At 42.0% G+C, this 542,735-nt stretch overlaps 18 protein-coding genes, 1 long non-coding RNA gene, 1 other non-coding gene and 2 pseudogenes across 51 annotated transcripts; 14 read left to right on the top strand and 8 right to left on the bottom strand.

The window, feature by feature from the left end:
• Positions 1-1,678: 1,678 nt before the first annotated feature.
• emc6 (ER membrane protein complex subunit 6) lies at positions 1,679-6,374 on the top strand. Of its 2 annotated transcripts, XM_022231530.2 has the most exons (6): positions 1,679-1,769; positions 2,976-3,033; positions 3,746-3,848; positions 4,082-4,174; positions 4,907-4,926; positions 5,189-6,374. In XM_022231530.2, exons 1-6 carry the CDS (start codon positions 1,718-1,720, stop codon positions 5,217-5,219), a joined length of 357 nt encoding a protein of 118 aa, XP_022087222.1. In that variant the 5' UTR covers positions 1,679-1,717; the 3' UTR covers positions 5,220-6,374. The 2 variants fall into 2 exon arrangements, with proteins under 2 accessions (XP_022087222.1, XP_086996170.1); XM_087140044.1 differs by lacking the exon at positions 4,907-4,926.
• A 754-nt stretch (positions 6,375-7,128) lies between these two features.
• Positions 7,129-49,517, top strand: LOC110975973 (transcription activator GLI2-like). Of its 4 annotated transcripts, XR_015426148.1 has the most exons (15): positions 7,129-7,489; positions 21,210-21,358; positions 31,618-31,908; positions 34,967-35,075; positions 35,545-35,732; positions 37,410-37,562; positions 37,853-38,129; positions 38,759-38,966; positions 39,194-39,502; positions 40,024-40,173; positions 40,590-40,754; positions 41,279-41,578; positions 43,215-43,593; positions 44,259-46,094; positions 46,149-49,517. XR_015426148.1 is itself a non-coding variant. In XM_022228864.2 (14 exons), the coding sequence occupies exons 2-14, from the start codon at positions 21,271-21,273 to the stop codon at positions 45,647-45,649; spliced, it is 4,008 nt and encodes a 1,335-aa protein (XP_022084556.2). In that variant the 5' UTR covers positions 7,129-7,489; positions 21,210-21,270; the 3' UTR covers positions 45,650-49,517. The 4 variants fall into 4 exon arrangements, 3 of the variants coding, with proteins under 3 accessions (XP_022084556.2, XP_086996167.1, XP_086996168.1); XM_022228864.2 differs by having other exon boundaries at positions 44,259-49,517; XM_087140041.1 differs by lacking the exon at positions 7,129-7,489 and adding an exon at positions 12,719-13,167 and having other exon boundaries at positions 44,259-49,517.
• An 808-nt stretch (positions 49,518-50,325) lies between these two features.
• Positions 50,326-56,841, bottom strand: LOC110976231 (fas apoptotic inhibitory molecule 1-like). 2 transcript variants are annotated; one of them, XM_022229331.2, is made up of 5 exons: positions 56,742-56,841; positions 55,966-56,114; positions 54,373-54,595; positions 53,957-54,006; positions 50,326-53,391 (listed from the first exon to the last, which is right to left on the bottom strand). In XM_022229331.2, exons 2-5 carry the CDS (start codon positions 56,074-56,076, stop codon positions 53,239-53,241), a joined length of 537 nt encoding a protein of 178 aa, XP_022085023.1. In that variant the 5' UTR covers positions 56,077-56,114; positions 56,742-56,841; the 3' UTR covers positions 50,326-53,238. The 2 variants fall into 2 exon arrangements, with proteins under 2 accessions (XP_022085023.1, XP_086996397.1); XM_087140271.1 differs by lacking the exon at positions 56,742-56,841 and adding an exon at positions 56,419-56,538.
• A 43-nt stretch (positions 56,842-56,884) lies between these two features.
• Positions 56,885-64,145, top strand: LOC110976223 (uncharacterized). 2 transcript variants are annotated; one of them, XM_022229311.2, is made up of 10 exons: positions 56,885-56,952; positions 57,576-57,666; positions 58,416-58,510; positions 58,950-59,033; positions 59,633-59,741; positions 59,924-60,172; positions 60,760-60,937; positions 61,570-61,684; positions 62,106-62,185; positions 62,794-64,145. In XM_022229311.2, exons 2-10 carry the CDS (start codon positions 57,649-57,651, stop codon positions 62,853-62,855), a joined length of 990 nt encoding a protein of 329 aa, XP_022085003.2. In that variant the 5' UTR covers positions 56,885-56,952; positions 57,576-57,648; the 3' UTR covers positions 62,856-64,145. The 2 variants fall into 2 exon arrangements, with proteins under 2 accessions (XP_022085003.2, XP_022085013.2); XM_022229321.2 differs by lacking the exon at positions 56,885-56,952 and adding an exon at positions 57,064-57,230.
• A 1,117-nt stretch (positions 64,146-65,262) lies between these two features.
• On the top strand, positions 65,263-94,758 carry LOC110976167 (uncharacterized). The gene is made up of 14 exons (XM_022229231.2): positions 65,263-65,404; positions 78,122-78,180; positions 81,106-81,160; positions 81,785-81,859; positions 82,880-82,974; positions 83,503-83,667; positions 84,116-84,239; positions 85,164-85,238; positions 85,604-85,734; positions 86,112-86,172; positions 86,487-86,531; positions 86,860-86,916; positions 87,440-87,652; positions 88,132-94,758. Exons 1-14 carry the CDS (start codon positions 65,375-65,377, stop codon positions 88,237-88,239), a joined length of 1,293 nt encoding a protein of 430 aa, XP_022084923.1. The 5' UTR covers positions 65,263-65,374; the 3' UTR covers positions 88,240-94,758.
• A 745-nt stretch (positions 94,759-95,503) lies between these two features.
• Positions 95,504-119,715, top strand: LOC110974930 (SWI/SNF complex subunit SMARCC2-like). Of its 2 annotated transcripts, none has more exons than XM_022226903.2 (25): positions 95,504-95,664; positions 96,426-96,545; positions 97,432-97,517; positions 98,139-98,313; positions 98,729-98,798; positions 99,333-99,481; positions 100,092-100,169; positions 100,327-100,410; positions 100,665-100,768; positions 101,120-101,247; positions 101,957-102,051; positions 102,303-102,520; positions 103,051-103,164; positions 103,376-103,532; positions 103,753-103,878; positions 104,086-104,287; positions 105,005-105,127; positions 105,961-106,208; positions 111,463-111,654; positions 112,281-112,523; positions 112,733-112,867; positions 113,161-113,341; positions 113,615-113,860; positions 114,317-114,475; positions 117,410-119,715. In XM_022226903.2, the coding sequence occupies exons 1-25, from the start codon at positions 95,527-95,529 to the stop codon at positions 117,520-117,522; spliced, it is 3,684 nt and encodes a 1,227-aa protein (XP_022082595.1). In that variant the 5' UTR covers positions 95,504-95,526; the 3' UTR covers positions 117,523-119,715. The 2 variants fall into 2 exon arrangements, with proteins under 2 accessions (XP_022082595.1, XP_022082605.1); XM_022226913.2 differs by having other exon boundaries at positions 95,505-95,664; positions 100,330-100,410.
• Positions 119,716-121,085: 1,370 nt separating this feature from the next.
• On the top strand, positions 121,086-257,289 carry LOC110974937 (semaphorin-5A-like). Of its 5 annotated transcripts, none has more exons than XM_022226936.2 (25): positions 121,086-121,329; positions 144,251-144,513; positions 170,624-170,726; positions 174,507-174,552; positions 182,395-182,457; positions 188,770-188,868; positions 189,162-189,375; positions 195,837-195,925; positions 209,050-209,082; positions 210,055-210,163; positions 211,446-211,639; positions 219,498-219,613; positions 233,546-233,616; positions 237,532-237,611; positions 239,301-239,348; positions 240,549-240,625; positions 242,512-242,586; positions 242,768-242,829; positions 243,197-243,382; positions 247,103-247,249; positions 247,701-247,928; positions 253,102-253,266; positions 253,561-253,740; positions 254,434-254,658; positions 255,243-257,289. In XM_022226936.2, exons 2-25 carry the CDS (start codon positions 144,408-144,410, stop codon positions 255,572-255,574), a joined length of 3,048 nt encoding a protein of 1,015 aa, XP_022082628.1. In that variant the 5' UTR covers positions 121,086-121,329; positions 144,251-144,407; the 3' UTR covers positions 255,575-257,289. The 5 variants fall into 5 exon arrangements, with proteins under 5 accessions (XP_022082628.1, XP_022082642.1, XP_022082646.1 ...); XM_022226950.2 differs by lacking the exon at positions 121,086-121,329 and adding an exon at positions 140,887-141,448 and having other exon boundaries at positions 243,197-243,355; XM_022226954.2 differs by lacking the exon at positions 121,086-121,329 and adding an exon at positions 140,888-141,448 and having other exon boundaries at positions 247,701-247,889.
• Positions 257,290-259,030: 1,741 nt separating this feature from the next.
• Positions 259,031-267,360, bottom strand: LOC110974976 (uridine phosphorylase 1-like). 5 transcript variants are annotated; one of them, XM_087139580.1, is made up of 9 exons: positions 267,223-267,360; positions 266,699-266,792; positions 266,280-266,338; positions 265,850-265,976; positions 265,093-265,251; positions 264,629-264,814; positions 263,993-264,131; positions 263,369-263,515; positions 259,031-262,546 (listed from the first exon to the last, which is right to left on the bottom strand). In XM_087139580.1, the coding sequence occupies exons 3-9, from the start codon at positions 266,312-266,314 to the stop codon at positions 262,398-262,400; spliced, it is 942 nt and encodes a 313-aa protein (XP_086995706.1). In that variant the 5' UTR covers positions 266,315-266,338; positions 266,699-266,792; positions 267,223-267,360; the 3' UTR covers positions 259,031-262,397. The 5 variants fall into 5 exon arrangements, with proteins under 5 accessions (XP_086995706.1, XP_022082673.2, XP_022082703.2 ...); XM_022226981.2 differs by lacking the exon at positions 267,223-267,360 and adding an exon at positions 267,061-267,182; XM_022227011.2 differs by lacking the exon at positions 267,223-267,360 and adding an exon at positions 267,076-267,134.
• A 245-nt stretch (positions 267,361-267,605) lies between these two features.
• Trnar-ccg (transfer RNA arginine (anticodon CCG)) lies at positions 267,606-267,678 on the bottom strand. The gene has a single exon. It is a non-coding gene; the product is annotated as a tRNA-Arg (tRNA).
• A 252-nt stretch (positions 267,679-267,930) lies between these two features.
• Positions 267,931-274,096, top strand: hus1 (HUS1 checkpoint clamp component). 2 transcript variants are annotated; one of them, XM_087139581.1, is made up of 8 exons: positions 267,931-268,134; positions 270,234-270,355; positions 270,750-270,869; positions 271,161-271,268; positions 271,751-271,825; positions 272,106-272,205; positions 272,419-272,547; positions 272,878-274,096. In XM_087139581.1, exons 1-8 carry the CDS (start codon positions 268,083-268,085, stop codon positions 272,961-272,963), a joined length of 792 nt encoding a protein of 263 aa, XP_086995707.1. In that variant the 5' UTR covers positions 267,931-268,082; the 3' UTR covers positions 272,964-274,096. The 2 variants fall into 2 exon arrangements, with proteins under 2 accessions (XP_086995707.1, XP_022087084.2); XM_022231392.2 differs by having other exon boundaries at positions 267,932-268,134; positions 270,750-270,926.
• Positions 274,097-279,731: 5,635 nt separating this feature from the next.
• Positions 279,732-331,476, top strand: LOC110977317 (uncharacterized). Of its 7 annotated transcripts, none has more exons than XM_022231370.2 (19): positions 279,732-280,012; positions 287,797-288,148; positions 301,269-301,378; positions 312,029-312,186; positions 312,520-313,190; positions 314,005-314,119; positions 315,439-315,583; positions 316,154-316,294; positions 316,628-316,733; positions 317,148-317,285; positions 317,520-317,566; positions 318,083-318,357; positions 319,965-320,288; positions 320,953-321,404; positions 322,035-322,361; positions 322,774-323,644; positions 324,239-324,349; positions 324,600-324,748; positions 325,775-331,476. In XM_022231370.2, the coding sequence occupies exons 5-19, from the start codon at positions 312,567-312,569 to the stop codon at positions 325,934-325,936; spliced, it is 3,987 nt and encodes a 1,328-aa protein (XP_022087062.2). In that variant the 5' UTR covers positions 279,732-280,012; positions 287,797-288,148; positions 301,269-301,378; positions 312,029-312,186; positions 312,520-312,566; the 3' UTR covers positions 325,937-331,476. The 7 variants fall into 7 exon arrangements, with proteins under 7 accessions (XP_022087062.2, XP_022087008.2, XP_022087017.2 ...); XM_022231316.2 differs by having other exon boundaries at positions 279,733-280,012; positions 324,597-324,748; XM_022231325.2 differs by lacking the exon at positions 301,269-301,378 and having other exon boundaries at positions 279,733-280,012; positions 324,597-324,748.
• Positions 331,477-332,624: 1,148 nt separating this feature from the next.
• Positions 332,625-340,177, top strand: LOC110977347 (myosin light chain 3, skeletal muscle isoform-like). The gene is made up of 6 exons (XM_022231383.2): positions 332,625-332,814; positions 333,355-333,394; positions 336,837-336,977; positions 337,458-337,622; positions 338,190-338,267; positions 339,042-340,177. The coding sequence occupies exons 1-6, from the start codon at positions 332,812-332,814 to the stop codon at positions 339,077-339,079; spliced, it is 465 nt and encodes a 154-aa protein (XP_022087075.1). The 5' UTR covers positions 332,625-332,811; the 3' UTR covers positions 339,080-340,177.
• On the bottom strand, positions 339,498-345,110 carry LOC110975376 (uncharacterized; annotated as a pseudogene).
• Positions 342,952-377,196, top strand: LOC110975385 (uncharacterized). 5 transcript variants are annotated; one of them, XR_015426231.1, is made up of 5 exons: positions 355,831-355,969; positions 356,574-356,676; positions 358,034-358,153; positions 376,160-376,285; positions 376,845-377,196. It is a non-coding gene; the product is annotated as an uncharacterized LOC110975385 (long non-coding RNA). The 5 variants fall into 5 exon arrangements; XR_015426232.1 differs by lacking the exons at positions 376,160-376,285; positions 376,845-377,196 and adding an exon at positions 342,952-343,032 and having other exon boundaries at positions 355,883-355,969; positions 358,034-358,653; XR_015426233.1 differs by lacking the exon at positions 376,160-376,285.
• Positions 354,897-356,779, bottom strand: LOC110975357 (protein meiotic P26-like; annotated as a pseudogene). Its single transcript, XR_015426229.1, has 2 exons — positions 356,641-356,779; positions 354,897-356,186 (listed from the first exon to the last, which is right to left on the bottom strand). The product of XR_015426229.1 is annotated as a protein meiotic P26-like (transcript).
• On the bottom strand, positions 358,840-380,242 carry LOC110975343 (uncharacterized). 4 transcript variants are annotated; one of them, XM_022227773.2, is made up of 13 exons: positions 379,863-380,242; positions 378,512-378,603; positions 373,672-374,158; positions 371,921-372,132; positions 369,521-369,746; positions 368,488-368,532; positions 367,147-367,280; positions 365,847-366,141; positions 364,075-364,196; positions 363,282-363,423; positions 362,555-362,752; positions 361,701-361,959; positions 358,840-361,171 (listed from the first exon to the last, which is right to left on the bottom strand). In XM_022227773.2, the coding sequence occupies exons 3-13, from the start codon at positions 374,084-374,086 to the stop codon at positions 361,006-361,008; spliced, it is 2,214 nt and encodes a 737-aa protein (XP_022083465.2). In that variant the 5' UTR covers positions 374,087-374,158; positions 378,512-378,603; positions 379,863-380,242; the 3' UTR covers positions 358,840-361,005. The 4 variants fall into 4 exon arrangements, with proteins under 4 accessions (XP_022083465.2, XP_022083456.2, XP_086996547.1 ...); XM_022227764.2 differs by lacking the exon at positions 378,512-378,603; XM_087140421.1 differs by lacking the exons at positions 378,512-378,603; positions 379,863-380,242 and adding an exon at positions 376,809-376,935.
• A 10,539-nt stretch (positions 380,243-390,781) lies between these two features.
• LOC110977380 (glutamate decarboxylase 1-like) lies at positions 390,782-412,882 on the top strand. Of its 2 annotated transcripts, XM_022231456.2 has the most exons (16): positions 390,782-392,142; positions 392,949-393,026; positions 395,736-395,969; positions 396,170-396,260; positions 396,498-396,604; positions 397,049-397,164; positions 401,910-401,989; positions 402,941-402,995; positions 403,462-403,578; positions 404,288-404,352; positions 404,845-404,923; positions 405,683-405,832; positions 406,285-406,334; positions 406,759-406,813; positions 407,602-407,691; positions 410,253-412,882. In XM_022231456.2, exons 1-16 carry the CDS (start codon positions 391,839-391,841, stop codon positions 410,424-410,426), a joined length of 1,845 nt encoding a protein of 614 aa, XP_022087148.2. In that variant the 5' UTR covers positions 390,782-391,838; the 3' UTR covers positions 410,427-412,882. The 2 variants fall into 2 exon arrangements, with proteins under 2 accessions (XP_022087148.2, XP_022087158.2); XM_022231466.2 differs by lacking the exon at positions 392,949-393,026 and having other exon boundaries at positions 390,843-392,142.
• Positions 412,883-420,551: 7,669 nt separating this feature from the next.
• On the bottom strand, positions 420,552-422,692 carry LOC147798474 (uncharacterized). The gene is made up of 4 exons (XM_087140423.1): positions 422,561-422,692; positions 421,671-421,866; positions 420,913-421,158; positions 420,552-420,821 (listed from the first exon to the last, which is right to left on the bottom strand). The coding sequence occupies exons 1-4, from the start codon at positions 422,648-422,650 to the stop codon at positions 420,592-420,594; spliced, it is 762 nt and encodes a 253-aa protein (XP_086996549.1). The 5' UTR covers positions 422,651-422,692; the 3' UTR covers positions 420,552-420,591.
• Positions 422,653-430,130, bottom strand: LOC147798473 (uncharacterized). The gene is made up of 9 exons (XM_087139994.1): positions 429,419-430,130; positions 426,972-427,228; positions 425,867-426,039; positions 425,212-425,390; positions 424,254-424,463; positions 423,819-423,905; positions 423,495-423,606; positions 422,730-423,084; positions 422,653-422,683 (listed from the first exon to the last, which is right to left on the bottom strand). The coding sequence occupies exons 1-9, from the start codon at positions 429,632-429,634 to the stop codon at positions 422,653-422,655; spliced, it is 1,620 nt and encodes a 539-aa protein (XP_086996120.1). The 5' UTR covers positions 429,635-430,130.
• A 13,645-nt stretch (positions 430,131-443,775) lies between these two features.
• Positions 443,776-452,083, top strand: LOC147798472 (uncharacterized). The gene is made up of 9 exons (XM_087140204.1): positions 443,776-443,917; positions 444,329-444,450; positions 445,521-445,690; positions 445,829-446,067; positions 446,539-446,608; positions 447,094-447,362; positions 448,009-448,182; positions 448,643-448,765; positions 449,218-452,083. The coding sequence occupies exons 1-9, from the start codon at positions 443,810-443,812 to the stop codon at positions 449,587-449,589; spliced, it is 1,647 nt and encodes a 548-aa protein (XP_086996330.1). The 5' UTR covers positions 443,776-443,809; the 3' UTR covers positions 449,590-452,083.
• Positions 452,084-458,552: 6,469 nt separating this feature from the next.
• On the top strand, positions 458,553-488,227 carry LOC110976626 (atrial natriuretic peptide receptor 1-like). The gene is made up of 21 exons (XM_022230076.2): positions 458,553-459,892; positions 464,630-464,806; positions 468,390-468,517; positions 468,698-468,830; positions 469,149-469,257; positions 472,788-472,906; positions 473,241-473,319; positions 474,297-474,423; positions 476,255-476,428; positions 476,861-476,965; positions 477,658-477,729; positions 477,994-478,159; positions 478,723-478,872; positions 479,028-479,199; positions 479,873-480,013; positions 481,589-481,712; positions 482,128-482,196; positions 482,640-482,814; positions 483,565-483,663; positions 484,970-485,061; positions 485,827-488,227. The coding sequence occupies exons 1-21, from the start codon at positions 459,121-459,123 to the stop codon at positions 485,932-485,934; spliced, it is 3,291 nt and encodes a 1,096-aa protein (XP_022085768.2). The 5' UTR covers positions 458,553-459,120; the 3' UTR covers positions 485,935-488,227.
• A 14,350-nt stretch (positions 488,228-502,577) lies between these two features.
• On the top strand, positions 502,578-518,561 carry LOC110977132 (uncharacterized). Its single transcript, XM_022230987.2, has 3 exons — positions 502,578-502,797; positions 507,189-507,271; positions 516,787-518,561. The coding sequence occupies exons 2-3, from the start codon at positions 507,199-507,201 to the stop codon at positions 517,032-517,034; spliced, it is 321 nt and encodes a 106-aa protein (XP_022086679.1). The 5' UTR covers positions 502,578-502,797; positions 507,189-507,198; the 3' UTR covers positions 517,035-518,561.
• Positions 518,562-542,735: the final 24,174 nt, after the last annotated feature.

Here is a 542,735-nt window from a genome sequence, read left to right as displayed (position 1 = left end):
TAATATCATGACTTTTTAATATTATCAGATTATAAGCAGATGTTCAGTGATAGGTTTGTGATTATCAAACATTTACATTTCAAGATATCTTCTTTTCTCTTCACTGTTTGACGCCGTTGTGAAAGTGTTTGCCCTTAACTGTTTTTTTCACTTTTCAAGAAAGCTGTTGCGTCAGCCATTGAAGTAAGTGGTTGCAAATTGTGTTTTTTAATCTTTGTACGAACGTCGACACAAAATGTTTCTTTCAGTGGATCGTAATTTTTATCGCTTCGGTTTTACGCACCTGGCAAGAAAAGATAGCTCTCATAAATTTTCTAATTTGCTTAAATTTCAAACTATTAAACTGATGTGTTGATAAAACTTTGTGATCCGCAGAACCAACGAGCCCTGCCCGTCGAAGTTGTAACACCATAAACATATGAGGGGTGCTGCGTTGCTGTTTTGGGCGCTGCCGTGTGATGCTGAAAGCATTAGATGGTTATGGAATGGAATAAATAATGAATATTATAGGCAAAGTGTGGTTGTATACCCTGTCAAGAGCATAATAACCCCCCCAAAAAAGAGAAAGTATATGTAAATACATAGTTATTTTTAGTGATACAACAGCTATGGGTTATGATCACCCATTGGTATGGGATTTGTTTCAGTGGAAGGGTTCATAGTAAATTTGCGAGGAAATGGGATAAGTTGGGCGCATCGTGAACGGTGCACCATACAATTTCAGACATCTCTCTCAAATAAAGTTTTTTATTCGGTCTGAAGGGCTATATGGTTACATGAGGAGCACACAATTCTGTCCGAGCTCTTTTCACTTTCTGATTTGGTTTCAGATGAAACATTGCAACGGTGAACCATGAAAAAAAAAGAAAAAGATGTGAGTGACTCTCCCTTTTTCAGTTGAGGTGGTGTATGTTTGTCTCACTTGTGGTATGTGGGACACAGACATACGAGTCTACTTGTAGTCCATGTTCCACCGGAGGGAGAGAGATCCTTGTTAAATTGTCAAGTATGGTGCACGGTAGGCCTAAACTTAGAAGTAGAACACACACCGTGTGAGGACTCAAGACAGTTACGCCATCCTATCCTGGAGGAAATAGGGGATCATGGAAACCAAGGACGAATCGGGACAGACGCGGGTGGTTACGATCTGTTCAGACCATATTTGAAGAATTTAAAACTCTGCAATTCTATACTTTTCAATACAATTCACGTCAAAACGCTAAAATGTCTCTAATTTTCACAACAGATTTGAAAACTGTTGACTTAATTGCCTGCCAAAACAATGCATCCTGTGTGTACGTGACACATAGAATATCACATTGACATAAATAATCCACGGGATCTGTGTCTTTTTTTCATATTATGCAGTGCATCTTTGGGGAGTCAGTCTCGTACAAAAACCAGGCATCGGTAGAGGGTTTTACCTGACAATTAACGATACCTCAGTGTTTGTTACACAAAAGACACTGTTGTGCTGAAGAAACTCTCGGGAATTAATCCCCCCCCAAAAAAAAAACAAAGAATGAATGAAAAGAAAAACATGCCTGTGATATCAGATGCTAGCTTAGGAACGAAACATGTTTAGAGATTCCAACCTTGCTGAATGGTGAGAGAGCCCGAGGTTATCGAGAATAATTGTCAAAAAGTGTAACATTGTGCATGTATTTGCAAAGTGTCTAGCGCCCTCTAGCTCTGTAATTTTGTAAGCGTAATCAAAATGGCGACCAGCAGAGGGCTTCACGCACGCACGGATTTGCAAGTTCCAAACGGTATTTATTAGTTCTATTTTACATACAGGTTATACGAATTACGATTCTCCCACAAATAGATTTAAGCACATTAATCAAATTAGACACACATGTACATCACAGCGTGAGTTCAGTATTAGGACGCGATGACGTTGATTGAATTCAATTCATCGTCCATTCTCGAACATGTTGATAGCAGGCTAGGCCTGAAATGAAATCGAAGTGAAGGGCCAGCGGAGAGATTTTACTTTAATACCTCCAATTTTTTGCCTTTTTTGCTGCACCATAGCTCAAACAGACATTTGGACATACAAAAGATTGCCATTTAAACTGAGCTAGGTCTAAATATGGATTTGCATAATTTAAAAGGCGTTGGGACCTGTGGGTGATGGACGCAAATCTACTTCTTTTCTCAGAAATAAGCATAATAAAAGTATACCTATCCATGATATCAGTTTGTGTTTTTTTTTGGAAAAGCGTAACCAGTGATATGAGGTATATAGGCATTTATTTTAGTGGCCGGGTATTTATCAATTTTGATGCCAATACTGACAGGGAACCCATACAATATTGTGTTATAATTACCAAATTTGCCCTCTGAAATAGATTCAGTACATGGTCTGGTGGTAATAGTAGCTAAACATGTTAAGTACAATGCTAACTTTGAGCATGGAGGTAGAATTCTACCTCCATGCTTTGAGACCCGGGCTCCATGCCTTTGCTCGACTGTCCTGGGCATTTTGTAATTTTTCCCACTTGTGCCCCCCCCCAAAAAAGTGCACGATTATCCTTTTATTTATAATTGATTTCTATAATACATTACAGGATATTTCTATTTATTTTCTTGATTATAGCTCTTGAGAGAAGGTCCCAAATTGCACTAATTCTAAATTCCATTTCGTAAATATGATGTCAGCATCACCACCATCTGGTTGCTGGTGATGCTGACATCATATTTTCTTTTTTTTTCCTCAATATTTTGTTTTGAGAGAAGGTCCCAAATTGCACTAATTCTAAATTCCATCTCGTAAATATAATGTCAGCGTCACCATCAACCAGATGCAGATTTGCAGTGTTAAAATTTCTGAGGATCCAAAACACTTACAGAAGGTGTTCATGTGCAACAGCAAAATCATATCGGGATCATGGACCAGTCAAATATCAAGGATTCTGAGTACAGAGTTAAAACTTGTTTAGTAAATTTTGTTTAAATTTCATTTCTTGCAGAGCCAATCGTCTACAATGAACTCGCAATTCGTACCAACATGTCCATATTGTCGTACTGGTAAGGGTCTCGCCTGCTCTGCTGTTTAACTTGGATGTCCCACTTTGGTTTAATATGTACCAATTAAGTGTATTCCAAAAATCATTGCTTCAAAAGTGAGAAGTTGAGTACAATTGGAACATTTCATAGGTGTGCCCACAGTCCACGTACTTGTAAAGATGGTCCTTTTTTTCCAATTTCATTGCCTGGCTGGGAGAGAATACATGTAAGTCTGCCTGACGGAAATGGTTCTGTGATGAATCCACACTTCCTTCTGAAATGGTTCTCTTTCTTGCCCTGTCATTTGCCTGTCCTGCTTGTACCACTCTCATTTGTCTATTTAAAACAGGAATTAAACATACTCAACAAAATCCAAGGGAATATTGAATTACAAGAGATGTTCATGAAAGTATTGACCGTGTTTCATTCATCCTGCTGAGCTTCCCAGTTGTTAATATTTATCAATGGCTTCATATGATTTACCAAGGTTCACAATATGCCATACTGAATAAAACTGGTAAGCTTCCTTTTAAAAACTACACATTTAAGGGTGTACATGATAACATAACAATGGCCAGTTTGTGTTTAGTTCCTTGCGGTTTCTATTCATGATAAGGAACTCTTACTTGTATTAGATAGCCCAAAGCCAGTCTCCCAAAAGTTCATGGTCTCATAAGTGCGCTCACTGCTCCTTAAATATCCACCCTTTTCCTTCTGTTCTTTGGTACGACAGTCGCACCTTTGTGTCGGCCCTCTCGGGCTCATCGGCAGGGATTCTGGGATTGACGGGACTGGAAGGATTCATTTTCTACTTCATTGTCTCGTTTGTCTTCTCCGTAAGTATTTGTTCACCTTTATTTGTCCCATGTGTGATTCTTATGCTGTAACACTCCGGAATGGGGTTATTAACACACTATATATTCTATAGATAAACCATACCACATGCCCTGGATTCTGACTTTTGACTGTGATCGGGAGTTACGAATCCTAACCACTTGACTACCCCCCCTCCCTTCCACTAACAACCATAAAATCTTTACCTTACCTTTTTCCGCGATGGCTCTGGTAGCTTATGCTTTGCGTGAAGGCCGGGCGTAAATGGCAGGAATTCTTCCGTCACAGACAACCCTTGGTTACCAGCGGGCTGTTAGGAGGACTATTTGTATCCTTTCAAACGATATAAATCTCGTGCATAGAAATGCCTCCCTATCTTCAATTGGTCGCTTTGACTCTTTGGGTGATTATAATAAGGATTCTGGTTTGCATCTGTTTGGCAAATACCGCTGAAATATTACCTTGAACCACTCCTTTCAGCATAAAAAGGACCATTTAAATAATGTCAGTAACATGAAATTTATATATTTTGGAGCCAAACATTACAGATCAGTATAAATAATTGATATATTCGGTATTTCCCTGAAATGTTTTATTGTAACCATTAAAAAATCCAAGGGGGGGGTTGACACCTACTGCAGACCTGCTTACCAGCGTTGCGTTGAACCAATGCCAAATAGAACAGGGTGAAGTAACTAAAATTTAGTTGCATAGATTTTGTTTTTAGACAGGTGTCGCAGCAGCTGGAGATTAAATTGGGCTGCCCCTGGATTTTGGGTTTCAAAAGGGCAAATTGTCAAATTACTCCCTATCTACATAAATTGGCATTGAGTTCAGCTGATGAGACCAAGGCAATATGGGGTTGTTCTGAAAAACTGCACAATTGGATCTTTCCAAGTCTTACATGGGTAGTCACTCGTAATCCAAATTTCAGGAAAAATCTAGTTTGACATGACTTCGGTGTGCCAGTCTGAACTTGGTTTTAGTCGTGTTCTTCCATGTTGTGTAAAATGTGTGATTCATTCTTGCCTTTTTACTTTCCTTAACCTTCTTGCTTCAGACTTATGTACTGTTTTGGACGTATCCTTTTTTACTCAAATATGTTCGAGTCTGAGGAAGATGTGGGAGAGAATTGTGGGTGGGGCGTAGTGATCAATGGGAGGGGGGAACAACTTCAGAGAATAGTAAGTTATCCTGTTTAATTTACTTGCTTGGATTTGATATAATAGATCTGATCGTCTCAGTTTTGCTTATTGCCTCGTTCCAACTTATGCAGGCTTGTGCACTTGTTCCCCATTTCAAAGTCTGTGACTGTTTCCATAACTAGTTATTTTTTTGGCAGATTTCTCTACGGGATGGTCCATGTGTACTGACACCAAATCGATGAGACCATTTCAAGCATACTTCACCGGAATTAATCACAGCACAGGTATCACAGGTGGTTTCCAACATCGAGGGGAGAATTCAGTACTAGTGTTACTCTACAGATGTATGAGCGGCCTGACCCAAGACGCTTAAATTCACCTGAGTTCTCTTTTGAGTCACAAACTCTTATACCAAATGTGGCACAGTGGAAATAGGTCAGAGGTTTAATGCGCCCATCCAGATACATTTTACTGCAATACTTTGCATAATGTCAAATGGAAATATTTTTTTTTTCAAAACGAGGGAAATTTGAAGGCTTTCTCCCACAAGTGAAACTGAAGAACTCAGGAAATCTTGTCTGCGGGAAAAGTGTCTGCTCATTTGTTGCTTCAGAGAACTGGGCGTAAAGTTGGTGGCTTTATTCCATGATTTTTTTGAAATCTGCAGTACCCTTGTGAAACAAAGACACGCCTCGTATCCAGATGGACTGGTGCTGATTTGTAATTTTAGGGAGGGATAAGTTATTGTTGTGATGTACCCATGAGGATGTCGAGAACAAGACATCCTGTCTGCATTGCATTATGAAAAGCACCAAAGACCATCTTGTGAGCACATGTAGGTAGCTCCAAAATGTGTCAGAGCTGCAGATTTGTATCAATCACAAACAAAAGAGCTTTTTCTGCCGTGTGAGGCACAAACCTGTATCATTTTATGTTTTACTGAAAACTATTTTTTATGACTGATAGACGGCAAGATCCTTTCTTTAAGGGTTCTCTTACCATTTGTTTCATAAATGTAGATGCATGTGAGTTGTCATCCACAGAAGTTAATCGGAAAAGTCTATAAAAATACCCATTTGTCTATCTCACAATAAGCTCTATGCATAATTTTGTAAAGAGACTGGAAAAAGGACGGTTGTTACTTGTTCTCATTTGTCAAAATCATGATGGTATTGATTTGAATGTTTTGTGAGAAATATCCCTACAAAGAAGGAAATGAGAATGATAACTCTTTCGGTACAGTTTTCAATGACGAACATAAAAAGCATAGAAATTGTTTTTAGACCAATTTGGCTTTAGTCGGTATATGGTATCTTTTACATGTGTTAATTATGTAAATGATGGACATTAAAAAAGGACGGTGCAATTTTCCAGGTAAAACAATGTGTCATGTGTGTATTGTACGTCCAGATTGTTCATGAAACATTTGATGCTGAACAGCTTAATGTGTGTCAAGGACTGAAAAGATGCACATGTCTCTCATAATGTTTATGAATATGTAAAAAATTGGTAGTTTACAATGTACACTGGAAACAAGCTAGGTTGACATTGCTGTAGCAATCCTACAGTAATTGAATATCTTTTATTAAGTAAAAGCCTGTCAAATTTATTTTTAAAATGGTCACTTTTAAAAGCACTTCATCTGAAGCGCAATTATTTCCAACTTTTATCATTGGAGCTTTCTTTTCCTTCACTGAGCAAGGAGTGACAAACTTCAAGGCTGTTGATTAAGTAATTCAGAAAATGTCGTCTTCAGTAACTGAACTAGTTTCGGTCGTTAGTCATCGGCTGCACCTTTAAACTTGCCCGCATTCCAAATACCCAAACATTTTAGAAATTTTGAAATTATTTGCAAAATAAAATGTTTGGAAATTCCACAACCGTGTCAAAACACTGTCGGCAGACAGCTCGACATAATGAACTGGCAAGATTTGGGATGTATCGCATGGTTTCGCCAGAACTGCAGGTCTTTTGTCTTTCTCGTCTGTCATTACATCGAGGTCAAACTTGGACCCTTCTCACTCGACGAGGCCAGACGGACTTCATTAAGGCTGCCGGCTGGTCCGCAAACACCCCTAAAATGAATAATGGTAGAATCCAATTCGGGCGCAGCCCTCCATTTTTTAAACATTATTGCAGCAAACTTGATGCAGAATATTATTTCCATCATCTCGGTATTTTTATTATGAAAGATATTTGTTAAAATTTGACAAAAGTGGGCCAGTAAAACTTTTGGTAGACGAGTCGATTTTGTACATGTGGGGTCTCAACAGCGCGATATTTGATACTAGTGGAGATAAACTGAGCTGAAGGAATGTGGGTAGCGCGAGTGTGTGTGCCCGTGCCATACCGTTTGTATAATGTACGTGTACATATGTCTACGGCATGGTGCACGGCATGGTCTGGAACTCGGAAGGCAATGGATGAAGAGGCAACTTTGTAGCTGATATGACACTTTTCCGTCCATGAACAATCATTTCACACAGGATTCTGTAAAGGTAAGAATTTCTAGTTTCCATGGGGTGTGTTTGCCTAGCTTGGCCGATGAGTACGACGTGCAATGAGGGATCATGGAAACGTAGAATTACCGATAATCCACGGGAGAGAGGACGAACTTTCCCCTCAAGCCGTCTTCTGGAGCGTGCCCTCCCTGCTGCCGCTTTCTCGTTAATACGCGGTACGACGTGTGCATGGCAGTTAAAAGTTGAAGGCAAATGGAGGGCTGATCATCAGTAGTGGAAATAAGTGTTGTTCTTCCCCATATAATGAACTTTGTGTGGTAATATTCGGCATACATCTTGTTACTTCATGAACTGATTAATTAAGTTCAATGTTTATTTGAACATGGTTTGAACTACTTACTTGTCATGAGTGTTATGATTTTTTGGATCAGTCACTTGTAACTTGTCGTGCTTGTAGCATGTGGTAGCCCCTAAAGGGCCTATGTGTTAAGTTTTTGAATGTAGCTCTTGGCCTAGCCTGCTGGAAGAAGCTTTAAATCATTTCAGAAAAGGTCTGAACTTCTTGAAAAGTAAGTTTGCAGTGATGCAGTTTCGACTGAAAATTGATGAAAGAGAAACTGAACGGCATCATGAAGTTAAAAACATGCGCACATTCACTGCACTTTCTAGCCTGACAGTTTCCACAGAATTATGCAAACTTTTAATTGAAAATGTCAGAGACAGAATAGTAAGGTTCCATACAATACATGAAAATAAAATCATTCATTTTCCCTTACAGTGGTTTATTGGCCATCAGAAAGTGATAACACAGCCTAAAACATCAAATGTTTCAGGGAAAGTATTGAAACAGTTTTTCAGACCAGTCAGTAGGGTTTGTGCACAGGGTGTTAAGTGATATGTCCAGATATGGAATAATTTTCAACAGAACTGATTGATAATAACAGGAAGACACAAATTTTGATTGCCTCAAAGAATCTGCTGGTTCTCTTCTGTGGATTGAAATTCTAGCTGACCCTTTTTTATGATGCAAGGTCATCCCATACTAGCGTGACCTCTGATGATAGGCTTTCTACAAGGGGCCCCTCACATGGATGGGGATAAATCCCCTGCTCCACCAGAGGGGGCTTTGCCCAAATTAGCATGGTCCATTATTTTCAGCTTCCTCCTGGCATGGGGCCCTGCCCGGACCCTGCCTTTTATTTCACAGGTGTCAGGGAGCAAGAAATTGAGAAAGACATTCATTGAATAGACCTGTCCTTTCTCTATGATATGACCAAGAGATCGGCGAAAGTTTCATGGCAAAGCCCAGGCATTGAAGAAAGGACACAGTTGTTTCTGAAGGTTTTGTGCAGATGGTTTGATTTTTAGTGATGAAACAATGGCAGTCATTTGCCATTGTGCAAAGTCAGTGGAGACTGAGCGTGTACTTTGTGCCTTAATTTTGATAAGATTGCAGTGTGTGGCAATGAACTATACGCATTATTGTGTTTGCTGAATGTAAACTGGAAGTTGATTGATCTAATGAATAGCAAGCTTGATCCAAAAATCAGCAGTGAGAAGTTGACTTCACAAATAGTCACTGCATGCTGCAGCGTGCACCAGTCCGGTGTAAGTACATGTATTTGTGTACATTTTTGTTATGACATTAGGTTCTCTACTGTTTGTGGCCCACTTGTTTCAAATAAACCCAGACGGTGGGTGAAGTTACAAACAGGCTCTACTCACTGGAGTAACCCAAATATTTATACAACAGGTGAATGGCCAGTTTCCGTTGACACTTTCAGTTTCAGCGTGCTCTCACCTTCACTGTCTGGGGTGTGTAGCACAGACTTCTGGGTATGACTTTTTCTCTTGGCCTGTCTTGATGATGTTTACTGCTGAGCTGCAGCCTAAAGCCCGGGAGCTCCAGCAGGCAAGAACAATTTGATTTGATCGTGTTATGATTTTGTTCCCTCTCAACTGCGGGTCGGTCGGGCCTGACTTTTTTTTTTCCAGTCTGGAATATTGTGTTGCCTAGTTGGTGCCTTGTTGACAAAGCTTGTTTGGCTGTGGCTGTGGCACAGCTGTTGGTGGATGATGTCACTGTGATGTCACAGTTATTTAAAGGAAAGCACTCTGTGGTGTCCTTCATGTTTTTAGGAGAAGATGGCAAGTTTTTATCACTGAGATTCTTGGTTGTTACATTGTTAGTTCAAACACTCATGTGCCTGAACTTTGAACAGCACAGTGTTCTAACTTTACAGTTGAGAACTTCAGTGCCTTTTCTAACAGATATGTTACTGTTTTTGTGTTTATACACTAGATCATGAGTTGGGTAAAGCGAGTTTGTAATTGGTTTTGTTGTATGTTGTGATGTGTAACCCTGGGTCCATGTTCGTCTGGTTTTTATCCAAGTATATTATACAGATAGCAGACTAGCTCAATTCCTTATTGAACAAGTGCGCCCATTGTTGAAAATTTGCAGTTACATGTACTTAAGGGATCCAACTAAAGCTTGCACATTACAAATCTTGTCTTATCCCCCTCTGCTGAAATATGGTCACATACCAAGTACCAGCATGCTGTAACCAGTAATTGGCAGAGGTGTTAGGGGTACCACACGTCGGCCCTTTAAAAGCAGTGAGAGCGAGCATACATGTGTGTGCCCAGGAATGAGGATCAAGGCCAGGAAAAGTATCAGAAGTAGGTGGGGAGGTCCCTGGGGCCTTGTATTTTTGGTTCCATTTCACCTCTTCTCGGTTTGTAGGGCTGTAAAAACTTCACTGGGGCCAGAGAGTCTGGAAGAAGTATTCTAATCTGGGCGACATCATTATTTATATTCAGTGGTTTTGTTTTAAGTTGCTGAATGCCATAGTAAATAAAATACGACACTACCATTTTATTATTTTTTTTGTTCAAAGTGCCCTATGTTAACCCTTTTTTATCAGGATTTCAGCATACCACTACCAACATACCGACAAAATACTGTGACACTAGTTCTATCCTCCTAGCATTTGTACATTTGCTTTGGTATTTCAAGCTTCACTCTTCCTTTCTTGACTTGAAACTTTTAAAATTTGTTGTAAAGGTGCGCACAGTTTAAATTTACCGGTGGTACCCGTTTGCCCTGTCTGCTTTGCAAGTAAACAACCTTACATGTACATGTACATGCTCTGAGTTTACATGTAGGGCCTACATGTACATGGTGCCAAGGCTCTACAGTCACAATCCATAAAAAAACTCATAAAAATAAGTATTTTGGATTTGATTGGAAAGTTGTTACTTTAAAGAAGGTCACCAGAAGAAAGCACTTGTACACTGAAGGGATTTTTTTAAAGTTGTTGCTGTTATCTGCCTTAGATTTTTCCCATTCGTTGCACGTGCTTTTACCCATTTTAGCAATACAATACGCACACTGCCATTATTTTCAGGTTTGTCATGTGAAAGAATGCACAAAAGTTGAAACATTTGAAGTCTTTAACTTTATCCGTTGACATCCAGCAGTTTAATCCTTATATCCCTTGTCAGGCATGCAAGTTTTCCTTGGATCAGCTGATTGCCTCGTTTTTCACTTCATGCTCATACCATTCACGTATGTTCACCCAGCACTGTCGGTGTATCAATTTAGTTAATAAATGGGATTGTATGGGGTGGCGCCTGACAGGGGTAGCCATAATCTGGTCCTGTCTGCTGTGATGCGGCTTTGAATTTTAATAAAAAGAGGCAGCGGTGGAGAGCCGTAGCCAGTACATATTTGTGCATGCCGTAGTCTCTCATGGAGACACCACACCGCGTGTTGCCAACATTGAGTACAACATAAACCGTTGAAAATATTTCTTGTTGGGGTTTTCCTGAAGATATATCCCACATGTATTTGTAACGGATGTTTGTAGTGATACACATGATAAAGCCAAAAGTGCAAAAGTTTTTAAAAAGAGATATTGAGCCATTTCATGCAACAGCGTCATTAGAAGCGAGTATCATTCCTTGACATATCATTAACTGATTTTTGTCGACACCATTAAACCCTACTAAATTCTACAGTATTAGAATATCAACTGGACTTTCAGTTAAGCAATGTATTGCTGTGACAGAGTCTCGTTAAGATTGGAATTTCCTTGTTTATTGTCGAAGTCCAAGTTACATACATGTACCTGCCTTATTCTTCTGGACACTTCAGTTAAAGCATTTTTGTAAATCCCCATATATAAAAAAAGTGGCTTTGCATTTTTGCCTTCTGTGGTCAGAGACTGTCAAATTTATGCATCATAAACTGAATTTTGAGAATGCATTTGGCCACAAATATGTGCAAGAGAAGAGGCTCATACAATCAGAGATGTTCTCTTGCTTGAAATATTACAGAGCTCGGAAGCAGGTGAAACATGTTTGTCAGTAGTGGTTGGTGGAGATGGAGTGGGTCATGGAATTTGTTTAATAACATAAAAAAAAACAAAGATTTCTCTATCACTGAACTGGAAAAGGGCAGATATACTGTAATCTCTTTATCTGAGGAGTAGCTCCTACTGAAGATATCAATATAAATATATGTTATTCAAGTTAACCTTCTACGTACATGTAGTATATTAGCATTTAGAAGTAGGACAAGACTGGATGCATGAATATAGAATGAGTGTTTCTGGACTGGAGGCATTGGCCTCACCCTTGGGAAGAATAAAATTCTTTCTTAGAATGATGCCGAGACCCTAAAATGTTTATACCATTGTAATTTATGAGGCAATCTCTTCATATCAACAGCAGCAAATATTGAAATAGCAGTGTTTCCTGTTTTATCCAGCTGCTGTTTGTTTTTATTGATGTCATATTGACCACATTTGTGCATTCCAAACTATCTACTGCTGCATCCCCATTAGAGAGTACGGCCACCATATTGAAGGGTGCTCGGGTGAACAAATACAACACCACTCTCCTGTTGAGTGACTTCTTAGAGGGGAGAAAAAATGCATGCATGCCTTTACAATACAAACTAGACAGCGAAGAAGAGAGAAGCTTAGGCCATTTCTGGCGTGAATTGAATTCCATTGGTCAGCCGTTTTCTTTCTTTTTTCACCCCTTTCATTGGTTGAACCTCATTATCTCTTTTTCACCCTTTCCCCTTTCAGCCCCCTGGGGCTGTCATGGCCCAGCAAGCAAATAACCCCCCATTTGTCCAGTCTCAACCCTGCTCTGCTCCTCTCTCTATTCATCCCTTTACGGGCTCCCTTTTCATCCAGGCTCGGACACAAACAAGATGCAAATCCTCCTGAAGCTGTAATATTGTGCCAATCCTTTGGTTTCATTGTAGTCGAATTAAGACCCCTTTTTAGTCTGTTCTGTATCCCCCCTCCCATTTAACGCTCTTTTTTTTTTCTTTTTTGAGAAACAGGTCATGTTTCCTCTAATAGAGAGCAGTCTTTACGGTCTTTTAATGTACAGTGAGTGAGGATTTGTTTTCTGACAGAAATAACTTGAGACGAACACTGCACTGTAAACGGAGCTGTCCGTAGTTTACATACTATGTGAATAAATGAATGATTGACTCACTCAAAATTTACCCCTCCCGTTCTGAGAAGTTGTTGACCCCTCCAAAAAAAACCCCAGCATTTTGCGGTACATCCTTCCTTGGATTTATCTACAGCAGGTACCTGTGAAATTGTCAAGTGGTGTCCTCTTCAATCGTTGGATTGGGAATATTCGGAATGTTCTACAGGTATGCTCTTGCAAAGGTATTAGTTAAGGTAAGTCAGTGTGGTTGGTTGTACCAGTAAATGTTGAACACCTACATTAGTTTTGCTTCCAAGATGTTCTTTATCTAGTGAAAGAGAGTTTGAAAGTGAGGAACACGTTGGCGTTTGGCTGAGTTGTCTGCCCGTAAGTTGTACTTTTAAAGCCCGTTTCGTATCCAGTGTGTGCACTCGCTGTCTGTTTTGGTACAGATATATTGTGATTTTTACTTCCAGTTTTAACAGTTCAAGGAAAGTTGATATCTGCTGTTGAAACTCTGTGTTTTAATTAAAAAACCCATTGCCAATGCAGTGGTGAAGTGAATTTAGTCATGGAGTTGAGTTGAGTCCTGTAATCTGCTTCAAGACATATTGAGCAGTTTAATGTATCTGTCCCACCCCTAGCTCTGTGCTCATCCAATGAATTTACATCATCAAATGTCTGTGAGGTTTCTCAATTTTCATAGACACGGTCTGATTGCTTCAAGACCATTCTAATTTTAACCTCATAGGCCTTGCATACAGAACCTAGTCAAAAGATGCTTTAAACTACTCGGACTTGTTTCTTACATTTAAGTACATGTACATGTACGGGTACCTGACAGACCAAGAAAAAAAAATCCCCTGAAAATTGCCACAGTGCCCCTCCATGTTTCTTCCTTTGCATTGTAATTATTGTATTTGTTTGTAACCTTGGTTTTTTCCCAACCCAGGCCCAACATCATAATGCTCCGCTGGAGCTCCTTCACCAGTTTCAGCCGACCTTGCTTGAAAGAAGTATTGCATTACTGCACCGTTATGATTGATTTGTGTGGCATGAAGTGAATCAGGTTAATTGTCGGCTTATATTTGTTTGACATTGTGACCAGAAGGCTGATAGGGACCGCCATATGTTGGGCCTGAGGAGGGGAAATGAATGCCAGGGGAGACTGGAAGATTGCACAAGCTTTGAACTATGACCTCGATGATTCTGACTATCTGGCATGAAGCTCTGGTATGCAGAGGACTTCAGTGATCTGACTTGTGTGTGTTTGCAGGAGAGCATCATTTGGACTACAAAATGTGAAGACGGTGCATGAATTTATAATGATCTAATGGTTAGGATCAGCTTAAAATTCTGGTTCTGTTCCGAATAAATGACAGTGTTTTTTCTCACTTTAAGCAGGCACACTGTTTTTGAATTGAAATATTGCTACAGTCACAGACATTCTGTAACAAATACATATATTGACAACTATTGATCCTGACAGGGTGCATGTATGCTGCATACATCAACACGTTTATGCAGTTCACAGCTTGAGATAAATGTCGTTTAAGTTCAGCCTTGTCTCATTTGAATGGTGACTGCAGAACCAGAATTGAACTTAAGAACCTGAACTCAGACATGGCAGCTTTGTCACTGTTGATCAAGTTGCTGTTTACAAAATGATTCTTCCGAGTTCAAAAGTTCCTGTTTTCCCCTCTCTAATCAGATTCACAAATGGCTGTTTGGAAGCCTGGAGGTTGTCGACCTGCCCGTTAAAATGACACAAATGAATAAGAAAGGAGTCATTGATGGAATGGCGCTGCCGGAAAAGTCAGCATGGGGGGGAAGAGATTGGATGCAGCCTTGGCGCCTTTCTTGAGTCTGAATAGGAGGCAAGGAATGTCTTGGAGGATAATGGGGTTCCCCTAGGGTTGCACATGGTAGGGTAGGCGCAGCGTCAGATTGAAGCAGAGACTAGTTTGGCTGGCTATAGCCAGCCTGTTCCAGCTTACAGTTCATGTCCTCTTTGCTGGTAGAATCCTCAAAAAGACAGGGCTCCTGCGGCCTGGAAAAGTTAAGGAGAAGTCCTAGAGATTAATTTTTGTTTTCCAGGCCTTGAAAAGTCGTGGAATTTTGTGAACATGACTAAAGTCATGGACTTTTTCAAGCACTGTGTGTAATTTCTGTTATCAGAAATAAGTGCATAAACTACATAATTTAATTTGCAACTTAAAAAGTCTGAATAGACAATAGAAATTGCATTCTTGAGTCATAGATTTTCATAATTTGGTCGTGGAAAAGTCATGGAATTCAATTGTCCTTTAGCTTGCATGTACATGTAGGTGCACGAATCATGAAAAGGTTTGTTTCACTGACGTCAATATGCCTGTCTAGTTAGCAATCAAGAGCGCAAATTGGTCTTTCCATTTAGACTGTAACTTTTTCCATGTACATGTATGTGACACATGATTTTGGTCCACTCATCTCATTTTCAGCCACCTGTCTGCCTCGATCTGATCTTTGACTCCATACCCTATGGACATGGTCTGCAGATGTAGTTGGATTTTCAACATGAAATTGGCCTTGACTTCGGAAACCTCGGCTTGCTTTTCGAATTGACATGCGGAGGGCTGAAATATTGAACCTCTGGCCTACCAGTTTGCCCTGGATAAGTGAGTCACATGACACTGGCACGGACAGACACTAAAATGAATTTTCCACTGGCAATGAAATGGGTTCAGCCTTGTAAACTCCATTCCTTAGAAGGTGTGTCCGTGTGGGAGGATGCATTGTTGTGGGCACATGTACCCATCTCAGGAGATGATTAACTTAATCCCTCCACAACAGTATACAGTGTCAGTTCCTGGATAGCCCCCTCCCCCCCTGTAAACTGGGAACTCAGCTCATCTGGTCTTAGATCCTGTAATATGCAAATCCCCTCTCCAGCCCTAAAAAAGGCCTTATCCCTGGTTTCAAAGGTGTATTCCACAGCTTGGGAGTACCCATGCGCCATGCCTTGTTTGCTTAGGTAACTGTTAGCAGTTGGCAAATGCTTGGTTCATTGCCAGTGAGTAGACAGTAGTAATGATGATTTGATTGTCACAAGACTTTTTTCAGTCAATTTTATTAACATACATTACTGTTGCATAAATTTGTTTTTTTAAGTGTTAGCCCAACTTGCAAGGGAGTATGTACATTGTATATGTGCAGTACTTCCAATGGGACATTGCACATGTGTACAACCATAGAGCTAGGAACATAGCTCTATGGTACAACACATTTTTTGATATCTGCTATTGTTAACAGGGCACATGACAAAGCAGTTGGAATGAGAAGTACATGTAAGTGGAAAAAATCTCATTATCTTGATCTTACTTCATCCTAAAGTCCTCTTCCTTTGTGTTTACCCTGGAAACTCTGTACCCTCGTACAAGGTTGCAGTACACCTGTAGACCGTACTACACAATCACATGTACATGTAAGTCAAAAAAACTTGAGCCCTCGTCCATTTCGGTGCACCTGGGTATCTTTTTTACAGAAAGTGACTTTTTCCAGAGCACTGCTTTGGTTTGGTTTTTTGGTTTCAGTCCATCAGAATTTTTCTCTCCCCTTTACTTTTCAAGTGAAGATTTCATCAGGCAGGTAAGGCTAGTAGCCTCTCGTTATTCTGTTGAATTGCATCTTCAGCCATTGCTGCTGTGCTTACTGGTACTAGCCACGTCTCCAATGTTATCTTGTTGTTGAAATGTTTCTATTTTTCAGGGTGCCATCAATAAAACCCCAGTCTTGCCACCCAGAGGCTCTCGTATAGTGTTTATGCCAACAGTCTTATTTACATAAAATTGCCACAACCCCTCCATTTCTTTGAGATACCCTAGATGTCAGTAGGGGAAAGTCAAAACCAGTTGTACGAGGGCACTCTACAATAAGGACACTTACTCTTGATCACTGACGTCTTGGGCCCAAGACTATACTATTGAAACCTCTGCTATCTAAAAACAAAAGAAGCTGTAGTTCTTGGGATCTATTTCTTGCCCTCCTCTCCTGTAAAAAAAAAAAGTCTAGGGAGGGAGGGAAGGGGATTCTTCTATCCAGGAGAGCAGCAGGGGCGGGGGAAACAAAGAGCCAGCCTGTGGCCAGATATTTCTTTCATGTGGGTTACTCATGCAGAGCAGGACTGTTTATTAGATTTGCGCACTGATGGGAGAGGTTCTAGTAGTGCAGCGGCATGACTTAAGGGTGTTGGTCACCGGTGCTGCTGGTACACACAGTTACCTGGTGTGCTGGGTGAGGGTTGCCTGTGTAATGGGCTCAGGCATCGGGTTACTGGAGCTCTTTGGAGTTAAAGGGCCATGGTTTACCCACTGGAAAAAGTCACTGTTTGGTGTGAAGTTTTGTTAATGCACCCGTGTATGGAGCGAATGCCCACATGTGATAGAAATGCTCGTACTTGGGGCCTTTAAATGAGGGAGACCTTCGTTCTACCATTAGAACAAGAATTCCAGCCTGTGGACTTGTTCAAAAGTTTGTTTATTTTATTTATTTATATCTGTACATCCAACTACCATTTAGTGGCCATGACAGGATGAAGTGCCCATGAAGAAGACGATGAAGAAATGTTCTTTTTTAGAAAAACCCCAGTTAAAAAAAATGTTCGAGTGAAGACCCATTGAATCAGGCAGGGACTGAAAACCCAATCCACATGCTGACCTAGGTGGGATTCGAACCTGGGTCGCACAGGTGGAAGGCAAGGAAAAAGCCACCACACCATGGAGGAAGGAAAAGCACCACCTTGATTCCCTAGAATCCATCATTCAGTGGCATTCGCATCCCTAACCCCCTAGGAACCACTGAAATTATGCATGTCCTTGTTGGATTAGGGTTAAGTCTAAATTGACTTGTAAACAAGGAAGAAATTACAAGACTGCTTCCAAGAAGAGGGAAATGAGAGGTAAATCTCTAACCAAAAACAGAATATCCTGAAAGTGAGCTATGCAACTTGTGAACATATCCATGGTCATGAATGCAGGTTGTTACTTGATAGGTCCTGTGTTGAGCCGTGGTTGAATCCCATAAAATGATGGATTTCAAGTGGCCGGATGGACTGATCACAGCCCCCTTAACAATCCGGTGGTGACTGGCCCGCAAATGCAATTTGTGGTGTATTTGCCATGGCCCGCTGGTTGTAAATTTGGACCCCCTTCCAATGTCGCGGAATGTCTGATCTCACTACACCATCAGATTATGAGTGGCAGCAACAAGTGTGTCCAAATTGAACGTGGGCAAGGCATTACTCTCTCGGATGTTTGGACCATCTGTCAGGCTAAATTGGATAAAAGTTTTCTTGTAATAATACAGTCCTCTTGATCTTTTTTCTTGTTAGGGTGGGTGGGTTACTGTTTATACATGTAGCTAGTGAAGAACAGGTCGCTGTTTGTGCTTACCAGACTTGACTTGCATATGTGTAGGTTAAATTTGCTGTTCAGGAAAGGTGATTATTTCAAACATTAAGAATCATGTCCTTCAATCATAAAGAAGTGATAAATATGCCTACATGTGCAGTTAAAAAAGAAAGAAGTCTGATGAGAAGAAAAGTCTGAGAAAATTCCATGTCAAGCAGTAAGTGCAGGAGCCCCTTTAAAGTCAGGGGGATGCAGGGTTGTTTATTAATTTACATTAGGGCCTACATCCAAGCTGGCTTTAAGGGTAAAGTGGATTATCAGTGTTTAAAAGGAGAAATGTTCTCTCCATCTCTTCACATCCAATTACCTCTGATCAACTGGTGTGAAACCTCTTTGAAAAAAGTGCCAACAAATTATCACCCAAAGCAGTTTGAATTTAATCCACCTGAGATGGGGTGTTGGACGACACACAACGAGGGTAATTATGACCCAGATGGTGTGATAAACATTTTTTTTTTTTCTGTTTGTGGGGAAGAAATACTGGTATTAGCCAAAGTTAAGAGCCTGAAGGGGAGAGGTAGGGAAGAGGTTATCAGTTTTGAATGCTTGGAGGGTGAGAGGGCTTGTTGGTACCGGTAGTTAATGGGCTGTGGTTGAGCACAGGCTTGGTACAATTCTCCCCCAGGGGTATCGGTCAACCTTCATGGGGCATAACTTGTTCTCTGGAGATGGAAGAATATTATCTTGGAGCTGTTCTTGGCACTGTGATTCACCTCCAAGCTATTTGTGATAAGAGGGATTTTTTTTTTGAAGAGGCAGCTTGCTTAGAATACTCTGGTTACACTGTTCTGAAGATCTTTTGGTGTAAATACAGTGGGTCTGAGACAGAAACTTCAAAGCTTTACAAAGTGACAAATGTTTAAGTGTTAAAAATGTTTCAAAAATATGGAAATTGTAATATAACTGGTCCATAGTTGTTAAATGTCATTGATGTACCAGAAGTTGGTCGCAATACTACATGCACCTGTAACTTGGGGCCATTTTGGAAAGCCACATTTACTGTGTAACCTCCATTGACTGACTTTAGGATCAAGTAAGCATGCGTCTTGAAACCTCCATTTGAAGATGAATTAAAGTCTTGTTTAAGGAGTAGGCCTACACATCATTTTAATGACTGATTTTTGTTTCATTTGTTTTTCCACCCATTGTCAAATTCCAACCATAATTCAACGTCAGTTTCGTCGAGTGCCATTTTGACAGTTGTGGTAGGAATGGTAGACATGTCACGTATTGACTTGGGTGAATTCAAGGCAACACAGTCAAGACACTGTTTCCTCACTGACTCTCAATATTACCCCGGGGAGATCCCTATGTGTTGGGGTCAGAGGTCAAGTAGGATGTTCAGGGTGTTTTGGTCGAAAAACAGCTTTCTGCTTGGAGGCGGCACGTACATGTTATGACCAGTGTAACATCTGTGGAGGCATTCTTGTGATGAACCCCAGGCTTCCATGTTGGTCTACACATGGGTTTTTAACTTAAGAGTGCCACTTTTTCTTCAACACTACCTCTGACATACATAGAGACCATTTGCATGTGACACAGATTTGGGTTTGTTTTCATCTGTAAGCATGACTTTATGAAGTTTATGATTTAGACAAGAGTGAGCCATCATGCTGCATTATGAACGGCTCTTATGAATATTCATACAGGTATGAATGTACTGGCATTCCTGGTCTAGTACATTCCAGTCATTTCTGTTGCATACACAGGATCAAGTAGAGCAAGAGACACGAAAATAGCATCAACTACAATTGATTTGTACCCTCATATCTGCTTTGGAGAATGTTATATATGGAAAGTGCATGAACCTGGGATACTTCTGGCAATTGCTGGAATTCTGAGTTGTTCATATTTTGGGAAAAAAACTCTCCAGCCTTTGGCACTTTCTTGGCCAGAATGTCAGTATTCTTAACCTGTACATGTAGAACCTAATACTCCACCTGCATGTTAAAATGTCTCCACATGTCACAATACACATCTATAACAATTCCCTAGTACTGGTATAAACGTACACAAACATGTACATGTACATGTACATGTATGTGGAACATGGGGTTCTTTTGAGCAGTGTCCTTTGAAATATGTGCCAAAATGCAGTCTGTCTGTGAGGAACTAGCTTCATTGGTTCCCATGCAGTTTGTGTTCACTTAAGGTAATCAGAGTACCGGTACTACGGTCGTTGGGAACTACGGTAGTTACTGTACTAGTACTTCTGTGGCTTCTCAAGTGTGCACATGGCAGAATAACATTAACAACATGCGGGGATCATGTCACTTTCGCAACAGGTCATTGCATTAAGGTTTGCCTTCTACCTCTGTAAAAACAGAAGATGAAGGGGTAAAATTGTTCGAATTAATCAATTCATGTGCAAAATAAATTCAAATTCAACAGACACTTTCCGGAATAAAAGACAGTCATGGATGTTGTGTTTCATACATGTATGTTTTATAGAATATTGATTTAGCGGGAATTATACCACGATGACGCTTGTACTAAAGCAATTGTTGGTCAGACTTTCAAGGGCACCACTTTGTTAATCATTAGTCAGGTGTTCATGTGCACATACCGGTACAGTATTTTATCCATGTATTTTTGTATTTTGTGTCTAGGTGTCCTGCTCTAATAATTTTTCCGGTCCTGGACTAAGAACCCACTGGCATCCCTGATGAACTCTTCAGTTGATCATTTCCTATCGTAAGATGGATTGACAACACAGTGTGGTTGCTGTGGTGATCTAGAATGATATTCTAACCGGCAGGACCCTCATATTTTTTTGTTAGACTGCTTCACATGTGTCTACTGAGCAACTGGTTCTCATCTTGACCTCTTTGTTTGTAATTTTTATGTAGAAATGCAAGTACGGTAGCAACAAGAAGTAGAATGTTGAGGTGAGGGGCTCTATGAGGCGGAATGATGGCCACAATCAAACGGCACGAAGCGGAGACGAGCAAAAAGAGGAAGACCACCAGCAGTCCCAGGAACACGCCGGAAGAGCAAGGTATGTCCTCCTATTGGTCATTTGTACATGTGGCCACTTGGTCTGAGCTGGTGGTGGACAAGTGAGCAGCCATCTCATCTGCCTTGGCACGGCACGTGGTGTGCTCGTCCTTTTGTACCGGTCCATTCATTACGCGAGTCCATGTGAGTTCATTTTGCAAACCTGTAATGTATTCTTGTCCTGAGTTTTTTGGAACACAGATGTAGCAAAGAAGCTCATGTGGTCAGGCTCTGTCTCAATTAGTGGGCTATGGCTTAAAATGACACACGCCTATGGATAATGAATGAAGCCACTAGCAGGCAGCTTCCGTAGGCATGTGTATCAACTCTAGCCATAGTCAAGTTATATAGGCACGGGCCGTCTAGGCCTATTCCTGAAACCTTTTTAATAGTAGATGCCGTGAGTGACCCAGCTATTATACAAAATAAGTGATTCTTGACAGTTTCCTTAATTGGCCCCCGAGGGTGACGAAAAAGTACATTTTTGAACTTGGAAGATTCAGGCCTGTTGAAGGTAGGGTCAGTTTGAGTATTATTGGACACGGTGCTTTCTGCTAATCCACCCTGAGTCAAAGTGTACCCTCACTGGCGAAAGAAAGACAGATCGGTATGAGGTTTTTCCAACCAGATTCTTGCACGCATTGGGCGTGCACATGAAGACCATACATTCCAGAATAAATTCGTTTGGCGCATTTAGCCTGCCCCATGGCAAACGCGCATAAACTTGCGCGTCTATGCAGTGAGTTCCTACCAGAGGATTTTCATTTAAAAACACGCCTTCTTTTGTTCCCGCTCAGAGTGGATACTGCAAGCTCCTAAGAGTGTGCAGTAATCTGGTACTCAAGATTTGTCAGGGTACCAGTTCTCATGGCCCTAACTCCCTCTTGTTTACATAGAATAGGCAAGGGTGTTAATCTGGGCAATCAATTAGGTAACCACCCCACCTGGGCCTTCTCAAAGAAATTGGACTTTGCAGTGTTCTTTTGCACCGTTAAAAGTTGGCACCCATTCGTGCACTTGTATTGAAGTGAGCCCTCATGTGTTGGATTAATGTCATTCATTTGCCAGTCAGTTGTGTCATCCACATTTTGTAGATAAAAGTACAGCTCTTTTTCTGTATGATCCTTGCAAGTTACTGCTGATTTGAATGATGTGACCAACTATTGTTTCCCTCTATATTGCTTTTCTGGGGGAGGGAAATACTCTTGTGTCAGTGTCTGGCATTGTCAGAATGTTCAAAATTGAAACAAATCTGTGAACCTCTTCAGTGTGGTTGAGTAACCAATTTTTTGCACCCTGGTGGCCAGTCACCATGGCAATCCATCCCACTCGTCATTTATCACCATCTTTGCCCGGGAGATGAAACAAACAGTGGATGCTAATGGCAGGGTCAAGAAGTTAATGCCATCCGGTGGGGATTCAACCGGCTACTTCACCACCACTCTGGCATCCCCGAGATTTCTTTCCCCCTGCCTGGGACCCCTTGCACTTGTCTGCTGTTGATAAACTTGGCTGGGTCATAGTCGCTGCTGTGACGGACGTGCTTCAATCTAGCACTTTACGACTGCTGCTCTCTTGGAGCCTATCATGAATTTATTTTTTGTTTTTTGGTGGGGGGAGGGGATAGGGGAGAAGGGGGTGTAGGGCAACATGTACCGGCAGCTTCTCAGGCGAGAAATTAGCCGCCCTTTTTGGTAGACAAGCTTTTACCCCAACACCTGTGGAGTTTGTGAAATAGGACCAGTTGAACGGCACTTAAAATTTTGAGTGGGCTTTTTTAGGGTGGCATGAAAATGAAGTGCATGAAGTGTCTTATTGTATCTGGACATTGTGCATAACATAATGACCGTTGGATGCATGTAGACATGTACGGTGTGCTGGTACATTAAGATAAGCAGCGTATTAGGTCCCGCTTCCAGTGATAGAAAACCCAGTCTCACTTTGCTTCCAATTCCGGAAAAAAATCTACACTCTACCTCTGCCGCTCCCTGCATGGCCTTTCTTTCCCTGTAACAATCTTTTGTTAAACTGCATTTGTTTCAAACCCTGAAAAGCTTTATTGGCAGTGTTATACTTCAAGCATATTCTCATTTGTTTTGAATCGTTGCATTTTGTTCAGTCTTTCCTTATTACATATTCAGTGGTGCTTGATCATGTTTACTGACTTGGCTCAGCCACTCAAATCATTACCCCTGTCCATATTGGCCCATTCCAATCGCTACTGGATTAGATTGAGGCAGTCTTCTGCTAACACTCCTTGATTAGTCCTGGATCAAGTGCCAGCAGCCGCTCTTCAAATACGCCCAGCAATCTTCCTTGTTTGCTGGAATACACTTGGCAAACTTGTAGAGGACCTTTGCAAGTTTGCCCAGGACTAAACTCAGAATGGAGACAAGCTCATAAATTCTTTGGAGAGGCCAGGGGACTGGAGTGGAGTTAACTGCTTTCGCCCTCCAGTTCACAAAGGATTAAAGTGGGAGACTCAACAGAGGAGGGGGGAATGCGGCTACTAGTGTTCTGTTGAGCCATTCCTGCTACCTGCAGTCAATGTTCCAAATTGCATTACTCTTTTCTGACTCATTGCTGGAACATGTTTGATCAGTCCACAGTTGGAATAACCAACAGTAGGTACATAATTGGGCCAGAGGTAACGGTTTATAAACTACATGTAGATGAACAAGCCATTGGAACTCACATGGTCACATGTTTGGAAGTAACTCGACTTGACAAAGACTGTTGAGATGTGAGTTCTCAACAGTTCCATTCATACCAGTTTTTGTGCATTGAATGGGTCATTTGCATTTTAGTGAGTTGAAAGAGAGGCTGGACTTTAAAAGCTTCAGCCTCTTGAATTATACATGTAGGCCTACATGTACATGTACATGTAAGTGCACGAAGCTCAGCAACCTTTGTGGTAACGGTGAGAGAGGGCCATTGTTTTCCGATTTTTGTGGTTTCTGAATCACATACATATACATGTACATGGAACAAAAAATTTCTTGAAATTACAAGAATAGCAAACGCAGCAAATAGAGCAGTTGTGTCTTGGCAAACTACATGTACATGTACTTTGTGCTGACTTTAGATTCATACATTGTAGGCCTGTATGTTGTGCTTTTTTAATCCTTTTTACACCGGTGTGCATGTCAGGCGTTGGAGCTGATCACATTTGAATTAGACAGATGTCGTTTGTCTTGATCATATTATTATGTTCTGTATGTACATGTATATTTGGTTCATAATCCTGTGTAAATTTTGTTTATTGAGAGAGTTCTGACCCAGTTTCAAGCCACTTCACCAACTGCTTCTGTTCCTGTAATCTAAAGTACAACCACTTTAACTGTCAACAGAAGAGAAGTCAGGAGTATTTGTTGTAAAGTTATTCTCTGTTTACTCCTGCTGATAGCCTCATTTGGGTTTTACATACACAGCCAAGGAGTGACACATTTATGAGATTGGTTTGGACGATGTTTCATCCAATATCCAAACCAAGGAGGTTTCCAGTGAGAGGAAAAAATTTCTCCAGTTTCACTCCAGTGTTAGGAATGAGGTGAGAGATTATGGGTCAGAGGTCACCTCATTCATTTTCCAGCCCTAACCCCAGGTTAGAATCAAGGCAGAGACCACCCAAGTGTTTGTTTGTGTGTGGGCCTTTGCGAGAGTCCCCGGCTGTTTTTTAAATAGTTGGGGGAGCGTAACATCCCCAGTTGCTTCTTCACAAAAGCAAAGACCCCTGTAAACAACTTGGTAAATAACTTAGGTGGCTGGGACCAGTGCGGTTGCACCTCCGCCCACATGATAGAAATTGATCTTGGGACAGACAATGGATTTCCTGCTCATCTTGGAGAGTGGCCTCAAGTCATTCAATGGGCACCGACGTGCTGCCTGGTTAAGCAATGAGGGCCGACATTCTTCCTGCTCCTCTCTCAGGCTGCTGCCCGGAATCGGATGGACAGAGGTGCTGAGCTGATTGTCCTGCCTTTTGTGGACTAATAATGCAAACCATCCCGGTCAATTTCTGTCGGCAATTTTGAAAGAAGGACCAGTCATCCTTCCATCACCATGGAGTCATCATTCCTGGATTGAAATATAATTGTTGTCAGTGCTGGATTATTGCCGTGGACAATGTTGGATGTCACATTGTCAGGAAAGATGTTCAACACTCTTTCACTTTGAGGGGATCTGTTTTAAAAAAAAATTGACGTCAGAGCACAGAGCAAGGAAACTGCTGTAAGATCAGTGGAAAGGATTATATAGTTCTGCGTTCATTTGTTCTCCTGGGATGTGGTTAGCCAGCATCATTTTCATTTGAGGAAAGGTGTGATTCGTGGAGGAGTTTCGTCATGTTCAGGATAATACACATTTGCCATCGGAACTCTCTAGAGTAAGCTGTACTGTATCGCAGTTTAGTTTCAATTTCAAACCAGCAACAGAGTCTAGTAAGATTCAACAGCAGGGCCAATTTCTGTTTGATCTCGTAAGTACATGTAGTGAACTTCTGTATTTGGAGTCATTAGCTTTTTGTGGAATTCATCGAGTTTGACGCTTTACCTGTTTGTTTGGGGTTGACACTTTGGCGAATCTGCCAACTTCACCAACTGTGATCAAGTTAACCAATCACCCATGTGGGAAACCAACAAATAAACAGGAAATGTGACATATTTTTGTCGAATTGGAGGTTTCATATGTCAAGCATTGAAGAAAGTTTTACATTGGCAGCATTAGTCAGAAACCTGTCTCCCTTTTACTCGATTGAAATGTCCATTTCAGACGGGTGTGAAATTTATTGTGCGGTTTCAGTGATAAAAGTTAGGAGCCAAATACATTTAGTCTGTGTTTTGTTTCCCCTGGTACCATTTGACATTTGTTCTTTAAAAGAGGCTGGCTCATTACATGTGCGTGTGTTGTAGTACCAGTAGCCCATTTCTGCACTTTTGCATTCAGAAGTACATGTATTTTAGCCAGTGGCCAGGACAACCTTGTACGTGTACCAGCTATATGATGCCTATGGGACTGGTAATGCTAGCCCTTGCATTCCAACCACACTAATACATGTAATTTGCCCATTATTCATCCTTGGATGAAAAGAGCACCAATGCCAGCAGTCTGTTCCCTGTCAGGTTAACACCTACATGTATAATCCCATACTGCATTTGTAAATAATCAAGGGCCCCCCCCCCACATGCCATCTAAGGCAGGCTGTAAGGCAACACCACTGGCTTTATTTAACAACTTGGAGTGGCTCAATCATGAGGCCTGTTACTCTTGACCTATACAACTCAAGGAACAAGAGGCCTTTCTAGTCTGGTGGGGCAGAATGGTGAACCACAGACCCTGAGATTACCAGAACTGCTGGTACAGTACATGTGCATCAGCTAGTGTTGGTAGACCAAGAACTTATGACAGCATTGGTCTGCATTTGGTATAAGTACAAGTACATAGTAGACTGGAGTTGAAACTAATAAAAAATGCTGAGATCCATGTACTCAGAACAGGACTTGCCAGAACAGATCACCTCGATAGGTGACATTAGAGATTTTAAAACTGTGCAGTTGGAATGAGCAACCCCGTACCATTCTGAGTGGTGCTCAAGTATTCATCCAGATACAGACGCTCTCCTTGCACGTAGGTTTTTTTATCAGCCTGAAGGGTTAATTCCACCGGTCAACTTACTCCAAAAGTATGCAGTATTGTTAGTATCAAAAGTTTAAGACTGTTGTGTAGTTTGATCACTTGGATTTATGTGGAGTAAAACGGTTCATGATCAGGTTTTCTGATCTCTGAATGCTATGGTTTGATCAAGGGAAATGGTACCAAAAAGAAATTTGTTTTTGGCATTTCTGTGTGTCAAACTGTATAGGTTACATTTACATGTACAGTGGAGTTTGGGAAAGATATTCTCATCCCAGAAAGTGTGCAGCGCCCTTCCTCTGTCTCAGTTGTGCCCGTGTGACACATCCCTCCTCCATTGTTCTCAGCACACCCCTGAGGATAAAGCTGATTTCTTTGAATTTTATCAGGTCTTTATGGGAGCAACTTAGTAAGGAGTAGTGGTGACTTGTCCCAGTCTGGCATGTGAGCATACTCCCCAGGGCCTTATACCAGTTGTCTGGTGAGACTTTCACCCAAGAGCTTCAATGGAAGAAACAGATGGCCACGTTTGGAGATAAGCCAACCTCCTAAGCTGGCCCTGGGCCCAATTGAGCTGTGTTCGCACTGGACAAATTTTTTTCCCATGGGTTAAACCCGGCCTAACGTTAAAAAGCGATCAAATGTGACCACTCTCTGCACTTGGACTTCCGACACGAGAAAATTTTACCAAGATCGTGGGAAAAGTAACCAAGCCGGCAATGCAATGACTTATGAGAGCGCTTTGCGTAACCTTTCTGCCTTTCTGTCCCTAGACACAACGTTACCGTCATCATTATCATCTGGAATTCGTGCACTCCTTTACACCAGTTAATCTTCCAGCAGTGTCCATAACAATTTCTGCCATGATTGCGACCACAAAAGGAAACAATTTACTGGAAATATTCGCCTCATGCCATACCGCGGCGAAGTGTGCAACGTGCATGCGTTGTTTCCCTGTGCTTGGGCCAGATGTATGCTCTACTGGCCACTTTGCTTTTAGCGACTCGGGCTGACCCCACTGGACTTTCCATCACGGGAAAAGTGTCTGGTTAAATTCTTCCTGGGCAGAAGTTGGCTGGTAAACATTACCACGCCGCTCAGTAAAATTAACCAAGATGAAAAATTCCTGGGGTGTCCACACTGGACGTAAAATGGGAAAAGTAACCGTCATCTTGGTAAGTTTGAAAAAAATGATCCAGTGCAAACACGGCTTTAGACCTTCTTCATGATGCTTCCATGTTTGTCTTGTTCCCTGTTGACCCACTGTCAAAAGTAATACAACTTCACATTTGATAAAAGGGAACAGCCTTTTTTTCCTTCCAGCCTCAGTTTGGTTTGGTTACATAGCTTCAGATGGTAACATAGCAAGATAGCTGCCCTATGTTAGAGGTGTAAAGGATGATTGGAAGTGAATGGATGGAGACAATGCCTTAGAGACCAGGCGCACATGATGCATGATGCCCACTTGTGTGATTTGTTGAGGGTTAGATTTGAATTAAAGATCAGGATTGCTTGGCAAGAGCATTGATGAAGATTGAAGGAGTTTCTGCTGTTTTAGAATTCTAGGACAGAACCCTAAATTAGAAATACCTCCCCAAATGTTGGAGCCAATGTGTCAAACTGGTACATGATTGGGATAATCCCTTTTCTAGGTTGCATTTTTTCACTGTTTAGTGCGTGCCATTTGTCTAGCAAATGAGCTAGCCTTGTCATGTGGGTAATATCAGTGAACATTGCACACTCTGAGGTTGACCTCGGCCGATGCGAAAAGACACTGTGCATGCCTTATGCCACGTGAAGTACCACAACTTGTCGTCGGTCATGAGTTAGTCACATGGCAGCTTAATGACAGCTCACACCACAAAGCAAATAAGCTCCATCTTACATTGTCTTATCTCTGCACAGTTTACTTATGAACAATTGAATGGAAATGCTCCCTGTACTCTCACAGAACCATACTACATGTAAATAATGAGGTTGTTGACTTTCATATATCGCTGATGACTTTCATCTTCCCAACAAATCAGAGGAGGAGCCTGACTAGTGGGAAATTATAATAAGGGTAATCCAGTCTGGTTCTGGGCATGATTAATGATTAACTTTGGGTACCTTGAGTTCCACCCCCCTCCCTGAAGACTCTTTTCTGCTGATCTTTTCACAGGAACTTTCTTGGAATATGTTGTGGTTGCGGTCACTTACGGGGCCACTGATTCCTTGTGGTCTGCTCATTGAAAACAGACAAAGAAATGTCTATAGGACTGTGCTGGACTTCCAGTTCTGTAGAGGTTTTTATTGCAACTTGAAGAACCACTTCAAGTTCTCTCATGTTTGGACTCTAGCCTCTGTCTGGACATTTAAGTCGAAGAAAGCCAAATTATAGTCATAACTTAAGTAATGTTCTCCATAGTGTTAAGAAAAACTGAACATTTTAAAGTGGGAGTACACGTAGTTTACATGTAGTTGAACGTTAACAAAGCTGCTTTAGATTTGAATTTAGTAATCTTGTTTCTAAGTTCCAGTGAAGCCACTCACCACTGTGAAAAAATCCTGCATCACATAGTGCTGTGCGCGTGATGTGGCACAGTGTGCATGGGCGTTTTCATTAAAAAGCCTCCTTTGAATTTGAAATTTTGGCGTCTGTACTTCGCACTCCGCGCTTGCAGTCTGGTTGCCAAATTTTCCTCATGTTTGCAGACGAAAGAGTTGCATGCCTGATCCTTTATATCATTGTGTTCATCGTGGTCAAAACGGGTCCACTTTTGGGTGGTGAAAGAGTGGCGAAAAATGTCAGGTGTCTACATGAAATTATTTCTCAGAATTTTAACAAACTTAAAAATCCTTTTGCTTGAGAAAAGGCTTGTCTGGAGTGGATTATTTCCATTTATTTTCAGACTCTCAGGTTTGAAATTTGAATAAGGAGAATGGATTTTTTTGGGGGGGGGGAATTATTCAGAAATTCGGACTATAGTCCCAATACCAGTTCTTCTTAGGTTTGAAAAAGGGTTTTATGTATCTCACATTGTATGTTTGTACATGTACATGATCTTCTAAGAGAGGAAAATAATGAATTAAAAACAGCTTTTTGTAGATTTTTTGATAGAAATTTGACATTGACTCACAAAATCTTTGAATAAATTACAAATGTAGGCCTAGATGATAAAAGTTTGATGTGTGAATAATGAAACACAGACATCATAGTAAATATGTGTACAAGTGTCATTAATGGATTAGAAAATATTAAAAATAAAATTTGAGTCCATAGTGCTAGACCTTTAATCCACCTCTGTCCTTCCGTTTGACAAGTTTCCAAAATAAGATATGATTCCAGCAATACAGTTGCCTTACGCTGATAACCTTCCGCTGGTTGAGTGATAAGTGTGCCGACTGCGTCCTGGTTGTGAGATTTGGTTTTGTATCATTCAGGTTCAGAAGCAGGAGTCAAGTTGAACTTTGATTCCAGATTGATTGTTTTAAATTTTTTTTTGCGCCCTCCTCAGAAAGGCACTGCAAGTGACTTTGTTACATGCCACAAGCATGTGGCTGGGTACACAAACTAAGCCCATTACAAGCGTACCAGATTCAGTTGATTTTTTTATGTTAACTTCCAAACTTGTACATGCAGATCCCTTAGTCTTGATGAAATGTGTAAATGAAATCTAGTGTAGACGAAAGATGAACTCAAAGTGAGAGGTACATGTACCTTAGTTGTACTTAACAGAGAATGCTTAATTTGTGGCCGATTCGTCTTTTCTTTACAAAAAACGGTGTTTTTCAGGAAAAAAATTCATGGCTGGGGCCTGTGTCTTGTGATAAAATCATAACAGCAGTTAACAAAACTGTTATTCGGTATTGTTCAAGAATGATATATGGTTCACATCCTGGGATTGCAATATCAGCTGTGCAAAGCACACAGATAAACTATAATCGTTGACTTTTTTCTTTCTCCAGTATCTTCGGCATTATTTCAATGGTTGCAGCCAAATTTGGACAGAATCTAACTTGGCCAGAGTCTCATGTGTAGTGACTAGCATGTTTGGCCAGTGGTCACTTGTAGTCATTTTCTTCAAAATGACAAAACGCTGCTTCTTCCACAACCTCAGTCCAGTTATTGTCAAACTTGGTCAGTGGTATGTCTGGCAAATCCTCGTAAAAGGTGTTCACAGAATTTGGCCAGTGGTCACTAGTGGTCATTTTATTCAACATTACAAATTCTTTCTTCTTCCACAAGCTTGGCCCATTAATTGTCAAACTTGGTCAATGATATCTCTGGACCTAATGTCATAAAATGTCTTTGTAGAATTTGGCCATTGGTCACCTGGTGGTCAGTATGAGTATGGTATATGTACTATTGATAGACCGATTCGCTGACACTTTTACTGCAGTGTCCCCACCACTCACATGTACAGCGACAGAAAAATTGAATCTGATCTGCACCTTCAAAATTTCCAAAAGCTGTTCACGACCGATATATCCTTCCTTCCTGAAGCACACTAGCTCTAGTTATCGACTGTAAACTTGCATGTTGCAGGGCAGTGATGTCATTTGTTGAGAACAGACACCCTGAGTTATGACTTCCAAGAAAACGTCAATGTCATTCCAGCCCCATGTTGTAAACTTTCGCATTTGCAGACAAAGATCAAGTGAAGCAGGACAGCCAGCAAGGCAGCAGCGATACCCCCGGCCGCGGCACTCTGAGCACGGTCTGCGAGGAGCCTGCCTCCAGTACCGATGAGGACCACCACCAGCGGGACAGCCAGCGAGCCAAATACCTGGCCAGCCTGCGCCCTTTTCCCCTGGCCCCCTCAGTCCATCCCCACCACTATCACCACCAGGCCTTGCACCACCATCACCACCACCACCACTCACCACCCTACCTCATTGACCCCACCAATGGATGGGCAGCTTTGGACCCCCGTTATGGTAAGGCTATAAACAATGTCAGTGAATGTTTTTTAACTATGTTTGCAGTTGCCTTGTTGCAGTTTTGGTTGAGTTGATTAATATAAAGCAGAGTTGATGAAAAGTAGTTTGATTTGGAGCCACATGCAGACTGGTCCTAGACTTGCGCTTGTGCAGCTCTTGTACCATTTATACGATGCTACGGAAACCAAGAACCACAAAGACAGATGCCACCCTTGAATTGCTCTTTTACTTTTTGGCACCAAGAAAGTTTTTTTTTTTTTTCAATCTGAACGCCATGGCAAACTCTGCAAGTCAGACAGCTGATGAATGAAAATAATTCAGATCTGACATCACACCGCCAACCCAGTACCTGCCTCCCCAAACTATAAATAAAGCTCTTAGGAAAATTGCAGGTTCATACTCTAATTTTAAAGTCCAGTTTCACATTTTTTTTCTTTGTCGTACGGGTATCGTACCAGTTTATTCCACCCACAGCCCTTCAAACATTGTACTTCAGGTAGACTTTGAGCTCTCCTTTTTTTAACAATTCCAATAAGTCAAAGGACTGGATAGGAATTAGTACAGATTTTGTACTTTGATTCTCAAAGTTTGACCCTGACATATCTTGGCCATCCAATGTGGTGATCATCATCTCTCACTGAGTGTACTTATACTGAATACCACTGTCAGTTCACGAGGACGCAATTGTCAAACTAACTTTTTGTGAACTGTTAACATGACCATGGAACTGTATGGAGCCTGCATGCAAGGTATGTACTGTTACTTGTAACTAGTAGAAGATGGAGTCAAAATGACACATCTTGTGGGACTTAAGCACCTGTCAATTGTAATCCCGGCCCCAGGTGAACCGGGACGTGGGAGGGGGCTTAGCAGGGAAGATAAAACAGGGCCAGCATGATAGTCCCTGTCCAAGTCCCCGTAATTTGCCCGGCCAGGGCGGGGCCCCAGCATGCCGGGCACCATTGTGGTAACCCCCCCCCCCATCCTGGGTCCGGCGTGCGGAGCGTTGTGACCAATCCCCGCACTGTCCCTAGCATGCAGGGCTTGTGACGCAACAACCGCATGACTGAAAATAAATAATAGTCCCCTACTCGTCTGGGTCACTACTAAGACAACAACCGACTTGGCCTGCCGTAACTACAGGTACTGGTAAAATATCTCCGAAATAAAGCAAAGCAAGGGGCAGCTGCTTTAATTATACCAAACTTTGGCGAAACATTCGTCCGCATATCTGAAGCACCGGAATCAGGGGGGCCGACGACCAAAATCGCTATACCGGGTACTCTTCCCTTGCGGAGGTCTCAGAAATAATTATGGAAATTCATCCAGTAGCAAAATTTGTTACATGCCGTGTGGAGACCAATTGACCAGTTGAAATGGTCGTTTATGTACATGAGGCCATCACCTGTGCCAGCCCAATAAAAGTAGGGACAGTTATCAATGAGATATATTTTAGCGTATTCTTCCTCAGTCCTCAACACTTCATTCGTTTATTGAAGATTGATCAAGATAACCAATGATTTGAAATATATCGCCAAAATACACGTGACCAGAGCTACTTGGTTGAAGGATAAATTACCACAATTGTTTACGCCATGTTTTAATCATTTGGCAGTCCAAAGAAAGTAGCGGCAGTGTTTGTAAAAAAAGAAAGGTCTATATTTTGCGGGCTCTGATCCCAAAATAAGACATCATCTTTGTCTGGTTTTCCTCTGTCAAGGTAGGGGAAACACTTTGTATTTTATATCGAAGCTCAGTGCTATAAAATTTTACCGATAGACGGTGTAACAAATTGTACAACCCCGGCCAAGTCCCTGCTATCATCCCGAAGCCAGCCATTGTGCAACCCAGGCCAAGCCCCGCTATCGTCCCGGCCCAGCGGGGCAGCAATTGTACAACCCCGGCCAAGTCCCTGCTATCGTCCCGGCCAGTGGGGCACCTTTTTTGGGGGCATCCCCGGGTACGTCCCCGCTACATTTTCGAAAGTCCCGGGTCCCCTGGGGCGGGGATTACAATCGACAGGTGTATTAAAGAATGTTGGCTTGAAGTAGAAGCTCATACAGGTGTACGTGTATTGATTTTTGCAGGGCTGGAGAATCGTGTGTGCCAAAAGTGGTGTACTTAACCACTTCACTGCTTGAACAACCAACAATCAAGCATATTCATTTACTAGGACTTTGGAATCAGTTATTTATCAGGTGATCAATAAGCCAACCAGAGAGCTGTCATTGACAGACTCTCAGTATCTCTGATAATCATAGATTTGATCTTACCCAACTGTGAAAAACTTCAACTTGGAAGTTGTGTTTGCATTGCTTACTGATTTCAGCAAAGTATTTTAAATGATTGTTTTCAATAATTTTTCTTCTTACAAAAATGAAGAGCCGGGCAAGCAGCTCTAACAAAACCATAAAATTCTAGCTATAAATCACCATAGCTGATCCCATTGAAAAACAAAGACCACATTCCAGGAAGTATTCCTAAGTTTAAGGTTGTGGGCTTGTGACCTTAACCATCCAACTGCCAAAATGGGCAAGTGACGAAGGACATCTTCCAAATGGCACCGATTCTCAAATCTCATCAAAGACTGCTATGACTAATACTATGGTTCGCACAAAGGCAAGCTTGTGGACATATACTTCTGAGATCTTCGATATTGTTTTATAAACAGATAATGCCAGAAAATCCATGCCAGTCAGGGTGATTATTTTTTTAAAAAGGTCTTTTGGTGGAAGCCATATAATGTTGACTTGCATATTTAAAATTTTAAATCTCCCTATGTAAATATTCTGCTGTTCAAAAAAAAAACTAATGCACTCTTTAAAATTAATGCAGTTTATTTGGAGGAATTTGAAAATTGAAAAAAGTGTTCTTGGTCCTTGAAACGTTCATCAGTAAGCCAAAATATTTGTCAGAATTGTGCCAACATTTCCGGCTTAAAGCGGTTAATATTTTTCATGGTAGGCCAGTAGTTTTCAATGTTTTGTTTTTACGAACGTCATCATGGAGACTTAAGTGTTAATCCTGATTAATTTTTCCATCTGTTCCTTCCCAGTGCATGCCATGGATGGGCGTCTAGGTTTCCACCCTCCCATCCCTGTGGATTCGAGAACCCACGAAGGACGATATCACTTTGACAGTCCTATTCACCACCCCTTACATGGGTTAGTTCACTCAGCACAACTCCTAAAGCAACTTGCATCCTAATAATCCACGATTTATAGCTGTATTTGCATAATGCTGTCTTTAGGAGTCGTACATGTATCTGATGAATATTCATGAAGTTTGGGCGAAGGTCATTTTCCCATCAGTAGAAAAAATGCTTTTGATTTGATTTTTCTGAGTCCAGTGTATACTGCCAGAAAATTTCTACAGGCTTGCTCGTGCAGCATTTGAACCCACAAATTTTTTTTGCTAGAAGTGACATCAGACATTTCATATGACTCTTGGCCAAAAGCTAACTTCAGACTTTCATTGATTAAATTTACACCCGATGATCTTAGCCTTCATGGTGTGTATCATGCGCTGTGCTAACTGCCCAGGTTAGGTCAAAATATGTGTTTGTAAGAAGTACTTGAAAGTTTGCCAAGCCACACTATTGGTTATGATCCATCATCTCTCCCCGCTTCTCAGGCATACTTCCGGAGGCAGTCCCTCTCTGTCCGATGTCTCGTTGATACGTCTCACCCCCCAGCGGGGATCATCAGCCGACTCGGCTAGCTACCCGCTGTACATGCAGCACTATGTGGACCAGTTTAGGGGGAGTCCGGCCATGTCAGCCCTGTCCCATGCCCGGGGAATCAGCCCCAGCGGCTCCTATGGTGAGTCAAAGTCAAAAACGTCACACTGAGACGAAGCCTGTGCTCATCCTCACTTTGTTTAAGACTTTAGTCAGACTGGAAACAGACCTTTCGCTATGCATCTCTTCTTTGATGTGTTGAAGGGGTATTTATTAGCTTTTCTGTCCAATTATTTTTTTCAGTCATGATATTGGTTCTATTTAAATTTTCCCAACACAGCTGTGCACCTACAGTACTCGGTTTACTACCTTTTTATCGTGTGAAAATAATGCACGGGAAACAATAAGTAATTTTGGCAACTTCAACTTCAGTCTTTTATGGACTGAACTGTTCTCAATATTCAAGGCTGTTTGTCCAGATCGCCTTTCGAAATGTTGTGACTTTCCCCTCTTCAAATATCTACAGTCATGAGCTGTTTGTTACGATTGCACGGGGTATAGGGTGACGATGGTACTTAGGCCAACCATCACGTTACAAGAGATTTGATTGCTGAGATGTTCCATTACTAAGGAGAATGTGCCAGTGGTGTCGGACAGATTGGTGTAGTTTGGAGGAATTAATAGGCTTGTTTGCCACAGAATGCTCGGAAAGTTAAGATTACCGGACCATGATACAGCGAGGACGTTTACTTAGAGCTGAAAATTTCGGCCAGCATATATCTGTCTCTGCATCGGGAGACACCCGGTTTGGGTTTTTGGTGTCAGCCGAGGTTGCATTATCGCCAGTTACATTCATTGCAGTAGTTAATATCTGAATGCAGCATAATTCTGGAGTAACTTGATGATTATTGCTTTGCATGTGCTTCGTTAGAGGAAACCTACGAAGAAAGACACAGAAGCTAGTCAACATTATATTACAATGAACGTTTGATCAGAAGACACAGTAGCCAACGACCATCTGCATTGATGGCATATTTTCCCTGTATCAGGATCTTGGCTTCCAGACATATTGGAAACTTACGATGCTCGCCCGGATAACATCTGACATTTGGTGTGTGTTTTTCTGGTGTTGTTGTAAAGCCGATAGCGGGAACAGCTAAGAGTAGACGACAAGGCCCCCTTGGGCCAAGTTGAATTCTTGTCCCGGGTGAAACCAGAGGTCGGAGGTTATTGCAGAAGTGACCCCTGTATGCTGAATAGATTTTTTTTGTGAGGGAGCATGCTGCATGATGTTGAGAACATCTGTGAATGTCTGAGTTGAGCGTGGACATGGGCTTGGCAGATCAGCTTACCCGTTTGCCTCATTGGTTTTTTAAACTGAACAGAAAATATTTCCATTTTTGCTACTTCAAAATCAAGTCCCTACTTTGGTAATCCTGTAACAACATTTCACAGTTTACTTATTACTCAAGCTAAGCTGATAACTTAATTTACATTCCAAAGGCATCCAAGAAATAAGCGAGGAGACGACACGAGTTTGTTCTCTTAGGTTTTCCAAGCCCAACCTGTCCTAAACACCTGGCTCTCCCACCCACCCCATCCATGGTATTGTGGAGCCCGCAGGCTTGAATCTTGCTTCTTTCATCTCGACTTCAATCAAAAAAAAGGCACAGTTTTCTTTAAAAAAAACCACCCCCACAGCAGTTTTCTGCTCTGTATTGTTCCAGACCCTTGATAAAGTTCATGCTAGCATCTGTAACTTTGCCGTCTTTGCTGTGTTCTTTTTTCCCCCGTTGATTTGGTTTTGCCTGTTGTTCAGGTGAGGGTGCCATACCTCCCAGCCATCCCACCGCTATGCCCTACCACACCCATCTCAGCCAGCACAGTCTCATCGCCCCGGAGTTCCTCAGTGCTCCACCCAGTACAGCGGGGAGCATCGAGCACCCAGCACTGGATGTGGGATCCATTGAAGGTAAAGTGCTCTCTCGTAAGAAAAGAACCCCCCTCCCACCAGGCTTTTCTCCAGTGTTATCTCATGGCATTTCTTTCCTGCACCTGGTCTTCAGTTTTTTTTCAGTCATATCTTGCGGTCATTCTGACACCATATTTGTGAAAATATATCATTTTTGCAAAATGCCTGTTTTTCCAAGACAGGTCAGCCAACGCTGTATACTTTTTTGTTTGTGTGCTCAGTGCGTGCAAGCCAGCATGCATGAAATTCAGTTCATCAAATTTACTTTGCATTCCCCCTCCCCCCCCCAGGCTCCCGATTTTCCACCCCGCGGCCCACCGACCGCCGCAGCCGCAAGAGAGCGCTCTCCATCTCACCTCTCTCTGGTGAGTGCCTGGACATCAACGCCATGATCCGCACCTCCCCCAACTCCCTGGTGGCCTACATCAACAGTTCGCGCAGCTCTTCCAGTGCCAGTGGGTCCTACGGCCATCTGTCTGCGGGGGCTGTTAGTCCACTGAGCTGGCACCCCTCTGCCACGCCAATAGCCCACCTGCAACAACTCCAGCAACAGCTGATGAGACAAAGGCAAGGCCTCTCAGATGACTGATAAAAAATTGAAGACTGCTGGATTATCTGTTTCCTGTGGTGTTTAAATTAATCAATCAATTGATAAAAGAGCTCCCTCACATCCGACCAATAGCCATAATGTCTAACTAGTGTACCTTTACATCAGGAGAATTATCCTACTGGAACCTCTTTGAAATAACTCTTTCAAAAGCAAATTTGTTGCAGTGTTCGCTATTAATGAGCCCTCATTTTACCATGTGAGGTTTTAAAGTTTGAGAGGTGCTAACCTTATTGTACCAAGAATGTGGAACTTTGATGGCAGGTACAAAGAATCCAAGACAGTGTCCTCAAGTCAGCCAATGTTCTGCATGTCTTATTTCTCTGGGCGGAGACCAGTATTTTGGGTCTTTTACATTCACCGGGCCTGGAGTGAAAAATGACAGTCCCTTTGACAAAACTGGCACTGAATCAGCTCAGATTTGGCATTACAGTTAACTGTTTTACCTCTTAAAGTTCCTAAATTTCAGTTATCACTGAACAGGATCGTTTGAATTATGAATTGTCACGGAACAGAATAGTTTAATAACTTTTTGCATCATTTACAGGAGTTGCATTGCTGACCAAAGTTTCCATCTCCCACCCCACAGGACCGGGCTCGGGAACCCGTTCATGCCATCAGCCATCCCGCCCCCATCAGGGGCAGTCCAGCATCACCCAGCAATGGCAACGCTGCTGGCCCGGGCTCACCCTTCCAGTAACACCAATGAGGAGACCATGGTGCCTCCGATAACTACCGACATTCTGGCCAAGCACAGCAGCAGGCCTGCAGTTGAGAATAACACAGATGCAACTCACGTGAGTGTTGTATAATCAGGTAGTCACGAGTGTGAGTTTGGAAATTGTTACTCAAAGCACAGTTATGAGTGTTTGGGTCGAGCACAAGAAAAAAAAAATTAAACATCAGTATAGGGATTGTTATTACAACATCAGAGAAACTGAAGACCAAATTTTTAGTTGATTTAGTCGTCTAGTTTCCTAGTATCTGATGTTCTGAGGAAGCAAGTGGATTTTCTCTCTTTCAGGAGGGGCATAGTCCCCAGAAGTTCCTGGAGCCCAACAACAACGACCTAGTAACCAGCAGCCTGGACCCTGCCGACCGAAACCGGAGACAGGACGCCTCCCCGAATGTGGTCTCGTCCACCTGTCATGTGGACGCCAAGAAGATGTCGCCTGATGGGCACCGGGTAGGGGCGGAGAGGCATGGTAAGGGGGTGGGGATTGGCAGTGAGGACGGAACCAAGGGGCTGATTGAAGAGGATGTGCCCGTGGTGACGGACTGTGAGTGGAACGACTGTCAAGCGAGATACGATACATTGGATCAACTGGTGCAGGTATGTGTGGGTTGACGGCACTGTAAGGTTCCTTTAATCGCATGTATCAAGATTTGGAATTGCTTCAATAAAATAAGATTTGAAGTCGGAGATCGAAGAAAGTACAGCCCCGTCACTTGCTCTGGGCACTAGGGGTGATAATTTTGATGTGGGGGGGGCAACCGTGCCCCTCCCCCCACCTGAGACGGGCCTGAGAAAGTAGCAAAGCGAGATGTAACCATTGTTTTGAAAACCAAAATAACGAATTTCCAGAAATACTGTCTGCTGCTTCAAGTTTTTACTTGCAGTTCAGTTCTTCACAGTTTTGCCCTAATGCCAGTATTTCTGCTTATTCTTAAAGAAATTTTCAAAATTGTAATCCTGTACTGCTTACGTCACTCTTGCATCCTTGAAATTATTTGATAAGTCTGTCAAGTTTCTGCTGGACCTGTTGATCAGTTTTGTCCTGGTTACTTTGACAAGACGCAACTCTCGCAGATTTTGACTGATGGGGCTGTTCTCATTTTCTCTTCTGTCCACAGCACATCCTGAACGACCACATCCACAACGAGAGGAAGGAGTTTGTCTGTCGGTGGCGGGGTTGCATCCGGGAGGAGAAGCCCTTCAAGGCCCAGTACATGCTGGTGGTGCACATGAGACGACACACCGGCGAGAAGCCACATCAGTGCACGGTGAGCTCACACCTTGGTAGATCAGGTTCCTGTCAAATGCTAGACAGTTTCTCAGTAATCTGCTTCTGTCTGTCACATGTGCCAGCACAAAAACTCAAGTGCAGAAGCTGTATCGACAAACACACTTGATTCTGAAGATACCTTCATCCCACAGAGCTACTCTGAGCACCCTTGTGATACCTGCCAGCACAAAAGCTTTTTAAAACAGATTTTTGCTTTTATTAGAAAATTATATTTATGATCGCGGTTTAGTGGAAAAACTTTGAACAGTAAGCCTGCATCCTCCAAAAAATGTTGGCATGTTAGTACAGTCAGAGAGCAAATGCTGCTTGCTGCTATGGGCGAAGCTTCTGAGATTCGTCTTCTGTGATTCATCGAGCAATGAATGAGTCTTTGAGTGTTCTGTTTCCTGATAGTTCGAGGGTTGCAAGAAGGCCTACTCTCGGCTGGAGAACCTCAAGACTCACTTGCGCTCCCACACCGGAGAGAGGCCCTACGTCTGTGAGTTCCAAGGATGCACCAAGGCCTTCTCCAACGCTTCGGACAGAGCTAAGCACCAAAACCGAACACATTCCAATGCTGTAAGTATTTGCCCGGGCCGTGGTTGTCTTTACCTCACCAAGATCAGTGTGGAATTCAGTACAGAACAAGATGTAGTGACATTGGAAGGATTACGTTCAGATTTCTGACTGTTGAAAGATTGTTTGGTTATGATAGTCGGTGTATCAGTCACAGTTAGTTTTGGTGGAGGAGAAATGATTGAAAACACTGATCAGCTCATTTAGAGCTTCTTCCACATTGCCGTATGTTTCAAACGTTTTATATGAAAGAGCGTATTCCATTTCAGGGAGAGTCTTCGGAAACAACTGATTCAATCCGCCTTGAGCAGAAGCACCCCTCATTAGTTGAAAGAGCCATATTGGTCAGGAATGTTTATTTTGTTGGTAACGATATAACCGAAACAGGTGCATTTCGTAGTTGCTTGTAAACCAGCAAAGTTCAGTTCCAACCGAGGAGCCTCTGTTGCCAAGAAAATTGCGCCCTCTCTTGGTCCAGCTTGAAGCTCATACCCTCTTTCTCTTTTTATGTTCGACTCCGTTTGCAGAAACCATACGTCTGTAAGATCCCAGGTTGCACCAAGCGCTACACGGATCCCAGCTCGCTGCGCAAGCACGTCAAGACGGTGCACGGGCCTGACGCCCACGTTACCAAGAAGCAGCGTGGTGGGGACAGGCATGACCGCACTCCGGGTGGGGCCGGGGAGGGGCAGACCAGGGACCAGCAGCCAGGCTCGGTCAAGTCGGAGAGTGCCGAGAGTGTGGACGGGAGCGTGGTCAGTGTAGGCCGGCGCAGCGACCGGCCGCCCAGCGTACCTCCATCTGACTTGCACATTGATGTGGTGCACGTGAGTACCCTTCAGTTGTACCCAAGCTATGACTTGATTCTCCAAACCGTCGATAGCTGTCCAAAGGCTCATTCTTATAGGCATGGAAATCTTTCCGGTTTAATAGGAATTCTGTTTTTTGTGGTCTTGAGTTCAGTTTTAAAATGAAATAAAATTTAGGGGGGTAAGTTGCAAGGGGGGTACATGTTGGTTGACTACTCAAAATTTCCCTAATAACAGTATAAGCAATACCCTTAGAAATGTACAATGTACGTAGGAAATAAGGAACGAATTTCGCGGATTCCCACAAACCTAAATTCTCTTTACGTAGCCAAAGGAGGGAACCGGTGACAAGTGCAGTTGCTCGCGCTTCCCCCTTAAAGCCACTTCGTGATCGCGTGAATGCCCGGTGTCACATGAAAATCCGACTCTCGTAAAAATCAGTCTCTTACCTGTTATTGGTTAATTCCTCTGACATGACTGGTCATTCTCCTAATTATTATACGTACGCATGCGCATTACTCCCAATGGGTCCTTGTTTCTTAGACGTAAATTCATGGCAGTGCTGCTGCATGGCCATGTGTGAACTGGCTTATGGAAATTGGTACAAGAACGTGTGTATGTATACACGTTCACATGCAGTCGGGAAAAAATGGAAATCGTGGTGGAAGGAAAGAAGTCCATTGAGCATTGAGCTGCCGATCCGAAAGAGATTGACAAATCAGTAAAACACAAGTGGAATTGGTCATGGTGTGACAAATTGTTTCTGGCTAAAACGGAAGATGAGCACGTGGTGGGTGATTGCTTTCACAAGCTTTACAATCCTAGAGAAGCATGGTGTGAGTGGTAATGTATTTGTATCAAGTACGGTACTTCCGGAGCAAAAGCATTGATACAGCATGCAGCTATGTACGGTAAACACCGCAAACACTTCCGTGAAAGGAGAACAAACTACACCTTGCAAAAGAAGGAAGATGACGTCAAATCAACATCCTCATATTTAAACGGCCATTTCAGGTTTTACGAAATCCAACTAATAAAAAAAATTAAGAGTAATTTAAAAGATAATGAGAAACATCCTTACTGTCAAATATTCAATAAATTGGAGGCAAAGGGGCCATGAATTTCCTCAGATTGCACCACAGAGCATCTACAATCCAACATTTTTCAAGGGTCCTTGAGCCGGCCTCGGACCCCACACCATAAGGGCTTCGCGCTCGCAGTAGTTTCCCCGTGATAAATTTCATCACAAATTATTTTCAGGTTTTTTCCTTCATGCCCGTTCACATGCCTGTTCTCATATCAAGGTATTCTCTTGATTGCTTTGATGAGTTTGAGCTGAAATGTTTTGAGCTGATGAATCAGTGGTTCTCAAGCGAAAATTGAAATCCAATCCCTCCACTTCAACGCAAAAGGAGGAGCTGGGTTTTGGCCAATGTTTGTCCCAAATTTCTCTAAAATGCAAGCTTGTGGACATATTCCCCACCCAGATTGCTTATTTTTGCAAAGTTTGAGGTCAGATTCTTACGGCTGTAGTATGAAACAGATATAAGGGTAATTTTCTTAAAATTGAACATTTTGACCATGTGGTAGGTTTTCAGGAGTAGATTTGTGTGGTCTTGACTTGAATTAATGCACCCCCCCTCACCACAAACAGGACAGCCCCATCACCGAGTGCCTGACGCTGCAGCACGAGTTCAGTTGCTCGCCGCACAACGACAGCGGTGTCGAGATGACAGTCCCCGGTGGCAGCCTGACTGACCTGACCACCATCGAAGATGACAAGATCCAGGACGACCACATCAGCTCCAACATGGGTCCCTCCAGCCAAGGGGGCCGGGGCAACGGGGGAGGTGGACGCACCAGGGGGTCAGCCCTGACCACCCTGTCCTCCCAGACCGTCCGGCCCATCAGTCCTTTGGTCTGTAAGCCAACCCGGCAGAGATTGAAAGTCAACACACCTGCTGTGAATCGACTGGCTCAGAAGGTCAAGACGGCGCAAGGGTTACCGCAGCTACCACAAATCAATACTAGGAGTGAGTAATGTTAAATATTCCAAAGAACCCTTCCCTTGTCAGCAGCCAAACACATGAAGAAACTAGGATTCTGTGTAAAGAGGTTATCCATTAACACATACTCAGAGGGCAAGAGTTTCTGCATCGCTAGGACAAGCTCTAGGAAACATTTTGTGCGTTCATTGCAGCTCAACTAAACTAACAAAAACTGAGACTAAATTAATTTTGGGTTTTGCCCTGCCCGACGTGTATTTTAACACATTTTGACATTTCCAAAATTAATTTACATCTCCCCGGCACAAATCCATCTTTGAAATAGCCACTGAGACACCATTGACATAGCAGCAATGCAAAACCTCTAATCTATATTCACAAATGCCCTCCTGGAGAGAAATTGATTTTAATATTCATATTTAGAGAGAGATCGAGAAAAAGAAGCGACACTTTCTTGTCAATGAAACTGTACACAGGGACTGCCATTGCAGTTCATGTGTAGGCGCAGAAGCTTTCATTGCTTATTACCAACTACTGATTATTTTCTCTTTTGATTGGCAGCAGGTCCTACATCCGTTCAGTTTGACTGACTTGTGTGTTGAGACTTCATGACATTTTCAGCCTCTGAAAAAACACATTATCTGTGTAGTTGCACTATGTTCCTAATTGATGTCCACCATGTCTTCCTCTAGGAGGAGCAATCGTGAACACTTCCAGCGAGTTCAAGCCCAAGGACCGCAATATCATCAAGCTGCAGGCTGAGGAGATGGGACGTTGCGACAGTAGCCAGTCATTTATTGGCTCCCTGGATAACCTGGGCGCGCGACGGGGTAGCAACGGCAGCACCGTCAGCTCCTACTACAGCAGCCGGCGGTCTTCAGAGGCATCCCCGTTCCCCCTCAGCCAATTCTCAAGTCGGCGCTCCAGCGGGGCCAGCACCTACCTGTCTTCGCGGCGGGCGTCTGGCGCCAGCTCGCAGTTCTCCAGCAGGTTCGGCGCCACCAGCTCCAACTTCGACCCAATCTCGCCGGGGTCATCGCGCCGATCCAGCGGGGCCATGAGCGGCATGAACGGCCCCACGGGCCTCCCCGGGTTAACCCTTGAGGAACAACGTCGGCTGCAGGCCAAGTACGACCAGGTGACCGGACAGCAGAACTCTTGGGGCGAGGACAAATTCGCTCCTTCCCCGCTGCCTGGGTATAACGGCAATCGGCACGGCAGCTTCCCTAGTCGTACACCGCTCCCCCATGAGGTCCCTGGTGTTGGGATCCGGAGGGCTAGCGATCCGGTCCACCAGAGACAGCAAGAGCCCGTTTTGCATCGCTACAACAGCCTGACCAACATCAACCCCCACAATCCGCTGCCCATACCCCAAAATATGTCCAGCTTGAAGCAGCGATCCCGGCCCATGGAGATGCCGCCAGTGATCAGCAACCAGTGGCAGGACATGGCCCGGGAGAGCGCCATGGGTCAGCACAGTGGAACGATGGACATGATTAATGAAGACCCCACTGGGGACATGATGTCCATGCAGAATGCAGTGTACCAGCCGATGATACCGTCCAATCAGAACCGGGGATACAACAACGGATACGCCGAGCCCAAAATGATGACCGGCGGGTATGTGGACAGTAACGACATGATGCATTCGATCTTGGGGAACGTCAACGAACAGTACCAGCCTAACCAAATGCAGATGAATGAAGCTCACTACATTCAGCTTCAACAACAGCAACAGCAGCGCGCGTACCAAAACTCAATGCCAACATCCATGGAGATGTCGCCGGGCTGCAACCAGGTTAGCAGCACGGTGGACCACCCCTACGACCAGCCCAGCATTCCTCAGATGGACTGCGACGACCCCGTGGCCAGCGGCCTGGCCGCACTGTCGGCCGACGGCCTGGACAACGTCCAGCCCCTGATCCCCAACCTGGTCAGCCCCACCGACCTGATGAACGGCATGGGCTGCGAGAGCCCCATGGTGCCCAACGTGAACCCTGTCTCCAACATGGTGGTGAACGACATGTCTTCCATGCTGACCTCACTAGCAGAAGAGAACAGGTTCCTGAACATGATGAGCTAAAGAGGCCAGCACAGTACCGTCACAGCATTACTAACTACCACAATTAGGCCCCCGTCTGCTTGCTCCACGTATTCGCACAGAGCTAAACACAGTGGATCGGAAAAAGAGCCACCCACAGTAATCCTCGTTGCTATTGTAAGGGCTTCCCTTCTGGAGAATTACAATTGGAAATACTGGACCGTTTAATAACATCCTCCATTTGGATACTTTGTTTCTTAAGGAATTATGTTGAATACAAAGACATTTATCATGCAGGAAGGAAAAGGGACTGAAAGCGGATTTCAACCCAAACTGGGGGTTAGATCTCAGTAGGTGCTCCACCAAATTGCCGTGCTAAAAACTGAGCTATTTCCTGGTGCTGCATACATCTCTCAGAAGATGCGGTCAGAGACTGATCTTTCAGGGACATCCGGTCATCCTGTCCCATCAGTGTTCAGAAGATGAGGTCAGAGACTGATCTTTCAGGGACATTCTGTCCCATCAGTGTTCAGAAGATGAGGTCAGAGACTGATCTTTCAGGGACATCCGGTCATCCTGTCCCGTCAGTGTTCATCCAGAGTCAAAGTGTGCTACTTGTGAATTGTCTGTACAAGCTCGAGAAAGGTTTCTGTGCAGGTGTCCTGTCATGCTTTATGAGCAAGTTTTGCTCCAGTGCCGATTGGCAAATGATAGTGCCGAAGACCAGTGGTCAAGGTCCTCCTCGCCTGTGATCTGAGCCCAGTTAGATGGACTATCCAGCAGAGCATATGCCCTCTGCTTAGGCATATCACGCAAACTACCAGTCATAAGCTGTGTATGTTACATAACACTCTGGTTGGTAACACGCTGAGCATGTACTCTCTGTTCTCATCAAAATGTCGTCCTTTGAAATCCCACAAATATAGATCCCTATTAACCCAAACTGTCTGGGTATTGAATTTTTAGATGAAAGGACCATATTATTGACTAGACCAGTCGACTGGAGCACTGGATACAGTAGGTTACACAAGCGATAGTTTTAGGCTGTACATGAAGGCAGCGTTAGCATACCAAGCATTTGCCTATTGTCAAGAAGAAAAATCATGCGTAATTTTTTTCTGGTGAGGCCGTGAAGTTAATAAAGTCATCTTTACTTAGCTTTTACTCATGAGATTTAAGAAATGTAACAAAAGGAGCTTTGCGATGGCAGAAACTGACGTCAGATTGACTTCGCTACCGATTTCATTGTGTATTTTTTGTACAGCCTTTTATAGTCTCTCAGGGAGTTGTTTGCAAATTGTAGCAGAGCTGAACAATTGTTACTGGCTTTTTGCGGAGAGGCAATTTTACCTCGTAATTTGATACCAGACCTATGCAAGACAGTGTTTCAGTTGATGACACCTTGTCCAGTGTCATTCATGTGCTTCCAGTTGTAAAAAGAAATCGGTTTTAGAATTTAATCAAGAATTCACCATCCGACTTCAGTCAACAGCCCATAAAACATGCTTTACATGTAGGCCATTGGTTCATCCTATTACGTTGTTTTATTTGGGGAATTTCTTGAAACCTTCAACAGCTTACATGCATTATTTTGGAAATAAAACATGAGCAACTTAAACGTGTTCAGAAAGTAGCTCATATATTTTATGAAGAAAATGTGCATGCAAAAAAAAATCACTTTTTCATTTTTCTAAAAATTTTTCTAAAAAGTTTTTCTGGTTTTCCTCACTTTTAACTAAACTGTGGTGAAACCGTTTCCAGAATATTATCGAAAACAAATCACTACTGATGAACTAGATGTACTAACTTAATTTTATATGAATGCAAACGCTACTTAGTAGCGATGAATACAATTTTAATATTTAATAATTGACGTATTCATTAGTACCATATCCTGCCCTCTCAAGTTCTAAATAAGTCAGATGTTAATTGATCTATCATGAGTTGTGTCTTTCACATGAGAGGCTGATTTGGAAAGAAGTACTTAAGCACCTTTGGTTTAATTGTTACACCGAGCAAAGTTATGCATTCAAGTATTTCTGTAGGTGTGTGTTGCTTGCAGGATTCTTCTGAAGACGGCCTGAAATATTCGCTTACCGGCATTTTAAAATCAATTGCTTTGATACATGGAAAGTGTTTCTGTGATTTTTTGTTTTTTGGGGCAATGTAGATGGATGTCTAAATTATCAAGCAAAGTAGCGGTGAAAGGGAATAAATAAAAAGCTACCACACTGACCTTCGGTATTGCCAATGATTTACTGCCGCACAAGGAAATGGGCTCAAAAGCAAGAAGGTATGAAACGTTACCTGAGGAGTATTTTAAATGTAACAAGATAAATAGGTGCTGGTGCCCGAATGCTGGATATTTCATGTGCTTCCCAATTGCCAGATGAAACTTGAATATTGACAGTGTGCTGAGGGTTTTTAAATCCTGTTTATGAACAGCTACTTCATAGATCCTCTTTTCACTTTTTTTTAAAGTCCATTTGTAATCGTGCTGTTTTAAGGTGCACCAAAAATACTATGCAATGGGACAAAGTGAGGCTGAAGAGTTTATATAAATACTTTTTATAAGAAAACTTTATACAAAAGTAATAACTAACAAAACCTTTTATTAACAACTTGTACATACGAAATTATGGTACTACTTCCATGCAAGAGTGTGCTTAACAATCAGTTGATAGATTTTCAGTCTTCAGAGAAAATCTTTGTATTCTGTTAATACAATTGTAGAAAATGATTGTAGAATTTCTTATATTTTTTTCTTTCTTTTCTTAACAAAGTGTACATATATACTTTTTGTATTTGGATTCAAAAAGATCTTTGCCTTCTGCCGTCTGTAATGCATCGAGAAGACGTGTTCATTTTGAAGACTTGAGATGATAACAGAAAATGTCAGAGGCGTGAATGAAGTTGTCATTTTTAAATCCATCACGTCTGCTGGAGGGATCTTTGCCAGAGGGATATTTTGGTACTTTTTGTTTTTTATTATTTAGTATAATTTATTATTATCAATCTCATATGGACATTGCCAGAGCCCTTCTTTAAAATACAACTATTTTACGGGCAGGGAAAGAGCTTTTTTCTTGCACTCTGCTCGCAACCAGTTGTAATCATTGTTATGTGATACTGTCAGATTGTAACATGCCCTGCTATTGGCTGGAGCTATTTTCAAGCCCTTGGCTAGCAGCATTTAAAGAGAAGGCACTGTAATATATGCCGAGGGTTGCAAGGCATATCCATCAGCAATAAACTTACAAAAGGCAAAGAAAAGTATGGTTTACGGCTCCTTAGGAAACCCTGAGAAACATTAGATGGGTTATTAGTTTGAACAAAGTATTAAATTTTAAATATATTTAAGAGATTTCCTGCTGGGTTAAAAAGGGTAAAAAACATTTATTTTTATTCATTATGCTTTGTATTGAGTACAGTCAACCCTTTTTTTTGGACGAGAAACAAAAAGATAAAGTATTTCCTATCAGTGGCTGTTCAAAAAAGTTCCATTTGAGTTCTTGGAGTTGCTGGGAGGTTTCAATTATCCGTCCAATTGTATCTTTGTCATTTTAGCATATTTAAGCCTTGGCTGTCATTTGCTGTTCAATTTGCATGAATTCCACGACCAAACATTTGCTACATGAAATGAGTTTTAATGTATATATACAAACATAAATGCTTCATTATGCATGGCCAAAGAATTTTGTACAAACGAAACTTTAACTGTTCTTTTCTTTGATTTGTTGTTTTAGAATCATGTAGATCTAATACATTTTGTAATCACATTTAGTAGTGTAGGTTTTTTCTTGCCATACAAATCTACATACCTGTACATGAGACTGTATGTAGGGGTATTTTTAGTGAGAATTTAACAGCAATATAATAAATGAATATTGCGTATTTTTGGTATCTGGAATTGATTGACCATTTTCCATCAGTTAAGTTCAAGTTGTACTGTCTTATCACTGTGTTGGTAATAATTTTTACTAAAGGCACACCCCAGGGGTAAATGACCCGAATGCTGGTATTTTGACCGTTACCTGTTTAACCAGGGACTGATGCTGGATTTGCTTGGTTCTTATCAGATGGTAAGTACATGTATTACTTATGATGAATTGTGAAAAGTAAGATGCTGTGTTAAAATGTCAAGGGGGGGGCACTGGAAGAACCCATGGAAGGATTGTACTACGTGTAGTCTCTATTCAAGAAGCCAGTAAGCTGCAAATTGTTCAACAATTATTCAACTAGGATTTGATAAAGGGCTTGAAAACGTCTCCACTGACAAATTCAATTCATTTCTTAGATATGTTGGTAATGTGCAATGAGTGTTTCATTTCCGTTGTTACCTTGTTGTATTGCTTCTTGTTTATTTAACAGGAAGAAGCCATTCTGCAGTTTGCCGGTCATTTCATTACTTTTTACCAGAAGACCCCCCCAGCTTAATGGTAAGAACATATTGGCTTTCACGCACGTAATTGTGCAGCCATGAAGCAAAGGTGTGTGGATACAAGGGGTTGCTTGGCAACAGTTTGATCAACAAATTATGTTTTCCCTCTGGAATCAGTACCGTCAACTGCCATAAGGTAATGGACCTGATGTGTGATGGTGTCGTGTACTTTCATTTGAGGGCAGTATCTCTTTTCCCCCAACAATTTTTTTTCAAGATGTGAATACAAGCTACCGAGTTTCAGCATCTGCAGTAAGTGTTACAAGACCAGTGGTGCTTAAACATATTCTGGAAGGATTTATTTCCTGAATGAAAAAAATTGCTACAACATTTGCTACATACCAGTTATCAATTCTGGTCATTAAGCAAAATGGTTTATGTCAACAATTCTTTACACTGAGAAACTTCCTCCCTTCAAAAGAGTAATTTTGATCCACTCAGTCTCTGCCATGCTTTAATATAAGTTTGAGGTCAAAATCCTGATTCTAACATCACTCAATGAAAAGAAAAGCAAACTTTTCACATGTATAAGTAGCAAAATCTATTCAGAATTTTCAGAACCATTCACTGACAATCTTTTACTTACAGTTATTAATGAAACAGTTTTTGTCAAGCAATGCCTTACCATTTTGACTCTGCATCTGCAATGGACCGATAGATATTTTTACCTGTAAATATTTCATATGTACACAAAAATACCTTAAAAAGGTTCACATCAGCCACAGCAAAACAAAACGAGCTTGAGTGGATTTCCCATAAAAAAAAACCAAAACGGTGACCAGGCTGTCAAGTTGTGAGCTCATCAAATTACTGTAAGAGGTCTGCGAATTTTGAAGGTATTTGCAGACCTGCCAAACTAGCCGTACTCCTTCCTGAGGTCAGGCATTGCCACAAAGTAGATTAATAAGGTATTTAAATGAACCTTCAGTTCAGTTAAATTTTTAATCTATTGTGTGGTAATGCCTGACCTCAGGAAGGAGTATGGCATATTGGCAGGTCTGTATTTGATGTCATTAAACTGCTTGGTTCCTGGCTGGTCATTTATTTTTCACCTGCCCAAGCTCGAGTACAAGACAAATATAATGTGTTAGAAGCAGGTGAAAATCACCCGACAAAGTAGACAATAAATACCACCTGTATTACATGTGCACTCGGCACTCAACTTGTCAACAGAGGTAAAAGTCAGATCTATGTGATTTGCATATAGACGAATCCAACGAGACGCCATTCCGTGGGGCCATTTACACTCAGCTGTCTCGGGTCAGCGCAACGTGTGCCTGTTAGTTAAGGAGGAATTTCATGCGTGTGCACCACCTGCGCTCAAACAGGATGGCCCCGTAGTAATGGCTTCTAATTTTGGTCGGTTGATTTATCTTAAGCAAACAGAAGTGCAGCAAATGTATTTGGATCGGCTGTTGCGAAAAGGACTAAGTGTGTGTTGGGCCTTTCTGTTATTACTGCAATAAAAGGTTTAAAAAAGCAAAACTGGCAGTTTTCTTGCTAATAACTTGACCACTATAGGTATCTTATACACGTGTACATGTAGTCCTATGAATTCCATAATCGCGGTGGACTTCCTTTCAAAGGGTACATGATTTGAATAGAAAATTGAAATTTGACAGCAATAACGCAAGACCACGAGGGTCATGGACAAACTACATCAATTATTACAGGCATGCAACTTAGTCTCGGATCAGATGATTTCCTTGTTTTTCACTTCACACACCTGCCATTAATAATTGAAAAACACCGTGCAAAGTCATGTCAAGATTGGAATTTCCTTGTGTTTTGTCCTAGTCTACAAGTTGCATGCCTGTCATTAGGGGAAAAAATTGTACAAATTTATACTGAAGTGATGTCAACTTTGCAAAATCAAACCCCAAGTCAACAATGAAACGTCACCCGACATAAGACACTGTGTTCCCATGTGTTCTGAGATGAAATTCTGCTATTCATGATTTTTGTTCTCGGGCTACTGTGCGGCAAAACAAAGGAAATACAAAAGTGGTTTTTACCATACAAAAAATTCTTGCCTGATTTTAACAGTCAATTTTATAGAAGGAAATGTTGAAGTGTTAAAAATGAAATTGTTTTTTCTGTTGCACCATACACTATCATAACAAATTTTGCCAAGTTCTGAGTGGTTCCAAAAAAAACCCCAAACATTTGAAACTGCTAATTTTTTAGAGCATTGAAGTTGAATTCCACAGACCTTTGCCAATAAAATGTACCTTTCTGACCACAAGGACAGAATCAAATTGCTAGTTGGCCCGTGATATCGTGTAGTGTGCACACAGCCCAAACGAGAGCCTGATGTGGAACCAAATCATTTCAGCCATTTTCTTGCATTCTTCACCTTTTGTGGACCTTTAGAGAGGGATCCTGGCCTGAACAAGTAGTAGGCTGGGCTCGGATCAAACAAGGTCTAGCCTTCAGAGACATCCTGTGTGAGTCTGAACAGTGTACAACCACTACCATACCGGTCATGCCAACTGGCTTCATTACAAATGTGTGTGACATGCTAGGTCAAGCTATTTGTTTTAGAAATTACAGGTCAGAAAATCTCACTATCTAAAAACTGCTTTCAGGTACAACCATCAATACAGTGAAATCAACCTGTCTATTCCAGTCCATTTAATTAATAGTTTCACTTTTTCCGCCATGTTCATGTACATAACGACCCACTTCAATCTTTGCATCACATTGAATTTGATATAAAAATATTATACTTCTACCAAGGTGTGGATTTTGCATATTATTGTTATTAAAGTATATATTTTTAATTTTTCTAACATGGTACTGAATACATTTTAAATCTTACGGAATAACTAAAAATACCTCCAATTTCTTTTACACACATGTATATTCTACAAGATTTCTATTGAAACCTAAGTCACAGTAAATCTTCCTTTAGAGAGCTTTGCAGCAATCATAGAATCTTGCACTGGAAACACATTTGTAAGTAGTTGCTGACAAAAGACTTTGCCAATACCAATGATGAAATTGGTATTAAGTTCAAAACACATCCCATGGCTTGGTACCATCTTGTTTTTCGTGAGTCTCGCCTTCCTTCAATCCAAGTTCCTATTCTCAGCATTTCCTGGTGTCTATTCCTGACTCTCCTTCCACTCCATCCAATCTTGTACAATTTTCTTCGGCCTTAAAAGAAGCGTCAAATTGATTGAAAGGCTTACTCTACAGCTTCTGGTATCTCGTTATCGTTGATGATCAGGGAGTGGATGATTCCTTCTTTCTTTTTACCACTGCTGACAGCTTTGATGTAGCAGGCCAGGCCGTTGGGCAGGGTAAAATGTGTCTCGGTGCCGTCCTCCACGAACTCGCCCTGGAAAGCATGGGGAAAAAATGGTTTGGGGCTCAATACCATGGGTATTTGCCGCAAGCGTGGACACCCAATGCCTGACCCAAAATGGCTGCTACCTGGTTCAAATCTGTTACCGTTTCACGACCAAAAACTGACGCACTCTCACATGGCCTTTCTGGAAGGAACACACAACTTTTATTACTGATGCTTTCGAGAACAGAGCGCCAGGTTCAAGAGAGTGCATGTCATCAACACAGGGGTAAAGCAGTTGGCCAAAAAAATCGAAATTTTGGCCCAAAAATCAATGGAATATTGATGGAAAAAACTTTATTTCCAGATTGGTCATTACCAAATAGGTTCCAGTTAACTTCGTGACGGTGCACCCTGTACTTGCTATAACGGCCTCTGAGGTGTATTTGGCTTGTTGCCATGGCAACATGCTTACTTCTTTGGTTAAATAGACAAGTGACAGCTGCCTCTTCATTGTTTGGAGTTGATGCATTGCGTCCAGTAAAAAAAAAATACATCATGCAATCTTTGCAAGCGGTGAAGACAAATTCCAAATGGCAATCGTAAGTTAACTTACCGCTGTCTCCAAGACTTGGCCATTGCACCAAACATCCATGCTGTCTTTTTCTGGAAGAGAATCAGACATTTGAGTCTTTAAGAATTGGCAAATGCACTCTGGCACATTGAGCCATCATTTTTTAGCCCATCTTAACCCAGTCTAGTTCCAAATCATATGACCACTGCCGAGCCACTAGCCACACAAAGAGTCACCAAATTTTTTGCCCATTACAAACAGTATTTGAGTATTTTGTACGTGAGGTGTTCAGAAATGAGAGCTATTTTTGTCTTATTAAGGAAGAACAAAGACTAACAGAGGACACCTTACACGTGTCGAGTTCATAGCTCGTAATTGGAACCACAGGACTGACAAGCAGATCATACAATGACTTGACAATAAACCTTGCAACAAGTCAGCGGCTGGGTGGCACCTACCCAAGACAATCCTGAACTGATGTCCATCGATGACGGTCAACCAGACTCTGGCCATCTTGCTACGCTGTTCTCTCAACTCCTTGAGGGACTTGCCGTTCACCTCCAGCGTGTACTCGTAGGCGAATCCTCCCGAGGTGTCAATGTTGATGCACGCCTTGCACGGACCGATTTTGAAGTGCTCCCGCCCAACAAGCTTGAACATCCAATTCCGCCGCAGAATTTCCTATGATGACAAGAGTGGTGGGAAGTGCTTCTGTTTTCACTGAATAGAGCGTTTGCAGGGTGTACCATAATGGAGGGGAAAGGCCATTGGTCCTATGTGATCTGCATGACTAGCCACTTTGTTCTTTCACTGTCAATGAATTTTCAACCAAAATTGCCCTCAATGATGACACACTGTGCAGGCACTCTAAAAGACTTCCCCTGTGTTACGTAACAAAACCTTACTGGTTTGTAGAGTTGGCTTTGGGCAGATTTAAGAAGCTTTCAGGGGAGTTTTGGTGACAACAATTATGCCAATCACTCTCCAACCTGTGATGGAAGCCATGTCGGTCACTTTGCCCATGTACCACTTCACCCATTTGCCATTTCACCCACGCGCCACTTCGCCCATTTGCCATTTCACCCACGCGCCACTTCACCCATTTGCCATTTCACCCACGTGTCACTTTGCCCATTTGCCATGTTGCCTATGTGCCAGTTTACCCATTGCCTTTGTCAAAAACAAAAAGAGGAGAGAATACATTAAAGCAACAATCCTACCCTTCCTGGATGGTAGGATAGATCAAATAGCAATATTAAGATATGGTGGATTTGCAAAATGTCAAGGTTTTCTTTGATGTGAGTTTAATAATGCAAAGCTAAAAGTGGTCGTGGCACCAACCAGCACATGTAGCAAGAAGAAGGCGGAATAGCAGTGCCACTCCTACGACAATATAAAGCACATTCCCAATTTTGACAACCCAAATTCAACATAAAATTATCAAAACTTCAGAAATATTTCAGTTAGAATTAAAGTTGTCTTCAAGCATCTGGGTGTTTTCCGTTTTTCTTGAGGTCTCAGTGCACGCTGTTGGAAAACTACAGAGCGTTGTAAAAGAAACAATGCCTTTTTTTTTTGGAAATGCTTGAAGTTTGTCCGAGTCTTGATATTTTGATTACTGTATTCAAAAATTTGCAAGCAATAAACCTGTTAAAGGGAGTGTAGATTTGTGGATTAAATATTACGTGGGCCGCGGTGTGGAAGAAGTGGCGTGTGGACGAAGAGGAAAACGGGCAAGGTGGTAATGGGCGAAGTGGCAGTAGGCGGTTGAGGGTGAAGTGGCGAATGGGCAAAGTGACTGTAAAACAATGGAAGAACAGCAGGGAAAGAGTTCCATATACAGAAAACGCTTGAGGCCCTGTACACAAACCTATGAGACTGGTCTGAAAAAATGTGTTTTCTAAAGTAGGCCTAAATGTTTCAGAATTTTCTGTGCAAGCTTTCACTTTTTAGGACATGTTATCACTCTCTGACGGTTGTAACATTTTAAGGGAAATTAGTGTTGTCTGAATATGGAACTCTTTCCGAACAGTAGAAGTGTCTAGGTCTACCTTATTGTCCACACGAATGACTCTCATTCCTGATGTTGTTCCATGTTCAAATTCCACTTTGTGTATCCCATCACTGAGTGCTACCTCCCAGACAGCCACAAGATCTGCCATCGCTACCAGACTCAATCAGTTCCTTAGTCACTAGCAAACTAGAAGAAAATAAAAGAAAATTGATAACAATTTTAACACACACACATAAGCTGTTTGTTGAGACATCAATCTTTTCCTACCTGCATGGTCTGATTGTCACTGTTCTTTCCAATTCACAGCTCTGAAGTCTGGGTTTTAAAGGAAATAAATTCCGAGATTTCCTATGACAAATATGCCTCAGTTTATCAAGGATTTCACAGATGCCCTACCCCTACCACAAATCAACCGAGTACTGCACTGAGGAGTAGGCCTAGGCCAAGTCTTACGTTAGGCCGACATGGCTAGACCACCACATAGACCTACCATGCCTACATGTAGGTTCTAGGCCTAGGCCCTACATGTCATGTAGTAACTACATGTACATGTATGATGTAGGCCTAGGTCTAGCCATGGAGGTAGCCCAGGTTGGACGTTGTCTTCATTTCATTACGTAGTACGGTCAGAGAGTCCACCAGGGCTAGCCTAGGTCCTACTCCCAGCTTCATAGAAATTCTTTTTATCTTCAAAATGCAAGGTGTTTATGGTGAGGAATATTTCCCAGAGCAATTTCATAAAGAATATATCAGTTATTATTAATGATTTGTTCTAACATATCTTTCTGAATAAATAAAATTTGATTACAATACCAGAACTCAACAGTCGTAACAGCGGATGAGTGCAACCCACTGCAAAACAGAAGAAAAAATATCAACCGGTTTAAGGTCTAGATTCTGTGCCGTTCGGATGTCTTGAATCGTGCCAATCCGTGGGGTGCCAGACTACATCTTTGCTCAGCAACAATAAACAACGCGCTTGCGCAAATTTGACATCCTTGATTGATTGTGATCTCAGTTTGAGGTAGGCTGTGTTAAAAATTTCGATAAATTTAGGGTCATTTCTTCTCTGAATTTTCTTAATAGGTATTGTGCTGAAAGCAGCCGTTCAGTCAGGCGCTAGGCTATCGCAACGAGGAAATATGCTGAGTGATGTTTCCCCAATAAAAGGAATTAATAGGTTCCCTGCTGTCATGCTTGTCGTTTTCGTTTTACTAGATTCGTGAAAAATCCATCGGGAAAAGGCCCGGGGGCGGCCCAACATCATGGTCCTGCTAAATTAGAAAGAGGAATGGGAAATGCGTAAGAACTTAAGTGTACCTGTATTGCTATACAATGTCCTGAACATGCTGAATGTTATGGAAACTGGTTTGACCATGACCTCTGGTCACTGCCTGAACTAGTCCGAGTAATCTAGATCTCTAATCTGGTGATGAATCGCCACACCCCTTTTAATATTTCAACATGGTCGGCACCCATGTAATTTGTAAATGTTTAATGAGGCAATTCATAGAGTTGTCGTTACTCAGACTTCCCGACATACCTGATCAAAAAATAAAAGGGTATAATGCTTTTTAAAAACATGTTTTAGCCCTAGGGCCTAATTAATTTTTGTAAAAATTTGGCCCTTTTGATTTTTTTTAACAGCCACATCCATGTCAGAGAAGATATGCACATCATAATAGCCAGAAATCCCTCAATTGTTTGGGAGTAAAACAGAATGCCACATCAAAATGAGGTAGGTATGCACGGCATGTCGTCGTTTGGACAAACATGGAGGGAGTGCCATGGTAACAATTGGCCTTCAGTAATATTTTTCTTTATGATTTATCAGTGTTTATTTTGTTAATTCAGCATACCATGAAAGTATTGCAGGCCTGTTAAGTCTGATCTTGTGTTTCTCTTTTGTTTTGCATTTACCACTAACTTTTACAAGCGTGACAAATAGTGCAGAAGCTCATTTCAGTGCTGCCCTGGTTCTAGAACTAATGTATAGGATTCGTCCAGGTTTTCCTGTGTGGTACAGATATGTCAGCTTGAGGTTGTCAAAATTCCAGCACCCCAAACAGAAGCAAGTGTTTTGAAAAAGGTCTTGAATAAATTCTGTGCAGGGTGATAATACATTTACCCCAAATGTCCACTCTAAAACAAACTTATCTTGAATTTTATGTCCTTTTTACCATTCTGAATGATTTGAAACTGATCTATTTCAAACTATCAAAATTACTTTGCATTTTTCCTCCCATCCTTGTATATTTTAAGTGTGAGGTGGTAAAATTCAACAGGAAAGCCTGAGGTGGCTACTAAAATCTAGGAGGTGGGCCGCCTCACAGGTGAATAGGCAGGGGAAACCCTGGAATCTTCACATGCTACCAACTCCATAGTTCCAATTAAGTGCTTCTTGCTTACAGTTGGTGGGCCGATGAACTGAATTGTTCTTTTATATAACGGGTTTTGCAATTTTGAATTGTTCTTATAATTTGTCAGAGTGAGTATGCCTCGGTACTTCAGCAGCTTCGTGAAACCACAAAATCTGTCTTGAATGACTTGCAGCAACTGAAGACCAACCCACTACTTGCCAGGTAACGCTAGTCAAAACTTCAATCCCAGTTTACATTGAATGTCCGTTTGTTGTTTTAAGTTCATTAATACGGGGCTTACTTCAGCATTCATTTTAGGGTATTAAATTTGTTCAAGGAAAGACAAAAATAAAGGTTTTAAAAATTGAAAACTAATTAACTATCAGAGCTCTGTGAACTTTATCATTATCAGATTACAGAAAAGATATTTTTGTGCCATTTATAAATACTGTTGAAATTTAGGGTAACTTTTGCCATTATCCTGTATACTTCTCTTCTGCTGTTCAGCACTGACTAGTTGAAGAACAAAGTGAGAATTCTGACGTCCCTCCATGCCTGGAGAGACTTGAGAATTGCAAGTGCTAGTGATGAAGTTTGAGATGGGCAAAAGGTTGCATCAACCAGCTGATATTTCTAATCGGACTTCCTCTCTTTTTTACAGTTCCTCCACAAGCTGCCAGTATGTGGATCACATTGCCAGTAAGACGCAAGAGGTCATTCAGATCGTGGACCAGCTTAGCACCAGGTAGAAATCTGAAAAACATGCAGCATTCCAAATTTTAATTGGAGCTTTTCTCCTGACAAAGTGGCAAATGGATCTAGCTGAGCGACCCCCACGCACACCTTTCGAAAAATTTCATTGACCTGCTTCTAATTCCACGTTTGCATCCCCTGTTGCCACACTATGTACTGTACCCTCCTCCCACTTCCGGGGGTCATACTTTTTAAGGGTATACAGCCTGGTGGGTAGAGTTTGTAATTCCAATCACAAGGTTAAGGGTTCGAATCCAGCATGTGTTGTGATCTTGGGCAAGTCACTGTACCCCTACTTGCCTGCCTCCTTTCAGGGGGGTATAAATGGATGCCTGTGATGGAAGAGATTTCTGGTGTGTTTGATTGGCGATTTGTGCCTGAAATGGTAGCAACAGGCTGAGGTACTTTCAGGAATATTAGGCGTGTTGAGCATAGCGATAATAATAAGTGTTACAAAATAATAAATGCCTGACAGATATGCATTATTATTATTAATCTTGAATTGAGTCTAAATTTTTCCAAGTGACTCCATTTTTTTCAAGTTACTGAATTGAAGACTCTAGTCTTATGATGTGTTTTGCACATCTTTAGAGCTAGACACAAGGAGACAAAATCTTCCAAGTACAGGGATGCCTCAGCAGTGACCATGCCAAACATCTTACAGAATGTCTCAATGCAGCAATACCACAACATGGAAGTGGTGAGTATGAGTTCAGAACTGCCGTGGATATTATAAATCATTTCTCTTTGATGGAAATTGCATCACAGTGATGTAGAATAGCATTAAAGTGAAAAGAAACACATGCAAACAATCATCCTGAATGTGATTTGAAAATGTTTGTTGTAGATATTCTTTCTGATGTTCTCGCTCTTCCAATCTAGTTTACCAAGCAAGTTGTAGACATAGTTGAGTTAGGCGCTTCCTTCAACTTGCCCGTGGTGAAGTCTTCTCACCATCATGCCACAGACGGAGACGGTCACAAACAGGGTCACAAACACATTGACAGACGCATACACAGATCCCACCACCCCCACCGTCACAAACACAGTATGTGGTGCCAGCGATCCTATCACCATGTGGTACCTACATTGGAAAGCTGGATCCATTTATTGGCTGAAGCCCGAGACAAGGTACCAGATAAACTCAAATTGTAGAACAATGTTTGAAAGGGTATACAAATGACAACACACCTTGTAAGTGTGGAAGATACATATCTAAATAAGACAGTGCAGTTAGGAAGTAGCCTAGCCATGGGGGAGGAACTGGGGGCGGGTGGCCCCCCCCACAAATTCCTCGTACCCCCAGGTTCCCCCCACTGAAAAAAAAAGGATGAATGGATATTGAACAAGGCTAACAAAAAGTTGCCCCCAAAACCAAACCACTGACAGCTGGTCCCCCCCATAAGATGCTGATGCCCCCCCCCAAATCCTAGCTACGCCTCTGCAGTTAGGTTTTCAGCAGCCAATACTCTATAAATGAAGCGTGTCAAAGGTCATTTTGGAGAATCAGTATACACATGTGAGATCAGCCCAATAATCACATCCAAATGCCAACTCTCATACACACTGAATTTGTTTTAGTGGGTGTGATGTCAGGTGTGTTTATCAGTTGTGAATGTGCTTGCCTCGTTGAAATATTGAACTGGCTTATTACACTCTGGTCAATCAAAATTATGCTCTCGTTCATGAAAAACCTGATGCTCTGTTCTTGTTGACAGATGCCGTCTGTTGTCAAGGCACGCATGGACTCAGAGCATGCCAAGATGGTTGCCCACTTTCAGAGGCTGTTCGACGTGCCAACAGAGGGCGGTGTGTACACCCGGATGAACGAGCTGTACTCGCGGGTAGGCGAGATGCAGAATGTGCTGCATTCTCTCAGGGATGTCCTCGGTCTTGGTGAGTCACATTTCCCTGAGAAGGTAGTGCTGGGGGAAGCGAAGCATGCCCTACAAACTTGACCCACCTTTCTGTTTGGGACAATAGGCACTGCACTTTCCCAAGCACCCACCGCTAACTGTGTTTGTCCAACCGAACATGGTTCAGGGAGCACATATTCTCTTGCCACGTCAGACAGTTGGCCCTGCTTACGGCAATCATGAACAACAAGGCGTATCTCTCCACTGCTGCTCTGTCTGTTCCAGATGTGCTCATTGGAGACATTGGCATACGTGTCAGACCTTAGTGGAATGTTTGACATTGCAGTCCATACTGTGATTGGCCAAGACCTCATTGGGGAGGGGCTTAATGGATTTGTTTACTCACAAGATAGAGGGTTAACTTTGTCACTTTTACACCCCACCAAGTGCTCAGTTTACCACCCTCTCTTGTGTACCGCATTTCTGAATGTGATCAGAGTTGACTGATTGAATCATGTAGTGACTAACCGCGAGTTCTTCTCTGAGCTACTTTTTTCCCTCAGTGAAGATATCTTTCTTTGATGTGACCACCAAGGTTTACATCATCACTCAAAACGTCACACGTCTGAACTGATTTTTTTTCCTTTGATCATCTTGATATCGATTCCACAGATGAGGCTGCCTCAACCAATAGCATCGTAACAGCAACTACACAGCTTTGCGAGTTATACTCAAGCTCTACTACGCACCTGCTGGGCCAGCTTCTCCAGCAAGAACATCTGGACAGGTAAAAGTCTCAACCACTCTACTAGTAAGTAGTTAGGGACAGTGGTGCACCTAGCATTTGGCAGGGGGAGTGGGCTCGGCCCGGAATTTACCCCCTAAACCAGCTCATGCTGCTCCATGCTCCCCCCCCCACCCATCGTACCACAGGAGACTGGGGCTGAATCCTCCTGAGGCCTCATCCTTTGGGTGTGCCACTGGTCATGCTTTTAATTTCACTCAAGCAAACTTTCCCCTGAGACTCTTGGAAAGCACTGAGCATGAAGTACTTAATAAATAACAATGTCAAAGGTCAATACATCATCCCAACATGACCAATTCTGTCAAGAGTTGTGGCATAATAAGTACAGCTCTATTCCCGAGTTGTTAATCCCATGAAGACTATCGTGGAGTGAGAAGGTTGTTTTGCATACTCTTTTTGTCAGGGTTATCTCAAGAATGGAGCATTATCGAAAGTTCTTCCCCATCTTTGACTCCATGGTGAAAGATCTGATGGAGATTCTTGGTGAGTAACACATTGAAGGGTTGTGGTTCGTCCCCTTCAGGTTGATGTAGTGTTTCTTTCCTCGCCTTCCACCTCTGCTTTCCAGGTTTGAATCTGGCTCAGTTCACGTATGGATTGGGTTTTCAGTCCCTACGTGAGTCCGTGGGTTTCCACGAAACATTTATCCGGGATTTTCCTCCTGACTCTAAAACTGAAGATTTCTTCATTGTCTTCTTGACTCATTTTCATCCCGTGATTGGCGCTAAATGCGCTGTTGGATAGACAGATACAGATAAGTAAATCTTCAATTCAGGGCAATTCGGGCTTGTACATGCATGGTTAAAGATGGCTGAAGCACGACCTCTTCTATTCAGAAGTGATCAGCCAGAAAAAACCCCAGAAATTGTGGTTCGTTTTACGTGATTAACAATTGTTTGTGTCCCCGTACCCCATCAACACATCCACTCCCGTCGAAACTGCTGCACTCCAAAATTTCTCCCCCTGAAAAAATATCAGTGCTTTCCCTTCATTCAGTTTCAGCTGAATACATGAACATCTACATTCCGTGTTTCACAGAGATCCACCCTCATGCAATTCTGTTTGTTTGCCTTTTTTTGGACAATCTACAGGGGTTGTGTCAATGGATAGGATTGTACCAGCCGTGAGGGCGCTAAAACTACTAGCCTCTTGAACCGTCGTCATTTTGAAACACTTAAATGTGGCTTGGTTCTTGTAGAAGTATTTATGACTGAAAAACCTTGAGGATAGTGCATTGGCGCTGATAGAAAACGTTGTGGAGACAGGCCCCAAAATTTTCCTAAACATGTTCATACTGAAAGTGGCCGAGAACCAGTTGTGAGCAGTGTACATTGCAAGGTATTTTAGCTGGCAGCCCGTTCTCACTAAGCCAATATTTTCTTGCAGTAAGCAACTATCTTTGCTTAAAAGTTTGTGGATGTTTGCCTGGGTCAGGTAGTTTTCGGAAAGTGTCATTCCTTTTTATGCAACTTCTTGTCACTATGAGCAGGAAACAATGTAAAATGCGTCAGTTATTTAAATGTTTTGTTCATTTCCATTATCCATAAAATTGCCATGCATCCACTGTGATTTTGTTTTACAGGGAGAGTATTTGTCCACAACCAATTTTGGGGGAAACTTACCATTGTAATTTATGTTTGTAAATGTATTCATGAAATATTGATAATTTGATATGGTCATTCTATTAACAGTTAGCTGTGATTGCAGGAGACTTTGTGTAACTTCTGAAATGATACAAAAACTGGACCTCTTGTTTTGCCGTTTTCACACAAAAAAGTGGTGTATGAGTAATTTTGTTTTCCAAGTTTGGCAGATTAGAGAGTTGATCAGTTCTGATGATGCTCACCTTTTTGATGTTCTTTAGTTTTGGAGACAATCATAATGATCATTGTAAGAAAAAGGAGGGAAGAGACTGGTTTGGGGAGTGATCGAAGCTAAAATGTATTATCTGAACTTATTAAAAAAAAATTATAATAATTGCTCCAAATCCACGGATCGAAAGCTCAATTGTTCAGTGTAAGGAATTTTAATTCATTCTTGCAATAACAAATACATTCACAAATATATATTTCTTGTTCAGTGTTATACATTAATTTTGGAACTTCTTGTGAGAGTGGAAGCTGTCTTTGAAGGTCCACAGTCACTTGCCCAAGATTTTAGACTCCAGTTTTATGTATTTACCTCTGAGCTCAGTGTCTCCTTTTTTAAAATTTTATAATTAGCATCGTAACAAGTAATAGCAATTAATCGTTTACAATTTGTTTTAATCGCACAGTGAGAAAGGGGCATTGTTGTGATACACACTATATTGTCACCTGTTTGTAAATTTGCCACGCTTGTTTAAACTGTTACAAAGTGTAACATTTGCCTACTATGAATTTTTGCCTTGTGTTAAATTATTGAGCTGCAATAAAATGAAAAATATGGTTTCTTGAAGAATAAATCCAATTTACATATTGTTATTAATGATTAAAATTATTCTGAACTGATCCCAACTTTTAATCCCAATTGAATGGATGTGAGAATTTTGCTGGAAAGAAATATTAAACACCCCAGTAATGTTATGAAGTCGCATTTGCATCATCATGCACAGAAGGTTTATTTTAACTTTTCAAAGGAATAATTTCTGCTGGATCTTCAGTTCTTCCGGTTTCCATGATTGAAAAGCTGTAATACCCCCATCCCCATTAGTATGGTGGAATACAAAAATACATATAAAGAATAGCCAAAATGATACCAGAGATATGATACAAGGCAAAAAACATGTTTTTATAAAAGACATATTGGTAAGTTTTCACACTGGTGTTTTCTTTGCTTAGGTTGATCGTAAATTTCTTTCCATTTTGTAAAAAGTAGATAATTATGTTGTTATGCTATAGTCTAAGATTTGAACTTGACTCAGAAAAGACAAGTTAATAATCGCATTTAGATCTTAAAAGCTCAACAGCTGTCATGGACTTTAACCACAAATGGATACTGAAGTTCCCAGCCCAACTCCAAGCTTCGATGGCCTTAAAATACTTGAATAAACAACCGTACAGAAACGGTAGCATTTTATTCATCAGAGAACGTCCGAACCCCCTTTGTCGTAAAAAGTCACGCCCTGCCCAATAAGATAATATGCTGGGAATGCAAACACATGCTAGATTTCTTTTGTAGCTGTAACAAACAAATTTGGCGGGGAAGCTTTGTCCCCTGCTTTGTAATTCCCGCCAAATCAATAAACCCGGAAGTTTATTGTTGCGCAAGCGTAATTGTATCAAAATATAAATAGATGGATCCAGCTGTTTTGTTCCTTCCCCAAGTGTCGAAAGGCTACACCATTGGTCAATGAATTTTCTACTGTTTGAACATTTAAGGGATAATTTCAAGTTATTGTGAAAATGTCATACTTTGTAAATGAATTGCCATCCTATTTGTATAAATTCAATCGCCTCGTTATTATTTTTAAAGTCGATATCTTAATTTTTAATCCTACACGAAACATATAATTTTTTTTCGTGTGAGCAGTGTAGCCAATGAGACGCCCTCTCTCATTCAGCGTCTTCCACTTGGTTAAAGGGCTATGTTTTTATCCATTGTCAGGCTCTCTAGATTTGTGATGACCCCTTCGGCGGGACATGTCTGAGACCACAAAAACAGGAATTTCTGAGGAATTTTGTCCCGTTAACAATGAGCAATAGCCTGAGAAGTCGAAGTGAGGTAAGATTCTAGCATTTACAATGTGGATTGGGTGTTTCGATGCCTTCAAATGATGTCCTGAGGTCGGAAAATGAGGGTGATTTCAGGTTGATTGTGCGCTGGACGTGATGTCATTTTGATGCCGTGACATGAAGTCATGATGCATGTCGCTTGTGTGTCGCTATGCGCGACCATTTTTATGCGTGGAATTTCCCTATGCGTGGTTCACTAATGCGGCTTCTATGTGTATGTTTTGGTTCGGTAAAATTATAAGTTCACAGGATTGGGTAACCATTATGCCTCACGGTTATGGTTGTCAAAAAGGATCATGTTCATTTCCTTCAAATCATTACTATTACACATCAGATTTTATTTGTAAATTTATCAAATGACAGCAGATATTTAGCTATCACCGGCTAAATTATTATTATTATTTTATTTCTGGTAATGACACCAAGGATTCCTCAAAAGTGCCCTAGGCACTGTAGCTTGCAAACCTGAAGAAACCTGTAGAGAGGAGACAGTGAGAAGCAGTTACAGTTTTAGTGGTGGGAGGAAAACCCCAGAGGAATATTCTGAGTAAAACCCATGCAATCAGGTATAGGGACTGAAAACCCAATCCACATGTGGACCGGGGTCGGGATTCGAACCCGGGCCACAGAGATGGAAGGCGAGGAAAGAACCACTACGCTAACCTGACTCCCATTGTAATGAAACGATACTTAGCTGGCTAGTAGGCAGTGCCCTATACATGTGTCAGCCTGTAACGGTTATTAAATTGCCCCTGATTTTTGGGCACAAGCTGCTGTCTAGCTACTACAAGTTGACAGTTTGTACACATGTGTACATGTCAGTGGAGCCCATTTGCGATGCTCCCAGCTGGGTTTAATTCCCAACGAACAACTTTCTTTATTGCTCCAACAAATTAAGAATAGTCAGCTTTTGTTATTTTAGATTGACTCCAACATTTAATTACAGAGGATTCGTGGCTGTGGGGGATCTTTCAAGGGAAAAAGTCAGAAATTGTAATGTAAAATGTGGCCCATTCTCCAAAAAAGGGTAATACATGTAAGTACGGAATGCTAAAACATGTCATGGCCTGTTCTATGTGTAGAGGGCAAAATTTCTTTCTTGTATTTTTCTGTGAACAGCCTCTTTAACATTTATTTTTTGTAGAATTTGTGACTACAAACATGGATGCTGCTAAAAAATTGATCATTCACTAGTAAATCGTACATACATTGTACATTGTAGCATTGTGTTTCCAAGTACCACACTTTCTGAGCTTTTTCTCGAAAGGGGCTTCCGAAAAGGTGGATATACAAATGTCCATATATCTCCAGAATGCAGTGCACTACGGGGGTCATTCATATATTAAATTGTAGCTTTTGATGTACACAATCCAGTCATGTCAAAAACTCATAACCTGAATCTGGTGACTTACATGTATTACCCATTTTGCTAGAGCCGGTCACAAATGGTCTGATTCCTACCTCTTGAATGTGAAAAAGTTGTCAGGGTAAGAATTTCCAAGTCCCCCAAAACAGTTATTGCGCGTGTGTCCGGCTGAATATCATGTAGTTAAATTTAGCTGACGTCGGTGAAATATCCATTTCTTTATCAATTACCAAAGCCAGAATTTTACTTTCATTATTTCAAATCCATCTAGTGAACAAGATCAAAAAGAAATTGTCCTACCGATAGGCTCTGTGATTTTTTTTTTGGAAAGGTTGTTGTCAAGAAGTTTGTGATGATGTGAGCTCTTGATTGATAAACATTTGCAAATTTGATCTCAAAGAGCACATGCATACACACTCTACAGATCATCACTTAACCATTGAATATTCTGGAAGAAATCCAAATGGCGATGCCCATAACATGGACATGAACTTGGGAGACAGATTCTAAATCCTAAAATACTTGGAAACTATTGTCACTAGTATGTAATCTGTGGGTGGGGGGTACAACGGCAAACATTTCCTCAAACACATCTGAGTATTATCAAATATTCTTGTGTCATCTCAGTCAAATACTTAAGTTCGACCCAGCCACCAGTTCAACCATATGCTGCCAGGTGCTTTTAAAATGCAGTGCCTACATATGGGCAATTTTTAAGATTTTCCGTGTTCAAAATTCTTCAAAAATTCATAATTTCACATAATGGACGTTTACACCCACGCAAATGACGGTCTGGTGTCTACTCTTATCTGACATGCAACCTCCATTGACGTCCGAGTATTTCAGCCAGGCCTGCTGCCCAGTAAAGAAAGCCCAGAATTGAGAGTCGTTACCTAATTTCCTTTGTTCCCATTGAATACCAGTGGCATCTTTTCACTTGCGGCTGGATTAGCACGCAGCGGTACTGTACATGTATGGCTCATCGATGGGGAGCTGCACACTTTTGTCCGCGGTGCTGATCTGCGGCCATGCTGTTCCGAAAACAGTGGTGTACTTACTGTTTCAAACAATGACGGCTTACCTTTGATAAAATGGAAGCTGAAAAATGATGGCAATTCCCAGCAGCAGGTCTTTTATTCTGAGTACGGTCTTTTGTTACAAGGCCCAGCTCTTTTGTCCGATTTCGGGCACCCTGGCTATGCATACAAACCCAAGGTACCCGAAACCGGGTTCCCCAGCAGCATATGGTTAACACGGTTGCTTGCTCTGTCAAGCAAATTATTGTATACTGATGTGTAAATGTACTCGTACATGGCTTCATTCAGGTACGATGTAACATGCTCCAGTGCAGTGAAATTAGAAGTTTTCCATGTTGGCATATGGATAAAAAGCTCTGAATTTTTTTAACTGACGTGCAGTCTTGCTGCACATCAGCTGATTTCCTACATGTAGTTTTTTACCTTCGACATGTGTCATTACAAATGTTAAAAATAAAAAAATCACGGCCTTGCACAGTCTTAATTTTCCCTATTTAATTTATATCATGGGTCAGCAAAGTATTTGGATCTGCCAAGATGCTTGTCCCATGCTGCTGATAATTGTGTGGTTGTAGGATTTCTTTGGCAATTGTAAACCAAGAATTGAATAATCTTCTGGACCATTGGACTGTGAGCTACCATACCTGCAGGATCTTTAGACCAGAGATGACCAGGGCATTTAAACATTTCTTCCTCTGAAGCATAAAGGTTCAAGTTACAGGTGTAACTGCACTGGAATGTGGAAAGTCATCAGGCAGATTCAGATATTGTACATGTACATAAATTAATTGTTTTAAAGAATGATCTCCGTATCGTGATCTCGTTTCTGTTTCTCCTTCATGCATAATTCAGCCCAGCAAATTCATTAAAAAGGTCACTTGAAATGTGGATTTTTTGACACGCTCGGCCAATGTGCAGTGCTGGTTTTATTTCCTCTTTTATGGAACATTTTGTGCAAGATCAATACACTATGGTATTATGTCAATGTACAAAGTGCAAACAATGGTCACAGGCCACAAACATTAAAACACAGTAGAATGTTAATCCTCAAATGTTATTTACAATGTATGTAGTCTCGTAAGCCTCGGATGTAAACGATGTTCTGACGTCAAGGGAACAGTCTCCACATCCTTCCCTTTTACTTACATGTATTAATTTCAGACCGCAGACATATGAATGCCGTGTATGGCAACAGTATCCAGGCCTTTCTCCAGGGGGAGAGTAGTATTTGTTTTTTCACATCATTCATTTTTCACTTTACGGTACGGGATCTGGAGATTCACCAAAGCGGTGACTACAAAAACAGCCTGTTGTTTTGTCTAAACATGGGAGTTGGTTCAAACATGTTTGGATAAAACGCTGCTTGTGCATGCTACTGTACACGTCATTGTACTAGTACATGTATCTTCACCATTGATGTCCTTTTTTTTTAGTATTTTGTATGTACTGAAATAGACAAATACCAAAAACCAGTTGCGTTAAAGAAATAATGGCATGTCTATTGAACCCTGACACTCCCAAATCCTCCAATTTCAATACGATTTTGCATACACCCTAGGGGGTTAAGGTTAATGCTTACTGTTGGAAACAAAAGATTCACATTGACCCAAATGAAACCATTCAACGGACAAGGAAATGGCACAGGGCGTTGGTTTTAACATGTAGGGAGCGGGAAGAGGACTGGACTGCAAGCCCCATGTGGGATTTGTGCATGGAAAAAAACAGACGTAGAGCAATTCAAACAAGGAACCAGAGCCGAATAAAAAAAAAAGTGTCACTGGGGAGCTACATGTACATGTATGGGGAACATTTGTAAGACGGAGACGCCAGGATCACCAACAAAGATGAATTTGAGCCAAGTTTCCTGGATTAGTTTGTGGTGTATTGACCCTCATCCTGTCAAGGAAGCCGGCTCTAGCTGAGTAGGAACGTGCATGGTTGGGTCGTGGACTTATCAGAGTGGTTGTGATGGCCTTAGAAAAGCAATAGGAAACTTTTTTGTTTTTGGAGGATAGAGGAAATAAGTCCTGGTGTTACATAATGTGTTTGTATACCTACATGTAGATGAATATAAGAACACTGAGGTATTTGTGGATAATCCAAAGAAAATGCAATCTTGACACAAAATATCAACTGAGCTGATCACATGCTTACCACATGTATTTTGTCTGTAATCGTTGCTAATAGTACACATACCAGTAACTAAAGTCCCCATAATCTGTCCCACTTACAGAATCAAGTGTTACAAAATAACTAATTGGTACATGGACGTGTACCATAATGACAACTTTTCCAAGTATATCCTTATGTGTTCAAGGAAGTAAAATCTAACCAGAGCCACTGCGGCCCATCAGGCCAGCATATACATATATCTCCAGTTTCCTTTCCATGAAGCGACTGAAAATATATTTCTGGTCCCCCCCATGGGATGTCCATCCATTGAAGGTTACTGCCCAGCTGATGCTGGTACCCATTTTATACTCCTGGATGGGGAGAGAGGTAAATAGAGATGAGGTGGCCTACCCAAGGCCACATTACCTACACCTATAGCCAGCAGTTGGATTCGAACCTCATACACTCTGATCAAGATCACGCATAAACCCAAACCACTGGGCCACGTTCCTGTAAAGAAGGCAGTGAGAAATTCAGTGATGGAAGAGAATGCATGTACATGTGTGTGTAGTATTGAATCCACTTGTGTGTATAAAACCCCCAAACTGAAAGACTCCTCAATCGGAATCAAAGGGCAGGTGAACAGTTGTTAATTAGAACCACTTTTTCACACATCTTGTAGTATATGACACCAAAATGAAGTTCTGGAAGACCCAACCGTTGCAAATGTGCATACCATTTGCATATCTCGCAGGTAGTCTCGGGTACATGTACATTGTACAAACTTTGTTTAAGCTTGATATGCGGGCACATAAAGTTGTAAAAAGCAAGATGGCATTGTATTCAAATCGGGATCTTCCTATTAAAACAAATGACTCGAGTTTAAAAAAAAAAAAAAAACCAAAGCATCTTTAAGCTGACTGAGGAGAAAAGGCTAGGAATTCAAGTCTGTCATTTTCAAAGAAAATAATCAAGTTCAAACTACATGTATTGTCTTAAGAGAGAACCCGTCTCCAATTGTTGCCCGTTCTATTAAATGATATCCATTACATTCCCCTTACTGCACCGTAGATCAAGTATGGTACAGTACATGTAGCTGCATTGTATGTGAAGACGCTCTCACAGCAGCAGCATAAAGTGTGATTCAGCGATAAAAAAAAAGAAACAAAATCCACCTGGTTGCACTGGTATACCTGCCGCTACCTACCAGTGCATGATGTGACGTTAAGAAACAATCAGTACACAAAAATTCATGCATGCGTGCACCCTGAAATGACCACAAAATCTGTGCTCCCAGACCCTTGTTGCTATGACAGCAATTAGGTCCTAATACACAAACAGCAACACAGACAGGAAATAAATACCTCCCAGGTGTGCCATTCCCTCTTGTAAAACTTGTCTGTCTTTCGTTTTGGGCATTTGTCGAACTTTTGGCAAGGGTGGTACCCATTGTACCACAACGTACTGGCGTACCTACATTTTTCTACATTACCTACACTACAGTGTATACATGCACAGGAACTAGAAATTAAATGTCTTCTGGCTGTGCTCAATATACACGTACATGTACATATACATGTAAAATAATGTAACTTCAGTTTGTCATCAGATGCATTGTGTTGGTTGCACTGCGTAATATAAGCGACCACAAATGATTCTGTACTGTGCCAATTTCGTTCACCAGTAGCCTGTTTCAATTATGTACATTAGGTACTGTGTAATCACGTTTTGCCGTGCAGTTATGTTTTCCATTATTTTTCCCTTCGTTTATTCTTTGTTTGAATTTAAGAGTATCTCTTGGCATGCCTAGCTCTCATCATGAAATATGGGGGCTTTGAGCTTTTTTCCTCTCTGATAGTCTACTGTTACCTTATTCAATGCTTTTTATCGTCATAATTAACCCTAAACCCCTTGGGTGTGTGTAAAATCATATTGACATCGGAGGATTTGAGACTGTTGGGGATAGCTATGGAATTCCAGCCCTCATTTGTTCACATGGGACAGTAACCTACATGTCATTCTGTGTGTCCTCGATGTCCTAAGACATGCATTTGAAAATAAACTTGCATTTAAGACCAGCTCAGGAGAATGGATGTGTCTAATGCCCAAGCCGCAGGTGAGGGCATTATCAGCATGACACTCCTGAGCTGGTCTTAAACATTAGTTTAAGACTGGCCAAGCACGCATTCTCATTCAGTCAGAGAATTAAAAGAAGCCAATATAGGATGGATTTGCAGTGACTTTTTGGTGGAATTTTATTTTCATTTTTCTGAATACCCCCCAGCCATTTTATGGTATATTCCTTGTGCAAGTTTTCCAAAACAATCTCCTTACACATGTATGGACTTGGCATGTGCTTACGGCATGTGCACACAGACTCTTGACAAATCAGAATCGATGAAACTGTCTTGTATTCAGATGCCAGCATGTGATTTACGCAACAAGCACTATCACTTCTCAGCAGTCATTATCAAATCTTAATCCATGGTCAAGTTGCACGTTGTTGAATAGACACTGTCTAAGGTATTTTTGAATAGAAAATATCCTGGTCATCACAATTAACTTTCCCCGATTGGTACCCTGTTAGCACTGGTTATAGTCTTCAACCAACTATTTTTGGTATGTTTACAGTTGGGAGGAGTGAATGCACAAATGTTTGTGTGTCCTTGCTCCACCAAGCAAATGACATCCTATTCATATGACTGCTTGCTAGCCAACTGCACGTAGAACCAATTAAGGCCATTTATCGGTATATATGCTTATAATGAAGGCCATTCTTTGAATTTGTGTACGTTTTGCCCGACTGATTTTCACACCTGCAGATATTACAGGTACGTGTAATGAATTTTATCTTGTAAACACTTTTTAAGAGGAAACAATCTGGGGCCAATTTCATAGAGCTGCTAAGCACAAAATTTGCTTAAGTGTGAAGAAACCTTGCTTAAACTAACAAAGGTTACCAGCTCAAACTGTATCTGATTGTCATGCTTACCAAAAGACAGCTAAATACGATCTCAATACAATATACATCACATGGTGTGTTGGCTGGTTACCTGATTTATCAAGCAAGGTTTTCTCACGCTTAAGCAAAATTTTGTGCTTAAGCAGCTCTATGAAATTGGCCCCTGATAAGGTAGAAAAACCCTTTTCGTAAGTCCGCAGCAGGGGTTTGGCTTGTTAATGTGTCTAATACTAAGATTTCCTGCATGTAAGGGTGACAAATTGGCAAACTTTGGACTTCTGCCATTGATGCTGCAGGGTACCTTGTACAGGTGCTTGTGTACCAAAAATAGATCATCATTGCCCTTTTAAGTGTAATTAACAGCAGAACTGACTGGTCCAAATTGATAAGTTTTCAATTCTGTTCGTGTGTAATATGAAATTTCATTTATCATTTAACTACTAGCATATACACGTATACATTGTGGGCAACAATGTCATAGTTTAAACGCTCTATTTTTATGATTTAATAATGTTTGTAATGTGTTATGTGGGATACTTGTTTGCTTTCTTGTGGATTTCATTTATTTTTTTTTCCAATAATTTTTTTGAATACACTGCCTACATTGTAAGGCATTCCTTGTTGAGTTACTTTGGCTCTCCAATTGCAGGCAGCATTTGGAAATGTCTCCAAATGTATTTGAAAATTCAGGTGATACTAACCCTAACCTAATGAACCAAAAGAGGGCCGACTTTAAAGGACTCAATTGGGAAGGGGGTTGGGAGGGGGGGTAACAGTGGACTAGACATGGTCAGGTGAGCAGTCAGAGGAAGGGTCCATCACTTCATCTCCAGGGTAAGGTGTAGAAAACCTCCCAGGGTTGTGATGGGGTCTTAATTGAGTTAGTCTAGATTGTCCGGACAGGGCACGTACTGGTATTTTTTATAAGCATGCATGCATGCAGCGCATACTGGTGGCATGCATGATCGTGTTGATCACTCCTGCAAATTGACAACCGTCCCTCGTCCTTTCCTCCTGGATGAACGGATAGCCCTTTATGCAAATTAAGTTGTCCCACAATTCCCATCCCAAAGCATTTTGTTACATTTTACTCGGACAGGACTTATTCGTACACAGTGTGGACATTCACTCAGTACACATTTGAGAGGGTTGTTCAGAATTCACTGAAGTGGCATGGTACGACACACAATGCAGAATTTGTTCTGCATTTGCGAAACTGTTTGTAAACACATCGTAGCCAAGAATAGTACGGGTTTTATTCTACAGATGTTTATCTTTTTATAGTTTTTACATGTACATGTAATTTCACCTGTGCAGGTAAATGCTTTAGATAGTGTGCTTTAATTACCTTAATCTGTTTAGTTTTGATTTTGATGTAGATGACACAGTTAAGCTCTGATATATAATTATGTACGTGTAGTCCCAAAGTGACCATTTTTTGGTGAGATATCAACCCAATGCTACCTGGCACTGGCTATAAGGTGCTCACGCACCATATACTCACCACAGTCTACTGCCGCTTGACATGCCTGGGGCTGCTGATGCTCATGAGGTGATATGGTGAGCGTGCGTGCATTGCTGAAGTATGATGTCATGGGAGGGGGGCATGTCATGGGATTGTGATGACAGCTTCTAGAATGTACACGTGCATTAAAGAAATTGGTTTTCATGGACCAAGGTGGCTGTCTGCATGTATGCACGAACATGCGGACGCCATTACTGAAATGTAGTTGGGATATCAAAGAGAGTAGAGATCATTGCCAAGTGATTTTATGGAGGCAATATAATTTTTTGTGTGGAACTTGATACATACCGGTATTTCTTGTGACTTTGAAATATGTCAGTGACTTGCTTTATGGAATAGCCAATTGGAAAGGCTAGAACGCATGCTTGGAGAATTTGTCGGCTGTAAACATTTTTATTTAGTTGACCCTGTGTCAGAGGTCAGAGGCCAGTCACCATTGCCTGTTGTCTGACTACATAATCTGCAGTGCGTATGTACTGTACATGTAGGCTAAGGCTTATAAGGGGGGGTGGTCAGGTAGATTAAATCAAGTCATTGATCATTGGATGGTAATTATTTGCTGTCTGTCAGCATGTCTATGGTAGTCGCCTAAGTATGCACACTGGACCACAGGCAGATAGTGGGAAAAATAATTGAAGCGTGTATCACTATAAATATTTAAGCTTTTCAGCTGTCCATTTGGTGGTAAGTTATTGAGTTGATCAGCTTGAATTAATTAGATTTACCCGCCTGGGCTTTCTGTTAAGGACTCCTGATTGTTTGCCTGCAGATGAAGATTAATAAGAAAGAAACATTTGATGTATGCCTAATTTTTAAATAGTTAAAACTGCACTGTGTCGACCTCTAGAGTCTTATATGTTGGACCCTGTAGGCTGTACACACTAGGTACATGTACATGCATGTACCTAGAAATTTACATTTTCGTTCACTGCCTTAAGGCAGTGAAAATTTGGAAAGACACATTAAAGGACAGAATTAGGTACAGTATCGGTACATTGGTACAATCTGGTGTAGAACCCTTGGTATACATGTACATGTACATGACATGTTCATGTACGTGTACAGTATGCCCCAGTTTATGAAGTCGTGAGTGCATGAACTGTCATAATTGTCAACCAGATTACATTATTTTTAGACCCTGTCACCTTTAATATTTCTGAAGGCAGTTACATCCCAAATGATCCATTTAAAAGGCGAGGGTTTTTTAGACAGGGGATTATAAATTTTCTTGACTGTACTTTTCTCAACTTTCGTCAATGTGAACAACAGTGTGTCTTCCATAGCTTATTTTGCTTATAGTGGGCAGTGCCTCAGCACCAATGCATTTGTGTATGATCGCACGAATCACTCTGTTTGCTTATCACGATATTATCAAGCGTCAGGCAGCTCACGGTCAGGGGAAAAAAAATCAATGCTACAATTGGATTGCCCGGAATCCACGACTCCCTGACACAGTCTTCAAATCCTCGACGTCATTTGCTTTAAGAGGATGATCGGTAGTAGCCAGCCATACACACACTTCTGATCCATTAGGAACCGGGGAAAGATTACCCCAAGTCTGGCTCACAGATGCACCTTCAAGGGAGAGATCAGTGACACACAGTAGAGAAAGACAAACATCAGGATCTATCCATTTGAAAGAGAAACTGCCGACCGGTGTATTTCTATTTTCTCACACCCAAATTTGAATACGCATGCATCTATGCATAACATCTATGTTAATTACACCGAGTGTACATGTAAATGTACTCATAAGTTTGGTCTTCATTTTGATCTCCACGGACCCTTATCACAGTTCAAAAGATTATGGTTCATTTCCCTCCACATTAAAAAAAAGGCACACTTTCATCCAGCCCTTAAAAGGAAAGCTAGAGCAAAATTTTGAGCAAATAAACTCCATTGTGAACTTTCCAAACAAACTTGTGAAGTTTGCATGCCCTCCAAGTTGTTTTTTGCTCCTCCAAACTCAGTAAATAGTATGTACATACTCTGCATGTGCAAGTAATTTATCCACAGTACATTTCCATAAACCTGTGTCGTCATTCATACATGCTTTGAGGTAGCTTATAGCATGGTTATATTAACAGAACAGCTCGTTGTCGTCGTTTGTGTATCTCCTGCCTAGAACAGTTGACATCATGTGATAATTAATTGGAGACATAGAGCTGTGGGTATAACATTTCTCCCATGTTGATATCTACAAAGTTGTCTGCTGCTGTGCCTAAATCCTCAAGCATACAAGTATGGTACCATGCATACATGTTTCCTCATCTCGTTTGCTTCGTGCTTTTTAAATGGGCACTTGCTGTTCAGTTTTCCAAATTTATGTAGACAGTTCACTTTAGTTGCAATGTTGTTTGTCAGTGCATCTTCAACAATAAAATCAATACTTGAGCAGCAATGAAAAATGATAAAATGAAGTACGGAACGTCACCAAGTTGCTGTGATTTCCAACAGCTGAAGAGATGCGTGGGTGACTTTAGTATTTCATGGTTGATCATCATTTGTGTTAACCTGCTCCAGTGTCCTCAAGTCAGAGTTATTCTATCTACCTCAAGGTCTGCAGTTAGAGAGATTTATGTGTCGGTTACCCCTAGAACTGTGCGCTCATCGTCATTAATGACTGTCGCGTTCATTGCATGGGGCTCGTTTGTGTCGGTGTTGTCTGGAACTGGTGAATTGCCACACAGTGATGCATCTCAATCCAGGAAGGCACCCCTGGCCCAAACTGGCTCAGAGAGCAAGGGGTTCAAATGATTAGGTCTGTATTCTGTATTCCCTTGGCAATTCGCCTGTTTCATTGTAAATTGCAGTCGTTCCCGATAGGACTCTTGTTAGAATTAATGCTGACCCTGTTATCGCTGCTGCAAATTGAATAAATCCTGGCATCCAACTCTTGTCTAATCAACGATGACATTTTTGACCTCTGAGTGTATCAGGGTTTAAATTGGAGCCAGTGCCTCCTTGCGAAAGCAAAACTACCAGCAGTAAAAAAACTACAGCCTAGAGACCCTCCTGTAATATACCGCAGCAATCAGGAAGCCGGGACACAAGTGTAACGTCACCCAGCAGTTCTTTGGTTACTTTTGTTCAGAGGTGAACCTTCATTTGACAAACTGCCCTGATCGTGAAGTGGTTTCTTTTCCAAGCCTGTGGTAATTGGTAATTCAATCCTCAGGAAAAAGCTCCAATTATGCCCACTGGTAATTATCCAGGGCAGTCACATCTTTACAGGCACACAATAAAAGTCTGCTGTCCGAAACAGTGTAGTGTCTAATAAACAATCAGTGAGTTTTGTCAGTAGGCATTTCACAGTTCAGAATCTCTGATGGACTCTAATCCACATCCAGTGATTTTGGTAACCACTTTGGCATTTTAGGGAGCTTTTGCATGGGTTGGAACTTAAGATGGCTCATTTTCAACCCTTAGACCAGGGATTGAGAGCCTTCAGAATGTACATAAACCTGCATAGAGATCTAATATGAAGCCAGCCCAGCCTATGTTCAGAGGGGTTGCAGTGTGATCAAGGTACCAATATACAGGTATCTTTTATGGGACTCTGAGATTTTGTCCACTGCTTTCACTAATTGTCAGCTCCAACATGTACAGGTATATTCATGTTACCCTCATTTCCAGTTCTCGATCAAATTTTGGAAATGATTTTCACTGATTTTTTTGGTCCCTATCTTTTGATTTTTGATTAGATCCTACGGGATGATGAGTGCCTCATCAACTCCAAACTTCCAAAGGAGGACACCTTAAGGTATGTGTAGGTTGGCTGACCATCCTAACCCCTCAGAAAATGGAGCACAAATAGTATTTTTTTTTCAATCCCGAAATTACTAAATGTAATTAGCCTCACAAACTAAAAATTTTTGAAATGAATTAAATGACTTCAGTTCAGGCTTAATACTTAACAGGGTTCTCCAGGTGTTCAATTCACACTTGATGGAGGTTGACAAAAATATTGAAACAGGGGGTTTAGTTATGGCTCACTTGTCAAAAGTCCTGTGCCTCTTTGGGATTAATAGCAAACATACACAGCTTTTGTTTTCACCAAGATTATACAGCGTGAGTTGAAATATTCCAGAATGTAAATTTCTAAATTTGGTGGCCAGATTTTAAAGCTCAGGTGGCTACTTGTTGAACATGATGGGAGACTTGGTAGGCGGCCAGGCTACATGTCAGGTTGGAGGACACTGTTTTATGTGTCACTGAAGGTGTCCTCAGCCACACAGTCAATCTCAGTTGCCTCCCAATATGCCCATGTGTAAACTTATGTACAGTAGGCTGGCATTTTGAGCATGTTCAAAGGTATAAAGTGCCTTTTGTCAGATACGTTTTTGAGACCGGACTTGCATGATTTACTCCCATGAGGTCCGCTTTCCTGTCGGTTCTCCCTAGCTCTCTCTCTTGATGCTATATTTGATTGTTCGTGAAGTGCACGTACACACTGGTGCATGTGCCTCAAGTGAACACAGTCCGGGCTCATAATTCAGATGTGTATTAAAGATAAATTTGACTTTGATTCACATTATTGCTGACAGCCCTGACATTTCAAAGGAAGTGCTTTCCATTTTATTATTTCATTTTTCTAAATTGGAAATGCACATCTTTTGATCCCCGCATTCCTCCGCTGTAGATTTAATACAATTCATGAGCCCGTCCGTAAAATGTTGCAATTTCATGCTGTTATTTGCGTTGTACATTTTTGTTGTTCCTGCAAAAATCATAATTCCTCATCAAAGTGCATTTCCAGGGTTTGTGAGATGTAAGACTTGGGAATGTTGAAATTTAAGAAGATTTTTATGAGAAACTGTATGAACTGTGTGGAATTAAGGTCTGTGACAGAAATTTACTTTTAATGAACTTTGTTTTATTTAAATTTATTTAAGATATTTACTTAGTCAATAAAATACCCAATTAATACCCAACGAATCAAGTGTTGAGGGGATAATTTCCTTTGTTACACAAGCTGCAATCGAAAAACTCTACTAAATGAAGAATTTAAGTGTGAGCATACAATAAAAGAGTTAAATTAAAAAGCAAAACTTATCAATGGAACAGAACAGAAATGTAGCAAAGAAGAAACCCTAAATTACACCACTGTGTTCCCTATATGCATCAAGATCTTGCATTCCTTTTTGCACTAGTTTGCAGACACTATTATTTTATTTTGAAAAGAACTTCACTACATGTCTATTTCTAATGCAGGCTTGATTGGCCTTAAAGGAACCAGGAAATGAATTTTTCTTTGAATCACTTTTGTGTATCTCTGTATTCTTCTATGTATGAAGACTGGTTGACATTTTTTTTGAATTACGTGAACTGAACGGTGCACTTTTTCAAACATTAAATGTTGACCAAGCATTTCTGGACAAGTGAGGGTGCTTTGATGTAAATCCAGGAAGACATGGTTCAGGTTGCATGTTTTCATGTTTAAATTGTGAATCCCAAATTTGCTTTCTAGGAGCATTTCTTTGAAAAGGATTTTTGGCTGGATTTTTGCCATATACTTACACAGCAATAAATTGCCAAAAAAATCTGCTATAGCAGTTGTTAAACAAATCTAGAAAGTTTCTGTGCACAAATCAGTGCAACAATGAGATTCAGTGCCTTGGATTACATCATAGTTCTTCTCATGAATATACAAATTTCATTAGCATAAAAAACAAAAAAAACCCTAAAATATGAGTTAAAATTGCAAAACAAAATCAAAATAAGGTTAACTGAAACCCAAGATGCAATTTCAAGGGTTTTAGTAAAATTTCTAGAAATATTTCTATTCCTGGTTCCTTTAAATTTTTCTGGCAATAAAAGAAGCCTTCATTACTGCACAGCATGGCTTAATTGTGTCTTATAATGTCTTATTAGGTAGTTTCCTGTTACAGTAATACCTTGGGGAGGGGAATTAGGTTAACACACGCACACATACATATAGAATGTAATAATTGACATCTTGCTGTAGTGTCGCTATGTGTATGCTGACGTGTACAGTGTAAGCCCGTAAAAAATTCAACACTTGCATGCAGCCTCTGCAGCACGCCGTGTCCATTCGATTGGATGGCATGAATTCCATTTTGCTGAGTGACTTTTCTGAGAAACTAAGTGTTTCCGTGCATGACAGGCGTGTTATGTTTACCAAAGTGTACTTTTATAGCTCTACCCGAAGGCCTGCTGTAAGCACACCGGGCTATTATTATGATAATCATTAGCAGTTCCCATTGGCGTTTACATGGGAAGAATGATTGCTTTATGTATTGGTACGCTGATGAGAGGATAAAACCAGAACTAATTGTCAGCAGGATGTTGGACAAATTGTCCATGTAGCTACAAGTCCTTGAGAATATAATCCGTGAATGTTTTCACCTGAATTTTACCAGGTAATGAGTGTGTGTGTACAAGTACAATTTCATAGAATTTGTTTGGAAGTTGATTTTTTATTTCTTTTTTTTTCATGTTTGATATTCACATTTCTGTCCACCGCACGGCCTACTGCAGCGAACCACTGTGGTGCGCAAAGCTGATTTTTATTCTGGGAAACGGAACGCCGTGTCTGTAGGCCTCAGATCAGCCTTGTATTATGCACTAATTTTCACTGAGGCAAAATATAATCGGACTATTGAATTATGTGTCCCACTTTGGCCTGGTCCTTTTAATTACCTTCTTGTATGTTTGCTTCCTCCAGGATATTTTCATACCTAGATGTGGTGAGCCTGTGTCGATGTGCCCAGGTTTCCAAGGTACGCGTGACGGTGCATCGAATAATCCCATTTCAAGGGAACTGATTTTCTGATATCAGCCCACAATCTTGATGGGATTTTTTCTTCTATATATTGAAGGACCTGGGAGCATTACATTCATGTACATGTAGATGCTGTCTGTTTCTCCATCTTGCAGTAGAGCCTATGTAACATGGAAAGTAGGCATAATTCTCTGCTTGTTAAAGTTCATGGATTTTGGAGGATTTAGTTGTAAACTCATAAGCCCTTTTGAGTGCTTTTGTCTTTTCCTTAAAAATGATTTAATTCATTGTAAATCTTCCGACCTGCCAGAAAGTACAAAGTTACCCATGCTATTTTACAGGGTAGTGTACATGTATGCAAGTGATTCGTCTGCATTATTATGTGGAAGTTTAACTTCAATTTAAAGCACTGACGGCAACTTTTCTTATTGTTAATTACCCAAAGTGGAACCATTCCGTATCAAACTTATAAGTACTCACATACATGCAGCTGAATTGGCTGCTGTTACGTGTACTTGCTTTTACCCTGGATGCTACATGTAGATTGTATAGAAAGTGACGTGGCTTGAGGGTCACCCATTTCTTGGAGAAATGTTTACGTTAGATTTTTAATGGCTTGTAGGCCTGGAACCAGCTTGCTCTAGATGGCAGCAACTGGCAGAAGGTGGATTTATTTAACTTCCAGAAGGATGTCGAGGTACGTCAGAACAAATCTAATGCTCTGCTTGTGGGATTACTTGTATTTGATGTGTTGGCATAAGTGCATGTCGAAACAATATCCAGTGTAGCGATGACTGTGAAGAATTTTTCAAATATGAAAATTCTGAAAAAGCTGAGGTACGATATGTGTCATCTGGCAGTCAGCCAGGTCAGTATGTAAACAACTGTGCATCCTGTCAAATAGTAACTATAAAGAGATGGCTCTGTTTTTATTGTTAAAATAGATAAAACATGGTAAACATTTGTATCATGTGAAATACAATATTGAAGTGCTTCACCATTAGAAATACCACTTTTTGAAAACAAGGAAGCGTTCATTAGTTTTGATATATTGATACCATCCAGGCAGTCAGTTTTAGATGGATTTTTGGCCTTTGGGCCTTGACATGTCCGTTGGATGTGTAGATAAACCACACCTGACTTCTGGAATGGTTTCCTGCTCCTTTTAATCATGAAGACGTGATTTGATTTCCACTTATGGGTGGGATTGTTGCATCACAAGTGAGAGATAAACAGGTTATCTAAGATCTGAAAGGAAATGTATTCATCAGAACAGAAAGTAGACTTGCAATGGAACATTGCTTACTAAGTGTATTTGCCTGAAATATTTAAATATGAAATGCTGCGAAAAGCTGTGACATTTGAAGCCAGGGTGAACCTTTCTCAAAAGGCTTTGTGAAGGATTCTGCTACAATCCTGTCATCGCAACTGATAGGTGGTAGGAATAGAAATTATTGGGAAATTTATTTGAATTGCTGCTCATACAAAAGCATCGTGCTTGATCACTCATTCCCAAATAGCGGCATGCTTTAATGAATAATGGCAAAGTACCTCATCTGAGAGCCAGCTTTATTCATGAAGAACACTGCTTTGGACTGTTTGTAAATTGAAAAAGTTTGATCAACTTGACAATAGTTAAAAATCAGGGAGGAGTGAGTTTTGAGAAATGTATTTTTTGTTATGGCCCAAAACTGAACGTAATGTCGATCTCTCTCAGGGGAAAGTGGTTGAACATATTTCCAAACGATGCGGTGGCTTCCTCAAGAATCTCAGCCTCTATGGTTGCCAGAATGTCACAGATGATGCTCTCAAGTAAGTGTTGATGTTAGAACTCAGGAGGGCTCACTCAACACATGACATCGTGTTGCTGTTTGGATATTTGACTGTTGTTTTGTTGAGGTACCGGTGTCGATGAGTAATTGAATTCTCATTAACGAGTCGTCATTGGCTTGTCTTTGGATCAAGAGTTGGTGGTCTTTGCAAAGGAGCTATGCCCCTTTGTGGGGAGCTCACCATGTACGCACGTAGGATGTTCATGTACATGTAACATGGAACATGCTAAGCATGACCAATTTCTGTAGAAATGTACATGTTTGCACTGTGCACCAAGAGGAAATTTTTCTGTCCATTCTTTGGCAGTGAGAGGGTGAAAGGTTATTGCAAGTCAGAGCAGATTATGTGGCCGAGTTTTACAGGTGCCAGTACACACATAAGATGTCCATGTACATGTAACACGGAACATGCTGAGCATGACCAATTTCATTTCTGACAAATCCCATTACTCTGCCTTTCACTTTTAGTCAGTATCAGTTCATCCATTTGCCTGTTTCCTCGGCACAGCACATTTGCACAGAACTGCAGAAATATAGAGATTCTGCGGATGAGTGACTGTAAGAAGATCTCAGACAAGACGGCAGCCAGCCTGAGCAAGTACTGCAGTAAACTCCACAGGCTCAAGCTAGACTCCTGCACGTCCATCACAGACCAGGCTCTCAAGTACCTCAGGTAAAGGTCAACTGGACTCTCTGACAATAATGCCTCTGTAGGCACAGATTGAAAGTGATGTTGACCTTAACACACTGGCCATTCTAACCAGGAAATATCCTGAAGCTTCTGAAGCCATCTTTCTGCCTTGAACAGAAGCGCCCCCTTGAAAGGAGCCTTGTTGGTAGGGAGTTTTGGTTTTGTTGATAGCTCTGTGACCGCAACATGGGCATTTTATAGTCTGTGAACCAACGAAGGGCAGGTCCCACCAATGGAGCCTTCACTTAACCAGTCAAGGAGCATCGTGGCCCATGTCAATTAACCTTGGTTGGGCTCTACCTTCCTAATTCCACAAAAGTTGTGTCCAACCTCCTGGATTTCTTATTATATAAGCAAGATAGACAATATTACATTAAAAATCTTGTAAAAAAGGCCATTGTGCTGAAGCATCTTTTCTGAATCTGTTCAGTGATGGATGTCACAACCTGAGCTATCTCAATGTGTCTTGGTGTAACCTGACAGACAACGGCATCGAGGCCTTGGCAAGGGGCTGTCCCAAATTAGCCGTGCTGATCTGTAAAGGATGCCATCAAGTAAGCGAGGAGGCGGGACTATGATTACTAGGGATGGGAGGATCATGTGCTCTTTAAATGAACTACTGTGGTTTTGTGACTCATTTAATTCTTTGGAGAGTTAGCGTGAAGTAAGCTGCATGATCTTTGATTGTTTGGACGGGGATTGATGGCATCGAATAGCCTGTTTATTTCAGTGAAAGCTTATTGGTGCTAGACAAATTTGGCGCTCTGGAAAATGTGGGTAGTTCTGCATACTGTTGCTGTGAGGCATTCTGTTCAAAAAGTCCATTGATATGAATAATTGTTTGGTACTTCAGAACTGGAAAATAGAGTTCAGTAAATGAGAAAGGCATGCTAAAGTACTTTTTGACTCACACTCATCAGAGCATAAATGCTTTATAAGGCTGGAATCACATGTTCAAATAACAAACGTTGATTGGTCAACGGGACAAAATTTCATTGTTGGAGTTTTGCTAAGTCAGAAAGGTAGTAGGGAACTCTGACTCCATCTTTTCTTAAAGTTTGTCCCCTCTGGTATGACCAAACAGGAAATACAATGCAAAATGAATAAGACAATGGACCAGAAAGATAATTAAAAACCGATGTAAATAATGCATATGGACATATGTATAGAGGCTTTCTGTTGTAGCCATCTTGCAGGGCAGTGCTTTTGTTCCACAGAGAAACCTCCTTTGTGCACACCCTGTGGTACAAAAGCACAGGCCTGCAAGATGGCAGCCATGCAAACCCTTTATACAAACAGGGTTTAAGTTTCTATAACAAAAAAGAGCTGCAGATATCAGATAATGTTCCATTCAAGTTCATCTATACTACTTCCCTCTTAAGAATTTTTCTGAAGCCAATGCTGTGCTTACATGTACAGGAAAGACCACTTTGCAAGCTTCTCTTAACCTCCTTTGTAAACTTTCTTTTTATATTCAGTTAACAGAAGAGTCCCTCACTCATCTAGGAATCCACAGTCCCAACTTGACAACCCTTAATGTTCAAGGTTGCACGGTAAGTCCCATGACTCATCAAGTTTTCCTTATCTCGCAATGCCTAATAGAGCTGTCAACAAAATGTGACCTGGAGCTTTAATCCAGAGCAACAGATTTGGCTGTGGATATCTTGTCATTCAACCGGTGGGGGAAAATAACTTGGCCTTAAAATACAGATTTTAAGGCAGTGTTTTCATAAGCGCAGTATACATATTGTCACATTCATGGTGCATTGCTGACTTCCCTTTCAATCAATTTTCATAAGAAGCTCATCGCTTTGTTTCACGTGCATACTGCACATTTTTCATGAATTCAAGTTTGTGGACCTCTGAATTGTCACCCATTGACAGATGTGGATTTGTTTCTGCTCCCTGATTTTTTCAGTTGATGACAGACGAAGGTATGCAGAGACTGGCTCAGGGTTGCCGGAAGCTTCAGTCTCTCTGCCTCTCCGGCTGCACGCACCTCACCGACGCAACGCTAATAGCACTCAGTAACTTCTGCCACAAACTCAGGTGAGTGACACCTCTCTCTTTCTTCCATTCTTGCAATCAGACCACCTTGGGCATCTTTCCTCAAATCAACCGTGAAAAATTGACCACTGAGGATTTTCTTTGTACTCAGACAAACTCATAGTCAAGGAACAGAAATCTTGCTTCATGGCTCAGATTAATGAAATCACAATATTAATACGTTGCCATCTGTTGAACCCTAGTCACGTTGGCAATAGAGTACCGAAGTGAATACGTCACACGCACACTTATGTGTGTAAAAGCGCGTGTACCAGTGCATGAACCAACGCATGCGCATACTCCATTAGTTTGTACGGCATCAACTGGATCTAAATGACGTCACACTTCGGTACTCTATAAAATTGTTCTTTCTTCAACAGAACATTGGAAGTGGCCAGCTGCTCTCAGTTTACAGATAATGGTTTCCAAGCGTTAGCAAGAGTGAGTAAACCTTTCCTTTCAAGTCCTTTCAAGAAATTTGTGTGCAAAGAAATGTTATTACTTTTGGAAATGTCATCTCATTGATTTGTGTGAAACCATTTCATGGTCTTCAAACCATGTTGAAGTTGAAATTTGTACACCATACAAGGGACAGATGATGAGAAGAAATGTTTGTAGCTCATGGTGGGTGTTCAAACTGGTGCAACAAAGTCCGGAATACCCTGGGTGCGTGATGTGTTGGAGTGAGAAATACTTGAGATATTCTTTAGGAAAAGACTGACAAAAAATCACTTTCTTTTTCTCCCCTTTTTCAGACATGTTCAGAATTGGAGAGGATGGATCTTGAAGAATGTTCACTGGTAAGCTTTTTGTGGCAAGAGGTGTTTTAATTGAATTGTGAGATTTTCTTTTTTTTTTGCCAAAAATAATGAAAAATTTTCTTTCGTTTTGTAAACACAAATATGGTCTTTTTCATCAGCTGACGGGAAGTTTAAGTTTTGTTCATCTAATTGGTAGTGTCCATGACTTTAAAAAAAATGTGATGTGCGATTTTTTAAATTAAGCGTATGAGTTTTTCATTTTAATAGTTATCAGAGTTTGATCTTAACCTGACGAGATTTGGAATATCAAGAGGCATTTTTTCCATGGTGAATATTTGATATCATCACATTTTGCTCTTCTTTCCAGATTACCGACTCCACGTTGTTGCATTTGGCAAATGGTTGCCCTTCATTGCAAGAACTAGTAAGCATTGTCATTTTGATTCCTGAATCTAGCCCCAGAGATTTCACCTGTTTACACCGTATCTTTTCCTCTGCTCGTAAGAAGGTCATGTTTCCATTTTGAATATGCAATCGTATCCTACAGTTTTGTGGGGCCAGCTTTCAGAAGACAAGTACTTAGCAAATGTTGGTCAACAGGCATGATGCTGGACTGTTTTTGGTGTTCAAGCCAGAGTCAGTGTTGATCTACAAGCGAGAACTGCTGAACTAGGTATAGTGCTCAGGCCAGGGCCAAATTCATAGAGCTGTCAGAAATATTGTTCAGCATATTTACACCCAAGCAAAACTCAGCTTGTAGTCAGTCTCAGGCAGTATGCAGCACATGAAAAGTTAGCTGGTAACCCATTTGGGCTATTAGCCAGGATTTTCTGCACTAACCAAGCTTCTGTGTATGTATTACTTTGTGAAACTGGCCAACATGTCCGAGCCAATGACCCTGCATTGGCGATTAAAAAAGATTTAGCTGCACGACTTTCTCCCGGCAGAGTTTTTCCCACTGCGAGCTGATCACAGACGAGGGGATCCGCCATATAGGCACCAGCGCCTGTGCCACGGAGCACCTGCAGGTCATCGAGCTGGACAACTGTCCGCTGATCACTGACGTGGCGCTGGAACACCTGATGGGCTGCCAGAGCCTGCAGAGGATCGAGCTGTATGACTGCCAGCTGATCACCAGAGCCGGCATCAGGCGGCTAAGGGTAAGTGTGAAGATCCAGTTGAAATCCGTTTGGATTAGAACCCGGAACCTCTAGGTTGCTTGTGCAGGTGTCTTACCCACTCGACCGTCAAGCTAGCAGGCTGATGGTTTCCAATCCAATTCAGGACAGTGACATTAAAACAAAGGGTCCGGGAGGCCTTGAGCAAATAATTTTCTTATCGTCAGATTATGTTACATTTTTTGTCTTGGAATGGAAAAACAATTATTCTGTTTCATCTACCTTACCATCCAGTTCTCCCTTATTCAGGAAATGACTTTTTGAAAGCACAATTATTGTTCTTTTTCATCCTGAATATTTCATTGAATAGTTTGTATGCAGCAGTTTTGTACTTAAGTGATTTTTACATTTAAAGGTAAAGCAAAGGTAACTTTGGAATTCAAATTCTTCAAAGACACAAAAATGCTTAAGACCTTTTGATACTTCAATCAAATTTTTCTTCTTTTTTCAACTTTTTCCAGGCACAACATCCTGATGTCAAAGTTCAGGCCTACTTTGCACCTGTCACGCCGCCCCCTTCTGTAGGTGGGGGTCGACCACGGTACTGTAGATGTTGCACCATAATCTAGACACGCCCCTGCAAACAAATCCATGAATCTGACGTGAACAGTTTTCAAATGCTTGCCTCTGATTTGCCCGTTGTCCTTGAATGACCTTGATCAGTGATGACAAATCAGTCAGTCTGTAATTCAAGCATAATGCTGAGTAGGTGTTACGCGTTTGCCATTGGGCCAGTTTATGACATCCTGTGGCTGTAGGCTCATCTGTAGTATATTTTACCGTGTCGTTGCTTGTTCTATAACGAGCCATGTTGCTCTCCTACTTGGGTATTTGGGGGCCAAGTTTCGTGCCGTTACTCTCAGCAGAAAACAAACCCCCAAGCATTTGTCACAGCCTAGGTGTGCTTACGCTAAAGCGTGTCGCGATTTTGGCCACTGCTGCGTGACTGTTTTTTGGGCAAAGTCAACTCTATGCTCGCTGCTCATAGTCACCATGAGACCATCAAAGGATCCAAGGGTTAGAGGCTTAGGCACAAGTTGCGGTTGGGCCTTGGTCTGAGCAGTGCCACTTACAGTCAGTTGTTGGTTCGTTAATGCAATGGACCATTCCGCCACTGGCCAACCCCCTGATGAGAACCAGATTAATGCAGCACTGAGTTACCAGCTTGCTTGTCATTTGTAGCATAGCGGCTGTGTGACGTTTGGCCCCCAACGCTATCAACTTTGTTTCTTTAGGAGGAAATCTACAAGGGATTTCAAAATGCATCACAGCATTAAATTAACTAGCAGAGCAACAGGACACACACCGGTATACGCTTGGGGGAAAAACGTTAAGTGAGCCATCAAGACTGTCTAACACACAGACTCATGACAAAAAAGTTTGAGTGAAATTTGTTCTTTTTCATTTCTTCATCAAGCTTCACTAGTAATGGTCCTCATAATATTTCAAGTGACATGTCCAAAAAGTGACTGTTATTGACAGACATGTCAACTAAATAATAATTATTAAAAAATCATCTCTCCTCAAAAACGGAAGAAAACAACAAATCCTCTCCTTCGTTCAAATAAATTTTTTTTAGGAGCTGTTGGATAAATAAGCTAGATTTCACACATTTTCATTGTGATTCACTCACCCTTATTCTTGGTAGTTCTTTGGAGGAATATTTTGTGAGGAAACTGCCCGTATCTTTCAAAATCTAACCCTTCTTATATATCCTTATCATCAATCCTTGGGACTTTCCTTGCTTGTAAACATGATTGGGACACCAAAAGCTCCGTCAGAAGTGAAAATAGCTTACTAGTCTGGTCTGCGTTGCCCCAACTTTGTCAAAATTCTGCAAATTGAGGATTAAATCTCCATAGATGTTGGAGGATGGTTGTGGTTAGTGGCTGTAGATACCATCTAGATCACAACGTCAGAAATGATGCATGTAGGATTTTGCACCATGAAGCTTTCAAGGGAAGACAAACGGGTAGGAAATTAACCCAGGCAAATGTTCACCCCTTAGGAAAGCCTGCTCAATTGTGCCAGGACTGGTAACCCAGTAGATAAAGCACTAAGTGAACTGGGCTCACTAGGGGTGGATGCAGGTTCCACTACCAACATCATCTCTACATAGTGCTGGATCTCGCAGCTAAATTTGCGTATCTTCCGGCAAAATTAGGGGAGAAATCGTGTTAGGACTCCCATTTATTTATCTTTTTTAATATGCAAAACAAGACATGTCCAGATCGTAGAGTTACGTTGAACTACTTGTGTGCTAACTTGCCTTATTAATTAAACTGAATTGTATCGCCAGTGTTTGCACAAACACAGAGGGAAGTTTAGAAGAGTTCACCAAAGTATATTACTGTACAGCTTTTTTGCATATCCACATTTGTATTCCTTTTCATGTGTTCAAGTACTCAGCATTGTTTGCAATTGTGAGGATCATGATCGGGCAGTAAAATCACTGAAGTGTGATATATGTTCACAACTTAAGATTAGTTAACTAGAAACGTGTGCCAAGTGGACGACACTACGTGGTTTTACTGATAATCTAAATTTTTCCGCGCTCATGGATATGTTGGTGGAACAGCTTCTGAAGTATGTGATACAATGCCGGGTTTCTACTTTAGAAGTTCATTTTTAATACTTTAGTTCTGCTGAAATCTGTTGCTGTTGAGGGCAAGAAAATGTGGATGTACCGTAATCTGTTGAGTTGAAAAACTAAAGATGCAAAAGAAAAGTCGTGTTGAGCTTGACTGGAGAGTGGAAAGTGGAAACAAATATGTTGGAAGGAAAAGAGACTGAATTTTGCCTTGCTCCCCAATTGCTAGTTCCAGAAGCCATTTTTAAATGCCAAACTATTTTTGTTATGAAATATTTTTGGGATGAATCAAGAAGTTGAAAGTGTTTAGGCCGCAAAGATTTTTTCTTATGACTGTACAGAATGATTGCCTTTGGCCGTTGGGTTATTTGCACTGAGATGTGTACAAAGTATTTTTGAAATACATACAGGGTTTCTCAGTTAAAATTTGCCTCAAATTCAGGAAGACTTCAGATTGTTTCTTTTTTAATCTTTTACTGCATGAAGTAGAAAGTGCAAAATTCGTTCTTAATAATTCCAAAATATTTTATGATTATGTGTACTTGTAGTTGTACAACTGTTGCAATCTTGATGGACAAAACAAAAATTTGACAGACAAAGCAGTTAGAGATTTTAGCATCCTTTAACCCCTTCTCGGCGGGAAGGCCACCTTCCAAACCGCAAATTCTCGGTTTGTGGCCCAGTGTGCTCTGCACGCTTTAAATTACACGGTGAAAAGGCTGATTGTTCAGTGGCTCTACTCAAGCTTCCACATTCCCGTTGCCTCTTTTCAAAGTGGGGACTATTGTGAAGCTGGTGATTATGATGCAAAATCAGTCTTTTCATTTCTGGGCTACACACAAAGGCCAATTACCATATACACAAGAGCCAGGGTCTGCCTTTTTTCACCGTGTTGGCTCTAGCATGGGCTGAGAATAATAGCTGAAAAGCAGGCTGGGGATCTCAATTTGTACGGCGGCTATAGCCGCCTCTCGGTGCGAAGGGGTTAACATTTAGTGGAGAAATCTATGTCAAACGCCTTGTCAGGAAGGCTAGCTGGTTCCTAAAGCTAGACAAACTGTGAGTTCTGTGTTGCAAGTGTGAAATTTTTCCCCTGATGGTATGCCCTAGATTGATCTCCATATCAATTTTTTTTATACACGAGAGACTTTTAATTTGGAACCAGAATGAAGGCTGGTCTACAATAATGATTGAGCACACGTGGTAGAAGAAGAAAAAATAGAGAGAATGATTGATTGCTTCTGGGTAGTAAACACCATGTAGACTGAGAAGTAACCAGACAGTAGTGAATCATACAACATCAGCACTGTGCCTTGATCTTATCTCATCAACGTGGAGAAACAAATGCTGTCAGGAGCAAGTCACTTGTTTGTTTGCTCTTTGGAATGAGATTCCTTACTTGCTGGGGAACGAAGTATGTTGTGCTCCAATCAATGGGATCTCAATTCATCAAGCCCTGTGCAAGGCCAGTGTTTCTCTTACAGCGGTACTGCATCTGTATTTCCGTTCTAAGTCATAAAAAACAGTGCCTGGTGGAGCAACAGGAGCACAGCTGGTGCCCTGTTTTGATTCCTGTATACATGTACAAGGTCTGTTGGTTCCCTGGTTCACACCTTCCCCGTTGTCCCTTAGACTTCAGCTGTTTGTCTTTAAAAGATTACAAATTGTGGTTTTACATTTCAAGAAAATGTCACTCTGTTAAAGGAGCTAAAAGCTGTTTTTGTCTTTGATGCTAATGGAAGTCAAATTTTTTCAAGCTGAGAACCTTTTGTACTGAAGAATGTAATGCAACCTTTGATTGTGTGATGATTGTAGATGACTAAATCAATGCAAGTTTTGTTTTGTTAGTGAGTATAGTTTAATGTGATCATTGTGAATGGGGAAGGAACATAATACAGAATGACTTCAGTTTAATTTTAAACACCCAGCTTCCTACATGAGTTTCAGCTGGTCATAATTTATTAGTTGGAAATTAATGCTTGTGGAACTGTTGGCGATGGCCAATCAATCAAGGATGTTTGAATGTCTTTTTGTTGACAAAGTTAAGTCTTTGATATCTAATGTCAGCAGTGGATCCTGAAGCCAGCTCCCGATCGACACGTTGCCCTTTGACCCCCGGACTGGCGTCCGGTGGATGGTGGTCAACATTCATAGTGTGCTACTGCTTTTTACTGATTGGGATAAAATGGAGGGTGTATAAAAAGTTGAGATGGATCTTGAAAAAGTTCCTCTTGGGGTGAATGGAATGATTGGAGGAGTTGTGTTTGTTCATCAACGGGGGCAGAATGATTTTCAGGGGGAGGGCCATTTATGAAACCATCATGCATCAGCCATTGAAGGAACTGCCAATAGTGGTGGGCCATTAGCCCCAAGGTGAAAAGAGGCGGGGGGGGAAAGACTCCTCCCCCCCTTTGCTGCCAGTGATGTTCATATGGAATCAGTGTCAGATTTCCGCCCAACAAGAAAAACATCTATATATTTATTAGTTGTTTGAATCATTGGATGCAACTACGCTAAAAGGTTCTCTCTTTAACTCAGTGTAGTTTCTGCCTTAATTGTCACTGTCCGCTTGTATCATTAGCATTTGTTAGTGTCTAAAGGGAAGTATAACGAGATGCACCTTGCAGAGCATATTGAGAGGCGTGGCCAGGATTTATTTAGGGGCGGAGCTCAGGGGATGCCACTCTTCATAGGAGGGGTGGAGCGAGCGCTTGCTTCATTTTGGTATAGACAAATAACCGCATAAAATTTTCTTGGTGATTTTAGACCATAGTTGCTTGTGTGTCAAAGCTGGGAATTCAGCAGAAGAAAATCTCCACTCCCCCAAACCAACAAGCTAAATGTCGGAAGCATTTATGCTGCTGAGAAGGGTCACACTAATACTGATGCATGTTTGACACTTAACAGTAAAATTACGTAAGTAATAAGTAACAGTGAGTTCCACTTAGTGTTTAAAAAAAACCATGACTTATGTGTACCATATAACTGAAAAGGTTGAGTGATTGTCAACACTTTAAACATTATTCATTATCAAAAGTAAACAAGATGGATATTTCATGAAGAAGTCTTGAGGTTTGGGGCAATACCCAGGAAATTCCGGGCAAAATGTGAAGCAACTGAATGACTGAATTTTTCCATTTGAATGTCTGCATACCTGAAATCGGGGGAACGCAAAAGGTGTAAGAATTGCACGATATGCAATTATTGGAATTTGTTGAGATCCAGTTGTTCACTTTGACCACTGTGTGATCCAGTTTTCTCACTCTTTCATAAATAACTAAAGTAACGAGTAAGCTATTATGCAACATTTGTTCAAAATGTGGTTGATTCTTGTCCAAAAGCCTGATCATACACCTGAGTGAAGATGAGCATAATTAAAAAATAACACTCACTTAAAAACTGCAAAAGTATGTCTACGTTTTAAGAAATCACCTGTAAGAACATTTTCATGGTCGTGATATCTTGTGGGCGGATACAAGTCACTGCTCTTGGCTGGTGTTAAAAAATTGTGCTACCAATTTCTACAAATTGCATGTACATAGAAAGAAATAGTGATTGCAATTCTGTTATGTTGTGTTTTTTTTCCCATGTATGTTTTATACACCATAACCCAGTGCTAGGGACAGCACAGCATTATGTAACATAGATGGCATTAATTTATTGAGTGGTGTACGCAGAGACCTGATCACACATAATGTGGACAAGACAAAGGGTTCTGCATTGACCGAGAGGGTGTACATAGGAAATATTTCAAACATTTACATTTTGTGTCTTTATTACTTGGGTCATCTCCAGAAAGCTCCTAGGCAGATGAACCTGCTTAGCAGGTACTAGTTTTGCTAAGCAGTTAATGGCATTTGGTTACCAGTTAAAGTTGTCCAGAAATAACTGATAGGAAGGTTGGCAGTTCGCACCTGAGCAAGAAAGCTGTAAAACTTGAAACAGAGAGGCTATCTTGTCAAATCTTTAAGGCCATGTAAAAAATCAAAACAGTTTCTCAGCTGTGTTGTTTGAAAAAGGAAGATTGTTTAAGATGAGTTGTTTTCTATTTTAGGCTGATTTTCCCCCATGCCAGATTTCTCTTATTTTCTTGGTGCTTACACCTTTATTTCTAAAGGAGCCATCACTAAGTTAACAGTTTTTAAATCAACATCATTTGACATGCAGTGTGAAATTTGTTGATAACTTTTGAAAAAGGGAATCAGGAATAAAGAACAGGATGAAGATGAGAAACTGTTAACTATTTTTATATTTTACTTGGCCTAATGGTTTGGAATTTAGAACTGCATACCTGCTTGACAGCTTAGTGGATTTGGCCCTTGCTGCTGATTTGGAATCCAATTAGACTGTTCTTTGAACGTGCTATTTTTGTAAGAAAGGACATAATTTTTTGTGTGATCGCTTCCTGGCAACGTTTCTACATGTATGGATCATGGAATCATATGACATTCATGTATATACTGAGTTGGCGTCATTACACAAAATGTAATTTCATGAACATGCTTGAGGTTTTGTCTGTGTCTCATTTGTACAGTGTTCACGGAATAAGTTTATGGTAGCAAAAATAAGGGGAGGGTTGGCCAAGTCTGGAGGAAAGTAGACTGGGGAGGACTTAATAGTTTGAAGTATGAGTGTTTGTGGTCTATAATTTGTGACAAAGTTAGGCAGTCTAAATTTATCTTGGAAAAATATTAGTTACTGGAAGTAAATGGGAATAAAATTTAAAAACTGGAATTTTGAAGAGGGTTGAAAGTCAAAATTTGCAAATTTAGGCCCCTATGCAAAACTCTGTCGAAAATTGATAATTTTTCTTCATTTACAACAAAATCTCATTCAACTTCATCAGCTTATAAAGAAAAGAAACAAAACCAGCTTTTCTTTTTATCATCGTTTTTAGTTCGCTTTAGTTCGGTCAGTGCTACTGCAAACGTCAGGCGTTTCAAGTCTGCAGTTTTTTTTTGTTTTTTTTTAACGTATCCGAGGCTAGCTTGCTGGGGGGGGGGAGATACAGACCCTAAAGGCCTTGTCGCCGAAGCTTTCTTGGGAGATGCTAAAGAGGGCGCTATGCAACGGCTATTCACCCAAGTCACAATTTGCCATTCCGACATAGGAAAAAAATACAAATTTCAAAAAAGTATCCTATTTTATCAACAAAATAAAATAATATCAACCTATTAATATCTGGTACGTGACCAGGGTTGATATTTTAGGAATTTGGGGTACTGTTGTAGCACATATTTATTTAACGTAACAGCACTTGCTGACTATGGTAAAAATGTGTAGGCCAACTAAAATGGCTGTCAGGAAAAAAGACGGCGGTGCAGATTTTAAGTTTTTCGAGTCTGCCGAAACGATTTCGCAACTGGACAACGTGAAATCATGGCTTCAAAGAAACTGCAAGAAGGTAGGAATCTTTTGGTGTTAAAATGAACTTTTTTGGTACTGCCGGTTTTGCATAATGATAGATCACTCCAGTTGTATATTTCCGTCTTTTGTTGTTTGATTGCACGATCCCATAGACAAAGCGTTACGCATGTGTATAGCGCTAACACAGTGCTGCTGCTAACACGTTTGGCACATAGGCCTACACGTACGTGTACATGTCATGAGTGGTACACTTGCTTCTGTATGATCATGGAGGTCCACCCTTCTGCTCTGTAGTCTGTGCAGTGGACCACAAATTAAGGCACTGGCTGTTTATTTAGATTTAATTAATGTTTAACATAAGTTCCATATTAAAAAAAATCCCCTTGCAGTGGGCCTAGGCAAGGCTGTTATTCAATTGATTAAATGTTAACATGGCAAAACTTAAGGTTTAATTCTTACATACTGAGATGCGGCATAGCCTTAGGGGCCCTAATTGATAAGTGGTTGTCTGTGATCTTATGTTTTTTTCTTTTGAGTAGATTTAAAAACCAAGGGATGTATTTATTGGATAACATTTAGCCTACATGTTACTGCCAACAGAGATGGAGTAGGCACAGGCCCCTAGAGAAAAATATGGTTTTGACATGTTTGAAGTATCTCACACTGTCATGACTGTAATTGCATTCATTTTTCTTTACACATTGGTAGCAAGTGAAAATTTTGCTTAGAGTACTAATTTTTTTGTATAATTTGTCAGTCATAGTTCCTAATAAAATCATTTTTTCTCTCTCTGAGTAGTGGATTCAGGCAGAACCTCCCACCAACAAGGGCCTGGCCTCGCTCTTGGCACAGCTGGTGCAGTTCCAGGAAGATGCATTTGGCAGACACGTGAGCAACCCTGCCCTCACCAGACTGCCAGTGAGTCTCGTCATTTCCCAAGGAAATACGATCAATAGGGCCAGTGATTTCGTGCGATCAAGGAACACAGGCAGACGTTGCGGGATCAGTTCGTTAAAATGGAATCCATTGCTTGAAATCAAGACTAAAATAGATTCCCCTGGAAACTGTGAAAAGAAGACAAAGTTTCCCTCGACAGCTGAAAACAAACTCTTAACTAATCTTTCAAATTTATTATTTTTAATCATTAAACTTATCTCAAAATGATGTTGAAACACCACTGTTCCTGTGCTCAAATGCACACAGATTCGCTAATGTATATGCCCAATGGCAGAACACACAAACGCTGTGAGCGAAGGGTAACACTGCCTGCTGAACGGATCAAAGAGAGAGAAAAGAGGACAATACTTTCATTTTACTCCAATAAAATAAATTGACTGGTTTGTCTCATAAATAAATAGAATGCTGTCAGATGTTGAATAAGAGAGGATGTTTTCACCCACAAACATGCTTGTTTATCTTTTGAAGGTAAAAGTTGAATACAAACAGAATTTCCAAATTGTGTTACATCATGGAGGAACAAAATTGTGGGTTGAAGTTCAGTAAGAAACACCTGTTGCATGTGATCTGTTGCCTTTTAGCAATCTATAACTGAACGGATTTGTTGAATCTTATCCACAAGGACATGAATGTACTAATGATTACTCTGTAGAAAGTTTTTGGAAGGATAGCCCCTTATCTCCCCCCCCCAAAGAAAAATGGCTCAGTGAGATTATCAGTTGTAGATTTGCAGTGGACACATCGTGGAAATATCGTTCTTCCTTCTCTTCTGTTCAGATGATCAGTCTTTGATTTGCTGTCTTGGAATCCCTTGTCCTATGTTAATAAAATATTGTCGTTATTACAGATGCGTTGCTTTATGGACTTCAAGTCAGGTGGTGGACTATGCAACATCCTGATGGCGGTCTATAAGTTTAAGAGTGACCAAGGATGGTACGTTCATTTAGAAAGAAAGAAAGAAGAAGGGCTTTGATTCCTGTAGCTGTTATTTGGATAGAGCCAAATAAGAGCAAGTGTAAACTGTTAAGCCTGTAACCAGGTTTCCAACGTTTTTATCTGGCTGCCGTTTACCGTACTTCTACATATGGTGCGGTGAAATGAAAGTCTCAGAAATGATCAACTTCAAGTAATTTTCCTGTACAGTGGAACACCGCTATAACGAACATGACGGGGTCCACGCTAAATGTTCGGTATAGCGGTGTTCCGTATAGCGACGTTCCATTGTGCTGTGTTTTGTACTGCCGTGGGTTAGGGTTGAATGATGCTGTATTTAGAATCTGTTTGATTCCAAATTTGTATTTGTAGAACGGACTTGGTAGCCAATTCAAGTTCCTTGAGGGTTGATTTCTAGTAACATGTAGCACTTTGGGACATGGGTTTACTCCAACTTGAGCTCAAAGCTAAAATGCTTCTTGGGAGGAAGAGGTTCTGTGGAACCTTCACACGATGTGTCGCAAATTACGTAACAAGCCATTTCGACTGTTAAAATCTGTAGAACAAATTTTTGAGTCAGTGAGAAGTCTCTTCTTTGATTTTCTGCCACTCTTTTGGTAGGCGGCGGTTCGATTTCCAGTCGCCCTCCCGCATGGACCGCAATGTGGAGATGTTCATGAGCGTTGAAAAGAACCTGCTGCAGACGCGCTGCCTGTCCCTGCCCGTGATCTACATTCAGGATGAGGTCGAGCCCAAGCTGATGGCCAAGTTGAAAGACATCATTAAGAGGCACCAGGTTGGTTCCCTGTGGGATACCTTAATACCACTGGGCTGATTTGTGTGGTTCAGCGGAAGCCCTGCGTAGAACCAGTCACGAGGAGTATAGAGTGTTTGACATTTTAGCTGGTAACCGGGTCTCTTGCAAAGCCAGCATTTTCTGTGCCCAGCAGATGTCTTTGTTCAGCAGTGCTGTTTAAACGTTTGCCCGTTATGTTGTCTTCAGACATGCCATTGAAGTTTTTATTTAAAGCGGCATGTTAAGTCACAAAGGCTCTGAGTCCATAATTTTAAGTTTATGAGTCCTTTCTAAAAACCTTGGCTTGATGTGCTGGTTAGGGAATGTAAATTTGTAAGATCAAAAACATCACATCGAGGTTTTTAAGGTTTCTTATTGCACCTGTCGTGGTTTTTGTTTTGCTCAAAAAACCCAGGGTTCGGTCACTGAGGACATTGAGATGGCAACACATATAGTGTATGGTCCCCCACCTTCCCTGAATGATGGTAAGCTAAAATCAAGTACATTGGTGTCCCATTGGGTTCATGAAACCCTACACGGTTTTATGTTTGTAAACAAACTGACCTCTTTAAACAGCACAAAGGGCTAGTGATTTGATCTTACACGTCACTGTCATGTATACCTCCAAAATGCTTGGTGGCTCCGTTTAAGAAAGTCCCCATATTTCAAGATGCCTCCACTTTGCCCAAGATGATACTCACTGTCAGTGTTCTAGCTAGGACCATTTTAGTGCCGGGTAAATTTTTGGATGACAAAGCATAGTGAGCGCAGTTCTTTATGCTTTCTGATGCTTGAAATACGATCGAATTGGTACATTTACATTTTCAGTAATATTTCAGTACATTTTTTGGAAAATCGGTGCTGGGTGGCACAGCCAATTTCCATCCTGATTGCCGGGCGGAAATTTGCAGTACCGGGTGGTGCCGCCCGGCGCTGCCCACCGTGGCTAGAACCCTGCTCGCTGTCCAGGTTCCCTTGTGAGTCGAAGGGTTGATATTCTTGACCTGAACCTCTTGCAGGTGAGGAGTACATTCGTCCCATCCTGCGACGGGAGAAGTCCATGCTGGTCCACTGGTGCTACTACCCAGACAGCTATGACACCTGGGTGCCTGCGTCAGAGGTGCCTGGTGACCCTGAGCCTGGGGTCACCTACGATGGTCCCTGGGAGGTAAGTCCGCACTGCCCGTCTTCTCCAATGGAGACATACACCACAGAAGATCATTGATTTCTTACCTTTTATTTTCTTGATATACGGAGGATTTCAGTGCCTTTTGATATTAAATACGACCTGTTCATCTGTACGGGAGAGTTCTAGGTTTGACCGCTATTTGCTACCTATTTTGAAGGAAACTTAAGCCTTTTAGCTTCACCCTCCAGGGTACTTTGGCTAGAAACCCTGCCAGACACATCAGTTTGCATCATTTGTCAAATTGGCTTGTCTGCCCCGTGTAACAACATTCAACAGGTCAACTCGCCCAAGGCCAAACAGCCTCGGAGTCTGTGGTTGCCAGCCACCACAAGATCCAACAGTGGCATTGTTCAATGGGACTAGCTCCCCTTGTCCCAACATGACCCGTTTATTCGGCTGCTGTCGATTACCAAGTGCATCAAAGTGCATCTGACTTTTTCACATGATGCATTGTGCCGCATTTGGCAGGGTTAAAGTTAAATAAGATTCTCTGTTGCACGTGTCTCGGTGTTGTGTTCTCATCCTCATTTGCTCTGCATCTGTCACTGTGTCTCAACATTTGTCTCACTGTTGGGGGCATTCTCCCCAGGTTAACGCCAAATGGGTGCTGGATCTCGAAGAGTTCAACGAGTGGATGAATGTTGAAGACTACGAAATATATGAAGATGTGAGTATATTCACCTGTTATATCCAAGTGTGACTTGTCACACTTTAACGCCTTGCCAAAGGCCTGTTGACCATTTGCAGAGTCACAGGATTTGCCTTCAGTTAAGAAAAGTTCTGTTGACGGATGATCTGTACATATTTCGCTTGTGTTTGTGAAGCAGGGAGAAACTAAGGAAGTTGTCAACGTGGGATCAGGACACATGAGACGAAAGGTTTACCCAACGAAGCCCATGGTGGAAGAGGTATGTGTTATCTGGCTTTTGAAAACGCTGTGGAGGGTTTCCAAATGTGTGTTTCGGGATGATCTCTGTCTTTCTTCTCAGGCTTCCCTTTGATGAAGTCAGTATCCTGAGCAGGGGACCCTCTAGCTTACTTCATCTCCACTTGCGGCCAATCATGTTGTTTCATTTGAGGCCAGAGATTGAACTGAAGCGCTCTTCATTCGTTTGCAACTGTAAACGGGTTTGAAACTGGTCATGGGTTGTTTTTTGTGCAGCACGCCCACAGTCCGGAAACAGACAGGAGAGAGAAGAGAGGCGGTGCCGGGAAGAAGAGGAAGAGGTCACCCTCGCCGACCTCTGACAAGAGGAAAAAGAAACCGTAAGATCCAAAAGATCAGTCCCAGTCCACGAGCTGGACTCACGTGTGGAGCCTCACGGTTCGGATCTGTTCCCCTCTGTAACTGACAATGTCAATTTGTAAAGGCATTTCACTTGCTGATTTGCGCCTGCGTTTTTAATGTGATTCCAGGTATAATTTTTGGGAGAGGGCAGAATTAAACTATTTTACAAGGAAATCTCTCGAAATCTCATCCACTCAAAAGGCGACCGACAGAGCTTGCTTTTTCAGATAGAAACAGTCATGTTCACACTCCGCACGACAGTGTTATTCCACTCTGCAGCCGAACACTTTCCCCGCTTCTTCACCTGCGATTGGTCGATCTGTTCACAGGGGTCGCAGTCCAGCGCCCATCATGAAGAAAAGAATTCCTCGGGACGAGGAGCCCGAGGACCTGACCAAGGACATGGAAAATCCAGCCACTGTCCCTGCCGTGGAAGAGGTCCAACTACCCAAAATAGGTAGGAAGGCCTCCCCATAGTGATCCGAAAGGTTTTGCCGTCCATTAGCTGGTTTGCTTGACGTCAAACAGAAATTGGGTAGATTTTTTTTTTCCATTTTTATGTGATATCAAATTTGATGATAGAATATATCACATCTATCTTGCTGTTTCATATTATCTTCCCTGAATTGTGTTTCGTGTGAAGTTTTCTTCGAAGCACCATGCTTTTTTGCTTGCCATCCTTGTCTGTGGAATGATGTATAACCATTGGGATGATCAGGAGACCAGACTCCAATGACAGTCTCCCATTGCTAGATAGTATCTGACCACAGACACACAAAAAACCCCCACTAAAAACCAGACCCCTGTTAGACAACAGAAAGAAAGGGAACATTTCACCCAATGTGGTCTTTGATTTTGAAACCATAAATCTGTCCAAAGCATGCTAGTTGTTGTCCTGGTTGTTTGGTTGTGGTAGTAGGCCTATGTCGGTATGATGCCACACTTCGTTCACTTGTGCCCTTTCTTATGGAGCCAGAGGGGCCCTTGGTCCTCTGAGTGTCATAGGAAGGGACGCAAGTAAAGCGTGGCGTCATTGGTAAACAGGTCGATTGAAGTACCCCACAGTCAAATTGCAGCACCTCAATTTTAAGTGCCTCGATCTGGCTAGAGACGGGGCGACTTTTTCTGCTCCATTTATGCATATGGTGTTGTTTCTTCCTGGTCAGTTTCAAGTCGTAGCGGACGGGACACAGAGTTGCAGCCGATCAAGGGAGGCTCGTTGCAAGAGCTGGACGACACCCAGGACGAGTCCCAGGACAAGGTAACCTGGACAGCCCACCATCACTATTGTCCTTTCCGACAAAGCTGTCCCATCCCCTCCCTCAGATATCCTCAAAACTGCCTGTTGATGGAATCAGTCGATGGAATCCCACTGATTGATTCCAAAAGATCTTGGAAGAGTTTAGGTTAGTTAAGAGAATGAGGCTGCAGTTAGTATCAGGCGCTCTCCAATGGACTCCACCGTGAATGTGCTGAATATCACGATTCTCTTGACCCTCCCTTGGTTTTCAGCTGAACGGGGAATCGGCAGCCCTAGTGACGGGGGCGGAGCTTGAGGAGAAGGAGAGCAAAGCGCCCGAGGCACAAGAGGAGCAGGTGACGGAGCAGACCCATCACATCATCGTGCCCAGCTACTCGGCCTGGTTTGACTATAACAGCATCCACGCCATTGAGAGGCGCGCCCTGCCCGAATTCTTCAACGCCAAGAACAAGTCGAAGACTGCCGAGGTGTAAGTCGGGCATCTCTTCGGTTTCCGGGACCCTTCCCATTCGTCCTAGAAAAGCTGTTTTGCATCTACCCTTCCTCAAAGTGTCTGAGCAGTGCTCAAATGTCTTTGCAATTCCCGACGTCTCCTTCTTTGTTACGTTGAAAAGAAACACAAAGATTTCTTGGAATTATAATTAAAAGAATTTGATAATTTGATTAAGAATGACAAGGAAAGATCAGCTGCCACAAGTTGCGGGCAGTGTGTTTTTAGGGAGTGTTTCGCCAGAATTATTTTTCAGTCTTCAGTCAAGTGTAAAAGTTAGAACCTGTCATGTTCAGTGTCTGTGGTATAGTCTGGAGGACCTGTTTCCTTGTCTGCAGCATGATGTATAACCATTGGGATGATCAGGAGACAAGACTCCAGTGACAGTCTCCCATTGCTAGATAGTATCTGACTGCAGACAAGTTTAAAATGCTCATCAGACAGATTCAGAAAAGTCTTCAAAGAGTCACTTTCATATGTCCTGATTTCCACTTATTTTACCTGCGCAGGTTCATGGCATATCGCAACTTCATGATTGACACGTATCGTCTGAACCCAACAGAGTACCTGACTTTCACGGCTTGTCGTAGGAACCTTGCTGGTGATGTGTGTGCTATTATGAGGTAAAATATACAGTAATCGTCTTTTGGTACTCACTTCATCAGTTCTTACCCCATGTCCTGTGCTGCCTTCTTGTCTTGGCAATTGTGTATGAGACATGGTGCCAGTTTACATCTGAATGTGCACAAAATCCACACAATCTTTCAAATGGACCCCACTTGTCTTGTTTAAGTGTACTTAAATTCAGGTGTTCTAAATGCCCGTTTTACTCAGAGTACACGCTTTCCTGGAGCAGTGGGGTCTCATCAACTACCAGGTGGATGCCGAGAATCGTGCCGCCCCCATGGGTCCCCCGCCCACCTCCCACTTCCACGTTCTGGCTGACACGCCCTCCGGATTGCAGCCCATGCAGCCAGCGAAATCGCAGCAGGTGGGGAGCATTGAAGAAAAATTTGTAAAACGGAATTGAGCAAATTTAAATCGCACCACTTGCTCAGGATTCTTTCAAATCTAAGTTGTGATAACAGTAATTATATTTTTAGGGGGGACATCTATATTCCAGCACCAAAGGTTACACTAAGAACTGGCCAAATTCTGTTTGGAGTTCAGATAACAGGTGGTATTTGTTGGTGGTTTGGTTTGACTTTTAGTCGGCTTCCCAGCAAGTGGCCAACCTGACTGAGAAGGGAGGAAACAAAGAGAAAGCCAGCGGTGACCTGCAGAACTTTGGCCTGCGGACGGACCTGTACGCAGCCAAGAAATCACAGCCTTCAAAGGTGGGTACCGGCACCGTCAGCCTAGTCCCCCCAAATGGGGTCTTGATGCAGTTTTAGAGTAACAGGCTTCCCACGTTTTGATAGCAGTTTGGTATTCAGTCAAGTACTATTTTTTGAGCCATCCTTTATCCTCTTTCCCATGGCAAGACGTCCCAAAATTTCCTCTCTTGACCCTGAGAATTAAGACGTTTTTGATGTCATTTTCAGGGCAAGTCAACTTCAGCCAGCGTGACCAAGGAGTGGACGGATCAGGAGACCTTGCTCCTCCTAGAAGCCCTAGAGATGTACCGTGACGACTGGAACAAGGTGTCGGAGCACGTGGGCTCCCGCACCCAGGACGAATGCATCCTGCACTTCCTCCGGCTGCCCATCGAGGACACCTTCCTGGAAGACGGACCCAACGCGTTAGGTAAAATGGGATCGAAATGCCTGGATTAACTGACTCGGTCCAGAGTAAAGACGTGAATGTTTGCAGGGGTGGGTGGTGAGTTTATTGAGTTGTGGTAACGTCATACACACATGTCTCAAGAATCAAGTGAGCTTGTGATCACTTTTTAAATAATTTATTCAGTTAACCAAGCACGAAGTTCATACCATTATGTTCAAATCTCCCAATGGCATACAAGGGCATCTCATGCAGCTACCATACGACCGACATCAACCTATATATAGAGAGGAGACAGTAAGAAGCAGTCACAGTTTCAGAGGTGGGAGGAAAACCTCAGAGAAGAAATTTTGTGTAAAAACCCAAGGAATGAGGGAGGTACGGAAACCCCACTCCACATGTGGACCGAGCTGGGAATTGAACCCGGGCCGCGGAGGTGAAAGGCGAGGAAAGACCTACTTCGCCAACTTGACTCCCCACAACTTGACATTTTGAAAAGTGTACGCTGTTCTGTATGTCTCCTATAGACACTACTCAACAGTCCTTGGTAACATCAAACAAAACAAATAGTAAAAATGGTAAATTATCTTTTAAACTAAATGTGGCTGAAAGTCGATGATGTCCTACACTCTTTATGTCCACTGTCTCCCCCGTTAGGTTTTTCTGGAATCCAAGGAAAACGTAACCTAAGAACCACTTGTCCACCCAGTAACCCCCCCTCATCTCCTATCTTCCTTTCAGGACCCCTCAGCTACCAGCCCATCCCTTTCAGCCAGTCAGGCAACCCTCTCATGAGCACTGTGGCTTTCCTAGCGTCAGCCGTGGATCCCAGAGTGGCTAGCGCTGCAGCCAAGGCAGCCATCGGTAAGGATTCCAATGACTGAAACTGACAGATGTGCTTAACGTGTCAAACATTAATAGACATAAATGAAGAAAAGTCAGCTTGTGGTGTGCTGCCGACTCTTTTTAGCTTTATTTAAGCCTCATACTCTTTCATAAAACATATGGAGGGTTTGTTTGATTTTTATGAATGTTTTTCATACCAGTGGTGAACAATTTCAGTGACAAATGTTTGACTGATTGAAGCAATAATGGTATATAATAAGAGACAATAACATCGCCCAAAAATCTGCTTTTGGTGTCATGGCTGCTTCACAAGGATTACAGCTACCAATAAGAAACTACGCAGATTTTTTGGAAAGGTAGACGTTGTGGATTTTGCATTTTCTGCTTGAAATATGTTGTGACCTTTAAACCAACACAGTTCCAAGCAATTTTGCTAAGAAGCAAATGTATCATTACGTTTTTTAACCCAACTATACCCAAATCCTTGAAAACCCATCAAATGGATCTGTAGGATTTTGATAAAGGTAAAGCCTGGCCTTTAATACTTCACACAGGGCTCTGTTTCCTTTGAACATTGGAAGTACAGAGAATTTGCCATTGGATTCCTACACAACGGATGATTTTGGCAGATTCCTTTGAGAAATGACCAGGGCAGAGTTGTTTATAGAGAATGAGTTGCGACATGAGCGTCTCAATTGTTGGAACCAAAATGGTGGACTATGCGTCAGTGCACACATAACGAACAGCCATTTTGGTTCCAAAATCTGGAGTTGGCACTACCGTCTCTACAAACGGCTCTGGTCCAGGGTGTCGAGATTGAAGCCAATTTCTCGGACCGGTTGTCATTCCAGAGGAGTTCAGCAAGATGAAGGAGGAAGTGCCCACGGCTCTGGTCCAGACCCACATCAAGCGCATCCAGGACTCCACCCGGGCCGGCATGAGCACCGACAACCACCTGCTAGACGCCAGCGGAATCGCCGGCACCATCCCCGAACCCGAGAGGATGGAGGAAGGGGCAGAAGTGGGCAAGACGGAGGCAGGAGGCACCGACGGAAGCGGGGAAGGAGCAGCTGCTACCAGCAAGGAGAACGCTGACAAGGTAGGCTTTGTGTGTGCCTCTTGTCATAGGTGGATGAGGAAGTTGAGATCAGTTCTCTCTGCAAATCCCCTGGTTGCCAGCAGCATTTTAGAAATCAAAAGGAGGATTGTTATTGGGATATGTATTCAAAATGCTTCTAAACGCTTTTGTAAGAAGCCAGGATGACGTTACTAAACTAGAAATTTGAGGCTTTTATGTCAAAGAACAGTGTTAGCATGGATCACTGAAACAGCTTCAATAGTTTTCTAAAGATGGTCATGGCCGTACGCCCCTTAACATAACCCCCTTCGTCCCAATTGCTGTGAATTTCTGAGGGTTTGTTGTGTCTACGGAAGTGAGACAACTGTTGCAACTGGCAAAGTCATGAATTTCTAATTGTCCTGAAATATTTGATGCTTAATTTCACCCTTACACAAACTCACATCTGGGAAGAATATGCTTCAGAATAGGAATAGAATAAAAAAAAATGTGCCTTGTGTTGCTTTCTACCCAACCACCTCTATACTGTCTTACAGGACTTGAATGCTAAGACAATCACGCAGGTTACAAGGAAAGATTCCATAAATGGGAAAAACAGAACATGTCAACATTGTCAGGGTTCATTCTCTGCTTAGAGCTTGTTCTGCCGCTTTGCAACATTAATAATTTTGCAGGGTTACCATATTTGTTGTTCCATGGAGAAAAGTCTTTAATTTTAAAAATTCCCAAAAGAAGCCTCGCACTGCATAGAGACAGCACTTTCCTTCATCTGCAAATGTTTAAAGTAATTGTTCTAAATGCCCCGAGAGGCACCTCATAGCAGGGTGTTGAAAATACCCAGGTTCCCTGAAAAAAAAAAAATCTCCCACTGTGCAATAAATCCCTTGTCTCCTGGTCCAAAAACCGCCACAGTCCGGTGCGTGGAGACACTGTCAATTCAATGGAGTGGTGAGGACAGCTTCCTACTGTCACCACGAGCCCCCAGCATCATGCTAGCCTGGGTCCCTACTGTGCCTACCCTTCCTCTGTTGTTTGACCGGAGGGGAATGTGCAGTGGTTCATCTGTATCAACCCCCCTCTAGGGCTTGATTCAACCGGGGCGCGGAAATATTTACAGTGGCAAAACAAACCTGGGGATTGTTACACTCTGTCACAAAGCCGCAAGCTTCCCCAGGGATCTGTTCCCGCCCAGCACCGAATTTGCGGACGGGTTGGCTGAAGAATTCTCCGTCGGGCTAGGTTGTGTCTGTGGGCAAAAATAGGCCACGGCCCGGACGGACGGCTAAAAGCAGATGCTGAATGAAGCGCAGAATGGATTTTTAGTCAGAACGGACATTGGCTCTGTGGCATTGCTTGCGGGAGAACCAGAGCTAATTAACTGTTGGGGAGGCATGGTAGGACTGATGGCCAAAAGCCACCCAAATTGCAATTGCGTCTCTACTTCCTGTGCCCCAAGGGGCCGGACATAACTTGAAAACCGTGGTGACAAAAGCATGCTCGAGTGAGTGATACAGAATAACTGAATGGAATAGCCCAACAAATCAACCAAAAAAACAGGGAAGGCTGTGCTGACCTGTCTATTTCAAAAAATCCATTTGGATATTTTATCAGAAATTAAGATTATCCCTGCACTGCCTTCCTTTGATGTGAAGTGTCTGTTGACAAATTTGTGAAGAACCTGGAGAAACGGGCCCAGTGGGTCATTTCCTGTTTGTCAACTTTCCCATAGTAACAAAAAAACATGAATAAAACAACCAGATGATCCCAACTTCTCAGAAACGATCTTTTCCTAAACTCTGTTCATGGCAGTGCGCTTCTCTCAACGAAATGACAAAAAAGTTGTACGACTCATTTCATAAAGTGCATTGGCTGGATTCGAAATCCTGCTTTACTGTCCACATTTGGACAAAGTGCAGTCTCACTACATGTATATAAATTCTTTTTGTTGCCAAAATGGGGAAAACCCTGGTTTTGTTGTATGTGCATCAATTGGCAACAAGTCTAGGTTGTTCAGTGGTCTTTGTATCCATTTAAAGTCACACTTTCTTTGATGGGATCTTTTTGTGAAGACTAGGGAGTGGAGGCACAATGTGTACACACTAGAGACTCTGTTATTGTGCATTTGGTGGAGAAACCTTGGCTATTAGCATTTCTTGTTTGATTTTTCAAAGCTTCGTTTTCTTTTTGTATAAAATACCCTAACAGCCATTGTAATGTGAAGAGAAACAGTTTTGTGACGTGAAATAGTTGCTTGGGGCCAAAGTAGAGTGCAAAGACATGGCCCGCACATTTCAATAGCCACACGGTAAATGTGCCAGGAAGACGTAAATCACACCAAACACCCATATAGAAAAAAATGAATTTGCAAAGGGAAAATGATTTATATGCAGTGTTAAGAAATTTCTGACGTTAAGTGAACCTTGATTTGCTTCTAAATAGTGGACCAGACCCACTGAAATTTGTAACACCAGGATCAACACTTGCAGTCGCAGGTGATTGATGGTAGCCGGCTGAACCGTTCTGCCAATCTTCCCACAAATTGGTCCATTATCGCACCTGTCATCAGGTCCTGGGATATTAGACAAGATGTCTGAGGGATACCTTGTGGCCTGCCTGATATCCCCTACCCCCTAGTCATCTCTTAGTGGTTGCTTTCCCCAAACTGGTAGAGACAGTCTTTCTGTGTGGAGCAGCTATCAGTTGCCTAGCCTACCTCACAAAAATGAGGGAATAGCTGGCCTGGCCGTTTATTACCTCAAACATTTCTCATTATCCATGTACTTGTTTTGTGCACAGCGTAAATTACATGGTATTTGATTGAACTGTAAGCACACGAACCCCTCTTTTAAAATAGGCAGATGCCTCTAAGTACATGTAGTTTTACACAGTTACTCCCAGAACTGTCTCAGTAACCTTGTTCATGTACAAGTACATGTCAGTCGGGGCACCTGGCCAATTTTGTAATCTTGCACCCAGACTTCATTACAAAATCCCAGACTTTTATTTCCACACCCTAGTTGATTTAATTTTCAAGGTGGAACTTAAATGGAAATAAAAGCAAATGTGACTGTTGGCCCTGACCAGACAAAAGGCAAAAAAAGCACTATGTTTTGTTCCCCCAAATTAACTTTGATTTTTTACGACCCAAATAACTGAAACAATGTACACCATCTGGAGAACTAATCACAGTCATAAAGATACTTGTCCTCCATTCTCAACCCCTTCCCCAAAATGCCAGTTTCAAATACAGGTTTAGATCTTTTTAGACTCTGTGTGTCTTTGGTTACGGATGAGGCACATTCAGTCATGCATATCTTAACCGTTTTTTTTATTTCCTCATTTTTTATTTGGGTGGAGGGATTTAAAGATTCAGTTGCGACTGAACAAATGTACGGGAAAAAGATTTTAGTCGGGTTCAAGCTGCATTTAAAAGTTGGATTTGTTTGTTTATGGAATGATGTAGGCCCTACATGTACATATACATGTATAACCCTTTGGAAGATCTGGAGACAAGACTCCAATCATAGTGTCCCACTGCTTGGTAGTATTGTACCGCAGGTGCTAAAATTTCATTTTCCCCCTTTTCACGGGAATGGGTGTGTAAAAGAAAATCTTGATTCAGTCTCACATACAACTATATATGCTAAACGTTTTCGCCATCTTGTGGAAGATTAGGAATGTGCTGATTGTATACTTAACTCCTTTGAGCAAAATACAGGTAGAAATATATTCGTTTAGTTGTGAGAAAAACTCCGCCAGTTTGCAAAGTCCAGATTGCCTTACATATTCACTAATTCTTAGAAATATCAGACCGGTTTGTTCTTTTCTTTAAATACTTTTCCTGGTATGTTTAATCCTGAAATGTGTATATTGTGTAAAATGTCTAACTTTCCTTCGTCATCCTGCATTTGGCCACAGTCTGTGCATTTTAGAATCTTCTTCAATGCGAGGAACTCGATAATGCTGCAGGGTCAGCGTTTCATTCAGCAAGATTTGTAGGCCTATGAGATGCAGGAGAAAAATTCCAAGCCTGCCCTTAAACCAAGCTATCAGGGGGCACGGTTGATTGATAGGCTGTTCCATCTGGCACAGTGGAGCCAGCCAGGTTCATGAACATGGCAATCCAGGGACATGGCCAGGGTCGGCCTTAATGGGGTTAATTGTCAGAGGATGGGTGGCCCCCCGTTGCCCCGTCCCCAGACTTCAGCTGTTACAAGGGGAATGCATGGCACTTTGGGATTAGAGAGGTTGGCGGAGGAGACAACTCCTGTACCTCTGTCTCCGTGGGGTGTCACCCTGATGGTGTGAGGCGCCTAATGTGGCCTTCGCAGACTCACACGTAGCTTAGTTCTGGCTGGTGGAACTGTGGAACATTGCTTTAAAGAGATGACTGAACTCAGTTGCACTCACCTTTAGCAGAAACTGGGTTGATTTTTTTTGGGGTACACATTCATTCGAAAAGTAGTCAAATGCATTGATGCGTTAACCTTGTCACACTCACATGGCACATCCTTGACTCCCACAACTTGGCCACACAGTGATCTCAAAAGTCCTGCAGGGAATCGAATTTATTCATTTTCTTCTGCCTATTGTAAACATGAACAAATTGGTTAAGCTGTTTTCTCCCCGTCTGCTCATGGCATTTCCCTTATGCATGATTTCGTAAAATACTACCATTCCGTGCTTTTGCAAACAACGTAGCTCAAGGTAGATTTCTCACTGGGTCGGAATAAATCTTGTGCACTGATGGGTAAATCCCCACAGTTCAGTGCAACAAAGTTACCTCTGTTTCAACCCTGAAGTGGATCAACCAATTTGAGACTGAGCGTTCAGTCTGGTCGTGTAGCTAGGAGTTAAGTGAAACATGATCATTGGTAGATATTAAATGTTTCGAAAGGGATGTCTTATGAGGGATAAATTGTGTCAGCAATGTAGACCAGCTCACTCTCTTGTACAGTCTGCATTGAGGGGACCAGTCATAAATCCTGTTGTTTCTAATCGTCAGTATTCTTTGTCAGGTTATTTGTAATTTGTTTTTATATCACTGGTTAATAAAATGGAACGTATTTTGCAGTAGAGGAATTCAAAGAAGAAAAACCTTGTTGTAGAAACTTTTTTATAATTTTCTTAAACCACAAGTTTTGTTATGCATAGGGAAATCATAAAGAGAGTTCATTACAAGCTTTATCCCTCTGGAGTTCAGCGGATAAAAAGACGCGGTCGGTGCCTTGAACGTATCATTGGACTTTCACTGCTGTCTTCTGGCCTCCCCCAGGAAATCAAAGTGAAAGAGGAATCGCAAGCCACCGAAGAAAAGGAAAAAGATGGAGGCGAAGCCATGGAAACACAGACCCCCTCTCCTCAGAAGATCCCCGAGGGGGAGGGGCCAGAGAAGAAGGCAGAGGAGGCCGCTGAGAAGATGGAGACAGGAGAAGTAAAGGTTGAAGGTGCCACGATGGAAGCAAAGGTAACATGAGAGTTCAGAACATTTAAGTGACGCAAAACAAAACTTAAGTTCACAAAACATGAAGTTGGTAACCTTATCCGAGTTCAGATACCAGCAGGAAAGGAGTAGTTTATTTATATTTACATTTGTTTTGTTTGTTTGTTTGTTTGTTTGTTTTACCCCACCCACCCCCAGGTACATTTGCTTGGAACCTTTAGCAATCTTTCTAAATCATTCACTTTGCAGCAAACTATTAACACATTCACATATTAACAACTTTCTGTTGCTTGTAACTTGATCACGGCTAGGATCTCTCTTTCTCAGTCCTCTCGAAGCTCCCCGTAGATATTGAAGGGTCTCCATTGGTTTAGCATGAATTACGAAAATGCCTTGAAACTTAACCCTCAAAGTGACGGGTTATTTTCACCAATCAACAGGGGGTTGAGGGAACTTGGCTCTGCCACAAAGAGTTTCTCTAAAAACTCTGAATGGCTCAACTTCTGAAAAAAATGCACTGCAGCGATATCAGAAAAAAAGTTGTCTCTTTCAGGGTAAAACTGATCAACAGCTATTATCCTTGTCACTCATTTTTGGGGCAGCTGATAAGTTGAGAGACCGTTCTTTTTAATTTGTTTTCTATGAAACAGGAGGCAAGCAAGGAAGATTCCCAAGAGGCCAGCGAGCAGAAGCCAGAGGAGGACTCCGCTTCCAAAGAGGAGACACCCGATGGTGAGACGACAGAGAAGAAGGAAGGAGAAGAGGCCAAGGAGGAGGACAAGGCACCCAAGGAGAAGCCAGAAGCCGTCAAGAAGCACGAAGAGGAGCTGTCGGAAGGGAATGTAGCCTCGGCAGCTGCTGCCGCACTCGCTGCCGCTGCGGTCAAAGCAAAGGTGAGAGGGTCGAATCCTACCGGGGTTTGTCTTCATCACTGGAAGATAATTTCATGAGCAGTTTCACGTGCATGAAAGTTATTTTGAAACTACATGGGACTGAGGGTAGTTTTCTATGAATATTCACGTGTAAAAATCCTCCATTCTAAATTCTTTGGGTAATTAGGCAACATCTTTCTTCAACAAGAATTAATGCATTTTGTTGCCAGCACTTGGCGGCGGTCGAGGAACGTAAGATCAAGAGCCTGGTCGCCTTGTTGGTGGAGACGCAAATGAAGAAATTGGAGATCAAACTGCGGCACTTTGAAGAACTGGAAACGATCATGGACAGGGAGAGAGAAGCGGTAAGTTGACCTGGCACACTCACCTCCCCAGAGTAGGAGAATGTCTTAATCGTGCATGAGCAAAATGTCAACAGTGGGAACATTCTTGGACCGGGAGCGGTTTTTGCGTTTTGCCAAAGAGCAGATGTGTCAAATAAGCTGTGCCCAAACAGATAAGCAGGAAATTAATATCACACAGGGGTGGGAACCAGTTTTCACCTCGCAATAGGTCTCTCCGCCTCCGTGAAAGATATAATGTTTTAATCTACATGGAATCATCACTCCACTTCTTGCTTCTCTGTTACTTCCTCCAGCTGGAGTACCAGCGACAGCAGTTGCTCGCCGATAGGCAGCAATTCCACCAGGAGCAACTGCGGGCGGCTGAGATGCGAGCCCGTCAACACGCCCAGGCCATGGCTGCCATGCAGCAGGCAGCGACGGGCGGACCGGCACCCAGCAATAATGCCGCAGCACCAAGTATTCCTCAACTCACCGGTAAGACGACCGCACCGTGGTCTGGGGATTTGGCTCCATTGTCCACAGTGGTTGTCTTTAAGGGAGCACCTCAAAAGACACACAACTAGGAACATGCTGAGAATATAACATATTGCTGTTGCGAACACAGTGTCCCTGATAGGAGCATTGAAGTGGGTACAGGAACGTACCAAATTTTGATGCACTGCCTGAAAAGTCTCCGTTGTTCCCTTTAATATTGATTACAGTTCCCATCATCACTTTTCATCTTTCCTTTGACCTCTTCGTGCCCAGGTTCCCCTCAGCTACCCTCCAGCACTCCTCCCCCGTCATCGGTGACTGCAACTCAGCCCACCGTCCCCCACCCCGAGCAGGCGGCCGTGCCAGCGCCCATGGTCACCCCCGTGGGCGCCGATGGTGTTTCAGAGGGGACCAGCGTCCAGGACCAGCAGGCCGGAGTTGGGGGGAGCCAGCAGCCGGTCAAAGCGGACGAGCAGCCGCAGGCAGAAAGTGTACCCGCTGAGGAACCCATGGATACTGGTAAGGAGGAGAGATTTCTATGCAACCTCCTTCTGTGAAGAAATGTGTACAGTGTATTTTGGTCTGTGAACTATGCAGCAAAAAAAATGACCAGTTCACAATTTTTGCAATCTAAATTTGATATCATTTCAAGGAGAAAAGAAATGGCGTTGCCCTTGCTTATTAACTTTTATCAACTCAGAGACCCTGGAACCCAGTTTTAAAACATTAGTCATAAACAACAAAAGAGAACATAGAGCAAAGTTTTACCATGTGATAGTAAGCTGTGGGGCTCACCTGTGATGTTTTGACAAAGTGCGGCCATGACTGCACGACCAAATGTGGGATATGACCTTGCGAATGAAGTGCATGGTTTGCATCTTCAATGAGGCTCAATGATCAATGTGTGTTAAACACAGAAATGTGTCCAGAAAGTTGCCCCTTCAACTCTCGTCTACTTTGTCTGCCCCATCTCAGGCGATGTCCCAAGCCAACCAGATGCCCCTGTACCCGCTCCATCCACGGCCGCTCAGAACCCAGCCATCGTAGCCGCCGTGACGGGCGCCTTGCCTCCCACCTCCGTGGGGAGCGACAGCACCCTCACCCAGAGCCCTCTTCAAGACACCAACAGCCAAGGTACGCATTCATTGTGGAGGCGGGGGGGGGGTTTGACTCGCGACCAGACGGTGAGGGGTTCGAATCCAACTGCTGGCCATACGTGTCGTTAATGTGGCCCTTGGGCAAATCACCCCACCCCTACTTTCCTCTCTCCATCCAGGAAAATATAAATGGCTACCAGCATTGGCTGGGGAGTAACCATTGATGGACTGTTTGGGGGGGGGGGTGAACAGTATTTTCAATCATGCCAAGAAAAGCAGAGATGAATACCAGTACGATGGGTCACACTAGCTGAGAACTGACTCGTCTACTCTGTTAAAAGTGAACAAAATTCGGCTGAAACAGACCGTAGCGGAAAAGCTGGAATCTCTTTTTTAATTTTGTGGTAAAAAAGTTAACCTATGTTGTACAAGCATGCCGGTTTTGTGCTGGACGTAGGGTGGTCTGGCTTACAGGCCATCTGTGATTGTTTACTGTACGTTTCCCCTCACTCAGCCGGATCTGTGATCATTATCATGTAGGAAACCAATCATGGCACGTTCTCTGTACTAACCTGTCCAAGAGCTGCCAAAACCCACCGCAGGGAGGGAAGTTCTTTTTTTTAAAAGCAGTAACAAGGCCCAACCTTCCCCAGCCTCTCAAAAATACTCTGACACTCGGCAGGTTTTGTTAAGAACTGTGCAGGGTGATTGTTGTTAAAGGTTACTTTATTATCAGAATGAATCTGTTACCATTATATTCATGTCGGGGTAACAAGTGGAAATGTAAGAGACCTTCTTCCCTTTGGTCATGTTCAGGGAAACTTGGTCATACGTTTGAGGTCACTTGCTGCAGGGTTCTTTTGCTGTGTTCTAAAAAAAAAAAGGGGAAAAAGAGCAACAGGAGATGCCTTTGTGCTAACGTGCAACATTTATTCCCTTCAAAAGTCCTTACCACTTTGCTATACAGTGTATTTTCAAAGGCCGGTGTATTTTTAGATCAGCGAGACTTTTTGCACTTAACATTCTTAGGCAGTGAATGTAACTGCTAAAGCATGACCTGTAGGTGGCTTGAATGAAGCATTTCTTCTGTAAGGAAGCTTTTTACAAAATGGAAAAGGGTAATGCACAGACATACCTGCCAAACGTGAAAAAGAAACCAAAATGCTCAAAACAGCCTGACAAGACAAAAAAAAAAGTGCATGCACATCCTTGCCTTTGGCACACAGATAATTTTCAAGTTGAAACTTTCCGGCCGATTTGAATGGTCTGTACTTCTTTGTCTGCCTTGGTTTCGTCCCCTCCTCCCCCCCCCAAAAAAGTTGGTAGTAAAAAAAAAAGTATTCGGAGTGAATCATGGGATGGTGGGGGGATTTTTTGTTAGTTTTAATGCCTGTCGGAACTGCCGGGTGCATGTGTTGTTACAGAGGGAGCAGAAAACTTTCCACTGCCCCCTGGGAATCCAGCATTCTCTTGTTCAGCATCCAGAAAAAGAATCTGGGGCTTGAGGGGTGTTGAATTCGAGAGGAAGCATTTTGTAGGTGTGTGACTTTAGGTGTCTTGTACTTTGGTGGGGAAGGAAATTTGTTGCTCTTTGTTAAAGTTTGACAGTGTAATCCGAGATGAAATGAATGGCATGGTTGCGTGAGAAGTCACTGGATTATAGATTCTTTAGGTTTACCCTATGAATTGTGCAGTTATATGGTTACGAAGATTTGGTGCCCATTTGGCAAGTTTGTACTTTTGAATTGGACTATGAACTTTTGTGTCAAAAGTAGGGAGAGCATTTATGACTTCCAGATGAATCAAAAGTCATCATTTATGTTCTGTGTGATATGCTGTTGCTTTGAAGATATATTTCAGGTTTATTTTTTATTTTTTTTTGGCTTCAAGGCCAGTTCATTCGTGCTGCAAAAGCGAGTTCACACCAGTGACACTGCGACACCAGGCCACATGTTATCACACTAAAGCTGAGCATGTTTCAATGGAGGGGGGGTTGAGATTTTTCCAGATTTTTTCTAAAATGTTCTCAGGATACCGTATGTGGATTGCTTATTTTGCATCGCTTTGCTGAATTTTTCGCCTTATTAGTTTCCTGTTTTTGCAAGAAAGCTAATTGAGATTTTGTGAATTTTTGTGTGGTTACTCTAACTGAAATCCAATGGCATTGTCTGAATGTTTGACAGGGAACATTTGAGCAATGCTGTTTATTGGTTAAAAAGATGCAGTATTCTGGCACTTAGCCAATCAGGTTTGTGTTTAAGGACAGTTTCTCAGGTGACATTTTGCTGATGTTACAGTTCACCAATTGTCCCTTGGAGAGTTTGATTGATCAAAGTGGCAGTCATTGCTATGGACACCTTTTGGTTAACAGAGTGGCCACAAAAATTTCATGGAAATTTTCATGGCTCAAAAGTCGGGTGGCAAAGAGGCAGGAAAATCAACTAGCAAGGATACGGCAGGTGCATTTGGTGTGATTCATTGTTGAAATAGTCAGATAAATTGGTTAAATATTCTGATCAAGGATTAATGGACATCAGAAGGGCAACTTCTTTCCTGAGATTTTTCAGTTTCCCTCGAATCTCACCCAAAAAATTTCACTGCAGTGGTTTAGTGACGTCAAATTTTTTCATTGTTTTTCTTTTGCCTAAAGTATGAACCAGCCTTAACTCACAGTTCTCCAACAAAAAAAAGACGTCTGGTGCCAGACTGTTTTGGTTCCAAGCCTCACTTTCCTTTTTTTTTCTTTTTTTTAAATATAGCTTTAAACATTTAGATGTAATTTATCTCAAGTTTCAAATCATTCAAAAAGTAAAATTGGTATTAATTTGTAATGCACTTTTATTTGATACCTGTTACTTTTACTCTCAGGTTCCAAAAATGAAAAGTTGACCTCTTTTTCAATTTAAGATGGCTGACACATGAATACAGTCTATTTGAAATTGGCAGCCTCCATCTTTTGGTCTATCCACAGATGGCGCAGGCAGCCTGGCAGAGAGTCGGCCTGAGAGCATGGGCAGTGAAGCCTTGAGTAACCAGTCAGCCAGTAACCAGTCCCCTCCCAGTACGGCCTCCCCTGCCTCGTAATGGAATGTGCCAGCTCATCATGATCATCTCGTCTCAGTGTTTCTCAGAGCAGAACTCAAGCAAAATCTTTGAAAGCATTTGAAATCTGGACATGGTTTGAATGTTGGGCTGAATTTTCACCTGTTCACATTCCACTTGCAAGCAGATTACCAGCAGGTGTTTGGTTGCCTTCAAGATGTGCTCCATCTTAAAGTGTTCATGTATGAAACAAAGCAGAGTAACTTCTTGAAAAACTTTAGTTTTTCCAGTATTTTTGCGGTCAGAAAATGGCTTCAATGAGCTATTTAAATAAGTACCAACAGAGTTTGCCAGACAATTTGTCCGAGTTTTACCTTGTGGCGCATTCTTCACTAAATCTCTACTTCCAATGTTGATTGTAAGTAAGGGCCATGCAGATAGCACCCTTGTCTTCATGTCGGTCTGGGAACAAATTTGATCTCCTTGAAATGTTCTTTGGGTTTCCTTAGTTTCAAGTTTGTTTTTGTTATTCAGTTTTCATATGTAAATAACTTTTTTGTCTTTGTCGTCGATAGATGTAAAAACAGATTCATCAGTTTGCATTTAGTTACAACTTAGAACATAAACATCTGTTCAGAATGACCCTCCCTGCTTTCTTCAGAAGAAAAATGTTGAAGTAACAGAAAAGTGACAACAAAGAGCTGTCGTAATAGACTCTTACCAGCTGAAATGCCATGCAGTTGCATTGCTTATAACTGGTTCCCTGCTGATATCTTGCAATACTACATGTAGCCTGTCGCAATAGAGTTGCGAAGTACATAAGTGTCCCAAGGTCATAAACGCTCACCAGCTGCAATGCCATGCAGTTGCATTGCTTATAACTGGTTCCCTGCTGGTATCTTGCAAGACTAGCCTCCAAGAGTGTCCACTTTAAACCTTTGTTTCACGTTAAATTTTCATGTGTCAAGTCAGATAAAACACAAGTAAACGGAATAGATATTTGTAGGCTCTCCAGAGTGATGGTTTTTTGAAACCCTGAATTCTGAAAGCAAAGGCAGTGACTTTGGAATTTAGGTTTTGGTGTACAGCACAGAAATTCGCATCTAGCCTGCAGTCTGTCAATGGAGCTTGAGATTGCGAAGCCAGAGCTTGAAGCTGAAGCCAGAATTACACAAACGGCCCAAGATTGGGTTGAAAGTCATAGCATGTTGCTTTATAAAAGCTGTTCGTGAGAAAACTTCATGCATTTTTCTACTCTACCGTAAAATAATTTTCTACATTTGTTCTAAAGGGAAATGCAATGTCAGTGTATATACATGCAGCACCCCAGAGCAGTTACTAGACATTATTTAATATATTTCCTGTCTGAAGTCGGTGTCATAGGCCTCAGGGCTCATTCACCGTGGTATTAAAATGATTACAAGTTTAAGGAGAAGTAACCAATTTGAATGTTTGCATGATTGGGAGGGGGGAATAGTTAGTGCGCCCCTACCCCTCGCCCACTTCCTGGACCTCCAACAAGGATGCATGTACTTGTACATGCAGGGCCCGTCAAGTCAGGGTTGTTCTAGACTTTGACAGCATTGCCCAGCTGATGAAAGTGGCAGATGTCTGTACGTCAACACCAGCCCCCACAACATACATTTTGGAATGTTCAGAAAATGCCAAAACTCTGAGAAAAGCACTTTTACGGGTACGCGCTAGTGTGAAATCTGCAATCTGCGTTTGATGTCACCAACCTTCCCCCCCCCACTATCCAGTTCATGTGACACATTGCATGTCTGCTTTGGATGGCGGCATCAGACAGCTGCAGTGCCACAAGTTTTCACGATAAGTAGCCCCAAGGGAGTATTTGGGGAGGGGGAAAAATGTGTGCCAAGCAACCAAGAAAAATGAAAATTGTCCTCGGGAAGAAAATTGGACAGGTGGTATGCGTGTGTGTGTCACACGTAGCAGGTGTGGGTTTTAGGCGTAGGTGTTTTCAGCTAACTGGAAGGGGATAACCACTAGGCAAACAACCTGAGCCTAACACCTGTGAAGAGTTGGCAACTAGCCGGGATGTTTAGTTATTGGAACGCCAGAAGAAAAAGTACATTTATTCCCAGCAGTAAGCCCTGTAAAGGAAATCTAAGTTTACTTCAAATTTATATCACACACTGCAGGCTGGGCTGTTCAACAACTGTACTCTTGCTTTTTACAGCAAATAAACTTCATCTTTGTGATAGAAAAGAAAAACATAGGCTCCATGAGTGTTGATTTTTATTGTCAGTAAACAAATAATTGAAGTGTGGTCACCTTATAACTGCTAATGCTGGAAGGTGGCCAGATTATCTGTAGGAGCTGGCCTTCATGATGACAAAGGCTAGAGTTGTAACAGTTCAAAGGAAATGCTCAAGAGAATAAGCTCAACGTTAAAGTTTCAATTTTGCTTATTTTTCGGGAAACCATAGTGACAAACCTCGTAATGCACACTGCACACAGAATCTATGATTTCTCAAAGCCAGCTTCAATACTGTCAGTTTACTAAGCAAGTTAAGATTTTACGCCTCAGAATTTCACGCAATGCTATTTTAAATATCTGTTCACTGCCCACCTCCAACAAACAATGCTGTGATTGAAAACTTGGAGATGTCAAATTCAATCTGGTATATCTGCGATACAAAAGGATTATTTGGGCAAACTTTAGAGTGCCACCTTTGTTTTCAGAGTTTAATTTTAGACTGTTCCAAGGTGGAAAGGGGCCGGGGTGCTACTTGAGTTGTTCAACATGAATTTCAAAATGTTGCTTGAGATGAAAGTCAAAAACCAGTGGCGTAGCCATGGGGGGGGGATGCCCCCACAAATTGCCAGTGCCCCCATGTCCCTCTCCCACTAAAACAAACAAACAAACAAACAAACAAACACCCCCAACAAACAAACAAACAAAAACCAAAACAAAACAAAAAAAACCGGATGAATAGATATCGAACAACGCGAACAAAAACTTGCCCCCGCACACCATTGAAAGCTGGTGCCCCCCCATAAGATGCTGGTGCCCCATTTGTGCCCCTCCCCCCTTGTAAAATCCAGGCTAATCCACTATCAAAAACATGCAAAAATCCATAATAAGAACCGGCCACCATCAAAACAGAAGTCGCACTGTGGTTACATTGTAACATGTTGATGTAGTAAGGATTCTCTTTTTATTTGGTTGGACATAAATTACCAAAAATCAACCTTCGGTGTCTTGAAGAACAGTGCGCTGGACATTTAACTTCTTCTGTCTAGCACGTGTACGGTGTAGTTAGATAAAATTGGGCTCTCAAGTAAACATTAATTTGTCCGGAATTTCTGTCACTAGCACCCTGTATATCAGCATTAGTATATCTCCAAATTGTAGTTTTCGTTGCTAAATATTTGAGATTGGCAGGGATATAATGGCCTTATCGCCACCTCGAAATCCTCGCGCTTCCCTTGAAGTGTGCTAAAATGTCACCATGCAGAATTTGTCTTTTGTCTAATACGCATGCGATGCAAGTGTCTTCTAGGCCTTTCTCTTATGTTTTGCACGGATAACGATGACGCCACTAATCATGCCCAGCTCACACTAATTTGGCACGTGGTTTATTTTCCTTCCTCCCCGCTAAACCGACACGACACCGACGTGGCACTATCTTGCTTTGAAAGGAAATGACTCTTGAGCCGTCCTTTATTTTGAGTTCTTCTGAAAAGACCCTGAATCCAGAGGCATATCAGAGGGAATAACAAATTAACTGCAAAATGCAAAAGCAGCAAATGAAGGATTCATCTTGTCAGCTTTTTGTGACGTCCCAGTTCAAAACTCAAGTCACAGAGTTCAGCCATCTTTTGGTAAGTCCTTTTTTTTTCTTGGGTCGCGTTTCTATCGCAGTTTTGAGTTTGGCAGTCCTTTCTGTTCATTACCCTCTACATTTTTATTCACTCATTTTTAAAAACGTCGTACGAGATATTTATTGTGGTCCAACTTACCTGCGCATTTCGGGAAGTCTCCTTTTACTGTTCAAACAATTATGGATCTGGGAGTCATTTGCTGAACACCCCGGCAATTCCAAACTCTTTGGGGGGAGCAGGGGGATTTTGAAACTTTGTCATGTAAAATTTCTACGGGTGAGGTTTTACCTTTCATTTGTGTTTTATTTTCAAGTTTTTTTTGGGGGGGGGCATGGCCCTGTTGGCCCCCCTGGATTATTAGACCGGTAAACAGAACGCGACGTACAACTATTTTATTGTCACAAAATGAAAGCAAATGAGGTTACTGAAGTGGCAAGATGCTCAGTGTAGCGCTAGCATAGTCTTTATTCACTGCAAAAAAATGTACATGAAGTTGAACATGTTGCACTGCGGTTCTGTGGTATAGTCAGCTAAGGTGGAACAAAAACACTTATCTACGGTCTGCTTGCTGTGAATTTTAATCAATACATTTGCAGTTGGGCACCAGTTTATTTACAACTCCCCACATGATAACAAACTGACTCAACCAGGTAGAGCCTTTATGCATGATTAAGAAAAATCTCCATAAGCCTTATCGCAAATACTGCATGGGTGGTTTTGCACAATGGTAGAAAGGCATTGTGGGAAGGGAAAAGGAGTAAACATTGCCCCCTTTTCCTTCCCATAATGCCTTTGTACAATTGTGCAAAATCACCCATGCAGTATTTGCGATTGAAATGAAATTCCATAACTCTTGGCAGTCCAGAGTTCCTATGTACCATTCCTATCCCCTAACTGAATAAAGCTTCCATTTTCTTCTCAGTGAAAAAAAAAAGATAACCTTCTTGGAACTTGACCTGCATCATTGTGTAGTTAATCCCTCTGGTCTCTGCCGCCATGAAATTCCAGTGGCATTCACTTGAGAACTTGATACACTTAAGTCTGGGGTAAAGCTATACCAATGATGTTGATATTGGTTGAGAGGCACTGTCGGGATCTGGTCTATGTGTTTAATAATGGTGTAACTTGGTAAGCATATCGGTGGAAAATGTACAAGCTCTGAAGTCTGGGACAGAGTGTGGCTGAGCTGGATGTGTTGAAGGAAAGGGTGGGTGGGAATTCTCAAGTTTGCAGCTTGCATTGAGGGTAAAGGTAAACGACCTTAGCTCAGTCAGTAGCACCACTCGGTACAAAAAGCCACCAATGCAGATTCAGATGGCACACTCGTTCTCCTGTGGTAGATGGTTAAACTCTTGGCTGACACGGTGCTTCAAATGTGACTGGTTGAGTTTTGATATGTTTGCTTGTTTTGTGTGTGCCTGCTGTATTTCTAAAAATAGTTAGAGAGTTTTTTCTTTGAAATAGATTCTGCTAGGATTGCAACATCAGACCCTTTTACTTTTTCGAGGTGGAGTACAATGACCTAGGGACCTAGGCTACATTTTAAGCTTCAACAAATTTGCTATCAAGCCAGTGTAGAAGCCAGAATAGGTAATAACTGAAGTCTGGAGTCCCGAATCTATCAAGGTTCTCCAAGAGCAGCATCTAAATTCTTGGGATCCTGGACGTGCTCCTATGTAGGCTGCAAACTTGTCTGGCCAAAGTAGAGGGGGCATATTCTTGAAAAAGTTGACACCCGCCTGAAAGCTGTCCGCCTGCTTTTAGATTAATGTACATATATCAACAACGAAAAAAAAATTTGATTTTAAACGGGGTTACTTTTGACAAGAGCCAAGTCAGTCTTTGGCAAAGTACAGCACTTGATCAACACTGCTCGTATATATCGAAAATATTTACGAGAGGGGAAATTGAGGCCCTCCTATCATATCTGTAAGTGGGCCAAGCTGACTCTCTCGTGACAACTCTGAAAATTGGCGTGCCAACAGAAATGATCCCAGGAGCCACATTAAAAAAAGTGTCCCGACATCCTTGACTTGGAAATAATAGTGCCATGGAGCTGTCAAAAATCCCAGGCTGCCACTCAGCCCTGAGTAATGGGTGTTTTGAATTTTAGCATGGAGACAAAATCAATCATTAAAATTGGCAAGTCAGGTCACATGTCACACGAAAGCAGTGAAATTTTTTTTTTTCAAATTTTTTACTGGGTCATAGGTCGATAGTTGTATGACAATTTCCAAATTCCCAAACACTTTTATTTCGAAATTGTTATCTCTTTCACACGTCTGCAAACTGCTGATCTTATTCCAATAACTGTGTTTAAGCTTGGCCTCCCCCCCAAAAAAGAAGTTTGGTTCAGGACTTGCAGTTCGTACGTGGTGTACGTTGGTTGTTATTGAGAATACCCGTTGCCTTGAGGATACTCAGCAAACGTGGACGCACGTACATGTACACCATATTGCAATTAGTTTAACGATCAGGGACTTTTTGTAATAGCTTAAGTAGTGCGTCAAGCTGTGTTGCTGACTGCCTGCACATAGGCCCTTTACACTTAAGAGATGATGCAGGTCAGACACAATGTCTGCCATGACACTATTTCTAATTTATCATCCCCTATTAGTGCACAGTTGAGCCAAGATCTCATTTATTGCCAAGATGCACAGAGACTAACTTGTCTTGAGAAGGCATTCAGAGCCCTGGTCTGGAAAGCCCTGTTCAAGTGGCCTGGCAAGTACTGTACCCAGCTCCTCAATGCAACCGCACCCTGATGAACTTCAAGAGCTCACAATGTGTCTCATCTTTGTCCAAACTGAGCAAATTTATTAAGACAGTTGGCAAAAGTGACGCAGAATAATGAGTTGTCCCACAGTGATAGATGGTTGCGGCTTCCGTGCGACAAAGTTCATTGTCATGAACATGTGACATGAGTAATGATGGTCTCTCTGTGGCATACCCCATTTGGGAAGTTGACAGATGGTATTTCATCAACCTCATTAACAGTTGGGAATGGAAATAATTGTACACTTGGAGGCGTGTCCACAAAATGGAACTCAAAGTGTCTATTTCTACACCACAGGTATATGAACGTAGAGAGAGAATGTCTGGGATTGTTGCCAGATTAGAGTTACGGGTGCGCATGCTGAGGTAAAACACATGTAGCGTACACGCAGGAACTCTGTTTACCGTACCAAGTATCACACATCTCTGCAGGTGAACAATCATATATACCAGCCTATACCGAATAACCTTCATGTGACCTGTCATGAAAAAATAAGAGTAAAGTCGCATCCCGCTCTGTCCTATTTTGAGGGTTCAAAGTCATATTGAAGTGGAGGTCAAAGAGAAACCCATCTCCCATTTAATTCCAAATATTTCGCAGGATCATATATTTAGAAATGTCATTTTCTCAGCAGTTCTGACGATAGCATTATTTATGTCTGGTCAGAAATGTTGAAACAATGTTGGGAACAAAGATGGAAAGCTACCAAAATAATGTCACATTGTTACCTTATACTTTTACCCTTCTGCTACTGAAGCTCTTCTGCTACTGAATTCAAATATACCAATATCTCAATTTTTGAAAATTCTGACTTTCGGCTCATTTTGGGGTGACAGGTCACATATGTAGGCCGATATCCATGTGCAGAATAACAGTTGGTGTTCCTGATAACTGAAGCACCCTTAAATTAAGGAGTCAACTTGGATCATTAAGCCCTCGAGCCAGGAGCTTCACAACATCCTCTCCTGGAGGGTAACTGAGGCAAGGGATGAACCCAGAAGAGGTTCCTTTGCTGAGTGGTTATTGGTTCGACTGGTTGCGAGTCATCAGGAACTGGCTTAATACCTGATGGAAATGGTTAAGCGATGGGAAATGGGCGTGAGCCCGCGGAGGGTCATTTTCGTCCGTGTGTGGTCCGTGTTTATACTCGGAGTATTTTGCACAGCTGTTGGGGCATGGGCACCCCATTTGTTAAAAAGGAAGACTTAATTAGTTTAATTTTGTAGATTTGGTGTGGAAATTTCAAATATGTTACTGGTACTGTTCTAAAAAAATATGAGGTAGCAAGAATAAAGGTTATGATGTGTGATGGACTGTACACCAGTATTGACGACCTTTTAGCCATAATGCCTCAAAATGTTCAAGATATATTGACAGTTTTGCATGAAATTTGGCTGGCAGTACTCAGACTACAAAATAGTAAGCAATAGTCTGTGCCTGAAGGACCTAGCACAACAAATTACTACTTCTGGCTAGGGCACCCTCCATTGTTACTAGTACAGAGAACAATGAAGTCATGCATTCATAGTGCCAGAGTACTGTATGGTACATTGTCTTATCTATTTTATTTTATGGCTTCAGAGAACAACAAGATCATGTCCTCTTACAAGCGACAGGACTGAATAGCACATTTTACAACTAAGTAGCACTTTGTAATATTTAGAGCTGTTTAGGGTTAATGAGTTACACATCTTGTACAATGTATGTATATTTGACACTCTCTTATAATGTTGTGTGTGCCCTGCTTTCCATTGTAATAAGTGCTGCTGTTCCTGCTATCCCTGCTCATCGCAGAGACATTCTGTGGCAATTGCCCGTGTATCAAGTTCAAACTTGCTCACCAACATTTGTAGCCCAGTTGATGCAGGTACAGAAGAGACCACACGGGCAATTAATCACTGTCCAGTGGGTCACAGAGCTTATGTAAGTGCCGTTTTATTTTGACACATCTGAAAAATATTTCTCCTGAAATCCCTCAAGCGGGGCAATGTTTATCCGGCCAATAAATATCCCGATAAAAATACATGCAAGCTCTATCTACCAGGATTCCCTTCTGACATTGGCCAGCAGATCAGCTGCGGACCCCCGCCAAAATGCCAGCTAAAGTTATTGCCACAGGATGAGAAAAATGATGGTATGGGCGTTCGTGGGAATATTGCCGGCTTATAAAAAATGATTAGAGCAACAGCTGTTAGCCCCTAGATAAGATTGTCAAGTTATCAATTCTCTGGGAAGTGCTTCCCATCTTCCAATTTGCCAGGGCTGATGACGTTAATGCGGTTAATTGGCAAAGCCCGCCCCTAACCCACCATTGAGATAGTGATAGAAAGAGGTTGTGTCAGCAGTCAGATAAACACATTACCTTATTGTGAAGTGGGTTTAGCGCTTGTTATTCATGCATATGAGGGCCTTCTGCGTTGTCAATAAATACGGGGTAGATTGGCCTGTGGCTGTCAAGCAATGAACTATTAATCCTTTTAAATGTTCCACCTTTTTTTAAAATAAAGTTGCCTCTGTTTCCCTGATGGTTTTTCTGGTGGACACATTGAAAGTGGTTTTGGGCAGGCCCCCTGTGTCCCTTATGAGTGAAGAATGAGACTTGCTCCCAGGAATCTAAGACAATCGGTTATCGGTTCTACGTGATTGATTTTTTCAACTACTGAATGGTTGCTAATGGTGTCAATCAAAAGTTAAGTGAAACAGTGAAGTATTTATCAGAGTGACAAAGTCTGTGGTTAGCATTTCATTTGTTGACATTCATCTTCAAATTCCCTTCAGCTTCCCCCCAAGAATTACTCCACATGCAGTATGTTACATCATACTTTCTAGGGGTGCTTTTTCTAAAGTGCTTCAAGGAAACCATTCATTATAACTAAAGGCTTCCTGTCAAAAAATTTAGGTATATTCCGGGCTACTGGTGATAAGTTCTGCCGAATTCCCTATCACTGTTTGCAAGCAGTTTGTGCCATAATCCTTAATTTGTAAGTAACTGACAAATAGTCAGATCCCTCCCAGCTTCCACCTGTCTCAGTCCCCTGTGTTTTCTTTTGGTGGGGACACTAGGTTGGCAGATATAAGTCATGACTGGACACCTTTTAAGATGACTTCCTGTTTTGAGAGGGGAACATGTTATCGCTTGCGTGCATCCTGGCGATTCCAAGCTTACTGTGACTCCACATGGTCATGTATCTCATCACCTGCAGGTTTGGACTTACCTGACTCCCTCCCTCCCACCTTCTTAAAAATCTCCAAGGGCACCATGTTGTCACATGATGGCGACGGGAAAGGAGGGAAAAAAAGGGGGCGTGATAGGAGAGGAAGGGAAGGTGGGGTCGGGTGCTGCCCTATGTGTCAAGCTTGTCCTTGACTTTGTGAAAAGTGCAGAGTGTGTTGCAGCTTTAAATATAATCTGTGTGTTGCATCTTGCCCCTTGGAGGGAGGCAGTGCCAATTATATTTCAATTTTCATTACACTGCAACGATACCAAGTCACGTTAGAAATCCTCTAAAACTTTTCGCGCAGTGTTTATTGAAATGAATGTACGTGAACAGCAGATCTTGACGTTTTTCATGAAATGCTTACATTACCTGAGGACATTCCTCATTTTTGCCACCAACTTGACACAATTTAAGTTACATATATAAACACCCAATATGCAGAGTTCATACATGTACACAAAAATGTTTTGAAGGACAGAAAGACTGCTTGGATTTCTTGTCATGGTCATTGTCAGATGGAATCTCTGAGTGAAGATGATTTCTGTGTGAATTCACTAGTTTTCCTAGTGCCACATTGGACAGTTTGTATTTTTGCATGATTAATTCAAAATTGGCAAAAGGTCATTGGCAAAACCTACTCTTTTTGCCTTGGCATCAGCTGAGTAGGCTCTCATACCTCCAATAAAGCTTCTTCAAAGTGAATACACCCCCTCCCCCATTGAAAGCAGTGGGTGTGATTGAAATTGGGTGAGAGATTTAGCAGGGGTTTGCCAAAGTAATTAGGCCATTACTCTTTTCTCTGTTGGTGAATTCCATGATTGGCCTAGCAGGCCCCTGGAACATAGTAATTACCCCCTCTTTTTCCTTCTTGGAGTTCCTGCTGGGCTCCCTTTTCACAGGCAATAAACCTGTAATTGAGATTGTACCTCCCCAGGGGGTGCGATTGGCCCTCCCCAGTGACCCATTAGTGGCCAGACTGGTCCATTGACCTCAGCAAAATCAAAGATATTGGCTAAACAGGAGTCTCAAGAATCAGGTAGAAAGTGGTAGCAAAGGGATTCCCGAGGTTTGTGGTTTGAACAGACCCAGTGGAGGGCACATATTCTTATGCATGATAGCGCTGTCTGGGGACATCTGAATTTTGAAGAAGTGCAGATCTTCAAGAACTGCTAGCTGCACAAGATGCTGATTTGATTTAAGAAAATCAACATTGAACATGATGTATGCATTGTGTGTTGTTATGACATTCATCATTTTGTGAATTTCTCCTTACCATTCTGCCTTAGACACTGCCATTGTGATCCTATTCTCTTCAGTTGCTTTGGTCTATTTTAAAGACAAACTTTACTCTTTATTCACAGTATCTTCTAGAGCATATCCTTCAATATAAGTATTCGGAGTAAAAGTACCCATCTTCTTTCAGTTCACAGTTTTCTTATGTGTACATGGTTACTGTTGTCCCACATGCTGCTCTTCCTTAACTTCCCCGCAGATCTACTTTAGGGAAATTATTAGCAGGACACTAACCTTTTCAATCACTCCTGTAGGCCATTATATCCAGCCAATTTCTTGAGCAAACATCACTTTGAGTTTCCTTCTCTCTTTTTGTTGGTATGAATTGTGGCAAGCATTCAAGGATGTGTGCTTAACTTGTTTGTAGACCCTCTGGCTGTTTCTTCAGGACACACAGCTAAAAATTTCCCACCAGAGCATAGGACGGGGCACAGTTGTTTTCTCTCCAACTTTGGAGGTGACATTAAGTCCACGAAAAATCACAATTCAATCAGATAATCAAATTCAACAGAGTCATTTGCCGGTGCCTAATTGCCACATTGAAAGAAAACACTAATATGGGATGGATGGGTCTGTTTTTCTTTTCTGGCGTGGTGTCTTGGTGAACCTGTTCAGAAGTTCAGGGCTGAATGAAGTGGCATGCAGGGGAGATTTCTCAATTCCGCCTTGTTGTTCCAGCTGCTTTCCTTAGACATGAATGTGACCGTGTACTTCAATGAGACGAAGCCGAGTTAGCATCCTGTCTGTAGAGGAAGGCCAGGTGTAAAGAATGCATTGTCAACTAGCAATATCAGTAGGAATGGATTCAATATTGAGAAGATCAATGTGTGATGTGTTTGTAGCTAATTGTACCGTACTTGCCTCTCAGTGTTCAATTACCAGAGGTTATCTCTGGAAGGAAAATCTGAATAAAGATCTTTTATTTGATTTAATATGAGCATGGGGATTAGATGTTGTTTTGGAATTTGTTTTGTTTTTTCCATGAAATTCACAGTACAGGTAAGTGCATTGTTTGAGACTTGAAGTTAGAGATGTCACAGTTATGCTGCTTTGAAAAGATGAAATTTTGGAGACTACAACTTTGCTTCTCAAGAGAATTTGGTAGAGACAATCTTCCCCTTTGAGAGCGAGACCCTGAAATTGAACTTGACAGTTTGGTCCTACTGCACTTCCCCCTTCCCCGCTGCTTCTCCAAATTGGCACCCAACCAAGCCCCAGTTTCCACTGCAGCGACTTCCAAACCGCCGTCTGGGGACAGGAAAACATGCATTAATGGCCCACCACTGGCCAGACGAGCTAGCCTGGCGTATTGCCGCATCGATGGATTGCGACAGGCTCCTCCCTTTTTTGGGGGAAAATGAAGTAATGAAATGGGATTTTCGTCATTATTATTATGCTGAGACCGGAACTGGATCAGTCTAATGGACATCATGACCCCATAAAGTACCCTCACCTTTATGGGGGGGAGCATACTCTGTGTTGAGTTCTACCTTTCTGTGTACCACCTCTATTATATACTGTATGAGTTTTATCATGTACTCAGGTTTATGTATATTTATGATCCACTCAAGTACACATTTGCAATGGCCCATACATCAAATTTTAAGTACTGATCGTTGTAAAGCAAAAGAACTAAAAAGACTTGTAATCTCTCCAGGGAGTCCTCATTTGGACATCATGTTCCCTTTGTAATCATGGTTTAGATCACTCGTCACACATCGTAGTCCTTGTCTGTGGTGTGCGAAATCACAGGAGAACCCGGTAGGCATTCACCACATTGGGGGGACAAGTTCTTTTGTTAGGGAAATTTGAACTGAGTTGTGGTGACATTTCTGAGTCCCCACAGCATTTTCCGTCCCCACAAAATAGGTGAAATTTCGGTTGTGTGTGTACATGTACATGATGTACATGTATGTGACCACTGACCAAAACTGCCCCCCGTACAGGTACATTTACCAAAAATTCCCACACTGTTCCATTATGTGGGGAATAAATATACATTGTACATTTTGAAGGGATACATTTTGGAGTGTTAGGGTTGGCTCCTGTCAAGTTCAGGGATTTTGTGAGTTAAATTTGGCCACAGGGTAGAGAAATGCTGTCCAGGCTATTTTGTGAAAACCTGCAGGCATAGAGATGTGATTGGACAGAGCTGAGTGTTTCTTGCAAATCCCGCTTGTCTTTGAAGAAAAAAGATTTGGAGGGCCATTAATTTCTCATCAGCACATTTCTTCTCCTCAGTGGACTGTTTTCCTTCAACCACCAAAAGTATTTCCAGGGGGGGGGGCGTGTGAGGTTGGCGCTGTTGACTGTTTATTTTCATCTGGACTTGAATTATATCGGTCCCAGGCAGAGTGTTTAATGGTTATTTATTCAGCCATTGGGACAATCTCTGATCACAGCTTGAACTGCGTGCTTTTTCTCTTGCCGACACAAGGTCACAAAACTTCTGGGTGATGTTTGTGTTGAGTAGACCCGTGTCGCCGCTCGTGATGCTCCAGCCCACTCTTATGGAAGGAGGAAAGCGCTGCAGTTCACCTCGGTTTATTTTTCTCAAAAAGTTGAAACTTTCAGTAAATGATGCTGGTCAAAGATCAGCTATAAATATGACATGTTTCTTGTTTCACCCTTCCAAGTAATGTTAACCTGTGGGAAAGGGACATCTCGGTGACACGGAAGTGTAATTTGATACAGATATTCAGAGACTTGACCTAGAGATGCGTAACTAAACTTTCAAAAAATGATTGTTTGCCCAGTGCATAATTCGATGAAGGCATCGAGTTGAGCCCTCTTATAATATTTTATGATGCAGATGGCAAAATCGAGATTCGATTCAAGGATCTTAGCGCCTCAGGGTATTTATTCAAAGCTAGCGCCTGCACGGATTTAATTAAATATGGATTATAATCTTACCCAGCCCCCCTCTCTAATATTAGCAGAGCGTGAAGCATAGGAACCCAAAAAAAAAAAGAAACAATTCCGACAGGAGGATTTTTTCCCCAATGCCGCCATGCCCCAACCTTGACATATTTGAGTTAGTCAAGGTTGGTTGCTGTAAATGCAATCCCACATTGGCTTGTTGACACTTACTTGAACTGTTTGCAATCATTTCTGTTATGATTGTACTGTTCGGAAGAAACAACTGGAACAGGGGGGGAAAAAGGAGATTGTCCTTGAGTCTTTCGCATTTTGACACCTCTATGGCCACAATTTTGTATTCTATTATGGAATGACATTCATAAAAGCTGGCTAGTTGGGCATGACCGTGGTTCAGTATCAGTGAAAAGCTGCAAAGTGCTTGTACCCTGGACCGGTAATTTGTGAACTATTTGAAAATGCTGACATTTTGAAGTTTGAATGTTGAAAGTCAGTGGTAGATGGCTGAGTTGTGCATGGGTAGATTGTGGGTCATTGCTGTCCCTTTGTGCAGTGTTTCCCCTGCTCAAACACTGTTAAGCTTGCTGAAGATTCTCTTTGACCTTTATGCCGTGACACTTTCTCTTTGTTCTCTTTCTGTTAGGTGAACATCGAATCCATCTCGCGTGCTTTTTTTTTCAGTGTATTTGTCAACTACTTCCATGTAAAAGTTCAGCGGCAGTACACCTAACAATATTTATAGAGCAGTCTACTTCAAAGGCTGGTCGTTATTATTTATCTAGAGAATTTTTTTAGGTTCTTATCAGACTACTAGCGTACATTTTAGGAAGTAATTGAAAATTGCCTTTTTCCTTCTATACCTGCTTCTAGATTGCATATTGGCTTTGACCTTGCGTTTGCAGCTCGCCAGCTAGAACTTGACTTTTATACCCGATGCTGTGTTCAGCAGACACATTTTCGTGTCATTACAACATTATGTGGAGCCAACCTGACTAGCGGTGATTGCCCCCATCAAGTGAATTGGGAGTTTACACCACATTAGCTCTCGAGGGTCTTAAAGGTAATCTTTGTGCACACAATCTGCCCAGTATGCGGTTCCTTTTTGTTGGGCAGGCATGGCGGATTCCACTTGGAGGATTTATTTCAAGGGCCAAGTGTATTAAGGGCATTAGGACATGGTGGCTTTTTTGTCAGTTGGATGGAAGTAATCTTGCAGGGCGCTTCATTGGTTTGGACACATTGGAGAGAACTGTTTGCCATTGGCCCTAGTCCAATCCTGTTTGTTGATGGCAGGATAGGTTATTGTTCTCCTTCATGAAGCACGTCCCATTATTTGGGCCATAAATGCATGATTTAGCCAGTCAGTAGTGTAATGGTTACACAGTGACCGATCAAAGGGGTAACCTGCTCGTAAATGTGCCCTAATCATGCAAATCATTGATGAAAGCAGGGGACACTATGGCGCCATTTCTGACATACCTAGAGTCCGCTCCCACGAACAGGGTTGCTTTGGCTTGGTGCACATTTAGCAGGAAAAAAAATTGAAAGAATTTTCTTTTTTGTGGCGACCGGTTCTTCAAATAAAGTTTTGCATGACTTCTTATTGTCTATTGGTTTGGTTAAATTTGAATTCAGAAAATCACAAAGTGATCAGAAAATCACTTTCATCTTGGGTACCAGAGGATCCTTGAAAATGAAGAATTCTGTATTGTTTTCTAGTCATTTTTCCAAATTACTCTGCATTATCCGTAGGAGTTCTTGGTAAAACACAAAAAGTGATTCAATTTAGAATTCTTGCTGGCCTATGCTTGTACTGTTTTGAGTGTTTACATACAAGCCTGTATGAAATCACGTAATAGTGAACATTCCTGGGACCATGTAGAAAAGAGGACAACCTTGGGTTTGACCACAGACCAAGAGCACCAACGATGATTCATTTCCCTACCAAAAGTGAAGATTCATAAAGTGTGATATCCTGGTGGTGGTGGTTTGTGTCTAATACGCAAAGGTCATTTTACCAGTGTCTTCCAGGATGTCTTCCAGGATGTTGTGGCATGGAAAAAAATGGGTCGTTTGCTGCATGCTGTGAAAGGGTCCATGGTGTTTAGTACGCCCCGGGGGGTAAATTGCACCTGAGGTGAAGCCCTAGTAAAGTACTAGTACTAGTAAAATTCTGCCCTCTCTTGGTCCCACTTGGGGCGGATGAGTAGAAAGAGCTTGAAGTGTCCAAAAAGTACGGCTATGTCGAATATTGGATCAATTATTGAATATTCAAATATTATTTTCCAAATTTGAATATTCAAATGCAAAATACATGAAAAGGAAGGTAGAATTTCCTTTTGTTTTAAATAAGTACAATTGCACTATGGAGGCTTGTTTCAAGCAGATTCAAAAGAAAAGCGACTGAAATCTTATGATTCAAAAAGATTTCAGAGAGTTCAGCCATGTTTGATAACTAGGATCTCCCGCGCTGGACATGCCACATGCTTCAATATGAATGGCAAGGGAGGCAATCTTTTCAGTTGGCTTAAGGAAAATACAAGCTATTTAACACATGCAGTTATGCACAACATTTGATTGTAGGGTAAATTCAGCAACATCTCCAAAGCAGATTAAGGGAACCAAAATGAAATGCTGACAACCACAACAACAAGAAGAAAACAGGAAAGCACCCACATCTCCTGTTGAAAACTGGGGGGAAATGGTAGCAGGCTCTTCATGGCTCGTAGACCATAGTTCCTTCTTGATTTTGCTGGAGGCAAAATTTATTCATGTTTTTCAAAACTACAAGAGTGCCGGATGGATTGCATTCAGCTCAGTTTCACTGGGGAATATACAGACATGTACATATTCATGTACATGCACACTGTATTCTCTGTATTCTCACTTTGCTGTGTGAGTCACTGAAACACCAAGGTTTAATCAGTAGTGGGTTTCTTCTCAGTGACCATTTTGCTCAAATCAACGTAGAGTTGGTTTCATCTGAACAAGAAATGTCTGTCTTCATGCAGAATGAATGATTGGAAGTGTGAGCAGAAATTTGGCATCTTGAGGGGTTTCAACATTCTAAGCCTGACATTGGGGAAAAGTAAGAAAAGAAATCATCTTTGGTTGTAAAACTTCAATGAGAGGCATGGATTTTTAGGGAAGGTAGGTTAGAGATAAGTCAGCTGGCATCACTTTATGGGGGGGTGGGTATATGCAGATACCCCCCCATGACTTTACAAATTACAACCCCTTGTCCCTACAGTGTCTTGTAGACTTTGAAGACAAGTTTTGTTGTGTTGCGTTCTGTTATCTGTACTTTCCAGGTGAAAATCAGAAATCCTTATCATCTAATGATCAATACATAGAAATGCAATACAGCACACTCAAACTTACATGATTGCTGGAGTAAAAGTGTATAAGTTTTGCGTACATGGACATACTTTACTCGAGGAAATAAAAATCCTGCTTCTCCCTTTAAAGAAATTGTTTCATCTCTCACTACAGGAGGGTACCTGTTTTCTGATGGCCCACATATAGGCCTATGGGCATCAGCTGATTAGTGTCTGCAACCACTCTACCCCAACCACTTGCCTAGTCTGCTCACTAATGACTAAACCCAGGCTTGTGAGGATACCTTGAAGTCTATATTAAGGGCCCCTGTTTAGTTCGCCAGTTTAGCTTAGCCTAGGATGTTTCAAATTTCAGGGGGTTTCCTGACAACTTTCATCGCCAGCCAAGGTGTGTAATTAAACCTGTAGCTCATTTGGCCAACCTGTGAAGTATTTTGCACTAGCTCTCTGTACTCATGGGGTGCCTTGGCTTAATCCCGACCGATGATGAATGGGGAGGCAGTATAACTGAAGAGAGAGAAAGAGAGAGGGGGGAAAGAAGGGGGAGAGAGCGACCAGGATCAGATAAAAGTGATGTCAAAAAAGGGCAAATGTCCAGAGAAAAGGATGTGGGAAATTTTGAGGACTTTCTGTTAATTCTGAGGAAGGATGGCTGATAAGGAGCCTGCACAGGTGATAAATGAAAGGTCTTGTCTCGCTCTCTTTAAGTCTTTTGTAGTTATGCCGTTCCTTGCCCGCAGGTTGGCAGCTCTTTCTCTTAAGAAATGTAGGTCAAGAGGTCAAGAAATAGGTGTGCAAGATTTGTAAAATGAGCAGATTCTGTAGTGATTCTGGTCAGATTTTCCAGTATTTGGGAGTCATTCTAGTGAACAGGTACATTTTACAGGTATGTAAACATCTGTAGATATGAAACAAACTTATATTAAGAGTTCAAATAGAAAAGAAATACCAAGCACAGCTTTTAAACAGGACTGTAGCTAGCCGAACATCTGTGGAAGAAGCACCAGGGTGATTTTGAATCTGATAGCTAAATGTTTGCAAGTTACAAGAGGGGAAAATCTCCGGAAATTGTTGCTGAATGGTGCAAAGGTAACGCAAATTCCATCCATCTAGACTCCTGCAACTGTTTTTTGCAGTATGTTCATGTTTGGACATTCTTTACTCCTCTTTTCAGAAGGGTACATTAATCCTGTAAAGGATTCCACTTTTGACATTACAAAGATCTGGAAGTTGTCCAACTAGGCCGTTCTACATGAAAGGGCTGTCAGCAGAGAGCTTATTATCTCAAGAATTATGCTTTTTGTTCTTGGCCTTCAGACAGGAATTCCCGAGAGGGCCACTTTACTCAGTTGTGGAAGTCAAGGCTTGTGTCAGAGCGTACATGTTCATTTATTTGTTTATTTTTTTCTTGAGGGAAAATTTGTTGGACTTAGAATATTGTGCTATTAAGTAGGCAAACATGTCAGATGAGATTGAAGCATTGGTAGTGTATGGCCGTTTTTCCCCAGAGTTTCAGGAGGGCAGTACGCTGAAATGGAGTTGTTCTAGCATCATCTTCCGGGAAGTGGAAAAGAAAAAAATTCTACAGGGCAAAAATATAGTGTCCATTTTTGCACGGGCTAAACATTAAAAAAAGAATAAGAGTGGCTCCTTTTTTTCTCTTGATTTGCCTGACTCATTTTCCAAGGTGGTTGCTGGTTGTTTGAAACCAAGAATAGTCCTATTAAACTTTGCTTGGCTCGTGACCAAAACTGTCTAACTCAAGGTTGAAATTTTTTGGATTTTTCCAACCGAATTGAGAATTCAATGTGATTGAAGTGCCGTTCCTGTTTGGAGTGGATGGGAGAGATTTCAAGAGCTTTTAACTTCCTCATACGTACGGTGCCCAGGACTAACTAAATAGTCTTCTGGTTAAATTTGAAATCCTTTATTCTTTTTTCTTTTTCTGTTCCCAGTTTTACTTGAATTCCCTTTTGAGCTGAGACTCCAACAAAGAGGAAGTCTCACTAGGGAAGCATTTAGACTGAATTTCTCGGGTACCAAGGTGAGGCAACTTGTGAATCCGCCCTGAGTGTTAGTGATTCCAGAGGTAAAAAAAAAATGGCAAGAGCAAACAAAAATGCACTGGCATTGATCACGACCATCCTGTCAACAGAAATATTGGATGGATTATTTATTCGTCACCAGGGTGAAGCACTTATGACACTGAGGGCAAATATCCATCCCCTGTAGATGAGGAGAGGGCAAAATGTCTGGATTTATAAAACAAACAAGGCAGTCCTGTAGTGTGCAGAGACCGTTGTGTGCAGACAAGTTGTTGGTGTTAGGCAAACACCGCGAGATTAGAAAGCTTTTTACCTGGTTACATGGGTATGGGTGTCCGTTGTCCAGGTCATTTTTCTACCATACATGCACTTGTGAGGGTTTTGGGGATGATTTGGGATTGGTTAATGAGATTCTGAGTTCTGCTACAGAAAGGTCCGGTTATGTAAAGAGAATAACATGTATTGTGACAGTTGTGTGATGGGTAAAAAGGCAAAGTGTTTGATTCTAGGAAAAAACAGAGTCGTGCTTCATGAGGTCAAATTGGAATAAAAGTCCTCTTGGCTGTTACAAAAAAAAAAAGGAAGTGCGTGAACCAGTCGGTGAAAGGTTGACTTAAGTTTTGATTTTACTTCTTCAACTGGAACTTGAATGTACATGTATGTGTGGTGAATGAAGAGTTGGTCATGTGATTTTGTCCACAGTCGTTATTCTGTAACGTTTACCATATTTGTTGACTGGAATGAATGGACAGGTTACATCACACTGTCCTGTGCTCATTCTCCATACGTTGTTGATACATGCCTGTTAATCCACATGTGACAAAGTATTTGTCTCTTTTTTTGTTTTTTTGTTTTTAACTTTCGTCACAAAGCGTGGCAGGATTTCAGAGAGTTCAGCCATGCCTGATAACTAGGATCTCCCGCACTGGACATACCACGTGCTCCGACATGAATGGCAAGTGAGGCAATCTTTTCAGTTGGCTTAATGAAAATACAAGCTATTCAACACATGCAGTTATGCACAACGTATGATTGTAGGGTAAATTCAGCAACATCTCCAAAGCAGATTAAGGGAACGAAAATGAAATGCTGACAACAACAATAACAACAAGAAAACAGGAAAGCACCCACATCTCCTGTTGAAAACTGGGGGGAAATGGTAGCAGGCATTTCATGGCTCGTAGACCATAGTTCCTTCTTGATTTTGCTGGGGGCAAAATTTATTCATGTTTTTCAAAACTACAAGAGTGCCGGATGGATTGCATTCAGCTCAGTTTCGCTGGGGAATATACAAACGTGTACATATACATGTACACTCTATTCTCAATGTTCACTTTGCTGTGTGGGTCATTGAAACACCAAGGTTTAATCAGTAATGAGTGTCTTCCGACCATTTTGCTCAAATCAACCTAGAGTTGGTTTGATCCGAACAAGAAATGTCTTCATGCCGAACGAATGATTGGAAGTGTGAGCAGAAATTTGGCATCTTGAGGGGTTTCAACATTCTAAGCCTGACATTGGGGAAAAGTTAGAAAAGAAATCATCTGGGGTTGCTGTAAAACTTCAATCAGAGGCGTGGATTTCTCACCCCACTCCCACACCCCTTAAGAATTTTCGACTTCCGAAATTCAGGATAACTCACGGAAGTTTAATTGTCCAGGTTTTGCTACTTTTTGTACTTGGTACAAAGAAGCAATTACCAGACTGACATAATCCCAGGTGGCATGGGAGAGAACTCATTCCTTTTTAGTGATTTAAAAGCTTTGTAAAGCCGCATTTTTTTATTGCTGCCCTTCTAACACCCCCCCTCCCACTTGGTGTTCCATGAAGTTCTTTTTATCCCTCAATCTGGCCCCTGTTAGAAGCCTGTTACTTGATAAGAGTCACTGGAAAGTAAAGTAAATTGAAAAAAAAACCAAACAACCCCCCCCCTAAAAAAAACTTACTCAGAACATGCATATTGCTGGTCATAAAATGTAGGCAATAAACGGAGTCAAACATGATGTGGATGGAGGAGGGGTTGAGATTATTTAGATGACAAAACAGTCATTGTGCTTTGGGAGTTCAATCTCTGCTTGCTTCGTCATAAAATGAATACCTCAGTTTTGTTCATTAAGCATCCCACGTATTCCTCATGCCCTCGTCCTGGCGCTCTCCTTGTGAGGAGAGCTAAACCGATTTTGTAAGGAGTGAGTATACGTATAAAGGAGTGGTGGCAGCTGTTACCCCCTGTCGTGATGGAAAGTTTGAAAGAAGTTATATAATAATGTCTATTTCTTCCCCCTGTATTCAAACTAAGGCCGTGTCCAAAACGGACTTCCAGAGCTACGGCTAGGCCTATTGTCTACGCGTCTCCACACATTTCCATTGGAGCGAGGACCTAGCCCTAGACAAGAGATTCGGATGCAGCCTAATGAATGAGAAGGTCTGAGCCGATTGCAGTTTTAGCCATTGCTGAAATTAAAATTTCAGCAATGGCTGTGTAGGGCCGTTTGCCAGTACTGAAAGCCCAGTAATTAGTTCAATAGTGCCACAAAACATCAAATAAGATGCAAGAGAGCCAGAAATTACAGTAATCCAATTTAATTTAAATGCTTCAGGCCCACAATTGGGGATTGGTTTTGCGAACGAAGCCTGAGACGGAGCCCAAGTTCGAGTATTGGAAAAGGGTCTAGCTCTCCATAGGGAGAGAAACTGTCAGTACAGTGTACAGGCGATAGGAAAGTAAGAAGTTGCCATTGTGTGATTGCATACATTGTGGAGGGCCCAAAACAGGAATAAAACTTACAAAAATGTTAGCGTAAATGTTCATGCTGGTCTTTGTATGTTCATGTGAGTTGAATGGATTCTTCATTACAGACAAAATTTTCAAATGGTTGAAAATTTTCGTGTGTGATTGAATCTTTTAACAATAAAAAGCTTTGGTGTAATTTTTGTTTGAAATTGTCTAATAAATTTAAACAGTTTTCACACTTTCTGGTGGGCTTGGATCTTCTTCCTACATGCTGTTAATGACAAACGGTTCTGCCCCCCCCACCCCTAAAAGAGAATAAAATAACAGTGCAATGATCACTCAGTTGTCACACACCCAAAAAGTGTGTCATGAGTCGCACAAAGGGGTGATTCTGTAGAAGGTGCCTTTCCGGTTTTATAATCTGGTTTACAGCTCAGGCTACACAGATGATTTGTTTCTTGTGGCTTAAGTTTTGGTGAATTGTCACAGTGGTTGCTTTTTAGAGGGCTTACTCATGATTTGTTTACCCTGTCATTTATAAGTTTGTATTCAGAGACAGGTTCTTGGACACCTACTAGCTTTTAGCTTTTGTTTGCTGTTTGGCTTGTACAGGATGCAATTCTGTCAGTAAGGTGTGTTTTATGGAAATGCCCTTCTTTGTCTGAGATCCTGAGGCTTTCTAGTCTCTGTGGTATGACTTTGAATCCTGGTTTGCTGAAGTCACTGAAGCAGCGGTCCATGAATTTCTCAAAATGTGGGCTTGATTGCACAACCTACTGGAGGCACTGCTTTCATGTCCGCTAAACTTGAACTGCAAGAATTGCCTATGCTAGCTGGCTTAAAAGCAGGCAGATTCATTTGTCACAGAATTAAAATATGCGTTTGCTAAAGTTGGCATTTATCCAGTACATGTTCTTTCTGACAAAACCCCAAACTGCTTAAGTCTGATATGGAAATAAAATCCACAAACTCTACGACAGTTACCCACCCTAAATGTTTAGCAGTGACTGCTCTAACACAACACAGGCATACAACAATTCTCCCCCATGAAGAAAAAAGCAGTCATTTCATTTAACACATCCCACAACCACTCAGTTGAGGAAGCGGGAAACATTTCCTTTCTTCAAGCCACACGTAATCTGACTGTTACCCAAAAAGTGTGCTAAGTTCATAGTTTCAACAGTCCCTTCCCCCAACCTTCCCACCCCCTGCAGGACTTTGGAACAGTCCATTTTGCAGTGACTTGAGGAGCGGAGGCCCAGTCATGCATGGACAGATAGCTATAGCTGCTGCCTATGATCCAACCCTCTACAACGTGAGGCGGAATCTCTCAGTGTGCATGCCAGCCGACTGCTCGGCCGTAACCACACAGGCAAAAACCGTGCCAGCCGAATGTCTGTAAAAGCTGTCAGGGAGAATCTTGTCCAGTCAGTTAGCATGTGGTAATGAGTGCGTGAGCAGTGACTCAGCTTGGTTCTACTTGCGGATTCATCCCAAAGCGCACTATCTTCATCTGTTTGGTGATGCACATTTCTTTCTTCGGGGGAGCCACCACCAACCTTCTTTTTTTTTTCAACAGCTGCATCAGAAGTACTCTTTTGACGTATGGGCAAGTTACCAGTCAGTAGTGAGAATTGCATCAACTTGATCAGGAGTTCTTGTTCTTGTCCTGTGTCGCTCACCGTGGATGTATAAATTCCTCTTCCTTTTATACTGTGGAACAGAGGCAACACATACTCAACAGTTCGGAGTACATCGCTTATATTTCTTATCAAGAGTACTCTCCTATTGTGGAACTATATCCTGTCCTTTGGAGATAAGTTACTTCCACTGTTGAGGTGAGTTTCTGAAATTTGAAGAAAGATCACAAAGCATGAAATTCTGTAATTATAAGTTGAAAAAAATCATCCATTGATTATTGCAAATTATAGAATCTTTTTAATTTGAGTTAATCAGAAGTGTATCAAAAGTATGATTGGAACTATCTAAGTTTTTAAATTTAGCTGATAATTAGAAGATCTGAGCTTTTGTGGGTTTGGACCTTCATCTCTTGTGAACAAAACATGATATTCCATCTTAAACTCTGTGTCAATGTTGGTTGTCGTTACATCATCACATTTGTTAAGCATAAAGTCTGAAATGATAGTGAACATTGGATTTGTGAAATGTCAGAAGGGAACCATAATCCCTCTCTGAAGTGAAGCTAATTTGAATGCCACACTTGAGGTGATGTGGAGGCAGGAGAGATGGAATTGGCTCTCCAAATTTGTAAGATCGACACGATGACTTCACTCTCACCCACGTTTCATCGGAATGTTTTCTCCGTCTTGCATCAAGCAAAATTGCAATTACAGGTTTTCCACGTGGGTGTGTGCATACATATGCACTTAGGTATGCACTTGGTATAAAAAATGGCAAACGGTTGTGGTGGTTCTGACAAGAACTGGTGAGTGAGAACTCGACTTCTCAGCTGGGATACTCCAACCAGAGCAGTGTGGTCAAAACATGGAGTTCACACTCACCGGTTCTTCTCTGAACCACCACCTAACCACTCTCAGAGAAGAGATGAAATCCCACACTGTGTTACCCGCAAACCTAGAATTCTCTCAGTCTAGCTTCCACCATGCAGAGTTTCAAATCTTACAGAACAGTTTTATTTTGGGGGGCACGAGGTTTGCTTTATAAGTTTCTCGTCCATTGATAATTGTGCCGTTGAAAGTGATTTATTGAAATGGTTCTACAGTAGCATCACACGATACAGAGTTTATATCCAAATCCTATTTCAATGGTTGAAGTGCTACATACATACATGTATAGTACTGGGGCATTAGCCCATTATGGGTAAGCTTCTCTGGGCTGACAGTGATTTGTGAATTGTGATCCCGTCTTTTGTGAACCCTAAATCTCTCTCTCCGTCTCTCTCTGATACATTTTGGCTTCAATCACTCAGAGATCAGAGAATAGGGCGTTGTGATCTTGTGGTTTTTGGTGTTTAGAGCTCAACACTATAACCGAACAATTGCATGTCGCTAAACACTTTCACAGTGTATACACTCTGTGATACATATGCTGCAAAGCACAGCATGCGGAAGCAAAGACTTGGTGCATAACCATTTTAACTGGTCCCTCATTCAAGCACAAGGAAGTTAGTACTTGCACCTGTACCTCGCCCAGTATACAGGCTGTCTGAATAAAAAGGGCAACATCGCGATCAGCTGTGTCAAATTTGGAAGATACTTGGATGAACCTGCACACATACCTGAAACGTTTTTGCCCTCGGTGTGCGCCGCTCACCTGAAGGCTGTGAATGCACAGTTGTACTCTTCTTACAAAGATGGCGTCCCATGAGAGAGATCTATAGGCTTGCCCAGTCGGTGAACCTGTGACATGACTCAATCAGAAAAGAATTAAATAGGCTTGTGTATTAAAAAAATTGAAAATTTAGAGCGAGAGCGAGTGAGACCAGGCCATCTCAGATGCCATTGATTGGATGCTAATGTCATTCTTCTTGTCAGTAAATTTTTGGCCAGCAGTCTTGCTGAATTTACCAAAATCCGTTGCAAAGTGGTGTTACATCTTTCTCATCTTTCTCTTTCGCAAAATCTGTTGACAACAGCTGCTCAATTCCACAGCTCTTAATTCACCACAACACTATTGAACCAATGCTTTGCTTTCTGATAATGATTTAGGCAGGTGGGAATCTTTAAACCTTTTGTAAAAGAATGAGTTTGTTCGAACTCAAAACAGCAAAGCCGTTTCACATCAAGTAGACCACAAAATATGGAGCTACCATGTACAAGAACTCATACAAGTGGCTATCGCATCACGTTGTAATTTGAAACCAATAAAAACCCCTCCAAAATACCTTTATCTTCATCTATCATCAGGCCTTACTTGAGTACAACCCCCTCATCTCTCCCTAAAACCTCTCCATCAGCAAATGGTATCAGGGCTCTTTCACTGGAGAAATGTCTCTCAAAAATCCCTCTTTCTTGGAGAGGTTTTTTTTTTCTGTCCTTGTGACCACAGAGAGACTTTTTTGGGGGGGGATTGGGAAGGCTGCCTGCATCGTTGGTTATTTGGGCACAGGTTGAGTATTGACCCCACTCCATTCCATCACTTTCATTAGGGCATGTGCAGATTGAAGGGATGGCACTTTGCTGAAATATCCAGGGTACCCCAGACTGGAAATACTGTGGGTGAAAAAACATTGAATTGGGAAGATTGTGAATGGTAGTTTCATTAAATACATGTACCTACCCGTACTTGAAGCCACGTCAAAAGCAGCTTTGGTAGGGACAAAGATGGGGATGGGCATTTGTGGCAGACAAACATTTTCTTGACTGCCGCTTTTCGTTGTAGTTGCTGACATTTTGAAACCTTTATTTTTCTTATTACATTGATATTTAGAAAGTGATCGATATTAAGAAAGTGATGTTCAGGGCATGTCAATACTTTTCACGGAGGAAAAGCTGCCTGAACAATGTCAACTTTTTCAACTTTAATTTCTCCAAAATCCAAATCATCTTCAATTTTTTCTGTCATGTTTACTGACAATATGTCAAATGATATCAGAGAAGTTACAGTAATTTGATGCTGTTTTGTTAGACATACCAGTTTTATCTTGTCTCTGTTTTCAGCTAACACAAACTCAAGAAGTGCTTTGCTCCATCTAACAGAAGTCTTCAAGTAAGAAAATAAGAGCATTGGACCAACTGTGGGAAGAGGGTTGTAATTGAACTTTCTCCGAGTCAAGCATCGCCTGCACAAATCTTATCACTTGCGATCACAAACACAATGGCGACCAGACTTGGATTTCTGGGACTTTTTATGGTGACTGTGGCAACAGCAATGGACCAAGACACCTGCTCTCACCCAGTCACACGAGTCATCAAACATCAAGGTAAGATTTCTCTGTCCTTCAGAAAGCACTCTTGCACTCTGTACACTGTAGGCCTGTCGTTACAAACAACTTCAAAGTATGATTCTCTGTTCAAAATAAGGGAAGCGAAGAGTTTTGCCAGTTGAATGCAGTTTGTCTGTCTGTGCAGTAGATTGCATTGTGACCATGCTCAGCAAAGTCTGGCAACTTTATCGTCTCTGTATTAATTCGGGCTGTAAGGTGCATTGTCAGAAGCCCCCTTGTCAGTATCTGCATTCTCCTTATAACCTCTTGGTTTGGAATAGAAAATCAGTTCACAGCTCTCCTAGACTTTAACAGGAAAGGGTCATACATCTAACCGGTATGCGGGACCCAGTTTCTCCACATGGAGTCACCGCAAGCTGCTTGTACTTTTTTGATGAGCGGCGAAAGAGTTCTGAGCTGTCCTGACTGGGGACTTTATCAAAACAATACGGCGGCGTACATGTAGATGGGGTATACCCTGCAGGATGCAGGCCCTCGTCTTTTTGATGTCACAAATGTCGAGTGTTGTACCGGGCACTCACTACCCTGTGACGTACACGTACATTGTGTATGCTTGCTTGTGGAAAATAATCTAATATGGCGATGGCGTAAATGCTTTCCAACCTGGGTTGGGCTGTACACACCAAAAGCCAGCACATGGCTTTGCTTTGTAGTGTTTTTTTTTCAGTTTGCCAGTTGGGCATCTTTCTTCCATTTATCTGCTCTTTTCAAGGCTTCTCGATTGAAAGTGCTTGCGTAATTTGGATAGGAAACTCTATCTGGGACAAAGCGTTCAACCTGCCATGATGGACTAAAATTGGACCGGCCGAAATGTGTTGATGGATCAATTGTCCGTACCTTAGGATACTTATTGATCCCTTGTTTAGAGCGCGTTGGATCATAAACTGGAGCGAGGACATTTTCTTGTGAAGGCCCAAACATTGATGAAGGACCACACAGTCAAGGGATGGGCTCCAGCCCTGCTGGGCATATACACTGTTGACTGCGGTGGGTAGTTGGTGTGGGGGAAGGAGTCCAGGTCTTGGGGTGTATCGCTGTGTTCAAAGCTGTATGGCTGACAGATGGCGGTCCTTAGGCACGGCCTTCAGTGACAGATTGGGAAAATCCGACAAAGGGAGACACTCCCTAAGTGGGAAGAAATTGCTTGTGGCTGGAGATGAAGGTGTATTTTGTGGTTGGTCCAGATTGGCAAGAGTGGCCCAACTTCCTTGAATCAATAGGGAATGGTTGGGACAAATGTTTCTGCCCAACACGCTTATTTCCAAAGAGTGAAAATTTACTTTTTCTGACTTTTTTCAGTGAAATAGAGTTTTAATGAGACCAGTTTCTTTGTCAAACTCTTTTGCTGTTTGTTAAGGCCATTTTTTCTCCAAATCATTCCATTCTTTTTTTAGCGGATGATCTGGCAAAATTTCTCAGAGGTGTTGATGGTTAAAAACCATGTCAGGGCAGTTAGAATTGCTGCTTGTCATTTTGCCACATGGGCCTAGCAGGGTACTGGTATGAAGGATGGCGAATGGCTTGATTGCCCTCCAGATAGGATCTTTATGTTTGATTAAACAAATAAATGCTATTTGCCCTTAATAGCTTTGTTCAGAAACCCAGTAATGTTCACAGGATGTGGGCATGGCTTTTGCAAAAAAAGGAAAAATGTGGTTACCTTTGATGAATCAAGATCATATGGAGATATACTCACGGGTATTATTCTGTGGGCGAACGTGACTGCAGTGCCAAAAAAAAAAAAGTCTTTTAAACTTGGGGACAAATTTTTCTCAGAAGGTCTTTTGGACTGATGGAAATAGGAGTGGAGACATGACGTAAATGTAGTAAGAAAATCTGTGTGGAGGGTTGGGCCGAGGGTGAGTTTTAGACCCTGTGGTCGGTTTCCTGGAGACAACAGCCTGCTGTTCTGAGGAGTGTGTTAGTTTAAGGAGGTCATCTGGGGACTTAAGTTCTTGAGAGGGAAACCTCAGCCCTAAGGGTGACTGTTTGTTTTGCTGTTTGGAAATTATACTTAATTTTTTCCCAATGTAAAATGTAATATTTAACATCGTCAGAGAACGATAATTTGTAGCAAATTTGGGCTCTACAGCTTCAAAACACAGCCACTTCTCACAGTGGTATTATGCATGGGAACCTCACCCTGCTTTCACAGATTTCAACAGATTGCATTGTGGGATGCCTGGTGAGATTGCCCAACGTGAATTCGGGGGGACTCAAGTGTTATGTCCATCGATCAGGGGTGATTCAGATATGTAACAAACAACAGACTTGTTTCTTGGCTCTTTTTTACTTGCTGTGCCATACCATCTGGTAAGAGCCGACTAGAAGTGTTTGTCGCCCCAACCCGTGAACTTAACAATGCGGGCCTGAACATGCGAACACGTACATGGACTTCATTATCCAGATGTTCTTTGCTGACAGAGGACCTCCACAGGCCACACCCAAGCCCGGCAGGTGTCTTCTGGTTCCATTTTGGGCCGAATACCCTTGACACCTGCAGAGTTTCCTGTGCCTAACTGGCTAATCTGGGGGCAATTTTCTCGCTGGTTTAAACCAAAGCAACTGTTGAAAGCCAATTGTCGACTGAGAACACCACTTGACGGCACACGAGGCACAGGTCTCCCGGGTGAATGTAAGCGGAGCAGTTGTGGAAAGAGGTTGAATTCAAATGGTCCAAATGATTACACCTGACTTTGCATCAAAATGTACGTGGAATTTTGTGCACAGAAATTTCCCTCAAACCACTCCTTTTTTCTTCAAGTTGGAAAATTGTGAGGATTCAGAACCTTTGATAAAGTTTTGAGGAGCTCAGTCTGAGTTGACACAGGGAAGAGACAGGTCAGGGACTTGACATCACTCATTAGCAGGAATGTAAGTCTACTATCTCTGTACACTTGCCCTGTTGGAGATGGTGTTTGTAGCGTCTTATGTAGCAGTAACAGAAAAGGTGGATTTCTCTGTCATTTCAGATTCTTGCCAATTTTTGCCGGGCATGGTTTGATGACTTTTTTTTCCCTGAGTGTTGTGTTTAGTATACGGGAAAAAAGGCCATGAAGTAATGATGTGCGTGCACAATATGTCCAAAGACTTAGCACACAAGATTTTCTTGAATGATTTAGCATTTCCAGTTAGTTTTGGAAAAACCAGTCCCATAAGCAAACATCAGTTTCCTGTAATGAGGCCTAATGTATGCAATAAGAGGGCCACAGAACCACACCTGACAAGGCATTTCACAGGATATTTACAGCATGAGCAATCTCTGGACTGGCTTTGGAACTAAAAATAAAGTTCGTGGAGTGGTGTACAGATGTCGTGTGGATAAATCGTCCTTGGCAGTTGAACCTTACAAGTGCCCCTTCATTTTGCCCCAAATTCTTTGGAATGGTCGGCTTTTCCCCTTGGAATACTTTGGGTCAAAAATATCCCCTGACACATTGAAAACACACTGGAATTTCTTTACTTTCACTCCCTTTGGCTTTGCCCGTTCTATCAAATACTACATGTTCTCAAAAGTCAATCAGTCATCTGAACTTGGCCATTTTTTTTTTTTTAATCCTATCTCATCTTTGATCTTTTTTAGCTCTCTCTGGCTTTGCCAACAAATTTTCAGGTCAGAACCGCCCGGGGATACTGCCTTCAAATTGGTAACTCTGTCATAACATCGATTCAGACTGTGAAGGTTTTGAAAACTAAAGGCCTCTTTGTGTGGGGTTACTGGAAAAGCCCAAAAGTCAAATTCCTCTCTAGGCTGGCTGCTTTTCCCCCTTTGTGACTTGGAAATATTTACTCAATTTTTGGGTCAAATAGGAGGTTGTTGAACAAATTTCTTTTGGAGGGGACTAGATTTGGAATCAGAGAGGGGTTCATCGCACCTTTGGAGGCTCTTGGGGGAACTGGGGGTGAGCTGACAACCGGTTTAGGTCGGGGTTTGACTTGGAGTAAAGAGAGAAACCCCTGGTAACGTGGTTGCACATTTAAGTTGGGTTTCATTTTGACTGCAGTGCCAAGAAGAAAAACGTGTCCCAGCCCAAACTGGTTAGAAACCAGTCGTGGGCAGGGCACACCTTGTGAGGGTTTGGCTGGTTGCCAGTACTGGCTAAGCAGACATTCTCTGGGGCAGAGCAAGATTGTTTAGGTCATGAGACTTTATCAAACTTGCGTGTGGTCATCCAGAATTTGGCTCAAAACATCAGGTCCGTCCGTCAGGAAATGACACTGTCTTCAGTACTGTACATGCAGGACAGGAATGTTTCAAAATATGAAACATGTAGGGCTATGATTTGGAAAGTCTTTAGGCCTTTCAACATAGGGCTGAATTGCTTTTAAAGCAACAGCATAGCTCATACACTGCTGGTCATAAATTTGAATCATTCTCAGTTTTTCTAAGTTCAATCCCCCAAAAGAGATTTATAAAAGAAATCAACTTGTTTCTGCACAACTCAGTGTCACTGACACCAGAGTTCCGTCTGATCAGCGGAGACTTCAACCTCAAGAGAGATTAATTGTACCTCGGTGGTGTCAAACCTCAGGGTTGTCCCAGGAACTGGGCACAGAGAGAAGAGGACAGATGGGTTTAATGTGAACGTGCAGCTCCTCTGGGAGGCTGAGTGGGCTAAGAAGGAACCCCCAGGGGGTGAGGTCTGGGGCCAGATTTCCCCAAATGGTTTATGATGTTGTCTTGCCCAGGCTAACATTCATGATGTTGTGGTTCCCCCAAAAATGTGGGGGGGGGGATCTTGTCTTTGCTCTAATTTTGAACCAAAGTCTGCTAAACTGCATGACCTTTTAAAATATTGACTGACCCCAATCTTCGTCAGCGGATTACCCCATGCAAAGCAGTCCACAATCGAAAGAGAAACTTAAATTTCTGTGTTTTTTTTTCAGAATACCACTTAACCGCTTCTTGATCGATGTAATAGGCCTACCTTCCCACTCATTGTGGGTGTTGGGAGGTCTGAAACGAGAGAGTCAGAATGTTAAATTAGTACAAAATGCGTCATATCTGTTCGGTAAGACCCAAAGACCCAAAAGAGTTGGGTCTTGTGGAAAGGTGCTCTCTGCACCTTGTTTTTAATATAAACAATCCACAGGTATATGAGCATGTACAGTAGCAATGCATGTTTCCCACATAGTACCCACTGTGGACTGGTTCCGGAAGCAAGTTCTCTCTTTTGTCATTCTGTCATTCTGTCATTCATTTGACCGAGGGAGCGAGAGAAACAGCAAAGTAGGCGGGCAACCTTGCTCCCATTTCTGACGTGACTGGTTTGGTTTCATGGCTATCATTCAGTTTTGTTCTTCATTGCATTGTTTTTTTCACTGTTCACTTGGCCAGACAGCTCAATTTATTTGGTCTTTTTTGGAGTCTGTTGTTTGGGCACTTGCTTTATGGAGTACTTGACATTGGTTTATTGGGATGTAGGTGTAGTTTGATTGCTAGTCTTGGCTCAAGACTGGATTTAGATTACATTTATTATTGTCCTGAATCTGGCAGGTCTGCCTGAGAAATTCAGCATGAACTCACCTGTGTGGAAATTGAATCCTAAAATGGTACAGTGCACTGCTCTTCAGGCTCTCTGATCATTGTCTAATGGGTGTTATATGTGGAAAATTACGCACGCACAAATACGGGCCATACATTTGCTGTGAAACTATCCAGTGTTCTTACATGTACACTGAACCACACCAACTCAGTGTGTGAAGAAACTCCTGTGCTCCAGGATGTGTTTAATTAAGAGGACTGGCCCGCCAAATCACCAATAAGTTGGTAAATAGAGGCTGAAAGAATTTTTTTCCCAGGGCACAGCGGAGTGGGACTATCTTGACTAGGCTGTGTAGAGGAAAATACTTGAGTCAAATCCGGCCTCAAGTTTCTTCGGCCTCAAGCATTACACACGTACATTTCATGTACATTTGTAATTGCTGTGAGGCTTCATTTTTAGGTCTATGAGAACCTTCATATCCACATTTTTATTAACCCCCCCCAAAAAAGGATTACTGAGATCACCGAGCAATTGCCATGCAATGACTTTCTTCTCAGTAATGTTGGTTTTTATTGAAACCATCTTCTTATTAAAATAAATAGAAACTTCTTGAATGGTAGTATCTGATCTTAGTACTGAGTCCTAAAGGCAAAATGTATACCTGTAAAAGGAGTAAGTGAAAAAGCTTCCATTCAGTTCAACTTTTGAAGGGCTTTTTAACAGGTTTTCTGAAAAGCCCAGTAAAAAAATGTTCCTTTCAGCCCCAAAGTGCAATGACTATGGTGCTCTCAATAGTCGTGCCGTGTAATAGCACTCTTACAGTGCTAAAAATGATTGTTCCTCATCCCCCATACTGTGGGGTGTACTCACAAAATCCTTGGCGGTTTTCTTTATTACTGCTGAATCAGAAAGTCGGATAATGGGATGAACCCATCCTTTTTGTGATCTACCATTGTGGAAGCTATTCTTGGGTGTTATTAGCGAAACCATAGAGCCATCGGTCCCTTTCTGCTGACCACGGCTTTTGGGCGCCAATTAGGGCTTGTCCGGCATCAATGTCACAGATCTTAATCCAGGTGGAACAAGTTTTCAGACAAGGAAGTTCTACCGGCGTTTGGGCCTTTTCTTGGTGTGGTTTGAACCGAACTGTTCCACTTTCCTGCATTCTGTAACCACTGACCTGTCACGGATCTTGGACGGAACGATGGAACGATGACCGTCATTCTGAACTAAGTGGATTATACTGGATTTCCTGCAGTTGTCAGATGATTCCACCAAGTCATTGCCTTCAACTGTGTTCGAACACTAGTTGTACACTATAGGGCTGTACAGTTGACCAGTGTGGTCTCTGTTTGTCTTGATTTTTGAAACTTTCGTGCACTCACTTTCAGTTTTGTCCACATATCCCTCAGAGAAAACCCACAAAAAAGTGTCAAATATGCAAAAGGACCTGTACCTGAAAACTGATTTTTGCTTTCTCTTGCAACAACAGAAGATGTTGTAATTCTTTAATATTTAAATACTGTCCGTGCCATTGAATCATTTGCTGAAAGAGGTGGAAAATCAGTTTTTACTGTCTGAGTAAACTGTCTCGAATAGTCAAGTGTAAACGCTTAAATTTACAATTTCATCTTGTAGCTGCTAAAAGTCAACACGGTTCCGAGCGTACTTTGCACTCAAACTTGTCTCCGGGCAAACATCAATTTCAATAAATATAAATTTGCTGGCAAATTGCCAAAAGCACCTACATGTATTTTTGGACTGCTGTATTTTGCCCAATTTTATCCGAAGTGGTGTCTATTATGTTGTGAAAAGAGCAGAAATATGCGTTATTACCAGGCCTTCCAAAATTTGCCCACTCTATCTTCGTATGTTTTTGTTATTATGATTATGAATGTGGGGGAAAAAATGTATTTACATGTAGGTCACAAATGATCCGCCCACCTCAAGCATTTGGTTGTAATGTGATGGTATTTTTCTTGTATTATCCTTGTTTGGGGATTCAGGCCCAAAGGAATGTTGTTGACAAACATCGGGCTTCTTGTTACTTTGTGTTTGTGTCAGAAACATTCAGTTTTGAATTCATCAAACCAACGGGTGTGAACTGGGATATGTACAAAGAGGCAGTTTATGGAAGCAGTTTGTGGGCATTTTGAAGGCAGCAGAGAAATATCAATAGGGATCAAAGTTGATAATGTTGCTTGCTTGCGTTTGTTACCACTGCTCAGGGTTTTTTTTTACCAGACAGATGTAGGTGTACATTTCTGTCAAATCGCAAACGCATGTAATCCAGTTTCCAGCTTATAAGTTTTATTTACTTGGGGGGACTGGATTCAGAAATTAAACCGTCATAATTGCAGGATGTGTGGTTCACAGATGACTGAGATGGGTACTTCTTGAGCTCAACTATTTTTAGTGGTTGCTGGTGAAGCATATTTGAGACTGCAGAACTGGGTGTACTGGTCATGACTTGGTGTGTCCTTTTGTGTTCAATATTGGGTAAGTTGCTTTCACCAAAATGCAAACGGGGATTAAAATGAGAGGGCTTATATTTACTTCTTTTTTTTTGGATGGAAAGTTTGGAATTTGAGTGGGAAGCAGGGAGGGTAATGGGGTTGCCTTGATTGAAATGCAAGGCACGGTGTCTGATTAGAGGAATGATAATGCACCTCCTTTTTGGTTTTGCAGTCGGAACACCTGATGCCGTGCTTTGATGTTGGCACCGTTTCCCATTTCCCTTCACCACTCGAGATTGATGCGCCCGCAAGGCGGCTTCCTTTGATGTATTGTTAGGGCAGACTTAAAATCCATATTTCATTCCGGCTCATTTGCTGCAAGGCTGTTGAAGAATTGGCAGCCAAAGAATTTTGGCGGGATGACTGAAAAAAAAAGATGGGTGTGAATAAAGGAGGATTTTATAATCCAGATCTTTCTCTGATCTCGTGTCCTTTTTATATTCAATTTATTCCTGTAAACTTCCATTTTTTTTGGCATCCTTCATTCCAGAACTTGTATTGCCATTGGCATGATGAGCAGATAGTTATTTTTGGAAACTGCTGCTCTGACAGACTTCTAAATTGGTAGTTTGTCAAACAATTAAGTTGGTCCTGGGCATTTGGCTTCTTTGAATAACTTTGCCAGCCTTTGCAAATTGGAAAATTAAGAAAAATTCTTTGCCCCTAAATAGGGGGACTTCAAAGAAGGCCATGTGTCCAATTATCAAAAACCGTGGTACAGAAATATCTTGACGAATATTTCATCCCGCGAATGGTTTGGAGAGGATCTAAAATTTGTGTGGGCAGGTGACTGCAACTATAAATGCAACAATATGGTACTTCCAACTATTTGCCTGAAGGATCACGGGCTTATTTTTCAATGACAACTTTCACGAATTAAAAATTGTAACTTGTCCCATTTTTCTTGTGACTTCAGAAGTAAGTCTTGATTTCCCTCCCTTTTTTTCCCCAAGTTTATTTTGTCTTTGCAGTTGCACATTTTGTCATGGGTTGGACTTGTACCTTTCCTTGGGAACCATAGATAAATGTGAAAATGCATCGACAAATTGGACCCACTAAACAAATTTCTTGAAGTTACTACCTGATTTGTAACACATCCAAAAGATCTTTGGCTCAATATTACATGTGACAAGTAAAAAAAAAAGCCTTCAGAGGACATCTTTGTCCAAAGTGGTAGAGAAAGGACAGATTTCAAGTACTGAAGACAACCAAGGCTCTTGCCAGTGGATGATGTACATGTACATGTAATTTACTAATACAGAATCTCTGTAATCAGAACAGCCTAGCAGTAGCACCCCCCAGTTTGAGGTTTCTTGCTTGTCCCCTTTGTGGGCCATGACTCACCCAACCCTGTCAATAACAACATTGCAGGGGTCTCCCTGCCCTCCAAATGGTTTTCTGTTAGTTCATGAATGTTTGTTTATCTTAGGGTTTCTAAAGCATTATACCTGGGAGAGGGGCTACTGATGGTTAACAGGTACAGGTTACTCCAGTTCGTTGCATTTCAAAACAGATTGTGGTTGACCATTGAGAGACAAAGGGGAGGAGTGTTTGGCTCTTCTCAAAGGGGATCACTCTGTACCAAACATAAGGTACATGTGACCTGAATGACCTTCCAACCCACAGAGTTGCTACATGTCATGAGTGTTTGGGCTTTGTGCTATTAAGCACACCACAGCATAAACATGATTTTTTTCTGGACAACCATACATGAGAGTACACATATTCTTTTCTCTAGACTCGCCTGTTTATTCCGCTTTCGAATGCTAAAAATAGAACCCCGGTTTTTCAAAACAGAGCTTTTCCCCGAACGCAGTCCCTCATTCCCATCTTCACCCATCCTCCTAAAGTGCCCCTTAATACTCAGCAAGTCCACTTTACACCTCCTTGATAAATGATTATCTGGGAAGCATTCAGTGGTTGTTGTGTTAATCTCCTGGACCTCACCACAAGCTTTCAGCTTTGCTGTGTGGAGCTCTGCGATACATGCAGATTGTGAGCCAGTCAGTTGACTCAAGAAGAAAATAATTTGTAGGGAGAAGTCTCCTTCTGCATATTAGTGAGTGACGAACGAGGTAATTTGGGACAGAATATCCATGGCTCCTTTGCTGTTGTCTTTTCCTTGGTGCAGGAGAGAGTCGTGTCTGATGCAACCTTCCTTGCACAGCATGCACGGGGTTGTTCTAACAGAAAATAGATCAGTTGGCAAGTTGTGGCCACAGTACTTCATCATCATCTGTCATGGTTTTGTGAATTATTGTGTTCCTCACCGCTGACAACTTGGCTCTTTAATGGAACAAGGAAACTTGGCGGTTGCGGTTATATGAACTTGAAGGGGTGGTCTTAGTGTCAATATTTCCTTCTGGCATTAACTGGATAATCTTGGTGTAGCAAGGTTGTGTGTACAGAATTCTTGGTTTGCTCATTATATTCCTCCATGGTTTGATCTAGGGGAGAGTGCATGGCACAATGTGTTGTCGGAAAAGACAGGGTTGGCCCCATCATTGTGCTGGTTATTTTTGTTCCTGGAATCCTTTTGACTCGCTTGGTATGTGGTTAATCACTGGAAATATTCGATAAAGAGTAAGACTCAAAGACAAAGCCAAAATATTTGAGATAAAACCACTTCAAGCTTTGTTGTTGAAAGAGGTGTAACCATTGTGGTACTTGGAACGCATTACTGGGTTGCTGCGCACAGGTCATGGTTTGCTTGTTTGTTTCATCCTGGTTTTATATGTTTCAGAAAGCAAACTCTGAGATTATTGCATTTCGAGGGCTGTTGACTCATTTTTATTTGAATCTTCAGATATTTTGGCAACCTTCAATCACATTTTACATGTTTTTCAGCGTCCACATGGGCAACCAATGTGATGTTTCATTCTAGAACAATACAATGGCTGATAAAAGGTAGTGCTTCAAACAAACTTGGGTCGAACAGGGAAGGAAAAAGTGAAATTTGTATGAAAATGAAATTGTTAGGAATGTGGTTTTGTGGTTGCAGTTTTACGTGTACGTGTATTTTGAAGCTTGCAGTCTGAATGCAAGGTGTCGGGCGATTCTTTGAATGCAGCAACAAAGCCACCTTATTCGATGCCGCTGGCCCAAAACCGTAAACTCCCTGCTTGTCAAAAACTTGCACCAGACATGATAGATCCCCTCTCCTCTGACTTCCTACGAACAAAGGGATTTTTCCGGATCTGATTGAAGCGGATCTTTGCTGACCTTCAGTGTTTTGTGGAGGGAGAAGGTGTCCTTTGTATTGCATGCAATACGGCGTCAAATATTTGAGGTTCGAAGCCGCCGTTTGCCATAGAGACAGGAGTTGACACAGAGTGAGTTGGATTGTAGCGTTACTTTTGCAACCTTCAAATACATGTGCATGACTCCGCTTGGAAGCGCAGAGCTGTTCTCTATAGTACAGATCTGGAATTTTTCATTTTCTTTTTTCTGTGCATAGACTCATCTCAGATGATGCCTACGCTGCAGCAGCTTATTAAATATGTCCTCGACAGAATCAAGAAGTTTGATTTAGTCGTATCCAGGATTATATACATGTATATATATATCCAGTTGAAATGAGTCATTTTCATGTCTTGCCTGTCAAAAGTCATGTGATGGGACTTTGACCAGGACCTTTCACAGTTTTGGAGGGGTCTTAATTAATAAAACAGTGAGTCAGCGTGTGACGCCCGGGGTTTTAAAATCAATGTCCATCTTTATGTTTTGCTAGCTTTGGGCGTGGTAAAGATACTGTACATGTAATTAATTTTGAAGTGACAGTGTCTCTTGATGCAATCAGATGTCACACTAAGTGATGATTGTAGAACCTGTTCGATGTTTCATGTATGAAAAATTTGTGCATTCCCATTCATGATGGTTAGCAGGTGTACTGGGCATGATCCTTCTTTGAAGCTGATTTTTTTGGGTGCCATTTCAGCAGATTAGGCGTTGCAACCTCTCAGTGCTGCTGAAAATCTTTGTTATTGTTCACGTGCCTTGGGCGCACATTCCCACATAACCGTTAGCTGTCCAAGACAAGGACCCTTGAAACATTTGTGTTTCAAATAAGCTTTTTGTTAACTTGGTAAAAACACCAAGCGTGCTTTTAAACTGATGCACCTTTAAGCAGTCGAGGAAGAGCATTGGCTTTTTAGCCAGGGTTGACCTTACTTTCATTAAAGGCCAGAGGAGTAAAGGAAATGGAAATGGTGGAATTGTTGATGTCATATCAGTTTGCAAAACAAAAAGATAAAATTAACAAAAGGATAATATTTTCCCGGAAAGAAAAAAACCAAGGACCCAGTTGCTCTGCATGGTATATGTGTTTTAGTTTGATAGGATTAACCCTAAGAGTCCTCAATCCTTCACCTGTTAGAGGACTGAGGACTGTTACGGTTAATGATACAGCATATTTTGCAGGTCCCCTCAAAGAGTCCAGCAAGCCTTTTGTTGTTTGGAAGCAGATCCTACAGTAATTCCCAAGACCTTCACCTGTCAGCCAACTGACAACTGCTTGAGCCTTTTTTATTAATTTTCCCCCTTTATTTAGCAGCTGGACAAGAAAATGCGTGGCAACTTTCCCAATGGAACTACAAAATCTTACTAATGTAATTTGTCCGGTGTTTTCTCTGTATACACACACATCTGCACATGTGGGTTTGGGCTTTAAATGACCTTGCAAAAATCAGACTTGGAGTTTGGTTTATCTGTAGTCGTCTGTAGTATCTGAAAACCAATCAAGAAATTTTGTCCATTAGCCCTGGCTTTGAAGAGAAATACCGGTATGTTGCTCCACACTCGCCAAGAAATAGTGAAAGAGAAATTTGGAGATGCACACGGAAGCAAGCCATTGTAGACCCTGATGTGTTTGCCTCCCTTTTGCACTGGAGACAGAGAGACGGACACCTGTTGCTCAGTTGCCGAGCCAATTTTTAAACATCCAGCCCTGCAGATTGATCCCTTGGAGTTGGTTATTGTTGCAGCATGCAGTCAACAAATTTTCTCCATTTTTGCTTCCAGCCCAAGAACTATTATGCCATCTAGTTTTTTTTTTTTCAACTAAGGTACCACTTTCTTTCACAAGAGCCGATGCCTGTTATCTCTTGCCGCCACATAAAAGAATGTGATGGAAATTAGACCCCCAGCCTGTGCCAGAGCTCGCACTTTGCTGTCGTAGCTGAGTGACTCCTCTGTCAGAACGAGAAGAATTAATTTTAGATTTTTTTTAATTTTTTTTCCGTTGATAAACGTTACGGACCATTTGCCACTGTTAACAGGGAGCATAGGAAATCAGAGTTTGACCTTTGTTGACCCATGCGGTAGTTCTGCTCGTTGTTGGTACATGTTTGTCTGCTTCAGTTGTACTTTTGCACAGGCTTCAAGCGTCCCCCCCCGCCCCGCTCACCCCCTGACTTACACCACGCCGCGGTATGGCATTTGGCGAATATTTCCCGTAAATTTGTTCCTCTTTTTGTCCCAATCGTGGCAGAAATTGTTATTGACACTGTGCGAAGATTGACTGGTGTTAAGAGTGCACCAGTAAGAGATGATAATGAGGATGGTGACGTTGTGCCTAAGGACAAAAATAAAGGCAGAAAGGTCACGCAAAGTGCCCTCATAAGTCATTGTATTGCCAGCTTGGTTACTTTTCCCCCGCGATCTCGGTAAAATTTCCTGTGTCGGAAGTCCAAGTTCGGACAGTGGTCACATTTGACATTTATACCCATCGGCCGGGTATAACCCAGGGAAAAAAAGTCTGGTGCAAGCACGGCGTCAGAGAGGGATGAAAAGTATGGTGCTGGAAGTAAAAACTATGTGGGGGGGTGATGGAGGCTACTCGATGCATGTCACTAAACACTCTGTGGGTACTGCTTGGGGGGAGAGGAGCTACATGGGCTTTATAGCAAGAACCCACTCACTCCTCTGGAACTGCAAGAAAACCAAACCAAGCAGAGGGGATCCCATGTTGTCTCTTGAGCCAAAGGAATATCCATTCTTGGTGGTAGACCCGGCCAGGATACATACATGGACTCTTTTGCCAATGCTGGATCAGAAAAAAACTACAATAAAAAAAGCCACCACTTAACTACTGACTCCCAGGGTAATCTTGGACATGATTGGTACTTACCAGCAGGGCCAAAAGCCCTACTAACAAAAGTACAGATGCAGGTTAATGCTCTTACATCCCTAACTTCCCAGCTCCAACCCTTTTAGACCTTTTACAGTGTCTGGAGTGGTTTCCCCGGACAGCCAGATTCAGGGCCCTTTCATTTGTTGCGCAGACCACAGCTCCGCGTCTTCTTTGACCCCGGGAAAACTTTTCATCCCTGTGTGGGAAGGCCGTGCGCAGATTATGTGATTGGGGTTTTTGTAATCAGTAGATTAAATTCCGCTATTGTGGCCTGGTTGTGGGGCCGGACGAAGGGCAAATCGGCGGTCAGGAGTGCTTCAAGTAGATCCCCCCTCCCTGGAGGTCTTCCCAGTTGAGGACAAGGCGGGAAGTTATTGTAATTTGTATTTAATGGATTAGTTTCCCCTACTGACCAAATCAATGGCTGATTACTGTCGTCCTTTTGAGAATGCTGGCGTGGCAAGCCTGGTACACAGTTTGTACTTTTTACTTTGTATAACAGCTTGAAAAGAGGTCACAACAATTCAGTGTTGCAGGGTAGAAATTGGAACTTAAGAAAGCTGGGTGCCACCTTGAATTGTACATTATAAAACCAGCAAGAGGTTTCTGATAGCGTAAAAGGTTACTGGTTGACAACCTGCAGGCTGCACTGTGCTGTCCATTTTCTGACCCCAGATGAGTTTAGGTGAGCAAGAGTGTAATTGGAGGTTCTCATCAAAATGCCTCATTGTTTTGGGGCTGGCTTTTAGCTCAAGTGATTCACCAAACACAGTGGCATTTTGGCAATTTTCCCTCCAAAACTTGGCCTAGCGGTGCCTCAGTAGAGTGCAGATCATTTCGACTTGGACAGATTGTTGACCACCTGTCCATCTTTTGGCAGGTTATCATGGGATGTCGTCTCTTGAAGACAGTTCGAAATAGACTTGAGCCCCCCAGGCCTGGGCAAACATCTTTTCTTGAGAGAGACCTTGGTCAGAAATTAACCCATTTTCAGGTGGGAAATTGACATTAAATGGGATCTCCAGGGGAGTTGTCTATTGGCCTTGTAACTTAGGATGCAGCACCTGTTTTGGTGCTGTAAGTTTGTCACGCCCACCACAAGAACACACAAGCACATTTTACAGGTTGAACCAACACCAGTAATTGAAATGGATTATCAAAGGCTCCAGGTTTTCTAGTGTTTAAAATATGTAGACCCATAAATTTTGGCTGTTTGAGTGGAGAGGATTTGGGTTTTATCACCTCTGAAGAACTGGCCCCATATACCAGAGAATGAAAGATTGGAATAATGGATAGGTGGCCGCAGTTACAGCACTTCCATAAAAGGTGCAGCCTCATCGCTGGGTAATTCAGGTTTTGGGACACAGTCAGATCACGGACCATTTGGTCAGATCAACTCCCAGAAATTATTATGGTGGTGTAATTTAATACTACCTGGTCTTTTGAACCCATTTGGTTCTCATTTTTCCCCTCCAATATCACTTGTGCCACTTTGTCAAGATGTCAGTAGATGTCAGTTCATGTACCATGTACATGTAGTTGGCAGATACCGTCAGTGCACCGTTGCCAGCTACGCACCTTTTGTGTTCATTCACAAGAGTTCATAAAGCCAAGGCGATTTTTAAGGATATTGAAACGAGGAATCTCTTCTTATGCTGGTGACATGGATTCTAAGCTCCAATGTACAGCCTGGCAAGCATGGGTGCACTGTCAAAGTTCATGACCCATTGTCCTGTGACTGCCACTTGTGCAAGACCCCAATTTTTATCCATTAATTTGATTAATTAATCGTTACCAGTATGGCCATGCCAGTTGGAATCACTGCATGCAATTTGTTCCCTTTCAGGATTTCCGGAGTTTGTGGTTTCCGAAATCCTTTATTGCGAAAGTATTCTTGTTATCCTAGCATTCAAAAAACCTGGAAATACTTCAAACGCTTTTTACAAAATATTATCACCGACCCACTCTGAGACTAATCCCCCAACATGCACTTCTGTTGTAAGCTTACAAAGGGGGAAGAATTGGTGTAAGTACTAATCGCTTCAAATCAGCGGCGTTACGCGATTGTTGTGGAAAACTGTGACCCTGCAGAATTGCCTTTGTGTGTGGGTAATTGCCTGGTTGTCTACAAAAACATGCTCTTAATCTTTGCCTTCCGGCAAAGATCAGAGATGATTGGACTATCAAACCGGAAAAAGCCCATCGTTGAATGGTTCAGCTGTGGAGATGGAGGAAGAAAAGCCACATTTGGGGGAGTTTGGATTTTTTTTGGGTGAGAATAATTGAAAATCAACTCTGCAAAACATGCTCCTTAATCTGAGCCTGAGGTCTTCCCGCCGTGCAAATTTCAGAAGTGTCAAGCCTCATAAACCAGAGGCAAATGTTACTGAACTAACATTTGGTGAACTTGTTTTTGCAGCGAAATTGAGACATTGGAAAACAGTGGTTCTTGTTTTGTCAGGTCAGGCTTGGTAAGTTCAAGGAGTTACAGAATGGATTCTGACAAGTGAAAATAAACCACTCTGGTGAAAGTCTTGGTGTCCAAAACCCTAAAATCCAGGGGGGGGGTTTCACAATAGTGGAGAAACCCAAAATTGGCTAGGTTACTGGGATTGTGTGTTTTTTAATCTTTAATACATGTACATGTATGTTGTTCCGAAGAAAACCTAAATAACTTTACAAGAATACTTCTTATCCTGAATGTTTTGGGGGAAACAGTTGCAACCTTTAAGTAAGCTGTTCTTTGCTTTTACTTTGTTCTTAATCTGTGATTTCAGTGATGAAATGTAGCATATTTTATTGAAATACTCACCTTTTTGGGGGGGGGCCTTAGCCATGAGGTACCACCTCAGGGACATTCAGGAAACAAGGCCACTAGTACATGTAGTTGATGGTGCCGATATCAGAAAAGTTCAAATTCACGTCTGTGAAGGCTCAATGTGTAGAGCCACATTTTTTTCTTGTAGAACACATAATGTACACAATTCCTGGAGTAAAGGGCTTCCGAAAAGAACAGCAAACATTCTGTAATACCCAGGGGAGTCTTGGAACTACAAATTGCCGTTTCTCCTTATCAAAATCAGAGTCATTCCTCAGGTGTAATGACACTCTGGAGTGTTTGACGTGGACAAGAACTTCAGACCACCGTTTTCTCTGGTTACAAGTCGGGCCCTGTCAGCCCTACCCTGGGGCATAATCCTTCAACTTATTGAATGCCTGAGAAATGCCAATGTTTTAGGGGGCCCAAGCGTTTTCTGGCCGTCAACAGTTTAGATCAGAGTGGTTCACAGTTTGGCCCCCCCTCCTTCCTCGTTGACCGCGAACAGTAGCGGCATACATGTAAGTTTGGGTGAAGCCTCGGGAGGTTTTGCCCATTCCTACATGCTCTGCCATCTCAGGGCAGTTGTTGAAGACAAGTACACATACATGTACATGTAGCCCTACATGTAAGCAGTCATTTTGCTGGGTAAGGAGGCTGGGTGTGGCTAACAAATGGGAGGGCTCTGAGGCTTACTGTAAGCTGTGCATTTGAAAAAATTTAGAAAAAATGGAATACCCAGTTAATTACTTGGAAATGAATAAGCTTTTTCAGTTTGTCCAAACTGAAATTATGATACCAACTGTGCCATATCCTTAGAGATGTTACCGGTACCACACCCACGTCGGTATTATTCAGAGAAAATGATTCAAACCTCCTGCATGCAGCACGTAAGCAGTTGTAGAAAATTGATTTTGAAGAAAAAACCCAGCTTCCTGGGAATTTTTTTTTCTCCAGGCATACATGTAACAACTCCCAAGCCCCTCGCCTGGTTGGGGCTCTGCCTCCAAACCTCCTGATGGCTACAGAAGTTCTACAACTCCCCCCTCCCCAACAGTGCCTACATCCTCCTGTTGCCCCTCCCATCTTGATGATGAGCACCATACTGTATATGCTCTTTCACCCATGCCAGCACTGCACGAGAAGTACCGAGTTCATATTCAATCAGTGTTGGCTGGTTCGGACCCAAAGCAACAGGTTGATCCCATCCAGACAGTGAAAAGCACCCTGGGGCCACACCAGCAGGAAATCTGTTAGATAATAAACAGATTGAGGCTGATTAGTCATGATTGATGGTGTGATTTGTGTCTCGTTATCGCAGGTTTGCAGATGACCAATTAACCAACTGTCAACCGCATGCATTTTGCACCAGGAAACCAACAAGTTGCTGGAACAAAAAAACGTTGCCCTGCCCTGCTCTTCCCTCTGTCAAAGGTGACAGTCACTCTTTACAAAGGGGTCGAGAGACTCACAGCAGGTGTTGTCGAGTTCTCAGTGAATATGGTACATCACACACAGAACTGCCTCGTGGCACTGCTACTTCGGCATGTCAAACTCTGCTGTTTCCCAGTGGTTAAAAAAGGCACCTTTTCATTTGCACAAGTGAAGGTTTGCATCGTTGCATGATTGCAACATTCTTGTCGGCACTGGCCCGACCGTGGACAGACCACATTGGCCTATGTGCATGTATGAATGTTGAATGCATCAATCCTCCATGTATTCATACACGTGTACTTTAAATGTACATGTATCAGTGTTCACATGCACATGCAAGTCTTAAAACGTCTTCTTGACTCATCCCAAGTACCAGAAGGAGAGTGTAGCTAGTTTTTTGGGACCCTTCCTTCCCCCCACCCAACTCTGGCCGCCTCATCAGTGTGCGTGTGTATCTAGTCAATTTGGGATATCCTCTGATTGCCATGGATCGGGGATGCTGCGACCGGTGACCCGCCTCGCTTGACTTCAAATGGTAATCCTGCAGAACCTCTACGTGTCACTGGTTGCATCCTGGAAACAGTCCCTCAGGACCCCGAAATAACCCCACTCTAATACATGGTGTGTGTTTTGGGGGGGGTAGTTAAATTTTATTCCATACTGTAAAGTGGTTATTGCTTTTGACAATCATGACCTCACTGCAATCTCTGAAGAACTGTTTAAGGGTCTACATAAGTGTAACCTACACTGTTCACTTTGAGAAGGAATGAAGGTTTCTCGTAAGACTCCGCCATGTCTTAACCCCCTCTCTCGTCGCTGTGATCATTGAAATGTTTTCCAGCAATCGAAACATTTTTGTAACCACGTATGACCAACTACGTGTACTTAGCTGATAATCCAAAGCAGACAACCTTTTCACCCCCACTTATGTCCCATCTTGGCCAAGTTTTGCTGTCCCCAATCATGGCTGAAGGTATACACGTTAAACTGGTGGGCGCGCGTCTTCCATATGCAGGAGAACATTACCAGGCAACACGTTTTGCCAGATGTAAGTCTGCCTTTGCTTTCAGGCTAGTTAGTAATGCTGTTTACCACTGGTACTACGCTAACGAGCAGAAGGTATCTACTTCGGTGTATTTGGATGAACCAGTGCAGTTTCCATGCAACCGTCAAATCAGTTTTATTATGGCGTTTCCTTTGCTTAACCCTAACCCTCCTGAATCCTTCACCTGTTGGAGGATTGAGGAGGGTTAGGGTTAATAGACGAATGCTTTCGGCCCACAAACATTGCCTTCATAGTCCTTCCCACCTGCATGAACTCAAAAGCCAAAAACATTTCAAACCAATTCTCAGAACGATCCATTAGATGATTTTTAGGAGATGCCATCTGTTATTTTTAACCTTGAATCTTTTCGGTGTCTTCGCAGCATGCCAAACACAGCGGTATCACCGGCATCTCTGAGCTCCCAAGGGATTGATATATCTTCTTTTTTTTTTTAAAGTGACCCAAATTTATTTGTTTCGAGTGCAAAGTGTCTAATTGCCACACACACATATCTTGTCATCAGAACAGAGATGAAGTGACACTTTTTAGGCTGTTTCCTTTGGCAAAGGCTGGAGTTTCTTAATTTGCCAGGGAGCTGATTTTCCAAATCCACAGGAAATTGGTCTATATGCTGACCTGGTTTTGATCAATTTTGGTAGGTAAAATGCTGTAGTGAAGTGCTTGGACTGACTGGGAATGCGCACAGACATAAATTGTCAGAGACCGAGATTTTAAGGTGATTTAGCAGAATAAGGTAGATTTTTATCCATAGCTTATGCATTTTGTGGCAGCCAGGAGGAACTCTGAAATTGTATGATGCAGTGCGTGTTGGAATTTGTCTCAGTTGCAATACAGGGATTGATTACACGACCATATTGTTACCCTCAAAGAGTTGGATTTGACACTTTGTTCCTGGTTGTGGGAATTTTTCCTTTCCTGCAATGTTAAAAATGACAGATGGGGCACATCTCAGCCCAGGCAAGTGAGTACTGTAGCTGGCCTGCTATATAGAGTTGTGAGCTACAGTTGCCTAGTGCCCTAATCCAATCAGGATAAGGCCAGACAGATAATGGAGAGGGTCAACCCCATAAACCACTGCGGGAGAGCGTGGAGCTGAAACTTGTCTCCTGGCTAGTGCAGGGGTGGTGCTGACGCTATTCCACTTCCCTTGAGTTTTCCTCTCCACCCTTCCCCCACCCCCGCCTAACCATGGCACCACCCTACGGTGCAGATGAAGCACCTGCTTGGTGTTTTGTTCGGGACTTATGGCCATACGTAGGATTCTCTGACCACCCTTGGGCAAGTTAGAGTGGTGATCATTTCGTCAATTACTGGTCAATTTTCCTGGTAGCTACTAGCTGCGCGTACATGTAGGACATATATGCATGTGAGTTACCAGGGAAAAGTGGCCACTGGTTGACAACTGGTTGTTTGTTGAAGTTGCCTGTTTTGTAAGGTGTGGGAATAAACTTTGAGCATGAAACCATTGATTTTGTAATTGAGGGAGAAAACATAAAGGACAAGAGGATTATAGAGGGGTTTAAAGGTCTACATAAAATGTTTGCCCTGCTGAAGTGTGAATCCATTTCCTTGCATTATTTACTGAGGAATTAGCAAAGTTCCGCGAGTCATTTCCCAACAAAAAACTCAGACAGAAATGGCATTGCCTCAGTTGCATAATTTTCTTGTCTGTTTAGTCATGAATCCTGCCTGACTCCACACACCATTGAAAACAGCATCTGTGTCACTTTTCAGTCAGTAGTGGAACAGTAACTGTCTGTCTGATCGGGCGTCAGGGATTTGGCCATTTTGTTTTGGTCGTCCTTTCCCCTTTGTGTCAGCAGCCGAAAGTGATTGATCCCATGGAAACCCACCGACAATTTTAACATTCTAAAAGGGGCGGCACTTCACACCTGGTTCGTGCCGGCCTTTGAAAAAAGGTGAGAAAGAAGAGACTGAAAATGCGCTAAAAAGCTTTTGATCAGGAGAGGTCCGTTGCACTTTGGAAGGTAGACAATATTCAGATAGATTACAAATGAGCGAGCAAACGTTGGATTAATGAACCGTATCCTGGAGAGTCGGCTGAAACTGATCAGGCTTAATGCTGGAAATGGCAGCTGGATTTGTTTGGTTTTATTCCACTTGAACTTGGAAATGCACTTGCAGCCAAGTCCATGCAGAAGTGGTAATTTGATACTGTTGATGTGCTGTGTTAATTGCCAGTCAAATATGATTCCCCCCTCTCGAGTCGCTGAGCAAGAATGCTTAGCAAGTGTAGCAAGTGAATGTACCAAGGAGTTGCTAAGCAAGGAACAAGAACACAGATGTGACAGCATTGTGTAACCTTGTGTAGACCCATCATCAAAAGGTCCACATAAAGCAGGTTGTGTGGAACCTCGTCTGGACCTGGCCAGGTCCTTATGAGGTTACCCCCCCCTTTCCGGAGAACCGTTTTGGAGGCACCCTTTTGGGTTTAGGGTTCTTAATATCAAACAGAAAAGGAACAATCAAACTATCGACAAACACCCAGCTCAAAAGAGTCTTCACTGAGCAAGAAAAAGTATTTTCATCGAGTTCTTAAGTACATGAAGACAAGGAAATGTCCACACTACGCAGGGAACTTAAACATGTGCCTGCATTGGTGGTGGGCACACCATTAAAGTGTGTCTTCATTTTGAAGGTGTTCTGTGCATGCTGCATAATGATGAAGAGTGTGAAGCAATGATGATGTCTATCTATTATGCTACATGGGAGCTTTTGGCCAGCCATTCCCATATTCGGTAGAACTCCAAGTCGGCCCCATTTGTTCGTTTGCAAGTTCCGCATGTTTCAAAGTGAACCAGAGAAATTCTGCTTTACGGTTTCCAATCAGAAGTTGTTCACGCATGCCTGAGTGCCTGTGGGCCATAACCAGACACATCTCAGCGCCTCTATTCTTTGAAGGGGCGGGCCAACACGGCTATTTCGTCAGAGGGGCGTCCCTCTGACCGTTGTTGAATGGAGGTTGAATGGAAGCGGCTCTAGAAAGGGGAAAAAGGAGGCAAAGGCCAAGAAGAGAAAGAAAAAAAAAGGACCCCTGTTGGCTGGTGCTGCTATAGATGGCCTGAATTGGTCATTCGACAAGCTTTGCTGAATTCTGACAGTTGCTGAGATTGACGGAACTGTTTCCGAGGTTGTTTCACAAAATGGGTCTTGCCCTCTGCTGCTGTGGCTGTGTTGTGTAGTAAACCAGTGGTCACAACTGACAACACAGCCACAAAAAAGCCAGATTTGGACACATTGGAAGCTTTATGGACTGAAGCACCCCCCTAAGCACTCTAATTCTGTAGACCACCAGTTGCAAACATGCCTGTGAATGTTTTTTAATGCGCGGTGACATCAACTGCATGTTGCATTATCATATCTACCACCGAAAGCGGATAATTCTTTCTGGTCCAGAATACACCGTTGACGTTTGCAACAACAGAGTCTGTGACCAATTTTTTTTCCAAACTTTATATGCATTCATTTTTTTAAAGAGAACACTAACCGTGACTGCATTTTGAAATCAGGAATTAAATGCCTTTAGAAAAAACTCAGTGTGATCCACATTTATTCATTTCAAGATCGATTCATGAAACAGGGAGCACATCAAAATAAAGTCATATACAGCCCCCTTTGTGTTTCTCTACATTCCATATTTTGTAAGAAGCTGCAGCCTTGAACAAATATTACACAGCGTCTTGGCATTTATTTATTATTTTATATCTCACTTTCAAAAGCATCGATAAATTGCAACTGTACAAAGTACATGCACCTGTAACTGTCCAGACAGCTTCAATTAGTGACTGGAAGCCAGCACTTGTCTTTTCTCATCAGTGGAAAGCCCATCTGGCCCAGATCATGTGAATGTTGCCTTTGATTGCGCGTTCACATTGGTGCTGCGTGCATGTCACACCCAACCACTCTGCTGCTTCATCACGGGCGGCCAGCCACAGATAGTCATCGCAAACATGCTTGAAAATCTGCCCAGGTTTTTTATCCTGTACTTACCGGCACATTGCACATCAACATGTGATGCATACAATGTACATGTATATCTACCAGGGGTTGAAATGAGAAAAGCAGTAGATTTTTTTGTATCTTTCACTATGTTCCACTTTCAAACTTGGTTCCACTTTTGCCCAGGTGAGAAAGGATAGATTAGGATTTCAGTCTCTCTTGATCGCTCAGACAGTTCGTAATAACTGTCTGAGTTTCTCTCTGGGTTTGTGAACTTTCTGAACCTGTAAAAATCTCTCTTTTTTTATTTAAAATGAATCGTTAAAGCTGGGCAAAGTCATTCAAAAAGTGCAAGTTGGATGACTCAGTCTGCAGAGGTGTAATAATAAACGACAGGTGTAATTTGGAATTTTCTTTCAGGTGTAGAAATTGTTTTTTCTGTGCTAAATAATCAGCACTTGAATTTTTTCACTCTAATTCTTTTCTTTTCCCCTCGATTATGGATCGGGCTAAAATCTTTTCAAGTCTGAAGAAGTGATTAAAATTTGTTTGAAATAAAAACAGGGTCCTTGGTATTAAACTCATAGGGCCTACAGTGAACATTTGAATTGGGAGGATCGACTCCACCGCAGAAATTTTGTGAATGGACGTCAAAGTACAATTGTGCACTCTTTTGACGGATGTAAAATTGATGATGATTACAGTTTCAGAAAAATAAAGGTAAAGACCTCAGAATGGTTGTCCGTTGTTGACCTGTCTCTAAAGCGTTGGCGGCAATTTTGTTAAATTAGCCGGCAAAATTGCATCACCTAAATTGACCACAAATTTATAGGGCTTAAAGTACACATGCTTTGGAATGGCATTTGTTGTGTTGTAGTGTCATTGTTAGGATGCATTGCTAATTTTTTTTTTTAGTTGTGTGGAATGTTTTGAATCGATCATTGCCAACAATGCACAATTGTAATGAAAGACATTATCAGATAGATGTGACAGAAATACAAAGACAGGGCGTTTCTAATTGTGAGCGGAATTCAGAGGTAAATTGAACTATTGCTAAGCATTTGTTGTGGCTGTAACAATTGAGTACTGCAGTTTGGTTGTCTGTGTCTTTGCACTTTGGTGTGCATGTGGTTGAGTTATGTCTGGGGGAGGGGGTACAGTTCATTTAAATATCCCAGTAGAAATACGGGGAGCCACTGCTCGTGACAGACATGTGTATAATCACCTGAGAACTGTTCGAGAATTGTGCCAGTGGGACCATGATAAAGGCAGCTTTGGATGATTTTGGTATTTCTGAGGACTTGACCTGTCCTACTATGTACAGGTACATGCCTAGCAACTGCAAATGCCTTTGATAACAGACCGCCGGGAGCTTGTTTGCCAAACATTTTGTATCGGTAGCAGTTAAAAGTGTAGTGGAGTGCAGTGTACGAGCAGCCCAGACGGGAATTTGGATTGTCATTTTTGGCCATTTTCTAGCTGTCGGCATTCATCAAGTCGTTCCTCCTTCAATTAGCGTTGGGTCCTAGTGGAAGTGCGCCAAAGCCATTCAGCGGGCGCTTTAAAAAAGGGCTGGAATTTTGATTGTGGGGGCAAATTGATTGTTTCATTGTTGAAATCCCCTTGCTCGATAACAAAGCCCTTCCATGCAGCCCCAAGTGGAATTTCTTTCCCCCTTTCTTCAACTTGCAGCGGTTGTTGACAGAAGAATTGTTCTGGGTTCCCTTTGAGGCACTTGTTTGAAGCTGTGACTCGGGAAGAATTTCACTGCCTCGTTTGACTGCTAATTCGTCACGACAACTCAACGCCCTGGCCTTAAATGTCGAGCACGCTGTCCCCAACTGACAAAGGGGGGGCTCAATTCGTGCGCAAATTGTAACTTCCAAATGGGGGATTGAGACCCATCGGCGAACCATAAGGTTGGGTTGTGTAGAGGTTAATCTTGGTCAAAACTTCCAAGACCGGGCGAGCTGTGTAACATTGGGACCATGTGCTCCAACTTAACAATACGTCAGGTGGTACATGTATATACATGTACCTGTACACCTGTACTTTTATGTGTCTCCAAACTCTCTGAAAGGATGTTTGTTGCTGGGGAAAAAAATGGGGCACATGTGTTTTAAACACTCTGTGCCTTCACTGCCCTCGTCCATAACCTCCTCAAATCCACCAAAATCTAGAACCATCTGAGGTGCACATGTATGTTTTTTGATGGATCCAGAACCAAAGTACCTTATCCCCCCCTGTCTTTTAATATCCAGTTTGTTGAAACCATTTTAACCCACCCTACAAAGATCAACAGCTTCCGGTGACATGTTCTTTACTTTTTCCGAGAGTTCTTCACCGTTTTGTTGGGTAGTTTAACGTAGAATACCCTTTTTCAATTCAATGATGATTGCCCCTGAAACATCCGACAAAGCTCTCAAATTTTGGCTTTGTGGATTGCACGTACGCACCCCATATGAATACTGTAATTTCATTTGGTCTGTCTAACTTTGTAGACTGGCTCTTGTCGCCGCAATCTGCCCTCTGTGCTGCGAGAAAGAAGAGCCTATAATAGTTAGTACATCTCTCTCCAGTGCTTGTGACCAGTCCAAGAAGTGCCAAGTGGGGAAGAGACCGGGTTTGGAATTGTGGTTTTTACCCCTTTGTTTCTGTCTCTCCATTCTTTTCCAGAGTTGCTGAAGTCCAACCTGCGGCTGTTCAGCGTGGAGGGCACCACTGATTATTCCCAGTTGGTCATCGACAAGGGATCCCAGGAACTGCTTGTTGGCGCCAGGTCAGTCCTTGTTTACTCATTCATTTCGTCATTTTATGTGTAACAAAAAGGAAAAAACTTATCCAATCTCTGTAACCCCTCCCTTTGAAGAGCCCTTATTTTAAAAAGACAAACATTTTATTCTAGCAGAGCATGTGAAAACTTCTTTGCATTAGGAGATCTTATTTGAAAATTTGTGCAGTGTTTATTGTATTAGGAGATTTATAATATAATTATTCTTTGGCTGACAAATTTCAGAATTACACACATTTCAAGTATTTGTCAGTGTGAACCATGTGGTTTCCAGCATTAAACAAAATTTCCATTTCCATTTGATTACTTTTTAGATTTAGCATTTGGTATGGCTTGAAGTGTGTTCAATCATTTATTTCACCCATTTACAAACAACATAGATAATTGAAATTCAAATTGATTGATAGAACAAATATCATGCCTACATATTGTACCTATTTGAATTCCCTGGAGTACACAGACTCTTGCACAGACAAAAGTGAAAGAAAGTTCACCTTCCTAGTAATGCTAGTAGTAGAAGCCCTCCCCGAGCCCTGTCAGCCATTAAAAAACCATTTGTTCTTTAAAGGGGTTGTGTTCCAGTGGCAAACATGTCTTTTAAGAGCTGTCCTCAATGTCAAAATAAACTACAAACTGGAATGAAAATAAACATGTGTCCCACCGCACCCCGGGAGTGGTGCCAGAATTTTTTTTGTTTTTGTTTTAAGGAGTCGCGAGAGGGGTGAGTGAGTCTGCTTAAAAAATCTTGTTTGCACAACCCACCGGCAGGAGGTTGGGTGCACTTGGTCTTGGTTTGAAGATCTGTCCCCTGAAAAGTCTCTATTGAAAGGCCAAGACCATCAGTGCTGGCAGGTGTGGTCAGCTGTCTCTCCATCTTGCCTGGGAAAAGTCAAAGGCTAATAACACTGTCCCCCGGAGGCACTTACTACACTCAACCTGAGCCTGAGTGACCAATTAGGGCTCTGAGTTGGCCTGAAAGTCACTGGGCACTGACTGACCATTGAGAGCTGGTTTTAAATTAGCCCATACATTCTAAGTGCATTGGACTTCTTGTGGGGGTGCAAGCTAAGTCATGGGTTGGATGAAAACATTGCCAGACTTTGAACTTGTTATTCTTGGATATTCTTTGATGTCCATGGTGTTGAATGTAAATACAGATATGCTAAGACCCGGAGAAAGGATTTGGAGACTGTCTCATATTTATCCATTCATGGGCTCAGTCATGTTTTCAAAAATAAGAAATCCTGGAAGTTTAACAACATTGAACGCTTTGAATACATCTTATCTACTCGGGTCGTTTTCTCCACAAGATTGAGATGCACGTCCCAATCATTCATCTTGACCAGATCATTCATCTTGCGGATGTTTTGCTCAGTCAGGAGTGGCATAACAAACAGTCATGGGCTTGTTGATGTCTGGACATGGCCCGTTTTTTCACCTCACTCCCTCATCTGCAAAGCCCCCCCCAGGAAGACGTCCCAGTGTGTAGTTTTCACCATCAGCTGCCTAAGTGTTGAGCAAAAAGTGGTCAAACCGCAGAGCCTGGTCAGCGGTCAGGTTTTGACAGAGGAAACAAAATTAGCCAGGCTCTTGCAATAAATGGCCCACTTGAGGGTTTTTGCATCCACTAATTTGGGAGATAAGCCCGGGATTGGTGTTGTTTGTCCACATGAGTACAATGGGGACTTGTTTGCTAAAAATCATGGGGCGCACTTTGGTTTGGGCTATGGGGCTTTCAAATATTGGTTGTGGTTGAGTTTGTTAGGGTTACAAGACACATGATAGGAGAATGGGTCATGCTTATTTGTGTATAGAGGCACTGGATATGTTTTGAATACACTCGGGTATGTACATGGTATGTTGAAAATAAAGGAACTTGAGTCCTTCCATAAATTAGGGGTCCCTTTTTTTTCGTGCCCCTGTCACATTTGACATACGATTTTGTAGTTAAGAACACGTTCTCCAATTTCCAAGAGTGATGAATTAATGCAAATTGTGTGCCAAACAAATAGAAATACCAGTAGTTTGAAATCAATTTCAGTAATATTTCCATGTCAAATTACAAAGGTTAAGTGTAACAGGGACACGTAAATTTCACACTTTTGGACCCTGTATTTGTAGAATGACCCACTTGAACGTTTGAGTCGGACTGGTTCCTTGGAGGGTTAGCAAATATTGTAACCGTTTGGGCTGAAGCTCCAGTTTCATTTTCTGGTGTGTGAAAACAAAATGCATGACTATTGTGAAAGTCAAACAAAACCCTGAGCACATGTTTGAACCTGGTTGACAGTTGCGTTCTTACACGTCAGAATAATGCCCCTGGTGCGTGTCCCGTTGTCAGTACAGGTACGAACCACAGCTTGGACTTGCCGGTGGCGAATAATGGTCGTAAAACTTTCTGGTGGCTGAACACCTGCTGAACATGTGCCAGTTTCTCCTTCTCCTCCTGACCATGCAGATAGCCCTCCCGGCTGACTTTTTAAAAATTCAAAACCCTGTGACATCCCAGTTGATAATGCCTCTTCAGATAAAGATTGACATTACTGCCGTAGATCCATTTGTACCTTGTGCATTGGGGTTTCATCACTTGCTGAATGGGGGAAGTTTGTGCTTGCTGGAAACAAATTAGACAAAGGAATTCAAACGTCAATGTTTTGTTTTAATTTTGTTTTTATTTTGGTCAGATATCAATGTCCGCATTGGGTTTCTGTTTTGCACACATTTGCCATAACCAGCCCAAATGTGGCGGTATGAGACCCCCCCCAAACAACCAAGTTCACTAAGCTCCGTTCCCAGAGCACTGACCCCTGAAATTTGTAAAGCTGTCACCAACAACACAACTCTTTCATATCGCACAGGGCATATCCCATGTCTGTACCTTCATTTGGGAGATGTTTCCACCTTAATTTGACTTTTCAACTTGGAAAGATGAAGGGTAGATTTAGAACAGAGAGTTAACATGAAGTCACTGTGCGCTACCAATCTAGATGTACATGTGTCACAGTTTGCTGCAGGCTGTTACATATCCTACCCCACTACATATATCCTTACTGTCCAGATGCCGGACAATCCCACATTTAGAAATTTGTCTAAAAATTCTGGTTCAACACAGGACCTGAATTGATTTGGCCTAAATACTTTGAAATTGCGAAACTCATATCTAGTAGGCGCATGGTCCACAAGCAATGCACACTTTCTGAAGTGTGAATCAATTGTCTTTTGAAAGCACTGCATGCATAATTTTGAAATCTATGGCATGCAGTAAAAGGCACCAAGTTCCTCTTCTATGGAATGAGATAATGTCAGTCCTTTACATTAGACACGTACAAGGTTTTAAAAAAATTTTCTGAAATTTCACCCGTAGAGATACAGACTGCCATTGTTTATCTGTATTTGTGTATTAATGGCTAATGTATTTCATCTTTTTTTTCTTTTCTTTTTTGTGACATTACCTTTTTGAAACTACCTTCTTTCAAATTATTTATTATGTTTATTTTGAAAGCAAAAAATACTTTTTTGTTACAGGAACCTGGCATTGTAGAAGCTTTTGCCTGTGCCAGCTATCCTCCATGCATCACCTTGTGCATTTGTGCTATTTATGTACCTCTTTACAGTTGTTATAATGGACGGAAATAAATCAAGTACTTGGCCTTCGGTGTAGAATTAGTACTGTCATAGCTTTTGTTAAAGTGATTCTTTTGTACAGTTGGCTGTAAAAGTTTTTCGATTTGAGATTTGTCAGTTTTTCCTGTTGCATTTTCCCAACAGAGATTTGCTGGTGAGGTTACAGCTGGACGATCTTTCAGTAATCGAGGTAAGTGGCTCAGCTTGGATTACTTTAGGGTCAGGGCAGGGGCCCTAACTCCATGGATACTGTTTCATTCATAATCTGGGGGGGGTCCAGACTATATCCTCCATTCTCCAGTGTAGCAGGTGCATGTCCAAGCTGTGGACAATTTGCTGTAAGACTTGCTGAAAGTTTGCCTGTCTTGGTTTTCTTGTTGGCTTTTGGAGGATGTCCTGTGAATGGATCCCCAGAGGATGTGTAATAGAGCTATTTTAACGTGTGGCAATTTGTGTCTGTTTGTTTGTGCGGATGGGCTGTCTAGGGAAAGGACCTTTGGCCGTGTATGGACCATGTACGTGTACACATGTATGTGCCCTACCAGTGAGATTTTATATTGTTGGTCTTACAGAAAAAACATAAAAGAAATTTTGTATGGTGACTGTTTCCAGTAAGTCAGTGTTAAAGTTTTTGCGATAGATAAGTGTGTCTTGTTTTGTGATTTGTGTGTTGAGAACTAATTCTGATGTATGTGTCCAAGGTGACTCAAAACTGACAACCAAGTTGACGTTGATTTGATGTCCTTTGCTGATGCACCAGTCTGAAAAATATCCCATATCCTGTTTCCTGTTAGTTGGTACTATAATTACTTTGTATGAGGGGAGAGTTTCTTTTAAGAGATTGGTCTGAAAATTCCAGTTTCATTGAATACGTGTGGGTGTCAGGTTAAATGACAGCTGGAGTATTAAACGAGTAGGTTTCCACCCAGTGGGTTTAAAAAAAGAGAAATGACGGCATCTTTCTTTTCCTCTCTGGAGCTCAAAGATGTTTTCAACACGACAGACATCTGTCTGTCATCTCCCCTCCCAAGCTTGCTTCCGCTGGCCATTTGGCCTGGCTGTTTGACTGGCAAATGTCAGCCTGATCTTGAACTAGAGATGGGCCCGACCTTCCATCCAGAGAGTGGCATGGGCCTAGCTCTCTGTCGCTCTTGCCGCTCGTCGTCGGGCCAGATGTGAAATGCCGCCTGCCTCCTGGCCTGTTCCTAAGTTTGGAGTTGGATGAAACAGACTATCCTTGATAATTCGCTTGGCACCATGTGAAGAGTCGAAGCGGCCCTGAGGTGTGCTGACCGTAAGTGATATCACTGCCAACGCCAAGGAGCCCCTGATCTTAGCATTGCCGTGTCTGCTGCCGTTACCATCACGGAGCGGATACCAGCACAGTGCAACAGATTGCAGTGGAGGACAGGGCAGAGTGGAGATTAACTCAGGATGGGTACAAGGTTATGGCATTCTTACCCAGGGTCAGGTTTTTTCCTTGAATTCAGAAATCCAGGTTAAACAGTTTGTGCATGGTTAATTTTAGGTGTTCAAGGTGTAGGTCTTTTTATTGTGGTATTTATTCCATCTGACATTTAAGAGGGATTTTATATCCCATTCCAAGTGATGGCAAACATCTGTGAGGTTGGGTTTTGATGCAGTTGTGGACTGTGTACAGAATATGAAATCCACAGTGTATTTATAAGCGGCAAAGAGAAAACCATAAACTGGAAAAGGTAACGAGACAGCACGATGCACACCTACTGGGGTACTTGTCAGGCATCACAGACATTGAAATGGAAATGCGTGGAGATGCGCAGACCATAGACCTAGCCGTAGCTCCGGAAGCCCGTTTCGGACATGGCCCAAGCTAGAAAAATGATGTATGGCTGAGGTAAATACAGGTTACCATCCAAACTGCTGCGCATGACTTTCGAGGCGCATGACTGGTACTCGGCTCTGTCCTGCTCAGCACAGCATCAAGCCACTCCTTGTGTTTGGGTGATGCGTTTATAGGCGACAAGAAGAAAGACGGACAGACAGACCAACAGACAGTCTGTTAGTCATCCCTGGTGTGACATAAGGCATCTGCGGATTGTACTGTTGCTGTACATGTGTGCAACCACCTACAATGTATACATGTACCAACCAGAGCGAAATGGACATGAAGGATAAAAATGGAACACCTCAAGGAGAGAGGTCTTAAATAAGCAGGAACTGCTAAGTCTGTGGACAAATGGAGATTGGCAACAAGACTGGGACAGTTGAAATGTTGTAAGATCCTCGGAAATGAGATGATCCCATCTGAGATGCGGAGACAGTAAGCAGCAGTTTATTAGGGAGGCCTGCAGAGAGAAAAATAAAAGTGGAAGAATCCTAAGGATAGAGAGAAGGAAAACAGAGAGAGCCCTGGGAGTTGGGCTCGCCACCTGTCAGGCTGTGATGGGCCTGATGGACCCTGACATTTCTGGGCCCTGAGAGTGTGACATTTGCAGAGATTAGTCAGGTAGACCTGAGCGAGTACACCTGTCCATTGCCAGTTTCCCCCGTTGCTTTCATTTGGCCCTTCTCTGAATGTCACTCTGTGCCGCCTGGGTAACGGAGTCGAAGACAGTAAATGGAGTGAGGAGTCATCAATGGCCATGGGAATCGTGCCATCCACCGCAGACTAAATTTGTTGATTTTTTGGGAGGGCTGGTTAGTGGGGGCGGACATCTTGCTGTTGATAGTAGGAGAGTGGGTGGCGGTGGGAAGATGACCTGCCAGCAATGTGCTGGCGCGATCCCACGAGGAGTTGAAACTAAAGTGATGCATATCAGCCCTACATGATGAGAACATTACTATCTTGAAGAGGCGCGCTCATCGGACATGGATGCCGCGGGAAGCATTGGACATTGCAAGTATTTGCCAACATGGATTTTTCAGTGCGGGGGTGTGACAGACACGGTATTTCTGAAGTGAAACCTGAAGTTAACCTTGCATCTTGTCAGGCCTGTCATTGGAACTCTAGATCAGCACTTCTTGCACTCCTGTCCTGGAGAGTTTTAATGGAAGTATGATATCACAACGGGGATGGGGCGATTGGGCAATGGGTGGAGTTCAGTGCCATTTCCCTGGACTTACAGCCTGAATTGCTGCAAGGATCTGCTTTGATATGCCTTAAACCGTAAACTTCTCACAGCCATCCTACAGTGCAAGGGCGAGATCCCTCCACAGATTTCTACCAGACGTTATCACCAGCATCATTTGTCCAAACTCCATTTCCAGTCCAGAAGCTTACAACCTCTCAAGATGTCCATGCATCACTGATGCCCTGTCGAGCGTTAAGGCCTCAGTGCTGCAAAGTTGACCGATCCGTTAATCTTTTCCCATTGAAGGTGTGAAACATTCTCCTCTTGAGCTGCCACCAGCTGTTTGATTTGCTCAAATGTCTTTCCAAAAGTTGAGTTTGAAATATTCTACAAATTGAGGTTGTTTTCTCGTGTGGAGGCCAGTGCTGTGACATTGAGAACATTTTATCCCTGGGAAGAAAAAGTCTGCTGGCTTGCCCAGAAGCAGCTGGAGATTAAAAGTTCAAAGGGATTGCAACATGGGCTGGGTTATCTAAATCAGTTGAAGAAATCCAATAAACACTGTTTATGAGGGCGGAAATGGGACACTTTGCTGGAAACATCTGGGTTTAATGCAACAACCTGAATCTGTAATTGTTTGTTTTGTGGGGAACATAAAAATGAAAACTTGTTCAGTACTATTTGGGGGGGGAGCCCAGCAAGCGATGCAGCTGTCGCACAGGGGGAAGTTCAATCAGGTTTGGAACCTTGAGTGCAAGAGAGGTGCCAAGAGGGGGAATTCCAAGGGCTTTGGAAATGAGAGAGTGCGCCGATTCATTAGGCAGGTTTAACAGGAAAAAACAATTTCTTTGTTCCTCTCTGTTCCTTCCTCTCTCTCTCCTCCGAATGTTACGGAATTGTTTCTTTCTGTCGCTTCACCGAAAGGTTGTGGAAGCTGAGAAAGGTTAGAACCTTCAGGAGGTCGGAATGATTAAGAGAGAAATGACCAGGGTCAGACTGTAAAATTTACGGACGCATGCTTATGCAGATGAGTGTGAATCGCGTACAGTGTACTTTGTTGTAATTGAAGCCATGTTGGCCAGTGTGACGTTTGCAGTTATCATTGTATATTGTACCGGTAGGTTTTAATGGTTTCCCTCTGTGTATCTGGAGATGTATCGGTGTCGAGTGGCAAGTTTTGCGAGATACCAGCAGTAGAAATTGTGTCGGCCTAAACTACTGGCCGTCAGCCACCGTACCGCAGTGCACATTGGCCACGCACTGCTGTCTTGCTCCGGGCACGGCCATCAGCCGGAGTTGATTTCCTCCACTGAGGCAGTGATAGTGCAGATGTGTAACCACATTGGTATTTCTCTGCGGAATTCTACAAACATCTGCAAAAGCAAACTACTACATTTTTTTTTTTAAAGGGACCGATGGCTGGTTGAAGTCTTGACCGCAAACGGCGCTGTGCATACCACTCTCACGTGTTGCTAGAGACTGGTAAATTTACATCAATGTTAATGAGAAAGGCAGTAGACAGAGTCATCGCATAACATTTTGGGACATCAAGGGGAAGGGTGTGCTACAGTTTCCGAGATGGGCCTCATGTACATGTAAGGAGGGGCAAGGGTAGCTCTCTGGAGCCTTCTGGTGAACAGGAGGGGATATCTGGAGGAAGGAGGAATGTCAGGCTATGCTAACATGAACCCTGGTAACAAGGGAACTAATCAACACGAGATCCACGCAATACCTTTCTTACAATGAGGTTGTGTTGGAAAGAATCCTGGCTTGAATGCCCCTCTGGATGACATGTATGGTTCTGTTTTCAATGCGGAGCTGCTTTTTCAGGTTCCCAGCGTAAAAAGTATGGCGGCGTTTTCCTCCCATTGCAGAAAAGTGGAACGTTGTCTTGATTATCTTTCTGCAGATTTTTTCTCTCTGCCCTATGTGCTTTTTAAGGCATTTGTTGTTTCGTTATATAAAAAAATGAAGTGGGTCAAAATATGAACTGAGCCTTGAGCCTTTTTAATCCGTTAATATTCAAACTGTGAAATGCTCGGAGTAATTTGCACGCAACTGTTTGTCCCAAGCACAAGGAGCTGCCTTCTAAGCTAGACGGCAACAGCATTCCCTCAACTGCAAACGTGTATGGAGAACCGATAATTTTCTGCACCAATATATTGACTTGCTGATTATTGAGACTTTGTAAAGCATAGTTTTGGACCAACGTAAACCCCTCTCCCCTATAATTTGGGCATGTTTTACTCCACCATATGTTTGCCCGGAACCTCCGCCTCCTAAAAGCTGTAGCCATTATTTCAGCACCTGTTCCTCTGGCTTGGTATTCTCCTCAGTTTTTTTTTCTCTCTCTCTCGCTCTCTTTTTCCATGCTGTAATGTTCTTTCCATCTGGATGGCTTGGCTAAAGAGTATATGCGATGATCATTGCTGCAGGTAGGGGGCACCGCTGTCCTCTAAAGGTTGAGACAAATTTGTACAAGGGGATCGTGTTGGCGGTCTTTGGAATTGACAGTTTTTCTTTCCGTCTGTGGCATCAGATGAGCATCCCAGATCTAGGGATGAAATGTGTGATTTGTGGCTCCGTTATAGCGTAGCTCCTCTTCAAATTGTTATGCTGAACCTTGTACACGTGCATACTTGTGCATCTTGTGCCGACAGTCACATAGCTTGTGTGGTCATATCTGTTCTGCCCTATCTCGCTAATCACTATTTTACTGTGGATTTTGTTTTGTCAGTTTAACTGAGATACATAAAAATTCTCATCAAGGCAAAGAACCATTTCCTATTTGTCTCAGACAAAAGAACAAAACAAAAATTTAAATCCTTTGCTAACTTTAAAGAAGAATGCTGCCTGCCCAACAGTTCTTAGTTTTCTGATAACTTCCAGTATCTCACAATCTCTGTTGGGGTGATTATCAAACTTGAGCACTGGATACCAACACAGAGCGTACATGTTTTTGAGATGAGATTTCCAAGATGGCTTCTCTTAAAACTGAATGGCCTGTTTCTTGGCTGGCAGAAGTGTTCTTTGTAAAAGGTTGATGGCTTTCCGGTCTACTCATTTGAGGTCAGCGTTCCCCTTGAGGGGCCTTTGAAATTGATCCTGTCTGACTCCACCTAAAGCCCTGGACTGTGATTTTCGACCAAGTTCAAGAGCAGTTTTATCTGTTATCACCCTGCATTACTTTTGATTTCTGAGCAAAGTTGTGGTCACTCTGTCCCATAATAGTGCAGTAGTTTAGCTATATAGTTTCTGTTCCCCAGGGGGTGTAGATTACATGATCCGCTGTTTCTGTCCAAAGATTGGTTTCACTTTTTGGCTTGGTCATTGCAGGTTAAAAGAGTCCATGTAGCAAGATAGTGTAGTGTCTTTGGTCTTGTAACCAAAGCCCCATGAGATTTCCCAGACACCCCCCTCTATCGCGCACACGCTGGTCGATCAAGTTCAGAAGTTCAACGCTGCATTTTGTGCGCAGGTTCATCCCGGTGTAAGGCAGACCAGCGAGGGCACAATAATAGGCCAATAGAGTTGTCAGGTTAGATTAACTAAAGTGATTGTTACAAAAAACTGGTGCCTTTTTTGGAACAACAGCTACGCGTCTGGCCCATTGATCGGACTATCTGTCTGCTGGGACAGTTTCAGAACAGGTTTTCTCCGGGGAGAACAAGGCATTGAAACCAGGGGAACAAGATACACGTACACTAGAGGGTAAAGGATTGGCAGCCACGTCCCAAGGAAACAGAGAATTGGTGGGAAGGTGTTGAAGTTCCTAAGCATATTTTCCGGCAAGATTTCTGTGTGATGATCAATAGGCTTCCCTTGTATACTTCCTTTGCCCCTCTATCCACAAAGTGCACCCTAGTGTCCTCTAATAATCTACGTTTCCTCCAACTCACTTCACACGCGTCACAATATCTCAAGAGTCGGTCTGAACAGAAATTGGACCGACAGACTGATTTTGTCTATGCATCTTTGTTTTCAGGTTTACAAATGATAAATATAAGGCATTCGACAATCTATTTGTAGGTGTGGAATTTTTCCAACCGAAAGATTTATTTGAAGAGGCCACTGACATGGTGCTGTGCGTGGTTGAATTGCCTTCATATTTGGAGGCTCCAAAAGTACAGTTGTCAAAATGTGGAAATTGGGCAAGTTGTTGGGGGAAGGGACGGGTCCCTCAGATTTAAGCTGGTTGATGAATCACAGGGCATCACATTAGCAGGGGAGCATACATTTTCAGACATCAGGATTACAGGGCCTGCCAGGCGGGCACAGAGTGATATGGGATGTTGTGAACCCCCCCCCAATTCTTAAGGGGGGAAAATCTAGCAGTGGCCTGGGAGTATTGAAAGATGAGTTGTTAAAATGTGTTTATGCAAGGACAGATCTAGGATTTCCAAAAGGGAGGTGCACCTTTGGGTCAATTGCGAGTGTGCAGCGTGAAGTCCTCAGTCACAAATTAAATGCAACAGAGCCAGTTAAAATTAATTATTATGCAGGTGTTTAGGGGGACACCTGCCCAATGCGTACCCTCTCTAAATCCGTCTCTGTTATGTCAAATACATAGACATATGACAAATTGCTTTAGTTTTCTTTCAATAAATAATTTTATTCAAGATTGAAATGGTCCTGGGTGCTGTGCTCTTATTGGTATGTGTATTATTATTGTTCCTTTCCTTTGAGTTCATCTTATTCATTAAGACAGCTATTCCTCACATTTCCAACCAAAGTATCTCTCTTTTTGAAAGTGTTTCGAAAGGGCTTAAACCGGGAATGTTTTCATGCAACCAGAATGTGAAGAAATGTAAGAAAATGCATTTTTTTTATAAATTGATTTTCTTATGAACGTTCCAATTTACTGTTCAAAGAAAACTGCACCACGGTTTTATACCAGTGAATTCGCGTGTGACTCGTTACATAAATGTGCGATACTGTTTCAAAATGTTCACTACTGTCCCTTATTCTTTTGACTTCAGTCCACAGAGTGGAGACCACGGGAGCAGGACATAGACAAATGTCAGAGAAAAGGAGAATCCTTGGTAAGTTACGAGGAGGTTTTTAAGATTCTTAGAGGTTTGTGTCGTTTTTATTGTTTAGGAGTTGTCCTAAATCTGCCAGAAACATTCGTCTACGACATCTCACCTGGAAAGTTTTAAAAACAAGACCTTTACTTCTGTTGAAGTAATGGCAAATACAGTCATGTGCAAAAGTTTAAGACCACTTGGAATTTGTTGGGATATTTCTGTCACTGGGCTTGCATTACTTTGTTTCATTGAATGATTACATTGAATGGTTATAACATGAGAGTTGTGCTATGAGCCCCATTTGCATGAATTTTGTTGCCAAGGCAGGTCTTGTACGTGTGTGGCATTTGTCTGTAAGGCGGCAAGGGGAAAAAAGTCAGTCTTAACTAAGTAATCAGAAATAAAGGAGGGCACACTGAATATTAGACTGTTAACATTTCAAATCAGGGAAATGTAGTTAAACAGTTGTTCAACCAAGATACTAAGGGTACACATTGAAAGTAAACATAAATTGCCATGATCGATTGGTTTGAGTTGGGTTTTTCTTCAGGTTTGAGTGGTCCTAAGCTTTTGTAAATGTACTTTTGCAACTGTACTGCGAGCCATAAGGGCAAAGAAACAAACTCTTGACAGCTGGAGAGTTCAACCAGTGTGTCTTCTTTTCTAACAATTTGTCACACCGAGCCAAACTTGCCTTTTCTGTGGGTATTCTGTTTGCTTTTCTTTTCTTCTGAGCGCTCCCTTCATGTTAAAATTGTCCCTTTTCTGGAGAAAGAGAGAAAAAAGGAAAAGTACATGTACGTGTTGCTACTCCAGACCGTGTCTAGCCCTGATAAGATCTGAGCATTTTTCCAACAGCCTACAAAGAAAGGAGAGGAGAGGGGAGTCAGAAATGACCAATTTCCACCTTGCCGTTGTTGCCAGCAGGGAGAGTTCCTCCCCAAGACCAGATTCTCCCCCCCCCCACTGAAGAGCCTAGATTAGACGGTTGTGAGGGGAAAAAATACCCTGAAAAGTTTATTGCAGAGTTTTGAAACTTTCCAGTTGCCATCTGATGAACTACAGGAAATCCTGCTCTTGATGAGTGTCGGACGACTTTTTTTTTTTTTTTGATGTGCTTTAATAGTGCTGTAACACTGGCTTGTTGACTCCAGCAACATTTATGCAAGTTGTCTTTGACGCCCGGGGACAAACAACATAATCTTGCACAGTCTGCTCAAAGAAATTAGAAACACATAGGTGCTTTAAGTGAAACAGGAAAAACATTATGCGGTTTTGGGCTCGATTTAACAAACCACATCAACTGTTTGTCAGAACCTTTTACACGAATGTCTACTTAAACTTAAAATGCCGCTGCTGTAGAATCTGGGAAGAGTTTACTCAAGGTTAAAAAGATACACTTATCTTCGTAATTGAGAAATACACCTTTGACATGATATTTCCTGACGTGCACTTGCCAAACAAGAAGAAAAATTGTCCAGATTATTCTGCAGAACCTGTCAGCACCACAGCCTGGCATTTCCTACAGATGAGAAGTCCCCGATGATTGAAACAAACAGACACAACTGCCCTTCTGGCTCTTGGGAAAGTACCAGTCACCCTCGTCTCCCCCTCCCCCACCCCACAAAGAAAGGAAAGACAGGGGACGAAAAAAAAGAGAATCGCATAATCAGATCCAAGATGGTTGAGGTGTTAAAAAAGTGGAACTGGCCCTGCATAGCACAATACACAGGGGAGACAGCTGTACTGTGGGGCAGACAGTCACCTTGTACTTTTTAGGGGTAGTTCACAGGATTGGGGACTCTCTGCTCAGCAACGCACTCCCGATCCCCTGCCCAGGCTTACAAGCATGTAGTGCAAGAACACCCTTGGTCTGAATGCTCCGGTGAATAAACACATGTGCATTCATGTTGGCATGTGTGAAGCCTTTCAGTTTGGGTTCAGTTGACTACCAAGATGCTACTTATGCCACAGTTTATTTCATAAGTTTTGCGACAAATTCTGATGCATTTCATGAAAAATGAAGCAGAGCCATGGTCTGCAACTTGCGTAACAAATTATGACGTAATTGACGTGATCATTTTATGTAGCATGAGCTGTGCCAAACAAACTATTTAACGAACTAATCATTTTAGGATTCCGTATTGCTCAACTTCAATAACAAAGGTTTATATGAGAAATTTACAACTCCTGTTTGGCTGTGAGAGATATCGGAGATGTTTTGTCAGGGTCTGGCAAAACAAAGATGAAAACATTTTCAAAATGTCAGGTGAGGGTGCATTGCACAGTTGCGGCACAAGGTCTGTGCCGCAAGGCTTACGCAAGGCATAAAGTTAACGCAACGTGCTTTGAAATCAGCTGTGTACGTCTGGCAACTTGCGGAATTCCATCTTTTTCATATTTTTTTGGAAAAATTCTGGCCTTCAGCAAAAAACACCCTCCTAATGCCTCCCTGAGGGCGGATCCAGAATCAAACTTGATGGAGGGCAAAATTATTTTTGGGGGGGTTGGCCAGAAATTTCAGAAATTGTTTTATGTAACCTCGTAAGGCATTCCTTGTGTTGAGACTGTTGGTTTTTTTTTACACACTTTTAAAGGAAGAAAAAAGGAAATAGACCAGTAAATCGCCATCCTTATTATTTGTCAAAACAAATTGCTTTTTTGGAAGGGGCTGGTCCCTTCCCCCCCCTCCCCGATGATTTGCTAATGCACCCCTGTCCACATACCAATTTTGTTTTTTCTTTTTTTTTTTCAAAAGATTTGCAACAGCAGTCCAGATGTTAGCTGATAAGTTAAACCTTTGCCCGGTTCCACCTGTGGAAAACTATCTCAGTCCTGACACTTTGTTACGCCATTACAGTCTATTCACCTGGGCACACGCAATGCTGTGGTTTCCTGAAGGAGACTTCAACAGTGTCTTCATTTCGTTTCTGAAAATTGAAGAAACATTCTTAAATGGCAGTTTCCTGTGTTGGTCTTATTTTCTTCTCTTAATATCCAGATTTGGTAGCACTTTTGCTTCTCTCTCAAGAGGTCATCTGCCAACTTTGGGGGAAAAAATCAAGGCTGATTACTGATAGGGATACAGTTTTAATGTAGTTCAGTTTAAAAAAAGAGATGAGTGTATACGCCACCTGTTTGTGCACATTTTGATGAAATCGTTCCTGATTATTAACCCACACCTTGTGCGTGCACACCATTGTGTCAATGCAGGCTGCTCTGTTCCTACCCAGAGTCAGTATTCACCCAAGATGCTTCTGTAATCACTGCCCTCCGTCAGTAGGTCATAGTAGCATTCTTCTAGCCTTAGCTCCAGTAGAAATACCGGACTAAAAGATCACAGAGAAGAGCGTACTTTATTTACGTCAACTGTAAAATTTCCAGCGATTGGCTATTAGTTGAAGCATTCACAAGGGAGTAATAAACCTTTTGTGTGTTAAATTTGAATAAAATCGGATACACTGAGTTATCTGATTGCACATAAGCATACCAATTTGAATTCCTCAGACTAAAGATACTATTGCTGTACCTTGTGAATTGAGGCAAGCTTTTTGCGTAGCGATCAACATTTCTGGAATAGACTGGTTCCTTTGTGCCCTTCTTATCCATGGAAAATGGTGTACTGGTGCAAGCTGTCTCTGAGATAACTAAGCAAAAGCTTGGCCCAAATCACAAGGTATTGCAACAGTGTCTTTAGTGTGGAGAGTTCAAATTGTTATCCTCAGGTGAATTTAAAGAACTCAGTGCACCAGATTTTATTCAAATTTAACTGGCATAAGGCTTATTGCACTCTGCTTCCTAGAAAACTTGCTCCTGGTAAGACCTGGTTACAGCTGTTGAGTGAAGCTTACCTACTGTTGCCATGACGCATTGTCCAGATGCATGTGTTTAAACTGGCTGTCACAAGGGTAATTATTCTCTTGTTTTTAGCATCCCTTCATTGGCAAGGATTACTAATTGCCTGTGTGGTTGACACATGACTTGAGCCAACAAATTAATAGCTTCTTTCTTCTCTCGAGCTAAAGTCCAGCCCGAATAATGATGAGAAGTCAGGAGTCTTCCTGACAGGAAGGGGCACAAAACTCAAACTGTCTGGTCTGGCTTCCCAACTTGCAGACTGTGACTCACCGATGTGGTCAGTGGGTCAGGCCAAAATTATATACGAGCAAGGACTTGACGCAGTCAAATCATTCCGGCCAGTCTCAAAGAGAAAGCTACCATCATCGGACCACTTCTTGAAAGGACGGTCATTTTACCCCTATGAGTCTTCTGTGTCTTTGTGAGGGTGGAAATTCCTTGTCCACCTGGAGATGTTTCACGGCCTGTGGTGGAGAATCACCAGAGACTTGGATCTGATCTTCTGAGAGGCTGGGTTATCAAGGATTTCTGGTGAATCCAGAACCTGTAACTAACAGGTGTACCATTGTTGCACTACTTGTGGAGATTATACTTGGCTACGGCCCTGGGCTTAGGGTCCACGTTGGAAAAGGAATAGCCCTTAGAGTGGCTATTATGAATACATCTTTGACTTGGCTTATCATATGCAGCAAGGTATGAGACGGAGAGAACCCCCCCTGCTTTGTGTTGGTCATTGTCTCGCAGGAATCTGGGGAATTCCTTTCAGACATCTTGGGGGATGTGTTAAGTAACAATAGTCTGGAATGTGGATAGGGATTGGACATGTTGGGGGGGGTACCCCTCGGTCTCATTTCTTGATGGGTATATAGCTTATTGTCCTGTGAGTTGTTAGGCTGCCCCCCAGTCTGGTCAACCACCTTGAGTGATTTCACAAACCCTCTGAGCTTGCCCTCAGCGTAATTAATTACTGGGAAAGTGGGAAAAAATGCAAGGAAAGAGGCAGAAGAGTTTGAGTTTTAGATTGGGCGCTGAAGGGAGAATGGGTTTTGTAGTCACTGTGGAAGGTGAAAGGGGTTGAAGCTTTTCGCACTTGACCATCCCGGCCAGCCTGTTGCAGTCATCAGGTAGAGTCCCTCGGTGATTGGCTCTGTCCTTCCTTAATCCCCTGTGAGTCAACCGTGGTCATCCATATCAATTAACACCTATACGTGTTGCTTCCAGTGTGTCCTGTTATTTAGGGGAGAGGAGAGAAACTTATCACCCCAGGGACCTGACAAACCGGTGACCAGAGAAGTCAAATCAATGTCTAGTTTTTCTTTTTTCTCTCTCTCTTCAAATCTCTGCCAACTCATCCCTGGAGACATATCACCTGCAGGGTTTCCAAATTGTCTCTGACACTTATTTTCAGGATTTTAGGGAAGGAGTTGGGGGAAAACGTACCCACCGGGAGAGCTCCGGTTGCATGCTCTGGGGCGATCTCTGCTCCATTGCCTTTGACAGTTCGAATCGCTCTTGACGCCGAGGGTCGGGCTTTAATTTGGCTCACGCACACACTTCCACAAACAAATTAATCCAACCAGTTGGAGCTTAATATTCTCTGCCAATACTTTAATTTCCACTTAAGATTGGCAGTGTGATGTATGAGGGATATAAGCAGTGTTGGATACTGGCAGGTTTCCAAAAAGTTTGATACCTGTCACGTTTTTCAGGTAGGACTGTGCCAATTATCTGAATATCTGAATATTCAATCGATTGTTGAATATTCAAATATTACTTTCCAAATTTGAATATTCGAATGCAAAATTCATGAATAGGAAGGAAGAATTTACTTTTGTTTTAAGTGAGAAGAATTGCACTGTGGAGGCTTGTTTCAAGCACATTCAAATGAAAATTGACAGAAATCTTACTATTAAAAAGTAAATTATACATTAAAAGATTTTCAAGTAATAGAAATTTTCCACAGGGCAAGGTGTATTTTTCGTCTTGCTGAATCGTGGCTGGAGATACTCCTGGACATGTAGTGGTTATAATGTGCATGGTGTGCATTATTGCAACAGATTTTAGATATGGTTTGTTCTTCAACAATCTGCCAGTTAGTATGACTGAATATTTGGATATTCAATCAAATTGAGGTAAAATATTCGAATGGTGACTTATTCGAATTGACTTAGTCCTATTATCAGGTAGGAATAAAGTAGAAACTTCCAACATTGAGTATTCGTACCCTATGCAAACATATCTTGATAATTTTGTCGTACTTGCTGTAAAGAGTTGTTAAGTTTGAAGCCAATTGATCATGCCTTCAAAGTAGTTTATAAAATCCTGTTTTCAAAGGGAAAAACAGTTGTAATGAAGAATGTGTACAATAAACAATGTTTCATTACTCTTTTAAGCAGAGTTTCAACTGTTCATGTTCAAGGAGAGTCACATTAGTCTGAGGATCTCTCCTATCAAATCTTCTCCCTTCAGGACAAGTGTTGCAACTACATTCGGGTCCTGTTGCTTCGAGGGGAGCGGGTCTTTGTCTGTGGTACCAATGCCTTCTCACCGGCATGCACATGGAGACAGGTACACCATTAACTGCATCATATTTGATATTACTCAGTTCTGTTTGATACAATTTAAGAAAATGCAATGCTTTTAATGATTTTTTTATGTTGTGAAGAGCTGTGAACAAGTTCCAATCTTAAGTCTTGTTTTTCAAAACCCTATAGTTTAATTTATTGAAATTGAAAAAGAAATTGGCGTTGTATTGGAAAATATTTAATTCTGCCCCTAGAAATGGTGGAGACTTATTTGTCATACAGTTCATAAACTTTATATTAAAGATTGTGTGTCCATCTTTGACTCTTCCCTGACAGAAATCCAACCTAAGTGCGATTGAGGAGAGTGTTACAGGTATTGCCCGCTGCCCCTATGACCCCAGCAGCAACACGACGGCGCTTTTCACACGAGATGGCGACTTGTACAGTGCCACTGTCATGGACTTTACGGCACGCGACCCCGTCCTGTACCGCACCCTTGGCAACTCGCGGCCATTGCGCACGGCCCAGCTGAACTCCAAGTGGTTGAATGGTGAGTAGCAATCCTCTATAGATGCTTTTCACGGTAGCCATCTTGTAGGGCAGTTCCACAGGGAAACCTCCTTTATGCTTACCCTGAGGAACAAAAGCATACACCTGCAGGATGGCAACCATACAAACCTTAGACACAAAGAAAAACTTGACCACTTCCTGCTTGGTTGAATTTGCATGTGCGGGGTGAGTTCCCGGGGGATTTTCAAGATTTTCCATTTTCAAAATTCTTCAATAATTCACAACTTCATTGACTAGACCTTTACACCCACATGAATGACTGTCTGGTGGCTAGTCTAATCTGACAGGCAACCTCAATTGATGCATGAGTATTTCAGCCAGGCCTGCCGCCTAGTAAAGAGAGCCCAGATTGTGCAGTGGTGCATAATTTCCTTTGTTCCCAAAATAGGCCCAGTGCATTGCTGAATGCCAGTGGCATCTTTTCAAATGCGGCCGGACTAGCGTGCAGCGGTACTGCATCGCTCATCGCAGGAGCACTGGAGTGCTTTTGGCCCCACTGATAATCTGCTGGCACTGAATGCCTCAAACAGTGGTATACTGTTTCAAAATAATGACGGATTACCTCCGCTAATGCCAGCTGAAAAATGGCAATTCCCAGTAGCTTGGTCTTTTGTTCCGAATACAGTCTTTTGTTACAAGGCCCAGCTCTTTTGTCCGATTTCATTTACCCCAGCTGCGCATACAAAGCCAAGGTGCCCGTTCCGGAAACCCTGGGGGCAGGTGGTTAAAAGGCAATGAGTTATAAGAAATACACATGTACGTAAAGCCCTGTCAGATGTCTCGCTTTGACCTGTGCTGGGATCCATCCACTGTCCTGGATGATCGAGGTTGCTTCCAGCACGAGTGGAAATGATGCACCCTTCCCCTTGCGAGACTTTGTCCCAGTTGCGACAATGCACATTTTCAGTTTCATGTCTGAGTAATTGGGATTTCCTAGTCTGGTTCCCTGCAGGGGATGTTTTGACCACTGTCAAAAGTGCATTTCTGGATGCACTGCCAATTTAAAATTGAACAGCCATGGTGCAAACAATATTGTAGGCTTACAATTTTGTTCTAGCACCCTTGTTTTGAGAGCTCATTCTTATTAACCACTTGCCACCGGGGTTTCCGGTACCGGACACGTCTTCTTTCTACACGTGACTGGGGTCTCCGAAATCAGACTAAGGGAACTGGGCCTTCTAACAAAAGACTGTACTTGTAACAAAAGACCAGGCTGCTGGGCATTAGCAACGTTTTTCACTCTCAATAGTGGAGATAATCCAGCCTTGTTTTCATACAGTGTACCACGGGTTTGGGGATTTAGCACAAGCGGATTACCATCAGGGACAAAAGCACTCCACCACTGCAGCGGTGAGCCACACGTTACCGCTGCACGCTAATCTGGCCCCTATTGAAAGAGGTCAGCAGTGCACTGTGCCAGGTTTGTGAACAAAAGAAAATGACGTAACACCGCACAATCTGGGCTTTTTTTACAAGGTTGCAGGCCTGGCTGAAATATCCATCATCAATAGATGTTGTCTGTCAGATTAGAGTAGAAACCAGATAGTCCTTTGTGTGGGTGTAAGTGTCCAGTAAATGAAGATATGAATTTCTAAAGATTTTTGAAAACAGAAAAAAACAAAGAAAATTATCCCGTCCCAGCATCTTCAACATTCATAAATGCCCTGGTCCAAAGCGGTTAAGCTTTAATTCTAGGATTTTATGATAAATGCCTCACGGAGGAGAGTCTGGTACAAAAACACATCCATTTCGGATGACAGAAATGCCGTGTGTGTGTTTATTTGGGAGGATGGAAAACAAAGTCAGATATTTTCATTAAAAAAAGCAAGTCAGTTCCAAGCCAATTTGGCTCACTAGGCCGTTGTTTATCTCTGGTTTCCTTACCATGAAATGACTGAGCCAGTCCATCACAGGTTGCTTTCCAGCTAATACTGGTCCCTATTTATTCTCCTGGATGGAGGGAGGTGGGCAGGGGTGAAGGGGCTTCCCCAGGGCCACAGCATACTGCCAGCAACTGGATTCGAACCTCCAACCCTATGATTGCAGGCCATAGACCCTAACCGCTTGGCCACATGCCCCCGATATTTTCATTGGCTTTACCAGAAAAAGCTCCATGACTTTCTAGAGCTTGAGACAAAAAAGGAGGATTTGGGAGAAACAGCTTGTCTGTGACTGTGTCCAATTTCTTGGCAAGGCTGGAAGTAGCCCGCTGGTCTGTGGAACCAACCAACCAGCAGCTTTGCACTTTTCCCATAGATTCACACATTATTTTCAGCTGCTTGCCAGGAGATTTGAATGCAGCCTGTACCCCAATCAACTCCTGAAGTAGTTGGCAGAGTAAGTGTTGCCTGGTTCAGCTACTTGGCAATGAACTAGTTTCAATGTTTGGTAGTGTTTATTGAGGTTTCCTTCTTCCTTGTGAGTGCATTTCAACATGGATCACCAAGCAGTGTAAAAAAGCGGCAAGTTTTCTCATGGGCTAAGCTGTTAGGTTTCCTGAGTGCCAACATAACTCTTATTGAATTGAAGAGACACCTGGTTATTTTGGCTCTAGGTCAAGTTACCCTTTATGAGGCTTTTATTCAATGAAGAGTAACCTTTGAATTATTTTAAATCCTAATCAAGCCGACTTCCAGATAGATAGAGTGATATCCTTAATGGTAACAGTAGAGGGGAGAATGCACATGAGACAACATGTTGTAAATAGGCTAAACACAGAGTTGTAAACGAAGTTATTTAAAAACAGTTACCTGTGTTGGCCTGTGTGGTTTCACTTGATGTACCCTCTGTTGATGGTGAATGGAAAGTTGCAGGCTGATTTGGTTACAAACATTCCAATTTAGTGTATCACGAAAATGTATTGTTGCCTCCTGCTTTATTTTCACTGGCAGTTAAGTTTGTACCGAAGGTGGGGCAGAACCATTTTAAGGTTTGACACCTTACTGGGGATTATGCCTGTGCTTATGCGTACTTTCTGTTTGGCAGAATTTGCTTGTCAAACTGATTGCAAAAGTGCCATCAGTGGCTAGAAACTGTCCACCAAAAGGCGTGCTTCCAAAACTTGCAGATTTTGAAAACAAGACAACCACAGGGCAACAGTGGGCAGAAGAATTATTTGCTTATGCTGTAGGCCTCACAAAGTGGAAAGGATTTAATGCCACCCTGTTCTGCCTAAGAAAGGTGTCCATTTTGCCTGCTAAATTTTAGAAGAGTTACGGGCAGCTCACATGAGTCTAGAAGCATGAAAGTAAAAAGTGAGTTGTCACTCATGTGTAGTCATGGCCCGAGCGACAGCCTGGAAGGTAATGTGCAGTCCTGTGGGAACAAGGGGGGAGTGGCTTTTTGGGGGTTTGGTAAGTTTCGATCCTAATCTCTCAGCTAATCTAATCAGAGGGTGTAGTGGTCCGGTGTCCTGACCTACATGTGTGGTTTCGGTAAAAACAGCTCCCCATGTCCCTGTTTACAGAAAATAGGGGGGGACTCCTTTCCTGAGTGGCTGGGCATCTGACTGTTGACTTTGGTACAGGTGTTCGTGCCTGCAGCCGACAGGAATCTACCTGTGTCTGGCCTACTTTCCTACTGCCTGAAGGTTACTATGCCTCTACTGCACATGCTTTCAAAAAGTCAGTGGGTTTTGTAATGTAGTTGTGATGCTTCAGGAATGCCATGTTTTTACAGTGTTTAAGTTTTGTTTTGGTCTCTGATTGGACTTTGCCAATTTGCAAAGAATTTTTCTGCAAACCTTGGTAGCATTCATCAGGCCTACATGATGTATTTCAGAAGAATCATAGTGAGGCGTTGGTGGTGCTTTTGTAGTTTGTTGTTGACTTTTATTGGCTCGAATCTAGTACAGTAGCGATAACCTGTGAACCAGAATTTTGCCTTGGAATGAAAACCCCATCAATTCTTATCTGCTTGAGTTGTCCTAACCACCAGCATGGTGACCATCACGGTGACATAACGGATTAACAGATCGGCAGGGCATAACACAGGGAATACCCAGGAAATTTGGCTGTCCACTTGAGCCAGGGGGTTTAGGACGACAAAGTGCAGGGATTAATCCCTGACTGAGTCATATTGTGACATTCCTGACTTGTTGGACTATTTGAAACCATGGCTTCTTTGGCGGTGGATGGGGTGGGATTGAGGAGGGGAACAGCAGTTTGGAATGACACTCAGAGGCTATTTGTGCGGTAGATCCCAGTGGCATGCATGTACAAGACAGGCTGAGATTTGCAGTTGATTGCAGAGTGGAGAAGCTCAAATTTGGCTTACATTGAGAAGGATGAGAGGGCTTAACTTACTTAAACACGTGCTGCTCGCCTGCCGTTCTGTTTGGCATGAATTGAACCAAGTCAATATTCAGAGAGACTGTGATTACACTGTTGGGTTCCCTCCAGTAAAATGAATTGAATGTTCTCTTCTGTGCCAACTCGGTCTCAGAACGGAAGGACTAACCAAATAATTCAAAGCCACCTTGCAGACGAATCACAAACGGTGGGGGTGGGGCTGGCTGGAACAGCGGCGAAGGAGACCCAAGGAGACCGCGCACTCGTCTGTGGGTACAGAGTGGAAGGAGAGGGGAAAAACGGTGATAGAAGTGCGACGGGAGGCACGCAGCCATTTGTATTTTGGGTAATAACAGGAAATTTTCAATTTTCCCTGCCTGCTCTCCCGTGGGTCGACGTGCAGCTCTCGGCCGGTCATAATACAGCAAAAACAGGACTGAGCTTCAGCGGCACATGAAGCGGCCTCACTCGCTTCCCCACCCCCACATCACTCTATGTTTTTGCTCTACCTGTGGCGGCTTAGACTAAAAGGATATCCTCCGTGTCCTTAAAGGAAGATCCATTTTCTCCTTGGCATTACCCTTCGTGTTCCTTCTAATTTATGAAAACCGATAACTAAGATTAAAGTTATATTTGTTTTCAGTAAAATTATCATTTTCTTCAACACCCGAATGAAGCCATTAATGATTCCTGCATGTTCAATACTGGAAAATAACAAAATTGACTTTTTCGAAGAAAAAAGTGGAGTCAAAATGCAGAATTATCTCCAAGTTCTTTTCGCATTTTTAAGCCATGAGAATATAATACAGACAACTGCGTGTGTACTTCAGAATCATCGCTACGAAGCAATGTGCTGCATGCCCAGAAAAGTAAAGGGCATAATTTGGTTAGCCCAAAGTGACCTTTTTTCTCAAACTGTCGAGTGTGTGTATTGGGGAGACAGAGCTAAATCTGAAGAGGAAAAGAAATAGTGCAATTTCATCCCTGCGTCTTAGTTTAGCGGGGCCGTCCACCTCGCATCCAGTGAATCATAGCAGATGGATGCGGCGTCACCTGTTTCAAATGGATCAGTCGTGGAAGAATGTCCTACACCGATACTGTTTTGCTGGCAGCACACACGTGGCGTTGTCATAAAACGGCGATTTCTTAATTGGACTGTCATTGGTTAGTTTGGGTTCTTCTTCATCAGTTCGGACATATTGCGTGTGCCGGGGATCGAGGCTATTTTGGATTGCGAACTGTTTAAATGAAAGAAGAAGGCTCCCCGGAAACGGCAAATCTCAGTGTGGTTTCTGAAAAGCCCAATCTTCAGATTTGCTGATTTGTGTTTCCACTCTGACCAGGACACGATCATTGCTGAATTGTTCTAAAATTAGATTGAAGGGATTGATACAAGTTGTTCCACCATGAATGCGAGTCGGACGTTTTATGGCCTTGTTTTTCTGACAGAATTAATAATGAAAGAAATACTAATTGAGTCAGTATGTCAGCTCTCTGTTTTATGAAACAACTTATCAGGGGAAACTGACTAGGTTCTTACAAATGATTACAAAGATTACCAAAACATTTGATTGGAGGGGGACTCGAACCTGCAGCCTCCTGAATACCTTACCAGTGCTCTACCAACTGAGCTATCCAGCCCTATGTTGGTGACTCTTCCCATTTTCAATATCTTTGGTTCGGGGGCACTCTGTTTCCAATCACCCCTACTCTGAGCAAACTCAATGAACTAGGATGAGGGCATCAAAAGTCCTTTTCTGATTCACTTCCACATCTGATGACAAGATGACTCGACTGTGAATGGAAAGTGCATTATTGCGCCAAACATGCTCAACTTACTTCAAAACTGGGCCACTTGGCTATTTCCGTAAACTCCAGAACAGGCACATCACCGAGTTTAACTTCAGTGGGCTGTGAGTAAATGAACTATTTCCCCAGAAAAGTCTGCAATCACTAGACAGCAATATTCAACCTTTTGTCATCCCTATTGACCTGTCATTAACAAATATTTCTTTCAATCAAAACTCTTGACGTTAAAGAGATTCTTTTTTTTCCTCATATACATTTGTTCTTGAAAATTTGAAAATTCACTTGTTTAATGCAGGTTTTCAATTCAGGCATTTATGAGCATTAATGTTTCCTTGTTTTACAGAGCCTAACTTCATATCTTCGTATGAGATTGGGCCATGGGTGTACTTCTTCTTCCGAGAGAGGGCTGTGGAATTCTCCAATTGCGGCAGGGTGAGTTCTTCCATTTCTCTTCCCCCCCCCACTAACTCTCCAACACAGCCCCGTCACCTGCTTGTATCCTCACGCCAATCGAATGTTCCCTGGCATTTTGACGGAGCCCCTTTCCTTGCACGTGCACACGTGTGGTTGCGACAGCCCTGCGTAAGTGGAAACGGCTGTCTTTAAGTAGTCTTTCCTCCAGTGCTTCCTAGTGTTATTTCCAGGTAGATACACGGGTATGTGACTGTTGCCCTTGTTGCTGTTTGTTGGCTGTGTGGTGTCATAGACATTTAAGATGCATGTGCTGGTTGTGTTATAGTTGTAAGGTCTTTTAAGGGGGGACAGGCTGCCATGTACCCTTATTGTGATGGTTTCCCAAGTTTGTTCTGTAGGTTGCAGTGTTGTAGTACTTTACTCACACTCGAGTACCTTTTTCTCTACTCATACTCATGAAAATGTTCTCGTATGTTTACTCTCGAGAAAAAGCTGAAAATTCTGGAAGCATTTAGAATATAAATTACTGAGCAATAAGTTTCTTTCTTTATTTTGAGGCATTGTTTGTCAATGATGTGAGCTGTCTGTAAGAGTCAAAACTGGAGAATTTGGGGGGGCATACAGAAGTGGTAAGGTTAGTTGCGAGGTCTGTGCAGCTTTCAGTACGCTGCAGATATTTAGTCGAGGAAATCATTATTGATGGCATAGTATGATCAAATACTGTGCAGTTTGTAATTGGAGCAGGTCAGTGTCTGTACGTGGCCCTTGGAGTTGGAGCAGGTAAACCAGTTATGTGGCCAACAAGTAGAACCGTTGAATCCTGTGCAGCAAGTTGTAGTCAATTTCAGTTGCTTAGTCAAACTCTGGGTCAGTTTGAACTCTGAGCACCTAGTGTACTCCATCCATAATAATACTAAGGGTGGAACATTTAGATGTTTAAATGAAAAAAAGATCCAAATCCGTTTCCTGATTTTCCCAAACATTGAAACGGAACTTTGGCTCTGTTAGAGCTTTGACGTTTTGATTGAAGCAATCTGGCATTCATTTCTACCTTAAACGTTGCCTGTAAAACGTAATCTGATTTTCAGAACACTTTACTGCTCAGTCATTATCAAAGGAATACCACGAATTCATTACTGGAACTGTGTATCAACTATTTACATTGTATACAATTTGTTGTGTTTAAAGTTTTCAATGACTCAGTGGTAAAGGTGGGATGTTTAAAAGGTACGGAATAGTTTCCTGAACGTTTTCCAAATTAAACGTAAAATTTCCACCCTTAAATACGTAGTACTTAAATAATGCTTTGCAACCTATGAAAAGCACTTTCACGAATATAACCTCTGTGTACCTTGACTTGAGATCAGGTTTTGTGCAACAGCTTGAGATCAGTGGTATCCTTTCTCTGTGCTCACAGGGACTCATTTAGGCCACTATGGGGGGCAGACAGACAGTCAGTTGTGAAGTTTGATGCCCAAGAAAAACAGCCACCACGGTACTCTTTGGGTTCAAACCCCGATACCATCACAAGTCAAACACTGAACCAAGGTACTCGGTACACCATCAACCCATCTACACTGGGACATCATGTCCAGGGGACATCATGTTTGGGAATTGTCATTATCTTTAGTGTGATAATCTAACTAGGGATTGAAGGAGTTCATGCTAGGGGGAATGGATGTAAATGTTCCCCCTCCTGGGATTGAGTGTAGGAAGTGGGCAAACAAGATGGAACGTGCTGCAAGGAGTCAGTAGGCACACTCTCCACAGAATGCTCCTGGCACGGCACGTGAAGTGCGTGGATTGAGGGGAGAGCAGATTTTGTTTGCGTTGGTTTCCCTCTCAGTGGGAATGTTACTGGCTTCCTTCTCCTGTCCTGAGGGCAATCGATAGAAATGTGATACCTTGCACCCCTGAGATTCCCAGCCAAGAAGCATTGGGGGAAGGGAGAGGGGCTCTCTGTAAGGATTATCTGGGGGGGGAGGTAAACTTGTTTGTCGGCGTGGTGGGAGAATTGATGCCTGGGCTGCTCAGTAGTCGTAATCGATTTAAGTTGACTGGATCTGTTCCGGGGGGGTCCTCTCTGTCCTCAAAACAGCCCTGAGAAGATATCCTCGGAATCTTCTTTAAAGAGGTGCTATAGAAACAATAGATCAAATCGAAGAAATGAAAATAGGAAAAAAAAAATCACCCCACGGTGACACAACGTTGCAGGGAAGGGATAGTTCTTTTTAAGTCCTTCCTTCCAGAAAGTTTCCCTATTAAAATCTCATTTATCATAATTTCCTGCAGCTAGGAAGTAAAAAATTTGTGTTGCTCTACCACTCCCCCCCCCGTACCCTTGGATAATTAATAATCAAATGAACTGTCTCTTATGATATCTTTAGGACTTGGAAACTTCCACAAATCATCTCCGATCCCCCTCCATCACCTCCACTCATGCTGGCCAACGGCTCATCGACTATTACAACTTCCGTTTTTTCCCCATTTTGGCTAACCCAGGGATTTGTTGCCCTGAGTTACAAGTCAGTTTTCCCTTAATCCAGGCTTTAAATAATTTCAGAGATCCCACCTTTCATTTTTTGTTAATCCCTTTGCGTTTGGGTACCCTTGCTTCCTAATGAAACCTGTGGCATGGAGCTGCCTGGGTTAATCCCACTTGTGAAGATAAAACCCCTTCTGGCATGTTTTCAAATACAGGCAGAAACAGCACAGTGACATTGCTTGAGTTGTCTGGAACGTTGGTAAGACCAGTGCCAGTCTTTGGGCCTTCTGTACTTTTTTTCAGAGTGACAGTATGGAATTAAAAAAGTGTGTCTTTGCATTTTGCACACTTTTGTTTATTGAGTACCAGATGGTTCCCACATCTGAGCCTTCTTCCACAAGTTTGCATATTCCCTTTTTGTTGTGGTCGTTTTTGTGTGTTAGTTTTTGAGCCAAAATGATCCATAACTGCTGTTTGGTTGCTTCAGTGATCCGATTATTGCATAAGGGGTATCACAGTGTTTTAGCACTCGTATTTAGTACTCGTACTCGAGTAATACTCGAGTACAATTTTCAGAGTACATGTACTTGTGTCTTACTCAGTGTACTCGAATTTCCGAGTACTCGTACTCAAACAACAGTTCTTGTACTCGGGCTGCAAAGTGCTCCGAGTAAAATTGTACTCGAGTATCAAGTATCATACTCAATTAACAGTAGTCGATAAAAAATCCTTTAAACCCCGTTACGGCCATTGAAATACAACCTTACATGAAAATCGATCCTCGTTGACCAATATTAGGTACAGTCCGACAAACACAAGTCCTACACATGTGCCGTCTTAGCCAATTACGAACTTGAAATGCCAGTGTACTCTTAGTCTTCGTTCCAAGACTTTCCTGTTTATTCCGTGAAACGAACCATCACTAGACGTAATTCTTGAAGGGGCACTGTCACTGTGTATCACCTTGTAAAGTGCATGCATCTTGGGTCCAAGACTTGTAACACTCACTTTAGTTGTAGCTAGTCTGGTTCCGGCCCTGACATAGAAATCTAGAATATAGAAAAGCACAGGCATAAGAATATGAAGTCTGGAAAGCAGACTTCACCCATCGACATTTACTCGTTCACGTCATGCGTGCATAAGCTAATGCATCATCACAAGTCAGAGTCGTACTGGTACATGTACATTGTAATGTACATGTATATTGTTTCAGAATGTTGTCTACGTATTTTTTGGTTGGCTTGACAATTACACAGAGTTTTAGCTGGTAACATTTGTTTTTGAGCAAGGTTTTTTTGGCATTTTGTACTTAAGCAGCTTATTCTTGATGTTTTTACATTTTACCTTGGAGTAAATGCTTTTACTGTTGTTGGTGCATCAGAATTGATGATATTTCTCATGCCTTATAAACGTTGTTCTTCTGACATCTCCATGCCCTGATTCAATGCTTTTACTGTTTGTGCATCAGAATTGATGATCCTTCTCTTGCGGTATAAATGCTGTACTTCTGTGTTTTGCCAAGGAGCCTATTCATGTACACAGTTTTGGGACTAAATCTAATCTGCAACTTTACATAAATACTGATTTGGGAATGCTACGGCAGATTTTAATAAAAACAATCAGTTGCAAAAGAGTTTGTATATCCATTGTTCATATATAAATTTAAACATTTTGACGAACAAATTTGACTATTTACTCAGACTTAAAGTACTCTGACTTGTACTTGTAATTCCAAGTACTCATACTCATACTCATACAAGTACTTGTACTCAGGTACAAGTACTCGCACTGGGAGGTACAAGCACTCGTAATGGGAGGTACAAGCAATCGTACTCGTACTCGGAAGTATAGGTACTCTTACTCAGAGGTATAAGTTCTCATACTCTTAGCTACCATTGCTCATACTCTTACTCGGGGGTGCAAGTACTCTTACTCAGAGGTACAAGTACTCATACTCAGGGGTACAAGTACTCGTACTCAGAGGTACAAGTACTCATACTCGGAGGTACAAGTACACACACTCAGAGGTACAAGTACTCATACTCGGAGGTATAAGTGCTCATACTTTTGAGGTACTGATGCTCATACTCTTACTCGCAGTTCAAGTACTCATTCTCATACTCACTGGTACAAGTACTTTTACTCAGAGGTACAAGTATTTGTACTTGTAGGTACAATTACCTGTACTCCTGTACTTGAAAATCAGTTTTTGCACTCAGCTGGTAAAGCAATCAGACTTTCAGGCACTCGGAAATTTAAGTACTCAGCAATACGCTGTACTGGGCAAACAGTACTCAACTATAGCACTCTTGTATCAAGTGATGAGCCCTGTTATCAGCTCTATTGGGATTTCTCTGGGATGCCATTTGTGCATAATTTCTCGAGCCAATAACAAGAGTGCATTGTGCATTCTAAAGATTGCACTTCAGGTTGCCAGGAGACAAAACATTCACTGTGGTCCACAAGTGATGTTGTTGTAACCTCCCCTCCCCTCCCTTCTTTTGATTGTCATCTCAGGAAGGATTCTAAATTAGTCCCTTCCAGTTCCCCGCTGTGAACCTGCTGGGGTATTAGCCCCTGCAGCCTATTGCTCGGGCAGTTTTATTGTAGGACCCGGAGAGATACCCGAACCAACTGTGCAGAAAGTGCAGTTGGTTTTCAACCAGGAAATTGAGAGTTGAAACGTGGGGGGCGTTGTCGTTGTTTGTAGGGAGAAGAACCTTTTTGCTCCCCGGGCTGCAAATAGGCCAGAGCAGTTCTAAGTTTCCCAAGGGATGTTGGTTGGATTACTGGGATAGAGTGAGAGAGAGAGCCTGGAAAGGGCCGGGAGAGAGCACATGACAGGTTGGGCACCTTGTATATGGAAGCCTGAGGTTTTTGGATCCCAGCTTATCGCTGATATACTGCACAGGGCCTTGTTAAAGACTTAACAAGCAAACAGCAGTCCGTGGCCCACCCAGATTATATTAACCAACCAGCATCGCGTAAATTAGCTGGATCCCAGATCAGAGCTTTGCACCGAAATACATGCACCACCCCTTCAAAGCAAGAGCTCCTCTGATCAAGTTTGGATGTGCCACTTTGCAGTCCACCCATATTATTATGAGACTTCTACAGAGGCACACCAGTTAACACGGGAAAATACGATCGGGCAATACATATGTAGGATAATCAGGCACTTCATTTTATTGGTTACATCATGAACTGACGTATCGTGTACAAAGTCTATGGCTGGTACGTCACATCATGGTGCACCAAAACTATCCTACGGGTATACTCACTTTGTGGTGAAACCGCCAATTTGTTGGGGAAATGTTCAGAGTCATAGATTAGAATTAGATGTCATGGGCAGGATGACATGTTCATTTCCTCCCCTGGGGATTTTCATGAGTGGACAGACATCTGCCATTCATCTGCAGTTTCCCAGGCAGAAATGAAGACAGATATGGGTACAACCCACAGATGGCATTGTCTACTCTCAAAATATCCAATCCAGACCAGTTTGCATTCCTATCTCAGAGATTAAGGGCATCAAGCTGATGGCATTCTTGGCTTAACCAGGACATCATCATCCCATCTGCACTACGGACAACGACAACACTTTGAACTGATAAACCAGCAGGTGGATTTGTTCACGAGGCACAAAGAGCTCAGGAGCTCCAACTGAAGCAGAAAAACCGCTCCCTGTGATATTATTCATGCTTTAGCATGATGCTGCATTTTTTGGCCAACTGTGAAAGGATTAGTCTTCTCACACAATGCCAGTCAATTTTCAACTATCTCCCCAAGTGTAGTTGAAATGGGCGTCCACTTGTTCCAAAGCCAGATGTCATTTTTTGTTTCCTTTGTCTTTACCAATTTATGGAGACGTTGCCAAACTTTTGTCTTGAGAAGGAGGGGCTCAGATTTTCAGGTGCCGCCCTTGCCACTTACCCTTCCAGCTTATCAGTTCAAGGGCATGCGCCCTTTTGTATGCAGACAGTGTCGTGGGGTAACGTTTTTCCCAACATCAGTGCAAAAAAGGCCAACTCCATACCCTTTAAAGGCTTGATATCAATTCAAATTGAAGTTCTATCTGTCCATTCCAGTCAAAAATTTAGCAGAGAGGTCCTACTCCTTTCTGTGACTTGACTACAGAAGTTCCTGCTGTGTCCCCCTTCCTGTCATCAATGTGACAAATTGGCTTGTCAAGTTGAACAGAAGGCCATGATTCATGGAAATGATGGTCTTATTGTCGGGGCTTGGGCTCTGTTCGGATTCACTTTGCTGCAGCTTGAAGTTACTCACCTGGCTATTGCCATATAAACTTGTTTGTAATTTCATGCCGAATCCAAATAATTTGGACACTGTGAATTGAATCCACCGGCAAGATTAATCTAGTATCAAAGTTTCTCTTCTTGTCCTCTGTGACTGTGAAGGTTATCCAAGAAATAATCATGTGAAAAAGATAGTAGGGGCCAACAGAAGTCCGTAAGAAAAGCTGATTTGCTCAGTCATTCAGCAACTGTCTCGCTAAGTTGCTCAGTGAAATTTCAAAGCAACACACAAACTCAACATTTTGCTGAGACCTAAATGTTGTCGTCGGTGTCGTGCCCCACGCAGGACCTTGATGGCAACCTGCTTTTCCCCCTGCTCTGGATTCCTGACCAATGGCTTTAGCAAAGAACACTGGTAAGCTGTTTTATCTTTTTAAGCTCAGTGAGCAGTAATGCGCTGGACAGATTATTTTTTCTGCATTCTGACACGTTTGTTTGAAATCAGACCCAGGAGAATGGGAACAAACGAGGCAATTCTTTTTGCTGACTGAAGAGGGAAGATGACGAAAGAAAAAAGAAAAACCCAGTTACAGAATAATTTGAGAGCCTGTCATCACTTGGAACATGCTGTGACCCAAACTGCTCAGTCTGAAAGCAACTCGACCTGTCTGTGAACAAGTTTTTTTCATGACATTTGAACAGAATTCATGTAAACATCCGGATAATGGGTAGCTATGAGCCCAGGGCCTGCCAAGCCCAGACCTGGGATTCCTGGACACACGAGCAGGTGCGCAACTATCGATGTGGGTGTGAGTCAAGGGGAGGGGCTAACACAATAGCATAATAAAATGCGAGCTTTGAAATAGCAAGAATTAAGGCTTGGGCGGCCTTTATCCTATTCTGGACTTTTCCTGAAATGGCATAACCAGGTTGTGTTCTGAAGGAGAGTTATCAGCCAAGCACAGCTGGACGGAGTTGGTGCCAGTAAATTTGACCATTTCGGGGGCCGACTTTTTATCTGTCTGTATGAAGCAGGTGCAGCTCTAGGTTCTGTCCAGATTTTCCCCTCAGAAAAAAAATCTGGTCATTTTCAAGTTCCAGTTCCAGCCGGTCAAACCTTGGACTGGGTTGTAAATTTCCCAAAGAGAGGGGAGTCATTTTGCAGACCACAACTGGAAACGCTGCAGGGTGGGAGTTGCATTGTAACTATTACACTTCCAAGGGTTTTTTTTTCTGGGTTTTATCAGTTCATATTATGTGCTTTTTTGCAAGGTTTGCACAAAAGAAACGAGGATAAAGTTGTCAAGCCTTGGCTCCGGATGCCACTGACACATTGCCAACAGTTGTTCAAACAAGGCAGGGGGGGAAATGGAAAGTGTTGAAAAAAGCACTGTCCCAGCCAAAAGTCTGCCCCAGAAATCGTCTGTGCAGTCGACAGGACCACCGATGGCCCAGCTATCTTTCACAGTTGTCACCAATGAAATGGAAGGGAGGGTCTTAAAAAAGGGGGGGGTTCGGTCCTTGAAGTGGATGCTTGATTCTGTTAGGGGATCCTACCATCAGATGATGGATTGACCTGGAAGGTTGCAGCTTTAATTGATCGGCTGGCTGTCCTCCTGGAAGACAGATTGTTGGTTAATGAGACCAGAGGACGTCCCCTATTGCCAAACCTGGTGACAAACAGGGTGAGATGTTCTTCCCATGAAGGCTGACATGGCAGGTGGATGGATGAACTGTTTCGACTGCTCGCTGTGTCACAGTAATCTCTTTGGTTGATACTCTGTTGCAAACAAAGTACAGAACCTGTGAAGTATGCATTGAACCCGAACCCAAGCCAAGCCATCATTGTGAAACTTCTGATGTTGAACTTCCACAGTGCTTTGAAAGAGAGGTATTACGTATTGGAAACTATGTGGAAAGACCACTCATAGTGGCTGTGTCATTTCTGGGCCACTGTAGTTTTCCCTAGATTTCTGGGAGAGGGGAATCTTGCTGACTGACGTGCAGGGTTGAGAATTACATTGGCCTGTGCTAATATATACCTGGGGCCTTCAACAAGCTTGCAGGGAAATTGCATTGGGGAATTTTGAGCCGTTCAAATGCAGAACCTTACAGTAATCTTGCATGAGTACAGTACACTGGGCATTTGGTTTTCAACTAGAGTATAGACCATTGAAATGTGGAGAGACTGTACTTGTTCTCACCAGAAAAACAACCTGAACAGTCCCATGCCAAGTACATGCAGGTCCAACAGCAGACTGAGAATAATTTGCCTGCCAGTGGGCTCCTTTAAACAGAAATCCAGCTAACCTGCATAACTGTTTTAATTGAGTCCTAGGGTCAGATCGCTAGACGCTTGAAACACTTCAGGGAGGGTGCATGTGGAAAAATAGGAAAACACCCCACACGCAACAGGTGTCAAAACAGCATTTTGAAAGTCTAACAAGTTTCAAGAGAAGATTTCTGAGCTGGCGTCTAGGGCCATTTGTTTTTATCAGAACGAGTGGGCGTAGTTAGGCGGCTTGTTTTCGGCCCCTGGGGCCACCGTTGCGATCAGAGAGACAGACATATTGTTCAGTGTGAGGGTATCGGTTCACAGCTTGCTGCCGGCACTGAAGCTGGTATTGGAACCAATTAGTTAATTGTTTATTTACTGTGCGTAGCATCCTAATATCCAACTGTTAGTTTACTTGGTGAATAATTGTGGCCGAGGGGCAGAAACAGAAGCTGCATTTCAGTAGCTAGCAGGAGTGTTGTGTTTCATAAGTCTTGCAGAGGTCAGAGGTTTGGGATATTCGCCCACTGTTGATGAAGCAACAAGCACAGTATTTCCCCTCGAGTTGCACTACAAAGAAAGGATGCAAGTTTAACAAGTGGCAAATCAAAAAGACATCAAAAGCAAAATTAACCACTTGGCGGTTGCTAAGATTGCAAATTAATGCCAAGCTGGCCTCAGAGAAATCTTTGAAATGTCTTGCAATCTGTGAGTTTAGGGTAAAGTTTCTGGCCACCCAAAAAAGGAGTTTTTGTTAACCATCTTTGGTTTTTTTTTGGGGGGGGAATCTCATTGTGTGCAGGGTCTGAGAGGGAACCCTGCTGGGATGGGCAAGCAGTTGACTTTTCAGACATTTCCTCTCAGGCAAATCTCCCCCAAAAATGTGAAACTTGATCAAGTGCAACCCAGTTTCAGGGTAGCTCCTTTGTAAATTCTTGATTTATTGATTTGGGACAAGTGGTGTGGAAGTGATACTCTTAGACCTGCTTGAAGGAGAAGGAATGATTGCTGTCTCATTCTTCTTTTGGGTTGAAACAAAAAGGAGAAGAAAAGGGGAAAAATATGTTATTACCCTTGTCAATCCTCCATCGGAAGCACAGGGCCCAGGAAGATTCATTGGAAACCATTAGATTCTTTTGTTTCCTTGTTCTGCATTGCCTTACAGATAAGCTGTTTACTCCATTTTTTTTACACTCTCTCTGTCTCAATTTCCACGCCACACCCACGCGTGTATCCCAACGGAACCGGCTTACATACCAGGCTTAGTCAGATGCTTTGACCCATGTATGGGCATCAGGGAGAGAGAGGTATCTTTCCAGAGACCACAAAAGAGAAGGGGTTGTCCCCCCCCCTGGTGTTTCTGATTGATGGGTAGCCCAAGTGGGAATGGAAACAGAAGGGCAGAAGGGGTCACTGTTTAATAGGCAAACATGTCGGATGGGAGCCGGCATGTGACAGCAGATTTCGCGCTCCCCAGCACTTGCAGATTAAATTGACAAGGGAGGTTGCGTCCTGTCCTGTCCTGATATGACCGCAAGCCTACGCATTTACGTGCACATCGTCGGTGTATGTGTAGGTTGGGTTTTCCCACGGACTGAGGGACGAAGGTGGAAGCTTAAGAGAGGCATGTGTTTGGGGGGGGGTTGAGGGTTATTGGAAAAAAAATCCTAACCCAGAGCAGAGGTTATTGGAAAGTTCTCTACCTTGAAAACTGGGTGGGAGAATCAATGGGAATATAGCCAGAAAGCAGGTGTGTAGCCTCAACTTGCAAGCATCTGTGATATGTAAATGAAGATTTTGAATATTCCTGTCTCCGTCTCCTAGATACACATAATGTATAGACCTACATGTAGCTTAGGAGGAGTACATTCCACCAGGATGTTCAAAGCACCAGTTTCCACCTTTTGCTCATGACCACAAATTTGAGGAGGGGAGATTAAAAAATTGAAAAATTGGTTGAGTGGCATAAGTTGGTGAGTGGATTCCTTGAAAGTACAAGTAATGTTAGATGTTTGATCAGTCTGGTAACTTAACAGAAATTTTTGAATGCAAACAACAGAGAATAATGTCCAAAATGTAGAAGAATTGGGAAAAGTGAAATTGCAAATGTAAAGTGAATGAATGAATGTATATGTACTTTCTAAGCTTGGCTTTGATGGTGAATTCGGTGATTGGCGATCCATCTGTCAGAGTTGATTCTTTTGAGTGAAAATGAACTGACATCATGCTGTTTTGGGGAGAAAACAATTCTCTGAAATGGGTATCCCGCATCCCTGTTGCTATTTACAAACACACGGGTAGGGTTGAAATGCAGAGTCCTCTGTTAACTACATTTCCTCTGTTTAGGGAAATGTCGGGAAGAAACCGGTTATGTCAATCGTTTGGCCGTCCAGATGGACCCTTGAAGTTGTCAGTCTCAGCCAACATTGCAGATTTTGCTGTATGCGGTCAGACTTTCTGACGTCATTGAATGCAGGTTTCTCTTGGGGGGGTGCAATGGTGCCTTCAGAATGAACAGGTGCTTTGGCATCTTGAGATTTTCATCTGCCTGGACCCCTTGCCTCGCCTACCCCTCATGTCAAACGCCCTTGATGGCACCTTGACTCTGCCCTACACCTCAAGGAAGCTTATCACATCTCCAGGCTTCCCTTTTCATTCCCAACCTGCCGTAAATCTGACTCACGTTTCAACCTGGGCATTTGCGTCATTTTAGAACTGTCTTTTCTCTCTATTCCTTTTTTTTGGGGGGTTGTTTTGTCTTTAAGTGACTATTCTCTTGCCTTGGGGGGTGCACCGGCTCTTTGGGGCGTGACACGCCGGTCCCGTTGAGAGACAAACCTGACTGGGCAAGGGCCGTCCAGGCATTCATGTGGAACATTTGTGGATTTTAGATGAAAATAATTGAGGCGGAACTCACTGCATGTTGAAACGTGGTCTCAGTTAACATGAAAAAAGCCGATTGTGCAGTGTAATGCAGCGCGGGAGCGGGTGCAAGTCATTGAGGCTTTTTTGAGTGGTGGTGGGGGGAGGGGGAACTAGAAGGAGAGGAAAGAGGGGGGATGGATTGTCAGCAAATGATAGACTGAGCTATAAAACTGTACCCTTATCAGCCCGAGAGGAAACAGGGAAGAGGGTTTTAAATCAAAGACAAATGTCTCACGCGAAAACGAAACAAATTGCCCAAGACAAAATGCTGCAAATGAGGAAGGGGGGGACGAAGCAGCATTTGTAATCTGAGCTATTTCAAAATATCCCGAGCAATATGTGAGTACATGAATCTTGACGAGTACCACATGTGTAGGTACGCTCGCCTTACATACCTAGTGTGGACTTGTTAACAAAAGATGTCCACACGATGCAGGAAGGGAAGACGTTCTGTGGACTAACATGTAATAACCATGTCCGTATCCCCTGCTCTGAAAAAGAAGTTTAGAGGCATTTTGGGGTAGGGTTCACCTGTCGGAAGAGGAACAATCAAGGAAACCTTTCACAAATATCCAGCTGAAAATTGTGTTCCCAGTTCAAGAAAAACAAGTATTTTTGCTGAGTTTTCTCAGCTGCACGAAAAGAAAGGAATGTCCACACTAGGTATGTAAGGTAAGTATGGGTGTGGGGGTGTGTGTGTGTAGGGTTGTGTCATGAAATTGGTCAGATGCACAGTTTTCCCAAGTTACTTTTCTGGATCTGTAATCTCCACAGATGAAAGCCTGCATATTAATTTTGATTCAGGATTGTTGAAGTTCCGTCCAACCATTATGGAAAGTCGGTGCGAAATATCTCTGTGTTACCTTGCACAGTTTTCTGTGATAACTTGGGATAGGTGTGTAATACACTCTCTCAGGCAGATGAGTGATTTTGTATCCCTTCTCCTGTCAAGTTGCCTTTAGCTAAGGTGGGATTCAAGTATTGTAGAACACCAGAACACCTTCCTCGGCTGAGGGAGACATGTGCAAAACCATTCCATTCAGAACTCCTGACTCATAAACCATGCAGTCCTGAGAAGATGGTTGTAGGAACTAGATAAGATTGAATATTTGGTTCTTGGATACGTGTGCTTTTTATGGAGGTAACAGGTTCACTTCGCTCTTTTGTTCAACTGATTTTTTGTTTGTTTGTTTGTTTATAGGTGGTGTACTCACGAGTTGCACGTGTATGCAAGGTAAGAAAGATTCTTTTAAAAATTGGTAAGACCTTGAGTTAAAGGACGGAGTAGTTGTTTACGGTCAGTAGCTTTTGAAAAGGAACCATTTCCAACCCTTAAGAGGTTGAGTCTTCACAGAATCCCGGGGTCGGCCGCACTGAAAGACAACAGAAGGACAAAGGTTAATGCCAGGATAAGACACATCACGTGATGATGACTAAGCTGGCACCAGCCCATCCACACCAGACCCCTTCAAAAGAATCGCTCCATCCATCTTGGGAATTGTTTCCCTCAGGCCTACGCCCTCCCTTCGAAAACCGTCAACAGTTATTGGCTTCATCTGGACAGATCTGAACAGATGGCCACCAGGGCTGAGACTCTCTTGTTGAAAAAATGCAGGATGTATTCTTACATTGATTGAGATTGTCTTAGAGGAATTATGGAGCACTACCGCTGTCTGGGATGAAGATTTTTTTTTTTAAGGTTCCTAGAGCCTGGGAACACTTTCTTTCCCAAGCACTCGTAGCATCGCCCCTCCAGCAAATGTTGCCCAGGGCTCCAGGAATTCAGAGGTGAATGTTTAAAAGCTTGCTATGTCAAGCTTGGCATCTCTGTGACTTTAAACCAAAGAATGATCTATTTGGAATTTTTTAAATATTGACAGTCATCTGTCAGCAAATACATGTGACGGTGGCATATGTCCAAATGTCACAAGATGAAGAAAAATGTGATAGAAGTGGCAGTAAACATTGACAAGAAGTGAAAAACTGTTGTTGTTTTTTAATTTTGGAGGTCAGTACCATGTTCTGGTGTGAGAATTTTGCACAAAGGTCACTGTTGCTATTCAATTTTTTTCCTGTGAAATTGCATGTCTCTAAAAAGTCACAGTTTACTTTCCTTGTGGATTGCCCTAAATAAGATAAATTTGAAAAATGGACTTTTGGGAAGTAGGAGAACTTTCTCAATGGACATTGTCATCCTCCCTGACAGAATGACACTGGAGGACAGTTTTTATTGGAAGACAACTGGACAACATTTATGAAGGCCCGCATCACTTGCTCAGTCTCCGGGGAGTATCCATTCCACTTCAACGAGCTGCGTAAGTGATCACCTTTTACCTCCCTGATTGCCATCAATTTTCTTTACCCACTGAAACCAAATTAAGTGCGGTCTAATTCCCATACAGTGATTTTAGTGCCATTCACCTCAAGTCAAAGATGACTGAACATTTCTTCTTAGAGGAATGTAGTGGTTGGGCCTTCTGGTGTGGTTCTTACCACTTAATACGGGAGGACACTGGTGACGGAAGTGGGGGGGGATAAGGCCAGAGGGCCAGTGACCCTCCACTTTTTGACTTGGGAGACTTGTTCCCCCCTCCCCCTACTTTTAGCAGGTCCTACAATGGGGTGGGGCTTAACGGATTGGCCTGTTAATGGCTGATGCCAGATGGTCTCACAGCCCCCCTCTCACTTTTAGCAGGTCCTACAATGGGGTGGGGCTTAATGGATTGGCCTGTTAATGGCTGATGCCAGATGGTCTCACAGTCCCCCTCCCACTTTTAGCAGGTCCTACAATGGGGTGGGGCTTAATGGATTGGCCGATTAATGGCTGATGCCAGATGGTCTCACAGCCCCCCTCTCACTTTTAGCAGGTCCTACAATGGGGTGGGGCTTAATGGATTGGCCGATTAATGGCTGATGTAAGATGGTCTCCCCGTCCCCCCTCTCACTTTTAGCAGGTCCTACAATGGGGTGGGGCTTAACGGATTGGCCGATTAATGGCTGATGTAAGATGGTCTCACCGTCCCCCCTCTCACTTTTAGCAGGTCCTACAATGGGGTGGGGCTTAATGGATCCCCCCTCCCACTTTAGAAATTGTTCCACGGCAGTAAATGGAGGACACAAAACCTTGATTCAACAATCTGCACAGAGATAGTTGATGGGTGAAACTGTCTTGCTTTTCCATGAGGAGACATGCATACACATCTCATTCCCCCTTGGTTTCTGTACCACAGACATGCACACTCTGGGTAGTGTGCCGAGACAGACCATATGCTGAACTTACCACTGTACGTGATCTATCACTGTAGGAAATATCCATCCGTGTTTTCTATTCTGAAACAGCTCGCAAGTTTTCTTTTTTTCTGAATTATTCCGTTGTTGCATGAAAGTACCACTTCAGTTGTTAACTGACAAACAGACCTCCAGCATAGGCGATTGGAATTAGGAAACTTATTATGTCACCTGCCAAGTTCATCTCACATACTGATGAGTGGGTGGATGTGAAACTGGAGGCTAGTTTAGAATGGAGAGCACCTGACCTGCTAAATCCTTGTCATTGTGTGTTTTCTTCAACCTAACCCTCCCTCCCACTCCCAACAGAGTCCACGTTCTACGAGGAGTCCACCCAGACCATCTATGGCGTCTTCACCACTCCCAGCGGGGTGGCCCATGCCTCAGCAGTGTGTGCCTTCCGTCTTGCCACCATTGAGGCTTCCTTCCAGGGCCCCTTCAAATACCAGCAGAACTCCCGATCGGCCTGGACCAGTCAGGTCAACGCCAATCCGCATTTCAACGTGAGTACGGCATTCTGACGTTCTCCCATACTTGAAAATTCACTTCATCGGCAGCTGAGAGGTGTGGGAGAGGGGAATGGATGTGACGGGGAGGATAGAAGATGATTTTGTTTTTTCGCTAGAGCAACACAGAAAGCAAGTTTGATCTGAGCATGGAACACATGGAATGATTGTGAGAGCTATCCTGCCCCAAACCTCCTTGCATTTTGAAAGCGTTCCATGACTGCTGAACTTGGCGAGCCACTGTTGTCTCTCGTTGTCTGGTAAGAAATGAGAGTGAACCATGCATGTACATATGTGCCATGCCCTGCTTTCACCAGGTAAACAGGTCAAGTAGTTCATCAGCTCGTTTGAGATAAAAAAAAAAGGAAAAGTGACGGAACATGCCGTGGAGATCTTTGCGCTCATTTCCCTGTAGAGTACAGCGTAGCACTCAGCGCCGGCTGAGAATGTGCTAATTTTCACTTCAGCGATTGTATCATCTCGGGTTGTGTTTGTGTACCGATACGTATCTCTGGGAGTTCATAATTGACAACCTCCCTCCCCGTGGGAACCAGCTTGGAAGTACACTGGTGCGACCCTATCACTGCCTGAGATGTGCTCACTGAACCCCACTATCACAGAGCTTGTTGGTCCATGATTCACTGTGTGACTAATGTAATGGTGCGGGCGATGAAAAGAGAAGAACTATAATCGGCCAGTTTGATAAAAGACATCCCCGCCCATTTCCACTTTGCCATCCCCTGTGACCTTTTGGAACTTTTTTCATGTGAGCAAAGAGAAGAATGAACCTCATAACCCCTTTCATTCCACCCTTATTTTATGTGCCTTGCCTCTACACAATGAAAGCTCAAACGTCTTGTTGAAATCCCCAAACCTGCGTGGGTGTACGTTAATATGAAGTGGCCAGACGAGACAGTGTTTTGTACACCATTCTTTATTAGCCAATCCCTTCCGTAAAGAAAATAAAAACACCACAATTGGGGCCAAAAATACTTCCTTCCAAAGCGTAACATTCTTGAACACTTTGGGAAATGGATTGTCTGCAACTCGTCAAAGAATAATAAACCCTTCCTTTTTCGCTGTCGGTTGCTAACGTTTAAGTAAAAAGCATGAAACATTCCTTCAGATTTAGGTCAAGTTTCCCTTTGCAATTTGTTACCCGAGTTATGTCGCTGCCAATCTCCTATTTGCTGTATTTCAACCAGCCTAGTGGCCCTGTTTCTGTAGCCGTCTCTTTTCTTCCCAAAACAGAAATCATTCTTGCCAAAACTGTGGGAATAACGACTGGTCATGAAGGGTGCTTTTCTCTGTCCAAGACTTTTTGCCTACTTTCAAAATAAACTATTACTGAATCATGATTGCAGAATTGAACTGACATCATTTGAGGTAGATTGGAGTGTTATGTATTCTAGAAAAGTCTCCGTTTAAATTTCTGATGTTTGAAGCATAGGGAAATAACAGTTCAGTGTCTTTCAGTGGCAGTGAATCACAGAGTAGAAATAATAGAAGGCAGTGGAAGTGAAAACCCTGGAGATCAGGTGATAAGTGACAATAGGACAGTGTGGGGCCGGTTGGAAAGAGTTGCTCTTTAGTCAAGCTTGAAAAGGAGGCGCATTGTCATCGGGTTGCTCAGCGAAAAAAATGTATGCCTGGCCTGGTTGGTGTTTAGGCCAGCCCAGAAAGACTTGTTGTGAGTTGGGTGAAGTGATTACATGAGCTGTGTGTTCTGGGAAGTTGAGAACCCTTGTTGGGGGGGGGATTTCTTCATAAAAATCTTTCCTTAAATACAGCTCTCATTATTTATTATTATTGACCGAATTGTCTTCCTTGCAGAACATCAGTTTATTTATATTTTTGAAAAGAATATCAGCTTTCACAACTTTTAAACTGTTAGATCTTTCCCTCCAACAATGCTGTCCTGTAAAAGAATCTCTACAGATTTAATTCCTCCTTCAACGTTGGAACCACTGTGAACAGATTTACTCTAAGATCTTTTCCAAATGATTTGAAATATTTGTGTGTCATCTTTGCTGGCCTTTTTTTTTTTCAAAGAAACGTGTTCCTTGAACTGTCCGAAGCAGGACACTAGCCCTAGCCTGAACTTCATCGCTCAGCTGAAGAGAGACAGTCCAACTTTATTACTAAGGTTTCTTTGTCCAGTCACCTCTCTGTCCAGTCACTTTCTTAAAATAACAGCGCACTGAGCACAACACTAAATCATGGCTCGGTAAAACAAACTAGGGAGCATCGCTCAGACTTGTGAATTAAAATACGACTGGGTTTTGTTTCAACTATCCTGGCTGGTAAAACCTTGCCTGGCGTCACTTGACCATGGCGAAGAGACACCAAGACTGCACTGTGATTATTTTTCCTCCTGAACTTCATAAAAAAACACGGGAAGGAGTTTCTTTATAATATCCGGAATTGTGTTTTGGACACGTGCAACTGGTAAAGGGGTGGGGGTTATTTTATATTGACCTTGTCGGTGTCAGCTTCTTGTGTCAGTTTGCAGACAAGAGGGTGACTCAGAATTTTAACCTGGGCCTCATTTTAGTGGGGCTTGGAAGGGGGAGGAACTGACCATGGTCAGGTAGTCTCGAGGGGATTCATCTTCAGTGGGTGAAACACAGTACAATATTGAGACATGGCATTAAGTCCTTGTCAACTTCACAACCAACATTGACGGGGGAGGGGACAGGCTGATTATTCTAACATCAGATCTGCAGAAATTCTTGGGAAAAAGTCATTGGCTAAATATGTTCTTAGGGATATCTTTTAACCAGTGCAGAAATACCCAATTTGTCTTCAGTAGATTGTTTGTAGCAAAACAGACCAAGAGAACATAATGAAGCACTCCGACTTGTTGCCTGGTCATGGGATACAAATTTCAGATCGTCTCCGAGGGATACATTAGAGAACCGTGTCGGACTCCAAATGTTTTGACGCTGAAGCAAAAGTGATTGTTTTCATCAGAAAGTGAACCACCCTCCCTCCCTTGCTTGCCAAGGACTTTTTCATTCCTTCAGTGATGAGGAAACACATTCGGGCTGGAAAGCAGCCTAGTGAAGACAGACCCTCGTTAGGCCAATTTCTGCCCAGCCGTCTTGCTCTAGATATCAAGCCCGGGCCCCCTAACCCCCCAGTATTGGACAAAATGGCCCGACAGTGCCAAAACATACCCACTTCCGCTGATACAAGTGGGCACGTATATGCATCTCTCACTGGAGTAAATTAAAACCCGAAATGAAATAAGTGCATTTTTTTTTTGTAGGTCAGCATGGAGACAAATATCCCATTTATACTCGGGCAAAAATACATTGTAGGTTGCTGAAAACAGACGGGGAACATAATTGAAGGCAGAGGCAAAGTGGCATCTGAAATTTCCTAGTGGCTTTCAAGTTTCAGTGGCGTTTTCCAACCCTATCTGTCTTGTAGTCTGGACGTAAAGCTGGAGGTGGGGGGTGTCTGAATTGGCCGTCTCCATTTTGGCTGATAGAACCATTAACTGATCAAAAGATGCTGGGCATTCTGGGTATTGGCTCCGGCAATAGACGTTAAACTTTGTACCATTTAAGGTTAGAAAAAAAAAAGACCTCCTTATTCCTTGTCTTTGGAGTATGAAAGTGCAACTTCCTCTACAAATTCCTAAGCCCTTTTCCCCTCCCCAGCTTCTCATAAACTTAATTGGGATCAGGTACTTGATATTCCAGGCCTGGTCCATTTTTATTACTGGCCGTAAATTAAGCAGTTGATCATTGTCTGAGTGCTTGATTCCTTCTCTGTGATAAACCAAATTTGGCATTTGTTCTTTCACTTTTGCTTAGGGGCTGTTGGCAAAAGCATTTGTAGGACAGAATTCGGACCGTTTTTCTATAGATTTTAGGTTCGTAATCGGGTACTGATTCCAAGTATTTGAACTTTCATAGTTTACTTTTGCGAAGTTATGAAAAGTTTACCAGACGGAAGTCAGTTAATTGAAAAAACAGAAGCATTTCTGAAGAGGGAAAAGAGGATTTAATGTTTTGCTGAATAAGCATGTCAATGGTCTCACAGTCAAAGTGTAAGACGTGTGTTAGCCATGATATATTCCCTGCTGACTTACACTGGCTGAATAGTTAACCACTTGCCGCCGGGGATTCCGGTTTTGGACATGTATCCTCTATTCGCGTGGCTGGGGTCTCCGAAATTGGACAAAGGGAACTGGGCCTTGTAACAAAAGACCAGGCTGCTAGAAATTACCACCATTTTTCACTCTCAATAGTGCAGATAATCCAGCCTTGTTTTGAAACAGTATACCATGGTTTGCGGCATTTAGAGCGAGCGGATTACCACCGGGGACAAAAGCACTCCACCACCTCAGCGATGAGCCACACAGCACTGCTGCACGCTAATCTGGCCCCTATTGAAAAGAGGTCAGCAGTGCACTGTGCCGGTTTCGAGAACAAAAGGAAATTATGTAACACCACACAATCTGGGCTCTTTTTACAAGGCGGCAGGCCTGGCCGAAATACTCCAGCATCAATAGATGTTGTCTGTCAGATTAGAGTAGGAACCAGACAGTCCTTTGTGTGGGTGTTAGTGTCCAATAAATGAAGATGTGAATTTTGTTAGAATTTTGAAAACAGAAAAAAAAGAAAATTACCCCATCCCAGCATCATCAGCATTCATAAATGCCCCCGGTGCGAAGTGGATAATTATTAATGTTCGATCTGGCAGTGCCATTAAATTGTGGCCATTAACATGGGGCGGGTCGGTAATAGGGTGCAGAGATACAAAGAATTGGCATTTCTTTGGATTTTTAATTTCAAATCTTGGATTAAATGGAGGTTTTTTTCTGGAGCAGCCTTGACAAGCCACTTGCAGCCAACTTGGCAAAGTTAAATCCAATGTCTTTGAAAGGTCATCAGGGATGACCCAGGTGGTCAGCAAAGCTCCCTGGTGGCTATCCATCCCAGAGTGACCATTATCGGCAGTGTCCAGCCCCGGCTAGTTCCTGCTTCTCTTGCTTGAGGCATCCTGACCTGTGAGGGGATTTTATGCTAAAGCAAATTTCTCAGCCTGCTAAGTTATTCAAAGTGACCCACTTAAAAGAGCAGAAAAGACTTGTTGAAGAAAGCTTACTGCTTCCCAAGTGCAAAACAAACAGAGGGTGGCAATTTTTAGCTTTTCTGACAAACAAACGCAGAGAAATCCTGATAGGGTTTCCGATATGGTGGCCTACTTCTTCGCAACAAGTACCCAAATGGAAGTTCTTAACATGAGCCACATTGTCTTGCATCGGTCTGGGGTGTTTGCAGGGGAAAGATAGAGAAAGAAAAAAAAAAAAGAAAAGAAAAAGAAAGATTGCAGGAGGGGGTTAAGAAAACAGCAAAAATGAAGGGCCAATAGTCAAGGAACTTTTGCAAAAAAATTCCTGAGGCTGTGGTCTGCCGGATCGAAACTTTGATGGTTGAAGATAAGCTGGGCTTTGGCCCGCTATCATGGGACAGGCTGCAGCAAAAAGGAAGGGCAGAATCTTATGTTCCAATTTCCCGCTCTCCCCTTCACGGAGCACCTGGTCTATATTTCATGCTGGTGGCCCGCACACCTGGGTGCATTGGCGTACTCCCCTAAAACTATCCTTCACCCCTGGTTGGACCCAAACACAGTCTTAGATAAGCTGCTCTTATTCCAGTGAACCGTGGGATATCTGCTGAAGGCTAAGGTATTTCAGTTTGAAGGAGAAAATGTGATTGGATGCTGCGTAACAAGAGATTGAGTTCTCAAGTTGTTTTCTTTCAAATACAGTGGTTAATTACAAATTATGTTTGTAATCCACCAAATTTTGTTCCATTCAGACATGAAGTTTTGAGGCCCAATTCCACCACGTTGTTTTTTCCAACTGCAGTGGTTTCTGTTCATGTCTCCACACATCATCAACAGCACATTATCATAATGATGATTTGCGTATGACATTTTGTCTGCCGCCCACTTCAGAATCTCCTGATTAAAGTGGCTTCAGTAGGAGGGAAGCCCCGTGTTCATCTCACCTTACTCCACGTGGACTGCTTTCCTCACCTCTGCCAAATGATAGCTGGATGTCCTTTCTTTTCTTTTGCTGGCCGGCCTGACAGAAATAGAGCTGGCTTCATGTGTTGCTAATGACTAGGGAGGGAGAGTTGATGGAAGTGATCAGTGTTTTCCTCGGGACCTTTATCGCAACCCTAAAAGATGGGCAAATCTCTTGGCGAGCTCTTTGAGTTTTAAAGTATGGCAAATGAAAGGTTTTGTTGGGGATGAAGACGGGATCGAGAGATCCCTGATGTCTGCCTGCAGCACAACGTCGGCGATTGTGAAGAAGACAGAAAGGATGTCGATTCAGGACATCCGCGCTTAACAACTCAGAAATTGAAAGGCAGGATCTTCCAAACACCAACAAATGATGGAAAACCTGTGCTCCCACAAACTCTTTGCCTTTAAAGCACCAAGGGAATCCATATTGATAGAATGAAATAATTATTTTGGGAAGTTTCAAAACTACGTCATGACTTCAGATACTACTTTGACCGCAATTTTCATCGAAAAAGCTACGCAGAGAGTGCAAACATTATTTCGGGGGTCAACATTTCCAAAGTTTTCCCGATGACGGGGTTCTGAATCAGGGAGAAATCAACTGTCTTTAGCAGATCTGTCTTTGGGGTTGTTCCTCAGCTACATCTGTAATCAGAAGAAAAATAACGTTTGAGGGGGCAAAATTAAGCAGCAGCAGCCCCCCCCCAAAAAAAAACCACCCAAAGGAAAGTTGAGTGTATGGACTCCTTACATATGGTTTCCGTGAACATGATATCTCCCCCCATCTACTTGCAAACAGTATGTACATGGTCACACATCATCGCCAAATGCTTTTCAAGCCGCAGGGGGCTGGAAACTTGCGGGGACTGTGCCCTACCATAACAAATGGGGGGGGAGATACTCCTAATCCAAAACCAGAACCAACCCCCCCCCCCTCACGCTACTGCCCAGCATTTATGTTCACAGTCTCGTTCTGCCTGCTTCCCTGCTTTCTACAAACACCCTGCAGTACTTTGCACCTCTCCGGGAAAGGGTAAAGAAGACAGGGGTGAAAGTTTCTGCAGGCAATTGAGGAAGGCAGGCATTGCATCAACGAAAAAGCCCCGCATCAACCAGATCAGCCTATTCTATTTTTTCCTCAGCTTTTTGACGAGCTCCTGGCTTGTGTCCATTTCTGTACCATCTGCAACCTTTGTTCCCCATTTCCTTTCTGACTTTTTGGGGGGTGTTTTCTTACAATTGGCATTATGCTGCTCTGCTCTCAAGGGAGAATCAATCTGTACGTCTGTGACAAAACACACTAGTTCAATTTTGGTCTTGACAGGATGACTAGCTCCCCTCAACTTTCTGGTGGTCATCTCCCAGAACAATTGCAGACAAGTAGTGTTTGACATTAAGCAAATGACCACCTGTTTCTATCCAACTTTCTTTCTTTTTTTTTGCCAAGTCAGAAAGCTTGAGGGGCATAAAAATAGTTTTCCAGTATCCTTTGTCGAGTGTTGATAGCCCCAAACTGGCCAGATTCCAGTCAAAATGGTTGAATGGTTCAGTTTCAAGGAAATCGATTCCATGGCAGTTTCAGCATGGTGTATTTTTAGAACATTATTTGTGATTCAAATTCGGGGCGAGGTTTTCTTTGGGGGCGGTGTTTATACCTATAAAGCTAAGTCTTGCAAAGTTTTTTTCCAAAAGTCCTGGCAATAATTTAGCTATTTTGTTCCCACCTTTAGTCTTGACAGATACATTATTAAACCAGGAATATTTGTGGTGAGTAGACCTTGATTTTCTGTCTTTATGTTCCCAGTGTGACATGCAGCAGAGTCGGAACCTTCAAGATGCCCAGAAGTACCAGCTGATGGCCAACGATGTGGTTCCATCTCACCGAGTGCCTCTCGTCATGGCCAAGCCCAACGAACCACAGTAAGTCATTGTTCTGTCACTGTCTCTCTTAGTTTGTGAGCTTGAGATGCAGTCGGTTTGCATCTTGAGATGAGTTTTGTCAGGGCATCACTTGCAAGGCAGGATCCGAGGGGTTGGGGTTGAGAGAATGGACTGCTTAAGAAATTGAATGGAGGAGTTACCAGTTTTCAGCCTGATCAATTGTCTTGCATCATCCTTGGTCTTCTCAGATATGGGTAATTCCAGAAATTAGGGGTCCATTTTTTTGTGTCCCTGTCACATCTGACATGATTTTGTAAGTTCAGAACACATTTTCTAATTTCCAAGAGTGGTGAATTAATGCAAATTACCTGCCAAACAAACAGTAATAGTTTGAAATCAATTCTGGTGATATTTCCATGTCAAATAACAAAGGTCAGATGTAACAGGGACACCAAAATGTCACACTTTTGGACCTCTCCTTTCTGGAATTACCCATGTATCTGAGTCATTTTCAGTTAGGAAAAACTTGCACTTGCATTTCTCTGAAGGCTTTTTGGCCCTTTGTTTATCGGAACCCTTAGTCTAATGTAGTTAGTAAGGATTGAGCGCAGGGAGCTGGCTGCATTCGTGAAAATTTAAGACTCGTGCATTTTGACCGAATTGTGATTTCTGTGTGTTACATCCGCCCGGCCCATTCTTTTTGTCGGCTTCATGTTTAGTCAATGTAGTAGATGGAAGCTTTTGACTCAAGTCCATTCAGAAACAAGTTTGGCTCGGAGGCTCGAAGGTGAAAATCAAATTTGCTTTCAAGAACGAAAGGGGGAAAAAAAAGAATGGCCCACCTTGTTTAGATTATACGCGCTGATTATTTAATTCCCCGGGAGAATTGAGCTCCCGATCCCCAAGGAGGAACATGGGGGGAATGTCTGCCCGGCAATAGCTACTTGCAGTACCCTCCAGAGGAGAGAAAGACTTGGGGATGAAAATGGAAGATCCTGTCTCTTTTACCGCCCCGGTACTTGTAAGCCGAGCGGGGCAAACAAAGTTGTTGTGAGGAAGTGAGCCTTGCGGAAGTGAGTTGTGTATCTATGTTTAGCCCTGAGTCTCACTGCCCGGGGTTTTGAAAGGGGGGAGCTTTGTGTTGAAATGTCAAAAAAAGTGGGATGATTTTAAGAATATAAAAGGCGGCGGCGCGCGAAGGATACAAGTGATTTGTAGGCACACTCCTCGTATTCGAACCCTTTGTGCAACTTCATGCTGTGTGTTTCAAACATTGTAGCTGCTTGACTCTTAAGGTCAATCTGTTCTTTTGTTTTGTGACATGTAGGCTTACCGTAGCCTAAAATAACTGCCATGAGTTCTCAGTGTCCCTGCTGTCACCTCCAGAAATGGTGCATTGTTTCAGCAATTGTCATTTCTATTCCTCTGTTGGCAAAGGAATATTCACCGTTATTTATTGGGAGAGAGTCATTTTAATGGTCTTTCTTCCCTCCTCCCTGAATTGAAATGAGGGGGGACATTTTGCTCTTTTTCCCTTCCTGGGAGCGAGGTTAGAAACCTTCTTCCCGTCTGCCATGCCTCCCCTCATCCTCCCTCCCCCCCAAGCGATGACTCGACAAGTTCCCCCCACCCATTCCTTGGCTGCCAAAACACACCTTTGGCAAGACAAAGCTGGGCCCTTGCATTCCAGCATCAAAACAGGTCCAGCCAGACCCACGCCCTGGCTTGCTGCTTTTCTGTCTGAAAAGCTTGGTGTTGCTGGTTTTCCCTAAGTAAGATGGATGGTGCTGTCAAGCCAAAACTGTGGTCAACAATTACTCTGTGTCAGTTATATTACCTGATAATGTCAGTTAGGTCCCCATAAGTATCCTCGCACTAATTATAGGTTAGTTTCAGTTTTAAACTGAGTAAACACTTTAATTCTAGTCAGTGTTACTCCTTTAACTTAACGGACCTTTCCAGTTTTGTTTCTAATCCTGTCTTGAAGGGGTTTGTTGGAGGGATTTCAGTTCTCTCATCAATCCACCGTTTATCCCGCCCTCCTTGTGAAGGCCTTTCTTCTAAAGAATTTTAAGAAATTTGGTTGCCAAAATATATTCAAGAGCTTTCCTTTCCAGTTTCAATTAATTGATCAGAGTGCCAGTGATGATTCTGCTCTGTTTCAGTGATGATGTAGGAGGGCACCAGTTGGAGTTGTAAATAAACAAGGAACCAGTCATGAGTTACTGGATTACCGGCAGTGACTCAAACTCAAAACTCCGACTACAATTGGAAGCTCTTGACTGCCATTATTGTAAAGGTCTGGCTAACAACACGTGATAATTCTAGAGAGGTGTCCAGAGACACCTTAATGAAGTACAGATACAATCTCAGAGGTGTCTTGAATCTATGGCCTTTACCTGAGGGAATAAGTGGTATTGATATACCTAGCCCAAATTTTTCTGGCATCCAATTTTTTTCTATTTATTTTTCTATATTATTTACCTGAAGCACCTTGTTCCCACGGGCAAACATTCAATTGTATTTTGACACAGGGACTTGTCGCCCGAGTTGTAAATTGAAATCTCCTGATTGTTTGAGGAACAGCTTGTAGAGACTGCTGTCCTTTTATAAATGCCTTTTCCGTCTTCTTCTTCTGTGGTATGTAGCGACAGACTCACTGAATCCATGTGTAGTCACGGGAGAAGATGGAGTGGCACAAAGTTAATTTAAGTTCCTATCCCTGGATCTGATAAACTCAAGAACCTGATCCCCTAAAGAGCTGATTGAAATTGTGGAGACTATTGTATCAGGAAGCCTGTTCCAATCTCTACAAGTTCTGGGTACAAAGAAATTTCTCTCGGCTTCAGTTCTGCTATGCGGCAAATCAAGATGAGAACTATTTCCAGTGGCTGTTCTACGTAGTCTTGTATAGAAGCATGCTTGACAATAGACTTCGGAATAGCAGATGTACCCATAAATATTTGTTTCATCATGATCAATCTAGCAAGCTTCACGACGCTGTTTTAGTGTCCCACTTAAGGCTTGTGATCATATCTCTTGAATGTTACGCCAGAATGTGCACTCCTCTTGGCTGGTATCCTTGTTCCAAGAGTCTGTAAAAAAAGCTGAACATTTGGCCTCAGAGTCTCATCAGAATTGGTGCATTACAACGTAAAACCAAGCTGCAAAATGGGAGAGGGTTTTCTGGTGACTGATGACCAGTTGGATCAGGTTAATCCCTGTCTTGGAGAGGCACCACTCAGCAGCCCAAAGGGAGCATGCAGATCTTGCTCCGATCTGACGGGAAAAACACTCATCCTGCCCTGCAAATTGGAGACAGATCCTCACTCTCTGATGGTGCACATTGCCAACAGGTTTGAGTGAAATTGTTGAGGGAGTGGATGGGGCCCAGTCACCTGAGTTGTCAGGTTTCTGCAGAAGCTGCGTACACCCACTTGTAGAGGTTTTTTAGTTGTGGGCTGAGGTTGGAAGCCCCAGGCTCAGGACCAAGTTGCCTTTATTTCCTGTTTGTGGTCATATCCATCTCCGTAGAGCTCTGCCTGGTCCCAGATCAGACATTTGTGGTTTTGGTTCTGCCAAAGCTTCACTTTCTCATTCCGACATGGATTGCATTCGGGAACATTTCTTGTTTACTGTTCCGGGGTAGTTCAGATGGCCTACATGTAGTTAGCCGTGGACTCGGTTAACTTTAAGGTTGTTGCTAAAGATGCTGCTGGATTTTACTGAGCTGCTCGGTTTGTTTCCAGGTTCTTGATCTATCTGTGCTTTGGGCACGGATCTCTAAGCATACTATCTGCAAGCTTCAAGTTCCACTGTAGCCTAGGTTTGGCATGTGCTGGAGGGTTATGTCTGTGGTCTTGTAATGCGGGTTGTGGTTTTTATTTTCCTGGAAATTTTTGAGTCTGGTGTACTGTGTCTCTGGATTTGATGGCCCCTCTTCATGCACAACCCTGTCTTAATGACCTTGCTTGAAGAGCTATTCATTGATTCTATTGAGGCCCTTTCCTCTGTGGAAAACTACACTGTGTAGCAAAAATGTAAATCTTCTGACAAGTCGTACTTGGGAGGAGAGTTCCTTTGGGAAGGAGGAATGGAAAGAAGATACCGTTAAATATTTCGAGTGATAGGATGAGGGGAAAATCACTTGTTGCAAAGTCGTTGAGCATGTTAGTGTACTGCCTTAATTATGCATTGCTGACCATTTGTCCCCAGACCATCAATAATGATGCAGTGAATGCAACAGGAAGAAGATCCTGTCTGAGATTTATAGCCCCTCCTCCTGGGATGACCTTGCTGTGTCCAACTGGGCAATAAATCACTAGCTAATCAGCTTTCAGATGAGCTGACAATAGACACCAGGAGAAAAACAGAAATTGGACTGTCATTGGGGGGGTCTTACCTGTGATAACAGTACTTCTTGGGTGCATGTTGCTGGTGACAGAATTCTGTCGACTGATTCCAATACCGGCTACATGTTAATTTGCAGGCTTTCAGTTGTTCCTACCAACCATGCAAAATGCCATCCCCCCCCCCAATCTAGGTTTTTTTTCCTCTGTCTACATTGTTCCCCGTTCATTGACACCAATTTAACCAGCATTACCTTGCCATCTGAAATGAACACCTCAGCGTCTCTCTTTACAGAAGTCTGTCTCCCCAGATGTTATTGCATATTCTTGGAGGCAATTGCCCCCTAATTGAGTTTCCTGGGGAGTCGTTTTCAACAGCATTGTAGTCTGCAGTTCTCTCAGATACCAAGTCCCCTTTCTAGTGCTGAAGGTGTTATTTAAATTGCAGTAATTTCAAAAGTGCAGGCAGGCAGAATTTTGCTGTAGTTTCTTTCAAATTTTTTTTTCTTCAAACCAAGGCCACAAGGGATGATACAGGTGAGGTGAAAAGGATTAAGCCTATACCTCTTTCATGGACTTAATTGCAGGGGCTGTTTATTTGTGTGATAAACATGGGGGCAGGGTTTGAAATAACCCTGACTTGCCACCCCTTGGACCCAATTCAGCAGCCTAAATATCAGACGTCTGTTGATGTCTGACCAAACTGATCCTTCTTTTTTTTTGTATAGTTTGGTCACTGAGTTAAGGGCCATTTTGAGCTTCTGGTTTCGTAAAAAAGTTACTCTCAAATGAAAGCTTGGATTGAATTTGGGCACAATGCCAAACCTTTACACAGAATTCTATCTTCAGCTACCCCTCCTTGAAATTATCGACAAGGTCCCCTTTTTACTAAATGTGTAGCTTAGTAGTGCCCTTTCAATAGGATCAGTGCTTCTGTGCCGATGGATGTCTCTCTGTTAAGCAGTTCCACCTGCCTAAATCTTGGCCGGACAGTTGATGAGGGGGTAGCTTGTGCCTGTTTTTCCCAGAGAAGCCCGGTTGAAGGTGGTTACGTGAACCTGCAACATCCTTAAACCTCTCACAGCTCATGCTTGACTCTTTTCCATGTTTTTTGTTCTCTGCTGGACATACCAGGAGTATGTATGCTCGCTGCATTTATGCTTCCAGAATTCAATAGTGACCACTTTGGCCCCTTTCTCAGATAAATATCTCAACAGTGCCCAATTATGCCAGTCCTGGACAGATTTGTGGCATGTCCCAGACCTATTCAGCAAGCCTTTTCACCGCAAAAAATACAGAGTCTTTAGCCCCACAAAACCACAATCTAAATATTAAATGGACCGAGTTGCTCTCAAAAGATACAGCTTAATCCTGGGGGAAGGGGGGAAGTTTTTGCCGCCAGGGGTCAGAGAAGAATGTCGCCAAACCAAAACTTAAGACTTTTATTGAACTTGCATTTTTTTGCAGAGGTTTTATCTTATTCTTTTAGAGTTGAGTGAACTGGGTTGTAAGGGTAGATCAAAAGTTTGTGGCCTTGGAAGGTTTGGGCTGGGAGGGTTTGGAGTCCCCGGGGAGGGACAAGGCGGGGCAGTGTGCCCAGGGGCGGTTTGGGTCTTTTAAAAGGTAGCCCCAGGTCCACATTTAGTCTGAGTTTGGGTTTAAACAGGCTCATCAGTCATTTGAGAGTTTGAGGGTTAAAAGTTGGTGCCTTGGGACAGGAGAATTAATATCCCTGCACACTCTAGAAATATCCTGAGGTTTTCTTTCTTTTTGGGAGGAGGGAGGTTGGCCTACCACCATATTGAATCCAATAGCACCCACCTGCTGATGGTAGGCACTCCTGGTTTGCTTGAAAGTACTGTGGTTGGCATACATATGTGCTAACTTTTGGCCCATTTTCAGAGCAGACCCCTTCCCCCAATTTTATTTCCAAAATGTTTTTGTCCCAGTTGGGACAATTCATGCACAACTGATTTTAATTTGACCAGCCTTTGCCCGCTGACAACTCCTCAATGCTGAACAGAAATGACCTTCCCGTCTGAAATGAGAAATTTATTCCAGAACAAGTGGTTTTTGCATGCACCATCAAAACAAATCCACTTGTTAACCTGGCACTCCTGACTTCCCCCTTGAAGCCAGTGGTCCAATCATAGAGCAAGGACCCATGGTCCAACAGCGATTTCCTTTCCATACCCTGCAATTAGGCCCCTTTGATTTAGTGGTATGGGACATTCAAGGTGACATCAATGGGCCCCCCTGAACAATGTGGCCAAGGGCTGAACTGGCTTGGGGAGGTCACATGAGGTCAAGCCCCTTGAAGGAATTCCCCACCTGTTCATTTCTCACTTTAAGGCAATTTTTTTTTCCTGAGGTGTGAGTTTCCAATTCCATAAAGGGGAAAACTAAATTGTGGTTAGTTACACCGTGATCTTAGCCTAAAGGGAGAGAAGCAATAGAGACATGGTTAAGTCAAGATAGATTTGCATGCCAGTGTGGGAAATACAGAGTTCTGTGCGATTTTTTTGTCTTGCAAATAGGACTTTTTTTTTTGGTTGTCCTCATGTAAACTTCTTTTCTTTCTGTGGTAGAGTTAAGGAGAATTTCATGCAGAATCAAATCCGTCAGGCTAGCATATTTGCCTCTTTGCAAAACTCAGTGCTGTACCCCGTGCTCTCACCGAAAAGTTTGTGTAATCCTGCCCCTGTACGCTTTGGAAATGGGGGGGGGACACAATTCTGGTCCAGCTCTACCCCGAAAAGGGTTGAGAGATCCCGTAAGTCAGTGATCCCGCTGGCCCCGGGGCTTCTTTGGCAAATATACATGTACTTCTTGTGGGAAGCCAGGCGAATTGTTGGGGTCTAAACATTTTGGTCAGAAATCAGATTAACTGATGATTGTGTGACCCGGACTTGACCCTGGGTCCCTTGGTAGGCTAGGCATTCCTGACGCTGCAGTCTCCCCCCCCTCTTCCCCAGACAGGAACAGGAGCTGTGGTAGTGGAACAATTTGAAGTTCTTTTTTCCACTCAGGAGGGATTTTTGCTCCATTTTTCCCCCCTCTCCCAATCATCCTCGACAGCCACAGGCAGTCAGGGATTCCTAGCGCCTGACCTGGTGTTGTAAAGGTCACCCGAGGTCAAGCCGACTCTGTGGTTTCCCATCTGTCCAATTTGGGAGTTGGTTTAGTTACCCGGTCTGTTCCACAAGGGAGACCATTAAGGCTGGCCGGTGGCTTTTCAAGACACACGTGCCATGCCGGCACCTCAGGAAAGCCAGCGTCATCGTGCATCTTGATTCCTGCAGATTAGCAACTCTACCTCCTCTGCGGTATTTCGTCCCCTGGAACATTTGCTGGGCTCTCAAGATGTTTATCTTGGGGTACATGTATATACAGTTTCTTTTTAAAATTGTAACCTGCAATTCTCCTCTGGTGTCGTGCCAGGAATTTGAAACAAGACAATACCCGTCCTCCAGATGGGCAAAACCTGCACCCACTCCACGACCCAAATAACTCACCCCCCATCTCACGCCAGTCCAGGGGTGTGAACATCACTGTCTTCAGCAGCAAAGAATTTTACCACAGTAGTTGATATGCTAAGCGTACTTTTGTAGAGGACCTGTTAAAAGGGACACACATAAAGTGTAGTTTTGGGGGCTGGGTAGCATGTCAGTGCATTGGGGAACTTCTGTCCGCAGAACTTAGAGTCTACAGATGTGCTCGGCAGAATAAGCTGTGAGGTCATGCTGCGATAAAATCTAATATTTCTGGGTAGGGGAACCGATCCAAACTCTCAAGATTGGAATTTGGAATAATCCCAAAAACCCACCTAACATTTTGAAAAAAAAAAGGTTGGGTTTTGTCCATGCAGTCACATTTGCTGCAAAGGTAATGTTTTTTTTTGGTCATGGTGATTGGACAGATCTAAAGTGTTGTGGCCGTCACATTTTTGCTTCCAGCTAAAATCTCAGTCAAACCCATTCCACACCCTGCGAATTACCTGAACACCTGGAACATCATCATTATTTTTAGAGGTTTTTTTTGTAGATTGGCAAGAGGGTGATGTTGTAGTCATTTAACTTTGGTTGTCTTTGCCAGGGTATTCTGGCTGAGATTCCTTCTTTTTTTTTCTTGGTTCTTGAGCAGTCAACTTTTATTGGCATGAGAGCTTCTCAAACATTTCTGTCTTCTTCTTTTTTTCCCTTTTTCTTGGCAAGTCTGTCAGAGTTACCGTTAGGATCATGTTTATTTAGATAATAAATTCTGATTCTTGTTTTGTAATTGCCACCAGGAAAGATAGGGGGAGTTGACAAACCCGTCAGAGTCATGAATTGTTTAATATAAGGTTCACCATCCAACCCCCTCCTCTGCAGCCCCCTACTGTTGACCACCCTCAAATTCAGTTTTGAAGCGTTCAGGCCTCGGTTTGTTTGCTGTCCGTGCTAAGTCATAAAAACAAGGCATTGAAGACATCAACAAACTGTATTGCAGATGTTGTCAGTGGGAAAAAATTACGAGTCCGGGTCACCAGCATGTTAGGGACCCAACTTCAGAGTCTCCACTTTTATAGCTTATTTATTTTGTTAGGTTGTCATTAGGAAGGGGGAAAAATGGCAGTAAAGGAAGGCATCGTAAATCAGACTTTGATTATGGAAATAATTAAATTTGGGGGAAAAATTGAACAGGATTGTTGTAATAGAGGTTCAGAGTTTCATCATTTCTGGGCATGTTGACATTGGACTAAATTAAGGGCTAGAACTAATCTTAAAACTAAAACAAATTCCTTCGGGAGGAGATGAGTGGAGCCAAACTTGTTTTCTGTAGATTGAGATGCCCGGAGTGCATCTTATGATTCCAGGGGACCCAGGATTCCTCATAAATCACCAAGACTGTTGATTTTTCAACATATTCCAAACGGCCAAATTGGTCATCAAGTCTGTTCTTTTTACCCCTTGGTCTGGCCAGTGGATGATAAATTACATCTGGGCATTCTCCTGTCCAGAATCCTAATCCCGGATGTTAAATGTGATAAGTGGCGGTCCAGCAGATTTGGAACACACAGATTTTGCTCAGTGCTAAATATTTCTGATAAAAAAAGAGTTCATCACTACATATTGTACTTGCCGAGTTTGTTGGACACTTGAATCCAATACTCGCAATTCTCCAGATAAAGGATTCAGCCAGGCCCTAATCTCGTAGATATGCTGAGCTGAAGTATCCTGCTAAGCGAATTCAGGTGCTAATAGTATATCTCTGCCGGGAACCACTCAAAACAATGTAGCAGATTTTGACTGGTAGCCTACTGTGGCTGAGCAGATATTGACTTCACTTAGCAAATCTCTGTCCTGGAATGTCCTGGCCAAATTACCTGATTGGAGCTGGTAATCATGCACAAGTATATGGTAGTGGCTACAGCCAGTTCCATAGAGTTGTGTGCAATTTCAAGCCACAGCCAAGTGATTGAGGTGCAGCCCTAGCTCTGAGAAATTGCCCTCGATGAAGGGCAGTGACAAGATCAAGGGTGGGCCCTCAGAAGAGGAGGGAATGAGAGTTGTTAAGATAGTCACCAGCCCTCACAGTGCCTTGGAAGTCTCCAGACGGACCTTCTGTCCGGAGGCCTCAGTCTCGCCCAGCCCTTCAGTCCTCAGGCATCTCACCAACTGGACAGGCACTAAATCTAGCTGCCTAGCCCCTGATGGGAAGAGAAATAGGATGTTTAACTTCCAGAGGCAATGGATTTTGACTGGCCATATGCAACTGACCAGTGGGCTGGTGGGTCTTCTGGCCCCAATGGTTCCACCAGGTGTCCAGGAGTGACCTCTGCAGATTAGAGTCATTTACAAGACAATTAGTAGGATCTGTTTAGCAACAGTCTAATATATAAATCCCTGAATCACCTCCGCCAGCCTGTCGAGTTCAACTTGGTGCTTGGTCGTCCAGACAGCTGGTTCCTAAATAATCTAATTCAAGATTGTGTTTGGTTGTGTTGTGTCTCCCTCGAGAATTTGAACAGTTGGTTTGACACATGTACCTGTTCGAAAAGACTTCAAAGAAACCAGTTCCTTTACAAACTCTCAGTTTAGCCTCCTTTCCACCCCCAAATTGTAAAAGTTGCTTTTATTTACGCTTTCCTGAAGACTAATTTAAACTTGAGAGAAACATTCCAATATTTCCACGGTTCTTTGAGATTGTGTCAATAGGCTTTGCACTTCCGAGTTCCCTCCTTAAAAAATGTTTCAGAACCTTTCAGTTTTTCCAAGCCGAAAGTTTCAGCAATTCTTCCTGGCACTAAAAATTGGATGAAACAAAGCGACGAGTTTTTCATCACTAAACCAGGAAGTGCTTCCTTGAAAAGACCCCAAAGTTTCATGTCTTTCCAGTCTCCCTTTTGCTTGAGTTCCTCACACTAAATTTTGAAATGCCCAAATGTCCTGGTAATCTGGCTCATTGTCCTCTGCTGGCCCCCAAGCACCCATGACTCTGTTATCCATCACAGGCTTCAGTAATATATGCCTCTCTTGGGTTAGAAAAGTCAGAGAGAAAAGAAATTCCAGGCATCTCAAAACCGGGGTCAGGTTTTCAATCTTCGGACTATTCCAGAGCCCTCTCGTTTCATTTGTTTGTGGTTTTTGTGAATTTGAGATTGGTGTTGTGTTCTGATGATGAAAGTCAAACGAGCTTCATACTTTGGGTCCTCTGGGGCTGATATCAAGATTGGAGCCACTTAGTGGTTCACGAGGCCGTTACCGGTATTTCAGGGGCTCAGTGTTTTGAAAGCTTGGCCGATATTTCGCATTGATAACAATTATGCTTTGATAATAAGTGCGGGAAGTTGCGTGAAATTTAGGCCCAACCTAACAGATTTTAAAAAAAGGATTCAAAGATGGTCACTTTCAAAATTCTGGAGCCAGAATTAGAACTAGTCTCGACTGTTTAAGTATGATATATAGAATTGTGTGATTAAGTGTCATTGCCCCAAAAGTTCCAGTTTTCTGGTTCTGACAGTGTCATCATGGCACACCTGTTGGGCATGTTCCCTCTCTCTTTAGATCATCTACAAAGTAGCCTTCTCTGAGTGGTATCCCAGTCACGCCCACCAAAGCTGGGTATTGTCCTTCCCTGCGATACCCAGGTACCCAGACAAACCCGGCGGTCATTCCCCCCCTCCAACTGCAATCACCTTGCCACCTGTTATCTTTGTCGGGCAGTCCATTGCCAGAAATTAAGGGGCTGCCCTCCCCTTTGTGTGGTAGCCAAGCTAGTGGCTTTTGACCACACAATGATGTGCACTTATGAAAAGTTTTTCAGTGTTTAGGGGTAGGCCTCAGGTGTGTGGTTCATGGAAGGGACGAGAAAGATTGAACAAGTCACCGATGCAACACAGATTATCAATGTGTGTCAAAGGAAAAACAGAGTGGTGGGAAAAAAAGGATCCCTTCAAAGTTTGTAATCGGCACTGTAACTTCCTCTCACCTTTGCCGCTTTACGACCTCAGCAGGTACTTCTCAGATATTTTGATTGTAAGATCAGAAAACAAAATCAGAATGGTGATACATTGTAAAGTTAAACAGAAAATGTACTCTGAATAGCTCCAGACAACGACAGACAGTCTCTGTGTGCGACAGCCTGCAATTTCCTCATTCCCAAATCACACGGCGAATAAAGGTGTGCGTTGAACCATTTGAACATGGTACAACCTGCCACAACCAGAGCTCGGCAACATTTCAAATCGAGTGGCCATTTTTGCCGTCATCCCCAGCCGACCCACATTTCTCCCAACTCCCGTGCATGTTCTTCCCTCTGTTCACGAGCCCCCAGGAGGAAAGGTGGGAGGGGTGGGAGAGAGTGAGACTTAAGGTTGCCCAGGCTCACCTCGTAATTATCCAATTCACAATTTTTATTCTGTGCTAATAAAAAGCTGCGATTGTTACGAGTTCCAACATCTGCTGCAGTTGTCAAATGATTTGGGTCCGCTTTGGCCTGAAGTGAACACTTACTTTGTCAAGCTTTTTGTAAGGCACAGAAATTTACACAGGGCTGGTGGTAAATGCTCTGGTGACATGGTCCTCCAGACTAGTGTGTATTTCAGCAAATTCCTTGAAGGTGCACTGTCCAGTGGCCTAGTGTCAGATATTAAATTTTGTGATGCACTGCTTTGTATGAGATACCAGAAATCTTCCCCATTTTTCAGGCGACTTTCCTCTGAATTTGCTTGTTATATTTCGAAAATTACCCATACAGCCCTCGATGTTTCAAAGTTGTTTTGAACAATTCCTTTAAATAGTGTCTATTTCTTGAACATTCCTGTGGGCTTGACAGGTGTAGACCAGAAAGGACAACTTGATGGTTACTTCTCAAAAAGGAAATCTTACTCGTCCCACATTGGATAGTATTCCAATGGTCCAACACCATGGCAGAGGTCAAGGAAATGCAATTGCAGCTGCAGGCTGCTAACAAACAATCTCTAGTCCTGGCTTGTTGATTTTCAAATTCAAATTGATACATTCTACCCAAGTCCAGCTCCCCAGAGAAATTAAAAAAGGGTCTTTGGAATCTTGTACAACAAGGGAAGTGGTGTTTCTGGTGAAAGGCTCTGTAGCGTCTGACCCCTGGGCAAATCCATTTGTAGCAAAATGCTGCCAGATGCACTCAGCAGTCAGTGTGACATGCATCAGGTGCCCAGGTTAAAAGGGAACTTTTTTTCCCTGGGTTCGAGCGAGGCTGCAGACCCAGTTTTCTGGGCTGCTGATTTCACCTGCCCACGTGCCCCTTTTCGAGTTTCTCCCGCGCCTAGTCGACTGGCTATTAAAGTGGACTTGTTGCTAGAAACCCCCACGTTTGGTCTCCCAGCACGTGTTTAAGGCATCAAACTGGGTGCTACTTTCCACCTTTTTCTTTTGGGTGCGCTTGATCTTGTGACCAGACTTCTTAGCCTTTTAACCTGGCATCCAGGGTCTGGGCTCCACCCACCGCATTATCCCAGAAGAAAGAAACCCCATCTGGGTGTACAGCAACTGCACAACATAATAGGTGTTTTCTATGGGATTTCATCCCACAGAACAGAAAGACAGGGCCTGGTTTTCCAATCAACTCTTTGATGGTGGTATCACATACCCGCTGGAAAGAAATGCAGATTGACAAGAGGGGGGGAGGCTCTATACGTGTAATCCCAAGTCCTTTCCTATGACATTTCTAGATCACAGCTGCCTCCTAAATTAATATTCTGGCATTGTTAAAAGGAGTAAGAGGAGGAGATTTTTGGACAATTAAATGCTGGCATGTTATGTGCTTGATTTAAGGGTTTCTCGCTTATTCATAATATTGAATGTGAAGTAATGCCACCCATCTGTAGTATTCATACTCTTTGGTGTAAATTTGTGTTATGTCAGCAGTGGTTAACTACTGCCACCGCTCCGTAGGTTTTGTTGTTTATTCTCCTGTGACTTAAGCTTAACGCCAGCAGAGTGAAAGTTGGACTTCAGACATGTTACTCTTGAGATGCAGAAAGCACATTGTTTTCTCATGAAGTCTTGGGTATTCACTGTTTATTCAGGAAAGGAAAGAACTCTCCGGTTTCTTTTTGACTGTGTTCTTCCTTTTTTCCCCCCTTGTTTTGACCTGATAGGCTTGATCGGATTGTTGTGGATGTCGTCGAAGGGAAATACGAGACGTACCATGTGATGTTCATTGGCACAGGTAAGACGAGGAACGTCTAGGTTTACAGCAGGAAGGGGCGGAGTTGATGGGGGAGGGCGAGAGACGCGTTCCTGTTTTCCTTTCCGACGCAGACACCGAGTAGGATACCAATCTCTTGTTGCACACTGTAGCTTGAAAGAAAGAAAGAAAACTAAGTGCAGATTTGTGCTGCAGGCACAGTTTGGGGGCTGGAAATACTAGGAAGGTGATACCATCCCTCAGTAGTTAAGAGCAACTCCCCAGTGTGTGTAAAATCATATTGCAGTTGAAAGATTTAGCCCTGTTAGGGTGAAGTAAACATTATCAAGTTTAAGAGTATGAAGACTACCATTGGCTGCTCCATTGGTATCACAAGGAAATGTAGAAATGATTTGGCTGAAACAGTCAAACTCCTACAACTTGACACCTGCTGCACAGATCTCTAGCTCCAATAGGTATCATTGCTGTATTTTATCAACTGTGTTTTGACGCAAGTAAATCGGGCAGCGTTTAGGGCATACACTCTTTGAAAACAAGCATGTCACTTTCAAGGGGCGTATAATGAAGGGGCGATTTTACCGTCTCAAATCTCTTAGGGACATTTTCCTACCTTGTGGCCTGCTCACTGCTCACTGCTGCCCTAGATAGCGAGGTTCCTATTGAGTTTTTATCCCTGGATGGAAACCCAGACGCAGCCTGGGATGAAACGGCACCTTGATAAGCCTGTAATCAGAACTCATCCCGCCCACGATTCCCTCCCTGCCAGGCCTACAATGCCCTCAAAGATAGGCACACCTAGACCCTGCATTCCCCCCCCCCTGTCTAGACTGCTTGCTTTGAATCCCTAAATGATTCGCCTTTGGATTTATCTAAGAATTTTTTTTGATAAAAAGGAGGGAACACGTTTCAGATTGAAGTGAAAATCTTGCCACCGGCCACTCGACCTAACCTGGTCCTTCCATTTGGAGAAGCTTGAGTGGTTGACGGGAAAATACTCGCTATCATCCCCCTCAACTATTTCTACAGGTTAGAAGTCAGCCGTAACGCCTCCGGGTAAAAAAGCAGTCAGACTCCCCGTACAGATTTTTTTTAAAGGGAGCCTTTTAGGTACAGTGGTGCAGCACTGCATCGGAGGGGTTTTACCCTGTGGAGTAACCTCACTTCTTGTGTCCCTGATCTCAGTAGGGGCTGGGGAAATCCGAATGCCCCCAAAGTGCTCTTCTCGGTAGACATCATCAGGGGGTCCCAGGTTTTGAGACAAGACACACAGCTGGAGCCGGCCAAACAGGGTTTCCCTCGCCCTTCCGTTTTTTGTTTTCACACTGATCAGTTTCCTTGATTGGAAACGGGCAGTGGAGCTTGCTTCATTAAGTGAGTCCCAGACAGAATTGGAAGATACAAGGGGAGAGTTTCTCTGTTTGAGCAGCGATGCCATCAGGTTCATATCAGCAGCAGGAAAGTATGGTTAGGGGAACTGGGGCAACCTCCCGCAATATTTTGTTCATTTTGATGTATCGTCGGCATTGCCATTTTGACGAGCACTTCGTTTTTGAAGACGACAATTCAGTGAGAACTGTGTATGTGTTCATTGTGCCGGTCCTGCACGTCCTAACGTTGTGACCCGTCTTGGTTGATGGGGTCACACACAAGAAGGATGTGTTGAAAGACTGAATTAATGAATCCCTGATGAGACGAGACCCTCTGTACATTTCTAATAACTCTACAGCTTGATTAGATGAACAAAAATGGTTTCTCACAGAATATTTACCCGGAAGTTGACGAGTGTAGTCTCCATCACTAGGAAAAACAACTTCAGAATAAACCTTTAAAAATTTCATCATTCAGTACAAGGCTTTGGTTTCCAAAAAAAGCCAGTCCCATAAGTTGACAGAGGTTGAGTAGTTCTCATGAAATCGAAGTACATGTATATATACTGAGATTTTGATAAGGTTGCCCTGTCTCTAAAAATTAACAACGTTCTGAAACAAAATATTCTCCTGTAAATAGTTTCCCGAATTATATGTTTCCTGCCAAAAGAAAGAGGGGCCTTTAATTTGCTAATGCCCGGCAGTGGAGAAACTGGATCGTTGCCCACAGGTTGACCGACTGGCCCAGATAAACCTTAGCCTCAAGACACTGCAAAAAAAAAAAAAAAAAAATTGGCCTGTTCTGAGTCGGGCCCCTCAGTGGCACGTGAAATGTTTGAAGAAGGACAACTGATACTGGGGCTAATTTCCCAGCATGGGCGATAGGTCACTCGGAGGTTTGCTTTTATGGGATCGAACTTGCCACCAGTGGCACAATACTTCTCTTCAGGACTTCTTTTTGATGCTGTTTTTATGAGACGGTAATTTTCTTTCCTCTGAAAAAGGGGAGAGGGGAAATTTGACAGAAGAGAGTTGAAGCGAGCAAACATTGCGAGATAACTTCCTAAAATGACTGTGGCTCTTTCATACCGTAAATGTTACCTAAAACCTGAGGATCGTTTTCAGGAATCCATAAATAGACCTGCAAGATTTTTGAGAAATCTCTTATGTGGAGTGAAGATTTTTGTAGGACTGGTATAAAATCTGGTGTGATGTATGCCATTTTAATACATACTTCTTTCAGCCCAACTTGCCCCTTTATTTAAATGCTTCACTAACCCTGTGCCTGTATAAATGATACATCCCTACTTTTCCTCATCTTACCTTAGTGCAATCCAAATTTTCCCCTATGCCAGACTAGGTCCATGCACTCCGAAAGACCATCCATTGCCTACTTTATCCCTTATTCCCTTTACCTTCAATAGCTCTATGTCTAACGTCACCTCAGTGACATTATGGTTCAGGTGTTGCATCTGTTCATCACTGGAGAATGAGGCATTTTCAATATGCTTTCACATTTAATATTAGAAATTAAAAACAAAAAATTATAAAAAATGCGCACACTCAAAATCTACAACCATGCTTGTTCGATAGTGTGTGGGGGAAACCTGTATGTTGAAACGTAGCCATTGGGGGATCCAAAACACTATTGGGGGCAGACTTTTTGTCTCCACAACTTGGTCCCGACTTTGCCCCTCGGGGTAGTCTTTATTAGGCTTGGGCACAGCAACGAGCGGCTGCAGAGTAGCGTGTGCAGCCCCGGGCTGTTCCCATGATGCACTGGGTGAAGGAGGTCGGGGGGGGGGAGATCCTGGGTTCCGTCAATACAATCTGCCTGCACCCAGTGATCCTCTGACAGCAAAAACCGCACCCAGGAAATCAGATCTTACACATTAATGTGCGCTAGAGGAAGAGACTTGAGCCTCAGACGTAGTCTTCTCACATGTGACCGGAGCCGCCCCAGCCTGCTGAAGGTTTCAAGCTGCTCATTACATTTTGACACTCGATCACACTTTCAATCTGTGGTCTTCCCCCTCAAGGGGGGAGACATAAAGGACATTTTAAAGGGGCACTCGTGGAAACATAGGGGCTGTTAAACTCATCCATTGGACAATCCAAATGACAGCAGATAGGACAAAAGTTTGTAGTTTGTGAATTTCTTGTGTAGTGTGTTTTGTAGTGCAAATTGGTCTCAAGTAAACAGTAGTCGCCAAAAATCACAGAAGCCAGCATTCCAACTGTTGTAACACCATCCCACCTCGGCACATTTCCCTTTGACATGTACTCGCTGCTTGGGCAGGAAAATATCCACTAGGTTTGTGGGAGTTTAGATTTTTCCAGGCGTCTGCACTTTTTACGGGGTGAAAGGACGGGGGAAGCCATCTGCTCATCCGGTATTGGTCCCGTACATTGTTTCATTGTTACCTTGTATCTCTCTGCTTGTAACCATCCAGCGTGTGTTTGCTTTGCACTGTTGGATAGCCGCGGACTTTTGAAGTATCGCCGCTTCCTGCTCTACCCTGGGTTATGTGATACCATCCACATCTTGTACTCTTTTCTTTTTTTGCAGAGGACGGCAAGATTTCTAAGGTAGTCAGGTTACCAGGCACCGACACGACCTGTGAGACTGAGATCCTCTGTGTCACTCCGGTAAGTACAGAGGCTCCGCCGTTCTTGTTTTGTTAGCTGGCTTGCAGGCAGACTGACTGTTTGGCTAGCTAGGAGGCTGGCTAGATGATGAAATGATGGGCTTAATTTCGAGCTCATCCATAGGCTGGCTGGATAACTGGGTTGCTTTCCAACCCTCCTCCCCCCCACCAAAAGTTCCCTTGCTACTAGACTGGGTATTTGGCTGCTGAGTCAGCTGGCCAGGTGGGTTTGATGGTTCCCAGCTTGGCTTCCTGGCTAGTGCCCAGGGTGAGAGGCTTGTGGTAGTACTTGGTATGGTATGGTGCAGATGTGTCCAGATCCCACAAAAAAGTCTTACAGCCTTTCAGTATTCTCATTTCAGTCTGCATCTGAAAGAGTCAACTGCACTTCTTGTTTTGATGCATCGCTCAACTCAGTGTCCTGATGAAAATGGATATCAAATGTGTGAAAAATGTTGAGGACTCCTCCAAGAATCCTTTAAGGACTTTTATGGCTCTGGCAATCAATAACCTCTTTCATCGGTCAAAGATTGTCAAGGGATAAGAAATGAATCTTCCTCCCTCTTTACTAGATACATTATCTTGCCACTGTCATTAGTTTTCTGTTGAAATTCAAGTGCAGCTATCGGCCTACTAAACAGGCTTTCTCCACTTAATCATCTGACTCCAAGGATGCTTGAAACCTTTTGAAGGAAGAGAGACCAGTATTTTTCCCACCTGGAGAAATGGATGGATCAGGAGCCTGTCATTAGTACAGGACTGTGGGTTTTTTTTTCTGATGAGTTGAAGCATCTGACTTAAGCAATCATGCTGATATATGCCTCACATTCATGTATCATGTAGACAGCACCTGTTCAATGTAGCCATGCGTGCACGCTTGCCCTTGATTCCCCCCCCTTCGTGCTGTTTTTTTTTTTTTTTGTACTCTCCTGTACTTTTAACTGGAGTTCATCCAGGGCCCGGACGTGTGAAATTGCAATTATGTCTTTCCCTGTAGGGAAATGAAGCTGCTGATGAAGACACACACAGACGTTTCTTTTTCCGTTTTTTTCCCCTCTTCTTCCTGGCGGGCATGAGGCTCACGCCTTCCAGCCTTGCCTAATCTGTCACCCACACCATTTGCTCAGTATGTCAAGACTTGTGTTTTTGGTTGTTTTTTTTCTGTTTGACCTTTATTCGCCCCTGAAGGTTTTGCTACCGGCTTGAAATTTCAAACAGATTTTTGTGGGCACATTGTGCTCTTGGATAGTATTGCTTTTCCTTCCTTTTTTTCTGAGATGGGTCTTTTCATAGGTATTCAATCAACTGTCTCGAGATTTAATACGGGCGCTTCACAATAGTGCGTCACCAATGGTTTGTAAGGCGTTGGCCAATCACAATGCGCAAAATCTGTCGACCCAATGCAAGTTCGGAAAGGGTCCACAAATTTCGCGCATTGTGATTGGCCAACGCGTTGCAGACTCTTGGTGGCGCTCTGTTGTGAGTTGCCCGTATTGAGACAGCCATTCTTGTCATTGCTATATTTTCCTTGAATGCTGTAACACTGTAAACCTTGTAAGATGAAATCAGATTTTGAAATTGAAGTCATTTTAATGTTATTTGCTAATTATACACTTTGTATCATGAAATTTGAGCTTTGCAGAGTGTTAACGTGCTGGTTTTACATCTTACGTATAATATTTGTTTGCAGAACACACGATGCCAGCCACTGAAGAAAATTGAGCTCCATTCAGAGATGGTGAGTTCTACTTGCATATTTCAAGCTTCCCTTCCATGAAAAAAATCTCCCGCCAAGGGGGGGGTGTACGGAACCTCAAGCAGGCTAACTGAAGCTGAATATTTTTTGGCTTGCCCCACAGCGTGAGTTGCATTATTAATCACGAGTGTAGCTGACGTTGGAGCTTATTGTCTGAGTTGGCGAGTGCAGAACCTTGCCCCCCTCCAAAACGTTTTGAAATGGGATGGTCTTCACTGTTTCAAATCAGGGCCCGATATTGATGTTGATGAGAATGGACACCAAATGACCAAACTTGACCATGCTGGGAACTCCTCTGGGAACTAACAGTCTGAGCTTGTAGTCCAGTGATTTCAATTTCCCAGTGACCAAAAAAAGAAAATTGATTAAATAACGAAAAACAAGACAAAAAAAAATCAAGGGGTCAGAAAAGGTCGAACTGCACCTCATGCTTTTCGTCTCAGAAGATTTCCAGCTCACTGCAAGTGGGTTAAAAAACAGCCAGACAAATCTCCGGAGATGAAAGTTTATTAGTCGTCCTGGCCAGAAGAAACAAACACTGGAACATGTTTTTGATTCTAATCTGAAGATGCTTTAGGAAAGAGAAAAATCTAAGGGAGAGGGGAAGCGCACAAGTTCGCTGAGGAGCCAAGAGATAACGCAGCATCGGAAACCGGACAGTTTTGTTTTGATCAGTCCCACATTACCCAGTGTGAATGGGACATGTTTGGCAACTGCAGTAGTTGTAAGTGATCTGTCAAAAGCAGTAGAGGTTTCCCTGACACAAATTTTTGAGGGTTACACTTCTCCAAAGTGTGTGTGTGGTTCTGACTTCGGAAGTATTTTGTTATCTCCCAGCTCCAAGCAAGAGAAAAAAAGAAAAAACGTATCACGTTTTCCGTTTACTTTAGTTAGAGACATTGTCCGAGGAAATTGCAGATTAAGGAAATACATTACAAGGCTTAACAGGTTTAAATGCTTAATTTTCTCCATGTCTAGAGAAGCACTGGTAAAGCCATGCTTTAAGTCAAGTGCATGAATGGTGAATTTTGGGTAAGAAACATATTGCTGGGCGTAGAAGGCCTCATAAGATCTGTAAAGATACCAGAAGATTGGCCAGCTTATAGCTTCAAGTTTGTCTTGGCATCTCAACTGAAAATGGTATGTGACCAGTTTATCATGTCTTGGTTTCCTTTCTTGAAGGGTGCCCTCTATGTCGGGATGTCCTTCGGGGTCGTAATGGTGTCGGTACAACGGTGTCACCTGTACACCACCATGAAGTAAGTGTAGTCAGTGGCTGTCACTGTTTGTTTGTTTCTTATTGTTTGTCCATTTTCCGAGTAGCTGTTCGTGATTGAACTTCCCGTTCCTTGTCTGTCCCTTGTCCGCGAAATAATGCATCTGCGAGGTGCTCTCTCTTTCAGAAAAGCTTGAGATTTTTGCAAAATCCAAGGCTGGTGCCAAACCCATTGAATCATTAATGATTAATGGTTCATCGGGGATCTTTTGCATGAGGCCAGTTCTTCGTGGTGACCGTGCCTGTAGGAAATCCAGAATCTTTGGCCATTAGGAAATGATGCCACTTCCGCAGTGTTACTTTGTGATTATCCTGTCAGATGGCATAAAGTCAAAGGTCAAGGGCACCAGGATTCCTCCTTTCGTTCCAGACCTGCTCATTAGGGCATTAATGCTCTTAACAGCAGATGAAAGGATTTGTCCCTTATCTGCTGCCCCGCCCGAAGCAGTCGCATGTTATCTAGCATGATTTCCCCTGGCAATTAAAAATGTGTTCTCTTTGGGAAATTTGCCATAGCATTTCCAAATGTAGATGACTGTGGTCCACAGAAGCAGTCATATTGATGAACCAGTAAAAAATGACCATTATTTAGGAAACAAACAACTTTCAGACTGGCCTCCTTTCATACGCCCGGTCCAAAAAAAAAAAATAAAATTTGGGCCAGTGAAGTTATTTTCTACCAGCACCGCTCTTCCTGGCTTAATTAACCTCAACTTTTCTCGGCGCCACCAAATTTCGGCTAAAGTTTTCTGCAACATCATTGACATTTCTTAATAACTTCAATATTTAGCCAAATTGTTGTCATGTCAATTTCACTCTGGACAAACATGCACTGTTCACCATCACCAATAATTTTGTGGTTAAACCCGTCTCTAAAAGACACTCGCCACAGTCTTCCAGTTTATCCTGATCTGATTAGTCAAAAAGAAAATCAGTCTTTTCATCAGCATATGGACTGAAGCCATTGGCTGTGTGTGGGGGGGGGAGAGAAACGTGCACAGGCGCCGGTGTTCATTGAGTCATTTTTGTAGTAACCGCATGTCACCCTGATCTCACGTATGCTTGGTCAATGTTTACCGAGTAGTTATCCGGAATAGGTCGTGACATTTTGACATGAGGGAGATGGGAAGGGGCTTACAGGTTTGGGCGGGTTAGTCATTATTGTCGTAGTCAGCCAAGTTTCTCACGCAGATGCCTTCCACGATACGACTTCTTGCATTGGGCACTGAGCAAGAGGGTACAAAGATCGGAGCCACCTGACACCCCAGAGATGAACCCTCGGGAGAGTAGAATTGGGGCAAGTTTGAAGTGAAATGGCTTGATGCTCAAAGCAATTGTACATGTACACTGTACATGTATTAAGCATTGAGAGTGGCATTGTCGGGGGGGCGGGGAGATGGAAATGGGGGGGGCATATTTCTATCGATGACTTTGCTTAAAGTGCTCGTTACGGCTTGACAAGACCCAGGCTGTGTTCGCTGTTCAGGAATCTACCATTCAGCCCATGCAGGGCATCTCATCATTGAAAATGTACATGTGTCCCCCCCTCCTTCGCCTGAAAACAAGAACTTCAGGAGTCGTAAAATGATCTTCGTCAGCCGCTCATGAGCTCGCTAGGTGGCGCTTCCAGTGATGGGTTCAGCATTCCCAAATGGAGAAGGGGTGCCCTGTTGCTTGTCTTGGAGAAACTTTCTGTCTTTTAAGTATTCAAACAAGTTGAAAGCAGGGGAAATGGGAAGAAGACCCCTTCACCCACCAGTGTCTACACGAGGTACTCTCACATAAATATGTCAATAGTTCAAGAACCTGCTGAAATTATGAATATCAGTTGATGTGTATTTTGATGGGTTATTTCTTGCCATTGCTCAGGGAATGCGTAGATGCCAGGGATCCTTACTGTGGTTGGAATCCACAGACCAACAGCTGCACGACCAAACCACAAGAGTAAGCTCTTTTCTTGCCCCTTTCTTAGAAAGAGGACTAGATCTCATCTTCTGGTAGTTAGTAGGACGGATGCCATTAAGTTGATTGAGCCCTTGAACTTCAAGGTTTAGGGTTGAAGGTTTTAAGTCTTGTTCCAGGCGATGTTCTTGACTCAAGCCCTTTCCCTTTCTCTCGTTTATAGCAACGATGTGTTGGCCCTCTGGATACAGGAAATAACTTCATGCCCGGTCATCGACTCGGCAGGTGAGAGATTTGAGAAGTGTATAGACTGTCCAGACAGTTGTTAATGAGTAACAAGTGCTTATCAATGGAAGCAGGCAGCCAATATGTGAAACAGTTCCTGGCCACATTGTCATGCAGATTTGGCTCATTCCAACTTTAACACAGAGCTTGGGATTATTATTGTGAGGGAATTGATTATTACTAGTGCACTCAATGTCCAGTCATTTCCAAGCTCTTGAAGAAGTTGATAATAGTAAAACAAAAAGCAGAAAAGAAAAAAAAAACAGGAAACAAAAGAACACTTCCTTGAGCCTGCAAATGAAGTCTTTCTCTCTGTTTTTCAAGAATTTAATTGCTGAAATCATTGGTTGCGTCTTCACTCCTCTAGTTGATGGTGCCTACGGTGCTTGGTCCGACTGGTTCCCCTGCCAGGACCCTAGCGGTGACTCCAGGTGCCTCTGTAGGCGCCGTGCCTGTGATTCCCCGGTCCCGCAGTGTGGCGGTCTGCCCTGTCAGGGTGAGAGTGTCCAGGTCACCAACTGTTCAGGTACAGCTGTTGTCGTGCGAAATTCAGGTACATCATGGGCCTCTTGAGGAGAATGCCAACTTTTCTTTTTCTTTGTCTTCTGAGTTGGTTTTGGGTTTGTTTGTTTTTCTGTCTGTTTGCAACCCATCTGCTTGTATTGTGGTGTATTGGCTTGCATGCTGGACACCTGAAACGGTATTACAGTTGAACACTGCCTCACACATGTTAACTTGCACAGACATGGTGTGGCGGGTATGGTGTTAGTGGTTAAAAATGCAAGGAATTCTGGGTTTGTACAGATTCTGATGAAAAGTGGTTGTGTTATCCCTGTTCCTACACCAGCACACATACGGCTTATGGGTCGTGAGGGGTACCAAGAGAGGGCGCAATGTTCCTAGCAGTGGAGGCTCGTTTGATTGGAACTGCACTTCACTGGTTTATGAAAGACTGTGAGATGCATGCACTGTATACGCGTCGCTACCAACAAAATAAACACGCCCACCAGCATGGCTCTTTTTGTTTCTCTACACAAAAGCTTATTGTAATTCTGCAGTCGGCTATCATGTTCCATCCACAGTTTCCGCACAAGAGCAGTATTTAAGTCTTTAAGTCAGATGTTTTGAACGGGCAGTGTTCACTGTGGTATCGTTTTTACTAGTCGCTGTGTTGGTTTGTGTTAAAATAGCAGCCTTTTCCTTATTTCTTGTTTAAGAGTCGAGGATGCATGATTGCTAATATATTATGCCAGTCCCTGCATGCCAAGCATGGCGGCTGTTCTCATCAGTTTGGCCGATTCTTAGGGAAGTGGCACTCAAGCCATGCGCACTTTAGAGATGGAAACTGACAAATGTTGACACTTTTCCTCCCAAATTGTTTGCTTGTTTGTCAAGATGTCAAAATAGTAAAAATAGGTCGCTTCGTAAAACTGAAAACATCAGTGTCAAGCCTGCAAAATTCAGTTATTTGCCAAAAAATATCCTGCAGATATATTTTAAGGAAGTTTTCAGAACCGATAATTTATTTTGATTTTTTTTTTATATCGGTGTTTTTTCTTGGTTTGGAAGGGGTGGGTCTTGGAAATTTACCCATCCGTCCTTACCAGAGACAGCACAAGATTACATTTGACAAGTTGTAATTACGCGTGGATGTCCAGGAAGACATACGTGTAACTTTTCCCCCAGACCTCAATTATCACCTAGTCTGTGTATGATTCACACCTCATGCCTGTAGCATGCCGACTCTGTGCCCTCCTCCAGTGTTGTCTTACCAGCACGGGATGCTGAAAGCTATCAAGAGTAAAGGGGGGCTTTGTACTGCACTTTCTGAATTTATTTCTCCCCCGTCAGTGTCGTGTCGTTTGCAAAAGTTGAACTCCCTCCATCTTCAGCCAATGTTTTTTGCCCTGGATGCTTTGTAAAAATCAGTTTGCGTCGCCCAGGATTTGCTCGCACAGTGATTCAATTCAATCCAATTCAATTCAATTTAAAAATGACATTTATTTCCATCCTTTCTTTAACATACGAATCAAAGAATACACGTAAAATAAATATGAACCTTAAATACAATGTAATATAATTGGAGAAAATAGACAAAGCTTGAAAAGATAGAAAGTATGGGGCTGTTCAAATAAGCGAGGGCTTGTAGAGAACAGCCCAAGGACAGACAATTGGACTAGGGACAAAAGCACTGAAAGCAGACGAGAACAAATGTGACAAACAGTGAAGACTAGACTGGACATCCAAAACGGAAGTAAAGAGTTGAAGACTGTGAAAATGAGCAGTAACAGGAATAGATACAGAAGTAAAGGCAAGGTGAATGAAATAAGAGGACATTGTCTTAAGGATTGGAAGCTATGTAACATATTGTGAGAGGAGAGCTCTTCTAGTGGGAGGGCTTGAACCAGCCTCTGATGCGTTTTTTTCTAAAAAGCTGTTGTAGCCACAAGCATGTAGTGCTTCTACGTAAATTGGTGAAGGAAAAAAGCCAATATCAAAATTCGCTATACCCGTCAAATTTTCATCAGATGTCATGCTGAATGCAACTTATCCATAAAATACTTTGACAGCATACACTCCACGGAGAAGCAACAAGGTCGTGAGCAAAGCATAGAAATCCTTTGATGTACAAGGACGATTACAGGCTAACCACCAACCCCTAAACCGACCAGCGCCCCTCCTTCCAAACTGCCCACACCATGGCAGGAAAGATGAATCATACAAAAATGAAAAAAAAAAGAGTGATTCATAGGCATCTCCTTGGCAATAAAGTTTGAGCGGTACGGTGTCCCCAGCCAAGATGGTATCAGTAGTGATTGAGAACTCAAAACACTGGAAAGATAGAGAGGGGTCCGGCTCGAGCGGCCGGCCTGTGAGCTCTGCCAAGCAACAGGTCGGCTGGGTGCCTTTTTATCGGCAGTCCCGTCCCCTTAGTCATACCTGACATTGTGGTCCGTTGGACGAGCTAGAACCGAAAGCAGGGCAGCCGCTGGGTGGTGTTTCCTGTTGGATGACAACGAAAGCTGCAACCTCTTCTATTTATAACTCCAAAAATCACAGATGAATCCCAATGTAATTGCCCGGAAAGAAAAAGAACACGTAAAAAGCATGACTTTCCCTCGTCGCAACTTCTGTTTTGTGTGCTCTGCCTGTGCCTGCCGTGCTGTTTGTGTGTGCTTGTTCCTTGCGGCAAATAGTTTGCCGACTACTTTTGCGCCTTGGACTTTGTTTACTTTCAACCGTTGGCTGTTTGAAAAAAAAAGAAAATTCTGTGAAGTGAAAAATTTATCCCAATGTGATTGCCACACAAGTTCGGCTTTGTTGGGTGCTGCAGTTGCTGGTTACCCCTCTCAGACTTCTTCATTTTCCTTTGGGGTCATTCCATGAAGTTCGGGCACAGTTTGTGATGGCATCCCTTGTTACATCGCTAACTTTTATTGCCCTTTATTTTCACATTACAACAGATTAAGTCATATTATTCAGCAAAGATGAAGCACACCACTACAAGAACCTAGCAAGATTTAGAACAATGTCAATTTAGAATCCACATGCAGGGGAAAAAAATGTTTATTTTCACTGATGTAACAAGGGACGCCGTCACAAACTGTGCCCGAACTTCGTGGAATGACCCTTTGAAAAATCACACTTCTTGGTGATGCATGGCAAGCAGCATGATCTTTTCTTTTTTTTCTGACGAAAGCTTTCCACATTTGCATTTCTCTTTCCACATTGCCGGCATGCTTAAAACCTCTTCGGAAACATCATTGTGCAGGTAGTTTTGTGGGCCTTTGCTGCAGAGTACCAAAGTGAAATACGTCACGCTCACAATTATTTGTGTGTAAAAGACAGTAGTCCGAGAACCAGTGCATGAATCAACATGCGTGCATAAGCCATTCCTTTCCACATTACTTATCGGTCAAAATGACGTCATGCTCTGGTGCTCTACAGGTGGGCCAATCCGAAGTGTGAAAGGCAATGTAAAACACCTATTGCCCCGACAGCGAGGGCAGGGAACAAATTGTCAAATCAGTGTCTTGTGTTTTACGTAAGACGTTGTAAGGCCTTTGTAAGATAGGGTCTTACAAAGACCGACACAAGACCTCCAATCTGAATTCAGGTGACAAGTTATTCTTTGAAGTGAATTGCGGCCAAGTATTCCTTAGTCATTGCTAACTGTGTACCTGTGAATGTGCAGCCCGGACCCATAGTTTGCTGTTTCCACACAAACCGTTCCCGGGCTCTGCCTAGCTTGATTCTATTCCCTTCCCCACAGGATCTTGGAGCGAATGGAGCGCTTGGAGCGTCTGCTCGGCCAAGTGTAACGGGGGCATCCAGACCCGGTCCAGGCACTGCCTAGGGGGCAACGTCTGCATGGGCACCCCGGAGGAGACCAGAGAGTGCAACAAACAACTCTGCCGAGGTGGGTTCAGCTGAAGGGCTCACCCAGAGAGTTTGCCATTACTGTGGTGGGGCCATGCTCACGTGCACACTTCCAAACTTGAGGCACGTATCCCTGTCCACCGGGCAAGTCACAACAACCCCTGTTGGCGGAAGAGGCATGTAATGCGAAGGCATGACGGCAGTAACCAAGTTGCTGTGCATGACAATTTCTTCTGTGTTATAAAGATAATCACTTGCTTTTGGGCGTGTGATTAGTAAGGGGTATTGCAGCATAGCTGTGTACAAAAATTGGTTATTTCTATGGAGTGAATTTTTACGTGTGGCCTTTGACAGAAGTGGCAAGTTTCATTTGCTGTCCAGTGTAAATATGAAAAGGTATATCTCTTACAGACCCTAGTCCTGACTACATTTTTGCCCCAGAAGTGACTTCCCCCCCTCCCCTTGACCCCTTCCTTTCTCTCCCTCCGCAGAGACGCGCAAGACAACTCGTTGGACTCCCTGGATGGTGCAGAATGCCACACAGGACAGTTTCCTGCTCAAACGCTACCGGTTCATGTGCAAGGCGCCGGTCATCGACCGGTCTCTGCTACGCATCGGCCGCATGAAGGTGGAGTACCAGCTCTGCCCATACCTGAGTAAAACGTGCTGGCCCACGGGAGGTGAGGACTCGGAGGTGGAGCAGCTGAACAGACTAATAGGTATCCAGAGGGGCAGGGGTGCCGACACAGCTGGTACCCTGTGCATTCTCATTCTTATGCAAATGGTTGCTTGGAGCACCCACAAGCCCAAACTTTCATTTGCCAAATGCACAACTTTGCCCAATTTGGTTTGTCGAGCTGTTTTTCTTTTGCCGAGCAAAATGCACTTGCTGTTGATTTTCTTTGGCTCTTTCAAAAAAAAACAATTGTGATAGAATTTGTCTTTCTTTTCCAAAATTAACTTGAAAACTTCACATATGCATGCTGCCAAAAAACTTTCTTCACAGATGCCTCTCTTTTGGCTATTGCTCTGATGCTTTTATCTCTTTTATTTTGCGTCAAAAAAGATCAAAGAAAGAGAATTTTTACATCAACCCAAACCCAGCTGGCACCCTGCATGAATAGCATGAGTGTGGGAATACGTGACTGTTGGCCACAAAGTAAAGGATGAAACGGACTGAAGCTGTGATACTTGATACGGAAGGAGTGAAGTGATGCAATGTTGTGGCATGATTGTGGATCACGTTAGTCTGCGCATGCAGTGTGACAAGTGTGTCAAGGGGGGCTGTGTAGTGTTGTTTGAATGACACGAGGTGTATAAGGTAGATAGATTTCTTTCACGTTTCAAGCTTTTGGGGTCGCTGTTGATGAAACTTGCTGGAATGTTTTGCCTCTTAAGTTACTTGTCTGCAAACGCACTCAACTTTCATTCCATCTTGCCTTGCTTCTACAGCCACGGCATGCTGTCATGACAAGTCCAGAAGTTTATTTTTGCTGTGAGTTTTGCTCGTAAAGCAGCACATTTTCGGTTCCGAAAACAAACTACAGGTGACCTCGGATGGGTAACCTGCTGCATGCGATATTGCTGAAAAAAAAAATGCTGATTCAACCTCTCTGAACGTTAACTGTTGGCCGTATTGACCAGATGAGTCTAAATTGGGCCAAAGAGGATTGGCCGAGGATGTGAACGTGATTTCAATTTGACGTCAGTGGGGTTTCCCCCCGCTGTCAGAATCATTTTTGATCAGACGTACCCAGATTAAGATATGGCATATGTCAATCTGTGACAGAGGTCTTTTCATAGAACACAGAAGATGTATATTGGCACAAACATAACGTGTTCTTTGGGGAAAGAATACCTTTTAACCTTTCCAGCCTTTTTTTCCTCAAGTATGTTCATCACATGCTGTGGTCAGGGTTTGAGTGGCCATTAATCTGCCTGCATGGTGCCTAAAAAAGGCCATGGTTGCAACTCTGCTATGTGTGCACAGCCAATTTTCTGTCTGCTACAAGTCACAAATCAAATTTCAGTGGTGGTTGTTGTCACCAGCTGCTAACAAGGGGAACATACAGAACTTTCTCGGTCCTTTTTTGGAATGACGAACTGCACTGTTTCAGGTGTGAGATGAAATGAAAACAAACGTGTCGGAAGGCGATATTTCATTGAACTCCAGTCTGGGACTTGGGAATGTGCTCCAGATGGTGGGTATTTCAGTGCCCTGGCGGTGAGCCCTTCCTGATTGGATGAAGCAGTTTTTGTGCGTGTGAGCACTTGTACCTGCTTGTAAATTTGCGTCATTACCTGGCGTGTCAGGTTTCGTATTTATCAGTGCACTGCGCGTGTCAGGTTTCATAGTTCCCATGGCGAGTGATGAGAAGGCTTTAGGGGTCAGTAACCTGGAAAGCCTGGGCCCCCTTGGATGAGGTCTTGTATCCCACCACCTTGCTCCAGGCACAGTTCTAGAGCCAACTTTTTTTGGGGGGGGGGTAGACCTAGACCGTTTACTTTTGCTACGGCGAGAGCAATATTTTCCAGCGTTTTTTATTTTGTTTTTGATTTTTGCAATGGGAGGCTAAAGCCCCTTCCTGCAGAAACCGCGCCTGCCTTGCTCATATCTTTTTATATGCATACGTTTATAGAACGGGCTTTAGAGAAGAAGGCATCATTCAGCCTTCTTTAGAGGTCTTGGTGAGGCTGCTTGATTGCTTACACAAACCATTGATATTCATGTTCAGCCTCCCGTTTCAGTGGCATAATGGTTTGAGGCAAACATCCTTCCTTGTAAATGCACTGCTCTTAACCTGCCAGCTCTTGTCCATTCAATCGTGGGCAGGGTATCAAAGTCAAATTTGCCATTGAGAGTGTGTGCTTTACCTTGCCCAAAGAACTTGTCATGCCACGAGTTACTGTTCTTGGGTCGCATCACAGATGTCTTGCCCGACGAGACACTGCCCAGGCGTCTGAATGTGGTTTTAACCAGGAAGTTCAGCCCAGAATGAAAGGAGTCATTAAATTTCCACCTCTAGATAAAGCCCGCTCTGCTCAGAAATTGGCCATCCTTCCATTTGTAGTTATCGGCGACAACAAAGTGGGCAGCAACACGTCAGGTGTGCGTGTCTCACATTACGTTGGGGCTCCGCCAGGGGACCCAAAAACCGCACCTGACCTGGCGACCTCACGTCGTTTCCTCGTACCATGAAGAGGTGTTGGCCATGTTCGTTTGTCTGGTACTGACAGGACAGTTTATGAGCATGCTGAGTAATGACCGTGAGCATGCTGAGTAATGACCATATTACTTAGCAAATTGAGCCATTTCTGGAGTTTTTTTTAAGGAGCCTATTTTTGCAGTTTCAGTGAAGGGATGAAAATTGAAGCTTTTCTCAAATGTCTCCACATGTTGGCAGTTCATCTTGTTTCCGAGTTCTCATGAGGGAAAAAAAATGTCTTGGGAAAAGAAAAGAAGAGAGTGGGAACCAGACACACTGCCGAATTCTTCACTTAAGTCCACTATATATTTATTAATTGAAAAGTGCTCCCCCTTTTACTGGCCTCCTTCCAGATGCAGACTTTTTAACAAGGGCATGTTCAGTCACTCTGGATTCTTGCCATCGTCCCCATTCGGAGAAGGTGTTAACCTTCAAAAACACCAGTGCTGTCACCCTGCACAATCGAGTCCTACTTTGGATCCATATTTTTACAAAAATATGATGCCCATCCCTAGCATATACTGCCCAACATGCAGCGAAGAGGAATTCAGCAGCCAACCTGCGATCATCTGAAATAGATTCCCCACAACATTTGTGTCTGTTGATAAAGAAACCACTGGGGGGGAGGGGCTGAGTAAAGTATGAGTCCCAAGCCACCTGCCCTTTGGGGAGGGGGGAGCGGAATTAACTACCGTTTTTAACCCACTTCTGGCTAAATGTGTATTTCAGCATGAAAGCAAACTCCTTTTTTTATGTTAGACGGGGAAGGCCGGGGGGGGGTACAAGTTTCCTTGCACAATATTCAGAGAACTGAGCCTGATTTGACCATGCTCTAATAACACCAGCTGATTCTAATGTTGTGGCTGCCGTTGAACCTCGGGGCGATGGCCATTGGGGGGCCTGTTTTTGATTCGCCAAGCCTGCTCTGTAGAAGGAGGATATCCTGCAACGGGGCAGTAAAGTGTCCCCGCAGCATGTTGTGTTGGCTTCCCCCGCGCCCCCCAACTCCAATATGGGCTCCCCCGGCAGAGGGACGTCCTGTCAATGTTTATCTTTGCCGATGGTAGACGGTGCGGTATCCTATAATGGATGACTTCATGCCGGGCTCGTCGTGGCTTTACCGATGTAGGTCGGGCCGTGGATCGTAGTCGAGGGAAGGGGTCCGATTGCCTGGAGAACAGCTACTGCGGATGAGAGGCCAGCGCTGCGCGGTAAAAGACTTTTGGTTTACAACTGGTAACAAAGGAAGCTTGATGAGCAGACTGATCCATAGATTGTGTGGGAAATAAGACATCAAAAGTTCATTTAGCCTAGAGCGTATGCCTTTCCTTCGGCAACTCTGTAGAACTGTCCAGTTAATCAAGAAAACTACCAGATTCAGGATTCAGCCACAAGTGTTTAATTTCTTCAGTATCCTATTTCTTATTGATTGGAGCCCATACAAATGAGCAATATACATGTAGAGTAAACATTACTTTCATATCCAGAAAGTGACGTAACTGCGATAAGTGCATTTCTCAGGTGTGAAATAAATCAACTCGGTGGGAAAGTCGTTGACTTCTGATATTTGGTCATGCCGAGGTCCAGATGGTGCAGGTCATGCCCAAAAATCAGCGTTGCCCGAAACCAGCTTAAAGACTTCAATATGTTGGGCTTGTACGTGTGGAGACAGTCAGGCCCATCAATGGGTTAAAAGTGGGAACCCATTTGGGCTATCTGAGGGGCTCCATCAAGCCCGATTGACGCCAGAGAGTTGCTGGGGTACCAATTGAGGCTTCCTGTCCCGTTGACGGCACCCAGTGTCATCAGTGCTGTTGTCCTTCCAGTCGTCTCTGGTGTTGATTAGACAACCCTGTTAACGCCGTCAGCAGGGCGCGAATGTTCGCTCCCGCTGTGCCCAGGTTGTGTCTGGGCTCTGTCATGCGAAGCATTACGGAACAGGATCTGGCAAATTACGACTGGGAATGTCGCGTCGACAGTTGGCTGGAGGGCAAACGGTGGGGGTCAATAAACCTCGCAAACAACAACATGTTGCAAAAATCCGAAAGGGCAACCTTTTGCCACCCTGTCACCGAATTTCAGTCGAAAGTCTAGAAAGGGCACTCATATTTTAAAAAACCCAAAGTTTGTTCGACAGTGCCAAGAAACTGGCAAAATTTCAGACAGAGTTTTACCACTTGCTGTAATGCTTCACCTTGAGTTTCTGCTCATGATAGCTCATGGAAAAATGCCTACAAGAGTGATGCATGCTGATTTTGATTTTGTTGATTTTTGGAATAAAGATGCTTGAATGACATTCATTGTTTAGTCCTTATCAAGGGCAGATCCATGCAGAACCATTTTTTGGAGGGGGGCTGGGAATAGCTTCGGGAGGCCCGAAAAATGTGAAATTTGTTCACATGTCCTTTATGCCCTTTCTGAGGAGTGGGTGGGGCTTACATTTTGGGGCTTTTTAAACACTTTTGGAATGGAAGGAAATGAAATGAACCCCCCATAATTGCCTTTCTCTAATTTTGGTTTTTTAAAGAAAAAAAATTTGGGGTGGGTGGTTGAGGTCTTTGGCTTCCAATCCCCCCCCCCGGATTAAGTGCATGCATCTGTCAGCCTTGCAGCTCCATTAACTTAGCTTGCCGTCATGGAAGTTGATGGTCTTTTTTCGGTTTTGAAACTTCTTGTAACCTCAAAGGATCTTTTGGAGGCTGGACAGTCTGGTCACCATGGTTACCCTGCAGTGTCACCTGTGGTAGCGGCGGCACCCAGCAACGCCACCGGTCCTGTTTCCCTGGTAACTCACAGTGCGCAGGGGAGTCCTACCAGCATCGCAGCTGCTCCGGATACACCGAGTGCCCTGGTAAGAGTGTTGTTGCTAACTCTCATCGGTCACTCAGCCTCGCATGGACAACTGATTTTAATGACATGGTTGTACACCAGCAGTTATTGAAAATGCAAGACGCTATTTGGAAAATTTGTACTTTTAACACAAATTACCAACTCTCTTATACCTTAAATTAAGTTGTTGTGGGGAGAGAATCAAACAGACTGAAAACTTCATTCATATCAGTCATCGTTAACGGACTTGTTTTCAAAACCTTGGTCATTATATTTTTGTTTTGTTGTTGACCTCTTTAATTTGCATCTTTTGCAGTGGACGGGGGTTGGAGCTGTTGGAGTGACTGGTCGGACTGCAGCGAGTCATGCGGGGAGGGGACTCGCACACGGGCGCGCACCTGCACCAACCCCGTTCCCGCCCACGGGGGCAGAGACTGCGAGGGGGCAGACAGAGTCACCGAGACGTGCTCAATGGCCGAGTGCGCCGACTTTGACAGTAAGTAGTTTACTTGCAGCCGTACCCCTCCCCCAATGTCATTGCCACGACCATTTGCATTGAGGAGTTGGCTCAAAACAAGCCAGTTGCCTAACAAAAGAAAAGCAAAGTCATTTAGGAACAAAGCACGCATGCGAGTTAGCACAGGGCCAGGCTGATAGGGCAGACTTTGCACGTACATCCTCGGGTGCTCTTCATTTAAGGTGTGGAGTACCGAACTGGCTCATTATGAAACTCACGAAGTGCTCAAAATCTCATGAAAATCGTGCTGATTCACTCATGTATACTCACTTCTCAACTGGGAGCCATTTGAGTAAAGTAATTTAGCTGTACATATTATGGCTAAGGTTACTTTATGTTTGCTTTTGATAACTACCCATGTGAATGTAAGTTCTAGTTTATCATCGGTTTTACTTCAACAGGGTAGCCTTATTTCAATTTCAATTTTAAATTAATTTCAAATAAGCAATCAATTATAAAAAGTAAATGGATAAAAAATGAATAAATAATAATCAAGGTGCAGTCAAAATGCAAAAGAGCAGAGTAGAATTTTTCCAAATGAAAGAAGGCTCAAACGTGGTGTGGCAGGTAATTGGAATGCTTATTGTCACATGCCTACGGAGCACAGGTGTGGCTGTTTTTATTTACTGTTCCCTGGCCACCTTGTTACGTGGGAAGCTGACCTGCCTTCAGGCCTCATGTTACTCGCAGGTTCATCAGGCGAGCAGAGCTCGGTGCCCAGTGCCAGCCGGCTCTACCACATGTCGGGCTGGAAGGAGTGGAGCCGATGGACGCGGTGCACCAAACCCGGCCAGGTCCACAAACACCGGAGCCGCCGCTGCCTGCTGGACAACCCCACGGATGGCCAGTGCATCGGCTGTGTCAAGGAACTCCAGCTCTGCGCTTCCGCCAACAAAGGTGAGGGAGAAAGGAGTGTAGGTCACGGTTTGAAGGTAGCGTTTGGAAATAAGACCCTAAGTGGAACTTGGATTGAAAACAAGGTATCCAGAATGTAGACTATTGATAGTTTTACATGAATCAGTTAATAAGCTAAAGATGTTTTTAAAATGGATTTTTAGGGTGTCTGAAAGACACCCAGATACCCCGCTGGCTAAAACCCTCGCAGTATCTCTGCAAACCCACTTCATCTTATAGGACCAAGATATTTGGAGTTGGTTTATGTACCTTTTCTTTCAGTGTGTTAGGTGTAAAACGTGCTCCAAATTGTGAAACAGTTAAGTTGGAGAGTTTTGTCCAAATAAATTCTTGGCATTGTAGGGTTAAGTAATAGGTTGGGATTAACTTGGTCGTCTGATCATGGATTACAAATGTCTAATATCAGGTATGTTTCCGGTTTGGTTCAGTTTTTATGATTGAGGTAGGCGATGATATTTAAAGATGAGAGAGGGTTATTTTTTATACCATCAGAAATGTTTTGGGTTGCATTTTCCCAAGTGTTCTTTTATGTAACTTGTACATAAAATGATGTTCTTCTTCCACAGAACCATTGCTTAATGCTGCCCCAGAGGTTCAACGGTTACAGTCGCAGCCAGAGGTGGCCTGCTCACAACAGGCCACTCAGCCAGCCGCCATCAGCACGGCCTTCGTGCTGGTCGTGGCACTGCTGTCGGCCCTGGTCAGCGCTGTGGCATCAGTGAGCATCCATCGCACCTGGCTGAGGTCCTGCCAAGCCAAGAAGAAGCGGCGTGACTCGGACAACCGGGACCAAGGCACGGATCGGTTCACGGACAATGAGGACGACTACGACTGCCAACACCCCAGCACGTTCAGGCACTACAGAACAGAGATTCGAAGCAATCCCCTCCCCAGCTGAACGCTGCTGCCAAGATTGGCCAGCCAACTTCTTTGTGTACAGACTCTAAGTACATGTAGATGACTTTATGTTTTTTTAACCAACACCGCATTGTGTACATAATTTTAATTATGAAAAGTGACGTGAAATAATTGCACAAAATCTCCAGAGGGAATCCCAGCTTTTTTTTCGTACTTAGACAGCTTGGCATGCGGATATGCAGCCGATTTCACAAAACTTCATGCAATGGCGTAACTCCACTTACGCCACATTTTATTGCGCAAGTTGAAAAACAAATTTTCTAGAAGGTAAGGAAAACCTTGTTTGGCTGTGAGAAAACACAAGATTTCTGGGCTGGTTCCGATGAAGAAAAAACAAAAACTTCCAAACAGCCGTTGTAAAAGCCGTTTTTGGTCCTCGTCCAAGAAATTTAACATTGCAAAAGCGTGGCGCAGCTACGCAACTTTTCATGAAATGGAACGTAAATATATCGCGTGGCTGTGTTATAAATTTGTGGCGAAAGGCTTATGCATGGTTCAAAGTTACGCCATGTTTCGTGAAATCAGCGGCTGAAGGTTTCTTTGAAGCTTTCTACACGTTTTGGATAGTTACCAAGTTTTCTGTTACCTGTAGAAGCTTATCTAGTTCCTTCAACAGATTACCTAGTGTTTCTTTTGCGACTGTGGGATAACAGTTGGCATTAGTTCTTAGCAGAATTTAGAAAGTCTCTACTTTTCCAAAGTAGTCTCCAAAAGCCCACCTTCTTTTAGTCGTCATGTGTTTTCCAGTGATACTGTACCTTTCTGATTTACTTTTATTTCTTACGTGTTAGCTAAATGTACAATATGAATACACTAGTAGAACAGTGGCATTTTTCAATCCTTGTAGTTTTTGATTTTAGCATTGCTGACTCGCTGTGTTGTTGCAGTGCTGGCGTGCTCACTATGGTCAGAATAGCCCTGCTAAACCACAACCAAGCTGTGAAGACTTGGTTATAGTGCCTTAAAACGGTTTAGCCAACCAGCTCAAATAAGGGACAAATTTTTCATTTTGTTTTCTTTTTGTTTTGTCCTTGAGTTGAATAACATCTGATATCTTAAAGTGAAGTGCTCTTTGTGTAGGAGTGGTGCGTTACGTCCTTTGTATAGAGACACCTGACCCTAACACTCCTCAATCCTTCACCTGTTGGAGGACTGAGGACTGTTAGGGTTAACCCTAGCTGTCTTCAGTGCTTCACCCGGTGCAGGATTGAGGACTGTTAATTTATCAAACGTAACATTTCTTTTGACATCTTGTGAACATTACCCACCGGTTGTATGTTATTGGTAGATAACTAATATATTAAACCAAAACAAATTAAAATGTTGTGTATAGAAAAAAAAGGCGTATTCATGTTGATGAAGTCTTCAGTTCTTGTAATAATTTATATGCTGTGTATACATAGTGATAATGCTGTTGCCATCCTTATGGACACACAGCCACCCCTTCTGATGTATTTAAAAAATAAGAATAAATCAACAAATTTACACTGTATAAATATCTTATCCATTTCCAACTGTAAAGTCCGAGGCTGTTTTTGTTTGATGTGCATAGGGTCCTGTGGTTTTACTTACAAGTTAACTAGCCAACCAGGTGCTGTTGTTTGGAGGGGGAGTCGGCCCCCAAAGACTTTTGTCTAAAGCAGTATCGAAAGTTAACAGGTGACATCACGTGTGAAGGGTCTAGGCCCCCCTCCCCCCCCAAAAAAAATTGGGCTCTAGAACCGCGCCTGTAATCGAGTCTTCTGTTTTGGCAGGAGGGTCAGAGGGCATAAAGAAATGTCCAAAAGACTTTGCCCAGTTCTAATCATTCTGGACTGCCAGCGTATCTGAAGAAAGCATCTGAAAGCATTAAGTGAAGGTTCCGAAGTTGTCTGGGAGGCAAGAAGTTCATCGTATTCGTCTGGTTTGTGTTTACAAAACTCAAAAGGTTATGCAGAGTGTTGGGCTATTGTACAAATATATTTTTATGTGTAGAAGATATTTATTCTTTATATTGTATGTGTAAAAAAATTAAATTGTCATTAAATGCTGTATATATGGTCTTTGGTTTTTTTTTTAGGATACGTATGTGTGTCTTTGTTCTGCGAAGTGACATTAAAATGTTGGCACCTGCTCTTTTCCTCGTCGTTGTTCAAATTCACCTCTCTGTGTCCTCTGCTGAATCCAAAGGCATATTGCATGCTTAGATGGTGAATGTGTTACCGCAGCAAAGTTTTGTACAATTGACACGGTATTAAGAGATTGTGCTTAATTGAGTATTTTTTTCATAGACGCAAACAAAGAAGGTAATTTCCAGCAAGACCTATTTAAATCACATTTATTGGCACCCAAATACTTAAGAAATATCATTGTGTAATTTGAATTCATTCGGAGTCTGTATTCCTATATCCTTGATGCTAAGCTCGATTAATTCAGCAGTCTCATTGGCCTATCAATACAAAACACTGAGCACTTTATTTAAAAATGGGTGTGGGAATTCAATTTTCTAAGTGTTTCCAGCTTTTTTGTTGACCCTGAATTTAACTAATATTAGAATATGCTTCCTTCAGTTGGCACTTCTCTTCCATCTCCCCCCCCCCCGAAAAAACCACAACATTGGGATATAGATTTATCTCCTTTTGTCGGGTAAAAATTTCCTGTATCTTGGGGGGCGGGAAACAAGGCTTGTGTCCATTTTACAAAATGTGCCTACTCAAAACGGTAATGTGTAGGTCACCTGGGGAGGTTTGGATCTATTGTGTTCAACGGGCGCTTTTTCTTTCTTGGTCAAGTTAGGCTTGTGTGACTCCCTGGGTGAAGTTGCCTAAGAGCTCACGCCCACTCGGAGCAAATTCACAATTACTGCCAGATGTATCACACACTGCCAGAAACTGTCTGGCATGATCAATTCCTGACTTGATGTCTTATAGGAGATTATTAAAGTAAATTCCAATAGTACTTGTTTTCCCATTAGCCAAGCATTTCCATAGTCATAGTTAATATTTTACCCCAAATGAGACCATTTTATAACCAGCTCGCTGCCAAAGAGGGGAGTTCCCAGTAAAAGGACAGTAATAAAAAGAAAACCCAGACTTTGAAATCAATCAATACCCAGCAATACTGTTACTGAAGATTAATCATTTTTTTCTGCCTAAGCAGAATTCTTTCTTTTGCTGAAAAAGAAATCACATCCAAGTGTGAGTTTCAATTACGGCATTTTTGAACGTATTCTTGATGATTGCAGCTCATGCACATCTTGTTTCCCATATGTTTTATCAAAGTGATGGAAGGTGTGATGGGGGTAATGCCTTCATGTGCTGCGCAGTGTCAACTTCTTAGACTTAATGGGCTTTAAAAAAATTGGCTATTTAACTTCTGTGTCATTGTGATGCTCCAGGAGCTAAATTAGGGACTAAATTAGGGAATAAGGGGAAACAAAAATCACATTTTCTCCATATTGTGGACAGGGGAATTGCAGATGTTTTTATTGTACGTGTACATACAAATATTGGGGTTAAAAGTTATTTAACATAGCTTTTAGGTGAAATAATATCGACCAAGTCAAATATGTCAGAAAAACATGGGTTCTTTTTCTAGTTAAGCTGGTAACAATACATGCATATGTGAAAGCAATATCTCAAGCCAGTCATGAAAAGGAAAATGTGTGTTAATGCAGTGGACTGCTGAGGCAATTCATGTTATGGGATTTAAGCAAATCCACAAGTTGAAATGTTTTGACTGTGAGATTAAAAGTTACTGTAGTGATTTTTTTTAATTGTAAAATTATGCACACAAATCCAGAGTCTCATGCAGACAAAAAAAAAACTGTAATAAAGTTTCAAATAACAATAAACAAATTTTATATCAAAGATAAATTTGAGATTTTCTTTGTTTTCATTCTGTGTTTTGTTTTACATTTGTTCTTGGTTTTTGCCAGTTCTGTTAAAGATGTTGCACAGTTGTTTTTTTCTGATATGAACTTAACCCCCAAGCATTGCCATTGTCATTGGCGTGTGTAAGCTCAAAGAATATTTTTGTTTTGGGAGAAACCTCTCAAACAGTAAAGGTTCCTCTCTTTCTTTTTATGAATACTATAGACCTCAAACTTCGGCTCTCCTGTTCAAGAATAAAAGGTGACCATTCCTCGACGCTGATGATGCATGAAGATCACTTCTATTGTCAGAGGTCACACAGAAGCATCAGAAACACACCCAGAAACACTGCATGATGGGAAGTTGACATTATATAAATGGTAAGTCCCTGCTACTTGGGGTACCCTGTAGGTAATTGTACTTTTACAATAATGACCACCTGTCCCTGCAAACATAATCCCCTAAAATAAAATACATAACCACCATCCCAATATAAATGAATTAAAGAGAAACTATTTTAGAGTGACTAAAATTATAACCCCAGTTAAAACCATTTATCAACAACATTGCATGCCCAAAATAAAACACTTCTGAGGTCATTCGGGAACAGCAATTAAGGGTGTGTGGAGTCTACCCTATCAGCATGTACATGTACTCACAACCGGGCTTTGTTTTTGGACAACCTTGACTTTTGAAATACCACAAACTGGTTCACTGTCTCTATCACAAATCTATGTAAAAATTGTCTCAGGATAACATTTTAATAAACAACACTCACTTTGCTAAATGGATGTGATTACAGCAAACAGGATAAATTTGTCCTGACTGATTATTTGAGAGTAAGATTCAGGAAAACAAAAATAATTATAAGTCTAAATCTAGAACAAGTTGTTCACTCCAAGTACAGCTATGAAAACCATGTAATTCCAATTGTGAACTGTAAAGACTTACACACAAGAATACAATGTACAAGCAATTTTGAGATTTGACCTGGTAAAAGCAATACATGTACAACGGTTATAAATTTAAAATAAAATATAACTTTATGTCTGCATATGTGCCCTGCTGACATCCTAGCATTCCTGGGGTCAGAGAAACCCAGAACCCGTACTCTTTTCATGCCATTTATTGCCATTTTGATTTCAAATGTTCATCAAAATTTCATTTGCTACATATCTGAAGAACAATGGAATTAATGTGAAAGAAAAAAGAATCGTTATAATTTCAGGGTAATGTTTACTTCACAAGGAAACTACTTAAATGCTCCCATTTGATAAAAAATTTGGAGAATTCTTTACGATGTAACCTGTAATTACCGTACTGCTGATATATCACCAGATTGGTAGAACAATGTCCATGCTTCATGTAATACGATGTTGGGTACAAACACAGCTCCTCATTCACAATGTCTTTCCGTTAACACATACATGTAAAATAAATGTTTTAAAAATTCAATGAGAGAATAAAAGTTGCCATGTTTGAAATAGGAGCATTGTTATTGTTGCAGTGTAAATGCACAAAACGCGGGCATTTACCACATCATAAAAACTAGTTTTGAAGATCACATAGGGTAACATTTTTAGAATATAATAGTCTCTCATAATTCAAGTTAGAAATCCACTTCATGGAATTTTTGGCACAATGCGGATGGAATTTCTGAAAGATCATTTCATTTGATTAAATATTTAAAAGCGATAAAATATTTCATTGCATTTTTAAGCAAGGTCAACTTTTATGGCGTTTCAGTTTCTGCCTGAGCGTTACTAAATTAATCAAGCCGGAGAGTACTATCAAACTTGGTCAATTTATTTCTCATGGATTATAAATAACGTGTGATCATGAATCAATGTCCTGGCAGCAAGGGATTGTGCCCAACATTTGGGGAATGTATCAAGACTGCCCAATGTGGGCCATGTGAATTTGCCATTTTGAATTTATAACTATTAACATAACTTCAATGAGGAAGGACTAACTATGATGGTAAGCAGTTTCCCCCAAACAGCAGTATTTTCAACCATTTTTCTCACAAAAATTCTGCAAACCTTGTGTAATCTAAGTGTATAATCTAAATATTATGAAATAACCTAAATCCATAAAGAAAAAGATATGTTCTTCACCCATAAACACTCAGTGACAATGCATACATTTGTTAATTATCTGCTCCGAGCAGGAACAAGTGGGACCAATGTCTGTTTTAAGAGTAAGACCTCCACATGTGCATTGAGCACCCATATGAAATCATTCCTGTCATCCTGGCTGTCCTTTACCATAGAGGGCACTCTTCAACTCTTAGTGGATTCATACAAATATTAAAGTTTGGAGGATAGTCAAATATTGATCACTGCATCTTAGCTCCGTGCAAAGCAGACAGTATCATTCTGATTGAGACATAAGATCCCTGAGAAAAGCATACACTCCAGCCCAACTGTTCTTATTGTACCTTACTTAGAAAGGACAAGCCACTGATTATGTTGTTTTCTTTAAGTTACACTCTCCCCCATGGCCTAGCACATCCATGGAAGTTCAAGGACCTTTTCTAAACAAATGACTTCATCTTAGGGACAATAAATCCTTTACTGTTTGTGTTTTCATCCTCCAAACACATTTTTTTGGTGAAGTTTTGTCATGTCTACATTGACAAAACACTTTCCTCCGAGTATGGATTTGGAATAAAGAAGAACATAAAAAAGAAAACATAGTAATTGTAAAACATTAATGCTTTCCACGGAATGGGATTAAAAACTACCAAAAAAAAAATTTAACCATGGCCACGGCTTTCCTGATTTCAAATACCGAAAGATTCAGAACTGTTGGGTAAATCTAACTAATCTGGTTTGAAATACGACTTGGCGTTTGAAATACGACTTGGCACTGCATCCACTGATGACATTGCTTCTGAGCAAGGCACTGGTTTAGCTTTTGAATTCCATCAATACTCTGCCTCCTCACCGCTCAATTCAGTGCATCCCTCCGCAGTCTATTTAGGAAGAATCTGGCAATCAACTCTTGAGGGCGCTGCTCCCACTTGTCATGTTCCTCCTCGGTCATGGTCACCTGGTCACCTAGCAACCGATCCAGGAGGGTCACACACACCACAGCCCCTGGAAATACATGGCAATGACATACTAGGAGTTGCCTGAGGTAACTGACAAGTGACTCTCTTGGAGAAGAACTTTTGGAAATCTTTGAATGGCCTTATTTCTGAGGATGATTTCTGAGAGATGTACGCAGATGAAGAGTTCATAGTGCATTTTAAAAAGGAAACAAAAAACCTCGTGAGGCAAATAGATTGCTACAAAAGTGTGACCACTGGCGATGGAAGTGGGGGGAGTGCCCCCCGCCCCACTCCACTTTTTTGCCGGTCCTATAATGGGGTGGGGCTTAATGGATGGGCCTATTTATGGCTGACGTCTGACAGCCTCGCAACTGCCCCCCCCCTGAAAACCATTCCGCCGCCTGTGAGTATGACCCGTTATTCTAAAATCAGGCTGACCAGAGCAGGCTTCTTAGCTATAATCAGGACAATGACACTAGTATACACATGGACATTGCATAGTCTACAACTTTCACTACCCGTAACTATCAAAGCTTTCAACAGACAAATTTTTCAATATCGATCACTTTGAAGTATGAACATAAAGTGAGGAAGGAAATATCAGACATTACAATGCCTTCTTTGAGCCTGGTTTTAGAATGAAGGGTCACCAATAACCCTTCTAGGGTAGAGCATTTGGCTGTCTGTCAGCACCACATCTGCAAAGTCTCATAACAACAGAAAACAAGCAACAAATCAAAACAAACAATTAATGTCGTTTCACTTTTTCTCATAGGCCAACCTAGGTGACATCCAGCTACGAATCGAATGTAACACCAGGCCATGATCCTGAACAGGGAGCTACAGGACTCAACAGAATCATCCCAACCTTTGATCTGAGCTGCGCCGCACATTGCTGCCAGACAAGAAGCTTCCATCTCAATGTTCCGTACACCAGCGTCATAGGCTGCTTGGAGGTACGCCATCTTGTCTTCCAGAGTATGCTCACAGATAGCTCCATCGATCCTTGCCTGACCTGAACGAAAAAAGTAAAAGGTTCCAAATAAAGCAGTAGTATGAATCAGTAGCTCGGTGAGTAAAGAACTGACCTCCTACTGCTGCTGGCTGATTACACGTCTATGAGTGTTTAAGAGTCAGTGTGTACACAAGTCAATTCCCATTATTAGGTGAAGAACAATGCCCATTTGAATATTTTGCCACTGGACTCGAGACAGGTGCCTCCTGATTGACTTGTGATGGATTGGGGATGACTTGTAAAGACTTTCAGGGATTTATGATGGACTTGTGAGGACTTGCGTTGGACTTATGAGCGTTTGTGATGGCCTTGTAAGGACTTGTGATGGACTTTGATGACTTGTGAGGATCTATTATGGCCTTGTGAGGACTTACGCTGAACTTGTGAAGGACCTGTGAAAACTTGAGATAGACCTTTAATGGAAAGAGCCGTAACACTGACAAAGAACATAAGCAAAAGTTGATCAAATATGTGTACCTTCATAGAAGTCTGAGGTGCTCATGGTGTTACCAGTGACAACCGCATAGTCCGCACCTGGATCGTGGGCAGCAAGCAGCTCAGATGCCAACTCCTGGCTCAACTTCGTTGGACGGCTGATGATCTTGCCCAAGACAGCCTGGAAATAAAGATCACAGATCAACATTAGCTGCCGGCGTCAAAATCAAATGATTATAACGGGTCTCCAGGGACGTATCATTCACTCCTCTCACATTTTTGTACACATTAAGTTGAAAATTGACAGTGAGTAAGTAGAGTACATGGCTCCAACATATCTACATACTCATCAGGCAGACAACCCTTGCTGTCAAAAGTCCAAACATGTAGTTCTCCAAGTACTTGTAATTTAGTTTTGAGGTTGGAGGAAAACGACGAGTAAAATATCCAATTTTTGTAACATGTCCATTCCCTGTGCTTCTTCCTTTTTTTGGAGGACACTGCTACTGTCCATCGATACAGATGTTGGAAGAGAGGGAGGAAAAAGGGACATGCATGAGTAAGTATCACCCTGACCCCCCGCATGGATCATTACACAATGGAGTCCTTTTTCCAAACAGCCACCAATCTTAGTCATAGTCTAAGTCAAAGTTAAAGTCATACGGAATTGCAACTAACCAGTTTATAGGCCGGTTCAAACATCTCATTGACCACTGTGTCCGTGATGACCACGGTGCCCGGTTGCAGGCCCAGTCCGCCGCTCGTGCCCATGCGGATGAAAACCACATCCTTGCAGCCAGCGTAATGCACCAACTTGATCAACTCGTGTAGCAGAATGGAGATGGAAGGCATGCCCATTCCATGCTGCCAGTAAAAAAACATGACCATTTCCAAATCTAACCCATATCTCTCCTCACTGACTGGATTCCAAAAATAGTTTGACCTTTATCTGTGCAGATGAGCTGCTTTTGTGGCAAATTTTTGAGATAACGGAACTGAGTCCACAATAATGGCTTCTGAATATGGTCACTCGGTTTTACAAATTTGTAGTGTAACGTCGTCACTAATTCACACGGTGAGTGGGTTTCCAACAGTGCGCTGAGCTTAGAACAGGCAGGAACACTGGAAAAAATTCCACTCACATTGACTGCGAGAACACAGCCAATTTTGTACATGTTGTAGCGATCGGTGCTGCACAAGTCAGTCAGGAGGGCCCCATTGTGGTCGCTGAAGCCGAGACGTTGGGCGATGAACTCGGCAAATCGCTTCATTCTTGTCGCACTTCCACCCATGCAGACAAACTGCAGCATCACAAAGAACACAACGAACGAGCATTTCTAGGAATCATTTCAATATTTATCATAGCATGCCACTTTTCCACAAATCACCTGTTTTCCTAATTTGTGACTCCTTTTGGGGCACCTATTCTTTATTTTACCTGGGCAAAGCACTACATCATGAACAAAACTGTTATTCCTAGGGACCCTGGGGGGAAAAGATAAAAAAGAAGTATCCATTTTTGGAGATAAAATCTACCGAATCTGGGGAAAACCCACAGAATCAGGCAAGGACTGAAAACCTAATTCCACATGCCGACGTGGATGGTATCCAAACCATCCCTCAGCCAACGTAACTCCCCGTTACAAGTTGAAAAACACTGTAACTAAGTTTCATGCAACTTTCTTTCCCAACTTCCAAGTGCCATATGTCTGCTGTTGGGCCTTTAGAGGCATTACAATACGTAGGTAACAAAGGAGAAGGAAAGTGAACATTTCAACAAAGAATCTTTATGACAGGCAGCCTACTTTATTTGCTTTAAAAACAAAGACTTGTTCCTATTTATAAACACAAAAGGAAATTAAAACAATGCACTGTGAAAGTCACCATCTATTGCTTTACCCTGACATCTCCAAAGCGTGCTGGGAGGGGATCCTTATCTGTGGACAGCCCCAGGTGATACAAAACATCTACTTCTTGCTGTTCCAGGTATGGGTTTGGAGGTCGCACAGAACCATCATTGTTGGCTCTGATTGTCAAGTGGAAAAATCATTTGTGGAATAATATCACTGTATGCCATTTGTCAGTTTGTGTAATAATATTGGAATGGTCTGTCAGACAAAGTAGGCTGTGGCTAAGTGAACAGAGAGAGCTCTTTAGCGCGGTTCATGCACAATGTGAATTTAAGAATGAAGTATATCTGTTGCAGCAATGGTTGATCCCACATTGAAACGACCATTCTTGCTTGCTTCCACTTTCTCACAAAGTATAAACCAATACACAGAATGCTTAGTTACAATGCAAAGCCACTATCATTCCACCAGAGTTATACCTTGATTTACTTTCTGCACGAGTTTCCATTTCCATATGCTTTTCCTTGTCTTTTTGAACCTAGAATTTAGAGAAAGAAAGAAAATCCACACTTTCAAGACACAATGTTGGCTGTCAAATCACCGCAATTCTGCACTGATATTGTTTTTGTGTGCGTGAACTTACCTGAATCATGTAGTCCTACGTACCCTACTGTTCTCTGCAGCACTGCATTATGTGGTGGCATTTCTGCTTTGCTTGCAAATTGAGTACACTTTGAATCTATCCAGGCTTGATAAGCTTGACCCCTTCCAACCTCTACCTGACGATCAATGGATTAAACTTTCAAGGCCGTTTGTCTCAACAATCGCACTTTCTGTGGATTAGAAGCTCCATGTCCCTGTTTGACAACTGTTGGTGTCTACCTATATTACGACTAACCTGAGGCTTGATGGAACCGTAGAAGAGCGGGTAACAACTGTCACAACCGAATCTTCATCTGCGTCGGTTTCTTTTGCCAGCGATCATGGTGATACTAGATTTAATTTACAGAGAAAGAACAGGAATCAAGAACGATAAATATTGCAATGCACTGGTATTAAGAAAACAAAAAAGTATCCGGTAAGTGTCCAGTAATATCCATTCACTTCACTTTATTTCACACACAAAGGTGGCAGGACCACTACGAAGCACTGCTTGTCGAGTAGGGGCCCCTATAAAGACATAACTGGACACGAAAGACAAAAAAATTACATGTAAGTCTTCTACATATAACAATTAACAAAGAAAAAAAGTATAATAACCGCACAGCCGCCTACTAGTCACTAGGCCAAGTATAGAAATATTTGTTCCAATTTATACACGTAGACAAATTTAATGTGTGCAATGTTTACAGCCTAGCGTCGCTTTTTATTACCATTGATTAAACAACGACCAATCAAATTGTAGATCGATGACACACCTACCCCAGTCAGTGGCCTACCGCATAGTCTCGATTCAAGTTTTACTTAACGTTGGAGCATAAAAATATTTTTTTTTTATATCCAGATTTTTGATTTTAGGTTTTATTCGGGAGAGCCCTTATTGTGCTTTCATGTGTGCAATGTATTTAATGAAATAATACTGTTAGGATCCAATCCCATGAAGCAGGCTCCAGTGATTTGATGTCGTTTTGTCTTGACTAAACGAACAGCGCCATCTATTGGTCTTGTGAATTGAAAATGCGTATTGTTTTGAAAGTTACTACAAAGTAAAATAAACCTATAAAATGGATTTTGCCACATTTGAGACACAGCTATGATTAATGAAACACTTCCTATTTTCACCTATTGTTAAAATAAAAAAATTCCGACCCTGATGGGACTCGAACCCACAATCTTCAGCTCCGGAGGCTGACGCCTTATCCATTAGGCCACAGGGTCAAACCCCGTGAAGAGGGTGTATAAGTCAAAGATATATTGATCCAAAAATGTTTTCTTTTTTTGTTGTGGAAAAGTTAAAATTATATTTCTGATGAATTTGTTGCAAGTTTTTCCAGAGATAAAATTAAAATTTAAACAAAATTGTTCATGAACACCATTTACGATTTTGTTTGGTATCCAGACTCATAATAATAACTTTTCCGCGAAGAGTGCAGCAGACATTTCCTACGTCCATGAGCAGACTACATGATTGACATGATTGAAGCCAATACAAGTGGCGCGCGAGATCAAAATTGACGTCGTCTGCTTGCACGGCTATAAAGTTGAGGTGGCCTGAGGCCTGAGTTCGCTTATTTCATCATCGTTACTTTTCAAAGCCTCCTCGTTAAAAGACAGAATCAAGCATGCGATTTCGAGCCAAAGTCGTAGACATTGGCTGTATAGAGCAGTTTACAAGTAAGCTTGAAATTTTGGGTTGATTGTAATGTCAAGTTTTTCATTTTTTGAAACTCAGCTTTGGCACGTTTGACGTCATAGGCCTACGTCGTCAACCTCTTCTTATTAACGTTAAACTTTCTTAAACATGTTAAATAAAAGATGATCTCATGATCAGGAAACATCACACCAACTTGAGGTTTTGTTTGGGGTGTGGAGCTAGACATGTTTTCATTAAAATGGTTATTTACAGGGAAGTGGTCATGTTACCGTTAATTAAAATTTAAATTTTATCAGGACTATTAAATGCGGCAGCTTCGATCTTTTCTTGGGAGTTCAGTTCCAAAAATGTGTCATTGAGGGCGGCAAACAAATCTAGTGATTTGGTGATGTCAAAATCCGCCCTGACATGCCTGAGCGGAAGTGCACCCCCAATCGGCATAAGAAAGACAGATGGTCACAACCAGGTTCTTGCACGTCATCTGTACATGTTTGTACAAATTGTAGGCCTATGCAAAGGTCATTGCACATACTTGGTGTACTCTACGTCAAATGTGGATAATACAGTTGTGTGCCTACATACCAAAAGGACAGTCAGTTTCATTTACAAACAAGCGCTCTTTTGTTCCGCTTGGAGTGGATAGTAACAGCTCTCATTCCCCCAGAGTTTCTTGACCTTGCAGCCGTAACAGTTTTAAAGAACAGAGATACAAGGGGTAGCCATGGTAGCCTAAATTAAGTTAGGCCTAGATGTCATTCCCAGCAAATTAACACGGCCATCTGCCTGACATTCGTCAAGACCTTACTCCGTTCAAATTGGGAGGGCTTTACTCCATCATATGATCCAGTATTGGCCACCATTGTCAATGGAAAAGCAATTCCAAATTGCGCTCACAGTCCGACCTCTTGTAATTCACAGTTTGGTGTGAGCAAGCACAGCGCTCACGCACGTGGGTGCCCCAAAATAACGAAACAGTCGTATAATTGCAGAGCCATAGTGTGACGTCATCAAGCAGGCTTCTATTGGATGCTACTGACAACTTTCGTTTTCAGTTTGCCCGATATGAAGAATGACTCCTACTCATGCTTTTGATGTCAGTAGCAATCTTTATTTAGTTTTTACCTATTGGATTTTTTTATATACATGTATATATAACCGAATTTCATAAAAATTGAAATTGTGAATTACCAATGTGATTAATCTTTAATTACATTACACTCCTTCATGTCATTAGACTTTATTCTTGAGACTTCAGCCCAGGACCTTACTAAACTGTCATTGTCCTACTTCCAAGTCATCCATGTTCCTGTCTGGAAGTAGATCCACTAACTGGGACGTTAGAACTCCTGTTTTTGAAGTTTGGACTCGATCTGTATTTTAGTAGTTTTGTGTGAACTAGGATCCATAGAAAACTGAACGGAAAACCCAGGATAAATAAGAAATAAGCAATAATAATAATGATAGTAATAATTTGTCACACACTCGGATCAAGTCCAAAATTCGAAAAAGAAAGAAAGAAATTCAAAGAAAGGAGTTCTAACACACCATGGCAGTTAGTGGGCTTATCATGTATGTCTGGAAGTAGAGTTTGTGATTTTGCAGACAAATTGGCATATGATTGAGTCCTGTGATTTATGATTGTGAAAGAAGGTTCTCCTTGGCCAAACGTTGTGGAGTAGTCCAAGGTATTTGCATGGATATCCTATCATGCTTCAATTCAGCATGAATTTATGTGACCCTCAGTCATCAGATCATAATCACTGGCTGAGGTGTAGCAAACTCCTCAATAGAGATTGAACTGAGGTCAGACTGAGTGGACAAGTTTTGTTCAGACCAACTTTAGGCAATTATACACTTGTTAAATTAGCATGAAGTTAAGTTAATTTTACTGTGTACTTCATAAATATTAATATTTAGTCTACTAGCTGTAGGGCCCATCACCTTTTGCAGTTTGACATAGGACTAGGCTATGGCAAAAACTGTCCAAAAATTTGATGAGACTAGACCAAAGGCCTGCACATGTGTCATTGACCTAGAAGGACTTTCCTATGAATGTTTCCTCAAAGCGTGCCATGTGTTATGGTGTAAATTACTAAATTTAAATTTTCACCGGTAAAAGGAGTTGTGAGTACTGTTTCCAAGATGACACCACTCTGTATTCTAAGACTGACTGTCAACAAGATGTACTTTATTCTGAATGACAAAGTAGCCAAGGGAGGTATCTGGTGTGAACTAACTGCGGTAAGTTGGGAACAATTCTCCTCATTGCCGGCACCCCACCTGATCAATTGCATTACATAGCAGCACATGTAGCTGCATGACTAAGCAGAGAATGTAATTTGAAAAATTGGGAAAGAAAACCTGTATCGTTTTTCCAGGACTGAGCATAAATTTAATAGAGAAATTAATAACCAATTGTGAAGGCCCAAGTTTGCTGAGGAAAATGAGCAAACCAAAACTTAAATGTAAATCTTTGCCATGCCAGAATGTTACATTGATAACAGTGAAGATAATTACGTATTACACAAAATGAATTTGCGATGGAATAGTTTACATTTGCTCCTCATAAAATTGCCCCTCACTGACCATTAGAAGTAGTATACATGTTTATTAATGCTGGCCCTCTGTCTGTCAGAGCAACTTCTTTGACGAGTACCGCATGGAAGGCCTGTCTGAGGAGGCCAACGAGATCTATCTGGAAATCACACCAGAGGATGTTGTCCGAGCCATGAAGACGGCGCAGACCGCCAAATCGGTGAAAGTGAAACTTACAAAGAAATTCAGCCCCTGCCTCACTTTCGACATTGAACTTGTAAGGGTCCATCATTTTGTTACTGAAAAAAATTGCCAACGGTCAGTTCCAGCTGAATTTTTGTGTTGGTTGTGGAATCGATTCTTATAGTCCCTAAAAAGTGTTGGATTTGGTTGTAGCATGCTGTCCATCATGGTCATAGTTTGTTCCCTTCTGTTCAACCATTCTACCTTAGTTGATAAATTATTAGAGCAAATTGGATAATTCACTGTATTTTCACACTGGTTATTTCAGCCATCAAGGACAGGACACAGTCGTAATGTCGTGCATGATGTACCAGTCAATGTGATCCCCAAGAATTTGTGGAGCGAATACAGTGAACCCACTGTTCCCGACTTTGATGTGAGTATTTCCATCTTAAAAAGAGGCTTTGAAATGTCTATGTGGACATTCTTAAAAATGGGGCACACGGTCAGGTTGGCATGGTGGTACTTTCCTGGCGTTCCACCTGTGATCAGGTTTGAATCCAGCAGTGATTGATATTTAGATTGAGTTGTCAGTCCCTACTTGATTCCTTGACGATTTTTTCTCCCACCCCTACAAGTCCGTAGTATGTGTACTTTTGATGAATCTTTAGTTTTGTTTAAAGAATCACCCAATAAGAAGTAAAATGATAGCAGTTTTTACTGTTGTCAGAATTTTGCGTTCAGGAAATGTTTTAATGGGGAAGAAATTGGTTTTGTCGACCAATGTAATTTGATCACACTAATATAAGGAAACATATTTACTTCAGATGCACAACATGAAAGCGAAAAATATCTTTTGTATAGAACACTTTATCAACCCAATGGTTATTTGTAATTCATCATTTTCCTCATTTGCAGGTCAGTATCTGCATGCCACCCCTGAAAGCCTTGCGGAATGTAGTTGAAAGAATGAAAAACCTTGGAAGCTACATGGTAAATGTGCTCTCACTGTTCCAAAACTTTTTACAGATATGTCATCGGCCACCCTGAGGATTTTGGGGTTTCAAAGGTTGCAGGTTCAAATCCAACTCTTGTCTTGTCTTTCTTCAACACCATGTTGATGAACAGCGAAGTTGGTGCTGTTCAGTTCTCTTATGGTTTATGTGATGAATTCATTAAATTGCTGCAATGTATTACAAGGACGGTATTTGTCAACCTCTATCCATTCAAAATTTGCTCTTACACTTCTTCTCTTGTATATTCATGAGCCTAGGAACTATCAGCCAATCAGAATGGTGAGATGAGGTTGAGGGTGGAGACTGACCAGGTGACTGTTTCTACACACTTCAAGGACTTGGAAATCCCTGAATGGGGTATGGTCATGTGTTAAAGGAGTTAGACAGATTCTAATTTGACAGTGAAAAACTTTATGGCTGACACATTCGTCAGTTACTGATAGATGACAAATTATTTCCTCTTTTTCTAAGGACATTCTCAGCAAAAACCCACATTCAAAATGATCTGGAATCCAGACCTCTGTAGGGAAATGTCTAATGATCTGTTTGTTACTAATCTATCTCTGGCAGTCAATGAAGGGTCTGAGTCCCAGACTCAGGGGAGGCAACCAGACGAGATGGTTGGTGCCAGAGTTGACATCCGAAGATTCCTTCAGTTCCTTACTGGCCAGCAGCTGAACCCACCAAAGATTATATGCAGTGAGATACATCTTCATGGCAGTTTTAATTTTCCAAAATTATCAACATTTTAAATTGGAATGTGAAAAATGCTCAATTACATGTCATAGTATATTATGCAAAACATGCGAATAAATTGTGTATGTAATTTGTTATGTAATCAATAATTAATTACATCAAAATAAGTTGTGTGACTTTAGAGAAAATGCATAGATTGTTGTACTCATCAACATTTCTTCAGTTTACTTGGCTTTTGAAGTTGTTGCTTTCTAAGTTAGTTTGATTTGATTGTCCAAATTACACCTGCTTTACTTGCTGAAATGTGGGCAATTGATTTGGTCCTCTCCGCAGATATTGTTGACAACAGACTTATTCACTTCTTCCTGTTGCAAGAAGACATCTCTATGCAGTATTCCATGCCCATCATCCACCAGTGATACTTCACGGCTGTCAACTTGGACAAAGTGTCTTTCCTCAGATTTTTGTAGGAAGCCTTCACTCATGCCTCATGCTGCAGCCGTCTCAAGTTTGCGTTCACTTTTTCCATCCCTGGTGCAGTTGCTTCAGGGAATACCTATTGGATTAATATGTTGGGGGGTGTTGATAGGGGAGAAAATTACTGGTAACACAGCAGATGGTCTTCTTAGGCTGAACCCCAGAAAACGAATTTCCTTAGACAGCTGTGATCAATCCCCATCAAAATTCTTTTTAAAATACTCACAACTCTCACAGGTGTTCAGGCAGTACAGAAAAATGGTGATCAACGTGTCATCTTTCATTTTCCTTTCAATGTTTGGTGGATTGACCAAGACATTTGAGAAATTCTCACCCAAAGCAGACCACCCCTAAAATGAAGAAAATGTCTCCACTCGGAAAAGTAGCTGAAAAAGCATCCCTTTGCAAAACGGCTAAATAGTGCCACTTTTGTGCCAAAGTGCTCGGAATTGAATCCCTGAGTCCAGGCCAGAGGCTCAGTGCCACTTTTGCACCAAATTGCTCATAGGTTCAGTGGCACGTTTCTTCAATTCCCCAATTCCATGGCTCACAGGACTCTCTAATATAGAATATCTTGAGTGTATAACTGTTATTAATGAGCTTGGTGGACATATTTGTGGCCTATTTACAGAGGTGCACCCTCAGGTATGAATGAAAATTGGTTTCCTCCAAGAGCAGGGGACAAAATTTTAAGTAATGTTCGCTGTTATTGCATATCAGCCGTGATCAAGTCAGATATCTAATCCGCTCAAACAGAAGCACCCCCTCATCGGTTGAAAAGAGCCTTGTTGGTCGGGAGTGTTCATTTTGTTGGTAGCAGCAGGACCGTGACACATGCATTTCCTAGTCGTTTGTCAACCAGCAAAGTTTAGTTCCAACCAAAGAAGCCTCTATTATAAAAAAATAGTGCTCTCTCTTGGTCCAGCTGGAGGTTGGTTGCACCTGTTAATGAATTTTTAGGGAGAAGGAGTTGAGCGTACATGTATAAGATTACTGGTGCCTCATTGACAACATCATCTGGAAGTATGATGAATCATGGATGCCTTGGGAATAACACCATTGTTTTGGAGGCATATATTCTTGTGTTTGTTACTCTGTACATTGGGCAAGAGCCTACTGGCATGAGAAAATCCCACCCAACCAGCCAACAAGCATACATCAACCCAATGCTTCTTCCCGGCTGCAAACGAACTACTGAAGATGGGTGTTTGAAAAGTTCTTTTTGTTACATTCCTTTGAACGTATTAAAAAACTTTAACACATTCAGAATTGAATGAAATGACTGACAGAAGAGAGGACACCTGTCATGGTCATGGCGACGAGGGAGCTAATCTATGTTGGACACAAAATGTCATCTATAATATTTCCATGACGCATGAACAGATAAGACTGCCTGTATTGCTGCAAGCAATTGCCATATTGTCTCCACTTTTTTTGTAAATCCAAATCTGTCCATGCTCTTGTGATATTTCTTCATGATATTGAAAGGATTCATATTCCAGTTTAATCCGGTTTAATCTTCCAGGCTTATACCCGTATACTTCAAATCTCCACAGTCTTAAAGTTTGTTGTGATTTCAACATTTGGTTTTCACGTTTTTAGTGGCTCTGTTTGATATTTGAACCAATCTCTCCTTGAGATTTTTTTTTTGAGGCCTAGGAAATTAGCATAGTTGTATTTTATTCATGTGTTTATCCAATGGGATATGACATTTTGAACGAAGACCTCTTCAACAATTTCTTATGAAAGTATTGTCGCTCACCCACTTCTTGTTGATCCCACATCGGGGGCTGAGCGCCTTGGGCCCCTTGGGGATACGGTGAGTGACCGGTACTGTCTTTAGTCCCGCCGACTCGACGGCAATATCCATCCCTTGATACACCTCTTGATATTTCCCAGCCTCTAGATTTCGCTAACAATTTGGCTTGAGTGGGATGCCTTTTGTAACCATTGCGATTGCACTTGATTTCGATAAAACAACGTGCATTGATTTTGCATGGACGCCGGTTCGAAGTCATTCTATTACAGATTTTAATGTCACGTCACTTTTATTGACCTCGACCGTTTTCATTTTAATAGACAGAAATTGACAAGAACAGTGGCAGTTAGTGAATATTAACTTTAAATCTTCGTAAAAACGATTGTAGGCAGAAGTCAAAAGCGAATTTCAAGAGGTGTACAATTCCCATATTAATATTAGTAAGTTATACTCACTAAAACTAAAAAATTGTTCTGAATGTTACGTTGTCATCGTGTTTTCTATCGTGAAAATAACGTGGTGTACCCTCTAAAACTCGTTGTTAAAAGCTGAAAACAAATATACCAAAGCAAAATACTTGTCGGTTTCAACCTACGGTCCCGCGCACTCTTTGATCGCCAGTACAACACAAATAGCTTCCATTAAAATTCTATAGAGCCCATTTCCTTATTCATTGGCTAGTAACGAATCCCCGATGGAGATTCGTCGCTCATTCTCGCTCTGCTTGATAAATTTGATGTAAGCCTCGCGTGTCAAACACGACGGTATATTGTTCTGCTGGGCGACCAGACCTTTATGGGTTTTTTCTCCCACTGTCTTGTCATCTGCAGCCCACTCAACCGCCAGGCTCAAAAATATCAAAGGTAACGGGCACGATCTGAAATGTCACCGATGGGTTCTCTGGTGCGACTTTTCCTGGGATTAGGTAGCACTGCGATTCTTTTATACGAAGTGGGGTGTTTTGTCGTTGAGTTGTTTGTTAAGGAATGACCCAGGATGCAGTGCTATCACGTTTCCTTAAAACCATGGGATTTTTACAATTTATCCCATGATTAGAGTAGAAAATTGCGAGTTCATAATGCTGTACTTGATACAGCTATAGCAGGTGGGTTTTATGCAACTGGATGAAAACTGTAGAAACCAAATACTTGGAGGCATAAAAAAATGTAGGTTTTTTTTCCTGTGAGGCGTTGGTCGCATTTTAACCTTTACAGTTAGTGTCGGCAAGAAGTGGTGCTGCGATTTTACGCGCACCTTCAACAAGCAATTGATTTGATTTCTGTAACTTTTTATGTCCATGAAAGCCACATTTTGTGTGAATATTTCTTTGGTAAATCTGTCTCAAAAAGTTTGAGAGTGATATGGAATACTTTAGAAAACCAATTTAAATTCGTTGACGGAAAACATAATCGTAGTCGTCTCAGATCACAGGAAATTTTCCCTACAGGTGAAAGTACACTGGAAGTAATGTGATGGAAAAATGTAAAATGTATATTTATGCCCGACAAAATCGTGTGCTAGCGACATCAACACCCATGCATGTTGCAACCAACCGACTTGCGGCATATAACGTGATGTGCTTTTCCTTTGCTGGTTTTGATGTAGTTATCTCCCAGAAAAAAAAGGTTGGTCGTTACACCGACTTAAATATCAGTCTAATTACTTTTAGCGGTGTCAAACATCGCCGAAAAATTGTAATAAATGGTTTGGAACTATACTGTGAGCCCCAGTTTCTAAATTTTGCATTGACGACAATTTCACACGTCGCCTGAGATTGGTAGACAAACTCCAGAAAGGGGAAACGGTTGATTTGGACCTGGCACCTGTCGGGATGTCGAAACTTTGTTCCGCGTGGTGGGTGGAATTATTCTTTTCCAATCTACCCTACAAAACCTCTCTGTCGGGGTACATTCGTGAAGTCGTTCGGAGAATCTAAACCAGTCCTAATTTTGCAGATCTATTTCGGGTGCACTGCATGGGGATTTTTTTTCATCAAAGCGTGGGCATTATTGGAAGATCGGATAATGTCAATAACAGCCCCGTTTCCTTGAAATCGACTGTAATAATGAGGACTTCATCATTTCTAAACCACTATAGATTGGTTGTGACATTATGTCCAGCAATAATTCATTTTTTTTTCATTTACATTTACTCAATAGGGATTTAGCTCACGCCCATTCAAAGAACACAGTCGAACTTCTGGCAATGGCCTTTATCGACAAAACATTCTCTTCGTATCAGACAAAAGGAGAAGGATTGAACGTGTCATGGTTCGACTTAACAAATCTTAAATTAAACATGCAATTACATTACAATGAGAAATATAACATTCACAAATTTCACTCGTGCCACCCAGCACAAAATTGCATTTGATTGAGAGGTTACCCCGGTATGCAGTCATGAGTGTACGGTGTATCTAACCGGGGGTGCCCCCGGAGACATGTTGCTTTTATTTATTTAAATGTTTTCCAGGAATTACAAGCGCCGGCAATCATGAAATGCCACTACCAGTACCACTGTTCGGGGGGGGGGCTTAAAAAGGTGGACAGTCCTTTTGGGGAAAAAATCAATTTTTTTTCCCTATGTACCCAATACCTGGATAGGTCAGCGGGGTATGCCGTGTCGATAATTCATAATGTACATAATGTTGAGGCCAACTTTCTTTTCATTAGGTTTACCCATTGCACAGTCATAAACCTACAAGGTTTCATTACCAAAAAAGGCCTCTTGGCAATAAATCAGGTCCGCTAGTAGGCACACATGTTATATTATCTGCAAAGATTCCTCTTTCGATTAACTCGTTGCGAAACAGCTTCATTGAGCCAGATTTATTTGCAACATGCACTACAACTCAAATCCATCATCCCACACAAGTTTAGGCTCCCACAGCTACAAAAACACACCAAACAAAAACCACGTTGGATTGTTAATTTTTTTTTTTACTCCCATCTCCCGCGCCCTGGAGACTTGACTTTTTTAACAGAAAAAAATAGTAATCCCACTGTACGTGACCGACGTGCAAAATGCAATTAAAGTTTCATTAAGTAAGCCCCGGAAAAAAAGATTCTGTTCCCAGTTTAAAAAAAAAAGTTGGCGGCGGCAATAACACCGTTTTACCCATCAGAAATAGAGAGAGAAATGACCGAAGCGTGGGTGTGCGTGTGTGTAAGACGTGAACACCCACGCGCTGAGCGATCTCTGAGATGCGATGTTATATATACACGATGATTCCTCAGAAATCATCATGCGGAGATGCCCCCAGGGCACAGGGGACGCTACCCCGTGACCTTTCTGGGATTAAACTCCGGAGGCTGGGTTGCGAATGGGTTGTGGAATTGTCGAACGCCACTGCTGGTGTCGTCTCGAAGACGCCGTGTCGCGTCTCGTGCCGTCGTTTGGAATATTCCACGCTGAATCAGTTCATTAATGTTTCAATGCGTTCTCTTGCGTGTGAATAACGTACGCTCGTGAGAAAATTACCAATTTGTGAGTTTGCTTGTGTTTTTTGTTTTGTTTTTAATTTGCGTACTGGTGTGAGTGTTTGCATCAGAAGCAAAAATATTTTTAAGAAAAACTATGTAAAGAAAAGTGTTGCGTACATGATCGCAATTTGAAACTGTGCAGGGGAAGATCTGAGAATGGGATACATTTTGGAGGGAAAACCTTTAAACGGTCATGGACTTAAGAGCAAATGTTGAAATATTTGTTTAATAAGGCGACTTAGAGCAAGGATCAAAGCTTTCCCTTTGTTTTGGTTCTCAACACCATGTCAGCTTTGCATTGATGGCCTATGTGTGTACGATACGTTGGATAATAACTATCACAAGAAAAACACCCCCAAAAGGACAAGAAAACAAAGTGCATACAAATAATAAAAATGACAACTTTTGATCAAGCAAGTTGCAGATGATCTAGCCAAAGCACCTTTGAGTCCAGGAGTGTCACTTTCACAACATACAAAACATGCGATTGGCATTGAACGAGGTTATGGGGGCGTTAGGAGTGTCAGAAGTTGGTTGCAGCAGTTGGCCGCGCCACAGCTTTTCATAGAGAGAGTTGCGACATGAGCGTTTCAATTATTGGAGCCACAATGGTGGATTATGCGTCAGTGCACACGGACAAGGGGGGCTGGATGCAGGAATTTAGCTGGGGGGCGGGTTCAGGCCAGAGATTTTTTTAATGTCTCAATTTTGCGGACAAGCGGAAACAATAATTGAAACATTATTCATGGCATACATTGTTTACAGTGGTATCTATTGGTGCATTTACTTTAGTTATTTTGGATTATTTTCACCTTTTAAAACTTTTTTTTTAGCTGGGGGGGGGTCAACCATCCTACGGATCCGCACCTGAATTAGTACACAATAGCTGCATGCCGTACTTCATATAATGAACAGTCATTTTGGTTCCAAAGTCTGAAATTGGCGCTTGTCTTTATACATTTCTGGCCCGCACCTTTGGAAACCACCACCTGCCCTTTTTTTCCGGCTGCAATTCAGAGGCGGCCAAACAAAAAAACACACACACAAAAATCGATTCCGACTGTAATGTCGTGTCAATACAATAATCTGATGATGTCAGGTTTTACATCATAAGTAGTAAGAAAAATGATGTGATGCGACCGGTACCGACTTCGGTTAATGACAGCATTCGACAATTAAAGGAAAATAGTTATAGACACTGTCGTTCGTGAAGTGTAAGAGAACGTAATCGGTGCAGTTTATTTCCTTGTTCAAGCAAACAATAGCCGAAAGCTATAACGGTGTGGTTGTGTTTACTGTGGCAGCTGCTAGAAATGGCTCACAAACCGGAAATAAACAATCCCAATCGGCCGCTCCAATGACGTCATACGGCCCGGGTTTGGGCCGGATGACGTCATGTATACATTTTGCAAATTGGGTTCCGTGTCACTGGTTCGCGGACTGTTCAATCGAGAGACTGAGCAGCAATTGTGAGGAACCAGTGAAATCCATGCGGCATGCATGTTGTATTTTTTTGTCCGCTGCAAAAACGTGTGCTGTATATAGTGTAATTGCATGTAATAAAATTGAATTGAGAAAACGGAGGTAGCTCATTGTGGTGTCGTGGTGTCAACTTATTTCTCTCGAAAAACGTGGAACTTCGGCTTCTTGTTTGCGAGAAGAATGAGCCTTTGTGAAATGCCAGAAACTCAGTTCGCCAGGACAATCGTGACAGTTATGACAGTTAGATTGTCAGCATGAAAATGATTTGGTAAGTGAAAGATTTGCTTTCTGTAAATCCCTTCTCACTGTACTTGGGTAACTGCAGTGTATGTGTAACGTTTATGCTAGTCTTGGTAGATAGAGGGCGCATTTGAATGCTAATAATCCATTTTTTGAGACAGTGATCATAATTTTGTTAAACAAAATTGTTATCATGAGGCCACGTTCCCAGTTATCTTTGTCGGCTCGGTGACATATAGATTATTTATCTTTAATTTAGTTTAAGATGTCAGGCCCAATTGTCAACAGAAGAATTACATATATGTATGGTGTAGGACTAGCCCAAGGCCCTAGCCTTGGGCTTTGACCTAGAAAAAATACCTCGCAGTCACCATGGTCACCGCACGAGATGGATGTGTTCAGATTAAGCTTTTGCAAAGCAGTTAAAGACGCTCTTTTGTGGTAAATAATTTAGGAAAGACATGATAGAGTTCTGGGACAGAGGCGAACTTCTTAAACGGACGCCGCATATTTTTCTTAACGGTCAACAATTAAGCATGTTGAGCGCAATCTTTGAAAGCACACCAAATTTAAAATTTGCTGATTTTGTGCAACCACAGACATTGCCATAAAACTTGCACACAGTGATAAAAATTGCATGGATACATGAATTGCAGGCAACAGCTGCAAGGTTTGTGCGATTTTGACGGGCCTGTTTTGCACATGATGAGGTGCTGCTTGTACAGCGTCGGATGCACGTACATGTACTCATTGGGCCAGGGCAAAGCACGTCACATCGGCCGGCTGCGAAAAATTTCACCATTCGGGCATTTGGATGAATATTGCCACATGAGAGCAATTAATTCAGACTGCTTCCCTCTGAAAATAATTCCTTTTGAGAGCTACTAAATTCCCCTGTTGACATTTAATTCAGAAAATTGTTGCAGTAAAAAGTAGGATCCTAGTCAAAATAAACTCAGAGAAAAGAACCATTTTGAAATGACCTCCAAAACTTCTAGTTTATACTTGAATCCTAGCCTTTACTTGAGGCAACAGTTTCCCAGCTTGACTGGTGCCAGACAGCTTGAGGGTCGAAGGGAATGGAATCCCCGCATCCCCGCACCTGACTGGCACCTGCCGGGCCCGGTCGAACGGTAATCATCATGACTCCCTTTAATAGTCGCACAGTTTGAGGCACAAAAATTGTGCATGTTCAAAGATTACGCTCAACATTATGCATTAAAATATGCACAACCTAATAAAAATTGCTCAAGGAAAATTGCGCATTTTTCATAAATTTAAAATTTGTGCACTTTCAATGATTGCGCTGAACAAGCATCTGAAATATGACCAAAAAAGTCAAAATTAGCTTGGAAAATACTCAGTTATTCGCGTAGAAAACACAATTTGACCTACCAGTCTCATAGGGTTTGTGCGCAGGGTGTCAAGTGGCGTCTGTATAGAACTTGTTACCAAATCTACAAACCTGTTGATTCTGCTGTCATAGTTGATTGCTTAGTTTTTATTTCTTATTCATGACCGGGGAAGATTGGTTTTAAAAAGGGGGCATGAAATCAGAGACTACCCCTAGACTACATGTACATGTATACATGGAAAGTATGGGACTCCTTGGGATTGTCTGACACTCTTTCAAGGAGTGACCTATATGTGTAGTGTGGAACTTAAATTGTATAGCACATCCATCATTTGTGGTAAACTTTACCCATGAATGATAAATAACACAGCCTTTTTGATTTCTGGCATAGCCTACAAATTAAAACAATGCATGCTGCATGTACATGTAAATTGCAAATTTACTTACCAGTACAGTTGAAAAGCACATGATGCCATAAGAATCCTTGGAAATTAGCCCCATGCTGGTGCCAAGATATGGTAGGATTCCATCAAGTCCACCAGTACTCTGGACTATTTGAGAAGCGTTGGGGTATTCTGGGCCCCAACTTGTCTTTAGTTTACTGTACGTCATGCAAAATTGACCGACAGTGAGACTTGAATGCCATTCCCTCATGATCAGTGAGACTGATTCATTGCACATGTTCTTCACAAAGCCAGGTTGTCCACTTTCAGGCATGGGTGAGTCTCTGTAAGCTTGAGAATTTCAGAAACCTGAGAAGGTCCCTCGATAAATTTTCCTCTAAGAGAAATTTGTAGTTACAGAGCAGGAAACTAATGCTTTAGCAGAGCCAAATGACTTGAAAGGAAAAGCAGGATTCCATTTGGAAATGTTAATCGTCACCTTTTGGCTTTTTCGCTAAGACTTAAAGAATGTATTCTGAATGAGTGTTTTTCCCTTGCACATGCTGTGTAATGATGTTTATGAAAGTGTGAACTGCGTACTAGAGGTTTCCATCAATGAATTGGTAAATTGGTAAATCGTTAAACATCAAATCTACTAGAACATTGTATGTTACAATTTACATGTACTTGGAGCGCTGTTCCAGACAATATCTTTGAATGTACCGTTGCCTAAAGGTATTTAGCAGACTTTGAGTTGGTTTGAAATGTTGATCTCAATATTACGCTATGTTGTGTGATTTCTCTTTGCCCAACGGTTCAAAGTGCTTTACATGTACACCAATTCTGACTAAATAAACAGGTGATTTCTCTCACATGTCACAGCATGTTGAGCTGTCTAACTTTATAAAAGAAGTGCCAAACGTCGTGCCCATGCTTGAGTGCATGAAGTGGCAGCCTGATGCCTAGCATGTCTGCGTGTACCGCATGCGCAGTTGGAAAAATAGAAAATTACCAACTTTACAAAGTCAGATTAGAATTTAGAACCTGTCTGTAATATTCAAATTACTGTACATGCAAATTAACATGAAAGTACTACACAGAGAAAAATATCTGACATTGATAGAAATTCTGGTACACATATGAATGCATAACTCTAATCATTTTCAGTACAGTATGATTTAATCAGATTGAAATCTATAGACCCTGTGTGCCCAGAATCCTTTTCAATGTTTTTTTTTTAATTATTGCCTAAAAAATTAGATTATCACAAACTTTAAATTATTAATCAACATAAATGACATTTATTTGCAATAACTTTTATATAATAGCTCAGTGTTATTCTCTAGTTCTGTGTTTACCAGAATAAAAAGTTAATCTTGCTTTCAATTAAACGTAGTGGACTTGTGAATAAGGCCAGTTGCGTACATGTATTTGCAATTTCCGTACATGTAGGGATTTAGGGTTGAGGTTAATTTTTGATGGTGTAACAGGTGCCACACTGTTGGCTAACGCTGGTCACACCCTTTATTTGTAATGGAATAAGCTACCTACATGCACATGTACATTGAATATCCCTGACCGCTGCTTGTAACTGGTTTTGGGGGATATTCCCATTATTTTAATGAAACGGGGGAGGGTTAGAATGAGCTTGTGGTTCTTTCATGGAACTACAGTCTCTGTACAGTGTAACGTACCAGTACATGATATATACATGATCATGTACATGTACATAGGTAGGCTACCTCCAGTTCTTGTGACTAACACTTTATTGAATACATGTACATGTACAAAGCAAACAACATTCATTAAGCACTGAAGATTTCTAGTAAAACCAGAGTTTGATTTTAAAATTTCATGCATGCATTGATGTACCAGAGTAAATGTGCTGACTTGTTGAATGAAGTACCTAGGTTTATAAAATGTGTGTAACAGAGCAATCTTACCAGTGGTTGGTTTTACCTGTCCTAAATAAAATATTAATTAAAATCAAACAATTGTAGTTTTGAACCTCAAATCATTTACATGTACCGGTGCATGTACATGTACATGTAACCTGCTTTGAACACATGACATGTTGTTTGCTTACATTTGTTGTTGAAATAAATGAGATGTCAGCTTGCATTGTTAACATAACCATTTCCCAGCTTCCACATGTTATTCATTTAGGCATTAAATAATGCACATGTACATGTACATGTACCTTAATGAGGTAAATAAAATTCAAACAGTAATTCCCATTAGTACATTATGAAAACGTTCCTGTATCAAAAATCAGGGAGTGTTTCGATTTGAGGATTTTCCTTGGAATATAGCTACTCGCAAATTGTCCTTTTGGAATAAAAGTAACGGACTGATGAAAAATTGAAAATGTTTGCATAAGAATAATCAGGTTCAGATTGCACACCCAGCGTAGCCACATGATCATTTGTACATTGACTTAATGAATTGATGCACTTGCTCGACAATGGACAAGTTGGGTACTTGTACATGTACCATACATGTACATGTAGGTCAGTCCTAGGTCACCCTGCTAAGCCTTTTCTTTCCAGATTCCTGTAACAGTAATCCATTGGTTTGTGAGGTCGGGATGACATGTGCAGCCAAGTGTGAAATTAACTTGGACTCTTCCCTCACTTATTAGGAAAGAAGCCACCATGATGTGGATATTTATTATTTTACATGGAAAATACGAGAATGTGCAGTACCATCGCTGAAAGAGTGTTCCAGTGGGCTTTTTTTCATGGTGTTGCTCTGTCAAAAGAGTGCAGATATCCAAATTCCCATTGCCTTTCTTCAGTGATATTCTTCATCAAACACTTTACAGTCCTCCATGGAAGAGGAAGATGAACTTGTTGCTTAGAGGAGGTTTTTTGTGGATGTATGTCTAAGAGATGCATTTCTTTAAGTTAACATTTCTAGCACGTACGGTAATTGAAGCATTTGTTTATTTGAGTCAATGCTTATTAAGATGGGATTGGGAACGTTAACTTTGATGCACCTCAAGAAGTTCATTTAGTATGTGCGGTGTTTTCGTGTCTCTACATATGTTCTGGGAGAAACAGTGCTTCAGAATTCTCATCTCCTTTCCAAACCGTAAAGGCAACAAAGTTGTAGCCATGATTTGAACATACATTTACATGTATAATGAGCCAAATCAGTCAGAAATTGCAGAATTCCCCCTTACGGACAGGCCCTACCAGAAGACAACCCATACATGTAGACACCTGGACTGGACAAATCACCAGCTTCAGACTGAGGAGGAGCAACAGTGATGGGAGGGGCTTGGATCATGAATAAACATGACGGTTGTTGGCAAAATCGGATCCAGGACCAAATTTTGGAGGAAATTTTTATAAGTAGCCTTTTATGGCCTAGGGATGAGGCTTCATCAGAGGGTTTCTTCACGCTCGACCAACAACATCCCTCTGCTGTTATTATACGGTTCCTTGGAGGCGCGGCATAGCTCTGTTACCTCCTTATCAGATCCACCATTGATTGTTGGGATAGATGAGGTGATTTAGCCATCCTGTGGTGAAGTCTAAGAAATTTCAAATAACTGCAAAAAAGATGGATAAATTCTTTTCAAGTAATTAAAATGAAAAGGAACTGAATGACAGATGTGCATGTACATACATGCTGACCTCCACCATTCTTTTAAAGTTGGTACGCGTGCTCTCATCTTTCACTGCATCTGAAAACACTCCTCTCATTTGGCTAAAAGTTGTCAATTGTTCAGAGTGTGCTTTTGTGGTATTGTTCACGTACCAAGGACATTGTACGTGTATTGTGTTTCAACTGAGAAGAAAACTCTTGGGCAGTTAAAGAACTCTACACTTTCCACCTGGAAGAAATGCATTGTAATTATGTTGTGAAATAGCGCTCTCAAGCACCAGTGCAGAGGGTTGATAGCCATCAATTTCCCTGTGCATTTCATGACATTTTTGTTTGACTCCCCCCTTCATGATTTCCTAACAGTGAGAGATTGCTCCCATAATCGAAGGACCTTGTGGTGATACATGGACATGTACCTTACATCTACACAACACGAGCTGAATGTTCTTTAAGGTGCTGCGTAGATATTGTGAACGTAACAAACGACTAAGGCAGCTGCAGTTGAAATTAATAACAGGATCCCAAATTACTGTCTATGAGCATTTGATTCACAAGGAGAAAGGAGATCAGATATTCATGCAATACATTTTTGTCGTCCATACTGGCAAGTTTTGATCATTTGTCTGTGATTTGCCGTCTTTGGGAGACTCTGAACCGGCCAGAGCCCGGGATGCGTTGTGATTATGCATATTACCCGCTCCCTGCGACCCGTACTCACCCAGCAGCAAAGGGCTAGTGTTGTGGTTGTTGCCGTGGCAACATACTGGGTAATCGTTTGCGCGGGCTGGGATATTTAATGAGCGGGGCCCGAGCCTGAATCTACATGTACATCCTGTGTCCATATACATTTTGGGTGATCATTTGTGACTGTTTGGAATTCTAGCTTCCCAAGTCTTTTCTAGACATACTTGTATCATGACAGTTACCGGTACATGTAGCACAAATTGATTGAGGAACAAGGAGTTAGAAATTGTCTAACGTTGATTTTAAAAAATAGAAAAGAAAATAATTACCGTTACAGTTGCAAATGTTATCTTGAATGTAACAAATTTTAAAAAAATGCGTGTGGCTTCTGTGTGTGCTCCAATTTTTGGTTAGATTGGAATTTGCAAACTTGCCGTGAATTTGTATTCTTGAAGAAAATCCTGGCAATACTGTAAGTTAATTTGCTGCACATGTACATGTATGCATTTATTGGCTGCATGATATATGATGTAATGTGTACTACATACCCAATGGCTACACTGCTTATGTACATGCTCATGCACAGTTCCATGTGCAGTTTACAGTGCACATGTACATGTATGTGGTGCTTGCACATGCATGTGCTCTACTTATGCAGTGAAGGACAGTTTCTGCAGCTGGGTATCACTGGTGTGGCACATATACAGCTGCTCGTCACCCAAATCATTAATTAATGACATCAATCAAATTGGATATTTCCCCTTGCACTTTAACCGGTGAATATTTATAAATCAATTGCCAGTACACTGGCCAATGAATGAGTGGGCTCTTCCAGGAATGCCCGCCCACACACAGCGGTGTGTGATGGTACTGCTAATGGCAATAATTTATCAACATTGCAGTTGTCGGGCACTCACAGATGGCTAGAGTTGAGTTCCGCCAGTATACATGTATGGATACCCCATTTTTCTGCTGTCATTTTTGAACTTTTCCTTTTGTTTGTGCCAATTGTGAAATATTGTGGCTGCAACTCAGGAAGACTTTAACCTGTAATAATTGAATGGCAGTGAAGTCTGTTAATAACATAAGTGAACGGTACAACATACATGTACCTGTTTTTTTTTGGGGGGGGATCATTTTAGGTTTCATTTTCTGGCTAGAGTAAGTTTATTTGTGGGAGAATAAAAAAATATCTGCAGGCATCCTAATGAAACATTGCATTTGTATGAAAGTCTTTGAGGATGTTTTTCTGTCCAATTGTCTCTTGTGAGTTGGTGTTTTATTGCAGTCACCACTCAAGTACCGGTACAGTAGTCTTTCTGATTTGAATGGAGTGGTCTCTTTTGTACTGCATACATGTAGCTCCAAACTTGAAAATATACGGTCCATATTATATAACAGTAATAGCTCTTGCAAGAGTCTTGGAATTCCATCTGAAGCTCTCAAAATGTCTTCCCGCCTTTATGGAGTGGCGCCCTCAAGCGACACGTCTGAGATCAATTTACGGATTCCTGGGCAACTGTTGTGAACAATGATGGAGGACTCCCCGACTATTTCGGCTTTCCTTGTGCCCAAAGTCCAGACAAATTTAAACTGACAAAGTCGGCTCTCGTTTAACCTCATCTCCAGTCTTTTTTACAGTTGCAATTTATTTACTTTTTTTTTTAACATCTCTTTTGCTGCTGCTGTCCATCCTTGACATTTTTACTTCCCCCACACTGACCTTTTCTCTGAGCTCACTTTTTTTTATATCCTCTCTCCATTTCTCTTCTCTCTCAGCACGCTGGCACACACATAGGATCGTGTAGCTGTAATTCTCCATTCAAGGACTTCAACCCACTCAGTTGCAGTGAGCTGGTAAAGGTTACATGTGCATGCATGTGCCCTGCGCTGGGGAAACTCTCAACAGGACCCAAGCCAGGCTGTGGAACTGACCGGCCTCACCAGTGGCTGGGCTGGCTGGAGCAGACAGCAAGCAGAGTGGACAGGGAACACTAAATGAGAAGATCGGGTGTAGGGGTCATTAGATCTGGTGTGACGGACAGCCAGACAAAGAGGGGGACAGCAGATGCTGGCTGTCATTCATGGTTTTACAGCTGTGGGTATTCAGAAAACATCGCTCTTCCCACAGGTGAGAAAAAATTTCAGCACACTCTTTGATTTTATTAATTTGCCTTTTTTCCCCCTCAATTTGTGCTAAATTTTTTTTTTTGCAGTTTTCACATTTCACATCGTTAGAAAGCCGTTAGTGTGTTAACTTTGAGCGTCATTCATTTTTGTATTCAGGACTTAATTTACACTGGGTGTAATTGAAGTTAAATTGAAGGGAATGGATGATGGTGTTGGATGACTTGTATCTGTGTTTCTTAATGGTTTGAGGTCTAACTGGTTGTATGGTACATGTACGTGAGGTTGGTATGTTAAAGATTATTGAGGAACAGAAAAACAAAAACTTTTGTTACTTTGGATGAAGCTCACAGTTCCTTAGAATTCAATTTAAACTGAAGTGAAATTATTCAAGTCAGGTCAGATGTGGCAGATGTGTTGTTAACTTTGCACAACTTCAATTTGTTCAGATCTGGTACAGTCATCAAATTATTGATTAGAAAACCCAAAACTTTAACCTACATATATGTAAAGTGTGAGTGGATATGAAACTTACAAGCCTGCGCCCAAATGAGAATCCCAAATACCCCATACCAGAAACCCCCCTTCCCCCAAATGCTTGCAAATATCAGTATCCCATTAACTGCAGTAAAAGAATTTTCCAGCAAGAGTTAAATACATTTATTTAACCGCATTCTGAATTCCGGCCAGACTCTGCACGGTTAGGGAAACCACAAGCCGCTGAAACACACCAAGTAGCTAGCTGACGCAAGTTGGCTGCTGTCACATTTAGGTGCTATGCATGCCGCTATGTAGACTGACTATTTTCATCCATTGCCCTAATAGAATTAGCCTCTCCCCTGGATTTCTTTCTGAGGTTCCCAAACTACCATAGCTTAAGTGCATGTGGCCATGGCATACCGGTACATGTACCTGTGCTCACATGCACAATTCACCACATGCACTATTATTTACATACATGTACTCTGTGTTATCTGTTTTGGGGGTCGAGACCGACAAATTGTTGTTTTCAGAATAGAACCAACGGGGAGCATGAGTGATTCATACTGCCGAAGAAAGTTGTGATGTGGTTTCTCTTTGCTTTTAACAAAACAGTTTATTGAAATTCCACATTTTACCATGAATGCTTTGGTCACATGGCATGTTATTGAACTATCAATGGGCAGATTTTTTGATTTTGAAAGATGGGTCTTTGTTCCAATTTCACTGCCAAAAAGGAACGTTTCGACTAAAATTGTTGACGAAATTACATGTAACTGCAGTCTTCTCTATCCATATAAAATTTGTTCTTTTCTGTACAAAAATGAAAGAAACATCTTTAAATGGAGCAAAGTCTGTCAAATTCTGAAATGTGATAAGCTCGTGTCCTTTAGTTTTCAAAAGTCCCCACGGATTCTCTCAAATCAAATGTAATTATCCAGTGTCAAGTCACAAACCATTCAAGAGAACTTCGCCAAAGGCTTTCCTTTGTTGTTGTTCATACATGTACATGTATGTGTGCTCATGTCACAAACAGTGTGATTTGATGTGTGGCAAAATTTGCCACAGCTCAGGCAAATATCACAAAGACACATGATCTTGTTGCCCATGTTTAGGGTCCCCAAATGTGTATTGTAGGACTCATGTACATGTAACAGTTACTGTGGGGATCACAGGTAGGTATGTATAAACTGTATTGAGAAGTTCCCATATCGCCACCCTGATCAGAATAAAATCTTTCCCAAAGAAAGATCCTGTACCCATTTACAGTACATTGCATACATTCATTGATAGTGCTTCCTGTGTTTAAATAATGGGGTGTGCATTTTCCAAACCACTCTACAGTGTGGGTGTGCATGTTCCTTTATCAGTTTGACCAACACAGGATATAATCCCGATGTCATTCAGGGGTTAAGTACATGTACATGAAGAAAAATACATGGGATTTTTATTTGCCAACTAAAAAAAAATGTGTGTTGACTGTGACATAGTACTTCATGCTTCAATTTTTATCACTTTTATTTGATGGGTTGGTCCATGACGTTGGGGCACAATTTGTGATGGCGTCCTTGTTACATGGGTACCTTTTACCACCTGTCGTGACCTGTAGAGTAGGCCCTTTACTCTGCAAAAATGACACACACCTCTGTAGTCTGCCTTGCAAGATGTATTAACAATGTCAAGTTGGAATCCACATGCAGGGAAATGCGTGTAGCTGTTCCTTTTTACAGAACCCATGTAATAACTGACACCGTCACAAATTGTGCCCCAGCCTCATGGAATGACCCAGAGACAAGTAAACGGAGATTTTATTTCAATGAGTAAAATCCTGCCGTAACAACTTGCAGTAGGGACTGTAGCACCTGTTTCTAGCAGAAATGCTGCATCATGCCCATAAATATCCAACCGACATGTTCATATAAACTCACGCAGGTGTACCAGAATGACCTTGTAAATGACCACTGTCGTGCTCTGATTGATGTAATAAGTTGACTCCAGTCAACCAGGTTGACAGCAGGCAGGATTGAACCGCGCATCGGCCTTGACAACGTTGAGGGGCCAAGCGTGTGAGGTGCGAAGCTGTCATCAGCACCACGTGGCAATCTCATCTTTGAGTTTGCGTATTCCGTGGCTGTCGCATCACGCAGGAATTCTGCCAAGTACGGAGGGAAGAGTGACAGTTGTGTGGAATAGAGGCCATCAAAACGACGCTGTAGTGCCATCTTTTTTTTCTTATCATGGTTTGAACACTTAATTTAGATATTTCAACAGGTTTATGAATTGGTCTTTGAATGTCACAGATTTGGCATAATTTTCTTATAAATGATTTAAAACTGGAGCCATTGTGTCTAGTTTCTGGACTTCCAAGAGGAATGTTGTCATGTTTTGTTCTGTCAGGTGTGGAATTCCATTGGAGCTGTTCTTCAGCATTGGCACCCTGATCAGCAAAATGGAGTTTCATTTATTTTTAGTCCATTTAATTGCATAAATTGCATGCAGAATAATGTCATTTCCTGAGGGCAGGCATTGTTGGCTGTGGCTATGGCTGTACTCCATAAACAGAAACTGAAGCCTGAGCCTCACTTCTGATGCACCCGGGGGCGCTGCTAGGACATGGTCTCCAAACTATTCCATTTTCCACGTGGATTAACTTTGAATGGCAAGTAAAATTGCCTCCATCAAATTAGCGACAACCCCTTTTGTTTACCCTTTATGGCGTTGCCTCCAAAACGGCAGAATTTTTGTCAAGAAAATGAACTTACTTCCGTTGGATGTCCATTTTTGTTTCTGCCATTAACCATGGCCTGTTATTTGGGTGCTTACGGTTAGTACTGACAGAGCCTGCTGTTGGAAATGTCCTGTCCACGTTTATTTCCTTCGTTTTCATGTTTAAGGAAAAGCCACAGGAATGAGACGAGTAGCAAATAAGCAAATGTTCCTGTTCTTAAAGAGTCTGAAACAATGAAGGATGCCGGCAGTTAAACTGCAGCGTACCGTATGACGGTTGAGATTTTTCTCAGTAGTTTTCAGCTTGCACCTTGAGGATCATGACCGACATAAGGTCCATCCTCGGAGACGAGCCTGCCCTACGTGTCATGGAAAGAGAAGGGAAGAAAGCAGACTAACTCAGCAGGGTTGGTTTCATGTCCTGGCCACTTAACCCTGGGTATTGGACAGCGTCTCCTGGAATCCAATCAGATTTGGGTCTGTGGTGAAATGCCACCTCCTGTAGGCTGGTACCTGGTAAAGTATGCCGTCAGCTCCAGTCCTGATTACCAAAGGTCAAGTGACTACCAGTCTGTGTGGCCGAGGCAGACTTGGAGGGATGCTGGCTCCTTCAAGTTGAAGATGGAGTGTTTTGTCGGTTCTGCCTCCTTGGAGTGTTTGGAGCATGTCAAACTACATTTATGTATACTGTTTATGTGTCCTCATGTGCATTTGCAGGCACTGTGCAGTTGTGGTTTGGATTTTGAAGTTGGAACTGTGGTGTCCGTAGAATTCTGTGGTTCGCATTTGTGACCAACCCTTATTTTTGGCTCCGGCTGAGAAAACAAATCAGCTTTTAATTAATGCCTCCAGTTCTGTCTGGAATCTCCTAACAAGAAAAGTGATGAGAAATTATGATAACCATAGGAACAAACACCACCATTTTGGAATCCCAAGAACACAGTACCTTTTCTTAATGGTTTGAAATGCCCGAGAAAATGCAACTCCCGCAAGCCATTCATCAGGAATGTACAATGTATTAGCCTGACTAGGTCATAACATAATTTTAAGGTCCTTTTTTTCTGATTATATAAATACTGGCACTTTACAACCACACAGTTACGCTAATGTAAACCTTTTCTGTTGAACTGAAGTTTCAGACCTAAGTCTCGGACCACATGTACATGTACATGTCTGTACATTGCATATTAGATACATGTGAAATTTTGTCTGATCAGAATTAGTATTGATATCTGCTCCGAGTAGGAACAAGAGAGGACGTGTTTTTACACATTTGATGCGTGACGCACTGAGCATATGCCACCAATTTCTGTGCATGGTGCGCATGGACGACCCAGTTGGAAGACTTCCCACCAGCCTGTCTCTTCCGTGATGGTGAGGGCAGTCTTCAGCTAGGGTTGAATACTCCAAATTGTTGTGAATTTAAAGCAAATCCCCTCTGGTATGATATCCTGAAGAGAGTCAGGATCATACATTTAAACTCTTCAACAAAAGGCCAGTCCAGAATGCGGATATTTTTCACCCGTCATTTAAGAGTTGATATTCTGATGAGCCAAGACATGGCAGCCTAAGTACACATGTGCATGCATAGTAGTGTGTCGGTGACAGATCTAATTAGGTGAGGGATTTCATTAGCATTGACAGTGATTTAATTAAAGGGCCCATATTGCCGTCAATTAATAAGCTGCATTATAATGGCGGTGTCACCGCTATTAAACTCAGGCCTATTATGATTTCCACATGGGCACTGAAATAGCCCTGCAGGCAAGCAGCCCCAATGGCCATGTTCTGTGGACACAAGAACCTTCTTGACTACACTTTTTTCTTCCTGTTCTCTAAGTACATGTAGCTGTGTATAACTCCTAATATGTACAATGTCCATATATATATCAGCATAAGTCCACTCACAGGGTAAACCACCAGTAATTTTAGATCTGTCTGTTCCAAACTGATATCTCTTAAATGTGTACATGTACCGGTGCTTCTCAAATCCTCTTGTGAAAGTCTAAAATAATGGGTACTGGAGGTACCCCATTACTGGTGCAAGTGTGCTGGAGGGTTTCTTTTCTTTGAGATTTGAGTTGAGTTTTGAGTTGACTTTTTGAGTTTCAAAGAAACTCACAAAATCAGTTTGACACTCTAAACTCAAACAAAAGTCACACTCAGTCTGCAGTGTGCTTACATGTACATGCTGCCTTCACACCTTGATTTCTCAAGGGATGGCACTTCTATAACACACACGGACCTACTAGGATAAATGTTGGCACTGTTTGGTTGCCTTCTCTGCTGGGCTAGAAAGTGTCCTCTTTGTTTGTGCTTGGAGTCAGTAACATTTACTCCAATTCTGCTGTGCAGATTCTATGAAGATAGATTCCTTGATGCTGTTGAATTCGTCAGTCCATTTACTTGTGGGTAGATTTATTGCATTCGGCCAGGGAATAGCTCACAAGATCAAAGTCACTGACATCTTTGTTGTGTTCTGACGGTAGCTTGGTATTTCCTCTGTGGTGTCTTTTACCATGCTAGAATTTCCCCCAAGCCCTGAACCTCAAACGAATGTGACAGGTTTCATTACGATTCATCTCCGGCGCATCAAAGGGAAACAGGCAAAGAATGTGGTCTCACCATCCGACTTGTGATTCATGTGAATGGTTGTGGGGTTTGGATGAGGATTTTGTAACTCGTAATTTCTGGTTCCTGCCACGTTGTTCCAACCTCAGGAATCATCTGAAATATGTATTTTTTTTTGGATTGCTTTTTGGAGTAAGAAGTCTCCAGGATGAGCAAAGGTGACAATTGAAAGGAATATATTTGTATTTCACCATCTGCTAAAAATATGCAGTATGTATACATTTCTTGATTTTCCAATCTTGACAAGCTTGTGACCCCATGGCTTGGATAAAATCTGTCCTCTGTTTAGCAATTCATCCACCGATGAGAGACACAAATCCACAGTATGCATCACAAATCAAATCCCTGCAAAACTGCTACATGTTCCTGCATATCCAGATATGATAAAGTGTTGCAGGATTCTTTGGAACCTTTCTTACGGCCTAGCTGGTCTTGCGGCCTGTCACCATGCATCATCACGCCACTGCACCTGCCGTCGAAATTTCCCAGTGATAAATATTCATCATGGTACATGACAATCCGCAGTGGCAAGGGGAAGGTTGAAATGGCGGCGGGAGCACTCTCTGCCCCAAACCCACCGGAATCCTTGTAATGCTGTGCTGTGTTTATGTCTCTCCTACCAGATCGTTTGTTGACATTTTGACAGGGAAAAATGATTTATAAATCACCGGGAACTCGTTCCCCCTCACGCAATCTCAGTTCCTTCCGTGCATCTCCTGCTCAGAATTACCTCATTGGAGAGGGCTTTGCACTGCTCAAGGACCCTACTACTCGTGCATGTCCTGGGTTCATTCACTCCATTGGCTTAATCTGTCAAAGATGTGGTTGGCCAAAGCGCATTGTACATGTACACGGTACAGGCCAGCAATTACACAACCACCATATGCAGTGTACACGTATTAATTTCCTATACAGGCAAATGTATTAAAGCTCAGGATACATGTAACCATACCGGGACCAACATGCGTCCCAATTGGCCGTTTCTCAGAGACAGATTCGCTTGATCAGTCAACTACATTATCTCAACCCAGTCCACTTCCCAATCAGCTTGACTCTGACACCAGTGTTTGTTGGAAGCTGTTAGGATGCTGACTGCACTGGTAAACTGACTGTGTTTAATGTGGGATTTAGGCACGCCACAAATAAACAAGAGTCCAACTGTTTACCAGAATGTGTGCAGTTTGCTATTACAGTGGACTCGGTTATAAAGAATTCTGTTGTAGCGAAATACTGTTATAAAGAGCGGATTTCCAGATTGCCTATTTCTTCAATTCTCATGTCTTTTTTTGTTTATCCACATTTCCATTTCAGTTGGAACCTTCAATAATAATAAAACTGCATTTATATAGCGCATAATGAATTAGAGATCCCTCAATGCACTTTACAAACAAAAACTTGATCCTTAATCATATTACAACACTTAAAATCATATGATTATAATCTACACATGTGCATTTAAAATCCCTAATTATAGAATAGCACAAATTAAGCAGGCCAGCTAAAAGAGTTGAAGCAATGTCCAATACCTTGACATTTACATGTACCTTAGAACTAGCAATAAATACCAGCAATGTCAAAACTACTGAAAACGAACATACATGAATTCTGATTAAAACTTTCAAGACTTGAAAAGGTGCATTTTTAGTAAAGATTTAAAACACTGCAAGGACCCTACACATTTAACTGTTGATGGCATATTATGAATTAAAGATTCCACAATGGCTTTACAAACAAAAACTTGATCCTGAATCATATTACAACATTTAAAATCATATGATTATCCTCGACACATGTACATTTAAAATCCCTAATTATAAAATAGCACAAATTAAACAGGCCAGGTAAAACAGCTAAATAACATGGAGCTATTGCGTTAAAAATGTGGAACTGCTCCAAACCAAATTGTGAACAACTAAATTTTTTTCCCCATCAGCATTTTTGTAAGGACTGCTCTTCAGAATACACAAATGACTAACGAAATTGAAAACGAAAGAAAAAGCCCCGTTGACTACCAGCAGATCAGGCAGCTGGTGAACAGGCCCAGCTGTCCTCTCATAACATTTCCCTAGCAACCCATGTTACAATGTACTCTACTGTCCAAGCTCATTTAAACACCCTGAATAAAACATGGCTCATTTCCCCCTCATTTGCATTGGCATGCATGCACGCTACGTTCAGCTGTTTCTGTGAGATGGAAAGGAATGTTTCACAGAATTGGGCTGTGAAGGTTTCACCATGGTTTCACCCATCCGTCCAGGCTCAATAGAGAACAGTGCAACGATTTGACGCCATGAAGATTGCAATGTTGAATGATTGCCTGCATTTTTTTTTTAACTCAGCTGTAATGCTTATCTCTGTTCATGTTTCAATTTCAGAGAAAAACTCACAACAGTAGACAGGTACTTGGTTGTCTAATGAAAACCGTCTTGTGGTACAGATGCATGTACCCTACACTGTGGTCAATTGTTTTGATTGTTGCGTTAGTGTCATGCAAATCATCAGCGTGCACAACATGATGTACATGTGTACATGTATGATGTACATACTGCACTGGTACATTGGGGTCTACATGTTCAGTGTACATGTACAAGAAAGCACATGTAGATAGTTTGTACAAGGTTGGGCAGCAGATTGGCTCACAACATAAACAGCTTCTGATAACAACTGGCCTGTTTTTTTATCCTCAGCAGTGAAGTTAATATTCCACAGCTAAAAGGTCAAGCGGTTACAAGACTCAGTCAAGGGGGAATGATCGAGGGTCATATAATTCATTCTGATGGTCACTTGGCGATCCTCATCGGCACTGAGTTTGTTGGGTTCAGTCCATCAGAGCGCAGCCAGGAAACCTACATGTGAATTGCCACACATGATGAATATTTTTATGAACTGAGTGTCCAAATTTCTGAAAGTGGTGGGGACGATGTCAGGGCAGTGCTTATACAGTTCGTTTATTGATGAATATATACCGTGTACATATTTGTAGAATACCGTGTGCGCAATTTGAATGGTGTGACTTGTTGGGTAGGCTTTCTTGACTCCCGAAATTTTCCTCCTTTAGGTACTTCGTAAGTTAAGCCCTGACATGTCTCATCCTTTTTAATTTTTAAACTGATATTTTTTTTTCTACTAAGAATGTTAAGTGGAATGACATTATACACGTACTGAACATGTAAAGCACAGAAACGATCCACGAAATAGTTCAGAACTTTCTCACAAATTGGCTTATGGTGCTCATACATGTAGGTAAATGTGAAGCGACTTGAGATGGTGCCTTTAATCTTGCTGCATAATTCATGTGTTTTCATATTTGGCAGTAGGGAACCATTCCACATGCTCTGCATGTTGTATGTGATGGCATGCAAGACTGTAATCTAAATCCATGTCAAACAGCTTGCAGAGACAGAAAGACAGCATGAGCTGGAGCGGTTTGGACAGTTTGGAGGGTAAATGTGGCGTCAGAATTCAGTAAGGTAACATTTGTGGTAGGAGTGAATTGTGCAAGATGTTGGGAAATTTTGGCTGGACACACTGGACACTGTCAGAAACAATCATTCAACTTCCGGCATACCGTATTTTTTGGCATCTCGGTCCCGTAAAATTTTTTTACGTACCATAAGTGAAAAGCTGAGATAGAAATAAAATGTCCAAAGGAATTTCACGCAGCGAAGGGACCAATCATCACAAAAGGGCTTGCAAGCAGTTCATAGCTGCAGGCAGAAAAGATGTGGAACACAATGCCAGGAACGGAAATGAGCATTGATTCAGGTGAGATGGTATCTAGATCTACCGGTACTGTGGCATCAGAAGCAAGGTCGATGGCACAGCCCTCCAAAGGTTAAGATGCAAAGACATAGGCCGTCATCCCTGGAATATTTGACCTGCCATCCGATGACAATCCACACATCTTTTAGATTGATAATTCACATGCCTCACTCTGTGTACAGTTCTTGGAAGAAGAGTGTTTGAACTCACTTCCAGATCTTCGAAATGGAAAAATCAAAATTCATGGCATGCTGCACATGTACATGAAGTTATCAAGTATTGCCGTGGAAATACCACTTGTCTGGACTTCTGCAATGTTTAAAACATTATTTTGGACCTCTTTTGATGTGACAGTTTCTACAAATAAAAAGTTCACATGTTGTTGCCCCTGTGTTTATGCCCTGACGCTTCCTTGAGAAAGCTTGTCTGGTTGTCATTTGGAAAATGCGCAATTCAATTTAAACTCTTGGAAACAGTTTTGCACTTGTCTTTGGTAAAGCAAAAAAAATGTTTCCGTTCAAGACAACATAGTAATGCAAGCTGGATAATTACAATTTGTTGTCAAACATAACTGAATGTTAGACAGGGTTTTTTTAATGTCAGAATGTTTGGTAAAATTGAAATCCAGAAAATATTTTCCCACCAAATGAACTAGTTATATGAATTTTCTTTGGCTGGCAAGCAAAGAGAACATTTTTTTCATGTAATTGTGGAGTTCATGAAATAGTTGGCAGTAAAAAAATTCTGAAGTGACACATACCGGTACTTTTGCAATGGTGTCAGACTGACTGAAAATTGAAAAATGCCAATAATTGAAATTAATGCTCAGACATGGGCTATACAGGAAGCTTTTATAACATGCTGGTTTTATCCGTCTGCCATGTGCAGATGTGGAGTGTCTCATTTGCCAATTAAACCCATTGATGTCACATCAAGCATCCCTGAGCACAATTAAAAACATGAGGAAAACAGACCCACCACTCGCCTTGAGTCTCCTAAAATGCCAGCCGGAATTTGAAAATAACTCCTTGAGTATCTGCCTTGAAAAACAAAGCTGCTAATTATGGAAACTGCTCCAAAAAATGTCTGATTTCATTCCCCTCTCCCCCCCATGGACCTCCAGTGGCCAGATTTCTATCTTCAGCCGGGTATAAATGTCAGTACGGCCCCGTGTGATTTTTTTTTTTTTTTGGTCTTTTTTTTCCCCTCTAATCGTAGCCTGATGCAAACACGGTTTTCTCTCAATAGCCTGCAATGGTTTGGAGCAAATCAATAGCCAGCGACGTCCTGGCCTCCAGTGTGTTTGGCTGGCCGCTAATGACATCAGCCGGTTGGGTTCTCAGGTGGCGTGTTTGGTTGCTAGCTTGCCAGGGTTAGCCCTGAGGTCAGCAGTGAGCCTGGGTGACATCATCAGCAACGTCAAACACGGCCAGCATGCCAGTGAGACACGGGGAGTATACAGCGAGTGATGATGATTTTCTCCCAGTAACAGTGGGCCGGCCTCATTATAAGACGATTGCGGAGCCCTGTGCATACCAACCCGTGTGCATTATGTGCTTGCTGTTGCTGTCGGGGAGTCATATGCACGATAATGTAAAGTGGCATGCCAAGTACGGGTACATGTACATGTAGTGTGCATGGGAACCTTATGAGTACCGTGGGCATACATGCACATTGTACATGTGTGTACGTACAGTGCATATAGTGAAATCTTGTCTACGAGAGAGGGTAGCGACGAGCCACCCTATTGTTTATGTACATGTTCTGCATACATCTGGGGGAGTTTCTCAGTGTGCCTACAGTGCATTTCGTTCAGTGATGCTGTCTACTGGTACATCTCTCTCCCCCTCTCTGGCCGCATCTCAGTAACCGCGACGACAGGGATGAATGTTGAAGTGGCTGAAGCTCGTGCATGAATTACGGTGGCATTGCGGACCGGAAACAGTGGCTTGAAACCCCCCCTTCCACAAGCCTCTGTACACACGGATTTGGTGTGACTTCCTTCTCCGAAGTAAGTACTCGGACAGACGGAACTGGCCGTCAGGATCCTCTGTACCTGCCGTGGGGATAGTGTTACTGACAGGGACAGCGTGGATAAATAGCCAGCTCTCTGCCTGGTTGGATGGGATGCAGAATTCTGATACAGAATCTTGTCACTCGTGATTTTTCTCTACTGTCTTCATCGTCAATACGGTATCAGCATTGGATAGTCAGTATTGCACGACGTGTGGGTGTATGTTTTGACAATTGAAGGCCCTACTTGATTTGAAACCATTCAAATTAAGCCTGTTACCCTTACAATAGCGAGTAAATGGACAAGGTATACATGGATTCTGCCATTCTGATAAAACGTTTCTTAGAGTGTTTGTTTGCCGCATAGTTAGGAAGATGCATTAAAATCAATTGTTCCAAATTATTTCTGGTGAAGAGCCATCCGGGACAGGGAACGATTTACTTGATGCCTCTGCTTTTGAAATTTGTGGAAATTCCGAGCTCAAAGTGAACAGCACAGAATACGGATGTACCAAAACATGATCAAACAAGATAAATTATGTATGCAAAGTGGTTCATGTACTTCTTCTGCTGCTGAGCATTTATTGTATCTCTCCTCAATAATGAGCGTGCATGGTTTAGTGACAATATAATGTACAGTACATGTACACTGTACACTTAACTCAGTCATGTCTGTCAGTGTCTCCAGTGCGGTATAGCGCATACCCGTGCTAGGGTGCACACCCCCTGTGCATTATGTCTGAAATGATAAATATGTACTTGGGTTACACTGAGACTAAATTGCCTAATGAAGTCAAGGTTGTGCTTAGATTCTGCAGGGTTGACAGCCAGGTCAATGATCCCTGCATTATAATGTCTTGTACTGCAGGCATTGACAATATACATGTTGTCATTATTTTGGCTTTCTAAAATGTTAATTCATAAAAGACATGTTTTAAGATTAATTCTTACATTACATGTGTAACAATTTTGTTTAAGGGCATTTTCCCTTACCAGGTCTGGCATAATGATGTACATGTGCATATAACTGTACACATGTACATGTAAGTAATACACAAAGGTACACTTCTACACAAGTGTAAATTTTTTGAATGAGAGAGGGACTCTTCACCAAACACCAATAACCCTTGGGGTTAGTCATCAATCTTTCCATGTTTGACCTCTGACAGCCCCTTCAACCCATAACCCTCATCAGCATCGTAACCTGCCCCCCTGACTTTCATTAACGATTGTATGCCGATAGAAGAAAATCCACGTTAGATTTTGATTCCAACTCTGGTAGGTAATACCAGCTTGAAGTGATGTTTCCACAAATTACAAAGCCGGGCTATATGTATGGTCAATGCACTCATACGCTTCCTGTCGCAGGCACCGTGTCCTCGTTACCCCTATATGTGATTACTTCTGTATTCTGAACTTACGTAGCATTGGTCATCTTTACCAATTCCTTGTTTCGTGGGCAGGCCTTTTCTTTCTTTCTCATTGTTTTCATTTTTTCTTCCTCCGCACAGGGTTTTCAATCACAGCGCATGTCTGCATGTACATGCACCTGCACCTGTAGAAGTTGATTCTTTTACCAATTCAAGTCTGCTAGCTGCCTGTGTAGCGTCTGTTTTCCCAGGTAGGTTTCTGTTTAATAAACAGACCAGGCAGAGGATTCCTCGTTCAGTTGTTAGTGTCACCCTCTTGAGAATCCCCCCCCCCTCACAAAGCAGTTAATCTTTCGTGAGACATTTTGAGGCATTGTTTAGCATAGCGTGTCCTGAAAAAGCTCGATTATTTTCATTGGCCCAGTTCCACGGAGGTGAATGTTTGGTATTATGGTACCTTGACTCGAGAAAGAAGGTTAAAAGTGAACGGGAACAAACTCTTGAAATTGAGAGCAAGCCAGCAAGGGTTGAGGAAAAAAAAGAGGGACACATCATTTTGGGTCGAGCCACGCCCGGGGTGCAGTGTATAGTACACGTCCGAGGGGGGGTATGTGGGATGACACCCCCCCCCCAATTGTCTTGCATGCCCAGAAGATTCTCCTAACTGTTGACCAAAAAGAGTCATGGCTTAATGAGATGGCTGTCTTTGTCCACTATGAACGTGGTCCCCTGTTACTATATGTAGATGGCTACAAGCCTCCTACGTTTTTCGCTGCTCAGCTGATGCCACGAACAGATGAAAGATGCAAGACAGCACCATTAAACCTAATTCGCATATACCTCCAGCGCACAATCAGTGTCTGCAGAGCAAGAAATCCTCGTGGAGTTTTGACATACATGTAACTTCAGGAAAAGTTCCTGCTCCTGTGCTTTGGCAATGGGAACTCAGAATAAGACAGGGCTATTTGTTGTCACTAATTTCCTGGAAACTCAGAGAGTGAAACTTTGGGGAGACTGCGGTTTATCACCGGTTCACATACACGTATCCTCGTCTTCCTCAAAGAAGAAAAAAAAGTTGAATCGCTGTTTTGCAGTTGACATATTTACATGGTGCCTATCAACAGCAGGCCACCTCCAACGGTGTATAGCCATCTGTACATGGATGTATTGCGCATAGACTATAATGTGCGCTTGACTTGCTTGGATAGACTCTCCTATTGAATTCACTATTTACCAGTGGCTAGTAATGAGTACATGTATATAGAAGAACATCCACCATGACTCAGTTGCAGCATTGAACTCTGCCACAACATAACCACACCTCTACATGGTCCCATATCGTTCCATACCCGGCAGTCTTGATCTTTTACTATATCCAAGCGACGACTCAGTTTCACCCACTTTTAAATAATGGGTTCACTGTGTCGTTACCAGGAACAGTGGTACCCGGAAGTGGATAGTGGATGGGGTTTTAACCAACCAGTTTTGTCATTTCTATTAGAGATCAGTGGGACCTTTGCTGAGCTTTCAAGTTGTAAAACTATTGGAAGTCCAAGGACGTACGTGTATTATACATGCACATGTGTGTCCCTGTGTATGACCTTTGCAATGAACCCACAAATTCCAGTCACAGGTCATAAATGTCTTTAGAATGCTGCGTTGGAGACATTGTTGATGCTGGTGTGAAAGCGTAAAATAATACCGTCAACAAGTTTGGCAAGAATGCCTTCAAAGTTTAGAGCACAGACAAGATTGAAAGTGTACATAGAAAAAGTACATGTGCCGGCATATCTCAGTGGTCCAGGAGAGGATTGCTGTTGGATGAGTCGTTGCTGCGATTGTTTAAAAAAAAAGAAGATGTTGATACCATCAGGGCACAGAATCACCCGCGCACAAGGTTGGGTTCAGCGTGTTAGTATCGGTTGGAAAAACACACTGATGTAGAGCCCGTGGGCAAGCTGGTACCGCACCGGGGACTTTGAGGTGAGGATTGCTGCATACAGTGTATCAAAAGAAGATTTTCTTGTAACGTCAAAGTTTTTGCAAACAGAACCTGTTTATCATGCTTTGTCGGCACAGCAATCAAAAGAAACCGAATAGTTGTAGATGAACGGAATCGTAGGTAAACGTGCCTGAATGAATAGAATGGAGACTCGCTACATAGATGTAACCATTTTCTCCGATGAAATTGATGGCGCATGTGCTGTCCAACTGGAACTTTACAGAGAGATGAAGCAATTGGTCATAAATTTGCCAGTTATTTTTGGCAACATTTCAACAGTTAAGACTAAAGAGAAACAGCCACTTGCCTTGTTCCTCTAAGGCATTTAACTACTGAGGGAGAAATACTAAAACGAGGCAGTAACAGGCCTAAAAAAGTGCAGAGCTGGCAAACAGCCTCACCGACAAATACTTCCGCAGACGGGACGTGCATACATATACGCAAATTACATTTTCCCTTGAAGTGTGAAATGCACCCACGTCGTCCGTCCGTGTCTTCTGGCATTTTTTTTTTCTTAAAGGGCATGCCAGCTCCGTTGACATTTCCCATAAAGCCTCTTCCCTGTTGATCACCGACGAGGATCAGTGATTAGGATGTACATGTACCATTGACCGCAGAAATCTCTGAAAACAACTGCACAGCAATTTTCATTTTACTTTGGTGAGAGGGGCATGGCGGCAATGTTTTCTTGTCAGCAGAAACTCAAAGCGCTGACCCCTTGGGACATAACTCTAAAAGTCTCAACTCTTGTGGTCAGTGCTGTTTACTTGGATAATGCCGTGCCTTGTTTTCAAGAGAAGGAATGCAAAAATTTACATGTGTAAGTACTGTATTTGTTGCCGGAAAAAATAATTGATTACGAAAAAATAATTAATGGCATGTAAAAAAAATAATAAGGTATCCATAATTGTTGTCTTAAGGTTACTCTCCACACCCCCCATAAAATGCACACACAAATACTTGTGCCTTTACAGGGATGTTATCCTCTGGCACGACAAATCGTAATTTTGAAAATTTTGATGGGAAGATTAGTGAGGATGTGGTTGCTGATGAACGCACGCTGGCCAAGATTCATGAGAAGCAGAACTGTTGCTCTGGTTGTTTGATATGATGTCTGGTCACGAAACCAGAGATTTCTTCCCAAGAAATGACTTGGAAAAGATGAAAAGATACTTGGTTGGCATTTTATGCTGCAGAAAAGATGATCTTGTCCATGTTACAAGTGGCTTTGAACCCCAGCCAACCTGGCACTAACCCCCCAATGTACAGTACTTACACCCCCAAAAAACATCCCATGTGTTTTGTTTAACAATGAGTCAGTCTCTCATAATCAGCCTTACTGACAGAATAATGCTTTTTCCCTTCAAAAGAAATTGTTATGAACATGTGCCAGGCAATATGTCGTCAACTAGGTACATACATGTACATATGTATCGGGGGAATGGGCGTACATGTCTTCAAGAAGACTCGTATTCATCTGCTGTTTGCGCAAATCCTCCTCTGCTGCGCTTGGCTGATTTCATTCGCACGGTGATTTTTTCTCCCCATGAAAAATTCATCTGTTTGGGTTAAAGGCATAATATAAGCAGTGCGATTCTGAACAGCCCCCCTCTGCCATTGCCATCTTGTTTTTTTTTTCTTCTTAATTGTGGAAGTGGCTTGGAGTGTTGGAATTTTGTGAAAGACCAAAGGTTGCAGGAATTTTTCTTCCGTACTGAAGGAGGAGGAACGTTTGTTGTCACCAGGATGACAGTCATGGTGTTTTTTCTCAAAACATCAGCAAATTGTGAGAGTTAGATTTGGACCTGTCGCAGCTGTCTTTCAGTATTGTACCAGTGCATAGTAAAATTTATTTTTTGACAGTCAGGAATTACGTTTAGTGGAAATCATCAACCAGCTTTTTCCAACAACTGTAGGCTGTATCATCACCGCTTTTAGACAAAAAAACCTACAAACTGATTCTTCCGGCTACAAGTTGTGGCATTAATGTAGTGTTTCTTGTTAGGAGTCAATTGGCAACGTATGCTGATCGCATTACAAGCATCAGTACTCACACAATTGGTCACTGCGTGACAAGGATACTTGTACATGTTGTACAAATGTTCACGACTCATTTATGCTGTCCTGCTGCAAGATCGGTTTGCGTTACATACCTGAAATGCCACTGCACTATATTACTAAAAAAAACATGTTGGGGACTGTCACGAAGGTATCCATGGCAGTACAAGTCCAGTGTACCTTTGATATTTAGGTGCGAACAAAAAAAATCACTGTTTTTGTCTTTCTTGTCACTTCCATTTCCTTATCTAACCTAAAAATAACAGCTCCACCTCTCCGAAATTGATGTGTTGGCCTTTTAAATATGGAACGTTTTTTTATTGGGACCTGCAGACAGTATTATGAAAAGAAAAACAAGAAATGCTATGGCGCTACATTTGCACGGAGCTACCTCAGCTGAGGAAAGTTCAGGGGTCGTCCGTGCCAAGAAACATTGGTATTCTGACGTCATTCCCGTCAGGTTTGACGTAACTCAACTGACAAATTCACGCGGGGAGGGTTGGGGATAATTGCATCTGTGAAGTCGGTGAGCGTCCAGCGTGCAGGGCCTTGTGCATCACAGCGACCAGGTCGGTTATTGGATGACGTTTGTTTGGTAACTGTGTGCGGTGGAGTAATGGCCGTGTTTGTGGTCTGATGATGGCGGTCCCTGGCGTTGCTGTCTTACAGTGTGACAGTAATGGCTTAAACAGTTTGTCACTTACTGAGAGAAGAAATTAAATAAAATGCCAAATTCCATTTAGCTTTAGAGGCAAAAATGAGCTTTCCAAGATGGCATTGTTTGCCGGGATGTTGCACTTCTTCAAGACACTGTTTACTTTTGATAAGGTAGAAATGTTTAGAACTGTTTGCCTATTAGGCAATCTACAAAGGAGCCATCCAGAATAATTTCCTATTCTTTCACAGATGTTGTGGATTTTACAGGTGGGGCATAAAAAAATGGAAATTGGTGAAAATGCACATTCCATTGGGGGAGCTGAGGGGTCTGACCAACCTGCTTTGTTGCACCAGAACCATCAAAATCCATTAGTTGTTCATCTTTCAAATATCAGAACACATGTACATGTAGCATCCTCCTTAATAAGGGTGTGTGAAATAATTCCAAACCCTGCTTTGTTTTGAAGTGTGAGCACTTCAGTAGGTCAGATTTTTGTTTTTTTAGTTTTAATGTTCAAAGCTTTAAGATCACTTAAAGTGCCAGCGGATTTTTAATCAGTTTCTTCAATCCTGCTTTGTGTGTGTGTGTGTGCAGGCGTAGCATACACAGTGTGGACCTCTACACAAAACAAGTCCACATAATGTAGGGTGCGATGGCGTAGTGTGGACTCGCACACGTCCACACAATGTTTTCCCCTCTCTGAAAAACAGTTTTAGAGGCATTTTGGGGTCAAGGTTATCGTGGCAAAATGAAGAGGAACAGTCCAGGGACTCATCATCAAAAATCCAACTCAAAGGAATTATCTTGGTTGGAGAAAGAGGAGCATTTTCCTCAGGTGTCCTTAACCACAGGAGAACAAAGGAATGTCCCAACTCTGTATGTAAAACAGGTATTGGTGTGTGTGTGTGTAAATACTTGTGTTCACAAAACACAAAAGTCTTAAAATACTGGTTCAATAATCATCTCGATTTGTCTTTCATATAGAATTAATACCCCCCCCCTGTTGCCTTTGTCTGACAGCCTGGAAAGATAAGTTAGCTTGGTTGCATTCTCTAGGATGTTAAGGCCCCGTATTTGCATACTTGGTTACCAGACTGCTGGTGTTTGGCATGACATGGAGGTCCAGCAGTTTGGAGTTGGTGATTGGCATTTACCGATACTGCTTGACGTCAGTCCCTCGCAGCTTGATGGAAGGAGGGGGGAGGAAATGTAATACCTCTTGGCCATGTCTCGGGGGACGGGAATGTGACACTTGCATTTCTGCCTCTGCCACGATGTTTCTGCGAAAAAAGGGGAGCATCCACTGGGTTTGCCTCTTGCAAAAGGGTGGATTATGGCACTAAGGCAGGCATTTGCACGTCGTCGGAAATTGCAGATCCATTGTGGATGCCAAAGGCTTACGCTGCACACCATGGGGTGACTTCAACACCAGACGGGACTTGCCAACTTGGCCGGGGATTTTTGCAAAAAGAATCCCCCCTCCCCGCGTGCGTATGGGACCCTTTTTACAGGGCATTAGATGGGGGGGGATATTTTTATGCTTTGTCTAATCCTAGTTACCATGGTAACAACAGGAAGGGATGTGGAAATCTCGGGCTTGCTGTCTGGCAAATACATGCGTATGTTGAAAACGAGTACACGTCTATCTGTTGTTCTCTTCCATACAGTGGATTCATGTGTTCTGACAGGTTGCATTCATGTACAGGATAGACATGCTATTGTGGATTTATGAGATTGAGCAACAACCCAAGTGTTATGGGATGTTAGTGCGTGTCTTTAGGATGACTGTACCTCCCTAGCATCAGAGCAAACTTGATTCTTGTTTCAAAATTGTTGAAGGTATTTCAAGAGACCGGTAGGTCAAGGTTTGAAGTTTTTAAAATAATCTGAGGCAGTTGTACATGTATTTTACTAAAAGTCCACGTCCTAAGGGGCTTCCTTTCTCAGTCATGATCCCACGTCATTTCATTTTCAGCTGTTTTCATAATGAATAATCCAACCAAAGGAACTACTTCATAGTATCTGTAATGTTCATACTTGGAGAAAAGCCAGGTTAGGTCATGCTCAGATATGTCTTTAACATTCTACTTGTTCTGTGTCAGATGGTTTTTTGCGAAATGAATACCAACAATGACTTGTTTTTCCTAAGAAAAATATCGGGACACAGCTTGTAAAACTGGCTGAATATATCATCAAGACCAAACATCCTAGTAACTGTGTTGTTGACCAGACCTGAACCTGGCAGCATTAAAACCCAGTTTATGTTTTGCTCTTACACTTTGGCGGGGGGGGGTTGACGGTTATTTTATTTTATTTTATTTTTCTGGTCTAACGGGCCTCTTAAGTAGATACGATTCACCCTGGGGCTAATCTGGAAAAAGAATTTCTTTGTTGTTATTATTGCTGCGGAAAAATGAGAAAGAAAAAGAGGAAAACAGAGGGACAAATCCAGTTCAACTTTGACATTTTACATTTTGTAAGTAGTGATTGTGTGGGGAGAATTCCAGGTTTGTGAATCGGTTTATTGACGTCATCTAGAAGAAGCTCTAGTTTCGGTTCCGAGGTTCCTATGCGGATTTTAGTGACCTCATTCTTCTTGCGGCATTAAAAGCCTGTCAACGGACGTGCCTTAACGCACTGTGTCCCCCCCCCATCATGGTGTACCCGGTTGACATTTTAATTTCATTATTCCCGTTAACGGCTGGAAGCAGAGAGGTCTTTTGTTGTCATTGCAGGCCAGGAAATAATTGCCCGGGATGCAAACTGTGCACCGGTCACATTTGGAGCATTGGCTGCCTTCCCCAGCCCCGTGTGTTCAGAAAACACGGCTGGCCTTAAAATGGCAAATGTTAAATTCGATTGATACGGGCCTTCTTGACATTTAAGGGGAATTTGGACGGACGCATGTCTTGCGTACGAAGCTATTGATTTCGTCCATATTGATATTCTACAACAACTGTTTAGTTTACTTGCAGCACGAGATCTTAAAATACATCCAGGGTGAATTGTGTAAGTTCTCTTTAATGGAAGTTAAACTTTTTTGGTCTTATTTCTTTATGATACTGGTAGGAACAAAATGGGACACTTTAAACGCTAATCTTTCCAAGTACATGTACATGCAGTGATGGTTGTAAAATATTGCTGGAACTTGACAATCATGTGTTTGTAATCACTGTGTGTAAATTTACATTCACGGTGTAGCCATTCATAGATGCTGGTAATTAAAGTTTTTGTTTGTTTTTTAAATAAAAACAAACCAAACCAACCAAAAAAACACTTTCACCTTCAAGACTTGTACAGTATGTACCAAAAGCATTCAAGTCTGCAAATAGGTTGGTTTCCTTCTTTACATCCAGGGTGATCCATTCATTGAGAGAAACTCATGTGATCTCCCAAGGATCCCATCTTAAACAAACTACACTACACTAAAATACAATTCAGCTTTTACGAGTGCACTGTGAGACTTAAAATGTCAGCAAAACAAAAAAAAACTGTACTGAAGATAAACAGCATTACAGTACAGTACAAAAAAAGTACTAAGAATGACATCGACCGAGTTGTTCACAAGATAACTGCAATGCTAAACCACTTCAGAGTCTCAGACCATGTCCAAATCTACTGGCTATGGGTGCAGGTAATGCACATGTCAGTAGGAAGTGGCCGCAGTCGTAGCCAGTCATACCGATAGCATTTCTGCTATTGTCATCATATGCATTGTATATGTACTTTCATTTTCACCAAGAGTACAATGTACCTTCAGTGTGTCTTGGTGTCCAAATTCTGAAACAAAGAAACCATTTATCTCCAAGGTGAACCCCCCCCAAAAAAATCAACCCAAAGTAACATGTATTTTCTCTCAAAGCACCGGCAAATGCCAGAAATGGTTGTTTTGGGTATCAAATAAAAGCTTTAATTAATAGGAGGTTATATTTTCAAAATTCAAGATTTCGTTTAAATCTGATAATGCATTGTATAATAATTTCCATCAGTTACATAATTCTTTTCGTTTTTTGTTCTGTCCAAGGAAGTTTAAACAGTAAATCTCGTAAGTCCATGCAGTCACTGAACTCGAATCCTAAATTATCGCACAAGTGCATTGGTTCCTTTCAATTTTCGTGGAACTGTGAACTTGACGAAACTAATGCTCTTCAGCTGAAAGTATCCTTTACCCAAATCAATTTGGAACAAATGCTAGTCTTACATCTATAACATTGAGACATTGCAGGATTCTGTTGGTTGGTGGAAGTAAGAGGTTTTAACCTAGCAAACCCCCGTTCAGTTCAGTATCCTCATTTTGCAGGCCTCTTTCATGATCCTAGATGCTGCCTGGTATGAAGGAGCTTGGACATAGTAACATTTGAATTGCTGTGGTCTTTTGTAATGGACATTATCCTCACACCACATTTACAAATTCAAATGAAATTTGTAGATTTGAAAAGACCATGTCCTAAGCTTTCATTTGATACCAAAACAACAGCAGCTACTGACAGTTACTTTGGCAGAAAAGAAGTGTTGCCTTTGATTTCATTTCTCATTGGTCATCCGATACATTTACTGATCAAAATAGAATTAAAATGTCTGTTTAAAAGAGGAGGGACTTGCCACAGGAGCGAAGTCTTCCGCTCCTCTCTTGGGCTGTCCCATTCAGCTTTTTTGTGAACAGTGTAAGGGGGAAACAACCGAAGGAAAAAAAACCTAAGATTTTTAGCTGTTCAGATTGCTACAAACCTGTTTGTTATATCAATAACAACACACTTTAAATGATAATGTACACGTAGAGTTCAACTTTACAGATACAAACAGACCTCTGAACTAATGCACACTTAAATGTTGAAGACACAATATTCAAGTGCACGGTGACAGGTGCAGGGTTCTCAAAACCTGCATTAAATTGGCATCTACATGTAAGCTTACGTTGACTAGGTACATGTACATGTATGTACACCTAGGTCCTATAATAAGCAAATATACATGCACACTTTGTGTACAAACACATGTAGATTCTCAAGTACATGTGCCTCGGATACATGGATAACCCTGGCACTTTGCGTCGTGAAATATTTGTCAGCATTAATTACTTCCTGATTATTTATTCAATAAAGCTCTCCTCTGGTATTTGAGGATGCATGTGAATGGTTCCAGTGAAATGTGATGTGCTATCAGACCACTGCCAAAGTATCTCTCTCCATCAGACAGTGCTTAGGCCGTGGAGAACTCAGCACAAGCAGTGTACAGATCTACGGATGATGTTGTAAATATAATGCAGAATTGAGCCCATCAGAACCGTGAAGTGTTTCAATCGTACTGCCGAGACGGATGCACGTGTAGTGCATTCACACCGTTTTTTTTTTTCTTCTTTTGCCATTCAACGATAGTTCCTCCAAACCTGGTGATTCACAGCCCAGCACATTGAGACACGCTCAGACGTGGCTGCTACATAGCACATACATGTATTCCTCCCACTGTACCGTTAACTCCGTCACATTATGTCTCTCCCACCCCCTCCCCCCCCCCCGATCTGGGTCTGAAGCGAATTATGCTAATTCTATGTCAAGTATGTACAGCACTGTGCATCTAGATGTACATTGCTGTGTTGAGTTCCCCCGGGGCTCCCTGTCGCTCTTTATGTCCCTCCCCCCTCTCTCCCCCCTCCCCCCCAAAAAAATTTCCGTGATAGATTCCCAGCATCCAACAAACGATGTCATGTACATGTACTTGATGCTTTCATAAAAATGCAGGAACATTGGATCACTACAGTACATGTAGATTGGGCTTTGATGTATGAGTTACACCAACTGAATTTTATGTAAAATTTATTTTGATTGTCTGTTATTCTGGTCAGTTTTTCTGATTTGTGTCATTCTTAGATATTGCTGTGTGTGAGGTGTTAAACAATTTACATTGTATGAAAACCCATGTTGTTGGCTGGGATTTTGGCTATGTGCGTTAAGCCTGTGTGCAAGGCGTTGAAATATGTTAAGCAATAAATAAATTCCTGTGGTTTTGTGCAGTACTGAACCCTGTCTTTGAGTGGATAGGAGAGCGTGCATAGTCCGAGACTGTACATGGTGCTCTTTGAGAAAAAATGAAAATTTTAATAAGGTGAGACTCGAAAGCGTATTCTCCGTGCAGCGTGATATTTAAATTCAATCTAAGTCAAGTTGTATTTCTGTTTAATTTCAGAGAACATGTATTCTGCAGTTGGCGGCTAGCCAAAGTGGAGTCAAATGATAGAGACAAGACTACACCATTGCCCCACAGTGACAGCTATTTCGCCCATCGCCCGCTGCCCGTCAACGAGGGAGAAATTCAACTCACATAATCCACAACATTATTTAAAGGTACTCGTATTCGATAGACAGTAGTGACTGCATTATGTCTGTATAGTTCACCATTACTCCTGGAGAATTGTTGCGGTGAACCTGTTCTGCATCAGTCCACATCCAACACAGAGGGGTCAACTGCACAATCTGTTGAAATATTAAGGTTCTAAATGGAATTAGCAGTACATGGAAAGTGAACCTGTGAAACTTTTATTCAGCGTCAGGCTCAAACAGAAGTGGAGTTAGTTCATGGGTATAATGCAAAAAAAAAACAAGATTGATGCCAAGCATAGTTCTTGAAAGTGCTGTCCAGAAGTTAATTGATCAAGGGCTCCACTGTGTCGTTTTCAGGGACATAGTTCCAATGGAGCAGGGAATGTAATGTATGAGTGAGTATCATGTCAGCCGTTGAAAAGACCAGCGGCTCTGAGAAGAAGGTGGCCAAGCCCAAGCTCCCGGATGCCAAGGGGGAAATGGAAGGCAAAGACGGGAAAACGGAGACTAAGCCCGAGGTCAAAACGGAACTCCCTAAACCAGAGATCAAGATACAGTGCGTCAAGCCGGAGATCAAACGCCAGGACAGCAACGGAAGCCGCAAGGTGCCGACCCTTAAGAAGGATTCGTCCTTTGAGTCCAAGAAGGAAGGCGGGGCCAAGGACGGCAAGGCTGGTGACTCAAAGAGGACGGACGGCAAGAAAGAGCGACCGGACTCGCTCAAACGGGACCCCAAACTGGACTCACCCAAGGGGAGGACAGAACCCATCAAAAAGCATGACTGTAGCAAAAACATAGGGAAGAAGGTGCCCGTGGCTGGGCGGGGCAGGGGGACGGAGAGGGAGGGGTCAGGGGAGGGGATTCCCCGGCTCCAGAGACAAGCCAGCCAGGAGGAGACAGAGGCAGCGCCCATCCGTCGTAGGTCAAACCCCAGGTCAAAGTTGAGCCGGAGTCAACCAGTGTCGGATGATTCCTCACCCCCACAGACCCCCGACCTCCCGCTCACTGAGCAGGCCTTCATGAAACTTGTAAGTACATGTGACAACAATCTTAAGCAGGTTTTATTCAGTCAGAAGATCTCTTGAAAAAATTCAGTTCAAGAATTTTGTGCGCGTGGGGGTGTTGCTTTCATGTGGGTGGAATTCCGGGCACAAGATTTTCAGTCACAGGAGAAATATGTAGCATCAGAACTCTGAAATTTACTGTCGAGGCTCACACGTTCCGAGACAGCATTACAGGGTGCTGCTGTTTCTGACTTTCTGGATGTCGACAGAATTGATTTGGAAATAAAACAATTTGCGAACTGAATGTTGGAATGATTACACATGACCTGTTGGCTTCTCAAGGGAAATGAGGACACAGAATGTGCCACTGACTTGCTGTCTTTTCGTTTGAATAGAGTAGTTTTGTTGTAAAAGTATGAAGATTTTTTTTTCTTCAAAATGTTATGGATTCTTCCTGTTCTGGACCAGACAATCTCATTACTTTGCTTTGAGCTTTAAAAGTAGTTTGGATTGTTTACCATGAGGGTAATTTTTAAAACTCCGCATTTAAAACAAAACAGTGATTTTGAAATGACAATGATAAGGTTTAAAAAGAGTGAGATTTCACAATGCGAAACTTCTTCCTGCCAAAAGTTATTAAAGGTTTTCTCAAAACTGCATGCATCAAACCCTGTCCTCACATAATGGCACTCTGTAATCTAATTATTTGACTTATTCCTCCTTTGAAAAAGTAACGTGGTTCCCGAGGGTCTAATAGCGAGGTCCTTGATTATAGCATCGCCAATGAGAATGATTTTGGAATGACGTTCATTGGGTTTGCTTCTGTCGTCTTTCCTAGCCGCGCGTGGACCATTTCTCCAGACTGCCTCACCAGCTGAGTGGTGACATTCCTCCTAACAAGGTGTGTAAGCAGCCCAGCTATGAAGCCAGGAGCGAACCGGCTCTGTCGCGAGGTAAGGTCAATGACCCCTCCCTCAGAATTCCCTAGCCACTCCTCCAAAAATGTTCACGTCCCTTTGAATTCAGGCCTGAATGTTCAGGATCGTTTTCACAGGTTTTTTTCTTTGAGTGAATGATGAAAACACGATATTGGAATCACGCACCAACAATCAATGAATAACAGGTCATTGGAGAACAATTTTCCGAGAACAAAGTAATGCTTAAGGAATACTTCGCTAGCAAGATGTAGTATATCGATATACTGAAGTATAGATGGCCATATGTCATTGATAATGGTTGAACTTTAGTACTTAGCAGGCTGGCTTTGCCTGGTATTTATCATAAAACAAAGTCTCATCAAGTACTTTTAAAAGGACTTGAAAAATGAAGTTCACATACTTCAAAGGTAAATTTGTTTACCATCTTAGCTTAAAGTTTACTTTGGTAATCTTGTGATCATCTTTGAAGTGGTCATTAAAAAGCCAGAATTGGTTGTAGAGGACCTGGCCTTATAATGGAAACTGTAATAAAATGTGGAGATTTGTTGTGAAGGGACAGACCATTCTTTTGCTTGGCCATAGGCAATGCAGCCAGCACAGGGTCTTCCTCATTTCTGCCGGGTGCTTTTAAAAATGCAGTGCCCACATACGGGAGATTTTCAAGATTTTCAGTTTTCCAAATTCTTCAAAAATTCATCATTTCATTTAATGGACATTTACACCCACACAAATGACTGTGTTTGGTTTCTAAGCTGATGGGCAAAATTTATTGACTCCTAAATATTTCAGCCAGGCCTCTGCCACCCTGTAAAGAGAGCCCAGAATTGTGAGGAGTTGCGTAATTTCCTTTGTCCCCAGTGAATGCGAATGGCGTCTTTTCAAATGCGGCTGGATTAGAATGCAGCGGTGCTGTGTCGCTCATCAATGGGGCCCTGGAGCACTTTTGTCGGTGGTGCTAATCCGCGGGCGCGCTATGCCCAAAACAGTGACGGATTACCTTCGAAAAATGCAAGCCGAAAAATGATGGCAGTTCCCAGCAGCAGGTCTTTTGTTCCGAGTACGGTCTTTTGTTACACGGACCAGCTCGTTTGTCCTATTTCGGGCACCCCAGCTCTGCGTATAAACCCATGGTGCTCAAAACGGGATTCCGCGGCAGCAAATGGTTAACTCAGGTGCTTGTATTTCAAGTATTTAAGGTTTTGGTGAAAATTGGTGTCTGATAGCCACAACATGAAATTTGGTCAACATGATTGAGGTGGTCCATCGAGATTCATTTATGCACAGGTTGGCTTGCCGAAAAAGATCCCAATTGCTCCAATTGTCTCATCCAACAGAACCGAGCCAAGAGAAGGAGTTGTACATAGACTCGAGCGGTGTGGACCTCCACCAGTTCATTGTGGACACGCTACAGAAGCCCAACGACAGAACAATGCTGCTTAAACTGGAGCAAGAGCTCTGCAAATTCATCCAGAACCAAAAGTAAGGGGGGCGGGGACATCTGATTTCTTACATCTATGGCTCAAAATGGCAGGTGCTTATGGAAGTTAGTGGCTGGCTGTAGTAGCTACTTCCCACAGAGATGTATGATACTCCTAGCCACAGCCAGATGCTTTGGACCTAGTCTAAGCTTGCAGTTACATTATGTCTGAATAAACATGTTCATTTGTAACCTGCCAAGACTTGGTGTCTGCCTTTTTTCTGCTAAATCAGCGTTGATTTTTAAAAAAAGGAGATATTCAATGAAACCAGGGCTCCCACAGTCTTACAGAATTCTTAAAAAGCTTGGGGAAAACCATTGCCCTGGAAAGTCATGGAAAATCGTCTTAAAATAAGGTTTCCTGTAATGCTGTGTTCAGAGCAACAAAGTCATGGAAATTGGCAAATTGCACTAAATGTCATGGTAATTGTTATTTTGTTGTGGACAGTCCTGGTAAAGGTATTGAATTTGGTTAGTCAGATTTCTGTGGGAACCCAGGAAACTCAACAAAGAAGAACCTGATGTTAAACTAGAATTATCCCGAAATTTGATTTTTTTTTTCCCGTTTACAGAGAACATGTACGTAAGTTTCCTCCCATGACGTCCTACCACCGTATGATCGTTCACCGTGTCGCTGCATATTTTGGCCTTGAGCACAACGTAGACCAGGCGGGGAAGTCTGTCATCGTCAACAAGACGCCCAACACAAGAATGTAAGCTGCTGCCAATTTTAGGTCCAGTAGCCAAGCCGCAGCTGGGTTTTGTCCACCTTGAAATAATGTCATTTAGCTCTCTAACATATTTGCTTTATGCTGGAAATGGAGCTGTATGTTGGTTAGTAGGATTAAGAACAATTTGAATTATAAAGCTTTTGGTCATCCTGTATTTGGGTGTTTGTTTGATTTACCAAAACTCATAATTGGTCAATGATGATTTGATATCCATAAAATAGTTAAAATAGAATTAAACTTAGATATTGGTCATGGCTTTATTGATTGATTGAATACCATTGATCATTTTCATGCATTTTTGGTTGAATCTCTCAGACCAGAACAGAAGTTCCGTGAGCATATAAAGGACGAGCCTCAAGACGCCCAAGCTAAACGCATCCTTAAACGGGACACAGCAAGCTTTGAGGACAAAGAAGATGAGGTATGAGTGCTTCCACAATTGGAGAATTGAGAGGGTTGAATTTTCTATTTTATTTGTAAAGTGTAGGTGTAACAATGTTTCATCACCAGTGTGTTGGTGAGATCCTATTCAGTCGCAGATTCTTGTTTTCACATCAGGAATTTTTGTTTGGTAGTATAAACTGTAAAACAAACAAAATGTAGGGAAGGGGGAAAAGTTAATGTCATTGAAAAGCTATAGAATGATGTCTCCCAAACGATCCACACGTTTGCAAGTAGGATTTCTTGCCTGCCTTCTGAGATTAAGAGAACTATTACAAAAAATCAAAATAGCTGCGCCTCAGTCATACAGCTGACTGGCTAGGTCATAAAGCGCCATCTACAGTGCATGCTCAGATTCCAATGAGACATTCTTTGTTGTTGTTATTTTTGGTAGGACAAAGGCGGCTACGAGAAACTTGAAGGCGGGGTCATCGTCCCCGGCGGCCAGCTCAAGGACGATAAGAAGAGTAAATCGTACGAGGAACGGGAGGAGGAATATGAGCGAGCTAGGGCCAGGATCTTCAACCAAGATGTAAGCTTTGATTGGGAGTTAGAGAATCTCTCTCATCGTGCAGTGGAGTAAAATTCCTGCCCACCACCATTCTGTATGATGTGGTCTAGATTTCTGATTATTGATTGGTTTAAATGGGCCTGAAAACAACCGCAAGTGCCAAATGACCTGTATGGTTGAGGGAAAAACCGTTCAAGAGATTCAAAAATTCAGTCTTTTTATGATTCTTTGATTATTCTTTTTTTTCTTTCCCAGTCGAGCTCATCTCAAGAGGGTACCATCCTGATCGAATCTCCTGTCAGGTAGACATTCTGTTTCTGATTGTATTTCTTGGCGTTATTAAAAATTACCAGCAATGCAACAATCATATGTCAGTTCCTATTTGCTGATTGTTAACAGAAATATTCAATAGTAACACCACATCAAACATTTTCACCTTTAAATCACCAAAGCTGAGCACATTTTAATGTGGGTGAATTTCAGTATTTATATGTCTCAGTGTCAAACTGTGTTTCTTCTTTGCTCCGAGTATGAACTGTCCAAATTTGATAGAGGTTTCCTGTCATTTGCCTAAAGGAAACTGTGTCAGGTTGAGCATTGGATTCTGTATCGGCTCGTGTGATCTGAGCCTAATGAATCCATTTTGATCCTGAGAATTTGAGATGAGTCAAGATAACAGATCTTGTGGTTGTAACATATACTTTTACTAAAGCTAGTCTGTAATGAATAAACATGCCCAAGATTGCTCTGCAAACTGCCGACAGTTTACTGCAGTTTGAGTCAGCATTGTTCCACCGTCATCCCTTTCTGCCGGGCAGGCCCATGCGCTGTGGTCCGCTGGCCCCTTCCAGCCGCCAGAACAGCAGTACCTCGGACGACTCCACCTACCACTGGAAGCAGGACCGGCCCTGGAGCAGCGTGGACTCTTCCAGTGGCTCGGAGCGGCCCTCTATCCCTGCCGTCACCAAGGCCAGCAGCTTTGCCGGCAGTGGGCTCAGCACCAAGATCCTGATGCGCAATGACAGCAGCGGCAGCAGCCGCAGCAGCGGGAGCTTGGGCAGCAGGGGCAGCCTGGGCAAGCTGCCAAGAGGAGGTGAGTCTTGGAGGATGCTCGAGCTGGACTTTTATTTCTTCGTGGGAAAGAGGCCCCCTGAGATCATCACAAGACCCCCACTAGACCAGTATAAGACCTCCAGCCTGAATTCAACTCAAAAGCTATTTAAATGAAATGCAGCCAAAGCATTCCTTTGTCATCAGTCACCCTGCTCTTTGTGAGTATTCTTATGCTTCTGTCAACAGCACTTGAAGCAAAAACACTCTGATCTGTTTAAGCTGAAGTTCACGACGTCACGAAGATAAAAGCAAGTCAATACAATGCGACTTTTTTGACCTGATATTAAAAAGCTCAAGGCAGCAGCTGGTGAAATCTTCTCCGTGTCTTTGTCAACTGGTGGTACTAAGTTCCCACACGACCTGTCATATGGTCATACTTGGTCCTAAACATGAAGAAAGAGAAATTGCCTGCTCAGAGCTGCTTTTAGAGTCACTTTCTGAGTGCTGCACAGGTCAGTTGTTGAAAGCAATACAAAAATTTTACAAGCAGGGCCTTATGTAAATTGAAATAAAGGTTCTAAAATTGGTGAATTTTAGTGACATTCTCGAGATAACCAAAAAGAATGTTTTTCTTGAACTGATGCACTTGAACAAATCATTGAAAAACCTATGGATGAAATTTTACAGTTTGAAACAACATTATTTTTTTTGTCAAGATTAGAATCATAGATAGGCCCCTCCTCAAAAAGCCTGTCATCATCTTCTGGTCTTGATTTCAAGCTCTACCTAGAAGTATCTGGTTCTAAAGGAATGCACTACCAAGTTATTAGTGCATAGTTTGTGGTTTTAAAATATGTGATGTGAAAAGAATCCTAGGCCCCAGCTGGTGCTTTTAAGATTGCTTCTCTCTGAAAGAGGCTTAATCACTGCACTTGGCAAGGCTCCCGCAGGAGAGCAGACGAGGAAGGAAGTTTCGGAAGGGGGTTGAATTGTCCAATTATTTCTTGCGGAAACTCTCAACATCAAGTCGCAACTAATTTCCAAGTCCACCACCCCACCGTGGGATTTGAACCCGGGCATGTAAAGTACAAGGTGACTGAAGTACGGGCGTGTCCAACTGGGAATTCGGAAACCTGTTAAGTTTTCCTTCCTTGCCCTACATGTCTGCCTTATCTAACTGGAGTGATGAATGGTTGTACATTGATTCCCATTAGCTGTGAAAGTCAGTTCCTGAGACTAACGGTAGTTGAACTCCAAATCAACTCGTCACTAGAAAAGAAAATATGTACTGCATTATTGCATCATAGCATTTTGCTTGTTTTGGGGCATTTTACATTATACTTTATGCAGGAGTAGTAGAGAAGAATGTTTGAACACTTGGACGAATTCCAGGGTTTGGACACATGGGCAGCTCATGTATGGTACAAACTGTGCTCATGTGATTTTCATTGGAATGTGCACAAATCCACAGCATTTTCACAGAGGCAAGGGATGTGCACAACAACAGTGGGTTAAAATGTATTGTCCTCTGTCTCTTACTCTCTCTGTTGTTGGAGAATATTCACAGAGACAGCACTTCTTGCTTTGGATGTTGATCACACTGACTTGATGCATTAGTCAATTCTTTTTCACTGTTGATCCACACAGATTCCTCAGAGCGAGGAGCTGGCAGCCCCAACGTCCGTCCATCCCCGGCGTTCCAGTACCACCCCTCCCTTGGCACCATCAGCCAGGTCCAGCACCCGCCACAATCTTACTCTGCCCCCTCCGTCTCCAACCCCCAGGCCTACCAGGGCACCCAGGTCACGTGGGCCAGCAGTATGCCCACAAGTCAGGGAGTGCCACTCCTAGTCCCGTCCGGGTCACCCCAGGGGACCCCGCAGCCGGGAGCCATCAACCAGCCTGTTCTGTTTGCTGCACCCAACATTGAATCTGTCCCTCCAGGGAGTGTGCTGATCAACCCCCAAACAGGTTTGTTAAACCTTCTTCTTTAAAGCGTGATCATTATATTTCAATCCTCCGTGAACTCTGCCCTCCGCAGGGTTCCCATGGTGTGGAAATCCTGGAAAAAAAGTTGTCCTCGAAAGTGTCATGGAAAGTGGGGAAAAATAGGGTGTCCTGGTTTTCTTTTTCCAAGGGGAAAAAGTCATGGAAATCAACATAATGCAAGGGTTATTTTGGCGAGCCGCCTTTTGATGTGATAAAGGAATGATAAATTTACAGGCTAACAATTTTTCTCTTCAAAATGGCATTGCATGTCATGGTAATTGTCAAAAGTTGTCAAAAAGTCGTGGAATGCAGCTTTTCAGAAACCCTTGTGGATCCTAAAAGTGGAACTGCAACTGCACCACCTTGAATGTAGGACCATTTATCTTCCCATCCTGAAAGCTTAACCTGTGTTTAAGAGAATGCCCCTTTAAATTCTGCTTGAAAATGTGGTGTCTGATTACTTGAAATACACGGGGGGGGGGTAAAGGGTACAATATAAAAACCTTCTTCGGTAACAATCTTGCCAAATTCAGTGGAGTCTTGGAACGTGTAGAATTATTTCCTTGTTCTTAAAACCTGAAAACAAGAATCAAAAAATGATCTTTGTGGTTTATTCTTCAAATATCAGTTCTTCTGTCTCTGTCAGGGACACCATTTTTAAACCCAGATGGCACCCCGATGGTGTACCAACCACAGAATGTCAGCCAGCAACAAATGGTGTCCAGCCAGCAACAGCACCAACACCAGCAGCAACAGCAGCAGCAGCAACCCTTACCCATCACCAGTCTACCCGGCCAGCCCGGACACGCCTTCCCTACCCAGCAGCAGATGATGTCGCAGCACGCCTTGCAACAGCAACCGCAGCAGCAGCCACAACCACAACCGCAGCAGCAGCCACAACAGCAGCTGCCGATGGTCTCATCGCAGCAGCTCCCACACCAGCACCAGCAGATGGCCGGCGGCCAGTTTGCGGCCGTCGCTGGCCATGTGGGATCTCCCGGTGCTATCCCCCAGCCTTGCGGGCTACCGCAGCAGCAGCAGCAACAACTGCAGCAGCAACAACAGCAACACGGAATGGTGCACCATCAACACTCAGGGGTATGCAAGCTAGTTGTGGTGGCGCTCTGTTTGGAAGCATTCCTGCTGTAATCTTGAATTTTTTTTTGTTCTACTTGCAAAATTGTTGTCATTGAAAAGTTGCTCTTTGAAAGCCTTTTGAAAATGGAACATTGAAATTCCTGTCTGAAACATTGGCTGTCATCAAAGGCTATTGTTTATTTTCCTAACCAGTGAAGTTTACCCCAAAATATTATGATCTTCTGTTATCATTGCTTCCTAAGTAGGGACTGTAGACTTCTTAATACAACCAGTTTTATCCAAGCCAGTATTGTAGAAAAGGGATGAAGGAGGAGCAGTTTGGAGTAGTAGGCCTTTAAAATGCATGCTGAAGATTACAAAACCAGAAATTTCCCTGCATAATGTCATAGTCAGTGTCAGTCATTGTGAAGTGTCATTGTCCATACTTGTCATAGAGCAGAAACATCAAGTGGATGCAGTTTTCTTATTCTGATACATGCACAAGGTCTCTTGTAACTTTGAGCCAAGACTCTGTTTGTTCAATATCACTGTAAATAGTTGGTTTTGTTTTTCAATATAAATTGTGCATTTGTCAGTTATTTAAAGAAAAAGAGTTGGGAGATTGGTTGAGCGTTTCGTTTCTGGTTCCAGGATTATCAGGATTTAAGTGCACATGTGCAGCAGTTGCATTTCAGCAGGCCAATGTCAGGTGGCGACGGTGACCTTGCACAACAGCTGCACCAACAACAGCAGCAGCAGCAGCAACACCAACAACAGCAGCAGTTGCAGCAACAGTTGTTTCAGCAACAACAGCAGCAACAGGCACAACAGTCGGTCTCAGCTGCGCAGCAATACCTGCAAGGTTCCTTTGTACGACCCGTTGGCCACGTTGGGATGGGTTCCCCCGGGGTACAGGGGTCGACTCAACAGCACCAGCCCCAGCCGATGGGGCAGCCACCCTCTCAGCAACATGCCCAGGTCAGTCAGTCATCAGAAATCTATGAGACCGACGTAACTACTCATCCATTTTCTATTCTCAGTTTCTATTGAATAGAGATTATCATTAAGCTCAGTGAAATGGAAGTTTTACCACATCAGTTCATAAGATAAGAATTCAAAGCATAATTGGGTGAGACTTCCTGCTTAGTACCTCAAAAACTTTGCTTAATGAGGTTGACATCTTTTTCCAAATCCTGTGTAGGAGCTGCTACCACAAACAACATATGATAGCATATATATATTTACACCGCCCTGTTGGAAGATTTCATCAGGAATGTCTGTTGCAAGGCAGCTTATTAGCAGAAGTGCATTGAGTAAACTGAGTAAATTTGTAGATTTTTTCAAAACAAAGTTGGTCCTGTTCACACTCTCCTCTATTTTTATTTTGTAGATGGTATCTCAAGTTCCCCAGTCTCAACAAGTGAGTGTTCCAGGTCCAATGATGCGTCCCTCTCCGCCATCTCAACTCCTTCCCCAACACTCCATACAGGGCCTCCAACAAGCACAACCTCAGTCTCAACAACTTCCCACCAGCAGCCCTCACCAACTGAGCCTGGTGTCCCCCGGGAGCCAACCCCCAGGGGGACCTGTCTTGTACCAAACGCAGGCTGGGCTGGTGAGTCCCCAACAGCCCCTGGCCCCGCCAGTGCCGCAGGTCTCCTACCCGCAAGGCTATCAGGGTGTGGTTCCCCCACCACAGCAGCAGCAACAGAGCCAGCCACAGATCATGTACCAGCCTCCCTTGGATCACCAACAGCAACAACAGCAACAGCAGCCACAGCCACAGCAACTGCCACCATTTAGTCAATCTCTGCCAATCTATTACCAGCCAGCCAGCATGGCTGGCCACCCTGTTTTGCAAGGTGGCCAGCAGGAAATGCAACAGCGGCCAACCTCCCCAAGTGCCCCGACTCCTGTAATGTTAAACCAACAGCAGCTGATGAATTACGCCCCTGGCATGGCCGGGCAGCGTCCGCCGTCCCAGCAACAGCCGCCGCCGCAGCAGCAACAGCAGCAACAACAGCAGCAAGCTCAGCTTGTGGCTTCGGGTCCTTACATGCAAGGGACGCTAACAGGGCACCCCTTAACCCCTCAGACTCTGTTGCAATATCACCCGCACTCGCGACGGGCGTACGGCGTGGACCAACGTGCAATCAAGAGCTGGGAGATGTACGGACCGGAGGGTTCCATGCAAAGTCCCGGTGTCTCGCCCTCACAGAGTCCCGGGCCTACCTACCTGAGAATGAGTCCACAAGAAAGAGGTTAGGCCCGACTCTAATTTCACGAGGCTGCCTAATTCAGTCAAGCTTACCAAATGTCGTTGTTTCCAGTGGTTGCTTGCAATTCCAGTTCTGCAGTGTTGGACACATTTCTTACACTGGCATGGTGGTGTGTGCATCATAGAAGTTAAACGTACCAAAATTTTTTTCGAGGCAGTCAGTTATAACGGGTTATGCCTTGCTGGCATCTCGGAGGCTTTTCTTTGTCATTTTAATATTGTTACAATGAATGCACAGACAATTTTTTTGAGCATATCCAAGAGCAAGAAAGCAATACCCTCTAACGGGATGTCATGAACATAAGGTCCGTACATACAACCTGTTATCTTGATCACCGGTTTGTTAATTGATGCCACACAAAATCTTTCACAATTTTAACACAGATTTTTGCCCCCTTTTTTTGTGAATTCTGAAGGACATAATAAAAGCCTTTTTTCTCTCATAGGAGTTGATCTTTTGCTTGTATTAAAAGACAATATACCATTGACTTTTTACGGTGTTGGATTTTGGAAGGAAAGCTGGTTCGAAGGGCCAGTTTGCGGGAGATGTTTAATTTTGGGGGGTTATTTTTTACAGGAAGTACTAGGTCTGGTCAATTCAAAGTACGGCCCCCGAGGGCGCCCCGGAGACAACGCAAGATCCAGCACTCAGAGGCAATTGGTCAGCCCGAAGCCATAGAAGCACCAGGTAAAGGAGTGGGCAGTATGGAGAAGCACTTCAGACTATCCCCTTTTTCTATTGGCTTTCCACACATCGGAATGTATCTGTCACATTCTGTAGAATAAAGATTACAAAGTTGTTACATTTAACTTGTGCAGGTTCTCATTTTGATACTCATATTTTTGTTGTAGTTTTCACACCTTGCATTCTTTGTGAATCAAATTTGATCAGAGAAATCGTTTATTTGATGATCTGATTTCTCTCGCCCTTGCAGCAGCTGTTCCTGAAATTCTAGAAGTTGCCAATCTGTCGGGTGACCTCACTTGTAAAGCGACGTGGACCCTCCTGGAGGATGTTGGGAAACTCGGCGGTGAGATCAGATGGTGTCCCAATGATGGTCAGAGCCCGTGCTTAGGATATCATCAAGTAAGCCCTTCCCCCATCAGACTGTCATTTCCACAGAGAAGTTTCCTTGAATGATGGACAGATTGCTTCATCTGGTACCTGTTGTTGTGATTAGCAGCACCTGTTTGTCAGAGGAATATGCACTTCATTCTTTGGTCTATTTTTTTCTCTCGGGACATTAGGAATAATGATTTTGAAGAAATGTTTTTGTTATTATTAAGCATATCTGGTAATGGAATCAAGGATTCCTCAAAAGGTACTGTAGCTCGTAATCCCAAATGAAACCCACAGAGAGGAGACAATAACAAGCAGGTAAAGTTCAGAGGTGGGAGGAAAACCCCGGAGCAGAAAATTCTGGGTAAAACCCACAGAGTCAGGTAGGGACTGAAAACCCAATCCACATTGGAATCTCATCCAGATCCACCCAAAGATTCTTCAGTGCAATCCACCGTCCGACTGGCAATGTGACTAAACATGTGCATTTTACTTGATACTCTGCGGTTGAGCACCAGCCGCAACCAGTGTGGAGTTGTACATGCTTTAGCCGGTACTTCGTGATCACAGACGGCAGTTTGTCACTGCTCGGCGAAACGTGGGACCTGTGAAATGTGGCAGCCATGTTTCTGTCTCCTCTTGGAGGCTACTGTAAACTGAAATGTGTTGAGTTGTTATCAATCTTCAGTCGGGTTTAGATGAAAGAGTTCTTAAATCTGTTTCCGCACTTGGGACTAATTTGGTTAGATTGATTTTTTTGTTTCTCCCCGTGATTTTTACTAACTATTTTTCAAAGAGCTCTGGAAATCCGATCTCTCTATTTTAATGTTGATGCTCAGTTCTTGTTGATTATTTAGTTTCTCTGTTGAGTTTGATCAGAACACAACCACGAAAAGATTCTGCACTTGCACCATTGTTGATTTTTGTTATTTTAGCCTTATAATTGCATGCTTCATCCTCGCTATTAACGTCACATTAACCCACATTTATTAACTCATTTTATTTTGGCACTCTCCTTTTTTTGTTTCCTGTGTTTTGTTTTTTATCTTCAAGGTTGATCCAAACGACCAGGTTTCCAATTACACGGTTCTCATCAGGTTCCCGTCTGCAGAAGCAAGTCAGAGCGCCCTCAGTAGTCTATCTAGTGCCACTTTCACTCTTCAAGTTCCTGAGCGGGACTACAGTCAACGTTTATCACACCAGCTGTCAACATAGTCCACTTTTCTTTTTCTTTTTTTTTTCATTTTTTTTTTGTAAATTACTACGATGGTTATTTTTTCAGCTTTTTAAAGCCTTTTAGTTTTAACAGCTGTTCTTAAACATTAAAAGCATCATGGAAATGAATTGATCCGGTACATTTGCCAGGAGAGCTCGTCAGTGAATGGAGACAACCAAGATTTGTATTTGAAATTGTGTGCGTCTTTCAAATTGATAGCAGAGCATTAAAGATCGCTGGGAATCGAGGAGGACTTAGGAAATGAAATTACTTAAAGACAGTCTTTGACCTTATGTTACATATGTCGTGTGGGTAGTTTTTTTGTAGTCGAGCATTGTTAGGTAGGATATCTTTGAAATGTTGTAGAGCACAATTTATATCACAGGATGGAAGTATATATGTAAGAATATATATTTTAATGTTTGAAAAGAAAAAGAGAATTTGCCCAGTTTTTTTGGTTTCGTTTGGTGGTCGTGTGTCATGGGGCCGATTTCAATAACCAGAAATTCTGCTAAGTAGGTTTGTTTGACACTGCATGCTAAGTGCCAACCAGTGTTACTGTGTAAGTTCCACTGGAAGTTGGCCATTTAACGAGTAAGCATGTTTATTGTTCATTTACCGCTTAACAGGATTGCTTATTGAGAAACCGGTAACCCTCGTATTTCCCCTTGTGGTGCATTTTAATTTGGCTCTTTATTTTATCCTATTCCATTTTATGTTTGTCATCCAGAAGGTGAGAATGTTGAAACGATCCAGAACCTATGAAACTTACTAAATTCCTGAAATTGGAAATTCTCACCTAGCAACCAAAACTACACAAGAGTTTCTCGCCAATCTTTCTTCACTTTTTGTAATACCCAGTATTCCTGAGGCAAAGATGCAGATTTACTTTTCTTGGCTCAAACTCCAGGATGGCAGAGTATGAGATCATCCCTGTCCAACCATGTCAGTTCCACTTTCCACACCTACTTCAAATTACAACTTCAAATGCTACCCCGAAAAACCCCCCATCTGAATAGCCCCATGAACCTTCCAAATGAGCGCTATGCCCGAAATCATTGCCAACCTTTTGCATGTACATGTTCTTTTCAATTCATTTTATTAGTCCAAGGATACGTTTCAAATCCAAACATGTTTTCAAACTGTGATCCAAAATTTCATCCTTGAAGATTTTTTTTTCCAGGGGTGGGGGTGAATGTGCTTTTGAATTTTTTTTTGGGGGGGTGTTTTAATTTTGAATGTGCAACTGTGTGTGTGTGTGATTTGAACTTTTTTAAGTACAGTCACTGCATGTGCAACCCGTATTCAGGCAACTTTTAGAGGTTACAGTGTGTAATCCTATTGTAGTATTGGTCATGTTAGGATATTGCAAACAGACTTGGCCCTTAGACGTTTTATTTATTTTACTATTTTATGGGGGAAGGGGGGTTGCTTGAAATCTGTATTTATGGGTCCTTGTTTCTTGTTGCTTCCAATTCATTTGCAGTATAGAATGAGCGTTAAGCCAGGGCCTGCAATATTGTCCTGGCATTTTTATGCATTTGAAAACCAACAAAATTGAGAAGGAAACTTCGAGCTGGTACTTTGCTTGAGAACATGGTTCCATACAAACTTTTTCCAAAATGCAGACTTCTCTTTGGCTTTTGAGACACAAACACTTCACAGAATTGTGTTAGATTGCAGTTATTTCAAGCAGGAGAACAACTGCAGGAATATTTGGATATTTCTGTCTTCAGTGTGTTAATATTTGTCCCGGTACTTTCTGTCAAACTATCATTTTTGTTTTCATCCTTATCTTTCCCTGTTGTTTCAGACCGTAGTTTATGATTTTTGTGGGGAAATTTGTCAAGCCCTCATCCCAATTCCTACCTGCCCAGATCCAGTGAAATTCGACACATTTTAGAGAAAGTATTTGGTGACTTCAAGCCCACGCACCACCATTACTATATATGGGCAGTGATGTCTAATTTGCCTCTGTACAAAGAACATGCCATTGGTTTTCGGACCATTTTGGATGATTTGGACAGGTTTCTAACAAAAATACCCTGGAAGTTAAAGTGAATCATTGTTGAACTTTAACCTTTGGCCATCAGTGACCCTTGACCTATGTACCTCATTCCCACCTAGTCGTCTGTCAGATTTCAGTATTTTGCCTCCTTGTGTCGATTTTGGGCGAATTGATAGACTTAAGAAAAGTCTGTGGTGTAATTCTTGTACTTCTTGCTGGCAAGGGTCATCAAATTCTGAAATACTGTCACAGAAAATTGTTATTAGTCATACTTAAGAATCTTTTTTTTTGTTTGGAGAAACATACTATTCTGGGTAGAGTTGATTACTTAATTTTTCCGTTCATGGTTGTGTGTTACTATTAGGTAGGTAAGTTTCATTTTGGGGAAGAATGACCTCAACTCTCTGCAAATTGGATGCCCTTGCATTTCCGGTGTGTAATTGTGTATTATACATATATGTAGGTTACGTTGCAATGGTTTTTTTTTAAAGTTACCAAATTGATATTTTTCAGATAGGTGAAAATTTTTTATTACTGAAGGATTGTTTCTTGTGAGTATTTCTCTGTAGCTCTAAAGGAAGCAATTCAGTAGGGTTTGGGAATGCAAGGTGTCGCTTATTTGGAAACAGGAAAAGGATTATGCATTGTTTTGTGCTGTGCTGTACGCACACGTTATATGCTGCCTATTCAACCAATCATTTGTGCCAAAAAAGGTGTTTTTTAATATGCACTGGTGTGGAAAAAAAAAAGTCAACATATTGGGAACCAGTTTCATGAAAATCACAAAGTAGTTTGCTGTCTTACAAGTCAAGTTGTTCAAATGTATCATTCCTCTCATGGATTGGACGGTCAAGATCAGCCTTTTATTGTATTTTGTGCCTGCAAACAAGTCTTATAAATTGCATATTCTAATTACAAATACGTGCCAGTCAATTTTTTTTAGATCGGTTGTGTTGTGATTTTCATGGAACTGGTACCCTGTGATTTTTTGCCTGGTAACCGTTGCGCACAAATGCAGTTTATATTGTAATTCCACTGACACTGGTCAAGCTGAGTACTTGTAGTCACAAGCAATAGCACCAGAATGAAGCCCTTTACATGGTAGTCGTAATATTGGCACACCTTCACAAGAGCCGTAGCAGCACCTCAGTTGTCACATTTGGAGCCGTGTCAATAGCAGCCTTGGGATAGCCATCACCAACCGTGGAGATGGGACATGTTCTAGAGTAGTGCAATTTTGTTGGATCTGTTGATTGTGTAGATTTGGGTACCTGATAATAGGTCCATAGAAGTGGTGCCTAGCCATGGCCCCGAGCTGTGGTCCATGTCACATAGTAGCAGTCAGTGGTCCACAGAAATAGTGCCTGTCCATGGCCCGAAGCCGTGGGCCATGTCCCATGATAGCGATCTGTGGTCCATAGAAGTGATGCCAGACCATGGCCTTCAGCAGTCAGTGTCTTTTGGCAGTGGTCCATGGTCTACAGAAATGGTGCCTACCATGGCTTGTAGCATTGGTGCCAGCCCATGGCCCACAGCAGAGGTACCTGCAGCTGCCTCCTATGGCCCATAGCAGTGGTTGCTGCCAAGTAGCAGTTTTCCATGGCACATGGTCATGGCTCTTGGCATGTAGCTGTGGTCCTGACCCATGGAAGTGTTCAGCTGTGTTCCATGGCACATTGCTGTGGTCCGTTGCACATAGTTGTTGTCCACAACAAGTAACTGTGTTCTTTGACCCGTAGTGAATCCTAGCAATGGCATTGATGAGACCTATCAATCGGCTAGGCTTTTTTCACAATAGCACTGGTGCCTATATCATGGCCTGTATCAATGGTCAAAGACCTTGATCAGTAGTCCATGGCCCATAATAATGCACCTTTACTCTCAACAATGGTCCATGAACCATAGCAGTGGTCCACTGCCCATACTCTTGCCCGTAGTAGTGGTCCCTATTCATGATTTCCCAACCATGGCCCATAGTGGTATTTTAAACCATTGAACCTACTCAGCTCTCCCACAAGTGCGCACAACTCAGTGAACTAGGCAAAGAGGGCCCCCAACATATGAAGAGCAGGGCCCAATTTTATGGTGCTGCTTAACAGCAGAAAGTCGTGCTTACTGTAGCACAAAAATTTGCTAACTGTTGGCACTATTTCAGGACAGTGCTTAGCGTGGTTGTGCTCACAGTTGCACACGCGTAGAGATTTCCATTGTTGCATCACTAAGTTCAGCCAGTTTTTCCTCCGAGGTTAGCGTGTATTTTGCTGTGCTTACTGCTTACTTTCTCCATGAAATAAGCTGAGCCTCTGCTGGCAAAAAATTGTGTACTTAGCAGCACTGTGAAATTGGCCCCAGATCTTCAGAAATCACATGCTTTGCTTACTCCCATTAAAAACCAACAAAACTCAACCTAATCTATCAAAGAAGTTTGCTGATAAGCAAACTTGCAAGTTGAAAGGCAAGTTTCGAAGTTTTCGTGTACTTAATTTTGTGTGGCCAATTTTTTTTAAGGGAGAAAGTTAACTTAAGGGGGGGGACCTAGTGAACCTAGAGAACTTGGGATGACTTTCATGAGATTTGTTTTGCTCCTGGGGCATCTAGGCATAAGGCTGTCAATAACTCTCCTTTAAAATCACACCTTTAAAAAAATTTTGGTATATAGATTTGGCTGGTGTTGTTTGCTAAAGAAACGCGACCATAATTCACTCTGATTTTCTCCTCAAAAGTATTTCTGTAGAACAGGGACAAGACCACTTTTCAATTAATATTACATGAGAGTTCTTGGCTGGAATAGTAGAGGAGCCATCAAGCAAGACTATAACACAGGTGATATTATTTTACTTGTGTTCAATCATGATAACAGCATTTGATTGGTTTATATTTCCAATTCAGATAACTTAAATATCCTCTTTTATTAACTAAAATCGTCAGTTTTGACTCACTTTCTTCTGCTAAATCTAATCCCATTAGATCAAGTCCCAGCTGTCAGTCAACTAGTTTCCAGGTCCATTTAGAAATTGGCAATCATGAGAAGTTGGCAGTTGTTGAAGAATGTCGAAGCACTAGCTACTCACTGTTCTTTGCAACACTGTCGACAAACGTTCAAACACAGAATTCTGTCAGGTTCCATGATCCTGTGAGCTGAGATGTGTGCATAAGCCCCCCTCCAAACACCCTGACAAGCCCCTCCCCCCACCACCAAATGCCCTGATTATATATTTTTCACGTGGACAAAACATTCTACTTGCTTTCCCCAGACTAATTCCTTCTGTTCATTTCAACCAATGCCAAGCCACTGAATACACGTACTTGTTTTAGAGGAAAAAACTGGGGGGGAAGAGAACTTGTACATTTAATGTTTTCTGTATAAGTAGATGAAGTCAGCCCTTGTTCTGTATGAAAGTATGCGACGTATTGGCCGGTCTCTTTCCGGATCTCAGCAATGTGTCTGTAACATGTACATTACAAGTTGTGTGCAATGTGTAAATGGATTGAACAACAAATAAATTATTATGGAAGAAAAAAAAAAAAGAAGGCTGTGTTGTCCTTTTGTTTACAAATACGGCACAAGAGCAAATGACAGAATTGGCTTTCCGTTATTCTGGATATGCTTGTCGAGGAGAGATCGTGAGCATTTGTCAAATTTTACTGTCCCAGTGCTTGCACCGGTTTACAGATCATTTGATTGGTCCCATCTCTTCACTGATTGAGCCTAGATCTGTGTGAAATGATAAATTGGTGATTATGGTTATCATAAAAAGAACTCTGAATGATGAGAAGTACTAAGTATTTCTCCCACTCAGAATAATCCGAGTTGTGATTCTAGACTGGTTTCACAGAGTTTCAGGAAACTCTCTGGACATTTGAAAGAAGTTCAGATTGTCATGCACATTTGCCAACGAATTCACAAAAATGATTCTAAACAAGCAAACCATGGGGGGTGAAGCTGGAAGACAGTTTGGACACCCCTACTTCTTTCCTCTCTGCTAGGATCTTCATGCTTGACTCGCCACCCTCACCAGTCAAACCCAGTTTGAAATTATCAAAGTTTGGCACATAATTAAAACAAATCCAATCTGAGGAGTTCATGCATCAAATTGTTTGTTGAAACATGGGACCCTAGATCTGTTCAGAGCATGTAGTCTGCACCACATCCTGTTGACAGAAAGGATGACTTTGCCACTTTGGTGCATAAATTGTACCTAATCTCCAAGGCAATTTAGATTTTGTCAGCTTATCCCAGATTAGATTTTAAGGTAGTGGTTTTCTGGACACTCTTAAGATATGGTTTTGCTGTCTTTGCATTGTCTTTGTTACTTTTTAAAGTTGTTTAATATGAGTAGATTCCTTTTAGAAGAAAAAGTTTCTACTAAAAGGGCTGAACATTTTCTAATGAAAGGTTGTGTTGCTAGTCCGTGTGATCATAATTCAATTTTACTTTTTTTGTGTACTGTTTTAATTCTCATCAGTTCTGGCTGTCAAATGTAATTTCTGACTTTCAAGATGCAGCCTTGACACTGAGAGTTGAGAGCTGCACATTATTCCCTTGGGCATAAAAATCCCAAGTTGACAGGTTAACCTTTGCTCCTACCAATCATGCCCCCATAAATGGAATGGTACAGTCCATCTCCAAGGCAAGAAAAGAGAGCTCATACCAGGCATTCTGGGCATACCAGGCATCCCAGAATGCACCTCTCTCTGGGCAGTCGGCCTTCCAAAGTTGTCTGTGCTGATGTGGTGAGCCGGTCCTTTTCTCCCTGTGTCTCCATCGGAGGTTGAAATTGCCAGGGCAGTCAGCGTTTTGGGCTGAAGGATCCTTGTGTCCATCGTTTCAATCTGGGCTTAGAACATTGAAAGAATTTCACCACAATGGTAAGCATCATTCCTTCTTGGTTTTTGTGAATTCTTGTGTGACTCACTTTATGAAAAGTTGTTAGACTGGATACTATGCACATTTACTATATTTTCCTGGGTTATAGAAATATTTATGCTCGTTACAAGTGTACCCTGGTATTCAATATTTACTATACATGTATACTTGTGCACATACGTTCTTTTATTTTGGAACATGATATTCAAAGGTAAACATAACTGTTGAGTCTGAATGTTACTATAAATCAGAAATAAATTTTTATAACGTGTTTCTTTAATGATTTTCATCTCTTGTAACTTCATATTAATTCATTGTTTTGATTAGAGACTTCAAGTCTCTGTACTATTTACATGGTGTGTAAACATGAAATACTAAGTGACCTAAGAAAGTAGCCACACCATAAATTTAGTCTTTGAGTTCTACTCATGATTTAATTTATTCCTAGATATTCCTAGCAGATTCTGTGATCATGAATTTTAGAAATTGCTGTTTTCAGTGCTGTGAAGCTAATAATCTTATTTGACACTTTTTATTTACAGGCACGTGAACCTGGTAAATTCACAGATGACCAGGTTGAAGGTATGTCATTATATATCCTGTAAAACTGTAATTGTGGATAAGCCATTGAAAGCAGTGATTTTCACTGTAAAAAAGATTTTACAGTAAGAACCTTGTAGTAAAAAAAGAACAAACCAGGCATATTGGTCACAGTGTCCCTGTTTTACAAGTGACAAATGGTCATCTTTCTCCTCTTAAAAAACTCTACTGCTGATGTGGACCATTCTGAAAAGCGGATGGAAGGTTTTTGTGTGTTTGAGAACAAGTTCCTTTGCAAATCCTGTTGATTCGGGAACATCAGGGTTAAACCAAAGTTCCATCACAAATTAAATTTGTCCTCGTAGTTGTCGAGGGTTGAATTTGAGTGTGTATGAAAAGGGTCTTGATTTCTCTGATAGTTGTTAGCCTAGGTTGCAGTTTAGTGACAAAAAAGACAGACCTGTCAACTCATTTAGGTGCAAAAATATACATTTTTACACTTCCAATTATATTCACTTGGCGATAGACCATCCCTAACTGTAAATAAACCTTGACTCCAAGATATAAGCATTTGCTAAATAATAGCCAGCTTTAATTTCCCATTTATTTGTCTAGTCTACCAGTAAAGGAGGTTGGGAAGAGTATTTGCTCAAAAAGAGTGTAAGGTTTAGTCAAAATAATGAGTCCGTGCGCATTTGAAATTTGGCCTTAACTTCAGTATTTGCATGGACCCATTGGGAAAACACAGGATTAGTTTACAGTTTCAGGTTGACAAATTTGAATAATGCCCGTTGCTCTCAAGGGCATTGCATAGCCCTGTACATAATGCCAGGGTTAATGCTGGTAACCCCTTTACTGTCAGGAATTCTGAAGCGTAGTTGAAATGGCATGATATTAACCTGAACTCTCGACCCTTTGGTAAGTTATCAGACAGGGTTGTGGGATGAATAAACACCCGAATGATGTGGCAAGAGAGGTCTTGGGACCTAACTTTGGAAGTGAAACACTTTGGTCCAGAAGTATTGAACTTGATTTTTTGTGATGGGTGAATCATATGCAGAATGTGGTCAAAATTTGTTGAATATTTACTTTTGGTATTAAAATTATTTTTGACACAAAATAAGGAAAGCCTAATATTTTGATCCTTGGAGAATTTTTCTCAAAGGCAAAAAGAAAGAAACAAATTATTTTTGCAAAGGAATTGTGAAAATATTTGCTGTTGGAAGGAGCGCTTGCATTGAGAAGCTTACTATTAAAAAGTAGTGACAGGAATACTTAATACTTTTGGGGAGAATATCCTGTCCTGTTTGAAAATGTGCTTTCAGAATCCCATGGTTATTACTGAGTGCAACTGATGTTCAAGAAATTGGAAATTCTAACAACCCTGGCAGGGTGTAATTTTGGACTAAACTAAACAACATTATATTTGCAAAATGGATTAATACGGGTGTTGCTAGATCACCTAATACTCCTAATGTTTGCCAAGTTATTGGCTTGTTTGCAGATCAATATTATACTAGATCTGTTCATTAATTTAGTGATGACAGACACAGTGACCTGTGCATGCATTGGCGCATCCGGTCAACTCTGGCAATTTGAACAGGAGAGTTAGGTGTCGGGAAGATTCATAGACTTTTCATGAGAAGGTGTTGAACCCCAAAAAGCAAACAACACAAACTCTTGAGAGCGACAAAAACAAAGAAAGAAATTAGGATGATGCCGTGTTTGTAGTTACTTACATTTTATGTCATAAATATTTGGAATTGGTGTGACAGTTCATCAAGTTCATAAGACTGACAAGACACAAAATGTTACTTTGAGAAACCACTTTGTGAAATTGAGAGGGATCTCACAAAAGATTCAGTTTTTGAACTGCTAAGGACATAAGCTCATTACTTTTGAATTTTCTCCATTTTAATGTGAAAACTATTTTTTTGTTTTTATTGAATTGATTTATTCAGAAAGTAAACAATGGAATTTCCAAGAAACAAACAGTCAAGACTTAAGTCAAATTCCAATTTTATTATATTCAGCATTTTTTAATATTATGCCAGTATAGAAGTAGCTACCATGGACCCCAGCACACAGTGCAGGTCACACATTCCATTTATGGGAAAAAACAATAGTCAGTGAGCTCTTTTGTAGGATATGTACTGGCTGAGATGCATGACTTTTTGAAAGGGAAGAGGGTTCAGGCCATTTGGAACCCCCCCCCTCCACCTGCCTGTGACCTCTAAGGATATCCAATAGAAGAGAAGCATACCTTTGAATTGGGAAGTCCCTTTAATGCTTCTGGCTTCCGCTTGCCTGGTATGTGAACTCCATGTATGGTGAGTGCCAATGGAATGGCCAGACACCACACACACATATTATACTGAGCTGGTTGCCCCACACCTTATTTGTACATGGCTTCTCCCTAGTATGCACTCAGAGAGAGAGAGAGACTGCGAGCAATGAGATAGTGCTCTTAGCTAGCTGGGCTGCATCTGACTAGGGATGGAGTCAGAGGCTGTATGACGCTGCCTCGTCAGCCTCTGGAAGATTAACAAGATCATGGCTATCAGAACAAATAGCTGTGGCTCTTACCATAGGATGCTGTGCTAGGTGTTAGGATAATTTCGGAATTTTTGAAAGTGTGTCTTGAGAGTTTCAGCCTTTAACTTAAAAGAATCTGAAATTATATTTGATAGGCACTCTTATCTGGTTTCTTGGGACTGAGAAAGGTTTTGTATTTGCTGTAGGATGATAGACATTTGTCTAATTTCTGTGCATCTGTTTCAAACCTCAAAGTATCAGCACACTAAATGATATCAATTTAGTTTGTTTGTAATTCCAAATTGCTATTTGAAGTGTAAAATAATGATTTGTAAATGTTGATGGTATCGACCCCATTCTGAAATGCCGATTCCAAACTTCATTTTGTGCGCTCAGTGTTTACAACTACAGCGCGTTTGATAATGCAGCTGGCTTTACTGACATGTTTCATTTATTCCTTACCAACATGCTCAGTGATTTAACCCTAACCCCCTAGGGTGTCTGTAAATCATATTGAAATTGGAGGATTTGGGACTGTTAGGGTTAATCAGAATTTAATCAAGACAGGGAGGCTGGTACTCTTTTTACAAAAAACATTTTCAGTGGCCTTGCATTCTACTATTTACTCAACTACAAAAGTCTCAAATTATTTCTGTAGCTTGATGGTTGCTAGTCACTCACAAGTAAGAGCTCAAGAGTTTCTCTTTCTTGTGATAAGTGAATACTTGAAAAGATCCCACATAATGGGGCTTGTTCCTTAATATTTCTGATGCCCAAAAGTCAAAGTTATGTCTCCTGTGTGTTAATGTCAATGATTTGCAAAGCATGACTGCAGTACTGTTGTACATCTTTTTGCTGAAACAAACCAGTGAACTATTTGGTAGTACACTTGGTGTGCACTACAACATTGCCGCTTCTCTATTAAAATTGTTTTTATTTCTCTGTGCAGAGTTCAAGGAAATCTTCAATCTCTTTGATAAGATCGGAGACCACAAAATCCCCAGCACAGATGTTGGCAATGTCTGCCGGTGCATTGGCCACAACCCCACGCTGGCAGAGATCAAAAAGCTCATAGGCAAAGCTGATGAATGTAAGAATTGCTGAAGATGTGATCGCTTTACCTTAGAATGAATTATCCTTTTCTAAAACAAAATTGTGTAATCAAGACATTGAGGCATACATTGTATTTACTAGAAATAGTTTATTAATCAGGCTGGTGAGGCATTTTTGCTAACATTTGTGGCTAACTTGAGAATATTATGCGATATCCTAAAATTGACATTGAGCTAGTTTTAAATTATTCTTATGCTTGCCTCAGAAGCAGGGACAACTTGGATTGAACTGATTTCCGTTAGCCACAATCATAGGTTGCATTATTTGGCTATGAACAAATTAATTTCCTTTAACTCAAAACATGTTACATTGTACTTTGAATTCCAGTTGACAGAAGTGCTACAGTTGTACTGCCTTTAAGTAAGAGACTTATTAGGATAAGTGTCTTGTTTTGGATGCTTTTTGTCCTTTTAACCCACTTTAAGAGACAGTTGATATTGTGTTCTTGCTCTTTCAGATGACCGCTTCACGTTTGAGGAATTTCTTCCCATGTTGGTCGACGTGGCAAAAAGCAAAGAAGTGGGGGTGTTTGAGGATTACCTGGAGGGTCTCAAAGTGTTTGATAAGGAAGCGAATGGGTTGATCTCAGCTGCAGAGTTACGCCATGTTCTGACAGCTCTCGGTATGAACTATGGATTGTTTACAGGAACCCCCAAATGTCGCCCTGACTTAAAACCTCATTTGCAAAGACTGCAGTCAAGTTATCAGTTTCATTAACTTGATGATAGCATAATCTCAGACCAGCCTGGCTGTTGAATTGATTCTTGGCCCTGATGAAATCTTGTGATGTTAGAGATTTCTCTGTTTTCATACTTGGAGGAGCCTATCATGTTCCAGTGAGTCACACTCGGAACTGAATCATACATGTTTAGTTTCTGCCATGACATTTTGGCAAGTTCTTCCGTAACAACATTATTTCAAGAAGATCAGTGTATTCTTTTTTTCTAAAACCCAATTCCTTTCAGAGGATTGGAAATAAATAGAAATAGGTCATGCATAGGCTGGCTGTTCAGAAGAGAAATTTACAGTTTGTGTAGAAAGTGTTAAACTAGTTTCAAACCATTCAAAGGGATACTTTAAATTGAGTGTCCCACCTAGGACACTACCGTCAGAACAATCTCGGCCCCATCTTAAGTCTCAAAAATGTTAACTAATAGATGGGCAATTTTAATACTTTTCTTCACTGTAGGTGAGAAGCTTACGGATGATGAAATGGACATCCTGTTGGCTGGTCATGAGAATGAGAAAGGAATGATTGATTATGAAAGTAAGTTGGTCAAGAATAGGGAAACATGGACTAACAGGTGCTGCATATCACCAGCTAGTCAAGGGCAAATCCAGTGGGACTGAGGGGAGCCAGTGATGCTTTGTTCCCTCCAAAAGGAGTCCTCCAGTGTGTTTGTGAAAAGTGACCAGAGAAGGGCAGTTTTTCTACTTTCTTTACTTTCCAAAAGCATAAAACGGTAGCAAAATGTAGCCTCGATTGTCGGAAAGGCCATACAAGATTTTCAAACTTTTGACCCCCTCAAAAGAAAAATTTGGGGGGGGTTACAAAAAATTTGATTGTGGTTCTGTGAATGTGGTGTTTTTGTTGTAATCATTTTGGCAAGTCAGTCAACATGGAATGGGCTCGTTTGTAGAAGGTGTGGACAGTATCATTACATGTCTGTCAGGCTTATCCTCAGGACTAGGACTCTAGTTTGGCATTAATCCTTTGACCAGCATTTCAGGCATCGCTCGGGCTCCAGTAGATATTTATGGAAAGCAATATCTCTTCCAGAATGAGCCTGAAAAATTAATCCAGATTTGGACGTGGGTCTGGATTATTTTGCTTATTTAGTGGCTTAAAGTTAGATGAGCTAGGAGAACAAGTATAATTGTTTCTTTGAGAAGATGGAAAGATTTTGGAAAACTGGGGGGTCCATTGCAGTGTATTTCTATATTTTCTAGCTTATTTACCCTTATTTAGACCAAAGACTCATCTGTGCAAAGCAGATTACATTGTAATTTTCCACCTCTCTTCTCTTCTGTCTTTCTGTAGAATGGATCAAGAGCATTATGGTCACGCTTCAAGACTAGCTGCTAGTCCCCATTCACTGCCTTACATCTGTCTGTTGGATTTTTAATGTGTTTGAAAAGATGTCTTCCAGAAAGTAAACCAAACCCTAAGAATGAAACTGCCGACTAAAGTTGATTTTGCTCAAGGGTCAATCTTGTAAATAAGACTCACTCAAGAAATCGACAGCATTTGAAGAACAAACAAGCCAAGTTTTAGTCCCTTTCTGTGCAGTGTTAACCAGCGATTTAAGATCTCACCCAAGGATTCCAAAACACTGTGCTTAAAGTGTTTTCCTCCTCCAGCACAATTCTAATGCTTGATCATATCCCAATCCTCGTGTTTTAGTCCATCTGCTATTTCAAGCAGTGTTTGTGTCAACCACTCGGCTTCAGTTGATGAATCTGACATTCAGGTTTAGAACTTACACCTCTTCAACGATTTAATAGTGTGCTAAGATTTCATGGAATTTCTTTAATAAATCCTCCTTTCCCAATCCAGCACTGAGTTACCTTCAACTGTGTTATGTAAACATGCCATTGTAACCAATTAATTAGTTATAGCTATCTCCGGCCTAAGTTACAAGTTAAGACATACAACAGGTTCGATTTGTGACAATCTATGTTAAATTCTCCTTTGCAATCAAAAGCTGGAAGAAATTAACAGTAAGATTCTCACCAAAGGGTATCAAAGATGATTTTCTAGCATGGTGGGGTTGGGCAATCTTTTGTACAGGATAATTTTAATTGTCACCTTCTACACTCAAAACACTTTTTTTCATGTGAATACAGAAATATATTTAAAAGTGTCAGGTTAGGTAATTATTTGAAATAGTTAACAGGCTAGATTGTGCAATTGTAGTTGATGTAGAAAATTATATTTATTTATCTCTTGCTATCAAACAGTTGGATAGCCTGTGTGTTCCAAACTCTTTATTTACAAAATGAGTGAGAAGAATTGACATGTGACTTGCCTAGGTTGTGATGAAATGGTTCACTTTAAATGCTAGCTAATGTACTATTTTGTACAGGAACGTATTGTGCAGAATTTCTCAGACTTGATTACTCCAAAAAACTGGTAAAAAACTGTTGCATTTCATTAAAAACAATCTGTTATTTCAAGGTCTCTGAGAGATGCAGTCTGTTCTTAAGGTTGTACTGTTTCCTGTGCTGCCGTGGTTACCTTGTCATTTGCATAATTTATGCAGATAACATCTACATTTCGATCACATTTCCATCTTATACAAGTTGTTGCCAATAAGTAGCATTTGTATATGCAGTATTTTCTAAAATATTATACAGCTTACAGTCTCTATACAGTAGTAGCCATGGTAACAATGACAATGCAGTGCTATTATTTACATTTTCATGTAAGTGCAGCTTGTTAATGCAATATAAAATGAAACTTGCAGTTTCAAGCCACCATGACAGTTTTGATACACATCATTTTGCTTGTTGTTTTCAGGCATTTGTAATTTTGAAAAGAACATCTTGGTAACTAAACATTTAAATTCTCGGTAGAATTTCTCAGTTACCACCCAATTTACAGCGTATCTGAACATCCTCTGACCCATTCTACCAAGCAGGGGATCCCCTTTTGAATGTTGATCATAACAATTGGCCTTTGATGCTGAACAGGAAAATGGAAGTCTAATGTTTACTTTTCATCCGCGCAAGTTACGTATACTGTGAGCCGCTGCCTTCAAAACTGGACCCCACCCCCCCCAAAAAATAAGTGCATTCTGGATTGTTCAGCAACTGTTGGCATCCCCACCTTTTAGCTTCCTGGCAGCTTTCTATGAATATTGTTCATCAGCAAGAACTACAGTAGGGTGAGTTATTCTTTCAAGCCACCAGCAAGGTTAACTTGTTAACAAGAAGGTCTACAGTTCAGCTGAATAAGTCTGTCGTTAAATTTGGTCCTCTGTAGTTTTGTTTTGCACAAGTCAAAAGTCTGCAGTAAAGACTTAGTTGCAATCACGTCATTTTACAAGGCTTTTATTTATTTGAATTTTATTTATTCGAATGACCTGTTACAAAGGGATTCTTTTTCATTTCTCATCTGTTGTTCGCTAAATTTGTGTGACCCGAGTTTCAGTGGACTTGAAAGACAATATTGTGCCAAAAGAGAGCACTGCCAAATCAGGCAAGGTTAATGAAGTGTGGATCCTGTTGGTTTTGGCAGTCAAAATTTTTGTAATTTTCCACTTTGTTTCCTTTTCAGCACTGAGTTTGAAAAGTGCCTTTGTGAGCATTGTGACAACTGGATGGTTTGCAAATCTCACAGCCCTGTTTCCATATGTCTATACTTCAGCTGGAAGATTCACACTTGCAACTTATCAGGTGATTTGTGTTTGTCTTTGTCTGTAACTCAAATGTTGAAATAACTTGAATAACGCAAAATCTGTACACCTTGCCATCTGAAAACGTTGCTCCCAATCAAGCCAGTCATATGAACATGTACACGTACTTGGTATAGTCGAGTACAATAACAACTGAAGTTCAATGATATCAAAGATATTTAAACAAAATATTTCTATCATGTAAGCTTTCCATCAATTAAAGTTGTTCCCTTCCCAATCAAGCCGGTCCTATAAACTAGCGCTTGTTACAGTCAATCCAATATCTATGATATACATGTACTACAACAATATATAAGCTATTTAAACAAAATATTTCTATCATTTAAGCTTTCCATCAATTAAAGTTGTTCACTTCTCAATTAATCCATTCTCTACACTAGCGCTTGTTACAGTCAAATCCAATATCAATGATATACTACAACAATACATAAGCTATTTAAACAAAACATTTCTACCATGAACATTTTCTACCATGCAAACTAGAAGTGTAGGAGTGTCTTTTCAACTTGGGTTAATTCTACCGATATATTTCGTAAATTGTTAGACATGAGATTTGTAAACCTTTGATGATTAAATATTAAAATCAAAGACTTGAAGTCATAAAAAAGAAAAAAGATTTTCAGACAGAATTAATTTATGTAATTCCTTTGGAAAAATAACAATTATCTACACTAGTAAATATGAATGTGATGTTTAAACATTTCAAAGAACAAATGCTTAGAAACTTTGAAACAGATTTAAAATGACTTTCAACTTGGTATTTACACCATTGGCTCACAGATTCACTTTGCAGAAAAAAAAATTCAATTTCAAATTAACAAAGTATTCATTTTATAACATCCACCAATCAACAGGCGAAATCATTAAGAATATCCAAATAAAATTCTCTTTACTTCCCCAGCCTCAGCAGTAACCATCCCGTCATACAATGGCTCTTCTTGCTGTACGTGCAGCAGAAAGAAACTTGGTATTGAAAATAGTAATGTTAAAATGGAAGAAGTGTCACCAATCATTGGGAGTGTATATTTTTTATTCATTTAAGTGCTACAGTTGCAAACTCCAAAATGTTCATCATAACATGACGTTTTAATGAATCAGACATTTCTTGATGGATTTAAGTTCTGTACCTTATGTAACTTCTAGGCTGAAAGGTTTGTTCAAATCTTAATCTTTTTTCCTTGCCAAATTGAGTACTTGGGATTGCTGGGAGCCAGCATCCCAACAAATGAAAAGACAATAAGCATGCAATAAAAGCATATCTCCAAAACTTGCTTTCATGAAATTTGACTTTGTAGTTCTCTTGGCATTTGTTAACAGTTTGACTGTCATCTTTAGGTAGAAATATACGTACCGGTACACAAGAATACTCTGGTTTTCATCATTGTGTGTTTCACCACTATAAATCTGTAATTGATCTTTTTTTGTGTTCTTCTTTGTTTTACTTTATAACACAAGCTCTGAGTGTATTTGCTGTCAACTATTACACCATTGGAGTAGTACAGAATTTTATGAACTGCTCTTTCCTCTAATTGACAGATTTGAATATGAACCTTGTTATTGGCTGCTGTGCTTGGATGCTCTTTCAACAATTTTCTGAAGGATGTTGCTAAGATGGTAAGTTGATCCCCAAACCACCCTCATCCCCACAGCAGCTGCCTTTACACTCTGTGATATATTAGTGTAGACTTTACACCAGTCAACACTAGTTTCCCATCAATGGTGTATGTGATTCCTCTTGAATTGTTCTCTATCTCATCTCCAGAGATGGATCGCAGGAGCTTGCCATTTGGACTGTAGCATTCGACTGCAGCCTTATAAGTTGGTGTTAGTACTGGCGTAGGAACTCTTTTAACTGAACTGAGCTTCATTGTAGTTGTAACTGCAGTGGGAATTCTAAAAGAAAATCCACCGCTCATTGATGTTGCCCCATAAGATGCTGGACTTACAGCTGGTGATGCTGCATCTTGTCGCTCCAGACCAGATACAATTGTATAGATATAACCGCCCTTATCGCAACACACCCCATAAGGGCAGTTGGGATCTTCTTCCTTTCTGATTTGAACTGTGAATTTAATATTACCTTCATAATCAACACTCATTAGCCATTTCTTGTTGCTGTTAGTATAAATGATCTGTTGGTTGCTGATGGTCATGTAACTGTCAATCATTGGAGCAGGCAGTGCTCTGATGATGGATCCGTCTGGGTTGTGGAGAGAGATTTGTTCCTTGTCCTTGTAGCCCACTGCTATCAGATTGTTGTCATCCACAGCAAGGCATGTCGGTGTGCTGTCAATGTCTGCCTCTCGACCTGGGTTGAACTGATGGAGAAACTGGTATTCCTTGTTGAAGATCTTGACATTGGACTCAAACAGAATAATGAACTGGTCTTCTTTGTTGACTTCAAAATCGACAGGCTGCTTTACTGCCCCTGGATCCTCACCCTGCAGTTGGCTGATTGGGCAGACGTGAAGGATCTTGCAATCTGGACTCAGCTTTGTAAGGTTCTGTTGGCCTTTGTTAACCACCACCACGTCATTTGTGGAGAGTGATGCAATCAGTTCTCCAGTGATGTTTGAGTTACTCAATAACTCCCATTTTTCTTCCAGCAGCAGATAGCCAAGCTCAGTTTCTGTCTGATTCTCGGCAAAGCTGATGAAGGAAAGTTCAGGGCCTACATGATCTAGTTCCTTGACCACATCCTTGTAGTCATGCAGAAGCTCTTGCCGTATTTTTAAGACATCCAGCTGATTGGCCTCAGTCATATCCCCGTGCACCCTTCCCATTGTGTGCTCTGCAAATACCAACTCGGCCAGTTTCTTGTCCTTTCTCTTGAATGCCGCATGTGCCTGCTGTAGGAGTTGTGTCTCCTTCTGTCTGATCTTGGCCAACTCCATCTCGGCCTTCTGAGAAATCTGCTGTTCCGTCTGAGCCAGCATCATGTTCAATCTTTTGCGAGAGGACTCCCAGTTTGTCAGAATTGGTGTGGCTATGTTAGCAGAATTATATTTGACAACATGGGAGACCAGTTCACGAGCGCGGTACAAGCAAATGTCTATAGCAGTCTTGAACAAAACTGTGCACAGGTTCTTTGTGGCCGGAAGAGGAACAAATTTTGCAGATCAGCTGTTCGCATGAGTTGCAGTAGAAGCAGAGTTCCTGACTAGGATGGTTGTCACACATAGAGATGTAGCTTTTTGTTGATACAGGCTTGGCCATCATTGCTTCACTCAGCTCTGCCAGAGATGTCACTTTGTGGGTCCGCAGTGCAGCCAGCCGCTGATGTGCCTTCTTACACTCTTGGCAGAGATAATGCCCACAGTCCATACAACAGGATATTGCTTCATTGCTTTCATCACATGCCTGACACATGACCATTGATCCTTCATCTTGTAAGAGTTGTTCCTGCTTTACTACTTCCTGCACCAAGGCAATCAGAGTGTAGTTGGTGTTCAACTTATCCACTCCACCCTCAGGCAAGGTGGTCTCTCTCTTGCACAGTGGACATGTTACCTTGTCATCATTCAGATGTTGGCTCTGCTTGAGTTCTTGGAGGCATTTCAGGCAGAAGCTGTGTGAGCAATGCAGCATCTTGGGTTCTTGGTAACAGGTGTGGCAGATGGAACATTCTAGGTGACCCTGGATGATGGAACCCAAAACTGACTCTACTGTCATACTGGCTGCCATCTTGAAAGCTACAGATTCCAAGAGTGAATGAAAGAAAGGTCGCAGTCAGTTCTGTGGTCGAGAGGTACATGTACCTTGCCCACTTCAAGAATCCAAATCAGTGCATGAAGGGCTAGCATGCACTATTTGAGTCTATACTGAATACCTGGAGGTCATAGGGGTTAAAGCATACCGTGCTCACTACATGTAAGAAAGTTGACCTGTGGATGATAGACATACATAATACCACGTATTATTATAATCCTGCCCAAGCCAAAACTGTAGTCTACTTTGGCATTTGAAATAGGGTACCCCAGAGACCGGTTTGGCAAAAGACTTGGTATTTGATTTTGACACTGTGTTGACAAAAATCTTAATTGTGGTGACGGACATTGTATTTCAAGCATTTCTAACTTGGATCAAGCAATTTGTTGACAAAAATCTTAATTGTGGTGACGGACATTGTATTTCAAGCATTTCTAACTTGGATCAAGCAATTTGTATTACAAAAAAAGTAGCATAAGTTAAAGCAGACTCATGCCGTGTAAAATAATACTGTACATTTTTCTGTGACTGACAAATAAAAAGATGTCTTTTTTTTATATGGTACACCATGTTAAAAGTCAGACTGTAAATAGTATCCACCGTCAAGTTTTGACAGACATTGTGGCACCGCGCCCTTCCGACGAAGGCGAGGGCGCCCTCCTCCTCGAGGCGCGGTGCGTCGGACGGCACGCCGGAGAGTCCCTGAGCAGCTAGGGACGAGTCCGTTGGGACTGAAGTATACCGTCCCCCAAGAAAGTTGGTCTTCGTCGAGATGATGGCTAATCTGATTGGTCGAAACTTAATGACGTAACCCAGACAGACCTGACTTGAAATAAACTTCGCCTGGACTCCTGACTTATATACAACAATTACTAAGCGGCTGGTTTATTCATCAACACACTCGACCAATACACCAGTAGAGGGCGCTATTGACAGGGAAACTGCGTGATTATACGTGACCGGACTTCGCCCAGACCATTCGGACTTAGGCACAGTCACACTTGGCTAGGTGACTTTAACCCTTGCACAGGATTCTCGACCCGGCCTTACATCCGGATCAGCCCTTGATCAGGATGACTAATCCTTGCTTGTGCGCGCCTTTCATAGCCTTTGCGCTGCTTTGACCATGCCTGCGTACGCGCTCACGTGACCAAGCAGTGACTTCCGCTGCCCTATTGCACAACGTACAAGGCGGAGCCTATGCGCCGCGCTCGCATATCACCTGCTATGCGCGCCTAATGTCTGCCTCTGTTACTGGGCAGAGCGCCCACCACGCCCAGTGACTATATAGCGCCCTCTGTCACGTCACATTATCCCGAACAGTCCCAATTCCTCCAATTTTAATACGATTTTACATACACCCTAGGGGGTTAGGGTTATTCTTTGTTCTTGCCTTTCTTTATTCTTACTAACATGCAGATTTCTTGTCTTTTGATCTATTTTACTTGATAAAATGATACCAGTATCACGTGTGATTCTGACATCATTACTGATCTGGACACACTGCTGTATACCCACATTTGACGCACAATACGTATTTCAGGGTGTGGCAATTGGGTGCGTGTCGTAAGAGTGACACCTCAAAAGTCCAAATTCTTGGACTTACGAGGCATCGGACCTATGAGGCGTCGGACTTATGAGGCGTCGGACTTATGGACTTTTTCAAATGCTTTTTGGGACTTATGAGGCTTCGGAATTATGAGATGTTGGACTTACGAGCTGACCCCATGGCTATCATACTTAGATTATGGTGTTTCATGTTTGTCAGGCTGTATACATGTATATAACATGCCTTAGTTGTATTCACCTGTGCAGTCATGCTTACCAAATCCTCTCTGAAAGACCTTCCAAAACTTTCTTTTGGGGGATATTTCTTTCCAAGTAGTTGAATGAAGTAAGATTCTGCACAGCCCATGTACAACAGTGTAGATGTACATAACAAAACATTGGTATGTACATATGTACATGTATGTACTCATATGGAATCACTTGTTGTGCTGAAGTACAAGGTGGCTTATGGTTTATTATTATTATGAATGGTTTATTTATTTTAACTGTATTCCTCGCCGCCAGGGGCAGAATTGTGAATACAATTTGCATGTACATTAAAACAAATAAATATACAATAATATGTACAATTACAAAAGAAAAGGGTATTAAAAAGCTAACAGCCTTAAATTTCTACAAAGCCTTGGAGTAAACAGGGCCATTATGATCAATAATACATTCTAAAAGGGTTAAAATTAAAATGACAAAAAATTGAATCAACGGAAATCAAAATTTATTTACAAACATTAACAATGTACTTGGACAAAAGGGCGAAAATACAGAGAGGGAAGAGGAAACAAAACATATAGGGCTAAGGAGGGTCAAAATGGGGGAGGGGGTAAGGGGGGGGGGGTCAGGAGGAAGAGCGGTCAAAAGGAAGAGGAGGGGGATCAAAACACACAATATTACCAAGGGAACATTAGATAGGAAGGACAATTACGACGCAGGAACCACATTATCATTTGTATTAAAAGCATTAAAAAATGAACCAGAGCAAGTAAACGATAAGGTCTGATTCTATTATTGGCAGGACAAATAAACTCAACATGGAGCTAATAGGTTTAGTCAGACACACTGTTAAGCAGCTTTATCAATCCTACAAAAGGGCTGTTCTGATACCTCCTTGTACGACAGAAAGGCACTGTTATAGTTGTAGAATTTCTTAACTGACGACCATGTGACTGATGACGAGTCAGAGGAATCCAAGTACGAAAATGCTTTGAGGTGAGCAGAGACTGACCAAACTTAATACACAATTGGTTTTGCCTTTGACTGAGAGTGAGCATGCCACAAGAAACAAGTGCATCACTGATCATAACCATTGTATTCATTGCGCATTACCTTGACCCTTGACTTGTATTACATTGCAGAATGACAAAGGCGTGTAGATTTTATTGGTTGCGATCTATTCTATAACTCCGGAGGTTCTTTGTATTTCATTGGTCTTTTTCAAATTCCCAAATGTGACCTTTTCATTGGCTTTGTATAAATATAATGAAGACAAGCATCATTGTAAAAAAAAGCAAAGATTTTATTTAAACTATTGCTATAAAAGTAACTTCCCTCCATTTTTTCCACCATTTCGACCAATGCTGACAAAAAGAGAGTTGTAATCAAGTCACATGCAAATTCACTGGAAATGATATAACTACAGTTGATCATTGAACTACCATGTGACTACATTTCCATAACGTGAAATGTTAACAGTTTGATATTGAGTATGCCATCCTCTGTCTCTGATGACTTAGACTGGCTTTTTTACCCATGCTGCATTACAGATGTCATACAAGACCTGCCTTTGCACAAAATTTCGTTCAAATGGGCTCATAGCATGACTATGACACTATGCACCATTGTAAACAATGTGATGTAATCATTCAATGAGCCATTGTAATGCAGGTCCAGTGAGACAAATACCAACAAATTCCAGGTAATCTTAAAAGTTTTGCAAATGACTGTATAAAAATAGCCAGCGGCAAAGGAACTCTTATGTCATTTTTCATCTCTTAATTATTCCTTCAATACATACGTTGCACTCCTGATTGGCCGTTACCACAGGGTGGTCATTATAAAGATACAAAGCATCTAGTGAGTGAGATCTCTGAAGAGCTTTAATGAGGTGTTCTCTCACAGTCATCAAGTGTCGGAAGGGCTGTCCATTTTAAAGAAACTTGAGTTTGATTCTACAGGAAATCTGAATGAAATGTGAAATATACATGTATGTACTGCTTTAACTTGAAATTGAGCAGAAATTCATATTACAGGCTGGACTCATCTAAGAAATATGGTCTCTTCTCAGTCTCCGTGATAAAAACATATGACTTAAAACTTAAAAAAGAAACATCATGCTAATTGAAACAGTGGTATTCTCCGTCACTGTCTTTCCATTACTAGGCAAGAAAACACTGATATCTTGGCCAAATACCAGCATGGCTTTGGGCCTAATAAACAAAGTAAACTCTGGGCAGGCATTCAATAATCCTGTCTAGCTTGGCACTTGCCTCTCAGGTTTCAAGCCAAGGGCCAGTCCTATCCCTTCCAGATAACCAATAGACACTAGCTCAAGCTAGTGACCCCTCAAGTGTCAAGTGTTTTGCTATGATGAAGCTACAATAACAATCATTTTCCACAAGATATCATGATATTCATGTAAGCTTGTTCACGGAGCTATTTCTATCACATGGTGCAGGAGTACAAATTCCAGCTTGCCATGCTTTTTCAACAGTAAATATTTCATCAATGCATTGACTGGAGAATTGTAAATCTGTTCAACCAGACTTGTAGACTTGACTTTGGCCCAAGTTGGCCTTGAGTGGCTATATTTTGTGAATCATGAATTGACTTGTAATTATCAGTTTTTGACTTGGGACTTGACTTGGACTTGCACATTATGACTTGCAACACAAGTCAATCAAAAACATTTAAGTTTTAAATTAGGACTTTCACTGTGAGCCTTAATTGCATTTTTAGAGTAAGACTTCCTTCCGCTTACAACTTCTACTTTGGTCTTGTCTGACACAACACAACAAGGGTACTATGTTGTTGCTTACTATTTCACAAACCAGAAACATCTATTCAGAGAAAAAGAAGTTATTTTTTTCGGAGGTATTAAAAATCATGTTTGTATCTCCAATATTCAACTCTAATTCTCGGGCTTATTTATATGCACATCTTCTTATTCCTGATCTTTGAATACGCTACTAATTTTCACATCTTTTGATCCCTACATCAACAGGGATATCAGTCCTTACAGACCCATACAACTTTTAACATCTGGACAATTGAAGGGTCTTATAACCTGAATTTAAAGTTTATTGCACATCTATTTTAGGGTGTGGCCAAATTCAAGCTCTTGTGTTAGATTAGGAATTTCGTTTCTATAAGAAAGTAAACATACCTGAATACATTGCGTAAGTAACCCCCATTTCACCTGTACACTAGGTGCTTACCTTGTATCACAAATCTTTGCAAAGCTGGAATCCATCCCCTGTGGAATACAAGTCTTGAACACTTGACTGCAACTCAGTGACAGTTGAGGGAGGATTTTTTTTTTTTTTGCTTGCCATTACAAAGGAGTAATGAATTGTGTCAAACAGCCGCTCCGTTTATTCCTTCTTTGCAGACCAATTCCAATTGATGTGCATTGAATCATCTGCCTTTGGGAACTCTGCAACTCTGACATTTCAAGTTTCTTTTCATGTACACCTGTCAAGAATGAGTGACTTTATTCATTTCAGGTTGTTATCATATCCAAGGTGATCTTGTTGTAAGAAAGTGTAGAAATATTTGTCCTGAAACAGTCCTGTATTTCTGCTGCATTTGTTTCAGATAGGTGGAAAACTTAGTCCTTATTAAGTCATCAAGTTGATAGGCTGCTAGGAGATCACAAACCAATCGTAAATTGAAGTCAGTGTTTTTTCAGATGAACTTTCAGAAATGTCTTTTGGTTGCTGTTAATCTCCTGTTCACTTATGACTTGATCAGTTTCCTGGCACTTTCATGACTAAATTACAAATGTGTATGAAGTTGGTACTGTTGGATACTGAGTCAGTGAGGGGTCACCAAAGTGTTGATCCTATCGATTTTTCAATCAATTTCTGTGCACATACATTTTTGTGTTTTTTCCTTTAAAGGTGAAAGTGTGTCTGCAGATACTCTGATATACTAGTATGTTCCTATTGTAGCCGGAAGAGTATGTTGGCTTGCAACGTTACTTAGATCAGATAATTGCTTCCTTTGTTACTTTCTGTTTTGATCAGAAGTTATGTACATTTGTCCTTCTCCAACATGGTCTTTGGCAAATTTACAATATTTCTTCTCCCTGGTTAGAGACAGACATATTTATTTCTTTGTTACTAGAATAGATCCATAGTAGACTCCAACATAATTTTCAAGGTGAGGAATGAAGGTGGTCATAAGAATTTGAGTTAAATTTCCTCCCCCATAAATACCTAGTCATCTACAACATACCCTAGACTGTATGAGAAAATTCACAACTGAAAAACACGAATAAATAACAGAGCACAAATGGTCTATTTTATGAGTTTATCTAGTGTTATTTAAAACTATATGAGCTTCTCTACAATTGCCTACATTTCACTGATTGCCATGGCAGCACTGGGGTAAAGGGTATATTGCTGTTTGTTAAAGGAGCATTAGATTGAGAAAATTGGGATTTATTTTAGTAATCTTCCTCATGCTGTTTAAAATAAAAATGTGTTTTTTCCAGTGTTCCATATAAAAAGTCAAAAGGAGCAACAAAACTTTACATATCAATTGTCTAGGTTGTGGTGACATTTTCACTTTGAATGCTAACTAATGTACCATTGGTACAGAAGCTAACTATTCGTGCAGAATTTCTCAGACTTGATTATGCCAAAAATTTGGTAAACAACTCTTGCATTTCATTAAACACAACCTGTTATTTCAAGGTCTCTTGTGAGATTATTAAGGTTGTACTGATTCCTTTGCTGCCGTGGTTAGTTGGTCATTTGCATAATTTATTCACATACATAACCTGTGTTTCAAGCACATTTCCATCTTTATCCAAGTTGTCAGTAAGTATTACATAGTGCAGTATTTGTTATTAAACATACATGTATATAGCTTACTTAAAGGTTGATATTGTGGTAGCCATGTTTACAATGACCCTTTGCTAAGTCAGGCAAGATTATGGAAGTGTTGATACCGTAGGTTTTTGTTCGTGAAAATCTTTGTAAAATTTCATTTCATTTCCTTTCCAGCACTAAATATGGAAGATTTCTTTGTGAACACTGCGACAACTGGATGGTTACCAAATCTCACAGCCTTTGTCTCCAAACATTGTCATTTCAGCTGAAAAGCTCACACTTGCAACTTATCAGTTGAGGTTTTCCTTCTGCTTTCTAAATCGGAAAGATTGAAATTAGGGACAAGACGTTTTAGAGTGAAAAATCACTCTGAATTTAGACTGAAAAAGGCTGAAAATAGCCCCTTCCAGTGGAAGCTCGAGTGAAATTTCACTCTTCTAGAGTGAACAAATTTCACTCCAATTCGTCTGGTCCTTAATTTCAATCGGAGGGATTGAATTTTCACTCAAATAGAGTGAATTTTTGCTCTTTGGAATTTAGAGAGTGTACTTCCAATGTTTTGAATTAAATTGAACAACACAGATTATGTGCACCTTGCCCATTTGAAAAAATTGCCCCCCTCCCAATCAAGCCTATAAACGTCCACTTGTTATGGTCAAGTGCAATAAAAGTTGATATACAATCATATTAAAGCTCTTCCAACTAAGTATTTCTACATGTACCATGTACACTTTGACCAATTAAAGTTGCTCCCTTCCCAACTAGCCAGTCCTACAAAAAAAGAGCTTGGTACAGTACAATAACAGCTGATATACAGCGATCTTGAAGCTATTTAAACAAAATATTTCTACCATGTACACTTTTCCATCAATTAAAGTTGTTCACTTCCCAATCAAGCCGGTCCTATAAACTAGCGCTTGTTACAGTTAAGTCCAATAGCAATGATATACGTGTACTACAACAATATATAAGCTATTTAAACAAAATATTTCTATCATGTAAGCTTTCCATCAATTAAAGTTGTTCACTTCCCAATCAAGCCGGTCCTATAAACTAGCGCTTGTTACAGTCAATCCAATATCTATGATATACATGTACTACAACAATATATAAGCTATTTAAACAAAATATTTCTATCATGTAAGCTTTCCATCAATTAAAGTTGTTCCCTTCCCAATCAAGTCCGTTCTCTACACTAGCGCTTGTTACAGTCAAATCCAAATCAATGATATACTACAACAATACATAAGCTATTTAAACAAAACATTTCTACCGTGACCACTTTCTATCATGCAAACTAGAAGTGTAGGAGTGTCTTTTCAACTTGGGTTAATTCTACCGACATATTTTGTAAATTGTTAGACATGAGAATTGTAAACCTTTGATGATTAATTAAATATTAGAAGCAAAGACTTGAAGTCATACCATGAGAAAAAAGATTTTCAGACAGTTAATTTATGTAATTCATTTGAGAAAAAAAATATGATATACATCCATAAAAATGGATGTGATGTTGAAACATTTCAAAGAATAAATGCTGATAAACCTTCTGTACCTTTTGAAACAGAATTTTAAAATGACTTTCGGCTTGGTATTTACACCATTGGCTTACATATTCACTTTGCAGAAAATGTTTTTCAATTTTCAAATTAACAAAGCAGTATTATTTTACACCATCCCCAAACCAACAGGCAAAGTCGTTAAGAATTTCCAAATAAAATTCTCTCCACTTCCCCAGCCTCAGTTAGCACTAACGTCCTGTCATACAATGGCTCTTCTTGCTGTACGTGCAGCAGAAAGAAACTTGGTATTGAATAGCAATGTTAAAAATGGAAGAAATGTCACCATACAATCATTCTTTGTGTGTTTATTCTTATTCATTTTACATGCAAACACCAAAATCTTCATCAAAACATGACGTCATATAATGCACCAGACATCTTTTATGAATTTGAATGCTGTATATTGCATCACTTCTGGGGTGAAATCTTTGTTAAAATCTTTGATTTTTTTTTTTTGATCGCCAACTGAATACTCGGAATGTTCAACATCCTAAAAGAAAAGGCAAAGATAACAAATATGCAGCTCAAAGCATAAATTATGTCAAAAAATCACTTTCATAAAAGATAACTTTATATTTTCCCAAAAACTTGTTTACAGTTTGGTATTCATCTGCAAGTAGAAATGCATCCAGATGAGTATACTCTAATGTTTTTATAGCTGTGTGGTTCATTTGCTACCCTACTGTTTATTAAGATGAACCCATAATTGCTCAGAATCTTTCCTTCTTTTTTTTTGGATTTGTGTTTTTCTTTTCTTTATTTTACAAATTTTGGGTGTATATGTATTTGCTGTCATATTTGTGAGTAGAATTGCAAGACATTTTTAAGTTGTTCCTGCTTTTCATTGGCAAATGTGAGGACAAGCCTTGCTATTAGCTGCAATGGTTTGCTGCTGTATCCACTGAATTGTGGGGGAAGAGGTTGTCATAAAGTAGGCTGCTTGAATACCCCAAACCACCCTCACCATGACTGTTCAAGTTCACACTCTGTGATATGTTACTGTAGACTCTTCACCAGTCGTGACTAGTTTTCCATCAGGAGTGTACATGATTTCTCTTGAATTGTTTGCCATCTCGTCTGTGGAGATAGATCGGAGAAGTTTACCATTTGGGCTGTAGCAGTCAACTGCAGCTTTGTAAGAGTAATACTCGCTGTCATAGTACCAAGTACCAGCTCTGCAGTGGGTTGGTTGTGATGAACTAGATTTCAAAGATACAACTGTGTAGATATCACCTGCTTTGTCACAGCACACCCCATAAGGACAGTTGGGATCACTAACATTTCTAATGTTAACTTGAAACTTCTTTTTACCTTCATAATCAACACTTATTAGCTGTTTCTTGTTGCTGTTGGTATAAATGATCTGTTGGTTGCTGATGGTCATGTAACTGTCAATCACTGGAGCAGGCAGTGTCCTGATGATGGATCCGTCTGGGTTGTGGAGAGAGATTTGTTCCTTGTCCTTGTAGCCCACTGCTATCAGATTGTTGTCATCCACAGCAAGACATGTTGGTGTGCTGTCAATGTCTGCCTCTTCACCTGGTAAGAAGCAATTTAGCACCTTGTACTCCTTGTTAAGAATCTTGATCTCAGCTTGAGCCTCATTAAAGAGGACAATTAGATGGTCATCCTTGTTGACGGCAATAGCAATGTGTGGATTTATTTTGAACACATGAACAATCTTGCTATCAGGACTAAGTCTAGTTATTTGGTTCATTTGTGTGTTGGCGATCACCATGTCACCTGTAGAGAAAGCTGCAATGAAGTGCCCTTTGATCTCTGATTTGCTGAACAATTGCCACTGCTCTTCTTCCAGGAGAGTTCCAAGGTTAACCACACTGTTCTCTTTGAAACTTATGAATGAGAGTTGGCGAGATAACTGTTCAGTTGTTTTGACACCTTTTAAGTCATGGAGGAGTTCTTCCCTGAACTTCAAGATTTTTCGGCGCTTTGCATCAGTCATCTTTCTGTCAACCATCTTCAACGTCTGCTCTGCTACCTCCATCTCAGCAATTTTTTTGGCTTTCTTTCTGTATATTACCTGAGCCATCTGTTTGAGTTGCTTTTCCTCTTGTTTTATTTGCCTTGTCTTCTTTTCTACAAATTGGGAAATGAGATCATTTGTTTCCTCTAGCATGATTCCTAGTCTGTCTCTTAATGACTTCCAACCAGTCACGATGTTCATATGGGCATTTACTCTGTAGTTCTCTCTTTTTTCTTGGGCATCCTGTAGACAGGTGTCAACAGCTTCTTTCAAATCAACAAACATGTGGGTGGGGTCCTTGTGACTTAAGGATGTACACTCTTTACAAATCAACATTTCACAAGTATGGCAGTAGAAGCACAGTTCTTTATTTGGATGGATTTTACACTTCGAGTCATCCTTCCAATGCACTGTGTTGGAGGCAGATTCCTTTAACTCAGAAATTGGAGTAATTGTGTGATGTTTTAAAGCAGCCAACCGTTGATGTGCCATTTGACACTCCTGACACAAATCATGCTCACAATCCATGCAGTGAGCCATTGCCTCATTCTCCTCATCACATGATTGACATATGACCACTATGGACCTCTCAGATTTCAAGAGCTGTTCCTGCTTTGTGACTTCCTCCACCAGGGAAATCAAAGTGTAGTTGGTGTTCAACTTATCCACTCCACCTTCAGGTAAGTTGGTTTCTCTCTGGCACAGTGGACATGTTACCTTGTCATTATTGGGATGTTGGCTCTGCTTGAGTTCTTGGAGGCATTTCAGGCAAAAGCTGTGTGAGCAATGCAACATCTTGGGTTCTTGGTAACGCGTGTGGCAGATGGAGCATTCCAGGTGACCCTGGATGATGGAACTCCAAACTGACTCTGCAGTCACACTGGTCGCCATCTTTATCTGCAGTTTCCAAATGTATTCAAAACAAAGCATGAATTGAAATGTGAATTTAGTCACAGCACCCAACCTCTTGAAGTGTACAAACTGATTTCATCAGAAAAATAAAAACACACAGGATTACACTCTGTCTTTTGGGATGTTGAAAATAATTACTTTGTATTCATTGGGACATCTGAAATTGTACAAACATTATGCAAATTTCAGACATTTAAGCCATTGAGAGGTGCAGTGTGGACATTGGAGAGTACGTTTTTCAATAATAGAGGATTTTAATGTCAAACAGAAATTGATCTATATACCATTTGTACATGTAGCATGATTCCAAAAGTGTTATAAACTCATGACATTTTATTTTGACATTTTATCCATCCAATTCGTTTATTTCAGGTTACACTGTGGCCTGCTCCTGGATTGCAGTAAAATGGACTTATCATATCAAAAACTTGGCACTCACCATGGGACGATAACCACCTTTTCACAATCCTCAGAGGTATTTTCACAGTTTGTCTTTAACTGAGGTGGTTAGACCAAAGACTGAGCCACAAAGCAAAGCCACGGTTGTGTGCATGTACAGTTGTGTTCACCCGTGCAGTCACGCTAACCACTTGTGCCAAATCCTCTCTGAAAAGGTTTTCCAACACTTTCTTCTGGATGATTTTTCTTTCCAAGTAGTTGAATGAAGTAAGATTCTGCACAGCCCATGTACAACAGTGTAGATGTACATAACAAAACATTGGTACCTTGTATGTGTACGCATACTCAGTCATTTACCAGGAAGCATTTGCTCTGCTAAAGTATGACATATACGCATTGCGTTGACCCTTGACTTGGGAGGGGTTTGTATTCAATTGCAGAATGGCAAAGGCATTTTCAGATTTGATTGTTAGTAATCCATTCTGTACTTGTAACTCTGGAGGTTCTTCCTACTTCATTGGTCTTTTTCTATTTCCCAAATGTGACATTTTCAGCGGCTGTGTATGCATATGTTTATCCCCATTGAAGCTTTTTAGGGATTTTTTCTCAGCTAGATCATCAAGGCTAGCATGTTTGTGAAAAACTTTAGGCAAATATTTGATTCACCATATTGCTATAGTAAAGTAATTTCCCTTGGATTTTTTTTCCATGCCGGCCAAGGCTGACATGAAGTGAGAGTTGTAATCAAGTCATATTAGGATTCATTAGAACTCAATTAACCACACTTAATTGTTAAATAGCCATTTAATGTGTAATGTTTAAAGTTTAATATTCAGTATTCCATCCTCCATTTCTGATGACTTACGTGTAGACTGGCTTTTTTCCCCCATGCTGCCTTGAAAACAAAATGTCATGCAAGACCTGCCTTTGCAAGAAAAATTTCATTCAAATGAGCTCATAGCACTACTCTGACATTATGGACCCCTGAAAAAATATGATGTAATAATGAAATGAGCCATCGCAATGCAGGTCCATTGAGGCAAATACCAACAAAATTCCAGGTGGTCTTAAATTTTGCCAAATTGACTGTATTAAGAAAGTTTTACAGTTTATCTGAATAAATCCATCATTAAATGTGGTCTTCTCTACACTTGTTTTGCACAGGTCAAAAATCTGCAATAAAGAATGAATTGTGATCAAGTCTTATTACAAGGCTTTAGAATAATTGAATTTACTATTGATCCAAATGACCTGTGACAAAAGAATTCTTCTTTTACTCTTCTTGTCCGTGAAATCCACTTGTGACCCAATTCACAGTAATAAGGAAAGAGGACGCTGCTTTTTGCTAAATCAGGCAAGATTATGGAAGTGTTGATACTGTAGGTTTTTATTCGTGAAAATCTTTGTAAAATTTCATTTCATTTCCTTTTCAGCACTAAATATGGAAGATTCCTTTGTGAACGCTGCGACAACTGGATGGTTACCAAATCTCACAGCCTTTGTCTCCAAACATCTTCACTTCAGCTGAAAAGCTCACACTTGCAACTTATCAGGTGAGTTTTCCCTTCTGTACTTCGAATGTTTATAATTAAACTGATCCACACAAATTCTGCGCACCTTGCCATTTGAAAAAAGTTGCTTCCAATCCAATCTAGCCTCTAAACATCTATTTGTTATAGTCGAGTACCAAAATAAATTCATGTTTAATGATACATCATTCCAGCCGACAAACACATACAGTATCTTTTTTTCCCACAGCACTTTAAAAATTTGTGAGCGACACAAACTTTGAGTGGCAGTTACTGTAAAGCTTTCATCCATGAGATTTTGTGTGCATCTGAGATGAACTCAGCTTTATACTGATCAAGATAATGATAGAATTATATTCTAATGAATTACATAGGACTTGCCGAGGTTAAGAAGTTTGCAAGGCATAAAACTAGTGATTGATTGGGTTTGGGTTTGATTTTTTGGTGATAACTTGATGGTTCCTTTGTGTTATATTTGCATTGAAACAAGTCTTGTACAGTGAATTTCTCTTGCAGATTCTTAAAAGTTTACCGTTTGTGTCATGAGGGCAAAAGAAGCATCATTGCTGCTTCTGGTACATGTATTTTTTCTGTTGCCCATGCACTTTTGATGTGTACAGTATCAAGTTAGCAGTACAGTGTGCTATGGAGTGTAGGTAACTAGACTTCAAACCAACGCTAAAATAAGCTCTCCCCGAGATAATGACATGACTTGATTCACATTCACAACATGGTTCATTTAATAAAGAAAGTCTGATATTTAAGGAATTTCTTTACAAACATCAAGGCTATAGCCTTGTGTTTTTATTCAGATTTGGGGTAAGTTTGGTAGACTCAGCAAGATGAGAATGTACATGCATATGAATAATTCTTGTCAGATTTCACATCCCAGGCATCAGAAAGTTTCATCAACAAGGCCATAGCCATAGGCAGTTTTTATGATACATTTTCATTTGTAAACATTTTGCACAAACACTAATTAAGTGTACATCAAAAGGAACTTTGCCATGAAAATTAGCAAGGCTATAGCCTTGTTGATGAAATTGTCTGATGGCTGGAACTTGAATTTTTAAGTTAAAAAGTACAAGCACATATCTCCATTGTGTTACGGTTTCCAAGGATTTTGAAATAAAACAGTAATTGACATTCTGTGTAGCTTTTGAGAATAAACTAGAAGATTGTTAGCTTTCTTATTATGAAAAGACACTGAACTATAGCCTTATGTCTTTAGAAAACAATATTAATTTCCAAGATATGTCTTGCGTTAGGAAAATGTGAAATTTTAATGACAGGTTTTAATGATGGTGTAAGGGCAAAACCCAATATTAAAAAATATCAATTTCAATTAAAACACTGGCATTGCACATTACAGAATTCATTGCATATAACTAACATTTTTCCTGAAATGAGGAAAATTAATAAACAAATAAAAAAATTAATATATTTTTTGTAGTTGAATCTATTATATGCACTCATTACACTTTACATATTCAGCATTTACACATATGTAAAAAAAAACAAAAATGCAGAAAGACAATATGATACCTTGTCGCTTATTAATATCCATATTCCTTTTGAAGAACTGCATTTCCTAGCCTTTAGTTTTACCAATGAATTTCTTTTGGTGAACCGCTTTCAGAAGTAACATGATCATATCACACATCTGTAAAGATAAGTAGAACGTACATGTAGGACGTATAAAGTAGTAATGCGCCACTAGTGATGAGATTTCTGAGTAAGTCAGAATAACTTCGCTGGAATACACTTTTGATAACTAGTCTGCCACTTTCCTGTGACATGACATTTTCCACTGTTCAAACGCCAAGACATATAATACATATTTACAAAATATTTCTTTAACAAATCAAATATATAACAGCCACAAGCGAAAAGGTTTAGAATTCAATTTGGCAAATGATTGTTACGGTAAGTAGCACAGAAAAGACCGAGTAAATCTGCTTATAAATATTCATCCGACTCAATTGCACACAACAACTTATAAAATATTATGAAAAAGGCATTAATACAATAGCGGATGTAGATACAGACATTTTAATAGAAACATGATAAGGACTTGAAATTGTAGATGGCACCAGTGAAACATTGTGTGCAGCCACATTACTATACGACACAGTGTGAGCGTAATGAATGTTTCCACAGAATGTGCACAAAACTCCACTGTTCTTGCGTAATACACAACAGGAAAAGTTAACCCCTTGATGATGGGAATTTCTTTCCGAAAACCGAAAATTCTCGGTTTGTGGCCCTGCGTGCTCAGCACGCTTTGAATAACAAGGTGAAAGGCTGATTGTTCGGTGGCATGCGGGCTCTACTCACACTTCCACATTCCCGTTGCCTCTTTTCAAAGTGGGGACTATTGTGAAGCTGGTGATTATGATGCAAATTCAGTCTTTTCATTTCTGGGCTACACACAAAGGCCAATTACCATATATACAAGAGCCAGGGTCTGCCTTCTTTTACCGTGTTCGCTGAAGCGGGCTGAGGATCTCAATTTTTACGGCGTGTCTAGCATGTAGGGGTTAAGGAGTCCCACAGTGAAAGGATTTAAGTAGAAAATAGTCGGTGCGTACAAGTCCAGCCCTGTGCTTGGATGTGATCTTCTGTTATTGTCTTCATGGGTCGCTGACCCCAATGTACATGTAGGCACATATCTTAACATGGCAATAAAGTATCTTGTTTGCCTGAGATGTGGAGGACTAACCCACGCGCAGAGCTGACAGCAGAACGCGACTGCCTGCCTGTTGATTGATGCACAAACACAGCACAGCAGGGCAGGATTCTGAACAATGCTACATTTAAAGCAATGGGTGTAATATGTGTTACATGTGAATACCTGTCCATCTTCGGCGAGTTCGTCATAAGATTTTATCCATGGCCTCTGTCAATCGGAGGATGTCCACCAGGTGTTGGATGCACAGGTCGTGCCGCAGCGAGGAGTAGAAGAAATCAGGGGCTTCTTGTCGGACTGTTTGGAGCTGGGCAAGTAACGAACCGTCAAAGTCTTCGAAGGATTGTCTTAGGCTGTAAAGGAAAGAATCAAAAGAACAAACGCTGTCCATTTCAGTCTTGATATTTCCACTCACCTTACCCATGCTACCCCCCAGCCTTTATTTTCTTTTCAACAACGGCGTGTACATCATGCCTCAATCCTATTTGACAGCATCAAGCTATTTATTAACAACAAATGTTTACAGTTTCTGTTCCCATGTACTTCCTAATCCACAGATAAATTTACATGTCATACTTGGGATTGACCTTTAGAAGAATAAAACAGTGCCACTGCTTCAAGAAAACAATTTCAAGAACTGAAAGTCCATCAAGAAATGACAACGCAGGACTAAGTTTTTGTAATCTGTCGGTTGAAAAGGGCTACACTTTTACACACACAGTGTACACAAGTTTAACCGGCAATTGCCTTTCCTGAGCTAAAATTGCAGCAGAAACTGTTATTGCTTGGCAGTGTTAGGACATTGTTCCCAGGTGGTGCACCGCCCTCAACTGTTCTTGCACTGGGCCATTAAAAAAGAAGAGGAAAAAATATGGGACTTACTGGGACAAGTTAGAATGCTCCAGCCACTGCTGTACATTGTCCCTGCTCCACTCCCGGACGTGAGCCGGCTGGGTAGGGCTGGGAGGTGACTCCAGCAGGGGGCTCGGCATCTGATGCACTGGTGCCGAGACGTGACGGCGACGGAAGGGACTGGTCGTTTGCTGGCGGGGACTTGGCTGGGTCTGAGGCCTTGGGCTGACCATGTGATTGCGGGGGTTCTCCAGGATGGTTGCCGAGGCGTCGCACTCAAAGACAGGCTCTGCAGGTACAACCAGAGAAGGGAAACAGTCAATCCTTGTTATAACAAAGTTGCAGGGACCAGATAAATTACTTTGTTATAATCACGACTTTGTTATAGATATCGAGTGGGAAAAACCAAAGAAAAACACAAGAATTCAAGAAATTAGGATTAACAGAGTTGGCTGAGTACTGCATTATAATCAAGTGTAGACTGCAGTAAGAAGCAGAAATTTGAAATCCGTCGTAGCTGTTTGCTGACTGAGTTGAAATAGCCCTGCCTTAGCTAAAGGTTGAAGTCACTGATCTCTGTTTAAACACTCTACAGGGACCAGCTTCGACTGCTCCCGTGAGTCAAAAAGTCATTTAACCTTTACTGCTTGCAGAATGGTGATGTGGAGGACAGCGACCTTACTTCTAAAAAGCGACGGCCAGAGTTGTTAACTTTGTAAGCAGAGATCAGCAGTAAAGCGAGAGTGCTGTTGCAACAGTATGAACCAACATCCTGGAAGAATATCACCATCAGAACCACATCCACTGACCCATTACCATTATATCTAATTCATTCTGCTCCTTTCCTTTTCGGTGCCACGTTTTATTTTCACAGTCAGACTCACCTTCGAGTAATGCCGCGCTGCCGATGTCACACATCTCCCGCAACAGTTTCTGGGCTTGCTCGGAGAACGTGTGGCGTCCAGAGAAATCAATGTAGTATTTGGTGCCCATGATCATGCCCAGCCAACCGTTAGGTTGGTAGTACTTGTCCATCATTAAGGGAATGATGGATTTACGACACTGGTAAGCATATTCTGCCTCTGAGGAAATTAAACGATATAAACGATACACCGCGTTATGACAAAAGGAGCCAAAAAATAACCAGGAAGATCATTTACTTTTATAACTAGGGAGGCACTAAAGAAGAACCTAACTGCCAAACTGTCACGACTAGAAATGTTTTTATAGAGGTACGGATGGAATTTTAAACATGAGAAGTTGAAAACAATCCATGATCAAAAGCAACTATTTCTTTCTTAAAACAAAGCAGGAAGAGTAACATTTTTGCAGGAAAAAAATGTTTGATGCTTAAAAGTTTGAGGCCAAATACTGCAAAACAAGAAATCCTGATTCTGAGAGCTGCAACAAACATTGAAACACTTCACTGGGCTACACAGGTTGTGCGTGGCAGCCATCTTTAAGGTAAGAACTCTTGTTCCACAGAAGACACACATGAGTACACCTTTTATATGCTATCCCTCTGTAACACAAGCACTCGCCTGAAAAATGGCTGCAATGCACCATCCTATTAAAAATGTGACCGGTATGAGATAAGACGGAACTTGGTACCTGTGCGGCAATTGGGACTTTCCTTATACCGTTCCGATATACACAGAAGAAACACTTCGGCATTCTCCACTGCTTCTGCCATGGCTTGGAGCGTGGATCCATACATGCAGTCTACGTCTACCCAGACACGGTAACCTGAATTCTGCAATGGCACGATCCAGAAAAATGACCTGACATTAGGCAAAGATGGAGTTTCGGAAATGGCATCCCTCTGGAGACAGAGCAGCTCTGACATGACTCTTGGGTGTAACCAGAACTCTAATTAAAGTTGCAGTTCTTCACTGGAATTCCTGGTTCTCTTCAAAGATTATTACAACTGTAAACCAAAAGCCAAACATGAGTAGACTTGAGGGGAAATGCTCAACACTGCAAGACAATAAAGCAAAGCCAAGTGGAATAACACAACTGAGCTTAGATTGGAGCTCTTTTTAATAATAACCAGTGATTTAGTATTTCAATTTCAGGAAAGAGCAGATGCTGCTTTTCTGTTCTCTGTTGGCGTACCGCGGGTACCAGTTACTGTAGAAATGTTGGTGGGAGTTTAGAATGAAGGAAACAGAGACTTTGTGAGTTTTAAGTAACAGTATATGACTGGGTTTGTGTTCTATTTAGATCTATGTGATTTCTTTAAACACAACTCTTGAGATGGATGAAAAATTGTATCAAATATCAGGAAACAACCCAGGGTTAATGTATCACACTGTCAAAAGTTAAATCTGTAAAGTTACTAAAAATTCCAATCATTAAATAGGTCCAACTCATGAATCTATGGTAACACAGTGTCAGCACTTACCACAAGCAAGTCACGAACTTTGAGGACAATTTTCTGGGCTGCCCACTGATAGCTGATCATGATGTGAGGTAAGTTTCCGCTGCCTGTGCTGCTCCCTCGAGACCAACTCCTGCCCGGTGCTCCTAGGTGAAAAATCCAATTAGTTTGAAATATCGGCAATACAAATTTCAGAACCAGTGGCATATTGAATGGGGAAGGGGGTCATTACACATGACAAAATTATGCAAATCCACAGAATCTTGGTGTGGGTACCAGGTGTATAGTGCCCAATTTGTCACTGTGGCTAAACCTTCTCTCTACTGGTCACCAGTGAAGTGGTACTCAGACATCCCAACATTGGCTATGAAGAATTCGGAATCCTCCCCAAAATTCAGAATTTTTCATGAAAAATCGGGAATATTTTCCATATTACCATGAAGAAGAAAAATCAGTGCTGCATTGAACTAGAGTCGTGTCCATGTCCGAAAAATCAGTGCTGCATTGAACAAGAGTCGAGTCCATGTCCAAAAAATCAGTGCTGCATTGAACAAGAGTCGAGTCCATGTCAAAAAAAAACAGTGCTGCATTGAACAGGAGTCGAGTCCATGGCCAAAAATCAGTGCTGCATTGAACAAGAGTCGAGTCCATGTCCAAAAAATCAGTGCTGCATTGAACAAGAGTCGAGTCCATGTCAAAAAAAAACAGTGCTGCATTGAACAGGAGTCGAGTCCATGGCCAAAAATCAGTGGTGCACTGAACAAGAGTCGAGTCCATGTCCCAAAAATCAGTGCTGCATTGAACAAGAGTGGAGTCCATGTCCAAAAAATCAGTGCTGCATTGAACAAGAGTGGAGTCCATGTCCAAAAAATCAGTGCTGCATTGAACAAGAAACGAGTCCATGTCCAAAAAATCAGTGCTGCATTGAACAAGAGTCAAGTCCATGTCCAAAAATCAGTGCTGCACTGAACAAGAGTCAAGTCCATGTCCATGATGATGCACAGTTGCGCACGTATATGTAAAATGTTGATTTCTAAAAGAGTACATCATCTGAAATGGTCCGCAATAATTTTTCATCTGCTGAATGTGTTGATTCACCGCAAAATTCAGCAAAAACTTCACCATGTGGTGCTTGCACACTTGACACGATCATGGTCAATTTCACAGCAGTGCTTAGTCTTGGATCCAAATGTTCTTGGCTGTGGTTATAAGCGAAACCGGGCACTGCACGATACATACAGTGTTAGTTTCAATGTAGCTTGTCAATTGAGGGCGTTTTCGTCTATGAACAATTTCAGTATCACGTCCATCATCTGGCTGGTACGAATCAAAAGAGGGCGCTGCCACAAATGTGGTGTGCGTAGTGTGCACCACACTGACTGTTTGGATAAGTCAGATAAGCTGTATTATGAACCATGCACAAGATTACATGGTCAGTTTCTGGTAACACATGGTCAAAATTGAGATTTGGCGGAAATTTTAGGGGCAAAATCGGAATGGTGGAAAAAGTGGAAATTTTCCACCCAAATCGGGAGGGTTGGGAGGTCTGGGTTCTCATTTAGAATCACAAATTGAATTTAGACTATGATTCACTACAATACTACAAACGAGTTCTGTATTCAGATGGAGCACGCTCAAAATAAAACTTGTAGGAGGTCATTCAAGAACATCAATACCCTTGAGCAAGGTCATATCATTGCGACAGCTGTACATGACATCAATACCCTTGAGCAAGGTCATATCACTGGGACATCTTAGTTCAAATCTCCCTGGTTATGGCCAGCTGCAGCACTCACTGCTTGATGCTGAAACTGTAGATGTCGTGGAGCTGGTCACTGATGGCTTTGCGGTACGTTCCTGCTTCCGTCCGACCCACAGTGCTCCCTTGGCGGCCGTGCGTATGGACTGCTCCTCGCTGTGCGTCAGCCTCTCCAAGGCATCCACGCAGGTCTTGTCCGCCGCAAGGTGCTGGCGGACCGTGCTGTCAAAGGCCAGGTTCCAGATGGCTTGGGTGGCCGCCTCCTGCTCCTGGACCAGACTGTCCTGTTGCAGCATGGCCGTCAGGAGAGGCAGGGCACCAACTTGCAGAATCTGCAGTGGAATAGTCATGTTGCAATCAAGAAACTTCACTTCATAGCCCTAGACGCCTGTGTGGATATGGACTGACGTCCTAACTCTCAGAAAACATATGACATCACTGCCACGGTGAAGAAAAGCCGTCGAAATCATTTCTTACCATAAACAAGCTTACAGGACCCTTAGAAGGAGAGAAAATAAATTGATTGGTATCACTGTTTCAAGCACTATTTTAGTCATTATTTAATTCATTGTTTTGGATGAGATATCCCATTTTGGCATGAGAATAACCTGGAGGGCTTGAGTCTCACGCTTAATACGTGGTTGTTGGCAGCCAGTTCTCACTGATTTGATGAACAAATGGGCAAACACTCAACATTTCGATCCATTTGCTCCTGCTTTTTTTTTAAGACTTGTACTACATATGTTCTGCTGATGTGCCAATCCTGGCGTGTGTCACAGATCGTACTTTCAAAAGGCATCCAGACTGTGCACCGCGGTGTGGTTAGCAAATGAACGTGTTCCATCCCGTCACACTGGCATGACAACGTGCCACGGCTGCCATAAACTGTGGTGTTGTAACTGCCTTGTCAACATCGCTGTAATGACACACACACCACAACACATTGCAGCTAACACCACAGTACCCTTTGACCTTGTAACAGATCATGAATACTGATTCTAAAACCTTCGCCAACAAGGACGAAGGCTCCTGGAAAATGACGTCAGTGTACCCATGAACAATGCAAAGCCCATAACTTCACTGCCTGTAGTTACAAAAGCTTTTTGCTATTAACATTTTGCCTCCAGGTCACCCTGACAATTATCAGTGAGGAAAGACAAATTTTTAGACATAAAGTTTACCCACTTCGGCCAAGGTTTGTGGTATCTCATCACAATTGCATTTTTATTGGTCTACGTAACTGTGAAACCATGAACAGACTTTCGATTGTAGCCTTTGCAGTCATCAAACCAACCAACCGACAGTCTTTGTGGAAAGGACAACGAACAAGGACCTACCCTGCTCTTGTTGTGATCATTGACAGCAAGTCGTCCCAGTCCCTGAGCCAGCTCAGCACACGACAAACCCTGACTCCGTCTGTCTTTACTCTGTTGGGCATCCTTGAGTAGACCTACAATGTACTCGATGGTAGCTGAAGAAAACATGAAAACATATAAAATATTGTCAAATTGCTAGCTTTTCACTTGACCTTTGTCTCTTTGGGTGGGGGAGGGGGAACCAACTTCAACTTGTAGCTATTGCTAACCCTCAAGGTTTAGTGTCAATCACATAGAATCTTGTTGGATTTCCTGTGGTTAGTGTTACTGACTCTATGACACGACGTCTTTCAAAACATCATCCCTGCAAATTTGAACTGTTTTAGTGACTCTCCACCGTAGAAGGCACCAGTATAGAGGTCAGTGTTCAGTATACACATATGTGCATGGCAGTGGGTGCACCTTTTAAGTCTCTCAGCCTTCTGGCATACATGAAATTGCCAACGATGAGAGATGCAGATTTAAAAATGCACACGCCGCTGTCAACGTGGAATGCTTCCAGTACTGCCTTTGCCTGTCAAGTGACGTCACGTGAAAAACCTCTATTGGCAGAGTTTAGGAATGAGACACAGGTGAAATTTGGCCACTTTTTGGCAGTTAGGGTGGCTTCCTAAACTGAACTCACTACCTCAAAGAAATTCCAAAGGACCTTCATTCCACAAGTGCTTTCGTAGACACATGGTATCCACAACTTAAGGACCTTCATTCCACAAGTGCTTTCATAGACACATGGTATCCACAACTTAAGGGCTTTCATTCCACAAGTGCTTTCATAGACACATGGTATCCACAACTTAAGGACCTTCATTCCACAAGTGCTTTCATAGACACATGGTATCCACAACTTAAGGGCCTTCATTCCACAAGTGCTTTCGTAGATACATGGTATCCACAACTTAAGGGCCTTCATTCCACAAGTGCTTTCATAGACACATGGTATCCACAACTTAAGGGCCTTCATTCCACAAGTGCTTTCATAGACACATGGTATCCACAACTTAAGGACCTTCATTCCACAAGTGCTTTCATAGACACATGGTATCCACAACTTAAGGGCCTTCATTCCACAAGTGCTTTCATAGACACATGGTATCCACAACTTAAGGGCCTTCATTCCACAAGTGCTTTCATAGACACATGGTATCCACAACTTAAGGGCCTTCATTCCACAAGTGCTTTCATAGACACATGGTATCCACAATGTAAGGACCTTCATTCCACAAGTGCTTTCGTAGATACATGTTATCCACAACTTTGATGAAATCATTTTTCATAAGAGCATGATTTGTTCAAGCCACTTACATTTCTCAGTGGTCATATTTATGGTATCGCTGTTTTCTTTGATGCCTGTTTAAAAAAAAAACACAGAAAGAGAAGTGCTTAGAGATACACGTAACAAAAAGGGAGATCTTCTCAATCAGGGCAGTGGTTATTCAATGATGGATTCTGCTTTTCGTGAGGTAATTAGGGAAGGCCTTTACACTAAGTGCTGACCAAGAACTTGTAAAGTTAACAGCGTGATGCATTTCTCCAGCGACTGACAACAAAAAAACTAAAGAATTGGCTCGTGACATCAAATATTGTGTAAGAAATACAAGTGGTTAAGAAACAGGGTTTGGTCATCTTCTGCAAATTGGTTTTCACAAAAAACTAAGACCAAATTCCCCTGGGAGGGGAACTTATCCATAGAAGGAACTGCTTCCCCTAGATGTCTCTAAACCCAGCCAAGGAGCAAGATTGAGACAGCTTACACCAATTAGAGATCCTCTTGACTGTCACCCACAGGTCCACAGGGAATGGGAGGGGGGGGTTGGGAATACTAAGCCTTAGAGCCCTAGAAGGGTAGCTGCTGGTCCATGGGGTAATTGCCCCAATTCAGAAGGGTAAGTTTAAATGGGGCCAGTCCTGTGGGTTTTGATGCAAATTGGGAAAGGCACTTTTTCAGCTGAGGATATCAACACTGAAATCCCATGAACTATCAGGAGGTCAGACTGGAACTTCATATTCTGATTAATCCAAACCGTCTCTGAAAGTACACCCTGTGCTAAAAGACCGAGCAAGTAGAAAAGCTTGAGCAAAAACCCAGAAAACCACACTAACTCTGAAGACTCTAAAAACTGACATAAAGTACGAGTCAAAAAACCCAATATGACATTACTTTTAGCAGTGACAAACAACTTCATCCACTTGTTGCTATCTTGGCTGGAATCAAACTTTGGCTGCTAGAGTCAAAAAGTCAAAGAGAGAAATACGACTCCAATCTCGAAGGTCACCAACTGCCAGATTTCTAGATTTTATTTTGAATTTTGAAGAATACACAATGAGTGGAACTGACCGGTGTCACCAGACTGAGATCTATCCCCGTCCTCCTCCAAGATGTAAGCTAGTGTCATCATGGTGATGGCCTTGAGGTAGGCATCGTTGGTGTTGTCATCACAGCCCTGGGTGTAGGGCTGAATCTTGGCTTCAACCCTCTCCTGTCGATAGAAGTGACGGTTGCTGGGGGCCTTGGACAGGTTGTGCAGGATGCTGAGGGAGGCCTTGATGAGGAAGGCAACATTCTGTAAACAGTAGGGGAACACAAATGGAACTTGTACACATGGCTGACATCTTGGTCTGGTTCCCTGAAGTATAGCATGCACCCTGCATAATGTGAGATTTAAAATCATGGCACCAGTTTACTGGCTGTAGTTCAGTTTGGTTTGGCTTCCTCTGTGAAGTTGAGCCAAACATTATTTTTATTGGTTACATAAATGTTTGTGCATGGGTTTTCAATCTATACATTGATTTCCCATAAAAATAACGTCCATTATTGTAGGGAAGAACTCCAAAAATGGTTATGCTAAATGTTGGTGCTCAGCTGGCTGGAAATGTCCATTAGACAGTAAAACATGCCACAAATCCTATCTTCAGTTGTTATACATGTACCCTGTAGTTTGTTTCAATTCCAATATCCTCTTGACTTCTAAGAATCTGGAAAAACAATCACTTGGGTTCAATTCTTGGCCGGACATTTTGCTTTGCGACAAATTACTCCCCAACATCAGAGTGGAAGTGTCAAATGTCCAGCTACTCTTTCTTGGGGAACAAGAAATGATAACAGGATGGTTAACTGATACCTCAATAAGGAAACCCATTCCCATTGGGAACAGTGAATGAACACCATCTTCTCACAACCTCCTTGCTTGCGTAATGTCAAGAACGAGACAGGAGACGGGTTGGGGAGAGGATTTGCCAAGTCGGCATGCTACTGACTTCTGATTTTTGTCTGTCTGTCTGTCTTCCCACTGGGACATCCAGTTTACAAGCCATTGTGTAATGACATTGGGGCTTGGGTGAGCTCCAACTTGCAGTAGGCGCGTTGAAAAAAATGATGCCCAAAAACGAGTTCTGGGTGCGGTGTGAAAAGTACGGGAAATACAAATTAGCTAAAGGAAGTCCAACGGCGCAGGTAAATAACTTAAATTCACAAATTAAACCTTGCACAGAGGAGCCCGGTGCAGTTTGGAAAGTATGGGAAATACAAATTAGCTAAAGGAAGTCCAATGGCATTGGTTAATTGACTTTTGCAAATTAAAACTTGCACAGAGGAGGGAAACTGCGATTATTGGACAACCTGAGCGCTAAGTTCACCAAAGTACAGTTTAAACCAGGTGACTGGATTTGGATAAAATTGTAAAGGTACAGGTGCATTTCAATGCATATCTGTGGTTATGGTTGTTTAAGTACAAAAACAGAAAACATGAACAACATGTACATTTCACATTCTTGTGTGCTTGTGGTGTGTTCAGTTTACTGCCTGCTTGGCGACAGTATCGCTAAGTGTGCATGTAGCTGAGAAGTACAGGGACATCGGAATCCAGCTATTAAATAGCAAGAGCGTATCGGTATGTAGATTGCAGGAAAGATTAAGGGGCACGAAGGATTTCACCATGCTCTGATAGGCTGGGGAGCTCAGGCTAAGGGAAATCAACTCAGCCTTGGAACAATAATAATATGCATCATCAAGCTCATCGGATGCGATTACCGACTCATCAATCTTGGCGAGATGTCTTTCATAGTCGGAGGGTTGCAACAAAGGGCCGTTGAGAGTAATTGATAGTGATGGTGATGGGGCATTTAGGGGAAAAATGCATGTACCTTTCACAATGACAATTTTCACGTGTGGAGATACTGAGTAGGTAAAACAGGTAGTATGTATATGTACACGTCTACATGTAGAGACATGTCCTTGACAGGTGCGTATAATTGCTTGCAGAAAACACTGGCAATGCGCGGAAATTCTTTGAAACCATTGGCTCAGCAGGGGTCTGCTTAGAATCAAAACCCAAAAGTGGCTGCACAAACAGGACCAAATCCGGCACAGAGTCTCAAGCATAATTTATGTCATTGTCATTAATTACAATCCATCAGAAAGACCCTAAACCTATTTGGAAAGTTGTTGATTTCCACTGCGTAAGATTTACATAATGATCCATAACTGAATAATTACTTTCGTGCTGAATTACATGTACATCTGTATTTCCATATATTCAACTCTCGTCAACAAGGTTGCAGGGACCAAATAAATGACTTTGTTATAACCAGGAATTTGTTATAAAAACAATGGACAAAGAAACAAAATAGGAATTTAAGAAATCGGGATTCACAAAATGTCTTCTTTATCTTCTGTTTAAACAGTGTTCTTTATTTGTAGGGAGTATAATAAAGCGCCCATGACTGACTGGGAGCGTACCTTCTGTTTCATATTTTCTCTGTACGGTCCGTGTGCTATATTAGTGGCACACAACTTCACCATACCGGCTTCACCAAGGCACTGGGCGCACATTAGGCTGGCGTCGCTCAGGTTCCACACTGTGTTGTACACATAGTAGGCGGTGAACCAGACACTGTCATTCTTGAAGAGGCCCTCTTTAGACAAAGCTGTCAGCATGGTGACAACAAGCTCTAACACAAAATAATGTACATGTACATAGGATAACTTTAAAAGCAGTATGTAATGGACTGGTTCCGTATTTCCAACATACAAAGTCAGTAGAGAAGAGAGTATGCGTGTGAGTTACCATGCAGCTGCCCTCATGGGACAGACCTGTTTCTAACTAACCTCTGATACCCTTCATTAAGGGTATGCACTGGTACAATACTCAATAGGCTTACTGCAAGGAACACATGTAAAATTTTCAAGTCTTTAAAAGCCACACATTTAAGTATTAAGAACTTATTTTTCTGACAATTCAGAAAGCTGGTTCTGTGTTGGGTCCGACAAAAATTGAAGTTCAATTCTGCAGCGCATGGTTTCCAAGTACTTCAGAAACTAGATACTTGCATGCGCATACAAGCAATCCACAATAATTGTGTCATACACGCATTCATCTCAACTTTCTGCACATCGTCTTGACTATGCGGTACAATGCAGCAGCCTTCCAAATTACATTTTGACTTTTTTCCCAAAAGCTTCCAAAAATGGACCTCTCCGTGGAAACTTTTTGAAGATGCATTTTGCAACAGATTGCTCAAAAAATAAGAAGGACTCTTGATAAAAACCAAAACAAACGAAAAGCAAATGGTACACTGTATTCTGAAGACTCAGATGACTCGACCAAGACTTACCAAACACGTAACTACAAGGAGAGCTTGCAACACACTCGGAAGAGGCAACAAAAAAAAGGGCAGAAACGGTACAGAGATCAGGCACTACATGCATCTATGTACATGCATGACAGGAGAAACAGGCCAAGAGGATGGACACAGCAGCTAAGGAGCATGACAAACTGAAATGGAACCAAAACAAACAAGACACTCATGCTGATTTACTGGAACCCTGTAATGATTCTTCCAAACTCTCTCTCAAAATAAGACCAAGAAGAAGGGGGAAAAGATCAAGCTATCCAAAATCCCAAATTTGGATATCCAAATTTTTCTAGGGCCCTTTAAAAGAAACTTGGGGGAAAGGAAAGGAAAAAGGGAAGGAAGACAAAAAGGAAGTTAACATGCTTAAAAAAGAACATGAATCACAAGTCATTCCAGGAACAACATCACACATCTACGTGCAGAAGAATTAAACTCCAGACAGAGAGTCAAACTGGCTCTCAGCAGACTTGAAAAAGGAATTCCTACAAGTTTTTGAAGCTTGATACTTTTTTTCTACAAATGCCAACTACGCACTCATTATGAAAAGGGAAAACTTGTAGCATATTTCTATTAAAAATCTGCAGAGACGAATCTTGAAAAATGTTAAAAAGAAATAATGTTCAACCGCAAGGAAATTAATTACAAGTTAAATGTTCCTAATACTGGATAGTGTGAGTAAGGGATTTAGACAGCATTTGAAAACTGGGCGTCTAAAAGCTGCTTTGAACAAAAAAATTACTTCTCCTATTTCCTGAAATGTAATGCTATTAGGCTATTCAAAATAGCCTCAAGTCACTCTTTGGGCTACAAACTGTAAACATGCAGTGCAAACACTTCCAATATTTGTGAACATACCGGCTCCTTTCTCCTTGGCAAAGACATTGGCAATCTCCTCCCTCTGGTCCTCCGCTTTCCAGAAGCAGTCAGCGATGTGTTTGATCTTAGCCTTAGCCTCTAGGTTGGCATATTCCTTCATGACGCGCAGCTGAAGCAGGGCTTCCTTGACGGCCTTCAAGGGGGAGTGCCTCTTGTCATTGTACGGTTTCTCCCGCTCGGGAGATGAGCGCACAGGCTGCTTCTCGGGTGGCATCTTCTCGGCAGCCTGTTGATTGTCTTGCTGCTGCTGCTCTTGCCGTTTCACCTGTTGCTGCTGCTGTTGTTGTTGTTCCTGTTGGTGCTCCGGTTGCTGCACTTCCTGCTGCTGTTGTTGACTGTCGTCCATGTTGGATCTATTGTGACGCAAGGTGTTGAGCTTTGAACCCATGCACATTTCAAACAGTGAGCAAGGTCACGGCTTTCCACTTGAGAGAAGTTTGTTCCAAGCGAGGATCAGGGTAAAGATCTATTTTTTAAAAAAAATGAGATTCACGACAGGTTATTGAGGGTACTAGATGGAGGAACAGATGCACTATGGCAGCCTTGTGAATTCTATTCAATACATCATTGACGAGTCTGGTCACAAGTCTGTTGGTGTTACTCAGTGATTGCTGGTAATCGCACAATGATCTGTAAAACATGGCTGGAAATTAAGGAAAATAATTTAAAATATTGACTGCACACCAGAACTTGAAAACTGTTCCACAATCTACATGTAAATTACTGAAAACATATAAGAACAAGTCTGTGATGTACCCTGCATTTTTTGGTACATCTGGAGGGGATGAAACAGACACAACTGAAATTCCGATCACTACACGACAACATTTATATGCATGTACTGAGTGCATTCCCACTGGATTTACTGCCAGGAATTGGGCACTCTGCATAACTGAACAGCAATGCACTCCAGAGGACAAGGTCTGGTCGTTTTGAAGCAAATGACCAGTGCTTATCTCCCTGTGGAGTTTTCTCTCTTGATGCATTTCATTCAGATTTGATGAGATGGATTTATACGTTAATTTCCATGGGGAAAGAATGGTCATAAACTATAAAACATAATTATGTAATGAAGGAAAACATGGTGCCGATACTGGACGGCATTGCTCATCGAAACCAAACCATACAGTACATGCCCTGCCATCGGGACCGTGTCTTTAAGATGATTTCTGTGCTCGTAAAATTTTAACCAACTCTGCATTCAGCATCATTTTTGTTTTCATTTTAGTCAGCACTTAATAATTCTTATACAGTGCGGTGGAAAAGGCAGGTGGTGTAGAGGGGCCTGGAGTCTGAAATGGGTGGACTCAAGCCCTCATGGAGCATGGGGACCTCAAACAGGCCCTTAAATAACCCACCTGTTCATTCTTTCCCTATCCAACTTCTGCATGCATCTTCATGTTCCAACAGTCGGGGGGGGCGGGAGTGTTTGGGAATAATCCCACCAATCCGAAATTCACGGATGAAATGTTTGCTTGGTGTGACGCAGCTTGATTTTAGCTCATAAGCGGAATTGTGAATACTAACGTGATTAATTGGATTAGATTACATGACACAGGCGTTGGACACATTATGTCTGCTTCCACTTCAGTTTAAATGGTAACACTAACATGCACAGTGGGAATGCACACACGTAAGCGCAGACCACACTTCTGTGAAATGTAAAAGGTTACATTGACCGGGTGATGCACTCTCATTTCATTTGCCAAAGAGTCAAAGGGAACAGGCTAGCCGGCAGTAAGCAATGCAGTGATTCAAGGTCATCATTAGTTGCTACATCCCTAAATCTACACCCAGTGGCTACATGTATTTGTATGTCAGTTGGAACCTTGCTGAATGCTCTAAAAAAATCCCTCGTTCTGTGCTGAACCAGACATCAACAAACATCTTTGGTACATGTTCCAAATGTACAAGGAAAGGAATTAAAATCTAACGACAGGAAACTCGATACCAACAAACTATCACATGTTCATGGCTCAGACAGTCAGACACATCAAAGCCAGCATATACACTTGGTCATCAAGTTGGTTCAGTAGTACACAGGTACAAAGTATGAACAATCACCCATAAATATTAACAAGACAATCGCCTTTACCGATTTCAGAATTACACCTACATGTACATGTACATAACAGAGGTTGTCTTCATAGCCTCAATTATTTTGCCAAACTCTGTTGACTGTCATATTTTAAAGAAAATTTTTATGCACATGAAAAATTGGACAAGATATCCTGTATCTTTAGATAGGTTATTCCCCCCCCAAAGAAAAACAAATACAGTGTTAGTGAAACTGCAAGTTCACCAATACAAACATATATGTGTACATGAAAAAGATATATTTATGTACACTGTACATGTACATGTCCCACATACACTGTACATGTGTGCATCAGGTCAGTAAAAGGCATCGGTCACTGTGTGTATTCCTTCATCTATTATGCATCACTTGATTTGACCACTCCCTCAGCTGAAGTCATCATCCCTGGATCTGTTGGCAAGCTCCATTTACCCTGGAAGGTAAAGGTCACCCATGCTAGGGCAATGGAGGAGAGGTTCTTCCCATTCAACAACACATGATCAAACAAAATGTAAGGTATGTGTACCTGAAGTACGTATCGGTATGGAGTAACATGCTTCAAGAAAAGAAAGTGGGTGTGAACACAGGTACACCAAGGTGCATGTCTGGGTATGTAATGAATGCACATCATGTAAGACCAAGAACAAACAGACAGATGACCCATGGGAACAGATGTTAACGGCATTCAGTCAGTATGCTCAAACTCTCTTATCAAGAACGTAATTCAACATAATGAACTGTACAAAATCCATGACTGAAGATTAGCATCCAATATCAAAATTACGTACCATTGTGTGTACATATAAATGTATGTATGTACATGTATGTATGTACAGGTATGCAGCATATTCAATAACTCCGATATTGTACACGTAAATCATTTTACAGCAAACTGCAAGAATTTTACATTTAATTAATCAAAATGTCTGTAGTTAAAAAAAGTCAGATTAATCGTGAAACTTCAATAACATCTGGTTATTTTAAGTAATTTTCAACAGTTAAGTACGGACCACACATGCATCACAATTTGTGTACTTACGTATTACAAAGCTTTCTGTTTGAATTCTGGTTGCAGATTGGCACCGTCGACAAAGCAATTTGTGGACTTTCTTCTTAACGAGATATACACGTAAGTTATACATGTAGATGTGAGTTTCGACCTGACCAGCTGAGCTACAAACCCACAGTGAATGGACGGATGAGGCTTGGCAACAATTACTGCAAAGCTCAGGAGAGAGAGGAAATTGAATCCCTGGGGATGGCCGGGACAGCAGAGTGGATAGCTGGAATTATGGCCCACAGCCCCGTCAGGAAAGCGGCAATAGCTTACGGCCACGGAAGGATGTCAAAAAAGTTTGCTCGAGTTCAAACCACCTGCACATTCCCCCGCCAAAAAACCGCCCCAAGTCTAGTCCAGAGTCCAGACGGTTAAGTGCTAAGTGACATGATAAGTATGTGTCTTAAATCACTCACGATTTATGGAACTTTATCAGCTTGCTGTCTTTGCAGATTGAAGGAAGTCTCATTTGTGGAGGATTAAGTAGGATTGATCAGGCTTTCCTGGTCATTACATCATGTGCCTTGTTAATCCTAGCTAAGCCCTGGCTCCTTAAAGTCAGTGGTTTTATCACTTCCCAGATTGCGGCACAACCTGATGTTAGGAAACTGCAATGGATCTAAGATTAATACAAATATCAATCATGTCACAAAATTCTACGAACTAAACGCTTTTGGTCATGTTTCGCGCTTTGATTTGTTTTACTCAATGTACTTTCAATGAAATTGAAATTTCTCTTTTTTGTCACTGATTGTGCGAATTTAAATGCAGACAAGAGGATGTTGGCTAGACACGGGCCTACATTGTAGGGCCTACATTGTAAGGCCTACATTGTAAACTTTATTGTTATCTCTTGTGAGGACAACAAAGTACAGGTGTGACGACATTGTGTGGAAATGTTCGTGAACCACTTCATTGCAATCGTTTTGTCACAGGTCAGATGACAAAACGGCACCCCTGCTACCCGTTTGCATTTTTAAAGCAATGAACAGCGACGTGTAAGGATGATCTCTGGGCATGTTCAATGCATGTCAAATACAAGATTGGAATGACATCGAGTCATTTGTTCCCCAATGCCACTGGTCAGTCTCAAATTGGGAAAAAGTTCCATACGGACGCCACTCGACACCCCATGCACATACCCTATGACACTGGTCTGAAAATTTCAAAGTGTTTTCTAAGTAAACGACTTTGCATTTTCCCTCCTACATTTAAATTGGACTTTATTGCACATGTTTTTGCTTTCTGATGGCTAACAGGCAAGGAATAATTACTGGCATCCGTAGATGGAACTTTTCCCTCAAATTGAAATTGGCCCCGAAAACTCCAAGTGGCATGCACTGTCGGAAGACATTACCCTCATTTGCCTGTGAATGATTACAAAGCAGTTGGCAAGAAATACTGCATTTGACATCAAAACCAACACTTCCGGCTCGCAAGCGTGTTTTGATTGGTCTTACAAATGTCTATCATGTTACTTGTATGCTCGAGTGCTCCGTTTTAACAAAGACACCATGCACCACAAACTCTCTGTAAAAGCAAGAGGTCGCTCAACCATATCAATGGATGTTCCCTTTTAAAAACAACCACGAAAATGGCAGCTGTTGAAACTCTCTTCCCTGTCATCAATCTAGCTTAATACTTGATTTGTTACATTAGTTTTTTCTCAGAAGAAATGTACTTACAGTATGTGGTTCATAACTATTGCATACTGTATGTAATTTGCATTTGAAGGGGGGCCCCTGCTTGGCAAACTGTGCTCTTTAGGGATCCCCTCCTGCACGTGAAAATTAGAAATGAAGGAAGGTCTGTTCAATTAATTCACCTCCTACTTTGTCACGACTGAGAGGCGAGGTAAAAACAAAAGAATGAGTGCTCCCAAGTTTCAAAGGAAATCATTAATAAACAGCGGATATAAGAGGAAAATATTGAGAAGGAAATTCTGCTTGTAATTTTATACATCCTGTGCTACAACGAAGGTTTACAAAAGCCAGCCATTTATTGCTCTGTCTTGCCAAGCTTCATTGGTCACAGTCTTGTGTATGTTGCTTTCTTCTGGAAGGAGAAACAACACACATGGTGCCTGAATACACGTAGAGTCGAACCTCGTTAATAAGAGGTCCTTCGGACTTGGCAAATTTACTTATTATAACAGGAACCTTGCATTATCCGGAATGAAACAATGAAAAACAAATGACTGGGACCTTACAATATCTTTGTCTTAAGCAGAATCTTGTATTAACAGTGCGCTTATTCATGAGCCTCGACTGAACATAAAATTCATATAGCCTACATACATGTCCATTTATAAACACGCACTGAGCACAAACAGGTGAGACTAAAAGCACACAGACTTTCCCAAGGAGATCATCGCTTTATAAACAAAGTTCTCCTCCAATGCACCATTAAGCCTGGATAGCAACCCAATAGTTGTATGTGCATATCACCAAAAAAAAAGACAGACAGCTTGTAGAGTGTTCCCTGACTGGCATGACTGAAGGTAGTTTTGTAACTAATTCTGTTGTACAATAGGCTTGTTGTAAATTCACAAAGCTTTGAAAAACAAACACGAGGAAACTTACATTAGGCCTAAATGGCCCCTCTTTTTTTCTGTCAACCAATCTCACATTTTTTTCCCCATTATAAGAGTCATGAAGACTGCACTTATGAGAAGGCTGACACACACACTGCGCATCGGTAACTAAACAAGCTCAAATCCCCAACTAGGACAACTGTAGGAGCCTAGTTCATGGTTGGTCACATAATTATATTCATCCACTGGAACAGAAATTTGAGAAACTTCATTTCTTATTCAGAATTAACGTTCATAGTTTGTAGAACGTAGTTCAAAAGCAATATGTGTTCCAACAGAGGGGCCTAATGCATGTTACACATTTACATGATCACTGATGATATTGTACGAGGAAAACCACGTGTCGGAAACAGCAGCCGTTTTGAAGAGTTTGCCATGTTTGTTTACCCTAATAATAATTTGCCAATGTTTGCACACAAATTGTGCATTGGAAGCTCACTTACCCCCAAGTCTACGAAAGGTGTTGGTTGACATTTGGATGGTGTTTATGACGTCTTAGGAACTCCAACACAACTGTCGACAGTTCAGGCTCAATCAAGTCTTCTGGCACATTTTTCCTCGCTTTCCTTCGTCACTCATAATACAGGCCTATCCGTGCGACCGTAGATTGTGTGAAGCCAATCATTCATTTCTGACATGTGAAAAACAGGAGTAAACAGCGCCCTCTAAGGTTTTAACAAGATAGAATTTACTGTGTATTGTGTAGTAGAGTCCATTTTCAAATGAGCAGATGTTGTCACGAAAATGTCACCTACAATACCATAACTGTATTTTAAAATATCTTACTGAACTAGACTGTAATGCAAACTTGAGGGAAGTAAATATATAATCTGTTTTAAGGGCACAAATAAAAATTTTTCTTTTCTGCAGATCATGAATAACGCCCTCTGTTGGCTGAAACACTCTTGCCAATTCGGAATAAGCCAGCGGACTGAAAAGCCAAACTCATCCCAAGGATGATGTGGCCAATACAGCCCGAAAGCAAACCCCTGATGGCGCACTTCAGGAGCCCTTGGATGGGAAAAATAAAAGGGAAAGATTTTAGAATTTGTAATATTTTTTCGTTCAGTTACTTCTTAAAAAATCCAACTCAGAAAAGGGGCTTTGGGAAAAAAACCCCAGAAATATCCTGCCAAAATTGACCAATCAGTTCCGAAAATCTAAAATACATGAAGAACAGTGCAATGTGGCAGTCTCGTACGCAGATGAACATTTAAGGTTTGAAATTTTATGGTAGTCTGTCGGTAAATGCCGAAAAAAAAACAGATCTCAATATATTACACACTTTTATAACTTATAAGATAATAAACTTAAAGCAATATAATTCTACTTTTAAAGATTGTAATATTTTATCTACACTAAAGTTTGCTGACAACAACTGTATAATGTCAACTCAACGAAATCTGGAACCCATCGACTGCAGGTAGGTAATATAAATCTTTGCAACCTCGTACAATCTCGTTTTTATGAAAGCACGGCGAGTGAAAACAAACGTGCATGATCAAGGAGACCAACCAGGTACGATATTGCCAGATGTTGATGAAGGTCGTTGATAAAATTCGTTTTTCACCCATCTCCAGCTGATTTTCCAAAATATTACTCGAGGAAGACAAAGGTAAAATTCCAACATGAGTGTTTCATGGGGTGGTTTCAGTAAGGAATTATCTTTCGAAAAATTATCGAACGGGATAGGACGGCCCAATGTAAAATCCCCACAGGCAGACCGCAAGGGTTCCGGAAGCTCGACCTTTTACTTTCAGGCTCTATAAGTTGCAGTATTTTGACAAGCACAAGTTGAATATAATTATACCAAAAGATGAACAGGTTGACAGCTTCAGATTACCCATAAATGACAGGGTTGATAAAAAAAATCATAATTTTTTTAACTAATAAAATCTGATTCCTTTTATTTAAACCATTTTTTTTAGCAAAATTGACTTTTTAATCGATCTTTGTATAAGCTTTCCAGTAGGCTTTTGGTTCTGAAATTGAAGACATGAAACACCTCTGTGATGGCTAATGGAGCCACTGCTGACTTCTAGGGTTAAGTTTATCCTATGTCGAACTGCTTACTTCTTATCAAACACATAATTTTCAGAAATGCACATAAACTCTTCGTATGAACAAACCGTTAAGGCAGATTTCGGTGACAAAACAAAATGATTAACCCTAACTCCCTAGGGTGTGTGCAAAATCATATTAAAATTGGAGGATTCAGGAATGTTAGGGTTAAAGAACAGTGTCTTTGCTGCTTCAATTGGGAACAAGCTCTTGTTATTGCTAACACATGGCACACCTTATGTAATATTTTGATAATCATTACTGAATAAGTACACATCTTTGGTGTTGCAACAATGCGACGGCATGACGCGACAATGCGCCGCTGACGGCGGAAGTGGCTACAGACCCGAGGAAGAATGCCCCAAATGCGCCGCGTAATTGGCAGAAATGGAATTCCATAGCAACTAGGTACCAACCACACCTGGGTCAGTCCGAATTACCGTTGGGACCGTCCTAGTTGCGACGGTGCTATAGTGGAGAAATCCCAACGATGGCGGCGTCCGAAACCGGCTTTCCAGTGCTATAGCTTCGTCCCTTCTCACACTCAACTCTCATGCAATGTTAGCAGTCCTACTTCCACTGTCTTCGTTATTCACCCGATCTTATTACAAACTGATGTTAATAAACAAGGCTCTTAAAAAAAATGCAAATACTCGAAACTTGGAAGTAATACATTATCATTGTTATATGACATGGGCGCCAGGCTCATAAGTGAGTCACAAGTCTGTAACACGTTGAATGAGTGTTTTTCCTTGAATAAAACAAACTTTATTCAGGCAGGCAATCAAATAACCTTTCAAAATTGATATTTTCAAACAGGGATCAGGATGAAAAGAGAGAGAGACAGAGGCAGAGATAAACTACCGGCCAGGATTCGAACCGTACACCATCCTTTTCCATCCTCACCCCATACACTGTACGCAAGTCAGCTCAACCAAACTCTCTGTTCTTTTTTCTTCTTTTGTGCCAATGGCCCAACATAATGACGCTGAACCTGTTGAGTATTTTAGGTGCCTAATACAATGTATTGTCGGCATGCTTCTTATAGTAGCATTTTGCTTTAAGTCTAGTTTATTGCGATGGGCAATAGGTAAGCTCAAATACAGCCAAAAAATTGTCAGGCCGACAGAATTCAAGAGTGATTCTGGCTGGTGGAGTTCGGCAGCTGAGACTGGCAGGATAACGCAGTGTACCCCGTCAAACTACCCCCAAACTCCCTTCACTTCGGACACCAGTGAACCTTATCAAGCGACAAAGTACTCTTAGTACAAGTACTGTTTAAAAAGTAGGAGATGTGCATGTACGAAACGGGAAAACCTTCCACAATAACAGCAAAATGATCAGTTTTGTATCGCAGCATAATTACAGACCATTGTGATCACACGTGATGCTTGCGATTTTCCAGGGTGCTACATTAGAATAAAACGGCACGAAACCCGTAATAGACGAAACACATTCTTCCACCGGCAAACCTCCCGTACAAGTTCAGTACGGAGTTTATAGCAGAAAAATAATGTCCAACTGATCACCATTAAAATTCCTATCCTCGAGCTTACAATTCGACGAAACGCTCACTGTCGTTCTATTTTGCGTCGCCACAAATTTTGTACCTTGTTTTACGCTTTGCCCTAAAAGATTGAGACTTCAGGGGAGTGTCAGACACTGCACGCTTGTTGTCATGCTCAGTTCTTACGCAACGCTGGCAGCCCTGGCATGCGCAAATCGTCACGGCTACATAACAGCTAGGCACCGCAGGCTTACGTGAAGCATCAAAAGATTACCACCGTCGATGATGAAATCCATGCACGCTGCAAACCCGTCTGGCGAATTATGCTTTATCCAGACGTTTTCTAGCCAGAAAAAAAACCCCGCTACATCAGCCAATGAATGACGCAAAAAAAAAATCATTTATACGCACAGCCTTGCCAGATTACCCGAATCGTCGTCTGAAGTAATCCTTTCGAGAAATCATTTATTTTCGATGTGCGTCGTCGTTGGACGGCCACCGCGAAAGAATAATCGAATTCGTGGGGTGCAGCTGCACCGACAGCCGCATCAATCTTTGCCGACCGGCGCGCTCCGTACCGGCACCCGTTGTTTGATCAGGTGCAATTAGAATCTCATCGGAAATTCAATAACACAAGAGGGCTACTCCATCAGCGTTAAAAGATAAGGATCACTAGACTTCCGTCTTCAAGCCAGTGGGCGGAGAGAAAAAGGAGGGGGCGGGATTTTAACGAATCAACTAATTTTTGTGGTGAGAGGGCTGAATGGGACTGCGAAATCATTCCCAAAATGTATGAAAATAATCCACAAAAAAGTGTCAAATGGCTGTTTTGAAAGGAGCTGAAAAAATAAACAAAATATGTGTCACCTTGACGAGTACAATTTCGGAAACCATCGAGACATAGTTTAAACGCACAGTGCTAATTAGAAGACTCCGGAAGCGAACTATTATGAAACGTGGGCATGGGTTGGAGGTTTAATTAACTTTCGAGTTGATTGGTCAGATTTCCCAGCTCCCGTAGATGAGATACTCGAAAATAAATGAACCTGTACAGATGCATTACCCGACGAGATCAACGCAGCGTCACTAATGCTGTTATGTCGGGACCGATTTCAAAAGAGCCAGGTACTTCTTCCACATTATTATGGTGAGTCTTACAGTATTTTACCCTGACGTCTCGCTGATGTCAGAAGCTGAGTGGAAACAATGCTATTTTCAAATTTATTACACGCTGTGTTGACCCCCCCTCGAAAAAGAGGAAAATGCCACGTCAGGTTTGAATCACGGTTGTTCACGCGATCAAAACAGTGTCCGTTAAATTACACTTGATCCACACAGAGAATAAAGCTCGATGCAGGAACTCTACGGAGTTGAAATAAAATGCTACTTTAATCAAGGCCAACAACATCGGAGATCCTGACTTGTTTATAACGTCTATTCAAAGATGTTGTTAGGCGTCCTTCAGCCGTCAGGTTTATAAAACTGTTCGGATATTAGGCATGTTATCGTTGTGAACAAGAAACAAGAAGACAGTGGCAAAACCACGCAAACTCAGAAAACTTATTGGAATTAAATAGACAGAGAATGTCACAGTTTCCTGCGCACAAGCCAACTCATGTTTACGATTCGTGGAGGACTGGAATAGGTAAATCAGGCAGAATGATGCAAGAAAGAGCCTCCAAGACACCTGAGACGTCGGACGTACTGACATAAACCGTGACAAATAGCCTACCAACGCTAGAAATTCACCCAGTACAGTTTGTCAGTCTCGCAAGGAAAAAAACAGATGTATCATTATGAAAATACTTGCAGATTTAGTCCGTGGGACGCGGACAGTATTGCCCCGCGTACAGAGACGACCAAAAACGGATCGATACCGACCGAAGCCCGGGCGCATTTATGTGGTAAATCTGCGCTGGTGCGAATCGATCGGGACTCGTCAACTGAGTGGATTATAAACTTTTTCTAGGGGTATGTGACCGAAGTGCGGGATGCCCCACCCCACGCGTTTCCCCCTCCGATTTCGGGCATGGGCGGCAACCTTGGCCACGAAGGAGGGGGGTGCCTTCATCGTGTTCATTGATAAGTTTTGCCTTTTATTTAGAGGTCACTGAAAACGAAATCTCCCACCCTACTCAATGCAGTGTTAATGTAGACCTCACTATTGATAGAATAATACGAAGCTGTATCAGAAACATGTTTGAAAAAATTCCCTTTCATCCTTGAGCTAACTCGTACGAGCTATGATAGCAGATCTCGCAATTATGTTCAAATTCATGTTCGTAAGTCATTAGTTAGCTGAAGGGGAGAACATGACATTTTTCCGGTCAAATCTCAGAAAAGCTTCGTAGAAACGTAGATATTTGATTCGGTGTCTGCATAACCTTTCTCCCATCTTACGTTCATTGGGACTGCGTCAAACCACAGCATTCATTGTATAACTTTGTACGGGCCCAAATTTCTCCACAGAAATACTTCACCTTTCTCGATCTATCGCCTTTAACTGTTTGTAGAATGATACAATTAACCTCTTTAAAACCAAGCAAATCTATACATGTACTTGGGGGTAATACTTGAAAGTAGATGAACTGGTGAACTGAACTGAAGATGAACACAGAGTTATTGTGCATAATGGTAATTCACTCGCTCCAGCACGTCTAGTGGCAATGAACAGCCGCTTTCTTCTTGCCTCACTGCGCATCAAACTCGGCAGGATTTAAGTAGGGCTTAGGTAATGTGACTTTTAATGAAATTCTTGTAATTATTCCTTTGTGTCCCATTTCACCTGATTTTCAATTTTAATTGCGCCATATTAAGAGCAGTTTGCTGCCTTTTATGGTTTCTTTGCATGTGCAAATGGGTATATATCTACTTCTGTACTAAAGTTTGACAAATGTTGGATAGTTTGCTGTCGTTATTTTTTTCCTGCTTCGGGGTGTCGTTGTTTCAGTTCATGACGTAAGGCCAGTGAGCAACGTTTTCTCACAAAATGTCACATGTTGTTGCGTCGTCAGTGACGAAATTGTCTCTGACAAGACAGTTACCATGGTTCCAACTTCAATTAGTATGTAACAGTCTCTGGCCTACTAGCATAGGAGGAAACACCGTATCTTCGAACACAAATCCCACACAAACATCTATTAATTTAAGTATATTTACCCAAATTTCTGGACGAGATTCCAATTGGTTTTTATCCATGTAGCCTTTTCCATGTTGTTAAATTATATAACAAGGTAAAGTATCCTTATATTACTTCAAAATCCTATAAATATTAATTTATAAAGGATTTTTAAGCAGATGAACCTGTAGTCAGTTCCTGCAAAGTTCACGGTAAAACTTCGATGGCTGCTAAACCCACTTTGAAATTTCTGTACCCATTTAAGGTTGCTATTATTTTCAGCAATAAACAACCAAACAATTACGAGTCATTACGCAGTAGCATTTGTCATGTTTCCAGCTCTTGTGTCAGTTTTGTAGCAGTTAACGCCAGTGGGCTTCCAGGAGTTGTTGTGGGTGTTAATTCATTTCAGAAAACAAACAAACAAACAAACAAACAAATAAAAAATCTCGGAGGAGAGGGAGGCTAAATCCCTCAAGCAACCCCCCCCTTGCGCCACTGATTCAAGCTATCTTGTCAGAAACACGGTTTTTCTCCTCAGAATGACGGATTTTATTCTGTCATTCCGTCAAACCATGCTAAGTGTTTACGACAAGATTTTGTTTCCGGGGAGGTGTCTAGTACGTTATGACCATCAGGAATTTCGAGATCACCAGGCACCTACAACCACAAATACAATCTTCGCCCTGTTAAGCAATTACCAACCGTCGATGTTAGATCTAACAGCGCCCGGGGTTTGCTTTCAAATCTCCAATCTCTTTCAATCTGCCACTCTGTTCCCCGTAACGCCGCCATATCCCTGGAACATTCATAAAATTGACTTTAACGACCGCAACTGACTGCATTAAAAATACTTTAAACATTTACAAAATCCAAGCACCAGACACTGTCTGGTACAAATAGCAAGCAGGGATTAGTAGTTACTAAACTAACTGCCGAAATAATATTCTAATTAAGGTTAAGTAGAAGCATACGAATTACGGAAGCCCGTAGTTGCCAGCGAGCACCCATTGACAAAAATGAAGTACACATTTCGATGGACTATGAAGAAGACAGTGAGAAACAAAGAGAGTCAAATTTGGCCACTCACTTGTCATTCATATCAAATTTTGGGAATTTGGGTCAAGTGGGCGAATTCTTATTGGAGTGTAAACCAACGCCAAAAGTAAGTCGTATTACCAGGGAAGTACCACGTGTGCTTATGCACGCAGGCTACCAGTACCCAGTACCAGTACCCAAGTCACGTTGACAGCGTTTTTCTCGTACGGCATATTAATATAATTACACATCATGCATGATATCAATATCTGTAATCGTTATAATTGTTAGTATCTTTTACCCGTGGCGGCCGCCACAGGCAAACATGAATGGGCTAGAGCCAAGAGTATTTATAAAAACCATCCAGAAAGTATATACACGTAAGCTTAAGAACACGTGGCTTTTTCACAAGACCACTTCAAACCAAAAAGCCGGTGGTGAAATATTACAACGATAATGATAGAAGCACAATGACGACGACACGGTGACGACCGATGATGACGACGGAGCGACGAGGACATTTCCAGTTATTGCCGTGAGAAACACATCGAATAGGCACCATCACTCCCTGCATGAGATCTTGGTGAGCGCAGATGTAGCATTAAGCACGCTGCAGTGTTGCATTATTGGGCTGCATTCGAGTCCACCGAGTTCGCACTGTTTACTCTCTGTTTTCATTCCATCATTACCATGAATCGATTACCACACACTCTGAGGAGAATCTTGCCCCGGACTTGACTCTAATCAGTTGATTCACAGTAGACTCGAGTCAGCAACTTCAGAAAAAAAAAGATCACGATTTTCTGCTTACTGCCAGCGACACTCGGGAAAAACAGCTTTAACAATTGCCACATTTTACAATACATTTCAATGCGAGATTTTGTTCTAACCGTAAAACCTTTCGGTGCCAGAAACTGACCTTTGTCATTTTTTGGAAAATCTGAAGATATTAGTCTTGATCGTGATGGAGCTTTATTGTCTACGAATCTTGAATTGACAGCTGGCCGGATTTTCTCAAATGAAACGGTTTCTCGCGAGTGAATGTATGTCATAACACACGTTTAAAATTTTATCACATAATATATATAATTATATAAAGGATTTTTTTAAAGGATATATAATTTTATAAAGGATTTTTAAGCAGATGAACCTGTAGTCAGTTCCTGCAAAGTTCACGGTAAAACTTCGATGGCTGCTAAACCCACTTTGAAATTTCTGTACCCATTTAAGGTTGCTATTATTTTCAGCAATAAACAACCAAACAATTACGAGTCATTACGCAGTAGCATTTGTCATGTTTCCAGCTCTTGTGTCAGCTTTGTAGCAGTTCACGGCTTCACGCCAGTGGGCTTCCAGGGGTAGTTGTGGGGGTTAATTTATTTTAGAAAACAAACAAACAAATAAACAATCTTGGAGGGGAGGGAGGCTAAATACCTGAAGCAACCCCCCCCCCCGGGCGCCACTGATTCGAGCTATCTTGTCAGAAACAAAGTTTTTCTCCTCAGAATGACGGATTTTATTCCGTAATTCTGTCAAACCATGCTAAGTGTTTACGACAAGATTTTGTTTCCGGGGAGGTGTCTACGTTATGACCATCAGGAATTTCGAGATCATCAGGAACCTACAACCACAAATACAATCTTCGCCCTGTTAAGCAATTACCAACCGTCGATGTTAGATCTAACAGCGCCCGGGGTTTGCTTTCAAATCTCCAATCTCTTCCAATCTGCCACTCTGTTCCCCGTAACGCCGCCATATCCCTGGAACATTCATAAAATTGACTTTAACGACCGCAACTGACTGCAATAAAATACTTTAAACATTTACAAAATCCAAGCACCAGACACTGTCTGGTACAAATAGCAAGCAGGGATTAGTAGTTACTAAACTAACTGCCGAAATAATATTCTAATTAAGGTTAAGTAGAAGCATACGAATTACGGAAGCCCGTAGTTGCCAGCGAGCACCCATTGACAAAAAATGAAGTACACATTTCGATGGACTATGAAGAAGACAGTGAGAAACAAAGAGAGTCAAATTTGGCCACTCACTTGTCATTCATATCAAATTTTGGGAATTTGGGTCAAGTGGGCGAATTCTTATTGGAGTGTAAACCAACGCCAAAAGTAAGTCGTATTACCAGGGAAGTACCACGTGTGCTTATGCACGCAGGCTACCAGTACCCAGTACCAGTACCCAAGTCACGTTGACAGCGTTTTTCTCGTACGGCATATTAATATAATTATACATCATGCATGATATCAATATCTGTAATCGTTATAATTGTTAGTATTTTTTACCCGTGGCGGCCGCCACAGGCAAACATGGATGGGCTAGAGCCAAGAGTATTTATAAAAACCATCCAGAAAGTATATACACGTAAGCTTAAGAACACGTGGCTTTTTCACAAGACCACTTCAAACCAAAAAGCCGGTGGTGAAATATTACAACGATAATGATAGAAGCACAATGACGACGACACGGTGACGACCGATGATGACGACGGAGCGACGAGGACATTTCCAGTTATTGCCGTGAGAAACACATCGAATTGGCACCATCACTCCCTGCATGAGATCTTGGTGAGCGCAGATGTAGCATTAAGCACGCTGTATTGTTGCATTATTGGGCTGCATTCGAGTCCACCGAGTTCGCACTGTTTACTCTCTGTTTTCATTCCATCATTACCATGAATCGATTACCACACACTCTGAGGAGAATCTTGCCCCGGAGTTGACTCTAATCAGTTGATTCACAGTAGACTCGAGTCAGCAACTTCAGAAAAAAAAAAGATCACGATTTTCTGCTTACTGCCAGCGACACTCGGGAAAAACAGCTTTAACAATTGCCACATTTTACAATACATTTCAATGCGAGATTTTGTTCTAACCGTAAAACCTTTCGGTGCCAGAAACTGACCTTTGTCATTTTTTTGAAAATCTGAAGATATTAGTCATGATCGTGATGGAGCTTTATTATCTACGAATCTTGAATTGACAGCTGGCCAGATTTTATCCTTTTTTTATTTTCATGCTAGGAATATCTGCCTTTCAAGGAGGCGACCTTCATTTTTAGAGAGATTATATTTCACTTGTTAAAACGCCCTTGCTTATATGGACGAAGTGGATTTAATTAATGCAGAGTACTGCAGAATTCTGAGGTTAAAGATTTAGTCTGACTTTGTCCTTTCTCCCTGCAGAACACAAACGAGTAACAAGAGAAAAATTACCTAATTTCTAAATCAGTACCTATTTGAAAATTATTCTGGAGTAAAACTGTGCATTAAAATCTCTTTTCTTGCATATTTAAAGAAAAGAAATAATAAGGATTTTATTTAATTAAATTAACAAGTCAGATGTAGTCAACATCTGTGTGTATAGCTTCTTTTTCCGGTTAATGCTGGATACCATGAAGAAATAATACAGCACTTGTCACAAAACTTTTGGTGTTTTTTTTACAAATCAACAGCTGCTCACATTTTGCAGCAAAAAACACACCTTACAATCGTTAACATGATGAACTATCAGAAATTGGCTTTTGATGACGTTGTTTGAAAATGTAAACAAGTGAACTTCCATGCATAAGTAATTACCAATTTTCATGTTTGGCATACTTTTGAACCCATTTTGGCCCATTACGTATCGGTTCGAATTTGTCAGGTTTTTGTTAAATTTTTGTAAGGCCACGCGGTACTTAAATCTCAAGTTTGTCTATAATAGGTACAGGTCACTTCGTGGGGCCAGCAACGATTTGACATCTTTCCAGGGGTAGGTACAGGCCTAGGTTAAGGGAAAAAAGGACACAAACAAGAAATTTAAACAAGCGTTTAAACCGCTTCAGGTGGACTTTTGAAGATGACGTTTGCTTTGTAATTTTATTTTGCTTTCCAAACGCACATCTGCTGTTTAGCTCCAACTATTTTGGTACTTGTGGGCCCTCCTGATGGTGTGTCATTGTAGGGCAAGCAATGAACTATGTATCTATCAGAGCAAAGCCAGTATAGGCTCCACCGCGAATTTCATGCCTCCATTTGATCAGACATGCCACAAACCTCGTTTTTATCACCCAACCTGCGCATTGTTGACCAATCAGAGGGCCGTATGCCCACGGATTCAATTATCGGCTTGGACGGATCTGTCGGGAGCTGATTTTCACGGGCGAGCGCATCGCGAACGGTCGTAATGACAAGGACGTGGTAAACCGCGCAGAAACAGGTGTGCGGCTGGCAGAGGGGGCAGATAACTATACTGCCTCACACATCGGGCGTAAAGAAACCACCATTCAGAGGGAAATCAAAATCGCTCAGAACGGTTCTACGAGAAACTTTGAAGCCCTTGAAAACTGTTCGATGTGCCACTTTGGAACAAGAAATCCCATTCTACTACAACGCCGACACAGATTTGACTAGTCTTCGAGGCTAGTATCACACTTGCTGGATTCGACAAAGTGAACGAGTTATGAATGCAACATCTTTGAGGCGGCCGGGGAAGCCTATCGAGAGTCTTAACAGAGAAATTGCCGAACACTCCACCAGTGAACAGATAAACGTGTGGAACCCAAAGATTCGCTGACGACGTCTTGACGTTTTTGCCTCAACACCCGTCAGACGAGACTGTAAGTAGACGTGATTCTTCCACGACCCCTTGTCCTGCAGTCCACGCACGCCGTCATCTCGGTACTTAATCCAGCGGAAACATGATCAGTGATACCAACCTCATCGGAACGGTCTCGGAGGAGTCAGAATTCCTCCAGGTGGAGAACAACCCGGAGGATGCAGAGAATCAAGACGTGTCCGAGGACCGGACGACCACCGGCAACTGCCACCCCAACCAGGCGAAGAATGCAGCCAATCCGCCGGCGCCCAGACGTCGTGTCATCGGGGACCGGCCACGGCTGGTGGATCGCACAGTCAGTGAGGGCCAACTCCTGGTGCCCAAGAAGAACCAGAGACAACACGAAGATGATGATCAGCCAGACTTCTTCGAATTCCGAGCCAAAGGTACTTAGCAGTTTTCTTATCTCTAAACTCATTTCGTCGTTTAAGACAAGCATGTTGCAGAAAAAAAAGTTGTTTTTTTTTTTACAATACAAAAACCAGCGTTTTGTTGTATGCAGCCGTTGCAAAATACGCTAACTGCATTAAATTTGTCCTGAAACGAATTTTTAAAATTCATTTCCCCCACTTACCCTAAGATGTTTATTGGCAACACTTTGCATGTTAACGGGACTATTATAAATATGTCACGTGAGAAAGAAAACTTCAGGCTTTCCATGAATGTTGCGAATCGATTGTAAAAAAAAAAGACAGAAAGCACAACAGGTTCCTTTACGCCATAAAAAGAAATCTGAAAGCCACGATAAATGCCACAAACGTCCAACTTTTCTGCTACAAACTTACAGTTCTTTATGCAATCGAAGTAGCCATATCATTTTATGCGGTAGACAGTATTTCCCGACAAAATGACACACCGACTGGATTTCTCACTACCAAAGACAATGTTGGCAAAAGCGCAACAATGTTTTGTTTTCTTTGTGTGTGTGTGTGGGGGGGGGGAGTCGATTATTAAAACATCACATGGATGGAGATGTACTTCGCAAGGTCACCCAGCCAAGATATGTTCCTTACAACAGACATGCAATGGCACCCTCATTAAGTGCACTGCATTAGTTACGAATGTTGAGAGAAATAAAAGAAAACCTTGTGCAGATATGTTTTGCAAAAAAACCTCTAAAATCTCATTTTCAAGTTTTCCATTTCCCTGCCGTCTCATTTTCCCGCTTCCCAACCCCCCTTTTTTGCTACAGACAACGTAATGAAAACGTATTGGTTGCAGCAAACCTTCATGAGTTGGTGGGCCTTGCGAAGTGCCCCATTCGCCGCAGGTAGGAACAGTTTATATCTGGCTGAAAAAAGAACAAAAACAAGGCATACAAATAGTCGAATATTTCGCAAGCAAAGAAAAGTAAAAAAAAGAAAAGAAAAAGAAACTTTCCGAAACTCGGGAATCTAATCTCCATTTCAGAAAGGCTGAGAAGCCGCAGACGCTTTGAAAAGAAAATCCGAAATGCAGATACATAAACCGATGCAGCTTGGTGAGAACGACTGACTTGCGGTGCATGCGAAGAAAGATACGGGCCTAATGTACACTTACAGTGCGGACGAAACCAAAAAATGAAAACGACGAGAGCTTGGACATAACCAAATAACCTATCATGTCAAACACGGTTGTGCCGACGGTGCGCTGCCACGGAGAACGTTTTGCCAGCTGCAGTTACATAAAACGGCACCCCCGGCGTTCGAACCCACACAATAATTTCACTAACAACCGCCGGGTATTTGGAAACCCTACAAAGACGCTTTGAAATTTGGCGCGAAATATCATCTTCATTTCAACTCTTGGAGCTTCGCTTCACTTGTAACGGACGCAGACTGCATCCCTGAAATTACGGCCTCCAGTTATCAATCGCCAGACAGTAAAGTACGCGGCGCTGTTTGCTTAAACCTGCTTCTGTTTACCTTCAAATCATACCCCGGATACCCACTTCAAGCATACACTATGCCATGCGCGCACAAACCCCCATCCCTCCTTGCAACACCCTGTGACCACTCTGCCATAATTCGATTCTCTGCCATTAAACTACCCGTATTTGTACAACTGTGATAGCCCCCCCCCTTCGTGCTCCATGTCTAATCTGCATCGATTCGATCTTATGAAAATGTTTTGCGGAATTTAATGATGAACAGACAGCGGTACCGGCAGGCCGATTACGGCAGGCGGCGTGAGTCCTCCGCGGTTGAATGGTCGCTAATACGTTGTGGCGAGAAATTGCCAGTTTTCGTTCCTGGCAACGACTGGGCAATGTGTAATGATTCCAACTACAAGGTTTGAAGCAAAGTTTTTTTTTGTTTCCTGAGTTGCCGGCAAAAATGATTTGTCCCGCTGGCTTGACAAAGCCCCAGCCCCCCCTACATTTCCATGAATCTGAACTTGACATTTCTATACTGTACTGTCGACATTTTTTCGACTAAAGTCTTCATTTTTCAGAATCGTGTTGTCCATTCTGTTGACACACGAACATCCCACGGGGGTAGCCATTTTCGGGGGGGGGGGAATTCATGCTCTTTACCGAGATATTTTTCTTCCAACTTACAAAGAATCGGGGTCTTTCAGGGCTGCCTCTACAACCAAACTTAATATCAGGTGAGCTGCAGCGAGTACATTATGATGTAAGTCAATTTAAAACACCTTGCAGATTGAAGATTGAAGACGGCCGCTGTGCTCAGTGATATCAACTCACGATGTACACCGGTTACCCGGTTCAGACTGGCACGGCAGAGTCGCGCCCAACCAAACACTGAGCATTACCAGTGACTTGAGTCGATCCAGATAGGTGTCAGTTCGAGACAGTCAAACTTAATTCAAGCCGCGCATACTAGCACAAGACATAGAAATACACACACAAACCTCGCTTCTTGGTGAGCTATTTCTGGTTATAATTTCAGTTCGTATAATATTTACATGAAACAAAATACTTTTCCATAGGCCTACTATTATGAAAAACAACAGTTCACGTCTAAAAATGAAATCAAGCAAGCAAGACAAAAATCACGTATTGATAGAACGAGTCGTGGCATGAATAATGGATAACTTTTTATTTTATAATATGCACGAAATAAACATGACAGCCGGTGAGCAAACCTAAAGCCGTGTCGCTGAAATAACGCATAGTACTATGGACAAAAAGGTCAGGACCTAAGCCGCGTAAAGCATCATGACATTTATCTCTTGTGTGGTTCCAACTGTGACCAGGTCGACAAACTACTTGAAAATATACCAGTAAATTTTCGTTTGTGTCACAGAATTCCAATGAAATCGTACATGTATTTTCATCAGCTGCATTAGTTACAGGACCAACATACATCTACGTCTGTCGACACATCCGAATCACCGGGGCTGTCGCAGGACTGTGAGATTCTCAAGGTCCCATTTACTGAGGACACCATAAATATTGAAATTTGCATTGAGTTCTGCTGATTCAAAAATAGAGTGACATGTGAAACCAAGGAGTTCCAAAGTCGTTCCGAACGACGGCAAAAGTCGATCTTTCGACGCCATGCGCGTGTTTGTCGCTTAACCGTTTCATTCGTCGAAATTCTCGTGTACTTCCAAATTAAATCTCATGCACGTGGTTTGGCGCGACTTCGGTGCGCCAATCAGTCACTAACCGGGTGTAATTCATTGCAATAAACCAAACGAGGCAGTACGTATCGGGTATCGTTTCATGTAACCATGCATCTTTACGAGTGCAATCACAATTTTTTCTTCGCATTTAATTTTTTCTGACCAGAGTAAAAAGGAGACCGTGAAACAAAAAGAGACACTGAGAAGGTTACGTCCCGACCAGACGGCTGTTACCTTTATTTCACATCATACCAACCACTCGAGAAACACTTAAGAAGAAAAAAAAATCACCCTCAAGCCGACGCGATACTACCCTGAAGATACCAGACCTTCTTTTGGGCCCAATCAAAACAGTAGGCCTCAAAACATTTCCTATGCTTAACGACATATTGACATATCTCTTCTCTAGATCTCCTGCCCTGCAAAGGGAGCACAGGCCTGACCACCAAGTTCTTGAAGGAGGTGACAGAGGTCATTTTGGAGTACGTCCAGGCGACCTTTGATCGTTCCAGCAAGATTCTGGAGTTCCATCATCCCAACGAACTCAGGGAGCGACTGCACCTGGAGATTCCCGACAAGGCCGAGAACTTAGATCAGATCCTTCAGGATTGTCAGAACACGCTCAAGTACTGCGTCCACACTGGTAATTGAGTGCAACCGCGCTCCTCAAAAGCTTTCCAAATTTGTTGCTTCACCATGCATTGACCTCAGATGAAACCACAAACGATAGTTTTGCTGGTAGATATTTGTTGGTGGGTTGAGGAAGGGTAAGCAACCGTTTCCTTTACTCATCTCACCCCAAAGCTATTATTTACAGCTGTGTGTTATAAATCCGTTCCACAGGTCACCCGCGATTTTTCAACCAGTTATCCACGGGACTTGACATTATTTCTTTAGCGGGAGAATGGCTCTCTGCAGCGGCTAATACCAACATGTAAGTATTCTCGAAATCCAAAGTATCAACGCATTCTAAACAAATCCTATCCGTAAATAAGACAAACGATTCTCGTACAGCGTACACTGCCTCAATATTTGGAAGCGAATTTCGCCACGCGAGCTTTGCCTCTTTACAACTGCTCCCCTCAGTCTTTGCAATACGGCGGAGGCTGCAGTCGCAAAGTGGTGTATCTGGCACAAACAAAACCCTAATTATATATATATTTTTGGTCAGGTTTACGTACGAGATTGCACCGGTGTTCACGTTGATGGAGCGGGCCATCCTAAAGAAGATGCGAGAGATCATAGGGTACAAAGACGGCGACGGTATTTTCGCTCCCGGTAAGATGGAGGCGCTTCACTTTTCTGCGTTGCTGTGGGGAAAATGGGGAACCTCAGAGCTTTAAAAAGTGGCAGCAGACAGATCGATCACGTGACTCTGGGAAAGCGCATATGGCTTTAACATGGTGGGAGAAATTAACAGATTAAAAAGCTAAAAGTCTTCCTTTCGGGGTAAATTTCAAAACTAGTTCTCCAGAGATTTGGTCTTTGCCATACCAAAAGTGATATTTCCAACTTCCATGAGAAATCATTTTTGGTCTCAGCAAACTTTGTTCCTTTCAACAATGCAGTGTGAAAGAGCGGCCATACCGAAGCACCATGGCCAAAATGCATTCACACTAACTAATTAGCAAGGAACAAAATAGTGAAAAAAAATCAAGTGACACAATATTCTGAAGAAAACCGATAACCTCATATATTCTCATCGATGTTCTTTCATCACAGGTGGCGCTGTTTCTAATTTATATGCTGTGCTGTGTGCTCGGCATAAATACGTCCCGTCCTGCAAACGGAGAGGCCTGAGTGGGGCGCCAAACCTAGTGCTCTTTACGTCAGAACATGTAAGTGGTCTCATTCAAATGGTACCAATCGAATCATTCGCCCACTTCATGCTATCTTAAATAACCGTCGTAACAATTCTTAAACCTGAGCCTCTCTAAGTAATATACCAACCTTTAGACCAACCTGCCCATTACATCCCTTAGCTTGCATAGACTGGACACGTTTGTAGAATTTTTCGGGGGGCGGGGACAACTAACGAGGGGAATGCCCCTTCTGACGAGATCGAGTCACAGCGTAAACACCATAACAATTAAGCTGACTCGTCACGGACTGGTTGTAATCAAAGCATAGTCGGAATGCGAATTTACGCTGTTACACCCATGCTGTGGTCTCAGGAATCACTTTGTATGGATTGTGGTGGACTGGGAACATTGATTTATCTTGACACGACAATACTCATCTAAAAACAATGGCCCATTCCAAGCGCCCATTTAAACGGAAGTCCCATAAAACTAATGTTTCACAAAAGAAGTATGCAGACGAACAGTCGATGCAAGTCTACTCGGTTCAATGTATAAAATCGGCGTGCATTTTGACGAAATAATTATAAACCCCAAAACTTATGATACGGTAAGACTACATTCTGTGGGCCTACATCATGGATGAAAATTGTTATAAGGGGGAGGGTGACAGACCTATACTTACGATATTAAGAGAGTTATACTTGGTCATATACGGTACATGCGCGGAACTAGAGTTACTTAGGCTAAATCTGCCACAACCGTGACACTCAGCATCTCCGTTTAGATTGTGTGTTTGTTTTCCTTTATATTCAATTTCAACATCAGGTACACATGAATGTCAGGGGTCGAATTTCACACCTCAAAATGGAGAGGCATAAAAAACATGTGTTGCTGCAGTCGAATTTAAATAAACAGGTTCCCGTCCAGTTTACGGATTATTTCTGAATTTTTTTTATGATGAGCCATAAAAACTCATTCTGTGTGGTCGACGGCGTGTTAACGGAAACCCACGAGCGTCGAATGCGCATCTGAATGGGGCGTTTTCTACAGAAACTGTTGCCCTTTACCAATTTTTCGTATTATTATTGTTATTATTAATGTGTGGCCTACCGCTGTCATTACCTCTTTTGCGAAACATTCTCAGTTTAACCAATTTTTATCTAGTTTCGAAGATCATACTTCCAAGTATTCAGCACAAAATTTATAAGCGAAGGCTATGTGATAAAAGCCAATATTGAAACTGGCACTTCTATAACCAAACAGACACAGTTGCAACCACACCGTGATTACTGAAACAGGCAAACACACAAAACGTAAAAAGCAAGTTTGACCCCTCATCATACTGAGCAGAAGTTAGCCACGGGCAGGTCGGACTGCGCCACTCTGCCCAAATAGCAGCGTGGAATCGAGACAGGTAATTTCTGCTTTTGCTCCAAAACGGATACCTCGACTGTTTCATTTGTCCTAAGTTTTTTCCTGTTTTTTCCTGTTTTTAAGAAGAAAACTGTTTGACAGAGATATTTTGAAACATGTAAACAAATAAATTTGCCCAAAGAAGGCAACACGCCTTCTGTCTTAGGCCGAGGAGGGTAAGTAGATTGGGTACTAAATCATTTGCAGTGATTTAAGTCATGTTATTTTTTCTATTTTTTTATAAATACATATTGCATATAATAGCTCATTGCTAGATGAACGAATCAGGCACACCTTTTTAAAGATAGCGATATAGGCCTATGTGATTTAAGAAAAGCCAAATTTCCTCGTTTTTTTCATCGACCACAAACGCAGTAAATTCAACACAGCGAACATTCCATGAACCCAGTACGAAGCCTACATGAACATACATGTACAATGAACCAAGCCAACAGCAGACTTTGCTTGACGCTTCGTAATATGGAAATAGAACGCCTTGTGTGGAGACTAGTGTGTCAAGGTTCAAACGATAAGTGCACATTGTCGCTACCGATGAGTGCAAGTCAGGTCGAAATTACTCTACATGAATATGAATATGCATAACCCAGGAGTATCAGCATTTGACCAAAATATCGCAGCAGTAGAAAGGTATTAGTGCATTAATAAATACTAGAGTTTCGTTTTTGCCTTCCTTTAATCTGGTTCAAAACATCTTTGCATACCTTTGTCGATTTCAAGGCTAAAAGCTTTCATTGAACTCGTTGCTTCAAACAATGCGAGGAAAGAAAATGGCCCACCATGAATTGATACTCGCAAACCGAGTCGTGGATAAATTCTACGTAGGTTCACTTCCATGATTAACGGGGGTCTGTGTATGCCTCTTGTCGTGGTCGTCAGTTCACCATGAGCTTGAAGATCACTGCAATAGGTATACGCGAGACTCCTCCGTTTACCAATCCCTCCCACTTTTGCTTTGCTCAGCTATTGTTATCGCATTTCAGTGGAACGATTGTACCGAGTCCTAAATTCTAGATAAATAAGGCTCACGTGTCTCGTAGGTATGGCAGGCTAAACGAGACGTGAGTTTTGTTTCACGCGAATCCAGCTAGGGATCAGCAATCCGCATCCGAGTCGTTTCACTGCCAGGACTTCATCAAAAGAGCGAACCAGTGTTGGATTACTCAGTGCTCAAGATCGAGATTCGCGGGAAACCGTGACAAACACAGGCCGTGGCGGGGAACGGGTGCGCCGTTACGGCAAATGACTGCTGTATCAAAGTTCAACAGGATGTTTTCATTATCATTTTGTACAGCGAGCAGAGTCAAAGATCTTATGAATGTGGATGTGAATGTTTGAAAATCATCTGTGACAAAAAGGGTAGAAGTAGGATAGTTTTTTGTCCCAAAATATATCCCAGCGTTTCTTATGCCGCCATTTCAATAAAAGGGGAATACATTTCAGCATTCTTTCGCGAATCCAAGACTGATTTTGTTTCGTTGATCTCGCCACTTCAAGCAACCCAGACATATTCAGTGACATTATGACCACACTGTGAACAGAGGTCATGCAAATGCAACGGTGCATAAATATCAGGTGCGATTCAAACCAAAGCGAGAGGATCGTCTAAACACTCTGGTGTTCTCCACCGTCATTCGGTCCCAGGTGCCGATGACTCGACCGAACATGTTCAGCCACGACATGCTGAGCCCGAATGCCGATGGTAAGAGAGTCTAGCTTCCACCGCATTTTGTTTTTACTCCATGTTAACCATGGGCGTAAATCCCAGGAGACGGGGGGCATACCCCAACACTTCTTGGGGTGGGGGATGGGCTATTGAATCATCCCTCACAACACTTCTTCGTGGAGAGCAAACAACTAAAGGGGACTGTGAAGAATTTTTCAGACTCCCAAGGACTTAAAATGCGAAAACAATTTGAAAAAGCCATAAATATATGCCATTCTGAACACATATTACAGATGTACATCAATATCATGAACATCGACCTCCATAAGGAGTCAGATGGTGCCACCCCCTCGCTTTTCAAATTTTTATGGCCGGGCAAGTCATTCCTCACTCCACCAACCTTTCCCCATCCCCCAATTTCCAAATAAATTTACGCAACTTTTACCAACCCATAATCATTGTTTCACGTCAGTGCCCACGAGCACCAAGTTGGAAATAGGATACTAGTCGCATTTCAAGCAGCATCCGTCGGCGGCTAATTGGCAAGGAGGGTCTCGAAAACGTTTATCTGGGCGGAAAATGAGTAATCACGTCGGCCAGCTGGTCTCGGAAAAACATCACTTATGTTCATACAGGATATGACCTGTAATCATCCCTTTGACAAAAACCGGGATAGAAAGGTTAATTTTTGGCTTTATAAGAGATTTCTCAGGTGACTCTCTCACAATGTTGGGTTGATTTTGTACAGATTTTCGGCAGCATGATGCAAATCAAAGCGAAGTCCTTTTGACTACAAAAATTACAGACATTTAAACAAGGCTTGCGACATTACTGTGATTGGTAAAACATGTAACTGGGTGGCACATAAATAGAAAGTTGGTCAAACGGTTTAACGTGCGGAGATCGACTTCGGGCGCGTAGCCAACCAATTGGCTCTGTAGTGTACGTCTTGGCCGATGACAGTTACAGTCAGAATCAAACATCCCTAGCCAAGATGTTAATTGATTCTATTGACGATTGGGCGTTGTCGATTTCCGTCTTTTGGTATTGGACTTTTTGATTTTCCTACAGTGTAATTCGACGACTGGATCAGACGCCATTATTGCGGCGGTAGATTGCTCGCGAACAGGTGGTGCGCGCGCGTTTCGTGCCTCTTCGTTCAACAGGGTGTCGTGACTTGCCAAATGCACGCGTGCGTCAAGCTGAAGAATGTGCGTGTGAGTGCGGTACCACCACAGTTATGACGTATAATAGGATTTCATTAGTCTATTAAGAGTTTTTGATTCTCCTATATCAGAACTCAATGCTGTAATCTGGCTGTCGCACTTCGAAGATTAAAAACACATATTCCCAATCTAAGAGCCTGGTCCTTGCCGTAGTTTTGGCTTATTCGAGTTTCAAATATACGGCTTTCCGTGATTCTCAAAAGTCCGGGATATGCATAAACTTAATATTACTTCGCTGTGGAACCCTGCATTAATGTTGATTTTGTATAGATCTGCCAACAAGTATTTATGAGAAACATAATAGGACTGTGCGCTCCGCGATTTTTGAAAGACAATTCTGTTCCGGAAAAGATAAATTGAAATGTTCCATTCCTCCTTTTTGGAAACATTTCAATCATTACCCAATCAATAATACAATGAACTTTACCAGAATTTTTCTCTCCATCTTTTATACACAGAGTCACTTTTCGTTGAAAAGAGCAGCGGCCATCCTGGGCATTGGAACAGACAATGTCGTCTATATCGATACAGATAACAGGTACTGTATGTCATAATAATGTCACTACCCATTTTGTTGGAGTTTCAATTTCGAGAGAGGGCGCCGTGAACAGTTTCTTGACTAATCGGAAAGTTTAACATCCTCTTTTTCATTGAGATAGGGTGGGTTGAGAAACTTATGCTTCCTAGGAATGTAAGAGACCGAGGTAAATTTCACAGAGAAATCTTTAATTATCCTTTTAAAAGCAACCAGAAACGTACTTTGAATTCAAAGCACATTCCAGTCAGTCAAGTAATTTACAAAGACCTATTCCTCGTGAAAGATGTTTGAGTTAGTGATTATTCTTACTTGTCTTCGGCCAAAACAATATCAACATTTTCTAAAATCGAACTACATTTCCTACAGAGTTGTAATGACTCGAGTCCAACTCGAGTCACAACTTTTGGCGACTCAACTCGAGTCCCGACGGGTAAATGACTCGACTCGAGTCTCTGGGACCAAATGACCCAACCCTCGAAAAATTTAAAAGCAAACTTTTTTGCGAAAAACATTTGAAATCTGACTTTCGGCGCTGCTCTTATTCTATCGTGAATACGTAGTACAGGATGTACACAGAGCATGCGGCACAGTGCGACCCGGTCTTGTTTCTTCCTCCATTCATGGAAACAATACCAAAAATAACTTATACATGTTGTGTTTTTATTGCATTTTGTTCCAAAATTTGAGAGTCAAATCGACTCGAGCTCGGTACTTGACTCGACTCAACTACACAAAGAGACTCGACTCGACTTCTCGACCTAATAACTCGACTCGACTCGAGTCACCAAATTTAGTGACTCGTTACAACACTGATTTCCCGCATTTCAATTCATACATCCGTTTGGCGCCGGTTGAAGTCGATGACCTGTCTATCGACACGACCAAGCAATGAACTTTCAAATAATGCATGAGGGTTTCCTTTTAATTTCTGTTCTAATGTGTCAAATGTAGAGGCAAGATGAATTTGGAAGACTTGGAGAACAAGATTCAACAAGCGACTGCAAGAGTAAGTATGAAAAAAAAATCACCGGAGAAATTGGGAAATAGGCGTTTCCTCCAGATAAACAGAACAGTGACGTACTTGTTATTTCTTATTTTGAACAAAGGGTCTCCAGACAGAGGCAGGAGGTGATTTGGGGGGGGTAGGTCAAACACATACAATAATGACAAAAATAGTATAGATGACGTGACCATTATAGTAATAATGAATAACGGTGACATCCTACCATACGTGTATAAAGGCAAGTGTATTATGTAATGCGGCAACTGTGTCTCCCTGTCTCGGCAACTATCGGACATAAACATAATCTGACGGGCCTAGAAAAGCAAAATCTGGATCCACCCTGAGAGGCGCACAAGTTTTGCTTTTAAAAAATCGTTCTTCATATCCCCACGTGTTTTCACCTCACACTACAGACATTAATTTGGCCAACGTGTTCTCCGTTTTCTCCACATGACAATCTCGTTTTTAGGGTGATAAACCATTCTTTGTCAACGCTACCGCCGGTACGACTGTGCTAGGTGCATTCGATCCGCTCAACGCAGTGGCCGACCTCTGTGAGAAGTACAACTTGTGGATGCACGTAGACGTGAGTACATGGCTGGACGCTGGCCAAACTCGACTTGAACAAAGACTAAAATCGCGGCTCTGGGTTTTATTTTTCAAGGGGAAGCCTGGCATCTCAACAGGGAAAGCTTCTACGAGGTGTGAAGACTAGTCTCCTCTCAAGACTGACAAATAACCTATTTTCCATTGGAAAGTACATAATGCATCCACGAGAGTTATTTAATAATAATAATAATAATAATAAAAAACACTAACTTTGCTTTGAAGTGTAAGGAATAGCAGCCCCGGCCCGATAATTATTGGCCATATTTTAGGAATTTTTTTTACATCAAAGATCGACAGTTGTTGGACTTGTGTGTGATTTTTCTGTCAAAAATTTCTCCAGCAATCATAAATAAAAAATACCTGTAAGCATTTCAAGATACATGTAGCTTGCACGTGATACCAGTGCAGCTCCCTTTACGTACCGTCTGCTGACCCAATCCACGGCTTCGTGTAAAAGCGCCCTCCACTGCAATGTAAAGCAAGTTTTGTCCAAGAGAGAGGGCGTGCTTCCTACTTAATTAAAAAAATATTTAAAAAAAGAAAAAAGGCTAACCTTAACTGTGACCCAGTTAAATTCCAACTTTTTCGTCTGAAAAACATCTACCTGTATGCAAGCCAATTGATATCAGATCTGTAATTATACGCAATAAGGACCACCAATATTAACTGTAAGTAATTACTTGCAGGCAGCTTGGGGTGGCGGCGTTCTCATGTCCAGGAAGCACCGACACAAAATGGATGGCATCCATAGGTAAGGCAGTGCAGGAGGGAAAGAGGTTGAAATACATCTTTATTAACTTGGCTAGGACATGTATCGTGACTAAGACAGGGGAAAGGGGACGATCCCTTCCCCCTTCCCCCATGACAGAAGGAAAAACGTGATTACAGTCCGCCTGGGTACCCCTCCAGAAAATGTGGGCCCCACCATTCCCCCGTACAACGTGTACCGCAGTTACGTCACTGGGTAATGCCACCGTCGGGAAATAACAGTCAAGTCGAACCTCAACCTTCAGGAGCAGACACGCCAGTATACGCAATTCCCCAGTTTGGAAAAGCTTTGGACAATCTTACGTAGCGATCAAGTTTTCTTACTTGATGGAGTTGGGAAACAGAGGGGGACAGTCCTTTGAAATTGTACCTGTGTACATGTATTGCACTTTTCTTTCAAATGGTGACTGCATTACAAACACATTTTGATTCAGAGAATCTCATTCGAGTGTAACTTTGGTGACAACTTTTACAGGGCCGATTCTGTGACGTGGAATCCTCACAAGCTCATGGGTGTCTTGCTTCAATGCTCCGCTGTTCTTCTCAAAGAAGACGTAAGAATACAGTGTATCCGCCTTAAGCAGAAGCACCCCCTCATCGGTTGCAAAGGGTCATGTTGGCGGGGAGTGTTCGTTTTGTTGGTGGCGACCACAGACATAAACGTATATACCACTAGATCGTATTCAAAACTGCACAATCATTTCGTGATCTGAGTGGAACCCGACTAAAATCAAACCTAAGGGTAAATTCACCCCCTCGATATATGAAATTTATGCACAGCCGAAGAATTCCAGCCAAAAAGTTATACGAAGCCATTTTTTGATTGCGAAAAAACTCCCCCATTTACCTAAACTGGCATATGTAGAGTCGGTACGTGGAAACAATACAGGCAATGTGAGTGCCTGCCATCCATCCTTTCGCCCATTGCTCTGTCTGTGCGTTCGTATGTCTGTGCTAGCGAAGCAACCGCGTAACACGTGCATTTCCTGGTCGTTTGTGAGCCACTGGAGTGCAGTACCCACCAAGGAAGCCGCAGTTTCTAGAAACAATCCACACTCTCTTGGTCCAGTTCGGGGCCTGTAATCTCTAGATGCACTGGTTGGTCTAGATGGAAGCAACCACTGTACATGTATCGACTGAGTACGTGGCAAATTTGGGAAGTTTCTCCTAAGACAACCACCCAGAACTGATGGTAGTTATGCTTTGAAACAACAACTCAATCAAATACTCTTGTTTACAAAACTCGTGCTGGCTAAGAGTTCAGATCGGAACTAGCTGTCTGATCACTGGATTTTCCCCGTTTTTATGTGCAGTGTATTTTAGAGGACTGCAACTCGATGAGGGCGCCCTACTTGTTCCAGCAGGACAAACACTACGACGTATCGTACGACACGGGTGACAAGACCATTCAGTGCGGTCGGCACGTGGACGTGTTCAAGTTCTGGCTCATGTGGCGCGCGAAGGTAAAACGACACGTTTTACGCGTTGAGGGCAATGCGCTCGAATTTCTATTGTAGGATACAGTTTTGTTTGTTTTTGTCGATGACAACTTGAAAAACCACCTTTTTTGTATACATGACATCATCGTCCAGTTCAGTGCCATCTCATGAGAAATTGTTCAATATTTGCCAAAGTACTAGAGGTGTTAGGGACAGTTTACCCGAAGTTAGTGGCTAGCATTACGCTACAATTCACCCAACTTAGGAAGTTTTGAAGAGGAGAAAGAAATGAATGGGGTTCTGCCATGTCTCTAATAGGCCAGTGCGGTTGGAACCGGGACCCTGTTTCTGTAAAGATCGGGTATCCGGACACCGGGAAACCCAGCAGAGGCCCAGTCTAGCGAAATCACTTTCCTTGTAACCCATGTCCTCAAAGTTACTCGCCTAATGTGCTGTATTAATTTTCCCCCTCTCAGGGAACACGGGGCTTCGAAAACCACGTCAATAAGCTCTTCGATCTAGCCCAGTGAGTATACGGTTTATCACTCATGCGTACGTCAAGCGATGAATGAATTCTGTTGACGACAAGCGATAGACATTCTGCTTCTTCCTCGGGTAAACATTTAATTTCCGGAGCCAGGGCAGCGATTGACTAATAATTATGAACCACAAAGACTCCCGCGCATCTTTAAGGATTAAATCTGCAAAGCAAAGATGTCATGGAGGTCGTTGAGTATAATCTCGTCCGCAGTCCACTCTGCGCATTTGAGGTGGAAAAGGCTTCCAAAAGCGACTCTGATTCAAGAACAAGCCGTGTTTACTCAACATGACAAGAAATATTTTCAAGCGATAACACAGTGTAAATTTGCCTGCCTGTGCGGGCGCCGGAAGTCACTGTCCTTTCGTGACAGCTCCGCTCACCGCTTGCCTCTGTTGTCTTTCATAACTAGATACCTGCTGGAAAAGCTGAAGTCGAGAGAAGGGTTCAAACTTGTGTATGACAAGGTGAGAAATGTCAAACAGAAAATGCTTTAATCAGAAATGTGGAGATTCTTTTTTATTCGGATAAGGGAATCATTGCCCTTCTGAAATCACTCTGGATTTTCCTTACCTCGAAAATTGTACAAAACGAAGTGGGGTGAAACCTTTGCTTTCATCTTGGAACAGTGCTGTTCTCGGCGTCCACCTCTGACCTTAATTTCACCCTGCCTCTTCATGCAATCCTAAAACCCCACGAGGTCAGTTTGGGTTACCTTCAAGGGTGTGATTTTCCTTAATGCTTGGGGCGGGGAAAGCAAAACAGAGCGGTGGTAGGGAGTTTCCCGTTCCAAGTCTCGGAGTCTAGTCACGACTGATGAGAAAAGAAGGTCGTTTAGGTGTTGAGAAAAATTCATGGCTCCAGGCTTCCCAGTAGATGGTGGTGATTTGGCCGAGGAGAAGGGCTTTTATACCCCATACAGCGATGTTGTCTAGTGTTGTGGTTGTGGACTCCAGTGCTTACTCGAGTATAATGGAAAACAGGTATACAGACAAACGTTCAGGGATGTATCTAACGCTTGTCTGTTTTTGTTTTCACTGTGTGATAACAATCCCAACGACGTAATTATACAATACAGTAAATGAATAATACAATGATGGATCCAAACATGAAATGATGAAAGGTGATTCCCAATTTCGTAATAAGTTGCCAGAGTGGAATGTTGTGCCAAATTCCCTTTTGGAAGAAAATGCAGCTAACTTGTGAAGAAGTGGCGTTACCATTGGCTGAAATTCTGTTTTCACACGGTTTTCAGCCTGAACACACCAATGTATGCTACTGGTACATACCGCCTAGTCTACGAAGTATGGAGGAGGGAAGGGAAAAACAGCTTCTGCTTCACAAGGTACAGACAGATAGACATATCGCCCGACCAACCGACAGAAAAAAGCGATTGCCTTCTTGAGAGCTAGACAAACCGAGCCGCTCGACGAATAGACAACTAAGTGACATCCTGACTACTGAGCCGAAAATCCGTTGACACAGCACATTGATCAGATCACATAGAGCGGAATAAACAAAGACAGGCAAGCAGACCAACACACAGACAGACCACTGCAGCCACATCCTTTTAAACAAAGACCCGGAATTCTCTGAATAATGCTTCAATTATTCTTCAGTCATAATTATATGCCCAGATGAATATTTCAACCCAAATTCTTCTCCTCTGACTTAAAAAAACGAGTAACCAGCGCACGTAGCACCAGCTGGGGTCAATTTCAGAGAGCTGCTTAACAAGCACAAAATCTGCTTAAGCGCGAAAAACCTTGCTTAATAAGCAAAAGTTACCAACTCAAACTCAATGTGATTGTCACGCTAACCAAAAAACAGCTAAATACCATTCCAAAACAATATACATAACATGTATATGAGTTGTGGCTGGTTACCTGATTTATCAAGCAAGGTTTTCTTTCGCTTAAGCAAATTTTGTGCTTAAGCAGCTCTGTGAAATTGAGCCAAGGCTGGAGAAAAATAGCCTCACAAAAATATCTCTGATATCTCCCCGTATAAATGATTTTTCCACTTAAGTGGCTCGACCTAGATATTTTTTATCTTCCCGACAAAAAGCTCTCGCTTGTCGCTAATGCACTGCGCCCAATGCCATAAAATCGACCGCGGGTTTCTTTTTTAGCGAACGAACAAGGCAAAATCCCGTGTCGGTACTCCCAAAGTGGATAAGGGCAAACACGAGTGCCGACTTTGGAGTGATCAATTGTGTTTGTCTGTGATGGCTGGGGACCGGTGGATCGCTAGTCAACAGGCCAGCAGAATCAATTTCCTATCAGTAGGCCTGTGCATATTTATCCGTTGAATGGTATTGGCGCTCGCTGTTATATTATACTAGGCGATTTCTGTCCCCCGAATGTCGTTTGGAATTCTCCTTGGCAATTTATCGCTATAAAACAGCGAAAGACGTAGGCCTATGGGTAAAGATATGCGGAAAAGGCACACGTGAACAGTTTTGATTTGGTTGAACAACTTGTTGCTTGGAAATTATTTAGTCAAATCAAATCAGGCGAAGTAAAAGGGATTTTGAAGATTTTTCGTGGGAAATCTCCTTTCTTTTTGCTGAAAGCTGTTGTGGTAACAGCAAAGTTAAATCACAGAGAGCTCTCTTGTGCCTCCAGTTTTTAAGCCGCGGAAAAACGTGCGTGAAAAGCCCCATTGCAGGACTTTCAAGTAACATCCTTACACAAACAGTCGTTTTGTTTTGTCACGTCACTGTCGCTGTGCGCATCAATCCAATTGAAAGCCTCGGTGCATACGAGTGAGTACCCTGTTTGTTGATTCAGACTCAGTATCGACACCCGTGATGATTTTGGTTTCCTGTGACGGATGCCATTTCGGCTGCAAGGTCACAGTTTGTCAGCGATTGCTCTTACAAGACAAACCAGTGAACAAGCAAATTAGGCATGGTTCAACCATCCGCTTTCAACCACCGCTGCGAGTTAGTCATATACCGACACGAACTATGTTGCAAACCATCCCTTCTCGAGAGGTTTGTGTACAGAACGGTATTTTCAACACCCAACCCTGTATGCCACTCCAGCGACAAGAAGTAGAAGCCATTGCTGTGATGATATCACGATCGCGCTTAAGTCGTAACGCAAAGAAGAAGGTACTCAGTTACCGAAAGCTGATTTGATATTATATTCTTGTCAATATTCTGATCTAGGTGCTACGCAGCCCTTCCATATTTCTCGAGCGAGCTACTCGTGTGAACACGAGTATACTCCTGAGCGCTCGAACGGCTGGAGTACGACCCGGGGGTCAGCGAATGTATACTCCCGCCAGAGGGTGGGGGAAAGTATACTCCTTACCCGAGTGTAATGCGCATGTATCCTGTTCGTGTTAACAGGAGTAACCGCGCGAACGCACCCTGTATTGTGACTTGCGAATATGCACGCGCACCTCGAGTTACCAATGCGTTTGACATGCGTATTTAAACTGTGGTGCACCTGCAGATACAGTGCATCCGCTATTATCAGTCATTGAGTCTTCATAAACTGTGATTAAAATGTGCTTAAATCGTTGTCATCATGAAAAAGATGGCCCAATGATGGGGGGGGGCAGTGGCAGTGGAGTTTTCGCCTAATGACGGGTCGGTCAGGAGAAAACTGGTTTGCCAGAGAATATTTTTGTTTAGCCGGGCAGTACCAGTGTGTCCCAAAGTGCACCACCACAAACCCTACCCAATTAAAAATCTCTTGTTTCTCGCGTTGAAGAGAAGAGCTCCAGTCAATTCCCTTACCAACCCAAATCTGGATATGCCACTGTCAAAGCATCTTGGGCAGTTTCAAAGCTCATATTAGCCACGACCGAACTTTCTTATGTACAGTGTTCGTGCGCTTTGGACTTACCACTTCCGGTTTTCACCCCTTATCCCTCTTCTACGCGCATCGGCAGGTCGCTCCGGCGATTAAGGCCCGCATGATGGCCGCCGGAACCCTGATGGTGGGCTACCAGCCGCTAGGGAACAGGGTCAACTTCTTCCGTATGGTGTTCTCTAACCCGGCCGCCACCAAGGCCGACGTGGACTTCCTCCTGGATGAAACGGAGAGGCTGGGACGCGACCTGTGATACGGACGAGGAGGTGGAGATGAAGATGGCGATGGTGGTTCTATCGGGGTGAGAAGGGTGAGATAAGATAAAAAAAAAGAGGTACATGGAACCGAACAAGATGCATTTAGAAGGCAAATAGTAGGAAGAGACACCACACGCCTGCAAACAGGAATGAGATATCACTGCTTATACAAGGTTTAATTTGCTCTGTATACTGTCATGTATCATTACCCAAATGTAGCTCCATGTATCAAAATTGTCCCATCACAGCTCATCGTAATCATGTGGCACCGTTTGAATTATAAAGATGGCACTTTTTCGACAGTCACATAACAAAAACGTTTACTTCCACTTGGAAGTGCAAGTACTTGGTTTGTAGTTTTAAAACATCCAAAGAGTGATAGCACAAGAACCTACCAAAGTGAGCATGTTCGGGGTCGGACTAAAGATTGGCATCTAGTCAGTTGCTTCTTATCATCAATGCGCAGGCGCAATACAGTTACACTTAAACTTCCCTCACACGTTCACTTCCCTTATGAACAGCCTCGTTCCCATGGGTACAATCTTGCCGCGCCATGTTGGTTCCTACCATGCCTTGTGCGATCTAGTGGAAGAACGCTCATGCAGCCCATGGAGTCGAGGTTGCTTTGTGAACTATTTGGTAATATCCGAAATATGCCATCGGTTGCTACTCTCGCAGTATTCATGGTCAATGATATCTCGTGCTGTTATTTTCATGTGAATAATGGGCGATTCGCAATAGTGCGCCTCCAAGAGTTTGCAAGGCGTTGACCAATCACAATGCGCGAAATCTGTTTACCCATTGCACGTTTGGAAAGGGTCGACAGATTTTGCACACTGTGATTGTTCAACGCGTTGCAAACTCTTGGAGGCGCACTATTGTGAAACGCCCGTATTGTTCCCTCCGTATACTGATAAATAGAACCGGCTAATGACAACTAGCGTTGCCATCAAGCCCCAGGGCCTGGTTACAAATGGTCGACTGGACGGTTAAAGCCAGCCATCGTTCTGGCGATGTTGTTTGAAGAACGGCTAACTATAGTCGTGGCTCGAATTTGCCCTATGCTTATTATATGTGCTTTCTTGATGACTAATGACCCCATCTGGCCACGACAAACAAGGAACTCGTCGACAGCATGACCGGTAAATTGGGTGAAACAGGTCGTATCTGAAACCTCACTCGAGTAATAATTTATTGCGTAATTATACCTAAAACGGCGGACACCGCGCACTCCAAATAAAGATGGCTCATTTAAGCTCCCCAAAGAGACTGGTTGCCGGTGAATTGATATTGTACATGCATGCCATAAGAGGCCGTGACCAGTCGTCAGATATTGTCGCTGGTTCCAGGGCACTTTATAACTCACAAGAATGAACTGCATACAAGGGAAGGGATTCTCCACTGAAGCGATTTGTTGCATTTTCCACTGCTAAGAGGGTATTTGATACTGACCAATTAGACGGCCGAAATTTTCTTTTCGAGCAGGAAAAATTCCTTCCATAAATTAACATGTGAAATCATTTGAGATCAGTACAGATATTTTCGGTAGCGCCACTAACATACTAAATCCAAAATGCACTTTTAGCCAGACCCGAATCATGGCTGGTATGCCAATCCGATTCCGGTTTGTACTATGTTATACCAAGCGTACAAGACTTCGGAATTCAATTCCTGGTGGCAAACTTGAACTGACTTGAGAAAGACAGTGTATCGTGCAAAATGTCTGATAGGTCATAATACTATACTGCAATTAGGGTACACATACAGAAAAAAAGGTCACCAGAAAATTTCGCTAGCAAAAGATGATTGGTTTCTTAGGTTGTAAAGGGCATTACAAAATTAGAGTCAGGAAAAAGCAACCCCCACGGCTTTGCATATTTTATATTTATAATTATGTATCATGAATTCTGCATGTCGTGGGATTAGACAAAGTCTACGGAAACGATTGAAGCGGGGGCATTAATTCTACCATTATGGAGATAACCGGAAAGTACACGTTCTTCGTCTTGGGTGATTATTTATAATCAAAAGAAAATACACAATGCTAGAGTCGGATACAAACAGCAATTAAAATCACTATTATGTTAATACTGCCGAAGTACATGCAAGACGCAAGATATAACTCCCTTTAGATGTCTTTAGTTTTACGTTTAAGTATGAATAATTATTTGCAAATTCTAAACAAAACCTCAATAAATATAACATTTCACAATTATTATTTCACATTATAATACCAGAGCTCTAATACGCTGTAATAGTTTGAATATTTCATGGTCTTATTATACAGCAAAAGCATATATAAAAATGTATAAACTAACGTATTCTATGTTTTTCTGTACAAAAATTAAACCACTGCGATATATTAAAATATAATTGAAATCCTTTGTGGCCCAGTACCTATTGTGAATTACCTTGCGTAACAATAAATACACGAATTGTAAACAAACGCTAATGTTGCTATCTTCGACCACTCTCCACGATTTTGGATTGTTATAGCCTATAGCCTTCATTATTCGTATAGAAGTGACGCTCGAGTGACTTTTTTCTAGCGAGTTAACGTTGATTGATTGAAGTCAGTCCGAGTTTTGGTGGAGTGGTTTCATCTTGCTCTTCGTAAACCCTGCCCGAGTTGAGTCTCGCTCTCAGTATGATCCATTTAAGTTTCCTTGAAACCGTTTAGTGTGTATCCACATATATAAAACGTTGTACAAGAATGATGAAGTCATCCTTATCGACACCTTAATTCCCCGCTCTAACACCCCCCCACAAAAATAAATAACTAAAATAATGAACAATGAAATAACAATTACACATGGCGGAAGATGACATCCTACCACGTGTAGATGTGACGCTTGAGTGCATCGGATGATGTAATGCAGGTAATGACCTACCTGTGCGCCAATTCCCAACGATTGTAAATGAAAAATAACTGACAGGCTTGACTCCCACCCGGGTAAAATCGTGGATCCGCCCCTGATGTTAGTGATTGGGGAAAAATTAACATTTTAACCAACCATATTGAAAACAAATGTAGCCATTGATAAATAAATATACTCTGTTTTTCACAAAGGATAAAATGCCTACACGTTCTCGAACATTTCTTTCGCACGTAGTGGTACATCAATAGACCGACTGTGCCACCTAAGTCACTCAACCTATACTGGGTATCAAACATCAACAAACATGGCATCCCTTAGCAAAGTGTATCTTAAGTGTTATTTACCATAAAAGTGCTGATTTTCGGTCTGGTGATCAGCACATCAGTAGTCCGAGTACTTTACCGACTGTCGGCTTTATTTCTGGTAAACAACACTTCAACCGCATTTTGCCATGGAACGATGCTTTGTTTGTTGATGTTTAATATCCACTAAAGGTCACGTGACTTAACGGGCGCAATCGGTCTATAGAAATAGCAATTATCTGGCGTATACGGCAATGAATCAGCTCACTTGACTGATCATCAGTTGACAGAGCACCATTTCGTAGTTCTGGACACAGAGATGAATCCAGCTTAGAATCCTAACCCCAGCCGGGTCTTGCGGGATACTGAACCCTGGCTTAACACAGTGCTTCATAATTCACGAAAGAAAAAAAAAATGCACAGGAAACATTGTTGGCGTTGACGAACCAAGCAACTAGACGTCATTTATCCGAAGATTCTATGGATCATCAGTCTGGCCCTCCTTCACTTCCATTTTCCGCCCACTGTCGGAGGCATGAGTGATTTTCTTCTAAAAAATATGCAAAGCATGGTTCAACTGCCGATCCTTGAATTTATTTCAATTCCTGAGTGTTGATGAGAGGTAAAACCTTGTTAGTTGCGTTTGTAAATTCAAGCATTCATTTCCATTCATGTCAGGCAAAGTCCACTCCAATAATGAAGAGCCCTCCCCCTCAACTCCGGCGTGACATGAGCCGGTTTCCCCGAACTATTTGTTTAAAGTTTAACAGATGGATAGCGAGGGCCGGTTCGTTGGTAACCTTCATCGTGTTCGATTACCTCCCCCACGCTTACTCGGGTAAAGCGCGACTGTGTAAGATTTGACACTCGCGCGACTTTTCGCGCTTAACTTGAAGGCTTTGTTCACAACAATTCCTGTTTTAAGGTTATCCTGAAGGTATACACCAAGCTATTTGGAGACATGGCTCAAAATATCTGTCTGGTACCACGCGTTCAAACAAGGACTTGATCATGGCAATTACCCACTCGTCAGCGAGGTTTCATCAACGGGATTTTTCCCCCACAAAGCAACAATTGCTGACCATCGCTGGTTTAAAAGCGGGGCGTCGGGGACTTTGGCCAAGGGAATGTTTCTTTCTGGTAGGACAATGTCATTAAAAGGCCCCCGACTTATCACGACGGTTCTGCAAATTCATCGTTCATGTTGTGTGAGATTTGATTGAATGGCTTTCCTCGGGGGAAATACACTACTTTCGTCAAAATGTCAAAAGTCTGATTGTCGTTGATAGGTATGAACGAGCAACAAAAGAGAAACAATATAAGAAAGAGAGAGAAAGAAGGTAAATCAGTGGCTTCAAAAAGAAACAAAATGATAAGTGATGCTGCCTCATTAAATTTGAGAGTCGGAAGCAGGTTGCAAATTCGACAAATTAACAACGGATGTTCAGCAGTATATTTAAGGTTCTACCCTATCAAAAATAAAAGGGTAAACGTTTTCGTGGTCACGTGAACATAAATTATGCCATATCCGTGCCGGCTTCAATAAACTTAACGACCTATCGTGCCCACATCTGAAGACTACAGGGCTCCTTTACCCTAATGCGACATATTAACAGAGACATCAAGGGAATGGACGTGTGTTGGCTTCAGCGAGTGACTTCCTAGAACATGCGCTACTTCACATTAACATGACTTCACCAATAGGTGCTCTCATCGTTTTAAACATGATGTCCAAAGACCATTATAGGTCTAAATAATCAGAATGAATTGACTCATGAGGGAGATATCAAGTGACAACACACACCGTTAATCATTTGGAACATGAGTGAATGCTGACTAGATGTTCATAACAGTAGAATTCGATGCAAAGCGAGAGTGCAGGACCTAAACTGTTTGACTTCAAGGACATCCGACTGATCTTGGACAGACTAAGCTCTAAGGCATCTTTCCATACGCGTCAACACTTGCGCCAAGCGTTGTGTAACCGTCAAAAATTGCTCCCAGGCAGATTTTGACGGTCAAACGCAACGCACACGTGTATGTTAGGTTAATGGAGTCGATTCTAGTGTCTGTGAAAGTCATGCGCATGAAAACATCGTATATGCAGCGCACCGAAAAACGTACACATGGAGAGGTGCCTGTACCCTAATGGCCGGTCTTGCTTAAGTTCACAGATCAACGATTGGACACAGTGCAGTGGGCAATGCCGAATGAAAGAAGGACTGAGTCTTCTGGCGCCCAAAAGAGCACTCTAAATTCTTCGACAATTCAGAACCGAGGGATTTTAGGTTGCAACTTTCCAAATTACCATCATAACCTGTCTTCTGAATGCCAGTGTATCTTTCGGGTTGTAGGCTTTGGAGTAACTCCCCTTCGTACAAAATCAATCTTTGCTCCATTAAACTTTCCGTAATTCAGTGGCAGAAAAAAAGTTTCTCGAAGCACTAGGCCCAACTGTTACTATAAAAAATTTACATTTTACTGATATTTCCCTAAAGTTCGGAGTTTATATATCATGACGTTATATATTCAAACTATTTATCGTAGCGCTTTTCCATTGACACGTTTCCAGTGCGCATCACGTCTACATGCGTAAATTGCGGAGAGCGTTCTTCTCTACAAGAATGAAACGTGTACAACGGAAGCAGGATACGAACACGATACGGATCAAATGCAAAATGTACTTATGGACAGACTGTCTAGGTCGATCAAATTTATCTGCCTTGTGTTTCTATTACACGTGGCGTTCGGGTCGCACGCGATTCAAACACCGTGGACACAATAATATAGGCCTACGTATTTCATAGTATTCTTCGTCAAGGTAATGACATGCCTTTATGCGTACCCAACAAGCTGTAAACAAAACGCTTCAAGCTTGTCCGTGAGTTAGTCTAGTTCCAGATGATTACACGGAGATCAATCTTTAGTCAGTTCATCAATTTCGTATTATTCTTCATTAAGTGCGACTCGAAAGCTCAATGACTCGCACAGGTGGGAGCAAATTGATTAGTACTGTTCGCTGAGGTTGGTAGAGCTATAACCCGCCTTGCTGACGTTGATGAATCGCCTATTAAGTCTGATCTTCAAGGAAGCCCAACTATTCGCTGATGAAAATCCTGGCCAGGGCAAGATGGGCGCGCTCCTCGGCACGTAGCCCGGCAACTCCCACCATTTTTGGTGTAAACCGCACGCACGCGGGGCAATTGGCTACGGCGCTGCCCGGGCACGCTCCTTGGTAACCGGCGAAACGCGCCCAAACCGTGATGCCGCACCACCCAATCACATCTCCGGAGTTACACCAATGAACAGAGTGTTTGTGCTGCCATTAACAACCGTCGAGAGCTCAAGAGGAAGGCGAAAAAGGAGGCATTTCACCCTGTTTGCTTTGTTAATTGAATCAAGACAGTTATAAAGGCCGGAGATTCTTTCTCTACGACGAGAAAGACCCTTTTTCGGGAGAGAGAAAGACTTCTTAGCAGGGAATTGCTTTAGAGCTAAGTAAGAGAAATTGAATTAGGAAATACCCGTGTTGAATGTGGATTCCCAAGGGAACTCTGGTGGAGAGATTGACTTTATTATTCATAAATAAATCAATTAAGCTTTTAACACGATTGGAACTAATTTGGTTTTATTGGAAATGTCTATAGCTCATTATTCAATACAAAAATGTTCGGCACTTAGAAGTCCTTCTTCAAAGATTTCATTTTTCAGAGGTAAAATGACAAAACACTGTGGAATTCACTCAAACAAATGTAAAACCTGCTCTTCGGAACACAATACCAAGAAATTGAGTTTAATGTAGTGAAAGAGCATTACGTACTGCAAAAAACCCAACAATACTCGCTACTTGCAGCATTTCAACAAAGCTTGTCCCAGTGTAAACACAAAGAACTCTATTTCTCAGAAACATATGTCTTTATGCTAAAACAGGAAAACTGAAAAAACATTTCATAAAATTGTAAATAGAACGATCAGTACTACAAATATTACTTCTATGCTCATAGTGGTGTACATTTTAAATGTTGAGCGGTAGGCCCCTTGGCGTACCAACACGTTTCCTTCCAACATGGTGAGCAATACACTGTTTGTAAATCTGTCTTCAAAACTGGAAATGGTAGAATTATTGAACCATAAGCTTCTTTCCAAAATGGTGATCGGTACGCCAATTGGCGTACCTACATGTTTCCTTCCAAGTTGGAGAGCGGTACGCCAATTGGCGTACCTACAAGTTTCCTTCTAAGTTGGAGAGCGGTACGCCAATTGGCGTACCTACAAGTTTCCTTCCAAGTTGGAGAGCGGTACGCCAATTGGCGTACCTACAAGTTTCCTTCTAAGATGGTGAGCGGTGCGCCAATTGGCGTACCTACAAGTTTCCTTCTAAGATGGTGAGTGGTACGCCAATTGGCGTACCTACAAGTTTCCTTCTAAGATGGTGAGCGGTACGCCAATTGGCGTACCTACAACTTTCCTTCTAAGATGGTGAGCGGTACGCCAATTGGCGTACCTACAAGTTTCCTTTTAAGTTGGAGAGTGGTACGCCAATTGGCGTACCTACAAGTTTCCTTCTAAGATGGTGAGCGGTACGCCAATTGGCGTACCTACAAGTTTCCCTCTAAGATGGTGAGCGGTACGCCAATTGGCGTACCTACAAGTTTCCTTCCAAGTTGAAGAGCGGTACGCCAATTGGCGTACCTACAAGTTTCCTTCCAAGTTGGAGAGCGGTACGCCAATTGGCGTACCTACAAGTTTCCTTCTAAGATGGTGAGCGGTACGCCAATTGGCGTACCTACAAGTTTCCTTCCAAGATGGTGAGCGGTACGCCAATTGGCGTACCTACAAGTTTCCTTCTAAGATGGTGAGCGGTACGCCAATTGGCGTACCTACAAGTTTCCTTTTAAGTTGGAGAGCGGTACGCCAATTGGCGTACCTACAAGTTTCCTTCCAAGTTGGAGAGCGGTACGCCAATTGGCGTACCTACAAGTTTCCTTCTAAGTTGGAGAGTGGTACGCCAATTGGCGTACCTACAAGTTTCCTTCTAAGATGGTGAGCGGTACGCCAATTGGCGTACCTACAAGTTTCCTTCTAAGATGGTGAGTGGTACGCCAATTGGCGTACCTACAAGTTTCCTTCCAAGATGGTGAGCGGTACGCCAATTGGGCGTACCCTACAAGTTTCCTTCTAAGTTGGTGGAGGTGGTGGCCAATTGGCGTCCCCACATGCTTCATTCGATGGCAGTGATCGGTACGCCGATTAGCATACGTCCAAACTTGTTTTCGATACCGGAATTGGTAAAGTAATTGAACCGTAACCTTTCCAACATGGTGATTGGTATGGCAATTATCATACTACATGGTTCTGCCAAACACGGTGAACGGTAGGCCAGTTGACGTACCGATAGTGGCTTCCTTCTTAGATGAGGCACACTGCGTACACTAGCGTGCCTGCAAGTCCCTTTGAAAATGGTATAAGGTACGATAGTATGGTACCTACAAATTTAAAATGTGATTACTTCAATTTTGATTTGATTTAACCATATGTCATTAGATCATTAGAGAGGTTGAAAACAAAGGCTAGTACCTGTAGTAGTTCCACAGAATATTAACAAATTTAGTCGCGCCATTCTATAGAAGGCTTATCTAGATATTGAGATAGACATTTAGATATTTTTCAGGGACCAAGGATCACAATGGTCTCGGAATGTAAATGTATGGCGGAACGGAAGAACAAACCGGAACGCGTTCAACGTCTTTGGGAAAACAGTTCAGCGATTGTTTAAAAACCCTGTTAATTCACTTGGTGACATCATCGTAATGTCCTTTCAGTGGATGTTTTAAAAACAAATTTAAATAATTTGACTTGTGAAAATTGCCAACAAATACTACAGTAAAGTAATGGCATAGACTCAAAACAAGAAATAGTATTGTGACGTTATTTGATTTTTTCCAATGCAGAACACGTTTCAAGTTTGTGAAAAGGTTTCAAGACGATTTGATAATCTCTCTTATTGGATAACAAACATTGGATATTGTTATAATACCATCAAAACGGTAAGGACTTTCCACATGGTGTGAAAATGTCCGTCGTCCCTCAGAGGTCATACAATAACAACTCAAATGTTTAATAAAAAATAAAGTGTTGGGTCCTCATTACATCATTTCTATTTTCATGTAAAACCTAAGATAACAAAGTTTTTACATTGTAAAAAGAATTAGCAAATAAATATCGATCACTTGCAGTTTGATAATGTGAGCATGTAGTCTGGTTCTCTACCCAAAGATTCCCTGACGACTCTTGTTAAAAAATATTAAGTCAGGCATCACCCATAGATATAAATAGATATGACGCAAGGGTCTGGGGTCAAAAGTTGAGAGCCCAGGTATTTTTAAATTCATCATTGGAAGCATCTCAATAAACCTTAATGAGGCTTCTTCCATATCCATTGGGCAATACTGCAAGTGTATCCCACTGAAAGCCTGTCTTACGCACAAAGCCTGCGTCGGTCGAAGAAAGTTATATTCCATCCTTCAGGACATGGGACTTTATGTTCAACAGTTAGCCTATCTGCCCAGCCAGGAATAACCGAACATCAACGGTACTATGTGAACATGCCGAATATAGACAGGAGGACTTCATAATATTGGGACTATTTCCGAAGAACTGGAGGAATCTCTCTAGTCTTGGTCACGTAGACAATGGGTGATACCGAACCCTTGATTCTTAAAGTGATCAGAAGTTTTAAAAAACAAATCATGCACAACGTGTATGTTCCTTGGGGTATACGTGTATAGGGGAAAAAAAGGTAAATCGCTTTGAAAAGAGGCAGGCCAATCATTTTCCGTTCCTTTTAGTAACACCTTTCAGTTCACCAATTGCAGATGACCTTTCCACACAACTTTACTTGAACATAAAGACGAAGTCTGTCATTATACTAGGGGTGGTTTACCTGAAGTACTAAAAATTACAGGGGGTTCAAATCTAAACTAGTTTGACAAACTCAGAAGTTCGTCATCTGTGAATGTAGAGTCAAAACTCCAGACATCCTCTGATTCCGACACTGATGGCTGGGGTTGTGGCTGTTGAATTGCCTTCTTCGCCTTGGACAGTACACCCAGTGCATTGTACCTTGTTTGTAGGTGTTCTTTTGAGTCCGCCCTTCTGTCAACCGAGACACAGTTTCTAGACTCTGCCATGCATGCCAGTAAGCCAGTACCTAATTGAAATTAAGAAGATAAGCATATTTACATTCATATCACTACTACAAATTCAACAAGAACGCCAGTAAAACTAAAGTGATCATATACCTGTGCGACTGCATGCATTCAGGACCCACTGTTGCTGGGCAGAGTATGTTCGGATGAGTTCCTGGTACAGAGCCATAGCTTTCTGCCCAGGGTCAATCTCCGCCCCATCCTCTGTTTTGTAGGTTTTCCCTCTGTTCACCAGAATCAGGTTACACCGTTTTTGGCATGACGCCCACCTATCCACAGCTGTCTTGCCATGGTGACCAATAACGATGCCAAACACTGATTCCGTTAGTTTACCAACCTCTGTTCATGAGACAAAAGAAAGTAACACGGGCATATCAAACTAGTGTTGCACTGCTCTTCACCTGCAATTAATTTATCTGCCCAAAATCAACAAGAGAAAAAGAACAGGAAGTTTTCTTTTACAACTAACTTGCCAATTCTGCATGGGAACACTGATCTCTGTTAGGCAGATTTCTGTCTACACCGACCAACTGCACAAGACCGAGTTGTGTTTCATTTCATGAAAACAAAAGAAATCATGTACGTGTACTAGATGGACAGAACAATCGATGTAGTGCACAATACCTATGCAAAAATACTGCATTTTGAGTAAGCGTCTAATACAAGAATTGTGTATAAAGATGAACTTTTTTGGATCACTTGCGTATCAGTAACATACAATGAGTGTTTCTGAAATCGGCGAAAAGGGGTCTCGCTGAAGACCATTTTTACCATTTTTCTGACCATAAATGGAGAAGGAAAGGTTACCTTGCCGATTTAAACTAAAATTAAACCTTTAAACCACTTGATACCTGGTTTGGTGTCGGCCACATGGTAGTAGCAAGTTTCCACTTCCTGGAACTGATCGGTCCTCATAAGGTGTTTCTTTACATTTTCTTGCTGTGCTACTTTGCACAGTACTGCTACTGTAAAGCTGGGTAACTCCAGTTTTGTATTGATATCAATTACAGTTGCCCAGAAACCATCCTGAGAAACCTCGTCCCAGCTCTGTGGAGAGATTGTAGATGTATTTAAAACAATATCTGTTTTTTTCAAGTTATCTCAATAAAAGTTTACCTTAGATGAGCTAGGTGACCCCCTTCTCTAATAAAGGCGGCTTATTCCTGATCAGTTTTTGTAATAATACTTGAAAACGGAAACCAAAAGGCCTAATGTCTCTCCAACAATCATCCTGTACTTACGTAAAATATCATGTGATTTGTGCCAATCTGAGTGGTTGTGCAAGAGATCGCCGTTACTTAAAATATCCATACACTAGCTATAGTTTTTTTGTTTTACTCAAGTCAAGCGTATAATTGAGACCAAAGGGCATAAATGGATTTTAAGAATTTCAGTCAATAATGAGATAAATACCATTACAATAATAAGCCATATTTCCAGTTATTGAATATTTAACGCCTCCATCCGGGTTATTTTGTACTACTCTGATTCGCAGTTGTTTTGTCCTGCATAAACACAGCTAAACTAGCTGGAGGTGAAATTCGTAAGTCCACAGAGTCGGTAATTTCGTCTCCAGCTGGTAATTTCGTTTTGGAAACTTAACTTTTATCCAGTATCTCTGCACTTCAATCGTTCGTGAAGAGAACAGTGCATGTGTACACGTATGCGATTTGGGAGGTCTTTCCATTAGTTAGCCCTATTGAAATAGTACTGTATTGGTGTATTAATATCTTTCATTTACCTTTGGCAAGTCAAGCACTGTCAACTGGAAACCTGGAAAATCTCCACAGAGTTCTGTAATGGAGTTGGCTTTTATGTTGCTGACGTCCATTGTCAAATGGAAGCCAACAACTCTGTTGACACCCTGGAAAGGCGCCTCCGTTAAAAAGGTGCCCTCTTCTGTTGACAACTTGGCCTTCTTGCTGAGCCCCCGGCAGAACTGGCGCAGACTATCGCTCACTTCCTTCCCCTTAAGACCTTTGGTGTATTGGAACAAGACTTCCCGAGTGGTGTGCTCTGGGAATTTTGTCTCCAGCTCCTCCCAGGATCTTGCATCTAGAAGAAATATCATCTGTCGCTGGACACGCTGCAGCTTCTGAAGGATCACTCCTTCTCGCTGAAGTGTGCCCAGGTTGATTTCCTTCTTCTCCAGTTGTGTAAGAAGGGTGGAGAGAGCAGACGCAGGAAGGGACAGGAAAGGGCGAAACACATAAGGCTTGATGTCCAGCTCGCCTGTTGCTCTCTCCTTCTTCCGCAAGGCCTGGTCTTTATAAAAGAGATGTTTTAAAAATCAGCATTGCAGACATATCTTGACATATAGGTTGTGAGGTTACTATCATTTCAAATTATAAGACCTCGTCTGTTTTCCTTTTTAACTGTAAAAATGACGTTTTTCTGATCACTTTTACGGTATACTCGGCCAACGTTGGTGCAGAAATAGCACCTTTGATAGTTTTCAACTTTGCCTCGTTTAGTCGGCTTGCACTCTGGGTGTAATTACTAACAATATTTGACAGCAAAATGTATGAACAAGACCCTGCCTGTATTAACACTTTTTACTGTTCCCTGTCATCCTTGGAAATAAAACCTTGATAATATGCTTTAAATTGATAATTTTGTGACATCTACACCTGTTTCGATTGTGATTCTATAAATAAAACGTAATTTTAATTTACCTTTCAATTCTCCTTTCTCGTACTTGCTTAACACTCGCATTAGGCTTTGGTAGAGGGTCTCTTCCTGAGCAGCCATGTGAATCAGGACACGCATGAAATGTCCACTCATATCCTGTTATGTTCATCGTACAAAAATAAAAAAATACATGTAATTACCACCTCGGTCATTCTGTGCCATGGATGTTGATTGTTGATAATATTAACAGCCTCATCCCAAGGGTCATTCTTTTTGGGGTATATGGACAATCGTAGCACCTTATACTTCGTAAGAAAATTATTTACAGGAATTGCATTTTAATGGCATTAAAACATGTAATAGGCTACCTCATGCAGAATGGCCGAACATTTTCGTTTCCATGCATTGTCCTTGCTTGTTGTCTGCTCCTGCATCATTAACCTGCACATCTGAAGCTAGAGGAAATTTTTAAGTGCATGCAATTAAAATTCAGTAACAATATTTAATCTTTATAGCTGGATAAAATGTATGTGGAAATTTACTGGCATCACAATGAGGGCCCCGCTCATCATGCAGAGAAATTGTTTTTCTTTTCAGATTTTGACAGTATGTGTAATTATCGCTCCAGTTCGTAATGAAATCGATTTTTGAAAACTGTTTTACAACCGGAATGAAGAAAAATGAAACATAATAATTTCGGTTGCGTTGCTATTAACGAAAATGCACTCTGAACTCACATGGCTCTTCAAAACAAATGAATGGGTGCTTCTACTCAAAGCAGAAGTTGAAAAGTGAGAAATTACCTTGTCCTTGAAGGTCATTTCATGGCGATACCTTCCAATTACATTGTGGGTATTCGCCAAATACAAAAGGGCTTCGTTCGATATGGCCCCATAATAAACGGAGCACCATCTGCTTTTATACAGCTCCCTCTCTGGATACAAGTCATGCAGTGCTTTAGTAGCGAGAAAATTGTGCTGCCCACCAATGACCCCGTACTTGAAGCCATTCGCCTGAGAAGTAAACGTAATACAAACATTAACAGATTATTTCAGGGTTTACGCCGTTTTTCCAAACCTCTGCTCTTATCCATTTTAATTAAGCTCCACTTGGCCATACAGGAATAAGTTATTATCCCATCAAATAGTGATGGACATTGTTGAACGAAATTCCAACATTCAAAAATCTTCCGTTATTTTTATAAAGTGCCAGTCAAACCCACATCGGATGGACTTCCCGGCATTTGCATTGATTCGATTTTCATGAGACTGTTTTATGCTGGTTTTCAAAAATTCTTAACTACGTGCGATGTATTTGTTTGTGTAATTTTTAGTCTCTACTTATAGCAAGAGACAGCCGAAACAGATGAAAACAACAAGCATGGCATGTAGATTCTTTGTTTTCTTTATCGCGTATGACCCAATTCTTGGTCCAGCTCTAGTCAGTTTTGTACTGTTCTTTTTTCACCTTCCGCATATAGGTCTTTTATGTAGGATTTGGCTTTATAAGGTTTGTAACCAATACTCTTTCCTTTAAGTTCCAAATAACTGCAACTGGATGTCTTAGGCTGTAACATATCGACGATTTATGTCATTGTGTAATTTATACTTAGTGAGTGCCAATCTTGCGAAGATGTACTTGCAAATAATTTCAAACTTACAAATTGTGTGTTTAATCCAGTTTTCCTTTTGGGGTAGAGAGGCATTTAAATTATTCTCAGAACGTATACGGTGGTTGGAAAAAAAACTGTTGTAAGCTTACATTTTCCTCCTTAAACATGTCAGGACTCGGGAGTGTCTTGGTAACGACACATAGTGGTTGATATGTTGAATCAAGAGGAAACTTTTCCATCTGTGTTTGGAGCCCAGCTACGAACTCTTTGTCAACCGGACGGATTTGCTTTCCCAGCTCGAGGTTTTTCAAGTAGATCTTCACATGACCTATGAATAAGTTTTAAAAAGACGAAATTCGGTAAATGACAATATACCGAAGTGTGGGTAACCAGTCAATTGTTCAACGTACATTATTCCAATTACATTTATTAAAGTGACTTACAGCCCAACCTTCCAGACTGAAACAACATTTGTGCGTCTTATCCTCATTGGAAAACGGAGGGATCTCTTCTTCCTAATTTGCCAGGTCAGGTTCCGTAGTTATTTGAATTATAAAGCTCTACACACGGCTGTTAATTTCCTGAATTCATTCTAAACTGGAAACTTGGAGGTGGTGTATATGCCGGAAATTAAACTTTTACAAAAACTTTAAAACTATAACAAAATAAATAGTTTCTTACAATAATTAGCTATAATTATTTTAACATGAATGTTGCATTTTCAACTAGTGAATATTTCCATGTGTCTGTTCCTGGAATCGGCATTTAAACTGCATTGGTACTTCAAACACAATTAACACTCACCAAGATGTGCATTTTGTACTTCTTGTTTGTACTGGATGGAAAGCGAAGGGGGTACAGCTGCCTGTGCTGATGTGGAGTAGTTTCGATTCAGCAGAGGTGGGACGTTGATTGTGTTGTCTAGTTTCCTTCTCTTCTTTGAAATAGCAGAATCGTCCGTTTGTACATCACCAATACTAGGGTGCAAATTGGAACAACAGTAAGGGACAAACATTACTAGTGTCGTTAATCGGATTATCCAGTTTTAAAAGTAGTTAGCAAAATATAAGGCAAGGTGAATAGGCCGATGATGTAACAAACTTCTTCATGTTTTGACAATGTCAACTCGATGAAATGAAGATTAGTCACATAAATGATATGTACGTGTATACCTTTAGGCAAACTAATTACTCTGTTATGGAGATTCGATTTGACTGGCATTGAATAAAACATTATTTCATATTCATGTTGTTAAGCCGTCCATAACGATTTTTGGATTGCGTATATTGACCAGGTTTCTTGTATTATTCCCTGCTCGTAAAATTACTTTGTTGGTGTCAAAATGACCTCAAAGCGTTTCTCTAAAACTCCAAAAGGGCTCAGCACAGCGCATTAAAAAGTACACTGCGATGTTATCGGAAAATACGTCGGGGCAGATTTTGACCCGGCGTCTTGAGCGTTAGTGAGATCATGTCTCAGATGTTTCTTACATTGAACATCATTCATTAAACATTAATGGGATTTCTTTTACCGAACAAAACGATACCAAGCTAGTGTCAACACGTGACATCAATTCTGTAAATTTGAAATTGCATCCGTCGTTATCATAATACTTAAATAAAAAGTGGGCGCAAACGTCTCAGCTTCTGAAATTGTTCTATTCTTAAGTCTAAAGAAACATTAATTCACTTCTCTATCGAAGTTTCTTGTTTAAGTAATAATTGTATTGTCGTTTTCACTCACAAACCTTTCAACAAGATTTGACCATGATAATGTTACATCATCCCGTGGTCATAAAAATGTATAAAAAGTATACAAATTTTCTAAAAGTCAAAGCAGAAAATGTGAATAATATCAACCAAACGGACAAGACCACAACTGGACTTCTGTCTTGTAAAGCTGTACGTACCTGTCCTGCGTGACAGTATGTAGATCCTCGTCGTCAAGGCTTGATGACATTGTGGCCGAATCGTCTCCTGTTGGCGAGCTGTCGTCATCATCTATCTCAGTTGACGGGCCTGGGATATTACTATTAAACCTCTCAACAATATCGAGGGTTGGATATAGTGATTCCCTCGATGGCCTCAGATTTCGACAAAAGTCATTAATCTGCCAGAGGAAATTTCTTGTAGGTAGGACCTTTGGATTCCCCTCGTAGAATATAATCTGTTATGGGCGAACAAAACAAATATTGGTTTTGCTTTAGTACAAGAAGGAAAACTGTCAGTGACGGATTGGTTGCAAATGCACTATTTGGAAACATACCCTTTAAATTCCTTTTGGAGGGCTTCAAAGAACTTATTCCCCTCAAGACGGTTGCGAATTTGGGGTCAAGAAGAAACACTCCTTTCCAACGGCCCCCGTGTGGTCCCTTGTTAACTGATACAGGCCTTAGGCCCACCGCCAATAAAGGTAGAACCATCGTCGGCCAGTACGGTCTGACAGTGGTGTGACAGTTACAGTTCTTTGCTTAACTTAGGATCTGAGTAGATTCTCGGTACTTCTCTGCCAGTTTAATCTAGTCTTTCGACGAATGATATTCATTCAAGTCCAAACAACGAGTGACGGCAACTAGTCAGTCTTTGTTCGCTTTTCGAAAACATTGCTAAACGAGTTGACTTCGCTAGATGTGGCTGCAAAATTTACCCCTAGCTGATTTCAACTATTGTCTTCGTAATGGATAGGAATCTTAGCATACCCCCTTCCCCCCTCAAAAAAAAAAAAACAATTTGAAAGCAGTAATTACATGTGTATCCTCTGCTCTCGGAAACCACATCCGTATTATAGCCTCAAACTACTTTATTCTGGTCAGTAGTATTTCCAAGAGTCAGGTAACCCGCGCCTTCCGGCAGAACAAGGTCGAGCGGGCCCTGTCGGGCCATTAATCATTGATGGCCAACCTCATGCAGGTCGCGTTAAGTGATCCAACATCCCTGGTTTGTACGTGACGAGGTTCTGTTCGTAGAATGCCGGATTTCTAACAATATCCAGTCTTCCAGAATTCTTGCCACCTCGCGAGATGACAAAAATACCCCGTTCCTATGGGTAGGGTATTCGACAGCTGTCATAAATGGGCGTTAGGAGGATATATATGCATTTTGTACACGTGTTACAGGGCCTGGGCTTATAATAGAAACCGATTTACCCACCCGGAGAAAAATTACTTACAAACACAAACATTCGAAATGGTGCTCATCCGAATCTTGTCGGGAAACGGTCTTTAACAGACGAAGAACAATTACATTTTCCCCGGGTACATTACATTACGATATTGCTGCTACACGTAATACTAATTATTAGGCCTACTACATATACCCTGCTTTTTAACATAAATTCACAAATTTTGGTGAAATTTGCGGTTTTACAGATTTGTCACCCATGACAGCTATTTGGATAAATTTTGCTGAAAATTAAGCAAAGTTTACCTCATAGTAACAGTTGTGTGGATAGGCCTTAGTGATGAAGTTTCAACTTCTGTGGCACGAGAAATGCCGAGAAGCAGCAGTCGATGTTTTGAAAATCGGGTCTCAACGACCGGAGACAAAACAACAATGAATGTCTTGTAAATATTTTCATCATGTTCATTTAATAGAACCAAAAGCAGACCTGAAATAAGCTTGAGCTGTAGCAATATCATTTTGCAATGTTCGAAGGTTTCGCTGATCACAGCGATCGGAAACATGCTTCGCGATAATGAAAAGCTATAGCGTTTCGCAGATTTTAGCGACCAGATAGGTAGTGCCTTGCGAATCGCTACGTGGAAAATAGTTTGGAAATGATTGATTGTAAGTACAGTACGTTTTCACGATGTTCATGGATCTCCAGGACCAGTATGCCTACCAGGGAATAATTTAATAGCACCCCCCCCCCAAAAAAAAGGTGTGGGGGGGGTTACCGTTCAATTCACAATTTACAGTGGGGGTTCGACGCCCGCCTCGCTCCCACGTTCTGGGGTTAACCATTCCCCTAAAAACTATGGACTTTATAGGCCATAGCGCACACCATTGCATGTGACATGACAAGGAGCCCGTTAATCAACTTGCAGAAACTTCTGTAGAGTGAAAACATTTTGCAGCTGACAATGGAGTTACACAGTAAAGAGTCCCCGCATCCTTTTACTGCGAAATGAACTGTTTGAAGGAAAATGAAATTCCAAGTCTAACTAAATATGAGATTTGCATAGCAGGCTGTTAGTGTTACCTGATTATGCGACGATTTTATGCTACTTCTTACATGTCTTACCATTTGACCACCATGGTAATACAATAACGGCAATTATAACTTAATGAGCATGATGACCGGAGGTAGGCCTACAAAAGAAGATTTTGCCCGAACTTCACAAATGATTGGACTTACCTTGATCATGTCTTCGTTTTGCTCGGACTTGCCCGACTGGCCAGAGTCAGCCGGCGATGAAGATGGCTTGTAGACTTCTAACTTTTTCACAGCTCCGTACGGCATCTTGTTGCTCTGAAGGATGGGTTTTGCATCCTCTCCCAATCTGGAGTTAGAGCACATTACGAATGCTCTGCCATTCTTCATTTCGAACCACCACTGTTTCTGGCGAGGCATCCTTTTCCCCTCTTGTACAGTTGACAATGAACAAACTCCTCGTTTATAGCAAATACTTTCGACAAACTTTAGCCGTGGCAGGCAGTTAAAATGAGAGAGTGAACTGAGGCTGACTGCTTTTAAGTGTAGACGTGGCACTTCCTTTTTTTACAGCAGCAAGTTGTAATTTGGCACCCACTGTTACGCAATTTGGTATGCAAGTTGTAAATTAGCGCTTCCTCTTCATGTTTGCATTCCCACCTCTGTCCATCGTGCGTCCGTTCAGTACATGTACTCCTTCATGATCTGCACTTGCAGTTGTAGTTATTAATTTTTGTTTCGCGTAATGAAGTTACTTCAAGTTGCCTTATGTTTATACAAATACACTTTAACCTTTAACCACATAATTTCTATTTAAAAAAAATTAGTTTGGATACGTTACTCATTACAGTAGTATGCAATAATCATCTGTTACTTCGGTACAGAAGTTGACAGAAATGGAAACAAAACGGATTTCTTAAAGCTATAGGCCAACATTAAAATTCCCCTCTATAATCATTGATTTTCTGCAAAAAGTTTCGATCAAGGAAATTCCTTGGTCTTCCACATGCCGGTTACGAACAAATGGGCCTTGTATCAAGATTGTTAGGTTTTTCAACCGTCCAATGGGGGGTATTTTAAAACCCACCACAAAACCTGGCAGTTTCCAGCGTGCACCCTCCCCGTTTCCGCTGGCCGCTTCCATGCCCGTTTCCTGGGTACTTAAATGCACCCCTCTTTTACAGCGTTTACTACACCCCCCCCCCGGTAACTGGATGGGAAACCTTTGGGTCGTTTACTACGTTTCCGCAATATCGGAATCGCGGCCGAAATTACTAGCCGGCGCAATTGATCCATGCACCGGGTACTTTCTTGTTAATTAGGATGGTGTATGAAACATTGGAAATCAAAATTTGTCTGGATTATTTGCAAGGATAAACCTGGTGTGGGGGCACGGTGTATTTATTGACAGGATTTTCATGAGAATAGATTTAAGAACCAAAACATGATTAAATGGAAGGACACAGAGCCAATCATTGAGGCATCTTATTCCCACGATGTTTTATTTTATTTTTTAAGTCCAGTTACCTCCAATCATCTCATAAGCAACCGAACCTGCCAAACTGCACAAACTTTAATAAAAAGCCTTTCCAAAATTTCGTTTAACTTTGTGGGTTGTTTTGTTTTGTTTCATTCATTGACAATGGTACTAATGCATCATATTCAGTCTAAAAATTTATTTGTAGTTATTTATATTTGCGCGTCTTAACCCTCAGAAAGCCAGGGATAGAATCCACCCACCCACCCACTTTTTATATTTGCTGATAGCATCTCCAAGATTAATTTCTGCGTGCTAATAGTTTAGGATATTTTTTCCAATGTATTAGCCTCATTTTGACCCCAAATTTATGAAAATTTGACGTGTACTCAGGAGGCAGGGTGAACATTGACTTTGTACACACCCATTGACTTTGAACCCACATCGTACAAAGGGCATATCGTGAATAATTAATGAGTCATATTTATGCAAAACCTCAATCAATTTACATATAATTTCATACAGACGATTAGTATGTATGCCTCTATGACACTGACACATTTCATTGAAATACATCATCGTATGGCCCAGCTGAAAACTCGAGGTCATCCGGTGGCTTTAACAAACTTCAGCCCCCCCCCCCCCAACTCACACAGACACAAGTGTGTAAACGCCTTTAATCGAGCACCTCCTCTTTTACTTTATCGGAAGACCTCCCATATGTTTTGTACACGTTTTCCAACCGGGGACCCTATTTGTCCGCTATGAGTGTCTATTGTTATAGGTCAACGACTGAAGGCGTTTACACTCTCATCCACACGCACATACGCAGTCAACACACTACTGTACATGTACACTGTACATAATATTAATATTCAAACTGTTCATATCGTTTGCTCGACACCCAGCGTCCGATTGAATCCAAATGAATGTATTGCACCGGCAATAGTGCACGCGCGAAGCGTCTTACTCAGCCGCCCAGCACTAGTGTACGTGTACGACCACAAACCAGTCGACTACACCTAAACCTAAACGTGCGTGTGCTCATGCCGTACATGTACAGTTTGTGGTCGATCGTAAGATTATACCGCATGATTAATAATGGGTCTGTGCTGTAGTATAGTGGGAACGTCACGTAGAAGAAAATTGGACAACGTTCGGCGTTGGACGCCCGTTGGCGATAAGAATTTAACATAATTGATCATGTGTTCAAATTTTATATAATAGCCTGAACTCAGTCCTCCGACATCAAGCGTGATGTATGGGGTATTACAAAGATTGAACGGTTCTCTTTTCAGGGTGAAAATGGTTAATTTAGGCTGTTCCCCTAGTACAATGCAATTAGCCTAGATGATTTTGTATCATTGTCCTATACCTAGATCTGTAAACATTGACCATTTGTGTGGAAATTATCAAAACTAGCCCGAAAACAGTCTTTGATATCACATGTGAAGTTTGGGGTCAAAAGATTCAACTGTTCAGTTTTTTAGGTTAAGTCAGGATGATCATTTCATGGAGCTCTAGGAGTGCCATCTTAATCGTTGCCATCCCATTGACAGATAATGTAATTTTTTCACTTTTACGATATCGCAATCCCATGATTAAATGTTTCTGGGTGTTTTTATCATGTGATAACTTATCTTAGTCTCTGTATGTTTACATCTTGTCTGTGTTATGAGGTCATCCCAACCAAAAAGTAAGGATTTTAAAAAGTCAGATGTCACTTAGGGAGCTCCATACAAAGCAACTGCAGATGATTTTGAATCATTTTCGTCCATTGAAGTTCGTTCAAATTAATTTTTTGTATAGAAATGTTCAGGAGTGACATGAAATCAGTCTGCTACATCATGCGTCAAGTTTGGAATCAAAAGATTGAACGGTTCTCTTTTTAGGTTGAAAAAGGTGATTTTTAAGGTTTTGCCCTAGTACAATGCAGTCAGATGATTTCTTTATTTGAAAGCGTAAAAATTGATCATTTGTGGTAAAATTTTCCAGAATGACCTGAAATCAGTCTGCGACATCATGCATAAATTTGGGGTGAAAAGATTGTATGGCTCTCTTTTTAGGGAGAAAAAGGTGAATTTAAGGTTTCGCTGTTGTATGCAGTTAGATGATTTCCTATCATTTTCCTTTTGTGGGATGTGTAAAAAGGGATCACTTGTGTTCAAATTTTCAGGAATGACCTGAAATCAGTCTCCAGTATTATGTGTTAAGTTTGGGGTTAAAAGATTGAACGGTTCTCTTTTTAGGGTGAAAAAGGTGAATCTAGGGTTTCGCCATAGTTCTAGGCAGTTAGATGATTTCCTATCATTTTTCTTTACTTGGAAGTGGAAAAATTGATCATTCGTGTTGAAAATTTCAGGAATAATCTAAAATCAGTCAGCGACATCATGCAATTAGTTTGGGGTCAAACAATTGGACGGGTGTCTTTTTAAGGAAAACTAGGTGAATTGAGGGTTGCGCCGTTGTACTATGCAGTCGGATGATTTCCTATCATTTTCTTTTCCTGGGAGGTGTAAAAAATGATCACTTGTGTTCAAATTTTCAGAACTGACCTGAAATCAGTCTCTGACATCACGCGTCAAGTTTGGGGTCAAACAATTGAACGGTTCTCTTTTTAGGGTGAATAACATGAATATAGGGTTTCGCCATACTACCATGCAGTTAGATGATTTCCCATCATTTGCCTATACCTAGATCTCTAAACATTGACCATTAGTGTTGAAATTATCAGAACTAGCCTGAAAACAGTCTTTGATATCACATGTGAAGTTTGGGGTCAAAAGATTCAACTGTTCAGTTTTTGAGGTTAAGTCAGGATGATCATTTCATGGAGCTCTAGGAGTGCCATCTTAATCGTTGCCATCCCATTGACAGATAATGTAATTTTTTCACTTTTACGATATCGCAATCCCATGATTAAATGTTTCTGGGTGTTTTTATCATGTGATAACTTATCTTAGTCTCTGTATGTTTACATCTTGTCTGTACTATGAGGTCATCCCAACCCAAAAGTAAGGATGTTAAAAAGTCAGATGTCACTTAGGGAGCTCCATACAAAGCAACTGCAGATGATTTTGAATCATTTTCATCCATTGAAGTTCGTTCAAATTAATTTTTTGTATAGAAATGTTCAGGAGTGACATGAAATCAGTCTGCTACATCATGCGTCAAGTTTGGAATCAAAAGATTGAACGGTTCTCTTTTTAGGTTGAAAAAGGTGATTTTAAGGTTTTGCCCTAGTACAATGCAGTCAGATGATTTCTTTATTTGAAAGCGTAAAAATTGATCATTTGTGGAAAAATTTTCCAGAATGACCTGAAATCAGTCTGCGACATCATGCATAAATTTGGGGTGAAAAGATTGTATGGCTCTCTTTTTAGGGAGAAAAAGGTGAATTTAAGGTTTCGCTGTTGTATGCAGTTAGATGATTTCCTATCATTTTCCTTTTGTGGAATGTGTAAAAAGTGATCACTTGTGTTCAAATTTTCAGGAATGACCTGAAATCAGTCTCCAGTATTATGTGTTAAGTTTGGGGTTAAAAGATTGAACGGTTCTCTTTTTAGGGTGAAAAAGGTGAATCTAGGGTTTCGCCATAGTTCTAGGCAGTTAGATGATTTCCTATCATTTTTCTTTACTTGGAAGTGGAAAAATTGATCATTCGTGTTGAAAATTTCAGGAATAATCTAAAATCAGTCAGCGACATCATGTAATAAGTTTGGGGTCAAACAATTGGACGGGTGTCTTTTTAAGGAAAACTAGGTGAATTGAGGGTTGCGCCGTTGTACTATGCAGTCGGATGATTTCCTATCATTTTCTTTTCCAGGGAGGTGTAAAAAATGACCACTTGTGTTCAAATTTTCAGAACTGACCTGAAATCAGTCTCTGACATCACGCGTCAAGTTTGGGGTCAAACAATTGAACGGTTCTCTTTTTAGGGTGAATAACATGAATATAGGGTTTCGCCATACTACTATGCAGTTAGATGATTTCCCATCATTTGCCTATACCTAGATCTGTAAACATTGACCATTAGTGTTGAAATTATCAGAACTAGCCTGAAAACAGTCTTTGATATCACATGTGAAGTTTGCAAATTATCAAAACTAGCCTGAAATCAGTCTTCGATATCACATGTGAAGTTTGGGGTCAAAAGATTCAACTGTTCAGTTTTTGAGGTTAAGTCAGGATGATCATTTCATGGAGCTCTAGGAGTGCCATCTTAATCGTTGCCATCCCATTGACAGATAATGTAATTTTTTCACTTTTACGATATCGCAATCCCATGATTAAATGTTTCTGGGTGTTTTTATCATGTGATAACTTATCTTAGTCTCTGTATGTTTACATCTTGTCTGTACTATGAGGTCATCCCAACCCAAAAGTAAGGATGTTAAAAAGTCAGATGTCACTTAGGGAGCTCCATACAAAGCAACTGCAGATGATTTTGAATCATTTTCATCCATTGAAGTTCGTTCAAATTAATTTTTTGTATAGAAATGTTCAGGAGTGACATGAAATCAGTCTGCTACATCATGCGTCAAGTTTGGAATCAAAAGATTGAACGGTTCTCTTTTTAGGTTGAAAAAGGTGATTTTAAGGTTTTGCCCTAGTACAATGCAGTCAGATGATTTCTTTATTTGAAAGCGTAAAAATTGATCATTTGTGGTAAAATTTTCCAGAATGACCTGAAATCAGTCTGCGACATCATGCATAAATTTGGGGTGAAAAGATTGTATGGCTCTCTTTTTAGGGAGAAAAAGGTGAATTTAAGGTTTCGCTGTTGTATGCAGTTAGATGATTTCCTATCATTTTCCTTTTGTGGGATGTGTAAGAAGTGATCACTTGTGTTCAAATTTTCAGGAATGACCTGAAATCAGTCTCCAGTATTATGTGTTAAGTTTGGGGTTAAAAGATTGAACGGTTCTCTTTTTAGGGTGAAAAAGGTGAATCTAGGGTTTCGCCATAGTTCTAGGCAGTTAGATGATTTCCTATCATTTTTCTTTACTTGGAGGTGGAAAAATTGATCATTCGTGTTGAAAATTTCAGGAATAATCTAAAATCAGTCAGCGACATCATGCAATAAGTTTGGGGTCAAACAATTGGACGGGTGTCTTTTTAAGGAAAACTAGGTGAATTGAGGGTTGCGCCGTTGTACTATGCAGTCGGATGATTTCCTATCATTTTCTTTTCCAGGGAGGTGTAAAAAATGACCACTTGTGTTCAAATTTTCAGAACTGACCTGAAATCAGTCTCTGACATCACGCGTCAAGTTTGGGGTCAAACAATTGAACGGTTCTCTTTTTAGGGTGAATAACATGAATATAGGGTTTCGCCATACTACTATGCAGTTAGATGATTTCCCATCATTTGCCTATACCTAGATCTGTAAACATTGACCATTAGTGTTGAAATTATCAGAACTAGCCTGAAAACAGTCTTTGATATCACATGTGAAGTTTGCAAATTATCAAAACTAGCCTGAAATCAGTCTTCGATATCACATGTGAAGTTTGGGGTCAAAAGATTCAACTGTTCAGTTTTTGAGGTTAAGTCAGGATGATCATTTCATGGAGCTCTAGGAGTGCCATCTTAATCGTTGCCATCCCATTGACAGATAATGTAATTTTTTCACTTCTACGATATCGCAATCCCATGATTAAATGTTTCTGGGTGTTTTTATCATGTGATAACTTATCTTAGTCTCTGTATGTTTACATCTTGTCTGTACTATGAGGTCATCCCAACCCAAAAGTAAGGATGTTAAAAAGTCAGATGTCACTTAGGGAGCTCCATACAAAGCAACTGCAGATGATTTTGAATCATTTTCATCCATTGAAGTTCGTTCAAATTAATTTTTTGTATAGAAATGTTCAGGAGTGACATGAAATCAGTCTGCTACATCATGCGTCAAGTTTGGAATCAAAAGATTGAACGGTTCTCTTTTTAGGTTGAAAAAGGTGATTTTAAGGTTTTGCCCTAGTACAATGCAGTCAGATGATTTCTTTATTTGAAAGCGTAAAAATTGATCATTTGTGGTAAAATTTTCCAGAATGACCTGAAATCAGTCTGCGACATCATGCATAAATTTGGGGTGAAAAGATTGTATGGCTCTCTTTTTAGGGAGAAAAAGGTGAATTTAAGGTTTCGCTGTTGTACTATGATGCAGTTAGACGATTTCCTATCATTTTCCTTTACTTGGATCTGTAAGAATTAATCATTTGTGTTGAATTTTTCATGAATGACCTGAAACCAGTCTCTGACATCATGTGTCACTGTTTGGGGTCACTAATGCGGTTCTGATTTTAAGGTGAAAAGGGTGTATTTGGGGTTGGGCATATAGTAGTATGCAGTGAGATGATTTTTCAGTATGTTACTACATGTGTAAAACTTTTTTTTAGGAGTGCCCTTAAATCAGTGTCCAGTATCACACATCAAGTTTTGGGTTGAAGGTCGTTTCCTGCAGTTTTAGGGCAAACAAAATTACTTTGGTTTTGTCAATAATACAAGGCACCGAGATGATTTTCCTTTTTTTTCCAGCTTGAAATCACTCATGTACATCACACATCAAGATTGGGGTGAAACTATTGAACAGGTCTGATTACTGTGAATGGTGCGCTGTGCGTATGCTGCATGGTCGAGTTGCCTTAAGTCAAATTGGTAAACCGTACTGGGCGTTGGACCCAAGTGTCACGTAAATCGTTGGCGCAAACGCCAGTGGCATTGCCTCCATGCAGAAAACCATGCTGGCGCTCGAGATCTGTCCGGGATATTTCTGAAGATTTTTCTTTGAAATTCGATCTTAAAGGTGCTGAAAGGAAAGCAAGAAAGTTACTACTGAATTATGGACAGCAGGTACGAGTGGTCTTGACTCGAGGTGCGTGTTGTCCAACGTACGAGTTGACTCAAATGTATTTTTGAATGCCGTACATTTGCTGACTACGCTTCAAGTACCAACCGTCTGCACCGGGGCCAAAAATAACAGCTCAAACAAACTTGGGTTGTAACCTGCCATCCTGCTGCTAACTGTGATTAAATTTGAAAGAGAAAGCAGCTATGTACGTGAAAACAAATTTTACTTTTACGAAAATTTCATGGATTACATGTCCACACTATCAGTGATACTATTTCCGTTATGCAGTTTTTTCACCATAGCGTTTTTGAAGATTCAAGTACGGTATCGTGTACTCCACGAATATCTGTTGGTATTTGCATTGATCATTTCATTGAAGGCACGGGACTGACATTTCTGCATATGCAAAAGTGCGCACAGAAAGTAAAATTGAGCTTTTTCTTATAATTTAAAATAACTTTTTTCACTTGCAAATTTCTAAATAAAAATGTTTTCATCTGTACAAACTTTTCGTAGTTTTGAAAAACCCTGTAGCACTCACTATAAATATCTGTTATGCACTGAGAAAATTAATGGAATAGTGGCAGCTCTAAATTATGATTTGTCTTTGTTTCCCCAATAACAGGAAAGCTATAAATAAGTCAATCATTTCACAGATTTTGCATTATTAATCGAATTCTTGGAAAGACTGCTACGGACACAATCGATGCCAAAGGCTAGGCCTGGGGCGCGCATGCACCGGTACATGTACATGTACGTTTACAAATAATGTACTGTGCATGTACTGTATAAAGTACATGTACTGTACATGTACGAACATGCACGTGCGTGAGCTGGTAGACTCGGCCTGGCTTGCAGGCCTTCTCAGTGGACTAGTTATAGAAGTGTGCAGATGTTGGCCGCAGTCGCTATTTCGCCGCGTGGCCACCGGCGGAACTACAAGTACATGTACAAGTTGCGGTCCTTCTTTGCAACGAAGAAAGCAAATCTGGTGAGTATATAGGCCTATGGATGATAGAGTAAAAGATCTGATAATGACATCTTGCAGGCCTACTACTGGTACTGTAGTTCTTGCAGGCCCTTTGTAGTTCAACTTGTGCTGCACTTCGTAATTAGCATCAAGCGTCTTCTTGGAATTCCTGGGGAATGTACAGGTAAATGGGCAAACAGTGCGTCTATCTAAGTGAACTCTTATTTTGTCTTATGAATGGGCGTCACACTACATGTGTGTAGGTGATGGACATTGGACACTTGCTTTTGGGCATGTGATTAGTAAGGGGTATTGCAGCACACCTGTGTACAAAAATTATTTATTTCTATGGGGTGAATTTTTAGTGTGGCCTTTGACAGAAGTGGCAATTTTCGTTTGCTGTCCAGTTTAATATAATTAGACATTCCCAAATTCCCTGCAATATTTACACCCCTATTTGGTCTTCATCGTTCATTGAATGGCAGGTGATATGCTCCATCCAAACAAATTTAATTTACTTGTACATGTACCAAAGCTTCTTTCAGTTTTCGAAAATTGTTTGGAGGCATTTGCAAATGCAAAATATACATAAAAATGCCAAAACAAGGTTTGTGGAACTCATGTACATGTAGCTATTCAATGTTACCATGGTATAACATGCTCATTATGTGAATTACTTCATGCTTGTGCAGTAATGTGTACACGTAAATGTAATATTAGTTGAATGTCATTTCTAAGTCTTCCCTACATGTATTCAGATAGTTGCAAGCACTTCTAACGAATACAAAATAAGGGTTTTGAACCAGGCCTTCAGTGTATGTGCATGACCAACATTTCAATAATTCTGTCATAATAATTTTTAAGAAAGTCATTGATCGGAATTTCTTTAATTATTTGGTGCTTGATCACTCATAAATACATACATGTAACTCTTAGTCACTGTGACAGTTTAAGGGGTCATAATTTGGATAATTTGGGTGTTCTTCAAAATTTGCACATTCACATGTTCACGTACATGTACATTGTACATACATGTACATGTACTGTATTATTCCTTTATGGCACATATGAACCAGCATTGCCTGTTGTTTTTGCACAGTTGAAGGCCATCACTGGCTTACTCCCAGACTCAAAATAAGCTTCAAGTATGCTTTAAAAGTTGAAGAGACAAAGGGTTCCCACATGGCTCATCTATTAGAAAGATTTATGATGCTGCTGATGCTGCATTGGTATTCCTGAACCCTAATTCCTGCTTGGTTAGCCCCCCCCCAATTCTAGACACATTGTCTCCTTGACCAGGCCATCACTGAACAGCTGGCCAGACATTGATCAAATAGCCCTTCCCTGAGTATAAAGCCTTTTACAATGAATAGGTAAAACGAGTTACATGTATATGGTCTCATTTTTTTCCTGAGAGTATGAAGTTGCTCAAAAAAGTTCTGATATCAAGTGTAATCGAAAATTCAAGGTACTTGTACCTCTAAAGAAAACTTTACATGCCCTACCTGTTCATTTACAAATACCAAGCTTCTCATTAATGGTATTTTATGTGTTATTATAGCAAAACCAAAAGGAACTGCGCAGTGCCAGAACTACCGGTTGGCCTACTGTACATGTCTGCAAACAAGCACAGTACATGCCCGTTCGGGATGCCGGTATCAGCCAATTCAACATTCAATGACATGTCTTAATTACTTCTTGTACAAGTATGACAAGGTAAGTACAAGACATACCTGTGCCTGCATGCATGGCTACAGATACATGTACATGTACATGTATTGTAATCCATCCATGCCAAGTTGCAACCCACATTCCCATTCCAGGAATCCTATAGGCAGTGATAGGCCTGCTGGAGTCTTCAGCTACTGAATGCAATACTACAGTAGGCCCAACTTATTACTTGGACAATGACTGATGGGTGTGGGAAGGAAATAGCCTACAAGTACATGTAAATGAAAATGCATGCTGGGTTCGTACATGTTTCCACTACTTGTTCTGTTGTACATGCTTTCTATGTAGATGTACAGTATGACAATAAAAGTTGTCTTGAGTATATCATGTGTATCCAAGTAATATGTATGTAGGCCTACATACATTTTAGTGACCTGTTCACTTTGAAACATAATGTGTGATTAAACTTTTAATCCAGCCACATGAAGCGTCAATGTAATACACAATACATGTACATTGGTCATATCAAAATAGTGGTCCTGTACATGTGCCTTAGTAAATATAAGTATTAATGAGAAATGTTACCAAAGGTACTGATTTTACTCTGAATATTTCAAAGGGGAGACATCAGACCTACGGCGATAACAGCTCAAGCTTTTAAAAAGTACTTTTTTCAGCCAGAAAAAGAAACAAACCCTTGTAAATAGTTGGCAATAGCATTTAGCAATACACTCAGGGTGGGTCATCCATCCCACATTCCATTCATTCACTTTAGCCCTTCAGGGACCAGATTTAGGTAACTTGTTTCTGTTACAGTACAAATTATGTTGGGATGCCTCCTATGAATTCTTTGCAAAGGCATCTTCCAAGTTACAGTTTATTCACAGGGGTGTAACTGAGTAACATAGTTGTACAATCAGAAAGCTTCAAATGATTTAGTTATTCTGAAGCTTGGATTTTCTCTGATGCAACAGCGAAATCAAGCAAGATCACACTGATGTAAGGAACAAATACGTATACATGTAATTCAACGAGAATGTAACACTTATGTAGAGGCCATGGACAGATGGTTAGGGTTCACCAGAGTTTTGCTTTGTTTATTCCTGGCCCCCAAATTTCTTTAATGTAAGTACATGTACTGTCTCCTGCTGTTTGGCCCCTAAGGGGGAGGGGGGGGGCCCGACAGGAAACAGAGAGGTTCCAGCTAATGGGTTACATAACACTTCCTGTGCAGGTACTAAGGGCACTGCTAGTGCCTAAGGGCCCCCCCCACAGGAAACACTCAGAGAGGTTCCATCTAGTGGGTTACATAACACTTCCTGTGCAGGCAGAACACTGTGGCTGTATGGTGGGATGGGAGCCTTTGTTCTCCGGGTCAGTCTCACCATGGTTTGACTTCATGCTTTTAGAGAATAATATAGACTCTCATGCAGTGTTTGCCTGATCTGTTTTATCACAGTTACATGTATGTTGTGTTTCATTTACTTGGATGAATGACAGAAAGGACTTTCCTTGAGGTTTTTAGCATTATTTCTTTACTTATTCAGTACCATAACTTTGGGCTCTTTGTTTGCAACAAAGTCCATGTACACAGGCAGAACATGCCGGAGGACAAATGATTTGATCCTCTCAAAGTGGTAGATGCTTGTATACATGTACATGCACATTGTAATACACTGTATTGCCAACGTTGAATCAGGATTTAGTCAAGAGCAGCTGAACTCTTTATTTTTCCATGACCATTCTGTATTTAACAGAATGTGTCTTTTTGTCACTTGATTCCTTTTGAACTTGCTGCATGCTAATGTGCTTCTGGATGTTCACAATATCCAGCCATTGTTGAGTAATAATTTTGGGAATGATTTCTGCGATTCTAATACTTAAGAAGTATGCAGCCCATGATTTTGATTTGCTCTACAATTGTATGTGGTTGTTGAGTCTTCATATTGCATGAAGTTGTGCCAGGGCCATGTATATTTGTAGGTTAAACATACGATGACCATGGTCTTGGGGTCTTATACAGTATATTGAGTAGAAATGTCTGTGCCGCACAGTACTCGCATTTCTCGGATCTCCGTGTTGATATTGGCATTGACGAATAGGAAAGTGTATTGTCATAATTTTGCCAATTATTTTAATTAGGATCTTGTATTCAATATGCATTTCGTGAATACTAAGGATCATTCCTATTCTATTTTCTAGTTTATACATGTACTTTTGTGAAAGTCACCAGCAAGTGAACTGCACTGTATATAGCACTTTGATGAGCATTATCAGCTGGTGTAAAGACAGGCATTTCCTGTAGTGGCATGCACTTGGAGAAGATCATGTGCAAACCACTCATGCATGAAGGCCGTTGAGTGACTCATACTCATAGATAGACTGCATCGAGAATCGATCCTCAATGATTGTGACTGATGTCTTAAGGAGTCGATATTCTTTTTGTCGACACTGGAATCGATTCTAGGGTTTTTGTGAAGTGTTCCATCATTTATTGCCCACTGTTTGATATGCAAGGATTGAATGAGTCTGACGATTAAATTTTCAATTCAGTAAGACATTGTGCTTGGTAAAGAATAATTTATGTTTTTAGAATACTTGGTAAATGCTACAAGTTGTAAATGGTTCTCTGAGTCATTCTGACTTCATGCTTCGAGAGAGTAACATTGACTCCATACCACAGCTCATACAGCTTGAGAAATAAAGAAATTAACTCTAGCCTTCTCCATAAAAACTTGTGTCCTGCATGTTCAGTTTAACATCTGTTGTATGTTTGTTTTCTGTTTTACAGGAAAACATGAAAGATTGGACCATGGATGTGAGTGGCTTTGCGGGCACATCAACCTCAAGTGTACACCAACTGAATCTCACAGACACAGAACCACTGAACTGCAGTAATCTCTCAGACACTGAGACAGAGAGTAATTGCAATGTGACAGACTGTGGTCCTTTGGAAGTGTCCAAATTCAGCAGTGTGACGGACACTGAACCGGTCTTTTGGTCGGGGTCCGAAGACTCTTTCTCATCAGAGGGATCATTTTCTGAGCTGAACTCATCAACACCATCAAAGCCAAGTTCTAGCAATGCTGTCCTAGAGCTTCAGGTATCTCCTGTTGGCAGTCATTTTCTTCCGGGGAGTAAGAGGTGCCAGAGAGAGCCTATTGAGATCTTGCTTGATAAGTGCTGTGAGAATAAATGCTTGAAAAACACTGTCATTGCTAGATGTAGAACTTTGCCTGCTGGAAGTTCAGGACTTAGGAAGCACCCAGCAGAGGCAATTTATTGTGGACAATATTAGAGACAAATGTCAGTTTCTACAAAATCAAGATGGGAAAAGGCTTGTTAAAAGCCGGTTTCTTGTTCATGGCAAGCCAGTGTGTGAAAAAGCTTGGTGTTTGGCATATGGCTTCACATATAGAAGATACCTGAAGTGCGTGAAGATGGTGGAGGAAGGCATTAAGCAAGTCATTCATGGAAACAGCAACAGACAACGAATGAATGAAAAAACTACACAAGCACTAGGCTGGATGAAATTCTTGTTTGGACGCATCGGGGATTGGCTACCACACAAAATCAGCTGTCCATCTGCCACCATCCTACACAAAGAAGTCCCTGTACAACCGCATGGTAGAAGAATTTTGTGAAAGAGGTGTCCAACAAGTAAACATCATCTCCTATGAGTATTTCACTACTATCTGGGCTGATCATCTGGCAAACTTTGTCATTGCAAAGGTAACGTACAGTGTATATGTTGTACTGTATTTTCGAGCACATCTCATTCTCATTTACGTATAATTATTACATATGTACTCAAATATATTTGGTTTTGCATTGCTTTGAAAGTTCTATAATGGTTTGTTGATCATACACTGTAGTCTATCATGTAGTTGATTGATCATAGTAGCCCAATAAAATACAGGTGTGTACAATTTAAAGTTAGGGTGTACACATGTAGCTAGTGCATTAAAGATTTTGTACTTTGCATATCAAAATCAAAATTGTGTTGTCAGAGATCAACATTTCAAACATCACATTAGCATTGAATTCCCGTAGATGAAATTTGTACATTTCAGTTGTCATAAATTCTGATGATTTCGCCACAGTGTAAGAGATTATTACCCATATTGTTTTATTTGACCACAGCGTTCAGAGTTTACAGAATGTACAACATGCACAACCTTGAAAGAGAGAAGAGGAAGAGCCCTTACAGATGTAGAGCAGAAACTTGTAACAGACTTAATGAAGCAACATGCGTCCACTGTTGAGTAAGTTCTAATGTATATGTACATTAATTGACATGTTGGGATATAGCATGAGGTGGTTGGGGACTGAGATTAGGGCTACATGTACATGTATGTAATTTACAAAAAAAATTGAAAAGATTTTATTCCAGAAAACAATTTACATGTTTCTAGAAAATGTAGTCTACAAAAATGGCATGTATCAGTCATGTATTCAAAAGTGGTGCACTATACCGTACCTCACTTTCTTCACATTAAATTTCTCTCCAACTTCATTATTCTCCATCTCATGATCTGTTAAACATCTCTGTTGTCTGGACAAACAGTACATGTACATCATACTATGACTGAGGCCGAGGAAAAGGCCTGATTGCCCTTTCAAAATGTGAGGTGATGCAGTAAAAGAGGGTGCATCTTTTTGTAGCTCCCAGCAATGATTGATATATGTACATGTATCAACACATGTGCTGAACAGAGACCAAATACGTTGCAGAAAACAGTCTGGTTTCTGCAAAAAAATCATTTGGTACTAAGTAATGACTTTTTTGGAAGAGCTACTGTATTAAAACCAATGCACATGTGCACATTGATATTTCTGGGGATTTTTCATGTCTGTGTGATTTAGTGTGTAAGTGTTGCATATCCACACCAAAATATGAAATAGACTGCACACTCATTGAAATTTACTTCACATTACAGAGTACAAAGTTTTTTCCATGTCGGTACTACTTTGCTTTTGGACTTTTGTATATACATGTGTATACATGTAGTACATGTAGTATGTGTTGAACCTAGAAAACTCTTTTTTACAGTGCTGCACAATGTATACTGGGTAACTGTATTGTAACTACATGTTCATATCCCTTACACCCTACATTTACATGTATTTAAAGGTATTTGATTTAATTTACAGTTCTCTTGACTGAGTGCCAGGTGTGGCCAAAATTTTAATTTGGAAAAAAATTTAATTTGAAAAAAATTAAGTGTTCAAAGAAGACCTACCACTAGAACATTGGAGTAAAGACCTCCTTGATTTTTGGTACTTTGGGTATTGATGATAACACTGTCTTGATGTACTGTTTTAATCATTTCAGGCATGAACGGAGAGCATATCATACTGCACGGGAAAGGGCTAGGTGTCATCCCACTGACCAGACCACAATCATTATTGATGGTATGGATCAGTCAAAAACTGATGTGCCCCACCTCATCAGACGGGACAAGGCAACTGTACACCTCAGTAGACTCCCTGTGCATATTACAGGTACAAAGTCATAACATTTGTCACCAGCTCCCCATAAACAGCCATATCACACATCTGGTTTTGTTTTTCCCTTCATAAAATACATTGGTCATGCTTAAGTTGTATATCATGGAATATTACATTCTTTTCCAATTACAGGTGTATTAATGCACACAGCTACTGCAGAGGGGAGGATCCCTTTAGTCTATCTTGATCATAAGGAAGTGCCCCATGACAGTAATTTAACACTTCACTGTCTTCTTCAAACGCTGATGAGGCATCAAGAGAAATTGGGAAAAACACTGTTTCTGCAGCTCGATAATTGTTTCCGAGAAAACAAAAACCGATACGTCATTGGTTTTGCAGCACTTCTGGTTGAATTAGATATATTTGAAGAGGTAAGCCAGCAGACTTATTTACATGTTAACATCCTATATGTAGAGCCAGTATTTCATGTACATGTATGCATGTTTGTATTTTCTTTGAACCCATATCATGACTACAGATATGTGTGGGTATGTGCGGCATACATGTACAAAGGCAGTGAGAGGTTTTTCAACTCACATGTCCTTTCATTGGTACTGTTGCAACACAAATGTGTGATTTCCAGCCAATGCATGTGATGTCTTAAGCTTAAGCATTGTTAGGAGTCCGGGATATTTGCATTTTCAAATATTTTTCCCAACATTAGACAGGATGAAAGTTTTCTGGTAGACTTTTTAAAATAGTGTGTGCTACATGTAAATTTTGAATAGTAACCATACCTTGTATGCTTTAACCATGCTATTACTACCACTACCAATGCTGACCAACATTTTGACATTATCTATTTGTAAAAGGGTCACTTAACATTGCCTGTCTGTTCGCAGGTCACTATGCACTTTCTTCCTGTTGGTCACACTCATGAAGATGTTGATCAGCTCTTCTCTTGTATTTCAAGTAAGATACAAAGGACAAACATCTATACTCTGGATGGTATGTTTTTCGCCCCCGATGTGTTTTTTAGTTTTAAAATGGATCTGGTTTGTACATGTACATACATACACTTTCCATTTTCCATGATGACAGCTACGCATAAGAGTTGTAATTGTTTCCCTGAAAAGCTCACTTGCATGTATATATCTATTCTGCATGTTCATTTGTGGATGTATGTGCCATGTAAGCAGACTTGAATCTTTAATTAAATTGGACAATCCATGACAGTGAAATTTTATTCTTTCCTCATTTTCTGTATCACACAGTCCATCCAATTTTGTTTTGGTATGAAACTCAAGCTGAAGTACACTAAATGTTATGTTTCACAACTTGAATGAGATAGACTTGGACAAAATTTGCACTATAAACCAAATTCAAAAACACCCTATAGGTAGGTACTGTAAAAATTGAGATACATGTATATTATTGTTTATTTAACTTAATTACAGATTTGGAAAAAACAGTACGGGACAGTTACACGCCCATCATTACTCTTTGCCCTGCAACTCCACTCCTTGATGTGAAGACGTGGCTGGAACCTCATTTATTTGGGGATTACCACCATCATAGTCATCCTCATTGGTTCAAGTTCTCTAAAGTGGATGGAGTCTGTAGAATGCACTGGAGGATATGGGTCACAACCCCTTGGGAGCCCCAACAGGAACCTGATTCAGACAATGACGAGATGGACTTCCATAAAGGGCTGCGCTGTCTACACGTAAGTAGGATTATAATTGGGGGAAAAGCCTCTCGGCACATTTGCATGCATTTGTGCCTAATTTGTCTGCCAGGATCAAACAGATTTTCAGTGAGCAGGAGTCAAATCATTGTTCATGTCCTAGTACCACTCACATAAAGGTAAAATCTGTGAAGTACAAATAGGAGGACACATTGTATGCTTGGCCGAAGCACTTCCCGTGGACCTGTGGAAAATACAGTGACACATTCCTTTTGCTGTCTATTAACTAACTTTGGATGATCCCAGCAAAGATCCTTTGGGTGATATTGCAATGATAATATTGGGAATGAAGAGGTATCGAATAAAATACTTTTTCTGCAGAAACAAGATAAACATAAAATTAATCTAGAAAACATTGTGAAGATTTCATCATGGCAGTTGGTACAAAATCGTTGAAGTATGCAAAAACAGCTTTTAACTCACTTGGATGTTTGTAATATTACCATTTTTATTTCCAAAAACATTCTTTATACAACATAATGAATAATAGGTTTAACCTGTTCGAGACTGTGGGAATGCTACTACATTAAGAACTAAATGTGCTTACACAGCACAATTTGTGTGAAAAAGGGGCTGTGTATATTTTATATTTGTAACTGAACAATACCCTTTAATCATCCATCAGAGTATTCCAGATTTGAACTCTCCACCATCTTGGGTTCAACCTTGCCTGGAAAAGGTAAACTTGTCAGCACTGACAAAAGACATCCTACAAAGTGAGGGGTACAAACTGAGACTGCCTGACTGTGCCAGATCTTGGTGGGAGAAGTTCCTTGCAAAGATGAAGGATTTGGAAAAGGTTAGAACAAAAACGGATTATGATTCGACCATTTTTATTGTTGCCGCTGACAAGCATTTCTGTCGTGTGATGTTCTCAAAATTACATACCCCAAAGGCAAAATGGCAACAAAACAATGATGGAGTTTAAGGTTTAACAGAAAAATATCTCAAGTCCATTCTCAAAATCAGTTGAATCTTGACATACGTAAATGCAAATAGAGTGTTGTTTGGATATACAAGTTTTCATGGAGGTTGATTGTGCTCGATGGACACGCATTGCAGTGTTGGGTTGATACATAGAATAAATACTTTTTAAGATACAGCAGGTTATAAAGTTGAAAAACCACTTTGCAGATAATGCCATGTCAATCATTTTTCTTGGTATTTCACCTTCTTGTTAATGTAAGTAATTTGCATGCACATTGTTTCAACATGATTGCAATAATTTTTTTACATATACATGTATGTGAATTTCAAAGGTACCAGTTAGCCCAACTACATGGCCTGTTGTACAGCTTAAGGGATCTTGTTCTCATATCCACCAACCTGTGCCGTTAGATTTAGAGGAAATGCAAACTGCAATGGCAAAAGAGTATCCAAAGGTAAGTTGGACAGAATGTTACAATAATACTATCTGACTTTTAATGTCGGTGTGAAAGGTTCTCCTTTCGTGTCAAACTCTCAGTGGAGGGATGGGTTATTTTATTATGGTAATACCTTGTCTCAGTTTTCATTATTCCATTGGATGCTTCAGTGAAGCAAACGGACAAGCAAGCCAATTTAAATGGTATTTGTATTTTGGCACCAGTTAACGCGACTGAGAACTTCAGTGAATCCTGAAGTTTTAAAGTATTTAATCATTCTGTTTTGGCAATGTATCCTATGACTTTACCTTCATTCACTCAAACAGTCTATACTGAGTTTGTAAAATTATGTTCACTTTATGGGGAGATACAGTGTACATGGTATTTTTGTTCCACCAAGCAATTTACATTGCGTGTGAATGTTTCTTAAACATTTCTATTCTGGCGCTTCTTTAAAAAATTTTCTGCAGGTCACAATAGGACACCAAGGAAAAGTTAGAGAAAGAAATGTGACGCTGGAAGCTACAAGGTCTTCCATTGAGGAAGGTCAACTTGTGGCTCTCCACTTAGATGACAGAGCCAAACGGCCTTACATTGGTAAGGTTATGAAAATCAATGGCGAAACAATTGAAGTCCAGTGGTTTAAAGGCTCCTGGTTGAAGCCATGGGCAGAGATTAACCTAGGAGTTGGAAAAAACAGACGTCCGTACACAGATAAACTTCCAGTTGAGTCTGTCATTCTCTGGGGTTTTTCCTTGACAACAAGGAGTTGCCTGAATAGTGCAACAAGGACAGAACTTCGTGCCAAGTATGCTGAATTAGATGAAAAGCACATGCACTAATACAGCATCGATGTAAATATAAGTTCCAAGTATTAATTACAAAGGTTTTTCACAATAGCAGTTTCAAATGTTAATAATTCCTTGGTGTCAGGTCAACCCAATCAATCCTCCGGATTGTCATGGGTTTCCAAATTTTTCCGAAATCTAGTGTTGGTTTTATGGATTTGTGTCGTTTAAAACGTTTAGTAGAATTATTTGAAAAAAACAATATTCACCAACGATTTCGTAAAGTCTTGTACAGGCGATCAGGAAATACACAAACCTACATGTATGTTATTCCCTTTGAAATACTGAGGTAGAATGGGGTACTCACACTCATATTGGGGAATGTGTACAGTGGGTTCTGCATTTACATATACACTGTACGTGTGAAACAAACCAGCAATACATGCCATGTGTTTGGCACGTGTTGTTGCAGCAAGACATGGATGCAATTTTTAATTGTGTACGTGCAATTTCATGTAGCTGTCAACAGAAAAATCGGTTGATTTTTGGGATGTTTCCCCAGGATAATCTTTCAATAAATTGGCATAATGGAATATCACATACTGTAATTGACCAATATAGAAACCTATCTGTTGATGAAGGTGCCAAAACCTGTGGAGGTTTTTGTGGTTGGAGACGAGTAATTTCAAACATGGTGAAATGACTAAAGTGGAGAGGGAATACAATATACAGAGATTTCATCGTAAAAATTGAAAAAAGTTTGGACACTGCATGTGCTTGCGATTAGTTCTTAAAGTATGATGTTGGAGGCATTAAGGACAAAGTTTGTTGTCAAACAATGTGTGTACCAAACTGGGGAGTACCACACGGCATTGATGATACAACATAGTCCAAGTAGGGTCTGTAAGGTACGCCAATTGGCGTACCGAACTGGGGAGTACCACACGGCATTCATGATACAATATCGGCAATGTAGTGTCAGTAGGGTACGCCAATTGGCGTACCGAAGTGGGGAGTACCACACGGCATTCATGATACAATATCGGCAATGTAGTGTCAGTAGGGTACGCCAATTGGCGTACCGACCTGGGGAGTACCACACGGCATTGATGATACAATATCGGCAATATAGTGTCAGTAGGGTACGCCAATTGGCGTACCGAACTGGGTAGTACAACACGGCATTCATGATACAATATCGGCAATATAGTGTCAGTAAGGTACGCCAATTGGCGTACCGAACTGGGTAGTACAACACGGCATTGATGATACAATATCGGCAATGTAGTGGCAGTAGGGTACGCCAATTGGCGTACCGACCTGGGGAGTACCACAAGGCATTGATGATACAACATGGTCCAGGTAGGGTCAGTAGGGTACGCCAATTGGCGTACCGAACTGGGGAGTACCACACGGCATTGATGGTACAATATGGCAAGGTAGTGGCAGTAGGGTACGCCAATTGGCGTACCGACCTGGGGAGTACCACACGGCATTGATGATACAATATCGGCAAGGTAGTGTCAGTAGGGTACGCCAATTGGCGTACCGAACTGGGGAGTACCACACGGCATTGATGATACAATATCGGCAATATAGTGTCAGTAGGGTACGCCAATTGGCGTACCGAACTGGGTAGTACAACACGGCATTGATGATACAATATCGGCAATGTAGTGGCAGTAGGGTACGCCAATTGGCGTACCGACCTGGGGAGTACCACACGGCATTGATGATACAACATGGTCCAGGTAGGGTCAGTAGGGTACGCCAATTGGCGTACCGAACTGGGGAGTACCACACGGCATTGATGATACAATATCGGCAAGGTAGTGTCAGTAGGGTACGCCAATTGGCGTACCGAACTGGGGAGTACCACACGGCATTGATGATACAATATCGGCAATATAGTGTCAGTAGGGTACGCCAATTGGCGTACCGAACTGGGTAGTACAACACGGCATTGATGATACAATATCGGCAATGTAGTGGCAGTAGGGTACGCCAATTGGCGTACCGACCTGGGGAGTACCACACGGTATTGATGATACAATATCGGCAATATAGTGTCAGTAGGGTACGCCAATTGGCGTACCGACCTGGGGAGTACCACACGGCATTGATGATACAATATCGGCAAGGTAGTGTCAGTACAGTACGCCAATTGGCGTACCGAACTGGGGAGTACCACACGGCAATGATGATACAACGTGGTCATTTTGGTTTCAGTAGGGGAGTGTCTGTTTTAGTATATCGCTCACGTACTGATCCTTTCTTTTTGAAATGTGAAGGACCCGAACTAAGATCTCATTCATGCTCTCCCATTTCGTTTTGAGCCTATCAGTATTTTATGTTCTATTTCTACATATATTCCCTCGGTTACTTACATGTAGATCGGTGTGTTTCTGTGATTTTTATTGTTGGATGTATAAATTTACTAAATTACCAATATTGTATCTTGAAAACCTTTCATTGAGATTGAATTTATTGTGAGCAATGGGGATTTCAGTATTTGTACAAAATAAAACAACTGCTAAGAAAAAGGGAAGATTTCTCATAAATTGCTTCTTTTTTAAAGGTTTTTTTACTTGTTAACGTGCTTTTACACTTTGGGCCTTTAAAAGCAGGCAATATTGTCTTCGGAAATACGTATTGATTGTTTAATTGAGAAAACTCCATTTTAGTTTGATCAATATATAGCTTTTCAGTATTTGCTGTATAAAATTATCTTTAACTTCTTTAGGAAATTCTCGCGTAAACTTTTTGAGCAGATACAATAACACACGTATTTCTGAAATTGCAATTTTTAAACGTCAGTTATCAGAATCCTCGGTACAACAATCCTCAATGCGAGGTTTACCTGATAAACCACATTAGTTTAGTCAATTATTTTGTATTTTTTTGCTGAAAAGTGAAAAAGTAGTATTTCCAAAAAAACCGAAATAGTTCCAATAGCGTTTTTTGAAGGACCGCATTATCTAGCTGATCCTTGTTAATTCTACAGTTTGGTGAGCTCTTAAGCAATTATTTGAAAGACCCAGGAAGCTCTACTCAGCTCTTTACTTCTGATTATTGTGCAAAACGTACATCAATATAATCTTTCTTTTTTTTGTTAATATGAACCGGTTTAAACATTACAAAGTGTTGGAGGATGCTGAAAAAGCATCAAACAAAACCCACAAATATCAATTTGCCATACAAATTGTGACATTTTTTCCTAACCCTGACACATTACTGTAGTCGTTACTTCAGATAGGCCTATAAACAGATACCATTAATTTCAAGGCAAAGAGAAGCATGATCGTTAATTAAATCAACAATTAACACCGCATAATAGGAAACAACAGTTTTTTTACGGAATATAATAGCCAAAAATAATACAAGGAATGTTTCAATTCGAAATTGCTTTGTTGTTGCTATCAGTTGATCGGTCAAGGATTCACCTAATAGAAGCCTGTTTGTGGTTCAGGTTGGATAGATTTCTGATCTTAATTCTCTAAAGACTGGTCTGATGACGTTCCAACAATGTAAGACACAGAATAGGAGACTACGTTAATACCGGTACAAAAATGCGTCGGTGCACCTGTGCGCACTGCATTGGTACACAAAATTTGTGTCGAATACGAATAAACCTGGAGTTAGCTACAGTCTTTAATGGGATTTTGAGCCCAGGAAGAGAAAGTATCACGATACTAGGAGTAAGACCTGGTACCTCAGAGAACTTCATTCCAGCAACAGGGATTTGTAACAGAATAGGGTAATTACGGGTAACAGATAACATCCTATATTTTACAGCCAGAGTCAATATTGATTCCTCGCTGTATCCCCGGTATTATTGTAAGAACTCAGGAAAGGGAAACCTGCTGGCATCTTCAAATCAAACCCGTCGTCTTGGCTCGCAGCGTATCCTCAGATAACATCCTCTGTGTTTGATCAAACCGAGAGGCTCGGTTTGTGGAGAGTCTGTGAGACCCACGCGTAAAAAAAAGCGTGCTATCTCTCCGGCGTTGCCCGGTACATATCGTCTTGGGCCTACCGGGAGACACGGAGCCATCGGGGGCAGCAAAAAATTACTTGTGACATGACCGATCACCGTGACGGTTTTTCGCCGAAAATGAGCGAGAAATCATATACTTTTGGGGATCCCACAGTCACGCGAGGGAAATTGATTCTGACAGTGACTAGGAAGATTTCCTGTTGCGGAGGGCTGATTTTAGTCCTCATTTTTTGCCGCATAATGATGAACCCGAGCTCAAAACCGCGTGAGATCGTGTCCGGGCTTGCGTCAAAAGCCCCCGGACTTAAAAAGGCAATTTTCCGGCGATATATTATTACTAGGGCCAGTTATATTCCACGGAGGAAATGGAAAGAGCGGCCAGGAGTCCACAACAGGCAGTCTCGCGGAATATTTTAAGGACTCAGCAACGAATGCATATAAATATTAATAGACCTCTGCAAAACACTTAGAGGAGGAAATCGATCCAATTTTTTTTCATATGAAGAACAATTTCTGATAAATGGTGGGCATAAATTTCATGGCGTGTATTTTTGAATCACCTCCGCAACTGGCACGCAGTGGCGCTCTTAGCCTTTATATTTCTCACTTATGAATTTTCCAATGAGTCTATTGCTAAAATTGAACAGGAACATGGAGACACACGCAGGCAGTGTCATATTTTCACCTCATTTCCAAGCTCAATCCCTGCCACATGTCATAGCTGGCTGTGTCACAATACTGCTCCATCGATCGACTCGGATACCCCGACGAGGGCCGACAGCGCTAATCACACAGCAATTTCACACGAACAATATTCGCGCCAAAGAGTGGCTTGGGAACCTTTCATGCCGACACATTCAACACTATCCACTTTGAACATAAAAAAAACACCACTACACATAATTAACAGGCGAAATAGCTGTCGGCTAGAAGAAAACATCCTTTTTGTAAGGCGCGATTCTTGATCTTAAACACGTAAGACGCCCAAAACCAAATAAACGGTACAACCGATGCTATTGTAAATGGCACATTTTCGGCTGACCCTAAAATTGCTCGTTCCGAGACCGGAACCCGGGGATGGATGCATGCCACTTTACTACCGTAAGTCAATAGAATACAAGCCGTTAGCTGCATTATTCATGGTCGTGTGCTTGTTGCCCACAGTCATTGATTTTATAAGGCAGATTTTGTCCTCTGCGAGCCAGCGTGGAGATAGGTAAATGAAAAACGGACGGTTACACTTTAACTGGATCCACTGTAAACATCTCTCCCCCATAGCAACGGTAAAATTATCAGGAACGAAATGTTTTATTCAACCTCGGCACAGTCTGAGATCGCTTACTTCAAGCCAAGGCAATTAGCGGAATTGTTTTTTGAAACACTCTCTTCCAGAAGGCCGGATCCAAATCTGGAACTAGTGCTAGAGGTCTCCAAACGGGGCGAATGTTTCGGGAAGTTTGTCGCGTAAAACTGATAATGTTCCCCTTCGATACTAAGTGACATTTTCTAGTCATTTTTGTCTTGTCCACCAAATGTATCGACACCCTATACATTTTGCCCAAACCTTAAACAAAATAGAAAAGGAATATGGAACACATGATCTTCACCTTTCGAGAGAGGGACACAATGAAAATGGACGGTCCTGCGAGAGGAAACTTCCTTGAGGTTCAAGAGAATCCTGTAAGTGCCTAAGATCGGCTTTTACTGAAAACCGTATCACCCCCCCCCCCAAAAAAAAACCACATCCCAAATATTTCCACAGTCCACATAAAAATTCACCAAATGGGTTTAAAAAGGCTCGGGATATGGATTACGGTTACAATGATGCCCTATTTTTTTTTCATTCTCATGCAGCAATCAATTTTAAGAACTAAAAACGTGGAGGCCTATAAACCTTTATCACGATGCTGCCATGTTTGTATTGTTCCCTTTAGACACACTGGTGGCAGTAATACAACTTTACATACTGAAAAAAGGATCAAACTATTTTCCCTTCGAGCCTCAGTTTGGTTACGTTGCTTTGAACGGTTTAAAAAAGCAAGATGGCTGCCCCATGATAGAGGTCTACAGCAAACGCTACGCTGCGGTAGAGTCAGTTTCGTTTCACGTATCTTTCTTAAACGCTTTACCTCGTTAGATATTCCATAAAACCTTCTTTCGGAGAGTGGACAGGATAAGACCTTCTCTTGGTAATACATCAAAATTTCCTCAAGTTGAACGCAACAAAAACTGAGTTCATAATTCTGGGATCTAATCAACAAATCAGGAAAGTGCCTATTCATCATTGCAGAGTTGGCGATGGGCAAATTAGATCTTCTAAATGTCCGTTACTTGGACGTGATGTTCAATTCGGCCATGAAAATGGACTGTCGGGTGACGGCAATATCTAAGGCTGCTTTCATGTCAATTAGGAACACTGGAAGAATACGGGATCATCTGACAAGGGCCCATAAAGGGAGCTGCCGAAACCATTGTTCATGCTTTCATCACATCCAAATTGGATTCATGCAACTCGCTCCTCTATGGAATCAACAATCAACTCCTCTCTCGTCTTCAAAGAATACAAAATATTGCAGCACGAATGATCACACGTACAAGGAAAACAGACCACATCACACCTTTGTTAGCCAACCTGCACTGGCTTCCCATCCAACAACGAGTCCAGTACACACTGTGCCTCATCATCTTCAAGATCCTACAGGGTGATGCTCCAGCTTATTGGGGTGATCTTGTCCAGTTCTATGCTCCAGGTCATCGGGATTTGCGGTCATCCAAAAGCAATCTACTCAAGGAAACTATTGCTCATTATCGTTGGGGGGGGGAAGAAGCTTTCAGATTTGAGCACCCAAACTTAAAAACTCTTTACCAGAATCTGTGAGACCATCGAAATCACTTGACACATTCAAGGACAGATTAAAATCATATTTGCATAGACAGGCGTTTGGTCAATTTCCCTCAACTTATCATTATTGGATGTCTTTGCTTATTAGCGCCGTGAGCGCCGTTTGCGGCGGATACTGGCGCTCTATAAATGTTCATTATTATTATTATGCACTTGCGAAAAAACTCCATCGTGTGCCTTTTCACAAGACAATAATCTGTCGTAATTACATGCCACTAAAAACCCAGTGCCTCGGGGCCTGCAGAAGACCACACTAAGTGTGAACGAGCTATCTTGATTGAAGATCAGAAATAAAAATAACAGTTATTTTCAAAAAGCGGTCTATAATTACAACAGCGGCATGACATTGACGACAAATTAGGTTTCACGCGTGCTTCGCGGAGTGAAAGAAGTCTCGATGACCTTGCGAGGTGAGACCTGACGTGCCTGATCTCAATGTCCTCTCGGACGTACATTACATTGACACAACTATCCGTCTCGAGCTGAAGCACCCCCCTCATCGGTTGAAAAGAGCCGCGTTGGTCGGGAGTGTTCAATTTGTGGGTACTGATGCAACTATGACGCGTGGATTTCCTTGTCGTTCGTGGACCAGCGAAGTTCAGTTCCCACCAGAGGAGCCTCCGTTGCTAAGAAAATAACACCCTCTCTTGGTACAGCTCGGGGCCCGTTAAGACTTGTATTCAACACCCCCTCCAAAAGAGACTTCACATATTTCTCGTCTTCCTAGGGAAAGAAGTACTTTGGTTACCAGGCGCATTAGGGCGCCGATGTAAGTTGACTACAGTATCATCAAAACCGAAACCGGGTCCAAAAGCTGACAAACACACGGGGTTTACTGCACATGAAGCTGATTCAAACACAGAGCATAGTAGAGACGAGTTGGGGGATGCATCATAACATGAACTATGAGTGAACAGGAAGGTTTATGTAACAACATCCAAGACTTATTACGACATTGTTCGATTATGGCTTTATATACCACTCTTATGTTGCCTACAAGTTGTATTGGCAGGTAAGGCTTGCAGAAATATCGTCTTTTGGTTGGTTTTTGGTTTTACCTCCAGTTTGTCTCATTGATTTTATATAGGGTTGCATTTTCACTGAGTATTCAGAAGTGTGTGTGATGTTATCTGGTGTTCTGACAGCTGGCCATAGACACTGAAAGATACCTTGCTTCAAGCTACCATCGCATTCTTCTTAAGAGTCTCTCAATCAATCTCGTCTTCTGTGAACGACGAGGGCTTCCTTGCAAACCCTAAATCTGCCCATACGAACCTAATACCATTAACAACATGATCTCCTTGTGCTTTTCATTCCCTATTGTGTTTTTGTTTCCATACACGTCAAGCCTCACTGACTTTCCCTCGGCAAGCTCGCCTGGGAGCGCTATGTGGATTACAGCACCACAATGGCGACGGGAGAATGATTTATGGAAACCGATCACAAACATGCCTGATCACAAAGAAGAAAGTGTAAAACCAAATAGCGACATTATCTGTACTACTGATCATCATCAACATCCTCGTCGTCATCCCCTTGTCATTTTTACAGTTTTCTGTCACCTCCAGGCTTGTTCAGAGATGACGTAAACTGTCATCCTCAGTGTAACATAAAGTAGTACAGTATAGACTGCGGAACGATCTTAACCAACATGCTCGACAACTACGGTACAAAATGATTGAACCCACTTCACCGTTAGAACCGAGTCGTTCAGAGAAAAAAAAATAGAAATCTTCTTGAAGTGTTCAATTACGCGCATTTGTTTTGGGGTACACTGAAAGTTAAACGACTTCGCAATGATGCGTCCTACATGACAATGCCCGTTTAAGCTGTTTGTTTGCAATGGTTGAGATCGCAACCGTCAAAATATTATTTCTTTTTTAAACACGCCAACAGTGCAAGAAAAGTGAGTGAAAATGTCACTTAAAAATAGAATCAATGAAAGAGGGGGGTTGGTTTCTTGTATTATCACAGTTCGGGTACAACAGAATAGTATGGAAAGGTAAACGTTGCTCCAAACAATTAACGCACAAGGCGCCGCTCATTCGAGACTGAATTCTGTGCTGTGGATGGGAACGAACGCCACCTTTAGTGACACTGAACACAGAAAACTTCCTTTGTCACACGGGAAGGCCAGACTTTTGGAGGTTGCTCACCAGCTGGATTAGGGGACTGGCTTACTGGAATGAGAGGTGCACGTTTAGTGCGATGGTTGAGGACGTCTGATGACGTCTCGTGCTTTTTACCCGAAATAGATCTGTGCATAGTTGCCATGGTTTGAACGTGTGAGCGTCAAATCGTACGGAGTATGTCAATATTGACGCTTACTCTTGGAAACAGAAACAAAACTGCCTGGTGATTTTTTTCCCAGTCAGCGTCGATGAGTTTGAGGGTATGGACGTGAAGAGAATTTTGTGAGCTTGCGTACAGTATACGGACCAGCGTGGTGCGTGGTTCCACACGGATAATGAGGATGTAGGATCTGATGTGAGCGCAGAGTGAATGTACGGTGACGACAGGTGAATTACAATATCACTTTAGACGGACGGATGGCGCAGACAAGGCAGCACATGTCAGTGGAGAAACCGCTCTATCTGATGTCTTCTAGGTTTCAACGCGCCGTAATGAACATACAACACCGACGCGCCGGTTAGTGCAAATTGGAACTTATGCATATCGCGTGAGAATGAGACTCAGACTCGAGACTATCCAGTGGCGTATTTATGCCATGATTTCTAGCGATCGGTCGACTTTGGTGTGCGTCTGCATTCTCTGGACGGTTCTCGATCTGTCCGTGGCCAGGAAGATCAACCTGGGGTTGCTGTTCCCGTGGGAGGGATCCAATCCCGTGGGCTCCTATGGTGGGGGTGCGGCTGCAATAGCCGTGGACAAGGTCAACTCGGAAGGCAGGCAGGAGTATGGGGCCATCCACGCCGCCGGGCTGGAGTTCGACTACATCTGGAGGGACACCAACTGCGAGACCAAAGTGGGCTTGCCCGTCTTCAGCGACTTGCACTACGAAAACGAGCTGGGGGTGCCGATCGATGCCTACATCGGCCCCGGCTGCAGCATCATCTGTGAGCCTGGGGGAATACTGGCCGCGCACTGGGGCACGCCCGTCGTCTCCTGGGGCTGCACCTCGGACACGCTGTCACAGAAGGAGACCTACCCGACCTTCGCCCGCACCACCAGCCCCAGCAAGTTCGTGGCGCCGTTCTTCACCCGCATCATGCAGCACTTCGGCTACGACCGGGTGGCCATCATCTACTCCTCCCACCATCTCTGGTCTCTGACGGCTCAGAATATCAAGACGGACCTGGAGGAGAACGGCATCATGGTGTCGGTGTTTGGTCAGTTCGAGCCGCTGGAGAAACTGGCTGAGGCCAATAAGGCCAACATTGAGAGAGAAGCTCAGAACAAGAAGAAACAGCTCGAGGATGCAAAAGAGCGTTCAAGAGGTTTGTAAATATTGTACATGATCATGGGAAAGCTCAATTTCCATAACTGCTTCACCAGACAAGTTATCACTCTGTTACCTGCTAATTTATTTTATCACTAAATTACTGCTGGACATCTAACTTCCATAAATTGCTGTAAATATCACCAATCAGATTTTCTGAATAGAAGACTCACAACTGTTATGGGTACATTTTAAGGGAAAAAAATTCATCCCAACATTTCAAATTAGAACACTGGCCTTAACGCATTGGACACCATCACATAAATCAAATCAGATCAGATCACACCCGATCAAAATATATCAACGTAAACAAATTTCGATCTAAGCTTATAAACATTCATGTATTTCAGACTGACAACGATTTACCCTGCAGCGACCGACCGCTTTTGCAGTTAAATCCTAACAATGAGATCGCTATAAATACGTTACCAGGATAATTTTAGGTCAACGCCTTCGAACTCTTCGTGTTATGCTCCTGAAAATGACGAGGTACATATAATTGGTGAAGTCCCAAATATGAAGAACCTTCTCAGAAAGAAGCGTAGCGGTAGATGACACTGGATTTAGTACACAATTTAATAAAGAACGGAGCAATTAACCTTTAACTTGCAAACTCTCCAGAACCTTTCAGTATGAAATGTCCTGTTTCTGCCGCGATATAACAGAAAGGAGCAAGAGCATGAGGCATCCTAATTCAGTTTGCGATCGGGTTAGACAAGAGAGACTACGGTATGCCCAACCACCCGAAATTATACACCGTAACAAAGTCCTTGGAAGGAGACTAAATGGCCTCTCAAAGACAACTGACACCCCTGTGACATGTCGAAAGTGCTAGCCGAGAACAAAATAGTAAGAAAACGAGTACATTGCCATATCAACGGTTAATCATCCATTCAAAATAAGTCATAGCAAACTGTGGACAAATATAGAAGGGCATTAAAGAAAATGCAAGTACAAGTATATTTGGGCTGATTTTTTTCCTAAATAATATTACACATGCATAGAAAATGGCAGATTGACGGAACAGGAAATGTTAAAACTTTACTGAAGTTAAATTGTCTATTTTCGTGAACTCGGTTTAATGAAAAAAATTCTAGGACTGATATTATTATATATTAACCAAAAAGCCACCACCACCTTGCATTATTTCTTCCCGACATTACCAAGCAAAGTGCACTTTTCCATGTGCCGTACAAACTCTGATGAACGAGCAATCGGTCAAAGCTCAGCTCAGATCGCGTCCCTCGGACGGCCCGCCCCGTTTCGGATTCCTCACAACTTGTGCCAATACTAACCAGGGCAGGGCAAAAAATCTAAAATTAATTAACATCTCCCAGGCTCAAATCCATCCTTGGAAATAGTTGTTCGCGCCACCCGCTGTTGCATCTGACTCGAACCAGCAAGCCGACACCACCAAGCTCGGTGGTTAAGACGTCTGCACTAGTAAGCAGGAAGTCGTTGGTTCGAATCCCACCTGAGTACCCTTGTGGTTTTTTCACAAGCCTTACGGGGGCAAACACTGAGCATACAGTGTAATAATACACGTCGGGCAGGGCAAAAATCCGACATTAATACTAACCTTATTGTGCTGTCGATTTGCGGAATCCATAAAATTTTGTATCGAGGAACGAGTTTTAAAATCAGGAACGTAAGTATCATGACTCTTGCCATCTTACAAGAGGATGTAATGACAAGGGCAAATCAAGAACTGAATATTTCAGGGGACAAAACTTTTGTGATCTATACATTTAACATTGTATTTCCTTTCTGACCCTAACCCTAACCCATCTTTCCATTTAACATTTTATTTACTTTCTGATGTGTTAGGGTCGATTTGGGGTGTTTTATACACCATGGAATTATGTAAAAAAAATTACAAAAATCAAGCCATCTTTCGTTATTGGAAACAAAACAAAACAGAAGTTAACAACCAACGAAGCATGCACGCCATTTTTTTGGGGGGGGGGCGGCCCCTTCTCCCCAGCTAGTAAGGGGAAGTGGAAACCAAATCTCTTCGGTTACGACCGAACATTCCAACAGAAAAGTGACCAACAAAAAGTGACCAATTCACGAAAGCCACTGTACCCATTTAAATTTATGGAAACGTGATATTATTTGTAGAAAGGGGAGAACAAAATTCTATGCCGAGAAAAAGAAATTGCGACACCGAGGAAATTCGGGCCGTTGGCACATATGGAGCATCATACATCAGCCATTCTCTCCTGCTCAGATCTACATCATTGTTTTGAACGGCATGCCCGGCAGTGCATCATCTGAGCGCATTACGGGAGCATTTAAACCGTGTGCTGTTATCCACCTTACTCGGTCCATTGGGATATTGTCTAATTACTCACAATTTACCTTGGCTCCAATCGCAACTGTGAAACAATATACGACGAATACAGGCTGTGGGGCTTCCAGTTTATCTGGCAACGTAAGCAAATGGATCAAACATTGTGATACCTTCCAACCGACAGCTACACACCATTAATAACTATCACTCGGCCCCAAGCAAAGGTGTGATTCATCAAAATGACAGTGACACACCAGCATCAGTGAGACCACCTCATTCCCGATGCGCAACCACAGTTAGTTGTCAAGGTAATGATCGGATGAAAAACAAAGGGGTCAATCAGCCCAACCGGTATCAGAAGCCATCCCTGCGGCAATACTGCGTACGCTCGCATGCAACTGGTACGCGCGCGTTGAATACCTTGTCGACGCAATGGGTGTCCTGATTTGCCAAAATCTATACACGAGTTTCCATGTCGACGGACGCGCGTTTGAGTGCAGTACCACTGCAGTTGGGGCGTTTACGTAATATGATAATAAATCATGTCCAAATATTCAACAGGATACTTGTACTTCTCAAAAATTACTAGCGCGCAGCTATGACGTCATTCTGACGCCAGCTCAATATGTATTCGCCATACGCCATGAGTCTTAGTTTGTTAAGCAAAATGCATCAAGCCATCACTGGCAATATCTGTTGACAAGGACATCTTATTCTGCGCTTTCTATTCCAACTCCTCCGGACGATTCAAAATAACTGTCGAAGGAATTTTCCCGACACTACAGCAGGAGCTGCTTCCGGTTAAGAATTCTTTCCAAGGCCTTTTCATTTAGTTCAGCAATTTCTGTACTGAAAAGAGATATAACTTTGGTCTGGCGGTATGGACCGGTACGTTTAGACTACATGAACTTGCAATACTGAATGCATGACCTGATTCTTGCACAACAGTGAAACACTCTTCATTGTAGACCTTTGTACTGGTATATTAAAGTACTGCAACGTGTGTTGGCCAGGTTTGAACATAACCCCAGACAACATGCGAGGCTGAGAAATGGTCTAGTTCCCTGATCCAAAGCAAACAAGAATGTGTTTCATTTAATATTGCAAGCAGGAGTCGGAGTCTTGGTAATCTGCCGAGGAAACAAATGTATCGTATGATAGTGTGCACCGAAGTCATCGTTATTATCACTATCATTAACCATTTCTGGTAATGAAACCAAGGATTCCTCAAAAGTGCCCTAGGCACTGTAGCTTGCAAGCCTGGAGGAACCTGTAGAGAGGAGACATTGGGAAGCAGTTGAGGAAAACCCCAGAGGAATATTCTGGGTAAAACTCACGAAATCAGGTAGGGACTGAAACGTCGTCGTACCTGTTTCAGGCTTTAATGGGTTTGTAAAAACACTTAAGAAACAATTAGATTCGAAAAATGAAAATCTACGATCGAAATTCGGAATTTGTTCGGAAAACAGATTGCTGGGTTTGTAATCGACGGCAAACTCCCCTTAATCTCACCCCCATTTTAACCCGCTCTCTGAAGTACGCCCATACTTTCGTCGTTATGGGCTAAGAAAAAAAAAATAAACTTTACATTTTTAAGGGGATCCCTGCAGCGAGAGTGTGGTGAACTAGTCCACGCCTTCTCAATCTAGCACTTTGTGACTGCGGCAATTGTCTTTTTTGGGAGAAACAATTAGTCAACTCTGATGACTGGCGTAACCACTTCCATTTGAAACGAAGCATTCGTTCAAGGCCGATTGCATCTCCTTTTTAATGGAGGCTATAATTTTCGTTTAATGGAATGGAAATTTAATGCTATTGTGCTCGATAGAGGTTTTGGGCAGGCACGACGGCTCTATATAGCCGGGCACGAATGACAGATTAATCGGCTCTTATTGGTGATTGGTTGTACGTCGCCACTGCTCTGTCCATTAGGATGCGAAAAGTCATTGTTTCTGGTATCATTACGCTGAAAAGTAAATCAATCATTTAATGTAGCCGTGGCAGCTAATCCCAGTGTCCATCGGAGAGGAATTGTTAAGAAGAAAAGAATAAAGTATAATCGGCCCCTTGGATAAAAACCTTTCTTGTACTTATTGATGTTTAATTAGTGTACGAGTGAGGAATTTCTGTCAGTGAGATAAAATGAGAAATTCAACCCTTCAAACCCCTGTTTTGACGATAATGCTGCTGAATTCTCGCTCGAAGCATAGGTAAATGCTTTGCTTTATCAAGTTCAAAGCAATCTATGAGGTCAGATGTACGATGATGGTGATTTTAAGGTTGTTACAGATTCTTGATAGCAGACTTCAGCACAGCTTGATAATTTCTGCAAATTGGGTCATTCCACAACGTACCCAGGTGCACTATTATGTAGCGTCGTACGAAGGTTTATTCTGTTTTTACATCAACTAATAGCCGTAATTTCATCGATTTTTTTTGCAGTGTTTATCATTATTGCTTACGGCACAGACGTCAGGAATTTTCTGCTAGATGCCTTGGATCTGGGCATGACCGACGGGACCTATGCCTTCTTCACAACGGAAGTCTCTCTGAACGCCAGAAACGACGTAAGCCAAACCAACGATGGTCGTGACGACGACGCCATCCGGGCGTTTGAAGGTATTTAGCAATTTAGAAATTTTAGTCTGGTGAGCGAACAGACGCCAGTTCATTCGACGTCATTAATGAGCAACATCAAGCCAACGACGTCAATTACCAATAGTGTCTTAATATCTCTGTTTTCAATTCCATGAAAGTCTTTCATCTGTTAAACGCCACTCAATTGCGTCCCCGTGACGTTTTGCATCGCGATGAGAACACTAGGAATCTCAACAAGCGGCAAGACTGGACCAGATAACTCAAGACGGACTGTGGCAGCCAAAAACCCGAATGTGAAAACCTTTTTTTTTCACCCGTCCCACTCATCTAAATTTCATGTCATCAGTCTTTGATGGACGTTCGGTCTGACATACAATGAGCTGAGTGCATCTCAGATATGCATGCATTCAGGCTCACCATGAGGATGGTTTTATATTAACGCTTAATAATTATATCAACTCGTCGTGTGCCCGGCAGAAGGGCGTATTGCGCGCTTACGCCTTTCTGCCGGGCACCCAACCAACTATTATAGGCATTAGTAACTCGACATTTGCAAATTCAAAGGTCATTCCCAAGAATCTGTACTCGTCAAAGTTCCATGGTAAACTACCTGAAAAACAGCTCCTGTTAGTGTCGAGGTAAATATGCTGACTTTCGACATTCACACAGTAAAGGAAGCAACCTATCACGGAGTCACTACTTCAACCCGTACATTGTGGCGCCTAGCGCAACACGTGACTTTGCAGAAAGAAAGTATGTGGGAGTGGGCACCAAATCGAGAATTACCAAGATCACCCCACTTTCACGGGAAAAGTAATAGGGGTAAAAGAACCGAGTCACAGTAGGTGCCGCCCTGATTATTATCGCCACAAAAGAGTCGGCCAAACGCTCCCGGCATCAACAGACAGCCCGTAAATCTATTACTGTTCACACAAATCGCGACAAGCAGCCAACTTCAAAGGGAGTTGCCTATTTTGTCATCAAAGGGCAGCCGACGCGATAGTACATTTATAAGGGCCGTGTCACTTATCATTTAGAAGCCATTTATCTGATTCATTGTCTTTTTGTGAACCCTCTCCGAGCTCGGGTTCGTCTCAGTGTAACTTTTAATGAAGTAATCCACCAATCAACGAAGACGGAGTGATATACATGTATGTCATAATTCGACGTGCTGGCAAAGATCCAAACATGAATGCCGAGCGCTGTGCACACGTACACCAGAATTTCAATCTTTTCCAGTATTGTTCAAAGCAGACGCTATTCTTAATAAGCAACAGAGCAAAGCGCAACACTTCGGGGAATTTCTATAATTTTTCCTACTTTATATTTTCCGAACCGAGACACCATTCTTCGGAAAACAAAATACTCGTCAAGGGTTGGTTCCTGTTTCTATTTCCCTGAACGTTTCCATAAAACTGTTTGTTGACAAGTGACGCCACATTCCCCAAAGTGCAAGTCGTTGCTACATTATTTTGCGTGTGTAGACTATACATGTATTATTTATAAATTGTTTAAACAGAAATGGATCCCGACGTTATTGGTGACAGAGCCATTTTCAGCTACAAAAAAACATATTCAACAACAGCAAAACATAGAATATATTAGCATAACTAATGACCCATACACTCATCTACAGTTTGGTACAAACGTCACGCTAACAGAGTCGAAATTTTGGTCTCGATAAATTTAGCAGCAGATTTCGTCAAACTTAGAAACGCACATGAATCTCACGATGTATAAACGTTTCTGTGACGTGAAGCACCAAGTGTTGCCTCTTCAGCAATATTCTGACTTGGACATTTGGTGTGTTGGCGCTTGAATAATTGCTTTCACTCTGTGTTTCGATAATATGGGTGCCACTGCAAGATCCAAACCGTTCCTCTTCTGAGGAAAATTGTATAACAGGATGGACCACAGCCCACGATGTGACCTCAAATTGCCCTGGACAATATTGTTGTTAATCATCCTAGCATCATCGTAAATCGCCCGTTCGTGAAATTTTATCTACCTATCACGTTTCGACAAAGTAGTTTCACAGCCAAACACACTTATCACTTATTTGTCTTGTATTAATTGAAACATATGTCTGCGTATTTCGAGAAGGATAATTATTGACGATCGATGTAGTTGTAACAGACAAGCTGAAAGTGACACCTGATCTCTGTATATAACGCAACCATTGAAGTGGCTACAGCTAATATGGCACGGTTGTTCACCATCTGTTTCATTAAACATAAACCCACACAATCAGTATAAGGGTCTTACATTATGATATATACAATTCTGACATTAAAATAAGTTATGTGCTGTACAAGGCTTAAATAATTCAATCACTATTACATTTTCACAGATGTTTGTGAAAATTCCAGTAAAATTTGACAAACATTTGGCAATACAGCAAAGCGCAGAACATATGTTCGACAATAGTTAGCAAAATATTAAATTGTTGAGCAAGGTACGTACGTTTGGGATAACTGCGCTTTTATTTTGCTCGCACACCTATCAAAATGTGATCTTTTTTGTAAAAACCAGTCATGAAGTCATCTTTTCCGAAATTTGTTTCACTTTTCATTACAAAGAGCAAGCAGGGCTGTTTGCTTTGATATATCACTCACTGACGTATCCTGATGAATCTGGACATTGTTGTGGATGAAGACGTTGAGGGTCGCAACTGACTCCCATAGAACAAGGCTCTCTAAAAAGCTTGTAACTCCGAACTGGCTTTGGCCACTTAGTCATGTTTTTACACCACAGGTCACAAATATGTAGTATTAGTGGCAGAAGGTACTCATACGATGATATTTTAATCTGATTTTTAAGAGGTAACATTATTTCGTTTACTTAAAAATAAAACAAAACAAAATAAAGAAATCAATAAAAAAAAACCAAAACGAAACAAAGCAAAACCCAAACTGCCGGCATGCTAATTGTGTTCATTCACTGCTGGTTTTTTTTTTGCAGGAACAACAGAAACGTAAATGTAACATTACTACTTGAATCCGTGAAGTACTTTTGCGTCAGCAGAATCTTCGATACAGTGCCAAAGATGTAAAAACACCCAGCATCATGAGCTATCATTTCAAAGTCGGACTCGCTGATATTGTTTATACATTCACCGAGACGCGCTCACACACACCGTACAAGTACATGTACATGTACATGTATATGTGAATTACACAGATGCATAAAGAAGGGACGGCTGCATGTACGACAAAACATGGAAACGGTCCAAGCGAACACCTTGCTGTTAACAAAAACTGGCTCTATTGCTTATTGCATTCAGCACCAAGAACAAACAATAGCGCAGCAGGGGGGTATTTCTACATATAGATATGTTTGTGACGTCATTTAATAGTTGCTAATAAAGCAGTAGAGTTGGCAGCGAATAATTTATGAGAGTCTTCCAAATTTTTAGTGTGTACATAATTATGCACGCTTTTGAACTGCATCGATTCTTTCTTTTGGTATCGATTCTTTGTTATCGCTTGTGTGTTTGCTGTCCTAACATCGCTCATGGCTCTATTTATTCCCGATGTAGCGCCGTACACTTCGTTGAGACAATCGATACTGATTTCATTTCAAACCGGTTCCGTTTGTGTGCAAGGTCTTATGGATGTCAAACTGCTGAAACCCGAGACCGATGCCTTCAAGGCGTTTGAGGATGAAGTTCGCAACCGAACATCCCAGATGCCGTTCAATTCGACTGTCTTTGTCAATAACCCCGATGCAGAGGTATGGATTTAACCCAAGTCAATAATTTAATAATGAGATGTTCATTATTACAACACGCAAACATGGTATCATCAAACATTCAATGCAAGCCCTCACTAAAATTAAAAACTTCTTACATACCTACAGTGTTCAAATCCTCATGTTGTTGACCACTTTCGATTTTCGTTATCTTTATTACAGATTGTAATCGAGGCTGCCCTATTATACGATGCTGTCCTCCTCTATGCGGGTGCACTCAATAGAAGCCTCAATGCGGAAAATTCGACAGATGGCCGAACAGTCAGCAAATATCTCTTCACGAACAATTTCACTGGTAAATAATAAATACGACAAAAACAAATGCCCAGTTTCACAAAGCGTTCTTTTGAAGAAGTGAATAATGTGTTTAGAACGAAACTGAGAAATTGGGTGTAAAAAAACTCGTGGCTTCTTATTTCTGACATTCCGGTGGTATTCAAGAGCTATGCATAGATCTGAGGAGACGCACGGGCGCGTCCTTTAACTTGAGGCGTACGCAAATTTTGGCAAGTCACAACACTACGGCGGCACATCGCAATAACGGTTCTCGATAACTTGTCACCTGATGGTCTACACCACAGTGTGCTCACTGTTTCTGTTATATTTCTATCAGGAATTGACGGTGAAGTCGTTATTGATGAGTCTGGAGATCGACATCCCAATCTGATGCTTCAGAACCTTTTTAATGAACAGTTTACAACCGTTGCCAATTACTTCAACAAGTAAGACACCATTTCAACTGATTTGCAATCCGTGATCGAGACTATATGTACATGTACTTTGCCAATCCTGCTTTTTTATTATAATTTACTGACTTTTAGGTGAAAATGTACTCAGTTCAAAACAACATTTCGTGCCCTTGTTAATAAAATTTATTAACGACTCGTACAGGGCAGGGGGAATCTTGCGTTAAACTAGACTTGACTTTACTGCCATTCGCACTTAAAAGGAAAATGTTACATATGTTACATTTGGTTTTACCCATTATGCCTCTTTTTATTTGAAAAAAAAAATCGCGCGATGATATCTATTTATTGTATTCTGTGTACTCTCTGTACTTCCTGCATGGTATTTGACGTTCGTCGGCCTTCGCTAACATCCTCCGTGGGTGCATCCCACCGATGAGCACAGCCTACGCGTCAAGTTCCGTTTCGTCGTTTATAACGGCATTGTTCCAGAACTCTTCCTTGCGTGCTTTTATTAGGGCAATTCGGGCCTGATGGATGGTTCATCATTACATTTGGATATGTAAACACCTGTTCACCGGTTTCGCAACTCCGGAGGACGAGGCTATTCGCATACAGCTTCAGAGTCGAGAAATGATTGATGGCATTACGCTCAGGAAGCGCATCGCGCTCCAGGTGGTGGTTATCTGCACTCAAAGAATAACTGTGAAACGTTGGAACAAGAAAAGTCGACTGCTATCTCCGAAGACGCTCTTGTCAGTTTTTAGCCCCAATATTGACACTATCCACCCATTGCTATGCTAGCGACGCAATATTTCTAGAATTAAGTGGTGTTGGGGTAAATATTATTTCCAATTGGGCCAATTGTGCCACTGGAGAAAAAAAAGATATCATGTACATGGTGTACATGAATGTATGTACCTCAACAGGTGGTGCAGGTGTACTCAAGGTAAATACCTGTAACGACGCTGAAAACACAAAGACCAAGAAATAAAGATTAAGAACTGTATGGAATGGGAGACACACGACGTTTTGGGAATGACAAGAGAGGAAATATCCAATAGTCTTCAACATAAATAGAGCACTTAATATTCTCGGTATATTCAATAGGGCCTAAGCTATTTCGGGAGTTTATTTGACATTCCTCACATAAAAACTATTTTTTTTAAAGGTTAAGCTGAGGAATTTGAGTTATCTAACCTTGACGGATAGAATTTTATTTTCACAGCGATCAACTTGCTTAATTCTTTCATCACTTCATCACCTCACTGTAAAAACATCTGCTGAACACTTTTCCATGGTATATGTTTAGATTTTTGAAATCTGCTTAGCATTTTAAACACATTCCTAAACGCATAACAAAAAACATGTCTTGTTTAAACATGTTCAAAACGTGGGTACGGAAAATGTATTTAAACTTGAAGCACATTTTTAGAGTGTTGTATCACCGGCTTTGAAATGAACTATTAAAACGATTCTCTTTCAAAAATTATTCCAATGTTAGGCGTCGGATGAGGGCAAGGATGACCATTAATTTAACCCTGCAACACAGGTTCCTGTTTTTTCTTTGCCTTCTTAGCTGCTCGACAAGCCAAAAGTGTCGTAACGTGAGTTAGTGTTGCCTTTGTAAAGATTGCGTGTGATCGTACATAAGTCTGCTCTGAAAGCGCATCGGTCCAAAGTGTATATATGCAGGTGCACGGGTGTGAGTGTTCACAGCGATACCTAAGATGAAGTGCGTGTCAGAAAAGCGCGCGATTTTAAAGACAGCCACTTCGCGTCGTGTTTGCAAAGCGCGCAAGACCGTATCTCGTTCCTTTGAGGCACTTCAGCAGGGCGGGGTGGATTGTAACGAGCGTTTCATGACATCGAGTGAGCTGATAAGCACACCTCGGCGCCGGAAGAGTTGCTGATAACATCTCTTACTGTCTATACTGTTTTTAGAATTAGTATCAAATTTATGGTTTTCCTCTTCGAGCCGTGACACCCAAATGCCAATTGCGAAGAGAGGAAATGGTTTTGAAATCGAATCTTTGGAAGTGTTTTCGAGGCCATGTTGCAATACTGCTATCAGAGAATATGCAACACTCTGTTTTTCAAACCAAACTCAGAGTAGTCAAACATGATTTGGATTGATTGCACTGCCTACTTGTAAGAATACATTCGCCCCCGCCACCTTCTCTCCAGCGACACACATCACCTCTTTGAAAATGTAAGGCGGGCACCTGAGCCTTGCACGTGCGGCAAATGGAAGTGAGTGGTGAACCTTTTTCACACATGTCGGTGCCACAAACAGATATATCGAAGAGGCATTCCATTTTGCTCAGAGAGTCTTGGTATGTTCCATCAGTTTATTGGCCAATTCATCTGCCGGACAGATTAAACGGCATGGCACACCCGGTATTGGCAGGAGTTAATTCTTAAGGACGTTATGGGACTCTCTTTGCCTTTGCATATCAACGACACGTCTTACCGACTGGACCTTTGCGAACATCCAATACCCTTAATAACTTGATTTCCACATAACACCCGGCCGCCCTTTCGGCACGAGTCAATTAGAAATTGAGACGAAGAGTCCCGGAGGTGGACGAATTCCTGGACCGCGCGGAGACGGGACACGTTTACGCCGCCGCTTAATGCTCCACACGAACTAATTAAGCTACGACTGACCATTTGCTGAATTAATTGTTTCTGCTCCCAAACATCTGATCTGGTCAGCAGTCTCCGGGGTCACTGGTACAAACTGTGAGGGTCCAAAGTTTCACGTTAATTAGATAAATGCATTAGCTGTCAATTCGTCCTTGAATATAATTCCACACGGTTAAGAAAAGGAAAACAAGTCGGCTATTGCGTCAATTACTTATTCACCGTTTTTATTAACTTTCACTTTTCTTTTTTATGTCTGGTGGCCTTTTTGTCTGGTGGCCTTTAAAATAAGTATCATTATTTTTGTTATTTAGAAAGCTAGTTGCTAGAATGTTAACCAAACTAATGCAACAGAAAAGATTGTGATTGTCAGCCCCAGCGTATGACATTAAAGTTAGTTTGATATTGGACATTCCCATTGGTTTGTACAACGAATGTTTGATTTTCTTTCTCGCCATTGGACATTCCCATAGATTTGCACAGGGATTGTCTGATTTTTCCCGACACGGTGGATATTCCCATAGGTTTGTAATGGGAATGTCCAATGTCGAGAAATATCAGACATTTGCTATACAAACCTATGGGAATGTCCAATGTCGAGAAATATCAGATATTTTCCAGAAAACCTATAGGGATGTCCAATGTCCAACATCAAACTAACTTTACTACGTCTGCTTGTCATTTGCGAGGAGGCTTTTGTATAATTTGGAGTTGATGCTAGAGATCCCTTGCGTGGCAACTTCGAGGGGCGTATTTTAACAAGTAGATCCTTTTTGCATTCATCTTTAAACAATCGGTCGGCTCGTGTTTATTTGCTGATTTTCATAATGTTCTCTACTCATCAGTGTTTGTTAGAGAAGATCCTACACACTAATAACAATCGAACTCGTTTCTGCCCTGTTTTGTTTTAATCGTGACAGCGAACAGAAGTATGTGGACCTCAACCGGACTATATACTGGCCGGGAGGAGGCTCGTCCCCGCCTGCCAACGGACCTGAATGTGGATGGGACAACGTGAACTGCATGCCGGCATTAAGCAGTAAGTCGTTCACTGCGACTACTTTCCGACAAGCACAAGGGACCGTTTACACTCTACGCCATAATCCCCACAATCATTTGTCATCTGCCATCTTTTATATCCTGCCACGTTCAAATCGGGCATTGCTTGTGGTTGTTGTTGGGTCGAGACGACGAATAACTGCTGCCATAAACAACATCTACTCACTACAAACTTGGCCTGATATTTTGGTGCAATTCGGTTCTTCTTCGTGTTGATCAACAGATGTACAAAATTCTGCCATCTAATTACAGGATGTCTGAGAGGTGACGTTATCATTTGCAGTTGATACTTTTAAATGTGTTTCTCGTTCCAGCGATCGAATTAGTTTTTGTGATCGTGGCTTCGGTCGTTACTGTAGTGGTGGCTTGTATCGTCGCATTCTTCGTGTACAGGTACGTTGCCCAAAAATCCCGTTTCTGGCGGTGTTTTCAAATTCAGAGCGTCGTCCAAAATATCGTCGCCATCATGTGAACTATTTGCCAACTGGTGCTCTCCTGCAAACTTTGGGTTTGAATGTTCATGTGTGGAGACAGAATTGTATCACGTAATTCAATTAACCGAAGAGCCTTATTAAATACAACTTGCAATCGGTATAAGTGTATATTTGTTTTTTTACTGGAATTTTTTTCTGTTCCCCTGGGCTGCATAGAACCATTCTTATCAAAAGACATGTGTACAAACTAGAAAACAGACAGTTGAAAGTCTGGACATAGACCTATATCTTGAAATTCTAATTCAATATTTACTCAGCTACGATGTACGTGTAGAGTCGTCTACATTTACACAATATGCAAAGGGATTGCAAAGAAGTAGTAAATTTACATTACATGTTCGTGTTTACCTCAAAGGGTTACGACGTGGACGATCAAGTGTTTAACACCATTTATCCGCAAGTATAGGCCTATTTTCCGATACCATGCGTATATCGCTTCCCCTCTTCGCCTTTCATGCGGAGCGTTTAAGTGGTTTTGTAGGGGTGAAGTCTTCGGCAAGGTTCGATATCAGTTTCATATGAAATTCAAATGGACCGATCTCGTAAAATATCAAGTTTTCGAAGCGCCTGAGGTATCGGGAATTGTCTTCTCGCGGGTGAAAGTGTTCCTTCACTGGCCGGAGGGAAACTAAATTGCAATGTATCACCAAAGGCTTCATTATGACTAGGAAAACAGAGTAAATAAATAGATGAAAGGCGATTAATGTTGGCATAGTCCTCACTTAATGGGTACTGGACGGAAGAGAAAATGACGTTTGCTAATTTAGCAATTGAAATGTTTTAACGATGAAGATAAAAAAGTCTAAAATTAATGAACTGTGTCGTTGCCACACAGATTGATAGCGGTCAGTGATAATATGTCATTTCTTCCGACAGAAATCGCAAATACGAGGCTGAGTTGAGGCGGCAGGTTTGGAAGATCAACTTTGACGACATCGTCTTCTCCCAAGATGATCACATGAGGAGGAAGTTCGGGACAAGCTATGAATTCAGCATGGGAAAGGTGAGAAAATTAAGTCAACTGTCGATTGGGACTCTTTGACGGCAACAAAATCCCCGTCCGCAAATTTAACGGACTTCCGAAGTGCGATGCGACCAAGACCTCTCCACTGGCTCAGGAAATAAATTGAAGATGACGTGTATTGCGCAGCATCCAACCAAAAGGGATTGACTTAATTACTCTCTGTCGCGCGCGGTAGCAATAATTCCAGGAACACAAAGTATCATGTCATGTCAATGTGTTACCGCTTGCCACGGGAAATTATTTATCAACGGGCACTTTCACATACCAAAAGACAAAGAAATCATTCCTAATGAGAGTAGACTGCGAGCAAACTTAGCCCCAAGTCACATCACCATTAATCTTCGGAGTCCCAGATCTCTGGGAAGCCTTAAGTGCAGGTTTAACTGTTGAACAATTAGAGAAATGAGCAACACGCTCTTGGAACCCGGAAGCCAGTGGCACCGAATCAATGCGATACATAGTATCTGAATTGACTTGCACAACACGCTCCGTATCTAGCTACTGACGTGCGTCGTCTACAAGGTCATCGTTTGATTCTCGTGAATGACATCTTCTACTGGCTTCAAATACATTACACGTTCTCTAAGGGTTCTGTGTGGTGCATGTAGGTCTGCACACAAGCGAATACCCAATGTAGTAATAGTACGCATAATCTTTTTCAAGGGCATACTAAAGAGAAAAAACGCGGTACCAGTCCGATATTGGCCCTAGGTCTTTCCAAGTGCAACTTCTGAAAACTCAACGACTGCATTAATGGGAAAAACCTGGTCAAAAGAAGCAGAAGTCTGCCTGACCTCACGAAATGGAAAAACAAAACAGAACAGCTATACAGATTCTGAGATACATCATTGGTGGCCACGAAGTTTCTCTTTCTTCAATAAGGTCTCCAGCTAGGGCTAGTACGATCCGTGGGATGCAAGTGGCAAGGAACGAAGCCATAGCCACAAGATGCCTGACTGGCCGTGCCGGTCATGACCGTACAAGCAAAGTAGGGCAATAACACAGTCTCGGACTCAAATATTGAGATCAACTTGATCGCGTGTTGGTGTTTGCCGAGGAAAGACGCCTAATCCTTGTCTGGTCAGTCCTACATTCGCAGTCCTCACATAGAGGCAACATTATCAGGACAAGCAGCGGAAGCTGAGTGTACAATTCATAGGAGTTTGTGAATTCACTGGCACGCTGTTTAAAATGCACGACGGGAGGGAATATCATTTAAACGCGAGGGAGTGAGCGGAAACGCACGGTACGGTGAGCTAGCTGAGTCGTCTTGCTTCAGTGGCTGACGGTTGTTGAATGTTGCCATCCATCATTTCCGTCAGCTTATGACAAGTTAATGACTCCATAACGTGCAGTTCCCTGCCCAACAAAATATTTCATCAATCAACCGATTAACATCATCAGTTCTTACAGGCTAAGTGTAGCATAATGGTGGGCAATGGAATAATGCATGTATCACAACGGAGCCACTGCAGCCATCTGAAAGTTTGTCCGTTGCTTTCCTGACACGTCGCATAAAATAATAAAACCACGAACACTAGGAGCGAGAGGTGAATAGCCTTGTCTCAATTTTTTTTGCTCTACGGTTAATGTGCGGTGATGTGTGAGAGCACAGCTAAATGACATTAACAGAGGGCGCTATTGACGAGGTGTAGCAGGTTTGCTGCGCTGGCCAGCGACTTGGGAATCCGTTGACTTACCGGACGTTTGACGAACATCCGAAGAAGCCAGTCTTGGTCCTTGATTTACGCGTGAGTTGTAAAGTTTTCATTTTTGGTCTCCTTTGCTAAATGGTAATTTCTCACGCCAGTTTTCATCACAGATAAGCGATCATGCGCGCATCATGGACGGCAGCGCCGTATCTTTATTCAGCGCCAACACTTTCACCAAGGTCGGTCGTTACCAAGGTGCCTGGGTCGCCATCAAACCGCTCAACAAGCCATCCGTTAACATCAACAGGGAAATTCTCAAGGAATTCAAACAGGTAAGCGTTGTCTACTAGTCGGTGGAATAATTACGAGGGGTTGTTTCTGACATGAGATGACCGAATATCAGACAGCTCTTTATGTAACTACGCCTTTACCGGTGTATAATGTTGCACATAACCCGAAGACGCTCTCTGCCGTGCATTATTGCATTTTCTGTACATCCAAATCATTCAAGAAAATCCGAACTGCTAGGAGAAGTGTTCCACACAAATTAACGATAGGTAGTGTTCATAGTGTTAAGTAAATAGGTTTTAACAGTAATTTCATCTTGCAACCGAATATAAATATTTTATATAAATAAGGAATGCCAAAATGTTCAAGAGAGCTAACTAGTACTTTAGTGACAAAGAAACGAAAGGAAAGAAAGACTATAGCCACATCCAAGATAGAGTGTTATCTTTATTACCTTAATCTCACCTTACCTGCAGCTTCGGGATCTCCAGCACACGAATGTGAACCCATTCCTGGGCGCATGCGTAGAGCCTCCCAACCTCTGCATTATCTACAAATACTGCAGCCGAGGCAGTCTGCAGGTAGGGATAACTCCCCAAATCTCGAGCCTTCCGCAAACCACTAGAACAGACTGTGATGGCGTGCTTGATAAGTGCAGTTATGCCTGATAAGTCTCTGTGGCACTATAAGCGAGGATGACTTCCAAAGTTAAACTATGCCGCGTGCTACAGAATGTAACGTCATGAATGTCATGAGATCGCTGTGGTTTTAGGAAGGCCCATCTTGTACATGTATGTGGACGCACCGTATGCATTCAACTTGTAGGTGCGTCCATGAGCTACTATCATAATGATGATGCTATACAGAACCCAAAAGCACTTCCACTATAGCTGAATGGAAAGAGTGAAATAGGGGTTGATTCTTCAATGATCCAACTATGTAAACTATGACAGCAACAAACAAATAAAAGTGGATGATGTCATCTCCAAACTGAAGTCCAGCGACAGACTATAATGCCATGCATATACCAAAAGCTGGGTACAAAATAGACGTTAGTGCAACACTGCAAGCCTTATCCGTTCATGCAATGCGAATACTGGTGCCTGTGATGACTCTATGTTGTCTCTATGGAAGGCCAGTGTTGCGATGGCAACTTTATGAAACGGCTGTTGCAGGCGAACCCAATCACTGTTTATGACCCAAAATACCACACCAGAGCTGGCAGCCCGAACGCCATACTGACTGCTCTCTCCTTTTGGGCTTTCTCTCTCAGGATGTTCTCAACAATGATCACATCAAACTGGACTACCTCTTCAAGTGGTCATTTGCCATGGATGTGGCGAAAGTAAGTGGCTGCTTCACGAAGCCTTTGCGTTGAGCTACGGGCAGCCTTGGAGACTAGAAATTTTGCACAATATAAAGTGTCTGACGGCGACATATTGTTATTGTAGTCGGGCGAAATAAATCTCCAGACTACCAATAGCTACCTACGTCTGTAATAAGGAAGCATCGATTTTGCTGCAATTGTTTGGAATCGAGAGACTCTTGGACAGAAATTGTAATACATGTATCTGAATTTCTTTTGTGGAATATTTTGGTATCCTCTCAGGGCCTGAATCACCTGCATTCCTCACCTATCCAGTCCCACGGCAACCTACGGTCAACCAACTGCCTAGTGGACAGCCGCTGGGTCTGTAAGATCTCGGACTTTGGCCTGGTCAAACTCAGAGATGGGGCCGTGGACAATCGGTTTAGCGAAGAGGCGAAATTCGCAAGTGAGTGCCTTATGGCCAGTAATTTCCTTGCGTAGAATTTCCGTGGAGGTAGTTAAATAATTCGAGAAATCTGGTCTGAGTCCCGATAGGTCAAGAATAATGCCGAAGCACTCCGGTGAGGCAGAAGTCAGTTTTTCCATGAAGTTGTCACAATCAGTTGTAGAGAGAATCCAATTTTAAGGCGAAGCTTTGGAAGGGTTCTTAATGCACTTCTGATCTTTTGGCATCACGTGACCTACCTCATCGGCTAAAATGATACTGACTAGCGGGCCTGTAGCAAACAATAAAGCCTTCGATAGGAGTGCTGTGTACAGAAACTCATGAGAAAGCATTCATAACCTCGAAAGTGTCAGAGAAACGTCAAAGGACAGAGGTAAAATTTGGCATTATTTCAAACTAAACAAAAAGCGTTTTCTCCCATGCAATGAAAACCAGGAGGAAACAGTCTTCATTTCCGAACTGCAGTGCAAAGACCGGGTAGGAATGATACCCTGATGCAGTGATCTCACACCGCCGTCTATGCACAGTTCAACTTCATTCTGTCGAGTTTCTCCACTCCATAGGAAACCTTACGACGGCCCCTGAGCTCCTGAACCTGGAAAGGCCGCCACTGCAAGGAACTCAGAGTGGTGACTGCTATTCATACGGCATACTGCTCCAGGAGATATTCCTCCGCGATTCGCCCTACTGTATGGTGGAACTATCGGCTCGAGGTACGGTATGGTTAGACCTAACGAAATGGGAGGGAGAGGTGTAACTACCGTATAAAGTCAGCACGAATATTACCACAAGTGTGTGGACAACTTACAAGCACTGCATACTATAAATTGGTCACATTTTGAGACTATTGTACGCGCTTACTCAACAGATATTATAAAATTGGTCAAGGCCTGCAAAGATCCTCCGTTCAGACCAGTCATCCCCGAGTCAGTGGACAGTCGAGTGGTGAGGCTGATGCAGAGCTGTTGGGCTGCCGATCCCGAGGCCAGGCCATCTATAGCCTCAGCCATTAAAAAGCTTCAACAGTGTTCACATGGCAGGTAATATTATGACCACAAAACACCTGCATTATACGGCTCGAGCAGAAGCACACCTTCATCGGTTGAAAAGAGCCACGTTGATCGGGAGTATTCATGTTGCTGGCAGCGATGCGACCGTGACGCGTGCATTTCCTTGTCTTTAGTGGACCAGCGAAGTTCAGTTGCGACCGACGAAGTCTCCTTTGTTTAAGAAAATAGCGCCCTCTCTTTTTCCAGCTCGCTGCCCACAGAGGAAGCACCTCCCAAAGACTTGCTGCACATAAGTTATCCGCCTTGAGCAGAAGCACCCCCTCATCAATTGAAAGAGCCATGCCGGTGGGGTGTGTTCGTTATGTTGGTAGCGAGCGTACGTAACGCATGTATCTCACAGTCATTTGTGAACCAGCAAAACGGTGCAATTCTCAACGAAGGATCCCCCCCTTTCAAGGAAAATCGCGCCCTCTCTTGGTCCCGTTCGGGGCCTATAGACCTGCATACCGGTAGTTTTGGTCTTTGTGAAACGCAAGAAATAAACGCCGCCCCAAGATGCGTTGTCCAACATGGGTTATTGTCTGCAGTCATAAAAGAACGCCCTCTCTGTGTGTTCCCTTTTAAGTGTAAACAGCGCCCTCTTTCCTGTATGGAGAGAATTTCTTGTTCTTTTGAACCTCGTCTCTTTCCCATCTGCTTCTAGGAAAGGAAATCTGATAGATAACATGGTGGACATGATGGAGAAATACACAGACCAGCTGGAGGAGATGGTAGAAGAGCGGACTAAACAGCTGGAGGAGGAAAAGAAACGAACAGACGAACTTCTGTATGAAATATTGCCTAGGTAAATTGGCCAAGAGTCGACTCCCCCTAACCAGTGTTAAAATTTAGAGGAGGATGATAAAAGTAGTAATGGGTCGAGTTTGGGCAGCCTGTTCGTGACACGGGTTTATTGTTCTCGCGCTCGAACGGCGGGAACACGACTCAAGAATACTGTTCTCGGAACAGGATCACACACCACCTCCTCGTCAGGGGTCTACGGGAACACACGGAAAACTCCTGAGATTTTGGTTTTTGAATAGCTGCAAAAGGTAGATAGATGGCTTACAAAGACATAGACAATGGGAAGTTTTAAAAAATAATATTAACTATTTTCTATTAAACACAGAATCGAACGTTACTGTTTAAATAGAAAAGAATTCAGCCCAGTTATTCAAACATTAACGCTCGAATAACTAACATCGAAGCCACCATATTGCATGTTGCTTGTCACTAACTACCAGCGATAACCGGTTGTATGTTCCCGGTGTTCCAGCGGCCGACCCACGAACAACAAATCGAGCAGTTCGTGATCATACATGTACGAGAACAAGCTGCCCAAACTCAGCCATAGATGTAATATTTTCCCTGGTGTAGTTCGACTCAGAGCAAAATTTTGAAGAGGCATTTGACAGTCGACACATGGTAAATAATAAGGGGAAAGATCGAAAGAAAAGTGCGGTTTAAGGAAGAAGAGAAAAAGGAACAGTTTGGAAAAAGGAAGGAAAAGACTTTATGATGCAAAACTGCGTTCTAAAACAGGACACAATCGGTCAGAGTCGTGATGGATAACAGGTACTGTGATGTATCGGACATCTGTGTTAGTACCGAGCCTATCCAATGAGATAACTTTAGTTTATACACCAACTGTAGGATTTTAAAATTGCAGGCAACGGTATCCTTAGGCAGATATTTTGAAAAAAAAACAGAAAAAACGGATGGTAGGGAGCTCCAATGGACAATTATTGGAGTCGTGCTCATTACAGGGATGCGGGTAAGGCAGACTTTCCTCAATTAAGAGACAGATGAAACCAGACGATTACTGTGGTCACTGGTTGCTAGGACGATTACTCCGTCACAACACGGTAAATTTTGGTTCAAGGAGAGGAACGTGCTCAGCGTCTCTCTGGAAAATTCAAAAGCATCTCAAAAGCCTTTTGAAAAGACAAAATGGGGGAGGGGGCCTTGAAAAGGTAGAAAGGTAAACACTAGGTTGGTTTGAAAAGGAGCAATGATATTGCCGACTGGCCAAAGGCAGGCAGACGCCTCTTTTAGAGACTGTAATCCGGTCGACTTTTGGATGCGCCCGAAGAGGGGATTAGAACTAAAATATCTTGGGAAAACAAAAGCTGAACATCTGGAAGGGAATGAAGACAGATTATACCTGTCTGCAAGGACTGGGGGCGCTTTCCAATCGCCATGATCTCATCCTCTTGGGGAAAAAACCGTGAATAAACGCCAACCCCCGCACAAAATGTTGCATTAAAAAAGGTGGGGGGCATGCCCGGTTGGCCTCTTTGAATCCACTGGACCCCAGTCCAAGTAGCGGTGAGCACGACATTGGAATAACCTGAACATTCTTGGTTTTGCTTTCGGTCAGATCTGTTGCAGATGAGTTGAAACAGGGCAAAAGTGTAGAACCAGTCAGTTTCCCAGCAGTCACGGTGTTCTTCAGTGACATTGTGGGATTTACGCGGCTGGCAGCAGCAAGTTCTCCTATGCAGGTACATGTCTCCAAGAACCCGTTCCCGAAGAACTTTGAATTCAGTTTTTCGTGGTTCTTATCATAGAAGAGAAACAAAATAAACCCAAAGAAAGTAATAATAAAGCACACATACAAAAATAGCATGAAGCAAGCATTGACTGTGGTTTATTGTGCACTAACATCCAAAAATATTCAATCAATTATGAAGTTGCGTGTGAGACAGTTACAAACTGCACTTAAAATGTTTTGGCTTCATTTCTATCGAATTTCACCGTGAACGTTATGTTTGCATGCAGTTTTTACTCCGAAAATATTGGTATTGACAAGTTCCCTCTGTTTGGGCTGTGTTCAAATCATTGGCATTTGCATGAGGAATTCGTTCACGTGATTTTCGTATTTTGAATGTTGTTCGCACTATTTTCATGTTTTTTTAGGTGATAGACTTGTTGAACAATCTCTACACGGGATTTGATAGCACCATAGAGAATTACGACGTGTACAAGGTATAAAGGGAAGGGGTCCTCGGCCGGGTGTTGATCAGGGGACACAGGTCAATTTCTACAGCACTTTGCGAACCACAAGAAGTGTCGGTAAAACTTGGGACAAAGTCCTATTATGGGGAAAGTTATGTCTCTTGGCTATAAACAAATCGAACAGTTTACTTTTATATACACTATGTGCCATCCTTATAAAGAAGCCTTAAAGGCTGCTTTTAAAAGTTCTGTGGAATCCAAGCTTTTTGCTTTCAAGATAACCTGAATCTAAAATATATATTGCTGTCGAGAATCAATTAGCGCGTGTCTTGACACAGAATAACGCCAGAGAAAATCTACAGGTGGCCCCGTTTTAAGCAATTCTTTTTTTCACCGTATTGGAAAAAAGTCATCAGTGAGGTCACCTCTTGGAAATTACGAGACTCCCTATTTCCCAAACTTCCAAATTCCAGGTTGAAACCATCGGTGATGCGTACATGGTGGCTAGCGGTCTGCCCGTCAGGAATGGAGACAAACACGCCGGCGAGATATGCACAATGGCCCTCGATCTTCTCAGCTTCGTCAAGACGTTCCACATCGCCCACAAGCCCGACGAACATCTGCAGCTCAGGATTGGTGTCCACACGGGTAGGTTGCTGTTCGGCGCCGGCATGCCCCGTGCCGGAACTGGACTCGCACGTGGTGGCAGGCTTTGTGTTGAAATGTGTTGGATCACTAAGACACTTTTATAATTGATCCTAGTAAACAACCAACAGCGCCCCGATTAACGATGAGAAAACACTACCAGGCCTCACAACATCAAGAAGACGTAAAAGGTTCCGCACGGCAGCCATCTTTCCGGTAACTTCTTTTGTTTACAGTGGGATAGTACAAAAGGTCTATTCATGTATATATATATCCCTGCGGAACAAGAGCTCTTACCGAAAAAAATGACTGCCACGCAGAACCTCGTTAGCATGTAAACATTGAGGAGGTACTTTTAGTGTTGCCTTTGCCGTGAAAGAGGACAACACTGAAATTCAACGTGCGGAGAGAAAATTCCACTCCATTTTTACCGGCACTTCAGCGTGTTGAAAAAGTGAAAATTTTCGTGTGGCACGCTGCAATATAGAAAGAAGAAGGGGGGTATTTAATGACAGGAATGTGGAACACCGGGCACTGTCACCAGTTAAAGTTATATGAGTAAAACTGCAAATTAAAATGTTGAAACTGCTTCCATTTAAAGAGTTACAAAAACAACAACACGATAAGGCCACGAAATTTGGTGAGTTTTTCAAAATATTTCAACAAAGTAAAACTTGGAAATGGTGAACGAGGGGGATTCTTATACACCACACTGCGAGCCAGCATATCAGAATAGTACATTTTCACATACAGGTCCCGTTGTCGCGGGTGTTGTTGGAAAGAAGATGCCGAGATATTGCCTTTTCGGGGACACCGTAAACTACGCATCTAGGATGGAGTCTAGCGGGCTAGGTGAGAAAAGATTGACCTCTTCCTTCTTTTCAGTTAGAAAAAAACCAATGCTATATGCACTGTCGCTGCTAAGAAGATTTTAAAATATTAATTTTCCTGTAAAACTAGGCAGGCTCGTGAATTATCATTGCAATAGCCTTTTTTGCCAAAGATTTGGTTGAAAATTCATACCATTTTTTTAATGGTGGTCAATGATAATCTTGGTTGTATCCACCTTTACGTTGATGAATTTTTGAGTTTGATGCACATAAGTTATTTTATTCCCCTTTGCTAGCTGAATTGATTAGACTCTAGTCAATTGAATCCAATCCGATTGTATCCCTCTTGCACGGCAACGTATAATGTCGTAGACAATCTCCAAGCAGAATGCACTTTATGAAATCAATCTTCAAAACTTCTTTGACGGATCGGATGAGTAGTGTCGGTTTATTTAGAAGAATGAATATTCCAACGTAGGATCGCTCCCAAAGGGGTAAGACTTCCGAGTTTCCAATGGGTGAAATGTTCAACCGAGGAATAAAAAGCCACCTAAGTGCCACCGACGGTAGGAAAAAACCTCTGTTGTAACATGAACAAGCTGACACAGGACATGATAGAGTCATCCATGGCTCACAACACGCTCTATAATCCAACAGAACCTTGGACTTTCGTAAATTCGTGCAGACTCAACAGCGCAGTTAATTTTTTTTAATTGAACTTGACTCCAAACCGCATGGATCGGTGTTTTTCAACCACAGCGTCCAGACCAATCGTGCAGCCTTACCGTGAGGGAAACAGGTCACAAATTTAGATTTGTTTTATTATTTGGCGGCCCAAGTGGTCCCTTCCTGTGTCGAATACTCCCAGTGGAACAAATAACAATGCAAACTTTAGTTGAGGACTGCAATACTTTTTCAATATTTAATGACGCTCCTTTCAAGAAAGTTACAAAATTAAAAATTTTTTAATCAGTCCTACGGGATTGAAACCAATCTAAAACTAATCGCTGTCATTTAGTTCATGCAGGTTTTTTAATCAATTATTTCTCGTTCTAATGCCACAGCACCGTGCTCAAGGGATCTTTCATTATTAATGGCACTGTTTCGTTTTACTCTCAACAATGTGATCTTTCAATGGAGGCTGGATCTATGTTGGTTCCCCCCCTGCAACAATACGGGGGAAAAATGGACACACTCCACGCAAAAACATACCAGGTTCATCCCTTCCTACAGCGCACATGTGACTGAGTAGCTGTCACACTGTTCCACGAACGATATAATGCCTCCCTTCTCACGTCCAAATGTAATCTTCAATGTCATCTTTGCAGCTCTCCGAATTCATGTCAGTCCGGAGTGCAAGGACATCCTGGCAAAATTAGGAAAGTTTTATCTGGAAAAGCGGGGAAGCGTACAAATGAAGGTAAGAAAGAAAGGGGAAAAACCTATGGAATTATTCCCCGTCATTTTGCTTTGGGTGAGATCTGACCATCCTAATGTAACTTGGTATCGGAGAAACTCCGGCCTGTACATTTGTGTGTCTTTGATCTTCGTGTAAATCCTCCAACAGTCGGTGCTCAAAAAAAGGCAATTACATCTTGAGCCTTACAGCCGCATTTCCCGAAAACATAAGGTTGTGAGTCGGAAAGGAATACTCTCATTAGGCTGAAATGAATTCCCATCCGTCATAACCTACGTGCTTCGATTCCAGTTGGAAAGCCTTAATGAGGAAAACATACATGGATGCTGGATGAGAAGCAGTTCCGGGGGGGGGGTGCCTCACAGACGGCACGCCTCTAGCCGACAGTGTGGCGTTGGCTCAGGGAAATGCTGAATTGCAGTTCACATTCTGCGTGTAGCCAGGGTGACAGTGTACGTTCTGTCGCACGTAGAAGTGCTGTGAACGCTGTAAATGCTCTTAGAATCTTCTACGAACAGCAAGTTTTTAATTCACTGAATGTTACGGGAATTCCAGAGGATTTGTCACAAGGCTTTGTACATGTCATGTTTGAGCGTGCGGGCTTCGTGGCCGCTGCGGATCAAAATCGTGGGGGTAGGTTTGCACGGTTGCTGAGGTGACCTTATTGTAGTACTGGGGAGGTGACCTTATTTACTAGGAAGGCTCGCAATTCACGTTTCTCACTGGTGGTTTTCTCACTGGTTGGTTTCTGGCTTGTCGTTTTTGCAGGGCAAAGGGACGATTGAGACATTCTTTCTTGTTGGCAAGGACGGGTTTACAAAAGAGCTGCCGAGTCTCACAACAGCGGTTGCTTTGGAGGATCACGAGTTTAAGTAGTATCCCAGAATCTCTTCTCTTACCACTATGACATGTTCTCAGTTAAATTACCTCTAAAAACGTAATGTTAACATTATTTGTGACATTTTGCTGGTAATAAATTACATAGTTAAAACTTCTTTATTGTTCACCGAATATGAAATAAACATCAAAACCTTGAGAAACTCCGATAAAAAGGCAAGTTCTGACAACAATTCAGTTCTGAAGCAAATTTGGTTGATACCTGCCATCATTTTTCAAAGAAGTTTTCCATTCTAAAAATGGCCAAAATGTTTTGACATTTATTCCTTATGATATAGTTCAATATCAAGTACACGTACCCTAATAGACAGTGTAAAAAGGCGTTCAAGTAGGATTTCAAGCTTTGTATGGTGGAAGTTACATGAGCACACCATGGAATCAATCTCTTCAGAAGAGGTGTGGTTCTGAGAAGGACTGATGAGTATTAACTGAGAAGAACCGGTAAGTATTAACCGGTGAGTTGATACTTACTGGTTCTTCTCAGAACCTCACCTCTTCTGAAGAGACAATTTCCAGGCTGTACCCGCAAACTTACGGCTCAGATTGCATTCAATCGAAATGTTGGTCAAATCTTACCCAAATCAGTCTAATTTTTAGGTTATTCCAGTCACACCGTTGGTTGAAACAACACTGCCCAACATGTTTAAACCACATTTTTCACAAAGTGAGGCTTCGTTGTGAGCGTGAGACAAATTTGTGGGCGACTGACATCATTGCAGGGATGTGTGCGAACCGAGAACAGAGCTGTAGAGACGGCTGTGTGGTTGTTTTCATACGGAACGTGTGAAGCGGACGTTAAAGAGTTCTTGGACAGAATTGTGGGTGGAAGGGAAAGCAGTAGTGAAACTGAACTATGCATGAAAGAGGAAAACTAAATACCACAAAGGAGCTTTAGAAATTTTTTTTACTGCTGTGGACTTGTTGACAACTGAAAAAAAAACCGTGAGCTAAAAGATGTGCATTATTTTTTCCCTTCAAAACGAACCAATTCACAAGCGCTTAAGCGTATCAGGGCTGTACATCTTTTTTGTGCTCGTACGCTAGGGGCGGAATATACTAGGTCGCAAAAATAACCAGGAATGTTATTACACTGGGCGCCTAATCAATAGTCATATACCCTGCGATTCTAAGAAAAAAACCAACATCAATAACTTTTGGTGTTAACGGTATGAAATGAACGGCTGTGAAGCGTAACTGGTTATCGTGAGAGTGCCATCGGGGTGTCTGTGTCGTGTATGGCCCAAAGGTTCTAATGGCTGAATGTGATTTTCCTGCCTTTCATTGATTTGTATGGACTACCGTGCCAGGAAAATTTCACTCCTGAAAATCTGAAGATTTAAAGCGGTTTGTAGTGATGCCGAAGGCAGACCACGAAGAAAATAGATTAAAAAATCCTCGCAATATGGGCCAGGTATCATGTCAAGACTTTTTTCACCCCCTGAATGATACTTGTGTTTCTTGGTATCTTTTGGGAATAGGGTTAAAATCTCTCCTTTTCCATCTTGAATGAATTGCTTGTGCACAATTTCGTTGACATAGGGCAGTGTTGACTCGTTTCGTGTACCGGTATATCTTCTGACGGAATTGACTGTTTCAAGTTTCGGCTCGCTTTACAAAAAAAGGTTTGCCTTGAAAACTTTAACAAGTTCGGCCTTTTTGCTAAAAAAGAAAGACTTTATCCCAATGTCCCCCGGCCACCTCGGAAAGAACAAGGCTGGTGATGAGGACATGAGCTTCAAATTATTTCCAGAAAGGGTAGCTGGCCATTATTTTTTATTTTTTGCATGTCTGTCCACCTGTTATTGGTAACGGGTTGATGCAAATACAAATTTATGAGGCAGACAAACCACCAGCGGACCAGAGGTTATTTAAATCCTTAACCAACGAAGGCCTGTTTGCTTTTGGCAAATGATCTTTTCCCCATTACTGTTAAGGCTTCTTGATTATTAAGGTTTCCTACTTAGTGCCGACAGAACAAAGGATAGGACGTGCAATTCTTTAACACGATATGTTTGCCGTTCGGTGTTGGGATCAAAGTTTCTGTGAATTATAATCTTTAAATGTAGGCCTAGATTCATTAGGCAGAGGAATTTTGACTTGTAAATAACCAGTTCATGTCAGCTGTGTCAAGAGAATGTTTATATATTGAAGGGAAGCATAACTTGGGGAAATGTTTTCGTCTCGTCTCCATCATGTTAGTCGTCATCTGTGATGTACAATGAAAAGTTATTTTCATAAAACGCAACGTTTTACAATACCTCAATGAAATGAACAGGTTTGTTTTGATATTCTGTATTTTTCTCGTGTTGCTTCGTTTTTAAGGATCGGATTGAGCGACAACGGTCAGAAAAAAATAAACCTAGCACACAGGACAGCTCCCTTATTTAAAAAGGCTGCGTACTTTAACATAAAAAGCCAGCACATTATACATGTACACTGGAGACATGAAAATCAGGGACACCCAAAGTTCACATTTGCATTTTTCTGGTCACGCCATTTTTTTCGCTGATCACACGCCTCCCAATACAAGCGAGGCTATCCGCTGGACGTCTGGCCAGCATTTCACACCCTGTGCTCGGTACAGATGCGAGAGTGTGTTGCCTTCGTGCCAGAATTTCCATGGTTCCCACTTTGGAGAATGGGACATAATGGCACCATTATTATAAAAGAGACCACAGTTAATTAGCGATCGGGCAAATGATGACTAAAAAAAGGAACTGGATCAAATACAAGTTATTTCTGGTGTTGTCTTTCACTTACCTCTGCGCATTACTCGGCAATACGTGGATACATGACTCGCGTGACAAACGTGACGTGCAGGACACATCTAGCAATTTTTTAGTCTTGCTGGTAAATGCACCAAAGGTTTCCTCGGTTGCCGACTGGTAGAGCTCGGAAAAGCTGAAGAAACTGGGGGGAGCAGATGATGAGGAAAGTGTTACATTTTTTAGAGGTATATACTACAGAACTCAAACTCACAGACTCGGGTCTTACGGAGTGGAACACAATCCGTAGGTAGGCCTAGATGGGGTTCAAACCTAACTCGCAAGTTTCGAAGGCGAAAAAAAACCTGAAGCGCAAAATAGCCATTTGCTGACATAATGCTTAACAAAGGTTGCATTTACATGTACCTACATCATAAAAAACAACTGACGTGACATTATTCTGAATCCATCCCTCAGGCACAAATGGAAGAGGTCAGAGGTCACTGCCCTGGGCTCAGTCATGAATTCATGACATTACCCATGATGCTCCACGATACATGGAATCATCTTGCTAATGTCTTAATTAGATGAATTGTCCGAGCCTATAGCCGCATGCAAACACTTCAAACATTCCAATTCTACACAAAGTCAGTCTTTATTGCTTTTAGATCTGCCTTTTGAAGGGCTATAGAGTAATTGGAAGAGAGCAATATTTAGTAATTCTTTCAGAGGAATGGAACTCTGTTTTCCTTCTATTCAGATTTTTTGTGCCTGTTTTCACTTTTGAGCAAAGAAAACGGAGTTTTGTTGCATCTAGGATTGGCCTCCGTCTAGAATGCCCTGTTACATATTGCTCAACAGCCATTGTTCCTGATAAAAGCCCTGGAATTCAGAATTTACCTCCCCCGCCCAAAAAAACATGATTCGACCCACGACGCTGGATATTCCTTCATTTTGAAACACAGTGACAGCGTGAAACTATACTTCAGCCACATATGGTACGCCGGTGCCGTTGGTCGAAGGCGTATCACGCCACGCCGCCTCGTCTGCAGGATATTGTATTGGCCTCAGCCAGCGAGCGGCGTTTAGGGAGAGGTCGTTTTCTATCAGCGATAAAATAAAACATCTGGAAGGCAAGGAAAATGGCCCAGGGATCGCACCAATCGATGCTGAAAAAGCCCGCATCGATCGAAATAAGTTTCAGTAATATTCATGTGTTTCAGGTAAAGGCAGAAAGAGGACACAGCTGGAGAAGAGTGAGTCACAAAAGGAAAAACCGAATCGGCAGGCAGAAACGTGGGTATCAAAGAAAGGGAGGGTTTTAAAATGTCGAGCATACTAGTGTCGCATCTGTAAATATTTCGATGTTAAGATCGAGCTTTGTCATTATGCTGTTGCTCGTATATTATGTGAGTGTACTGTCGGAGGTACGATGTGACCGTAAGGGGTGTTGCATTTCGGTTTCGCTTTCATGTTGATTAAAATTCGGAATTGAATCATTTCCATTGGAGTTTCATGTTGTGAACTGTGGCTTTTGGGAGATGCACACTCGTATCTACATGTATTTTGGTCGCAGGCCTTCTAAATCTGTGTCACCGTTTTTGACATTTCAATTAGTAAAATGTAAAAGTTATTGTTCCGGTAATGGCGAGAGAAGATTGCTGTCACATAGAGTATTCGTCTATTTCCCCTGGTGACTACATCGTGTACGGCAATGGGATTTTGTATTTACGATTCCAATCACTTCCACTCCGATTCCATTTGGAGGTAAAAGGAACGATTGGACCCCGCTTTAATTTCAGTTTACATCCATTAGTGGAAAGGCACACGGCATGACTTCTGAGAAAGTTGGCGAATGACCATGTTTTTTGGCTGTTGAAATTGCCGGCCTGTTTTTGTGCAAATGGGGTGTACATTTCTTCAGATTACGACGATGGCCAGAGCGTTTGTAAATAACCGTTTCTGGATGGTGGGATCGAAAGCTAATAATTTAGACTCATGTTTAACAGTAGGCTGCGAATGAAATGAGGACAGACAGTAAACAAGGAGAACTGAATATCATCGTCTAGGAGACATTAGTTTGAACAGGAGACAACAAGGAGATACTTGCCAATCGGTGGCGCATTAGGGTTGCGAAGAAATGTTTGTCTTTTCTTACAGCGACAGACTGCACCAGCATTTCTTTAGAACCAATGTTTCGTTTATAGGTGTCAGCCTGTTACGTCAACTAAGGGATTTGTTCGGCTCGGCTCCCAAGCCCGGAAATGTCACGGCTTCGAACTTTTACCAGCAACGGCGCGGCAATGGACATCTTCTCCGCCTTTTTTTTTAAATTGTTTTTCTTCGTGTGGGACGGCAGGCTAACCGTCGCATATCTGGTTCAATAAATTCACGAAAACAGGAGAAGGGCCGAAGGCATTGCAAGTAGTTGCTTCAGGTAACCGTACACGAGGTTTGTACGAGATATCCGTCGAAGATGGTCGAGTGGAAAGGAGTAATACGTCTACGATGGTAAAGCTGACTACCCCGCTGTGCCGAAGGATATTTTAAATTTGAAAATAACCTGCCAAACAAAAATAAAAATTTAAAGTTGAAGTTTGAAGTCAATTTCAATAATATATCCCTTGTGAAATTACACAGGTCAGGTGTAACAGAGACAGAAAAACTGTCACACTTCAAACCCCAAATTTATAAAATGACCCACCACTGTTCGATTAAAATACTTGGGTGTGTTCACACGATGGAACTGCTATGCAAGGGTGCATCTTTCCATATCCGTCTTTGCACAGAGGTTCAGTGGAATCTTTGAGCAAGCCTGTCAGTGCAGACAAGGGCGCGGGGAGGGGGGACTTCAGCAACTCTTCACGGATCTCATCACCCGTCATGCACAGAGTGATGCTTGTTTAATGATGGTGAAACACTGCTCGACAGACATCCAAGTCAGCGCGCAACTCATCTCCTAATTATTTCCCGCTCTTCTTTCTCCTCGACAGGAAGCGAGGTGGAAGGAATGCGACTCGGCCAGGCAACGCTGCACATTTTGTTAAAACGCGTTTGTCACTGGTCCTTCGATAAAAATGAACTCAATTGACCTTATTAACACAAGTCGGAAGCGAGGTTGACTTTTTATATTGGGAATTTGAAAATAATATAAAACAATGAAATAAAAGCTCATTACAGATTAATTTCATTTACAATGATGAATGATGGAAACATTATTATTTACGATATCTAATGTTTTCAGAAGCATTTAAAACACAAAACGAAAGTAAGGCGTGGAACCCAAAGTAGCCTGGCACCATCCGATTTGGCAGATAAGATAGATTCAAGGAACATGATCAAAAATGGCTTCCTTACGAAAAAGGTCTCAGTTCAAGTAGAGTAACGTACGCCAATCAATGGCATTCGTGTAGTGAATAGCATTTTCCAACTCTCTATGCAAATAACATTAACCGTTGAGTTCCCGAGGACGTATTTGCACGTATCATGACCGCACCACAAATTCACGGCATATTGTGGAAAGAAAGTCAATGACGATAAATTGAAAAGCGTGTGCAAACACCAATCATAGTAAGCAGACATTTGCTGGTTTCGTTTCAATAACAGCTTTAACTGAGGAGGGGATAATAATCACTGACGTCATCACGATTTTGTTTGCGATTCTGATGCTATGCACCACACTTGTACCCTGGAATTCGGAATCGACTAATTGAATGCCTAAGAAGTGAAATCGGAGATCAATGAGTATCGATTAGCGGTGGTGACCGCGCACAACACGCACGATGCAAGAAAACATCACAATGCAGCGGGGGGACAGGACCCTAATGTGGTTAACGTTGCTAACTAAATTCCGAGGCCCGGGAATTATACAAATTACGCAAGGTTCCCTTTCCTGTTTGGCTCCCGTCCCCGCGGGTGACAAAACAACCTTAGAGCCCCGTGCGCAAGGTTGTGGCAACAAATTACCCAAGTACGTGATGTCAACCGGCGGGCGTGCAACACAGCGGGCGTTTCCTGACATCCGATGCAGCTTGTCTTGTCAGTCAAGTTGAATGTGTGTACTTCTCCGTCCCGTCTTTTTTCAGGTTGTGTATTGGGTCTGAAATCCATCGATTAATTGAGACATCGTCCACGTGAGCAAGGGTATTATTTCTTTCATTTCTTGCTTTCTGGCCGTCACTGTACATACCCCGGACGTCAGTACATTCTTGGGAATAATACTTTCTAATTTCCCATAATCAGGGGTGGGTGGGGTTGTAAACATTTTGACAGACCATTGTATCTCTCTTAGATATCAGGGTCAAGATCTGACCTAGTTCAAAATTCGGGACTAAGAGATCATTATTCTATTCAAGCCCCAATTACAGAAAAAAATGCTTATGCAACAGCAAGAGCCCTCTATCTGCATGCATGAACTGAGATCACGCATTTTGTCGGTGACCGGTAGTTTCCATTGCCAAACCAAGTTTGAAGTCGACCCGAATCCTATGAAAACTTCAATGTATTCTGGGAGTGTGCTCAAGTTTTTCCCTCCCAGTTTTCCATAGACACCAAATGCTAGACATGGAATTATATGCTGCCGAAATAATTCTCCGTACCCAAATGGTATACCCAGGGGCCAATTTTATAGAACTGCTTAAGCACATAATCTGCTTAAGAGGGAAAAAAATTTGCTTAATAAACAAAGGTAACCAGCTCAAACTCTGAGTGTCATGCTAACCAAAAAACAGCTAAATACAATTCTAAAACAATATACATCACATGGAGTTTTAGCTGGTTAACTGATTTATCAAGTAAGGTTTTTTCGCGCTTAAGCAAATTTTGTGCTTAAGCAGCTCTATGAAATTGGCCCCAGGTTTTTACTGACGTCACAATGGGGCTGCAACCCCTATTCTGTGTAATAGTCAAACGCGTCGAATATTTCACGACTTCATATACATCTACATGCTCCATAGATATGAGAAGAGTCCTCAGTTTTGTTTATTCTACTGATATCTAGGCCATGCGATGGGTTATCACACATGCGTGCCTGGAATACGCACAAGGTTGACACAAATATATTAAAGGTTGTGCACAAAACAAGGCGCAGTTTGACCTAGGCGTGTGATTTTTTTTCGCCGTTTAGGCGACACGACATGGAAAATTTAGGGAGAATATGGAACACCATCAATATCGGGAAGAAAATACACCCACGAGGGTGTCGGCTGTTTTGGTTCGTGAAGAAAACCATTTTTACAAGGCTTTGCTCTGGAATCCGCTCAACGGTCATGCTCTTTACACAAGAAGAGTGACACTTCTCAAAATCAACTGAGGAATCAATACCAAACGAGAGCTGTTTTCATGAGAATCAGACCCCTGAACTGAAAGTGAGATGTTTCTTTTACTTCCTAACAATTTCATCGCGATGCCAACGCCCAATTACTCATGAAATCTACTGAAATTAATTCAAAGACTCACAACGAACACAACTGGCGAAAAACTGAAATGCAACTGATGAAGATAGAGAGCAGTTTAGCACATTAATCTGCTCATTCACTCCGGATCACAAGTCATCTATCAAAATGAAACGCACTTCATCTCTGACAAATTGCGCACAGTCCCCTCGTTAAATACGAACAGGTCAAACGTGACCTGTGATCTAATTTACTCCAACCAACGTGAGATAGTAAGTACACAGGCCACTTGCCAATCACTCTGTGGCCTACAGACATCGAGGACCGCACGCAGTATAAAATGTACAGCCAACACCGGGATGTGCATTATAAATATTTTCAGGGTTCCCAGTATTTCATGAAAATAAACTTCCTCGATACTTCGCCGAGGTTTTTGCATCATGAATTTTCTAAATTCACAGATATTTATTTCTACCCTTTGTCCAGTTTGACAGGTCTTTAGTGTTGCTGCAGTGAACAATACTTGCTGTGAAATATAACAGACTTTTGGGCCAATCAAGATTGCCTGACTGTTCGATAATTTGAGGTACTTTTCTCACCCCCCCCCACTTTTCCCTGACTGGTAAAAGTGGAAACTCATTTTCCAGGCTTCCCTGATTTTTAGGACGGGCTCGGAACCCTGGTATTCTTTGAGATGTCCCCTGCATAATTTTGGGGTCTGCGATATGAAGTGTACTCCGTATGGAAGGGCGTCTCCATTTTGCTTGGCCGGCAAGAACGGATATCCATGGGAAGCGGCCGTGCAGCCACTTGACCACGGTCCCAGTAGCCGCACGTGCCACTGCCTATCGTAGCCGAGCGTAGATTGTCTTTCTTTTGTGAGTTTGTGACGTTCTGAAAACATCCATCAGAACCCCACAACGTCACAAAAGAAAATTCGTACACGGTGCTACTCCACCATGCAAACCATCAACTCGTAGCTGAATTTTTTTTCGCTGGCTGCTTAAGATGTGTCCGGTGGACGACAGAGGGCGCTGCAGGCTTTGGAATTTGAAGGAGTGACCGAGGGTCTCTCAAGGATCACTTCTTTGTAGGATCGGTCTTCTGCTGACCATATCTTGGCAGTTCACCTTTACCGATTGGCCTTGGTTATCGCTGTTAGCACACCGTCGCTTGGCATCACTAACACGCGGTATTTTGATCCGGTTTACGCTGTAAAGGGTATGGGTGATGCGAAATATGGAATTGAAAGCCGTGCACAGGGGATCGATTACAGCGTCCATCTCGAAAAGTCGGCCACGGCGCCGATATCATGAACTGTCCGGAAAGAACACACGAGAGCAATGATCGGGGGGCTGCTCTCGCGTCATCAAGACCTCCAATGTGAAAATGACGAGCCTCGTGACTGCACGCCTTAGCAGACCGGGAGGGGGTCCGGTCTTGACGTTCTGGCACGAAAGCAGATTGGCCTAAAATAATTGTAGTCACGTGGCGCTCATTACGTATTCACTTTAATTACCGAAGTAATTGGACATGCATGTGCAATTTCGGGCCGTGGAAATTTTGGACCAGCTTTGTTGCTGTTGTTATAGAACGAAATGGAGCAACAATCGAGTCCCTAAAACATAGAGACAAAGATGCTCAGAAGAGACGCAGAGTCTCCCTAAGGAGTCTAGGTTTCGTCACAGTTTTGATTGATATCAGCTATTCCATCTTTTGTCGAAGGTGCCAAGCGAATGAATCAAACATAGCCCACGAAAGTGCAAGACATCGCCGCTGGTGTTGTGAATCGCACGCCTTGGAACTTTGATTAAATCCAGTCTCGCGAAAGAAAATACTCGGCAAAGAAATATGTGACCAGAAAAAAAGCAAATCATTGCGACCAATGTCGTGATGCATCATTTTATTTAAGATACTGGGTTAGCGGGAGTGAGAAGTAACGCTGGCATTGACCTTCTAAGCATTAATGCGGAGCAAATAAAAAAAATGCCTCATACGCTCTCTATGCGCGGTCCTACCTTGAATTTCAGACACCCCCCCGGCGCGTGCGCTGTGAAAGTATTCTCAGCAGTCCCTTTCTTAATCAAATTTCCCAGAAATGTCTGGCTCTGCCAGGCCGATTGCATAATTTGCTCGCTTTTTTAAGCGGGGAGGAGCCCCTTTATACTTAATTGTCTCAAATGTAATGACATTTAAACCCTCTTAAGAACCATAAATGCAATTGTTATGGCAGCAGAAACTGACCCCGACGAGTAACCAGATCGTGGCATTCAACTCGCAAGGCATCTTAGTGACAGGTCATCTCTGACCTCGACTAAATCCATAATTTGATATTGAAACAAGCAAAATGGTCTTGTTTTTTTCAAAACACGATACAGAGCCTTTCACATCTTTCACAATTCTAAACATGAAGATCTGTGTATAAAAGCTCAACAAAACTCTTCAAAAGAGGAGGGATTTCCGTTGTCAGGCACGTACACAAACATCACTGCTTTAATCAGAACGAACTACAGGAAGATTTTCGCACCCTGAATGTACCGTGTAACTGGAGCCGATTCTCAAAGTCAAGAACGCACATCAGCCCTCATGCTGGAGAAGGAGGTGCTTTCCGTAAACATCCGATGTGGTCGACGGTAACAAAAGGTCTCCCTACGGAGAGAGTTAGTGTCACGTCCGCATCGGCAAGAGGTTTGAAAGTCTTCTACAGTGCAGTGGTCATCAAGTGTTTAAAACCCACGGAAGCAGTTCCCAATCCCAACTGCAAGCATAAAGTGCAAGATAGATATTGGGTCATACATTAACCTTCGAATTTAGGAAGGGGTCATCCAAACAGCTTCGAGAAGCACATCTTAACATTTTCCCCACAAGTTATAACTCCTCACATAAACGGGCCAAAAATATGTGCCTCTGGCCGGCATAGTTTTAATTTCTAGCGTTGATGAAGTCTTAGTTTGAGCATCACACCCGAACCCCTAACCAAATTACAGCACATTCCCAGCTATGAGAAATATTCACTGCCCATTAAATAAACAGCTATACCGCAATTTAGCGCGCAATAAGGTAGAATTTTGCTCCTGGATGTCCCCGGAGACCACAGGTGAACGCTGGTCCGGGTTCTTTGCTGACAGGTGCACAAACTCGTCTCTAGGCGTGCACCGCTGCCAACCTGGATTTTCAAACTGGGAGCCACTCGATTCTAAGTGGCTGTCTCCACTTGGGATTTGTCAGCTAGATCCGGTGACGACATGGAAAACAAAATTTCCAGCGAGTCCGTGGTGGTAAGACGATACCGGCTTGTCCCGGGCCGGGATTGATTGGAGGACCGGGGCGGGGAGTTGTGGAGACCCGGCCGATGTCTCCGGGCCCGGGGACAACTGGTTGAAATTTCCTGCGGCCGTGCCGAAACTTGCTGTGTTTATTTCCTCGACTTGTCGCCACTGCTGACAGGCGCTGTCGCGGTGTCAACCACAATGCGAAGCCGAAATCGAAATGATGCAACAGCAGCCTTCAATTGATTTAAGAGTGTACGGTTTGTGGGCACGTAGCTTCCTCACTCGTGGCACAAGGTCCGTTCTGCCATCCGTCAATCGGCCTTCTACGCTGCTCCAAGATTAACGTCAGACAAGGTCACATAATAGTAACCATTTCCAATCTACTAGAGTATTTTCTTCATAACAGGAGAGATCGTATGTCAAATGTAGAACGTCACTAGAAGTCTGCCTTCAGCCGCTGCTTAAAGTTCCCAGGCCAAGTAAAATCAATCGGACTGACAGGCAGTTGATGCGACATGGCGAAGACTCTGTCAACGAACACCCGGACGGACAAACGGAACGGAGGAATGCAGTGTATATAAGGTCTGGTAAAATTCTGGTTTGTGACAAATAAGGGACGAGGCCGCTGTAGTTACTGGTCGAAGGGAGCAGGAGAAATCCGATTGCAACAAAGACGCTCAAGACTAAAAGCAAGCGATGCTGGTCTAATTAAATTCCTTTCACAGCTAATTCATCAGAGTCATTAGATTGTAATTAAACCACTGTAAGTGGGTCACGCACGCAAAGGCACTACCAACCTCAGGTCAAAAAGACAAGAACGCCGCCGCAATCACCCCAAGCGCTGTGGCTCATGCACCATTTACTGGTGTTAAGATTAAATCTATGAGCGGGCGCAGAAAATACAATTTCCAAAAATAAACTTCCAAAAATAATAAAGTAATAAACTACGTAGCGTATTCATATAATCGTATCACTCTGTATCAAGTGTCACAATTACACGGCTGTAAATGTATTAAATATCAAATAAGTAGGCCTCTCTCTCAGAAAATCGCTTGCAATTCAACTTTCAGAATAAAGAAGCCTTACTTTTTTTGTACGCAATGGTTTATACTAAAGGGAAGGGCCACGTATCCAAATGCCTATCTTTAAGACAACACAAGTGTATATGACGTCTACGAGTCTAGGTTGAAGATAAACAATTCTTAAGAACTCGAAGCACCGTAACAACTATTTGCAACGACTTATTTCCTCGTAGTACCCTCTTGAAAAGACATTTATGGGGATTATATTAAATAAGGCAGAGTCGACAGAACCGGCTGGTTGCGTGAAGGTTCCTTCTGTCGAAATAACTGTTCTCTGGTCCGAAACTTCGGTTCACTTTTGTTCTGAGTGTAGTCTCCATGCATTGCGTAACTTGTTTATCTGATTTACACTCTGAAGATGTTTGTTACAGAAAAGCACGTGAGAATCGTTTCATTGCGTTTTAGCCCTGAGATTAATTTTAGATGCAAACCTAAAATATACTGAGAAGAATGTTTGGACAGAGAATACTTTTATTTCTTTAATTCATGAGGATTGTGGTTTAAAACGTTTCCATATTAATTACAGACACTTAAAAATAGCACTAATGTTCCAAATTTAACTATATCCATGGTTATTTAATAAGGGAGGTGGTATTGAAACCAAAACCGAAAAGGTAACTCTGTCTCTGAATGTGCAATTTAGGTTGCCCAAAATATCAGTTCATGGAATGACGTGGGTAAACCTATCCCAAGACTAAATTCCTTGTTTAGCTGTACAAAGTACAAAATGTCAAAATTTGAAAAGGTGTAAACCATCCTTTAGTGCTCTTAAACATCGCCAGTATTTTCCCCCAAAGTCACTTTTCTGTCCTCAATTTCAAGTTCCAATTTACACTTCCGACAATATAGCGTGCCCCGAATTCAACTAATGTTACTGGAAAAGACAAATCGTATTCTGCGTAGCCATCGAGGCCAATTAATCATTGAAAGCGAATCGATTTAAATATCATGTACCAGCCATTAGGACAGTTCAGCTGTAATCGTGGCAACATGTGCAGGTGATATGACAGGGTTAAACCATTAAGAGTTTTTAATTAAACGAGGGTCATTTATATTCTCCGGCTCTTGATACATTCCCAACGCCTTGAAATTTTGAGCTGGGTCACTCGTACGTGCGCAAGTGCGAGCCACAGGCTCAGACAAAGGCCTTACGCGCACAAAATTGCTAATTTTAACATAAATACAGAGAACACGTAATTAATGCAGATGCTTAATTGAAATGTAATACATTACTGATACAAAGAAGTAGTAAGGAGTTCTGGTCAAACTCCTACCATTTCGTTGCCACTTTGTCACCACTTCGACGATAAAAGTTTACTGGCTTGCTATTGTTTGCCTCACGGTGGAGCTGAAGTGCGCATGCTGAAAATTCCGATCGGTCACGTCGTCACGTGGGTGTCTGCTGCCACCAAGCGTCTAAAAAGTCTCCCATTCAGTATTTAATACTAAACAATGAATGAAACAGCCAAGAGGTATGAATTTGTTTCACAGGAAAGATATGTTTTGACAAAAATCATATTTACTTTCATAGCGCAGGCTCTTTTCTTACTTCTGCGATGTGATCTATAATAATCACTTGAAGATTTGTCATTAATTTGTCATTCGTCAGACCATTACCCGTTCAATTCATTTCCCTGGCGAGTATTTGGCCCAACCAAAACCATATTTCTTTCAAGAAAATGCAGATTTGTGAAAGAAATATTATTTCTTGGAGTCCCTTTTCTGCCTTCAAAAGACGCAAGCAGTTGCCCACGTCACGCGCGAGTTCAAGTATAATCACGCTAGTCTGTCCTCTCTGAGTCACGTTGGTGGAAATTAAACCCGTGCAAATGAGTAGACTAAAGGGTGACTGTTGGAGTCATTTATCAAAACGGGGGGAAACCATTGCGAAGACCCGGTAATGATGCTGGCTTTTTTCGGATTGGGGAGAGAGGAGAAGGAGCTGGAAGAAAAGACAAACGATTTCCGTCGACATCATGGCTTCGGAATTGATTCTGGTCTTGCGCTCCCTGGGAACTTGATTCTACGGCTTCGGGGCTAATGAGCAAAATATCTTTGAGTCTCCTTTGGTCTGTTATCGTCTACTGCTACCGGTGCGATCGGTGTATCATTGAAATGGAAGGATGGTGAAGCAAAACTCTCTCCAACTAAAATCGAGAATTTATCATATCAGGACATGCATGACAGAAAGCCAATGAACTAAAGTTGAAATAAGTGTTTATAGGTTACTCTTGAGGGCAGTCCTTTGCCGAAGTATCTTCATATTCCATTCTTTTCCAGTCAAAATGTATTTTTTAGAAGCAACAACAGTTTTTCAGATTAGTTCACTTCTTCGTACATTATTACAGGTAACTTTTAGTTTTCTGAGTTTCACGGCCCGAACGCAATTGCCGTCTTCCAAGTTTGGCTTTAATGTTACTTGACTTTTTTTATTTAAACAAAACATGGGGAAAATCTATCGCATTGTGACAAATGTAAAACTTGAAAAAAGAAAAAAAATTAACATGTCCAGGAGATATCTGAAAAAAAGACAATAAATTAAGGAGTAACGCTTCAAATTCTCGCTTCACTTGCTTGAGTTTCTCAGAATCGACTTTCTGGGCTGTTTTGCACTAAATACTCCGAAAAAATGGAAATAACATCGAGTCTTCCGATAACTGCTATTCTGAATGGGTTTTAATCACGATTAAACTTTCGGTATTCTTGTAAAGAACGTTACGAATGCGCATTTTGAGAATACTTATGCACCCTACGGGACTGAATGCTCACAGATGCTTCGATAATGCTAATGGAAATCGATTTTCAATGAGTCGATACTTTGGCCGAAATTAGTAAAGGTATTAATGTCCACATGGAGTTCAATATTTCAAATGAGATGGTCAAGTTGATAGTTGAGAAGTTGATGTCCCTGCCTAGCAAAAGCAAACCCTGAATACTTTGTACAGTGATTTTATGTGAAACTTAAAATACTTGATAACTTTCCCCAATTGCAATACCTGGCGCCACGTGCCACGCGAGATGCTCGCTAAATAGGCTCGGGTTTTTTTGTGGGTATCAGAACGGCGCGTTTGGCAAGATCATTTACGGAAAGTAAACAGATTAGACCGGTGCTGAAGTGCACCTTTTTTGAGCGGAACACGCCGGCAAATTGAAGTTTCAATTAAAATGGCAAATCCCGGGTGGGGCAATTCGCAACATGGAACACGATCGCGCGAGCGAGACGGCTATATCTACCAAATCAATAACGAGCCCACGTCTTCATGTTTTTTTTCAAACTCCCGTCCAGGACGAATTTTTGGTCAACAAGGGACTCAGATGGAGCGATCGTCCATTATCGGTTACATTCGCTGCAATTCGGTCAAATGTGCAATTATGTGGAATTCAACATTCAAGCAACTTCTGTTCCTCTCGCCGGCAAATTGGACTAACACTAAAATTTATGACCAATATTGGAAGATTGAAGGCAATTTATTGGGCCGTATCATCCTTCCCATTACGGGTAGGCTGGTAGAACCCAACGCTGAGCAAGCGAGTGGACCCTCCTTGACTCTAGGCTCTCCTACGTCTTAAATGACGTCAGGATTGACGTATCCATAAAAACTGGTACCATTCACGGTATGGTAAACTAAATGGCTGACAACCCCCACACCTGCATAGGACGTTTGTATATACCCTTATCTCTAAGGTATGCCATAGCACCCAAGAGCAAGTCCCTGTATCGCTATCTAAAGCGGGTGTTCTGGCTTTTGCATTTTAATTTCATTCTACGTAACTCGCACTATTGACAAACACCGAAGTTCAGAAATCTGCAACAGCTCAAAAGCCAAAAGGTCATCCCAAAACCCCAGCGAAACACCAAACAAATTGGGAATTCCGGCCTTAATTAAGTTGCGTATATTATAAAGGAAACAGTTAACATCACCTACAGTAAACATTTCAAGACTCATAGTTATACAACAGAGCAGAACAATCTATACATGAAAAATGCCTTAGAGATGAAACAGTAAACAGTAAAGAGCGGCGTTGACAGCGTGTGTGAGTGTCTATAGGTATACGTTGTAGTGGCATTTCGTTCTACAGCGACACCCCATTGGTCGGAAGACAAGCTGGATGACACGTGACGCAGCCGTGACGTCAGCGCAGTGCTGGTAAAGCTTCGCAGCGAGTCCTTAAATAATTTGCCGGTAGCTTTGCAAGCAAGGAAACTGCATCTCAGCGGAGCGGTACAACAAGGCTGTCGGGACCGAGCGAATATCTTGGTGATCGGTGAACAGACAGAGAAAAAAACAGCGAGACAGGCGGACAACAGCGACGACAAGGAAAGACGTCGCGTCTGGAGAAGCTGCGGTAGATTTTATTCTGGGCCTAGATTTACACCGAGTTCCAAAAGGTAAGAACATCATTTCTTAGATCGTTCTTACACACTGCTGTTTTCTTACAGTCGACCATTTTGGCTTCAGTGCTGAGTATTCATTACATTGTACCCCAATTAATATTTGGCAAATCAAAACAGATCGATTACTTTATGTTATCATTTCTCCATTACCTAGACATGTTTAGAAAGCAGTTTCATTACAGTCTATCACAATTTTCTCCAAAGTGAATGAATTCAACAACTTTACAGAGGGAATAAGAAAAACAAAAAATCAGAGTCAAGGTATTGTCATTTCTAGTTGTAGATATCGACATTGATAGGGACAACACCCAATGTCTGTGAATCTTTTCATGCAAATTGTGAAAAAAAGGCAATGTAATAACTTTCAAACAAAATCAGCGTGCCGACGCTGTTTATTCAACTCGTGGGAGTCGCTCCCACAATCCACAGCTATACCATTGCATCTATGCACATGTGGATGAAAACGATTTTCTTAAAAGGTGTCCACTGTATCGGCTCTGGGAACGCACCCGTCTGTGTTGAGTCAAGACTCTGAGTCAATTTGCTCTGCGCGCAATCACCCCGCACATCAGCGACTTGTTCAAATTATTTTAGCAGTGTTTTTCCTCGGCGTAATACAGTCGGCGGATGGCGCGGGCACGACCGAGCCGAGGGGAAGACCGCCGCCCCGAATGCCGCCATCAAATCCCTCCTACCGAAGCATTAAGCACGCCGGGAGACATAGGATCGGGCCCACTCCATACGCGTGACATTTTCCCGGCCGGTTTTAAGCCCTTCTCTGCACACAATTGGCGAGGCGTGCGGACGTGCCGTGTACCCATAAAGCGGCACTATACTGAGGTGCGTACGGGGAACTTGGGTTGTCATAAACAAGACTTAATTGTCCTTATGAGCAGGTGGATCTCGCTGAGGATGTAAGATAGACGGTAATACAGTGTCCCTTACTGATATTGATTCGCGTTTCGAAATATTATAGGTTTCGCTGCCAATTTACTGAGGAGTGGTGTCGGTCGTCCGTTTTCAGGGCTGGTCGCTGCCTCCATGTTTATAGCCGACGAGTCCCGGAGAAATGAAATCTTTTAGTTAGATTGTAAATCCGACCACACGTGGTTTAAAGTCCACTTCAGGTTTTTACTGGATGTTCATCCCTGACTCTTAGAAACAGATGAGACACGGGTCTGACAGAACCGTCGAAGAGTGTGTATCACATCGCATACCGATTACAGTGTAAAGGCAACATGATCGTAATATCAATTTTGAAAACGGCATTGCTTTATCCCGTAGTACATTATTAAACATAAGAAAATGTCTCTCATTCCCAATGATAACGTTTATTTCTAATATCATGTTTTTAATACTGTGTTTAAATCTTTATAAAGGTAAAAGCTTCTATTCGATTACACCACTATTCGATTATACAACTATTCGATTATACCACTATTCGATTATACCAATTGTGAGTGCGGATTTCACAGCACAAATATCACGCACCGACAACACAAGTACTTATAGCTTTAATGGCGACCAATTTTTGCGAAAACGGCTTTTTGCGAATTAGAAAGTCTATCACCAGACTATATACGGAAGCACTAATGACCTGACTCAAATTCTAAAAACGATCACAGGTACCCCCCCCAACAGTAATTGTAAAACAATCTCCAATATCTGAAGTCATTATGCACACCCGAGCTGCCTCATAGCACTCCTTTATTGCTATTGCGACAATTTCGGGTGTCCAGACCGCTGCGTATATTTGACATTCAAATAAATTTCGAGGCATAGAAGAAAAAGGCCATATCAAAAGTAAATAACGATGGGCATGTGGAGAGAGAAGGCAAATTGAATAAGCCGCTGATGCTGTTGATTGCAATTTATATAATGTACGCCTCCGCGCTTTGTTCGAGTTCCCCTTTTGGCACGTGGGGGGAGTAAAAATTATCCGACGTGCTCAGACGGACGAGGCGGTTTGAGAGACGTGATACCGACGGAATTTCACTTTTCTCGGGAATATCCTCCGTTCCAATTATGTGAATTAATTTGAAAGGCGGCGTTAAGGACAATTTTGCACTGTTTGCCGTCATGAGTGGGGCCATACGTGATCTCAATTGCGATCGAATCGCAACATGCCGATCTAACAGGACACAATCAAATTATAGAATGGTGACTATGGCAGATAGTGAGCAACATTATATAATTATAGGGTCGGGTAGATTGGGGCTTGAGGGGTTGGACACGATCGCCACCATGCCAGACAAAAATTATTAGTGTAAAAATTATAGACACAGTCGCAAGAAAAGGGAACAACTTAAGTTTTACCTCGGAAGGTATTGGCTCGAAACCAATAGTTTCCGTCCATCCCGTGCATCTCTACATGTATAAAGCCGTGTTTGGTACTTCGACCGTTTCTGATTTCTCGTCTAAGCTCAGACCGAAAGCGTCAGTTTTGCACTACGGTTGCGACTTTTCGCCCTCCCAGACCGCCACTCGAACCCACCAAGGCTGGCAGCGATGATCACAATATTGAACCGACGGTAGCGCTACACCGTAAAATGAGATATAGCAGCGAATGTCATCGCAGGATTCTCATCCCCGTTGAGTGGGCTCGTCCAACTGCATCGAACAATTCATTACCGTTTGATTCTACAAGCACTTCAAACCGCGCTGCTGGTCATGTCATTGTTTTTCTGATTAAGTTTTTGACCTTGTGGTGAGGGCTGTTTAGTTATCGACGCCAGCGGCGGCAAACTCGTTATTAAAAAGCCTCGCTTGTTTTTACTGAAAGCAGGTATGCTTGCTGCAATTACGAATTTGTGGAAATTTGAGCCGACAATTTTCTGTCCGGAACTAACACACTGGGGGAGTATGGACTCACAAAGATAACACATTTGGCAGACATGTTCGGTTAGGGTTAGAATAAGAATTCATTTGAAGTCTTTCCTCTAGACTTTGAGGAAAATTCATGGAACCGCAGGCCTGCTAACTTTTACGAGTCGACTCTAGACACTAACCAACTTGGAAAAGTGGGTTTTTTTTGGGTTGCTTTTTTTTTTTTGCTCCTTGTCTTTTGAAAGCCAGGCGAGGGCAATATTAGCGTATACGCTCTCAATTAGCGTACAACTCCAGAACAGGGACTAGGACTCTCATTTTGTTTTATGTGGGGTGTTTTTTCATTGCGACAAATGTTTCATATAAATCACATGGAGTGGAAATGAAAACCGACTTCTTTTTTTACAACCAGACCTTCGCAATGTCCGATGTGATGAGTTCAGCAGACGGGAAAGAAAAATATTAATCCCCTTTTTTGAGTAAGTATAGAGATGAAGAAATCCGATATGATGACGCCTGTGTTGTGTTGATGGGCATAGCTTGACCCCCCCAAAAGCAATCGCAAGTGAAGATCCAAGGGTGAAAGCAAAGATCTATAATAGAGATCTCTTCTTGAGGGAAGATTTCAGGATTTAAGTCCTAAAATAAGTGTTCAAACAGGAAAGTGAAGTTGTCACAATAGTTGCAAGCAAGCTGCAAACAACATTGTCCCTGCAATCGGCCCTGTCTCCGGTTCATAAACACCCCACCTCGAGTAACAGGGCTCTGTGGTCAACAAAGGGGAAGCGAAATTTACACAAAATGTGGCCCACGCACCATCGGAACGGACGTCGGGTGTTTTTGGTGTTTGTTTGTTTGTTTGTTTGTTTTTGCAACTTCACACGTGATCTGATCGGAACACCCCCGACGTTCTAGTGTGGCGCACAACATCAATTATTTTCCCTGCTTCACCGACGCAGCTGCGGTTTTTTCTCAGATTTGACACCATACTGATCAGGAAGTCACACGAGTCCGTTTTAGTTTCAATATGTCTCTCACTATGTCTGCAAAACATTCGATAAGGGTTTTCTTACAAGCTCTTTTAAACAGCATCACAATAAAAACATTTCCAATAAGTTGATTTTTTTTTACATTTAAGAGCTTCAGGCTACTATTTTCAAAGGATTAGTAAGAACCTTCAAAGTAACATCTCATGGTTTCATTTCTAAACGTCATTAAATGCTCAAAATCATATTTTACCGCTTAGTCACCAAACCTCCTTTGTAAATTTGTGACGTATTTACTGAAGACAATTTCGTCTCTCAAATCATCTTGTTTAGAATCCTGTGTTCACAATGAAGTTTGTGCAAGTCAAACCTCGGGTTGTCTTGAAGACATCCTCCCATTTTGGATGGTAAACAGACAATTTCCTGCCGACATTAGCGAGGAGAGAAGAAAAGTCCTTCCGGAACGGTTTCGGTTGATAGTGGCCATAACCCAAGCCGCATGAAGGGTAATCTCCGTTCCCTCCAGTCAGCAAAATTGACAATCATTGGGGCTTTGTTTGCTCTTTCCAACAGATCATTAAAGATGGATTTGAAATTATTCCTGCTAGTTGGACTCTGTTGTTTGGTGCGCGCACAGTCGGACATGAGAGATAAAGGTAAGGCGTATGTGGAATCTGACTCACCCCCCTCTTAACTCTACGAGTGTCCCTAGACCCAATTTCCTTGAGCCCACAGTCAAATATTTGTGACGAATTTGTTTACTGAGGTGACATTTCATATTGCCTGCGTGAAAACACAATTATATTAGGGTGAAGCCTAAGCCAGAGACGTAATATTTTGGTATAGCTCTTAAAAGAAGCTGCACTACTACAATGGGTGGTATGAATGAAAAGTAGCATTTGTTTTTAATACCACATTTGAAGCATTTACTAGTGTTTGTAGGCAAACGCTTTTTCTTTAGTGCAATTGCTAAAAAGTAAAAGTGTTTACTTTTTACTCTTTAAGCTTGTGCTTGACAATAAGCAGTTGCTTCATTTTGTATGAATAAAAATGAGAAAGTTCCACAGCATTGGAGTATTTACTTGACATTTTTCAAGACTGGGTCAGGACAAGCTTCAAAACGAGGAGCATTTACTGGTGTTCAAAATGGCAGCGTTCATAAATGTCATTCGAAAGGAAAAGCTGTATGCCTTTGGGAGGGAATCTCAAGAAACCAGATGCAGGCATTTGAGAGTGGCAGAGCAATTTTCTTCATCAAGGTTTTTGCGATCAAAATTACTGGCTGCGTGCTTATCTGCCATGCTGAGGTCTCAAGATACAGCACCGTGCTGCACTCTGCGTGTCAAACAATGGAAGCCCCATTGTGCAGAACCGCGCGGCTGTGAAGTCAGCCACAAGCATAAAGCATTTGCTACTATTTGTACAAGCAGATGCTGAACAGTAAAAGAAACATTTTATTCATACAAATTCAAGCAACTGCTTATTCTTAATGCTTTTACTTCTCAGTAAATGCTTTTGCTGTTTGCTTGAACTTCATAGCATTTGCTAGTTTTTATTCATACTACCCAATGTCTCGGTAACAAGTTCCCCTATCGAAATTGGACAAATTAATCTTGAAGCTTTTAATACAGAGTACAGACTGTCACCGCATGGCCAACGGCGTAACCATGGCAATTTATGAAAGTCATACTCTGTTAAAGACCCCCTCTACCGGCCATAACACTTTAGCGCTTCCTTCATACAGCAATGAAGATGAAAACTATAAGAAAGACCTCACGTGTTAGAAATCTCTATTCCATTCGTGACGCCGGGCTTGCAGGTGGAATTGCTTCCACGTGAGTGTAAAGGGAAGGCGGGCTTGAACGAAGTTTGCGGATGATTACCGTCTTTCTGGGAGGATCAACGACCGTGTAGAGCCGATACGACGGGGGATTGTTCCCGCTGATCTCCGAATGCCACGGTCGCTCGCGGTTTCTGGGCAACCGTAATCCCCGACGTCCCCCGACAAACATACTCTGTATACCTTCCTCCATGATTTGGAACGATTTCCTTTCCTTTTTATGACCAAAGCAAGAAGCCCCTGCCGCAATAACAGGACGAATCAAGACTAAGGTTTAGTCCACATCATGAACTCCATCTTGGTTTTGGTGCTTTGCAGACTACCCATCTCCCTGTGTAAACTGCTCAAACCAGTACTGGCATATCAAAGTATGGCAGTCTTGCGTATAGTCAAATTGAAACACTTTGGGAATAGAGCTCAGCTAATGATCGTTCATAGTTTAATCAGTGCTAAATGTAAGTCTACTCATACACGTTCAGATTCGTACTTCAAGTGCATTATGCCTGCTAGCTCTGCGATAATCATACCTAAAAAAAAAGGCACCACTATCAGTTATGATAATTAAGATAAGGGTTGTTCTGCGTGTATTTATTTCTGAGGAATTTTAATTTTAAACGCCAGATAAAGCCCGCGCGGTCTCTTCTGCTTAAAATTCAATAAATTTTCCATCTCTGGCTGTAAATTGTGATCATGTCAGCCCAAGATGAGCGGGTGCAACGTTTCACCATTTTGGTGTCCACTCGTCTCCCGTCGACAATCACACCAGACGGCACTATCGGGACATGGCGCATACGGGCCGTCATACACGATTATTAATGGCGCTGTAGATTTGCTCCTTGACGTAAAGTGCCGTTCCGCCACTGAATCAAAGACCACTGTCGTCGAGAGGCCGCGGTAAAAACGCGCCGGACAGCCAGGGAGCCATGGCTAACGGGCAGTATCAGCCCCATCTTCGCCTCTGTGGAGCACAAAGATCTTGGTAATTGGTGATAATGAACCGCAACCTCAAAATCGCGAAAAATCTTTCTCTTACAAAAAAAAGGGTTTTCTTCGCCTGAGGCTTGTGCAGTAGTTTGGGCATGGGTTCGCCAGGCAATCATTAAGGGCCATTTACGGGGCACAAGATTTACTGGCCGGGGGGCGATTTACCTGACTTTATGGTGAGGCTTCCTGTAATCTGATGTTCTTGCCGTTTTAACCTTTTGCTTCAAGGCTGAGATGAGCCAAAAATAGCAGTCAAATACTGCAAAAACTGTGGCTTTAAATTGGTGTTAATATATCCCTCTGAGTGTTATCAGAGGATTGCGCCCAGTCTGGTATAGTCTTATAATGCCCAGGGTGTTAAATTAACACCACCCTGTTTTACAGTGAACAGATTTCAAAGCCATCGACAGTGCGGACACAACATGTACTACCGTACCTCTCTCAGTATTTAATCAATATTTTCAATTTATTTGTTACCGTACACATCCAGACCTCCGTCCTACCTGAAATACACCGACAGTAGATTTGAACAGTGCCGAGTGGAAATTCGGTTGCATGCAACTTTGCGCTCTCTATTGAGGTCCTGCCTTATTATAAGGGAAAGCTGTATTTCCATCAATAATTCAAGAGACAGTTTTTGAGGCAGGGATTTGGGGACGGATAACACCATGCTATGACAGAGAGGGGAGCGAATGAAAAGAAGGATGAAACCTTGCCCTGGTGTCATTCCGGTCTCTTGTAGGCCCAATTCGATTCACCCATATTAAAATCTAGCTTTGAGTGAGATTTATCTTTCGGGCCATGACGTTTTGACGGCCTGGAGAGTGCTGTTGGCACAAAGACTAAGCCAATCTAACCCCCCATCGGACAAGATGGTCTTGTTACTGCTGCCTGAAGACTGCTAGAAAAGGAATTCTACTTTGCACTGTCTTCAAATCGATTGATTCAAAGTTCTGATATTACTCAGTTAACGTAGACATTAGTCTCCACACATGCCTTCTGTTGCTTTAAACAGACTGTTGAATATGGATAATTATTAACGACATACAGTGCGCGCAAACGAGGATTGGAAAGTTTTTATTTCACTTGGAAGACCGAACAGAATACAAGTATTACCCCTACAGCCAAAATACAATACCAACCTCACGGAGGGAAAAGATATCAAGGCCTACGAAACCACTGGTTAGGTTCGCATTGATAAAGTACCATTTACATAGTCAATTGGAAACCAGACTGACTTACGTTACAAAACAGACACGCAATACGAAGCTATTGGAGTGCCGGAACGTTGAGATCGATATAGCAACGAGCGCAACAGGGGGGAACTTTCAACGCGAACATCGAGGAAATGCGTGAAAGTCTGCATCAGTTTCCAAAAGCTGGGAAGAAGGTAACAACAGTCGGAATCAATAAACTGCATTTGTAGGTTCCGCATCCTGCACAAGGTAGTGATGGGGCACAAAATCAATGTTTCTGGGTGCGCACCACCGTATGCATACAGACAACCCATTCAAACGAGCGTAAGACTGGCGGTATTCCAGCTTAATAGGGTGGCTGGAAATTGTTCCCCTGTCGCGCAGTCCCCCCCAAAAATTAAGCTTTTGTCCACGACGAGTGCTTATTTTCGGAAATTCTTTTCGTGAGAGGGATTATTTTCTTTGAAAAAAAAAAAGCAGGCAAGACAGCAGAGATACCGGCAAGTCCAGGCAAAAAGTGGAGGAGGGGCGACTTGATCCAAGACAAATAACCCTTTGATGGGCTTCTGGATCTCCATTCCACTTGGGTTTATCATCGTACTCAAACAACTTCAGTCAGATCTTACGGAGGACGACGAAAACCCGAGCCCACTGCCGGTATGTCATATCGTCACACGCAAGACTGACTCCAGAGAACTGGTAATTTTCAATGCCGAACTCAAGTGATCCAGTGAAGTCAATTTTGGCCGAGCCGGGGCGAGTTTCCCTCGCAGGCTTGGCGCTGAGGGTCAGTCTCCAATAGATATCAATTACCAAAGAGACGAAGTGCGTAGGGGACGGGGAGTTTAACCGACGCTTGTAATTAGCCAGCGCTGTCCCTAACGCCGCGCTGAACGCGCTCCGGAAGCCGAGGCGACGATTCGAAAACGATATCCGCCGCCTACTCGTTGTCTCAAACGCATCGGCAAGAATACTGGAAAATTGAAAACTAGAGAATTAAGGCTATAAAAAATGACCACCTTTTGCGGCCACTTCATCAAACGCTGGACTCGTCTGGAGACCGCCTCGATGTATTTATGTAATCAAAAGGGCCATACGATTGCATAGAGTCACATTCGCAAACCAAACTCCAATCCAATTTTCGTGTGGTATAAGCGCTCGAAGGTACAGCCGACGCGGTGCCTTTACTATTTATCGGCGTCCGGCTCACGAAGAGAACGCAGGGGCCTCTCGCTGGAAGTGCATGTTGACACTTCAGATTCTTCTGACAACGCTAAGTTGCCGCGCAATTTAATCAAATTCCTCATAGCCAAACATATTCCGATAGCCGTCTTCCTGTTGGCAGCCTGCAGCACTTTTAAAGTTACTGTAATTTTCAGTGTACAACGCACATTTGAGAAATAAGAAGGTTCTGGAGATGGAAAAGAGGTTGCAATAAAGACACAGCACAGGTTTTTTTACGGCTTCTGTATCTCGAAGGCACGCAGCTGTGTCCTCAACTCTAACCCAGAGCTGTGTGCTTTAACCGGGCCACTGGCAACCAATCAAAAGATATGTGAAAAGTAATATGATCATCCTCGGTGTTTCAATGCTTTGTGGAAGACGCTACGTGTGCGAATCTCGGGCTTAATTTTGTTTGATCTCGGTACGCAGTGAACAGTATTAAGTTGGTCACGATTTCTAGGGATTTTTCCCATTCCTCGTGCGCCGGATAACGGCCAATCCAATTATTTTAAATGTATAGGGTTACAAAGTGTACAAATTGCAAGCACTCGTAGTGTATGGCGAACTGGGGTAAATACAGCTATGTATTTGTTTCGATGGCGTGAACAACTCGCTCCGTTGTGGTCATTCCTGTCTTGGAAAAAAAATCCACTTGAAAACAAGGCCTAAGTGCTGGAAATTCTTGAGCTACGTTAGATTTTTTTGAAGAATGAAAGAACGTGTTCTTCATTTCATGCCTTGGTTACGTCGTATTCAAACTGTATCTCACGTCTCTGAAATTTTTTTTTAAAGTAGAAAATACGTAACCAGTCGTTTTTATTTGTCACTGCGAAAACAGAACTTGTTCGCTGAACGCAGCGTCAAATACGGTTTATGAAATGAAAACAACTGTAATGGAAATGACCATACACCATAATTTTGGAAGCTCTTCGATGCGCAGATTAAGCGTTTAACACCACATTTTTCTAGCTGAAAAGTAACGAAGGGGGACACGTCTGTGAACAAATAGTAGGAAGTGCACTTCCGTGTCAAGTCCGGTTACAGGTTACCTGGGCCGGCTCGATAGGATCGTTTTAGTAAAGACCCGACGCGGAGTTTGTCCACATCTGTCCGGCTTCAGTTTCGGTGAACGACCCATCAGGCGGAAGCGACGATCGCACTTTTGCCCAGGTCGCGTTGCGGAGTTGAGAACTTTGCAGCGGCAACTTCAGCATCCTTCATTTCCCAGAATAATTGCTATTGAGCGCTATTAAACCTGGAATGCTTCAACGATGGGATCAGCGTTTCCGCAAAAGGTGACGATATGAAATTATCGATATTCAATTAAGAAATGTCCGATACACTGTTCACTGTTTCATATGGCAACGTTATATGAACGTAATCTTGTACCGCATCTACTTTGCATTTGTCGAGGACCAGGATGTATAACTATCATGTCGTTTATTACCACTGAATTGGATGCGTAAATTTGTTTACAATATAGTTCCCTATTCAATCGTATTCGTCTTGTTTCTCACAACGGATGCATATCGACCCTCTCCTCTGTTTAATGCACGAGACGTGACTTCAGATGACCCATGGACTGAGTTCACTTCCAGTGTTCGTAAAGAGACAGGCAGACCTCCATGAGAACTTCAGATGGCCGATTTGACTCAGTCTAATACGGGCTTACTCTCGCGGCTTAACCCGTAAGCCCTGTTGTTCTGCAGCGATTCCTGTCTTTCTTTCGGTCCTTAACAATCACTTGGAAGGAATATTGCCCAAGTAACGTAACCCCCGACACTCGTCTTGTTTCGATAGACGGGCCAGTTGCTCAGACACGCGGTGCCACCGTAATCGTCGCCTGCTGCACATCGCGCTTCTCCGACGCATACTAAAGCCTGTCTTTTACGACTCCTGACGTCATCCTTCTGTCGTGTCCTCTGTTTTTTCTTTGCTAAAAAGCCCGTGGCGGATTGATTTCAACTCCCCATTTGAGCGAGCTCGATTTACCCGTGCGTGCCGGTCTTTAAACGCCATTTCTCCGACTGATTGTTTTCCTTTTCCGCCTCGGCTGGTTTTTCCGCTTCCCCCCCCCTCGAAGAGATACAGAGTCCGGTAGACGGTTACCAATTCGACTTTTTAATGTTCCGTTCTTTGATTTTGGATTAAACCAGTCGGAGACTGGAAACGTGATCCACTGGCTCACGTAATGTCCGCATGGAGGGAGAAGTTATTGAGATAGGCATAGATATGGATTGCTCTGAGGAAGGGCAGAGTATTTTCATTTTAATTACCCGCCGTCGACAAACGACAACCATTGTCTGCAAATATCACGTGGTACAAAATGTTGTACCGCCAGTCAAAATTTTAAGCAGCGGCGTTTCGGAGTCGAAAGAGCTTCATGACTGCAGCAAAGCATACAAGCCAATCTTCTAAGTGCTTTAAAAAAATCCTCAACAGAAAAAAAAAATTACCTCCAATCAAATGCAAAGGCTTTGAAAATGAAATTAGACGTTTGCAAAACATGGTATGCTGCAAACTGCCCAGACTGATTTTGCTTCAGGCCATTTTTCGTTAGATAACGTGCATTTCATGCATGTGGACTTTGAGAAACAAGATTAAGTTCTTGCAACACTGCACATAATAGGCATACGAAACCAGATGGAAAACACGCATCCTTTTTTCGTACTCTCTCAAGCCGAATATGATCATTAAACATTAACTTTAATGCAGCCCCGGTTCTTGACAGCGGTTTTCGAAAGGCCCACTTGAAATGACACACATCCAAACAGAAACTCGCATGAATTACTTTCAAAATGGCCAAACGCAGTGAGGGGAGAAATAATCCATCTTCTTAAGCCCCTAAAATAGTCTCCAACGAGGACGTTGACGTTTGTCCGTGGTTTCCTGTAATGTCTTTCCAGTCTGTAGATTACGCCCGAGATGATGCATCGGCTAACAGTAAGCAGCGGAAATGTGTAACTGATATTCAGCCCTTGCTATGAACTCAATTTGAAGATGTCAATACTAACGTCTTGTAGTCAAAATGACACGCAAACTTACCCTCGGCTCGTCTCTGTTTTTCCCTTAGTTCTCCCCTCGAGGTCTCGAGACACAAGCTGAGCTTCTTGCGGACATCGCCAGTTCTGTAACGATAGCAATCGATTTATTATCTCTGTTATTTAGGGTAAATCCGATCGACCTAATTCTATGCGATTTCCTCGCCTGTACAGCCTTCAGCGCCTGCGCACAACCCACACGCACCATATCGATCAACACAGTTTAATGCTAAAGCATTATTACACAGCTATCTGTTTCCTCAAAACTGAAATATTGCTTCTCGATGTAAACACTACGTTTGTATCTTGTGAGACTTATTGCCAAAAAAAATCACACAACTTTCTTCTATTGTCAATTTTCTACTATAACTCTTACATTGTAGCTTAGGTAAGGCAAGTTGAAGCAGAAATTTTCAGTGAGTCTGTAATGATAAACGCGGGCGCAAACGGTTCAGCTGTAAGATGTGTCATTTTCTCCTAAATTCAGGCTATTTTCCGTAGTGTCTATAGAGAGGCTTTGCGCGGTAGCCATGTTGCAGGGCAGTTATTTTGTTCCATAGGGGAACCCTCCCGTGTGCATACCCCGTGCAACAAAGGCACTAGCCTGCAAAATGACAGCCATACAAACCCTCTACTCACAATTTGTTGAGATAAATCTTTTTGGGGTGGTTCATCTACAGTAACAATTCTGATGACAATTCTGTCTTACATAAACGTTAAAGTAGACTTATCATCAAGTTTAAATACTTTATAATTTATTTGTTTTTATCGTACTCTGAACTATGCACGCGCTACACTCAAATAAATTTGGTTATTCGAGTGAAGTGGCACGAATTTCCGCAAATTACCGAACCTCGTTGGCAGCTATCAACACTGCAATGGCCCTGTAAACTCACACTATCGCCTCCGAGAGTAAACCCGCATCAAGGAATACATAACAACTGACGAAATTGACATTCACGTCGCGTCACCATCTAAATCATAAGACATGACGTTCATGCGTTTGCAGCCAAAACACATACAACATTCCCTGTGAGTGTTCTTTTTTTTTTTTTACTCGAGGGATATTAAGAACCTCAGTCAATGCTGATTTCGATCTCCTTGCTGAATGCGATTAGAGGTTTTGGGATTTCACTTGAACCGATACCTCGATTTTTTTTCTCATAACGTGGGTACGTGTAATTACTTATTTATATCCCGTGCGGGCAGGATCTCTCCGTGACTTTCTGGAGGGGCGAGTTGCAGAAGTCTCGGGTTCGGAGTCCCTCCATGACAGTGCTGTAAATTGTGCCAAACGTCCTAAATTTGTAATGAGGAGAATTTCTTCAAACCAGAGATGGCACAATCAATAATATGGAACGGGCTCGTCGATCTCCACTGAGTTGGGACTTTTCGTACTTTGCGTGCCGCGGGACCTTGAACAAACAAGGGGTTTCGTACGTGCCATTTAACTGACCCCAGCAACAAGAGATTGACCAGTATCTGCACGATATTTAGCCCATATAGCCATACAAAAATCGAGACAAGAAAATGGACCGTACACTGAACTGGACGACGAAAGGAGCAAGTACTTAGTGAGCGAAAGATCGAATGATCCTGTCGACAACTCACGCATGACGAATATCACCACATAAAAACTGTCTTTCCTCTTTTATTTTGACAAATAATGAAAATGGAAATTTTTTTCGTAGCATTGGCAGGTTACCTCCATTACAATACCCCAATGGTTTGATGCAAGACATTTTTGTTAACATTCTCAAAGACTGAAGAGCAAGTTGTTTTTACCATCCTTTGGGCTCAAATCGTCCAGTGTTATTCAAACAAATGACAGTCTGCCTCCTTTCTCTCTCTCCCCACCCCACCCCACTCCCCTCTTGTGAATGCAGCGATGCAAGCCTTCGAGTCCGGACAGTTCCGTCGGCATCTTCCCCGCTTCGGACGGAATTTCAACATGCCGCCAGAGGGCGTGGTCGAGGCGGAGCCCGACAAACAGCTGAACGAGATCCTCAACACGGTACCCGCAGACGCCGACGAGCTCTTGGAGCCGGGCATGACTGCCGGCAACAAATGGCACCTACCCCTCGACAAGCAACTACTCAAGTACTTCTGGTCGCGGAAGTCGCGTAGCACCTAGGTCCCCTGCTTTGCTCAACCAAAGTCCCCCCTCACTACCTTTTAGATTCAAAAGAGCACCACCACCCAACCAAAGATTTACGACTCGAATATATTTTCCAAACTTTCCTTTTTAAGCGTAGTTAGCCTGGATTTCGAATTGTCTGGAAGGGAACTTCGAAAAGTAGGTCGCACAGTTGCAATGACTTTTCCAGTGCGTAACTCTGAAACGTGTCAACTCCGAAAAGAGTTATCCTAGTCGCTCTCCGATCGAAGAGTGTGCTGACAGAATTTCTAAACTTGTGCTTGCATGTCAAGACAGGTGCGAACAAAACGGGGGGAAAGTTCAAGTTTACCGAATGGTTGACAATGTGGAATTAGTGTCGTTTTAAGTCCCAAATCGTGCAGTTTCGTGCAATTCTCTTCTTCAGTATCTGCGGTTCCGGAAAAAAAACACCCAAATTTGTGTCAAACGGCTCGTTGGTTGAACGTGTTTTTTATGCGGGCAAATTTCTGTTAAGAGGATTTGTGTGCCCTCTGGTGGACCAGGTTGGCTTGGCCAGGCCGGGGATGAATAATGAACATGAAATCTGCACGTGGCCTTTTGCAAAGTCACATCCTTCCTCTTGGGTAGATAATATCTCAGTTCTGGGGACGAGCCGAGAGACTACCATCCTAGAGGAGGGTTTGACTTTTCAAACTCAAGTTTGAAAATCTCATATTCACCCCAAGAAAACACATTGTTTCCTGTCATCTACTGGACGTGTACTTCCTGACAACTGGCAGTTTTAATGGGCTCAAAATTATCGAAGGAGACAGAATATTTTTTAAAACATTCCCACATGGTTTGTTTGACACCAAATTATTTTACTTATGGATTCTAGGTGTGACGTGTTTTTTTTTAAAGTACGCACCAAAGGATTTTTCCCACAACTGTCGACTGGTTGATGTGACTAATTAATCACTGTGTATTCGTTTTTTTCGGTTCATAATCTGTGTCATGAAGTGAAAGTGGGAAAATATTGGAAAACAGCCGTCGACTTGGATGCTCTCCGCGAATCATTGAAGGGAGAGCTTCGAAATTTTAACATCAACGTTTTTGTGCTTCGTGTTTGCCAGCCCGACACCTAAGTTTTTGACTGATATGTCTGCTTGCTTTACGGTCGTTCTGTCGTTATACGAGATCCAGTTTATGCTTTTCACAAAAGTGAGCGAAACAAGAACTTGATAACCCTCGCATTACGATCAGTATAATGTCGTATAAACTTCAACGTTAGAGCGTCAGATTTTGTAGCAATGCCCCATTTTCCGTTTTCAATGCCATTATTATACACCTTAGATTCGAAGCACTGTTGTCGAGTTTTGTTTGCACTTAAATGCTTGGAATCATTGGAAGAATATGCCCAATCTTATCACCGTTAATGCCTGTACATAATTATGGACTAGAAATGCTATTTGATGCGTTATGTTATGGCAGAAATCACAGCGACATTTAATAACAAATTAGGAATTCGTTTATATGAAATAAACTGTATATGTTCACATAAAATCTGAAGCAAATGTGAGGATTGAATTCCTTTTGGTTCTTTGACATGTTCTTGGTCTTTCTTTTACAATCCGAATAATGTCGTCTGTTGGATGAAAAAACCCCTCTGGTGACTTACTACCATACCGGTAACGCTAAAACCAATAAGCTTTTTGCGAGTTAAATTTGAACAAAGTCTGGTACAGTGAGTTCTTTAAATTCACGTGAGCATAACAATTGGAATTCTTCGTACTATTTCACTGTTGCTATACCTCGTGATTCGGAGCAAGCTTTTCCTTAGTTACATAAGAGACGCCTTGCAACAACACACAATGGAAAAGAAGGGCACGAAGGAACCAGTCCATTTAAGAGATGGTGGTCGATAAGCAAAAGCTTGCCCCGAATCACGAGGTATAGCAACAGAATCTTTAGACTTGGGAATTCACATGGTTATGTTTATGTGCAATCAGATAACTCAGTGTACCAGATTTTATCCCAATTTAACTCGCAAATGGCTTATTCGGCTAGTAGTTTTCACCTCTGACATCCTAAATTTTCACTACGAACAATCACTTGCGGAGATTACATAGAGAAAATTATGCAACTGCACAGCTTATAGGTGACGCTTCGTGTATACTTTCTTGTAACACACAAAAGACAAACAATAGTGCACTCAGATTTCACAAAAGCTGGCTCATTATCTCGTCATGCATTCCTGCATCATGCACGCGTGCTAGCGACTTCACTTCTTGGTGCCAGACAGTGACCTCTCGGGCTCCAGAATTTATTTCTCGCAAAATTACTGATGTTATTCAGAAGGCCAACTTCCACACTCTGTTGGGAGCAGGGGCTCTCGTGGATTTCTAACGTGGCCTTGCACGCAACACATCAGAACCTGTTCAGAATGGACGCCATTAGCGCCAGACCTCTCCACCGGATTTGAAATGTTGGTGGGTGTCTATTTGCGTTGCTGCGAGGAACGCACACAAGGCACTTACTTCGACATAAATTACGAAGTGGTATGGACAGATAAGCCTTACACTCGCTTTATATAGTTATCGGGCAAGCGCAACCCATCGTGTACGATTTGCTGGCAGATGACTTCAGGACTGCGAAAGATGGCGATATACGACACACAAGATGAGCAAAGTCTCCTACACAGGCATGATTTCCTAGAACATAAATCACAGTCATATACAGCGGTCATGGCCGAAAAGTGGGCTTTCGCGCGCGGCCAAGAATAGATTTGATATCGGTTCCTTGGAGGGTGGTGAATAAAAATGTGCAACTACCAGGAACGTGAGGGAGAGAGCAGACGATGTTCTGTGAATCTTTGATACGCTGCATAGTATTGTCATGAAACGAAGCAGAAGATTTCACCTGTCGAAAACTTTATCTTAAATTTCCCAGTTCGTTGCAATCATATTTTAAAAATAATCATTACCGCTAATGGGTCATTAGGGAGACATTCCCATAAGAACGTGCACAAAATTTTTCCAACTTTACTGTCCCATAATTTAATATTCCCTAATCTGATCTGAACCAAACTTTGTATGTTTTCATTGTAGGCCTTAAACTATCATCTCTCAAAATATGGATGGTAAAATTCAGCCTCCTTCTGGTAGTTTGAAAATAGGGAGACACTGAAATGTCTCCCTAAAAGCCAATGTCTCCCTAATGCTGAAAAATTTACCACAACATTTCTCCCAAATAACCTATTTGCAACTATAAATACTATAATATCCAAGAAACGTCGTTACCGTGGTGTCATTCCACTCACTTACGCTTGCTTAAACTTGATGTGGGCGAAGGAAAAACCTCCACTGGTCAAAGAGGCAAGTACGGTAATACTGTAAAGCCCATATACAATCTTCTAAAAAGCGCTACATTGCATTAAACAATGCTCAGCAACGCCACGTGCTACGCAAACACGGTAGGGCAACCAGTCGCAAGTTATGTACAACGCATAACATGTTGGCTGGTAACCCACATTTGCTAAGAAAAAACAGTTTGAAGCTCCGGATGTTTCTGCGTTAGGCCCTACCTCTGATCAGGTCTATGGCATTGGTTCCTGGTCGGAAAATGAAAGGCGCTAAAGTAACACAGAAAGCTCTTGTTTACTGTTTGTGACCAGGATTCTTGTTCTACGGTAAAGGGCACATTTTCTGTCTTTACAACTAGTAATGGCCACAGCTAATGGTCATTTTGTTTCACAATGTGGTCAACCTGAAAGATAAGGGTTTGAATCCTAAAAGACGTAAAACAGAGTGTTTCTCACTTAGATGTTGCAAGAAGAGTTCGAGCAATCTGTAAAGAATGTTCAATACTTTCATACTTTCTCTTCGTTTAAAAAGAAGTCCATAAAATTAAAACATACATAAAAACAGCTCCGACAGGTTGTGGGTGTAACTAAAATATTTATGACGAAAGCACGGCGAAATTCGAATGAGGGAGATGAGGCCTGATACATTTAGATGAAATGTGATAAAAGGATCAATATCTGTAATAGTGTCAGTGGAAACTCGTCTGTTTGGATGTTTGTTTTCCTTAAAGGGAATACAATTCATGGTGGATGGAACCGCGTTCTTGTTTTCAATCATCGCTTTGAAATTTACGCACAATATTGGTTGACAGCATCATGTGCTTTGATGATGGAAATATCAAGGTGGCTGTCATTACGATTTTATAAGAAACTCATCGAGATTGTGGCCGTCGTGTGTAGTTGGCATTAATCGAGTTAAGAGTGAGTCATTGAATTCCATGCTATGAGATCTGACGGCACGGGGTTGCGTCGCTCTCAACACGAGTTGACGTGGTGGGAAACTCTTGTCTATCAAGCCGTGTGCGGCCGGACGTGGCGTACATTCGCCCAGGGGGGTCAAGACAGCAAATCGATGTTGGAGCCCCCCAGGGAGATCCCGTCCACAGCAGCCCGACGGTGTCCGTGTAGAGCGGCAGAAAGAAAGAGGGGCGGTGACGACATTGAGGCGAGCTTCGCCCACCGACCCTCATCAATCGCTCCATGCTGCTCCGTGAAACAAGAAACATCACATTGCCCCCCCCCCCAAAAAAAGCGGTAGACGGGCCGGGGGTTTGTGTTTCACCCGGCAATGAGTGCGAGCCCACGGTCGGTGGATCCCGTTGCGCTGCCGTACTTCCGCGCCCTCTCGATCGGTGGATTAGGGACAGCAGGCTGCTGGGTTTATGCCAGACCATTACTTTCTACTACACCAGCAACCAAAATATTGGACATGGAACCGGAGGGGACAAGATCATCAATGGATCCCTCGTGCGACTGCCCATGCGAAATCGGTTCCAACCTCGTCTTCTGCCTTAATGCACTTACACAAACATTCATAAATGAAGGATTATTGACCAACAGGAACGGGGATTTCCTGCAATTAAAAGAGAAACAAAAACAAAATCAGGTTCGCAGATTTGCGTCTGATCAGAGGCAGCACGGTGTGAATGGCAATTTATGTTTTCTTTTCATGATAGTCTGATCGGCAACTGTGAGGCATTCACACGCCCATGCGTGGTTGGGGCGTCACGTCGTCAGTGAGTCGTGATATTGCAGATCCCCTGCGCCAAATAGAAAAATCTAACAGCCCCCGGGCCCCCGGGCCCCCGCTCCAATTAAGGCATCGCTGGCCCACCACATGCTTCCTCGTTCAATCTGTGAGAAAACAGTGAAGGGGAGACGCTCGGGGGGGGGGAGTTAAGGTTGGACACGCGTGCCGAGCCGAAGTGAGGCACTCAGTTCCCGACGCAGGGATAGCAAGCACGAGGAATTGGCCCCAAGGGTGCGGTCGTGGGTCCCCCACTCTTAGCATACAAATTGCGCCTTAATTGGACGCGCACGTCTCGTTTTTTTCTCTGTTGTTTTTCTCTCAAAGTGTCTCAAAGGACGCGACAGAATGTGTAAACGAGGTGGGCCGAGAACTGTCACCAGTTGTGGGTATAGTCTCGACTCCAACGTGAAGGCCAGTCTAGACATCACGATGCTTAAAGATGGTGTCAAGAGCTGTTATAATAAGGACTCACTCCAAGTGCCTGGGTCACTGAATGACCTGAACTACACCATTCTTTGAATCTGGAAACTATCGGGAAACGAATACAACCTGCCCACGATTTACAATCGCGGAGAGTTTCACTGTTTCGCTACGCGTGTATAAGGTTTGATCTTAAAAGTTTTGCACTTTTTCCAACAACACCTTCTTCATTTGAAAAGCGAAAATCCGGCGATAAAATTCTGTGTCAAAGTTGCGTGGTCGCTTCCACGCGCTTCACTCCCCTGACGCCGAAGCGTCAGCAAAGAAACTTGAGAATTACATTCACCAAGGCTGCACAATCTGTAAGGGATTACTTCTTTCCGGATCATTCCTGCTCGAGGATGCCGCTGTACTTTTTTGGGAATCTCGCGGGACAAAGGAAAATGCACTTGTCCATCCATCCTGAAGAGCTATGCATATCCTCGAGAGTGAGCCAGGAGGGGTCAGTGTTCTCACGCGTAACTTGCTGCTCCAGGGCGGAAACATAAAAGAACCATCCGCCTTCAGAGGCGAAAATTTTCACCGCCGAGAGACCCGCATTGCCGGCGAGCTTTTAAAACAATTTCAGAACAAAACGGACCCACGCAAACGTGAAAGATGAAGTGGGAGGTAAAAATTGAATGGGGGAAAAATTCTCGAGGTGCAGCAAGAAGTCTCCGACATGACAAAAACAACGTTGGGTTCTTAGAAATACTTCTCGCGAGCGAACTTTACATAATTAACACCGCGAAGGGTGAAAGACCCATCGTAGATCACGTGTAGGACGCCATATCACTGAATACGGCCGTATAAGTGTCCCTCGCGGTCACGTCAACCGTTTAAGGACCACGTCGGCAGAAGACCCATGATATTAGTGAGACGTTATTACACCGTCCAACATTATTATTTTTACAACATTACCAACAAGGCGTTTTGTGCTGGGCCAAACGCATGATCGACAAACCGATCCCAGACATTAAAAAATATCGATTTCACTGCAGGCATGATACATCATATAGGAATTATCTCACGGTAATATCTAGTCTTAAAATCGGCACGTATTCCTACACGCTAATATCCCACGGGGCATGGAATTAGTCGGGGGTGCCACGGCGCTGGGTTCCAAGCTTGAGCCATATGTATTCACAGAAATAAGCACGTTTATGGTCGTGGGATACAACAGCGAAATACAAAAGAGAATAATGCTCCAAGAAAGCCCACGCACATTTATTGGCCTTCCATCACGCAAATACCGCCAAAAGCGTTCAATCTGTAAATGCCACTCGGTGGTTCCAGCATAGAACTGACATTTCGTGTCGTGACCAGGAGACTGTAGGGAATTATGAGCATAGTGGCGCCATCAGGAGCAATGTTACCGCTGATTACTTAATGTAGACATGTACGGCAACTTGGAGATAGACAACTATGATTAAAGCATGATCGTCCATTCCAATCCGAAGAAACCTGTACACAATAGGCATATTCCGACACTGGGGTCTGGTATCTATTCCACACTTTTTGAGATGAATGGACAAATCTCTTGCAAGTACCTTTACGGAGGAAACTTACAATGTACAACTTGCAAATCAGAAACATTCGGGACAACGACTGTCTGTATTCAGTTATTCATAATCTGAATTATAATTTTCCCGCGCCCAATTCAGCATGAAAAGCACAAAGGCTTTCCCTTCTGTAAGCGCGAGGGGAATGGATGTAGCTCTTTTACAAATCATCCGAAAGCGTGATTTATCCCATAGCCGGAAACTTGATATTGTATTTAAGTTGAAGTAGGCAGGTGTGGCCCATTGCATTATAAATTCGATTTATGAACTGGACGTCTGAAAGTGAAGCTTTTAGTCAAGAAAGAGCCGGGTTATTTTTGGCCCATTTCATTGCTACCTCGATTTTTATGAAACTTGGCATACATGTAAAGACATTCCTTATCATTACAAAATGTGAACTTTGAATTCAGTCAGACGTTTAGTTTTGTTGTTACGGTCATTTCCAGTTCAAGGCTACACGCGTGCCAGCCAGTGTGAATTGAGTACCGCACTGGGAAAAAAAATAATACATTTTTGGCTGACCAGTCTAGGAAATGTGCGCGCTGCGCAAGAACAATTTGATGTTCGATTTTCGCCAAATTGGTGTGAATGACCGCAAAGACAGAGTTACTCTAAAAATTCCTAAAGGCTCAATCCTGAAATAAAATGCACTGTGGAGACATCGGAAAAGCTGCTCTGCGGCTCTTTCAGGGTTACGGCACCCACTATAACATCTCGGTATTATCGTTTGGGCTCGGTATTTTCCCGTAGCCCTCGGCCTGTATGGCGAGCGTGGCTTGCTGATGAAAAAAGGTTCAAGGAACTGGGGAGAAAAACGTACCGCTCAGCAAACTTTTGAGTTTATTCGGCAAAAAAAAAAGGTAGAAACGATTGCAACCACCTTGGTAACTTCTTTTTGTTCTGAATCACGTACTATTTTGGTCAGCAATTGCTGAGCGAGGGCATGGACCTCGGTCACTACCTCTTATTTCTCTGGACTTGCTACTGTTGATTTTGTGCTGGCTTTGCTATAATCGAGAGCCGAAGATCGAGGAAAAGCCCAAACTTTATGGGTCCGAGAAGTAAGAGAGGGGTACAGTTATCAGAGGCACAGGGAACTGAAGAAATAGGGTGGTAAATAAAGCAACCGATCCGACAACCCACCTCTACTTATAAGTGAGGCATGTGCAGCAAAATAGCCTGCATAGTGAAACTGGTGGACGTTTACTGTAGACATTACTGCAAGGGGATCAGTCACAGCGCGGCTTTCATTGTATACGATTGTGACAGATTGTGATTGTGTGTGATTGACTGTGGTTGTTTGTGATCGATTGTTGCGCTCGTGCTCGTTATGGTACCATCAATGGCGTCATTGTCGTTTTATTTGTAACCTTGTTACAAGATTTGTACGAATTGGCGTCTGAATAAAAGATCACAACTTAGTTGACTACAGTTGTCCAGTGTGTGAAGCTTTCCTTGTACCCTTAACACTCCGCAGCCCTCGTTGTCGTAGAAGAATGATTAGGCCTACTGGTGTTCAGTACTTGTACCTGATGTGAAGATGGATTTTCAATGTGTGTCGAAATAGGTACACTTTTAAAGAGAATTCTGACCTGTTTTGAACAAAGTTTGAGTACCTCACAGTGTTAACATAACACCGTGTGGTATCTGTCTTGTTCTCATCGTCCAAAAGGATGCTATAAAGTGCTCAATTATCACTACGTTTGATCTATGTTTTACCTGTTAACAAGAAATATTTTCCATCAATGCGGAAACAGATACACGTTGGGATATGATTTCTGCTCTGAACAAATAGTCAAATGGAGTACCACACTGTGTTAATACAACACGGTGTGGTATCTGCATTGAACTCAGATCATCGTCCAAGAGGATGCTACAAAGTGTTCGTTTACCATGATGTTTTATCTATATTGCACTGATATCGTCACTTTAGACACCCCGTGGTGTTATAACGCCTAATGTCCTGATACCGCTGACACAGTAGTTCTGAAATAGCTGAGAACGACCTTGTACCTCATACCATTCCCCCCCCCATGTTGGATTTTACGGGCAAATTTTCTTTTAATTCCTCAAAACTATTAACCTCGATCCTTATAATTGAGTGAAGTACAATTTTGACCAGAAAATGGAACTGAACTTATGTTATTCATATTTGAGTTTCTTTGTACTAGAGCCCCCTAAACAATGATGAAGTCAGCCATGTTTAAAACCACAGCTGTTATTATAGGGAAGGCAGCGTTTATTGATTTTTAGCTTGCATAACGCTACTTAACCTTGGGTAAAACAAACTTCAATTACCAGAAGCACAGCACGGATAATGGGCAAGAAGTGGGAATGGTTCATGACAGACTCTACCAAAATATGTGAGGTTATCGTTAGTAATTACGAGAGGAACGGCCTCCGCACGACAAGAAATCGTTACATCCACGAATTCAGAAAGAAAACAGAGCGGTTATTTCTCATTTTATTGGAAAAAGTCATCAATGTTATAGTGGTGTTGAGAAAACCTACAGATCCGGAATTATTCCAGCTCCGTATTGATTTAACCAAATCGCATTTGCCTGCGAGTCACGATGCCTATATGACGGTGGGCAAACAAACGGCAATCTGGCGCTTGGCTAGGCGCTCAATGTTCCACAAACAGTATCAATCACCCCATGTTGGAATGGAGTCCCATTTGGGACCGATCCCACGTCAGCTCTTCAAGTAAACCACGCGCTTGTAAATGGGCTTTAAGTCGGCGGACGACACTCTGAGCCGTTCAGCCGCTGAAGTGGCAATTTGGTGGCTGCTGTCTTCCTTGTGTTTTTTTTACTTGGCCGTGGCGGGGAAGACAGAAGCGTGAGTTTGATTGAAATGTTCCGAGGGTCCCCGTCTCGAGGCCCCCGTGACGGGAGTATTTGCACTAGGCCTTGCTAGCGACTCAGGGGGTTGTTTGTAGTAATTTCACGGGCAATCATCATCTTGATTGTTTTTGGCTTGTGAATGAGGGCTTCTCTGTCTTAATTACACAATCAATTTTCGGATGAAGGAGCTGTCACTTTCCCTGGCACCGCCTACTCTGGAAACAACCTCCTGGGGAGGACGCGTTGAGCACTCTTCGCAGACTTAACAATACACGCTCTTCCCTTCGCCATCAAGTGGCATTTTTCCACTTTATCGAGAAAAATTAGTGAACTAGCAAGCCACACTTCCAAATGATTTCAAGATAGATCACGGAGCTATGGTGACTTTTCCCCCACGACTCCCTCGCATCGACAGCGTGCAAAAGGGCAACTGAAGGAATGAAGGACAGTTATGGGACCACGAGAGAGTGCAATTTTCCCAGCAACGGAGGCTCCCGTGGGGGGAACTGCACTTCGGTGGTTCACACCAAACGGCAATGCCATGCATCCGTTACGGTCGCGTGGCTACCAGCAAAATAAACATTCCCACCATGGCTCTTTGCAACCGTTGAGGGGGTGCTTCTGCTCAAGGCGGGTAGCAGTATTGTCACTATTGTGGACACTGCTGTTCGAAGCTCACACCAGTTTCCCATGTATTCAACTGTCTCAGATATCAAAGTGAAATCTTTCAATACAATGTAGGGCGCCCTCCTTTGCATGGGTGAAAAGTCAAAACTGCAAAGAATGGAACCAAACGCGTCCTTGACAAGCTCTTGCCGTTGCATCTTCCCGGTGCGTGATAAAGGTGGAGCCCTCCTGTATCCGCCAAGGATAGCATGACAGGGGCGGATCCGGGGGGCGTAGGGGGCGCAAGCTCCCCCCTCTTTTGCTTTCCCAAAAATAAATAAATAAATAAAACGAAAAGGAGAAAATGAGAGGGAGAAGAAAAAGGAGAAGCCATATTGCTTGAAATTGCGCGACTGAGCGCCAAGAGTCCAATTCAGTCCTAGAATCTCTTAAGCGGGGCCCGGACCCCATGCCGCAAGGGTTTCGTGAGACGTGCTCGTGGGCATTGTACCATAGCTACCGCCCCCTTTTGAAAATCCTGAATTCGCCCATGTTTGACGCACATCTCGTCAATGGGTTTGGCGGCTTCAGGTAACTGACAACCCGTCTCCGAATCGCCGGACGCCGAACACTATCTACCGTCATAATACCAACCCCTCCTGACATGCCTTCCGACATTCGATGCCAAACACAGTGGCAGTGCGCCCGCACGACCATCTACTCTACTCGGCATGGAACAGGATCGTTTGGATATTCAAAAATTTTGGATACGTATGTCGATGGGGAATAGTCTGGTTCCTGACCGTGCTTGTTACAGCATGTGATGTCTGGTATTAGAATAGTCAATTCTTCACTTCAAGGGTCAGATCTACGAACAGCACTGCCATGCTATACTCGGGAAAGTTGTCCAAAATAAGCAGGTACGTAAGTCTATGTATCCGGGAGCGCAATTTCTTAAGATAAAAAGTTACAACCGCAAATAACCAATTGCAATATCACACTTTTTCTAATATTATTCAGAATGAAGAAGACAGGAGTGTTTTAGAGAGAGAATGGATGTAATAATTCACGGCAAACATAAAAACGGTAACAGACGTTGAAATTATAAACAATAAATAGGTCTACACGAGATAAATAGTTTAATTGCTATTGCTACATTGAGGAGGAGGCGTAAGGAAAGTTATCTTTCCCGGACTTACTATTAAGCGCCAAGCTGGAAATAAAGTGATCTCTGGGGGACAAGGTTGTGCCAAAGAAGCATTAGGGGGGCACTCCTAAAAATAGATTCTCATAAACACCAATGATAAATCTTTATATTGCAAAATTATTTTTAGAATAAAACTGTCACAGGTGTCCAGGCTGGTCAGAAAAATTATGTTCCTCTTTCATTTTCCTTTCAATATTTAGTGGGTTGACCGATGAATTTTTGCAAAATTCTCACCCAAAGCAAACACCCTAAAACGAAAGAAATTACACTGCCCGGAAAGATTGCCATTTTGAAAAGCATCCCTCTGCAAAACGACTAAATAGTACCACTTTCGGATCCGACTGCATCCAAATTGCTCAGAATTGGAAGCCCAGAGTCCGGGCCAGAGTTTCAGAGCCACATTTCTTCAATTACCCATTTCCATGACTCTCGGGAATCTCTAATATAGAATATTTTGAGTGTATAATTGTTATTAATGAGCTCGGCGGACATATTTCTCGCCTATTTGCTTGGGTGCACCCTTAGATGTGGCGTCAGTGCTACAAATTTGCGTCGAAGGGGAATTGCTGAAAAGGGCTGGACACTTGAGGGCGCACTTCAAATTCTTCAAAGACAATGCCGGTGCCATCTGCCGATTAGCGTACAAGCTATTTGCTTTGTATTAAAAATTACGGTAGCATGTTTATTTTTAGCCCGGGTACGGTCCCATTAACAATCCCTGAGCAAAATACTAAGGGGGGGGTTAAATCCCTATCCTAGGGGATTTACGCCCGTCCTTGACGTCATCAGAGCAGTGCGTTCCTTACCCGACAAAACGTCTCAAGGGGGAAACTTCTTTGTGTGGCCCTTAAGCGACACTGGATTCTTGCCACTGAGGATCCTGTCCCTTTTTCTTTCCATCAGCCGGCGTTCATACCCATCGAGTGCCTGTCACTTTACTCGACAGGCCATGCTTTTAGTTCTCTGAAGCAGAAGTGAATAGACCAAGGTGGGAGACTGTCGGTGCCGGCAAGGACGTTATTGGGACGCATCGTCAGCGGTGATCGGTGTAGAGGTTACAGTGAAGCAGTCAAAACAATAAAATCGGAATCAGAATGAAATCGACTAAAATCGACCACTGATGTCCCAGAGCCGGTACCAAGATGTACACTGAGATACACTGGTATGTCTGCAAGAAGGCACCATAGCCACGAGCACAGTGTGTCCCACAACCTTCACACCAGATCCTATACCAAACGGGATTCTTAAACTGGCAACAGAGCCAACCCCACCCAAAATACATGCCTGCGTTGACCCGAAATAAAGCTGAATTTTAAATGTATCCCAGAAACACCACGCAGGCTACATTGATTGATACTTTCCTGTTTTGAAAAGAATTCATGCAGTCATTTTACCCCGCTTTCTTTATTGACGGGAGGGGAGCCCTTTGAATTTATTATTTCCCTTCAACTCATGACATAGGGCGCTGAATAGTCAGACTGATAGTTCTCGTGGGTCAGGACGTGTTCAAGTATGAATTACACTGGAACTTTTGTAAGTTCTACTCCTTTCTGCTTTCAAAGATGCGTTCCCTAGCATTGTTCTAACACAGCTGATACTCACTGGATACGCCACTCACTACTCGGCCTGGCCAAGGTCACATTATCCAAACATATTTATTATCACAAAATTCACTTCGAAATGTAGAAAATAAAGAAAGTATAGATGGTCAGCGCATTATCAAAGGAACTTATCCTCTGTGCAGACGGGCATAGAGTCATTGTGGACGCAAGCACAAGGGAAAAAACCAATAGATTTCTTGCTGGTTATATTGTAATTAATTTCTGTCTCTCCTGCTCGCAGTTTCCTGTATAAATACTACACGATGTCCGAAACACTGCTATGTAACACCGTTAAAAGCCCTCATCAAGCATTACTACCGTCTGTCAACATCTCATTAACAAGAGAATGAATGCACATTGAAAGACCAACAAGAGATGTGAACCCTTATGACCGTTTGCCCATCAGTCGATCATAATATTAACATAAGCTTTGACATCACCATTCAAAGGCGTCAATACCACAGATGACAGTGCGTGTTTGCTTTTAATAAGAATTTTGCTTGAGATGTGCCAGTACGTCTAAGCGATTTTGATCCGCACTGTCGCCTCAGGAATGATCAAAATGTGAAGGATAAATGTTGAGAAAGCATAAACATATACAAGCTTAAAGTGTAGCTGTAAATGACTTTTCTTAGACACATTTTTTGCAGCAACTTTACACATTGCTTCAATGTACAAAAATATCTGACATCCCAATTGAGTTAAATGCACTGAAAATTGCAGATTTTGTTTTTGCGTTAAACCTACATGTAAAAGTTGGGGCTACTGCTATATTCGAACCAGCTTCAATAATAAATACAAAATACAGTTAAGATCCGGTCATTTATTTCATTCACAAAACAAGAACTTACTAAGGTCATCAAAGTTCAGAGGTTTGGGCAGGCCCACAGTGGTGGGGACAAACGGGGGAGTGTACTGTTCGTATTCTATGCTCATCTGTACAAAATCCTTTGAAGAATGGGAAATGTCACCACGCACATTTTAATCTTGAAGAACGTCTGATTAGCTGAACCCATTTCTCCTAATTCTTATGGCGGTCGACCGAGGCCAGACGTCGAACCAATGGGAAGAGAGTAAAAGGAGCAAAAACATATGCCGTTCGAGGTGAGTACACAAGGAAGACGTCTGAGGGCCAATGTTCCCAGTACTGAAGTAATCAGATTTAATTAGATGTAATCTGTTTACCTAAGACAGAGAGTATCGGCATGTTATTCGGCAACGTGTACACATCATCTTCAACTTTGTACCGCAGCGGGCTGAGATCTAAGCTACAATCTTCGGCAAGTTCCCCAGAAGAGTTGGTGTGGCCAAATCCACCCTTCCTCGAGAGAGTGTACAGGTCTTCCCCGACTTGGTATCGCTCCAGATTTCCATCTCGACAAGCCCCAACACTCTGCCCGCCATGAGCGAGGTCTTCAGAAGCACACGGGTCATTGCCGAACCTCCCTCCCTTGGGGACTGTGTACAGCTTGTCGCCGACCTCTATCCGTGTGAGCTTTTCATCCGGTCGCCCTCTTGTGTGCGGTCTTCCCTCGGGATCTCGAGGGGAGCACGCGGGGTGTCCACGAGTCTTACGCAGGTGTTTTTCATGCAGGGCATAAAGTACTCCATTGACACGCATGTGGGCGGGGCGCAAGCGATGTTGAGAAGCCGCCCCTCCCCTTTGCGACGTGCTCCTATTTCTGGGTTCGGCTGTTCGAGAACTGAGCATCTCAATAAATCTTGCTGGGAAAAAGGCAGACGCTCGTGGAGTGGAGGCACTGCGTTTTCTGCGCAGGTAGCAGGCGATGCCAACGGTGATGACTACAAGGGACAGCAAACCAAAGAGACAGCCGATGGCCACGCCCGCCTCTGAAGTCCCGCGCTCAACCGTAGTCGATGTTTGAATCGTGGTGGTTGAGAAGGATAAATTGGAAACATTCTGCATGGCCCCAGTACGATTACGCGGTACTGCATGCACTGCCGATTACCCGGTTTGGTACTAAAATATGAAAATCAACTTCGGTATTTAAGCAAAGCGCTGAGTACTAAGGTGATCGTCTGTTATGATGTAGACAGTGATATAGTCGGTCAACAATTTTTTTCCACAGAAAGTTCGATGCTACTATCAGTGGCGAAGCATACGCAAAGAATTTCAGAAAAATCACGCCACAAATCAAGATACTAAATGTAGAACAATGAAGTTCAGGCGTATTGTATCAAATACATATACATATATATATAATACAATACTTCCCGCTTCAATGTTAAACTAGTACTAAACCCAACACTTTTTATTGAAATACATGCTGCTATGTAAACAAAATATCATATTAGAATAATACATGTTGAACGCTGTGGCATTTCCTCGTATACGTTATGTAGATAAGGGAAGTTGGTAGTCAGAAAAACATATTTAGCACGCACTCGAAAGCAAAAGAAAAGAGTAATCAAAGCATACTCTCTCAAACAATAACAAAGGCTCTAACTGACACCCGGGCTTGTTTCCTTTTGCTAAGCTCCGGAGGCCGGCGACGGATAGAAGAACATAAGAAAAACTGCCTCATGTGGTTATATTAATACAGATAAATGTCGAGATATGGTCGAACGGGGGATGCACAGGGACGAACCTGGCAATTAAAATAAATCGCGCTTGTTGATGAATGACAAGGACACTTTCGCAGTAACTGCGTCAAGAACCACAAACGGACATGTTACATGTGCTAATACTTATTTCACGTGTTAAAAATGCTTCACAATTCATCACTGACACCCCAGTCATATACATGTATGTAACGCCGTTAGGGGCGCTGGTGTCCGATGTCATAAAGAAAACCAAAATAGTTTATGGGAAAACTCTCACAAAATTTACATTGATAATAAGCATTCATAAACACACCTATAGGAGTCATTATAAAGAGAAATATACACAGATTTGCAAACCTGAACTTCAGTTTTTTTATTCATATGACGACTGACTCCTCCATTACGGTTACCATGACAGTACATGTATATAGCTATATACATGTATATAGCTCTTTAAAAATGCCAGATACTGTATTTTACACTGGTTGCTATGTCGCTCATAAACGGAGCTGTTTTATCCAGCGATTATCAAGTTTAATTGAGCACATTCGCAGAAAAAAACCATGAAGTACACGCTCTCCCTGCAGATGTCACAAAAATTATAGTTTACCATATGGTGTGTGGTGATCGGCTACGAATGTCCACTTTGGGTAATAATGATCATGATGACGTGTACGGGATTAGTGTACATAATCGCTGAGTACATATACTGCAAACTGGCCCTGTGCTGTTTCGGAGCTTAAGAATGGGACTAAATCAGAACAGTCAACAGAGAGTTCAACTTCGACAGAATGTAAATACTTCAAAATTCTTGTTTGGCATGCTGATAAAACTATGATGTTAAAATTGCAAGGTGTGAAATAAACACTATTGTTATGCATAGTTATGACTAACAAAGGACCGGGTGTTGTCTTGTCAGCTTAGCGTATCAAAGGTGTTTGATCCACACCACGGTTTTACAGAGCATGCTCATTATGAAACAATATACTCTAAAGACATCAGTTTACCTCCAATACAAGATCATTAACAGTTACAGAGAAAGTACATGAAAGTTAATTCTTTTGTGTTAGGTTGGACACATATCGTCTTCCGGTGTAACAGTCTCATCCATCGGCCAAGCTCAAATCTCGGAATCTTAGCCGAACGCTCCAAACTTGGCCCGAACGTAGACGCAGTAAATGCCCTATTTATGTTCTCTAAAGGGGCGTGCCAAAAAGTTTCGCATCATATCATGGACACGTCGCTATAGACGTCCCTGTGTGTGTGCAGGTGGCTTTCGCGGAAATTTCGTTGGGAATGAAAGCGCGTGCTCCTCACTACGACAAATCTGTCGACGTCAAAGTAATTTGGCATTAATACATGTTAAGTGCATTTACAGGAAATATGACAATACCCCCCCCCGTGCGTCACTGATGTGTAGAAAATCTGGATCAACCCTTCCCCGGTCTTCATGTCTCTTCAGTATTAATCCAAGCCTGATTTAGACTTTGGGGAAACAGCAGACCTGTCATAGGATCGCGAATGAGTTAGGAAGCCAACCCCTGACAGACCCTTAAAACAACCATAAACGTCAGCTGCTAACCAGCGCGCAGCGTACGTGCGTAAGATTGGACAGATCAACTAGCCGGCCGGGAAAATGAGCGCGTTGCGGCACCGTGTATACTGTCATCCGGTACGTTCTTCCGGAGTTCCAAACACACCGGATGAGTGAGACTGTGATACCGAATATACACGTATGGATGCCACGTTATCAATTGCACGAAATTCTGGGAAGCCAACATAGTAACGTATGTTTATGGTGCTCATTACCAAAGTGCGCGTAAGCAAATTTTGCACTTAACAGCACAACACCAGGATATGTCTGGTTTCGCGCGCTCTAGAAGAAGAAGACTGTCTTAATCGACATGCAGGCAAAAATTGGAAATCCGCTGGATAAAGCATTTTGTAGAATAACTTTGACTTTTGAACAAATTGTTTGCGTCAAATCTTGTAAATCCAGACATTCTGTAATGGAAAAATCCGTCATATATCTAATTTAAATTATTTTATGTCCCAATAAAACTTAATTCTTAGAGTCAGGAGTTATCGCTTCGTCGTGCTTTTGACAAAAAAGAGGATACCCTCGTAGCATGCTCTTGTAACTTAAGGGCAGACTTTTGAGTAATTCTTGCAGCAGCGAATCACGGGTCAAATGCAGTCGTGTATGCGTGTTTATGTGTACGTGTACGTGTGACATGCACATGTACATGTTCATGCACATGTACTGAGGCGGACGCCACGACTTTGACGTCAGGTTACCGCACTGGTCAGTGTCCAATAGGAAATGTCTCTAATCTAACGATTCTACCTTATGAAATGGTGTCCGTTACTGACGAAATCGGAACAATCTAATAGAAAATCGTCATTCTACTCTTGAATATACCATTTTGGTAATAAAATGGACACAAAAAGGCTTGAACGATACGAATTTGGGGTGATTGACCTAATTATTAAAAGTTTTATCTGGCGGATTCAAAATAAACGCGTGAAATCAATGCGTTAAAGGTGAATCTTTAATTTGATGCTAGATTTTATGAGAAATTAATTGATGAAGTTAGTGCAAACTTTGCAATTTCGATTTTTTTTTCGTTAGAAAGGGTTTGTATTAAATCCACTTTTCATGCTGTTGAGATCTACCGTTACTTAAAGATCTTACGAAACTCATTATATGATAATGTCCCACTTCCTTTCAAGCTCTTTATGCATACTGATTTATTCTCTTAGTGCATTAAATCGCTGTCGGTATTATATGGGTCAGACTGAAACTAGAAATCGCTGGTAAACAGAGCAAGACGTCTTCCTAATTGGCTGAGCAATCGACTTCTGTTTCAGTCATGTAAACCAAAAATCTTCATCTTAGGTCGACCACAAATCGTGCTCATGCACTATACTATTTCCCTTCATTAAATGAAGTATGTTCAGGATTACAGTTTTGTTATACATCAATATTTATCGGGTAACATTAACGGTGCAATGTGCACAGCAAAGGGGCGCAGCTGAAAAATTTGCTTGACGAACTGTTTTACCATATTCAATTAGGAAATTGGAAACACCATAAAAACTTTAAAAGTGCTTTAAAAGTTAACAACCAATGGAAAATTCTGTCAGATGCGTATTGCTCAAACATCTTTCTTGTTCTAAACGTCATATCCAAATACATTAATTACATTTTCTTACAACGGACACATCCTTCCGTACGAAAAGCAGGTGACAAGTTAACGTGACACTGATGGGCTACATGAAAAAGTATCCCTCAAAGTGAACGAAAGGAAGGCTGGGCCGACCGTCGTGTTCCCGTCTCCCTTATTATATTAAGAATTAAAATACCATGCACTGCTGAGATCAGGGAGCATTTACACTTTATACGTCCATTGTACTGGAAAATCAAAATACCAATCTCAGAAAATTGTTTAGCGCCAAAAACTGGTTTCCTTAAAGCTAGCCCACACTGTTTGTGTGAATTTTACAGTCGGTTGGGTCAGTTGCAATTGCTGAACTGAAAGTGAAAAGATGTATCATTATCCCAGCTTAAGTACAGAGGAAATTTTTAAAAATGTAGCTTGTTTCGAAGTCAGTGCTTTTCAGATACACTACATATTTATCGACAACAGATGAATGGGAAAATTCAGTACTCAGTGAAAATTTCTCTACTCACTGCCGACAGTTACCTGCGTTGTCCTTCTGGGACAAACGTGGCAGTCCAACCTACTTCCACACTCTGGTTCTGTGGATTTCGACTGAGAGACACTGATGCAATTCCGATGGAGAGGAGGCCGCAGGCAACAAACAGCACAAAAAGGATGCCAAACATTCTAAAGCCATTGCCTCTGTAGGGATTACTTAGTACAGAATCACAAAAATGAAACCATTAAATAAAAGTTTTTAGTCATAGGCCTAGTTACTGTTTAGAATGCATCAAGTTGACACGCACAACATTAATGACTCCGAAGTGAAGAACTTGCCTATGATCATGTTCGTAAAAACGGGCAATACTTATTGGACATTTCCAAATTAAAATATCCTGCATTAAAATACACACCTCTATCGTTACCACACAATGCCTTGTTTGTAAACTGAAGAAGCAATAGGATGCGCTTGGCCACTAAGGATGCAAGAAAGACGTAAAAACCGTTCCGATATAGGAACATCATCCAAAGAAAAAAAACGAAACGTTGACTGACATTGATATCATCCATTGAATGAAAATGATAGAAAAATTTATTCCTGCAAAAACAAAACACAGGTACCTTTCCCCAATGGGTCGGTATGAGTTCATTTAACAGCACCGGTTCACTGATCCTGGTGCAATGGTGGCACTACAATCTGGTATCAGGTACGGATTCCCTTCCACTCGTTGAGTGCTAAGTAGGGTCACATCCGGTCTGCCTCTTGGCACAACACTCGTTTCCCTGAAAGGCTTGTGTCGATTAGATCACCCGATCCGAGTACCCACCACCACTTATATTAAGTGAGGCCCGTGCAGCAAAATATCCTGCAAGAACTGTGATGCTAGTATAATTTCATATGACGCAATACAGTAGGCAAACTTGTAAGTGAGGCTAGTCAGCGTCACGAAAATTTGCAAGCAGAAGGCTTTAACAAGCCTCCCTTATAAGTTTGCCCAATGTTTTGCACCATACGATAATATATTGGCATCAGAGTTAGAGCATGGCTCACTTATAAGCAGCGGTGGGTAGTTGGATCAGGTAATTAGATCTGTCACCTTAAGGTCCTCCTGCCTCAGTACCGGGGACACTCTCTGCACTACCATGTCATTCACGAAGATGAATCTCAGAGTAATGATGACCACCTTGATCTGTTCCTGCTCCCATGGTGCTGAAAAACTGGGGATAAAGTCTTCCGGGAGAAAAAGTGGACGATAAGGGGCGAAACGTGGGGAACCCTTCGGGTCTTCGCTGACCACGGACCTCAAGCTGCTGGGCCCTTACAGGATTTCTTATCTTGTGTCGGTAGACCAAGATGCTAAGAATGGTAGCTACAACGATGAACACTGCGAGTGAGCCACCGATAATTGCCCAATGTAGCGCATCCCTGACATGTGTGGGGCTCGGAGATGCAGAACTGGGAGGTTGAGTGGACAGTGGCGGGGCCGTATCATTCAGTGTCTCTGTAGCCACTAGTACCTGATACCAAGGGCTCTGCTGTTCACAATCAGAGCTGTAAGCGACGGTACATCTGATCTGGCTTTTGTTGTCAGATGCTATGAGCGGAGAGATGACCAGTCGATTTGTGGAAATTCTGAATCTGTCCGCAGTGTTACTAACAGAAACGGCGTGGTTGTCTGCGTCCCTCATTTGCCATCTTATCATGGAAGAGACTGGATAACAATCGGAATCACAGAAAAACTCCCCTTTACCACCAACAACTAGTCCTTCATTTTGAGTTACTGTGGTAGAGATGTGTACGTGGCAGATGGTTTGATTAGTTACGGCTAGAACTGCTGAACTAGAAGACTTGGAGGAATCTCCTCTTCCGGATACATCGCAGAGGTACTTCCCAGAGTCAGCTGAAGTAGCGTTGTTGATTACCAGCGTGTAGATCGTTGCCTCTCCAGTGCGATTTAAGTACACCAAATACTTGTCGACACCAGGTGAAGGGAGGACATCAGAGCAGTGCGACAATTGTCTAAGGTCTGAGCTACCACTTAGCTGCATTTTCCACGAGATCCAGTGATCGGCGCAATCGATATGAAAGTCGACATTGCACGTGAATGTCGCACTCCCACTTTCAGTAACACACTGGTTCTCTGGAATCAGACTGGCATGCCCATACGTCGGTGCGGAGAAGGCACACACCAGAATGCAAAAGTACGAAAGACTATCTGAAGCCATGGGCTCCCTGATCATGTCAGCATCAGAACTGACTCACAATCAATTTCGTTTTGAATATTATGTACGTAATAAACCTGGATTTCAGAGTCAATTTGTGGAAGTTCCGACTGCGTCTTTGGTGGTATTAAATGGAAGGAGTCTGGTTACCTGGTCAAAATCGGCAGCCAAAACTCCACAGACGCCAATAACTTGATTTGACGATGTCGATGAGGGTTTTACAGCCGATTCGGTCAGTTATAATTGAACTGAAAGTGAAGAATTATCCTTGCAACAGCTGAAGTAAAAGTGGGAAAAAAACCTGGGGGTCTTTGGATAGCAAGTACTATTCCGAAATACTGAACACTTCTCGACAACAGATGTCTGGGCAATTTCAGCACTCAGGTCAGTATTGCCAATTAGCTGCCTTGTCTGGAATAGATTATTTGTGGCAGCCTCATATATATATACACACTCTGGTCCTGTGGGTTTTCGACCACGAAAGACACCGACGTGTTTCTGACGGAGAAGAGGCTGGCAGCAAAGGGCATAAAAAGGATGCACACGAATCTGGAGCCAATGACTCTGTCAGGATTACTTTATTTCATAAACATTGAAACTGTGAATTGAAAATTACAACAACAGTTTCTTTTTGGAGAGCATAAATTTCACACGCAACGAAACCTCTATAATTATTATACGTATATTCGTAGGTTTGTTCACGGGAGGATTTTTTTCATTGAAAGGGAATTCCGTAAATATGCCAGTTTCATTATAAAATGCCACACTGAAGTTATCAAGGGAATAAACTGAAAGAACTTCCGTGTACGGATATCAGGTTTATACATTGGTCGCAGTAAAGAACATTGATGCATTTCTATTAAACCTTCAGTAATGTCAACGCTCCCTTTAGATACAAAAGTTTGAATTTATCAATGGAACCAAAGTTGTCAAACGTGCTCCGTGTGATGTTCAGTTATGGAACAAACAAATAATTAATAGAGCCATCACAGACTAATTGCTGGTAATCGTTCACGAACAAATTCAAATTCTATATCATTCACACTGGTGAAACTGTGTTACGTTGCAACATTCGTTTCACTAAATAACAGAAGTAACCTTAATCCCACAGGTGTGGGTATAATCATATTAAAATCAAAGGATTGAGGACTAGTAAGGTTACATTTCCTCACATTTTCCCTCGTTAATACTTCTACTTGTCAGTTTCGACATAAAAGATACAAATGCACAAATACAGTCCTAGCAAGCAATCAGAAGGAAAGCACTCCTCTTGTTAATATTAAAACACTGCTGATGATCGGTACAATTATCCTCCGGTACAACTATATCTCTCGTACACAGTAAACAAAAACTGCTGTACTCTTTCTGTCAAATGCTATTAACAAAAAAACATAATATTTCAAACAAAGCGGGTTCTTTCAAATTAGAGAAACAGCCGCCTGAAAACTACCTGCAATACTAAAAACCCTTTCTACGGATGTGCTTTTTTTCCCGGTATGTCAATTTCTGTATAACAAGGAAATGACTCCTAAAAGTCAGTGTAATTTAAGGTGAAACAAAACAGTATAATGCAATCAAAGTTTCGAATGTCATTTCTGTACAGATTTGCAAAAACTAAAACAAGTCGAAAAGTATTGTGTTCACTTTCGCACAGTCGTATGCAAAGACATATTTCGCAACAATGAAATTTTCACCAAAAAAGTGGATTATAAAAACACTCTCTAAACTACAACACTCCCAAGCCAGCCGACTGATCACAAGGCATTCAAGATTATTAAGTGAATGATCCAAAAATGATGACTAAAAACTGTCAGGCTTTTATGCCTACACATACTCCAATTAATCAACCGAAAATACGAAACCTCTTGTGATCAGTTGTAAGGCGATAAGGGAAGTCAATAAGAAGCCTTCAATGCAGGTGTCTGCTTACAGATTCGTTACACGTCTTCCGCTGTTCTGTACTAAGGCAACTTTCATCCATATAATTGGTATACTACTTAATCATACTTCCTCTTATTAGTATACTGAAACTGGTTGCAACACACTTGCCTTGGATTTTCACTCCGACCAAAAACCCAGTTCTTATATAGAGTTAGATACCTTTCATATCACACCCACATGATTAAGTATGGGGAACTTTACTTTGGGAAACTTTATGCGGTACCGTGTATAGATCGTCCCCAACCATGAATCTTACAGGAGCAACAACCGAGTTACTGCTGCCACCAGACGAATCGTCAGGGGATTCGATGTTGTCACGTTTCACTTTATTTGTCACAGTGTACAAATCGTCCCCAGCCTTAAATCTTACAGGAGCAACAACCGAGTTACTGCTGTCACCAGACGAGTCGTCATGAGTAAGCGTTCCTTCAAGTCCGTCCCTCCGCCCGTTACTCCCTCCTTTACCAGCAAGTTCTTGTAAAGACTCATGCCTTGTTACTGGTTCGTGAAGGCGTGTATCTGGCACTACTGCATATACCTCATCTAGCTGGAAGTCGACGGGGTGCTGAACAGAAGAAAGAGGGATGCTCTGACCGATGCGAGGTGTATCTTCATTTCGTGTTGGAAATGTGCCATCGACGTATATGTGGGAATCCCTCATTGAGTTGGACACAAAGCGTCTCAGAGTGGGCGCAGCTTGGTCGACTTGGTAAGATCTGTTCCTGGGTTTCCGTTGGTAACGACGATGTAAGGCAACACAAAGGATCATGGTAGCAACAAGGATTATCACTGCAAGCAATGAAGCACCGATAATTGCCCAATGTAGCGCATCCCTGACATGTGTGGGGCTCGGAGATGCAGAACTGGGAGATTGAGTGGACAGTGGCGGGGCCGTATTATTCAGTGTCTCTGTAGCCACTAGTACCTGATACCAAGGGCTCTGCTGTTCACAATCAGAGCTGTAAGCGACGGTACATCTGATCTGGCTTTTGTTGTCAGATGCTATGAGCGGAGAGATGACCAGTCGATTTGTGGAAATTCTGAATCTGTCCGCAGTGTTACTAACAGAAACGGCGTGGTTGTCTGCGTCCCTCATTTGCCATATTATCATGGAAGAGACTGGATAACAATCGGAATCACAGAAAAACTCCCCTTTACCACCAACAACTAGTCCTTCATTTTGAGTTACTGTGGTAGAGATGTGTACGTGGCAGATGGTTTGATTAGTTACGATTAGAATTGCGGAACTAGAAGACTTGAAGGAATCTCCTCTTCCGGATACATCGCAGAGGTACTTCCCAGAGTCAGCTGAAGTAGCGTTGTTGATTACCAGCGTGTAGATCGTTGCCTCTCCAGTGCGATTTAAATACACCAAATACTTGTCCACACCAGGTGAAGGGAGGACATCAGAGCAGTGTGACAATTCTCTAAGGTCTGAGCTGCCACTTAGCTGCATTTTCCATAAGATCAATTGATGAGTGCAATCGATATGAAAGTCGACATGGCACGTGAATGTCGCACTCCTGCCTTCAGTAACACACTGATTCTCTGGAATCAGACGGGCATGCCCATACGTCGGTGCGGATGAGGCATACACCAGAATGCAAAAGTACGTCAGAGTACCTGCAGCCATGAGCTCTCTGATCATGTCAGCATCAGAACTCAGTTTGATGTTGATTTTATAGGCGTAAAGGTTATAACCACAACTCGGCCACAACTCAGTATTAAGATCACAAACCTGATTTTCCAAGTTTAGTTGATGAGATTGCCATTCCGTCCGTGGTAGTGCTAAATGACAGAGTCTGGTTGCCTTTATTCCTCATAGTATTACAGAAGAGTCTGTGTACGGGTCAACATCACAGCCAAACTCTACTTAAGCACTCACAACTGGTTTCCTTAAAGCTAGCCCACAATGTTCGTGTGTCACGTTTACAGTCGGTTTGGTTAGTTA

The sequence above is a fragment of the Acanthaster planci genome, linkage group LG08, assembly GCF_054643075.1.
Source record: "Acanthaster planci isolate LZ-2023a linkage group LG08, COTS_SCS, whole genome shotgun sequence".
NCBI classification, from domain to species: Eukaryota; Metazoa; Echinodermata; class Asteroidea; order Valvatida; family Acanthasteridae; genus Acanthaster; species Acanthaster planci.
Note: the sequence above shows the minus strand (reverse complement) of the source record. Positions and strands in the feature narration are given on the sequence as shown.

Coding starts and splice junctions, on each gene's coding strand:
- LOC110976223 (XM_022229311.2), top strand. Junction 60,173..60,759: donor TGGCTGAAGCCCGAGACAAG/GTACCAGATAAA, acceptor TCTTGTTGACAG/ATGCCGTCTGTTGTCAAGGC. Junction 60,938..61,569: donor CAGGGATGTCCTCGGTCTTG/GTGAGTCACATT, acceptor TCGATTCCACAG/ATGAGGCTGCCTCAACCAAT.
- LOC147798474 (XM_087140423.1), bottom strand. CDS start 422,650: ATGGACGTCAGCAACATAAAAGCCAACTCCATTACAGAACTCTGTGGA. Junction 421,867..422,560: donor CAGTGCTTGACTTGCCAAAG/GTAAATGAAAGA, acceptor ATCTCTCCACAG/AGCTGGGACGAGGTTTCTCA. Junction 420,822..420,912: donor GAATGCATGCAGTCGCACAG/GTATATGATCAC, acceptor AATTTCAATTAG/GTACTGGCTTACTGGCATGC.
- LOC110976626 (XM_022230076.2), top strand. CDS start 459,121: ATGAGACTCAGACTCGAGACTATCCAGTGGCGTATTTATGCCATGATT. Junction 468,518..468,697: donor TCAATAACCCCGATGCAGAG/GTATGGATTTAA, acceptor TCTTTATTACAG/ATTGTAATCGAGGCTGCCCT. Junction 476,429..476,860: donor TTCTCAAGGAATTCAAACAG/GTAAGCGTTGTC, acceptor CCTTACCTGCAG/CTTCGGGATCTCCAGCACAC.
- emc6 (XM_022231530.2), top strand. CDS start 1,718: ATGGCGACCAGCAGAGGGCTTCACGCACGCACGGATTTGCAAGTTCCA. Junction 1,770..2,975: donor GGATTTGCAAGTTCCAAACG/GTATTTATTAGT, acceptor CATTTCTTGCAG/AGCCAATCGTCTACAATGAA. Junction 4,175..4,906: donor GGCTGTTAGGAGGACTATTT/GTATCCTTTCAA, acceptor TTCTTGCTTCAG/ACTTATGTACTGTTTTGGAC.
- LOC147798472 (XM_087140204.1), top strand. CDS start 443,810: ATGGTAGAAGAATTTTGTGAAAGAGGTGTCCAACAAGTAAACATCATC. Junction 444,451..445,520: donor CAACATGCGTCCACTGTTGA/GTAAGTTCTAAT, acceptor TAATCATTTCAG/GCATGAACGGAGAGCATATC. Junction 446,609..447,093: donor GCTCTTCTCTTGTATTTCAA/GTAAGATACAAA, acceptor ACTTAATTACAG/ATTTGGAAAAAACAGTACGG.
- LOC110974930 (XM_022226903.2), top strand. CDS start 95,527: ATGGTAAAAATGTGTAGGCCAACTAAAATGGCTGTCAGGAAAAAAGAC. Junction 102,521..103,050: donor AAGTCGAAGACTGCCGAGGT/GTAAGTCGGGCA, acceptor TTACCTGCGCAG/GTTCATGGCATATCGCAACT. Junction 112,524..112,732: donor CCGCTGCGGTCAAAGCAAAG/GTGAGAGGGTCG, acceptor TTTTGTTGCCAG/CACTTGGCGGCGGTCGAGGA.
- LOC110976167 (XM_022229231.2), top strand. CDS start 65,375: ATGAGCAATAGCCTGAGAAGTCGAAGTGAG. Junction 78,181..81,105: donor CCAAAGGAGGACACCTTAAG/GTATGTGTAGGT, acceptor TGCTTCCTCCAG/GATATTTTCATACCTAGATG. Junction 81,161..81,784: donor GATGTGCCCAGGTTTCCAAG/GTACGCGTGACG, acceptor AATGGCTTGTAG/GCCTGGAACCAGCTTGCTCT.
- hus1 (XM_022231392.2), top strand. CDS start 268,083: ATGCGATTTCGAGCCAAAGTCGTAGACATTGGCTGTATAGAGCAGTTT. Junction 268,135..270,233: donor CTGTATAGAGCAGTTTACAA/GTAAGCTTGAAA, acceptor CACCGGTAAAAG/GAGTTGTGAGTACTGTTTCC. Junction 271,269..271,750: donor CCACTGTTCCCGACTTTGAT/GTGAGTATTTCC, acceptor CCTCATTTGCAG/GTCAGTATCTGCATGCCACC.
- LOC110977380 (XM_022231456.2), top strand. CDS start 391,839: ATGATCAGTGATACCAACCTCATCGGAACGGTCTCGGAGGAGTCAGAA. Junction 401,990..402,940: donor TATATCGATACAGATAACAG/GTACTGTATGTC, acceptor TGTCAAATGTAG/AGGCAAGATGAATTTGGAAG. Junction 404,353..404,844: donor AAAATGGATGGCATCCATAG/GTAAGGCAGTGC, acceptor CAACTTTTACAG/GGCCGATTCTGTGACGTGGA.
- LOC110975973 (XM_022228864.2), top strand. CDS start 21,271: ATGATGGCCACAATCAAACGGCACGAAGCGGAGACGAGCAAAAAGAGG. Junction 21,359..31,617: donor GAACACGCCGGAAGAGCAAG/GTATGTCCTCCT, acceptor TCGCATTTGCAG/ACAAAGATCAAGTGAAGCAG. Junction 35,076..35,544: donor ATTCACCACCCCTTACATGG/GTTAGTTCACTC, acceptor CCCGCTTCTCAG/GCATACTTCCGGAGGCAGTC.
- LOC110976231 (XM_022229331.2), bottom strand. CDS start 56,076: ATGGCAGATCTTGTGGCTGTCTGGGAGGTAGCACTCAGTGATGGGATA. Junction 54,596..55,965: donor TCATTCGTGTGGACAATAAG/GTAGACCTAGAC, acceptor TTGTCATCATAG/GAAATTCTGCGGCGGAATTG. Junction 54,007..54,372: donor TCAGTTCAGGATTGTCTTGG/GTAGGTGCCACC, acceptor ATTCTCTTCCAG/AAAAAGACAGCATGGATGTT.
- LOC110974937 (XM_022226936.2), top strand. CDS start 144,408: ATGGCGACCAGACTTGGATTTCTGGGACTTTTTATGGTGACTGTGGCA. Junction 182,458..188,769: donor AGAGAAAAGGAGAATCCTTG/GTAAGTTACGAG, acceptor TTCTCCCTTCAG/GACAAGTGTTGCAACTACAT. Junction 253,741..254,433: donor CGAGTGCGCCGACTTTGACA/GTAAGTAGTTTA, acceptor ACCTGCCTTCAG/GCCTCATGTTACTCGCAGGT.
- LOC110975343 (XM_022227773.2), bottom strand. CDS start 374,086: ATGTGCATGGGTTCAAAGCTCAACACCTTGCGTCACAATAGATCCAAC. Junction 368,533..369,520: donor ATCTCAGTCTGGTGACACCG/GTCAGTTCCACT, acceptor TTTTTTAAACAG/GCATCAAAGAAAACAGCGAT. Junction 361,960..362,554: donor CAGCGCGGCATTACTCGAAG/GTGAGTCTGACT, acceptor TTGTACCTGCAG/AGCCTGTCTTTGAGTGCGAC.
- LOC110977132 (XM_022230987.2), top strand. CDS start 507,199: ATGGATTTGAAATTATTCCTGCTAGTTGGACTCTGTTGTTTGGTGCGC. Junction 507,272..516,786: donor GTCGGACATGAGAGATAAAG/GTAAGGCGTATG, acceptor TTGTGAATGCAG/CGATGCAAGCCTTCGAGTCC.
- LOC110977317 (XM_022231325.2), top strand. CDS start 312,567: ATGTCAGCCGTTGAAAAGACCAGCGGCTCTGAGAAGAAGGTGGCCAAG. Junction 316,295..316,627: donor AAGACGCCCAACACAAGAAT/GTAAGCTGCTGC, acceptor TGAATCTCTCAG/ACCAGAACAGAAGTTCCGTG. Junction 322,362..322,773: donor CCTCTCAGCAACATGCCCAG/GTCAGTCAGTCA, acceptor TTTATTTTGTAG/ATGGTATCTCAAGTTCCCCA.
- LOC110977347 (XM_022231383.2), top strand. Junction 333,395..336,836: donor CACAGATGACCAGGTTGAAG/GTATGTCATTAT, acceptor TTCTCTGTGCAG/AGTTCAAGGAAATCTTCAAT. Junction 338,268..339,041: donor AGGAATGATTGATTATGAAA/GTAAGTTGGTCA, acceptor GTCTTTCTGTAG/AATGGATCAAGAGCATTATG.
- LOC147798473 (XM_087139994.1), bottom strand. CDS start 429,634: ATGCCTCGCCAGAAACAGTGGTGGTTCGAAATGAAGAATGGCAGAGCA. Junction 424,464..425,211: donor ACATGTTTAAGGAGGAAAAT/GTAAGCTTACAA, acceptor TTTACTTCTCAG/GCGAATGGCTTCAAGTACGG. Junction 423,906..424,253: donor AAATGACCTTCAAGGACAAG/GTAATTTCTCAC, acceptor AATTTCCTCTAG/CTTCAGATGTGCAGGTTAAT.
- LOC110974976 (XM_022226972.2), bottom strand. Junction 264,815..265,092: donor GCTGTGTTCTCGCAGTCAAT/GTGAGTGGAATT, acceptor TTTTACTGGCAG/CATGGAATGGGCATGCCTTC. Junction 263,516..263,992: donor CACCTCAGACTTCTATGAAG/GTACACATATTT, acceptor TTTTTCGTTCAG/GTCAGGCAAGGATCGATGGA.